Here is a 557,681-nt window from a genome sequence, read left to right on the forward strand (position 1 = left end):
ATCCCCCAGTACCTTTTAACCATAAATTATTTTCTACTATCGACAGTAGTAGTATAATGTACTTTACTATAGATTCTTTATCAGAAAATAAAGATGATTAAATGTTTTCGTTTTACCTTGGTTCAAAGACTTTAATTAGAAAGTAAGACCATGAATTTATGGGATTCTTGTGTACTTAACAGTAACAAAATTATAACAGAGTTCTTATCAATGGACATATCCATCCCTTATAATTGGTATTCTTCACACTTGTATTTGTATAATTGTGTATACTTCAATACTGTGACAAGAATGTCTGTCCAAACTAGTTTAACATGCATAGTCCAGACAGTATTTAACAGCCATAGTTTAGCAACATGGAGATGAGTCGTATGTTGTAACTGGAGAAGTGGGTGGAGGGGGAAGCAGGGATGTCGTGTATCAGTGGCTGTGAGTCAGACTCAAATCTACGACATTGTGGCATGTGACCTGGCCTGCTGAGCCACCGGTGCGTGCTGGCAACAGCACTTGCTGTCCTCTTTATTAGGCCCAGAGAAGACGATAAACCAGTTTTTTTCAGCTGACAGCTGGCAAACTGTTTGCTCATATGATTAATGAGCACTTGAGGATATTGTGCCATTTATTTGCTCTTATATTGCATGCATGTTTAGATTTTGTAGCTGATGCAGTACGATCAGAGAGAGACTGTAACAAGGAAACAGTGCATCTTGTGCAATTAGCGCTCAAATTTAGTCTGTTAAATGGATAAATACAACATGGACAAATACATTGTTTGGAGAGTGTAGACATAATGCAACCACAACTTGCCCCCTTACAGAAATATTTGAGTGTTATTAGTCTCTGGTCACAACCATCATCTGCAAATGTAAAATTCTAGTGGTTGAACGAGGTCTTTAATGATAAAAATGTATTTGTAACAGATCAAAAGAGCTAAACAGGAAATTAAAAAAAACAGTTCAAGGCTGTACATAGCATTCAGTGCATGTTACTGATTTAAGAATAAAGTAACTGTGTTTAAGTAACAAATGTAACTAGTCTGACTATAGGCTAAATACATGTTGTGTGACATCAGTTAGAGACGAAGAAAACAAGTGCATTTATACACATATATATGTACATATATATGTTATGATTGTAACATGATTATTGCTTAGCTGTACAAAGAGTGAGGAGTGACCTCATTACAGAAACAAGTCTGAAATCTCAGTTTAGGATGATATTTAGGATTATTTGGTATGACAGAAACAGCTTTGGTATTACAGTGTTACAACATCCTAAACTGCATCTAGGAAAATCCTGAGATAGTTAGCCATTACAGAATTACCCTAACTACGGGATTTCCCATATTAAGAATCCTAAATTAGGCTAGCATAGACCTGGGACCAGTTGCACAAAACACCTTTAGTTTTCTCCTTAAGCATGACACTTAAGGCTTAATTTCTCCTTAGCTGAGGGAGTTACACAGTTGCACAGAATGCCTTTAAAAGGTTTCCTTAGTTAAGGAAAAATGTTAACTCATTTACTGAGTTGAAAGAGATTTTACAGCAGTAAAAGTTTCCATGGACATTGTTTGTTTGCTTGGACTCATGCTTGTGACGCCTGTTATTGTCTCACAAAGTTGAAGTTAGAGAGTGAAAAAATGGCAGAAGAAAAAGAGAAAACAAGAAAACCATATTGGCCAGAGGAGGTAAAGATCAAACTTCTGGAGGAATACGGTCGTTGAAAGCTCATACTACAGTACAAAGTAAATTTGATCCCCAAAAACAAAACGATTGTAGGAGTCAAATCTAAAGTGTATCCATCAAGTTCTCCTGGGTGTAGAACACTTTTCTTGAGGTATGTTAGTTTTTTTCACTCATCACCATAGCCTCAGTCACGTTGCAGTTAAGATAGAGTCAGAGGGCCCTTAAGTTTTGTTTTGCCTTGCCTTAGTTGCTAAGGTCTTTTGTGCAACAGTCTAGGGTTTCTTTAAGTATAAGATGAAGACAAGGAGAAGACCATAAATACTTAAGTGAATATTTAAAGGAAAAAGCTAAGGAGAAGGCTTAAGGGTGTTTTGTGCAACCGATTTTATTTTGGGGAAACCTTAACTTGAACTTTGAGGAAAACTTTAGCTTAAGGTGTTTTGTGCAACTGGCCCCTGGTCTTAAATTCATGCCAAAAATGTGTCTGTATGGCAGTGACAATAAAAACAGCAAACAACATAAACACTGAAATATAATGATTGAAATGCTACTCAAACCGTATGATGACAGTTTAAATTTCCCACATCATGTGACGCCATTGTCAAGACAATTCATTTTGAATTTGATCAATTCTATGTCTGAGCCCTACAAGGATCTTTCCTTCCTGTCTGTCCACAGCTAATCTTGCAAACTACTGGACCTATCACCAAGTTGCGTAAGGTAGTTACTACGGGCCCCATGGCGAAATCATGACAGAGATAGGTTGAGGGCATATAGCTTATAGCAAATGGCATCAGTTTTTAATTTCATGTGGGATTTTCTTTGAACACAGGTGTAGTTCAGGGTGACAATCTGAATGCTACTGCAGCTGCACTGTCTATATACACGCCCCTGCCTATCACCCTAATATGTTGTGTTCACATTGATGACTCTATAGTCAAGCACCTCTTGTGTTAGCAGTGATTTACAGTTGTTGAAAAACCTGTTTTACTGACTGTCATTACCGTCATTAACTGCTGACTCCTCACTCCTTTTTACCAGGCAGTAAGGGCTGCAAGCTTTCTGGAAATCACTCATCTGCTGATTAATTCCATATCCGATATGTTAAGATCCACTAAAGTTAGGCACGATACAAGGTGAATAAATCCCAATGTTTTTGTAACCTTCGCTGCCATCTTGACTGTAAGGACCCTGTTTTGTTCCATTAGCCTCACTGCATCATACCACTCATAGAGCGTTTCATAAGTGCAGCAGTTTGCCTGCCCACTTTTGTAGACTTGCAGAATATGTTGGTTCGATCATTTTTTCTTGATGTTTGTGCTTCTTCCATAAGTAAGTAGGCAGGGTATGCAGTTAACTGTTTCTTTGGCAATGGCAATTCAAGGCTATTAACTGTGCTTTATGTTGTTATCTCCTACTTTGTTGTGCTGCCTACAGACAAAGGTAATACCATTAAAAGTTCAGTTATAAACAACATAGATCAAAGATTTCTGGCTGTGTATTATCTAAAACCTGTGCTGCAGCATGCATTCCCATGCTTGGAATTTGGTCTAGACTGGTTGTGATCAGCCGCAGTGATCTTTGATTAATGGATCCATTTGTGCTCTCTTATTATTCTAGTAGTCCTTTTCTCAGGCTTTGTGCAACACACACCCTGGTTGTTATTGAATTCAAAAATCACTTTGCAGTATCCCTGTTGTTGAGGTTCATCATAGGAATAACTCAAGGGATCTGTAGGCTTCAGCTTGACTGTGTGGTGGACTGACTCCGGTTGATGGTGAACGTACGTCCAGTCCTAAAATAGTTCTCTATTTCCTCCAGTGAGCGGCCCCTAGTCTCTGGGATGCACACGGCGTTGAACAGCAGACAGAGCACGCACACCACTGTAAAAATCAGGTAGGGCACATACAGGCCGTACTTGTCCTCCAGGTGTGCGAAGGCGTGCGTGAGCATGAAGGCCGTCAACCAGCTGACAGTCACACACAGACCTGAGGCAACGCCCCGGGCAACCAGCGGCAGCACCTCAGACATCAGCAGCCATGTGATTGGGCCCCATCCCATGGCGTATCCTAGGAGACAACCAACAATGGTGACAAGGTAAGCAGATGATGTCCAATAAAAGCACAGAGAGTCATTGTTAGGCACAACCACAGCATGGCTATGACAAAACTACTAAAGTGATTCATTCTGTCCTTCGCTTTTGAGTTTGGACAGACGACTGCAACATCCTTGAACCTAAGTAGTGCCACATAACCACGCTATGATGTTTCTCAATTAAGACATTTAAAGAATATGAATGAGGAGATGGATGTTGACGTGCAGTAGACAGCAGTGAATCATGCTTTGAGAACAAAGTGTTACAAAATGACCCAAGGACATGACAAGTCTTAACTCGTTGGAACAAAACAAAAGGTAAATTAACGGCAAGATGCGCACGCTCTATTAAATACATAAGCACATGACTGACAGGTTATGAAATCTTTCCCCAACAAACAAGCTGTATCTATGTCTCCATATGATGTTTGTTTACAGCTTGCTCGTATCTTGACGGTGTGAACTCAAACTAAAGACAAGAGTTGAAAGTGTGCTCCAGGAATGAATCGTTCCCTCAACTTAAAGTCAATGGGTTTTAGGTGAAGCCCAGTTCAGACCAAAGATTCACGACGAGACTAAACCGTTTTAGAATGTTGCAGAGAAAAGTAGCAGTGGTGTGAACTGACCGTCAGAGCTCGACTCAAGCCGGCTGATGGTGTCGCCTGCAACTCAGCTAGTCATATTGGTGGTGGCTGGTTTTAGAACGTAAAGCACGTCACGTGTTTCTACAGCCAGTCGACGTACTCCAGTTAAGTCAAAATGACTGCAGACGGCGTGTTGGCTTGCTGCGGCAGGTGCTCCATCCCTGCTGAGCCTTCTATTTCATCACTACTACAAATGTAACTTTAGCCAGTATCTCACTATTACTATCCTCATTCATATTTCAAGAAGCTACGAATTATATTCAGCCACAAAATAAGCCTGAAAAGCTGCAAAGCAGAACAGAAGTACAGAGAGTTGTTGCATAGAGATGATACACCATCTCATCTAGCTGCATTAATGTGACCCAGCAGGTTTTTACAATGTGACAGAACGGCTAGACTGGTTGTGATCAGCCGCAGTGATCTTTTATTCCAAGTCCAAGTCCTTGTCGAAAATCTTTGGTCTGAACTGGGCTTTAGATGCCTGAAATAGGGTCTGTGGTTAACACAAGCTTAAGAAACGTTCATGTTTTGTTCTACGACATAAAATACATCAGTAAATACCCCATTCATGAATTTCGAAGTTTTTGTCTTAAAAAAGATGGTTGCTAACAAGTGGCTAAATGAGACTACCCCGAACACGGCTTTACATTCTTGTTGTGGTAGGAATGTTAAGTCATGTGACCGTGGTGTAGTTTATTTATAGCCTAACGTTAGCTTTTTACCTCTGCAGACTGCACTCAGGCTTTAAAAATCATAAAAGTGGTGTTCATTTGTGAAGATTATCCTGCTGAACAAAATGCTTAAGTATCATAAACGTTTGTTTGCCACAAAGCCTCGTTTCTGCAATAATGTAAAATCCAATGGAAAAATCCCATAGGCTTTTTGACGAGGGAACCAGGGCAGCCCAGATAGCCCTTGTTTATGCATAGTGTTATGCTAATGATATGGAAAGCCTTGTCATGCAAGTTGACAGGATTGGTTCCTTAGGTTTGTGACGTGAGAAACCCTGGCTGATTGAATCTGTGCTTTTCATTGGTACGCTGCTGTTCTACGGCGGAAATGCTCAGCCATGGCGTTGACTGCTTATTTCACTTATGATACGTCTTGTAGCATATGAAAAACATTATGTGGACGTGTTAACAAGGTTAAAAATGTTTTCATTAGAGCGGGTCCTAAAATATCTAAAGTAAGTTTCATGATAATCTGCAAGTTGTTCAGATATTTCAGTTTAAAGTGGTGCACTGAATGACGACCAACATTGCTGCTACCACGGCTAAAGACAAAGGTGTGATTAGATAGAGCCGGATTTTGATCAAAACAAGTTTCCTGAAACACTCACCAAATATAAACACCATGGTGCTGATGAGAGGAATGAGGCTTGCTGCAGATTGGTGGCTAGCAGCCAAAGTGTAGTCCAAACCCACGGTGACATTAGGAGGGGCGGGGCCTGGAGGGCAAGGTGTGGTATGGGAGTTCATGGTCAGAGTCAGTGCGGACAGGAACATCAGCATGCTGGATGTGTAAAGCAGGGCCTTCCGTCCTGCCTTGTCCATTAAACAGGCTGCCACGGCAACAGAAAAGAGGCGGACCGCACCCACAATGGCAGCATCATACCTGACAGACACAGAACGAGGAGGGGTCAGTATCAGGAACAGACCAAACAGATTTTGTGATCAAAATAAAAGAGGAATAAATAGATACATAATAGATATAAATAAAGAACAGACTTGGCCTCGAGGGGAACTTTGCTTTTGGAAAAGATGGGCTCCAGGTACACCAAGATGGGCGTGATGCCCGTCATCTGCTGCAGGAAACGCATCATCACTGAGATGAAGATTGGCCGGTAGTAGTTGGGTGTGGCCAGCTCTGACCATGTGACTTTACCCTGTGTGTTGATGCTGTGCTGCATTGGGACACACACAGATAAACAGATAAACATGTGTGTGTGAACATCTTTACATTTATTTAAAAGTCTCAATTGGAAATGTGGATGACGTGACACCGAGGCAAGACATTTGCCAAGCTGCAGACCGATGTTTGAGACCAGCAAACAACAAAACAGGCAGTTTGTTTTAGCAAGATATCAATGGCATTTCCAACTGTGAGTTTGCCTCCAAAAATAGGTGTTTTTCAAGGCATCTGCAACACTTCCAGCAGCAACTGTGCCACCAAAATCGGGGGGGGTTAAGCAAGACATTGGTGGTATTTCCGGGAACTGCCCATTGGTTCGACATCCCATTGTTCTGACCATATTAAACTCATTGTTCCAAAGTCCGTTCCGAAATCATCATGATGCCCTGTGGTTAAGGTCTGGTTAGGTTTAGGCACAAAAACCACTTGGTTAGGGTCAGGAAAAGATCATGGTGTGGGTTAAAATGAAAAAGAAAGTGACAAACACATAAGCCGTGAGCCTGCTCCGCCTCAAGCCGGTCGCAGCGCAGCATACGCCCACCGCGAGCCGTTCAGCACCACGGACAGTCGGACTAATGGGATGTCGAACCAATGGGCTGTCGAACCAATGACATGGACCCGTATTTCCAGCCATACTTGTGCCACCAAAACCAGGTGTTTTAGTGTGTTTAGCAAGACATCAGTGGCATTTCCAGCAGTGATTGTACCTAGAAAGCTAGTTGTTTTTTTAATAAGACATTGGCAATATTTCCAGTCATGCTTGTGCTACCAAAACCAGGTGGTTTTAGTGTTTTAGTAAAACATCTGCAACACCTCCAGCAGTTACTGTACCACTGACACCGAGGTTTTTTTTAGCAAGACATTGGCGGTATTTCCAGCTGTGTTATTGCCACCAGAACCAGGTATTTTTTTGTGTGTGTTTTTAGCATGTTCAAGGTCAAGGTTACTTTATTCTCTTCTCCCTTCTCCCTTGGGAGAAATTTGTCTTGGATAAAGGGAAACTGCTGCGTCAAACCAGACATTACAATACAAAACATTGGACCCGTGCAAAACATTCACTGGTGCAAATTCAACGCTGCAAATTACAATTAGAGAGCGTACTACTACTACCTGGGTATTCAGACACATTTCCACTTGTGCGCTCACTAACTCACACATTCTCTTTCATACTTAAATACTGTATACACTATATTTTGTACTGCTCCAAGCCTGCTACCACAAATTTAATCAGCTACGTACTGCCGACCTTAAGGGCCTCCTATGTTTTTGTCTGTTCTCCATTTGCCCATGAATAAGTTTGACTGAGAGAGACCATTTCCAGCGGCGGTTGTGCCACTCAAACCAGTTTGACACTGGCGACATTTCCAGCTGTGATTTGCCACCAAAACTGGTTAATTTAAGCCAAAGCATGATCATTTTCTAACCATAACTTTGTGGTTATATACCTAAGCATAACTAAATGATAACCACAGTGCTGTAGAAATGTAAAGGTTCAACATTTTCACCTCATGATAACGTACAAATGTTCCGTGTGTGTGGTTTGCAGAAACACAGACAACGCAGACATTTATTCTGGCAATTGGGTTGAGTGTGATGTTGCAGTCTTAAAACCATGACCCTCTTACCTTTATGGCACTGAGCTCAGACTGTGTGTCGTAGTGTTTTCCCCTCAGCCAGCGGATGACCCCCTCAGCCTTCTGTTCTTGGCCCAGAACGAGGAGCCTCCTGGGGGACCTGGGCATGAACGCTAGCAGCACAACCATCAGCAAAGCTGGCACCTCCCCCGCCACTGCCAGCCACCGCCAAGGTATCACCAGACCTGCACATCATATGTGATATTCAGATTATGAGAGAGCAGAAGCAGGAAGTAGACTCGTTTTCAGGATAGGAGTGTCAGCTTAATGTTTATAAACAATGCTCGAAATTAGTATTTATGCAGCCGTATTGGTATGTTCCTACCCATGGCGTAGAGCGCCAGTGCCCCAAACACAGCAGTGATCTGAGGACAGGAGCCCAACGCTCCTCTCACTGCCTTGTGGGAGATCTCTGAGATGTAAACCTGCAATTTACCCACACGAACAAAAACATACAATCACAAACTTTACACAGATGTTGTCAGCATCATCATAATAAACTCTTTGGTAAAAAAAAAAAAAAAAAAAAAAGAGGTAATTGGGACAAAAAGAAAAAACTTGTACAAATAGGTTAAAAAAAAGTTCCTGTAACCATGGTAACCTACAGGGATGGATGCTGCGGTCATCCCACCAGCAACACCTGTGAGGAAACGGCCCGTGTGAAGCATCCACAAGTGGAAAGCCCCTCCCATCAGCATGTATCTAAGGCACATACAGAGAGTTTTTAAAGTTAACAGTACACTCAGACTCGAACACAGACACCACGACCCATCTATGGATTTTCATTTACTCAGAACAGACAATGTACAGTAAAGTTATCTAATGATGTCTCCTTTTTGCAGTACACAATATGCAGATGTTTCTCTTTGTTTTCTTGTCCTGCATTCAAAATATTTCTCGAAGTGGAAATACATGCTTTGCTTTAAATTATCATTAAGAAGTAAATGCTAATTTACTATAGACTATAGAATAATGACACTGTTGTCTATTAACTAAAAGTCTGTCTCCACTTTAAGTAAAAGTTACTATTATCAGAGAAATTGTGTTTCATGTGTCAAAAGTAAAGTAGGGTAAAACTTCATTTAAAAGCCTAGTCACAATTAAACATTCTACGTGCCCAGTGTGGCTACACGTTTTGAAAAATAAGAAAAATAATTGAGAAATCTGGTACTTGGGCAGTGACTTGTGGTGTCAGAAACTGACAAGAAAAGTCGTCTTTTAACGTCGGCATGATACCCAGGTCGCCGTTATAGTAGAATAGCACTCGGTGGCATCTGGGGTAAACGCTATGGGATAAGGACAAAAGTTAAAGCAGCGAAAGTCTGAGTAGGGTGGGCAGCAGTGGTGGTGGATGGGCCCAACAAACACTGACTGTCACCCCGGAGAGCAGTGTTTGCATCCTGTAAAATTATAAAGCCAAACCCTGTTCTTTTCCTTAAACCTAACCATGTGCTTTTATTGCCTGAACCCAACCACCTGCGTTAGTTGTTGGAGGAAAAAAACGTCAATTTGCGTTATTATACTGACATATTGCAGTATATTTTGAAAGAAGACAATGCATGTAACAGGCAGAACTTGACACGGTGTCCAAGAATGGCAACAACCAACACACCCAGGGTATCTTTAACGCCGCATCTGGACATGGAGGGTCCATGACCAAACGTCAATATGTGACAAGGCCGGAGTGAGAATGTGTTCTCATAACTCACTCTCACTCTGATGTGCTGTCTGTCCTAGCATGATCAAATGAATGACTCATTACTAATATATTTTCCTAAGCCTAATTTTGATACACAGAATATTCATACTAGTTTAAATAAACAATTTGATTGTATGTCCCATCTTTGCTGAACAACAGTTTTGTGTGAAAGGAATTAAAGGCCTGTCCCAAATATAGACCTGTTGATTTCAGTGATTAAAGCAAATAATAGCCCGGGTTATTAATTAAAGTTTTGCGGTACTTATTACAAGGAGTGGACACCGTCAGTGTTAAATTATTCATTTGTTACCACAAAACATTAAAGTATAAGTAGCATGATATTGTTGTAGCTCATCAAGATAAAGTAAATTTGAACTACTTATCATACAGTTTAGTTTAATCAGCAATATTGCAAAGTATTTCATGAAGCGACCTTTCATTTGGTATGAAAATTTATAGCTGCTGCTCACCTACAGTCTGTTCACACAGGGTTTTTCCCTTATGTTGCCTAATTTGATGTCTGTACATTGTGACTGACCCTATCGTCGAAGGCACTGCTGACATCATGATGCTCAGCTTCCGTCCAATCAAGTCGTTGAGCAGCATGGCCCCCAGCCCTCCAGCCGCTGCACCCAGTGTGTAGATGGAGCCGAACCAGGCTGCCTGCTCCGTGTCCATCCTGAGCCGAGGGTCAGCATCAGGGCTCTTGAGCTTCGGCAGGACCGGGGACGAGTAGACCAGAGAGTAACCAAAGCTGAAGTTCCCCAGGACAGCTGCAAAGACGGCCAGGTACAGTCTGGAGTTACTGATCTGGGGTGGAAGGATGGGGACAAGTTAAAACCAGATGAAATAAGTATAGTAAACACTATATTTTATGATTCAGAGCTAATCTTGGCGAGAAGGGAAGTGTGTTTTTTGTTTCTGGTTTGACCCAAAGTTAACTGCAGAACATCTAAAGATGAAGTCATCACAGATTTTTTGCATGAGAACATGTGATCTCTAGAAAATGCAGTAAGAAGCTTCCCAGAAATGATTACTTAACCAACTTTGTGCCTTGATATAAAAAAAAAAAACGGAGGGCCACAGTGTGACAGCAGGGATTTAAACTGACTTGAGGCTGGTTAATGTACTGTACGTTTACTGCACTGAAAGCTTCTGTTTCAGCCATGATGCTTTCTGCAAGTGCAACATTTAAACCAGACTGAATTTCTTGCAACCCAGCAACACTTCTAAGTTATGTTTTACAATTAGATGGCCTATTCTGCAAGTCAGGTTGATCGGGTTAATCAACAGAAACAGTTCAGTTCACACTTCTTTATTTGTACCACTAATAATGCATGCTTCTTTTTTGTCTTAGCCAGTACTTCAACTGCCTGATAAAATGTGGTTCAGCCTAGACCAGACTGTGCAGTAGATTACAGGAACTATTTAAGGAAGTTGTTGTTTAGGGAAGGATCTCCATGTAGCTGTGTGCACATGTGGTCATGCCTCACTTTGATTATGAGTTTTGAATGTTGAAACTAAATCTACACTCTTGCACATGCATTTTTATTATAGTGTGTGAATAAATCACCCTTTTAGTCTTCAACAATGACCTTGAGTCACTTTCTAGACTCTCTGGGGCTGGGGCATCTTATAGATGTCTAAATTAATCTGCTGCACAAAGCCATGTAGTTTTTGACCACATTTAGTTGCACTAATTGCCATGAATTCAGACTTAAGAAACACAGCTGACCGCTCAGCTCCCTTCACTCCTGCAGAAAATACTTACAGGACATTTTATTGGGGTAACTCAGTGAAGAGTGTAACATAATACAAAGAAACTTCCAGTAATAATAAATCTCAGTGCAGTGCAGACCTTTAGCAGAGCTCACATGTTGTGCCGGGCTCAGTCAGCGGTCAAGATCAGCATTAACAAAAAGACAAACAAAAACAACTGTTTCCTCACTGCTGTATTTCCACAGGATACCCTGGTCTCCTCCTTTCATGACTCACTCCACAGTTTTTCATTCATTCATCATTCATCTTCTAACCGCTTCATCCTCTTGAGGGTCGTGGGGGGGCTGGAGCCTATCCCAGCTACATCGGGCGAGAGGCAGGGTACACCCTGGACAGGTCGCCAGACTATCGCAGGGCTGACACATAGAGACAAACAACCATTCACGCTCACATTCACACCTATGGACAATTTAGAGTTACTCCACAGTTTTTATCCTGGCTCATTCAAAGCTCCAAGCTTTCAACTCCTCAATTAATTGTCAACTAATCTGATAACCTATCCATCAGTTTGATTAATGTTTTTAAGAAAAATAAATGAATATTCTCTGGTTTCTTTACTTCTCTACAAGAGTAAACTGAATATCTTTGGGTTGAGGACAAGACAAGACATTCAAGGACAGGAAGGAAGGAAGGAATGAAGGAAGGAAACATTGACCACCTTTTCCTATCATTTTCTGACGTTTTATAGACCAAACAATTGGATCACTTGAGAAAATAATCGCTAGCTGCAGCCCTAGTTTAATTTGCATTAGACAAATGCACAGTTAGGACTGACTGAACACTACAGACTTGTCTGAAATAACACTCTGACTTCCCCACAATAAATTCCACTGTAATCCCTCAACATGATGAGAATTTATTTCTTTTTGTTCATGTTAAATCAGTCAATCACGGAGTACATTTGCAGGCTATTTATGAGTCAGATTTTTCATACCTTGGATTCAGATGATGTTGGTCTGTTGAGCAGTGGAGTCTCTTCACCCATGTCTGCAGCAGCCTGCACAGCCAAGCCTTATCAGAGGTGTCTGATTTGAATATTCTGTTCCTGGCTCTGTTTGTTCTCCTCACCATGCGGTGAAGTACTACTTCTGCCTTCTAAAAACGCTGCCAGACAAAAAAACTAAAGTTCATCTTGCTCCAGTGAAGCTTCCAATAAAGATGATCCTCTTTCGCAGGCTAGGATAGAAAATGAAAGCAGGCTGGACAAATACAAAGACTAATATCTGCACTTTTCAGGTGATGAGCTGTGTGTGTGCTCCAGGGGTTTCCAGGCTGTCAGACTGAAACTGACGGTGGTTAGCTTTAAGTACAGTCACAAGGAAAGTGAAACTGGAAACTCTGTCCACACAGAGTTTCACAAGAGACATTGAAGGGGAATATGTGAGTAATTTAATATTTCTAATAGGCTGCAGTAACTGTGGAAGAGATTATTTTTTATTTTGTTTTTTAATTAATTAATAATTTTTTTTTTTTTTTTTCATCAGAATTTCAGATTTATTACGAAGTAGGTTTTCATTTACAAGGAATTTGCTTTTGGTTTTGGCGCATACATTAAATGTACAATACATGTATTAATTTAATTTAATTTTATTTTATTTTATTTTATTAATTTTGATTTAATTTAATTTTATATACTTTATGTCTCCACAAGGGCAAAAAAGGTATATTAATTAAAATAAATAAATAAATAAATAAAATAAAAGATTAAATTAAATTAAATTAAATTAGATTAGATTTAAATGTTTATTGTTTGTTTAATGTATGAACCAAAACAGCAAATATTAAGGAGAAATAAAAAATAATGTAAAGTACTGCAACACTGGAAAACATAAATAAATAAGTATGGAGTAGAAAAATCACTATAAAAATAATAAAAATGATACGTTAAACAAGTACTACATAAGAAATATGTAAATTATAGCTGTTTCAGAATATGAAACAAATACAATTGTGCATGATGTGCAGAAATAATACGCTCAGTATTACACATTTTCGGAATAATAACTGTCACAGAATGCTGATGCCAAATATTGACTATTTACAGATTTAAGTGTATCTGCATTGTCTTTTAAGATTCATGTTGGATGTGAATGATAAAAGTCCAGTGTTAATAAAGCCCAAGTGTTGCAACCTGGTCATGAGCAGAAAGCAGAAGGGAGGGATACAAAGCAAGATTCCTGTATTGGGTCAATCAATGAGAAAGCAGAAGAGGAAGACAGGAGTCAGATCCCTCCTGCGAGTTGAGTCGGGGAAAGAGGAAAGTACATGCTGCTTCTCCATCAGCCCACGCATCATGAGATTTACTGCTGGTATTAGCAACATGCACAACATGCAAATGGCCCACAATAACACACATACACTGTTTCCTTTTCTGCAGATTTTGAACTGTAATAATGTGTTGTAAAGGACGGTTATGAAAGTGGTATTGTAGTGGAGAAAAACCAAAGTAATGTTTGCAGAGCAACAACTCTCAGTATTTAAACATCAATGTAACCGTGTTGTGATCCATTATTCTACATTTTGATAAACACCATCTAACAGACATCAGCTGTTTTGACAAGTTCACTTTTCTTTGTCTTCATCTGTGCAGGAGCGTGTGAGAGAGAGGCAGAGAGAGTACCTGTTAAATCCATCTGCATTTCCTCTGAGGTCCCCAGTGATGTTGTGGAAAATGGAAAGTGTGTTCTTGTCCCAGCATGTGGGTGTGTGCTTTTTGTGTATTGTATATGTGTGTGTGCATGTGTTCATTGTGTGTACACACTTTGTGTATCAAGACCAGCCCTGTTCAGCTATGTCTTTCTCTCCTCTATTTGTTTCTTCACCCCCAGATATCCACGCAGCGACCCAGGCTCCCAGCTGCATCTATCCCAGCTCTGTTGCACCATGGGCAGCTTCAGTTTCAGCCGCTGGCCCCTGATCCTGCTCCATATGCTTCTGCTGCAGATTCAGGCTGTTCAGGTGCAGGGAATTGATCCCGTATCTCAGAAACTACGACGACTCAACGAACAGGTCGGTTTGAATCAGACTGTGCATGTTTCTGTGTTTTATTTTGGCGTTTTTCTGAATTATGCAAAATGATTAAAGGAGATGTTTTAACAGTGCATGAACAGTTAGAGTTGAATTAACTTTAATGAGCTTATTCTAACTAATTATTTGACTTTCCTTTGCAAAAATGGCTCCCTCCACCTTGAAAGTTTAATTTGAAATGGATTACACTTTCACTATTAAAGCACATTAAGCAGCAACTCTCTCTATTATAACCGCTACAGTTGAATTTCCCCACAACAACAAACAAAACAATTTTTTTTTATCATAAATTATCATAATGGAATATTCATTAATTTTAGGTGCTATGGATACAAATACACACCTCTTTTTAGACCGTTTAGCATGAGGTATTGCAACTCATTTAGCTACCTATTCCTTTACAGAAAAAAAATGTAACCAAAAACATTATGTCATATCAGCCCAATAAATCAAAAACACTAACTACATACTTGTTCAAGATGTAGTTAAACCAGAATCAGGCTTTTTGACATCTGTAGTGATGTAAAATTAGCAAGAACTAGCTAACTGACAAGGGCTAGCTGATGAGATAGCATTTTAGCTAAAGCTAATTTGTCTGCTTTTTCCTGTTTCCTGTGTTTAAAAAGATCATTTTAATTATCCAACATCTTAGTGGTGATGAGTTTGTTATGTGACATTAATAGAATAATAGCTAAATCTTAAATCATCATGAAGTGACACATGATAAACTGACGCAAGTCCAGCTAAAAGCTAACTAGCCTAGCTGAAAAGTAAGCTAGCAGTTACTGCCAGCCAGTGGTGGAAAGTAGTCTAACTGATTACATTTACTTAGATACTGTACTTGCAGAGTGCACGTGGAATGAGTCGTAAAACACAGAAATGAGTTAGCATTTCTGTATCTCTCAGCAACACATTCTCACCCCAACGTTCAGTCATGGACTTTCCACATTCAGATACAACGTGAAAGGCTGGGTGCATTGGTTGTTGACGTTCTGGGACGCCGTGTCAAGTTCTGCCTGTTACATGCATTGTCTTCTTTCAAAATACACTTCTGTTTTCACAGGAAATTTACCGTTTACATACAGTCTCTTTCAAAATAAACATGCTAAAGCACATGGTTAAGTTTAGAAAAAGAACAGGGTTTGGCTTTATAATCTTGCAGGACCCGAGTACCGCTCTCCTGGATGATGGTCGGTGTTTGTTGGACCCATCCTCTGTCCTCCTGCCCGCCCCACTTGGACATTTGTTGCCTTAACTTTCGTTCATGTCCCACCACGTTTCCCCCTGATGCCACCAAGCGCTATTAAACAATAACGGTGACTGGTTGCGTATCATGCCAATGTTTTTTTAATGGGCTTGTGGTTAAATGCCTGAAATAAGGTCTGTGGTTAGCACAAGCTTAACAGACTTTCACGTTTTGTTCTACGACATAAAATACGTCATTAATACCCCACTCGTGAATTTTGTCTTCAAAAAGGTGGTCGCTAACAAGTGGCTAAAAGAGACTACATAACGTCATCACACTGAGCTGCACCGAACTTGGCTTTACAGTCTTGTTATGGCTGTGATGTTAGGTCATGCAACTGTAGTCTAGTTCGTCTATAGCCTAACAATAGCTTTTTACTTCTGGCGATTGCATTTAGGCTTTGGTAATCGTGAAAGCGGGTGTATTTGTGAACAAAATGTGTCAGTATCATACACGTTTGTTTTCCAAAGAGCTTATTTTCTGCAATCATCCAAAATCCAATGGAAAAATCCCTCAGGCTTTTTGACGAGGGATGCTAACTTCTGCGTCAGCCCACAGAAAAATGTCTAGGTATGTCTCTAGGTATTTTTTGATGCCACTAAGCCTACTTTGTACTTTTATTTAAAATGAAACCTTGAAGGGAGGACTTTTACTTCTAACAGAGCATTTCTACACTGTGGTACTACTTTTACTTAAGTAGCTAAAAGATCTGAGTACTTCTTCCACCACTGCTGCCGTCCCTGCAGCCTCTGGCTCTGATGAATTCATGATGTGTTTCACCTACCTTTAAATCACATTGAAGTGTTTTCTGTAATGTGTGTTATGTAAGATCTGTGACAATGATTAATAATTGGGCTAAAAGGCATAGCATTAGGGTTTTCCAACTCGTACTTCTGTTACACAGTGAAGAGAAGAGCCTTAATTTTAAACAGCTTCCCTCAACTCGACTGTGTCTCTGCTACTCTTTCCAAATGTAGGGCACATATGTTATCATTTTGTAAAAGTACTGCAGGTACACAGCTGAAATGGTGAATAACTCTTGCAACAATTATGATTGCTCAAGAGGAAAAGTCATCACAGAAGTGATTGTATGTTGTTTTTTTTCCTTCTGGAGGTTTTGAGTATTTTCCCGACCTTCACATCAGTTACCAAACAGCTGCAGAAAGACTTGTGAAAACACATTTCTTCACACAGTTCCAGCAGTTCCAGGCGCTGACCCAGGCCCGTTTGGACATGTTGGCCCAGAACCAGAACAGAAACTTCTCAGGGGGGCTGGAGAGTCGCGTTCAGGCCCTGAGTGACCACTGGCGCCACATGACACAGGACCTCGAGCAGCTCAAGCAGAGCACGACGCAGGAGATCGAGGGTCTCAGGTTAGAGCGAAGGGTCAACTGTGACTATATCTGTGGGCTGATATGTCTCACATGGTTGGTTTTAGCAAATTATTTGAGTTATGGAGAAGAAGAAGGCCAATATAAGTGTGTACTTCTTCCTACTTCTTTTCAGACGTACATTTTTTTTATTTTTTTGGAATAAAATAAACAAACAATAATACAGTATTTTTAAAGAGTGTTGTCGTATTGATTATCATTATCAGAGAGTGGAGCAGGAAGCTGGAGAAGAAGAGTAAGCGTATGGAGGGTCGCCTGGCTTTGATGGAGAGGAACCTCAGGGAGAGCCGCCGCCAAGCGCAGAAACAGAAGCCCGAGCCTGAACCTGGTCAGGATTTCTTCAACCTCACCCTGGAGCTCCAGAGCCAAGAGGAACGGCTGGCTGCCCTTCAGGTTCAGCGTGATGAGCTGCTCATTGGGCTGAAAGGGTTGCAGGAATCCCTGAAGAACCAGGCATTGCGTGTGACCCGGCTGGAGGGCCGGGTGGGCGAGGTCCTGCAGCAGAATGGAGGAGGGAAAAGCAGAGGGTTGTGGAGGATGGGAGAGCCCTTCAGCTCCAACATCACACCTCAGGAAAACTATGATCTAAGCAGGAGAAGTCAGACACAGAGAGGAGAGAGGCCTGGAAGGATTCTGGACACCCAACCCAGACCAGAAGGTATCGGCTATTCCCAGACTGATGATCATCCACATCCACAGCCCTATCAATACCAGGCAACACCAAACCAGCCTAAACATTCAAAGACCCAGAGGCAAAGACCTCAGCCAGAATACCCAGTACAGTATTCAAATCCTAAACCTCACTCCACAGAGTACCTGCCCCAGCCTGACCGTTACCCTCCACAGTCACAGATCCAGGTGCCGGCCCAGATAAGGCCCTACCCAATCCACCAGGAGCAGCTCCAGTCTCGCCAGACTGTGCCTAATCTTCATGCTCAGCTCCAGCAACAATCCCAGCCTCACATATATCGCCAGAGACACGCCCAGTTACACAACCCCAGTCACCGCTCCTGGCCCCTGCCCCTGCGCAACACCCCAACCGGTCCTGAACCCAACAGAGACAGACAGAGTGGGAACAGTCAGGGTGCTCCACAGGGTGCTTCAGACGATCTCCCTCAGCCCCAGCCCAAGTCTTATCAGCCCAGGGTGAGCGTGTTGGATGGAGGAAAGGAGGAAGAGAGTGACACAAAGGTAGAGTCTTCAGTGATCCACAACTTCCTCCAGCTTCCTTTGAGGCACAAGATCCCTACAAGACCAGTTCCAAAAAAGGATGCAACCAGTAAGTGTTGTCTGTTTACTCACTGTTACATTGCTTTATAATTCATGTTAGTCAGTGTTATTTGACGTGACTAACTAAAGGATGAAAAAGCACTTTGATAACCAAGGTTGGAGGCGAAGGTAAAAGGTAAAATCATTGTAGAAAATTCTTTTTATATTTGAGCACCAGCGTTTATTAGATTGATAATATCTTCTATCTCCTTCTGTCTGCAGTCTGTAACGTGGACTCCATGCTGTTCTTCCCCTCGGCCTCAGCGGAAAACTATGTCACCTTCTTCCGGACTCTCCCCGACCTTCCAGAACTCTCTGTGTGTTTGTGGCTCCGCGTGGAGGCATCTCATGTCGGCACCCTGCTCTCTTATGCCACAGACGACAACGACAACCAGTTGGTTTTGTATGGCCGAAACTCCTCTGCCTCTCCTGCATCCTTCTTTTCTTCTTCCTCATCTTCCCACCCCCTCTATGCCTCCTCTTCCTCCCCTTCCCTGGACTTTGTCATCGGAGACCCTGTCTATCGCCGTCTCCCGACGTCATCACTCCTGGACGGTCGCTGGCACCACCTCTGTGTCCTCTGGTCGTCCATCCAGGGTCGTTTGTGGCACTACAGCGACCGCCGGCTCGCTTCCTCAGGCTCCAACTTTAGAAAGGGCTGGGAGATTCCTGGAGGTGGCTCAGTGGTGCTGGGGCAGGAGCAGGACACTGTTGGTGGAGGGTTTGACCCTGCAGAAGGTTTTGTCGGGCAGGTGGCAGGGTTCAGGGTGTGGAACCGAGTGCTGAGTGGGTCAGAAGTGGAAGGGGTGGCAGAGGGAAGAGGTGTGCCCAGGGGGGTGGTGCTTGGCATGGAGGACATAAAGGAGGTACATGGGGAGGTGCAGCAGGTGGCATGTGAATGCTTAGAGCACTGTGTGTGATCACGTCACAGAGAGGGATTCAAAAGAAGAGTTTTATTCTAAATCATAATTTCTGCAGGGGATGTTAATGCCTCTTGCTCGCCTGCCTCTTAAACAGCTCGGTCACCAAATGAAAATCTTGGCATTGTAAGTTTCAGCAAACCATGGATACGTTACATTTGAATGTTTCATACATATCATAACTATATTTCCAAAGAGACATAGTTCTGATAACATACATAAGAGCTGACTTTGTCATTGGGGGGGTTGGAGGGGATGGTGAGACAGCTGCCAAGCTGCAGAACACTATTTGAAACCAAAAACAACCAAACAGGTTGTTTTTTAGTGAGACATCAGTGGTGTATCCAGAAACATTTGTGCCATCAAACCTGGGTGTCTATTAGCAACACAATATGACATTTGTGCCACCAGACCTGGGTGTTTTGTAGCGACACATCATTGGATTTCCAGAGGTGTTTGTGCCACCAAAACTGGGTGTTTTTTAGCAACACGTTGCAGCAATTGTGCCACCAAAAAACTGGGTGTTTTTAGTGAGACATCATGGTGTTTCCAGCAGCATTTGTCCTCACAAACCTGGGTGGTTTTTAGCGATGTATTATGGCATTTCTTAACCATTATTGAGTGCTTTTTGTGCCTAAACATAGGCACAGCAGTTAAAACTGAACTGAAGTTTCAACATATCCTCTACATAATAATGTACAAATGTCACATATCTATGGTTTGCAGAGACGTACAATGCCAACATTTATTGTGGTGATTGGGCTCTCTTTAAAGGCCAAATAACCACTTTTTTCCTTTAAGATTTTATTTTTTCAAAATTGCTGGATGTACACACAGCGGTATACTTTTACTGGAATTAAAGATAGATTAAGCAAAACTGGGACTGGTAAGACTGATAAGCTATGCAATATTAACTTGTGATTGATCTATCAGACACTACAAAGAAGTGTGCCTGTAAATGTGATATTAATGTCCATTGTTTTAATGCCAAACACTTCTGAAGGGGGACTATAACACTATTTCCACCAGTGGATAGGTAGTTTGGTATTAAACTCTTCAAATGGTGCTAATGTTTTAGTCTTTATTTGTCACTTACCTGTAAAGTCCATTAAAGACTTTATTTTATCTGAGCTCAGTATAGGCTCACTTCGGAAACACATTCCTCCTGATCCATGTCAGACATTAGAGGATACATAATCAAACAGCCTGTAATTATTAATATTAACTTTGACTACTTTTATCAAACATAATACTTCATAATGGTAAAGGACCTGTTTGTGGATGTCTTTGGATTATTTTTATATCCACTGTATGACTGTAGATAGAGAAGTCTGTCTGTCTGTCTTCTGGATTGCAAATAGAAACGTATAATACTTATTTTTTAAATGAATATATTTGATAAAACACATGATGCTTTTGTTTTATCTCTTTGCTGTGTGGATAGGTATATGTCCAATAAAAGACAGGGTGACAGGATGCAAATGTTTTTGTCCACCCCAGACTTTTTGTAAGTTAAAAAAGGGCTTGAGGTAGGCAGAATGGTGTATTAAAAGTAGTTAAAATGAGTCACAGATGATCTTTACTTATTTCTGCAATTTCCCCCACATTTCTAAAACACTGGGTTCAGCAATTAAATTGTTTACAACATTCTTATGAAAAGGCAAGAAAACCCAGGATAAGTCCCAGGGATGAGCCTTAAACGACTCACCCTTCTCAGAAACTGGGGTGGGAGGTTTGGGGTTATTTCCAGTGTTTTAGCCTATAGTGGTAGATGTCAACTGTCATGGGTATATTAAGAACAGTGTGAAGCAGGTACTTGGGGCTGGATGGAGCAAGAGATCACTGCAGAAAATAACAAATTTATTTTATTCAGCTCTCTGTGGTACTGCCCAAAATGTTAGTGACCCATTAATTCTCCATTCTTAACATAGTTGTCTTTTTATCTTTGGCTTATTGCTGCTGCCCTTTTCCATGACTGTGTGTTATTCTGTGTGTGTCTCCTGTATGTTCGAATGTCTCAAACATTTTTGTCTTTAATAAAAACAAATAAAAAAGTTTCACAAAGGTTCAGCATTTACTTATTAATGCATCTTTCCCTGACATTTGGACTTGTCAAGCACAGGTTTAACCAAGAATAAACTAACAGACACCTACAGTAAATGGAACAGATTCATTGTTAAAATTATTGGTTAACCACCTGTGCTCCTCCTGCTATAACAAGTTGAAACAGAGAATGTACTGTCAGCAAAGTCTATTGATCTATTATCAAATTATGTAATGATTCCATTGATTTAATTTGATTTCGCTTTATTGTCAGAAAAAAAAAATCTGAAAATTGTCATGTCTCAGGACGTCGACTATTTTACATAAATACACATAAATCTAAAAATACAAAACTACCAAATCATCCAACAAAATCTACAAATCACAACAGAAAGGTCATGCAGTGCGATATATTACTCATTACCTATTACATTTAGTGTTTGACCCAGGCTCATTTTGATCGCAGGAGCAATTATTATTATTATTATTATTATATATAAGATTTTTATTTTTGTGCTCCATCCATCCATTTTCATCTGCTTATCTGGGTCCTTATCGTAGGGGCAGCAGGCCAAGCAAAGCACCCGAGACATCTCTCCCCAGCAACACCTTCCAGCTCCTCCTGGGGGATCCCAAGGCATTCCCAGGCCAGATGAGACATGTAATCCCTCCAGCGTGTTCTGGGTCTGTCCCGGGGCCTCCTACCAGTGGGATGTGCCCAGAACCAACAGGAGACGCTCAGGAGGCATCCTTATCAGATGCCTGAACCACCTCAACTGACCCCTTTCGACGCGAAGGAGCAGCGGCTCTACTCCGAGCTCCTTACCCTGTCTCTAAGGCTGAGCCCAGCCACCCCACGCAGGAAACTCATTTCCACCGCTTGTATCCACGATCTCATTCTTTTGGTCACTACCCAGAGCTGAGGGTTGGGACATAGATGGACCAGTAATTCAAAAACTTCGCCTTCCAGCTCAGCTCCCTCTTCACCAAGCAGCGCCTGCATCACTGCCAAACCCACACCGAACCGCCAATCCACCTCACGCTCCATTCTACCCTCACCTGTGAATAAGACCTGCGATACTTGAACTCCCTCACTTGAGGCAGTAACTCTCTCCCAACCCAGAGGGGGCAATTCACCAGTTTCCGGCAGAGAAGCATGGCCTCAGATTTGGAGGTACTGGCCCACATCCCAACCGCTTCACACTCGTGCAAACTGCCCCAGTGCATGCTGGGGGGGCACCATTTTTGTGCTATAACAACAAAATTGGCTACTCTACCAAATTATATCTCACAACAGTACGTTGGTTTATGCATCAACACCCTGCACATGCTAAAATTATATCTAAATATTTTTTTTAATTTAACAGTAAATTGATTTTGTTCTTGAGGGGGGCATCTTCCCGTACTTTACTTCAGATAATTTACAGTACATTTTGTTAATAATACTTAAATTCTTTTATATATCGCAGTAAGTTATCGGTAAGGTTTTCATAAACACATTGGGAGGGTTCAAATACACGCATGCATGTTCAATACTTCAGCTCCGTGACGCATCGCAAAGAACCGATGGGATCACTCCAAAGGGGCCCACTTGCGTCTCAGACCTACCACACCGCGCTGGCAACTCTTCTCTGCAATCGGGCTTTCCCCCTCCACCAAGACTCTCACATTTTTGGTGTTCAGTATAGACTTCTCTTTTGTTTTTGTTTTTCAGTACAGTATAGTAGACATGTATATGTTTATTTTTGATAATCTGCATGAAGCACAACCACCTCAAGGCTACAATACATCAGCTACACTGCCTGTTTCTCCCCTGTTTTTTTTCTTTCTTTCGTTTGTTTGTTCATTTGTTTGTTTTTCCTCCTTCTTCTCCGCATGCACTGTCACTATATAACTCAGGACTTAAGCACCTACCCCCTCCCCCTTGCTTGTTTCCTTACTTTCCCCCTGACACACTTTGGTGTATCACGGCCCTCTCTGACTCATATTAGGAAGTTTTTCCAATAAAGGCTGTTAGGCTAGTCTCCAGGGAGGGTGGGTGATGGTCACAACCACGCATTATGGGTATAAAATACTTGACTGCAAGATTAACAGTGCATCAATCTTCACAAGAAGCTTACACCCTTTAGTGGCGCTAAGCTATGAAGACCAATGCAGACAAGTATTACAAAAAAAAAAAAAAAAAAAAAAAAATATATATATATATATCGCAGTAAGACTACTTTCTTTAGAGGATATGGATACTTAATGCACCAGTGGTGAACATAATGTTGGCATTCATGTCTTTGCATTCATTGTTCGGTTTTCGCCCATAAACAGTAAAACTACCACTCCCAGCATCCAACGCGCCTAACGGATATTTTGGCCATGCACGCGAGCCTTAAAAAGCGTCACGAGTGACAGGAATGGTCATGGGGAGCTGAGGGAGAATAACAGCAGTTAGCTAGCAACAGACAACAACCGCAATTAATGAAATAAATTAGCGACGGTTCGGGCGGCGAGCTACCGGAGGCCACTATGGCGAACATCACGAAGAAAGTGTCGTGGTCCAGCCGGGCCGAGGAGTCCGGGGCAGCCGGGGAGGGGACACCGTTGCTCAACGGCTCCGAGCAGCCCCGACACTCCAGACAGGTAACGTTAGCTAAAGCTAGCATAGCTGGCTAAGCTAGCCTGACAGCTCCTGTACCTTCCGCGGCGTTAAAATATGCAGTGTCATGTTTTTATTAGCCGCTATAAGGTTACGTTGAGTCATGTTTTTATATGCTGCATGGGTCACGAATGCTTGTGATGGATTTTTAATGCATTGCTGCGTACACAGCGCTCATTTTGGGGTGTGTTTTCATGTCGTGTGGTGGTATGTTTGCAGTGGGGCATCAGATGCAACAACAAGCTTTGTTTGGGACGGAATGTGGCTGCATGAAAGGAAATTGAATTAGTGTTCATGAAATTACTGACACCATGCACGCAATTAGATTAAGTTACATAGAAAAATAATCAGGTTACAGGGACTTTGCAAAAGCTAGTCCCTACACTAGCTTGTTACTGAGCTTATTCACTAGTTAAATTGAAACAGGAAAAGGTAGTCAGGTGGTAAATTAAGGGCAAATTCATCTTTATAAGCAGCTTAATGTCAGTTCTAACTTAAGAAGGGGTGAAATTGACATTGTAAAGTCATTTTACATTGGCCAACAGGTAATTAAATATATATATATATATATATATATATATATATATATATATAAGATCGTAGACCTGCTGTCTTTAGACTGAGGGAAGTGTGCTGTCCACCTAATATAGAAACCCACTGGAAAATCCCACTTCCTTTTTCCTCCAATGCCACCAGGACCGGTCCTTTACCTCCTGCACCAGCAGGACCAAAGGTGGAAATAAACTAAGTGCACTTTTTTTGTTAAAGTACTATGTAGAAGGGTTATCCTATTATTCGTTGAAGGGATTATATGTTATTGATTCATTTAAATCAATAAAATAAACAGAATTTCAGCTTTTATAGGGCTTTGTAGCTCTCATTGGTCAGAAAAGTGTTGTGTCCATCGCAGTCCCTGTTGCGGTGATCTGAATATCAACATCTGTGTGAAGTCAAAACATAAGCCTGGAAATTGCTCCACATAGCTATATATATATACATATATATTTCTGTTGCTGTCTGTGGTGTCTGTAGCTGTCTGGAGGAGGCAGTATATTTCAGATAGGCAGACTCAGCACGGTGGATTTGGAGGAGGAGATAACGTCAGATGAGGTAAAGTCCGAGTCCGAAACGTCATCGCACTCTTTCTCTCTGTGTCTGTTGCTCCTATTGATCATCACCCCATCAAGACCCTTAGTGGCATTTCTCTTAGTGTGTAGTGAGTTTAGCAACTATAAACCCTTATATGTTCAACCAAATCAATGAGAAGAGATCAGTTATGTCTTAAAGTTATACAAGTTCAGGGTTCAGACAATATTGTGTTTAACTCAATCTCAGTTGCTCCTTGCTGAATACTATAGACGCTCATTTCCTCCAGTGTGATGAAAAGGTCCCTTCAAGTCATTATAATGAGAAAGTTTCTTGAAATAATGAGTAAGTATCTCAAAAATATGACAAACTTAATCAAAATACTGAGAAACTTTATTAAAAAATGACTTTGTATCTCAAAACTAATAAGAAATGTTCTTAAAATAATCAGTTAGTATCTTAAAATAATGAGAAACTTTCTGAAAATAATGACCGAATCTCCAAATAATGACTCAGTATCTCAAAATAATGAGAAACTATTAAAAACAATGAGTATTCTAAAATAATAAGTTAGTATCTCAAAATAACGAGAAACCTTATCGAAATAATGAGTTAGTATCTTAAAATAATGAGTTTGTATCTCAAAATAATTAGAAAATATACTGAGGCTGTATTCATAGAAAGGTTCTCATTATTTTTAAGCACTATGTCATTACTTTGAGATAAGTAAATCAGTCTTTTGAATACGTCTCTTATTATTTTGAAACACAAAGTCATTCTTTCGAGAACATCTTTCATTAAAATGATTTGACAGAATCTTTTTCTTTTGCATCACACTCGTGGAATAGACCTCCATTGAATACAGTTTAAGCCTGACTTGAGGAATTTGACACAGAAATGACCTGCTACTGTAATAGTCACAGTTGACTCATCCAGCGTGTATGAAAGACATGTGATTGGAAACTGTCTGAAGGTTTCCACTGTGAAGCATCGCAAATGATGAATTGATGCAGGCCATGTGCTTGACCCTGACCGCTCAACTATTCAGTAGTTTGTCTTGTAAACCGATTGATCCAAAACACTAGTGTCTGAGGAAAAACAAACAGATAAAGATTGAAGAATAGAGCAACAGACAGTTTAGCGAAGACCTTATTAAAACCCTCTTGCTTTCAATCCGAAGCCAGAAATGTGTGTGAGAGTTCAGAGCAAAGGAGAGGAAGTTAAGAAGTTCAATCAGGCAATAAAAACTTCATTAAATTCTCCCATAAATCCCCCAAAAATTAAATTCAGCAGTCAGTTAAATACAGAATTTGAGATTGAGTTCACAGTCAGTGTTGACAGCCTAGTCCAGGACCATATGACTGCTGCTTTCTTGCCGTCACACAGTGCAGCAGGACATCGCATTCTTTTTCCTCAGTGTCAGAAACCATCAGATTCAGTTCTGTTTTCGCAGCCTGATGGGAATGTGATGCCACGCGTATGATTTGCATGATTGCTGTAAACAAAAGTGTGTTTGTTTACAGTATTTTTGGTCAGTTGTCACATGTAGTTGCTTAAATTGCTGCTGATTGTGTTGCTGCACAGACGTGTCACAGCTGTGTGACCGAGGCCTGCTTCATACTGCATGCACATAGAGGACTTATGACTTGTCTGTAGCTGGCTTGTATGCATGTCAGGATGCACCAGTGTTTCCTTCAACATTGAATAATCATTAACACTAAAAAACATACCTATAGGAATTACCTCCTTCTTCGCTGTGGTTATGTTTCAAAGATTTTTATACCACCTTTACTGGAGGAAACACTGCTGTGTGTTTTTTCCGCAGTCACGGCATCTTTCATCCGCTTCACCATTAATGCTCCAGTGTCCACGTTGGATAAAGTCTGTCAAACCTGTCTTTCTCTTTTGAAGTGACTTCTGAGAAATGCGTTCCTTGTGTTTGTTAAAATGCTTCTGAATTGCCACTGTTGTGTCCAAAATGTTTTGTTACTCTGATCTGATGTCAGTAACTTAGTTCCCAGCTCTTTGCAGTCCGTCACATGATTCAAAAGGTCAAAGGTTATTAGTTGGTGTTGGTGTGGTGACCTCTGTGTTTTCCCCTGCAGGAGTCTCTTAGGGGGCGACCGAAAGAGATCCCTCATAATGAGAAGCTTCTGTCACTTAAATTTGAGGTAAGAATGCTGATCATTAGATGATTCTGGAAACCACAGATTTCATTGGACAAGACTGATTTTAAATTAAGTCTCATATGTATGTGTAGGAGTTTAAAAACCCAGGTATTGCTAAATAAAAGACGCAATAAACCAGTAAAATGAGTCAGTAACAAGTATAGAACATGCGCTGTAACAGCATGTTGGGGCAACAAACAGGGCAATAATCTTCTTAAACAGACTGGAAACTGGCAACAGCTGACAAAATCAGCTTTGTATTAACATATTTTTGGTTTGCTATGAACTTCCTGACGTCGAGCCATATAAACTGTCACATTTTTAGGTCATGTGTTGATCATAAAAACTTCTCTATCTTTATTTGCTGATTTATTTTTTATGTGTGTGTCATTCCAGAGTCTGGACTATGATAACATTGAGAACCAGCTGTTTCTGGAGGAGGAAAGGAGGATGAGTCACATGGTGAGCGGAGTGGGAAGCACCTGAAGTACTACCATAATGTCTCACTGTGTATAATCTCATAAATTTTCCTTCTTCTTTTCCTCTGCTCTTGCCCTCTCATCTCTCCATCTCCTGCCCTTCTCTCCTTCCCTTTCTTATCTTGTGTTGTCAGGGTTTCCGCTGTCTGGAGATCAGTCGCTGGGTGGTCTGCGGTCTAATCGGCTTTCTGACCGGCCTCATTGCCTGTTTTATAGATATTGTGGTGGAGCAGCTAGCTGGAATCAAATACCAAGTGGTCAAAGAGAGTATCCTTAACTTTTGCTAGCTAGACTAACTTGTTAGCACCTAATGGTGGGACTTTACTATGCAAGGACAGTACAGAAAACCGTCCTAAGTCCCTCCCACCAGATGATTACAGTCATATGTACACTGTTTCCCATACATCAATTTATTTAACCTCATTTTATTGTACACTTGCATGCAGCGCATTTGCTCAGCCCGTGCTTGCTTCGTGCTCTCTGTGTTTATCAGACCGCAAATAAGACAAGAATTAGCTAACGTTAGCCGCCCCCCACGCTCCTTTCATCCTGCTCCCCACTGCTGTGGCAGGTCAAGAGACGGACCTCCAATTGGCGCCTGTGGGGGGTTTGAATTTGGCATAGTGGGCTGGTAGCCAGAGACAGCATCAGTCTAGCCTGTGTAATGGCAGCAACAGAAAGTTTACTGATCTAGCGGGGGCGTTAGGGCTGTCTTGCCTCCTGAGACTGCATTCGGGGTGCTGCTACAGCTGACTGTGGGTACATCTCCAAAGCTGCTACCTGCTCTCCTCCTGGCGAGGTCATCTGTAGTGGCAGTGAGATGGAGCACACACAAATTCAAGGCCCTAGCTAACGTTAGCTACATAAACCTGAACTTGAAGTTGCAGCCATTAGCCTTTGGCTCCATTTATCAGAAGGCTAAACTATGAGCAACATTTTCCCATATTCACATGTGTTTCATTTCTTTTATTGTCAGACTCTCTTTTAGAATCATTTTGATAACTGCCTACACTGCTTTGCAGATTTTGCCAGAGCTTGAAAAGCAACATTCTCTGCACTGAGCTTTCTGCCACTGAATCAGGCTTCCAGCGAAGGGACGTGAGCCCGCACCTGCATTTGTGGAACAGCCAATATGAACGTCCTGCGACTGGCAAAGTCTCCCTTCACGGTGTAGATTTTCTAAAGCCCGAAGACAGAGCCAAGAGGAGGTGCAAAATTCTATTGTTCTTTCAGTTAATTGGAATTACGAAATGCACAAGGGTTTGCAATGGGATTTTTGTCCAGTGATGCCAGAATTAAATTGCCTGCCGCAGCCTCGATTCCTAAAAACTGCTGTTAGAAAGGAGTACAGAATGGTGAGTGATAGTTATTCATCCTTCCAGTCTACCAAAGCCCCATCTGTCGTTCATAATAGCTACCAAACCATCACAGGTGGCCTCTAAACAGTGTGGCCATACTTGGTTAATTTCACATGCTATAAGGACTTCCCAGGTCTTTCCTTGACCTCTGACCCCTCACAGACATAGAGAAGTTTACAGAGGTGGGTGGCCTGTCGATCTCTCTCATCCTCTGGGCGGTCCTCAACTCTGCCATCGTCATGCTGGGCGCCATCATAGTTGCATTTTTCGAGGTAAGACTGAAGGAGACGTACTCTGACCTTTGACTTCAAATTTAGAAACACAATCTGTATTTTAGTTTTGTTCCTTTTTTTTCTGTGTTCGATTACGTTACTCAAGTATGAAAGTGGATTTTAAAGAAGTATGCCACTTCCATGTCTGAATAAGACCCCATTTAAACAGGCGTGGAAGTGAAAAGTAATTAAGCAACAGCATGTCTGCACCAGTTTTGACTCCAGCAGTGCGTAAGACTGAAAATTTATGAAGATGATGTGCTTCTCTTTTCCTGCCATCGGATCAAAGAAGTGGTTCAGATATTTTTCCCACAAAGCCCACTGTTAATGCCATTTCATGTGACAATAACAAGTGAAAGGTTTCATTATGAATATGAAAACGCTGCCATTATTCTCTGAGCACATCCAGTCATGTTCTCGATATCATAGATATTGTAGGTTTCTGTATTTACCACCTTTCATCTCTTTTTTCAGTCTAACTCTACTGTCTTTCTCCTTTGTCTCATCCAGCCCATAGCAGCAGGAAGTGGCATTCCTCAGATAAAATGTTACCTAAATGGAGTCAAGATTCCCAGGGTGGTACGACTCAAGGTACAGACACATAAAACACATACACACACATCAGTTTATGCATGTTCCTTTGAACAGGAAGGACTGTCATGTTCTTATCACGTGTGTTTATCCTTCACAGACACTGGTGGTGAAAGTGTGTGGTGTTATCTGTTCTGTGGTCGGCGGTCTTGCTGTCGGAAAGGTAAGAAAATATCAAGCTATCAGCTGAAAGGCTGCTGTCAGGAGTCGGTGAGGGTCAACTGCACATTATGGCTACTACAGACGTTTACAGACCTCTTTTACAGACCACATACTGATGCTTTTTGCCTTCATAGTTGGAAATGTAGGGTTTTGCAGCTGATTTAGATCATTCACAGTTGTACTGATTGAATTTGTCTAAAGCTGCCAAGTCCTGCTACAAACTAATTTCAATGCCTGTCCTCTTGTTGACCCACAAACCTTCAGGAAGGACCCATGATTCACTCTGGTGCTGTTGTAGCGGCAGGGGTCTCACAGGGCAGGAGCACCTCTTTAAAGAGAGACTTCAAGGTCAGTGTGTGCAGTGAGCTTCTACTCTGTGTGTGTATGTGTGTGTGTGTCTCAGGCTACTTAACAGAAGAAAATATATTGGAATACAGTCATACTTTTCTTTTTAATTGGAAGTATTTTGTTGAAAACACTCCCTGTATACTTGTTCTACTGAAGATGCTTTGCACAATTTTGAGGTTTTACTCCGTGTAGATCGCAAATGTCACGTCAGCGTTGTGCTCGCATGACAACCACATTCACACGACACTGGGGTGACTGTCTACACTAGTCTGAGCATTTCAAAGCGTTGAGAATCAAAGGAGGAGCCAACCTTTATGTGCAGTTTGCAGAGGAGAAAGGATAAAATTTTTTTTTACTTTTTTACTTGTGCGCCACCTTTCAAAATGCTTTACACATCAAAGTTAAACAAGAATCAAGGAATACACAGCAGGAAAGGAGAAAACCTGCTTTAAAAATATCAAAGAACAAGGTTAGATAATAAGAAAATCAAGATAATGAAAAAAGTTTAATAATTAAAATGATAACACAATGATAAACCCCTCACATATGCGCTAAATTGCAACAATATAGTCATGTTTTATTGGGTATCAACCTCCTGTTTAGGCACACATTGTTGAAAAAATAGACTTAAAGTGCAAATAAACACTTTGTGGTTTGTGTCAGTTTGTGGTTAGGCCTGTTGCATGCAGCAAGTGCAGATAGCTGCAAAGATTGAAATGAGATCATATCTGTTGTGTGAGACCTGTAGGTGAAAAACTAAGTATGATGAAGTTCATCGTTCATGTTTTGCACTGTGGTTAGATGGTTAGAGTGTGTTTTGAGTACAAAAATAGGTGTGTGATTGTGTTTGTAGATCTTTGAATACTTCCGGAGAGACACAGAGAAGAGGGACTTTGTTTCTGCTGGAGCCGCTGCCGGAGTCTCAGCTGCTTTTGGAGCACCAGTCGGTAAAAACACAGCAACCTCACACTAGAGCACAATGTGAATGTGCACTTTGTTATTAATCTGCTGTAGCTGTGTGGGCAGTTTAGCTGCTATAAAACCCACAGTCCAACCATAATGGCTGTATGCCCAAACTACAGAGAAAGACACCTGTGAGGAAACTTGTATCGGACTGACTGTGTCACCATCAGGACTTCTTTAAGTCTGAAAAAGCATTGGATTAATTTTCCTGAAAAGGCCTGAGGCAGTATTAAAGTCTAAATCGTTAAAAAGTGAGCTTTATTCTCTGTTCTGAAAAACTGACTGCCAGTCTTGCCTGGTCCAATAAAGCCATGGCATTGATTTATCACAGCAACAAGCCGAAGCAGTCAGTACAGCCTCTGTGTAACAAAGCAGCATTCTTAGTAAGTTATTAATAACTTACAAAAACATTGTGTGCAGTCGTCTACCTTCTCTTCCCCTTTCTCTCCCTTAAACACACACACACGTCCCAACACTCACTCCTTGTCTCTGTCCGTCTCAGTTCTCAGTCCTGATAAATATGCTTCGTAGGGCGTAATCACCTGACTTGCTTGTTGTGATAGTAAAGCTGTTGGTAAAACGCAGCCTTAAACATACAGAGGCTTTTCTTTCACTTGTAGTGTGGGAATACTTCACCAAGTATGTCTCAGTTTATTTGTTACCGCCACGTGAAAAGACTGTTTCCAGTTGAACTTGCGTGAACCCAGTAACTGTTCAGTTCCTGCTGCGCACTAATCAATCGACACACTGTGTGGAGGATGTCGTGTGACTGTGCCAGCTAGCATGTCATCAGTGGATCAAAGGGGTTATTGAGTTAACATGCATCTGTGGTTCTCGACTGTGATTTTGTTTCTTTGGTCGACAGGTGGCGTTCTGTTCTCTCTGGAGGAGGGCGCTTCTTTCTGGAACCAGATGTTGACGTGGAGGATAGTAAGTCACATTGTCCTGGTATAGCCCTATCAAAAATGTATTGTCAACAGTCATGTAATATAGTCAAATAAATCAAATCAAGAGGTTTGAATCCTGAATACCAGCAGACCATTTCCTGTCTTTCTTTGTCACCCGCAGTTCTTTGCCTCCATGATCTCAACCTTCACCCTGAACTTCTTCCTCAGTGTCCACCACCACAATACAGGAGACCTTTCCAACCCCGGTCTCATCAACTTTGGGCGCTTTGAGAGCGATGTGAGAAATTTCTATTATACATTGTGTGTTTTTCCAGCTTTGTGTTTTGTCTGTTAGTCAGCGTAAACGATGACATGTTGTACTCTTTTTTTTTTTCAGAGTGTGGCCTATAACCTCTATGAGATTCCCTTGTTCATCGCTATGGGAGCTATAGGTAAAAACTCTTATGTTTCTGGAAATATGTTCCATTATTCGCAGGGTGTTGTGGAGTCTTGTATGAATGGGTGGAGGCCATGATTAACAGTAACAGCTAGAAGAAGAAGAGGAGTATTTGTGATGTGGTTACTGTTTGAAAATCTGACAGCTGATGTGTTTATGTCTCGTGCAGGTGGATTGCTGGGAGCTCTGTTCAACGTTCTCAATTACTGGCTGACCATCTTCAGGATCAGGTGAGCTTTAAAAAACCGATCACATGCGTACAAGTAAAAAACAAATTGTCACCAACTTCAGCAAAGGGTCAGGTGACGAACAACATAATTGCTTTGTTTTCATAGTGTGCCAAGAAAAACAAACACATGTTGGCACCCAAGCTTTGCTGCTGCCTGTCAAAGACAGGGTGGAGCGCAAGATGAGGAAGTTTTCAGATGAGCATTTAAACAGTTTCTCAGAAGGTCAGCGTCTTGTGACTGAGGTGTTTGAAAATAGTGGCAGAGTAAGAACAGGTATAATCTGGCTGGTCGGGGAGGAGACTTCTGCTAAGATTTCTGTGTTTTGTGCTTCCGTGTCTGGAGCTGAGTGGTACACGTGCATACGGCAAGCTGTGGCAAAGTTTGTTTTTTTAATTTTACAGGGATTAGTGGTAAAGCAAAAATAGTCCCAAGCTTTTTTTTTTTTTTTTGGAAGAAGTACCACATTTTTTTTAAAGAAAGTTTGAGGTTGCATGACAATAAATGACAAACTCTGACAAAGTGGTCTAAAAAGCTAATTTTACGATGGTAACTAAAGCATGCAGATGCACATTGACATCAAATTTAAATTGATATGTCTTTCTTTTAAAGTAAAGAACAGGACAGGATTTTAATATGAATTTTTGATATCGCCACACGGACGTTTTTTCAGTGTGTATTCTTGCAGTGTCATGATGCAAGAATACACACTGGAGAAGAGCGTCTTGCCCGAAATGTCTGTGTGTCAGTGTTAAAAATTCAATTGGAGTACTGTCTTTTTCTTTACTTTGTGATTACGGTGACTGAGAATCCAGCACCCAGCCTTAAAAAGGTTTAATCATGAGTGAGTGCGTTGAGCCTTATTCTCATCTTTCTTCTTTAAAAAACTATGATGACAATAAATCACTCTTTATGTCGTTTTATTTTTTGTAATAAAAATGCTCTTTAAATATATACGATCCCTAAGTACTAATATTTTCTCAAAATATGAGTACGGCCAGCAGAGTATGGCAGAAGAAATACTGCACACCAATTCAACTGAGCTGGACAGCCACAAAAAAAGTGTTCACAATTTATTCAAAACGTCCGTGCAAAAAAGAAGAGGGCTTAAAGTCTAAAAGTCATAATAAAAAGTGATAAAAACAGCAGCAAACATTTCAGTCCTTGACTATTATCAGTGACAGTGGCACTGCATTGATCTCAGCCTCAGTTAAATTGGCTGAATTGGTTACCGACGCGCCCAAGATAAACTTTGTTGCCCTAAGCAGGTGCAGTTTCACAGCAGCCCTAAGGCTTTACAGCCAGCAGAGTGACACTCTGTATATCTGTGTGTGTGTGTGTGTGTGTGTGTGTGTGTGTGTGTGTGTGTGTGTGTGTGTGTGTGTGTGTGTGTGTGTGTGTGTTAGAAACTCTGGGTTACATAAACATGTAAATGTCAAGTTGGGTGCACACAAAGCCTTTATTAAACAGTCCATCAAATACACATGTAATGTGGTAAGTGTTTGTGTAACTTTGGTCAGCGTTACTGGCAATCAGTAAAATGACATATCTGGTATTTGATGTTCTGTACACATCTGGGCTGTGCTGCTTCTAAAAATACTCCTGTCAGCTGACACAGTGAGTAAGCACAAGGATAAAGTCTGTATTTGTGTCACATTTCCTCACAATAATTGGATGCCGCTTGGCATTTATAGAGCCGCATCGCCTCAAGGCCTGAAGTGGCAGATTTGGCAGAGACGCTTGTTTTCCAGTCAGTTGTTTTTATTTCGCTCAGTGTTTCCTCGTCATTTGGGAAAGTCCAAACTGAGGTTGACAATGCGCCAACATTTTGGAAGTTTCTGGTCAATTAAGTTCATTATGTGTGGGATTTGAAAATGTCTAACTTAAGTGCCATCTTGTGTGTGTGTGTGTGTGTGTGTGTGTGTGTGTGTGTGTGTGTGTGTGTGTGTGTGTGTGTTTTACAGGTATGTTCATCGCCCTTGTTTACAAGTGATGGAGGCCATGTTGGTTGCTGCAGTGACCGCGGCAGTATCATTCACCATGATCTACTTCTCCAATGACTGTCAGCCTCTGGGGCCAGAGCACACTGAGGAGTACCCACTGCAGGTACACACACACACACACACACACACACACACACACACACACACACACACACACGTCAGCAGTCTGAAAACAATACCCTTCCAACTTTTCTTGGTTTATACGATGACCTGTAATAAAGCTGTGGAAGTCACAGTTGCATGGTGTTACAAGCACTGTCACTTATCTTTACGGCGTCAAAATGGACATTTTAATGAGCATGATTGAAGAAATTAGGCCGACACAAGTGCAGAATCAGATAAGATGAGCCCTGAATCTTGGTGCTTCCTGTTTTGTTAGACAGAACAGTTTCAGTTCAGTAAGCTTTGCCAGTGTTAACACCATGAGAGCAATACTGCCCAAGGATCTCAGAAGAGTACAACGTATCTGACTTTCATGTTCCCCAGAGGATGAATCCTACAAACTTTCATGATCTCCTTCGCCATGAGGTTGGCATTTGTTTTGTTGAGTGAAATATCTCAACTGACGGGGCAGCATAAGGGGCCGTACAAATGCCACATTGGTTGCGCCCTCAAATTCATTGTCTGCGTTGTAGATGTGTGACAGGAGTGCTTAAATGCCAGAGCTGCTGTTGCGGCACGCACGCATTCCCGAGCGCCTATTTTTCAGGTTGCGACAGCTGTGCCTTGAGATGTACAGAGATCACCTTTTGTAACGCAGCAGTGTGCACTGCATGTCACGTGACGAGGAACGACCAATCACAGCTGGCAGATATCCTTTCTCTTTTCCATAAATATCAGTCTGTGATAAATATGGAAAAGTTGATCATTTTGAGGAGGACTACCAGAGCTTTACATCTCTCACAGACAATATTTTTGGCCTCATACACACTTACAAAGCAACTCCTGGAAGAAGATCAGCTCTGTACTCAGTATTTCTGGTAAGAAGGCCATTGTATGGTGCTGGTTATGGTCGCTTAGGAACCTCAGACGCAACCTTTCTCCACGCCTTTGAAAGTTGGCACGCATTAGGCACAAGAGTAGCGCTCAATGCCCGACCTCTTGTGTTCTAGGCAGTTATAGATGCGGCATGTATATGGCTCTTAATGATTACAAATGTTCTAGTCTACCGTTAAATGCCAAAGGAAGAAGAACGCCTACTAGGTCAGAAAAACAACAACAGGTAGAAGTCATAGTCATATTTATTAACTCTTCACCACAAGTGTAGTATGGAGTACAAACAAGACAAAAAACAAAACAAAACAAATGGTAAACAGTCAGAATGAGTCATCACAGATCAAAATAAAAGATGGCAACAAGTGCTGCTGCAGCAAGAACTGTGCCTCAAGAAAAGTGGGTTTTTTTTGTTTTGTTTTGTTAAATCATGCAATGAGAACGCTGCGTATTTATATTCTGTTATAAACATCAGCAGCATAATGAGGTGTTCAGTGTTTAGTCTGTGCTGAGCGCTGCACGTTCAATATTTTTGCCAGGTCACCAGGAGTTTCAAAACATTGGGTAAAAAAAAAAACTATGCTCATCACTCACTTTTTACCCAGCTATCCAGTCACAATGGACAGACAGCCTACCACAAAGACCAACTGTAACATGTGACAATAGTAGCGGCAATTCTCAATAGATTTGAATAATAAATGCTACATCTTGGTTTGCTTGGTTGGGGGAGCGTCCTCATCTTATCAGAGAGAATAAGGAGAGAAGAAATGTTTGGAGAGAGATGGGAGTGGCATGTGACGAAGTTGTGACGAAGATTAAACCTCAGGGCATCATGTTTACGTTTCTTGCACTTGGAACCACTGATACACGACAACACCAAATGCTGGCAGTCCTTCACTAATTGTTATCTGTCTTTAAGCCTTGTTTTGAACTGCCTATCAGCTGGTGGATGGCATGTAAAAGCTTCAACAACAACACAAAAACAGGAAGGAAGGCTCTTTGTGTCTCTGCTTCCTTCCCTTGTTGCGTCACTCTTATCATTTTCTGTCTCTCTCTCTCTCTCTCTCTCAGTTGTTCTGTGCAGATGGGGAGTATAACTCCATGGCAACGGCCTTCTTCAACACTCCTGAGAGAAGTGTGCGCAGTCTCTTCCACAACCAGCCAGGTAAAAGCTGTCAGTGAGGGCAAGCTTGGTAAAAAATAATTATGCACAAACATGATGTGCAAAAGCCATTTCTTCTCCCTTTTATTTTGCACATGGGTCCGAGTGGAGGGAAACTGGATCATGATGTATAAAACTGCAAACATTAATGTGTTTGCTTATCATCCGTCTCTCTTGAAAGGAACCTACAACCCATTGACCCTGGGTTTGTTCACCCTGACTTATTTCTTCCTGGCGTGTTGGACGTACGGCCTGGCAGTGTCCGCTGGAGTCTTCATCCCATCTCTGCTAATAGGAGCAGCCTGGGGAAGACTGTGTGGGATACTGTTGGCCTCCATCACATCTACTGGCTCGGTCAGTGTGTGTGTATTATCGATGAGGACAAAACAACACTTTTCAGTTCCCATATAAAAACAGACCATATTATACTGTAGTTGAATTAAAGGGGCCTGTTGTGCTTTTCGTTACTGTCTGTCACATACATGATATTACAACATCAGATGTTCATATCAAACATGGCCAAAGTTTAAATAATGAGGTAAATGTGTGTAAAAAAAATTATTCATATGAGCAAAAGACTAAAACAGCTACAGACCGTTCTCAGTATTTTCCAATGTGATTCCTGCCTCCTTTAAATCTGGCTGATTGATGTAAAATACATCACTTCTGATTCACCAGTGTGAGAAAGTCACCACAGACACCACAGCTTCAGTATTCTGTGAAATACAGAGAGCTTTCCCTGGCAGCGAAAGGCTAAATCAGCATTGTATGAACTCATTTGGCATGGACTTGATTGTAAAGCACGTTCGTTTATGTTCAGTTCTGCACTCCAGCTTAAACTCAAGACATACATGATTAGATCAGGAATGCATCACCCTGTGTCACAGCTGTTTTCATACATTTTTCCCTGTGGATTTGACTACTGTGACTTACTGCTTGACTTTGCTGGCTGTGTTGTTAGATCTGGGCAGACCCTGGTAAATATGCCCTGATTGGAGCTGCAGCTCAGTTAGGTAAGTAACTTTCATCTTTACCTTGTTAGTGTTATTTGAGTTTGTCTTTATTGCTTAACAGGAAATAAGAAATGATGACCATAGTAATTTCATGACCAATCACAGTGACAAATGACCAACCTGTAGAGAGCTATCAATACTCAGGAATTGTCTTTTTAAATAATCTATATTTATAAATCTCTTCTGTTAAATCCAGACTAAGATGAAAGGCAAATGTTTTGTACGAGTTATGATGCACTGCTCCTCACAGGTGGCATTGTGAGGATGACTCTCAGTTTGACTGTCATCATGGTGGAGGCTACAGGAAATGTCACATATGGTCTTCCCATCATGCTCGTCCTCATGACTGCCAAGATAGTGGGAGACTATTTTGTGGAGGTGAGTAAACATCAAGCAGTCAAGTATGTCAATTGCTTGTATAATAACCCTAAAAAAGATACATAACAAAGATAAGTATATAGTGCATACTGTAATTAGCATATTAAGGCACAGGCAGAGACTGTAATCTGTCTCTTTCTGTTTCAGGGTCTGTATGATATCCACATCAAGCTGCAGAGTGTTCCTTTCCTGCACTGGGAGGCTCCTGCCACCTCCCACTGGTTGACCGCCAGGTAAGGTCCTCTTCATCTGTGGGTGGCTCAGAGTGACAGCCAGTGTGATGGGACAATTATTAAATTATATTCAGTTCAATTTGACTTGCACTTTTATTTTTTCTCACTCTCTGATTTTCCTGCTCTCTTTGTTTCACCTCTTTTATCCTCACTGCTCCTCTCCCTCTGTATCTCCTCCACATGCAGAGAGGTGATGAGTTCTCCAGTCACCTGTTTGAACAGGATAGAGAAGGTGGGAACCATCGTGGACACCCTTAGCAACACGTCCACCAATCACAACGGCTTCCCAGTTGTCGTGCAGGTCACTGCTGGTGATGAGGTATGGCACGATGGCTTGGGTTCTGCTTTTTAATTAAGTTTGGTTGTTTTTTTATAGAGCAATGAACTGGCTTCAAGGATTATATTTTTGAATTTATCTGTAGTTAAAATGTATTTACCAGATGGTGCATTGAAAACTTGTATTTTGGGGCTTGATTTGTGCTAGTGCCTGACAATGTGTGAGGTCATGTCGAGATAATTCTAGTGGACGTGCAGTGGAGCTTTTAAAAGGAACAAAAAATGACTACCCTGACATCACAGTTGTGAACTGAGCGACCAGTAACCACGTCCGCCAGTATAGATTGCCAGTCAAAGCCCAGTACGGCTGGACTTGGCAGAAAGTCAAAAGGAAATAAACAACACTTGAGCATGAGAAAAATGTAAACAGACAACAGTGTGCATAGATGAGCTGATATGAGTTGGTGTATTGAACTTCTGCCGAATCCTGTTTGAAGTGCGCAAAATACATTTCTTTTCAAGAAAGCTTTAAGTGGAGTTGTTTGTTCTTCTTTTAGCCAAAATATTCTGTCCAGTTTGTTCAAAACTGACGTAGCGGCTTCATTTGTGTGTGTGTATTTGAGAGAGGGCAAGATCCCACTTCTCCTCATATCAAGTCCACTGTTGAATGGAAAAGGACAGTTCCCACTGTCTGGGTCAAACTGGGAAATAACAGCAGTATAGATGGCACACCACAGCTTGAGGCGCATAGTCCTTTACTTTCAGGATGACTGGCACTGAGGGAGGTTATAGACAGATGTTCTTGTACCAGAATGGGATGAAGCTTCAAGGCAAATATAAGAGAAGGTGGAAGGTTTCAGTGTTTCAGTGTTATTAATAACTTAACTCTAAACAATGCTTTTTCGCCCAAAGTTAAATTTTCTAGCTGGACCCAACTTGTGTGCGGACGCGTGCATCACTAGTTCCTTCACTGCCAACTTGATTGTGCCCAGGACATCTGTAGTCTCAGGTTCATTAGAAGCTGTCCTGAAACTTCTGCCTTTTAACGTAGCCTAATGAGAGCTCAACGGGCTGCAGCGGTCACAGTGGCAGCGGGTTAAGTACCAAGGGTGTACACATCTGCGGTTTCAGTCTCGGTTTCAGACACTCCTAATCAGAATGCAATGCTGACCCAGGACCTGTCTGAGGAAGCTATGGCTGCTCCTACTGCCCACTTCCTCCTCGTATCAAGTCCAGAGTTGAATGGAAAAGGCCAATTCCCATCGTCTGGGTCAGACTGGGGAATAACCGCAGTATAGATGGTACATCGCAACTTCAGGCACGTCATCAGAGTACTTTCAGGATGACTGGCACTGAAGAATATTACACACAGATAATAATGTACCAGAATGGGATGTAGCTTCAAGGCAAATAGAAACTGTCTTTTATTAATGAAACCTTTTGTTCTTCTCATCTTGTCATTCAGCCAGCGAAGCTCTGTGGCCTCATCCTCCGCTCTCAGCTCATCGTTCTCCTCAAGCACAAGGTAACATCAGCGATAGAAAAAAAGATGTTCATCTGTGTTGTGATGATTTGAATGGAGTCAGTCAGTGTCTGTTCCTGCTCCGTCCTGGCAGGTGTTTGTGGAGTTGGCCCGGTCCCGGCTGACGCAGAGAAAGCTCCAGCTGAAGGACTTCAGGGACGCCTATCCCCGCTTCCCCCCGATCCAGAGCATTCACGTCTCCCAGGACGAGAGGGAGTGTATGATGGACCTCACGGAGTTCATGAACGCAACGCCTTACACTGTACCACAGGTAATAATTTATAATAATAATAATAATAATAATAGTCAAATAAAAGTTAAAAAAAAAATAAGATATTTACAAATATTAAATAACTTTGCACATTCCACCGTCTTTTATTGTTCTGTTTATCTTTTAATACGGTTATTGTTTGTTTGATTAAATTTTATAGGGTGTGCACAGTGAATGTGAAACGAGCATTTCGTGCGGTGAGATTACAAATTCACTGTATCTGTGCGGGTTGACATTTTTCAAGTTTTGCGACACTGTGTCCGAAAAGCCTATTAGCATTGAGATCTAGTTGAGATTCTCCTGACGTTACCAAGAATCAGAAATGGAGGACAAATGGTGTTGCTATCTGTGGGAGCTCTACGACCCAACGTCAGTACTGTACAGAGACAGGACAAACAAAGAGAGGTCTCAGTGATTAGTGAGCGAAGCCATAGGACTACCTGGTAAGTTCTGAAAATGCGTATTTGAGACTTGTGTAAGCTGTAATAATTTAGTAATTTAAGTCATTTAAGTTGGTCTTTTATTGTGGAAAGTAAACGTTAATAAAACGTGTTGCCCTCTCGGTTCACTTTAGTTTCCGTGCTCACATCACTTAATTCCAGCTATAGGTTGTACTTTACAGCAAAGTTAGCCATTAGCTGCCTTTGCAGTTATTAAGAACAACTGTTAGCACAGCTGTTAGCACAGCTGTTAGGGACGGATATTTCTCAGTTGCAGTTACTAGAAAATTCACTTTGCCTTAGGTATGAACACACCATTAAGTTTTTAGTGTTGCGGTCTTTTTTCTGTTTTTGTTTCCCTCTGTTAAACCCTTTTTTTAAAGGTTTGTATAAAAGTTGTGTACAAGTGAATGTAGTTGAACTAAAATGAGGTGGTCTGTCTGCAGGACACATCTCTGCCTCGTGTGTTTAAGCTGTTCAGAGCGCTGGGCCTCAGACACCTGGTCGTGGTGGATGATGAAAACAGGGTAAGAGTGTGTGTGTTTGTGTGTCTATCTCTGAATGCCCTACTTTCATTTCTCTCTGTGTGTTTTTGATCTTCACAGGAGCACCTCTTCATCTGTTGATTAAAATAACATGTTAAGAATCAAGTGCCATTATGATGATGACGCTGATTGTGACCCTCTGCAGGTGATTGGACTTGTGACCAGAAAAGACTTGGCCAGATATCACATGGGCAAACATGGACTGGAGGAACTTCAGCTGGCCCAGACATAGTACACTTACACACACACACTCACACTCTTACACTCTTACACACTTGAACTATGACCACCTGATGCCTCATAAGCTCTATGCAGGACACCATTGAGGGCCAAGAGGTCTCCCTTATTCTTTGATGCCAAAATGGTCACCGTGACGACACAAGGAAACCCCCGTGTACAGGTCTGTTGGGTCATTAACGAAAGACACTTTTAATGTAAAACTGCTCCTGGTGTAAAACATTTGAAGAAAAAAACAGCTCCCCCGATCTTTGTGAAATGTTTTATCTTGAAAGGATTGAACTTCCTTTTCTTTCGGTCGTATAGAAAGTAATCTCTAATGAACAGAAAAGAAAAAATGCCTTATTGGAGGATTTTTCCTGCGCTTATACGCATTCACAGACCTCACCCCAGACACTTAATGTATGGGATACATAAATTCAGAACAACAGGAGATTTTCAAAATAAAATAAAACAGTCACTGCCAGCTTGAGGAGAGAAGTCCCAGTGAGAAGAATTGATTTGATCTGTGTTGGCTGGTACACGGAAAACCCACTGCTTTTTATTTGCAAAAACATTATAACATTCAGTATGTCACTGTCTGTTCTAAAGCCCTGTTTGCACGGGACTGGTATTACGGGCTGTCCTCGGGATTTAGAAACTAACTCCCACATCTGCACATCTGGGTTTTGTGTAGAGTTGTTCCTTTACCAATACCAGAAATGCCTTCGATGTTGCTTACAATGCTGTCTCTGGTATTGGCGAGTAGGGATGAGCGAGTTCACCATTATCTGTATCTGTTCAACCAACTAATCGGTATCTGTACTTGGAAATGGTGGGATTTAACCAGAAGTGGGTGTGGCTAAAACTGGAAATGGGTGGGACTGAACCAGGAGTTGCTATTGAAGCCTGAAATTGATCAGAAGTTGCTGTATTTATTATTTATCAGAAAACTATTTACAGAATGATCTCAGGATTGAGCTTTATTGACGATTTTCCTTCATTGCCATTACAGATATTGACACATTTTACTCGGTTGATACTCATAAAAAAGTGTATTATCTGTACCAAATACGCTATTTATCCAAGAACTTGGCTCAACCCAATCAGCAAGTCCACAAGTTTATGCATTGATCCAATACAGGGTGATTTAATAAGAAACTTGTATAAGCAGCAGTTTTCGTGGAAATCAATTCTTTTCGCGGTTCCAAAACAGTAGCCGAAACAGCAAGATGCATTGTTCAGCCATTGGCAACTACGATGCGATGAAGATGAATTGATTTCCAGTGAATAGTTTAACATTGACTTCAAAATGTCAGCAACTTGGCAATATTTTACACTGGAAAGTCCCACTAGTTTTAAGGTTTAACCTGAGCCGTACCATACAACAATGACAGCAATAATTTTACATCCATACAGGGTTAGTAGTGGTACTTGTTATTGACCAATACAGTGTCAAGTATCAGAAATTGTAATGGGAAAGAAAAAATGGTGTAGGTTTGTGAGGCATATTCACACGGGATAAGCGAAATACTGTAGGTATTTTACTCAAGTTTACTAGCATTATTCCCCAAATATGATGAGCACGCTCATTTGCAACTCCACTTTACACAACAAACACTACACACACCGCTAGCAGTGACTTAGAGCATTAACCTCCTTCATTCATTTCTTTTTTTGATGTGGGTTATAAAAACAGAACCGATTCTGCCACCTCCTGCACCTGAATGCTGTCACAGCTTTCATTTTGAGTCACACAGTCTACATAACTTAAAATAAAAAGAGGCAGAAATGAGGCACGGAGGAAACAAAAACCCAAGATGTGACCCCAGCGGGACTTATTTTATCACATGACCTCTGTGTTTGGTGAAATAACTTTTTTTTTTCCAAATTACTAGAAAATATTTCAGTGATCTGAAGTTACACAATACAGTAACAACCATAAACAGGAACCACAACCTTTAGACATTTAAAGACATGTGGCCGATTTGACAGATTCAAGTTAGCAGTGTGTCATGAGTTATACAACAGTGGTTCCCACCTGGTCTAGCCATGAGGTCCAGATTTCTCCTTAGTCATTAGTTCAAGGTCCACACAGTTTAATACATTTCAGCACCATATTTGTGTTTGGCGATGTCGTCGAGCTGGTTTGCTGTCTCTGTCAAGTAGCTGTCAGTCAGTCACTCACTCTACAGGTGGACATGGCACTTCAGAATAAAAGCTCTGTGCCAGAAATTCACTGCACTTAAAAATAAAGTGTGTGTCTGTTTGGGGTTTTTTTTTTTATAAACTTGACATGTTTGCGGGTCACTTGTGGTCCATTCAGAATGGACCCACGACCCACTTTTGGACAAAAACCTGTGAATCCCGTGCAAATAGGGCTTGATCGTGTCTCCTCAACTTCTTGTAGACGGTCTGCAGTGATACATTATTAGTCATTGATGAATGACATGTTTTCAGATAATTCAGATGGATGATTTTTACGTCTCATTACTGAACGTAATGAGACATTTAAGCTGGTTTGCTTTGAAAACCTGATTTTAAGCGAGTGCTCATGTTCAAGAGTCGGTTTGTAACGTCACTGACCCTGTGAGGTCGTCTTTGTTGGTGTCAAAATAGTTTATATTTTCCAATTTTTGTGTAGTTTTGCACTGAGCGAATGCTGTTATTTATTGTTAATGTTTGATATTTTAAGTGTCTGGTTTGGGCTCATGTGGGGTCAGTTTGGATTCGAGACGCTTTCACGAGTGTGCTTTGAAGAAGGGTTATTACATGAAGATACACATCCTTCCTTCCCTCTTCTGTCAGCTTTACCGAGCATATATATATTTGTACTACTGTCAGTGAAAATGGACTAATGCTCACAGGTACATCCTTTCTAACACCTCCAGATGTCTGCACTTTGCCTACTACTGAAAACAAAGTCTCCTTTTGTTGAGAAATACACACAAGTGTCCCTCATGAAACTCTATATGAATGTAAACCGTTGTTTACCACAAAGCCTCTGTTCAAACTAATCAAGTTAATCCTACGTTACTCGAGTCAGCACACACAACACAGATTTATAGTTATTTAATTTTTCAATTTGTAAATCTAACATTTCTTCAATGATCAGTGTTATTTCTTTCTCTCTGTGCACGTCAGAGGTTTTACTCTTTGATTTTTGTCTCATTTGTGGTCTTTGTTCTGTTGTACAGTTCTAGATGTTAAAATATAGACTAAGCTCTATTTTATAACCACTGGATGAGCCTTTTTGTGAATGAATAAAGTTGAAATTTATCTATTGTTATATCATTTGTTTGTCTGTTTGATTGAAAGCAAAACAGTCATTTTTACTCTCCACAGTATGGATTTAAATGTTTGCTGATATGGTATTGATAAACAATCTTTTTTTTTTTTTTTTTAAAGATATTTTTTGGGGGCATTTTTGCCTTTATACATAGGACAGTTAAGCGTGAAGGGGGGAGAGAGAGGGGTAATGACATGCAGCAAAGGGCCACAGGCTGGAGTCAAACCCAGGCCGCTGCCTTGTACATGAGGCGCCTGCTCTATCCACTAAGCCGCCAACGCCCCATTGATAAACAGTCATGTTTAAACAAGTCATCATTCAAAGTCAACAAGATTATCATCTGGAAGGCGATCCAAGCACTTTGAAAAAATATAGAAAAACAAGGAGGGAAATATTGAAAAAGCCTTTATTGTAGTGACTAAATCATTAAAAGAGCCAACACGTGTCGACCACTGCAGAGGCCTGTACCACGAAGCCAGTTCAACTTCCCCTGGATATCTTTTTTTTTTTTTAATCTGGTTTGACTAAACCTAACATTGGCTGTCTGGATAGCAGGTACTACAAAGCTGGTTATAAACTAGTTCAGTCAACTCTTATTTTCCTATCCAGCCACGAGCATGTTCGTGTGAAAGAGGCGGGAGTGTTGATTACGAGCGACCTCATCAGAGCCATGACTGAAGTAGGCTGCTTCATATGATATGAGATGAAATGGTAGCAAAAGTGTCTGCAACTATGAGACGGTAAAATGTCAGTGGCGTGGGATGGAAACAACAATCTGTAATCTTAAAACAGAAAGTCTAGAAACATTGAAAACACTATCTATAAATTCACTGTCATCCGAGAATTAGATGCAGATATCACTGAGCTCTGGGCCTATGTGACATTAGTATACAGTATTTTTTGATGTTTAACTGGATGATGATGAACTCCTCTGAATACGTCACATAAAACTTTAACACCAGACTGTTTTCTGCTGCTGAAGTAAAGAGTGGAAAAGTAGCCTAGTTACTGACTGATGACATCTTTCTTACCCACATGTTGCATTTATAATAACAGGAGCAAATTAACAGTGTGTGGATTATTTTATTAATAAAATATTATCTGGTTTATCCTCGTTCTCATCACACAGGTGTCTCATTATTTTGAGCTGCAGTGGTGGAAGCAGAGTGTAAAACATCAACGCTGTCACTGCAGACTAAAACAAACTTTGCATAAGTTAAAATCGTGTGTTTAGTGGATAAACAATCTCTCCTTTTGTTAGAAGCTCGGTTTTAAAACCAGTGGAAACAGAGCCCTGAAACAATGACATGATTCTCCTGACCCATAACAACATATAGGCTCCTCCCTTTTTACCTCAGACTCCAAACTTGTGTCCATGGATACTTTTTTCCTCAGTGATCTGATTGGTCAGAGGTCGGGGTGTTGGCAGGCTGTGATACGATACCGTGAACATTACCTGCCCCGGAGCAGCACAAGTTACCATGGTGATTTATCCTGGTAAAAAGAGAACCAGCTTCATAGTACTGAAAACCCTGAGTTAACCCTGAAGTTACCTCGCTAACTCCAAATCCTGCTTCATACTACAGGCCTTCGTCAGGGCTTTCAAAACATACAGCACAGGTGTGGCCCCATATATAGTGGCACGAAGCAATCGGAGGCCATCACATGACCCACATAATGGCTTGTAAAGAATAATGACAAATCACAAAAAACATGTGACATCTGTACCCTCATTGAGACCAGGATACTTTAAAGCATCCAGCTGATGGACCCAAAAAGCTTCACTTTGATTGAGATTCTGTTTTCTGTCACTCCCCATGACAAAAAGGTTTAATGTGTTCAGTGCCTCCTTCCTGTCCGTCCTGTTGTTTCTCATTCTCCACAAGCACCCAATGCAAGGTTTTGATCTACGTTTGTGTCACCTCAGTTAGCTGAGCTTGTCTTTTGTCTCGTCTTTCTCCCAGGATCAAATCTTTGTCCTTTCAGTTACAGAACTGTGTCTCAGGATTAAATACATTTACCACCAACAGATATCCCTCAGTCGAATAGATGATACTCTGGGAGCTGATAAGTTACGCAGCCGACAGTGAGCAGAGGGAATGTTATCTTACAGGGGAAACAGTACATCACACTGCATGTAGTATGTTGTCACACGCCTGGCTGGATCAGATACTGTAATTCCCTGAGGAATGATGTCACTACTCAGAATAAATCATTACAGACACACACATTACTTCCCACCCTTTATATCACTGCTCTCTGTCTCCACTAGATGTCAGCAAAAGGCCACATAAAAGCACTTGCTTATTGAACTGGCCTAGAAGCACCAAGTTGCTTCAAAGCCAAAATCCATGCATGTTTCCATATAGCATTCATGAGTTCTAACTTATATTGGTGGCAGCCCATTGATGTTTGAATTTACTGCAGCTCTGATCACATGTTGGATTCAGGCAGCTGCTGAGAACTCTGCGCATGCTTTGACTTTGTAGCATCAGTTGTGCATATCAAAGGTAGTTCTCAGCAGTGGTTAGGGTTAGGTGGAAGAGGTGGGTGGGACATACAAGGGAGGAGAAGTGTTTGCTGTTCAAGTTTTTCCAAAGAGCTGTGTGAAACGCAAGATAGGTAAGGGTTGCTTTAAATTACTGTTTATTTTAATGGAGTCTGGTGGGTTTGGTGATGGGGATTTTGAGGCTGTTTCTGGTTAAACAAAAGGATCCTACACTTTAACAAAGAGGTCGACCTCTTCAGGGAATCTTTTTCATAATGTTGACGTACATTGACAGTGCGAACGTGCCCTGACTTAGATTTTTTCGCCCATTTCACAGCTGCCTGCTGCAGTCCTCTTGCTCAATACTGGACCAATTTAAAAAAAACTGTTGCTCCCATTAGTCACTTAGACACAAACACATGGGAAAATAGGGTCAAGGTTAGAAAACGCCAAAGTTACCCCTTTAAAGACTTTTGGAAAGTGTCATACAAATAATGCTGCTCATCGATAGGGGCATGCATCTATCAGTGCACTCAGAGCTTTCAGTTTGGCTTCATCTTGCTGTTATAGAAATATTTTATCACAACTGTCACTCTCATGTCTGTACTGTAAATATGAAGCTACAGCCCACAGCAGGTTAGCTTAGCTTAGCATAAAGAATGGAATCAAAGAGAAACAGCTAGCCTCACTCTGTCATGTTGTATCTTGATTGTTTAATCTGTCCTGTAATGTCACCCGCTGCCGGCTGAGGTTACATACAGCTCCAGTTGGGTTTGTTTTGAAGATAGAGGTAAAAAAAAATCCATACGAAGAACAGAGAAATGACCCTCCTTGCAGGAGTAGTACACGGCCTGAAGTATAATAATCAATCAGCTAAAAAAAGCAGGAGGGACAGTCTGACTGCCGCTGAGCCTTTTAGCCTGACTGTTATTTGTGGACAAGCTGCTGTTAAAATGTTAATGGACAGAACCGTCCAGGTATTGAACCAGTGAAGGACATCAGTGTTACGCAACAAAATGACTCTGTCAGTCTCACAGGAAGTCAAAAGGTGAGGTAGCTTCATTATGGGGTTTAGATTCTGCTGAAGATGTGGAATGCTATGATGAAGGTCTCTGTTGTTGGCTATGTTTCTGCAGCAGTTTATTTGCTTTGTTTTAATTTTTCACAGCAGTTTGGAGTAAAAACTAAAATCACATTTTTATGCACATTTTATCAGGTTTTTCCTGTTTGAGTAAAAAAATGTGTCTATGCTTGGTTGAACCCTGGGGGGGCTCCTTACGCTGACACACTCTTTATGACACCATCCTTGTTCAAGCACATACTTTTATAGATGCCACTCATTCCACCGGGGACCACTGCCGCTGATGATTTATATTTCCATAAAGCAATATGAATATAATGGGTTTATAGCACAGCTTGCTTTAGGACAGACAGGAGGAAGACCCTCTGCTGCTGACACTGACAGGGGTGACTGGTCGGGCAAGGCGACAATATTAAATCAGGTTTTACTGCCGTTTACCATTTTAAGATGATGGATTTGTACATTTTTTTTTTTTTACAGTTGGAAGGATTTTTTATGAGAGAACCACCTCAAATGATGCCTACTTTTCATGTATGAACCTCTATTTTTTATTAAATGATCTCTGAAGTATCTTTAAAATAATCACTATTAGCAAAGCAGTTTTGTGTTTATATATGGGGTATTTATTAGTTTGGGAAACCTGACGATCCTTAGAAAGTATTAAGCTCATGTTGGTGGGCTGACTCAACAGGGACTAGAAAATGGACACAGAGGGTACTTGCTGTGGCTCTGGTTGACGGTGAAAGCCATTATAATTTAACAGCGGTGTCAGGGGAAAGCGTGGTGGGACAAAAACTAAAGTTAAGGCGGCAAAAATCCGAGGAGGGTGGACGGGAGGGGTGGTGATGACTTTCACCTGGGAGAGTGGTGTTCACATCCTGAAAGATTGTAAAGCCAAATCTTGTTCTTTTTTCCTATACCTAACTGTGATTTTGTTGTTGAAGGAAAAAAAGTCTATGTGTACCGATGTAGTGCATTTATATAAGTTCATGACCAATTGTGATATGTGACAACGTTGGAGTGAGAATGTGTGGATTGGATAATCGGAAAAAACAGATGATGTGGGGTGCTTTTCCGCTCTGAGCTGAAATTTTTTCAACTCTTTTTCAACGTGATCAGGGCCTTATTGTGGTGCTCAAAGTGCCGAAAACTCAACAGCAATGTCTCTTTCCAGAAATCATGACCTGGTCACCAAATAGATGATAATCCGCATACCTTGTTGTTAACAATTTCATGTAGGAACTATTTTCTTTCTACCAAACTACACCTGCTAACTGTATCACCGCGCAGAAGGAAGTGTGCATCTACTCATGGATGAGAGGTTTGTACTTGTGAGACGTAAATATTTATTGCATCCTGCTCTGCTGAGCTAGAACGCTGGCTAGCTCAGTGGTGTTAGGTGTGCTACCAGTACAGCTAATATCGCCAACACTCAGCAACACAACTCACCAAAACAATCGAGATTAAATTAATAGCACTACAAGTAAAGGGAAAAATATGTATTTTTGTCCCTTTAGTAGGTGTCTATACATTTGTGCAGGCTCAGACGACCTGGAAATAAGTGTGACTAAATATTTGCAGATATAATGATCCTTTCTCAAGTATGACAAAAACTCTAGGTATTCTTTGGTAAAGTAAACGTGATTTGTAGTTGTCATTCTTATCTGTATCTGACAGTATCTCCTCTCTTCATTACATCTGGAGGCACAAACCTCTCTGTCTATACAGGCCTTCAGCTGTGCCTCACATTAATGACTGAACTTGTCAGACAGGTCATGTCAGGCCAGCCTGAAATCGTGTCTGGGCCTCTAGATTCAGTGTGTGTCCGTGCAGATTGTTTTTGACTTTATATTTTAGGTTCTGCTTTTAAACTTTTAGCATACTGCATGTACGCTGTTCAGTGATCGGTATCTATTATTAGGACTGTAGCAATAAGGGTCGACTAAATGTCAGTGTCAACGTTCCTGATTGCTACAGTCTCTACCCTGTTAGAAGTTATTCCTGTGTCCACTGAGCCGAGTGTATCCAGTAAACATAGGCAGGATACTCTGTGACTTTCTTTGCATGAAACTGAACAGCACAGAACAAAATGTACCAAAGAAAAAAAAACTTTTACAGTGTGTTTTTACAGCAACGGCGGCAAACTGGAAGTGTGATCTGTGGCCAGAGTGGGCTGGGCCTGCACTCAGCCTTCATGTCTACTGTCTCCTGTCAGTGTGACAGCTGAGCAGTGGGATCAGATCTCTGCAGCAAGAGCAACTTCTGTCAAGAGTTTGTCGCCCTTGTCTGAAAAGGTAACAGATTTATTTCTCTTGAAAAATCACGTGAGCGTCAGCTTCATCAGAATCAAGAGATACTATATGAGTGTGTTTCTTGGCAGCAGTTTTCATTTCTGCTCCACAACTGTGAACCTCATGTTCTCCTTCACAGAGCTGTCACTGCTAATTGTTGTTGTGTCATCTAAAAAATTATTAGAATCTGCAATGCACTGAAAGTTTCTTGACTTGTGCAGGAAATGAGTCACTCTATTAAAACATGCCTGATATTATATATGTGTGACATAGTACAGTAAGTGGATTGAAACTATTTTGTATTTCTAGGTCACTATAAATTGAGTATATTTAGTTTTTGGATTGTTTTATGACAAAACCAGTGGTTTTAAGGCCACACCTTGAGCTTTTAGATGTTGCAGTGACACTATAGACTAAACGGTTAATTAATCGGTCACAAAATATAATTAAATAATTCATAAAGTAATCGTTGGTTGCAGCTCAGATAACACTCAGTATCTGAGTGATATCTGATTGAATGACCTTGAATAATGTATTGTATGCTTCTGTGTGCATGTCTGTGTGTGTGTGTGCATCCATGCCAGCATGTTAGTAAAAACAAAATGCAACTGATAAGAAAACAAACAAAGCTAAATGAGGAGAGTGTGTCTGTGTTCCCTCAACTGTATGTTCTTTCAGTCCTATGTTCCCCAAGCCCCATGTTCCCTTAACCCTGTTCTCTCAACCCTGTGTTCCCTCAACCCCAATCCCTCAGCCCTTTGTTGTCCGAGCCCTATGTTCCCTCAGTCTTATGCTCCCTCTACCCTGTTCCATAAGCCTGATGTTCCCTCAGCCCTACGTTCCCTTATCCTGTTCCCTCAGCCCTGTGTTCCCTCAGCCTTATGTTCCCTTAAACCATGCTTCCCTCAACTCTATGTTTCCTCAGCCCTATGTTCCCTTAACACTAATCCCTCAACCCTATGTTCCCTCAGCCCTACGTTCCCTTATCCTGTTCCCTCAGCCCTAAGTTCTTTCAGCTCTGTTCCCCCAACTCACTGTTCCCTCAACTTTGTGTTCCCTCAGCCCTTTGTTCCCTTAACACTAATACCTCAACCCTCTGTCCCCTATGCCATATGTTCCCTTATCCTTGTTCCTTCAGCCCTACATTCCGTTTTCCTGTTCCCTCAGCCCTAAATTCTTTCAGCTCTGTTCCCCCAACTCACTGTTCCCTCAACTTTGTGTTCCCTCAGCCCTTTGTTCCTTTAACACTAATACCTCAACCCTCTGTCCCCTCTGCCATATGTTCCCTTATCCTTGTTTCCTCGGCACTACATTCCGTTTTCCTGTTCCCTCAGCCCTAAGTTCTTTCAGCTCTGCTCCCCCAACTCACTGTTCCCTCAACTTTGTGTTCCCTCAGCCCTTTGTTCCCTTAACACTAATACCTCAACCCTATGTCCCCTCAGCCATATGTTCCTTTATCCTCGTTTCATCAGCTTTATGTTTCCTCAGCCCATTTCCCTCAACCCTAATCCCTCAGTATTATGTTCCCCAAGCCCTATGTTCCCTCAACTCCATTCCCTTAACCGTCTGTTCCATTAACCCTATGTTACCTCAACCCTGTGTTCCCTCAGATTAGTACCTCCTGACATTGAGGTGATTGATGTTTCTTGCTCATCCGTGTGTTTGTTTATTTGTCTGTCTGTTATCAATATTGTTAGAGTGATATCTCAAAAACTTATAGATGGATTTTATCCTCGGCAACCATAACCCAATTATGGAAGGGTTCGCTCTGATGTTGAGGGAACATGGGGCTTAATTTGGATGGAGAAAAAAAAAATCATCGGGCTGAGGAAACATAGCATTGACCTCCTAAAGGAGCTACATGCCGACATCAGCATGCTAATATTGTCATGCTACAAGCAGATATAATGTTTAATGTTTCATCAGCTTAGTTTAGCATGTTAGCATGCCATCATTGCTTATCAGCACTAAGCATAAACTGACTTTAGTTTTGTAGGTCAGCTTTTAGTCATATAAATTGACATTTTGACTCAATAGTATCACTAGATGAAAAGTTAAGAGACAACTAAAGTCATTAAGATTCATCCTCTGGTAATCTTGAATGTGTGTACAGTATCTAATGGCAATCCATTGAGTAGGTATTGAGATATTTCTACTTGACCAAAGTGGTGGACCAATCCATCGACAGACTTTGCTAGAGCCTCTCTGCTAACATGGCTAAAAACAATACCTTCATAATAATGTTGCGTTTGCATTGGATGTGACTTTCTGTGTGTGTGTATTTACAGAATGTGCACTTTATCATGATATCGTCTGGGTTTGTGTCCCATTATTGCTGAAACTACCCTCTGGAACGCCCCCTCTGCCTTTGATAAATTGAGTCACATATGTGAACATAATACTCACTCATCACCTGACAAAAAAAGCCTCTTATTCATTCCTCATCCCCTGACAAACCTGATTACCGCCCCTGATCATCTCCATACTTATTCAATCATTCCTTGACAAACACCTTTGTGTTTATTCAATCAGCGTTGCCCGGCGAATACCTTTACCACATTAAATTATTATTCATTTCCTCAGAGAATTAACGTCTGGGTTATTCAGTCATTCTCAGTCCGACTGAATCAGGCGGTTATGCTTGAATGGGCTCCAAATGAGTTGCGTTATTCTTTCCACACTAAGCAGAGATAAATGCTCCCCACCCAATATGCTGTCGGGAAACCATTTAGGCACTTTTTTTACACACGCAGCCCGAGTGTATAGCTTACATACTGTATCTGTGTGTGTGTGTGTGTGTGTGTGTGAGTGTGAGAAAGCAATTACCAGAGCTCATGTACCCACAGCTTAATGGAATAACTTGCCAAATCAATGCAGATTACACTTGCAAATCCATGTGATATCAGTCCGTGAATTCAATTTGAGGTGTGTTACTGTACGATAATTGTTTTTCCTCAGTCGTCAGCAGCACCCATGCGGCTTATCCAGATGACAGGAGACCTTTTTTTTAAATAAATTTTGTCTGTGATTTTACAAACAGCGGGATAGGTACAGCAACTAAGACTATTTGCACTCCTAGTACCCAGAAGGAAGTGCCAGGCACCTGCAGTGGTGAGACAAGAGGAGCTTTAAATTAACTTCAAACAGGCAGTTGTGGTTTTACAGGACTCCATGACCCTGTAAAACCACAGCTTATTGGTTATACTCTTTGGTTTTGTACGGATTAAACAAACAAGATTTACCATGTTAATTAGTATGGACACCCATTTCTGTCAGTGTGATAATGTAATAATGAGAAACTTTATCGAAATAATGACTATAGCCTGGGCACACATTGTATGATTTGAGCACCTTTCTGACCTGATTTTTGAGCTGTGCAGCTCATTTTAATTTGAACCAAATTTCAGCTTTGTCAGGTGTCATGTGCAGTACAGTGTACACCGGGGAGCGAGGACTGATCATGGCCCAATCAACTGCTCCCGACCAGCTGTCGGATGTTCTGATGAGTTACTTACATGTCAGAGTTTTGGTTTGCTGTGTCAGTCTCTTGCACAATCAAAGCAGGGCCACGAAATTGCATGACTTTGCAGAAATTGACTTTTAGGGTGCTTTCACACCTGCCCTGTTTAATTCTGTTCAATTAAATTTAAGTTTGTTTGGCCCCTACGTGTGGTTTGTTTGGGCAGGTGTGAACACAGCAATCACACTCAGGTGTGCACCAAAACAACCAGACCGAGACCTTCTTGAAGAGGTGGCGAAACAATAATATTTAGCTAAAATAATCTCATTATTTTGAGATACTAACTCATTTTTTGAGAAAAGTTTCTGATTATTTTGAAAAGTTTCTCATTATTTTGAGATAATTTATCATTTAGAGAAACTTCATTATTGTAATGACTTACAGGATCTTTTTGTTTTTCTTTATGACACTGGCAGAAATGGGCCTCTGCAGATCTTTAGAGGTGCCAGTAGGTGGATTGAGTTGCCTTTGCACAGAGCAAGGCTAATTTTTCCCTATGTTTCTAATCTTTATGCTAAGCTAAGCTAACCAGCTGCTAGCTGTAGCTTCATATTTATTGTGCAGTCATGAGAATGGTATCAATCATCTTAGCTTACTCTCAGCAAGATCAGTCGGTGTCACTCTGAAGCTGTCGAAATCTGGCGACTGGGCAGTGACTTGCGGCGTCAGACACTGACGGAAAAAGCCATCCTTTAACGTCGCCATGATATGCAGCCTATCACCGTTATAGTTCAGCACAAAAGAACAAAAGTTAAGGCAGCGAAAGTCAGAGTAGGGTGGGTGGATCCAACAAATACAGACTTTCACCCAGTAGGGCGGTGTTCGCGTCCCGTAAGGTTATAAAGCCAAACCGCATGCTTTTGTTGCCTGCACCCGACCATGTGTGTTAGTTGTTGAAGGAAATAAAATGCCACTAGTTTTTGAACCAACGTAGTGTGTTTATTTTGAAAGAGACTGGATGTGAATATTAAATTTCCTGTGAAAACAAAAGTGTATCTTGAAAGAGGAGAACTTGACATCGCGTCCCAGAACGTCAACAATCAACGCACCCAGGGTACCTTTCACGTCGTATGTGGACGTGGAAAGTCCATGACCAAATGTCGATATGTGACGAGATCAGAGTGAGAATGTGTTGGCAAGTCAGTGAAGAAGCATATTTCCCAAAATATCAAAACTTTTGCTTTATTGTTGCGTATATTTATGTGTAACTGGGTTAAATTCAATTTAATGTTGATCTGACAGTGACATTTCGTTAAGTCTTCACACTGTTGTCGTAACCAGCTATATGTTTAAAGGGGCAAAAAGCGAAATCGTTTCACCGCTAGGTTTGCTGTTGTGCACTGCCTGTAGACCAAAACAAGGTGTGTCATGAGCCACACCTCCCTCTACCTCTGCTCTCCACCCCCCACTCCACTCGCCTCGTCTATGCAGCCAGGCACCGCAGCATCTCCACGGACTATTACATCCAGACAGTCCCGGTGTTTCTTCCGCAGGCTCCACTTCACTCAGCTGCCCGATATACCCGCTGCTTCTTCCCACATTAACCTGAATAACAAACCAGGGCACTGTGCTCCAGTTGGATCCAAACGGAGAGCCGACGCTAACGTTATCTGGGAAGCTAGCGGAGGCTAACTGGCTGTGCTGGCAGCTGAGTGAAGTGGAGCCTGAGGAAGAAGCACCGGTTAGCCCCGGTTTCACTACAGGCAAATTCACTCGCCACAGGGGCGAGGAAATAAAACCTGAACAGCAAACTTAGTTTGGCTTAGTTTAACAGTTAGTGATGTCTTTCACTCACTCTTGGTCTCTGCTGTGTTTAGCTATTTCCCTGTTTTCCTGTTAGCGTTAGCACTAGTCGGCTGCCACGCTAACGTCCCTACTCTTCTCTGTGAGCTGGAGCCATGAGCCCATGAGCCCGCCAGGCTCACGGAGAAGAGTAGGGACGTTAGCGTTAGCTCCTGGAGTTAGCACTAGAGCTACTATAGCTACGGGAGTAACTTATAGCTATGAAGCGCTTCTAACAGCTCTTCTAGTCACTGAGCCTTGTCTCAGTCTCAGCAAATATATTACATTTATTACAGGTACCATCATCATCATTGAAGTAGGCAGGGGAATAGCTAAACACAGCCGCCAGGCTGCCCGCCGGGCTACATTTTACAATGCTAATTGCAAATGTTAGCTGGGCTGCCGGGCTACACACCTAACACAACTGTAACGCCTGACCCATTGCTGGGACAGAGCCGCTGATAACTCAAGCTCCGGACATTAACCCATGCTACGATTGTAATATTAAGTTTGACAGAATCGACATAGCGACATGTGCCCAACGTTACTGTAACACTAATTAAAACAGACATCTGACTTTATGTTGTTTCTTAACTGTTACCTGTCCAGGAGAAGAAGAGCTAGCTCAGATTGTAGCCCCTTTAGCTCTCACAGTGCTCTCCACCTTGGAAATGTAAGGCCAATGTTAATCCGAGTTCTGTCCCCTTCTTTATCCGACAACTTCTTTGCCAACAACCATTGTTTCTTTAGAGGTAATGTCAGATCCTGGTCGTCTTCAGGTGGACGTTCCGCTCTCTGCCATTTCATTTTGAGAATACGCGGATTCACATGAACGTACATGAACGCGCAGCCAGACCGGCTTGTAAACAATGGGCTGCAGATCAACACAGAGAGAGGGTGTGTGAGGTCATGCTATACTCCAGATGAAATTACACCTCTAGTTCTTCACATAGCAATTTTTTAATTCCTTCAATCTAGAAATGATGAATTTCGTTTATTGCTCCTTTAAGTAGTGAGAGTATTTGTCCAGACAGATGAGTGATGGACTGGTTCAGCTGAAGGTTGAGCTTTTGACTCCATGTTATGACAATAACACCTCAGCACAGTGGGCCCTCAGCCGGTGCCTGCAGAGCGTTTTATCAGGTTTTTCCTGTTTGAGTAAAAAATGTGTCTATGCTTGGTTGAACCCTGGGGGGGCTCCTTACGCTGACACACTCTTTATGACACCATCCTTGTTCAAGCACACACTTTTATAGACGCCACTCATTCCACCGGGGACCACTGCCGCTGATGATTTATATTTCCATAAAGCAATATGAATATAATGGGTTTATAGCACAGCTTGCTTTAGGACAGACAGGAGGAAGACCCTCTGCTGCTGACACTGACAGGGGTGATTGGTCGGGCAAGGCGACAATATTAAATCAGGTTTTACTGCCATTTACCATTTTAAGATGATGGATTTGTACAATGAGGCTTAAAGGGCCAGTTCGGATTTTTTGATGTGTGGTTGTATGAGGTACTTAAACATAGTCAGTGTATTAGATGCAGTAGATTGCAGTCAGCACGCCCCTAGTTTGGAATACCACCATGGAAGCTGCTGATGTGAATGAGAGCAGCTGCAAACGTGATTTAGCCATCTGAAAAAAAAATCAATATTTATTTATATTTAGAATATTTTCAGTGCTTTACCTTTTTGTAAGACAGCACTTCGAATGGGGAACTGAAGCCTTTACATCTATGATCTCTTCAAACAGACAAAACCACAATTTTGGCTTTTAACTTTGTTGAACACCAGAGTTGCTGGTCTGCTGCTGCTTTGATTAGTTAGCGTGTTACTGTGTGACTTTGAAAGGATAAGTTCGTATTCATCAAAGTCACGCAAGAACACAAACTTAGGATACTTTCAGACCTAGAGTTGTCTTGCTTTGGTCTGAATCAGGGACTCATTTTGTCACAAAGTTGTATAATTGCCTAGAGTTGGTTCGTGTTCTCACGGCAGCATTTACAAGCGGACCAGATCAAATGCCTTGTGCGAGAAAGCTGCTCTTGATTGGTCAGAATTTCCATGTGGGAAAAATCCAGGAAGTAAAGCAAACGTTGAAGAAGAGTACACTTGCAAGATAAATGTGACACTTTCTAATGTCACAATGGAGGGACAACTACGCAGGTTGATTTTAGCGCTGCTCATCGTGGACTATATTGCTGTCATTGTTCATTTTAGTCAAACCATACAGTTTGAAAACGAGGCGCGGCTCCAACTAGAAAACAATGTTTTGATGCATTGGATGTGCTGAATGTGCATATTAAGGCAGTACAGGAGGAGGTGCACATTAATAATCCTCCAGGACTGTAACATGCTCATGTTTAACCCAAACAATGTGTCATGTGACTGCAGTTGATTCACATCCAGGTCGGAACACCTTCTCACCACAAATGAACCGCACCAGTTTGTTACCACGTCTTCAAAAAGGTCTTGGTCCGGTTGTTTTGGTGTGCACCTGAGTGTGATTGCTGTGTTCACACCTGCCCAAACGAACCGCACTAAGGGGGCAAACGAACTTGAGTTCGATTGAACCAAACATTTGGATAAGAGTGTGGAGCTGCGGAGGAGCGAGGGGTGGATCTGACTCTTATGTTGTGCTCACACCAAACGTGGTACGAACTTTCCTGTCATGTTACTTGCAGGAGTTTGAACCCCAGAATATTTTGTGCTGATATTGATAAATGAACATCCTCGGCGTCCTACGTTCCCGGAGGATCTTAATGCTGATTGGCTATCACAGCACGAACTGATTGCCGAAGTTTCGATTTTTCAGCTCTCATGAATAAGCATATGACGTGATATTGCACTACTCGCTTAATTGCGTCTTTACGTTGACCTTACATGTAATGTACTCACACAAAATGTTTTATTTGCGCAGTGTGAACACAACATCAGCCTGTGTTGATGCCTTGCAGACAGCCTGTCAGTCAAAGTTGACACGTCCTTAAATATGACTAACTTTCAGTCTTAATAAAATGTAAATGGGTTCAAAATTCACTCCCTGTACAGCTGTCACAAACGTTGAAATTAGCTATAGAGACCAAAAGTGATTTTTGTACCAGGCTGTTAACATGTTTTTTGCCAGTTTAAGGGGATTTTTTTTTTATTGATTATTTTTGACCTCACTGTTATGTGAATTCATTCAGACGATTAGATGATGTGTATTTTCGATACACAATGAAACATGCCTCTGTTTTTTTCTTATAAGATGGTCTTCAATCAATATAATAATCTCTATTAGTTCTCATTTAGTTGAACGTATCATAGCTGAGAGCACAGTGACCTCACTGTCTCTACTGGCCTCCAGCTTCTCATTAATTATTCACTGACTGGACCTGGAGAACAGGTCAGGTCAGGCAAGACTGAAATTCCTGTTCGAGTCTCTTTTACCCTTCAAGCTCAAAAACAGATTCAGTTTGTGCCCGTGCAGATTTTTCTTGGGTTCATATTTTACATATTTGTTTGAGCTCTGCCTTTAAACTTTCAGCTCAGTGATGAGACCGTCACTGTAGGCAACTGGGAATGTCCCAGTTTGTGTAAGATGTAGTAGGATGTTAGTTTTCCAAGAACACATACCGGATGTGTGCCAATTAAATGCTCTGACTTGTATATTTTCATGTTCTCTTGTAAAATACACCAGTACATGCCTGACATGACACCACCAGGGTCGATATTTGGAGCCAAGGTATTTATAACCTCAATTTCTTAATTTTTTTTAAGGTAAATTACTTAAAGTTGCTTTCTCAAGAAACCTAAAGAGACTGTAGAAGAAGAATCTAAATCATTTGTATGATCAGCGGTGAACCACAGCTGATATCTATTATTCAGTGATTGACCTTTATTGACCCGTATATATTGGTTTAGCTCTCCAGCTCAAACCTATAAACATCCTCTTTCTGTTCCAGTATGAGTTTGCTGTTTTTTTGTTGGCAGGAAAACAAACTATCATCAAATTGAGTCTGTATCAAGACACAGCCTCATCCCTGTCTCTCCTCTTCCTCCTTGTTTTTATCTCACTTCCTTCCTCGCTAATTTTCATTTTCTTTTTAACCACATGAGCCGACGGCACTCATTTATCAAACTGGCCTGTTTCACTAACGTCAGTTGGTTTCTTGAGTTGAAACATTAATTGTAATGTGGTGAAACAAGTCTGGGTCAGCTTGTGGTTGGCATGTGGAGTCTGTCTGAAACTTTAAAGGTCCAGTGTGCAGGATTTAGGAGGACATATTGGTAGATATGAAATATAATAATGTAACTATGTTTTCTTCAGTGTACAATCACCTGAAAATAGAGTCATTGTGTTTTTGTTACCTTAGAATGAGTCGTTTATATCTATAAAGGGAGGGGGTCCTCGTCTACGGAGTCCGCCATGTTGCATCACCATCCAAACTGGCTCTGGACATCAATATGATGTGAGAGGGACGATGGACTCAGACGTCGGACAGACTTTAACTTTTGGTTGGAATGAAAACTGGGTTTAGGATATTTCAAATGTCTAATGACATTAGACACATTCCCGAGCAGTGTTGGGCTTGTTACTCTAAAATGTAATATTACTTTACCTATTACTCCCTGCCGACTGTAATTTGTTACACTACTCGTTAAATTTCTTTTCCATCACACCCCAAAAAATTGGTAATTGCGTATCTCCCCAAAATCAGATGTGTGCCTCTGTGTGAATGTCTGGGTAATAGCTGTTAAGTGTAACTAAGACTAGATAACTTCTATTTACCTGGGGGTTTTCTGTTACCTGTGACTGGTATTTTCCCCAAAGGCTCTGCCTGAAAGATGGAGTCACTCGCAGAGCAACATTTTATCATATTCAGCCACAAGCTTCATCACTTCTTTGTAGCCTGTAGCTGGGTTGTTTAGCCAGTGCAGTCCTACAGCTGACCTCTGTGGCCCAGGAGGGTGGACCTTTGGTGGGGTGTATTTCCTGGAGCTTCATGTAGTCGTGCTGCTGGTCGTAGTAGCAGAGGCGTTTCAGACCAGAGGTTTGGGGATGTGCTTTTTGCAGTGGAAAGAGTTTTAGTCTGACTACCTGCAGCAACAGTGTTCTCGTCATCTTTCCTCCTGACAAAATCAAAGATTTCCAGCCGCTAAGGTAAGCGTTTCCAACTAGTTTGCTGCTTCAGATGTGAGTGCGCAGGACAATAATAACTAAAATGAGTCAGCTGGTGTAATGTTATATTTCAAGTCAGTAGTGATGTGATAACAAAAGCAATGTTGTAACGAGTTGTTTGGTTTTGGAGTAATTATAATATTATTACTGAAATTTCCTTAGTTATTATTTACGCTACTCGTTACTAGAAAAAGTAATAGTATTACTGTAATACATGACTAATAACACGTCACTGCCCAACATTGTTTGCGAGTCACTTTCAGTCCATCCAGAACAGACCCGTGACCCACCAGTTGGGAACCACTGGCCAAAATGTCAGGGTGCCCTTTAGCTCACCTGGTAGAGCAGGCACCCCATGTACAGGGGCTTTGTCCTCACCGCAGTGGCTGCATACTCAATTCCAACTCATGGCCCTTTGATGCGTGTTATCCTCTCTAAGATCCAAGTGTTCTTTAAAAAAAACTCCTAAATGTCTGGATCTTCAGTTTGCAAAGTTTGCAGAGAAAGAGGTGATCACATAGTAGCAGTTGCTAGGCTAGTGGCCTGTCTGCGACAAGCCAAACAACACATGAAAAACACTGATTTATCATGTGAAACTGCTTTATTCAGCATTTGTAGTGATTGTAATCACCTGGTCCAGAGGAAGAGGAAGAGAGGAAGAGACCCAGTTAAAACCTCCTGAACAATGAACGCTGAAGGAATCCTAACTGGGAGTTAGCAGGTGCAGGGCTAGCAGCCCATCTGTGACAAACCAAACACCAATGGAAAAACACTGATTTTTAAAGTAAAACTGTTTTATTCAGTGTTTTAACAGGTTTTAATCACCAGGTCCGTTAGTTTTGGAGAGGAAGAGACCTCCGCAGATAATTCGGCTCCCAGTAAAAACCTCCTGAACAACTGGATCTGAAGTCACCAGATAAAAAAGGTGAGCACACAATAGCAGGTGCTGGGCTAGCATGCTTTCTTTGACAAACCAAACAACATAGGAAAAACATTAATTTGTAATTTGAAACTAATTTATTGAGTGTTTTTAGCTGTTTTAATCAACTGGTCTGTTTGTTTTGGAGAGGAAGAGACCTCTGCGGATAATTCGGCTCCCAGTAAAAACCTCCTGAACAATGAACACTGAAGGAATCTTTAGCTGGTTGCTATCATGCACTTCTCACCACTAGATGCCACTAAATCCCACACATTGTTCCTTTATTGTAAATAGTGTAAGAGTATGTTTAGGTTTATGACTACAAACTGAATCGATACTACCCAACTCTTTCTTTATTTCTGTGTATTTCTGTATTTGTGAGAGTAAATAGTAGAATAACGTCATGCTGAGGTTTGCCGGAGTCTGAGAGAGTGAGGGACAGAGAAAGAGAGAAGTTGTCTCACATAACATGCTACACGACAGCTGCACTGCCGCTGAGTGACAGCTTAACAAGGTGTGTGTGTGTGAAAGGGAGTGTGTCTGATTGTCAAGTGGGGAGAAGCAGCCCCCTTTGTATTCCACAGCCTAGGTAGGGAACGCAAAAGGAAGAGAGGGAAAAAAGACGAGTGTGAAAAAGATGAGAGTCATGATTGAAGCATACTGCTGACAGGGTGTGGTCACTAAAAGACAGAGGGAGATAAAGAAGATGAAGGGGTGGGGGGGTTTAAGATAAATAGAGAGACACGGAGAGAGATGGCGTGACACAGTGATGAATGGCTGGAGGGAGAGAGTGGACACCACATGAGAATTTGTGTAAGTGATGAAAAATGAAGAGGAAAATAAAAGCATGAAAGAGTTGAAGGGGGGGGGGGGGGGGTGCGTGAGAGGGAGCGAGGGAGTGAATGGGGGGGGAGTAAAGGATGAGCTCATTGCAGTCTCTGGGCTGATGACACGAGGAGGAGGGAGGGAGGGATGCAGGGGGGAGGAGGGGTTCACTGCTCGTCTGCGAATCGATAGCCAGCGTCTGAGTAGGGCTCACACACACACACACACACACACACACACACACACACACACACACACGCTGCTGCAGACAGCTCTGCCGGCTACACCAGCGTCTGCCTGCCACCGTTAGCTCCCAGCATCCTCGCTGCTGCATGCAACAAAAAAACAGCTGACAGTTGTAGCCTTTCTCTCTGTTTTTCGAGCTGCAGTTTACGAAAGAGAAGAAGAAGAAGTGTAGAAAGCCGGCTGCCTCTTGGGTCTCCTGCTTCTCCCTCACGCTCCCCACCTCCCTCCCTCCACCCTCTCTCTATCTCTCTCGTGCTCACACACATCCCCATCACATCCACACCCACACCCAAGGATACCCTGCCTGCCTCTGCCTCTCTCACGCCAGCAGCCCTTTTTCCTCTTCCCCTTCAACTACATTTTTTTAAATTATTTCCTCCGGGGAGGTGATGCTCATCTGACCCCCCCTTTCCCCCTCCACCTCCACCTTTTCTTCCCAATCCAAGACTTTTGTGGATGCTCTCCTCTTTAATCCGTCCCTGCTCTGCTACTTTGTCGCTACCTGTGGAGGTTTTCCCGGTTTTCTCTCCTGCCAGCCGTCGCTCAGAGTGCAGCCCCGCAGAGAGGCACCATGCTGGGATTGGACGTGTGTGAGTTTGGGGGTCAGGTGCTGGAGCTGCTGTGGTTAACTATGTGCTACAGAGGTGAGGCGATGGAGGAGTGTGTGTGTGTGTGTGTGTGTGTGTGTGTGTGTGTGTGTGTGTGTGTGTGCATGCTCTGGTGAATTAGTATAACTTCAGTGATGCAAGTTATTACAGTGTGCATGAATCGTCTGTTTTATAGTGTTTGTTTTAAAGTAGACATAAAATTTAAATCACAGGCGGGTGTGTTTGTTTTAAAGGATGTTCCTCTGTGAATGTGTGTGTGTGTGTGTGTGCGCGTGTGTGTGCCATATGTCTCCATCCTGGCGGGTGTGGACATTTTTATGTCTAACATGAAGCGCTGCCAAGACAAGCCAAAGGTGGCAGATCAATAGCTATTGATCACATCCTACACTATCTTGTGTGTGTGTGTGTGTGTGTGTGTGTGTGTGTGTGTGTGTGTGTGTGTGCGCATGTGTGTGCGTGTGTGCTGCCAGCTTTTGTAATTACGTTTCTGCTCACATACATGTGCACACACGCAAAAAAGGGTGTGTGTTCATGAGAAATGTTGGGAGAGGGAGCAGCTGTATGTGTGTGTGTGTGTGTGTGTGTGTGTGTGATGACACAGCGTATGCAGGAGTCAAATGATGCTTCTGTTGTCTGTTTTTTTTTTTCTTTGCTTTTATATTTGCAACAGTACATTTGCAAGGCAGCTCTGTGTGTGTATGTGTGTGTGTGTGTGTGTGTATGTTACTACACTGCAGTGCTGAGCAGTTACAGATGGTGGAACAGTCCTGGGGTTTCCCCTCACAAAGGTGTGGGTATAAGAGTGTGTGTTTTGTGAGATAAAGATAAAAAGGCAAAGAGAGATGCAAAGAGAGGAGGCGAGTGAAGTCATTTAAAAAGAGAGGCACTGGAGCAGAGAGAGAGAAAGAGAAAACCACAGTGACAATTACGAGAGAAGAAACAGAGGGAAATGAGAGATCATCTTCAAACGAAGGTCTCGCAAGTGGAAGTGAAATGTGATTTAAGATCTGAGGCAGCCATGAATAATCTGTTCCATTAACTGTGTGAATTTCAAACGGCAATTTGGAATTGATCGCTCGGCTCCAGTCAGGATCCAAGGAGCCACCGACCGTAGATCTTCACGTCTGCCAATTAACTACTTAGTGTCTCAGTGTTTCAGCCATTTTTCATTTATTAAAACATCACAGAGAGCCACTGTGGAAACATGAGTCATATATTAGGTGATCACTCCAAATATGTCACAACAAAATATGTTTCTATTACTGTGTTTCCATTATTTTTGATTATCAAAAACAAAAAAATGGCTTCAAGCAGCTGTACACAGGGAATTAAAGGAGCAATGTGTCAGATTTAGGAGGAGTTATTGGTGAGGATTGCAGATTGCAACAAGCTGAAACTTCTCCAGGTTAGAATTCCTTCAGTGGTTACTGTTCAGGAGTTTTTACCAGGAGCCGAATTATCCACAGAGGTCTCTTCCTCTGCAAAACAAATAGACCAGGTGTTTAAAACCAGTGGAAACACTGAATAAAACAGTTTCACGTTAAAAAGAGTATTTCTCCGATGCTGTTTGGCTTCTCGTAGACAGCATGCTTGCTCAGCAACTGCTAATGTGTGCTCACCTTTTTTATCTGACAACTTCAGATCCAGTTGTTCAGGGGATTTTTACCGGGAGCCGAATTATGACAGACAGAGCAGGTGATTAAAACTGGTAAAAACACGGAATTAAACAGTTTAACCTTAAAAATCAGTGTTTTTTACATACTGTTTGGCTTGTTACAGAGCTTGTCTGGCACCTGCTAATGTGATATCACCTTTTTCTCTGCAAACTGAATAGCCAGACATTTGGCAAGTTTTAACTGGGAGCTGAATTATCCACAGAGGTCTCTTCCTCTCCAAAACAAATGGAACTGGCGATTAAAACTAGTAAAAACACTGAATAAAACAGTTTCACATTAAAAATCGATATTTTTCCTATGCTGTTTGGTTGGGCTACTAGCCCCGCACCTGCTAATGTGTGCTCGCTTGTTTTTCTGATAACTTAAGATCCAAACTTTCAGGTGGTTTTAACCGGAAACTGAATTGTCTGCAGAGGTCTCTTCTTCTCCAAAACAAACAGACTGGATGTTTAAAACCGCTAAGAAACAGTAAATAAAACAGTTCCATGTTTAAAAATCAGTGTTTTCCATACATTGTTTGCCTTGTCGCAGGCATCTGCTAATGTGCAATCACCTTTTTCTCAGCAGACGGAATAGCCAGACATTTAGGAGGTTTTTACTGGGAGCCAAATTATCCACAGCGGTCTCTTCCTCAAATAGACCCGGTGTTTAAAACTGCTAAAAGCACTGAATAAAACAGTCTGACGATAGGAATCTGTGTTTTTCCTATGCTGTTTGGTTGGGCTACGAGCCCAGCACCTGCTAATGTGTGCTTGCTTTTTTTCCCTAAAACTTAAGATCCAAACTTACAGGCAGTTTTAACCGGGAGCCGAATTATCAGCAGAGGTCTCTTTCTCTCCAGAACTACTGAACCAGGTGATTAAAACCATTTAAAACACTGAATAAAACAGTTTCACATTAGAAATCATTGTTTTGCCTATACATTTTGGTTTGACGCAGACAGACTGCTAGCTTAGCATCTGCTCATCTTTTTCTCTGCACACTGAATTGCCAGACATTAAGGAGGTTTCAATTGGGAGCTGAATTATCTGCAGAGGTCTCTTCCTCTCCAAAAAAAAAAAAAACATGCCAGGTGATAAAAACTGGTAAAACCACTGAATAAAGCAATTTTATGTCAAAAATCAGTGTTTTTCCAATGTTGTTTGGTTGGGCTACTAGCCCTGCACCTGCTAATGTGTGCTCGCTTTTTTTCCTATTAACTAAGATCCAAACATTGGGGCGTTTTTAACCAGGTGCTGAATTACCTGCAGAGTTCTCTTCCTCTCCAAAACAAATGTGCCAGGTGATTAAAACCGTTAAAAACACTGAATAAAACAGTTTCATGTTAAAAATCTGTGTTTTTCCATTGCTGTTTGGTTGGGCTTGTAGCCCTGCACCTGCTAATGTGTGCTCACTTTGTTTTTCTGAGAACTGAAGATCCAAACATTCAGGCAGTTTTAATCAGGGACCAAATTATACACAAAGGTCTCTTCCTCGCCAAAACAAACGCTGAATAATGCACTTTCACATTAAAAATATGGCGGACTCCATAGATGAGGACCCACTCCTTATGTAGATTTAAGCAGCTCATTCTAAGTTAACGAAAACACAGCGGTTGTTATTTTCAGGTGATCATATACCAAAGAAATCGTTCTTATTATATTATATTCCATGTCTGCCAGTACAGCCCCCTGAATCCCACACACTGAACCTCTAAAGTGGATTTTGCTGCCTGTGCTGTTTTTGTGAATATATGTGACACATTTAATCTTGTCAAAAACACTTGGCTGAGATTGAGTTTTGAAAAATGAGGAGGAGGAGGAGATTTTGATGGGAACGTGGGAGGTGACTGAGTGGAAGATAAATGGCAGGAGTAGGGAGGTGAATGACGAGGCGAGGAGGAAGGAGGGCGAGAAACATCGAGGTAAAGAGGTTCATTTGGAGAGGAAAAGAAGAAGAGGTTAAAAGAAAAGCAATGAGGAGCGGAAGTTATACGGAGAGGAGGAGGAGGAGGGAGATAAGTGGCAAGAGGAGGGTGAAGATGTGAGTAGGTGGAAGATGAGAAAGAGAGGAGGCGGGAGGAGAGGAGGAGGAAGACGGGGTAAACACAAAAGAAAGGAAACAAAGGGAAAATGTTGGCGGTTGAGATCGACGTGTTCTGTCAGCAGCTGTTACCAGGAAAGAAAGTGAGGAAAGTGTGTGTGTGTGTGTGTGTGGCAGAGAGAGAGAGAGAGAGAGTGGGTGAGTGGGTGAGGCCCATGTGGCAGAACACTCTTCATGAGCTGTCAATCAGTGCAGACCGGTGCGGGCGGCGAGCAGTAAGCGCTCAAACAGGCTAATTGAAATCCCTTCTCTTCGTCTTTTCTTCATCTTTCCATCTTCATTTTCTCTCTAATCCTTCCTCGCTTTCTTTCCCTCCTTCTCTCCCTCTTTCTTTCTCTCCTATTGTCCTCCTTTCCTCCTCCCTCTGTTTCGCACTGTCAGATTAAATAACCCACCGGTATATACCTCACTCTCTAATCCTCTTCCCTTCCTTCCCCACATTCCCTCTCTCCTCTCCTTACCTGCTCGTCTCTGCTCTCCACACGCACTCACACATGCTGTCAGCTTGTCACATGTGTTTAAGAAACTGTATCTCCTCCTCACATCACACCTCCTCCCTTTTTTTTTTTTGTCCCAGCAGTGATAAATGAGGTTGAGCGGGTGAGCAGACACATACGAGACCAATCAAGTCAGTCAATTAGACAACCTGCTGTCTCTACAGGGCTGACAGAGCAGCTGAGGACATATTACTGTGTGTGTGTGTGTGAGAGAGTGAGTGAGTGAGTGAGTGTGGAGGAGGTTGATTAAAGGGGTGGATGTGCATTCTTTTTACTTGCTGTCTATAGAGAGCTGAAGCGATGACGTCATGTTTGGGCTCGCCTCAGTTTCACCTGCTTGTGTATCTCAGTGTATCTCCTGGAGTTTCTAGATAAATCTGTATCCACTACAGCAGTTGTAAATGGAAATTGAATCATTTGGGGTTTTAAAGTTAAACAATTACTGCATGACCACAGAAAAAACTACAGCTCAGATGAAGATTTAAAAGGCAGTAGTGCAGGTACTTCCATCATCATAACTTGGTTTCCTCCGTTAGGTGGAGTTCTCCCATATCCTTGTCTAGAGTAATGTTTTCAAATGTTTCAGAATCAGAAATATTTTATTGATCCCCAAGGGGAAATTATGATTCGTTACAGTCACTCAGATGTAAAGAATACAGAATTATAAGAGTATGAAATAGAAGTATGTAAAAAATAAAGCAATAAAATGTGCATTAAAATAAAAATAAAATGTGCATCATGCTACATTGTTAAAGAATAGTACTTAAGATATTAAAATATTAAAAATAAAATATATATCGTCACTGTGCTGAGGATGTGACTGTGAGAATTTAAGTACAATATATACATCAATATAATAAAAGAAGAATAGAATAAGAGTAAACATAAGAAATATCAATAGTTTAGTTAGTTATAAGTATCAATAAATTTAAAATAATGTAGAAATAAGTACAGGAATAAATATGATTAATACATACGTGTATGAATAAATCAGTAATTATGCAAATAGAAAAATAAATGTATAAATAACTACAAATAAATATGACATGAATAAGAAATGAATAAATGCTGAAATAAATAAATGCATAAAAGATTATTAAAAGGGAATAAATAAATTAATAAATACATGTTTAAATAATTATGGAAATAAATGCATCAATGCATAAAAATTAAAGTTGATAAACAGGATTTTAATAAATGTATTATATTTATTTAAAAAGGTCCTGAGCATTTTTATTCTTTCATTTATTTCAGCATTTATTTATTTATTTCATTATTTATTTTTTTCCTGTATTTATTCGTTGGCGAGGTGATGCACTGTTGCAAGAGGGTGACTGGTTCAACGCCGAGGTGGGGGAGCCCTTCTGTGCAGAGTTTGCATGTTCTCCCTGTGTCAGCATGGGCTTTCTGTGGGTACTCTAGTGACCTCCTCTAGGTTAACTGGTGACTCTAAATTGTCCGTAGGTGTGAATGTGAGTGTGAATGATTGTCTGTGTCTATGTGTCAGCCCTGTGATAGTCTGGTGACCTGTCCAGGGTGTACCCTGCCTCTCGCCCAGTGTCAGCTGGGATAGGCTCCAGCCCCACCCTGACCTTTTTCGTTAAGCTGTGATGCTAAGCCTGCAAAGGTATAGGGCTCAGGGAAAATGCTGTTTGTTAAAGGCAAATTGAAATATTATATAAACAGATCATTAAAAAAAAAACAACGTAGTCTTCATCTAAACATAGTGAACCATGACACAACGTTGGTTACGTTTATGTTCCAAGGCTTGGTTAATAAATGTAAGTGTGATTTTGGATGAGGTTTCTTCTGGAACAGAGCAGAGTTTCACTTAATCTCTCTGTTTGACTAAACCTGCAGCAGCCTGCAGACGGTTTCTGGTTTGCCAACAGAAAAAGACTGCACTACACTATGACACATTCACCTGCATGGAAATGTCTAGTGATTAAAGCTGCTCTGACTGTGTTACCTTGACTGCTCTTAGCAGAGGCATAATTACAGTCATTTCCATTGTAATACCACATTAAACATGGCCACAAGTTATCTCTGGCTCATTTCATTGTGTTTTTACCTCTTGTTTTACTTTGTCATAAATCCCTTAAAATGTTTATCTGTGATGCTAAAATGCAGGCTAACATTAACACAAACAGACAAGTTAACAAAGCATAAAACATCAGCCACTATAACCCTTTCTTTAGGCAAGAAAAGCTGTAGCAGCAAAACTTTGAAGTGTATTAAAATGAATAAGGGTGTATTTTATTGCATATGGATTCAAATACAACTTCGGTTGTGTCACATTTATTTACTGGTGGGCATTACTGTCTTGGAGTTCAGTTAGTTTATGTTTGAATAATGGCGTAATAGCGAATTGCTTGCGAACTGGATTGCTGCGAGGCTGGTTTCAGTCTAAGATCGTCGAAATCGGGTGCTTGGGAAGTGAATTGCAGCGTCAGAAACCAACGAAAAAGCCGTCCTTTAACGTCGGCATGATTCGCGGCTGGGGGAAACGAGGCGGGACAAGGACGAAAGTTTAAGTGGCGAGAGAGAGTGGTGTTCGCTAGTGATGCGCGGGCTGACCCGTAACCCGTGGGTTACCTGCGGGTCGGGTCAAGAAATGTTCACTTTATTGGCAGGGCGGGTGGGGCGAGTCATTAAAGATTAAATATGTCGGCGCCAAGCAGCGGCAACAACAAACCAGAATCAATGAAGTGGTGAGGATGAAAGAAGAAGTGAGGGAAAGATTACGGTCGGGAGAGTACAGAGTTAAAAGAAAAGAAGGCCAAGCTGCGAAATCTCATGTTTGGGACAATTTCTCTGAGATAGTTAGTGCAGCAGATGACAGCAGTATTGGCTACATGAAGTACAATTCCTGTGATAACCTATACAAGCATGAGAGCAACAAGACAGGTAAGTTAATAGCGGCGGGGGCAGGTTGTGAAAATAGATGCGGTTGTGCGGGTGGGATGGAGCGGGTCAAATTATTTCATAAATGTGGGACCCGCGGGTTGGAAAAAACCCCGACCCGGGCATCACTAGTGTTCGCGTCCCATAAGATTCTAAGGCCAAACCCTGTTTGTTTTTTTTCTCCCAAAACCTAACCACGTGCTTTTGTTGCCTAAACCCAACTGTTTGCGGTTTTTTGGTTGAAGGAAAAAAAGGTCATAGTGCATTTATTTTGAAAGAGTCTGTATGCAAATGTTAAAATTCCTGTGAATTCCTGTTCCTTTATTTTGAAAGAGGACAATACATGTAACAGGCAGAACTTGACATGGTGTCCCAGAACATCAACCAAAACACCCAGGGTACCTTTCACGTGTCATATGTGGACGTGGAAAGTCCATGACCAAATGTCAATATGTGACGAGATCGGAGTGAGAATGTGTTGTTACTACAGCAGAAGTATGACGTATTAAAACTGCAAAATCATATTTAAATCTTCAGGTAAAAAAAGCTGCATCATACCACAATCACTATTGACAGCTGCAAAGGATATTTAATAGTGAAAGCGTGTCAGATCCGCAGTAATACAATATGCCACAGAAGCTGCAGTGTCATGAGACACCCTCAGTGTGTTGATATCACCAATAACAGCAGGCGGTATCATTTGTTTGTCATCTCAGCCTTTCATCAACACGGAAACATGCGGGAAATGAGATCTCAACGATTTGCTGGTTAGCATGATGAAGTGTCATGAGTGTCTCCAGTGTTGACGGCGCATCTGCAGCCTTACATGGAAATCCCGCAGGTGACATATTGATTCTGGCCGTGCTGTGGCAGAAAAGGCCACGCACTTACAGCAGCCTTGGAGATAGAGGCAAACCCTCCTCATGGCCTGCTGTAATGCTGTTTGTTTTATCAGTCCTCCTTTACGGCCTTCTCCTTCACTGTAAAAGCTGTTATTGGCTTTGCAGATACCTGAAAGATGCCTTTTTATCTTCTGCTGTGTGTGTGTTTTTCTTATATGTGTGTGTGTGTTTCAGTGTCCCAGAGGTCTCGTTATGGTATTAGAACAGAGCAGTGACAGCGGGCCTCAAAGGACTATAAAAAAACAGCAAATCAACACTTAGGGCACAAACGCACACATGGTAGACACACACATAGTGTTTTCCTGACACAGTGAACAGTTATCTGGGTTAAGGAAAGAGGAGGCAGACAGGAAGTGATTATTAAAATAGAGGAAGGCTGTTGAGGAAAAAGAAGAGCAGTTTATCTTTGATTTGTCCCAGTAATGCCCCAGTTATGGTGCAGTATTTTCAATACATGTCAAAACAAGCAGATTTTTTTAAAATTCTGATTCTATTTTCAACATGAGCTCATCCCTACTCATCATATTCTAACACCAGGGCAGAGGCCCCCTCATTATTTTGAAGCCACTGGCAGCCTTTCGCCTTTTAATCTTGACACATGGGGGTCGGCTTGGTTGGGTTAGAAAAAGATCATTGTTGATCTTGCTCACATCAGTTGACTCACTGACTCAAGTGGCCAGTGACTAACGAGTGACTAATGATTCAGGTAACAAAATAACTCAACATTGATTTTTACCTTCACACAGGACACAAACAGTGGTCTTCTGGGTCAAAGTCCTGTGCTTGCTCAATGAATTCTTATCACAGCCATGGATGTATTAAGAGACCTGGATACAGCATTAGTGGCAACGCTCCGTTCATTCCTATGAAAGTTGCTCACTGCCACATGAAGCCAAAAGCTCTATTTCCATGTTGTGAAATTACCCGAATGATCGGCGCTGCTTCAGCATCACTGGGCCCATCGAGCAGGCAGACTAGGGACTAAAGCAGGATTTATACTTTTGCGTCAAATTGATGTCCTGACGTGTACCTCCCCAGAAATGTAACTACATGTCGTGGCGACGCAGACCTCCTGTCTCTTTCTGTAAGCTGAAACCATTTCCCTCAGTGGAAACTAGGTGTTTATTTTCTTTATTTTCACAGATAAGAAACAATAAATTGTGAAGACAATAAAGCCTCCACAAAAATAGCATTTAAGTCTTGTGTGTGATTTATCCTGGCTTCATATGAGCAGAGGAAATCTCCGCTCATCGCTAGGCTAATTTATACAATGTAAACTACCATAGGCTTGTGCTAATAACGTTAGCATGTTATATTTGTTTGGAAAATGTGTTTAGTATAAGACAGTTGTTTTGTCTGTGAACCTTGTGAGTTGTAATGGTGCTGAATTTTGTAACGTTACCTTTGTTAAATGTTGCTGTTGTCCCTGGCTTCATATGAGTAGAGGAAAGGTCCGCTAGCTGCTAGGCTAATTTATACAATGTAAAATGCCATAGGCTTGTGCTAATAACGTTAGCATGTTGTATTTGTGGGGAAAATGTGTCCAGATAAAGACAAGTGTTTGTCTGTGAATGCTGCGAGTTATAGTGAAGCTGATTTATGTACTTGTGTTTGAAATCGTCTCTATTAAGTCATGTTTAATGTGTGTTTAATGTGTGTTTTGAATCAATGAAACTTTACAGCACTTCACAGAAAGGGGGAGGTGTAACTGCAGAGAGACACAGACACACCACTGCATAAGTATAAATGCTCAAAACGGCAGAGGCCACATACGTAGACTGTGACGTAGGCTATGGTGTACGCTCTGCATGGAACTGACACACAAGTATAAATCATGCTTAAGGCTATACACTGTATAAAAGTAGTGAACATAGCCATCGTGATGCCTGTTGGTTTGTAGACTCCTTTTTTGAAGCCTCGAATTTGGTATTTTGGCTGCAGCCGTCTTGGTTTTTTGAAGCCAGATGGGACCATATTTGGACAAGAGGGTGGAGCTGTAGAGGAGTGAGGGGCAGATCTAACTAAGAACCTGAGGACCTGATTCACAGGTTGCTGTGGTAGCAACTTGTCAGTCACATGGAAGCCACGCCCTAAAGCACACCCTTCTTTATCGTCTATATTACTCTAATTGAGACCATAATTTACAAAATGAACAACAAGCTGTATTGAAGAAGACTTGAACTCTTTAGGAAAATGTTTACTGGGGTAATAAACTGAGAAGCAGGGTCAGACTTTTATCCCATAGAAATTCTTTTGCAACCACTGGAGTCACCCCCTGCTGGCCATTAGAAACAACGCAGGTTTAAGGCACTTTTGCATTGGCCTCAGTTGTCACACCCAGAGGCTACGTCCACTTGTTTTACACAGTCTAAGGCTACAGCCAGCAGCCGGTCAGCTTAGCTTAGCAATAGGACAGGAAACAGCTCTGAAGACACAATCTGCCAACCAGCTACAATAGATTAAGTCACAATCTGGATACATTTGTGAAAGGCTCACCAAGAGAACGTGTTCAGTGTGTGCGTGTGAGTATTACTGTGTATGCCTTGTCTATACGAACATACTGTGTGTGTATGTGTGTGTGTTTGAGGTCTCATGTGAGCAGTCCTTCCTGAATCCCTCTTCCCCCTGAAGCCACCTCTCCCCTGCCAAGACAGCTTGCTGTGTTGGTTTTCACTAAACGTGTTGGTTTAGCTCTAAATATCAACAGATGAACGCTTAGTCTGTGTTTTGTGGTTCTACATATGGGCTGTGGATCCTCTGTCTTAATTTTAAAGCTCTAAAAAAAAAAAAAAAATCTTCTGCATATGCAGTTTGATTTACGACAGGGTTTCAACTTTGCAGGTGAAAAGGTAAAAGTCAGTTCAAAACGCTGCAGAAAATATAAAATGTTTTCTACACAGACAGAAGAAGATTAATCATTTTGCAGCTGCTGAAATAAAACAGTGAAGATAAATGAGCCCCAATTTATTTAACTATTTTCTAGGCACTCACGCAGCACCTAGAGGGGCCTACAAATCCCCATAAATAATAAATGCTCACACTGTGGCACAGTAATAAAGACTTTTAGAGGTGACAGGTGTCCTGTATGTTTGTTTCCCAGTAGCATCCCTCTTCAGACACATGTCCCCTCTCACCTTCTTTTATGTAAAATAAAAATACGTAAATGAAATTCCCCACCATCCATGCTTTTAAGTTTTTCCTGTGACCTCAAAGAGCTGATTTACACTTGTAGCACATATTTTACAGCAGGCATGAGTGTAATGATGCAGAGGATGGAGCTGCTGAGGTAATGAGGCAGTTTTACGGCCATCAAAGAAAATCCACCAGTTAATATCACATCACAGATGGGGGGGCTGAAACAGTTGGAAGACCACACACACATGTACCCACATGACACATGCATGCACACACTGGCTGGCTTTTCGCGAGCTTGTTTCTGACACCAGATTCACACAATATGGAGAGTTTTAGCTGAGCATGTTTCGGTTTAATTCAGCTGTGGCAATGAGAAGAGTCATTTTTTTCCTTTTCTCCTGTAACAGATAAAACTGATTAAATTGTGCAAAAGAAAAATTTTCAGAGATTTTAGAAAACTGTTTGTGCTCATACAGGGTGCGAATAAAACAATCTTAACATCTACATACAGTCTCTTTCAAAATAAATGCACTATGTCAGTACAACAACACAAATTGATGTGAGGTTTTTTTTTTCCTTCAACAACAAATGCGCAAGATTATGTTTAGGCATAAACATAAACATAGGTTTTGGCTTTAGAATCTTACGCTCTCTTGGGTGAAAGTCAGTGTTTGTTGGACCCATCCACCACCACTTCCACCCGCCCCACTTGGACTTTCGCTGCCTTAACTTTTGTCCTTGTCCCGCCACGTTTCCCCTGACGCTGCCGCGCGCCGTCAAACTATAACCTTTTTTGTTTGGGTCTCTGACACCACAAGTCACTGCCCAAGCACCGGATTTCGTCAGCTTTGGGGAGAGACCGGGCTCTTTATTTTGAAGTGCTGTTTTCTGCTGTCGAGTGAGACTGCAAATTAACTGGACAACATGGCCAAACACAAATATGACTCCGGATGTATCAAACTGCGTGGACCTTGAACAAATGTGAAATCCGAACCCTGTGGTCAGACTGGTTGGGAATTACTGTACTAGTGTTCAAACTCGCACAACTAACCAGTCAGTCTGGTCTCATGAAACTTTTTAAAATGCTTGACTTCCCAATGGAAGATGAAAAATTACACAATTATCAAAAAATAAATTTATGAATACAGAAAGAAGGAATACATATGTGCTGAAATAAATATGGAAGTATATAGATAAATGCATCAATAAAGAAATACATGCAGAGTTGAGGACCTCCTACTTCACTAAAATACACACAAAAATACAAAAATAAATAAATGCAGTTGTACAAAAATGTAGAAATAATTTTTAGATATTTATATATTAATGCCCTGTTAAATTATCAACTTTTATTTATTTACGCATTTATCTATTTATTTACTCCTTTCTTTATTTACACATTTATTTATTTTTGTATTTGTTTCAGCATTTTTTTATTCATTTATTTCCATATTTATTTATTTATTCCTGTATTTATTGATACATTTATTTATCTATTTCCACATTTACTCTTGTTTTTATTTATCTTTTTTATTTTTAAGTCATACATCTTACTAAAGTGCTTCATGCACAAAATGTTACAGAAAACAATTCCAGGTTTTCACATAGGAAGTTTAAATCTGCATGTTGGAAATATTTTTATTTGTATATTTTCCATCAGCAGCATAAAAATCAGTCTTCAGATCAGATTTATTGAAACAGACTCTCTGTATCTGATAAAACTAAATTAACCTGGTTTAAGGAGATTTTTTTTCTCAGGCTGACAGGTTTCCACTTACTACAGCTTTAAAATGAATCCATGCTAAAACACTCAGCCGTATCTCAGTGGACCAAACCCTGCCTTTCAAAATAAATGTTAATTGATGCGGTTACTGTGACAGGTCAGCAGTCTGCAGATCAAAGAGCAGCTCTCAGATGTCAGAGTGGAAACTGGTTTTAATAGCAGCTCAGAAACACGTTTTACGCTGCAGTGTGTGTACAGGCACGCTCTCGTGGGGGCGGGCTGCAGTTTGATATGTAAATACAGCTGGCTGAATCATTTATGGAGCCGTGTATAACCTACATATCTGACATACTAAAGAGAGTGTAATGTGTGTGGAGAGGAGAGGGGGACATCAGCATGAGATATTGGTGTTAATATTTCAGAGCACACGTTTTTTACATTAACAATCGTAATTCCGCATGTTTACAGCTCCCTCCATAAATTAGCTGGATCTAACACAAAGAGCACCAACTGTTGCCTAAAAACACTGGTTCTCCTGGGACCCATCCAACTTTCCTTCCACCCACCCTGAGCGGACTTTAATGCTCTTTAAATGATGTCCGTTGCTCTAAGCGTCTAACAAAAGTCCCTTTTACACTGCCTGTTTAAGGTGGGAATGTCATGCTGTTCCCTTTCACTCTGTAAAACACATATGTTCTTGTATTACACATATGATAGCGTTCTCGCGAGACCAACATGAAGAACCTTTCTCAAAACACCTGTAAAGGCCAATGAGACTGTTGCAATCTTTTTGCCTTTCACCTTGCAAAACCCTGCATCAGCAGAACCATCGCTAGAGATTTAACTGTCCGGCATGAAGTGAGCTAGCTCCCTACCCAGGACGTCCCTATCGACGCTTGTTCCTGCGTTGTGCTTGTTTAGCTTGCTAACTAGCTGCACTCGCTGCTGTTTAGCGCAGCTACTTCCACACCTGTTTAGCATAAGCTAACGGATAACTCAAAACGATTACAGAGTGTGGGGACAGAGTTTCTTTCCTTTAAGCCGGCAGCGGAGCTATTAACAGCACTAAATCAACACCTGTGTTAAAGGGAAATTTTGGTTTATTTCAACCTGTCTCCTATCGTCCTAAATTTGTTTCAAGTGACCAGTGACATAAAAATAATAGTTAGCATGTTAGCCGTTAGCCTAGATACAGCCGGGGTACATAGTAGCATCAGACCTGTTAAAACGTAATTGAACGGGCATACTTCAAGTGCAAAGTTAGTCCACTAAACAAGCTTTTTTTCCACAAAGACCGCCTCATATCGTTAGGATAAATGTCAGAGAACATATAGAAAACGACATGTAAACGTGTTGTCTTACCTTACCGGTGTGGTGCCATGTTTGTTTACCATCTAGCTCTGCTTTCCAAAGCGAGGCCAAACTCTCGCAAGAACAAGCAGCAACAGCTGGAAGGCAGAACTGGACAGTAGCCTGAAAAGTTCATTCATTTATTTTATGAAAGATTTTTAGAATAATGGCTGACTTTTTGCCAGACTTCGACTTTGTGGAGGAGGAATTTGACGAGACACCTCCACCTGGAGTAGTATCCAGCTGGGCTTTATCTAGAGCTCGCGAGATTTCAGGCACGGTATGAGATCGCTGCTTGTTCTCGAGATATTTCAGCCACACTTTGGAAAGCAGAGCTAAATGTAAACAAACATGGCACCACACCGGTAAGGTAAGACAACACGTTTACATGTCGTTTTCTATATGTTCTCTGACATTTATCCTAACAATATGAGGCGGTCTTTGTGGAAAAAAAGCTTGTTTAGTGGACTAACTTTGCACTTGAAGTATGCCCGTTCACTTACGTTTTAACAGGTCTGACGCTACGGCTGTATCTAGGCTAATGGCTAACATGCTAACTATTATTTTTATGTCACTAGTCACTTTAAACAAATTTAGAACGATAGGAGACAGGTTGAAATAAACCAAAATTTCCCTTTAAAGGGACAGCCAGCAGTTCAGGACAGGTGTGACACTGCGATGATGAGTTACGCATGCGCCCTACTACCGGTTAGCAGCTCAACTCAAAGAAGAACAGCAACTAAAAATGTCCACAAATTGGTGAGGCAATGAGGTCTAGAAGCTCCCTACCCTCCGAGCAGAGGACAGGATCAGCCGCCATATTACAGGGATGATAAATTAGTATTAATGCCAATTTATTCCATTGCTATTGTTTAGAAAGTGCTGCCAACACTCGTCACGCCTCTTTTGCTTCTGGAATGCCGACATAATCACACACTAAGGCGACATGATGCCATCATCGTTTGGTTCTGTACAAAAAAGCAAAGGCAGCTTAATAAAGGGACTTTGTAGCAGCCATACTGAAGGATCTCTGTATAAGAAGAACTAATGATGCAAATGGGTTTGAATTGGAAAGTGGTGGAAAGCCCGCTGCGTCTCACACTGGTGCTAAACACTGTCCCAGGCGGCACTTTAATGACGCCTGGGACACTGCCCAAGTGGCGTATTTTGACGCTCTGGGAGTGAGACCAGGCTGAAAAATGCAAAAAATATTTTACTGTAGGAAAAAAAAAAATGCAGATCTAATAAAGATAGTCTGTGTAAAAATGCACTTTGGCTGAATATTGATTTGAAAAAAAAAAATACAACCAAGACATTATATCCATTAAAAATGAAACCAGCCTGTTAAATATAGATTCTTGGAAGTGTGTGTGTGTGTGTGTGTGTGTGTGTGTGTGCAGGGTGTATTAAACCTGATACACCGTGGCTCTCTTTTGCTGCAAGTAAAAATAAATGCTCCGCTGTGTATATTCAGTCCTATAAAACAGATCCACAGCAAAGGTGATGTCACTGCAAAGGGAGTTGAAAGGGTTGCCATGGTGACGGGCGAAGGCAGTCGTGTTTGGCCTTGACTGGGTGGGGTGCTGCTACGAACAGAGGTGTGTGTGTGTGTGTGTGTGTGTGTGTGTGTGTGGTCATTACGTCCCTGTTTAACACATTTGATTTCCACTAATGTTTACAGAATCTGTAACACTGTGCATTTATATGCCATTCGATGGGTATGCTTGTGACTAAAGTTTGTGTGTGTGTGTGTGTGTGTGTGTGTGTGTGTGTGTGTGTGTGTGTACTCCCTGTGCCATCCAATTACCTCCACACACAGCTCTAGGCTCATGTACGCTGAGCCACCTCATTATGAACAGTAAAAACAAAACCAGAGGCTATTACACGAGGCTGTTACAGCACAGTAAATAGACGTCCACAGCAGAGTTTGTGTCTGTGTGTCCTGTTCTCCAGATAATTGGAGTCTAGAGGAATGCATTGTCCATTGGTGTTGGAGACCATGAAACAATTCATAAATGATCTGTCTCTCTCTATGTGTGTGTGTATGTTTTTAAGTTGGTGAAAGAAGGATACTAAATAGGTAATTTATCAGTTTATTTATTCCACATCCTCTATTACCACTGGAAAAAAGATAGAAGGTAGCAATGGCATTAACATGGCAATAACAGTCATTTACCATCCCTGTTATATGGCGGCTGATCTTGTCCTCTGCTTGGAGGCTGCCTTTGTTTTTCCACTTTGACATATTTCGCCGCTGGTCTTCTTCTTTGAATTAGCTGCTAACTGCCATCAGCTCTTTTAAACCTCCTGTGGTGGGTCGCACACATAACACGTCATCAGAATGTCACACCTGTGCTGCCCGTGATCCCATTCTGCCGGTTGTCACTTTACTACAGAGATCATTTTGGCGCTGTTACTACCAGTGTTAACTTTGACAGCTATTTAAGAGTTAGTCTTAGTCTTGAGATAAAAATGTTTATTAGTTTTAGTTACATTTTAGCCATTTTTATCCTTCATAGTTTAAGTCTAGTTTTAGTCTACGGAACTTTTAGTCGTTTCTTTATCTTTATTCTAATCCAGTTAATCCATATTAGTCTGGAGGTGTTAACTCATGTTTTATGGAGTCAGCGATTACAACTAAACTTTCATCTCTGTCAGAGAAAACTGATCTGAGTTCAGACTGTTCACTTACAACACAGCCACACTCACAGATAACTGAGCCTCTTACCTGCCTGTCAAACAGCATCAACCCATTAACCTTCCTGAGATAGTCCAGACTGAGGGGAGTCCTGTGGGGACTACTAGTGGCTGGTGGCTGCTTGCTCTGCTGCCATTCTGTGCCTAACAAGTGGAGCTAACTGCTAACAGTCATAGCTGTAACTAACAAACTCCACAAATCCATTCAGCAGCTCCACCATCCACAGTCAGACACGCACAGCAGATTCTTTACTGGTGAATTACAGCTGACACTGCTCCGGTGCTCCTGGTGCAGACTATTTACTGGAATTTACCAGCCTGTCACTCATTAGGCATTTGAAGATGATTACCAGCATGGCCTTTCTCGGCTTTCAATGTCCAATAGTCAACCACGAACATTTTCATTCCTCCAGGAGAGTTCCTGGTGGGATGAAACTCTCCTGATTTTTGAAGATAATTACAAGCATGACTGTTCTTGGCTTTCAATGTCCGATAGTTGACTACGAACATTTTCGTCACGTCTTATCAACGAAAATGAAGCATAGATTTCCTCTTAGTTTTTTTTGTTAAGATCTATTTTTTGCTTGTCACTGTCAAGTTTACATCATGGAAAAAAGGTCGCTGATGAAAAATATTCGTCATAGTTTCCATCAACGAAATTAAAACTGGTTACAACCTCCGGTGCCACCTTTAAGGTGAGACAACTCTATCCCCTCCTTCTGTGAGTGTAACTTTAATACAGAACAGTTAGGCGGCAATATGACGTGAAATTGCCACCTTGAAGAGACAGTGTGAAAAGAGGCTACAGACAAACCTGAAGAATCTTGAGTTTGTTTATTACTGACAGTAATTACAACATGGGCATTCCCCTTGCCCAATGAAAACAAGAAAGTAGCAGACAAGAAATTAAAGATATTTACACCATGAATTGGTACAAAAATGACACAAATTGGCGCATAAAAATTCACCAGAATGAAGAAAGTTATGTGTTTGATGCACAAAATCTTCTGGTGGAGTCTAAACCCCTTATTTAATATGTGTCCCCTCTCCAGTGCTGAAACAAAACTAATGCTGTTGCATCTTGGTGAATAAGAGCCTGTGTTTTCCATTCTCATTTTGGAATAAATGTGTCACCTTATTGTGATATTGTGTTTTGGTGATTGCTTTGTCTGTTCAAATCCTTCCAGTCTGCAAGTATTCACCCTCTGGAGGTGCGGATGAGGGGGAGATGCTGAAATGAAATTTCAGCTTGCAGAACACATTATCGAATGTCTGTAAAATTCAATATTGAATCAAAATCCCTGATGAAATCAAACCCCGGATGGCTGGAGCTGGCCTACATAGAGTAATGTGCATCTTATCCCAGACAGTAAAGTAATCTTGCCTGTGCCGGTTGAGTTTTCAGTCACTGAAATATAACAGAAATATTGACTGCAGATGAGCTCTGCTGCAAATATTCTTTGCCTTCTCCTTTTTTATCCCTTTCCAGGGGACTGCCACAGAGAAGTCAGCTTTTATTATTTTATTTCTGTTTCTTAGAGAGTGTAATGGGTGTAGGCACTTATCATCTTTCTCTGAATATTCACTGAGACATTATACAACAATATAGAGCATGTTTTGTCAAACACAAGTTAGAGCAATAGCTGGGCTGCAATGACACTGTTCCTTTAACATTACTGCTATAACAGCTTCCTCTCAGTTTATATTCCCACTGAACCCATCCATTCTTCCAACTGCCTTGTATATCTCTCATGTCACTTGCCTTATTGCCAGAGGGTACGTGGGAGGATTGTGGAGTAGCTCAACTAATTTGGAAAAATAGAAATTATGATTTGATTTTTTAATATACTCTCAGTTGCCAGTCTATTGAGTAGGCTACACCTAGCCAAGTCAGATGCAGTCAAATACAACATTACTGCGATAAATTCTGACTTTGTGAAGGTTGTAATGTTCAGTTTTTGTTGAAATCGCTGGGTGTTAAGTCAAGTTTATGGTTGTTCTGAAGGATGCAGTTCGGGTGCTGTTGAATATGGTAACACATGGTACTGTTGAGTGGTATTATTGTCCAGTAACGTATGGTACTGTTGAACTCATAGACTGTAAAATAACAGACATAGCTACCATTGGTTTGTCGACTCCCATTTTGAAGCCCCGAGTTCGACACTGTGGCTTTCGCACTTGAGAAGAAGCTGAAGATACTATCAGCAAAAAGCCTGTCACTTAAAGCAGTTTGTCACAGCTCAAATTTCCTAGGTTGTTTTTTTATTTCATTCATTCATGTTGTTTCCTGTTTTACTTTGAAACTCACATCTCTCCTTTCAGATCACTTCACTTCCTGCCCCGGTGAGTTTTCCCTCCCTTTTGATGACTTCACCTGTGTCTGATTGTCTGTCCCACCCTGATTAGCCTCACCTGTGTCTCGTTATCCTTCCCCTCACCAGAGTGTTTAGTATGCGTCTTGTTTTCTCTCAGTGCCACTTCGTCTTAGCTCCTTGTGTGTCTAGTGTTCCAGCCTTTTGTTTCCTTGTGTCTTTTTCTTTCTTTTTTTTGGATTTAGCCTGTTGATTGACTCTGACTCTGCCTCATTCCTATTGGATATGTTTGCCTCCACTCCACTGATAGTCCGTCTGTGTACCAAACCTACCTTTGGACCAGTAAAGACTGAGTTATTTTACTGGAACTGTGCATTTGAGTCCACTCTCACCTAGTTCACCAGTTGTTACACAGTTTGTCCTTAATTATGTCTAACTTTAAGCTGTAATAAGACGCAAACGGCTGAGTTATATAAAAATTCACTTCCCGTACAGTTCTCATGAAGAGGGAAACTAGCTATAGACACCAAAACCATATTTTGTACCAGGCAGTAAACATGTTTATTTCTGCTGTAAAATTGGGCATTTTAACATGGGTGTCTATGGGGATTGACTTGCTTCTGGTGCCAGCCTCAAGTGGCAGCTCAAAGAACTGCAATTCTTTGGCACTTCCTTGTTAACTCATTTTTCAGCCATGGAGTTTGTCACTTGGTCAAACTATACTGAGACATTTCTGTTAGTTAGCCTACCTTCACTGAAATATAGAACATTGGGACTTAAGTATTATCTCGAAGACACTGGGACTTTAGTATTGTCTCGTTTGAAGACATTGGGACTTAAGTATTATCTCGTATGAAGACACTGGGACTTAAGTATTATCTCGTTTGAAGACATTGGGACTTAAGTATTGTCTTGATTTAGGACACTGGGACTTGAGTATTATCTCGTTTGAAGACATTGGGACTTAAGTATTGTCTCATTTGAAGACATTGGGACTTAAGTATTAACTCGTTTGAAGACATTGGGACTTAAGTATTATCTTGTTTGAAGACATTGGGACTTGAGTATTATCTCGTTTGAAGACACTGGGACTTAAGTATTATCTCGTTTGAAGACATTGGGACTTAAGTATTGTCTTGTTTTAGGACATTGGGACTTGAGTATTATCTTGTTTGAAGACATTGGGACTTAAGTGTTATCTCGTGTGAAGACACTGGGACTTAAGTATTATCTCATTTGAAGACATTGGGACTTAAGTATTGTCTTGTTTTAGGACATTGGGACTTGAGTATTATCTCGTTTGAAGACATTGGGACTTGAGTATTATCTCGTGTGAAGACACTGGGACTTAAGTATTATCTTGTTTTAAGACATTGGGACTTGAGTATTATCTCATTTGAAGACACTGGGACTTAAGTATTATCTCGTTTGAAGACATTGGGACTTAAGTATTGTCTTGTTTTAGGACATTGAGACTTGAGTATTATCTCGAAGACATTGGGACTTTAGTATTGTCTCGTTTGAAGACATTGGGACTTAAGTATTAACTCGTTTGAAGACATTGGGACTTAAGTATTATCTTGTTTGAAGACATTAGGACTTTAGTATTGTCTCGTTTGAAGACATTGGGGCTTAAGTATTAACTTGTTTGAAGACAGTGGGACTTAAGTATTATCTCGTTTGAAGACATTAGGACTAAAGTATTGTCTTGTTTTAGGACATTGGGACTTGAGTATTATCTTGTATGAAGACATTGGTACTTAAGTATTATCTCATTTGAAGACATTGGGACTTGAGTATTATCTCGTTTGAAGACATTGGGACTTAAGTATTATTTCGAAGACATTGGGACTTGAGTATTATCTCATTTGAAGACATTGGGACTTAAGTATTATCTCGTTTGAGGACATTGGGACTTTAGTATTGTCTTGTTTGAGGACATTGGGACTGTAGTGTTGTCTCGTTTGAGGACATTGAGTCTTTATTATCATCTCATTTGAGGACATTGGGACTTAAGTATTATCTTGTTTTAAGACATTGGGACTTTAGTATTGTCTCGTTTGAAGACATTGGGACTTAAGTATTAACTCGTTTGAAGACAGTGGGACTTAAGTATTATCTCGTTTGAAGACATTAGGACTTAAGTATTGTCTTGTTTTAGGACATTGGGACTTGAGTATTATCTCGTATGAAGACATTGGTACTTAAGTATTATCTCATTTGAAGACGTTGGGACTTGAGTATTATCTCGTTTGAAGACATTGGGACTTAAGTATTATTTCGAAGACATTGGGACTTGAGTATTATCTCATTTGAAGACATTGGGACTTAAGTATTATTTCGAAGACATTGGGACTTTAGTATTGTCTCGTTTGAAGACATTGGGACTTAAGTATTATCTCGTTTGAAGACATTGGGACTTAAGTATTGTTTCGTTTGAGGACATTGGGACTTAAGTATTATCTCGTTTGAAGACATTGGGACTTAAGTATTATCTCGTTTGAGGACATTGGGACTTTAGTGTTGTCTCGTTTGAGGACATTGAGTCTTTATTATCATCTCATTTGAGGACATTGGGACTTAAGTATCGTCTCGTTTGAGAACATCGGGACTTAAGTATTGTCTCTTTTGAGGACATTGAGTCTTTATTATCATCTCATTTGAGGGCACTGGGACTTAAGTATCATCTCGTTTGAGCACATGGGGACTTTGGGCTCTCAGGAGGATGTATTATGAACAGTAATAATCCAGTTTGAAGTAAATTCAAATGAACACATTTGGAACATGACGTATGGTGTCAAACAGGAAGCTGAGTTCATCTGTCAGGAGTGTGGAGATACATCACCTGGTGAAAACTGCTAATCAATCACTGTAACATATAACAGCATCCCTTTAATGGACTTCTCTCTTGTTTCTGGCAGGTCTCATGGCTGACAAGAAGGATTTGTACATTGAGGAGGAGGAGGACGACAGAAACCTAAACTACGTCGCTCCGGTCCAGAAGACTTTGGATGAGATTCAGCAACTGGACAAAGATGACGAGAGTCTGGTCAAGTACAAGCAGACCCTGCTGGGGATGACACCAATGCTGGCAGGTGTGTGTTTATTGTTTATTGTTTATCTGAGGTGATAGAGCTGGTGATTCACCCTGGTACCCAGTGTTGCTGCAACACTATTCACTCAATATAACGACTTGGTGCATAGTCCCTCGTAGTCATCAACTTCTGATCAAACACACACACACACACACACACACACACACACTAGAACAGACTTGCTTGCCTCAGCATCTCTAACCCAGCAGCCGGGCCATGACAGCTGATATCAGTAGAAAAGCTCTGACTCCCCCACTGCTGTAACTCAGCACCGCCCCATCTACATCTTAGTAACACTGAAAACACTGGGAGAGGCTGTAATAAAGAAAGAAAAAGTAAAGAGGAGCGTAAAGGGGAAGGGAGGATTTTATTGTCTAACAGAGGCCATTTATCTTTTAATCTGTCCATGTTGAATCCCGATAGCCCAAAATACTGATGATGGAGTGGTCTTCTGCAACTGATGTGTATAGACTGTGTTATTTCAATATGTACAATTACAACATTAATTTCAATGGGCTTTTAATATTTTTTTGCCGTTCTAGCAGTGTGGCTCTAGAAATGGCATTTTAATTCAGTCAGTCAATCCGCCACATTGGCTCAGACTGAAATAACTCAACAACTAGATCAGCATTTCTCGAATAAGCGTATAGATATCCTCAGGGGTACTTTGGAGTTCTGCAGCGGGTCAGTGAGATTTTTCTTACTGTTAAATGAAAAATCATCAGTCATGCATAATTTCCAAAAGATAATTGCACTGTACCAAGTTTGATAAAACTTCTGTTAAATGTCAACTGCCGCAACAAACACAGTCACATTCCCATTTCCATTTGTTCTGTTTGATTGTGGTTGAAATGTGATGGCACTACAGCTGAAAACACAGAGAAAGAAGCTCATCTCGTCACATGATTGAATAGGGACATTGTATAACGCCAACATACATACATATATATATAACAAAAAATACCAAAAGAAAGTAAGGAATTATTCATTTAATTGAATAGTTTTACAGCTTATTTATAGTTTATGTAGAATAAGTATCTATTTCATAACATATTTTTTTTATAGATTGCTACTAACTGTTTAACAAAAGACAAAAGGAAACCATAATGGGGATGGGTTTACCTTTTCAAAGGCATATAGCCCAGAAGAGGTGGCAATCTGAATTACCCACTGATGGATTACTATTAAATTGTGTGCAAAACTTCATGGTTTCCAGAGGATGAATCCTAATGACTTTGATGATATACTGACTCAATCCGAAATCGTCGAAATATGGCACTTGAGCAGTGATTTGTGGGGTCAGACACTGGCGAAAAAAGCCGCCCTTTAACGTATTTATGATACCAGTCACAGTTACCCTCACCTATGGTCACGAGCTCTGGGTAGTGACTGAAAGAACGAGATCGCGAGTACAAGTGGTCGAAATGAGTTTCCTCCGCAGGGTGGCTGGGCTCAACCTTAGAGATAGGGTGAGGAGCTCGGACATCCGGGAGGGACTCGGAGTAGAGCCGCTGCTCCTCCACATCGAGAGGAGCCAGTTGAGGTGGTTCGGGCATCTAGTAAGGATGCCTCCCAGACGCCTCCCTTGGGAGGTGTTTCGGGCATGTCCAACTGGGAGGAGACCTCGGGGTCACCCCAGGACACGCTGGAGGGATTACATTGCCCGGCTGGCCTGGGAATGCCTCGGGGTTCCCTTGGAAGAGCTGACGAAAGTGGCTGGGGAGAGGACTGTCTGGACTTCTTTGCTGAGGCTGCTGCCCCTGCGACCCGGACCCAGATAAGCGGAGGATGACGAGTACGAGTCACCGTTACAGTTTAAGTTAGCTCAGTGGCCTCAGGGGGAAACCTGTTGGGAAAAGAGCGAAAGTTAAGGCGGCGAAAGTCCGAGTAGGTCGGGCAGGACAGGTGGTGGATGGGTCTAACAAACACAGACTTTCATCTGGGAGAGTGATGTTTGCGTCCCCTAAGATTATAAAGTCAAACCCTGTTCTTTTGAGGGTTTGACTTTCTCCTAAACCCAACCACGTGCTTTTGTTGTTGGAGAAAAAAAATGTGGAAAGTCCATGACCAAACATCGATATGTGATGAGGTCGGAGTGAGAATGTGAAAACTATGACATTCCTGTCGCCTTTAGTGCTAATTAGCAAATGCTAACACACTAAACTAAGATGTGGGGATTTTTTTTAGCTCAAAGCACTACTAAGTACAAAGCCGCAAGCATTGCTGTAGATCGCTGTAGCCTTCTCTTCACTTATCCTCAGATCTTTGAATCACTACCACCATCTTTGTTTTACAAGACCATTTATTGAAGAAATAGTCCAACACATAACCTCCCATAAAACCACAACTTGTAGTTTTTTCTGTTTGTGTACGGATTAAACAAACAATATATAATGTGTTGTATGACGTGCATGGTTACGTCCAGTCTTTATGCTAAGCTAAGCTAATCATCTCCTGACTCGATCTTCTGATCTAACTTTACAAGAAGAGTAAAATGAATGAATACTGTCATAACCAGACTGTTTTTCCTCACCAGACCCCAACGTGCCGAACATCCAGGTGACCAGATTGACCCTGCTGTGTGACACAGCTCCTGAACCAATCACCATGGACCTGACAGGTGCGTCCCTCTCATCACTCCTCTGTTTATTCTTCTCTCTCCTGCTTTAATGGCTGTGGATTTGGTTACTGATGCGCCCCGGTGCAAGGCATCTCACCCCACATGCTGCCTTTCATGTGCAGAAAGACTGCAGTGGGTGTGTCCGTGCTTGAGAGAGGAGATACAGCTAAATGTTTGCTTAGTGAGCAGTATTGACATGCTCCCCTGGGTGCAGGCGAAAGCGACATTCAGGGAGGGGGTGTGAGGTGTCTGTACATTCATGTGTGTGTGAGTTGGTGTGTCTGCGGTGCATGGTAATCAGATGGCTGCAAAGAGATTATGTCACTCAGGCAATAACGTTGAGGAAAGAATCGATCTGTGTCTGTGAGTTCACCGATCACTGACTTGTGTGTCAGGGTGTGTCAACAGGACAGCAGTGGCTGTGAGTGTGCGATTTCAGCGTTTGGCTGCGTACATTACCATTTTTGTTTTTTGTGTGTATGTGTTGTTTGTTATCTTTTTTAGCTAATTTAATGGTCTGTCTCCAAGAACGAGTGAGAGCCGCTGCTCAGCAGGCAGCAGAGGGAGACAGCAGGGAATCAGGGCTCGACATTAACACTTGCCCAGGGCAAGTATGCTCCGTGTTCAGGCCAGTGGAACGCCTCATGCAGTCGTCTAGGGAAGCAAAAAGTAATTGTGATGTCTTATGTAACACTATCTGAAAATAAACTGTGTAAGAAGACCATCTCTGAAGCAACAACACCTTGTCCAACCTTGAAGCAGATGGGCTACAGCAGCAGAAGACCACACCAGGTGCCACTCCTGTCAGCTAACAACAGGAAACTGAGGCTACAGTTCACACAGGCTCACCAAAACTGGACAATAGAAGATTGGAAAAACGTTGCCTGGTCTGATGAGTCTGGATTTCTGCTGCCACATTCAGATGGTAGGGTCAGAATTTGGCGTCATGGATCCATCCTGCCTTGTATCAACGGTTCAGGCTGCTGCTGGTGGTGTAACGCCAGGGCCACACTGCCCGCGGAAGCGCAGCGCACCGAAATTCTCACGCGCGCCGGAGCACTTCCGTTCACATCAGACGCGCATTTCTCCACGCCGTCGACAAGCGATTCTGCTCCCAGCTCTTGTTTTTCACTGCCTGGCTTGTCAGATTCGCTCGCGGCTCGCACAGAAAATAGACCAGACGCCGAACTGATCGCTGCAAATTGTGAGCCTGCCGCGGAGCTTCCCGGCGCGGCGCGGCCAGTGTGGACGACACAGTTGGTTAACATGGGCGCCGAAAGGAAACTGCCTTCTCTTCTCGGCGCTTCGAGGCTATTCGCGGCGCTTCCGCGGGCGGTGTGGCCCTAGTGTAATGGTGTGGGGGAGATTTTCTTAGTGCCAACTGAGCATGGTTTAAACACCACAGCCTACCTGAGTATTGTTGCTGAGCGTGTCCATCCCTTTATGACCACAGTGTACCCATCTTCTGATGGCTACTTCCAGCAGGATAACGCACCATGTCACAAAGCTCACATCATCTCAAACATGACAATGAGTTCACTGTACTCCAATGGCCTCCACAGTCACCAGATCTCAGTCCAATAGAGCACCTTTGGGATGTGGTGCAACGGGAGATTCTCATCATGGATGTGCAGCCGACAAATCTCCAGCAACTGTGTGATGTCATCATGTCAATATGGACCAAAATCTCTGAGGAATGTTTCCAGCACCTTGTTGGATCTATGCCAATTAAATCTATGCCTGTTACTAGCAAGATGTACCTAATAAAGTGGCAAGTGTAACAACAATCAGCATTTGCTGGTTGTTGGGCTGATGGTGGCCAGCTGGAAAACATATCGCCCACCCTTACGTGTGTGTGTTTCTTCATGATCTCACTGCTTGCATTTGCTCTGATTTCCCCTTGTCTGAGGATTCTCCTGCTTGTCACACACACGATTGCACAGTCACACACAAAAAGACACAATCACAGACTGCTAATAGGAAAGGTCACCTGGTTGCTAGGCGATGCTGACTTTGTACTACGCAGTTCCCTCTGATTCAAACACAGGGAGAGTATCGCGCAGCCTTTAATGTGCATGTTTCACTGTGTAATGGAAGACATGCTGAATTGCACCAAGTGGAAAGAGCTCAGTGCTGTTCTCCCACACCAGACAGAGCTAATGCTTTCAGATCTGATCTCAATCACAGATGATGGACGAAGTAAAAGGTGGATGGAAAATCAATTGAGTAACCTCTGCTTGTACTTGGGCGATACAAAATTTAACAGAAAGACTGTATTGCAAACTGGGAGCGTGAGTTTAAACCAACTCTTGGCAATTATGTAACTTAGAGACAAAATAAGTCCCTGACTGGGACCAAAGCAAGACAACTCTAGGTCTGAAAGCACCCTTACATTTTTAAGAGGGATTACAAACTGCAGCTGGGGATGTTTACCAGTCAGACACAGTCTAATGAACGCTGCTATCCAATTGTTACTGTATATGCCGTGTTGTTTATTTATCCATCCAATTGCTGAATAAAAAGAAACAATCTCCCTGGAAACCATTCAAACAGAGATTAGATTTAGTTTGGATGAATGTGTGTGTTCGTGTTGTGGAGCTAAAGAGAAGAAGAGAAATTGCAGAATGCTGCGTGAGGGAAAAGCTTCTTTCATCATTAATCTATAGCGTAAGCAGCAGCAGGGTCATAATCGGTCCTGCTGGTGTATCATGTTGCAGTTAGATAGTCGAGCCGGCACCAGGCTGGATGTGAAATGGACTTTCCATTGGTGGCTGAATGCATTAGAGACCTCATTATACACTATAGGCTGTTACCAATGCAGCATGGTGCCATAAGTGATGACGAGCATTTACTACTCTGCATGTGTGTGTGTGTGTGTTTATGTTGGAGAAACACGGGGTAGCAAAGGGGGGGGGGGCTACATTGCACCATAGTAGAGATGATGGCTGTGCACTTTGAAAGTGTGAGTGTAGAAGAGAAAAGAGATACTCGCTGTTACTGCACGCTTCACTGGTCATCCCATCAGAGACCTTCAACTTCTGGTTGTTTGGGTCCATGTCAGCGTCTCAGTTCATAAGTGTTCCCTCTGGCACTCAGGTGTGTGCAAATGTAACATACTCAACCACTGTAATACTGTAAGAATCTATCCTTAAATCAGTATATAATTCTAAGTGATTATTACTTGGGTTATTTCTGTAGTTAAGTCATCATTTCTTAGGTTTGGGAGCAAAGCGAGATCCTTTGAAAGACCGACAGGCAATCTTACTTTAAATCCATCACAGACCGACTTATTTCAACACTGATCTGTGCACTAAGGGTTTTATTAATGGCATGATAAAAGAGAGCACTCACTTCCTGTTTCACCTAAATAAGCTGGCTGAACTGTTGGCTTGTTTGCAACCTCCCTGGTGTGTCACCCATTTTAATGAATGAGCGTTATTAGTGGTTCTCAGACTCATAGATATGGGTCAGCGAGGGACAGCTAGGTCCAGAAGGCCACTATCAGCCCATTAAAAGGCCCATTATCAGTTCAAGAAAGGATTTGTTACTCTTTAATTAGATTTAAGCACATGGTTAGGATAAGAAAAAGGTCATGGTATAGTTTTAAATAAGTTTTAATACATCACATGACAAACGTACATACATCAGTTAAAATGAGTCAATGCTGACTTTTGATTTCAGATGGGACAGCAACCACATTCTCTTGGGTAAAAGTTCTGTGGGTTTTTTTACCCACTCACCATTCTGGCCAACTCTGTGTATGGACTTTCTCACTCTTCATACTATCATTACATCACCTGACTTCCTACTTAGCTCCCGATCTAACTAGAGATCACTGTCAAATGATAAACACGGCAATTGACAGGGCTGATAACAGCCATCTGAACCTACTAGTAGTTGTAGCAGGCCCCTTCCAACCCAAATCTATGAGGTCAAGTGAAACATTTGAAGCAAGTACTAATCATTGGACCACTCTGACCACTTTTTAGTGCCTCAGATCATTGCACTTCCTCTTTCTGAATTCTTTACTACATTTTTGCTTTAAGTATTATCCAGTGTATCACTTCCTTTTTATCAGCACTGCCACTAGACTTAACTTTCAGATTTATTCTTGCTCTCAAGACTCTTTCTTTGTTATTAGGGTCCAGGCAGCTAAGCTGCCAGGACACTATTGTAATCCTAGGTATTCTTCTTATTTCTTATTTCTTCTTTCTTCTTCCGAGGAAATCATACTTCCCATGGGTGAAAACTCATGCCAGATATCCTCAGCTGTAAACTCAAGCCAGTAGTCCTGATGGTGGCGTTACAGCAAGTGTCTAAAGTACACCAAACTTGCTACAGAGCATCTTCAGACTGTCCTACAAAAACTGTTTCTCAGATTTTTGAGCCTACAGTGCATCACAATGTTTGACTGTAGACAGTACTGTAAAATATACATGCAAATTCTTGCTAAATAAATCTTCAATGTTCATGAAAAAGAATGACAAAATTCTAGAGTCATGGTAGATGATGTGTGGCAAATTTCAGAATTTTATCTCAAAAACTGAATTTTTGACAGCATTTTGAATTTTGCTCTAATGTGAACAATTGGAGTCAATGTAAAAATGGCAGTTTTAAACATCAGTTTTTCACTTATGGAGCAAATCAATCATTGTTACAAACAAATTACCAACATCTCCATGCTGTCTAGATGCAATATGTGTATTTTCAGATTTTTGTTTCGAATTTTTTTACAGTGGTTTGAAATCTGCTTTTCCATGCATGGACAGCTGCTAAACCTGCACGTCTGATTTAGTCAATTTGTGAAGCTACACATGAATTATTACTGACTAATTAGCTCAGTGAGATAGAAATTGATTCTTAGTCTCAGAGATTGTGAGTTCAAGCCTCAGCTGATGCAAAAGGCAGATTGTGTTGCTAAATTCCTAAATGTCTTCCAATTCTTCTGCTTGTTGCTCAGAATTGCCTAAAAATGCCCAGACCCGACCCATCGCTGTAATTTCAATTGTCGCTTGTGCTTAGATCATTGGCCTGTACACTGATGCACTGAAACATAATCAACGCTTTCGTTTCAGACTGAGCTGGCAGTAAAAAAAATCTTTTAATGTGTCTCTGTGTTTCAGTGGATACAGGAGTACAACCACCAGAGATAAGGATTCTTCGCCCAGTGGGGCCACACATGCAAAAAACATATGCACAATCCTGTGACCTAGTTTGGTGTTTGTCAAACATCAACAAATGTAAACATTTTACTACAAAATGTGCTGTAAACCATTATTTCTGTGTGAGGTAATTTCCCCGCAATAAGGTTTAGCACAGCACTTTGGTCTGTGATATATAGTGTGTCACATACCGCACTGGCCTGGTGCCCGACTGCACTACACAAAGCAATATCCTCGACCATGACTTTCCAGTGCCTTGGTGCCCTAAATGTAAGCACCGGCTTTGTTAAACTTTCATGTTCCTGCAGGGTTCAGGGTTGTTCTGCTGAGCACGCAGGCTGCTACACACTCACACACTCACGCCAAGCAGGCGGCCTCTCCACTAATCTTTACCCCACATTTATTGTGTGCTTTAGCTCCAGTGTACCATTGAATATAAAAGTTCATTATGCAGAATAGTCCTTAGAGTGCTGAATTATTATATTTTTATAACACTGGGTTATAACCACTGATGCAGCATGCTCTCATACTAAACTATGACAAACGACATCAGCATGGTTAATATTGTTAGCACATTAGCCTTTTGCTCAAAGCACCGCTGTTTTGTGTCCGTTCATCTCTCAGTTCCATTGCAAGAAAACAAGCAGGGATTTGTGAGTGATTGTATGTTCGGTGATTCATTAGCTGAACGTACGACACAGAGGATGTGAGCCCTGAGTGATAGACAGTCACTGAGTTGGTCTAGCCTCCCTCCTCCTCTTCCCTCCATTTCATCTCTTGAAGTCTCAAAGTGGGAAGTGCCAAATAGGTGTCTCAAAAAATGTACGTGCTGTACATTTTAGGGTCAGACTTCAGCTTTCAGTTTGCAAACAGTTTCTTTATCAAATTAAATTCTCAGTTTTTAGTTTACTATTTGGCAAGCGAAACTAAACGTTCAGCTGTGTTTCAGTTTAGTGAGTGAGACTCTGTGCAAGTATAGCACCGGTTAAATGCTGAACGATTCAGCGAACAAATCTTTTCAAGTTGTGAACAGATTCTAGTGATATAGTGTACTGAAACAACACACCAGACGTTCCTGCAAACCATGGTTAACGTTACATTTGCATGTTATTATCTAACACATACGTTAAGACTTTATGTGTCCTCAACCTGTGGTTAACGTGTGGTCAGGTTTAGGCACAAAGTCCACTTGGTTATGGTTTGGAAAAGATCATATTTGGCTTAAAATACCCAGTTTGGGGGGCACAATCCTGGCAGGAGATGCAGCCATGTCTTGGTAAAAAATCCACCACTTCTCGTGCCTAAAAAGCCATTGAAAACACCCTGATGAGTTGCTACGAAACACCCACATTTGGAGCCTAAAAAGCTGCTGGAAACAACAATAACTTGTAAAATTACAACCGGTGATGTTGTTTGTTGGTCTTGAACAATGCTCTGGAGCTTGTCAGGGGTGTTGTCTAGGTGTCTCCAGCATTTCCTCCACCTGCAGCAAAGTATAACACCACCACCATTTTCTTTTGGCGATTGCGTTGACTGAAAATAACTCCTTTCCCATCACTAGTGCCCATACAGCCTCACAGAGCTGGTAGTATCAGGCAGGTTTCTCTCTCCTGTCTTACCTCTAAACTTACTAGATACTGAATTAACTATCAAAGGGCTGAGGGTGAAGTAAGAGCACAGGGACAGCTTCTCTGTGATCCACTTTAATGTCTGAAAAAGAATGTAGAACAACTGAACATCGACAACTACAGTGGCATCTCACATCTTATATATCACTCCGTCAAACTTAATCATAACTCTCATTACCTGCATGTAAGGCGTGCATTATGAAATACTTCCAAATTTAATGTAAAGAGCAAAATAAAATATGTAAACAATGTATGGATGTAGTTAAAGGGACATTTTGGTTTATTTCAACCTGTCTCCTATCGTCCTAAATTTGTTTCAAGTGACTAGTGACATAAAAATTATAGTTAGCATGTTAGCCATTAGCCTAGATACAGCTGGGGCGCATAGTAGCGTCAGACCTGTTAAAATGTAAGTGAACGGGCAACCTTCAAGTGCAAATATTTCGCGATATTTCGGCCATGCTTTGGAAAGCAGAGCTAGATGGTAAACAAACATGGCAGCACACCGGTAAGGTAAGACAACATTTACATGTCGTTTTCTATATGTTCTCTAACATTTATCCTAACGATATGAGGCGGTCTTTGTGGAAAAAAAGCTTGTTTAGTGGACTAACTTTGCACTTGAAGTATGCCCGTTCACTTACGTTTTAACAGGTCTGACGCTACTATGCGCCCCGGCTGTATCTAGGCTAACGGCTAACATGCTAACTATTATTTTTATGTCACTAGTCACTTGAAACAAATTTAGGAAGATAGGAGACAGGTTGAAATAAACCAAAATTTCCCTTTAACATTAAATTATGCAGATGTAAAAAAAAATGAACAGAGAAAAACAAGACAATCTACTGGATTCGTCCTCAGGAAAATAAAGCTCATCTTACACTAGCATGGCTGCAGACTCTCAGTCGTGTAATGTTGTCATCCATCAAGGTGGAGCTGTTGTCAGCTGCTTTATACACTGTTGGGGAGTTTTAGCTACAAAAAATGCATCATGTCTTTTGGATTACGATTTAAATCTTATTTTTCTTTTAATTTTTTCTGAAGCAGCAGCTACAAAAATGTGGTTTTCTTATGTCACAACAAAACTAAATACATAAAATAGGTCATAAAGCAAATTAACACAGTGTAAGGGGCATCTTTCAGATAACTTATTCCTTAATATTCAGGGATTCTCTGGCATCAGTACAGTATTTCAATATCTGCCCAGTGTGAGCTTCGGCTGTGTGTTCAGAGTGTAGCTTTGCCGGCACATGTGCATCCTTGCGTGCATACTTGCATGAGTACATTCTGTGTGAGGGTGTGTGTGAGTGCATGTGGGTGAGGAGAACAGGTAGACAGCTCTCCACACTGACCTAATTTCTCAGTCAGACGCTCCCGGGGGAGGCCAGCATCCTTTCTCTGTTCTGTCTCCAGGGATGAGAGGAAGGAGAGGAGACGAATCACAGGGAGGAGAAGAGAGAGAGGAGATTTACATACCACAGTTCTTAGAGAGAGTGAAAGAGATTAGAGACAGAGATGGAGCCGTGAAAAAAATCATCTGCCGCTGAGGAACGGCTTTATTAGCTCCATGACATATGTTTTTGATTTCATCTAATGGGGAATTAAAAGTGTTTCTTGTGGGGATATAAAGCTCCCGAACCACAGGGGGTGGATTCTCAATTAAAGTGAAAACATGAATGTCAACATAAGCAGAGCGGGGAGAGCAATAGAGCAATATGCCGATTCTTAGAGGCTTTTACTTAAAGTGCCACAATGCATATATATATTTAATACGGGTGACACCAGTGGGAATCAAACCTCTAACCCCTATGCAGCACACTTCTGATGGAGCTGCATGCTCTGTTTATGTGTGTGTTATCTGTAGGTCACTTCCTTTCTTTGCCTGTCCGTCTTCTGCCTCTCTTCCTCATCGTGTCACAGCTGTCTGTTTTTATTCACCCCGTTCCTCTATCTCTCCTTCATCTCCTCTCCTCTCCTCCTTCCTCTGTTCCTCCCTGTCCATTAGGAGGCACTCAGGACTGATGGTTGGGTTTAAATTGAGATATAAAGTGATTAGGCGGTGGATGCATTTCTGATTGCTGTGCTTTTACAATGGCCCAGGATGCTTTTTCCTTCCTTTCAATATGAACTCATTCAACCCAACAGCACGCCAAAGGCAATTGTGGTTTTACCAGTGACTCTAAATAACCAATATTTCAGAGTAGAACGGGGGTATGAATGCAGAAGGCATCCCACCTTTAAAGGGTAACTGCTATTTTTCAACCTAGACTCTATTTCCCCACGTTTTTGTGTCTAAGTGACTAATACAGAAAGCAATTTTTGAAATTGTTCTAGTCTAGAGCGAGAGGGCAGCACTTGGCAGCAACAAATCAAGCTGCAATGTAATCACACAGGGCATTTGTGCACTGTCAATTTACATTCACTTAAAGTGCTTGTTGTTGCCACTGACAGGCTCAGAATGTTATTCTAAGTGTCAAAGAACATTATGGAAAGGTTCCCTACAGAGGAAGATCTTTTTGCTTTAGCGTATGATCCTTTCTGTTTAGCCAGAAACAGCCCCACCAGACTCCATCAGAATAAATAGCTATTTTAGCGTGTATAGAGGCAGCATATGTTCACATCTAACTGTGTGAATTAAGGGTTTATTGCAACCAAACCAGAGTTTGTGATTGTTTTAACAGTGGAGAGATTAGCCAAGATGATTTTTGTGAATTTCATTTTGTTTCTGTTGACTTCAAATTAAACTTAAATGGAGTCTGGTGGGTTTGGCGATAGCAATTTCGGGGCTGTTTCTGGTTAAACAGAAGGCTCTTACTCTGTAACAAAAAGCTCTATCTCTACAGGGATCCTTTCCATAATGTTGTCAGATACTTAAAAAACAATCTGAGCCTGTCAGTTGCAAATTCAAGAACTTTTAGAGGATATAAATTGAAGGTGCACAATTGGCCCAAGTGGTAGTGCCCTCTTACTCAATACTGGACCAGTTTCAAAAGCTGTTGTTTCCCTTAGTCACTTCAGCCCCGTTTCCACCAAACACTTTCAGTACGGTACCTTTGGAACTAAAAGTAACCCTTCAGACATGGTACCTAGACCCTAGCGTTTCCTCTGCAAACAGTGCTCTTAAATGTGGGGCGACTGAGGTCCTTCAACATCTGCCGGACTATGCTCAGGATTTTCTGTGATGGCCAGTGCTATCCTCTATGCTGCTGTGTGCTGGGGCAGCAGGCTGAGGGTGGCGGACGCCAACAGACTCAACAAACTGATCTGCAAAGCCAGTGACGTTGTGGGAACGGAGTGTGACTCTCTGATGGTGGTGTCAGAGAGGAGGATGCTGTCTAAGCTACGAACTATCTTGGACAATGTCTCACACCCACTCCACCATGTGCTGGTCAGGCACAGGAGTACTTTCAGTGGGAGACTCATACCACCAAGATGTACCACTGAGCGCTACAGGAAATCATTCCTGCCTGTGGCCATCAAACTGTACAACTCCTCCCTCTGAGTGGCCCTGAGACTTTTTCACACACTGCAATAATTTAATTTAACTTGTGCAATAACCCCATCCACCCTGACTGTATATATTCTGTTTGTGTAAATAATCTTGTTCAGTTTACAATATATATATATTTATTTACATTTATGTTTGTTAATAATTCCTGTTTATTTAACTATATAAATGTAAATACTATTGTTTAAATTTCTTATATTTTCACATATCTTTTCTCTCTTGCAAGGAGCTCCTGTAACATAAATAATTTCCCCTCGGGGATCAATAAAGTATTTCTGATTCCTTGATTCTGATTCTGTTGTTGTCACTCACTGCTCCGTCCAGCACTCACTGTATTTCCTCCTTTATCAGTCTGCACCTCGTTTATCGTCCACAGAACAAGGCTGCACGCTGACATTTTCAGAACAAAATAAAACAGGCTGCAGTGAGAGTCTACTGATGGGATACTTAGAATACTAGGTGTGTGCATTTAGGCCTTCTCAGGCAAGCTCAGGGGTTTAGTGTTGCTGCAACCCACAGCAACAACGCTTTTTTTCTCCACGTGAGGATTAGAATATATGCAGTTCACATAATCCAAGCACAAAGTAATGGTCAGAGTTGCCATATTAAAATTTAAGGTATGCTGCATATACATCCTCAACTCATGCACTGAGTAACATTACAAGTTAATGTTCCACCTTCAAAGTTGCCAGCAGTCGGCCCAGTGAATTGAGATTTTTTTCCTCAGACTCCAGCTGCTGCTAAACATGCTTTATTTTTTTAGTTTAGTTTATTAATGTAAAACTTATGAAAAGGAATTACTTTTAGTACCAGTTCTGTGTGCTAGGTTCCCCAACAGAGGGGGGACCAAACATGGGATGGTACCGAACAGCTCTATTGGTACCATCCACAACTTTTCACAGTGACATGGGAAAACAGGGTCCAGGTTGAAAAATACCACAGTTAACCTTTGAAGTGTGACTTCAGTTATACATAGCCAAAAACACAAGAGGAAATGCTCCGAATCCCCTGAACTGAATGTACCTTTGAATGATTTTATCATGTGGTGAGCCACGTTAAAAATATTGTATACCACTAAGCTCCTAAACATGCTGTTGCTTTTTTCCCAGCTGCTATTGTATCAAACTCAACTAAGCATTGCTCATGAGTTCCAAGAATGAAAAGCTTTCGAGTCATATTCTGTATTTTCACATAATTTATCTGAAGTAACTTTGCCACCTTTTATTCCTCATAGATGACAAAATTTGTGAGTGTATTTTGTTTTAGTTTCTTTACGCCAATCATATTCCTTTTTTCTCTCATCTGTTCTGTATTTATGGTTATTTGAAATCTTAATTGAAGCTCAACATGCCGCATGCTGTCCATAATTTGCTTTGATATTCAGTAAATACAGTTTGGAGATAAAGAAAAAACACAGAAATACTATCTGATAAAAACTATAAGACATTTCTGGGATGAAGATGAGCAGTTTTTTCAGATGGTTTGATGCAGTTCTGCTTTATTTATGTGAAAATAATCAGCAGTGTCATCATGCAGTGAGTCATTTGAAGATGGTGATGTCATTATGAGTCATACTGACCATCGGTGATGTTTTATTGTTGTTGTGCAGGAGACCTGAGCGCTCTGAAGGAGAAGACCTTCACCCTAAAGGAAGGAGTGACATACAGACTAAAGATATACTTCAAGGTAAGACTGATGGATGCAGTCACAGAGGAATATTAAAGGATGGAGAGATCTACTGTACTTTACAACACGGATGGATTACTGTGTGTATGGATGGAGAGAACAAACAGATATTTACTGTAAGTGATAAAGAGGTAGGAGGAGAGGCAGTGCTGAGTAAGCCACCATGTGCTGTACAATTAAACCACAATATCAAACAAGACCATTATCATATTTAATGAGTCTTTTCAGTGCTGTTTCATTTCATAGTGCCGGTAAGGATTAATACCGGAGGGGCAACTTGTTTTCTAATGTCAGCGAGTTAGTTTCCAAAGTCTGATGATTGATTAGCTTTTCTAAAATTAGAAAGCCTTCCTTTGAAATTTATTGTTTGCCATGCAAGCAGGATGACTTTACGGATGATAAAGTGAGTCCACCACTTTGCTCCGGACTGAGATATCTCAGCAACGACTGGATGCATTTTGCGCTGACACTCCCCAGAGGTCGAAGCCGACTGCCTTTTCTGATCTCCCTGACTTTTCCTCTAGCGCCACCAGCAGGTTGAAATGTTTGGCTTTTACTGAAATACCTCATCTCTTTGGTACATATATGAATTTTCTGGCTTGGACTCCTCTGTTGTGTTTGCATGTTCTTTCCATGTTAGCGTGGGTTTTCTTTGGGTTTTCCAGCTTCCTTCCGCAGTCCAAAGACATACAGGTTACGTTAGGGACAGATAATATGTCATCACATCTCTTTCCATAGCTATGCAGATGATACACAGCTCTACCTTTTATACCGTCCGACACCAGAAAATTAGCTCCTCTTTATAGTTGCCTAGATGACATAAAAAGATGGATGTCCCAAAACTTCTTTTAAACTTAACTCCAAAAAGACAGAAGTTCCAACACTGGCCCCGAACATATCTCAAAACAAATTCAGCCACTCGTCAGCCCCCTCGCTGTGAACATAAAATCAAGTGTAAAAAATCTGGGTGTTATTCTGGATAGTGATTTGATTTAGGAGCAACATGTAAGGAACATAGTCCAGTCTTGGTTTTACCAGCTGAGGAATATTTTCAAACAGGCCCCTCAGGTCTGAGCATCAGACCAGCCGTCTCTGTTCACATCTTTAAATCTCATGTGAATACTTACTTTTACAGATTGGCTTTTCCTGACAGTTGAGAAGACTTAAGCCCTTTTTAGACAGGAATTGTGCAAATTTGCAGGAAAGCCCAATCAGTCTTTTTTCAGCATTGGCAGTATAAAAACAAAATCAGGGAGTGTAGCAAAATGCCGCCTATCTACTTTTGTTTATACAGAATGCGCCTTTTACGGGGCAATGGGGGGCGTGAACAAGTAACAAAACGTGTAGCTCAGTGTGTGACGTAAACAGTGACGTGGGAGGGAAGCCGCAGCTAGTCAGTCATTCGCGATTCTCTCGTAAGTCGGCCCGTTCTTCACCGTCCCCGTCATCTGACAGTTAATGGCCTCTTCGTTTGCGTGGGCAAGGAGGGTGCACAATTCTTTGTCTCCCCAGTTGCTCATCTTTACAGTGTCTGTCAGGTTTGCGTTTCCTGTTTCCTGTTTATCCACCGCCAGTGGGTCGCACGTGCGGCGTCATCAACAGCTCCTTCCACAAGTCTTCAACAGCCCCTCCCGTTGTGGAGGGCCGCCTCGGTCTGTTTAAACTAAAAGGGTTCTGCCAATATGACTACCCTAGGAGGTGGAAAATTGGGCACCTCGGATCAACTAGCCAATCTGGCTCCGTGTGTTTAAATGCTCACAGCTTGCCGGCAAAACGGCCCAACATTTGTGGAATCTCTGGCAGTGTAAAAGGGGCTTTATTGTGTGTATGGGAGTATATGTGTTTACAGCCATGTGTGTATGTATGTATGCTACAGGTATATATGTGTTTAAGTGTATATGTTGGTGTAGGCATTTGTAGTATATGCTTATGTTTTATTAGTATCACTTTTGTTTTGTATTTTCTTCACCTTGGAAAACACTTTGTACTTTCAGCTCAAAAGTGCTCGACAAACAAAGTTAGTATTTTTATTATTATCGATTTTTGACTCAGCTACAAATGTAATGTACGAATGTAGCATATCTGTGATTTGGAGAGATCTAAAATCCTAACATTTATTCTGGCTAAGATTTGATTAGCAGGTTGCTCAAGTACAGCCTCACAGAGCTGCTAGCTTTGCTGTTGACTCCTGTTGTGTCAGTTCCAATTATAAGAAAGGAAGAAAAGAGTAGAAAATCCAGCAGAGTAACTTGCCCAACAATAGTGAGGCAACCACTGCTCCTGTTTGTGCTTCATTTTTGCCCAAATGATTTACTGAAGTGATCATCAAGTTGTCAGCTGAGTGAGTACAAAGCTTTCATTTTGTCATTGGTAACTGCCCCAAATTCCTCCCAGTTCACATTTAATATTAAGCACAACCATGGTAGGTCTTTCTTCCTCTTAATAATTTTCCATTACTCATTCCCTCTAATGCCCCTCTGCATTAATGTCTGAGTATTCTTTCTCCACTACCTTGTATCACCGTCTTTTCCTTTTTCTTGCCGTCTTCTCTTCATCTTCATCTTTTCTCTCCTTGCCCCACCATCATCATCACTTTCTCACACCTCCGTCCTCTTCCCTCTCCTTTTCCCACTCTGTAACAAACAAACCCCTCGGCACTCCTGTAAACACACAGCAGCTATTTCCCAAGCTGCATCCTCATGTCATGTTCACTATAAATAAATACAGACTGCAGACGATGAAGCGTTTTTGAAAGGAAATGCAGAGCAGTTATACATGAGAGAAAGAGCGTACCCGGAGGCTATAGAAAGGATGTTTATGGAACAATGATAACATTAAATATTATTAAGTATTTCTACATTCGCCCTGTTAGCCACAAGAATAATGCACCAACAAACAACAAGGTCAACCCAGGAACTCGATTCAGCGGTCATTGCTGTTCATCATATCTGTAAAACTCAGTGGAGCTGCTGGTAAACACTGAGGGAGAAGTTGAATACCTGATCATACACTCACCGGCCACTTTATTAGGTACACGTGTTCACCTGCTTGTTAACACAAATAGCTAATCAGCCAATCACATGGCAGCAACTCAGTGCATTTAGACATGTAGACATGGTCAAGACGACCTGCTGCAGACGGGCTGGTCTGAGTATTTACTGGGATTTTCATGCACGGCATGACATCTCTCATCTGAGGCTACAGTTCACACAGGCTCACCAAAACTGGACAATAGAAGATTGGAAAAACGTTGCCTGGTCTGATGAGTCTGGATTTCTGCTGCCACATTCAGATGGTAGGGTCAGAATTTGGCGTCACGGATCCATCCTGCCTTGTATCAACGGTTCAGGCTGCTGCTGGTGGTGTAATGGTGTGGGGGAGATTTTCTTAGTACCGACTGAGCATGGTTTAAACACCACAGCCTACCTGAGTATTGTTGCTGACCGTGTCCATCCCTTCATGACCACAGTGTACCCATCTTCTGATGGCTACTTCCAGCAGGATAACGCACCATGTCACAAAGCTCACATCATCTCAAACTGGTTTCTTGAACATGACAATGAGTTCACTGTACTCCAATGGCCTCCATAGTCACCAGATCTCAGTCCGATAGAGCACCTTTGGGATGTGGTGGAACGGGAGATTCTCATCATGGATGTGCAGCCGACAAATCTGCAGCAACTGTGTGATGTCATCATGTCAATATGGACCAACATCTCTGAGGAATGTTTCCAGCACCTTGTTGAATCTATGACACCAAGAATTAAGGCAAAAGGAGGTCCACAGTATTTGAGGCGATACCTGGAACTTCCTCAGGCGTCTGAGGTCAGGGCCTCAGTGAAGTGAATATCGAGGTACTTGCAGCTGCTCCAAAACTCCACTATCATCTCCTTAGTTTTGCCAGCGTTCAGGAGTAGGTTGTTGTTCTGACACCAGCAGGTCAGATCCTCTACTTCTTTCAGGATGGCCTTTTCATTGTCATCACCACAGCTGTGTCGTCAGCAGACTTGATGGTGTTGGGGCTGAAAGTGGCTGCACAGTTGGGTGTGTACAGGAAGTACAGCTGGGGACTCAAAATGCAGCTATAAAGAAAGCGTGTGATGTGTGTGGGTAGAGGCAGAGGGAGTACTCGAGGGACTTGGCTCTGTGGGGAGAAAGAGATGTGCTGAGACTGACCAAAAATCTGAGTGACTGACTCTGCTCTGCTGTGAGGACACCTGCTGGACAGATGGCTTCACTGTGCTCTTTTTTTTTCTTTTTTTTTTTTAATGCAACCTCACCTCGAACAAGAAAATGCTCACACACACTCACTGTGTGTGAGCATTTTGCCTGAGATGTTCTTAAAAGCATGGAAATCAATATACAAGAAAGGTATTTATATTAGACAAATGTAGATCTATCTATCTATCTATCTATGTTCACTCATCCAACCAACCAACCAGTTGAGTTTAGTCATCACTACGAGTACTGCCCAGCCCGTGAAAATGGCTGTATGATGTCATCTGTGGCTCTGGAGGACGCGCCCTGATGACATCATACTGATGTCATCCAGAGTTGTTATCTCGGTTTTAGGTTTGACATTTCAATATAGAGTAGAAAGCCTGCTTTAAAATCTGAAGATGGATATTTGACAGAAGAGGGCATTAAGACAGCAGGAGCAGTGTAATAAAAGAAACTGTTAAGTTGCACTGTGGGAAATGTAGTATCCACACAAGGGACTAAAAGTCACAGAGGAAACAATGTACCACACACTGTGGTCACTCTAGTTTTATGCTAACATTGAGGTGCCAGTTTTATCAGTAACTGACAGACAAGTCAATGACAGATTTGGAGATCTGATGAAACTCTGTGTGTGTGTGTGTGTGTGTGTGCGTGTGTGTGTCTGCAGGTGAACAGAGAAATCGTTGCTGGCTTGCGGTACCATCATGTGACCACCAGAAAAGGAATTACAGGTAAGTTCAGTTCAGCCTCCATCACATGTAAACTGACAAGAACACATGAAGCAACTGAACATCACTCAGTGTCCATGTTCATCATTTCTGCCCTGCAGTTTAACCAAAGAACAGATGATTTCAGATGCAACTCAGCCTCCATCATGTGTGCTGTGCATCTATTATTGCAGTGGAGGAAAAGTAGCATCAACACAGTTAACATTTATGACCTAAAATTACACCCTGATGAAGACTCTGGTTGAAACACATTGACACTCGAGGCAGTTTACTAGACTTCACTCAGCTCCCTCTGGAGCCACAAACATCTTTTTGTCTCATTAGTCAGTAGCATTCTCCCAAGTGTCCATTTTCTGTCTCCCTGCAGTGGACAAGGTGACGTACATGGTGGGAAGTTACGGCCCCAAGGCAGAGGTGATCGAGTTTCTATGCCCGGTGGAGGAGGCACCCAAAGGCATGATGTCACGCGGCCACTATCAGGTCACATCCCGCCTCATCGACGACGACAGGAACGTCTGCTTGAGCTGGGAGTGGAACTTCGACATCACCAAGGACTGGAATGAATAGAGGGAGAGAGCGTGTGAGAGATGATCTCTTCCCTTCTTTCACTCCTGTTCTCCACCTCCCTCTTTTCCTTTCCCTTTCACCCTCCTCCATCTCGTCCTGTGGGAGCAGCCTCGTGACGGCCTGAGTCAGGAGGCTCTACTCCTCCTCCTCTTCCTCCTTTTTCTCTTCTTGTCTGTTTAATGCAGGTGTCCTGATGGGGCTCCCCCGTCTCTCTGCCTTCTGTCCCTGCATTTATAGCCTTCTTCAAGATTCTTCTACATCTATAACCCGTCCATGCAGAGGCGTCCACACGACGGAGCTTTCTGGATGACCAGTCTACCTTTCCTTTTTCTTTCAGTTTCCTTTCTCCCACCCTGCCTTCATGTATCAGCAAAAACAGGCGATAAAAGGAAGTCAGTTTGTGGCACAAAGGGAAATATGATATACACATACAATGCATAATAACAAAAATCCAATAGCTGTCGAACAGACGTCCCCAAAGAGTTGAAATATGTGAATGCTCAGTAGGAACTGTGGATATACACGTCAGAACATCAGAGAGTAACACTGAAAACACACCAAGCAGTGAGGAAGTGCGGCTCATTTTTCTGTGGCCAGGAGGCGTGTTCATGTGTTTCAGGCAGGAACAAATCCTTTGTAGCATACATCAACATGTCACAGCAGTCACAGGACTCTGTGTACAGGTGCAGGGATTGCTGCAAAGTCTGCCCAGCTTTTAGTCCGGCAGCACTTTCCCACAGAATCACACGGCCGCTGCAGCTTTCCATAGACATCGCATGGCACTTCGTCACTGCTTGGTGTGTTGTCAGTGTAAAGGAGGCCGCAGAGGGAGCGACATGATATGAAAAATACTGTGTGAGATGCGGCAGAGGCTGTAGCAACTCATGGAGGCCTTAAAACTCTGAGGGCACAAACATGGTCCATGTAAGTAGGCAAATACAGATACTTAGAGCTACCCAGCATTGATGTGAGTCCAGTCAAAAAGCTTAGTGCTGAGTGTTGCATCAATATAATCATGAGAGACTTGTTTTTATGGTAAAAAGAAAATCTATGAACATGTGCACATAAGATTTAAAAATGTGAAAATTCCCTATCGACCCCAAAGACCCCATTGAGATGGTATGATTTAAGGAGGATGATGAATCCATAGCTGAATAGGGGGTCTAGACGCTGGTGGTGGTAGAGGTTGTGAAGATGAGATGAGAAGATGGAGAAGTGCTGATGATCTGGATGAGTAGAGGAATGAGCCTTTGTTCAGCTCGTCCTGGACTCTGGATACGATGGCGGGAGGTGGACGGGGTGGAGGAGGGCGCCACAGTTCTGCCTAAAATGACGGCTGACAGCAGCAGAGGAGAGCGCAGGTTTAAAATTTTGCAGTGGCATCCTGATTGGCTGAGAGAGAACTGGGCGGAGTTTGATTGGATAACTAGAAGAGTGAACACCCATAGTCAGCTGACTAGAGGAAGCAGTGGGAGGGAGAGGGAGAGAACTGTGAATGGATGAGTCTTCCTGATTGAACTTACGCACAGGGGCGCTATAGCATGAAATAACAAGAGGAAGCTGAAACAGCCACCACCTCTAGCTGAACATGAAGTCTCTTTAGACAGGGAAGCACCTTCCTCCACAGACGCCATGTTTGTTGTTGCTATTAGCTCCATGTTGGCCCCACAAGGACGGACATTTGTATATCCACCAGTGGGTAAGAGCGCACATTGAGGGATGCACCAAATGCTGTCATTTGAGTTCTCATATACTTGCATGGACCATGTTTGTACTCTTAGCGTCAAAATGCACACTCCTCTCAGTCATAACTCAGTCACATCTGGACACACAGAAATAATCCGTATTTTTTTTAGATCCAGTGTGACTACAGGATCCCCAGGGTATCATTATCTCTGATGTCCATTGCTAAAAAATCTACTTTTAAAATATCATAGGAAAATGTTAATTTCAACTCAAGATCTTTCCTGAAAAATCATCATGCTTTTAATTTTACTTCAGTATCAAAGTGATCTAGTGATATTTGTCCGTACATCTGTGGGTACACTTCAAACAGGTAGTGCTCAGAACTAATTTGCCGTATTTTTATGGTGCCAAAAAAGGGCGTCAAACCCACCCCATAACTCCCTGATCTCATGGTGACATTATACTTCCTGTTTACAAGGCATTATGAAGACTGTAGTTCCAAAACTTAAAACATAACTATCCCCCAAATAGAGGTACGACAAAAAATAAAAATAGGAGTGACATAATCTGGTCTGTTTTGTCTGTTTTTGTAATTACAAACTTGCAGGAAGTAACATCATCAATTATACAGGAAGTAAAAATAGATGTTTTAGAAACCTCTAGCAAGATTACCCTCTAAATATCCCAGTATTGTTGTTTTAAATCGTTAATAAACTGGGGTGAAACGATGAATCACCTGCTCTCACAATGTGCACAACCTGCATTTTTGACCTGTGTTTTCTCAAACTCAGACATGGTGTATTTTAACATCGCAGTTTTCTTTCCAAACACCAGTTTTCTCGAGTCTTTGTGGAGCGTTTCATAACAGCAGACCAATTAAAGACTGTAACTGAACTGTGCATAATGTAGAAAGAGATGCATGTATGTACCGTAGGATTTGATACTACTCATCCAGTGAAAATGAAAAGTTTCCCTTTCTAAACCTCTCTCATATTCCAAGGACACAAGGTGTGAATACGATCTGCTCAATGAAACATTTTAAGATGGTAGCTGAACGATGGAGTGCTGTCTGAGAAGTATATCAAGGGATGAATCGATTCCCTTTAAGAAAAAAAAAAAGAAATATTATTGTGTTGAGTCTTTGGATATGATAGTGTCATTGTTGCTGAACATATTGAACATTGAAACTCCATTTGAACTCGTCGTGATCTAAGACTAACTGTAAATGTTGGCTTGTTGGGTGTTGCATGGTTTAGCAAGATTCTCTCTTCCTTTTTTACGACTTTATTGTAAAATTTAATGTGATTAAAAAAAAAAAAAAGATACTGACGCAATATCCAGATGTCAATGATTGCCATATTCTGCAGATACAGTTATTTACAGGGATATTTTTAAAGGCACAGACCAGCTGGAAACGGCTGTCTGTGTTTAATGCCCCAGCCTGTACCGACCAAGTGCTGCATCCTCAAATATTGGTGTCAAATCTAATATCCTGTATCTTTTAATAAAGGCAATTCAAACAGCAAAGTGGGACGCCTCTTTTGAAATATTTGTCCTGCATGCACATGAAGCAGTCCAAGGGCTTATTACTGATAAAAGAAGGAAGAAATAACATGTTAATTAGCTTTAGAGTTGACAGCAGGTGTATTCTGTTACTTTTAGCCAGCTATTTCCATCTGTTTCATCTTTATGCTAAGCTAAGCTAACCAGCTGGAAGTGTCTTCATATTTACCATACAGACATAACAGTGGTTTCAATCTCCTCAACTAACTCTTGGCAACAAAGTGACTAAGTGTATTTCACCAAATGTCGAACTTTTCCTGTAAGAATGCAACATTTTTAGTTGTCCACTGACTCTTTGAAACCTGGAGCAACATCACTGTTCTTGTGTTGCTTTCAGACGCCTTTCGCAAGTATTTAAACCTTTGAACTCTGAACTAATTGGTGTTATTTCTTTCAGAAACAAAGGGGAAAGGCAATGAGCAACTTGGTGAAATTGCAAAAAATAAAATAAAGTCAAGTCAAGTAAAATAAAATAAAATAAAGTGCAGTAAAGTAAAATAAAAATAGAATAGAAAAATAAAGTAAATTTTAAAAAATGAAATAGAATAAAGTAAAGTGCAGTAAAGTAAAATAAAAATAAAATAGAATAGAAAAATAAAGTAAAATAAAATTTTAAAAAATGAAATAGAATAAAGTAAAATGCAGTAAAATAAAATAAAATAATAAAGTAAAATAAAATAGAGTAGAAAAGCAAAGTAAAATAAAAAATAAAATGAAATAAAATAAAGTGCAGTAAAGTCAAATAAAATAAAATAGAATAAAAATAAAATAAAGTAAAATGCAGTAAAATAAAATAATAAAGTAAAATAAAATAGAATAGAAAAGCAAAGTAAAATAAAAAAATAAAATAAAATGAAATAAAATAAAATAAAGTGCAGTGAAGTTAAATAAAATAACATAATAAAACAAAATAAAGTAAAATGCAGTTACATAAAATGAAATAAAATAGAATAAATAAAATAAAACAAAGTAAAGTGCAGTAAAGTAAAGTAAAGTAAAATAAAGTAAAATAGAATAAAAAATAAAAAGATTAAATCAAATTAAATTAAATGTTTTAAAGCTAGGGAAAAGCTATAATAATAATAATAATAATAGTTATTATTACAATTATTATTGTTATTATTACATTTAATTATGTTCCATTATTGTAATTCCCAGGCGCTCCTCCCAGGTTATTTCCTTGTTTGTTTGATTTTTTTTTTCTTTTTACTAATTTTCTTATTTTTAATTTTCTCTTTTCACTCATTTCCTGTCTATATTTTGGGTTATTTTTCATTTTTTTCATCTTTCGTTGCTCACTGCCTTTTTCCCATGTTTCCCCAAGAAATCAAATAAATAATAATAATAAATCAATTTGCTGTCAGGTCTCAGAGGGTTAACTGAAATAAAAGTGCAATCTTTCTTTTCTTTCTGATGACACTTGAATAAAGTATACTAGCAGATATTTTATGAACAGTAAGTTTTATTATATTACATGCTTCAGTTGGTTTAAAACATGACCACACAGTATGTATGTCAGTAAATGTTACACACATAAATGTCCTTTTTTTCCGATCCAACAATCAAGAGATTCACATCTAAATCAGTGAGATGGTTTTGTAAATCCTCTACCAAGACATATAAGAGAGCAACACTCCCACTCTGAACTAAAGAAACAATAATACTGTAACACTCTTCTCATTGTGTGAAACACTGTGGTGACCTGTTAAATGACTCACTGTGTCTCCTCAGGCTACAGCCTGAAATAACCTTAGAGGTATTATCATCACAGAGTCGTACAGCACACATATTCTCACTCTGTTTCAAGATAGGGAAGTTTGTGCAAATCTTTTAGTTGATTCAAAGAGGTAAAATATCCACCAGTATCAGTCACAATACTAAAACTAGAAGCAACTCCTGGTCGTTTTTGAAAGACAGTAGAGTTCATAGAAAGCTGACAGAATCTGAACTCATTAGAATTCAAACCAATAAACCCAGTCCACCAGTTTAGCAGATCAATATGTTTCTCTTCAAAAGACAAAATGTGGCTCATATTGAAATGTGATTATAAAGAAGGATAATCTACAGAATCTACACAAAGGCAGAACTCTCTGATGTCACACGTCCACTTGTATCAACACCATATCTTAAAGTTTTAAAGCAGTACCTTGGAGAAATGTTGTGAATATGCTTACTCCCTTTCTTGACGAGAGTTAGAAGAAAAGATTGACCCGACAAACCCACATGATAGTGGTATCAATCTTCTCGTCTAACGCTGCAAAAACATCAGACTTTTCCTGAGTGTATTTGTGTGTGTGCTCTAGTTTTGTTTTATCTTTGAAACAGCGTAGGACAATGGGACCTCCTTAAAGGACTCTCAAGTCGTTTTTAATCAGTGCTCAAAGTGGAAAAAAAAATCAGTGTCAGTACACCCCTAATTTACAGAACCGCTTCATGAGTAGCTTTGCTAGTGGCAAGTGAATGACACTTCTGATCACTAGGGGTCAGCTGTAGGTGGTTTTGCCGATGCTAATGTTACAGCAACAGGATGTTTCTTGCTAAGAGTGGCACTACTGTTAGCAAGTTGCTCCCAGCATTTGCTAACATACAGCGATGGCATGGCTTCCATGTTCTCCCTGTGTCAGCGTGGGTTTTCTCCAGGTACTCCAGCTTCCGCCCACGGTCCAAAGATGGACTCTCTCTGTGTCAGCCCTGTGATAGTCTGGTGACCCGTACAGCGTGTACCCTGCCTCTCACCCAATGACAGCTGGTATAGGCTCCAGCACATCTGCAACTCCTAACAGGATGAGCGGATCCGAAATATGAATGAACGAAAGGATTTGGCTTAAGAAGCTGGGTAATGCAGTTTATGTTATTATGAATCTCCCAGAGAACCTGACATGGAGAGGGCATGATGATGGCAGCAGCTTGTTAGAAGTGCCAGTGCGCAAGAAAAAGTCACAGTACATCGAAGAGTAAATGCAGTCTGATGAGTTCAGGTCCACTGCGAGCTATGTTTTAAATCTCTCTAAACCTCTAGTGGCCATCAACAACAGTAAAAACCAGTCATAAAACTTGTCTTCTGTCAACATATAGTCATGCTTTAAGACATGTTTTATCCCCCGTACATTTGTCCTTCCATTCAGTCAGTAACATCTGCAGGGTAATTCAATCAGTCTGCTTCAAACTGTCATTTTATCCCACAGGACAGTAACAACACTTCAGAGCAGTATAATCCACACAATCTACTCAAGGACAGAGCGCTCTGCTGTCACATGTCCACATGTCCGCTGATAAACCTCTTTGTCCGTCTGTTTGTCATCTGTCCTACTCATCTGTGAGCCAGTCCTCCTTGCCGGCTGTGGTCACCGCCGTGGTTGTGTTGTTGCTGCTGAGCGCCTGCTCCAGCAGGGCTCGCTGGGCGGTGGCTGGCAGGTAGAGGAAGGCGTAGATCAGCGCCAGGAGCAGCAGAGCCAGCAGCAGAGGGATGCCCCAGTCTGATGTCATTATGGGCTCCTCACAGCGAGCCTGCAGGAATGACTTGTTCTCCATCGTGTGGTCACAGACACAGACAGGTCACAACTGTACTGATGTGGCAAGGTGAAGGAGGAGTAAATGCAAGGGCTAGAAGAGGTTGTGCACAGTTTGTAAGGTCACACGTGCACTTTCAATGATCCAGCTGGTGTTTTCTCTGCATAAAATGGCTGCATCCAGACACAAATACTCACACCTGTGGGGTTTGAGACAGAGCTGTTGTTAGAAGCACTTTTATCCAGTTTGTTTCAAGCTTTTAAACTCCCCAAAAGATCCAAAGAGTGCAGAGGATAAATCCAAGATGGAGAGGCAGATATCATCCAGGTAGATTTTCATTCACAGAGCCCAGCAGAAAAGATGTAACATTAAAATTTGGCAATATTTCCAATTAATGGTTGTGATTTTATAGTCAAAAGAGAAAAAGAAAATCCAGTTTTGATGCAAGGAAAACTAATATATCCGTCTTTTATGTGTCAGTGAAGCCTCTCTCTGCTTTGTGTTCTCCGACGTCTGACCAAAACATTTGCGATTTCCACTCAAACTGTGCGATGCCACGTGCATCTGTTTGTGTGTGTGTGTGTGTGTGTGTGTGTGTGTGTGTGATGCTTTCTTGTCACAGTGCACGCCCAGGTAAACCTGCCAATCTGCCACTCAAACCTAAGACGATTTGCTCTGAAGCGTTACATAACAATAACCAGAAACCCGACATTAGAGACATGACCCCACATGTGAATCCTATTCTGTAGAAACACCTCTCATTGACACACACACACACACACACACACACACACGCAGTGGAAAGCAGATTGGGTTATGAAATTCCAATTATATAATAATTTTTGATCTTCTTAGCTGAAAACAGATTCATACCTGTCTGTGTTTGGGGATTACTTAATGAAAGAGCTGCACTTTATTCATCCAGCACAGTCTGTTCCAAACAATCAGCACTTTGCTAATAACGTGTTAGCCACGAGCTATTAGGAGGTCACCGTGTGATGGAATTAGTGCGGGAAAATTATTAGTGTTTGGAGCATGCTAAAAATATGGAGTACAGAAGATGATGATGCTGGAGGAGCAGAGTGAAAAGTTTATATTGACATTTTGATCCTTTTTTTTGCCTCGAGTCTGACTCTCATTGTCAGTATGAAAAAACCAAATAACTCTACATATTCTGCTTTGAATGTATGTCAGTAAAAAAGTCCAAGTAGCCTTAAGCAATAAGCAAAAGTGTTTTCACACTCTCTCATAAATCTTACTAAAATGATGACATTTCCATTTTTTGTTTTGGTTATTGTGTTGTGTAAGACGTTGTAGAAGAACACTCCGAAGTCACTGAAATCAGGCACTTGGGCAGTGACTTGCGGCGTCAGAAACCAACGAAAAAAGGTGTCCTTTAATGTCAGTAGGATACACAGCTGGTTGCCATGATGGTTTAAGGGCGCTTGGCGGCATCAGGGCGAAACATGGCAGGACACGAACGAAAGATAAGATGGCGAAAGTCCAAGTGGGGTGGGTGGAAGGGGTGGTGGATGGGTCCAATAAACAATGACTTTCACCCAAGAGAGCGGCATTGATCAATCAATCAACTTTTATTTCATAGACTCAAGGTCCATTTAAAAGACATACAACATGTATGATGTCCCGTAAGATTCTAAAGCCGAATCCTGTTCTTTTTTCCTAAACCTAACCATGTGCTTTTGTTGTTGAAATGGAAAAAAACCCATCAAATCGCATTGTTGTACCAACGTAGTGCATTTATTTTGAAAGAGACTGTATGTAAATGTTTCATTTCTTGTGAAAACAGAAGTGTATTTTGAAAGAAGACAATGCATGTAACAGGCAGGACTTGACTTGCACGTTGTATCTGGATGTGGAAAGTCCATGACCAAACTTCAATATGTGACAAGGTGCATAACTTTAGGCCTTAATAAAATGTGAACGGTGAGTTAAAAAAAAAAACAACTCCCGTACAGTTGACATGAACAGAGAAATTAGCTATCGAATCCAAAATTGTTTTTTTGTACCAGGCTGTAAACATGTTTATTTCTGCTGTAAAGTTGGGTATTTTAACACTGGGGTCTACTGGGATTTATTCAGTTTTGGAGCCAGCCCCAAGTGGCCATTAGACAAACTGCAGTTTTTGGCACTTAACCATTTCCTTAATTTTTCAGTCTCACAGGTTGCTGCTGCAAAGAAACATAAAGTTTTAACATATCTCCTACATAATAATGTACAAATATAACATATCTGTGGTTTGTACAGTGCCAACATTTATTCAGGCTATTGGGTTGTTTCGGAATGAGAAAGCAAGCCAATGGCTTGTTGAAAAAATTAAGGGAAATTATTTTCAGAATTCTTTTACTGAATAAATTCAACACTGAACTGATCAGAAGAGGTGCCAAAAAAATAAATAAGATAAAATAAAATGACATTTTAAAGTGGGGTTTTCTACTGACTCTCTTTCAACTCAGTCAAAAAATTGAGCGTAATTCTGTCCTAATGTGTTTATCGTGCAGGTTGACATCACACTGGCGATAAAAAAACAATATATTGTTTAGCTGTAATTCTTGTTTTAAGTCACAGAACAAGTGGCCTACCTATACCTTCTGGTGGGGCACCAGGAGTGGCCAATCAGATTTCCGAAACTTAGAAACTTCACCTGCATTTTGGCTGAGATTCTAAATTCGACCCACTCTGTCTCCAAATGTCACTGCACTGGGGTCACTACTCTCCGATGACCCTGGAACTGTTGGGGCAGAGTTTCATCATCATTTACTGCTCAGACAAGAACCAGAAATCAGTCAAACAGAAAACACAACAGCATTTCATTATCTCAAATACCACATGTTCACAATGCTGGATGGAGCGTGTCATCAGAGCCGCTGACCCCTGCCAGATCAAAGTGTCGAGGAGAGGTCGAGGTGAGGGATTATGGACGTCATGAATAATGTGTGAGTGACCTGGATCAGTCCTGACAGAGCGGAAACAGATGAAACTAGAAGGGCACTCAGAGAGCGCAGACCTCTGCCAAGGCCAAATGCGTTATCTCATGATGTTAATGAAAGTGAAAATAACTTGTATATTTGTATATATTTGTAAATATAATTTGTATATATATATATATATATACAGTATATCTAAGACTGTATTGTCTATGTGTTTTTTCAAATACACGTGAGCCTTGAATTAACCATATGGTTGTTTTCTCTTTATCACATATTTGTACTCACTGTTTATTATTGTACTTGCATGTACTCTTGCACCTCACGTCACTGCTTGATATTTATATGAATCTATTAATCCCTGTGGACGGCCCTGGCTGCAGCTGAGGGGCCCCACCTGTGCAAAGATCCCTTTAAAGAAAAAATAAATATTAAATAAATAACTTAACCCTATTGGCCCATAAGACACTTTTTTTTAAAAAGAATGATAAGCATATGGGTAAATGTGGTGACAAGGTGTAGCCTAGGGGATCTGGCACTGTTCATTTTCATATTTAAATATAAAATTTCAGAGAACTAATATAAAAAACAATTGTCTTAATGTAAGTAATCAACTGTGAGCTCTATTAGTTAAAAGTTTTACCAGGTCATGGGGTAAAATGTTAGGGAAAAACACAGCTACAGGAAATCCAAAGACAACAAGAAAGGCCACAGAAAGGCGCCATGTGAACCCTTGTGTCGTCACATGACAGAGCTAATCATATGACGACAAATAAAAAAACATTTCAGTGTTTTCTGGGTCCATTACCAAGAAGCAGGTTTGCTGGATTACTAAATAACGTTCTAGAGTAAAACTCAGACTCCTCTCAAATCTGTAACACTGACTGATGTAACACAAAAACAAACAAATAAAAATAAAAAACAAAATAACAAAAACAAGGAGGTTTTACTTTGCAAATTTCTCCATACAGCTCAAAAATCCTGCTTTTTTGGTTTGAGACCGACCTCAGCTGGGACTCAGAACCACCATGTTATTGCACTCCAGTACAGTAGATGGCGCTGTACACTTTTCACCATAACAACCAAAGAAGAAGAAGAAGAGGCTGCGCACGACTTGTGGTTGTGTGTTTACATCTGTGTTTCTCTATAGATGTACACTTATTCTGGGCATGTCGAAGAAATATACCACACATTAGTCTTCGCTATTTATCCGAGGTAAGTTCTCAAAGCAGTCACGGCATAATGACGCTAACAAATAGCTAGTTATCTCATGGTGTTAGCATAGAGTAGCTAGCAGACCACCCGTGCTAACATGCTAACCAGAGCATCCTTTGCTGCCACCTCCCCAAAAAGTTGTTTACCAGATTTTTTTGAGCACCAGTAGATGAGGTGGTGTCACGACGGGATATTTAGACAGGAAGACAACCTCAGACACAGGACAGACTGCTGTGTACTGGTCTTCTTACAGTCTTACACATTTCAACATGTTGCAGCACTGTGGTTGAGACATTCACTTCAGTTAATGCTGAGTAGGTTTACTACTGAGCTTGAACCAGTTACATTTAGTCAAAGAAAATACTCGAATACACATTTAGGTACCTTATTGGAATGTTTCCCTTTAATGCTTGTTTTTATTCCACATGTCACACAACACCTACATTTGTTAGAACTTTGTTACTCTGCATAGTGATGATGATCAGTTTAAGACACATTAAACAGTGTATAAAGTAATTCAAATTGGCTCCATGTCGACCAGCTATAACATGAAGTGCTGCCTACTCACCAAGGCATCAGTTATGTAATGCAATAATATAAATGTTAGGAGGCATTGTCCATAACAAGTAGTTGTATTTGTGATTTCAATAAAATGACAAAGTGAGATATCAAGATAGCAACCTTGTCTCTGCAGGGCTGTTGGCGTTGTGTCAGTTAAACGCTGCACATGATGACCACCGAGCCTGCCAGCCTGGAAAGCCTGCGTGTGCTGTACCAGAGCGATGACTACATCGTGGTGGACAAGCACTGGGACATCCGCATTGACAGCAAGATGTGGTACGAGAAACACACCGTGCAGGCGCAGCTTCGACACCGCTTCCCTCAGCTGGCAGATCCCAGCACCTACTATGGGTTCAGGTCAGAATCACACTGAGTACATCTATTCACGTGCATCACAGTAATAAAAAAGGAATAGTCTCAACATGTTTCACTTCCCTCAACAGGTTCTGTCATCAGTTGGATTTCTCCACAAGTGGGGCTCTGTGTGTTGCCCTCAACAAGGCTGCTGCTGGCCGTGCTTACCGCTGCTTCAAGGACCGCACTGTCACCAAAGCGTACCTCGCTCTGGTATGAAACACAATGACACACATGCACACAACAGAGTTATTACGGTACCATATGTCTTTTAGGAAAATATGTCTCTCTTTTCTTACACACTCTTCTCTTTGTGTTTTAAAAGTAAGGAAATAAAATGTTATCCAATTTATTTTGCTTCCCCAGGTACGTGGCTGGGTGGAAGAAGAGACACAAACTTTGGATTTCTCCATTGGCAAGAACTCCTCAGAGGGAAAAACACACATGATGTGTATTGAGGGAACAGAAGGTACATGAACCTGAGTTGGCTTGCACTGCTTTAAATTCAACTTAACCAGGCTGATGGGAAAGCACCTTATTGATTTTCATGTTTTACATTTTAAAACATTTGCATAGGATTTTCCAGAAAGTTCAATGGATAGATGACTACAGACCTTTTACTTGTAGTGTTTCTTGTTGATCCCTCCCCTCCTTCTCTCTTCAGGTTGTGAGAACCCCAAGCCTTGCCAAACTGAGCTGACAGTGTTGGAGTACGGGTTGTATGATGGAGACCCTGTCACCAAGGTTCTACTGCAGCCACTCACTGGTAACAACACTCATTTGCTTCTTTTTATATACGGGAATTGAAGGATTTGTCTTGTCACCTAATTTAAAAAATATTATCTGGACAGTTTATATTTTGGAAACACTCGTCAAGTTTTCATGTGCTGGCGCAGACGCCTAAAAACATATGCCAAGGCAAATGTTTTCGGGTTGTCCGTACCTCCATACTTCCCATCTCATGAAAACGCTATCTCAAGAAGGCCCTGAAGAAATTTCTTCAACTTTGGGATAAACGTCCGCTGGACTTAAGGATGAACTGGTCAGATTTTGGTGGTCAAAAGTCATGGTCATCATGATCTTGCGACTGTCTCATTCTTGTGATTTTGATATCTCAACAAGGCCTTTAGTAAAATTTCCTCAAATTTGGCACAGACCTCCACTTGACTCGACAATAAGCTGATTAGATTTTGGTGGTCAAAGATCAAGGTCACTGTGACCTCGTCTGTGTCATTCTTGTGAACACAACATCTCAAGAACTCTTAAAGGGAATTTACTCAAATTCGGCACAAACGTCCAACTTGATTTAGGGATGTACTGATTTGATTTTAGTGGTTAAAGGTCAAGGCCACTGTGACCTTACCAAAAATGTTTTTGGCCATTGATCAAGAATTCGTACATAAAATATGAAAAAAAATTCCCACAAGTGTCTGATAGCATAAAATACTAAAGTAATTATATTTTCTGTCCAAAAGGTCAAAGGTCAGCCTCACTGTGATATCATAATGTTCTGCAAAAATGCCTCTCTGGCCATTATTCAGTGCCATACTCAGAAACAGAAGGGGAGACGATTGGTTGGATACTGAATTTGTGACTCTAATCTTGAGTGTTCATCTTGAAATTTTTAGTTTTTAAAACTTGCCAGACAATGGAATATATTTGTATTTATATTTAACATTGATAGAGTTTCTCTTAATCTTTCCTTGCCATGTTAGTATAGTTGACTTTGAGATACCTTGTGTAATCCATGAAAATCCTCTGGCACAGCTGTGAAAAGTCTTTCTCCCTTCTGCCTCCTTTTCCCCTCAGGCCGAACCCACCAGCTGAGGGTCCACTGCAGCGCAATAGGCCACCCCATTGTCGGAGACTTCACCTACAGCTCGGGAGCGGACGATGCTCCCTACCGCATGATGCTGCACGCCCACCTCCTGCGCATTCCCCTTGAACCTGAGCCCCTGCTGGTCACTGCTGGAGACCCCTTTCTCCCCGCGGAAGATGCCAAGTGGCTCCCGCAGCGCTCATTAAGGACACTGGCGGCCACAGTGGAGGCGCTGCTGGAGCAAAAGGTGGAGGAGGACAGGAAGATCAAAGAGGAGAAGAGAGAGAAGGCGAGAAGGGAGGAGGAGAGGAGGAAAGGACTCCGGGAACAGAGGACTAAGGAGGAGAGTGAGGAGCAGAGGAGGCAGTGTCAGGAGTGGCTGTGTGAATGGGCTGGGGACTGATGAGTTATTATTTATTTTAATTTATTTTAGCTGTTTACTAATGAAGGCCACGTTGAGCATGCACGCTCTATCTCACTGATCACCTGTGTTACATTAAATAACATAAATGGAAGTGAACCAGCACTTTAATTTCCTTACAAACCAGCTACAAACACATTAGTAACAGCCTGCTCTCACACCCAGGGCATAAAAAAAAGCTGCTTATTCAGTGGCCCTCTGTGTCAGTCTTTCAGTCAACTTCAGTGTGAACTTATTAGTGTCATTATTATATGTTCAGAGTAACGGACGTAGTACAACTCAGGGCAGGTGGGAGGGGAGGTGGACGGGTCCAGCAAGTGCAGGACTTTGACCCAGGAGACCAGTGTTTGTGTCCCATGTGATATTAAGGATGTTTTCATACTAGGTACGATTGATTCGACCATCTTTTTAAGTGGACTCAGGCACAGATTGGGGTACCATACTTGGGTACGGTACTCAGCATTCACACAAATCAAAAGAACTGGACTTTGAGGTCAAGTTTACTTGGATACTGACCTGAGTCCCTGATATGAAAGCCCCCTAGAGATCAACCTTGAGTTATTTTGTCACGTGACTGTCAACCACGATCTTTTCCTAACCCTATCCAAGTCATTTTGTTGCCTAAACCAAACACCCAGCTCTTTCTTAGTCACGTCAGTCGACTCACATGACTTACCGCTGACCCACTCTGCGTCAAAATACAACGCAAAAGCCTGGGGGCTTCTGCCCAGGTGTCAAAATATGACGAGTGGAGATGAGATCACGCTGTTAGAAAAGACCTGTGAACATGTAAGCTGCTGCTTTCTTAATTCAAACAACTGGGAGCTGCCCAGTCTAACCAGTCTTGTAGAGAGAGCCAGTGAACAGGTCCACCACAGTAGCTGAGAAATAAGTGCCTTGTTAATAAGTGAGGGGTTGGGATGATGTCATACATTTTTCTAATACACATGTAAGAATTTTAAAGTGGAGAGTTTTCACATGGCGTTACTAAAGATGGTCAGATGACTCAACTCTGATAGGGGAGCCTGCGCAGCAGAAATTGTTTTTGTCCATGTCCAAATGTCCAAGTGTTCGTTAATGTTTGTTGTCACATAACGCTGCATGCCTGTAACATACATGGAATCACATGTAACAGCATATAGAATACTACACTGTATGCTTCTGTGCATTTTGTTTCATTGAATCAAACTGTGTTAATGTAAAAAAAAGTATTTTATGTCAGTGTAATAAGAAATGTCTACAAATAAATCTAAATGGTTAAACAAGACTTCAGCCCCCTCTCTAATCGTCATTACTATTTCAGCCAGTTGTTGTAGAGGAGCATGATAAATTGTACGTACATCTAAACCTGTTGCTCTGCATAGCATAAGGCAGCAACAACATGAAGCTCATACTAACTTCACTGGCACACCTTTGCCATTTTAAATCTTGTATTACAGATTGATGACCTCAAGTTCCTTTGCCTCACCTTGATGTTTCTGTCCCTCAGCATATGCATAGTGCTGTCTTTAAGATGCTCAAAACTGACCATACTTAAACCTTTTTGTCTTTGATATATATATATATATGTATATATATATATATATTTTTTTTTTTTTTTTTTTTTTTTTGGCCATTTTGCCTTTAATTGATAGGACAGTTAAGCATGAAGGGGAGAGAGAGCAAGTGAGTGTCATGCAGCAAAGGGCCACAGGCTGGAATCAAACCCGGGCCACTAAGCCACCGACGCCCCAACGTTTTTGTCTTTAAGATCACACCTGAATTTCAAATCCTGCCAAGAATGCAAAGCAAGTATGGATCGAAAAAGATGCCTGTATAATAACAGCGGTTATGTAGCGACGTATAAGTGTAAATAAAATTTGACACACAGGGGCTACTGCTAGTTCAGGGACAGGATCTCAGTTTTTGTAAATAATAGTAGACTTTTGACTTGAAAGAAACTAAGATCTAAAGTACAAATCTATGAACATACAGCGTAATTATTTACCATGTTACAAAATACAAACAATGAAAAATGAAAAACATGAACAGGAAGGTGCCTCTTTAGTAATTTTTTACAGGAGCATATCTATATTCCCACGTCGTAAGTTACCAAGGTCATATGTTCCCAGGGTCATAAGTTACCAAGGTCCTATGATCCCAGGGTCGTAATTTACCAAGGTCATATGTTCCCAGGGTCGTAAGTTACCAAGGTCCTATGTTCCCAGGATCGTAAGTTACCAAGGTCCTATATTCCCAGGGTTGTAAGTTACCAAGGTCATATGTTCCCAGGGTCGTAAGTTACCAAGGTCATATGTTCCCAGGGTCGTAAGTTACCAAGGTCCTATGTTCCCAGGGTTGTAAGTTACCAAGTTGGTATGTTCTCAGAGTTCTGTAGTCCCAAGTTCATATGTCCCTAGGGTCCTATGTTCCCAAGGTCCTATGTAGGGTTGTAGGTTACCAAGGTCATTTGTTCCCAGGGTTCTATGCTACTAAGTTCCTATGTTCCCAAGTTCCTATGTCCCCAGGGTCCTATGTTCCCAAGTTGGTATGTTCTCAGAGATCCATAGTCCCAAATTCATATGTCCCTAGGGTCCTATGTTCCCAAGGTCCTATGTTCCCAGGGTTGTAGGTTACCAAGATCATATGTTCCCAGGGTTCTATGCTCCTAAGTTCCTATGTTCCCAAGTTCCTATGTCCCCAGGGTCCTATATTCCCAAGTTTGTATATTCTCAGAGTCCTATAGTCCCAAAGTCATATGTCCCTAGGGTCCTATGTTCCCAAGGTCGTAGGTTACCAAGGTCATATGTTCCCAGGGTTCTATGCTCCTTAGTTCCTATGTTCCCAAGTTCCTATGTTCCTGGGGTCCAATGTTCCCAAGGTCCTTTGTTCCCAGGGTGTATTCTCATAGTCCTATAGTTCCAAATTCATATGTCCCTAGGGTCCTATGTTCCCATGATCCTATTTTTCCAGGGTCCAATGATCCCAGGGCCCTATGTTCGTGAGGTCATATATTCCCAGGGTCCTTTGTTTCCAAGGTCCTATGTTCCTGGGGTCCACTTATCCCAGGGGTCCTATGTTGCCAAGGCCACATATTCCCAAGAACCAATTTTCCCAAAGGGTTCTATGTTCCTGGGTTTTTATGTTGCCAGGGTCCTATGTTCCCACATTCCTATGTTCCCAGGGTCCTATAGACCAAAGTTCTTATGTTCCCAAGTTCCTATGTTCTCAGGGTCCTGTGTTCCCACGTTCCTATGTTCCAAAGATCCCAGGGTTCAATGATACCAGGGGGTCTATGTTCCCAGGATCCTAATTTCCCAAGGTCACATATTTCCAAGGTCCTATGTTCCCAGGGCTCTATGTTCCCAAGATCATATGTTACCAAGGTCCTATGTTCCCGTGGCCTTATGGTCTCAGGGTTCTATGTTCCCAGGGGCTCTATGTTCCCTGGGTCCTATGTTCCCAGCGTCCTGGGACGTTACCAAGGTCACATATCCCTAAGTTCCTGTGTTACCTGGGTCCTATGTTCAATATTCTGTTTACACACATTAAGGCTGAATCCAGTGTATATCCAGTGTAATTTCATGATTATGGTTCCCTAACTTAATTCTAGCCCATGTCATATTGAGCAAATATAGAGGTGGCGGGCAGCATCTTGCTCAAGTTGACATTATGTGCTATACAGCTGGGGAGCATAGGACGCTGAGAGAGCACATATGTACAACGGCAGAGCAGAGGACCCTCTGTCCTGTTCCCATTATATATCCTATAAATCTGGGAACATAGGACACTGGGAGCTCAGGGAACATTGGAATGACCGTCTTTATTACTGTGTTACTGTGAACCAAAGTTGAACAGAAGGATGTATCTGTGGTACAACACTCATCCAACTTCTATAAAGACATTAATCCTGAATTCATGCTGAAGTTGATCCCTGCAAATATTCAGAAGAGGTAAAGTAGTAAGAAGCCAAAGTTCCTTCCTCACTGTTCCTAGAGAGCAGAATAAGATTACTACATTACCCACAATGCCCCTGTGTTCCCTGGGAAGAAACAAGTCAGCACAAGAAAACGAGTGGGTGTCTAAAAACGGTCACCAGGCGAATGAGGGCAACAAGTTGGTTTTGTTTTTCCAAACAGGAGGCTACAGATGGTGACTGGAGTTATGTTAGTATAGCTAAAAGGTTTGACGCGTAAATAAATTAATAACCGCGTTCAAAATGAGCTTCTCGGTGTTGTCGTATGAGAGTTTGGTTCATGCTGTGTCAGGAGCAGTGGTAAGTTAGCTTCACTTTCACTGTTCATTTATGTAAATGTGTGTGTAACGAAAACTGCAGTTGCTGTTAGCCATACAGCTGGTGCTTATACGCTTTAAATCCTCCACACGAAACTCCATTCAAAATGTAGCGTGTTTATATGTTTTAGACCCGACAGCGCCATATATGATATGAATGAGAGCAAGTTTTGCGAATCTTGAAATGTAAAACAAACCTTTTAATTCGGCAATAACTATTTTTATGTATCTTAAGAAACTTGCCGAATTGAACAGGGTTTTATGGTTATTCAGAAAATAGGTATCCTCGGTTTTAGTCTGTGTTTCGTGCTAGACATTCTTTAAATTAGTAGATTTTTCTATGGAGTTTGGTGTGAGATTTCTTCCATATTGAGCTCAAGGGCACTGCATATGTCTCTTCCCTGAATATTAATTGTCGCCTGTTTTAGGGAAGTGTGACTGCCATGACAGTGTTCTTCCCTCTTGACGCTGCCAGACTGAGGCTACAAGGTAACACACAGCAACTATACAGTCTTATTCACAGCCATTATAGTTATCAATGTGATGTTGTCATTGAAAACAAGTTTTCTTTTGTTTGTGTTCAGTGGATGAAAACAGGAAGGCCAAATCAACGCCAACCATTCTGGCAGAAATTGTCAAGGAGGAAGGACTGTGAGTGGAAAAATGTTATTAGACCTGATTTGATACAGTTCAGTAAACAGAGCATACACTCGCCGGCCACTTTATTAGGTACACCTTGCAAGTTCAGGTTGGGCCCCTTGGCCCGCAGAGCTGCCTTAATTCTTGGTGTCATAGATCCAACAAGGTGCTGGAAACACTCCTTGGAGATTTTGATCCATATTGACATGATGACATCACACAGTTGCTGCAGATTTGTCGGCTGCACATCCATGATGAGAATCTCCCGTTCCACCACATCCCAAAGGTGCTCTATTGGACTGAGATCTGGTGACTGTGGAGGCCATTGGAGTACAGTGAACTCATTGTCATGTTTGAGATGATGTGAGCTTTGTGACATGGTGCGTTATCCTGCTGGAAGTAGCCATCAGAAGATGGGTACACTGTGGTCATAAAGGGATGGACACGGTCGTGATTGGCTGATTAGCTTTTTCCGTTAACGAGCAGCAGAACAGTTGTACCTAACAAAGTGGCCGTTGAGTGTATGTACAGTATATGCATTGCTGCTGTCACAGTATACCCATAGTCATGTTGAATACTACAGATGCAGTTTCAAAGGAGATATGTCCCCCACAGTGTATCAGTAGAAGAGCTCTAAAACGTGTTCCTGTGTTTGCTGTCTCTCTCTGCAGACAAGCCCCGTACAGAGGCTGGTTCCCTGTCATCTGCAGCCTGTGCTGCTCCAACTTTGTCTACTTCTACTGCTTCCACAGCCTCAAGGCGAGCTGGCTGAGGGGAAAGCAGTCAACACCAAGCACTGACTTACTCATAGGCATTGCTGCAGGTAACATATTAATCACAAAAGCCTTGTTTTAGTGACTCCAGTAACTCCATCTCAGATTTGAGTTCACATCCATTTCCACTTGTCTTGACTTTTATCTGCCTTCTTGTCTGCAGGTATTGTGAACGTACTGGTTACCACACCTTTGTGGGTGGTCAACACCAGGCTGAAGCTTCAGGGTGCCAAGTTTCGAAATGCAGAGATACGGCCCACCAACTACTCTGGCATTCTGGGTAAGTCGAATTTAAGCAGAATTTAGTAGCAGACTTCAGTGGTCTCAGTCATATATAGTCGTAGTGGTAGAAAAAAAATCCATGTAGGCATTCATTTTTATATGAGAAGAAGTACAGTAAGTCAGTAACACATTCTGAGCCTGGATGACTAAACACATACTTAAAGGTATGCTGGCAGAGGTGTAGCGTTGCTATTCTGCTTTGCAATGACATTCTGTTCTGGTACTTAAACAAGTAGCACTACACCGCTGTGTACTGCTTAGTGTATATTATTATGGGCAGTTTTCTAATGTAGGTTGAGAATGCAGTCAGACAGGGACTGACAGGGACACCATGTACTGACATTGAGTTTCAACAGACCTATGTCATTCTAGGTTACTCAGTCATACGTCATTCTCCTCCGCAAATTGTTGACTTAATACTTCACCTCTGTGTCTCGTTAAACTCTGTTGGTGTTATTATTTTTCATGTCATTCCAAGCATTTGAAAACATAGGGTATGCATTAGAGTAGGGTTGCACGAATACACAGGACAAATTTTGTCCTGTATTGATTAAGTAGGGAACACCACACTTTATTTTACAGTACGGGACAATTCCTTATTATACGGGACAGGTGAGAACCTGTTCCTCTCGGTAGGTAGGCAATGGAAACTGTCCTGTTGGGTACAGGAACAGTCCCCTTTTGTATGGGTGCATGTTCAACACACTGTTAGGCTTAGTTTGGTTGTAAGTGCAGCCGCTGATAGCGCAACACGTACCAGAGATCCACGAGGACATTTCTGGCATGACATGGGCTTCCCATGTCATTTGCATAACACTACAGCGAAATGAAGGATGTCAGATGAGAAGCAGGTGTAGCTACATAGGACTTTCAGTTTTCACATGTCAGAGCTGGCTGTCAGGATCAAGTTTTCTCTAACATTAGCAACACATTATTACTGTGAAGTTTCTAGTGTTGTAGAGACAAACAGAGTCAAAGATGAGCAGGTATGCTGAAGCTGCAGGCGAGCAGCTGAGGGGCAGGTGGGGATAGAGGTGGGACTAATGGCATATTCATAGATCTGAGCAATTTAAATGAGGCAAAGATGTAGAGTTACATCTAAGCCATTTAATTCAACCTTCTAAATATGCAATTTGGTGAACAGAGGTGAGTTTTTGGGGTTAAATCGATGCCAGAGGAGGAACTTTAATAATGGATGAACTGCTCTTTCATTTTTCACAGATGCATTTGTGCAGATCATCCGTGATGAGGGCGTAGGAGCGCTGTGGAATGGGACCTTCACGTCCCTGCTGCTGGTGCTGAATCCTGCCATCCAGTTCATGATTTATGAAGGTCTGAAGAGACAGCTGAGGAGAGGAGTTCCCAGAGAGGTGAGTGAGGAGTGGAGAGAGGTGATTATGCAAGAAGAAGGAGGAAAGGGAAGATCAGTGCCGAAATCAGAGCAGAAAGTACAAACCGAGGGAGAAGATACATGAGGAACTACAGACTCCAGCCTCCATACAGCGACTCAAAACAAAGATGTGCTGGGGTACAAAGTGGGGGAGGGCAATGGCCTTTTCCCTACTTCCTACTGCCTTACTTCTGACACCGTTACCTTGTACCACACCCATCTTTATTGTGATCTCAGTTGCACACCTGTAAAGTTTCGTGACTGCATCTTGCACATGTGGGAGGCTATTATGGTGGAAAAAAATCTGTCCACTCATGGCTCCAAAATGTGCAGCACAGACGGTTGCCAACTTTGGTTTATAAAAAGTAAAGTATGATTTGACAGTATGTTTTAGAACAAGATTAGCTAGCTATCCGGCCAAGTCATTGTCCCCAAATCAATATTAAGATTTTCATGAACAAACAAAAAGCAATGTGTAATGTCACTGTCGACTGCAGCCTGAAGTAGAGAGTTGAATAGCGAATGGGATGTGAGATACAAAGTAAGTTCAGAGGGGCAGTGTACTTCTTGCAGCCAGTGTGTTGCAGTCACCACCTTGTTGTTATTAGAGAGTGGAAGACTGAAGGACTACAACAGTATTTAACAAATGGAAAAGTGAAAGAAGGAAGTCACGTCAGGTCATCCCATCATCTGGATGAGCAGACACTGGATATGCAGTAATTCTGTTCACATGATTTTTGTGTGGCTAAAGCGGAGGTGACAGACTGTTGAAGCAGATGCTATGGTGTGCACATGCTTGCTCCATTTCATTATACATGCATTTTGACATTTTCGTGGTCCAGTGGAGCATTTGTGGATAAATGTGTTAGTTATGCTATGTTCAGGTTCATTGTATTTTGGGTTCCTGCCAAAACGTATTCATAAAAGTATTCAGAACACTTTTCCACATACTGTCCATGCTGGAACACCTGTTGCAGTAGGAATATAATCCAGAAAATATACATATCTGCAACCAAGATTAGGTGATGTTAGCATGTAGCTACATGTAGCAGTTTAGGCTACATAATGTAAACACTTTAAGTAACGTGCCTGGAGCAGATCATATAAAGAAATCAGTCACGAGCTGACGTCAGCTTGTCTCGAAATTAGAAACAGCTGTTAAAAACAGAGTATTCAGAACGGTCTTAAACTTTAGGATTTTGCTCACAGGGATTATTTTGTAAATGTTTACCTTTAGCCATATTTAATGTGAAGTTATTGAAATTTAAGATGTGTTGATGGATTCATGTCATCATCTCATGCACTGAGTAACATTACAAGTAAACGTTCCGACTTAAGAGTCGTTGGCAGTCGGCCTAGTGTATTGAGTTTTCTTTCTCAGACTCCAGCTGCTGTGAGAGGCAGTAAAACATCTTTTCATTTTATAGTTACAGTTTACTAATAAAACTCTCCACAGTATGAACAGTGGTTACATGAGCCTCAAAACCAGCCACAACTCAGCCCTGAGCAGAGTGACCGTCCTCTACTGACCAATCAGACTGCAGTGTTCGGAACAGCTCTATTGGTACCATCCACAACTTTTCACAGTGGAAACAGAAAACATGTACCAAACCGAACTGTAGCATACTGCTCGGTGGAAACGGGGCTTATAGTAGGTTTGAAAAATGATGGACAACACTAAAATAAGAGTACTGATACTTTAAGAAATGGAGTGATGTATTTCTTTGTAAATGAATGAATGGTTAAGTTGCACTTTTACTGTGCTTGGCGTTCTGCTGCTCTGTCTGTGCTCAGAGTGTGTTGATCTTAATAACCAAAAAGTAAAAACCAGTATAAACCCTCAATACTCCTAATGAACAGTCCAGCTCAATTAATAACATATTGTGGTAGGCCGCCACACATGAATAAATGTGTAGAAAACCCTGGTTAGTTATTCACAGTCAGTGTGGACATTTGAATCCTGTAACCCTTCCAGACAAGTGCACGCCTCAGACCTTTCGGCTACCACAGTTCCACTAATAAAATAAAAATTATACAAAAATGTGACCGTTTTTCTTCTTTTCCCCTCAAGCTGTCAGCTGTTGAGGCCTTCATCATCGGTGCTGTTGCCAAAGCTGCTGCCACCATTGTTACGTACCCACTGCAGACGATACAGTCCATTCTCAGGGTAGGTTTGTGTGACTGTGCCTGTGAGTTTTGTTTACACGTGTGAAATGAGAGACTTGTCATTAAAAACCTCCTCAGAGAGTTTTCCTCTTTTTCTACAAATCAAAGTCTACGCCATGAGAATACTTGAAAAGATGCTACAATCTCACACACCAGTGAAACATTCCACATGTTGGAGATTTAGGAGCATGGTTTTTTTGTTTTTTTGTTTTTTTTAAATCGTTACAGTTCGGTCAGTTCAACGAGTCAACAGACAAGTCAAAACTACTGTCCAGTCTAAGGACTATCAAGTGTCTGTTGGTCAACAGAGTGAGGTGGGTGCGCACACACACACACACACACACACACACACACACACACACACAGATTAGTCATTATGGTTTTCAAATGAGGTTGCAGTTTTACTTCTGTCCGTCATTATGGCTCAGTCTTAAAGGTCCAGTGTGAAGGACAGGGATACTCAACTTGCCTTGCCCCGGGGCCACATTTACAGAATGACAGGACTCCAGGGGCCAGTCAATAAACAAACATAATATTATTTGTCAGAGAAAATAGGAGCCACAATAACATTCTTTGTATTTATTTTGATTCACATTTTCATACTGGTGACTACATGTAAATAGATGCAGTTTTGTTGTTTGTACACCAGGTGGAGCACTAGAGCAGGAAACCATATTTAATATATAGGTCAGGTACAGCTGATGAACAACAGGTGTATGATGGGGGAAGCAAACAGTTTTTGACTGTGTTAAGTGTGGCAGCATGAAGACTTTGTAGTGTGTTGAAACTGAAATTGATGAATGGAAACCTTTTGACGGATACCGAACTGTTAAGTGGAAACCTACCTGAGGTGAATTATGGACGGACAGTGTTTTACCTGTGTGAAGGTGAGCACGTTAAAATAAATGGGTCACTGCACTCAAAGAAACCTGACGAATTGGACATTGGTTTATTGTTGTTGCCTGTAACAGGCGTCTGAACAAGTTCTCCCTGTTCGCCCCTCAAAGGCCTTTATTATAATGTTTTTTATTGAAAGACTCTGCATGCACTCTGGCAAATTATTTACATTTAGAGCACAAAAAACTCCCCTTGTGAATCAGTTTATTTTCAATGGGAATTAGAAAATGGTTGGCATATATATGGACCAGATTTGGCCCAAGAGCCATAAGTTGAGTATCCTTGGTGTAGGATTTAGGGGCAGCTATTGGCAGAAATTATATATATTACTCATAACTATGTTTTCATTTGTTCATACCACCTGAATCCAAGATTTGTTGTGTTTTTGTTAGCTTGAATTTGACACACGTGAGAGATAGAGTTAGTTGCAGTCTGCAACATCACCACTAGATGTCGCTAAATCCTAGACACTAGACCGGGGTAGGCAATCTGCGGCTCGGGAACCACGTATGGCTCTTTAACTCTGTTTACAGAGGCTCCCCATGGGTTTGTCAAAAAAAGAAAATAACTCAATGTTATTTTTTAACGTTTTTATTTTGATACATCAATGTTCTCGACCTGAAGTGATTTTACATGGTCCAACTGTAAAAATGTGTAGCCTATACACTGATTTTAAAAAATATTTTAACATGTCTTCAACTAAAATGTGCATCACGCATCTACGACCTGGCGCTTTTTCCTCTAAATTTTGCTAAACCCCAATGGCGGTGGCTCGTCTTGAGTCTCCCTAGCTGGGCTAACTATAGATTCCAAATTCAAAGAAGGAAAAGGAGATTTTAATAGTGTGTGGACAGATTTGTTTGCTTTCACCACCAACGCTGTGAAGTTCAAGTTGCAAATAATCATGAATAGCCAACTGCAGAGGATCCACCTTGTGGTAAAAGGTATTAAAAAATGTTCATTTGGAGTCATTATTAATGTTGATTGGCTAATTTAGATACCTTCATTATGAGGCTCAGATATGCTTTGCAGCTCCATACAGATTTTTTTTATCCCTTTTTTGGCCAAAAATGGCTCTTTCAAGAGTAAGGGTTGCCAAACCCTACACTGGACCTTTAAGTTCCTCTATTTAGACACTAATATAATGTAATGATGAAGCATATGTTTGACTTTGAGCATTTGTAGCAATTGAATGACAAGGATTTTATGTATTTAAACAAAAGAAAAAAAAGTAAGGTAAATTAGCTTTGACTGGCACTCAAATCTGGTTTTGGCGTCACCAGATTAGAATCGGTTATCTTTTAGGTAAACAGTAAGGAACAAATTAGGCCATCCATTGTAAACCATTCATAGCTGGGTGTATATTTTGATTTCAGTCCTTTACATCATTTTAAATGACACAATAGCATAGAACATGTTTTGTCAACTTTACCCTGTTTACACTTGGTTTCAAAATGTGTCATAGCCAATCCAATCACAAGCGATCAGCTCTATATACAAGTGTAAACCACATAAATACTGACAGGCCTTGACTCTCACATATTGATAGACAACTTTTAACCTGGTTTTCCTCTACAGGAAATATGGCATGCTGGGTCTGTTTAAAGGCCTTGAGGCCAAGCTGCTGCAGACGGTGCTGACTGCTGCCCTCATGTTCCTTTTCTATGAGAAGATTGCCAGCTGCACTTTCAGAGCCATGGGACTGAGCAGCAGCCACTACAAGAGACGCTAGGTAGCATCACACCCAGGGATGTTTGACCTTAAAGCACTGAATTAGCCTCTACACCAAGCCTGTTATGTGTGGTGTCCGTACTCTTAAAGGGTAACACCACCTAAATTAAGAATTCCAATATGTTATTTCAGTGGTCTAGGAAAGTTTAATCAGTATTTGTGAAAATGAGCGACTCTCTCTCTCTCAAAGCCAGAAACATTTCCCTGGGTGCTCTTAGTGCCATCTATGGAGTCTAGTCTAGTCTAGTCTATGGAGCAGCTCCAGACTTGCTACCATATTACATGACAAATTTGGGTTTTAGCACTCTAATTTTTGGATTATGGAGAGAGTTGTTAATGTTTACTTATATTTTTGTACTTTCTTAGACCATAGGAACAGCATGTATATATTTTAAAAGTGGGAGAAGTTCCTCTTTTAAAGCACTGAATGACTGTAGTGATCACTGCTCACAGACCCCATGATGGGGACTTATGCCTCCTGGAAAAACTCACTTTCTTTTAATCTTTAATGGTGACCTAATCCTACCAACACTGCAACTAATAAACATTACAAACTTTAAGTTAACCTCTCCCTGTAAATATACTGATTTTGTTTTTCTGTAAAACCCTGAGCTGATGGATGATTATGCAACAGCTGCTGGACTGTTTGTTTTGTTGTAAATGTGAATTCTTCATTTCAGCCTGTCTTCACTGTACCTTACTGTAAGAATGTAAAAGTAGGACGAGGAATTTAAATGACTTCCTTAAGTTTCATTTTCAGTGTACCAACACAGCCCTGGCTCCTCGTCGAGCTCTGAACAGAACCAAAAAAACATTACTGGAAGAAGTGAAGTGAGTTTCATAAGAACAGAAATGAAACTAAATCAGAGTTGCAGCTCCTTCAGTCCCATTCACCAGTCTGGACAGATAAAGAGATCCTGAGCTTCCATAGTCTACAGAGAAGGAGAATTTAGATTTAAAAATAGATATTTCATTTGTATTTTTTATGACTTTATTATTTGTACATAAGCACGTCTAAAAACAAATTTCCCTCCATGATTGTTTGTCAGTGTCTGACAGAAAACCAGTGTTATAAACTGGGAGCAGGGAGTTTGAAAGATTAATAAGCATGAATAGTATAATGAAGGATGCTGCTGAGTTGCATTATGGGACGTGTAGGATGTGGCAGTTTTGAAGCTGATGATCCTTTTGTGATTTTTGTATACATACATTTTTGTTCCTTGCTTTCTGTTTGCCTGTTGAGTGTTGTTTTCCTTCAGCCCGGAGTCCTGGGGAGAAAATCATTAAATAAACATGCAAACACAGATTATTCAGTGAATTTGAATCATTTGTCCAGTTTATTTAACATGAATACACAGATAACATGACAGACTTCTTACGGTATACTACTTTAAGAAGAGAGACAACAAGATAACCTGGAGGAAACGAACACATTTTAAGATCAGACTAAATCTAAACTTTCCTGCAAATGGATGCAGGTTTGGCATAATTAATGAAACTTTCAAACTTCAAGAATTATAAATCAATGGAAAATGATGCCATAATTTAAAGAAATGTTCATTTTAAAGAACCTAATACTGACCCTTGGGGGACACCACAAATGTATCAGTATAACAAAAAATACTGCATTTTACTGATAACACCAGTTACATGTTATCAAAGTCAAGTTTCCTGAGAAACAAATGAAAACTTTGGATGATATGAAATTGTTATGTGACACAAAAATTAATTACATTTGTTCATAAAAATGACAATGACGGTAACTGAATAATAAAAAAAGTAAATTACACAAAATCTTTCACTTGAAACAAGCAAGATTTTTAATTAATAAATGATAAAAAATATGCTAAAAAAAGATTAGATAAAGAAGGTTAAAACAATGAAATGAAGCAACAAAGTTAGCATCTAAAAGGACCTAATACTGACCCTTGAGGGACACCATGTATCAGTAGAGCAAAAAACACTGCATATTACTGATAATACCTGTTTATTGTTGTTGAAGCCAAGTTTTCTGAACGCTGGAGTGAAATGAAGATAAATAAAAACTTTGGATGATATGAAATTGTTATGTGACACAGAAAATTATTAAATTTGTTTATAAACATGACAATTGTGGCAATTGAACAGTAGGATGAGTGAAATAAGAAAAATCTTTAATTGGAAACAAGCAAGATTTTTACTGAAAAATAAAATTATACTTGAAGTTTACATAAATGTTAGAAATAATGACATAAAGCAACAAAAGGTAGCATTTAAAAGTAAAATAAGTGAAATAAGCAAAGTCTTTTTAAAAAAAAAATATACTTGAAGTCCACATAAAGAAGGTTAAAAATAATGAAATAAAGCAAAAGAAAAAGTAGCATTTAAAAGGACCTAGTACTGGCCCCTGAGGGACACCACAAATACATCAGTATAACAACAACAAAAAAAGTCTGAATGTAGGTGTAAAATGAAAAAAAAAAACTTTGGATGATATGAAATTGTTATGTGACACAGGAAATTATTAAATTTGTCAGTAACAGCAAGTGATCAGTACAATGAGTGAAATAAACAAAATCTGTCATTGGAAACAAGCAAGATTTTTCATCAAAAAATAATGAAATTATACTGAAAGAAGTTAACACAAAGAACATTTAAAAATAATGAAATAAAGCAAAACATTTTAAAAAAGTATTTTTTCCAAGAAAGTCTAAGGAATTTTAAATAGTTATATAATATCTATTATTAATATACATTTTAGTTATTTTTTATTCTATTATTTCATGATATATAAGTTAATTATATTTTAAATATATAATTAACCGATATTTTGAATATATAATTAACGAGTTTAATGAAAATACTGCAGTGCATTAAATGTTTTTTTCCTTTTCCTATTCTAAATATATTTGTAAATTACATTGTACAACTCTATTAATGTAGCAGTGTATCACTACTGTCTTGGACTTGGAGGCACATGTTCATATCTCACACAGTACAGTACAGTACCTTGTATCAGCTCAGACCGGTGTCCGGCACCATGGGACACACGTGGGAAAGTCATGGTCGTCTGCGCAGATACACACGCACGCGATAGGGCTAAGCAGCCTCGCACCGTGAGGCAGCTCGTCCATCCTCATGTTATACAGATCAGGGGAACAATAGTTGGGCAGTGACGCGGCAGTAGCTCAGAGTTTCATAATTACGTAAGTGCTCCGGCGGCTGTGTCTCTCCCTAATAACAAATATAGTACTAAAGTTGATTTGTGCCTTTTCACCACCATGGCTTCAAAAAACACGAAAGAGACCGAGAAGAACTGCGTCCTGTGCTGCCAAGAAGTCAGTATCTTCGCCCTGGGAAAATGCGACCACCCGGTTTGTTACCGCTGCTCCACCAAAATGAGGGTGCTGTGCGACCAGAAGTACTGCGCCGTCTGCCGGGAGGAGCTCGACAAGGTGCGCATTCCACCGCTACTCTGCCTCGGGGATGCCGCCTGGTGGTGCTAACTAGGCCTCATCCCTCTGGTAGTTGTATCGTAGAAAAAAAAAAAAACCACATTTTTTAGTATAACACATTAGTGGAATTAATAGTAAATGAAAAGCGTTGTTAGGAGACATGGCGACGGGAGGTGTCCACCAGCTGCTCACACTACTTCTCTCTTCGCTGTCATTAGCTTAGCTATGTTAGCTCAGCTAGCATTAGCGAGTCCATCTATACAGGCTAGCTAGTTGGCTCTAGAGTTAGCTAAGAAGTTGACAGTATGTGAGTCAAAACCAGGCTTATCATGTTTATTTAATGTGACAGTGAATTTGTGATGTAATTAACTGTCAGTGCGTTTAGCTGGTGGGAAATGTCAGCTGTCACTTCTCAAACAAACCAGTGTGCACGTTGAATGTGGTGGCTAACGTTCGTTTGCTGGCTGTTACTACTCTGCTGCTGCAGCTTATTTAGCTAAATGCTAACCTTTTTGTACGTAATAGTGTCTATCTCCTAGTCACCCATTCATTATGGACATAATTCCTGTCAGGTACAGGTTGCTGAATAGAGTTAAGCCAACTTGTCAGCTCAGGTGGACAGTGTTATACCAGCAAGGGCCTCACTACCTACCACTCCCTTCAAAAGTAACGCTAGCTGTCACCAACTTTGTAATACAGATCCTGTGAAATGCTCATAATCTTTTGCTGTTTATTAAAATTTGACAAAGTTTCTATGTACAACCTGCTGTACTGGTTGGGTGTCATAGGGGGACTGCATTCCCATAATTCCATAGTATACCTTACATAAGATCTTTATGACAGGAGCAGCATTTTCAGTCTCAGTGTACACCTTATTTCCCAACAGTGCACTTCAGCCAGTAATTATTACTCCTGTATTTCCCCCAAAGGGTGTGTGTTGCATGAGATGTTCAGCAGATCTTACATTCTGGCTGTCATGTTGTTCTCAGGTGGTGTTCGTGAAAAAACTGGAGGCCTTCTCGTCTCTGCCCTACCAGCAGTTCCCCTGTGAGAAGAAGCATGATATCTATTTCTGTGATGAGAAGATCTATGCCCAGTACAGGTACTGCTACTCTGCTCCATTCTCCACTCTATGGTTGTGTTATCCATGGAGTGTAACTCATTTTTATTCTCCTCTCTGATGGTCCTAACAACTACACCACCAGCCAAATGCTGGTAACATTTGGCTTTCTTTGTTACTGTTGTGATACCATATCGGTGACAGAGAATTGAAACTGATATCTCCTGTCACTGAATAGAAACTATAAGTGAAAAAACTCACTAAAAAAGACTGTTATGAAGAAAAAATAAGAAGAATGTCATTGAAATAACAAAGTCAGTTGCAAAAAATTACAGAGCCCCCAGAGGGTCCCATAGAGATTTTTTAAATTTTATTTGAATTTGTTTTTTTGCATTCCTGTGTCTGTTCATGTTGTGATATCATTATCAGTGACAGAATTTAAACTGAAAATCCCTGTCACTGAGTTGAAACTATCAGTGCACAAGACCTCGGTCTGGATCAGCTCATTGAATTTTATTTTTTACTAGCATTAAGTATGCTGATATACAGTCAGGTCCATAATTATTTGGACAGTGATACAGTTGTCGTCATTTTGGCTCTGTACACCACCACAATGGGTTTTAAATGAAACAATGAATACCTGCTTAAAGTGCAGACTCTCAGCTTTCATTTAAGGCTTTTTTCAAAAATGTAGTATGAACCGTTTAGGAATGACAACCATTTCTTCACACAGTCCCCCAACTTTAAGGGCTCATAAGTATTTGGACAAACTAACATAATCATCAATTAAACAGTCAGTTTTAATACTCGGTTGCAAATCCTTTACAGTCAATGACTGTCTGAAGAGTTGGACACATAGACATCACCAGATGCTGGGTTTCTTCCCTGGTGATGCTCTGCCAGCCCTTTACTGCAGCCGTCTGCACTTCCTGCTTGTGTTGTGGGTGTTTTGCCCTCAGTTTTGGCTTCAGCAAGAGAAACGCATGCTCAGTTGGATTCAGGTCAGATGATATGACTTGGCCATTGCACAACATTCCACTTCTTTGCCTTAAAAATGTCTTTGGTTGCTTTTGCAGTATGCTTCAGGTCATTGTCCATCTGCACTGTGAAGCATCGTCCAATGAGTTTTGAAGCATTTGGTTGAATCTGAGCAGATAATGGTGCCCCAAACACTTCAGCTTTCATCCTGCCGCGTTGTTGAGTGTCCAATTGATACTTCCTGTTATGGTTGAAATAGTTCCAAAATAAAAGTCGTGCTGGTGTCTGCAATGTCACCTGGCTGTCAGCTGGAAATTCGCAAATCGCAAAATTTTCAAAATTTTTTGTGAGAGAATGTAGAAGTATTGTGAGAGATTGGAAAGTATACTGCAAGGAAATGCAAAAAAAGGAAAAATCATGCCGTGACCCTTGGGCATCTGAAATATGGCTGCATTGTAGTGGTTAGCATTGTTGCCTCACAGCAAGAGGGTTACTGGTTCGAACCCAGGGTGGGGGAGCACGTCTGTGTGGAGTCTGCATGTTCTCCCTGTATCAGCGTGGGTTTTCTCCGGGTACTCCAGCTTCCTCCCACAGTCCAGAGACATTGGTGACTCTAAATTGTCCATAGGTGTGAATGTGAGTGTGAATGGTTGTCTGTCTCTATGTGTCAGCCCTGTGATAGTCTGGTGACCTGTCCAGGGTGAACCCTGCCTCTCACCCAGTGTCAGCTGGGATAGGCTCCAGCCCCCCTACAACAGGATAAGTGGTTACGGAAAAATGAATGAAGTATACAGATAAAAGTGGCTTAATACCAGTGTTTCTACTTTCAGTTTTTTTTTCCTGAAGTCTAAAATCTAAACTCACTGACCTGGTATAATAGAAAAGCAAGTCTTGTCATCTCAGCATTCTGCAATTGTCTCCCACTTCTAAATGCTGTGAAGTAAGTGTGTGTTGACCAGAGTGTGCAATCAGTGCGTGCTTGATGTGCAAATACTGTATGTAGCAGCCAGGTACAGATGCATGGTTTTATCTCTGTCAACTCACCCAGTAACCTGTAGGATTGTTTGCTTCAACAAAATGGAGTCTCTGTTTGACCCTACTAGTCAACAAAACTAAAATAATCAGCTGTTTTAATCTCGACTGTATCCTCTCTGCTCTGACTCAACACTAATTGAATTTTCTGTGTGTGTGTGTGTGTGTGTGTGTGTGTGTGTGTGTGTGTTTTATCAGGCATCTGCTGCTGCCAGAGTGCCTCCGCTGCTCAGAGCCGAAGGTCTTCTCCAAGTTCGAGGAACTGGAGCAGCACATGAGGAAGCAGCACGAGCTCTTCTGCTGCAAGCTCTGCACAAAGCATCTCAAGGTATACGCAACCAGCTGATGCAGGGGCTTGTCAGTCATTGGTCAGGGTTGTAACACCACAGAGATGCAACCCTGTTACAAGCAGTCCTTACTGTTTTAAGATGCATAAAGTAGGTTGACCTATTGTTTGTATGACCAATTATAGAACTAATTTTACAAAATTACGACTGCACACACTGCTGTGGACCACCGCCAAGGTCAAGTGATGGTAATTAAGAACCATAGTGAAATGTCATGGATGGGACTCTAAGGAACGTTTAAGAATCAAACTTAAGGACAAATATAATCAATTATTGTTACTATGATTTTGTGAAATTGAAAATTCTTTAGTAATAAAACACTTGTAGTAACAACATGTGGTTTACTTTCATCACCACCAGAGAGCACCAAAGCATTAACCTTGACAGTGGTATATGAGCACATTGTTGATCTGGAATAGAATAAATGTTTGTACTCGTGTTACTAATTGAAGGAGAAACCGTTATATTGTCACACTTACTATAAACAGCTGAAAGTGTTTGGTATCAGGTTAACAGCACGAGGAAAGGAAAAGTTATTTTTAGATTGATATTTCAGAATTATCACTAAATATTGATCCATCTAATTGCTCTCAGCACCAGTTGTTTGCAGCTATTTATAATTCTGTTTGCAATGTGAGCTGTATTATGTATTTATTTATTGATTGACAGCTCTATTTTTTACCCCCATTAAATTTTAAGACTCTCCATGTCCTCCCAACACCACAGCAGTGGCTTGTAAATATATTAGAGGCTGCGTATTGGAATATTTTAACGACATGTGAAGTCTAAACTTGTATTTAAATGTTACCTCTCCCACCACCAGATCTTCTCCCATGAGCGTAAATGGTACAACCGTAAGGAACTGGCACGTCACAGAGCGCATGGAGACCCGGACGACACCAGTCACAGAGGACACCCGCTCTGCAAGTTCTGCGATGACCGTTACCTCGATAATGACGAGCTGCTTAAACACTTGCGCAGGGACCACTACTTCTGCCATTTCTGTGATGCAGACGGTTCCCAAGAATACTACAGGTGTGTTTAGTTGTCTAACACACACACAGAACCCCACTCGGTCACTGAAGTGTGGTGTGTCTGGCTCTGTAGGTCAAATTAGTTGTTTTAAATGCAATTTTTAACCCTGCTGTTAACAGCGATTACCAATACCTGAGCGAGCACTTCAGAGAGAGCCACTACCTGTGTGAGGAGGGCCGCTGCGCCACAGAACAGTTCACCCATGCATTCCGCTCTGAGATCGACTACAAGGCCCACAAGGCTGCAGCACACAGCAAGAACCGAGCAGAGGCTCGACAGAACCGCCACATCGACCTGCAGTTTAACTACGCCCCGAGACAGCAGAGGAGAAATGAAGGTCAGTGAGCATCTCACTGTTCTGTGCATGTGTGGGAGAGAGAGACTGATGTCATCTTTATATTTAGAAGGTTATTGTTGATATAACTGTAGTCCGAAGGCCGTGACTGAATAAAAGTGTGTGCCCTCAGGTATGGTATCAGGTGAGGACTATGAGGAGATGCGGCACAACCGAGGAGGAAGAGGAAGGCTTCATGGAGGACAGAAGAGTTGGAGATACTCGCGGTGAGTCTAAATTAGCAAAGCTGCGTTAATTGGATGGAGGTTTACGACTGTATGTTACAAGTGAGCATCAGTTATTTCACATGTTTTGGGATAGATTCCTTGAGCACCAACAGCAGACAGAAACTTTGTCCGACAATAGGCTTTAGTGATATTAAGAGAGAGGTTGAATATAGTGCTAAATTCATACCAAGCGCAGCATAATTAGCATTCTGTTATCGTTGGACACGTGAGGACCATTGTCGTTGGCAGCCAATATTGTGTGAATGATATCTCTTGTCATATCACCTAAGCCTCATAAACAAAGGTACGAATGCTATTATGAGCCTGATAACAGGACTGCCCAGCATCCAGTGCCATTGTTTAGACGTGAACATGGAAAATATTTAATGAATGGCTGCATGACGTTGTCACAATTGAGTATCCCACAATATTTTACTGTGTCATTCCTTTCTGTGCAGTTCAGAATTGAATTGTCTCACATGGCAGTCTCTGAAGGCTTCACTGGTGCTTTTAATATGTAACTGTTCCAACTATACAAATTTTAGTAGCTGTCCCGGTAACATTCCAATCTGTGCTCAGTCATGGTGCATTGTTGTCATGCATTGGTGTCTTTTGTCCACACAGAGAGGAAGAGGACAGGGAGGTGGCAGCTGCTATGAGGGCATCCATGGCGCTGCGTAGACAGGAGGAGAGAGGAGCGATGCAGGAGAGGAGCGCTCCCAAACACTGCAGAGAGGAGAGGACGGAGAGAACAGAACCAGAAGAGCCCAGACACAGGACCGGACACATCAAACCAATAAGCCAACCTCCAGGTGAAGTAGTAGTGTCGTATCGTGGGATGCCATTATCAGAGATCATCAGCAGTTAATCTCTGACAGTGCTGACTCATTTCTTGTCACCTCTTTAACAGTGAGAACAATGAAAAGCACCAATCCAGGGGAAGGAGAGGATGACTTCCCAGCTTTAGGAGCCACAGCTGCCCCACCCATGTAACTTTTTAACACACAGTACCAACTGAAATCCTCATCACAAACTGAAGTGTGTTAAAATGCTCAATTTTTTTTATGTTGTTTGCGTCCCTCCAGGGTAAAGCCAGCTCCTGCAGCGTTGACAGCAGCCTCTGCAGCTTTGAAGGAAGACGACTTCCCAAGCCTCTCAGCTGTGGCAGTATCATCCCCCATGACCCCGGCTTACTCTGCTCAACCCAGAAAGACTTCCTCTTTCCAAGAGGAGGATTTCCCTGCGCTCGTATCCAAAATCCGGCCCCTCAAACACACAGCTGGCACCAACTCTGCTTGGTCCAACCATACTGCTGTAGCTAAACCCATCTCTCACCCACCTCCCTCCTCCAGACCGTCCCCTCCTCTCTCCTCTTCATCCTCCGGCCCTCAGCTCCTCTCCTCCTCAAACTCTTCATCGTCACGGAAGAAAAAGAAAGTAGGGGACAATGGGAAAGCAACAACTAACAGGTCTCCTCCTTCTTCTGACGATGATAACAGCGGATTGACGCAGCAGGAGTTCCGCTCGGTGCCCACCATGTTGGATATCTCGTCTCTGCTCACTGTTAAAGGAGGCAACAGCAAACCCTCCTCTGTGACCTCCAACCCACCAAACCCGACCAGCAACACTGATGCCCCTACCTCTAAAGCCAGCAAAAAGAAGAAACCGCAGAAGAACACAGCTGCTGCCTCTACGTCTGTGTCTTCAATGTCAGGAACGACACAGAGTGTAAGTACAAACTCAGTGGAAACGGCAGCACAAAAGGAGAATGTCCCTGAGAAAACTTGGAACAAACCCCCCTCCACTGCTGTGACAGCGACAATGATGAGTGGATTGGCTAATGGCCACACGGAGAAATCACCACCACTCAGTCAGGAGGCAGTAATAACCCCTCATCCCAAGGCAGACCCCCCTGCTGAACAGGAGGAAGACTTCCCTGCTCTTATGACCAAGAACCCACCACCAGGTACAGCACCACATAATATCACACATTCACCTGTGTAAAACATTTTCTTTCAATCTTTTTTATTGTTTATTGACACACTAACACATCATACCGAATGCCTTACATGTTTATTTCAAAGGGACCTATTATGCTTTTCCTTATTTTCTGTCATGTATATAATGTTACATTTTTGAATGTTCAAATTAAACATGGCAAAAGTTTATTCAGTAAGTAATCCCTGTGAGCAAAAACCTCAGGCATCAGACCATTGTGAATAGTCTGTTTCACATTCAAGACAAATGAAATGCAAAAATATAGGTGGAAGGTGGACTATTGCATGTAGTGTTTATGTAGGCCTAACTTGCTTGTAATGCTGCTTTCTATCGGTCGAATTTTCTTAGTCGACAAATAGACGTCATTTAGGGCCATTCGTGGACTAGTCACCCGCAAAATTGCACAAGTAACATTGTTAACACTGTGCTACATTACAGAGAAATACAAAACCGTACTAATGAACCTTCATTAATATAGGCCTATATTTTATCTCCAAGTGCACGTCACACACTGAGCGAGCCGCCTGTTAATGACGCTGTGGGCTAATGGGCATGTAGCTACTTCCATGTTTCAGATGATATGTCATGTTTGTAGTGGACCAATGAAGATGAGTTTACATATCACCTTGGGTTCGTCCTTCACCTTCTCAAAATGATCCCACACTTTGGATTTCCTGCCCGACATGTTATTAACTAGCCTGTGGAATAACCGCAGGTGCCAGCCCTGGAAATTAACCTGACTCCTGTCTGACTGCTGAGCGTGGACACTTCCTGTGTCTGTCCTTTCAAATTAAATTCACACATGGTCCAGTCATATAGGTGTTGATTGATTTTGACAAGATGCAGCTCCTAATAGAGTTTTACATTTTGTTTTCTTCTGCGACTAAGCGACCATTGAAATCTTGCTGACTAATGACCTTTCTGTTCAAATGATGTTTGGTCAAGCCCTAATATTTATATAACTCAACCAGTAAATTAAAAAACAGCAGGCAGTAATCTTGGTTTCCAATGTTATTAAGTTAAGTTTGTTCCCGATTTGAAACATGTCAGTTTGTGAAGATTTTAGCTTAGAAGCACTTATTGATTATTTTTTGGATGACAGAAAGTGCTGCTATACTCCTTTACAGTCATTCCCTGGCTGCAGTGACAGTGCAGAGATGCTGTGAGTGCATATGCAGAAGCACGGACCAATCGGAGCACAGTGGGGTTTTCAGGAGGGAGATTTAAAGAGACAGGTGCTAAAACAGAGCTTCTCAGACCGAGGGTGACTACAGGTGTTTAAGCACAGGAAAATAAAGTGGGTTTTTGACCATTAAAGCATGTAAACATGTTCAAGTAGAAACCCAAAACACAAGAATGAACCTGAAAGTGAGCATAATAGGTTCTCTTAAAGGTCGTTTGTTGTGGTCGTAATGTTGCAGTAAAAGTAGTAACTCACTTTCTGTTTATCCCCCAGGCTTCAAGTCCTCCTTCCCGCTGAAGGCCGCAGCTTCTGCCCCATCCTCCACCATGCCCCCACCTCCACCTGGCCTGGGAATCTCTGCCACTAAACCTCCCCCAGGATTCACTGGGATCCCCCTCAACAGCAACGTGGTGGAACCTGCTGTGTCTGCGGTCAACCCGTGAGTCAATCTCCTGTTTTAATACATAATCTCCCTTTGGTTTGTTTGACAAAGATTTTGTTGATGTCAGAGTTTGTAGTACCTTGTGAGGTACCAAGTAGGTAAATGTATGATTTTTAAAGATTTTCTTATCATGTCCCAGGCCCCCTAAGGTGGCGAGCAGTGGTTACCTGGTGCCAGGGGACTTCCATCAGAGGAACCTGGAGCTGATCCAGTCCATCAGAAAATACCTCCATAACGACGAGTCAAAGTTCAACCAGTTCAAAAATTACTCGGCACAGTTCAGACAGGTATTCACCACTTATTATTCCAAAATTATGATCCTAAGATTTTTAGAAGTTGTGTCCCCATCATTAAGGGAAGAGTATGGATTTTTGAAGGGTTGTATGAGGTATTTATCCATAGTCAATGTATTACCTACAGTAGATGGTGGTCAGCATGTCCCCAGTTTGGAGAAGCAGCGGGAGCACTGGCATGGAAGCTCAGCAACGTACTGCTATGGACAAAACGTATTTTAGCCACCCAAAAAAATCGATATCAGTTGAAGTGTACTCTGTATGAAGAATGTTTTCACTGTTTTGCCTTGCTGTCGCATTCTCTGTTATTAAATTTTGATTCAAAAACAGATATAATGCCACAGTAAATGGTCATGTGTTAATAGCTTGTCTGCTTCCTTCCTCTGCTCCTGACCCTCTCTCTGTGTTCCTAGAGTGTGATATCAGCAGGCCAGTACCACAGCAGCTGTAAGGACCTGCTGGGAGACGACTTTAACCGCATCTTCAACGAGCTTCTAGTGCTCTTGCCGGACACCAGCAAGCAGCAGGAGCTCCTGACTGCCCATGCCGACTGTAAGGCGCTGGAGAAGCAGACCGGCACCGGAGGAGGGAAGAGAAACAAGAACAAGAAGAACGCCTGGCAGACGCCGACCACAGCGGCGAACACAGCGGCTGAGCTGGACTGCCAGGTGTGCCCCACTTGCAGACAGGTACTGGCCCCTAAAGACTTCAACTCCCACAAGACCCTGCACACCAGGGACAATGAGGAGTTCCCTTCCTTGCAGTCAATTAGCCGAATCATCAGCTAGCCGCCTCGTTCTTTTCCTCTGTTCCATTTGCAGTCATGGGGCAATTTTTCAGTTTCAGTCAGTGTGGAAATCAGCAGCTTGTTTCCCCTGTGACCACATCCCACTGGAGTTTGGGGCTTATAGCTCGTAACGAATTGGAATTTAAGATGGTTTATGGTGTTTTTGCGTTGTAAGGGGATCATTTTGATACGTTTGTGTGAATGGGTTCACAGTTTAAACACAGGGTCGCCCCATCCCAGCTCTTATTTCCAAGCGTCTCCAGCTGGCACTGGCACTGGCACCATCAAACTAAAACTGTTGATTTTATTTAACAAAAGAGAAGAGACGAGTTCAGGCGTTACTTGAATGCACCGCTCCCTGACACAAAAAATTGTATTGATTTACATTTTTTACCTTGCTTTGTTTTCACCCAAACAGATGACAAAATGTATTTTGTCAACATCAGAGCTGATGGAAGTGTGTATGATTCCCCAGCGGGGCCGCTCGGTTAAATCACAAAATAAACACAAATATGTTCTGTTCAACTGTTTAGCTCCGTATTTATTTAAGCTGCTGTTTAATTGCTTTTAATTATTTGTCGCTTCATGCAGGGGATGGCTTGTTGAGTGAGTGGATTGTTCCCGTTGTGCAGGAGGGTGAGTGACAGGAAGTAATGCTGCTTCAGGAATTAGAACAAAGTTTGAATGTTTTTTTTTAATGTATACCATTTTCTTTTATTCTGCTCACATTACTCACCATTAGATTTCGTTTACCGGCCAGTTGATGGACTCATTCAATGGTGTTGCACAACGTCAAATGGAACCAAACAATGAAAGTGTGTCCTTGCTTATTTTCCACAGTTATGTTCAAATAATACATCCAAATGACACACTGAGGTCATCAGTAGCTCTTTCTGTTTAACTCTTCAGGTTTTATTGAGGTATACATTTTGTTATAAAGAGTCTATCATTAAGAAATGAATGCTTGCAACAACAAACAGCACTGTCATTCCCCGACACGCTCTCCACTCCTCTGCCTCCGTTTGAATTCCAGCTTCGACACACTGGGCATGTTTACTCTGTTTGTCGGAGGGGGGACTGGTCACATCCAGTACACAGTCTGTTCATCTTCTCTCTCAGGACCCTTCGCCTGCACCACTGCCCACCTGGGTGTGTGTCTGTCCTGTGTGTGTGTTTGTGTGTGACTGAATGATTGTGTGTATATAGTTTGTCTAAACATCACACAGCAGCTCACTCTATTTTCTGTCTGGCTTCAATAAAGCTGTTTCTGTCAGCACTGTACGTTTCTGTATCTTTGTTAGAGGTGTGTGTGTGTGTGGAGGATGAAAAATGACACCAGTATCAATAAATAAATAAGATGTAGAAATAAATATAGAAATAAATGCATAAATAAATAAAAGATAAATAAATACTGAAAAAAAAACTCAGAAATAGTTTTACCTTATGAACATACAGACAAAAATACATAAATAGATAAATAAATAAATGTAGTTGTACAAAAATGTAGACATAAATTTGTGATTTATTTATTAATCTGTTAAATCATCACCCTTATTTTATACATTTATTTTTTTTCCTGTATTTATTTATTTATTTATGGATTTATGTCGGCATTTATTCAGTTTTGTTAAATTAATTTCCAAATTTCTTTCTTTTTTTTATATTTAAAAATAATTTATTTTCATATTTAATTATTCATTTATTTATTTCTACATTTATCTATTAATTTCTATATTCATTTATTTATGTATTTATTTTAACATTTATTCTTTTATTAATTTCTCTACGAATTTATTGAATTTATTTAAAAATTATTTTCAGATTTAGTTATCTATTCATGTTTTTATCAATTTATCTATTCTATATTTATTTTTCTGTATTTATCTCAGCATTTATTTGATTAATTTCTTTACAAATTTATTTATTGCTGTATTTATTTAAGAATGATTTATTTCCATATTTAATTATTTATTCATGTATTTATTTATCGATTTATATTTATTTATTTATTCCTTTATTTCTGCATTTTATTCAGCATTTATTTATTCTTTTATTAATTTCTCTTCATATTTATCTATTTATTCCCCTATTTATTTAAACATTTATTTAATTATTTATTCATGTGTGCATCTATACAATTATTTATTTATTCATTGAAGCATTTATTCCCATATTTATTTATACATTTATCTATTTATTCATTGATACAGAAGTCATTTTTCGTCCTTCATATATGAGAGGGATAAATGTGTGGTGATAGAGTATCACATTTGTAGATGGGTGTTTTTAAGCATCCTGTAATTTCTACATAATGAGACACCCTTACTACATAACACAAACTGCGCGTCTTTATAATCAACTGTGTGTCATATTACAAATAGAAATACACAGGAGAAATACACAGACAATCCAAATATTGACACATTAAAATCAGGCACAGAAACAGGCAGTCCAAAACATGTTTTCTTTTTTATTCGAGTGACGGTCAGACTGCAGTCCAGAGACATTCAGGTAATAGACAGTGACACACATCTCTGTACACAGCGTTTTTACACTGAAGAGGTCAAACACCCTCAGAACAGGAAGAAACAATTCAGAAGAAACATGTTAAAGGGGTAGCACGCTAACAAATCAATGTTTACTCGTTTGTTGGTCGATGGGGGTTCAGTTTTTATCATCATTAATATTATGGGGGGGAGATATTGTAACATCCATGCAATGTATTAATACTGGAAACCACACAACTGATGGCACCCGCGTTACTACATATCACCTTTTATAATCTCAGTCTAACAAAACGACAGCATGATCACATAAAACTGATTCTGGCGCCGACGGCCCCGTTAAGAGTGGTCAAACAAAGTATTTCCAACAAAGAGTGCAATCTAGTTAATAAATAATCATTATTAATATTATTTTTATATTTTCAGTAGTACAGGACAAACCATACCCGAGACAGCATCACACATAGGTTCCATTTACTTCAATAACGTACTGAATTTTACAATCAACCAATACCACAGTAGTGTACATGGGCCAGAGCACAAAACATAGAGAATGCTTGTATTATTATTTTTATCTATCACACTGACTGAAGAAGAGACCGAAGCACTGAGGACAATAAGACATCCTGACCTGACACTACCCCAAAGTTCCTTAAAGTACCTCAATAATACCCCAATAATACCATCAACACCCCAGTCTGACCCGACCACAGGTGACCAGCAGCCCAGTAACACCCATGATTTAAAGAACTACACTGGTACTTTTTCATATTTTAGCATCAGAGGAGACACTACAGATGGACAGGGTCAAAATATTTAATAGATATCATAATTAAACTCCCCCAGCTGATTGGTTACATTAAGACAGTTATTTTTGAATTAAATGTTCTCTGAAAATTGTGTTTTAAATATGCAAATAGGCATTATCTGAGTAAATATGTGCTATTTTGCATTATTTTCAAAACAGAAATCTGAACATTATATCAAGCCAAGTTCAAAATTGTTGTTTCATACTGTTTACATAATAGAGTCAGGTTTTACAGAGGGAATTTTGAATATCTATTTCAATCGTAAATCAGAAGTCACTGTCACCAGCCATAAAAAATAAATTAAAAAAATCAATTTTCACCATGTTTTTAGGATTAAAATGTTCTATAATATAATAATACAACACTTAAGTATAAGAAAAAAAACTAATTTTGAGAAAATGGCCTTTCAAGATATGTATACAGAGGTGGTAAAAATGTGCAGGGTGGTTAACGTCATGAGGCAAATAACTTTTTGATCCCGTTTGAATCGGATAATTCTGCAAGTCAATAGAGTCACAGTTTGTTGTAACGTCACGTCTCATCAATGAAAATGAAACATAGATTTTATCTTAGTTTTTATTACCAAGGTCTATTTTTAGCTCCTCATCATCACGTTCTCATCATGGAAAAAAGATTGTTGACGGAAAAAATTTCGTCATGGTTTTCGTCAATGACATTAACACTGGTTCTGGGAGAAGAGAGTGAATTGTACCAAGGTAACAGCCCTCTTGGTGTTGGTGACGTATATCATCTGAGACGATGGTAATTCACTGAGCAATTTCACACAAGAACATCATGTGTATTTCACAGCACAGTTTAAATGGGATCAAAACAGTATTCGTCTGCTGTACAGTTTTTCCAAAATAAGGTCCCATGGGAGACACCAGAGGGGGAGGGACTTTGCCTCTGTATTCGTCACATATAAGAATGAACCAAAACCTTTGGCTGTTGTAAAAATTAATCGCTTCAGGAAATCGTTGGCAGTGATGTTCACACTTGGGGGCCACAACATGAAAAACCACAAAGTCTAGTCCTTTAACTTGCACCAACTAGGCCTAATGGTACCAAACCACAGCACTTGAAAGTATTTGGAGAACCCAACCTGAAACCTCATCCAGAAACACTCCAGCAGTGACCCAGAACCCTCAAAGAAATCACTACTGCTATCCTCCATTTTTAATACATCCTCCTGAGACCCTGTGTTCTAATATGAGGACATCATATTCTGGTTTCGCTGCACCTTATACTTTGTTCTACTTGGATCTGTCGTCCTCGTTCTTGGACACTTTTCAAGATGACAGCCATCTCTGCCAAGTCAGTCTGTAGCCGATCCCGACACAAAAGCGGACAATGTCCAAAACCTGATCACATTTTATGGTTGTAACATGTTTTGTTTATAATTAATAATGTTTGTAGTTTGATATGGCCAATGTTGACCAATTTTAGTGACAGTAACAGGCTTTTATAATTGTCTTATTTGAGGACGTTGGGACCAGTAAGGTGCGCCAGAGGAAAGGATATTCCTAGCTTTGAGTATGGATCAAGGAAAATTCATGTAGAGGCTTTAAATGAACAAAATACAAGATGTTTAGATTTGTTGCATTATTTTTAATTTAGTTTTTGCACAAGTTTTATACTTTATTACACACTCCAAAACTACTTCCTGTTCAAAGACAGTGTTTAGTTTTTTATACTTATCAGGTCCGACTGATCCCAAATAGCTAGGAGACATTAAAATGTACACCGGACAGAAGCTGAGGTCTCAGGAGGATATACCCATTTAACTTTGCACTCGCAGACAGTAAAATGTTTTTAAAAGCCACGCTCACAGGTAAACTGAGTGGCCTTGGCTCTGTTTTACACTTCGAAATGATCCTAATCCCTTTTGGTACTTTAGCGTTTCTCCATTTGCCTTGAGACTGCAATCAGAATCTTCATTGTTACCTTGTGAGCTATTACCCTAATTATTGATAATGACTTTCATTATCACCTAATTTGAGTGAGATCTTTAATTTCAGAGAGTGGATAACCAGTTCTACTCTAAGACTACACATTTTGGGGACAGGAATAGGAACACAGAGTCTTTACTTTGTCAGCTCGAGGCCTTACAACCTCACTACAGGTTAAAGTTTGGATCCTGGGTGCAGAAAATTACAGTCAGCAGTTACAGTCCTGGGCCCCACTAGAGCTTTGACACATGCGCACACTAGCACATGTGTACGTGTGAGCAACAAGATCACGAGGCTGAGATAACATCACTGACTAAACAAAGGGGTTGTTTGGGCACGTGGTCGCAATTCCCGACAATAAACTGCGATTAATGTAACACGAGAAGGAATCCTGTCATCTGCGCTGACGGCGAATCTCACTCTGCAAAACAACTTAAGAATTACATAGTATTCAATATATAATGAGATCTATACAACGATTTCATGCATTATTATCATGAGTACTTTGAAAACTCTTGAGAGCTCCAGTTGTCCTGTTGCTGCAGGGCCTTCTCTGGTCTGCAGAGGGCGCTGTTTCACACAGGCTCAGTTAAAATAGCAGGCAAGGCGTCCTACAGGTCAATTATATCACTCTAACAGGAAGTTTTATATTTGGCTCTATTCATAAAAAACTCTTAATTCAGATATCTTGACACTGATAATATATTTAGACTACTTTTATTTTGGGGAAATGATTTAACGTTGTAAGCGACTTTCGATTTCCTCCTCTGCACTAAAACTTCGACAAACACATGTTCAAGAAAATAAGTTTTATGCACCACAAAATTTCACTCCACACGTTCACACATTCTCACACAGACCCACACATCTCTCATGCACGCTAACACACACACACACACACCAAAACTACATATTCTCTGATGGCGAGTGTACGTGAACCAAAACACAGACACTGCTACACACCGACATGGCTGGCATGGTTACTATCTACATCAAGGACCCTTAGTGACCAACATCCACCCATCCCTGTCCCTGTCACCATGGCAACAATTTAAACCCCCCCCCCCCCCCCCCCTCCCCTCCCTCCCTCCCTCAGTGGCAGGATTGCAGGATCAATGAATTAGCCAGCTAGCGATCCTCAACATCCCACAAACAGATTTTTCTTTTTGCCTGAGACTGCACTGACTCTTCCAGCGTCCTGACGTCGCTCTCTGAATAAAAGCTCACCCGTCGCCCCCCCGGCTCTGTGATTACATAAACTCCTATAGACATTAACAACATAGTAGTAACGTGGTAATCAGACGTTAATCAGAAAGACAGCAATAAGAACACAGGGCAGTTTGGCAGCTTCTAAAACGTAAACATAAACAGACCTGACTTACCCAGAGTCTCCCCGCTCGACCCAGTTTATACACACGACACCCAACGTAGGACACTGTCTCAAATCACACACTGCATACATTCCCTGGTACCATGGACGGATTATGACACAATGGGCCCCTGGGCACGGACACGTGTTTTTTTTACACCATCCTTCTTAGTGGGGGTCATTTTGTTACTCTTTGTAGTTGTTTTGTGTCTCTTTGCTGTCGTTTTCTGCCTCTTTGTGGTGGTTTTGCGTCTCTGTGGTCATTTTGAGTCTTTTTGTAGTCGTTTTGTGTCTCTTTGTAGTTGTTTTCTGTCTCTTTGTGGTCGTTTTGCATCTGTATGGTCATTTTGAGTCTCTTTGTAGTTTTGTGTATCTTTGTGGTTGTCTCTTTATGGTTGTTTTAAGTCTCTGTGGTTGTTTTGTGTCTCTTTGTAGTTGTTTTATCTCTTTATAGTTGTTTTTTGTCTCTTTGTGGTCATTTTCTGTCTCTCTGTGGTGGTTTTGCATCTGTGTGGTCATTTTGAGTCTCTGTAGTTTTGTGTATCTTTGTGGTTGTCTCTTTGTAGTTCTTTTGAGTCTCTGAGGTCATTTTTTGTATCTCTATGGTCAGCTTACATCTCATGGTTGGTTTGCGTCTCTTCATAGTCATTTTGTGTTTCTTTGTGGTTGTTTTGCGTCTCTCTGTAGTTCTTTTGAGTCTCTGTGTTTGTTTTGTAAATCTTTGTGGCCAGCTTGCACCTCTTTGTGGTTTGTTTGCGTCTCTTTGTAATGGTTTTGAGTCTCTTTGTTGTCATTTTGAAACTCTCTGTGGTGGTTTTGTGTCTCGTTTTAGTTGTTTTGTGTCTCTTTGTGGTCAGCTAGCATGTCTTTGTAGTTGTTGTGTCCCTCTTTGTGATGGTTGTGTGTCTCAGTGGTTGTTTTGTATCTCTTTGTAGTCGTTTTGCATCTCTGTAGTCATTTTGTGTCGATTGGTGGTTGTTTTGAGTCTCTCAGGCCAATTTGCATCTCTTTGTAGTGGTTTTGAGTGTCTTTGTAGTCGTTTGAGTCACTTTGTAGTCATTTTGCGTCTCTGCCGTTTTTTGCATCTCTCTGTGGCCATTGTGCGTCTTTTTGCAGCTGTTTGTGTCTCTTTGCAGCTCTTTTCGCCTTTCCTTGTGGTCATTTTATATCACCTTATTGTCAGTCTTGTGTCTCTTTGTACTTGTTCAGTTAACTTTCCACTAAGAAATGATAAAAGCCACTTCAAACAGAGGCTCTGGTCCAGAGGCCCCCTGACACCTTGGGTCTGTACCCAGTAGACCCATGGCTCAATAATCCATCTCTGCCTGGCACAGAAAAATAACAGAATGAAAAGTGATTCACTGTGGATTAAAGTTTCCCCAATAAAACTGACCGCTCTCACATGAATGAACCAGAATCACGCAGATTCAGCCATCGTGACAATGTACTCAAGGAATATTTTGCACTGTAACAGTTTTTCTATTAAGTGTGTTAAAAATAATGATTCCACTACACTGAGGAAGACCATAAACACTTGAACAGATGCTATAAAGACTTGCTGATGAAGCATTTATGAATGAAAAGTTCTCTCAGGATCTGTTAGATTGTGATATATATAACATTGATATCTTACAAACGTCAGTCAGGTTGGATCGGCGATTGCGGTCTGGAAATTTGCCTGAGATTTGTTGCACAATTCAAAGTCTAGTACGTAATTTGAGACAGTGTCTAAAGTTGGTCTAATCTGACGGTAACTAGCCTACCTACAGTACAGTATATAACTACCTACAGACCTACATAAGAATGTGAGATATTGCACTTAGTCACAAAACGTTGTTGTCTTTTTTTACAGCATGTGGAAATCTACTAAATTAAGTCACTGTCTGAGACACACAGTACAGTATGGCACTTAGTTGATCTCTAAGTTTGGAAACATGCAGATTCAATACACATGATCACTTTAACTGCAGCAGGGGGAAAGGGGGAGGAACGACTGGACCGTACTGGAGCTAAAAAAAAGAAAGAAAAGTAAATAGAAAAAAAGAAACATTCCCCGTCCTGTTTGGTATGAAAGGGGATTCTGACACTTGAATAAATGGAAAGAAAAAGATGAAGGTGCTGTACGTGAGTGCCTTCTGCACTATTTTTATCTAACACTGCTTTGTGGCAGAGTCACTCACTTGTTGATCCTTTCATCTCTTTTTTTTTTTGTTGTCAAAACGGCAGTTAAATACTGCAAAGTGGCCTCCTCCTCCTCTACATTTCCTCCTCTTGTTTTCTTTTTCTCTCATCTGCTCTGATCTGAGGACACTGGATTTGCGAAAGTACGAAGCTGATGGCGAGAAAAGTGCAGATGAAGCTGGAATGTTAAGGAAGGAAAGGGAACGAGAGGAGGGAACAAAGAAGGAGAGGCCTTTTTTTTTTTTTTTTAAACAATTATTGAAAACTCAGCCCAGATCGACACATAAACGACTGCATGTGTAACATCACAGAAAGCAATTTGCTATCACTTTCCTCTCATCCATCTCCCAGCCTTCCTCTCCCACCATCAGGTCTACCCTCTCTAGTAAATGGGAACCTGGTATGTGGGTGCTGCGTTGTTCTCGGTGAATGGCGGGGACTGGTAGGTCTCTGTGGTCTCGGTGGTGCCGGCTCCTGGTGAATTGGATGGGTACGGCTGGGTGGGTGCGCCGCCGTCCATGTGCTCCGTGGTGAACAGAGTCATGTCTGTGCCGAGCAGATACTTCTGGACCGCACGCACTGTTAGACCGGCCTGCAGGGGGAAGAGAGGGAGCAAGAGATGGAAAAGATTAGGAGACAACAACGTCACAAGTCAAAGTAAGCCAGACTGAATCATGAAAGACCAGTTTTCACAGCCTGATATTAGTCAGACACGTTTAAAATAGTTTGTTTTATAACATGCAATTGCCACCACAAAAATAAAGTTAGCTTTGCTTGCTTCAAAGGAAAAGTTTGACAGGGTTAGATGAGAAGATTGATACCACTCTCATAAAATACAAGACAGCAGCCAACTGACACTTCGCAAGTCCCCTGGACACAGACTGGCCAATCATGGGTCCGACAACAACAATGCAGCTGTGCTCCATTGACTCTAATGCAGTCGTTTCAGATTTCCTTCATTTTCAGGCTGGTTTTGTGGATTTGGAGCTAAATGTTGTGCCTGGGGCACGTCGTGTATTAATGACACTCGTTACTTGGAGAGGTTGGAAAAAGATATACGTTTCTTCCCTGTTCCAAAACCAAAATCAAACCCTGAAAAGTGTAGGGTTAGCTAGCTAGCTACTGAAGATATAGCCTACTGAATGTATACACATGCTGCTTTTGCTTTTTAATGATTATAACAGTGAAACAAAGACCGACCCTGCTGTACAGGAACCAGTGAAGGGAAGCAGGGAAACTTTGCTGATGTTCAACCAGCTCTGTGTCATCACATGAACGGAGATCCCTGCCCGTCCAGGTGCTGGCAGCAGCAGCACGGGGGTGAAGCCAAACACAGTTCATCCACACACACTGTGATGCCACACAGCTGGTTCAATATCAGCAAAGTTTCCCTTTATATTCATTGTCTTGTGTGGCGATCAGCAGTGATGTGGTGGTTCACTTTTACACTGTGATCTGTAGCCTATAGTTCGGCTTTAGCTTCTAACTATCTTTGTCTTTCTAACCTGTTGTTGCTGCTGAGTCAGTTTGACATCCTGGATATATCCTTCAAACACAGACTGTAGACCCCTCTGTCTGCTTCTCTCTGGAATCACTCTTTCATTTTTCCAATTTCTAAATTTACTACCATCACAAGGGGGCAGTCAATTAGCTTAGCTTAGCATGAAGACTGGACATAAGGGGAAATAGCTAGCATATTGTTGTTCTTCCACTTTTGATTTGAAGGTTCTGTACGTGACATTCAGAGCATGTTTATGTCAACAAACAACTATTTGCTATGTAACGATATAGTGGAGTATTTCTGTCACGAGCAGAGGATGAAGTCATGCTACCTCTCTCTGTGGTGCAATCGTGGCTTCTCTGTTTGTTGCTGCGGTAGACGATTGGTCCAAAAGTCAGTTAAAGTTGCCTGATGATGCAAGGCACTCATTTGCGTATTGGTGACATCATCACACATTGATATGCAAATAGGATGATGGGAGCATTACTATATTGCTCAATAACATTCAACAGAAACATCGGCAACAAAACATTTGAATGACATGCGCTTCCAATCCAGAGAGCAAACACGTCAGCGTAACCATAGAAACACACTACAACTGTACTCCCACTCCTACAGCGAGCGGTGACTCCTCTCCTCCTGCCTGTCACTCACCTTTTGAGTGCCTGCTTAGTGCTGCTGCGTAAAATGAGAGAAGAGGAGAGAACCTGCACTGTTGGCAGGAGACCCATATACTGTGATTACTCTGAGAATTATGTATGGGAATTGATCGCAATGTGATATATTTATCACTTCCTTCCTGATGGCCTTTGTAAGTCATTACGGGTGCTTTCAGACCTTCAGGACCCATTTTGTTACAAAGTTGTATAATTGCCTAGAGTTGGTTCGTGTTCTCACGGCAGCATTTACAAGCGGACCAGATCAAATGCCTTGTGTGAGAAAGCTGCTCTTGATTGGTCAGAATTTCCATGCGTGAAAAATCCAGGAAGTAAAGCAAACATTGAAGAAGAGTACACTTGCAAGATAAATGTGACACTTTCTAATGTCACAATGGAGGGACAACTACGCAGGTTGATTTTAGTGCTGCTCATCGTGGACTATATTGCTGTCATTGTTCATTTTAGTCAAACCATACAGTTTGAAAACGAGGCGCGGCTCCAACTAGAAAACAATGTTTTGATGCATTGGATGTGCTGAATGTGCATATTAAGGCAGTACAGGAGGAGGTGCACATTAATAATCCTCCAGGACTGTAACATGCTCATGTTTAACCCAAACAATGTGTCATGTGACTGCAGTTGGTTCAGATTCAGGTTGGAACACGTTCTCACCACAAACGAACCGCACCAGAGTTCATGAAGGTCTTGGTCTGGTTGTTTTGGTGCACACCCAAGCGCTGCTAAAACGAACTGCACTTAGGGGGCAAACAAACTTGAGTTCGACTGAAGTGATCCAAACAGGGCAGGTGTGAAAGCACTCTTAGTTTATCGCTAGTCTATCCATCCATTTTCTGTAACTACTTCTAAGGGTTGTGGAGGGGCTGGAGCTGATCCCAGCTGACATTGGGCAAGAGGTGGGGTTCACCCTGACATGTTGCCAGACTATCACATCTAACCTGCATGTCTTTGACTGTGGGAGGAAGCCAGAGAACCTTGAGAAGAGCTATGCTAATGCTAGGAGTATATGCAAACTCGAACTAGAAATAAAGTTGCTAAGAGGAAAAGTCGCTAAATCTAGTGAGAAAGACGTGAAGTTGGCAGCACTGGTGCATCCCACTGGCTAGCTAATAGTCGGCACTCTGCACTGCGCTCATACAGTGTTTAACATTATTGCTGATATCGCTGTACCAACTCACGGTGGCAGAACGCCCCTCCCACCCCTACATTAACACTGTTAGCTCTGTCAGCACTGTTGCCATTGTTTTGGAAACCTTTTGAATGTACTTTACACATTATAGCTTGTGCGTTTCATTAGTATAAAAACTGAAGTGTACAAATTACAATTTATGCCATTATTTCTTGGCTGGGAGAAGCAATTTCATTTGTCGCACACGATGTATTGCTGCTCCCGCGCTTTATTCCCACACCAAACAAATAAGCAACGTTTCGCCTCACGTAGGAGGCTTCATCAGGCTTACAGAGTAAAGGGCAGTCCCTCTTTTTATAGCATGTTCTCCAATAAGAGTGAGGCTATCTGGAGACCTACAAAATACATATAGGAATAATATTATTTCTCAATCAATCACAGATGCATTGTATCATGTTTTTCACAGATTCAATTAATACACTTATGAAAAACCATTTATAAAAAGAAAAAATATATACATATGTATTATTTACAAAAATGGTCTAATATCAAAATCCAAATTCATCCCATGGGGTTGGAGCATCTTTAATTTATGGATCCAGAATATTTCCCTTTGTTGTAGTAGTCTGGTCCGATCCCCTTCGTGGATATTCTAATCTTTCAGTACCAATGTACCTCAGCATAGAGATACTATGGCTCATTTGTTTAAAATGTGCTGCTACTGGGTTTCTCATATCTCCTGTCCGGATATCACTTCTGTGTTCACTTATTCTAGTTTTAAGCGCTCTTGTCGTCATACCAACATAGGCTAGGGAACATGAGCATTTAATCATGTACACCACATGTGTTGTTTTACATGTAATCGTGCCCCTGATCTTAAACTTTTGTCCAGTAGTAGGATGGTAGAAAGAGTCACATTTATTGGTGAAGTTACATTGTGCACAGGCTCCACATTCATCTGATTTTATCACCATCGATCTGATGTTAGGTGCTCATTTGAAAACAACAGTAGGGGGTTCTTTGAAAGAGTCTTTCAAAAGGGGGTCACTCTCAATAATGTGCCAGTGACGGCGAATGATATTTTTAAATTCATGCCCCATCGTTGAATATGTTAAAAAACATTTTGGTCCTTTTTTCGGTTCAAGACATTCCTTTTTTTTTTTGTTTTTTTTTGTTTTTTTAAAAAGATGTGTTTTTGGACATTTTAGCCTTTAATTGATAGGACAGACAAGTGTGAAAGGGGGAGAGAGAGAGGGAGTGACATGCAGCAAAGGGCCACAGGCTGGAGTCGAACCCAGGCCGCTGCGGCAACAGCCTTGTACATGGGGCGCCTGCTCTATCCACTAAGCCACCGACGCCCCAACGGTTCAAGACATTCCTCCTGTGTTTTATCTTCAAATCTCTCGGCTGCATCATCAATCCAATCTTGGGAATATCCCTTATTTTGGAAACGTTTTATCATCACCTCCTTTTGTTTCTGATATAGCTCATTTGAGCCACAAATACGTTTTAACCTACTGAATTGACTAATAGGTAAGCTCTTCTTGAGTGCCAGAGGGTGACAACTATTACCCCGCAACAATGTGTTGAGGTCTATGGGTTTTCTGTATAGATCTGTGACAAGTTTCCTCTCCTGTTTCATGACAGTTACATCCAAAAAGTTTACTTCATTTTCATTCATACACATAGTGAATTTGAGATGTTCATTGGCCTCATTTAGGAGGTTCAGACATTGTATCATTTCACCTTTGTCACCCTCATAGATAAGAAAAATATCATCTAAAAATCCTGATTTCTTAAGTTTTCCCTTTGATGTCAGCACCGATTGAAATAAGTTGATTCGGAGGATGTGCATTCTTTATATTTGTTTCACTAGAAGCAATTTCATTGCCTGATATCAGACAGAGCTGTCAACTCGTTACACTCATTCCCATCAATCAGTCAACTCAAACTCAGTAGAGTCTGGACCAGCTGATGTGTGCCCACCCATCAGGCAAACAGCCATTTAAATATATATGAGAGTGTGCTCACGTCCTCCTTTGTGGCCTGCCCATCTGCCTGATAGTGCACCCACCTCATTAGCTACCCTCACTGTTGCCATTGTTAGCACTGTTTGCACTGTTAGCACTGTTAGCTACTAGCTGCCAGCTCAGCCACCTCTGCATTGAGAGCTTTGGGTTTGTTACCTTTGGACAGAGCCAGGCTAGCTGTTTCCCCCTGTTTCCAGTTTTACGTGCTAAGCTAAGCTAACCTGCTGCTAGCTGTAGCTTTGACAGACAGATATGAAAGTGGTATCAGTCTTCTGACCTCACTCTTAGCCAGAAAGCGAATAAGGGTATTTCCCAAAATGCAGAAGTATTCCTTTGAGTGTAAATGTTTAGACAGTGATGATGATGCCTCTAAACTCACAGACCTCTTAAACTACTGAAAGTATGAAAGCATAAAGTTATTGAGGACCATTCACCAGATGCTCAACCAATTTCTCACCACACTTTAGTCAGAAACAGGTCACTGCTACAAGTTTAGGTCATGGATGAATAATCAAAGGGGCCCAGCAGTCACTGGGGTTCAACTGGTCAGGCTGCCTCTAATCCACAGCCTGTGTTTGAAGTGTTATTAACCTTTCTCTTTGTAAAAGTCACATGGGCTCAGTCAGATTGCCCTGATCATGTTTAGCCACCTCGGCTCAATACAAACATATTGACATATATTAGAATATAACACAAATTCAGTGTGTCATAGTATTTTGTATCTGAGTAGAGGAGCTTTAGAGAGGAGACACACAGCCTCTCTTTGTCTCCAGAGTGATAGAAGCTCTTTGAAGTCATGGTTGACCTGCCAGATGTGGTTGAAAAATATGAAGAAAGAAAAAAGAATACAGAGGGTGTTTTTTTTTTTTTTGCTGTTAGGTGGGAGGGGAGCTTTCATCTGCGCCCAGGAGCCCAGATCGTCTCATAATCTGTCTGTGGTTTAAGTGATATTGAACATTTATTCAACAGCTGCGTGTGTGTTTTCTGCATTCCTGAAGTAAAAACCTAAAAAACAATGGTGCAAACACTTGTTCTGTAAGGTGCAGGAAAGGTTCACATTAATATTTCAGTGATGGAGAGCACCTGTCAGTCCTCTGTTAGTATTATAAAGGCTGATCCGCATTAACAATAACCCTCACTCAAGCAAGTGCTGACTGAGCATTTCCAGACCTTAAAAGGCAACTTCGGTATTTTTCAACCTGGACTCTATTTTGCCATGTTTTTGTGTCTCAGACTAATGGGAGCAACTATTTTCTATATTAGTCCAGGACTGAGCTCGAGCGCTGCACCTGGGAATGGCTAAACAGGCTACAATGTAACCTCTACGTCCACTAAACGTGCTTGTTTTTGCCACTGACAGGCTCGGATTGTTATTTTAAGTGTCTGGCAACATTATAGAAAGGATCCCTACAGAGATAGACCTTTTAAGTAAAAAGAGAGAGTGTTTTTGTTTAACCAGAAACAACCCCAAAATCTTCAACACCAAAGCCACCACACTCCATTCAAATAAGGAGTAATTTTAGTGTGTATAGAGGCAGCATATATTCACATCTAACTGGGTGAATTAAGGGTTTATTTCAACCAAACCAGAGTTGTTTCTGTCAACTTTGAATGGAGTGTGTTTTATGATGATAAAATTACTATTTATCTAAATGGAGTCTGGTGGCTTTGGCAATGTCTAACTCAGGGTTGTGACTGGTTAAACAAAAAAAATTTCTCTAACAGAAAGTTCTGTCTCTGTAGACATTAGGGATGAGCAAGTACACTATTATCTTTATCTATATCTGTTCAACCAACTAAATGATCTGTATGCATATTTGTACTCAGACTGCGCAGAGTTTAAACCAGAAGGGATGGACTTAAACAAAAAAATGGCAGGGACCTAAGCAGAAATTGCCTCCTGAGACCCTGTGTCTTCATACAAGGACGTCACATTTTGGTTTTGCTGCATCGTATAATTTATTCTGCTTAACTTAGACCTCATGTCCTTGTTCATGGACATTTTTTGTGCTAGTGGTAGTAAGAGCACAATACACTAATACATGTAAAAACAAGATGGCAGCCATCTCTGCCAAGTCATTCTGCAGCCGATCCCGACACAAAAGTGCACAAGGTCCAAAACCTGATATCAGATCTTATAGTTGAAACTTGTTTAGTTATGTTTTATGATGTTTGTAGTTTGATATGGCAACAGATTTGACTATATTTAGCAACAGTAACAAGCTAAGATGCTGTTAATGAGGAAGTACTCGTTTGAGGACATTGGGAATTGATTATCATCTTGTCGACGGACATTGGGACTTGATTGTTGCAGCATTTCACACAAGCCAATTAGGTGTTACAGACTGTTCGTACAGACAAAAAGGATATTCCTATCTTGGAGTGTAGAGCACAGAATTACAAAATGAACAAGGTTTTGGACAGCCATGTTCAGGCACTGAAACGAAATGCGTATTATTATCATACGTATCAGATCCCACTAATCTCCAATAGCTCGGATAAAATAAAAATGCATAGCAAACAAAAGCTTGGGGCTCAGGAGGTTAAGCCTGACTTTGATATGGGTTGATCAGAAGTTGCTATAGTTACTTTTTTCTGGAAAACTATTTACAGGACAAAATCAGGATTGAGCTTTAGATCATTGACCACAACAGTAAGAGACAGAACACAGCTACCCAAATAAGGATGTTGTCAAATTTTACTCAAATGATACTAATGAAAGGACATTATCCATACCAGATACTTGTTTTATCCAAATACCTGGCCTTTTCCTTTTCATAATGTTGTCAGAAACTTAGGTTAATAAACTGAGCCTGGCAAATCAAGCACTTCTATTGGATGAACAGTGACAGTGCATATTCCCCCAAGTGGTTACATTGCAGTCTGTTTCACCACTACTGGCTGCAGCCCTCTGGCTCAATACTGGCCAAATTCAAAAGATGGTTGTCACAAAAATATGGGAAAATAGGGTACAGGTTGAAAAATATTAAGTTACACTATCCAGAAAAGGGTATGAAGGTAGGTAATTCCATTAAAATAGTTTTGTGTAACAATATGAACATTTGTTTCCATGTGTGCCTCTGTAGTTGCATGCTCTTACCCAGGTGATTATGGAGAAGAAAGAGAAGGCGATTGCAGCCCGGGCTGCGTCCGCCCCCTGGTTGAGTGGCAGCTTGTCAGGCGTGGTCCGAGACCACTGATTGGCCAGGAAGCAGAAACTTACAAAGTACAGAAAGGTCCAGAAACCTGCCAGAGAGAGACCAGCGGAACAACAGCAACACTTTACTACAACAGAGAGGAAGGTAATTTCCAAGTTAACTTCCCACATCAAACACAGAAGCCAGCAGGTGTTGGTTTCTCAAATCTGGGCCGGCTGAAGCTCTTCTTTGTTCCTTTTAGAAATTAAAAATATTCACGTCTCTATTACTTTTCATGTGAGTTAACAGGTTTCATTTCTCTTGATGTCTGGTTGTGCAAGACCACTTTCATCTGAAACAAAGAAGCAGGTCTCGTTGGGCTGGTTTTTTTTTTGGTATTTTGGGGAAACCCAGTCTCACTAAATACAAAACACCCAAGTGCAGATGTGTCTTGCACTTTCTGAGTCTTGGGAAGTCATAAGAAAACACATTTATGTCAACTCTGTTTGATTGTACGTGTTAATAAGTCCTTCTCACCTGAGAAGCCGATCTCAAGCATTATAGCCTTCTTTCTGTCTTTGACAGAGCTGATGGAGGAGAACTTGAAGTCGAGCAGGAAGAAGAAGGAGCACGCCAGCAGGCCCACCAGGCCCACGAACACACCGTAGTTGCACGCGTCTCCATTCTTATTGAAGACACAGTGGAGACGCTCGCTGCCCACGTTCACATAACCCTCGTTCACGATGGAGGCAAAGACCACCAGGGAAAATATCTGTGTGCGGAGATGCAAGATGAAGAGGAGGGTAAAGATATTATCATTCAAATTTAATTCTCCCACTGGCTTCCTTTCTTTCCACACAAACATTGTTGCAGACTCACTGGAAACAGGACTGCAGCAGCACTACTCGAGAGCGCCTCTTTGAGCGTGCTCACACCAAAGGCATTAACCTCATTTCCCCTCTTTCTCCCTGACTGACTGAAGAGGTGGATGCTTCACTTCCCCGCGAGAATCACATCGTCCTGAGGCGGTGCATATACCAGAACAGGAAGTGTGATAAAGACTGCTGTAGCTCGTGCTATGTCTTTTTTTTTTTGTCTTTTATTAGTTGATCCCATTTTTATGAATAACAGCCTTCTTTAGGTCTGATCTGTAGATCTGTGTTTCCTCCTACCTCTGCTCTGGACTCGCATACTGACACTGATCAGCTGACTAACACTCGGTGGCAGAATAGGGCCATGTGACACACACACAAGCAGAAATGCACTCACACTTGGGGGTGTGGGTCATATGATGGTGGAGGGACACACAATGGGATAATGTCCGGTCCACATTTCAAACTGATCACATGTGTGGATATAATCTGAGCAGACACACACTCAGGTGCCTTTTGGTGAATCAACATGATAAAGCTGCTTATGTATCAAAGTCATGCATCACTGAGTTCTTTGCATAATTTTAATAACTGCATTGTGTGTGTGTGTGTGTGTGACATTTTCTTCAACTAGCAACTAATTGTGGTCACAGGGGATTCAATTAGTCGAGAAGCAATAGTAAAATATTAATAAAAAGTCATTCCTTTCCTTTGTGGCCCAAAATTGTTCATAGTTTCAGTAGTTAACTACACAAAAATGGCAACAAAAAAAGTAATTTGAGTTCTGGAGGAGGCAAACCTGACTCTCTACCACAGGGCTGTAGGCTACATAGGAGTCTTAAATGTCTTGTTGTGTTATTGGGAGCCAGAATAGAAGGAGTCATGGCTCAAAACCTAAATTTGAACACATACCAGCCGCTGTTTACTTATTTAAGTTACGCTCACAGTCCTGGAGAGTGAGTGACCTGACATGGTGCATTTGTAAATTCAGTCTGATGCTCTACACTAAAATGAGAGCCCTGTTGGTTGAAGACACGGAGCGTTATATTTGTATATGAATTAACAAACGGTAAAGCTAATCACACTTTCACTCCACTCGGCGCTCTGCTGCTCCGTCTCCACAGACAGAGTGCCGAGAGTGCGGTGCTCTGAATAACCGAACGGTACATTCAGACAGCGCTCTGAATTTACGAATGGTCCAGTTTGTGCCAGAGTGCGCTCCAGCACTCTGAGTATTTCTGAACGCACCTCCGGATCATCTTCCTCCATTGTCTAAAACAAGCCAACAAAACTTGCTAGCTAGAACTAGCTAATGTCTGTGGAGAATTGTTTTGCCTCCAGCTAAGCCCCGCCCACCAAAAACATCACACTACATACATTTACTAACAGTAAAAGGTCTGTTCTTTAGCAGGCAGAGAGGGGTCACCACAGAGCACGTGCAGAGTGTCATGGTTCTGTCCCTTGTTTCTGATTGAGGCAATCTGAGATGTTACAACTGCCCCCGGTCTCCCCTACCATACTGTAAGTATGTTTTGCTGACAACACTTTTGTACTTTTACTTGAGTAGGATTTTGTTTCAGATTCAGACAACTTTATCGATCCCAGAAGGGGCAATTTATTTGCAGCTCACCTCGTCCAAACATTCAGACACTCAAAAGAATCTGAGCAGTGGTGTCGTGGTAGTTGATGAGGTGGGTGTACTACTAGGTAGATGGGTGGGTTACTGAGGAGGAAGTGGGAACATTTCTCTATATATCATAATGGCTTTTGGGCTGATCGGTGGGTAAACAGCCAGGAAAAGAAGTGGATATACCCCCTGTACCAGTACCTTCCACCACACCACTGGATCTGACTTCCACCAGCATGAATTTAAAAATGAGGCATGAATCATAATCTAGATTGTAAAGGGAAAAATACACCAACAAGCATCAAAATAGGCAATTAAACTTTAAATCACATTAACCCAAACTGTTAAAAAGTGCCTATTTGTATCCAGAGGTCTCAGTAGTAAATCATGTACAACCTCTCCATCACCTACACCAGAAAAATCCAAATATATATTTTTACAATAAATCCACCCACAGGCACCGGATACTCATTAATTATTCACACACATCTCACGCTCCTAAACAGATCCCCTCCTCTGTGTGTTTCCCCGCACCGTTAAAAGAAGACCTTCCCTGTGTCACCCAAAGGTGATGCGTTCCATCAAACGTCAGGGCACGACGCGGCTCCGTGGCTCTGCGTGCGTAATGATGATCGCGGACCAATCACAGGTGAGATGACGGACGACGACCGTTTAGGGTAAATCAGCAAAATCATTAGCTGAAAATATGATTGGCGACATAAACGGAGACGGTGTGTGTGTGGTGAATGATACGGTGGATATTTGAGGGGAATAAAAATAATAGTTGACATGAATAACAGGAAGCAGGAGGCTGAGGAAAGAGACGGATATGGATCTGCCTTTTTACACACAATCCGGTTTGCTACCTACACATCAGAGAGATATTTATTAATAAAGCACTGCAATGAGAAAGTATTGAATAATAATAGGTTGATTTTTCTGGCACAGAGAAAAAAAAAAACATCTGTATTGAGATCAGTTTCTTGGTCAGGGTGTCAGACAGCCACCAGGCCTTGGTTACACCCTGTACACTACATTTCTACACACACACTCCGATATAAACACCCATTCCTCTGTTTCCATTCACACACCCTGCTTATCAATTATCGCTGGATTACTGGGCTCTATATTTGCAGTGAGAACACGTCACGGGTCTCGCGCAGCAACGACAACAGAGAGCCCCCACATCCACACACACATCTACACACACACACACACACACACACACACACACACGCAAACAGCACTGCCGGAAAAACGCGCTCTCACCCAGCACAGCACTCTGAGGATGGTGGTCGGCTGTTTGGCGAAGGTGATGGGGTCCACGGTGGACCCGGCCCGGCCCGCGCCGAACGATCCCACTCCGTCCATCTTCTGTCGGTCGCTCTCTCTCGGTGCGCTCCTCGCAGCTCCACGCTCCCGGCTCCACGGCAGGATGGATGCGCTGCTGCTCTCTGCTGTAGGGACTGGTCCCAGCGCGTAACATGCACGCACGCACAGGCGCGCGGGCGCAGAGGAGGACGCCGCGTGTAAGAGGGGGGCGTGCAGAGCTGACGTGCCCGCGCTGCTGACTGTGGATGAGCCATTTGGACAGAATTTAATGTGATTGTGCCGATATGGCCTGCAGGGCTGCCATAAAACAAAGTCAGCCACTGACTCAGTGTTGAGCCTGTTGTTGGTTTGGTACCATCATTTGCTGCATGGGGCCTCAGGAGGACATACAGTTGGAAGACTCACAAAAAACATGTGGTCATGAAGGGATGGACACGCTCAGCAACAATACTCAGGTAGGCTGTGGTGTTTAAACCATGCTCAGTTGGTACTAAGAACATCTCCCCCACACCATTACACCACCAGCAGCAGCCTGAACCGTTGATACAAGGCAGGATGGATCCATGATGCCAAATTCTGAGCCTACCATCTGAATGTGGCAGCAGAAATCCAGACTCATCAGACCAGGCAACGTTTTTCCAATCTTCTATTGTCCAGTTTTGGTGAGCCTGTGTGAACTGTAGCCTCAGTTTCCTGTTGTTAGCTGACAGGAGTGGCACCTGGTGTGGTCTTCTGCTGCTGTAGCCCATCTGCTTCAAGGTTGGACAAGGTGTTGTTGCTTCAGAGATGGTCTTCTGCAGACCTTGGTTGGAACCAGTGGTTATTTGACTTCCTGTTGCCTTTCTATCATCTTGAACCAGTCTGGCCATTCTCCTCTGACCTCTGGCATCAACAAGGCATTTTGGCTCACTGGATATTTTCTCATTTTGGGACCATCCTCTGTAAACCCTAGAAATGGTTGTGTGTGAAAATCCCAGTAAATACTCAGTCCAGCCCGTCTGGCACCAACAACCGTGCCACGTTCAAAGTCACTTAAATCATCTTTCTTCCTCATTCTGATGCTCAGTTTGAACTTCAGCAGCTTGTCTTGACCATGTCTACATGCCTAAATACACTGAGTTGCTGCCACGTGATTGACTTATTGCTTTGAACAAGTGTACCTAATAAAGTGGCCGGTGAGTGTATCCCAAGGGGTCTCAGGAGGATATGACAAAAAGTAAAATAAAGTTCGACCCCATCTAAATATGAGGCATTTCGGCCATAATGACTGTAAACTACAAACAACATATTAAGTGAAAAATTCTGCCTGAATTCTTCAGTAGCCACAAACATTTTTATTAAGTAATGAAATGGGGCATGGAGAAAAGTCTCATGATGATGTACTTGTGCCAAATACCACAATAAACTAGTCACAGGTCACTTACCATGTGACACTTACCAATTACTGTGGCATGAATAATGACAGTTTAGCCGAACGTCTCAAGATGAAATTATGAGTTTCAGTGGGAAGTGATAGTTTTGTGAAAACCCAAGTGGTATCATTTTTACTACATGCATGACTTCTGTCTCGTCTCACACCACTAGAGGTCAGTAACATCTACCTCAAAATTCAGTATCTGAACAGTACAGTTCATTAAAGGAGATAAACACACTCATATGGAACAGGAAGTGGTTCAAACCACAGTTGATGATGGTGGTTGTAGCTGTACAGTAAGTGGAACAAATACATTAACTCTTCACAGGATCACGATGACAGTGAAACAAACAGTAGCAGCTGAGCATTAGACTTGTTTGTCTCAGTGTGTGTCCTCTGCCGGCTCCTTAAATAACAAATTCATGATCAGAGTGTTTATTAATAACACAGACAGATAAGGTCACATGGTCGAGGTGCTCAAAGGCCCCTGACTGACCCTGAACTTGCCACTAACTAATTACCCATTAAGCCATTATCTGACTTTATGCATAATTTATTTTATAACATGTAAATTATATGTTACCAAAGTGATTGTTCAATATGCTTATTTTGTTCAACCAGCAGCCAAAAATTAATTTACAGTGACATGGATTAAGGAAACACAACTAAATGATCACTTTTGAGAAGCTTTAATCAACAAAATATAGATATTTGTATTTGATTTAATGACTTAAATGATCAATTAATCATCACTGTCATCAAAAATTATATAATGACTAATTCCAGCACAAAATTATGCAAATAAATTAACATATGTTGCAGGTATAACACCACAAAACACACACAGACACACAATCTGAGTGTTATACAGTGAGGAAACATTCTGTAATCATCATTATGTAAAATATATATATTTCTCTGACACAAAGTTTCAGTGAAAGCTCTAATTATTCCCTGACAAAATGAGCATTGTGTAACAAATATTTTTTTTGTCACATGTAAGAAGTGACATTTTGTGTTGTAGTGATTTTTCTGGATTAAGCAAGGCTTCAAAACACAACTTAGAACAGGCATAATGTGATTTTGCCAAGTAGGACGTGTTCCTGGATCAACATTGCAGCCAACCAATCACAGCCTTCTGACATCATCAGTGTGCTGCTCCTGTACTTCTTTCAATATGACTTTGTGCGCCTTCTTCAGAGCTAAGCTAGCTTACCCAAATTGAAGTTGGTACAGTGAAACAAAATTCTCAGTGACACTGAACAAAAACCTTATAAGCTACTGCAGGGTTAGCTTGTTAGCTCGCTAACTAGGTTGGTTATGCTAATGAGTAAGCTTGCCAATAGGCTAGAATATTAGCAAGATAGCTTGCTAAGTAGGTGGCTATGCTAACAAGTAAGCTTGCCAACAGACTAAAATATTAGTGAGTTAGCTTGCTAACTAAGTAGGCTATGCTAATGAGTAAACTTGCCAATAGGTGAGAATATAAGCAAGCTAACTAAAATTCTACTCAATCAGCAAGTTTACTTATTAGCATGGCAAGGCTAGTTAGCAAGCAAACTCGCTAATATTCTAGTCTATCAGCAAGTTTACTCATTAGCATTGCCAAGCTGACTCGCTAATATTCTACTCTATCAGCAAGTTTACTCGTTAGCATAGCCAAGCTAGTTAGCAAGCTAACTTCCAAATATTCTAGCCTGTCAGCAAGTTTACTCATAAGCATGGCCAAGCTAGTTAGCAAGCTAATGGCTAACCCTGCAGTAGCTTATAATGTTTTTGTTCAGTGTTACTGAGGATTGTGTTTAATTGTATTAACTTCAATTTGTAAAACTAGCTCAGCTCTGAGGAAGCACAACGCAATGTTGAATGAAGCGCAGGAGCAGCACACCTATGATGTCAGAGGGCTGTGATTGGTTGATTCCAATGTTGGTCCAGGAGCATGTTCTACTTGGCAAAACCACGTTGTGTCTTAGAACAGACCAGGAAACAACATTTTAATGGCAAAATGTGTTTGTAACCAACTCACAGCTTCAACAGACACATCAGGGCCACACTGGTTAAAAATACGTTTTTCATTTCACACAAGATTTGATGCAAAATTTCTGCAAACATTTGTGTAGTAACCTTTTAAAACTCCCCAATAACTGGAATAAAGACGTTCAGTGAGTCTTGGTTCTGATCTTAGAAACAGAGAGGGATTCTTTTTATTTTTTATTACCAGATCAGTTATTAACTAACCACAAAACAAGAGTTTGAAATGTACCACACAGCCTTTCTCTCTTCATGTAAAGTTTCTCCACAAAAGAGATGTGAGCTCTGACAAAGAGTTTCTCCTCTCCATTCTCACATCTCTTATCGCTCAGTCACAGGAGCCATCTTTCCATCCATCTTTCCACCTCTCATCCACACGGGAGCAGTCAAACTCAGGCTTGCCCAGCCGGACGTTGACGTCATTGTGGATACGACAGAGCCACTGAGAAAGAGCGTGGCGACTCCTGGTGTCTGGCTGATTGGTTTTCAATCTGCAGAGAGGAAACAGTGCATTTAGAAATGGCTTCCTTTTGTCTAATGGCATTTTTAAATGTGATAACTGCAGATCTGTTAGCTTAGATGCTACAAGACCTGATATGTGACTGTCTAAGCACTGAGGTCTGACCTGCCCCTGAGGTCCTCTGCACATTCCTCACACGGGAAGAACTTGGAGAAAAGGTTGATGAACTGCCCCATCTCTTGCTGCTGGGTCGCAGATGGACGATCGGGGTAATACGCCGCCATAGTGTGCAGGAAGGACCAGGTGTTACGCCCCAGCTCTTGCCGGTCCAGCGGGCACTGTGGGTCTTGTTGTGGCTCTGGCTCTGCAGCTTGGGTCTCCTGGTGAGTCATACAAGCACACATAGCGGAGTCAATCAGCTGGTATTTTAAAAGGGAACAGTCGACCAACTGCATTATGGTTAATGTTGTGGTTACACATGCACTGCTCATATCCTGTCCTGAAAAGACTGTTGGTTTCTTGAAGATCAGGATCAAGTTACTTAATTTATATGAAGTCATCTGCCTCTCAGGCTTCTCTTCTGTGGTGCCATCTTCCAGTTGATTTTAGACTTTCCTCTTTAATAAAGCTTATAGTTAGGGCTGGCTCAGGCCTGCCTTGAACCAGCCCCTAGTTAGGCTGATATAGGCCTTGTCTGCTGGGAGACTTCCTGTGATATACTAAGCTCCTTCTCTCTTCATTTGCAAACATTCATGTCCCATTAATGCATGTTAATAACTCTGCTTCTTCCCCTTCCTTCACCTTTGTGCTCCGTTGTCTCGCAGGTTCCCTCGGGTCGCAGTGGGGCCTGGATCATGGTCATGGTCGTGCTGCTGCTGTGGTCCTGCCTGATGCCTACTACTACAACTATTGTTATTAATCATACTTCTGCTATTACTACACGTGATTATTACTGTCACATACATATACAAATATATATTTATATGTATTCTGTGTATCATTTTGTCATTTGGATTACTGTAATTTTATTATGTTGATCTGTTCTGCACACATGACAGTTACTGCACGTCTTTCCGTCCTTGAAGAGGGACTCCTGGATTCTGTCTTCAACTTTTAACTTTCAGACATTAAAGTGTAAATTTTTAAAATCTAATAACTAATTTATGATGAAGGGAGGGTCAGGCAAGGAAAAAATATCTAGCGTTAAAATAGATGTGTGCATCTGGCATGACAGGGTGAAACCCAAGTTAACAAGCATGAAACATTGCGTCATGATGACTTTACAAACTCCACAGAAGCACGAGGGAGGACAAAACTCTAGCACATTAATGAAATATATATATTAGTGTACAAATTATTATCTAGTCCAGCCAAACTTTCCGATAGTTAGAGTAATATTTCTACAGATCCTCCGTGACCTCTTGTCACCTGTACAGCAGCTGTCGTCTGTTTCTTCTGCACCTTCATCCAGGATTTAAAGTCCGTACACGCTCTGCACGGCTTCTTCTTCACGTCCCCGACCTGCTCCTGCTCTTTACCGGAGCTTTCCTCCGCTGGTTTACCGGCCACCGCAAACGGGAAACCTTCAAACCCGGGCGGGCTGGAGGCTGATGATCCTCTCGGTGCTGTGGGCGCAGCCATGTTCGCTTCCAATATATCGCCTAATAATTTGACCGACCTATCGATACAACATCAGCAATGTCCGGCTGTTAAAAGGCAGCGACACTCCACTGGACACATTATTGATTATTAATATTTACTCTACCGTGCGGATAGTTTCATAATGAGGCTGCACACTTCCCGGTTGATGTGAGCGTTAACTACATGGGACAAATTGTGTGTTACAGTGAATTTCCTTGTTTCCGCCCGGACCTTTCACGGTCACGGAACGACTTCCGGTTGGTGATGTCAGTTTTCTGTGCATGCCGCGGAGAGTAGCGTCTGTAAAGTGTAAATTTCTGTCATATTACAACATTTTAAACAGTTGACATTTCGTGTGGTGTATGCGGAAACTCATTTAAACCTCTATGTTTCGATTCGCTGTTTTTAACACGGTTTGTCAACTGTTAAGAGTCACTGGTTAGCACGTTAGCCGGGTGGCTAACAAAGCTAACCACTGTGGAGTGACACGTTTCTCTTCTCTGCTTACTTCTCTCTTGACAGTGGAGCTGTAGCACACTTGAACTGCCACAATGGGGATCTTGGAAAAAATCGCGGAAATAGAGAGAGAAATCTCTCGGACACAGAAAAACAAAGGTAAGAGAGGGCAGTGGCTAGGCTAACTGTTAGCCACACCACAGGCGAACTTGAAGCCAGTTGACTCTGTGCATGTGTGTGTCAGCTGTCAGTGTTGTGTTACTTATTAATCACGCAGAAATTCAAGGAGAGGCGCGTTAATTGACACCTTAAGCTTGATTACAGTTGGCACCACAATTAAAGGAACAATCCCAAACAGCCCATAGGTCCTAATGAATCAAACACTTCAGTGTGGTGGATCTGCAGGTGTTGCAGTTTCATAGAAGCCTCTCATCACTTCTCACATGCATTGTTCTGGAGTCAGACCCCTACTTTAAAGGTCCGGTGTGCAGGATATAGGAGGATATACTTTAATATGATATAATAAGTATATTTCCTTTAGTGTATTAACACCTGAAAATAAGAATCTTTTGTTCTCAGAATGAGCCTTTATATCTACATCTACATAGGGAGCAGGTCATTGTCTCATGAGATGGCCATGTTGCATTGTCATGTTGCTACAGTAGCCCAGAATGGACAAACCAAACCATTAGTGTTGTCACATCAGCCACTGTAGTCAGCAGCCCTGTGATGAGCAGTGTAGGAGAAATGCTAATTTTGTTAATTTGAAACTGCTTTATTCAGTGTTTTTACTGGCTTAAATCAGCAGGTCTGTTTGTTTTGGAGAGGCAGAGACCTTTACGGATAATTTAGCTCCCGCTAAAAATGTCCTGAATGTTTGTAGCTATCTTAAGTTATCACAGAAAGAAAGGTAGACACATTAGTAGGTGCTGCAGGGCTTCCCACACATTCATTTGTTTGTGGCGGCTTGCCACGATAACATCTGCTGCCACATACTGATTGCTTATTTTTGGACCTAGACCATTTATTAGAGGCGCTGTTGGAATACAGTATATAAACCATTCAGTTATTCATTTCAGTACACTCTCAGAGTGCAGAGCAAACTCTGGGCACAGACAGAGCAGCAGAACACCAGGTGCAGTGAAAATTAAATTTAGTCCTTCTTGTTCTTGGTCCAAACGTTTGCTTTCAACAGCTGCTCTTCTCATCTGTCAGTCTGATCAGCTCTGATTGGATTGACTGAAAACTCCACAAACTGCTGCTAAGAAAAAAAAAAATCTCATAAGGAGTTCTACCTGTGCTGTGTTCACGGCTCATAGATTCTTATTCTGTGGGAAAGCTGAACAGTGTTGCAGAAACACTGATTTGTAAAGTGATACTGCTTTATACTGTGTTTTTACCAGTTTAAATCAACTGGTCTGTTTGTTTTGGAGAGTAAGAAACCTCTGTGGATAATTCGGCTCCCGGTAAAATCTCTTGAACATCTGGATCTTAATTTAACAGAGCAAAAAAGGTGAATTCACAGGCTGGCAACCTGTCTGTGAAAAGCCAAACAGCGTTGGAGAAACAGAAATTGTATTTGTTGTAAAGTGAAACTGCTTTATTCCACCTGGTCCTCTTTTTTTATGAGAGGAAGAGACCTCTGCGGATAATTCGGCTCCTGGTAAAAACCTCCTGAACAATAAACACTTAGGAATCCTAAAGGAGAAGTCTCAACTTATTGCAGTCTGCAGTCATCACTGCTGGATGCCAGTAAATCTCGAAACACTGTTCTGTTAATACATTTTGAGTCACTTCCTTGTTTTTTGTTCTTGTTTTTTTTCCATTCATTTCTCCAGCCACTGAGTACCATTTGGGTCTGCTCAAGGCCAAGCTAGCCAAATACAGAGCTCAGCTCCTGGAGCCGTCCAAGTCGGCGGGGGCCAAAGGCGAAGGCTTCGATGTCATGAAATCAGGGGACGCTCGTGTTGCTCTTATTGGTTTTCCCTCTGTGGGTAAGGTACGTCAACATGGTGGGTCATGGAAAGAAATTATGTCTTTTTACTGTCATAAAAATGTTTCCTTAATCCTGTAGTGTATCTGAAGTACTACTAACCTAATGACAAAATCCTTGAACAAAGCTGCAAAGATTCTTCTCGTGTTGAAAGGCACCAGAAGTGAAACATGATCCGAAGATTGAACATGTGCTCGTGTAACTGACTCCTCTGTTGTGTACTGCAGTCCACCTTCCTTAGTCTGATGACGTCAACGGCCAGTGAAGCTGCTTCCTATGAGTTCACCACTCTCACCTGCATACCTGGTGTCATAGAGGTAAACACACTCACACCACTGCACGTCTTGTAACAATGTGTGTGTAACTATGAGACATTTACACTGTTACTTGATGTCTTCAGTACAAAGGGGCCAACATCCAGCTGCTGGATCTGCCAGGAATCATTGAGGGTGCTGCCCAAGGTACGTTCAGGTTTCATGTTTTGTGTTTTGTTTGGTTAAACCAAAAGTGAGCGGACAGAGTTCTGTTGCCTCTATTTCGTAATTATGGTTTTATATCAGAATTATTAATAAATGACGATGTGTGTTGAGTTTTTAATTTAGATACTGTCACTCACAATGATAAGAAAAGGCTATATAGTGGTTGTAACACACTGCCACTGTGACATTTTGTAGGCAAGGGTAGAGGTCGGCAGGTCATCGCTGTTGCCAGGACAGCAGACGTTGTCATCATGATGTTGGATGCCACCAAAGGAGATGTCCAGAGGTGTGTGACGCCCACTGTGTGTGTGTGTGTGTGTGTGTGTGTGTGTGTGTTCGTGAGTCTGTCAGATGGTGTTTGAGAGCCATACGAGTATTTTTTTGAACTAATTCTTGCCTTTAATTTCTTTTGTATCCTTTTAGGGAACTTCTAGAAAAAGAGTTGGAGTCAGTCGGCATCAGACTCAACAGGACGAAACCAAATATTTATTTCAAGGTACATTTTCTGTCATCATGAATATCAACAGATTTTTTTTTTTTATTTTTTTTTTCCCCCAGAGACATGGCTCTATTGTGGCAACTAAAATGTAGCATGACTTTGCCAAATTGAATTGCAAATGTTAGTTACATCCGGGCCACACTGCCTGCATGAGCAGCGCCTGACCACTACCTTGCTGATCTACTGTGGCTCGCATGTGTGGTGTTGAAAGTGTTGGTAAAAATTAACTTGGATGTGGGAGATCTGGGGAATTTTATACATGGTAGTCAAACTTTCTTTTGGCTTCAGACACCACTGAGCAACTTTCATGAGAACAAATGGTCCCAGCCTCCAGTGCTGGATCCAGTCCTCTTTATACAGCCATCTTTGATCCCCACCGTGAAAGTGTGTGTCCTGTAAGATGTTAGTCATCGTCTGAAACACGCCCCATATTAGATAAATGGTTGTGATTGGCCTGTCTCGAGCCAGGTTGGCTGGAAATCTGTCTGAACGGAAGAGGGACCAGACGCAATATTCAGAGTGAATAAACATGAACTTGCTTCATCTGGTTGCTATGCAAAGTAAACTGTGAGTCAGGGAAAAAAAATGACAGATGGTTGCTGTAAATAGAAATAAGATAATCAATTAAGGACCCTGTTTGTAGAGATTACAAATATGTGTCAAGGTGCCTTGCTCTGATGTTAATAGGCCAATAAATGTGTGATTTATCTCTCTGTAGCCCAAGAAAGGTGGCGGCCTCTCCTACAACTCCACAGTTCCTCTCACCCACTGCTCAGAGAAGCTTGTCCAGCTCATCCTTCACGAATACAGTATCCTTCACTCAGTCGTTACCTCGGTGGTCTGTTTATTTAACGTCTATTCTTTTGTGATGTCCATGGACTTGTCAATCAGTCACAGCAGTATTTGGTTGATTTCTTTAACCCCTTCTCCTCAGAAATCTTTAACGCAGAAGTCCTCTTCAGGGAGGACAGCACACCGGACGAGTTCATCGATGTCATCGTCGGGAACAGAGTTTACATGCCTTGCCTTTATGTACGTCACCTCGCATCATCTGGGTTTTGTTAATGGCCTCGTACCTCCAAAATTTTAAATGTTTTGAAGCCAAATTCCAAGTTCAAACTCATTTTGAGCTTGTGTTCATTAATCTAGAGTTTCCTTTTTCCCCCCTCATATTATTTGTGGTTTTCACAGGTGTACAATAAGGTGGATCAAATCTCCATCGAGGAGGTGGACCGCCTGGCTCACAGACCTCACAGTGTTGTCATCAGGTCAGATATCTGTATGCGTGTGCATGAATAACAGCAGCCTTAGTTAGAAGATGTCATCTTTTCATTTATGTATGTATTTATACGGGAGTTAAACAGCTTCCCTGTGTATATTTCAGTTGTGGGATGAAGTTGAACCTGGATTACCTCCTGGAGATGTTGTGGGAATACCTGGCTCTGATTTGCATTTACACAAAGAAAAGAGGAGGTACACACACACACACACGCATGCTGTCATTCACTCATTACACTGACACAAGCACATGAACACCTAAAGGACTGTATTTGTGTTAACGTCTTCTGTTTCCATCAGAGCGCCCAGACTTTTCTGATGCCATCATTATGAGAAGAGCAGCAACTGTAGAACACGTGGTAAGTAAGAAACTCATGAATTCGCACATTTACTGTCGCACATGTACAGTATGTGACATTTTTGCAAATATGCGCGTTTTGCTTTCTCCCCACAGTGCCATCGAATCCACAGAACCTTAGCCAGCCAGTTCAAATATGCCCTGGTTTGGGTAAGTTCAAGTTTTCAGGGGCAATGACCTGCACAAACTTAACTCGAGTTCCTCTTGTCCCGTAAAATGTTTCTCTCATGTTGACCTACTGAGTAAAAACAACAAAGACTGTGTTTAGATGTCATGGATAGATTACATCACACACACAGTGAGCCCAGTTCAGACCAAAGATTCACAATGAGATGAAACCATTTTAGAACGTTGCAGAGAAAAGTTGCAGCTGTGGCCGTCTGAGCCCAACTCAAGCCAGCTGATGTTGTCACCTGCAACTCAGCTGGTCAAATCGCCGGCAGCTGGTTTAAGAATGTGAAGCATGTCACCTGTTTCAACAGTCATTCAGCTTGTAGTGAAGTCCGCTGGTCGAGTCAAAGTGACCGCAGATGGTGTGTTCGCTCGCTGCGGCAGGTGCTCCATCCCTGCCGAGCCTGTTTCCGTCCTCACAGTGTGCCGGTGTCGCTGGTGGTTCGCTGCTGCTCGCTGTGTGTGCTTATGCCCCCTCACACACACATTCTCATTTGCTGATAAATTGACGCTGCTTACTTTTATTATTGTGGCGTATTTATGATGAATACAGCCCATCTGATGCTGGTTTTGTTAGTCACTGCAAATGCAGTTGTAGCCAGTATCTCACTATCACTATTCTCGTTCATATTTTGAGAAGCTACAAATTATATTCAGCCACAAATAAACTTGAAACAGGGTGTCTGCGGGGTCTTAGAAAGTATTAAAAGTTGATAAATCAAATGTCGGAAAATTAAAGCCCTTTAAAAGCGATTTTATGAAGTATTAAATTTTCTTGGCATTCAAGCTTTGACAAAAAGTATCCATGAATGTATAATTTATTTTCCTCCTTGTGTATCACAAACAACAATGTGTAGGTAGTCACACTCGGACTGCCACTCGGGGCCGTGCACGTACCTGTGCGACATCACGCGACGGCGCACGTCCAGGCTCCAAACAGAGGTGCAAAAGACAATAAAAAATCCTTCTCATCTTATCTGAGTTCTGTTGTATGTTTGTGCTCCATAGATTAAATTGCAAACTACAACTGTTTAGTAAGTTAAAGATGCGTTGCTTCTAACGACAGCTTGAAGTGGCGATGAGGTCTTAAGGTTTTTTTGGAAGGTCTTAAAAAAGTCTTAAGTCTTGAAATTAACCTCAGGATTCCTGCATATACCCTGTGAAAAGCTGCAAATCAGAGCAGAAGTACAGAGAGTTGTTGCATAGAGATGATACACCATCTCGCCTAGTTGCATTGGTGAGAACCAGCAGGTTTTTAAAACATTGCAGAACAGAGCAGTGCAAGTAGTTGCATGTTTCAACTGGTCTCATCACAAATCTTTGGTCTGAACTGGGCTTTAATGGTGGTCCTTCTACTAGAGGTGTAATAGTACACATAACAGTGTTTAGATCAAGACTGGGTTTTCTGTTCAGTGGGGAGAATAAAGAACATTCTGTCTGTTAATTTTGAAAAACACAGCGATAAACAGTGGTTCACCAGTTTGCATATAAGTGGTGAGCAAATCAGATAAGATGTTTCAAGGGTGTCCCAACACAAAGTTTGTACCAGGACATTAAAAGTTGTGAGGAGTGAGCAAGGACATTCCCAGAATTTCCCAGTGAACATCTTTGTGTGGCAGTTTTACTACATTCCAGTCATGCTTGGATTAAGTGGTGATTTCACACTAGTAAAATGACTAAACGAATTATTCTTCTGTGGTGGCATGCATATTAACACTGCAAGATTTTTACACACAACAGTAGCAAGAGTAACTTTTTGCACACGGCACTGGAGCTACAGAGGTTAAAAGGTTTGCAGCACAGGACACAAAACTATAACATGAGTATAAAAGTATCAAGTAGGCCTAAATCCTTTATAGTCTAGAACAAGTCATTTTCCATCTGTTGGCCTTTTAAATAAATCTAGAGCTGGAAAATGATTTAAATATTTGTATTTATTTAGGCCATTAATCTTATACTGTATATGCACTGAGCATCAACAGAGAGGCTCAGGGAGGGAAGGAGCAAGAGACACTTTGTCTGTTATACACGTTTTGTGTATGAAACGTCTGTTGTTGCTGCATTTTTAAACATCCAGGTGCTGTCTCCATGTCACAAAATAGACTACAACTACCAAGAAGAACGGCGACACGCTATGATCCACCTCATACACAAACTAGAAACAATCAAGCAGCTCTGTCTACCACACATGCAGCGCAGAGCTGTACTGCACGTGTGCTACTGCGGTAACTTCATTCAGCTCACAGACTGATTCAGCATAGCACGTGCAACATATAGACCGATGTCACACTGTAGCTCTGTGCACAGTAGCCTCTTTCACATGTGTTATCACTCTTATCATGACATAGATATTTGTTTTTATTTACTTATATCAAAAAACAACCAACTATTACTCATGAAATATTCATTAATAAAATGATTCAAGAATTTATTTTAAACTTTTTTAAAAATTACATCAAAGCACCAATAACACCTCCATTTAAACAGGAAATAATGTCAGATAATGTGATGTGTCCCACACTTCAAATTCCCTCGGCCGAACAGCGACAAATAGGTTCTCCATGAAGGTTTTTAAATTTAGATTAAATTGAATTAGCTTAACTCACATTTTTTAACTAGAGCTTGCCTCTTTATTAGGAAATGGGTGCCCTCAACATATTGATACAGTCAATTAAAAATTCATTCATAACTCTTTGCATCATAGCACATCATTTGAAAACCACTGATTCATAGTAAGGGACAGGGAAACAGTCTACACACTGACTGTGAGCACTATCATTGTGCTTCACCCTCATTAAATGTCTTGCGTCATTAACTACTGTAAACACAGCTGATCATTTTGGATCAGATGTGTGAGGGAAAGGCACTGACAGTAATACTCACTGTATTCAGAGTTTGCTCCGTTGACTTCCCAAATTAAACTCACCATTTGAGCTACAGCTGTGTTTACAGTGCAGTGACACATGAGAGGCAGAGTTGAGCGGATGCAGAGGACGACTCTGTGGTGCATCACCCCAACAAACACAAAGCAAGGGTCTGAAATGTGTCGTCTGTTGGTCTTCCAGGGAACCAGTACCAAGTACAGCCCCCAGAGGGTCGGCCTAACGCACATCATGGAGCACGAGGACGTCATCCAGATCGTTAAGAAGTAAAACAAGCTGCTGACTGGACAGAAGGACTGAGCAGGAGGAGTCACGCTTTGAATGGAGGAGTGAAAACGGAAAGACAGACCCACTGTACAGTAGATATATACAGTAATGACAAATAGCCACCGTTCTTATTTTGTATATGAAAATTAACAGACATTGAAAGAGACAGACCGTACATGAGCTGGTTGTGGACAGTATTTTATCTTTTGATTAAGATAAGGAAGATTCATTGATTCAGAGGAAAGTAGGATGAAAAAGAATAAAGTCCATAAATTGTTAAATGAATCCTTGTGTTTGTTTTATTTCCATCACTTTCACCTTCATGTATTATTGGTATATCTCTACTGTGTCTCACCTGGGTCAGATTTAGCCACATCAAACACCTCACCTGCTAGGCCTGGACTTTTTTTGTCCATCCAAAGTATTCAGTGTTAAATAAGTAATTATAAAGTAAACAGCCATATGAAGAAATTATGCAAAATATATGGTTTAAAAAATGCAGGAAATCATTTAATAAATTATAAAATATTATTTCATCATTCTTGTTACCTCTGCCAGGGAGGTTTGGTTTCAGTTTTCTTGTCCTCAGAAATATGGAAAAACTACTGACCCTATTTCCATGAATCTTGGTGGCAGGGTGAAGCATTTTGAAGCAGATCCAAATCACGGGCCAAATACAAATTATTTTTCACTTTTGTTAACTTTCCAGGTTGGGCATTTGGCCAAGGTCTGCGTTCTAATAGTGCCCTCTTAGATTTCATAATGTAGCCTAACTAGTTCATTTTTATTTCAGATTAAAAAGTGGAAATACATGCATTATTAATTTTGAATGTCTTAAACGGCAATACATTTTTTTGGTCATGTAGCAGTAGAAACACAAAGACAAAACTGGCTTCATGCATTGTGTGAACTATCATATATGAACTGACACATCCTGGAGCAACAGAGCAACTTCAACATTTATTTCGAGACCTTTTTCTGACCGCCTGGAGAACGTGAGTCCAATATTTCTCTGCTTTTAGCTCCATTTTTGTCTCCACTCAGCTCCTGAGGGATGTATCTGACACTAGCTGCTAAATTGTCCAATCCAGCTAGCTAGCTGCTAACTGTCCGGGGTTGTCCCTATGTTCCCTAGGTCCTATGTTCACAAGGCTATGGCCTGGCTTTATGGTGAGTTTTGTGCACGTGTCTCATGATATAAACAAAGGGCTATCTTCACAGTTTGAATCACACAAAAAAACAAAGGGATATGGACATTTCATGCGCAGTTTGAATGGTAAAAATCCATTTGGCCATTGTAGAGATATCAATGTGTAAAATCAAGAAAACCATCTTGCCTGCAAATTTAAAGGTGTAGGTTACAAAGAATGTCAGTAGGCTCCAGAGAATCTGAAGGGAGGTTATGCCAAAAGAGCATCTTATGAGGCAGCTACGTGCTCCGTTATCTCTGATACTGAAGTGTATGCACTGATTCTACTCAGTCCAAGAACCAGATGGTTTACAATGCTTAGATATGGGAGTGGAGGTATACCTGTTTTTCCATTGTTACTCTTGGCAGCACCGAGTAAAGCCACGCTGTACCAATACGTGTTTCCATCGTCAGTTTAGATGTGTCGTGCCATGCCAAACTGGAGATGGACCTTCTCTGGCATAGGTCCAAAAGCCGGGCTGCCCGCCCTCAAGCAGGTAGTGGTGACATCTTGCCGACCGTAGCCAACCCCACTTCTCCCCAAAACAAGTGTTTGTGTTGCTGTAATACAGACCTGGGCTGCGAAGTATGGATCTCCATTGCTCATTGTGATTAGCTGCTCGACCACCATAGAGGGCGCAAGTAACACAAGATGGAGCCCCCAGCCTCACATTCTCTATGAGCTGCAGGTGGGTGATTTCAACACGTCAACTCAAGGAACCATACGTTGACCATTGGACGGTGGTGTAGACAAAAACATTCCTGAGAGCACAAAACTCTTTACAAGGTCTCCTTGTGTTGTAATAAAAGCATATTGAGATGGGGAACACAGACCCTGCTAGCATAACGTTAGATACGCTGAAAGATGCTAACGGTTAAAGCTTCGTTGGGCTGAAGGGAGCTTTTTGCTTTGCTTTTTGCCATCAGTACCAAACTCTGCACACACATCAGTCTGTACAGTGAAGGACAAACGTCAAAGCCAAAAACATTTCTTGAGTGGAGCGGGCTAAAAGGTGCAGTCAGCCTCTGTACTCCACAGCGAATATGAAAAATCTTTCTCCAAAATTACTGACTCCACCTTTTAGTCAGGGTCACAATGTCCTGTTTGCAACTCCGTTCAAAATCTTTGGGGAGTTGATACATTTTCATGAACCCAAAAACCAATGTTTCCATTTTTTTCAAAGTTTCTGTGGGGGCCATCTTGGACTCTCAAAATGGCGACCACCTATAACTTGTTTTTAGCTGACTAGCTCATGATAAATCAAAACGGCGTCTGACTTAGGTGGCTAATTGCATATTTTTTAAGCCCAGGAAATGGAATGATAAAGGTCAGTTGAGGCCCACTTGTGTGACAGGAGTCCTTCAGGTGAGCTTCCTACGTACAGCAGGTGAGGGTCAACGACATCTGACCTCCCCACTGCCTCCATCCCTGCTGCCCAGCTGTTCGTGTGGCGGTTTCCAGTGCTCCAAGGTAGGTTGACCAGAAAGTATGGACTCCCAGCCAATGCTCCCCATTCACTGGCACACACACAGGCACAATAGCACCATTAAATATTCACAAGCATCTCTTCGGGTTAGGAGAGGGGGACTGAGTGGGAGGCTTTACGAGAACAGGAGAGAAAGAGAGGGGCTGTGAGTTGACACTGCTGGCCTTTAAAGATGCCTTGAACATGTCTCGTCAGAGCGAGTCGTGGATGGAGAGATTCTGTTTTGGAATAACCTGAAGAGGAGAGGAATGATGGAGGGATAATATCGTGGAGGAAGAGAAGAAACAAAGGTACGGTCCATTGGGTGTGTATTGTGTGGAGCAGGCATGACACTTGATGCTGCTTGGCTCCATATGGCGTGGCTAAGAGTGAGTGTGCGTGTATGTGAGTGTGTTTGTGTGGTGCCAGTGCATATGAGCCAGAACTGGGTGTTGAATAAGAGTTCTTTTATCAGCCTTGTTTCATTTAGTTTTTGGTGCCATCAGTGTGTTATTTAAGGCTGTAAACTGAATTTCTGACAGTTCGTTAAGGCTTGATGAGAAAAAGTGGTTTGTGAATTTGCCACTCAACACTTAGCTCATTTTAAACAGGTAGATTTTAACCTGGGAGTTTTCTGTTTTAACCAATAATGATCCAACCATGTGCTTTTTTATTTGCCACAGAGTTGCAGTGATTATTCGATTAACAGTGTTGGGGAGTAGTTAACTACATGCAGTTCAGTTACTAGATTAGCTACAGTTTGCAGTCATTGGTGACTCAGGAGCTTTTGCAGGAGTTAAGAAATCTGATGACGTGTTTGTCCCTCCTAAGATTTTATTTGCTGATTACGATATGTAAACAAGTGCTGTATTTGTTGTTGTTCAAGTGCTTTACGCACGATACGCACTATCGTTTGAAAGCTACACTCCTCTTGGTTTGATTGTTGTGGGACGTTTCAAGATACAACCACCACAGCAGGCTCGACAAATGCGTCTGTCAAACAATGACAAACAATTATTACTCACCTAGGGACCAAAATTTGAATCCACATACCGATATTATCCAGACGAAACGGTGCCTACACAGCTATCAGTTCAGTTTTCACACACTGTCAGATGATGTAAATCTAGTGAAATAATTATTCCAAACACATTACATGAGGGTAAAATGGAGCATGAGATGGATTTGCAGTTTGGCGTGGCATCTACAGTGATGCGGGTGCTGTGCTGGATCATCATGGTGAAGAGGGAGCTGAGCCAGAAGGCAAAGCTTTCGATTGACTGGTCTTACTAAATGATATCGCAGATACAAGCGGCCAAAATGAGTTTCCTCTGTGGGGTGGCTGGGCTCAGCCTTACAGATAGGGTAAGGAGCTCGGACATCTAAAGGGAGCTCGTGGGTAGAGCCGCTGCTCCTTCGCATGGAAAGGAATCAGTTGAGGTTGTTCGGGCATCTGATCAGGATGCCTCCTGGGCGCCTCCCATTGGATATGTTCCGGGCACGTCCCACTGGTAGGAGGCCCCGGGGCAAACCCAGAACACACTGGAGGGATTACATATCTCGTCTGGCCTGGGAACACCTTGGGGTCCCCCAGGAGGAGCTGGAAAGTGTTGCTGGGGAGAGGGATGTCTGGGGTGCTTTGCTCAGCTTTGCTGCCCCTGCAACCTGGCCTCGGATAAGCGGATGAAAAAGGATGGATGGATGGATATTATTACAGCCATTGATATCCACTACCAGCCATTGCATTGTCTCAAACATTCATATTTTTCCACATATTATCCATAATTTCTCTGTCCTGCATGTAGAAAACTGACTAGCCGGATGCCAAGATGGAGGCGAACTCCTTGAGCCAATAGGAGCTTCTAGTGCTATTGCTATGGCCTCGATAGCCAACGAGGGCTTGTGTTGACCCAAGATACATCACTCACATTTCCAGGGTTTAAAGCCATTGAAAGAAACAGCAATTGACCCATTTGGCCTGATGGCTTATGGGTCTCCTGCAGGGATGGACGATATTGGATGATATTCGATATGCCGATATGTAACAACTCATTTGACTGATAACCTATACCAATACTGATATGTCCACTTATTTCTCTACCTAATTTTAGAGATCATCAAATCTCTTCTGTAGTGGAAATAACATTATATTATGCATTGATACTCTTCAGCCCTGTTTCCACCAAACACTTTTGGTATGGTACATTTAGAACCAAACATGTTCCTTCAGACATGGTACCTAGACCCTAGGTTCGCTTAGCAAACACCACAAACAGTGCTCTTTCACGTGGGCGGGGTTGTTGTCACTCACAGCTCCGTCCTGCACTCGCTGTATTTCCTCCTTTATCAGTCTGCACCTCGTTTATCGTCCACAGAACAAGGCTGCACGCCAACATTTTCAGAACAAAGTAAAACAGGCTGCAGTGAGTCTCTCTCCATGGGATATTTAAAAAAAGCAGGTTTGTGTATTTAGTCCCTCTAAGGCAAGCTCAGGGGTTTAGTGTTGCTGTAGCCCACAGGAATGACACTCTACGACGCTTTTTTATTGTAAGTTCACATAATCCGGTTGAAATTAATATATATGAACACTTGATGATCCACTCATTACTAAAAGTGTATGTCAACCAAGAGAGACAATAAAAACTAAATTAATGGTCAAAGTTGTCAGGTTCAATCTTAAAAGTAGCTGGCAGTCGGCCCAGTGAATTAAGTTATTTTTTCTCCAACTACAGCCGCTGTGAGATGCAGCAAAACACCCTTTCATTTAATAGTTACAGTTTACTGATATATGTAAACCTGAATGTAACCTCACCACCAGTTTGACTGTAAGGGAGCCGGGAGGGACAATTCCAATAAAATATGTGATCATTATATAGAAGGTTGTTTGTTTTTTTGTGAATTAATGTGTATACTTCTTCAATTCCTGGCTAATAGAATAGCAAATATATCAGCTATAGACAAACCTCACCAGCATTTGAGGCATGTATCTGCACCCTGATTACTTTGGCTCTTCTGCCCTCTTCTGCTTCAGTCTGCTCATTACATGAAGCTTTTTGACCTGAGCTGAGAATCTAATCAGGTTTTCAGTGTGTGGGCTATTCCAACAGGGACCAACTAAACATCAGAGGGAAACATCTGACTTATACTTTCACTTAATTATAGACTCACTGAAGAGTGAATACAAATTTCTTGAGATACAGATGATCTATTTTGGCCAATAATGGAATCAGATGATACAATACAAGCATAACTACAAGCCATATTCTTACTGGCCTCATGGTACGCTATGAATATAATTTCATATACAGTAAAACACATGATTTGACCAAGTTCTACATCCACATTTATTCAAATGACATTTAGACTGTGACTTTACAATACAGACAAAAAGTGGATTTAAGCCCACATAATATACAGAACATCTTCAGAGCAGAGTTTTACTGCTTCATGTTTGTTTTCTCCTCTGTACACATAGATGCTGTACAATAGACTCAGCACAGACCTGCGTGGCGCTTACTGTATATTCTATACGCAAACAGGGAGTTAATGGACAAATGGATTAGTGGTCTCGTTTTTGTGTGCGTGAACCAAGCATACATTCATGAGGTCAAGGCTAACAGACTTTGTGGGTGCACTACATTTGCCTTTATGTTAAGATAATCTCTTTTTAGGCCTTCAACAAATGATGAGGTTGTTTTCTGTGCATCTCGTGTGCTGATGTTTGTCTATGGGATGGATTAGCTCATTGATCTCATTGATGTATACATAAAGAAGCAAACACTAATCCAGCACTCACTCATAGATTCAGAAGCAAACAAGTTAAATTTGCTTCTTTTTAAAGAGACAGGCTGCATCATTAGACAGTGAACCGCCATGTGAAGCCTCAGACACCATACTGAAACATCTTTTTTGCAAATTATGTCCACTGGATGTTCAGGGTTGAGATGCACACAGACACAAAGAACGATGAGTATGTCATGAAAGATCAAAACAAAACCTGAGAAGTAATCCTCTAAACTCACAATAATCACATTCTTTTGTACCTTGTGAATGTATTAGCAACATGTAGTGTATGGAAGATGGCAAGGCAGTAATTATATACTGGGGGGACACATCCCCTGATATAAATAAAAAACATTTGCTATGCTGCAACAGGCAACCACGCACCACTGTCCAAAATAATCATTAGCAAATCTAATCGGAATCATAAATAAATGTAACAAATTTCCTTAGTTATTATTACTAGTTCATACCATTGAATACAGCATATCATACCATGACTTAGTCAACAACATTGGTCCACAGGGGGAGCCACAGCGATCGGTCTCATTTTAGCCATTTTTAAGCATTTTTCTGTTGTTATAGCGCCACCCAGTTGCCAATTAGAGTTAAATTTCTCCAGTCACCTTGAGGCGTCCTGTTCTACATATCTACCAAGTTTAGTAAAAATCCATATGGCGGTTAGGCCTAGATAAGAAATGAGCTCTCTAGCGCCCCCATTTTGTTTGATGGGGTCAATAATGGAGGGGTCCCCTCAGATTATGTGTGGTCACATGCCTACAAAGTTGCGTGGTGATGGGTGAAACCCTTGAGATGTTATACACCTTTATGTGATGAGCCACGCCCTTTGCGACTTCAGTCGGTTGCTATAGCGCCCCCCTTTGGCCAATTGATGTAATATTGCTTCATGACCCTCTACCACTGTGCCAAATTTCACATGGATTGACCGAGTCAGTGAGGAGAAAAACATGGAACAGACACACACACAGAGTTTTCGTCATTATATAGTAAGATTAGTCTTAGTATTAGGTGTACTGCAGTCATGTGTGTGGTTTGTCCAAGTAGTGTTGCCATACCTCAGTCCTTCCATGCAGTTTCCATGTTCTCACCGTGTCATTGTGGGTTTCATCCAGGTGCTCCAGCTTCCTCCCACAGTCTAAAGACATGCAGGTTAACTGGTGACTCTAAATTGTCCGTAGGTGTGAATGTGAGTGTGAATGGTTGTCTGTCTCTATGTGTCAGCCCTGTGATAGTCTGGTGACCTGTCCAGGGTGTACCCTGCCTCTCACCCAATGTCAGCTGGGATAGGCTCCAGTTGGGAGTCACTTGCTGTCCATTCAGAATGGACTGTGACCTACCAGTTGGGAACCATTGCCCTATACAATTATTTTTATTTATTAGCATTTATGAAATAACAACAAAGATTTAAGTTTTTTGTCATGTTTAATCTTTATTTATTTATGTTTCTCAGAACTAGGATGCGTTTAATTGTTTTTAGCTGTGACCAGCAGCTCTACAGCTCTCTCCGTCCATCAATCCACAAAAAGTTCCCTACCCTTTGGCGGCTGCAGTTTTTGCACTATGAGGCTAAATTTGGCGTAGAGGGCGAGGTGGTGCAAATTCACACTTGTTTACCAGGCAAGTGAGTTGCTCGATTTACTGGCCAGGCGTGGCATTTTACCCGCAATCATTTGCAGGGCTCAGTCTGTTGTCTGGCTACGGCCATGGCCAATACACGTGTGTGTGTGTGTGTGTGTGTGTGAGAGAGCGAGAGAGAGAGATGCCCTTTGTGGTGTGTGCGTATGTGAGGAGTTCTGATAAGGCTCTTCAACATACACACACAAATGTTTTACAACCTGTTGTCACTTAATGGGATTTACAACAAATAACTCTTAAGGCTCTGACGTCTGGACACCAATGCAGGAGGATGATAGCGTGTGTGTGTGTGTGATCCTGCCATTATGCACAATGGTTTTACACAGTTGTTTACTCAGGCACTTACAGGAGCAGACGGCGGGTGATAGCGCTATACACACACACACACACACACCAGGAGTACAACAGTGCAGCATGTTTACTAAGCAACCTAATCACTGCATGCTGTACCACTGATGCATGGACTGATGTACAGAGTGGTCTTCTACCTGCACCAGCTCATGACTGTACTCACTATTGTACATTTGTTCTGTGGATGTTCAGGTAATCACTGAAGCCTCACTGAAGCCACAGAGGGTATGATTACCGTTAAAGGCCCATTGTGTATCCAGATGGGCTGTATGATTCAAGGAAAGGTGTGTGTGTGTGTGTGTGTGTGTGTGTGTGCAGAGGGCTATAAAACATGAACAGAGGGTCCAGAAGAGCAGCAGGACACAGTGCAGACAGTCAGTACGATTTTTACTCCAGATAGCGAGTAGGTCCGCCAGACATTTTCTGCATATCTGTGGATGTAGGAGCTGTAAATATCAACATCTACCACTCATATAAACAGGAAAGGTAAGCTCTAACAATCCCAAACACTGACTATAATTGAGAAGGTGTGGCAGTTCAAAAATTGCAGTTTAAGAATTTGTCGTTGTGCTTGTTGTAGCTGAGGTGAGTGATGTTCAGGCAGCCCAGTGGTCCTGTGGGCAGCAGATGTTGAGGGCTGACTACTCTATAGTTGAAGTATGTGTAGGTGTGTGTAGACGGGGGCATCAGTGTCATCAGTGTATTAAAATGTATTAATGACCTTTGACAAATTGGTGATGGCACTTTCTGCAGATTTGCGCTTCTCGTCAGTTGTACAAGTCAACCAAGTAAGTCAATACTGGCTTGTTATTTTTATGTGTTAGGGTGCTTTCACACCTGCCCTGTTTGGTTCGGTTCATTCAAACTCAAGTTCGTTTGTCCCCTAAGCGTGGTTTGTTTGAGCAGGTGTGAACACAGCAGTCGCATTTGGATGCGCACCAAAACAACCACACCGAGATCTTCTTGAAGAGGTGGTCTCAGTCCGGTTACAAATGAACTCTGGTGCGGTTCATTTGTGGAGAGAAGGTGTTCCGACCTGGATGTGAACCAACTGCAGTCACATGACACATTGTTTGGGTTAAACATGAGCATGTTCCAGTCCTGGAGGATTATTAATGTGCACCTCCTCCTGTACTGCCTTAATATGCACATTCAGCACAACCAATGCATCAAAACATTGTTTTCTAGTTGGAGCCGCGCCTCGTTTTCAAACTGTATGCTTTGACTAAAATGAACAATGACAGCAATATAGTCCACGATGAGCAGCGCTAAAATCAACCTGCGTAGTTGTCCCTCCATTGTGACATTAGAAAGTGTCACATTTATCTTGCAAGTGTACTCTTCTTCAACGTTTGCTTTACTTCCTGGATTTTTCCCACATGGAAATTCTGACCAATCAAGAGCAGCTTTCTCACACAAGGCATTTGATCTGGTCCGCTTGTAAATGCTGCCGTGAGAACATGAACCAACTCTAGGCAATTATACAACTTTGTGACAAAATGAGTCCCTGATTCAGACCAAAGCAAGACAACTCTAGGTCTGAAAGCACCCTTAATGTTATTTTTGACATTGCTAGGACACCAAGGACGGACATCCAGAATGTCTGTGTTCAGACTCCACCCGTGTGTAGTTGGCTACTCTGTTTCTGCATCACAGCATCAGCTGAATTCCAAAAACTGCCTTCTTTAACACATAAGTTGTCTGTATCGATGTAGCAATGGAAGAATCAGCCTATGTAAAGTTTCAGTACCCAAAGTCAGAGCTTGCGTTTAGTCTTATGGTTGATGGCGCAGCTAAACGCTGGCATTTCAATTCACTTGTAACAAAAACATGAAGGTCAAAGGGAGCATCTCATATTCAGGTTTATTAATAGCATTCTATGCAGCCAAGTGATGGTGTTTGATCCTCTGTGGCAGGTCGTCAGTGTGTTAGCAGCCGCTGGCGTCTCTCCATTGTTATGTCACTGAGTAATCTGGCAGCGAAGGTTGAGACCTGAATGGGGCTTAAGGCTTACAGGAAACCTGAGTACAGCCTCCTCATCCTCCTGCCTCACCTTCTCCATCTGAAAAGATGCGCTCTCTCTTACTCTGTCATAGTTTTAATAATCAAGTTAAAATTTTCCAGAGGTAGAGTAATGTGTACTAAATAATGTCTGGGTGCTGTGACTTTGACCCTCATAACTCCTTGTATTATCATCCTTATTACCGTCCTTTTCACACCTCAAAGTCCAAACCAAAGTTTGCTTTTTTGTAATATAGCATACATGGTTTCACATTGCAATTGTGTGAGCGCACTTCAGAACTATACATGTCATACCTATGTCCTGTTGTTGCCACCACATAGCTCTCATGTTCTCTCGTATCCTATCTCCTTCATCCTCTCAGAAACAATTGAAAAGTGTCAGTGTTTCTGGGGGATTTCCTAACTGACACTTTCTTATATCCGTCTATGTGTTAGCGCTGCTCATTTTGTTATGTTAAGCTGTTCATGGACAAACTGAAGCCTTCACAACTTCACTGCTAGTTTCTCCTCTGCTCTGATCGCCAACACCTGTCTGCTCTGAGCACAGCCACTAACACGTTTCTCAGTTGCCAAACCATGCACATGCACACACTACGCACTGAGGCACTACACTCCACTACACTGAATCCAAGATTCAGTTTGATCCAGACTGAGACCCCCTTTTTACGTTGGACCAAGGTTCGGTTGTGTGGTCCTGGGGAGGCTTCATACCTGGAATTTTGGCGTGAATTAAAGTTAAGCCCCAAAGTCTGGACCAAATGAGGCAGGTGTGAAACGGCCCTACATGTTTAAGGATGATAATGTCTGCTTTGGTCCACACTGAAATATCTCAACTCCTACTGGATGGATGGCCATTAAATTTTGCCTCAGGATGAATTAAAAAAACTGCGATGAACCCTCGACTTTTTATCTAATGCCACAAGCAGTGGTTCAACTTACCCAATAATGTGATCAAATACTACCAAAGCTAATAATATACCCATCAGCACCATCTGTACATTGTACTTTAGTGGTAATCATAGACTGTATGGACGAAGCTACCATGACATCACTCATTGGTGTGTAGACTCCCATTTTGAAGCCTTGAGTTTAGCATTTTAGCCGTCACCATCTTGGTTGTTTAGAGATAGAAGTGACCATATTTGGATGCGAGGTTGGAGCTGTGGAGGAGCGAGGGGTGGATCCGACTCAGCCTGTCACTCAAAGCAGCCACGCCCTTAAATATCTGTAACTTTAAGCCTTAATAAAATGTAAATTGGTGACTTGTATAGAAATTAAACCTCAGTAAAGTTGTCATGAAGGGGTAAAATTAGCTAGAAAGACCAAAATAATCCTTTATACCAGGCTGTAAACATGTTTGTTTCTGCTGTAAAGTTGGATTTTTTAACATGGGGGTCTATGGGGATTGACTTGCTTTGGAGCCAGGCTCATAAGGCCATTCAAGGAACTGCAGGTTTTGGCACTTCTGCGTTTTCAGCCCTGGAGGTTGCTGCAAATGTTAGCATGCTAACTTGTTAAACTGAGCTGGTGAACATGGTGAACATTATACTTGTTTAGAATCAGCTTTGTCTTAGAGTCTCACCTTGAGAGTCCAGCTCAGGCTGTTTTTCGTTATTTTGTGTGTTTGTTTACTTTTACTTGCATTGTAGTGAGAACTAAAAAACATTTTTTACCAACACTGTGAGGACGGTTTGGAAAGTGAGGACATTTCAGTTGGTCCTCACTTTTTGAAAGGCCTGTTTAAGACTTGGTTTTAAAGGCCAGGTTATAGTTAGGTTTAGGTTTGGTTGGGGTTAAAACGCAGTGCTCTGAAGAGAGAGCTCCGAGGGGCATGGGCTCTCAGGGAGTGGTAGTATGGGATTTACTTAAAAATGTCCTTTTATGAGTCCTGATAGGGGTTGGAAGGGCCCCATGAACATTACAATAATTTAAATTTTTGGATAAAATCTGAGGGTACTGGGCCACTGCACACGTGGGGCAACAGAAACTTTGTTATTTATTAGCGATGCTCCCATCCCCCAGGGTCTCTGGAGAAATAACCTGGCGACTGTAGATGAAATTTACGAGATAAATTAATAGATAAGTAGGTCCATGAATAAATAAATAAATAAATAAACAAATTGATCATTAAATAGGATTTATTATAAATTGTCTGAACAAGTGTTGAATTGAAATAAAGAACCTGATACAAAGATGCATGTGTGGGGTTAAAATAGGTCAAAAAACAGAGGGCAAGTGTTTAAAAATAAATGCACAACAGAAACACACAAAGGTAAGTGTTTAAAAGACTAAGTGCTTAAAAGATGTAAAAACTTAATTTAAAACAGTGCATATATACATGAACGATATCAGACTTCAGGTTACAGTTAGGTTTAGGTTTGGGTTAAGGTAAGGGGTGGGGATGTCAATGAGGGTCCTCACAAAGATGGAAGTACAAGGATGTATGTGTGTGTGAGTCACTAAACCGTGCATTGTTAAGTGGATGTGAAATATATGATGACACGCATTTGGCTCAAACCCGCAGTGTGCATGATGTATTGTGTGCAGTGTGTGTGTTCACATGTATTGCAATTGCAACGTGTGGGTGTGTGCGTGCTTTCAAAACCCCAATTAATGTGTGTGTGTGTGTAGCTGTCAATCTCTAGCCTCTCCAGATGATTCAGAGTCAATGCTGCATTCAGCGATCGCATGCAATCTCCATTATGAGACATACTGCCTGAGTGTGCATGTGTGTGTGTTCACCCATAGTCATTAAATGAGCCTGTTGGCTGTGCTCTGCTCAGGTGATCTCCTTTATTAGTCGTGTGTCGCTGAGTGCGTCTGCTGAAAGCGTGTTGTCAGTGATTGGCACGTAGATGAAGAGACTCTCCCCTTCATCTCTCACTCTCGTGCTCGGTCCCTATTGTCTCTCTGTCACTCTCTGTCACCCCTCCATCTTCTGTTTCTCAGTGTAACCATCTTAATCTCTCATTTTGTCATTCCCTCTTTTTACTTTGTTTTTTTCACACCATTTTGTTAAATCCTCTCAGTGCGTGCCTTTCTTTCCCTCTCCTTCCTTCTCCTTCCCACTTGTTTTTCTGCTCAGCATCTTTTCAGCGTCTGTGTAATCTGCAGTTCATTCATCAGCAGTTCGTTGATGCACCTCTCTCCTTCCCTCTGTCTCCCTTTTCCCTCATTACCTTTCCCCACCTCCTCCATCTCTGTCATCCGCGCTCTATTCATTACCAGTTCACTCAGTCAACAGACCACATCAGCCAGACAGCAGATACATATCACACATATCGAATAGATCTCTCAGTGTGTCTCTTTACCTGTTTGGTGACCAGCTGCCTTCACCTTGTGTGTGTGTATATGTGTGTGTGTAGCTGATGAGACAGGAAGGAACTTTTGAACTTTCCTCTGTGCCCACTCGCTCCCTTTATCCCCTTATCTCAGTCTGCAGTTAGACGATACCGACAACTGCTGTTGTTATTGCTGTGCAGCCTGCAGACAGTTTAGAGTTTTGTCATGGTCGCTGCCCCCGGGGATACGTGATACAGATTTCTGGTCAGATCCTATCTTGGGTCAAGACTATTAGTCCCTCCAACTCCAGCTGGCGGAGAGAAAAGTCAGAGGTGGACCTGTTAACTGTAATTGACATAAATGATCAAGACCTTTCTTTTGTTTTTGGAAATGTTTCCATGTAGCTAAATGTCTGTGTTTAATATTGTAGTGTTTATCCGGCTGTTGTCAGAAGTGTTTTTCTGTCTTTTGTTATTTGCTCTCTGTCCATCCTCCGTCTGCTCTGTGGTATCTGGCTGTTAACCCCTGACACCAGCCCGTATGTATAATACATTGGTTGGGGAGCAGGCCGGGGCGGGGTTGACCCTTTGTGATATATTTAGAGCGGCGTGCGATGAATGTTTTATCCATGCTGCGTAGGCAGAACACAGGGCAGCCATTAAACATTCATATCTGCCACTGAGATGACCTCCTGGAATATCAGCCCGTCATCAATGAATTAACATCAGATCATCATCAATGAGCGAACGTCAGCGCGTCCTCAATGAATCGACATCTGCAGTTTATGTCATGCCATCACACCCTACACACGCCCATGTTACACTCTGGGAGGGAAGAGTGTGTGTGCATGTATTTCAGGTACAGTGATGAAAATAAATATTTATAATAAATAAAATAAAATAAGTAAAATAATTTAAAAAATAAACATATAGAGGATCATGGCAACATCAGGATGTAAGGAATGACAAGAAACATCTGGCGCTTCACTTTTGTTTTTTAGCTCAAAATTAGGCTCTATAATATGAATACTGAAGGATGGTTTTGGATTTACATGGTCACTTAAGTGCAGGGTTCCCACCAGGGTAGGAAATTAGCACCAGCCACCAGTCTAATGCCAGTAAAATATGCAAGTTGCATCTAGATTTGCTTTATTGACCAACCAAAAAAAAACAACTGGTAATCTGTCCAGCGGCTGGTAGATTTTAGAATCCAGCAGCCACAGTGACAGGTGGACTAAGAAGTTAATTAACCCTAGTTCCCATGGTCATGAAATTAATGGAAAAGTTGTGAAATTATAAAAACTGTTTACTAGGCCTGGAAATGATTTGGAGTTGACAGAATGTTTCGGAGAAGTTTTGGCTGTTATTTAAAATATGTTCATAAAAATCCCAAAACATGTTAAATGCCACACAAAATATGTATTACTAATTTAAAATCCTCGCTGTGCCATGATTGCTGAAACATTTGAAACGTCATCATTGCCAAGGCCCCCTTTGGGTCTCTGATCCAGCTTGACAGGAAAGACTGACCGGACATGATGGCAATTGATCAACCTTAACTTAAAAAGGTATTACAAATGCTCAGGTTCAGGCAAAGTTGCAAAACAATTATGAGACATGTCTACAAAACAAACATTTGTTTACCAAAAAAATGCATAGAAACTTAGGAAAATTGTTATCCAAACACATAAAATTGCATTGACATCTTTCTTCTAAGATTTTTGGTTTTCTATCCCCCCAAAAGGGGCGTGGCCTTGATGTTGTGTATAGTACCTGTATGCAGAGGTGGAGGACTCTAGTCACATGACTCGGCTCATATCTTAAGACTTGCTTGACTAACACTGATGAAAGACTTAACTTGACTTTGACTTGGTTATTATGACTTGACTTTTACTTAAGACAGATGACTTGAAAGGACTTCACTTTTTTATTTTCTACATGTTGAGAAGTTTTGTTTTTAAAAATATGATGATGCATATTTCGCAGCAGGGGAGTTGCTTGAGGCTTGAAGGTTATGACTTGAGACTTACACATGTGTGACTTGCATCCCAACTCCACCTTTCTGTGCTGGTTTGGTCTATTGGTGCATGCAGCTAGTTGGCAGTGGGAATCTCTAATTAGCAAGTGGAGTTAGCAGCATGAGAAGTTTTCTTGTCCACAAATACCTGTGCAACATTGTATGGCTGCAACATCATATACGTCCATCCATTCTGAATACTTAAATAAAGTCATGGAATTGTAACTGGGGTAAAGTATTATGGAAAAGCTTGGAAAAGTCATTGGTAGTCTTAAAAAGAAGATCCCGCACACCACTCTTACTCAGCTTCACCATTTATTAGGTACACCGATGTTTCAGTCCCCCTGGACCTTTGTCAAGAGTAGTTTTGTTTGTTTTTTTTTAAAGATATGTTTTTGGCCATTTTAACCTTTAATCGATAGGACAGATAAGTGTGAAGGAGGGAGAGAGAGGGGGAATGACATGCAGCAAAGGGCCACAGGCTGGAGTTGAACCTGGGCTCTACCACTAAGCCACCGACGCCCCTGTCAAGAGTAGTTTAACCAATAAATCGTGAAGATGAGCAAGAGACGTAAGAGATACTTTCCAATGCACCTGCATTTGAGACAGATGTGCAGATATCTCCCTTTAAGTCAATTCATTGATAAAAATCTGTGGCAGCCTCGTAAATGGAAAGTTGCTGTAAATTAATAACTGCAGTTTGCAGGAGAGCTTGACTTATTAAATGTTAATTTTTAATCCTTTATTTAATTTAATTACCCACATACAGTACATTGCCAGTTTGAAGTCCTATGTTGTATTTTCTTGCATCAAACATGCCCATATGTACTTTTGGATTGTTCATACTGTTAAAAACTTCTGCGGACATTATAGCAGGCATCACTCTCAGCTGTGGTCCATGCCTCTCTCATTGGTGTGTGTGTTTTGGCTCTGCGTGGCTTCGCCTCTCAGACACAGTTTAGCAACAGCTCAGCCAGCCTGCATTATTCATACAGGAGCGAGCCGGCAGATAGAGTTACCCCGAGGCAGTATAGCTGCTGCTTTAAGGTGCCCTTTGCAACTGTATTATAGGGATACACACTGATGCATATGCACACACACACAGACATACAATACATATGCTCATATGTGCATACACATGAGCTGAGGGTAACGATGAGGCCTCAAGTCGAGGCGAACAAGGATGCATGAAGCGGCAGTAACCAGAGAGAGATGCAGAAGGTTGCAGGAGGTCACAAAGGCAAGCTGACGTGGATGTGGGAGGATACAACTTGCATACACACTCACTCTCAGACAAAGAGGAGGACACCCCTGAAGGCCGAGACTCACACGGACGCACGCACATCGACTATCCTTGTTGGGGGGGACGTCCTGCCAAAGTTGGTGCGGCGGCCAAGATGAGGATTCACTGCTGGACTCACAGGACGCACTAACAATGGGAGACACACAAAGGACTACACAGACCCTGTCACTGGGATATCAGGGTCTTTTATTCACCGTGTGACCCTGGGAAGTTACTTACAAGCCTGTTAAGAGGAACAAGGACTGAAATGTGCAAGTGTTCTTGCTATGCAGGCTGGACTTCAGTGGGAAAACTCCAGAGGCAATAAGTGGGTAAAACTGAGAGAGACTGTAACCAGTGAGATTAATTCTTCTCACAGGTAACATTTTAAATTCAGTAAGCATCTGCCTCTTCTTATTTAACACTCTTAAAGAGGTTTCCGTCTCTTTTTACTCACACAGAGACAACAGCTCTTTTGCTGAGGCTTGAAGACCTACTGTAATGCGAGCGAGCACTGATGGCTGAGATTCCGACTCCATTACTAGATCGTGTTTTGAAGGACTGGGGTTTGTGTTTGTCTCTGTGTGCATTATAGAACAACTGACTCAGGACAGAGTGTGCCACTGTGTGTGCTTCTGGGGCGTTACATGGACGGATCAGATGGAGGAAAAAGGAGAGAAGACATGAAAAGCATTGGGACAGAGAGGATGTTGCTACTATTTAGACTCAACATTGACCTGCTTTAGCACATTTTGGGATCTCGTTCTTCCTATTCTTGTTTAAAATGATTTGAGCAAGAAGACATCATGCCACCTAAAAAAGGTGACGCAAAATCAGCTGCCAAGAAAGGCAAGTCAGAGGAGCCAAAGAAGGGAGGAAAGGATGATAAGAAGGGAGGGAAAGATGACAAGAAAGGGGGAAAGAAGGCAGAGGAGCCACCGGCTAAGGGGAAAGGGAAGGATGATGGAAAGAAGGGAAAGGGAAAGAAGCTTGCCAGCGAGTCAGAGGAAGGGTCAGAGGAAGAAGAAGAGGAGATGAAGACTGAGGAAGATGAGGAAAGTGAGGAGGAGGTAGTTGTCAAGAAGGATAAAGGGAAAGGGAAAGCAGCTCTAAAAGGTGCATCCAAGGCCATGGCTATGAAGGGATTTAAGCCTGCTAAACCACCTCCGTCTGATGATGATGAGGAGGAGGATAGGAAGCCTCAGATGAAGAAAGGGATGGGTGCAGTAAATCTGAAAAAGATGAGTGATGTCAACATCAGAGGAGCCTCCAAGGCCATGATGGGCTTTGCTGCAGAGGGACAGAAAAGGGGCACTGCTGCAGCAAAAACACAGAAGACACCAGATGTCAAGTCTCACCTCAAAGGAGCCTCCAAAGCCCTCTCAGGCCTCGCAGGGAAGTCCACTCCTTTTACCTTGCCCTCTAAACAGCCAGCAGAGAAAGCGAAACCAAAGAGAAACCTCAAAAGCACCTCTCGTCTTTTCCTACGACTCTCCAAGAAAAAGAAACCCCCTTCTGGTGGTAAACCGTTACTGGGAACCAGCAAGCTTTTAGCTGGGTTTGGGGGTAAATCATCCACTGACAAAAAGCCAGGTCTGTCTGGCTTCAGCTTGTTTAATAAAAAGGAGGCTCCAAAAGAAACCACACCACCTAAAAAGACAATAAATCTATCCGGTTTAGGGGGCAAGGGGAAAATGGCAACAGAGGCAAAGGGACTGGGAGGGAAGTTTAAAGGCATGTTTGGGAAAAAGAAAGCAGGATCAGATTTTAAGAGTAAAAGCTGGATGTTAGGAAGGATAGCTGCAGCATCTAACTGGCTGACAGGGAGGTTCCTGACTTCTAAGGGCCAAGGTCGCCTGGGGGCACGAGCAGGAGGTAGGGGACAAAAGAGTCTGTCATTTGCTAACAGGAACGCTAGAGGGAGAGAGACTCATTATTACAATGAGGCCTATGAGTATGACGACGATGAGTATGGATATGATGAAGATTACCACAGCAGGGGGAGACCTAGAGGCTACATGAGACAAGCCTATGACCCCTATGACCCTTACGGAGAAGACCTGGATTACTACGATGATGACGAGTGGGAAGATGAATATGGTTACTACGATGATGAGGGCAACTTTTATTATGATGATGAGTTTTACTATGAGGATGACGTGGATTACTACGGTTACCCTTATGGCTATTATGAGGATGAGTATGAAGATTACTACGGCGATGAAGGGGTAGAGTATTTCTATGGTGAAGATGGAATGCTGTATGCAGTGGAGCCAGAGCCATATGGGTACTATGGTAGTGCCATGGATGGTTACTATGACCCATATGACCCTGAGCCATATGGAGATTACTTTGACTACAATATGGGTTATAACTATGGGAGTCACCCGTATAGCGTGATGAATGGTGGTTATGATGTTGCTCCAGGCCTTTATAATGACCCAATGCTGGGATATACAGACCCTGCTGCTGCTTATAACCCCTATCAGCAATCTTTCTATATGGACCCTGGGCAGGATCCAGGCAATATAGGACAGCTATATGGACAGGAGCAGCTGTCTTACCCTCTTCCTGAGCCATTTTCAGCAGAGCAGTTCAGGGTCCCCAGGCCCCAGGTCAAGCTATTTGGAAAAGATAGACTAGAGGTGGAAACCCTGCCGCCACCTCCTCCTACTCCTCTTTATTCTCAGCCAGCTTCCCCCATGTTCCCCCTTCCTTCTCCAGCTCTTGCCCTCAACAATCTGGAAATGATGTCCGATATAAGTTATGAGCAGCCTCTTCCTACATACCCTCCTGCACAGCCCCCTTACCCCGCTGCCATGGACCAACAACAAATCCCCATGCTTCCTAGACAAGCCCCCTCGCCACTACAATTTGCACCCCAAATGTACCAACCAACCCTCCCCCAGGACCCACAAATGTTTCAGATGGGGCAAATGCCACCAATGGTTGCACAGATACAGCCACCGATGCCCCCGCTGATGCCTTCACCACTACATTCACCAATGGCCTCACCCAGGCCAGTGCGACGAATGACTCCCCTTCCATCGCCACAGCTGTCACTTAGGCCAGGATCAGTTAGGGCGATGCCACCTCCTTCACCCCGCTACTCACCACATCACATGGACTTTCAAACAGGCATCCAGTCAGATCCACATTTCTCCCCTCGCTTACAAAGGAGAGGACTCCCTCATCGGGCCTCAGTGGCAGGCCAGATACAGACTTCCCAAAGGCGGAGGCCCCCCAGCCCACCTCCTTCCCCATCATTCCAGAGGAGAGGGATGTCAGTTAGAGCTCAGCCATCCTTGTCAAGAGGAAGGGGAAGAGCTGGTTTACGCAGAGCTCCATCAACAGTCCGACCCCAATCCCCCCTTTCAAGCCCTCTACCTTCACCCCGGGGATCACTGAGGAGGAGAGCAAGCCCACCACCTTCCCCAAGACTCTCTTTCAGACAGCAGCCCCCTCCTGATGCTGTTCCTCTGCCACCTACCAGACCGCATATGTTCAAAGGTAGAAAACAAACATCCAAGATGAGGCGTTCCCCATCTCCTCCCCTCCCGTCCCCACAAAGACGTAGCCCGCCTCTACCAGAGAGATCTCAGTCTCCCCCGCAAACCTTCCGGCCCACCTCTCCCCATCGTCCTCCTTCTCCTTCCCCATCAAGAATGACCAGTCGCCCCCTTCCAACCCGGTCCTCTACTCGTAGGCTGAGGGGTGGTGTTGGTGGTCGAGCTCATGTGCCCATGGGGGCCGTGAAACCCTCTCCAGCTAATCCCTACTTACAGAGACGCAGTAGACATGGACCCCCTGTCACTCAGCATGTAGCCCCATTCAGGTCGTCTATCCATAGTGGCCCAGCCCCTCCCTCAGGACAGATTGGGGGTGTAGCTGGAACACCCATGTTAGCCAGGGCAGGCTCCCGCCCTGCAGGATTAAGGGAGTCAAAACGAATTGGTACTAACCAAGGAGGCTTCCACAGACCTGTAGGTAGGGGACAGCCACTAGTTCGTATGCCCAGAAACCAGCCCTCTCTTCAGTCTAGGCAGTCATTCAGAGGACCTCCTCCAGTGCCTCCTGTCTCTCCCCAGCCGTCTTTGAAACAGAGTGGCCCTCTATCTCCCCAGCCATCAGTGCGTAGGCTACAGAGTAGACCTCCATCTCCACTACCACTGCAACGTCCATCTCCTCTGCCCTCGCGTTCAGCCTCTCCCATGCACCATATGTCTCGCCCACAGTCCCCCTTTCCCCACAGGGCTATGAGTCCCCAGAATCTAGGGCCATCATCTTTTCAACCTCCATTACGTCAACCTGGTCTTCCTCCTGGTACTCTCCAATCATCTCAGGGTATCACCCAGTATGACTACACAATGATGGAGCCAGGACCCTCCCCAATGCTTACAAATGCTTTACCAAACCATCAGGTTGTAGGTGCTCCTTTTCCTCCTTCTCCTCTTCCTTCCTCCATCCCATACTCCACCACAGTTTCTCCTTTACAGAGACCCTCATCTCCCCAACCACAGTATGAAGTCTACCCCCAAAACCTCCCTCAAACTGTACCCCTATCACCTTATCTAGGGCATGCACTCCAGAATCCATATCTGCAGAATGCCAGTTACACCACACCTTCACAGACAAGCCCTTCCCCCATACCTGGTGGGGAGGGGGCAATATCAGCAGATGTACAGGTGAGCCAGGAGGGTAGCCCATATGCCACTCTTGGTCTATCCAATGCTTTGATGCAGAACTCCCGCCTGCGTAACGCCTCCTACACGTCTCCTCTACAACGCAATGCCAACGTCTATACAAATGTCCTCTCACCCCCACAGGCAGCAGCCCTTCCTGCCCCCTCTTTACCCTCCTCCCCACACTTGTCTGCTGCTATGCTTAACTCCCAGCTACGTAATGCTTCCTTTGCCTCACCCCTTCAGCGACACCTCTCCCCCATGTCTCCTGCCTCTCCCGCCCCTCCTCCCACCACACCTCAACAAGGGACTATCAGAGGTACCTCCTCATTTCTCTCTGGTGGATTGCGGACTGCCCAAATTCAGGGATCCATGTTAAGGCTTCCAAGTGGCGCTTTGACAATGTCCCGGAGCCCTGTTGAGTCTCCAGTTGCCACTGATGTTGGAGGTGGGAGACTGTCACCCTCTATGCTATCCAATGCCCTGCAGAACCCAAGCCTACGACAGGCCACCTATCGACTTCCTGATGGCTCACTGATCACCAGAACTGAACCTGCTGAAGCTGCACCAAGTCCATCACCCCTCTCGTCCTCTATGCTGTCCTCTGCCCTGCTCAATCCCAGTTTGAGACAGGCGACATATCGTTTGCCTGATGGCACTCTAGTAACCAGGGCAGAACCTACACCTGCACCCTCTCCTTCCTCACCTATGCTTTCCTCTGCATTGTTGAACCCCAGTTTACGTAAAGCTACATATAGGCTGCCAGATGGGACTTTGGTCACAAGAAATGAGCCTGAGCCCATCGCCCCTTCATCTTCTATGCTCTCCTCTGCTCTTCTCAATGCTAATGTTCGTAAGGCCTCTTATCGATTACCAGATGGTTCATTTCAAACACATCCGGTAGAGGAGCCACAGAATCCTGAGAGTACTGTATCATCACCGGGGCTATCTAGTGCCCTGATGAATGCAAACCTGCGTATGGCAAAGTTTCAGCTCCCAGGTGGATCATCATTGTTTTCACAGAACCAAGCTTCCACCTCTGCTCCCTCCGGTCCTAACCTTTCTAATGCAATGTTAAAGACCAACCTTAGAGGTGCCTCCTACAAACTTCCAAACACATCACTATTCAGGCAGCCTGGTTCTGCGGAAACCACTGAGTCACGCTCCCTTGACCTTTCCAATGCTCTTCGCAACCAGAACCTCCGATCTGCCACCTACCGTTTGCCTGATGGAACACTGATGAACCGCCCTCAGCCCACTCCTGCACCTCGAACACTTGATCTATCCAATGCATTATCAAAGAACCCAAACCTTCGTGGGGCAAATTACCGTCTCCCTGAGGGTAATATCATGACACGGCTTGGTGCCCCTAGCACCCCAGAACCTCGCACACTTAACCTCTCTGGTGCCCTGCAGAACCCTAACCTCCGAGGGGCCTCTTTCCGTCTACCTTCATCATATGCTGTTGTGTCACCCCAGGTCCAGGGATCTGGCCCTGGGCAGCACTGGGCACAGGGCCCCGGAGCTGAAGGCTTGGGACTGCAGCAAGATGTGGATGTATGGGGTGCAGAGAGGGTACTACCTCACGGGACAGTGCAGAACCTCAATAAGTGGTCGATGTATAGAGACGGGGAACTGCTGGACCCCCACAGCCTGATGGGACAGGGACAAGTGGGACATGAACCAGGGGAGTGGAATCTCAGCAGGGAGGGAGAACCACAGGGGCACTGGTATGACAAGGTAAAAGTTTTGAAACATGACTCACAATACAGTTAGACGCAATAGCTAATGTTTGGCACCATACTATAATTGTTTTATGCCATGGTGTGGTTAAATACCAAGCGGCAACTGCAGAAAAAAATAAAGCCATATGTATTTTTGTATATCCACCATCTCAACCAAATATGTCATTTTGCTATTCAACTTGCTACTTCAGGCCTCAGCTGACAGTACACATTTGTTCAGGAAAATCTTATATTGACATTGATTTGGGTACAATGACATGGCTGCACGGCTAGCTATTTTTGTTGTTAAACATACCATCAGATTATATTTACCATTTGTTTATCGTGTTTACTGTTATTCACTTTGAATCTTACTAACATAACATTAGCTTTTTGGCTAATTACTGAGCTGAAGGGCTCTATGAGCTGAGTGCACTAGAAATATCTCCAGTTGCCAAGTCGTATCTAAAGCCCATTTTCCACTGGACAAAAAAACTCACTAACAGCAACTAAAATCTGGCTTTTGACTTTGGTGGGAAAGGTTACCATCAGCATTCATTCCCGGAATAAATGACTCTGCAGTAGTCACAAATATTTGGCTCCAGCAACGATGTGATGGAAATATGACACCCAGGTGGACATACTTATTTTTACCCCCTTTATGACATGCCATTACAAACTCTGGCTGTCACTGTCCAAGCAGCGCTCGAAAATTGTCCTTCGGCACCAGCACTGTCGCCTCACAGCAAGAGGGTTCCTGGTCGATCCCGGGTGTGGGAGCCCCTCTGTGCGGAGTTTGTATGTTTTCCCCGTGTCAGCGTGGGTTTTCTCCGGGTACTCTGGCTTCCCCCCACAGTCCAAAGACATGCAGGTTAACTAGTGACTCTAAATTGTCCGTAGGTGTTAATGTGAGTGTGAATGGTTGTCTGTCTCTATGTGTCAGCCCTGTGATAGTCTGGTGACCTGTCCAGGGTGTACCCTGCCTCTCGCCTAATGTCAGCTGGGATAGGCTCCAGCCACCCCGCAACCCTCAAGAGGATGAAGCAGTTAGAAGACGGATGGATGGATAGACGGCACCAAGTTTGAAAAAGAGACTGATTAAGTCTCTTGTCTTACTGCTGATTAAGTAACACATATAAAGATGAAGTAACCACCAAAACATTTTAGACAAACAACTTTAGATTTTGATTGCAAAAAATATAAATAAATGGTGTTAGTTTTTTTTCTATGGCAGGTGACCATGGTGTAAATGCCCTTCAAGGTGTCCATTAGTGGCTTAGTCCATTACTGGCTTAATTAATTCCTGATAATGGACACCTCTTAGGCATCATCCCTTACATGTGGTGTAATCTTGCAGTTGGAAGTGTAATGCTGGGTGAAAGCCGGGCACTCTAATGGATTTTCAGTAGGAGGGAGTAATCAGGGAGATGGTAGCTCATTTGGAAAACGTTTTTGTAATCAGAATATACAATTCCACTGGGCTAATAAGATAAAATGTCTAAAACACATTTCCTTGGTGAGAGATGACTCTGGATACAATGAAGATTGGGATAATCCAAAAGAGAGAGAACTGATATTTCCACATGAGTGTGTGAATGTATTAGTGCATGAACACAATGCAAAGAGCTTTGTACATGCATCATGTCCTCATTTCTGATTCCTGTATTTTAGATGTACTCAATCAGAAGCCTGACCACGATGGCTCACCGGGAGCAACGAGAGGAAGACGGGGTGGAAGATATGACACAGTTAGAGTAAGTAAAGAAAATCACTCACACCTGAGTTAACACAAAGTGTAGTCAGATTTAAGGCAATCCATCACTCTAAAGAATGTATTCCATTTGGTTAATCATGATTTAAGGTAATAAACTGCAGCATAGGCGTTTCTAGCCCATTTTTGGGGGTGCTGAAGCACCCCCTAATCCCAGCACCCCTAAAATTTGAGAGATTTTTTTTTTTTTTTTTATTGTAAATCCTTTTTAACAAGCTAGAAAAGTGTCAAAACCATACAGTACTTGGTTGCAACGTAATATTTTAACAACAAAAATACAGCAGCACCCCCGTAATTGCGTTAAAATGTACAAAACAGTGAAATTTATCTTGCCTGGCCAGGCAGCTCTCTGGGTGCTCAGCACTCCTCAATCTCTGATCCTAGATTCACCCCTGAACTGCAGTCATGTTTGCCTTTTTCAGTGTATGGAAAATGAGAAAATGCTTCAGCATATACAGTGTGATCAGTGGGCAGTCATCGTTATAAAGCGTCAAAGACAGTTGTAGTGGTTGGCTATGCCTAAAGATTAGCACAATACTTAGTGAAAAAAGGCCAGATTTGAATTAAGCACAGTGGACGCTGAGTTTATCAAATACGGGATTGATTTTAAGATTATTTTATTTGTTTATAAAGCCATACATGGGCTGAACTTCTCTGCCCCTACTCTGACTCCATACCTCTTAGATCCTTCGAACAAGGTCTTTTAACTGTCCCGCGATCGAGGCTGGTGGGTAAGGGAGATCGTGCCTTTGTGGTGGCAGCAGAAGTCCTTTGTCATCCTTAAATATCTTTGTCTTACTGCTTCTGTCCAGGGAGATGCATGAAGGGGCTGTCCTGCTGAACCTGCGGAAAAGATTTGAGAGGGAGATTATTTATGCAAGTATCTGAGCAGCACACATGTCCAACATACAAACACCTGCATACATAGACTCATTATACTATACCTGAAAATGTCTTGAACTTATGTATAAATCAGAAGTCAGATTAGTTCCTTTTGAGTTTGTGTTGATTTTACAAATCTATCTCTTTATCTATTTCTTTTTTAAAATTTCCATTTCTTTCTTTTCTTATTGTTTTTCAGTCATACATAGGCAGCATTCTGGTGTCTGTGAACCCCTACAAGATGTACAACATCTATGGGACAGACGTGGTGTTGCTGTACAAGGGTCATGCTCTGGGAGAGAACCCTCCGTGAGTCATGTTCACGCTCAAATGTGGGGACAGTGAAATGAAAACAAACAGAATGCTGTTGTCAGTATTATATTATAGCTGTTTAATATTGTATTTTAAAAACAAAACATAATAGATCCTTACCGTGTTCTGTTTGAAGCTAGAAAGGAAGCCGACATGAGTAAAGGAAGGAATGGTTCAGGTAAATAATTAAGGCAGGGCAGGGAAAAAAGATGGTTAGAAATACAGAGGATAAGGGTAGAAAAAAGGAGAAGACATACAGTTTGAGTTCATTGCTTTTATATATGTTTAAATATCTCAGCTTGATGCAGCTCCTCTCTCTTCTTCAGGCATTTGTTTGCCATAGCAAACGCTGCTTATTCCAAATTGATGGATGCCAAACACAACCAGGTCATAATAATCAGGTAAGAGGCCGACTGTATCCACACTCCTTAGAAAAATACACATTTATAATGACTTTCCATGTACCTGTAAACCCGACACGGTTCACCATACATTACATTGGAGTCAAGCAGGATTTATATTTATGAGTTGACTGTATTCCATATCCACAGCGTAGGCTCTGCGTGGATGTGTACCCTGTATTGTACTCAAGTATGTACTGAGAGACACGGCACGCTTATTGACTGCAACTGCAGCTACGGAAGGCAAAGCACTTTGTGAAGTAGTTCAATAAGACACGATACATTACATACCCTGCGCTGTAGCCTAACGTGCACCTCCTCAGAAATGTAGGCCTAACTACATGTTGTGCTGAAGCAGACCTCCTCTTTATTTTTGAAAGCTGAAAACCGTTTCCCCTTAGTGGGAACAAAGCTTTTATTCTACAGATAAGAAACAATAACTTGTGAGGAGAATAAAGCTCCCACCAAAGAAGTATTTTTAGTCTTTTGTGTAATTTATTTTGGCTTCGTATGAGTAGAGGAAAAGTCGGCTAGCTGCTAGGCTAATGTATGCAAGGGGAAATGTCATAGGCTGATGCTTATAACGTTAGCATGTTGTACATGTGGGGAAAACATGCCCAGTATAGGACTTTTTGTAGGTAAACCTTGTGAGTTATAATAGAGCTGAATTTTGTAACGTTAAGGCCTTTGCACACTAAGTCAGTTTTTTTGGGATGCAGTTTTTTTAACCTGTCATCTGAAAAAAATGTTAAGCACAGAAATCTTGCACACAGATTCTGAGTGAGCTATCTGAGTTATGAAATGATTCTTTGGGCCCTGTCCCTCTGTCTTGTCACGTCTGTGTCCCGCGGCCACATTTTCTTCACCGATTCTTGGACATCTCCCAAGGCTTCTGACGGATGCGGAAAAAAACGCAGATAATAGATGAACATTTTGGACTCAATGTGCAAACACGATTGACACAACATGAAGTCGTATTTTTTTTTATGCGCGACAATGTCAGACAAAAAACAAATGGACTTAGTGCGCAAAAGGCCCTGTTAAATGTTGCTGTTGTTCCTGGCTTTATAGAGGAAAACTCTGCTAGCCTCTAGGCTAATTTATGCAACCTAAAATGTCACAAACTCATGCTAATAACGTTAGCAGGTTCTATATGTTGGGAAAACATGTGTAGTATAAGACAAATGGAGCTGAATTTTGTACTTTTGTTTAATATTGTTACTATTACACCATTATTTAGGGGTGTGTTCCAAATCACAATTTTCTTTTTACTTTTAGTAGGTACTGCAGCTGCCCTTAAAAAGTACGTACTGTTGCATGCAGTATGCACATAATCAGGACATACTACTACACTATTAAGCATAACTATCAGCCTTTACAAAGTTTTTTTTTCTAACATAAAAATCTTATGTGCTGCAACAAGATATTTTTTGTGTGTGTATAGGTTAGGTTGGTAACCTCACAGGGTTTTGTAAGGGTTTAACCTTGGTATACACAGTGTCCAAAAAGCTTCTTGGACAGTTAGGTTTCCATCTCCAGTTGGATTAGTGTTTGTAAATTCATGAGTGTCTGTCTGTGGTTTTCTGGCCAGCAAACTTAAGACAGAGCCATCCCTCACTGCTCGCGCGCTCCGTCTATCTGTCACAGACGCCTCGCCCCATGTCAGAATTCATCTCCATGCACAAACACACGTATAGTCATAGCTCTTTTACAGCTAACTCAGATGTAAAAGCACAGGCACATATACAAAACATTCACACACTTTCACGTCAGTGTGCGCTTTTAGAAATTGTCCAGAAACAATCATATGAAATACACAAGCGCCCACACTCGCACACACCTGGAACACTCTAGCCGTATTCGGAAGGAGACACCTGTAAGGAAAGCCCAGCCAGGTCTGGGCCAGCAGCAGATTATCTTTCAGTGGTGTGTGTGTGCGAGTGCATGTGTGTGAACCCTGTGTTTGTGTGAGTCACTGAGTGCGTGTTTAGGGGAAACTGAGGTCTGGTGTACAGTGACCAATAATGGCCTGGTTTTTAGCTAACCAGCCCGTGAGTTGAAACCTTATGCTGGAATGTGGTCAAGGTGCTGGTGTCCCTAAATACACACACACACACACACACACACACACACACACACACACACACGAACTCCTGCCCCCCTTTGGCCAAGCTTACATAATGGTGGTATTTAGCACTAAGCTGTTGGCAGTAATGAAGCACAGTGTGTGTGTGTACGAGCGTTTCAGGTGGTTTAACGCAAAAGTGGAACTGAGGCCTTGCCCGATGGAAGATTAGCTTGGTTTCACATCACGTAGTCAATTAAGCCAAATGCTCCACGAGCACCAGCAGGAAGGTGAGAAGGGTCATATAATGGACCATCTAAGTGATTAATAAAAGCTGCGTGTAGCGGTGTTCAAAGTGCGGATAATGTTCACTCTTAATGAGCTTCCACCTCCACTTTGCCTTTTAGCAAATGGATTATCAGCCCAGTGTGCAAAGAACGTTCATCAAGGCTACAACTGAAGATAAATACTAGCACTAGTACCTACCTAGGTCTAGATCAGGGGTGCCAAACTCATTTTAGTCATGGGCAGATGAACAGATGATGGAAGCTATTGAAGAAGCAGGTTACAGACCATTTACATATCTAAACTCTTGGTAGTACCATAGCTGTAGGGCGCCACCAAAAGTGTTTTGAAATAGAAGTCTGATACAGACTCTTTTGTACTGAAGCTGCTGGTTGACAATATTTTGCATGATGTTCAATATCTTTAAAATTTGACCACAATAAGTATTTCTTGTTTTTTCAAAGAACTGTATCCTGGTCGGGGTGGAAAAGCCTCCGAAGCAACATTTCACATGAAGTAGGATACTCATTTAACCTGCTCCTGACAGCTGCACCTCTTAGCCTTCGCAACTGCTTCAATATTAGGTGTGCAAAGTCATCAAGTGGACCAGATTTGAGCCATGATTGTGTTCCTCAGGCTGAGCACCCCTGGTCTAGATGTTTTGGAGTGATTTACCAAGTGTTGGAGATAACAGCCGTAGAGATGTCTGCCTTCTCTCCAATATAATGGAACTAGATGGCACTCAGCTTATGGTGCGCAAAGGACCAAAAAAAATATTTGGAAAACTCAACAACAATGTCTCTTTTCAGAAATCATGACCCGGTTACTCAAGATAATCCACAGACCTTGTTGTGAGCAGATTCATGTAGGAACTATTGTCTTTCTACCAAACTACATCCAACAAGCGTATCACCATGCATCTGCTCATAGACGGGAGGTTGATGCTCGTGACAGCACAAGATATAAACGTTAATGGCGTCCTCCTCGGCTGAGATGTAACTAGCTAGCTCAGTGGTGCTAGATGAGCTAGCAGTAGATGCACCAGAGCAGGTCTGGAGGGCTCATAATGTCGCAGACGATCATAAATGCATTTTGGCTGTAAACCATTCAGTGCTAACCTAACAGTAGTATTTTGAAATCACTTTGTAGGTGGATAGGAAGCCAGGGAGAGACCTCAGAACTTGAGTGGGATTTCAGCAGGAGCATTATGAATTTTTAAGCCCGAGCTTTTAAGACACTGTTACAGTAGTCGAGTCTGCTGAAGATAAATGCATGGACGAGTCTTTCCAAATCCTGCTGAGACATCAATCCTTTAATCATTGATATAGTCTCTTAGTAGGTGATGGGCTGGCTTTGGAGTGGCTGTGAAATTCAGGTATGAGTCCATGACAATATCAAGATCTCTGGCTTGGTCCATGGACTTATCATTGTCGACTGAAGCTGAGCACTGGCTTTTAATCATTCCCCCTTGGCTCTGCAAACAACGACCCCAGAAAAGAAATCTCAGGTACACAGTCACGTGAGGATACTGAGGTAGAAAACCAAAGATAAATGTATCCTTTAAATTGACCATATTCTTCATATCTGTCCGTCGCTTTCCATGCTAAGTAGAAGCACACGTTACTACGCACTCTTCTTCACAATATCGTGTGTATCAGACATGCACAGCAGTGCTGCGACCTCTTCAGCAGAGCACTGGGACAATTCATTATATATAATGTATCAGCTGCTGAGTCCTATTGATGGGCGTTATCTCTGCCCACTGAGTGTGTGTTACTGTGTTTCAGTGGGGAGAGCGGATCTGGGAAAACAGAGGCCACCAAACTGGTCCTTCGCTACCTAGCAGCAATAGATCACAAATGCAATCTTGCGCAACAGGTACGCACGCACGCACACACACACACACACACGTTCCTGTCTTGAAGGATGACTAATGCCTCTGTGCGTCTTTTTTTCCATGTCTCTGTGTCTCTGCCGGCTGCAGATTGAGGTAGTGGGGTTCCCTGCATGACTTGTGCTTTATATTTAACAGCTCATCTTCACATAAGGCCTTAAGAATTGTTGTGTTTTGCTGTGGTGTGTGGCAGTATTCACCAGAGATTTTTTTATTTTTTTTCTTGCTTTAGAAAATCAATCTAGCATCATTTAACTCTCTGACTGATGACCTGTGTTGAATTTCAAATGAGCATTACACAGTCTTTAATTAAAGGAACACCTAACCCTCTAAAATGATCAGTTGTATATCAATTACTCACCTTGTGTGACCTTCAGCTTGTGAGGAAAACACTTCTGCATGAACAATCTCACACATGGCCGAGTAGCGCACATGTACTGTGTTTTGAATAGGAAGGTTTTAGCAAAAACACATGTTTGGGAAGTACTGAATATAAGAATGAGTAAACAAGAGTTGGATTATGTTGCAGGAGTTATGTAAGAGTTTGTAAACAGATGTTTTTTGGTATAGTTTTGCTGTTAAACACCGACCCCCTTTTTACTCCAGTTCATTAAGAATTTAGTCTGTTTTTGGATTCTTCGTTCACTATGGAGGCATGCGAGAAATATTAAATTTTGTTCTTGATTTCAAGGTAATACAGCGCGATACAGTGATTACGTTGGCATGCACTAAATATGCCGGTTTTTGCCCTTATTCAGGAAAAGATAATATAACACTGTAGTGCTATAGAAAGAACCAGACGAACCTCTTTCAAAACATCAGCTGTATTATTCAACTTCACAGCACGAGAACAGCACCAGTACAACAACACTGTTCCGTCACTTACAACCTTCCTCCCTCTTTTTTTCCCCGTCTCTCTCAACTCTCCCCCGGGACCAATTACCTCCTTTTTCTCTTTCTCATTTTCTCTCATCTCTAAAACATAAAACATCTAAAACATATCTTATTGCTAAACAGTGGAAACATCTGTCTTACAATAATATTCCTACTAAGCTAAGCCCCGGGCTGCAAGGTTAGCGTTATCGCCTCACAGCAAGCGTTCAGATCTCAGGGAGTGGAGTTTGCATGTTCTCCCTGTGTCAGCGTGGGTTTCCTCCAGGTACTCCAGCTTCCTCCTACAGTCCAAAGACATGCAGGTTAATTGGTGACTCTAAGTTGTCCGTAGGTGTGAGTGTGAATGGTTGTCCTCGACCTGTCCAGGCTGTACCCTGCCTCCCACCCAGTGGATAGGCTCCAGCCCCCCCGTGACCCCTAACATTGTAAGTGGTTAATGGGTGTATCCTCTATCATGTCAAATTATGGAGAAGTGGAACGGCCGGAGCATCAAAATAGGATTTTTTTTTTCAAAGTTTTCCACCAGTTGTAGATGTGTTGGACCGTGCGAACACAGCCTCCCTTTTCATTCGTGGTGTTGTGATGTTTATGCATATTCAAAAACCTATTAATATCCATGTTTTTATAAAGTTTAAAGTAGGTGTGCCTCCCCTTATGACCATATATGTGGGCTTTTCTTTTGGGCATCTCAACCCCACAGCCTTCAATCTGTTGGTGAGATGGTTTGTGAACAGTGCATCCATGACAACACAGAGAGACGATTGTAAACTGCCGACAAGAGGCCGTGTGTCACAAACTACATGAAAGACCTCCAATGAGACGCATGAATGCACTGTATACATGTCCAAAGAATGCTCCTAAAACCCAAATAATGTCCTAATCAGTGCCACATTCAGAATAAGGCTTAATTCGGAATATTACTGTGCACGTAAACTTGATCACGGATATAGAATCAATCATTTTGGGGGTGAAGTTTTCCTTTAAGCTACTAGATTTTATATCTGCATTAAATAATGGCTGTAAACAGGCTGCTGTTACTGTCACACAGCTGACAATGGTTTCTTCATTTACTGTGTGTTTGAATGTTCGTAGATACTTGAGGCAGCTCCTCTGCTGGAATCTTTTGGAAATGCCAAAACTGTACGGAACGATAATTCCAGTCGCTTCGGGAAATACATAGAGGTCTTTCTGGAGGAGTGAGTATGAAATAGAACCAGAAAGGTTTACTCTCTGATACCATCTCTTCTTTAGTGATGTTTAAAACACACTTTTGTGTTTCCTCTCCCCTCTTGTTCACTCTGTGCTCTATGCTGTCTTTGTCTCTGTCCAGTGGTGTGATCAGTGGTGCCATAACCTCTCAGTATCTACTGGAAAAGTCCCGTATTGTCTTCCAGGTGACACACGCAGACACACACACACACACAAAATGACACTTTATATCTGATACTTTTCTGTACATGTATTTATTGCCAAGAAGGTTTTCACTTACAAGGAACTTCCTTTGGTTTTTGGCGCATTTGTTAAATATACAAAAAAGAGAAAATAAAATCAGGCAAAATACTGAAACAATTTGGACTGGAAAAATTACATAAATGCACAGCTTTTAAAAAGTCCTGTATGTGACAGTGTTAATGTGTGTTTCTCTTCAGGCCAAAGATGAAAGGAACTATCATATCTTCTATGAGATGCTGGCAGGTCTCCCCTCGCAGCAGAGGCAGGCTTTCTATCTCCAAGAGGCTGAGACCTACTATTACCTCAACCAGGTAGAGACACAGCGCAGCACCATCATCATAATGTCCTGTGGAGATCAGGCTGCTCAGATCAAGTGAGCTTGTCACCCCAAACTACTGTGCCCTGTCTCTCTCTTTGTCACCACGAAGGGAGGGGACTGTGGGATAACAGGAAAGAATGACGCTGAGGACTTCCTGCGTCTGCTCGCTGCCATGGAGATCCTTCACTTCACCCCTGACGACCAGTCGGCCATCTTTAGAGTTCTTTCTTCCATACTGCACCTGGGCAACGTCTACTTTCAGAGATATGAGGTCATGTTTCCATTTTTATTTTTATTTTGTTATTAATATTTATTATTTGGAGTCAGGCAGTTCAAACACCACTGTACATGTGCTATATTCAGAATAGATGTTTGGTACATTTTGTGGAATATTTTGACCACCCAGATCATGTTTAAGGAATACTTCACCCTCCAAATGACCATTTGTAAATCAATTACTCACCCAGTGTTCCTAAACTTTGTGAATTAATCTTTGTTTTTCTTGCATGCCTCCAGTGAACGAAGAATCCAAATCTGAGAAAAGTCTTGATGAACTGAAGTCATAGGCAACTGCATTTAACACAAGAGAGCTATATCAAAACATCCGCTTAAAAACTCTCACACAACTCGTGCAGTATAATCCAAGTCTCATTTATCCTGCTGTATGCTCAGTACTTCCCAAACACATTCATTTTTGCATTCATTTAAAACTGAACTGGAGATGAACCTTATGTATGCCCTCTTCAAAGCTAGACATCCAGTGTCGGGCAAGGACATACTGACACAGTCAATTAAAAATTTGTCCTTATAATAATAATGTGTGGTTATCACACAATCCCATGGTGCACCTGGATTTGCATCACGGCACACCAGTGAACCACTGAACCAGAGTATGACGATCAAACACACAACAGATGAAGTGTTTTCACTGTCTTTCTCTCTCTGTGTTGCACGACAGGCGGATGGCCAGGAGGTGGCGTCAGTGGTGAGCGCTCAGGAGATCAGAGTGGTGGCAGAGCTGCTGCAGATCTCTCCAGAGGGTCTTCAGAAAGCCATCACCTACAAAGTCACAGTCAGTATCAAACTGAGCTTTATGTGCATGTGTGTTAAAACTTCAGTACCTCATATACAGGCTTGGAAACACGAGGTGTCAGAGGTTTGAATCCTTGTCTTCTTGTACAGGGTGGTTATTTAACCTGCTGTCTCGGAACATTTAGAGCTAGGATTGATCAGCTTTGTGGGTGTGCCATTATAAATGAATAGCATTATACCATTATCTAATGGGCAGAGCAATCTGTCATTTTAACATCTCTTTTTTTATATAAGAGAAAGTTTGATTTTTGGGGAGTTAAAATATTGATATAACTGATGAAGGTCAGTTCTCTTGGTTTGGATTGGCCTTTTTGTTGTTCAGTCCTCATCAGTGACAGCACAAATATTAAAGCAAATAGTCTGCTGGGAACCTGGAGATGACTTTGGTGTCTAAGTTCTCGTCACTGAACAGGTCATCAGTTCACTGTTTCTTAATAGACTTTTAAAATGCTCATGAACAACTGCAAAATGTCTCTTTGGTCCAACGGTGGAGCTGTAAACTGTAACAGATGCTTATTGTTTTCAGTTTTTTAACTGAGTGGTTGGTGGAGTTATTAAAGTCTGTAAAACATTGTTTCATATTAAATAATCTGCTGTTGTTGTCACCTCACTTCTACCTCAGATGAAAAAAATATTTTAGTATTATTTTATTTCCTACATTTTATTCAGTACATTACACCTGTGAGTTTTGTGTAATCACCGTTCATATTATTTCACAATCATGTTTAAGTCAGCACATTATATCACATAGTTTGAAGATAATAAATGTACTCATACATCATGCTGTAGTTAGTTCAGACATTTTTCTTCTACAGTAAAAAAGAAATACATTTTAAGTGAACTGGTCACTCAATTGAAACCTGATATAACTGCTTGCAGGTCCAAACATTTTATTAAAAGGAGTAGTTTGGTTAATAGTATTGTATTCACTTGACAAAAAAAAAAAAGAAAAAAAAAATCTGTTTTATTGAGTAATTTTTTCTGTTTTTCGGAGTAATTTTTTTATTTTTCTGTTTTTCGTGGTATTTTGTTTTAGGTTTTTCGTGGTAATTTTTTTCTGTTTTTTTGGGGTAATTTTTTTTGTTTTCGTGGTAATTTTCTTTGTTTGTCGGGGTAATTTTTTGGTGTATTTTTTTCTGTTTTTTGTGGATTTTTTTCTGTTTTTTGGGGTATTTTTTTCTGGGGTTTTTTTCGTAGTAATTTTTTTTTGTTTTTCGGGATAGTTTTTTTTGTTTTTTGGGGTATTTTTTTTTGTTTTTCAGGGTAATTTTTTTTTTGTTTTTCAGGGTACTTTTTTCTGTTTTTCTGAGTATTTTTTTTCTGAGTTAAGAGAGCAATAGAACAAGAGATGCTTTCATTCCTTTCTTGAGAGCTGACATGACCCGCTTGTTTAGTTTAATCCAGTTTTACTTTGTTTTGGGTTTGAGACACTGGGAGATACTCTTGTCTTTAAGTCATATAGATGGTGTTATCATTAGTTTGTCGACTTTACGCAGGCACCTTGAGACTTTGCGGTTGTTCAGATGAAAAGCCCATTCAGATCTGCTGGACATTGCAGTGTTTCTCCAGAATCAGTTGGACACATAACCCAAAACAAAGTAAAACTGGATTAAACAAAACAAGCGGGTCATGTTTGCTTCCATTATATCGAGCCCAAAAAATTACCATGAAAAACAGAAAAAAAAATACTCAGTAAAACAGATGTTTGTTTTTTTAATCTGTCAAGTGAATGCAATACGCTTACGTAGGTTAAAAATGCTTTCCCGCCACAATTTTTCCCAAATATCCAAAAGGAGTGTTTGTTGTTTTATGAACCCAGTTGCCAGAAAAATTTAGCACGTTACATGTGGGAAATGATGCAATGTTTAACGTTTAAACAGCGTGAAGGATCACCAAAAAACAACCAGTGATTTTGGTTGTGAGTAGTGGTCTACAGCTTGGCAGGCATCTCACCCTAGGTTACACTCCATCCAGCATCCCCTCCACTTCCCAATGACAAAGTCAGCTTAAACTGTATATAAATCACTTTAAACATTCATATGATATAATTGAAATGTTTAAATGTATGTATGTATTCTTCAGGTTGAGGTGGGCGGGGTTATAATCTGAAGAGGGTGGGCTCTAACCAAAAGTTGTCATTGTAAGCCTGAAATTAAGATGAGTTGATCAGAAGTATTTATTAATCATTAGAAAAGTATTTACTGAACACTCTCAGAATTAGGCCTCAAATCATGTTTGGCACATTTTACTTGAACGATACTCATACTCGTAAAGAGTACATTAACTGTATCTGAGAATAATGAGCCTCAGCAGTGACATCATCTGCTCTGACACCTCTGTCATTCTACCTGACACATCACCGTGTCTTATTTAGTGTCTCAGATTTATGCTCCCTGTCAAGTATCTCCCCGTAACCTCTGACCTCCTGTAATACTCTCATCATTCATTCATTCATTCATTTGGGTGTATCACTTACACTCTACGCATATGTCGACAACGCATATTGGCACACGCGCACTCATTGTACAGCATTGTACATTTCTGCAAATCATAGATAGGTGAAGTACGTTTCAAACGCATCATAAAAGTGACATAGTTTTAATTACATGCTTAAGCTGACTAAGTCATCGGGAGGTTGAAGGGATGGTGGAAAGTGTGAGACCTTGATGAGATTGCTGTCAAGCTGCAGACCACTGTTCCAGACCAAAAAACGACAAAACTGGTTGTTGTTCAGCGAGTCATTCCAGCGGCGATTGTGTCCCCAGATCTGGGTGTTTTTTAGAGAGACATCACAATGAACGCGATATCTCAGGACGGCCTTGAGGGAATTTCCTTAAATTTGGCACCAGCATCCACCTGGACTCAAAAATGAACTGATTAGAATTTGGTGGTCCAAGGTCAAAGGTCAAGGGGGGGATCGACTACTGCCCTCAGTTTACAACTTTTTGATATATGTCTTCAGATCAGCTGACTGAATAGTACCTCATTTCTCTTATAGTCTGTCCATTTACCCCAGCGTTGCACATGTGTCCTTGCTTTAGTTCTCAGGTGAGAGGTCAGTTTTTCCATGAGATATTATTCCTCCTCTTCTAGTTCACCCACTGTCCTGGACTTGGAGGGTCACGTTTTAGCCAGTTCCTAGTAATGGCCTTTTTGCATGCCAGTATTAGGGGTATTAGGATTTTGAACAGATAAGTGTCCTTCTGATGAATAATGTCCTCACTTACTAATCCCAGCTACACGATCCGGGGATCCCTCGGGATCTTGTAACCTAAAACTCTCTAAAGAATCAGAATAATCATATCCCTGAATGTTTGTAGTTTTAAACCATGACCAAAATATATGTGAGTGACTGGCATTCCCCTGCCCACAGAGTCTGCAGCAGTGCTGTTGTTTACCTGATTGTTGGTATTTTGTCTATGGTGTAAAAAATATATCGAATTATGTTCTTTCAGCCAAATTCTCTCCATGCATCCATGTTTCTTACAGACATGGATGTAAACTGTAACTGCAGCTTGACTAGTGCGGAGGCATGCAACCACAAAGTGGTAATTCTAGTTATAAATAGCCACACTCAGCAGTAGTAAATGCACAATAGTACAAGCTAACACAGTTGGACTCTTCACATCATAGCCCATTGAACGAGAGAGGAACTTTTTTCTTTCTTAAGGATTTTAAGTTGACTTGGCACATCCTTAAGCTCATGTTTCCATATTTGTGTTGATCCTCTCAGAAACCAGGCTGTTTCTTCCATTTCAGAGGCAAAACAAAATGACTTATGTTCATTGTCTTTATACTGAATCTCCTCCAGTGTGTGTGACCAGGCAGGAGCAGAAATCCATTGACTTCACATTTAAGTGTGAGGCAAGGACTCACAAGTTGTTTTGAGATCTCAGGAGCTCATTTGAAAACACCATCAACGAGGAATAATAATAATGATAAAAAAAGAAAACGACCTTTTGAAGATATCTGGCTTGCTCTGGATTTTGTCTCGTCTGTAACTGTGAATCAGCTGAAGAGAGAGCACTCACACATCCAAAAATCTTTAGAGGACAAATAAAGAAAATAAACTGTCATGTTGTACTCCTGTATTTTTGGCAAAGTTTGCTGGTGGTATCCAAGGAGCCATTCCGGCCCTGTGAGATGCAGGTTAAACAGGAGCTACCCTGCTGGCATAAGTGGATCAAACAAAAAACTCCAAAGAAAGTGTCAAAAGATCAACAAGAAAGAATAAAAGAAATCAGAGAAAAAAAATCTCTTTCCTTCACCCAAATTCGTCTGTTTTTGATCCTCATCCTGTCGTATTCCAGTATCTGACCATAAAACATCCCGTTTGAGCGTCCAGTTTAAAAGAAGGAGCAGAACCCAGTCGTCCTGACGGTCTCATGATGCTTCTGACGAGGGACGGCGGTGATGAGGGAGGAAGAAGGAGGGAGACAGGAATACATTAAATGTACATGTGATCATGGCACACCTTATGTCCTCCACACATGCACGCTCTTATACGCTAAGAGCCTTTGGTATAATTGAATCTCTAATCACAATGGTGGTTCCTATGGTTTCTATGTAACAGGAGAGGAGTCGGTCGTATCCACTCATTTCCTTTGGCCGGATGAGGCGTGTGTGTGTGTGTGTGTGTGTGTGTGTGTGTGTGTGTGTGTGTGTGATGATCTAGTGCATTTAAGTAAGAGAAGGTCTCAAGTCTCAGAGCATTCTTTATCTGATCAGACCCCGAGTCCCAGACACTCACGTCAATGAATAAGAGAGTGGAAGAAATACAAGTGGGGGACTCGAGAGGAAGGGAAGTTTGGCCAAGTGGAGATTAGTTTGGAGAAAGATATTCGCACATCCAACTGTCTCAGGTGCAGGTTCTTTGGAAAATATCACAGCAGTCATTCACAATTTATTAGTAACAGTAATGTTTTGGTCCTCCTGGACCTTCGTCAAGAGGGTTTAACGAATTAAGCACTCTTGACGAAGGTCCAGTAGGACTGAAACGGCAGTGGAGTCGAAGGTAAAAGTGGAAGAAAAGTAATAAATGAAGAGAGGATGAAAGCGTGGTGTAGTTTGTAAAAGTTAGGACAAACAAAAAAGCCTTTAGCAGCGTGGTGTTGAGGTTTTCACTGTATATATGACTTCAGACACAGCCACAGTCTCAGTAAGAGGTCTAATTTGGCAACATGAGTAAGAACACCTTTGTCAGTGGACTATGGGTGTGAAGGGCCTTTAAACATTTATAATGTAAAGTTGAAGGGATAAAACGTTTGAAATTAAAGTGTCTGAGGAGGTGAAGGACATCTCTGGGAACAAATGCAGGAGAGAAGCTCATAAAAAACAAAAAGGTAAAAAAGACATTTTAGCAGATGTACACTTTGATAATGATAATAATATTGAATAATACATTTTATTTATAGGCACCTATTACAACACTCAAGGTCACCTTACAGGCAAAGACAGAAAAAATAACAGCAGATTTAAAAAGTCAGCGTGATAAGAAAAAAAGTAACATAAAATAAATAACTAAATAAAACAATAATAATAACAAAACAACCAATAAATATTCAGCAAAACAAATTTTCAGTGAATAAAATTCTGTGTAAAAAGTGGACGTGTGTGGCTTGATGGACGGGAGTCATACTGAATAAGCTGGGGTGGAGGTAGGTTTGGTGGACAGATAGAGCTGGGTGTCATCCGCATAGCGATGGAAGTGGATGTTAAATTTACAGAAGATGTAGCCAAGAGGAAGTAAGTAGATGATAAACAGAAGGGGGCCCAAGACAGAACCTTGAGGAACACCGGTAGTAACTGGGAATGGCTGGGATTTGAATGTTTAGAGCTGGATAAATTGATTATGGTCAGAGAGATGGGATTTAAACCAGCCAAGGGGTGTGCCAGTGATTCCAATGGAGGCCAGTCTGTTAAGGAGGATGTTGTGAGAAATTATGTCAAAGGCCGCACACAGCTCAAGTAGGATGAGAATGGTTAAGAGTCCGGAGTCAGCTGCCATGAGGAGGTCATTTGTGATTTTTACCTTCTGTCTTCTTTACAGGAGACAATGAGGGACAAGATCTACACCCCACTGACTGTTGAAAGTGCTGTCGATGCCAGGTGAGAGAGAAGGGGCAGGGAAAAGTAATGTAGCATACAACTTCAATTTGTTGGATTTTCAGCCAGAAAGTCATGCGATGTCATAACAAAAAGTCTGTGTAAGTGATTACATATAAGAAAGAAGTTGTGGTTGATAAATGGATCAAGCTCAGGACTTTCACCCAGGATACCAAGGGTTTGTGTCCCGTGTAAGTCAAGGTATACTTAGTATTTTTCATTTTTTAGGGTGTATAAAGCTGATGAATGTACACTGTGCACATAAATTTTAGCAGAATAGCTGAATAGACCTGTTCACAGTCATATTTTGATGTTGTTGGACGCCCAGGAAGGACGTCCAGTCAATGGCCAGGTAACGTCCCAGATGCCCAACAATCATTTCAGAAGTATTTTTGAGCCATAACTGGATGGCATGATTGGACGTTTAAATGAAGGTCATCTCAGTGTTTGCTGGATTCCCTGTTTACCAGTGTCGTCTGCTGTGTGCTGAGGTTGATCTAGCCTTGCAAAGTGAAGCAATATGGTTAGTTGACAAAACAAAATAAAATAAAATGAAACACAATTTGAGTTTTTTTCATGTAAATTTGGCACTTTATAATCTCAAAGAATATTCAAGTTTTTTCTCATGATCTTGCAAAATGATTTTTTTTTTCATAAAATATCATCCCCCTACTTCGGCTCTGTGTTTTTTAAATTTTGTTTTATTGCTTTTTTTTCACGTACAGTGGCCCTAATTTGCCGTCCTACTTTCTCTTCCTAATTTCTAGACAGTATTCCTGCCCCCTGCTATGTCTGTCTTTCACACACAAATATTTGTTCTCCAGAGATGCTGTTGCCAAGATCCTGTACTCGCTGCTCTTCCATTGGTTAACAGAGAGGATCAACGCTCAGGTGTATCCCCGCCAACACACGCTCTCCATCTCCATCCTGGACATTTACGGATTTGAGGTACAACACCATCTTATCACCTGTCTGTCACTTTCTTGTGTTGCAAAGCAGAAGGACTCCAAGTGTGTGTGTGTGCGTGTGTGTGTGTGTGTGTGTGTGTGGGAACAACAGGATCTGGCCTTCAACAGCTTTGAGCAGCTTTGCATTAATTATGCAAACGAGTACCTGCAGTTCTTCTTCAACAGGATCGTGTTCAGGGAAGAACAGGTGAGTCGACGTCACACCTGCAGGGACATTCTCACACACACACACACGCACACACACACACACACACACACACAGATCTCTTCTAATGTTGGAAGCATTAGTGAATTAATTGACAGGTTGATTGACAGAAACACTCCTGCATGTGATCCCCATGCAGGAGGAATACAGCCGGGAACAGATCCCCTGGCAGGACATCCCTTTCAGTGACAACCAGCCCTGCATTGACCTCATTGCCGCTAAGCCTCATGGGATACTGAGGATCCTGGACGACCAGTGTGGTTTCCCGCAGGTGGGGCAGGAGAGATCTAAAGAGAACACCTGCTGCACCCACAGATTGATCGATTGATTATTGCACATCACTTACAGTCTGCTGCTTTGTTGCCAGGCGACAGACCACACGTTCCTCCAAAAGTGTCACTATCACCATGGCAACAACCCACTGTATATGAAGCCAAAGATGCCACACCCAGAGTTCACCATCAAGCACTTTGCTGGCAGGGTCACCTACCAGGTATGAAGCTCCTCACTGGTTCATCTCAAGTGACAAAACCTGCGACTGGTGAAAATGTGTTTTACTCAACGACATCAAAAACATTACTGATAAATTCTGATCTGTACCAGGAGTATACTTCTTTTACTACTTTTTAGGTATTGTAGCAGCATGACTCTAAGCAGTAGTGAAGGGCAGACTGATTCTTTGCACAGTTTCAGGTCCTTCGAGTTTGACATTTGTTGTTTTGTGATATGTGTGATATATTCACACATATCACAGAACAACAAATGTCAAACTCGTGGTCCAACAGGAAAAGTCACTGAAGTGGTGCATCAGCTGACATTTTGATTTTGATATCAATGATTCAGGTTTACAAGTTCCTCGATAAGAACTACGACCAGGTCCGTCAGGATGTCCTGGACCTGTTCATTCAGAGCAAGAACAAGGTGAGAGGAGACGAGCATCTTCACATCAACATCTGCATGCATGTTCACGTTCCCCTTAAAGACCTGCTCTGTTTCATGTGTGAATGTTGTGAATGTATGTGTGTGTGTTTGTGTGTATCCAGATGGTGTCAAACCTCTTCCTGGTTCACGCAGAGGTCACAGGTCAGCAGAGAGGAGGTCACATGAGGAAGAGCAGCACAGTCACCAGGAAGTACCAAGCTCCAACCGTCAGCAGCAAGTTCCAACAGTCCCTGCTGGAGCTGGTGGAGAAGATGGAGAGGTGAACCTGAGAAAGAATAAAGATTTTACACAATAAATAATAAGCAGGAAATGTTATTTACTTGTTTACTTTATTCCTTCTATTTCAGGTGCAACCCGTTTTTTGTTCGCTGCATTAAGCCAAATAATATGAAGGTAGCTTTTCTGTATTTCTACTGATGACACGGATCATTTTCATACATGAGTTCAGTCTGAAGAAAATGACAGTCGCTGTTTTCCAAATGTGTTCACATGTGTGTGTAGCAACCAGGTGTGTTTGAGGACGAGTTGGTCAGCAACCAGCTGAGACACTCAGGTGTTCTAGAGACCATCAGGATCCGTAGGGAGGGATATCCTGTCAGAATGCCATTCTACGTCTTCCTGTTCAGGTAACATACACACAGTGTTAAAGGGACAGTTTCACCCAAAATCAATAATACATATTTTCCCTCTTGCCTGTAGTGCTGTCTAGATTGTTTTGGTGTGAGTTGTAGAGTGTTGGAGATATCAGTGTTGTAGAAATATTTGTCTTTTCTCCAATATAATGGAACTAGGGGGCACTTGACATGTGGTGCTTAAAGCGCTAAGCAGTTTCATATAGGAACTATTTTCTTTCTGCCAAAGTACACCCACCAAAGGTATCACTGTGCAGAAGGAAGTGTGCATCCACTGCTAGTTCACCTAGCACAGGGGGAGGTAATCTGTGGATCTTTTGCCCCTCTCCAGTGGCTCTCTGTGGCTTTGACAAAAAAATTATATGGAAATGACTGATGGCTATTTTTTTAACATCCTAATTATCAATCATGAATGTTGTAAGAGCAAAGAAATTCTTTCATTCTCTAATTGTATAAATGTGAAGCCTAGATACTGAGTAAAAAAAAAGAAAAAAGTTTTAACATTTCAACAACTAAAAGGCACATTATTATGCAGATGTATTATCTACTGCCTGGCACCTTTTCCTCTAAATTTTGCCAAACCTCGATAGCAGTGGCTCGTCTTGACTCTCTCTCACTGGCTAGCTAAAGTCTTGGAATAAAATAGAGAATTTAGTGGGGCATGGACAGATTTGTTTGCTTTTATGACTAGTTCTGTAGATAAAGTACCAAATAATCATAAATATCACCCTGCACAGTAGCCACCTTGTGGTAAAGCATATTAATGAATGCTAATTAGGGGGCTGTACTCATGCCGTGTTTTTTGCGTGCTCTAATTCATTGTTTTTAATGAGGATGCGTGGCAGACACGCTCAAACACCAGAGCGACGCCAGAGTGCCTATTTTTCAGGGTGCGACAGCTATGCCGCAAGAAAAACTAACCAACCAATCACAGCCTTCTTATGTAGATATCAGTCTGATAAATACGGAAAAGTTGTAGTTGGCTACCCAGAGCTTTACATCTGTCCCACAGACGATAGGCCTACACACTTACAAACAGCACCTGGAAGAAGATTAGCTCTGCACTCAGGATTTCACATAAATAGGCTATGATACAGTACTTGTTAAGGTTGCTTAGTAACCTCAGACACAACCTGCCACCGCGCTCTTGAAAGCTGGCTCAAAAAAAAGGCACAAAAGTAGCACCCAGCGCCCAACCTCGTGTGTTCCAGGCGGTTAAAGACACAGCATGTGCACTGAGACTATAATTATAGGCTAATTTAAACGTAAAAGGTTACCTTATCTTTATTATAAGGCTCAAGTACGTTTTGCAGCTCCACGCAGATTTTTAAAATTATTATTGTTGGCTCTTTTGATAGTAAAGGTTGCCCATCCCTGACCTAGCATCACTGAGGTAGCTAATGTTACAACTTAGCCGAGGAGGACGCTATGAATATTTGCATCTGGTGCTGTCACGAGCATGAGCTCCTCATCCATGTGTAGATGCACGCTGCCTTCTTTACTGTGATACAGTTAGAGGTGTAGCTAGAAAGAAAATAGTTCCTACATGAAACTGCTCACAACAAGGTCTGTGGATTATCTTGAGTAACCAGGTCATGATTTCTGGAAAGAGACATTGCTGTTGTTTAAATGTATTTTTATCACTTGAGCACCACAAGCTGAGTGCCATCTAGTTCCATTATATTGGAGAGAAGGCAGACATCTCTATGGCTGATATCTCCAACACTCAGCAACTCACACCAAAACAATTGAGATTGATAAATAGCACTACAGGTAAGAGGAAAAATATGTGTTTTTGATTTTGGAGTGAACTGTCTCTTTAATTAATGGATGGTGTGAGGCACTATGGTGGAGAAGCGCTGGGTCTTAAGCATGGGAAGTGATACCTTACATGTCTGAGGAGATGTAGAAAAGAGTGTCACCTGTTGCATCAGTCAGTGGAGAGTTGTTGGATAAGCCTCTGTGTGTGTGTGTGTGTGTGTGTGTGTGTGTGTGTACATGCATGTGGATGTGTGTCCTCCTCAGGTATAAGTCTCTGGTGGGGATACATGAGCCTCCAGCTGCGAGTGGAGAGAACTGTGTGATCATGCTCAGTAAGCTGTGTCTTCTCAGACCAGGATCCTACCATGTTGGGGTCACAAAGGTGAGGCTCCTCTCTCATTTATTCATGCTCATCCTTTCACAAAAAGACCAGCAACACAAGCTAAAGACATGTTTGTGTGTATGAATGGCAGCTGTTTCTGAAGGAGGACATCTACCAGCTGTTGGAGTGTAAACGGGAGCGCGCCCGTCAGCTCGCCGCCCTCACCCTGCAGCGTTACACCCGCATGTTCTTCGTCAGGAAACGCTTCGTGGCCTTCCGCAAGAAGATCATCGCGCTGCAGGCACAGTGCCGAGGCTTCCTCATGAGGTCAGCTTCACTGCTACTGCTAATTTCATAACTACTGTATCAACAACAATCACAATCATGTCTGTGAAAAGAAAGTGTTGTACTTAGCAACTGGTTCAAACACACCTCCTCACTAAGGAAAAAGTTTCTGTCCCTTCCTTGCTCAGAGTTGCTTTGAAAACCTTCCTAAATCACTCCTAAACTAAGACTATAAGTTTTAGGCAGAGTTCGGAGCTCTCTGAGGATGTTCTAAGAATGTTTGTGAATACAGCCCCAAGCGTCAGTTAAGACAGGCTGTTATTTGTCAAAATGTGAAGCCATACTGGGCAAGCAAAAGAGACTAGGCGTTTAGTTGGGACCAGGCTTTTAATTGAAGTTTTACAGTAATTATCCAAAACACAGTGTAACTGTGACTTCTGTAGCAAAGCTTTTGCAGCATTTTCCTCTTTCTAATTACAGTACTAGTCCATACCCATTGAATACAGCATACCATACCATGACTTAGTCAAACCAAAAATTAGGAAAAACAACAACATTGGTCCACAAGGGGAGCCACAGCGATCGGTCGCATTTTAGCCATTTGTAAGCATTTTTCTGTTGTTATAGCGCCACCCAGTTGCCAATTAGAGTTAAATTTCTCCAGTCACCTTGAGGTGTCCTGTTCTACATATCTACCAAGTTTAGTAAAAATCCATATGGCGGTTAGGCCTAGATAAGAAATGAGCTCTCTAGCGCCCCCATTTTGTTTGATGGGGTCAATAATGGAGGGGTCCCCTCAGATTATGTGTGCTCATATGCCTACAAAGTTGCGTGGTGATGGGTGAAACCCTTGAGATGTTATACACCTTTATGTGATGAGCCACGCCCTCCGCAATATTCATTGTCTTATAGAAGCTCAGTTTGAGTAAGTTTTCCAACTTTTGCCAAGAGGGAACTTTAGATATTGGTCCCTAGATTATGTTCACCCAGTTTCATGCAGATTAGTCAAACTTCCTAGGAAGAGATCCATTTGAAGTGTTTTTCAAAAAATTCAAAATGGCGGAAAATCTGTATAAGTGGAAGTTATGGGTTCTTGAGGCAAATGTGTTCCTCATGAGGAGAGGCATTTCTGTGCAAAGTTTCATGTCTCTACGACATACGGGGCATGAGATATGCCCATTCAAAGTTTCCAATGTCAATCGGTTGCTATAGCGCCCCCCTTTGGCCAATTGATGTAATATTGCTTCATTCGCATCCTCCCACTGTGCCAAATTTCATATGGATTGACCAAGTCAGTGAGGAGAAAAACATGGAACAGACACACACACACACACACACACACACAGACAGTTTTTGTCATTATATAGTAAGATGTGAAACAAAAGTTCGGATATAAACATGACATTAGGTACGAGATGTGTTAATGTTCTTACCCCAGTTTTTCATTCTGTCCTCCAGGAGGCGCTATGTGAAAATGAGGGAGAGTCTTGTTCGGTTCCGCTCTCTCATCCACATGTACGTCAACCGCAAGCAATACATCAAGGTACATGAAGTCTGCTGTCAAAGGACCCACATAAATCACTTAGGCATATACTGTTAATAAGTATTTCCTAATTTTCTTCCATTTTAATGCACCTCACTCTGGATTGAAGTGGGCATGCTCAGTGTGTGATTTCTGTGATCTGTTTGCAGAGGAAGTTTGAAGCTCAGAGGAAAGTTGAAGAGGAGAGGAGGAGAAGAGAGATGGTGAGATGGAAGTTTAAACAGGATATACAGATCTGTCCTACAAGATCGACATACTTTGGCAGTCAATCATTAAATAAACATTAAAATCAATAACTGTTTCAGGAGCTGACCAAGAGGGAGGTGGTGAACGTCACGCACTTGGTGATCCCTGCAGAGCTGGGCGCGTTACTGCAGACAGCAGGAGGTCTGTTAATGTCTGTCTTCCTGTTAGTGAAGTCCACATCAGAGTGCTCACACATATTATTCATGTACCAAATAGCAGAGTGCGTCATTCAGCTCTCTGAATGTGTCTCATCTCATCAGCACTGACAGTGTCGCTCCAGGAGTGACGTAAACAGTCCTGACAGAGGGACAGCAGGGCCATCAGTTCATAAATAAACCAGGAGGGAAAATTACAATCTTTAAAAAAGATTTTCAACTTCATGCCCTAAATATCATCAGAAAGTAGCACAGTATACATTCTTAAGTGTAGTTGATTAACCCAAAGTTTGTGGTAGTCTTCGTGTTGAAACATACTTTAAATGACTCCATGCTTCCACAGTATATGTACGCCAGTTGACTTGTCATTTGCCCTCTTCTTTCATCTCTTTCTAGTCAGGAGGGAGCTGCACTCAGACTGTCTGGCTCTGCTTCAAGCTCCTCATATTCAAGAAGAGGCTCAACTCACGCTGCCTCTGGACATCAACAACTACCCGTTCTACCGCTACGTGCAGATCTACTTCAGGGTGAGACGTCTAACCTTAAGATGGGCCGCAATCCATTCTTTGTGAATTTGCCCACATTAGTTTTTTATTTTATTTTTAACCTTTCTGAAAGTAGTCACGAAGGACTGTTTCTGGATTCGCCCCTCTACACCACTGTTCTAGTGGATGCTGTTGTTGATGTGTTTTAAAAATCATGTAGTTAACATGAACAATGTGTTGAGTTATTGTGCTTCCATAAATCATTTGAAGTATTTTGTTGCTGTAGGAGCCAAAGTTTGGGATGTTGACGGCCCCTCTGGAGTCACCGCTGACCCGTGTGGAGGAGGACCTGAGAGGAGAAGCTCTGGAGCTCTTCATCATGGTGGGCTGACTCCATTTACTGTCTCACACACACCAGGGACAGTCTTAGATTCATCATCTAGTCCCTGCTGCATTGCAGTTGTTGTTCTGCGAAACAACTTTTTAAACATAACAAAATAGTTAGTTAGTCTATACACAGCCAAATTATACTATGACTCAATGGAATACAGCTGTTAGTGGCCCAGTACATCAGAGTTAGTTGCAACTGTTTGTGCGTGTATTCTGCTTTCAGGCATTACGATTCATGGGTGACCCTCACCTGAACGGGGCGCAGGAAAACATGTTTGGGAATTACATCATCCAAAGGGGCCTGTCATCGCCAGGGTTACAGGATGAGATCCTGGCTCAGATCGTCAACCAGGTGTGGAGGAACATAAACGTTGACAACGCTGAGAGAGGCTGGCTGCTGCTGCTGGCGTGTGTCTGCTGCTTCGCCCCGTCGCCCAAGATGGACAAATACCTGCTGAAGTAAGACGTGTCTAATTCATATTGATGGAAATCCCTCACAAGCAAATTTCAGATGCAGATGGGGGTTAGGTTGAAATGTAATGCACTCCACTTTATTAGGCCAATCAGAAGCTAATCAGCCATCAGTCATTTGGCAGCAACTCAGTGCATTTAGGTATGTAGACATGGTCAAGACGACCTGCTGAAGTTCAAACTGAGCATCTCAACACGTCCAACCTTGAAGCAGATGGGCTACAGCAGCAGAAGACCACACCAGGTGCCACTCCTGTCAGCTAACAACAGGAAACTGAGGCTACAGTTCACACAGGCTCACCAAAACTGGACAATAGAAGATTGGAAAAACGTTGCCTGGTGTGATGAGTCTGGATTTCTGCTGCCACATTCAGATGGTAGGGTCAGAATTTGGCATCATGGATCCATCCTGCCTTGTATCAACGGTTCAGGCTGCTGCTGGTGGTGTAATGGTGTGGGGGAGAGTTTCTTAGTACCAGCTGAGCATGGTTTAAACACCACAGCCTACCTGAGTATTGTTGCTGAGCGTGTCCATCCCTTTATGACCACAGTGTACCCATCTTCTGATGGCTACTTCCAGCAGGATAACGCACCATGTCACAAAGCTCACATCATCTCAAACATGACAATGAGTTCACTGTACTCCAATGGCCTCCACAGTCACCAGATCTCAGTCCAATAGAGCACCTTTGGGATGTGGTGGAACGGGAGATTCTCATCATGGATGTGCAGCCGACACATCTGCAGCAACTGTGTGATGCTATCATGTCAATATGGACCAAAATCTCTGAGGAATGTTTCCAGCACCTTGTTGGATCTATGACACCAAGAATTAAGGCAGCTCTGAAGGCAACTGATACTAGCAAGGTGTACCTAATAAAGTGGCCAATGAATGTATATGTAAATTAAAGAAACAAATAACCCAAAAGAAAAACAATTGTATTATTTACTGGAATAATTTTAAGGTAAGAGTGAAAACCCATTTTTAAAAGTCATGTAGTGGCATGTGGCACAAAAATCAAACTTAAGGACACCTCCTCAACTTTGTCACTCTGTAACTTTTTCTTATTTTTACCTTTATGCCTCCATTATGGGAAAAAATCTGACTATGAATGAAATTTATCACAATCCATTACAGTGCTTGGTACATTTAATTTGCGTGCCGTTTTTCTTTCGATAAATAAAAAGTATAACCTCAGGTGACCCTTTTCCTCATCAGGTTTGTATCTGACCACGCCCCTGCTGGTTGCCAGGCGTTGCTGCAACACAGACTCATCCAGGCCAATCAGAAGTCACAACTGGGTTCAGGCCCCACCCCCGAGACTGCACGGACCTATCCACTGTCACTACTGGAGTGGACGGCCAACAGGAAGAAGGCTAACATGGTGCTGCACGTGCATAGTTTTGATGGTAAGATGCATCTTGTCTTTTTCTTTTTTACAAGATTTTCCTCTTTACATTCAGTTGGACAACGAAGTAAAATAGAATAAGTTAAAAATAAGTAATGTCATGTGAGTAGTTTTTCTCACCTACAGATTAACTGATTACACACCTCAAAGAAAAACAAGAAGTGCGTGGCAGAGACTGTTGGCATCATTTATATAGAGTGGGATCAGTTACAGCCCTCGATCATTGATTATTCATTGCCAGTCAGGATCAGGTGATGAGCTACAGGGCTCTCCATCTGTGAATCGTGCAATTTATTTCAGTTTTATACAGTGTTCTTCATTTGTTGTCTCTGCAGGAGGATCGTTCCTGTGTCCGGTCCATTCCTGGACCAGTGGAGAAGATTTAGCAGGAGACATACTGCGCCACAGGTGAGGTTTTCCTTAGTCTTCCAGCTCAAACCTATATGTCTCATTTGTATTTGCAAACTTTATAAAAATGTATTTCACCACAGTACACATGCTTTGAGTGCAGTATGATCAGGTACAGGTGGGTATTTGAAGCGTGTGATCTTGCAGGGGAGTGTCCGACTGGTGGAGGGGGAGCTCGATTCTGATGAAGGAGCACGGCCAGTGGGTGGAGTTAGCGGGTCACGACTATGTCATGGACCTGATCGCAGACCTGGAGCTTCCACCAGACTTCCCAAAACAGAAGAGTTACTTCATCATCAGCACCGATGACCCCGCCAGAGTCCGAGCTAACGCCAGCCTGTCAGTACACGAAACACTCACAGATACTACATGCATGTACAGATTATGGAAATGGAGATAAATACGCCAAAAACATTATTAAACTCTTCTCAGTTTTCCTCTCCTCTCCTCTCCTCTCCTCTCCTCTCCTCTCCTGTCAGTGCTCTGTTTGGCAGCGGCTTTGAGTCAGATGAGGAGCTTCCTTCTGCCTTTCTTCTCCGTAACAGCAGACCAGCATACAGTTTGCCTGACTCTGACGGTTACTTCAGCCACGGTACACACACACACACACACACACACACACACACGGTTTCTGATTATTAAAAGCACTGCAGTGTGACAGTCATGTTAACAGCTGCTCTGCTATCTGTGTGTGTCCGGTAGAGTCGGATGCATTCAGTGACGGTCAGACTCAGAGAGGAATGGACCGCTACCTGGACAGCCTGTTTGACCCTGTGCTGTCAGACAGCAGCATGGTGAGTACTGACGAGACACATCACATCCTAACTACACTCTTACTCCTGCTTGGGAAGTATATTAGTGCTGTGTTATTAATTAGTTAATAGTCTAACCTTCAAATACACTGTAAAACATTGCAGGCGTATGGACTGAATTTACTTACCTTTGTTGTAGTTCACATTGTCTTTGGCTCTGGTGACATTTGATATGCATTTTTCACACTTTTATGACATTTTATCGGCTGATCAATTCGTCAATTAAGTGGAAAACAAACATTTTTTTAAATATTATTTTTATTGACAATAGTGTATTTCAACATGAACATATAAACCCCAACAAAAATCCCCAACCAAAACAAACATGGAAGAGGGATCTTGACACTTCAATTCAACATAATCAAGAGTTAATAACACAAAATCACATAGCAATACATATCAGCCGTGTATGACTATCAGACACAGCCCATCACGGACGAAAGTTTTTTTTCCTTTTTAAAGGTTTTTTTGGGGGGGACTTTTTCCTTATCCACTGTGAGGGTCCAAGGACAGAGAGATGTCGTATGCTGTAAAGCCCTGTGAGGCAAATTTTGATTGTGATATTGGGCTTTATAAATAAAACTGAATTGAACTGAGTACGCAGGAACAAGAAAACCGTAAAGGATAAAGGGAAAACATCCAGTCAATATATATATATCCAGATACAGTCCTCAACCAGATGTGCTCGTTGAATCCCGACATTGCAAAAGTGAACCCCAAGATTCTTTCCATTTATATTCACATTTTGGATGATAAATCACAGTTTTTCCACGTGAATAACCGTAACAAGTTCACGCAGCCAGTTTCTGAAGTATGATAGATATGATGATAGTCTTCCAGTCTTTTAGAATTATTTTTTTGGCCAGCACCACACCCATCCAAAGAGCTGTCTTTCTAAGAGTCCTTCGAACACCAAAAAAAAAAATCAAGTCCCTGTCAGAAGAGTGCGTCCAGAAAAGAAGAAAAAAGATAGAGATAGATTAGTGTAGCATGACTTTAGAATAATAAAAACGGTGAATCCCTTTGAGCTGGATTAACCTGTGTCTACTGTTTATTGAACACCTACAGTTGTCAGGATCAAGCCCCTTAAGGCCCTGACACACCAAGCTGACGGTCGGCCGTCGACCAAAGTCGAGCCATCAGTGAGCGTCTGTCGGCCTAGTTTTTGCGGTGTGTCTTGCACCGTCGGCCCTTCGGCTTCGGCGGCGGCTTTTCGGCCGATTGAGCATGTTGAATCGGCAGCGGAGCTAGTCGGTGAAAGAGATCACTCTGATTGGCTGTTTAGGTTTTATTCCCTCGCCCCTGCCTTACTAGTGAAACCAGGGCTAACCGGTGCTTCCTCCTCAGGCTCCACTTCACTCAGCTGCCCGACAGACCCGCTGCTTCTTCACACTTTACCCTGAATAAGAAACTGGAGCTAGCTGGGAAGCACAGCCAGCTAGCCTCCACTAGCTTCCCAGCTACCCCCGGCCCTCCGTTTGAATCCAAAGGGAGAGCCGGGGCTAGCTGGGAGCGGCTAGCGCAGATAGGAAGCCCCTCGTCTGTCAGGATGTACCACTCTGTCACTCTGCTCTCTCTCACGCAGGCGCAGAACGTACGTGCCACTTGGCCGTCGGATGTAGTCCATGTAGTGTGTTCAAATGCAACTGACACAGGGTGACGTGAGGCGACGTGAGGCGACGTGAGGCGTCGTAGTCAACGCAACAGTTGGCTTTCGTCGCCGCTAGTTCTTTGATGTCGGATTGGTGTGTCTGCAATTTCAACTTCTTCCACTTCTCACAAGTGACGTACATTGTTCTTTAGACTTAGTTCACCAAAGGAGGCAAACTTTATGTCTGAATAGAAGTCCTTTATACACTTGAGCCCTTTTAGACCCTGTATAGCAAATGTGCTGTCCAGCAGTGCAAGGGTTTAGGCATGATTGTGGCAAAGTGGTGTATAGATTGAAACTCAAGGGACTTTATAGGTCTGTTTGATTTGACTGAGAGTCATCAGTGAATTTCTGACTTCAAAACTTACTAATTTAGCAGAAGCTGCAGAAAACAAACCAATTAATACATAAAGGGAATTCTTTTTAGCTGCCGCTATGAAAATGCGTAAAAAAAACCGTCACGTCATGCTCCATCCACCTGATCTGGCATCTGAGTGTGAATGGAGGTGGAGTGTTGATGGACGGATGGAACATGTGATCCACTGCTTCTGTTTGTGTATGAATGGAGCAGACAGGAGGGGTGATTAGGTTACTGAGTGACCTACCGTATTTGACCGCAACAGCAGGCAGCACACATGAACGGCTCCGTGGGGAATACTGCTTTACACATTCTGTGTGTTTGATTAAACCAAAAAAGGGAAAAGGTTGCGTTGTTTGGAGGAAGCAGGAAGGAAGTGGGGTCGGTGCAGGTATGTTTAGGAGTGGACACTTTGTCAATCAGACAGCATAATAGCCATTTGTGTTTCCTTAGCATCCACTGTGAGAATAGTGTCCTTTGATCCCTTGTATTAAGTGTTCAGTTTCAATATCAGCTGTCGATCAAACAGTGTGTTCTTCTTTTGCCTTTACTCTCAGACACAGCGATTTGTTTTTGTTGTATTGAGACAGTGGGGTTTATTATGTTGCAGAAATTAAGTTGTAGACTCGCACTACCTTTTTTTGTCTCTGTGACTTTAGTATGAGCTAGAGTGTCTCCTCCAGTGTGTACGGTACTTCCTGCAGAGTATTCAGTTCCTCCAGCTCCACTGACTCACTCACAGAGGGTCTGAATCAACCACTACAACACACTCCCTCCATCTTGTTCCCTTTAGTCTCTCCTTTGACGAACATTTCTAACCCTTAATGTCTCTCAAACTCCACTTTCTCAACATCTCCAACCATCTGCTTATATCTGCTGCATTTCTGTTGCCTACTTCTCTCTGACCACCAGGACATGGAAAAGACTGGAAGTTTGTCAGCAAGGATGAAGGGAGGAGGAGGTATCGGCATCACGGGAGGAGGAAGAGGAGAGGGGGAGAATCATACGGCCCCCAGTCGGCCGTATCCACCAGGAATACATCCCGGAGGTAAAACACTCAAGTTAGTGTTTGTTTCTTGTTAGTTACGTCTAATGTTAGTGCAGATTGTAACAGATCCAACTGTTTTCTTACTCTTTTAATTTTTTGGTTTTTAATTTCAAGTCCTTCTTTGGTCCTGCTGCTAAAGCCTTTCTTAGTCTTTCCCACTCCACTGACATCAATAATTCAGCTTACTCTAAGTTCTAGATCCTCAGCATTAGTCTCAGGTTAATTAATAGTTGGATGTATCACTGGTGATTTATTTGAGGATGGTTTGTTTCTTTCATACAGTAAACCAGTTGAGCGATTTAATTTGGTAGGAAAAAGACATTTTTGAAAGTACTTACAGATAAGAAGTTGTATTATGTCCAAGTCCTACAGTATAGCTGGTAAGCTATAAGCTGACATAATTATTAACTTTCTCAAAGTGCCACTGGAAAACCACAAGGCTTCACAATTTTATAAACTAACTGACTCCCTTCTGTGTGATATGTCTCTTAATGTGACATTGATTTGGGGACCTCATGGAACAAACTAATGGTGACAGATTGCCTAACATTGTGTCAGAAGGATGTGGCCAGACAAGATATGTAATCTCTCCAGTGTGTTCTGGGTCTGCTTCGAGGCCTCCTACCAGTTGGATGTGCCCAGAATACCTCTAAAGGGAGGCGCCAGGAGGCATCCTGATCAGATGCCCGAAATACCTCAACTGACCCCTTTTGACATGAAGGAGCAGCGGCTCTACTCCGAGCTCCCTCCGGATGTCCGAGCTCCTTACCCTATCTCTAAGGCTGAGCCCAGCCACCCTTCGGCGGAAACTCATTTCAGCCACTTGTATCTGCAACCTCATTCTTTCAGTCACTACCCAGAGCTCATGACCACAGGTGAGGGTTGGGACGTAGATGGACCAGGAAATCAAAAGCTTTGCCTTCCAGCTCAGCTCCTTCTTCACTATGACAGTCCGGCACAGCACCTGCATCACTCCAGATGCCACGCCAAACTGCTGATCTATCTCACGCTCCATTCTACCGTCACTCGTGAACAAGACCCCCAGAGGACGCAATCCACCAGTTTTCAATAGAGAACCATGGCCTCCAAATTGGAGTTGCTTACTCTCAGCCTGATCGCTTCACACTCGGCTGCAAACTGCCCTAGTGCGATAAGCCAATAGAACCACATCATCTGCATAAAGCAAAGATGCAATTTTGAGGTCACCAAACTGAACCCCTTCCTCTTTCCGGCGGTGGGTGTTGGCCTCTGCCAGGGTTGTCCCTTGTCCCGATTCTGTTTGTGATATTTCACTTAACATCTCCACAGTTTCTCCAGCATGTAAGGTCTGCAGGTTTAAGATATGTGTCATGCCAATACGTAGAACAAGAAGTAGAAAAGGTGGTTTGACACATTTTCACATTGTGAATTGGGCATTTTATCACTGAATTATTTTCCCCCATGTCTCCTTGATAGGGTTACTCTGTTTTCAAACTTTACTTCCTTTACAGGCAAACAGACATTAAAAATGCAGAGATAAAAAATAATTCAATGCATTTTAACACGTTATAGTTTTTATTGTCATTATTTCCATACTGTTTAAAGCAGAGGGCTGACGTGTCTCAGTGACACTGAACAGGACTGAGGTGTAAAGGTTCGGGTGTACTGTTCACCAACCTTAATCTGTCGCTTAGAGGCTATAACGAGTAATCAGTCTGACCTCATGGATAATGCAGAGACAGCCATTCACTGTAACCACAGATGGCTCCTTTCCTCTCTATAGGCCTCTGTCACTCTCATTCTGTCTGCTGCTACACACACTACTCTTTATCAAACACACTCATAGGCTGTCTTGTGTATGTGTCTCTGTGTGGCTGTACCAAAGGGCAGTTACAAATGAAAAATATAACATACTACTACAATACTTCTTTTTCTTTCTCCCCCCTTCCACTCTGTCTTTGGAGGATATGCAGTGAATATTTTCCAGCTTCTGAATGTCGATTATGTCACTCATCATACTGTGCTACAGACAGCATGATGAACTAATTACTAAGTTATCTATCTATCATCTAAGGCGTCTCTTCCTGGAGTTGGACAACGTGCAAGAGAGAGCAACATCAGTGATGACAGTGACAGAAAGAAAAGGGAATGAAGGAAATGCCTTTTAGCAAGACAATATGACAATATGTCTGGTCATTAGCAAGCTGTATTTTTTTTTTATTACAAGGCCAATGTAAACCCAAAGCATTAGTTGCATTCTTTTTACAAATACAGAAAATATTTAGCAAACAAACCCATGGAAACAAATGTGTTCTTCAACAAGACTTTAACATGCTGATGTTTAGCAGGTAATATATACGAGGTAAATCAGTGAATTGACTATTAGCTTGTCCGGCCATGTCTGCCCAGGATGAAAATAGCAATTGAAGAGACAGTATTTATTAATCTAGATTGTTTTGGTGTGAGGTCATAGAGATGTCTGCCTTCTCTTGAACATAATGAAATTAGATGGCGCTCAGCTTGTGGTGCTCAAAGTGCCAAAAATGAATTTGAAAAACTCAACAGCAATGTCTCTTTCCAGAAATCCTGACCCGATTACTCAAGATAATCCAAAGACCTTGTTGATAGCAGTTTGATGTCGGAACTATTTTCTTTCTACAGGACTACACCCGCCAACTGTATCACTGCGCAGAAGGAAGTGTGCATCTACTGCTAGCTCACCTAGCACCACTGAGCTAGCTAATGTGAACAGCTCAGCAAAGGTGGACACCATTAATATATAAATCTCACGCTGTCACAAGCACAAGCCTCTCATCCATTAGTAGATGCACACTTCCTTCTGCATAGTGATACGTTTGGAGGGTGTAGTTTGTAGAAAGTCATGATTTACTCTAGATAATCCAGCAGTTTTTGTAGGAACTACTTTCTTTCAACTGAACTGCACCCCTCAACCATATCGCCGCACAGAAGGAAGAGTGCATCTACTCATGGATGAGATGTAAACATTAATGGTGGCCTCTTCGGCTGAGTTCCAGTGTTAACTAGCACAGTGGTGCTAGGTGAGCTAGCAGTAGATGCACGCTTCCTACTGCGTAGTGATATAGTTGCCAGGTGTAGTTCCATTATATTGGAGAGAAGGCAGACACCTCTATGGCCGATATCTCCAACACTCAGCAACTCACACCAAAACAATCTAGACTGATAAAGCCCTGGAAGCAGCTCTGTTCCTAACTCTTAATCCTGTTCCCCGACCGGTTGCTCCTCAAGCTGTGCCAGTGCTTCCAGTAGCAGGAGGAATGATGCCACCGATCCCTGCCATGCCAATCCCCTCCCACCACCATCACCATGAACAACACCACCACCAACAACAACAACAACCGCAGCAGCAGCCACAACAACAACAATACCACCAATACAACCTTCCCCAACAGCCCTACAACCAGCAGACTTCTTCAACTCCTGCAACACGTGTAGCACCTACCCCGTCACCCACTCGTGCCCCCGCTGCTGCCCCTGCTGCTGCTAGAGATAATGTAGCATCCCATGTCACGGGTGTCCCCGGGGTGCCTGGGGTGCCCTCGATCCCTACCACGCCTGTGGTTCCAGGCTTGCCTGTGATGACAGGTGTGCCAGGTATATTAATCAAGTGCGCATTTCAGCATGTTTGGCCTGAAGCGTGTGGGCATGGTGGAGTTACAGTAGAACTATATAGAACTTTTTTAGACCCTGCATTTGATTTTGAGGTTGAAAACTTCCTCTGTGTTGTTCGTTTCAAGCCGAGGAGTCTACTGGATCTTTTGCAGTGAACTTTGTGTGTTTCTACTGTTTAACTAAAACAAAATCATCTTTACTAAATGGTGTCTAAGTTTATACCTTTATTCTTCTGTAGGATCGGAGCAGGCAGTCCTGACTCAACAGCAACAGGCCATCATCAACCAGCAAGCCATCATTCTGGTTTGTCATGTGTTCTTTGTCTGAACAACACTGATAGTAATGTTGGTGTATTTGTCTGAGATACATAAAAATATATGATAACACTTTATTTGGCTTGTTGATACAATATGATTTTCCTTCAGTGTCAAGGGAATACCTTACCCCCAAATAATCATTTGTATATCAGTTACTCATCCCGTCCATCCATCAGTTTATCCATTTTCAACCACCTTTTCAAAGCCGGGTCGCAGAAGCAATAGGCTAAGCAAAGTATTATAGACGTCCTTCACCCAGCAATGCTTTCCAGCTCCTCCTGGGGGACCATGACGCGTTCACTGGTCAGACGAGAGTGTGTTCTGGGTCTGCCCCGGGGCTTCCTACCAATGGGATGTGCTCGAACCTCTAACAATAGGCGTACTGGAAGCATCCTCCATACCCAGCTGAGGAACCACCTCAACTGACCCCTTTTGACGCGAAGGAGCAGTGGCTCTACTCCGAGCTCCCTCCGGATGTCCGAACTCCTTACCCTGTCTCTAAGGCTGAGTCCAGCCACCCCACGGAGGAAACTTATTTTGGCCACTTGTATCCACGATTTCATTGTTTTACTACCCAGAGCTCATGACCATAGGTGAGGGTTGCTCCTTCTACTGCTCAACAATATCCCAGTCTGGTCATTTATGGGGTGAAGTATTCCTGAATACTTGCCAGCACCTTAGTAACCACACACCCCTTGTAACACCCACATGAAGTCATATCCAACATAAAATGCTAACATGGTAACATAAAAGTACACTGTTCTTGAAATACACAGTATATGTAAATACAGCGTATGCATGCATGTTTGTGTGTGTCCGTGTGTGTGTTGCAGGCCCAGCAGATGACCATGCAGGCCATTGCGATCCAGCAGCAGATGTTGTCCTCCTTTCCCCCCGTAGCCCCGGCGCCCCAGTCACCGCCCTCACAGCATCACACACACTTGCCACAACGCTCTCACACAATCAGCTCCGTGAGTAAACACACACATACACTGTACTGTGGTGATGCATGAACATCTGCTAGTATGTCTGCAAATCAGAAATATATCAGCAGTCTTGTAATAAAAACATACTCAGCTGTATCACTTCTTGTTTTTCTGCAGACCAAAGAGAGTGAAGAGTCGCCGTACAAGCCTGCTGGTGTTCAGCGAAAAATGAGTATGTTTTAGTAACCTCAGCACATTTGCTGTGTGGTGTGAAATGTTAAACATTTGGACATCATCTAATAGAAAGTGACATTCCAGGTCCAACACGTGGCCCCCCTCCTGAGGACGTGGTCCGATCCACTGTGAGTAACACGGAGCGAATCGATCCCAGCCACGACATCAAAGACATCATCAAACAGCACCAGCCTGCTGACTCAACAACTTCTACAGGAAGCGCCACTCAAAGGTAACACAGTCATGAAATATTGATACTCATAATGGAGTTTTGACTGTCCACTTATCTGTGTGTGTGTGTGTGTGTGTGTGTGTGTGTGTGTGTGTGTGTGTACGTGTGTGTGTAGGAAAGGTGATGGAAAGATGTTTGCCAAGAAACCAGACCCGCATGATGAAGCTATGGAGATTCTTAAAGATCAAATGGCAAACCCACCACAACCGGTACCCAACTCTGCACCTACCACACACACACACACACACACACACACACACACACTAAAATAACATCTGACCTTTTCGTGTCTCAGACTCAAAGGAAGCCTCAGTCCTCCCTACGTAAAGAGGACGTAGGACTTAAGGTTTCAAAGACCACCAAGCCTCGCTCCGCAGGGCATACCAGCTCCAGCATAAGCCCCGCCCCTCCTCCAGGTGACCTTTTCACATACTAATGTCAATGACAGAAAGTTCTCACGTGCATGTGAATAGAGTTTATAAGAAGTACACGGTCAAAAACCCTTGCGTGTGTGTGTGTGTGTGTGTGTGTGTGTGTGTGTGTGTGTGTTTCCAGTCTCTAGAGATTTGCCAGTGGAGGAGGAGATCATTCAGACCCAACTCCACAGCAGAACCAGTGATGAATATTACACGTACTCCAACGTCCCCTGGAAACTCTACATGAGGAAAGAGGTGCGTTTCAGGAATACACACACACACACATACGCACACGCATAAACATAACTAAACAAAAATAATCCCAATTGCCCTGAAATTTAGCCTTACAACGAGTGGCATGCTGAAACTTCAATCATACGCTGTAAAAACACTCTTTGTAGATCTGATTGTACTGAACATTAATCCTTTTAAAAATCAACATATTTATAATATAATACCAAAATAAATGTTTCCATTGTTGATCTTTGTGTGTTTACAGGTTTTCTATCCTAAAGAGACCTTCAACAACCCACTGGTTCTAGACCTGATCTTCAGACAGGTTGATTCATGTATTCATTATTTATTATTTACTTTCTCTGTTTATTCTGTATTATGTTCCTTTGCTCATTTGATGCTTTTCCATCACAGCAGAGTCTAGTTTATTTCCACTTCAGCAGATTCCTAATCCTGGCAGTGTCTTCTGCAGGTTGTACATGACACCTTCTCTGAGGCCTGCATCCGTATCACCCAGGAGGAGAGGCAGAAGATGAAAGCGTTATTTGGTATGAAAAAACATAAATCCCTAAATGACCTTACTATGTAGTAGACCCTAATGGACCAGTAGTCCCAACTGGTCCAGCCACGGGGTCCATATTTCTCCTTAGGGTGCTTTCAGACCTAGAGTTGTCTCCTTTGGTCTGAATCAGGGACTAATTTGTTCCAAAGTTGTATAATTGCCTAGAGTTGGTTCGTGTTCTCACGGTAGCATTTACAAGCGGACCAGATCAAATGCCTTGTGTGAGAAAGCTGTTCTTGATTGGTCAGAATTTCCATGTGGGAAAAATCCAGGAAGTAACGCAAACGTTGAAGAAGAGTACACTTGCAAGATAAATGTGACACTTTCTAATGTCACAATGGAGGGACAACTACGCAGGTTGATTTTAGCGCTGCTCATCGTGGACTATATTGCTGTCATTGTTCATTTTAGTCAAACCATACAGTTTGAAAACGAGGCGCGGCTCCAACTAGAAAACAATGTTTTGATGCATTGGATGTGCTGAATGTGCATATTAAGGCAGTACAGGAGGAGGTGCACATTAATAATCCTCCAGGACTGTAACATGCTCAATGTTACAGTGACTGCAGTTGGTTCAGATGCAGGTCGGAACACGTTCTCACCACAAACGAACCGCACCAGAGTTCGTTTGTAACTGGACTGAGACCACCTCTTCAAGAAGGCCGACTGTTGTGTTGCACGCCCGAGTGTATTTGCTGTGTTCACACCTGCCCAAATGAACCGCACTTAAGGGGCAAACAAACTTGAGTTTGATTGAACCGAACTAAACAGGGCAGGTGTGAAAGCACCCTGAGTCATTAGTTCAAGGTCCACACAGTTTAATAGAGCTAGTTTGCTGTTTCAGTTAAACGTGCAATATGTAATTTTCTGCCGCTAGGGGTCTCAAACCAAAACAATAACAGAAGATGGAGCTGGGTGATGTCACGAAGTAGTGTGGGATCATGGGAGTTGTAGTCATATAACAGATACAGATCTGACGTTCCTCACTCCGTGAAACCGTTATAAACAGTTATTTACACTCTACTCAGAAATGCTACTTGCTTTAGCTGAGCGGTTAGCAATCTGCTAGTTATTTGAGCAAACTGCTAGTTACTTAGCTTTACAGTTAGCGATGGCTTCTCCCTCTCTGCTGCTCTCTCTTGCTCAGTGCGTCTTATGTTTAGCTATTCCTCTGTCTCTTTTATAAATGCAGTTCATTTACCAGCATCAGCTCAGCATTATAGAAACCTATCGTTAGATGTTGTGGTTAGCCAGCCTCCGCTCCACACCGCTGTGCAGCGGTGGCCGCTGGCCGGAGCGCTGGTGCCCCGGCGGGCAGCAGTGCTCGCAATACACTGGTGGAAATGATTAATATTTCGATAACATCAGCCAGATGTTTGCTTACCTGTCTAGTAGAACACACGCGAGGTCGGCGTCGAATTGTAGTCCTAGATTTTCACGAAGCCCTCTCCATCTCGGAAAGGCCACACCAATATTTATCCTTGATTTAGCTCTCTTCTTATCCCAAATTCTTCTGGGATTGCTTGGTTGACCTGTACGGTTCCGATTTTACCAGCTTTTTTACCGGGACAGCTTCGGTGTCAGAAGGTGCAGCAACCGTCAATGCATAATCATGATCCATGACGAGTTAGCTTAGCCTAGCAGCAGTAACGTTCATTCTCTGACGTCTCATCCGGTCTGCTTCTTCTTCTTCTCCTTCATTTAATAGCTATGGTAACTGGAGTTACGTCGCCATTGACATGCGACCTAATGACACGGTCTGTAACTTTTATTAATATTTCATATTTATCTGGGTTTGAAAAATTGTTGGAAACATTTCTGATAATCAAAGTACACAACTAAACAAAATATATAATATTGGTTTAGTCGTTTTTAGACATTTTTATGTGGAAAAACTATATTTTATACCTTTAAGGAGCTGTCTGTTATTAGCTCACTCTACAGCAGGAAACGGCAATTCAAAATAAAAACTTTGTGCCAGAAATTCACTGTACTCCAACATAAAGTGTGTTTTTACAAATTTCCATCCGTCCATCCAGAATGGACCCGTGACCCACCCGTGGGGAACCACTGATTTACAGTATGTGGAAGACTTTGAATGTGAAAAGTCTGTGTCCTTTGTGTCTTTGCCAGCTGAGAACAAGGTGGATCAGATGTCAGGAACGCATGATGAGAACGTGAAGAAGAAAGTGGTGGCCATGGCCAGAGACTCATGGGAGATTTACTTCTCCCGCCTCTTCCCAGCCTCTGTGAGTTCTTGCCTCTAATATGCAGCAACTCTGAATATGATAAACCCAAAACAGACTTCATACTTTACTTGGTTTAACTTGGCCATTTCCATATGTGCTTGTATTCAGTTTCACGTGTTTGTGTGTGTGTGTGTGTGTGTGTGTGTGTGTGTGTGTGTTCCAGGGCAGTGTGGGGACAGGAGTGCAGGTGCTGTCTGTGTCTCATAAGGGCATCAAGCTGCTGAAGATGGTGAGGAGTAGTTCTGCTGCTCCGGACTACTTCAGAGTGCTGAGGCCTTACAGGTGAGCCTCATGGTCTGTGCAAACACATGGACACAGTGTGTGTGACGTCAGTCGTAGGTCATCAGTATTTCAACCTTTTAAAGCCTTCATGTCTTAGTAGCGAAACACCCCCAAAGAGGTCAAATCAGGTACTGTTAGTTGTCTAGATGTGATTGCGCTCCTTTTGAAGTCTTGACATTAAACACCAGGAAAAGTCAAGAGACCTTTTTCAATTGTCTGTGTCAAGTGATCTGACCCGTGGCTCTCTTCTCTTTAACTTCATGTCGACTTCCTGCCTCTGCATATCACTTCCTGCGCAGCTACTCGGACATCCTGTTTGTGTCCATTCCATCTAAGAACATGCTGGAGTTCAACCTGACTAACGAGAAGCTGATCCTGTTCTCAGCCAAGGCCCCGCAGGTCAAACACATGATCGACTACTTCCTCACAGAGCTCAAGAAGGTCAGAGGGCGTCTGTGTGTGTGTGTGTGTGTGTGTGTGTGTGTGTGTGAGTGTTTTGTAGGTTTTCTTGAGGATGATTTTTATGTCCCTGCACTGGCGATAGCCGTAGCCGGAGGCATTATGTTTTTAGGTTGTCCATCCATCGATCTGTTCGTCTATCCATCCGTCCCATTCTTATGAACGCAATATCTCAAGAATACCTTGAAGATTATTTTTTCCAAATTTGGCACGAACATCCTCTTGGACTTTACAATGAACTGATTAGATTCTGGTGGTCAAAGGTCAAGATCAGTGTGACCTTGCATTCGTCTCATTCTCATGAAGGCAATATCTCACAAACTCCTTGCGGGAATTTATTCAAGTTTGGCAAAAACGTCTATTTCAGCTCAGTGATGAACTAAATAGATTTTGGTGTTCATGGGTCAAAGGTCAAAGTCACTGTGACTTTGACTGTCTCATTCTTATTAACACAATAACTCAAGGACACCCGGAGGGAATTTCTTCAGATTGGATGAAAACGTTCACTTGGACGAAAGGATGAACTGATTAGATTTTGGTGGTCAAAGGTCAAGGTCACTGTAGCCTTGCTTCAGTCTCATTCTCGTGAACGTGATATCTCTAAAACATCTTTAGTAAATTTCTTCAAATTGGACAAAAACGTCCACTTGGACTGAAGAATAAACTGATTAGAATTTGGTAGTTGAACTTCAAAGGTCAAGGTCACTGTGACCTCAGGAAACATGCTTTTGGCTATAACTCAAGAATTCATACACTAATTATGACAAAACTTAACACAAATATTTTATAGGATAAAATAATGAAGTAATGACATTTTATATCCAAATGTTCAAAGGTCAACTTCACTGTGACATCATTAAGTTCTGATAAAACACTTTTCTGGTCATTACGCAACACCACATCAGATGCTGAATTGGTGACACAAATCTTGGGTTTTGACACATGTCAACATGTCATATCTCTGTCAGGACTCAGAGTACGTGGTGGCGGTGAGGAACTACATCACTGAGGACAGGTCTCTGCTCAGCTTCCACAAAGGAGACATAATCAGAGTGCAGCACATGGACGGGCTGGAGGCCGGTGAGACACACACTCACAAACACTCCCACACTGAGAACCAGCACTGTGATGTATATGTAGAGCTGCTTCCTGCTTCTGTGAGTCATGTACAGTGTGTCTTTGCTTCTCTGTGCTTCATGCCATGTCTGTCCGCTGTGTGTATGTGTGTCTGTGTGCATATGTATGTGTGTGTTCAGGCAAACATTACGGCTGCATAGTGAGGAAGAAGGTGATGCTTCTGGAGGAGCTAAAGAGAGACACTCCTGAGTTTGGTGGGTTTGAGAGCCTGGCGGTGGGATCTGTTGTGTGGTGCTTTGCTGTTTTCTTTTTGCTGCTTGGTTTGGCTTTGTTTGTTTGTTTTTTTCAGTAAACAGCCTTAACTTCTACATTTATGCCTTTTTTCTTTCTTTTTTTTTTGCACCTTGTTTGTTAGATTGTTAGAAACATTAACAATACTTGACGATATCAATAATCAAACATACAAAAGACAAATAAAATAAAAAAATATAAATTCATGAAAAATAATAAAAATATATTTTTAAAAAATAGAAGTTTTTTTTGTTTCTTTTGGTGTTGGACATAACCAAACATTTAAAGACATCACCTTGGCTTTTTTCTGTGTTTTGCGTGTGACAGTTTTTTGTTTGTAACACTTGATGAGATTCTGTGTTTGCATACGAACCTCTCTGTACATCCTCTGGTGTGTGTGCGTGTGTGTGCAGGTTGGCGGTTTGGGGCTGTGTATGGGAAATCTGGAGCGTTTCCCAGCGAGTACGTCCGTCCTGTGGCTGCTCCGGACTTCCTGGTTCTCCCCGCTGAGCGTGTGGAGCCTCGAGACAGACAGGGACGGGTCGCTGCATCTGCTGCTGTTGCCGTGGCGATGGGCTCAGCAGTCGCTGCTCATGAGCTCGACCTGTCCATGGAGGTGAAGACTCACATTACAGCTGCATATTTTTCTACCTTCCAAAAAAGAAGCATGGTGTTTATTTTCAGCTTGAAGATACAGTGTGAACATCAGGCTCACAGCCAGAATAACTTTTACATTTCAGTTTTAATAAATCCCTCCATTATGGTTCACGCAGCTGTTTATTCAGTGTATGTTGGAATATTTTGGTTCAGCAAAAATGGAAATATTCTGTAGATAATTACATCTTTGCTGCTCAGCTTTTTATTGCTCTGTGTGTGTGTATTAGGTGGTAAATGAGATGTATGGGGACAGTCTGAGCATCGAACTGGACGATCTGCCTCTGCACAGCAGCCAGTACCACATGGCTGAGTTTGCCAAGAAGTACTTCAGAGAGGCTCAGAGGAACAGAGGGTCAGACACACACACACACACACACACACACACACACACACACTGACATCATGATGTCCATATAATATCCTCACTGTGAGTCTGCAGCTCTCTTGTTTTCAATATGTACAAATATTAAGACAAAATACTTATTTGGAATACTGGGTGTAGCTTCCTCTTCTTCTTCTTCTTCTTCTTCTCCTTTTTTCTTTCCCTCCTCTTCTTCCTCTCCTTGATTGTTGATTGCTGGAGTTTCTGTTGATATCTCTTTTTTTCTTGTGCCGATAAAGGTTGTGTTAAAAATTCAAAAATGTCTTCTTCTCATCCCTCTTCTTCTTCTACTTTTCCTTTTGTTCTTCTTTTCCTTCTTGTTCTTGTTCTTCTCCTCCATCCTCTTCCTCTACTTCTTGTCCTTCTTGTCCCTCTTTTCTTCTACTTTTCTTTTGGTTCTTCGTCTTCTCCCTCTTTTCTCCATCTTTTTTCTTCTTTTTGTTTTATGCGTTTTCTTCCTCTTCTTTTCATTCTTTTTCTTCTCCTCCTCCTCCCTCTTCCTTTCTTCTTGTTCTTTCACTTTTCCTTTTGTTCTTCTTTATCCTCTGTCTTATTGTCCATCTTTTTTCTTCTCCTCCTCCTCCATCATCTTCTTCTTCCACTTTTCCTTTTGCTCTTCTTGTTCTTGTTTTTCTTGTTCTTTTTTTTCTTCTTCCACTTTTCCTTTTGTTCTTCTTAATCCTCTCCTTTTCTGTCTTTTTTCTCCTCCTACTCCTCCTCCTCCGTCTTCTTCTTCTACTTTTCCCTTTGTTCTTCTTGTTCTTTGTTTTCTCCTTCTTCTTTACATTTTTTCTTCTTCTACTCCCCCCCTTTTCTTCTTCTCCCTTTTCTTCTTCCTCTCTTTCTCTTCTTTCTTCTCCTTCTTCTTCTCCTTTTCTGTCTTCTTCTTTTCCTTGTTACTCTTGTTCTAGTTCTTGTTGTCCATCGACTTCTTGATCTTCTTCTTAATCTCAAATGAAAATCACCCCATATTTTTGTGTTCTGTAATTACACTGTAAAAAAGGAAATGATGGATCATTCTGTAAAAGTACCAAACAAGAGATGAGGGTGGGAACTGTTGCTGTTTTGTGATACCAAATAAGTCTACATCTCAGATTGATATTCTCTGCAGTAAACACAATGGACAAATGGACAAACACACACATGCTTAGTAACCGCTGTCTGTATCCTGCCCACAGTGATCAGAAAGCCAAGAAAGGGAAGGAGGGCAGGGACCCTGCTGACATGGTTAAATTCTCCAAGGTAAAGCAGCAGAGCTTGTTTCAAAGCATAATTGTCCAAAAAAAGTCTTTGTATTCTTGTATATGTTTTCTTAATTTTCACCCATTTTCTGTCCATGTGTTGTGTCTCTTCAGTCTCCGATCCAGGAGTCTCTGATCGACTTCTCAGACAGTGGGATGAACAGAGTGGCTGCTGACATCTTCTTAGGTGAGTAGAGAGTAAGGAAAGGAGGGATGGATGCACATCAGGGGTAGAAGAGAAATGAGGAGAATTTTTAGCTTGCTAAATACGGTCCTTAAGATTCGATTGAGATTCTGAAAGATGGAGGGAAAAGAAATGAGACTTCCCTGTTCTTTTGTTTAATGAGATGTTTCCATGTCGACTGATTGTTTTCATCCAGCCATCATGAAATTCATGGGAGACTTTCCACTGAAGGGTCAGACTGAACAGGACCTGGTCACCATGATACTGAAGGTACACAAACACACACACTTACTCACATATTTGACTGGTTTATAGAATACTAAAGGAACAGGTGACCCCAAAATCAAAAATACATATTCTTCCTCTTACCTGTAGCGCTATTTAAGAACAGCAAGATTGTTCACACACCTTGTTGTTTCATGTAGGAACTATTTTCTGCATACTGAGCTACACCTGCCAACCGAATCACTGCGCAGAAGGAAGCATGCATCTACTGCTAGCTCACCTAGCACCACTGAGCTAGCTAATGTTACAGCTCAGCCGAGGAGGACACCACGAATGTTTACATCTCGTGCTGTCACAAGCCTCTCATCCATAAGTATGTGAACACTTGCCTCTGAGCGGTGATACAGTGGCAGGTTTAGTTTAATAGACAGAAAATAGCTCCTACGTGAAACTGCTCATAGCAAGGTCTGTGGATTATCTTGAGTAATCGGGTCATGATTTCTGGAAAGAGACACTGCTGTTGAGTTTTTCAAATGTATTTTTGGTGCTTTGAGCACCACAAGCTGAGTGCCATCTGGTTCCATTATGTTCAAGAAAAGGCGTACATCTCTATGGCTGATATCTCTGACATACAGAAACTCACAACAAAACAATCTAGCTTCATAAGCAGCACTACAGGTAAGAGGGAAAATATGTGTTTTTGATTTTGGGGTGAACTGCGCCTTTGAGATGATGAAACGATAAACTGACTTACACATGATGTATTTAAGTAAATTTGAACACCATTATCCTCATGCATGTGCTCATATATGTAGTTAAGTGGCGACCATGGTCTGATCAAAGATGAAGCCTACTGCCAGGTGATGAAGCAAGTCACCACCAACACCAGCTCCAAACCGTAAGACTCTTCTACATTTACACCATGGTCTGAATCACAACTTAATCTGTGCTTTAATTTGCACTTGTGTGTCTATTTGTTTGTGTAGGGACAGCTGTCAGAGAGGATGGAGGCTGCTGTACATCCTGACAGCTTTCTATCGCTGCTCTGATGTGATGAAGCCATTTCTGTTGAAGTTCCTGCAGGACGCCTGTAACAGCCCTGGGATGCAGTACCAAGGTAGAAAATCAACCCATCCATCCATTTTAGATAGAGATGCTACAAACCATCAACCAAATATATCACATCTTGAAATCACTCACTACTAGTCTGATGGTATCCTTAGTTGCCATTTACTGTTGCTCTACAGGAATTGCCAAGGCATGTGAGCAGAACCTCAGGAGGACTTTTCAATATGGCGGACGTATACAGTATCCCAACAGCATGGAACTCAAAGCTATGCTGGTAAGTCTCTACTGCAGGCAAATCAGATTTGTTCACTAACTGATTCTTTTGGAAACCCAATCTGTTCAGGTCTTATCTCTTGCCCAATGGTCTTTCCTGACCCGAACCATTCGGGATCGATCCCTAACCCCAAACATCTTTGCACATGGGTGCAACAACTTGGGTTTCCTGTCTGGATTGGGCAATGACAGATTCATCATTTCACCCTCTAAACAAATGCGCTGTCAAGTCAAGGTGCAGAACTCCTCCTAAGGCATCTGTCCACGGACTGTTGTGGACAGACACTTTTTTCCATTTTGTCTTCCATAGCACCCTGCAGTAGTGACATGGATTCTGCTCAGCATTTTTACTATGGATTGAACATCATTGTTCACAAGTGATGCAAAAGACACTTTGGAATCCAATCTGAGCTGCCAGAGCATCCGGACTGACACCTCTCTATAGAAATCTGATCAGACTCACATTTCAAACTACCTCCAAAAGTGGTCTGGATCCAGTTTGCAGGATTTTGCTGTCTAGACTTCCTAAAATGAATTGGGAAACAATCTGTAAATGCCAAAAACAGATCTGGGCTGGCAGTCTGAACAGCCTAATTCAACCATGCAGTCTTCTTATATGGCTTACATATGGTAAAGTGTGCAATAAACCAAAAAGAAAACCACACGGCCAATGGAAGGAACTTTTTCTTTTCTTTTTATAAACAATCATTAGAATACCATAGTGATACAGCCAATCAACATATATTGTGTTATAAATTTGGCACGAATATTTACGCTGGATTCTAATAGTGCCATAGCAGCACTGACACTTTTCTACTTTAGGCATCTGTCGTGCCAAAGTGTGAGTTTGTTAAGCAGGTGCCCTCAGTAGCAGCTGTATACTCCACACTGGTGTTAAATTGTAAAACGATTTCCTGTGATTGGTTGTTTGTATGTAGGCTGGGCGGAGCTCCAAGAGACAGCTGTTCCTGCTGCCAGGTGGGATCGAAAGGCACTTGAAAATCAAGACGTGCTCTGTGAGTGGCACACACACGTATGCACGCACGCACATTAAAGTTTGGATTACTGTTCTGTGAGTCTTTACATTATATTCTAGGAAAATTCTGCATAATATTCCATTACCTAAAAACATTCTGAAGAGAAGCATTATGCTAGTGTGAAGCCTTTACAGACCTGACTGAACCTGAGCTTTTATACAGAACAACAAAAACAGATGCTGCCTCCGTGGGTCCACATGAGGGCAGCATTGCTCGTTATAAGTGGATTTCTGTGTTTCAGGTTGCTTTGGACGTCATCGAGGAGCTTTGCTATGAGATGGGACTACACAGGGTGGAGGCATTGGACGAATATGCCATCTTTTTGGTCACACACAAAGGTATCAAGGATCTAACATGCTTGTCATAGCACAGACCGACAATGCAAACACTCTTTGACATACAGCAATACACTGTAGGTAAACAGATTATAACTGAAGTGTGCTCCTGTGTAGGTCAGAATGTGCGTCCCCTGAACAAGCGTGAGTACATCCTGGACATCGCTACAGAGGCGGAGCCAGTGGACGCCAACTACAGTCTGTGGTTCAGGAGAGTCATATGGAGCCTGGCACTCAAACTTGACAACGAACTCTATGTGACCATGCACTATAACCAGGTACAGTTCTACTGTATGAAATGAAAGACAGCCCACGTCTGCTTCTACTGTAGCTAATCCAATCTGAAATTTGGCTCATATTCTTCTTGTGTGGCTCGTTTTATAATTCACACTATCACACGGAAGAAACAGTAGATTTGACCTCTATAGTCCTCCCTGCAGAATTGCTTTGCCATGGAAAAAACAGACTTTGCTGACGTTATTTGTAGGTTTTTCATTTGTGTGAGCGCAGATACACCTCAGCTAGCACAGTCTGACGAGGAAGATTTTAAAACTTGAACATACAGTAAAATAAACACCAACAAACTTTTATTCTCTGTGTCTCTCTTCAAGGTGTTGCCAGACTACCTGAAGGCCTTGCTGAGTGTCGTCCCTCAGGGTAAGGCGAGTGATCAGCATCTGCAGCAGATTGCCAGACTGGCCGCCCTACAGCACCGTGCCAAGGACACCATCTACCTGCCCACCATGTAAATACAGTATACACACACACTTACACACACTAACCTTTTTGCCCTGAATTGAGCATAATGTTAGCTCAGGCAGGACACGATGTCAAGCTCAGCTCACATCCCAGCTGATCTCAAACAGCCCAATCAACTGATAGAGCAGATGATTGATGCAAGAGAGTCAGCTGATAGATCACATGATTCCTTTCCATGCAACCAATTGGCAAATCTCATTCAGGGCGCCCTATTTAAACTGCTCTGGCCTGCCTACTGTTGCTGCTTCCTCTTCCTCTTCGTAACCCACCTCCACCCCAGCTCCTCCTTTTCATGTTGTGTCTGACTTATCAGTGTCATTTCTGTTTGTCATTGATGCTGCTCTGTTCTGTTCCTGGGGGTCTCTGCTGCTGCTGCTGCTTTCCTTACCTTAGGCCTTCCATGTAGGCACATGGAAGGGCAGAGAGGTGTGCCCCAGAACAAAGCCATACCGCCAGATATAATACTGCGAATGGAAATAAAGTTTTCTTTGACCAAAGTGGTCCTGACTGAACTCTCAGGTGCATTCACGTGCAGCATAAGCTCAAATCTGCAAACACACTTGCACATGTATAATATCTTACTACTGCTTCTGAGGCTTTGTGTGTGTGTGTGTGTTGTGTGTGTGTGTTCATGTTTCTAGGCGTGAGGTGCAGGAGTGTGTCCCCCCACAGTTCTACAGCAAACAGGGTTCACAGCATTGGCTGAACATGACAACTCAACACATGCAGCAGGTCCAGCCCTTAAACCCACACCAGGCTCGTGCACAGTTCCTTGGTAAGACCACAGCTCTGTCTTAATGTGTGTTTGTGTATTTATGCAAGTGACTTACAGAGTGTTTCATAATAGTCATCAGTCCCATAATCAATTAACTAATTACAGATTATTTCTAAAATATAGCTCTTTAAGGGTGTTTCTTTAAAAACATCTACAGCAGGAAATTACAGACGAGAAGACACACATTTTAATCCGGAATAATTGTTTTTAGTTAATAACAGTGCTGCAAAGTAGATCTCATAAAGTTTAATTCACTGACTCTTGGCTTGAATGTGCTGCCATATTAGAAGTGACCCTTCCTGTGTATTTGCCCCAGGTCTGGTCAGTGCTTTCCCCATGTTCGGCTCCTCCTTCTTCTACATCCAGAGCTGTAGCTCCTCCTCCATCTACGCACCGTGCATCCTGGCTGTGAATCTGAATGGACTGCACTTTCTGAACAAGGATACTCATGTATGCAAATCATCCACTCAAGCACAAATCCACTATGTTATGTTGCACGCTTTACATTCAAGGACCAGCTGGTAAAATATGGCAGCAGGCAGCTGAGTGTGTGTGACAGCATGAATTTGAAGCAGTAACATTGTCTTGGTAAATTTATATTAAAAGCAAACTACTGCAAAAAGGGGTTGATTTCAAAACAAAGTGCTTGGCTCCCTCTGCTGGTTATTGTGTTCACTGTCTTCTTCTATCTATTAAATCTTGTATTTTATGAGTTTTGACTTTTAATATCTGAGCATATCTCTCTGTCAGAGTTTGTTTGTAAGTGTCCCTTGCCTATATATATGTGTGTATTCATACATATATTTGGTGTGTGTGTGTAATTAGGAGGCCATGGTGCGTTTCCCTCTGAAGGAGGTCCAGTCGACTCGCACTCAGAGACCGACTTCAGGCTCCAGTTATCCGTATGTGGAGATCATGATAGGAGACCTGCTCAACCAGCGCATCACTCAGCTGCAGCTGGAGCAGGTTTGTGTGTGATGTGCAGATACAGTATACACTGTGGATGTAACTTTTCTGTGTCTGTTTCACTCACCTTATGTAAATGCCTTACTGTGTGTGTGTATGTGTGTTTTCCAGGGCCTGGAGCTGTGCCGAGTCATCGCTATGCACATGGAGAACATGTTGTCAGTCAGAGAAAAGAGACTCACTTTGCCACCGAGTGAAATCACCCTGCTATAACACACAACAACCACCTGCACTCAGATAAATCACACTGTATGCCTCATAAATGTACTGCATCTACCTCTATATTAAAATAGAATATTTTGATATGTAAAGGTAATGTTTCTGTAATCTGATGAATGTAATAGTTGAAGATGTTGATAACAGTTTGAAAAACAGGTATATTCAATCACACAACGTGATTTTGCTGAGTAGGACATCTTCCTGGACAAACGCTGCGATCAACCAATCACAGCCCTCTGACATCATCAGCTGTACTTCTTTCAAAAATCTTTTGTGCTTCCTAAGCTAAGCTAGTTTTCCAAATTGAATGTGAAACAACTGAACAAAATCCTCAGTAACATTAAATAAAATCTGCTGCAGGGTTAGCGAGTTAGCTTGCTAACTAGTAGGCTAGATTATTGTTAAACAGATGTTAAGGATAATATCTTTTTTTTAAGTTACCTGTGATTAACACATTTCCCTCCTTTTTTATAGCTCATTAAAAAAGTTTTGTTTTATTTTTGTTTTATTTTATTTTTTCAAAACACTGGATAATTTGTTAATGTAGCAATGATGGTCCTGGATCAACACGAGCACTACAATATTATGAAAAAAATAGTTTGAATGGGCATGAAAAAAGGAGAGAAATGTTTCCATTGCAGCTGCAAACTGATATTATCCTTACTTTTAATCTAAGTGAACAATATTCTAGCTTAGTAGCAAGCTTACTCGTTAGCATAGCTAACCTAGTTAGCAAGCTAACTCGCTAATTTTCAAGTCTATTGGCACTTATACTTGTTAGCATAGCCAACCTAGTTAGCAAGCTAACTCGCTAGGTGGTTGAAAAGGATTTTGTTAAATTTTACTTTCTCCAATTGTGGAAAACTAGCTTAGCTCTGAGCAAACACAAAAGCTGTGTCTCAATTCAGGGGCTGCAGCTTTTGAAGGATGCATCCGTCGCGGTTTATGTTGGCCATGTCCTTTGAAGACCGCATCAACCAAACTGAACAGTCTCCAAAATGGTACGATCTGGTCTGTGGAGGATTTCCTGGTTGCATCACCAGTTGTTTTCACCCTGACCCGTTGGCGTTCCTGTTACTTAGCAACCAGCTGCAATTGACGACACAAGGAGTGAGCTAGCAAGTTAGTTAGCCCTAAATCATGGACCTCGACATTATTTTATTTTTTAAATTTTATTTAATACATTAGGAAATGATTCACCACTGGTGACACTGCAATTTGATATATAATTTTAGGTTTAAAGGCCTTTTGTGTTTTATAACATTTATATTGTTAGCTATTCGAGTGAGTTGAAACCCAGTACTTACATTTAAAAGGTGTAATCTGCCTCCATTGCTGCCGGTGGTTATCAGGCGCCATACTGAAAACAACCTAATCGTGGCTGGCTTGCAGTGTATCTTAGGATAAATTGGGCCATGAAGGATTCATCCCTTACATACTTTAAATTCTGGGAAAGAAGACTGCATCTTCAAGTCTGAGTCTTCAAAATGGGATAGCCTTGGTTGCGCCGATGTGATGCAGTCGGTCTATAAATATGAACTTCAAAGGCTGCAGCCCCTGAATTGAGACACAGGGAATTTTAAATTAACTGCCAGAGCAGCACACTGATGATGTCAGAAGGCTGTGATTGGTTGACTGCAATGTTGGTCCAGGGACGGAATGTGGGAAGTTGATCCAGGAACATATCAAGGCTGCAACTAAAGATAATCGTCATGATTTGGTATAATTTCAGAGAATAGTTATAAGATGACTATCACAATTTCCCACAGCCAAAAATATCATGTTTAAATGGCTTGTTTTATTCAACCAGCAGTCTAAACCCCAAATGTTTTCAGTTTATTATCACAGAAGAGTAGGAAACCCAGGGAATGTTCACATATGAGAAGCAGGAACAATTTAATTTGGGGGCATTTTGCTTAGAAAAAAAAAAAGATTTAAACAATTACCTACGGCTTCAACATAAAGTAGGAAAAGGCATATATAGTTATCTTTCTGTGTGCATGACACGTACATCCAGTAAATCAGTGCAGTTACCCTGCACATACTTCAAAAACTCACACCACTGAGTTTAATGCATTCATGTGTCTCTGACGCAGTGTAAGGAGTATAGAAACTGAGAGTCAGACTTGATAAACATCTTTTCACACTGAACCCATTCATGTTTTTCTTTGACATTTTTAGCCAAAACAGTTTCAGATCTTGTCTGCCATGATTGCCTTTTCGTGCTGGGACTCTAATGGATACTACCTCTTTAATTTACTTTAACTTGCCCACTTCAGAAGAACTGTATGATTTGATTTACGTTGATTCTAGGGCAACACTGAATTTAAATGTGGTCCTTGAACAAGGGTAGGAACCCCTGCTGTGGTTGGCTCTGTTCCTGGAAGCTCAAATGTGTGAAACTGAAATGAATATTAAGCAAACTTAAGTATCACCACATCTTCCCTTAAACACTATTAGATGCTTGTGGTTTGACAGAATACATAATTATTCATTACTTCATGACTTGAACCTACATGCAAGAGTAGCATACCTAAATTATATTTGAGCCCATAAGATGTTCTGTTTTTTTGTTATTTTATTAAGATGAATTTAAACCAAAAACAAGAGAAGGCAGCCACAAAAACAGACCACAAATTAAATTATTTTTCTTTATTTTCTTCCCTGTTATGAAATCAAAGGAAAGGCACAATGAGCGGAAACATATTTTTGGAAGCATATTTTGGCACATGGTTATAAGCCACATCACTGAGCTCTTTGCACTAATGGAAATGATTATTTATACAATGTATAGCATATATATTTTTATGTAAATAGCTGTTGTACATAACTAATGCACGTGAATAATGTACATTAAAGTTTGTAGCATAAATTACTCTGGTGTGTGAATTTGGTTCATTTGAAAAAGAGACCTTTAGTAACATCATGCACATATGAAGTTTAAAACAAGTATAATTTCAAAGGCATCAGAGAAAGCAAGAGATTAGAGATACAGTGCCGTAAACAGGGGAACAAAATTATGTTTACCTGGTCCTGGTGCAAAACAACATAATGAAACATGAGGTGCAAACAAGATACAGCCAAATCAAAACAGAATGGGAAATAGAGTAAATGAATAAATACATAAATAAGTAACACAAGTGTGAAATGTTTTTGGGAGCTCTGAGTGTAAAGTCAGAATTCAGATCTTAGACTCAGAACTTTAATGCATTTTTCACGTGGCCTAATCCTCTTCCACAGGAAAACAATAGATGAATACCTTAACAAATAAATACTTAAATAACAGGGGTGAAAGACAGGTTTTCAGATAGACCACATCAATAGTATTTTTCTTTTTTAACAGTTTTGGCATTTTTTCCAAAATATTTTTGAAAGATAATGCAACATGTTTAGTTTTCCAAATTCTGCCTAATGTAAAAAAATAATGGTTATAAAGGTCCTATATTATGCTAATTTTTGGGTTCATATTTGTATTTTGGGTCACAAAAAACACATTAGTTTTGTCAGAGAGTCTGCCTAAATATGCCTGTATTCAGCCTCTGTATGAAACATTTTAGTGCCTGTCTCTTTATACCCCCCTCACCCGAAAAAGCTCATAATTATAACTTTTTTTATCTCATAATTTCAACTTTTTACCTCATAATTATGACTTTTTAATTTCATAATTTTGACTTTTTATCTCATAATCATGACTTTTTAAAATTTCATTTCACTTTTTATCTCATAATTACAACTTTTTTTTATATCCCATAACTTCACTTTTTAATCTCATAATTTTGACTTTTTATCTCATAATCATGACTTTTTAAAATTTCATTATTTTACTTTTTATCTCATAATTATGACTTTTAATCTCAGTTTTCACTTTTTATCTCATAATTGTGACTTTTTATCTCATACTTATAACTTTTATCTCAGTTTCACATTAACTTTTTCATCTCATGGCCTTTTACCTCATAATTTTGACCTCTATCTCATAATTTCAAATTCTTATCTCATAATTTTGACTTTTTAATCTCATAATCTTAATTTTTTTTATCTTATGACTTTTTATCTCATAATTTCAACTTTTTTTTATCTCATAATCATAACTTTTTAAAATTTCATAATTTCACCTTTTTTTAATCTCATATTACAATTTTTTTTAAAAAAAATCTCATAATTTTCACTTTTTATCTCATAATTGTGACTTTTTTATCTCCTGATTATAACTTTTATCTCAATTTCACATTAACTTTTTTATCTCATGGCCTTTTACCTCATCATTTTGACCTCTATCTCATAATTTCACATTTTTATCTCATAATTTTGACTTTTTATCTTATAATTATGGCTTTATTTCATCATTTTGATTGTTTATCATATAATTTTGACTTTTTAATCTCATAATCTTAATTTTTTATCTTATGACTTTTTATCTCATAATTTCAACTTTTTATCTAAAAATTATGACTTTTTAATTTCATAATTTCACTTTTTATCTCATAATTGTGACTTTTTTTTAATCTCCTGATTATAACTTTTATCTCAATTTGACATTAACTTTTTTATCTCATGGCCTTTTACCTCATAATTTTGACCTCTATCTCATAATTTCACATTTTTATCTCATAATTTCGACTTTTTATCTTATAGTTATGACTTTATTTCATCATTTTGATTGTTTATCACATAATTTTGACTTTTTAATCTCATAATCTTAATTTTTTATTTTATGACTTTTTATCTCATAATTTCAATTTTCTAATCTCATAATTTTGACCTTTTATCTTATAATTTCGACTTTTATCTCACATTTCTGAATTTATCTCATTATTTTGACTTTTATATCTCATAATTATGACATTTTATCACATAATTTCAACTTTTTTTATAAACATTAGGACTTTTTACCTTATAATTATGACTTTTTGTATCAGAATTTCAACTTCTATCTCATAATTCTGACTCGTTATCGCATAACTATGACTGCTTATATCATAATATTGACTTTTTATGTCATAAATTCGACTGTTTTTATCTCATAATTATAACTTACCATGGGGATATTTTTTCTTTCAGTGGCAGAAATTACCTTCCATAGAAAACAACCCTACATTAACATTATTTTAAAAGGTTAAATAGAGTCTTAAAATATGAACATCCCTCACTATGAAAGGTTAACAAGTTCAGTTGCGTTGTTTTTAAACATTACTCGCTATTTACTGTTTGATAGTTTCATTTAATATAACGTACAGACCGTTTAACGCCTTGTACTGACTGATGTATGTGGGACGTGTATCCGGTGCTTGCTGTGCTACAAACCGAGCACCCCCCTCCAGAGTACTTGGCTGTGTGGGCGTTTCTGGGTAATTGCTCGCAGATTTCTTCGCCCTCATTGGTCAACAACAACGGGGCCCGTGTGAACCGGGAAGAGGAGGGGGCTGTGGTCAAACCCACCGCGACCTAAACAGCACCAGGAGGGAGAAGGAGGGAGGAGAGCCGCAGCCCGCAGCAGCAGGAACAGCGTCGCAGCCCCGCTTTCAGCCTGTATGGGCTAGTCGGTTAGCTAGCTTAGCATCGTCCGACTGCGCCGCACCGCCTCTCCTGCCCGCCCGCCGCCGTGCCGAGAACCCCGGGGTTGTTATCTCCGTGTTTTCCTCTCCGTCCCCCCGCAGTCCCGCCCGCCCTCCGCCCGGCTTCAAGATGATGAAGTTTAGGTTTCGTCGGCAGGGCACCGACCCGCAGAGGGAGAAGATAAAACAGGAGCTCTTCGCTTTCAACAAGGTAAAGTAACGGGACGGAGGAGAGGGGAGGGAGTGAGGGTTTCCTCCTCTTCTCTCCTCTTCTCTCCTCTTCTGCTGCTCCCCTAAACTACCTATCTCCACACGGGACCAGGGTTGATCCGAGCACTCTGCAGCATTCCCCCCTCTCTGCCTCTGTCTCCAGCTAGGGGCAGAAATTAGCTGTAAACTGCTGCTGATGGTTTCAGTGCAGCCTGGACTCTTTGTTGATGTGTGTGTGTGTGTGTGTGTGTGTTCAGGGGGTTCAGTTGTTTTCACGGCTTGTTAATTGGCTCTCACCCAAGCGAGGCCCGCGTTCAAAGCACCAAGAACTGGGGAAACTTATCTGTGCAGACCTAACATCACTGTAATTAACCACCAACAGCTGATTATCTCAGTGATAGGGATTATCAGGCTCCACTATAACAAGATTAGAGTTGTGCTGCAGCAGTTTGATGCCTCTCTTGAGTGCTGTGACCCATATTTCATTCAGATATTGATCAAGATGGCTGTCAGTGTGGTGACAGGGTTAACTCTTCTGCCCCTTCACCACAACACTGTGTAAAAGCTGGCAGCATTGTTTTGCAGCGCTCCTCTTGTTTCAGTGTTTGAGGGTCTGTGGGTGAAACCATGAGTGTCAGATTTCATGCTACCCTGGCATCACATCCATATGGACCTACACCAGTTTGTGTACAGTAAACCTCAGCTTCCTGAGGAGTTATCAGCCCTCCTCTCCTCCTCACCAGTTGGTGCCAGGATCTATTTAGCAGCTCCACTTCCAGTAAGCTGCCAATTGTCACCCGGGCCACTGTTGCTAAAGTAGTGGGAGCCTAAAAGTAGGTTGAAGTCCGTGGACTGTTTGATAATTGTGCAAATCAACTGCACGTAATCTTTTTGGATGACCTGCACCTTACCAACAGGGTCTGCACTTTATATTTAGACAACGGTGCAAAGATAACTCGCTCTGGCATTGCTGTGGCCTTGAACTCAGGTTAGGTGAGGCCGCTGTCGGTCTGCACAGTGTGTGTCACTCAAAAAGCAGAGCAGGGTGTGCCAGAGAGGGGCTGTCCAAAGTTTTGGATGTTGAAAGCTTTAATTTATCATGAACAGTGGGGTGACATGACAAAATAAACCCCACTCAAGAAGATGAATTAGGAATGTGAAAGTGATTAGCAAACTAAATATCAGTCATTGATTGTTATTTCTAAATCATAAAAACCTGATTTTTCTTTATCACCTTGCTTTGTGGCCCAAATCTACAGCCTGAGTCTTGATAAAACTGGAAAAATGTGTGGGTCAGAGCGCTTCTAAGACTCAAATTGAGTTTGTTTGATGTGCTGTTTGGATAAGGACACATGTAGACACAAACATCACAAGAGGAACTGCAGGGTGTCTGTCTTTAAAACAATTATGTTAGACCCAAAACAATATGTAAAACAGACAAGTAATGCACACCAAGAATTATTATGAGGTGCTGATCACTGGCAGCAGACCTGATTGTAGAAAACAAGTGTCTCGCACTCTGGCTCCATATGCTTTCTTTTATGTTGATGACGTTTCGGCCTTTGGGCGTTCTTCAATGCCCAAAGGCCAAAACGTCACCCCAAAAACAAAACAAAAAATCCCCAAACAAACAAAAATTCAGACAAAAATCCTGACCAGCTGTGGCCCCAAGGGGTAGCCAGGGGGTGCCACAGCCATCTCCTCCCAGAAATACGCAAAACTTATCAAAGGCCTCTGTGTCTCCCTTTTTTATTGTTACTGATATTATTTGTTTTTATTTGAGTAGACTTGTTCCCAATAAATGTTTCTCCCTCTCAATGCATTTCATTTGCGTTGCATGTCATTTTAAGGAAAAGGACAACTAGCGAGGAATCACCTAGTATGTCTACATCTACATAACACATTAAAACAGGATTGTTGACGAACTCAAAATGTTAACTGTGCCAGTATTGGTCCATACACATCAGTTAATTGCTAACATTAACTGTAAAATAAGAACATAAAGTATATCAGTATGCGACTCCTTAACTCTCATAACTATATAGTTTTCAACTAACTTATAGCACAATAGAATTCTTGAAATTCAGAAATGACTTTTGGTTTTGGTGTGTCACTACAAGATTTTTAGTGGCCCTATCTGGTCGCCCCTATGAAAAAGTTCTGGGTATGCCATTGTCCCTTGTGAAGGCTTGATGTTGTGACTCGTTGAAACATAAAACTTGATGTGGTTGAGTGCAAAGTTTGAATGTGTCAGTATCTTATTGAATGACTCTATTATTTCTTTGATGAATAAATTGCTCTGTGAGAAAGAGCTCCTGACAAATGTTAATCATCTTTTAGGGTTACACTTGTTCTTGGTAACAGTGCCAGTGAGGCATTCAGAACTTGAGGTTACTTGCATAACCCCTGTTCTCTGAGTAGCATGAGTGTTATGTCTCATTATGTGTCATAATGAGACATCACAGTCGCATAAATGCCAGGAAAGACGTTTCCCGAGTGTTGTGTCAGATCGTTTGAACCATCAGTGGGCTTTCCATGATTTCAGTTGTTTGACATCGCAAATGGCAAATTTGCATGGAAAGTTACCGATTCCAGATTAAGTTAATTGTATTTCATTGTGCAGCCTGGATGTAAACTTTGTGTGTGTGTGTGTGTGTGTGTGTGTGTGTGTGTGTGTGTGTGTGTGGTGTTGTTTTTTTTTTCTGAAAAGTTGCCTCACATTGGGATGTCTTGCTGCAGAGAGAGGTAGGGCTGGGCGGTATACCGGTTTGTACCGAAAACCGGTATTTATTTTCGTTATGATATAAATTTTTCATATACAGCCATACCGGTGAATAGCCCAAACAACGCCGGAACGTGCACGGCGGGAAAGTGTTTCAGCAGGGACCCATTTTACCCCTGCACACCACAGGCATGCTTGAGCGGGTGAGAGTGAGAGCATAGAAAAGTTTAGAGGCGAGAATGGCTGCTGGAGAGAGTCCTGAAAGCAAAGCAACTGTACACGATGACCCAGAAGAACTCATACCAAAAAGAGCAGTGTTTCCCCTATATGCAACTAGCAGCGGCGCACCGCCGTTTACAATTCTCCTCTGCCCTCTATATCGCGCACAGTGGAGTTTCGCCCCGATGCGCACACACACACAAACAAAGTACACACAGGTGAGCACACTAGAGCATGGCTCAGACCGCATTTTCCTGACCGAAGACGACCCGTCCCGAGTCCGAGACAGTTACGGCCGGGCTCCACCGGGCGACCCGTCGTTTAGCGTGTGCTAAACGAGCACAATGTGTTTTTAAATGAATCAACCATTATCAGAGGTGATATGTGATGATTTTTTTTCATGCATTTACCCATGTTTATCCGTGACATTGTGTAAATGTCTGTGGCGGACATTTGAAAGCGAGTAGATATCAAACAGTACAGTAAACTTGTAGATACCTCAAATATATGTAATAACTTAGGTGGAAAATGCTTTAACATTTCATGCAGCCTACATGCAGCCTCTCAGCTCCGCAAACAGTAAACAACCCCGCTGGCTTCTCTACGTGTCACTTCCGTACGCAGTCAGTGGAGCCCAAATGAATGGAGCGGAGCGTGTGTTTTGTTCAGGCGTTGTCAGGTAAATAACAAATTCCGGCACTTGACTAGGCCAGCACAACACAGCAGTATGTCAAGTTGGCCGAACCTGAGCAAAATACCGTGAAATACCGTGAAACCGATATGATTTTTTCTTAAAACCGTGATATGAAAATTTTGTCATACCGCCCAGCCCTAGAGAGAGGTGATAAAGTGGTGAGAGCTTACACTAATAGAAGTTGGTGACAACAGAATCAGATCTTCTCAGGGTGGCTGCAAACTAGTGTTGTCAAAACATATTAATATATCGATACAAATGTACTCTGAATAATTGAAACTGCTCCAATACTCATTATCCACAATATTGATTAGTAATGGTTATGTATTCTGCTGTTCTCTGCTACTGACCGAGGAAAAAAGTTAGATGTCCATCCCTAAATTTTTCCCTGTGGTATCAAAAATGTTATCAAATATCAATATTTTTCAAGGCATTGTATTATGTTAGAAATTCCAGTATCATGACAACACTAGTGCAGACTTAAGCCCCATTTCCACCACCACCTACAGTATATCACCTATATACTCATGGTATGTGCCTTTGGACCAAAAGTAACCCTTCAGACATGGTACCTAGACCCTAGCGTTTCCACTCCAAACATTAGCCTTTCATGTGGGTTGGGTTGTTGTCACACAGTGGTTATAAAACCAGCCACATCTCTGAGCGGAGTGACCAATCAACAGACTGCAGTGTTCACAGCTCCACCTTTTAGTATCAGATCTGTGTGCTATGTACCCCAACAGAGGGGGGACCAAAAATGGAGACGGCACAGAACGGCTCTATTGGTACCATCCACAACTTTTCACAGTGGAAACAGGAAAAAAGCGTACCAAACTGAACTGAACCGCACCGTACTGCTAGACCTTAAAGTTGGGCTGCAGCTAACAGTTACTTCCATTCTTCTTCCATCTGTGACTTATTTTCTGGATTATGTGTAGGTTTAGTCTGCCCATCAGAGCCTCCCAGAGCTCATAGTAAAATATCAGTATTGCTTATTTTGTCAGACAAACAGACCACAACCCAAACACTGTTCATGTACTGTCATACATGACAAAAACTGCAGATTTTTTATCACATTTCAGGAACTGGAACAAGCAAATCTGTAGCATTTTTGCTTGGAAAAAATCACTGAAAACATTATTTGACTATCAAAGTAGCTGGCGATTAATTTTCTTTTGCTAACTAATCGCTGCAGTGCCACATGGAAGTACATTCAGAGAATATGAGTAAACTCAGATTGGTTGAATGGTGCATCGGGTCTGAAGTTCTTGAACTGTTTGTTGTGCCGTGACAACACACACACATTCACACACACACACACACTTTAAGGTTTGGCACCAGCTGCCACAACTATCACAGAGGTGGTCTCTCAACAGGAGCGTTACTTTGATGTCTCTCTGTCTGCGTGTGTTTGTGTGATCAGAGCGGCAATTTAAAGAAACAAAGAGTTAATGTTTTACCTCATATCTGATTTCCACGCTAAAGACCTCATTTCCAAATGTTTTTGGACACGGAGCCGCTCAGGGGTCCTGACCTGAACCTCTTTTAAAGTTAGTTAAGGTATTGTTCTAAAGTTTCTGTTAGTTGTTTCTCTGTGGATCTAAATGCTTTCCCAGCTGTCTCGCCCTCTCCTGACACAGGCAAAAGGAAAAACTGTGAATTTATGTTAATCCCATTTAACAAAGTCTGCAAAGCATCGTAATAAAGCAGCGCTGCTGCCCTCAGTGCTTTTTTAAGAACTTTCCTCTAACTTTATTAAGGGAGCCCTCCCTTTTAGACGCCGCACTGACTGCACAGTCTGACAGGCAAACACATGCACGCACGCTCACAGACAGCAGGGTGTTTAAAAAGAAGCAAAAATAATTAAGTCTGAGAGTTTTTATTGTCTTCTTTCGTCTGTCATCTGTTAATGTCTGTTCTGTGTTTCTCTTTTAGACTGTGGAGCATGGGTTCCCTCATCAGCCCAGTGCTTTGGCCTTTGACCCCAAGCTGAAACTTATGGCCATCGGGACAAAGTCAGGAGCCATTAAAGTGTATCCTTCATTACTATTGAGGTCATGCATCTAACAGAAGCTTTTTGGGGACATTCAGTCACAGTAAGGCTGGGTGATGAACTCAATTTTCGAAATTGTCAGATTTATGAATCTTTTACTGAGCCAAGTGAACTAATATGGTCATTTTTAAATCAGTAAATTGTCTGAATTTTCATATAATTAAAGCTCAGAATACTGCAGCTCAATCAGCCAGTCCACATGTCCACAAGCTCATTAAATTTGTAAAAAAAAAAAAAAAAAAATGTACAAATGTATAGTGATGATGTGTTATTTTTAGGTTCTATCGTCACAGCTGAATATACGTCCCAAAAGCCAGCCGACTACGACTAACAGGACAAAACACTCTCTAAGAAAGCCCCTGATCAGCGACTGGTAGAGTACAGAGACTGTTTTTCTTCCAGTTTTGTCATCTTTGAAGTGCTGCTCTGTTTATCTGTACATCAGCTCTGTAGTGCAGCTGCTGAGCTGTCTTCCGCTCTACATTTGAGGGTAACTGAAGTCAGCGTTTCATCTGCCACGCTTTTAAATGTTGTGTTGTTTAGTGTAAGATTTTATGTCTTGCAGCTGTAGGAGTTGTCCTCCTGATTCTTTAAACTACTGTCATTTGAACAACCCCATGTCTACATAGAGGATCCACAGTATTTTTAGCTTTTTGTGGCTATTTGAGTGTAAGTTATGGTCTGTGCTGCTATTTCTTACACTGCTGTTGGTTTTCTTGCTCTCACAGTGCTATAAATGATGAGGAAATACTGATCAGATATATCTGCAGCAGAGCTGTTTATATAACACCGGTTTAGCAGAGCAGGGTATTGCTGTGTGTGCTGTCTATCTCCGAGGGAAGTTGCACTATCTGCACCACTTAAAGATGCAACGTGAGGTGCCAGGCCACATGCTCGAAGGAAATGGGGGGGAAGCATTTTACTGGTGCTCTAAATTTACTTCCATAGGAGAGACGAAAAGAACATTTATCATGTGATTAGACCCCATCATGATGTCATCTATTCCAGGAGGGTGGTAAAGATGTAGTAGATTAGGGACCCCCCCCCTAAGGAGTCTAGACACTGGTGGTGGTGAGATGAAGAGGGAGGTGATCTGGATGTAAAGAGGAGTGGGCATTTGATGAGCTGGTTGCGGGCTCTGGATAAAGTGACTGGAGGAGAAGGGGGTGACGATTCTGCCTAAGATGACAGCTGACAGCAGCAGAGAGGAGAACAGAGTTAAAGTTTGGCAGCAGCAACATGAATGACTGAAGGAGATCATGGCAAAGTTTGATTGGATAAAACTGGGAGAGGCAACACCCGTAGTCAGCTGACTGATGGGAGTTGATTTGAGAGAGAATTGAGAATAGATATAGCGTAAAGAAAGACTTCCTGATTGAACTTACGCTGAGCTTCATAATTATCAGTTATTAAAAATAAAGCCAACTACTAACAGCAGGACAAGAAACACTTCTATCTTATAAGCTTCATGTGTGGCGTTGGCCTGTAGTTTAGCTCAGTTTTAGCAAGAAAACACCATCTACAAAACCGTATATGGACGCCATCTGTAAAGTTTTTCGACACAGGTTGTCTCATCATTAGTTGCACAGAAGATGCATTTTGCTAAATCCCAACATTAGATGTTACGTACCTGTCTAAAACAAACACAGCGAGTTCAGCATCAAACCTTGTCTCTTTACTCGCCAGTTGTGGAAGCCACGCCAATGTTTACACTTGCTTTGCTTCTTTTTATATCACTTCTTCTCTTTGCCGCTTGCCAGGAGCAGGTAGTTGGGATGTTGATGATGGTCGCCTGCCAAGTGTTATAAAAAGTTATGATTTAAAATGAAAATGTAGTAGTGTAGCCTTTGTGTTTACTTTGCTGCGAGCCGCGGGCTGTAGCTCTGCTTCTTCGTCCGCTCATGTTGGACTGAGGGCAGACTGGATACTGTACTGAATATGTTAACATTCACAAAATATTGCGTTCATTCCCACAAAAACAGTATTCCTACTGAGCTGTTTACATGGCTAATTAAAATGAATATTCCACTAATATTTCCCTTGATATGCAACCTTGCATACTCCAATGTCGTTTATCACATCACAATATGGCAAGGGAAGGGAAAGGCATTTATATAGCACATTTCATACCTAAAGGGAACTCAAAGTGCTGTACAGATGAGTCAAGTTAAAGTTCATTGTAGCCTAATCACAAAGCATGCCTCAAAGGGCTGTACAAATATTAACTTCAATTCAATTTCAATATCAATTCGATCTGTAAAGTCCAATGTTACAAATCACAGTGAGCCTCAGAGGGCTTTACAGCATACGACATCCCTCTATCCTTTGACCCTCACAAGAACTTCCCAAAAACAACCTTTAACAGGGGAAAAAGTGGTAGAAACCTCAGAAAGAGCAACAAAGGTCCAGGTCGAAAAGATAAATATGGGAAAGTGGAATGACTGCTGCTTGTGCCGCGATTTTTCCTCCAGTGATGGACTTGTGAAACCATGGGAATGCAGCAGCCCTCTTGCATTCACCACCTTCTTTAAAAGGTCGGCTCTGCGATATTTGCGTATATCCAAAAACCTGTTGATATCCAAGTCTGTGAGAGTGTTTAAACGTTGGTGCTTTTCTCCTTCTGATCAGAAATGTGGGCTCTTCTTTCGGCGTCTCTGCTCAGCCTTGCAAACTGACTAGTTGGTTTGTGTTTGACGAATTCTCGGAACCCATCGGCTGTATTCGGCGTCTGACTTCCGGCAGACGGCGGGCGATACAGCCTCTGGGGACAGACCCCCGATTTTTTGGCATTCCGATTTGATTTGGGCGGAGGAGGCGAATTTCCGTTTCCAACTTCTGTTTATATATAAGTAAATATGCGGAACCATTGCGATGGATTCAGAGTTTGCAGTGACACCAATTATGTTCCGCCTCGTTAGTTCACCGCATAGACCATTTAACCTGGCAACAACTGCAACCGGCTCAAACGTGATTGGTCAATATCATGCGGACTACAAACAGCCTACAACCGGAAACCAGGGCTCTTCCGCTCTTCTTCCAGAGGCAAGATCTTCGGGGTTTGCCTACAGACTCTACATTCACTGAATGTACAGTCTGTATATAGAGACTATGTTTGACGTAACCATGATAACGTACAGAGCTGAAAATGCAGTCTGACCTATTTGAGACCCATATTCTGAATGCCTTGTATACATGTCCAAACACTGCTCCTAAAACCGGCATATCCCAAATGACTAAATCAGAAAATGCGTCATTCAGAAAAAGTCCTATACTGTAATATCCAAACTGAATATGCTGTTTACATGACCCGCATCAAATTCGGAATAATAATGGAAGATTGGTGTGTGTGTAAATGTACCTAGTGACTCACAATAACGTCCCGAGATACAAAGGGTATTACAAGACGGGATCAGCCGGGGCTAGCTGGTTAGCGTGCTAAATTCAGTAGATATCTCTGCAACACAATACATAGATGTAAATAGAGTCAAAACTGTTTTGTCTCTCCACTCCGTTCATAGTTCATTTTTTGAACATTACAAACTAAAGTTCTGGCCACATCTTACGAAGGACTTTATCCCCTCTTAAACTAACAGTATTAGAGGAACGTTTATTCAGTTTTTTTAACAATCTGGGCCTCATTTTGATAGTTGTCGCCATTATTCTTTTGGATTACAGTAACATTTCTCTGACTAGCTGAATGTCTAATATCTGGGGATTTAGGGTAATTTCCAGAAGACGGAGTCTGGCAGGGTGCAAACAAACCCTCAGTTTTACTTATTCCAAAAAGAAAGTGAAGGCAGAATCTAAAATGATTACCCAAACACTGACTCGTGGTGCATACTGAAGTTGTGTGAACACACAGTTTCTCTGTGGAATTGACATCTCAGGTGCACTCTCTGTCAGTGTAAGTAGTCTAAGATAATATGGTCAGAATTGAGGGTTTGTTTACCACCTGTTAGATCATCTGACTGCTTGTATTCCTACCCTGGTGTGCTGCCTCCATATTACTGTGATCAACTTGAGTGAGTAAAATGTGAGTGTAATGTTATCCTAGTCAATAGGACTGTTAGCCAAAGCTATGAAAATGAGACCAAGGCCGAGAAACAAAACAACAACAACATCATTACATACGCTGTTTGGCAGATGTTTTCAGACCCAGAATACCATAAATGCATTTCTGAGCTCGCGGTCAGCGGGAATCTAACCCCCCAACCCTGGCCGTTTGACTGTTTGAGCAACACAGAAGAAGATGGAAGATTGAGTAAAGCTGGACTGGAAATGAGTGTCGGTTTGGCTCGTGAGATGCATTGCAGCAGAACCATAATTTGGCTTAGCGTGTCAGTTGTGTCAGAAATTCCAGCAGCTCGGATGCTCATGCACTGTCCACATGACACGACTCTGTGACATGTTGTTGATCTCGCTTATCTCTCCACGGCTGCCAGCTCTGTCATGATCACCATGACGGTTGTTTAGTTAATCGCAGGCGGACGTCAGTCTGCTGCTTTGTTGTTGTTTGTTTAGAGTTGAGTTTCCCTCTTCTTCCTTTCCTTCTCAAGCACCATTGTCTTTCAGATAATGACGATGTTTTAGAGCACATGTTAAGTGTTTGTTTTGCATGCTTGCCTCACGTGTTTCATGTTTGTCTCGCGTTTTCATTGGTGTGGACAAGCTGGAGTGGAGAGCATGTAACAGGATTTACGGACAAACTTGTCAGTGTTTGAATATTAATGTATGTTTAGAGCAACTGTGTATGGCTATTTAATCAGTAGGCATTTATCAATGTGTGTAGGGAGTCTTGCTGTGGTTGTGTGTTATGTGCTGATGCATCAGGTCGGAGAATCAACTCTTTGAGATGCAGCTTTAAGAGAGGGAGACTGGTGGTACCAGGCACTTGCACCCCAGAGGGAGATGGATGGATGGAGGGTGGGAGAGATGGAGGAGGGGGAGATGGAGATAAACAGAGGCAGCGGAGACAAGGGAGTGTAAAAGAGATGGAAGAGGAGGAAAAATAACTCCACTGCACGGCTATACCTACTCCAACAACATGAGCGATGCTGCAAAGCTCAGACGAGTCATCCTGCTTTTTAATAAGGTCCCAGCTGCCGTTGGAATTTCTGGAAAGTCTGCATGTATGCCCGCAGAGAATATCTGGAAAGTTAACAAAAGAAAAAGTACAAGAGGATCTTGTTTCACACATTCATTGCATCAGATGAGCGGTTTAGGCTTTAAGAAATACTGGATAATTTTCACCTCTTCAGGCCTCTAAAGTCATTCAGATCAAACTGTTTGAGCGGAGCTGTTGTGGTGAGGGAATTTCCCCTGTGGTGATTAAGGGTGGATCAACAGCACGATATTACCGCCTTTGTTTTTGTTGTTTTTTCAAATTACTTAATTCATCCTGATTTTAGTGCTTTGTGTAAAAGCTTTACTGTGAAGCTATTATTCAGTATATTTTTGCTTTTTAAAAGTCAAAGATGACACAGTGTATACCAAGCAAGTGCAGAACACAGAGGGGCAATGAGGCGCAATAAGGGGCGTAGTGTTTTTTCAGATGAAACACTTTGGTAGCATCTGGTTGCTATGACATAGAGTATCCATGGAAGAAAAAATGTCGGCACAAGGTAGAACACTTGGGGACTCATTTATAAAACAATGTGTAGGATAAGTACAAAAAATGTATGTACAGACAAAAGCCAAATATGGCGTACGCCAAAAAATATTTGACAATTCTTACAGTCAGGCCTCCGCCTCACCATCTGTGTCGCCAGTTTCGTGTCTCCAAAGTTTCGTAAGCATGGGTCAAAGTTTCTCACCTCAAGTTTGTTTTGATTGATCACAACTTTTGCGTGGGAAGTGTGTCTCAGGCCTCGTTGGGTGGGTATGCATTGGTTATAAATGGGACCCCTGCTCTTGATGAAGGGAAGGCTGAAGGACGTAGGGAGAGAGGAAGGACCCGCCCGTCTGTTTGGGTTCAGTATTAATTTCTCCTCCACGGCTGTTGTTGTTGTTTTTGCGATGTGACGGTTGGTCTTTGTGGTATTTTTCACTCTGCTTTTCCGGACGATCTGAGCCGTTCATTATCTTAATCGTTAATTAGCCGACATTAAGGGTCAAACTCATAACAAACCCGTGAGTTAAATTATGAATGGTCGTCAGTAAAGGATGAAGGGAAGGAAAGAAGCCTGGATCCCTCACTGCAAATCTCCAGGCATGTTCATGTGACATCAGAAGACGAAGCAACATACTGATTAAGAGGCTGTATACATGATTTAACCGCCTCGAAAACGCAAGATCAGGTGCTACTCTAGTGCCTTTTCTGTGCCAGCTTTTAAGAGCACAGCGGTAGGTTGCGTCTGAGGTTACTAAGTAACCTTAACAAGCATCGTATCATTGCCTATTTACCTGACATCCTGAGTGCAGAGCTGATCTTCTTCCAGGTGCTGTTTACATGTGTGTAGGCCTACATCAGCTTCTACTCCATATTTACCACAAACTAATATTTATGGATAAAGGGAAAGATATCTGTCAGCTGTGATGGGTTGGTCCTTGTTACATGACATGCGGTGCATGCTGCTGTGTTTCAAAAGTTGTACTCTGTTTATCTCAGTGCACAGTTGTCGTGCCCTGAAAAACAGGCACCCAGGAATGTGCGTCGCTCTGCCGTTTGAGCCTGCCTGCCTTGCATCTACATTGAAAACAATGAATTTGAGGGCGCAACAAATACAACATGAGTACGGCCCCTAAGCTGTTTACTCCTTGGCATCATATTTATGCCTCCAAGGCGACTGTCAACTGAGTTATTTCACTAGTCACAAAATAAATACCAACACAAATGTAACCTACATGATGCAAAGTAGCTGGCCTATGGTTGCATGCAGAATTACACAGAGTAGCAAGCTAGTGTGCAGGGATATTGTTGTGTTGCTTGGCAACAGTCCAGTCTCAGTCCAACTATTTGTGTGGGCGGAGCCAAATAAATCATGAAATGAACACACAGATCATTCAGATATTTAGTAACAGCAAAAAAATAATATGCAATACCTGAAGTAACTAAAAGTTTCTTACTATGAATGAAACATTTACTTTTGTTCCTAAGGTTACTGCATATATTAGGTCAAGGTCAGCAGGTACCAACGTTTTTGAAGGCTTTCTGAGTTGTTTTTCTGACTTGAGGGGGTGTTCATGTGAAGTCTCTCAGTTGGGAATCAGTTTTTGGGATTATTCTGACACCAGATGAATGCATGCAGATAAATCATAGGTCTATAGAAGGTCAGAAAAGCCCATTACAATTTCTTACCACATAACGCTACTCTTTCAAATTGCTTGTCTTGTTTGAACAACAGTCCAAAACCCAAAGATATTCACTTTAAAAGAAGCAGCAGATCCTCACATTTGAAGGGAAGCAACCACAGAGTGTTACTGGTGTTTCTGCTGGAAATATTTCTTTAAAAAAAATAGCTGAAATGATTATTTAATTATCAAACTAGTTACAGATTGTTTTCCTGTTGAGCGACTGATCTTTTCAGCTCTAACATCAGGGCTGCAGTGGGTAATAGACTGTCACAAACTTTAAACTTGTTGTTCTGAGGACCAGGTTCAGTTGAAACGAAGCCTTCATTTTCACTACGTATGTTTTTGTGTGTGTTCGCATTCCCTGATAATCTCACAGCCTCACTGACTTGAGTTTGACCTGGACATGCTCGCCAGCATACCTGCTAGTACTGTAGTACACACACACACACACACACACACACACACACACACACACACACACTTCCAGCGTTGGTGCCAGATGTGTGGTTTGATTCTCACTGACGCCTGAGCAGCGTTCAGTGTGTGTTGAGGAGTAGTGAGAGACAAAAAGCTGCAGAGAAAGTTTGATCCAATAGATGCAGAGTTTATTTGCTCAGTCGCACAGAAAGATTTGAAAACTGCAAAAAGAGTTTGAACTTGTGTTCTCCGTCCTGGCGCGATCGTTCCTCCTCTCCTCTCGTTCACATGTGCTCTCTTTCAGGATCTCACTGGAGTTTCTCACTTGTTCTTTTCTCTTTTTCTCGGTCTCTTGCTCCCTGCGTGTTTATAAAGGCAGAGTCATATTACGCCCTGAGAGTTTCTGCTTCGACCACAGACTGGGGCTCAGCAGAGGGAAGGGGGGACAATGTGGTGCGGATTTTTTTGTATATGTGTGTATGTCGAGAAAGATCATGTGTGGGGGTGGTGGGGCGATCTTGAGGAGTCTGTCTCCTGTCGAAGAATGCATGTTGCGCTGCCCTGGGTTAACCCTCCCTGTGTGTGTGTGTGTGTGTGTGTGTGTGTGTGTGTGTGTGTGTGTGTGCGCGTGTGGATTGGGTGAGTAAGAGCTTTGTTGCTGAGTCTAGTCTTAATAAAGGAAGCTTTTGAATTGGTTTCCAAGACGACCAGTGCAGTTGCTGGGGATGAGGAGTGCTTGCAGACTTGAGGGCATTAAAAGTCTGCAGCTCAGCACGTCAGACACCAAAGTTTGTTGGTAGAAATGCATCAGTTGTGGGTTAAAAGGTCAGAAAATATTACTTTAAGACAGTACAGTACACACACACACACACACACACTCATAAAACAGTATAAAACTATGAGCTTTATAACTTTATCTGGAGAGTCCAGTATGTGCTGAGTCACGCTGAAACTTTGTGACCATGAAGCCTCGGTATTGGCAATTCAGCAGGCAGAGGACGAGCTAATATTGACACACACACACGCACGCACACGCACAGGCACACGCACAGGCACACAAACAGCAGAGCTTTGATCAGTGTGTTTGTGCTCCAGCTGTCAGCTCTCTCTCTGTCTGTCTGACATCCTGTTGGTCACACCAGCTGAGTGACCAGCCTGTTTTCGACTGATTCATCTGATCTTATCTTCTGACAAGTTGCAAATGCTTGAATGCATTTGTCCGTCTTCAATGTCACAGTTATCGTGGCCAAAATGATTACGTCTCACATAATTATGCAGATAATTATCAAAATATGCATAAAACTTTTAAAATGGCACCAACGATGCGGGACATGATTTTCACGATTATCCCGATAATGCACATTCACCACGGTCAATGTATATAGTTACGATGAAATCACGTATCAACCCATCTCTTGTCTGAATCTGTATTTCTGTACATATTCAGGGCTCTGACTGTGACCGTCTTTTATGAGTTAAAATTTCACGTGGTCACATTCATGTGAGTGCATGATGCAGACTGAAGGCTCTACATTTGCAAACAGCTAACTCATTCATTCATTCATCTTCTAACCGCTTCATCCTCTTGAGGGTCACGGGGGGGCTGGAGCCTATCACAGTTGACATCGGGCGAGAGGCAGGGTACACCCTGGACAGGTTGCCAGACTATCGCAGGGCTGACACATAGAGACAGACAACCATTCACGCTCACATTCACACCTACAGACAATTTAGAGTCACCAATTAACCTGCATGTCTTTGGACTGTGGGAGGAAGCCGGAGTGCCCAGAGAGAACCCACGCTGACACGGGGAGAACATGCAAACTCCGCACAGAAGGGCTCCCACGCCCGGGATCGAACCGGCAACCCTCTTGCTGTGAGGCGACAGCCACACCACCGTGCCGCCCACAGCTGACTCATAAATGGGTCAAATGCAGGTTAAATGCGCATTGGCAGGTCTGCATTATAGAAGTCTTGTGTAAGAAATGTCTGTATCTTCACTGCACTGCACTCATACCTCTTCCTTTACTTGCAGTTCTCATACTAACACAACTGAAGTTACACCCATTCACTACTGTCAGACAAACGGCAGAATGTTACCAGTGGAAACGCTGGGTGTTTCTGCAATATCATTGTAAAAGATTGTGATGATATTACACCATCATCATTATCTGCTGTCTAATGTTCAACACACCATTCTGTTGCCTCACTGGAGCATTAGCTCCTGTCTCTTGGCATGTCTGTGGCACAGCAGCTGTCAGTTTTGATGGGCTGTAACCAATAGGGCTGCACCCAACTAAGAATTTTTCCTAGTTGACCAGTGGTCAATCATTTAGGGCCATTAGTAGCCCGCATGTTTACGATATAAATTTAATTATTAATGGATGGGGCAGCACAATGGTTTGAGTTGAAGGTGTGAGAAAGAATAGTATCAGTAACATTGTTAACACTGTGCTACATTACAGAGAAATACAAAACCGTACTAATGAACCTTCATTAATATAGGCCTATATTTTATCTACAAGTGCACGTCACACACTGAGCGAGCTGCCTGTCAATGACGCTGTGGGCTAATGGGCATGTAGCTACTTCCATGTTTCAGATGATACGTCATGTTTGTAGTCGACCAATGAAGATGAGTTTACATATCACCTTGGGTTCGTCCTTCACCTTCTCAAAATGATCCCACACTTTGGATTTCCTGCCCGACATGTTATTAACTAGCCTGTGGAATAACCGCAGGTACCAGCCTTGGAAATTAGAGGCCGTACACATGGTGCTACTCTTGTGCCTTTTGTGTGTCAGCTTTCAAGAGCGCGGTGGCAGGTTGAGTCAATCATTGTACAGCCTATTTACCTGAAATCCTGAGTGCAGAGCTGATCTTCTTCCAGGCGCTGTTTATAAGGGTGTCGGCCTATCGTCTGTGGGACAGGTGTCAAGCTCTGGGTAGCCCTGCACTAATATGATCAACTTTTCCGTATTTATCAGACTGAATATTTACAGAAGAAGGGAAAGATATCTGTTGGCTGTGACTGGTTTGTAACCTGACTCCTGTCTGACTGCTGAGTGTGGCCACTTTCTGTGTCTGTCCTTTCAAATTAAATTCCCACATGGTCCAGTCATATAGGTTTTGATTTATTTTGACAAGGCGCAGCTCCTAATAGAGGTCTGCGACCAATGAAATCTTGCCGACTAATTACGTTTTGGTGGACTAACATTTGGTCGACTATCTGGGGGCAGCTCTAGTAACCAATCTGATAGAATGGAAAAAGGGAGTGACCAAATCATGTGCTGATGCAGCCTTCTGAGAAAGTTGGTAGCATTAGGGATACTGGTGGAGGAGTTAGTCTGGAGCCCTGATTTTGGAGGTAGCAGCCAGCTCTGTTGGCTGATGTCACAGTGTTGCAATTTGATTTTGTTCACATCCGATTATCTTAGGAAATCTGTACTTTCGCACTGTGAGTCATGGACTTTTGCAATGTCACAGCAGGGACACATATACAGTAACACTGAATGATGAATGAGCGGAATTTAAAGTCATCGTTTCACTTCCTGAGTTCCTTCACAGAGTTCCTGGCCTGAGAATCTGGCTCTGACAGCTGTTTTAGCTTAATCTTAAATTGTTTATCCATCCTCGAAGTCAACAAATTTTTGTAGTTTGTGGTGAAAACAGTGAATTCCCCATGTGCTTGTTTGTGCCACACAATTCCCTTTCAATTGTGCTGTAGGCAGCCACAGCGTTTCCTACTCTTTCCCTAACAATTTCAAGCTTTTTATTTGAACCCAGTCACATTAATTTATTTCCATGCTCAGCTGCACAGACTGTGGTTTGTACTGGAGCTTAATTTGTAGAAAGAAATACTACAAAACATCTCACATGTTATGTAACCTTAGTTCTTTTTGGCTGTTTGTGTGAAGTAATCAATACGCCAATATGTAATTGTTTGGTAACTTTCTGAAGATACAGACTCTGATTCAGCCTTAAACATTCCTCCCATCCTTCCCCTCCTCCTCCCTTGTTCTCTTATCACCCACATGCTGCCCACTCTCTACTAACTTGGTCATAACTTTCTAGCTCACTATTTTTGGTCTTGGTCTTTGGTCCACCATCTCTATCTGTCTGTTTTTCTGCTCCCTGACTAGAACTTGTTCCTCATTAATATTCCTGAAGAATGGCAGGGCCTTTAAAAGCCCCTTCCTCACCCTCCTCCTTCCTCTGTCTTTGGTCTCTGCTGGTCCCATCACCCCCACACCTACATGTATACACACTCACAGATTAATGGGCGCACACACACATACACACACACACACACACACATGTCCATCCAGTTGGCAACAAGTTGGAGGGGGGTCTGTCTGTAAGGATAAAGGGTGTGTGGTCTCCCCATGTGTGACAGAATTGAGAGGCTGTTGAATGGTAGAGCCGAGGAACAAAACAGAAAACACTTACACGAACTGACAGATCAAAGCTGTGTAAAAACAATCCACCCCTGAGGGGCTGATTTAGTAGGAATGGGTGACCGAATTAAAGTGAAAGAAACTGAAGGAAAAAGAAGTCGAGTATAGATAGTAATGGTAGTGGTAGTGTGGTATTTGTATTACTAATAATAGGCCAAAAACAAGTTTCAATGCTGCAAACCCTCATATCACATCAGCTGAGTCAGCGCCTCAGTTTAAACTACTTTATGACTATTGACCTTTCACTAAGCCCCACCCCTTTGTGATGGTCAGACAAGCTGCCAGAGTAAGCATGGAGCCCACACTGTAACTAACTGCACTCCCTGAAGAAATATTATCATATGTTTGGAGAAATGAAAGAGTGATTCAGAGAGAAGCAGACAGAGGGGTCTACAGTCTGTGTTTGAAGGATATATCCAGGATGTCAAACTGACTCAGCAGCAACAACAGGTTAAAAAGACAAAGATAGTTAGAAGCTAAAGCCGAACTATAGGCTACAGATCACAGTGTAAAAGTGAACCACCACATCACTGCTGATCGCCACACAAGACAATGAATATAAAGGCTTTCACAGTGTACCACTGCAACCCTAATTGCGATAAACTATATTATTGTTATTTTAAGATCATCTTACGCCACTGATGTAACAATAAGATAGCATAACAATGAAAGTACATATTTTAAAGATCAATGAACTTTTACTTTTGTCCAGAAATAATAGCAAAACATGTCTTAGCACATTTCTTTTATTTGGTTTAGGTGCAAATGAGCAAATTTTTAATTCTAATTTTGACCTGATGGCAGTACTGAAAAGTTAATGGATCACCAAAGTGATTGCAAATCATCGTGAGGGAGGGTTGCAGTAGGGTGAGAGAGAGTTCAAGTATCCCGGAGTCTTGTTCACAAATTACGGTAAAATGGAGTGTGACATGGATCAGTGGTTTGGCAGTGTCGGTCTGCAGTGATACGGGCGCTGTGCCGCACCATCGTGGTGAAAAGGGAGCTGAGCTGGAAGTCGAAGCTTTCAATTTACTGGTCCATTTATGTCCCAACCCGCACCTATGGTCATGAGCTCTGGATAGTCACTGAGACAATGTGATTACCAATACAAGTGGCCAAAGTGAGTTTCCTCCGTGGGGTGGCTGGGCTCAGCCTTAGAGATAGGGTATTGAGCTCGGACATCCAGAGGGAGTTCAGAGTAGAGCCGCTGCTCCTTCGCGCCGAAAGTGGTCAGTTTAGGTAGTTCGGCGTGGGTGCCTCCCGTTAAAGGCATGTCCCACTGGTAGAAGGCCCTGGGGCAGACCCAAAACACGCTGGAGGGATTACATATTTCATCTGGCCTGGGAACGCCTTGGGGTCACCCAGGAGGAGCTGGAAAGTGCTGCTGTGGAGAGGGATGTGTAGGGTGCTTTGCTTGGCCTGCTACTCCTGCGACCCGTCCACGGATAAGTGGATGATAATGATGGGTGGATGGATGGATGGATGGATGGGACCATGAATGTCTGCACAAAAAACAACTGTAGACTTTGATAAAAGCTTACACTAGTTAGCAAAATGCTTCTATGAGCAGTTTGACCTAGATGTGGAACTAACTGGCCATCAGTTGGCCCATTAAAGTTGCTCAACAGTCGTTCACGGTCCAACAAGGCGCGGGGCTTTCCTTGGCCCGACATTCTGCCAGAAAATGATCTTGTACCTCCCAGATTGGGATCAGGACCAATTTTATTGGAGCACTTCTTCTGTTGCTTTTAAAACCAGTCACCTATTTTCTGTGATTCCTTCTGTCAGTTTGTTAAATTTCCAGTGGACAGTACTCACAGTGGTAGATAGTCTTGTGATAGGTAGAGGCAGTACAGGTAGTGATAGAGCAGTGCTCTGTTTTTCCCCTGTGTGAGTCTCACTTTCCTTATACGTTGTGACAGTGAAATCATCTGTCTTGTTGTTAGGGGGAGCGTGCACAGAGCGAGTGGGACAGAACGGGAAGTGTGGGGGGTGGAGAGGTACTAGTTGAGGGTGAGGATGCAAATGAGAGGGGATTGTTTCTCTAGTGGGTGGGTGGAGTTGTTTGGCTTGTCTTGTTGTAGACGGCCTTTTGCCAGACGTCTGAGGAGTTAGTGATTGTGTGTGTGTATGTTGCTATGTGTGCAGGGAAGAAAGGGAGTTTGAGAAAATGCTTGCAGATGATTCTTAAGATGTTGAGAGCTTTAAAAAACCAACCAAAACCAGTTTAACTTGTGTCGTCTGAAGATTGACTCAAAAAAGTTTTCTGACTCTTTCTCTGGAGTGGATTGTCGAAGTCTCTTTCTGTGTGTGGTCAACTCGTACATTCATCCTTGGATCTAGTGATCCGTCCTTACTTCCTGTCCATCCCAATCTTCTGTCGTGTGTGTGTGTGTGTGTGTTGGAGGGTGTGCTGGCTGTTGTCTGTGTGTCCGCCATGGAGGACAATGCCCTCTGTTTGTCTGTATTCAGACCGTGAAATCGCTTTATCCTTGCTAACGCTGGCTCTCTGCATCACCGAGCAATCGCACTTGTGTGTGTGTGTGTGTGTGTGTGTGTGTGTGTGTGTTAGAGAAAGAGACAGTGATTCAGTGATTATGAGTTACTGTAGGCCTCCATTGTGTTCATTTCAGGGTCCTCTGGTGAGCAATGCAACAAATCTTTGCATGTTACGCTACATGGTTTCCTCGCACAGTTCAGCTCTGATAAAACAGCTTGTCATTCAACAGGTTGCTCAAAGATTTAAGTCTCCCATGTTGAAATCTTTTTTTTTCTGAACTTTCCAAGGAACGCCCTGAACATTTATTTCATTACTGCATCACCAGAGTCCATTTATGCACATCTCTGAGTTTGTCCTTGTCGCTTGTGTCACTGCTTTTATGAGTTTCTGTGGTTCATTTTATTAATGCTTTCAACTTTCGTTTCCAGATTGAAATTAGGAAGCCTTTGAATTACTTTGCTTTGAGTCAGTGTTTCCAGTTCTTTACAGAGCATCGACCTGACTGCCTCTATCCTTTGGTGTTACAGCCTTTTGTGCGTGTGTGTATCCGTGTGTGTGTTGGAACTGTGGAAGAAGCCTCTGATGTTCTTGGTGAAGCATCCTAAGAATTTGCAGCAGCTCCTTTCATCTCAGATTTCTGTTTTTTATCCACATATCTTACATTCAAGCAGATCTGATGATGTGACATGTTTTGAAATGGCAATCAGTGCTTGATGTTTATCAGAAGTGTAATCAGAAGGGGTCGATGAAGGGAACTGGCAATTACAGATTTAAAATAAATAGGGGTGTTGCTGAGTTTTGAGTCACTCCAGCGGCATGGCTTTAAGGATGGTAATGCCGGATGGTCCGCCACTTTGATCCAGACTGAAATGACTCAACAACTACTGAATGGGGTGAAATTTAGCACACATATCCTCGTGCCCGTCAGGATGAATTCCAATAACTTTGATCTCCTGACACCTCCTCACTCTCCATCATCTGGTAAAACTTCAATTTGTCTTCTTTGGTGCAACACACAAACGTCTCACCTTGCTTGGCACGTAATGTCATTACCAAAGTAAGATGTTTTTGAATTATGTTTAACAAATATGTCAAAGGTGAAGTGTGTAAGATTTAGGAGGAGTTGGTAGTGTCTAGTGGTGAATTGCAGATTGCAACCAGCATAGAAAGGTCTCCTGGCTAGATTTTCTTCACTGTTCATTGTTCATGAGGTTCAAACTGGCAGCCAAATGATCGGCAGAGGTCTCCTCCTCTCCAAAACAAACGGAACAGATGATTTAAACCAGTAAAAACACAGAATAAAGCAGTTTCACTTTACAAATTAGTGTATCTCTGACGCTGTTTGGCATGGGGGTTCACCAAGACATGCTGGAGTGTACTCACCCTATTTTCTTTAATAACCTAATGTGTCCTGGATCTTTTTCTGATCCAGATGTTCAGGGGGTTTTTACTGTGATCCAAATTATCTGCAGAGGTCTTCTTCTTTCAAAAACAAATTGAACTAGTGATTTAAACCAGTTAAAACCAGTGTAACCCTGATGCTGCCTGTTGCAGATAGGCTTCTATCTACGTTGGCTGATGCAAAAACATGAATGTGCAAAAACACAAATGGCCCTATCTGGAGCCAGTGTTGAGTTCGTCCATTCTGGGCTACTGTTGAAATATGGCGGTACAACATGGCGATAAACGGCTCATTCTAAGGTAACAAAAATAGGCTTCTAATTTTCAGGTGATTATACTCCAAAACAGTGGTTCCCAACTGGTGGGTCACGGTCCCGAAGTGGGTTGTGGGTCCATTCTGAATGGACTGCAAGTGACTTGCAAAGAAGTACACTGAATTTCTGGTACAAAGGTTTTATTTTGAAGTGCAGTATCCTGCTGTAGAGTGAGTGACTCATTGACAGCTACTAATCAGAGACAGACAACTAGCTTGATGACATGGCCAAATGCAAGTATGGCGCTCAATATATTTAACCGTGTGGACCTTAAACTAATGACTAAGGAGAAATCTGGGTCGCCTGGCTGGACCAGTTGGGAAGCACTGCTCTCAAGAAACATACTTATTATATTATATTTCAATTCTGCCAATATATTCCCCTAAATCCTGCACACTGGACCTTCAATAGGATCATCTTATTATTCTGTCTCGTATTAATTTACAAAAGGGAAACTGGCTTCTCATTGGCCACCAAAACATCATGAGCACAAGCCGTGACAACACTAGATGTCACAACCATTCCATTCGGAGTTGCGCAGTGAAGCGGCTCTGGTGCCGCTTAAAAAGGTGTTCCCCCACTTCTAATTTTACAAATTAAGCACTGGTTATAGTACAGCGGGATCCCCCAACCATCGCTTATATTTATAGTTTTTCGTTCTTAAATTCCATTCAAGGTGGCATTAAAAAGGTCTTAAAAAGTCTTAAATTTAACTTACTGAAACCTGCAGATACCCTGATAATTCTTGTGTAACTATGAGTGCCACTATCAGACAAGAACTTCACCTGGCTAACGTTTTTTTCCGGATCTTCTGCTGACAAGGGAAATCTAATTGTGATACTTAAAGAAAATCTGCTGTGGATATTTATTGTTCCCAGAGGATGAATCCTAATTCTTCTGTGTTGTACAAGCGTGTGTGTGTGTGTGTGTGTGTGTGTGTGTGTGTCTTATTTACACATACTAGCTAAGTTAGTGTATCTGTTTATTTAACACAGGAGCCGCTCGGTTTCAGAGGGAGGAAGACAGGGTGACACATTTACACATTTATTTTCTGCCCACAACTATGGGGGGCTTGAAATATTGGCCAGTGAGCAGGTCCCATGGGGGGAGGGAGCTTAATTCAGAGGACACACACAGACATACACATACACACATTTATAATGAGGTTACAGCAAGAGGGACTCCATCTACAGCTGTCCCCTCTGAGGAGGTGATGACATCATCACCGGGAATCCCTCCACCAGCTGTCCTCTGACATCACCTTGACCAGGAAGTGTGTGTATGAGAGAGATCTGTGAATCATGCGCTACGGTTGTTGAGTTTTAGCTCTTGATCATACAGATTTCCTCTTCCCTCCTTATAGCAGTAACCGCCTCTGTCCTGCTTTGTTCTGCAGCCTGTCAGATGTATTTATTTGGGGTTGTGTGAATTGACAGAGTTTGAAATTGGAGATGGTCGTGGTGTGATTCCTGTAAGAGGTGTGACAGAGCAGCCAAGTGTCAGGCCTCTGACACATGCTTAAATAGTCATTAATGGTCCTTTTTCCATGCACTGACAGCTTTCCTTGCATTTGCACAGTCAGCTTAAACTTGTGTGAGACTCTGTATAGATTTGTGATGAATGAGCTGTGGTCACCGTTACATAGCTTTAATACACACAAGAACCACTGCTGTCCATCTGTGTTCAGTCCCTCTGATCTTTTTCACACAGCTGTGGAACTCTAATTTTCTCCATTCACTTGCTTTCCTGTCAGTTTTCTTGCTTCTAACTTCAGAGGACAGCAGTGCAACTTACCTCATTTCGGTTTTTACTGTCTCCCCATTCCTCAGGTTTTTCATCATCTTTCCAGTATAGAGTTATTTTTCCTCACTTTGTCAAACTTTGCAGACTCATCTCTTTATAACAGCTGTCTGACACATTTTGCAGCTTCACTCTTACTTCAACATTTGTCCTTTGGTTTTACGAAGCAGTACTTTGAAATTTGGGGAAATCTGCGTATTTGCTGTCTTGCTGACAGTTAGATGGGAGGATCAATAACTCTCTTACGTCTATCCAAGCGAAGGTGAGGGGACAGTTAGCTTAGCTTAGCATAAAGACTGAAACAGGGCTCTGTACTGAAGGGTAAAAAACAACACATTGAGATGGTACAGGGATGATTGAATGCTGGGCCATGTCTTGGCCAGGTGCAGTAACTTCCTGAGTCTTGTCAACACCTTGAGGTTGCCAGGCAGCCATTGGAGTCTTCTGGAAGTCACTGTGCCCAATCAATAAATTGTCGGGCAAGAATGGTGTGTTCAGTTTTGCGCTGGGAAGTGGGAATTTCCAAGATTAAAGTAGAAAGTTTCAACTAGAACGCCCCTGAAGTCGGATTTCTGTCTCGGAAAGTCAGAAGAACCTCAACAACCCCGACCTCAAAATCCAGTATGCTTGCTGTGCGCATAAAGAGTAGTGAAAGCTGTAACAGTATACTGTTTATTAGCATTTCTGTCTTATTTGTGTCTCATTAAAACAGTCATGCACAGGGTACTGTCCAACTTCTATCTGTGGACATGTTGCATGGTGTTTGTATGCCCTAAATACAGCATAATGTGTTATCAACTGGTATTTGTAACAGTGGCTGACTTGGCTAGAACTAGTATTGCTAATAGGGGTGTAAATCACTGGTTTTATCATGATACGTTATATTGATTCTTTGGACGACGATACGATACTCGCCGATATTACAAAGTCTGCTATGATGTGATTTCCTGTCCAGGCAGGTGACGTTATGTCTGAGTAAATAACTTTCTCTTGGCTGCTTGCCATCTGTCGCCAAACTGCTGCTGCTGCTGTTTGATAGAGATGCAGACTTTCAAATTAAAAGTGTGCGACACTCTGAGGTTGCCAAACAACCATTGGAGTCTTCTGGAAGTCACTGCGCCCGACCAATAAATTGTCGGGCAATAACAGTGTGTTCATTTTGCACTCGGAAATATCGGAGTGATATCAATCTCTGTATCTGTATCTCTGCAAGAAAGCCAGTAACCCAAAATCTCAGACTGTCCCTTTAAGGGAGCAGAATACTGGATGTTTTTCATCAGTCGTGCTTCGCTTGACTTGTCTTTCACTTGAACTCTGTCAATCTCTCCGCCTCTCTCCTTGTCTGGACTGGCGGTTCATGACCCGTGAGGTTCATGACCCATGACTGAATGTTCCTCTCACACCTCCACCTCCAGCTGTCTGAGGCATGTGTTGTTGCAGCGAATACAACCGGGGACAGGAAGTGACAACACCGAAGGAATGCTAGTATAACAGCTCAGCTGGGCCTCTGGGGCATTAAGATAGGGAGGGAACGAGAATAGAGGGATTTAAGTCAGGAGAAGGAAGAGGAGGGCAGGTAGGTTTCTCTGAACCTGACAATTGGAGTGGAGAGGAGTTAAAGGAAGAGAGTTACCAAGAAGTGAAGGAGCTGAGGAGGAGACAGCGGAGGAATGTTGGTATTAAAACTCCATCAGGCTCCCGGGGGGAAAACGAGTGGTTTTGGGTAGAGATGGGAAAGATGGTTAGGGAAAAGTAAACCATTGTAGTAACCTTTCGTCCAACAAGAGAGCTGTTAAAAAGCAGTGGAAAGAGAGGGTTAAAGGATGTGGGGAGTGAGTAATCCCACACTGATTTTTGGGTATCCCACAGAGGTTGAGAGGAGGAATAAAGAGGAAGAGAAGAGGATTTGTATACAATTCTTCCCGAGCATTATGGGAGTAGAAAGGACCTGCACCAGTGGAGTAAACATATGAGTAGAAATAAAAAGAGAAGGAAATGAAATACATGTAGATATAATATTTCTTGTAAAAAATGAAAGTAGATAATATTATAAAACGACGGTGTTGGAATACAGAAGAGCAGCTCTTCACACAGTCATATACAAACACGAGAACTCCCCCTGATTTCCTCTTATTTTTCTGCATATTTAATCCACATTCCTACAGGCTTATGTAAGCAGTGAACTAAAGTGTGTCGGTATTGCTCACAAGTGTGTGTATGTGTGTAGCTGCGAGAGTGTGTGTGTGTGTGTGTGTGTGTGTGTGTGCTAATTTGCAGTTTAGACCAATTTAGCTGAGTTGTGTGAACTCGGCGTCACAGTTCTTGAGTGTAGCCTTTATTTTATCAGCTCAGCTTCATTTACAAGTCTAACAAATGGAGGAAGACTCTGTGGAGTTTTCTGCTGATTACACACACACACACACACATACATACAGTGTGGTGGTTTTAAACATCTGCGTCATTTGGTGTTGGTAATTGCCATGAGCTTTGTTATAGTGTTCTAATTTCTCCCCCTAGTATTACACCTAACTGGTGTGTGTCTTCTGGTTTACAGCTCAGAATTACCAGTTTAACCATTCACAGTCTCGGCCCTTTTAATTTGGTTTCTGTTTAAAAAAAAAAAAGTTTCCTCCATCAGTTAGCAAACATGGTGTGACGGTAGCAGATATACGAGGTGCATTGATATGTAAATATTGTTCCTGGTGGTGTAATGTTCTTTATTTTAGTTGTTAAACTGAATTATTGCCAAAAATAGGTTTTATAGACTAGAATTAAGTCCCTGCTATTTTTGATTGTCTCTTAAACATGCTGCACTCGTGGCTTGTAGTGTGTCGGCTGTTTCTGTGGACTTAAAGGAATACTTCACCCTCCTAATGACCATTTGTGTAGCAGTAACTCATCCCATGTTGCATTGGAAAAAAAAATACTGTTTTTCCCACATGCTTCTAAGGTCAATGAAGAATCCAAAAACAGAGACAATTCTTAATAAACTGAAGTCATACACACTCACTTCGCTAATACCAGGTTGGGCCCCTTTGCCTTCAGAGCTGCTTTAATTCTTGGTGGCATAGATTCAACAAGGTGCTGGAAACATTCCTCAGAGATGTTGGTCCATATTGACATGATGACATCACACAGTTGCTGCAGATTTGTCGGCTGCACATCCATGATGAGAATCTCCCGTTCCACCACATCCCAAAGGTGCTCTATTGGACTGAGATCTGGTGACTGTGGAGGCCATTGGAGTACAGTGAACTCATTGTTATGTTCAAGAAACCAGTTTGAGATGATGTGAGCTTTGTGACATGGTGTGTTATCCTGCTGGAAGTAGCCATCAGAAGATGGGTACACTGTGGTCATAAAGGGATGGACACGCTCAGCAACAATACTCAGGTAGGCTGTGGTGTTTAAACCATGCTCAGTTGGTACTAAGAAAATCTCCCCCACACCATTACACCACCAGCAGCAGCCTGAACCGTTGATACAAGGCAGGATGGATCCATGATGCCAAATTCTGACCCTACCATCTGAATGTGGCAGCAGAAATCCAGACTCATCAGACCAGGCAACGTTTTTCCAATCTTCTATTGTCCAGTTTTGGTGAGCCTGTGTGAACTGTAGCCTCAGTTTCCTGTTGTTAGCTGACAGGAGTGGCACCTGGTGTGGTCTTCTGCTGCTGTAGCCCATCTGCTTCAAGGTTGGACAAGGTGTTGTTGCTTCAGAGATGGTCTTCTGCAGACCTTGGTTGGAACCAGTGGTTATTTGACTTCCTGTTGCCTTTCTATCATCTTGAACCAGTCTGGCCATTCTCCTCTGACCTCTGGCATCAACAAGGCATTTTGGCTCACTGGATATTTTCTCTTTGTGGGACCTTCCTCTGTAAACCCTAGAGATGGTTGTGTGTGAAAATCCCAGTAAATACTCAGTCCAGCCCGTCTGGCACCAACAACCATGCCACGTTCAAAGTCACTTAAATCACCTTTCTTCCCCATTCTGATGCTCAGTTTGAACTTCAGCAGGTCGTCTTGACCATGACTACATGCCTAAATGCTTTGAGTTGCTGCCATGTGATTGGCTCTCACTCTCAGGTGGGCAAGCTGTGACTTCCTGTGATCACCCAAAGTGTCTGTAACTGATGTCCAGACATGGACCAAGACCAGCACCCTTAAAATATTGCAGTGAACATCAGGTCCGATACTATCAAAGCTTCAGAGAGGCACTCATTCACTAAAAATAGGTTAGGGTGTGTCCAGTCTTTCATTGTTCAGTGTCATTTGTCTTTGTTGTGAATTTCCTTGACGGGCCCCCTGCAGCTACGGATCCCCTGGTGTGGAGTTCACAGGATTACACAAAGACACCACTGCTGTCACACAGATCCACTTCCTGCCTGGACAGGTAAGTTCTATCACGCTACTTTATTTTCCGCATGTAAGGACAGCTTTGTGTCCAGAGTGGTTGCCAAAATGTGTGTGATGTTAATGTTTAATTTGCTCTGTGATAGGGTCGTCTGCTGTCACTGCTGGATGACAACACGATTCACCTGTGGGAGCTGGTGGCCGGGGCTCCAAGAGAGGTGGGAGGGGTAAAGAGAGAAGGCGTGGTCAGTCTACAGGAAGTGGACAGCTACAGCCTTCCAGGAAGACCTGGCATTGAGAGCTGCAGGTACACATTTTCATCATATTGTAGCTTGACCAATATCAGAAATTCCTTCCCATTCCCACTTATCATTTAGATATAAAAACATGGGAAATGGAGTCCTGGTCGGAAAATACTGTACCTTTAATGTCCTTGCGCCTACTGCAGTTAAGCCGTGTCCCTACTTCTCTGCTGGTTGTAATATTTCATATGGTAGTTATATCAACCATGATGCACACAAACAATATTTCCTGAATGAGAGGTCAGTCCCACACCCTGTCTCAAACTGGCTGGTCATTGGAGAACCTCGTGAATTTGTGTTTCAACGTTGAGTCAGATTGCACTCCATGCAAGGCGAGTGAATACGTCACAGCCTGTTCCACAGTAAAATGACTGGCAGCTTTACTCTTTATTCTTACTCCTCCTCCAGTGCCACCCGGGTGACTGTCCTCCTCTTGCTGAGGTCATGCGACCTGCTCTGCATTGGAACAGAGGGAGGAGGCGTGTACTTCCTGGAGTTGCCCCGCCTATCACTGAAGGACACCCAGACGCTGCTCCAGGATCAAGTCATGCACAGGTGAGAATGTCACATTTGGACTCCACATAGAGCACGGATCAACAAATTAAAAAGCAGCTGAAAGATATGTTTGTGAAGGTGATCAGTGCATTTGAAATAATATTCCAGCTCTTCTTTATATTGTATTTATACATATAATGAGCAGCTTCCCATGTTGATCCTATGTAGTCTCTCCTTTCTCACTCTTCATTCTCACCTCTCCATCCCCGTCACAGTATGTGTTCCTTTAAATACTAAACACACCAGTTTCCTCCGCTCTCAGCTCCAGCTGAGCAGGTCGGACACACACATGCACACAGAAACAAATATCCATGTTGACCTGAGCAGCAGCAGGCAGGTCGGGGTCATGCGGTTCAGGGATCATGAGAACGGTCAGATGTCCTGAATGAACACTGCTTGAGGAAAAAGCAACAGACTTCATGTACTGTTAAACTGAATTGTACTGAATAATACAGGTTTTGGGATGTGGTGTGAGAGCAGAGCGCTGAGTCAGATGACGATAATGGTTTCTTTAGTTCAAGTTAGCGCAGCTGAGATGTAGAGGCATCTGTTTTGGGACATTGTTGCATTGGATATGTGCTGTAAATCTTGCATAGGAATTTGAGCAGATGTTTTTTTAGGAACAGGAGTTTGGGGAAAAAGGGTGGATAAAATGAAATACAGTGAAGGACAATAAAATAGCTGCAGTATGCAGTAAAAATAAGTGAAGTTAAGCTCAAAAAGCTGCAAATTTCATGACAGCTTTCCGGCTTTCCCTCGACAACTCCCTTGCAAAAATGTTGACTGTGAGACTTGTTTTAAAAAACCTGAAAATGTTTTGGCTCTTTCACATGAGACATTTGCATTTTTGTGTTTTCATCTGTGCTGTTCACACTACTTTGAAGGCGATGTCGCACACATGTCTGCACCAATGAGGATTTGATTTAAAATGTGATGATCATTGTGGGGCTGTTCAGTCCACACCCGCACAGTCTGAAAGAAACAGATTAACTGAGTTTTACATACTTGATAGATGTGACTTGTGTTTTTTTTTTTTTTTTACCTTTCACATTAACTTTGAATATTGCTTTTTTAGACATTACCATCAAATGTAATAAAAGGTTTGAAATCTAGTTTTCAGGGGCTTTGAACCCAACATTCAAGGCTACCTGGTAGTCAAGGTAATCTGAGTTAGAGGTTATTCAGGGGTCCAGAATGATGGACCCAAACCCTGTTGGACCGGGGAAAGTCTGAGATCTGACTGGACCTAAACATTTTTTCAAATATAATTACTAGACCTGGTGGCAAGATGGTACAATGGTTAGCATTGCCGCCTCACAGCAAGAGGCATGTTCTCCCCTTGTCAGCGTGGGTTTTCTCCGGGTGCTCCGGCTTCCTCCCACAGTCCAAAGACACGCAGGTTAATTGGTGACTCTAAATTGTCCGTACTTTAGTTTTTATTGTCTCTTTAAAGACATATTAACTACCACATCTAAATCCTTACTTGGAGAAAAATAAAGGTTTGCGGAGCGTCGTTCCTGTGGGCTCCAGCAACACTAAACCCCTGAGCTTGCCTGAGAAGGACTAAATGCACAAACCTGCTATTTTTAAATATCCCATGGAGAGAGACTCTCACTGCAGCCTGTTTTATTTTCTGAAAATGTCGGCGTGCAACCTCGTTCTGTGGACGATAAAGGAGGTGCAGACTTCCATCTGTGTCACCGGTAATAAGGAAATACAGTGAATGCTGGACGGAGCAGTGAGTAACAACAACCCCGCTCACATTCAAGAACACTGTTTGCAAATGAAAATGCTAGGGTCTAGATACCATGCCTGAAGGGTTACTTTTGGTCCAAAGGCACCATACTGAAAGTGTTTGATATAAATGGGGCCTTAGATGGTTCATACAAATATAAATGTTGAACCTTTTGTCAGTATTGACATGGACAGTCGTTTGTTAACTTGACAGAAACTATGAGCACCAAAGTGCAATTCAGATTTACTGGTGGCATGGTAAACTCTCCCTTACTCATGGTAAGGGAGACAAAAAAAGTGGTGACTCCCTGCTTTTGAAGTGGTTATTAAATCTGCAGTGGTGACTCCCTGCTTTTGAAGTGGTTATTAAATCTGGATATGTGTCAGTGCCACGATTATTTATATTCCCTTAGTTTGCAAGGGTCCACTGATCAAGAGAATGAAAAGGATTTTTTATGAAATTAATCGAAGTTGTGAATATTGTCAGGCTGCCTATCTAACTTTCCTTCACCTCCGTAACGCAGGTGCTGCTGCTCAGCAGTTTTTGATCCTATGTCAGTCTCACCATCATGCAAGTTACACACACAGGGCTTATGCATTTCTCCCTTGATCAGGATCCAGCTGGGTAGTGATAAACAGACTTGACACCCGATTGACCGTAATAAAAATGTGGATCCGAACTCGTACAAGTCAGGGTCCAGCCTCAAGTCCTAGGGTCTGGGTAGACCTGAAAAGACCTCTAATTTAAGTCAATTAGTATCCGTTTTAAACGGAATGCACTGTAATGGCTGTGTAAATTGCTGGTTCACCATCTGTAAACACTGCAAACTGCCCTCAATTTATAATTGGCCAAAACGCTGAGACACTGCATGAACAAAGAGGAGATGTGTATAATTATGTGGCACTATATGATGTTTCTGTTATTTTGTCCAGCCACTGCACATTCATCAGAGTAGTTTCTTTATTTTTCGTGCTGCCTCTTTTCTCGCTGCATTCCTGTGTTGATACACTGGCAGCTCATCACAGCACTGCTGTTGTGTTCCCTCTCCATTCTGCTGTGTGACGGTCTGACTGGTTGGCCTAACCCCTCATTAACCAGGCTTGTTTAGGGAAGTGGGCAGAACTGAGGCCTAACGAGGGCCCTGATAAGGCCTGTGTGTGTGTGTGTGTGTGTGTGTGTGTGTGTGATTTGTATGGTATGTTTAAAGGAGGGGAGGTTTTAGACAGGGAGGCTTTGTACCGGCTGCCAAAACACGATGTTCCGGTTGGGGAAGTGTTTCAGCTGAATCTCCAACGTGCACGTGCGCGCACACACACACATTTGAATCCATACACACACACACACTCATAGAGGCTCATCACCGGGACTCAGTAGCAGGATGCTGGATTCCCTAAAAATACTCGAACGGAGAGACGGAGACAATGGAATGCTTTGTTGGGAATGTTTCTGCCTCTGTGCTTCCGGAGAGGATCTTCCTCAGTGGACGCCAGCAAAGCAGTCAGAAGTCTGTATGCGTGTGTGAGTGTGTGTGTGTGTGTGTGTGTGTGTGTGTGTGTGTGTGTTTGTGAGTGTGTTTCACGCAGGCCCGACTGTCTCTTCTCCGATGGTTCTGCCTCATCCGCAGCAGAAAGCTGCATCGCGTCTTGTCCGTCCCACTTTGTTTGTTTCTTTTTCATTTCCTCCGTCTCTCCGATGCTTCCTCTCCTGTCTTCCTCTGTCTTCTCCCTCTCTTCTCCCCATCCGTTGGTGAGGGAATCCTCTGACATCTCGAGGGTGTGTCCTGCTCTACATTCCTCCGCTGCCTCAGAGGAATGTCTAGTTCACAAACTCCAACAGCTCCAGCTTGTTGTTGATTTGTTGTTGTTGTTGTTGTTGTTGGAGGAGCAGCCTCTGGTAGTATAAAAGTTTGTACAGCTGGTTTGAGCTCGGTGTTGATTAGATTATACATAAATTTAAACACGTAGAGTTTTGCTTTGGGTTGTTTTGGTGCAAAAGAAAAGAGGCCTGTGGAGTTTATACAGTCCCTGTGTTCTGCTTTCCAGCTGGGTTATCAGTAAGCACAGATTTTTCCTCCACTCACTGGATCATCTTTTATATCTTGTGAAGCTGTGTTGAGGATTGATGGTAAAAGACTGGCGGAAAATGTCACGCCAAACTCCCTTTGAGAAGTATGAAATATGAACACTTCCTTGAATGTCTGCAAAAACAAGGAACTCTAGAAACAGAAGATAAAATGCTTCATATGTTGACAGTGTTCTTGTCAATTTGACATCAATATAATCAATAAAGGTAAACAGTACACAATTTACATGTTTAATTTTGTCACCTCAGCACGCTACCAGCCTCTGATGGTTAGCTGCGTTTTTTTTTTTTTTTAGCAAGACGAGATGGTGGGAATGAGAGAAGAACCTTCAAAAATTAAATAAAATAAGATTATTCAACGTGTATCTGATTAAACACTGTGACTCTTGTTCACGCCCCACCTCCACCAGTTTCTCCTCCTTTTCCACAGTACAAGAGAACCAAGACTTGTTCACGTTCTTGTGCCTCAGAGTCCCCTACATGTTTACTGTCTACCTAGTCTGAGTGGGCGGAAGTTCACTGCATAGATCAGCCTCTCATTGGGCAGAACGAGCCACCTGCTGAAGTCCCGCCCTACAACCTCCGGTTGTGTAGCAGTTTTCAACCGTTTTCAACACGTCCTTTACTAACTTTTGCAGTGTTTGATCTTGCGGGGATGTAGCCATTTTTCTGCCATGGTTCGCGTCCTGTAGGCGATATTTTTGTGGGCGTGTTACACCAAAACCTGTTCCCCCCGGCAATATTTTTGCAAGCGCACTGTTGCTGTGGCACCGCCAAGAACGATTGTGATTGGTTGAAAGAAATACGAGCAGCCGGGGCGTTTTTTAAGTTCTTAAGTGAGAGTCGGCCCAGCCAGACCTTTCTTTTCTTGAGAAAGGTCTGGTGAGCGAGACTACTGTCTACCCTGTTTGCTGCTTTGGTGCTGGGGAGAGCACAGCTATTGGTTATTGATAGTGTTTATGTCATTGAACTTCAGTATTTGCATGAGCCACGACTAAAAACTTACATCAAATTAAACGTTTTATTTTGTCAGAACTTCAAAACAAGAAAAAGACTGATTTAACACAGCTCGGACTGACTAACACCTGTGTGCTTACAAACTGATGTGAAATTCTGAAAATATGAGACGATTGCATTAGGGTCAATGTTGTCGGACCCTGGTCTAAGCCGGCCTGATGCTACATTATGATTGGCCAGTCTGTGTCCGGGGGCAGGACTTAGCAAAGGGTCAATTATGGACATTAAACATACTTATAAAATGTATTTAACACAATTGTCTAAGGTAGGGTAAGTATGGCATTCTTTCACCTTGTTTTGACCTGTAGACATTTTAATTTACGGCATGTTGGTTTACAAATTAACTACACGTGTTAGATGATGGGTGATGTTTTGTTTCCCCAGCCTGCCAGATGATTACAGATGTGGGAAGTCCTTGGGGCCAGTGGAGTCTCTTCAGGAACATCCTCAGCAGTCGGGGAAGATTCTGATTGGCTACAGCCGGGGCCTGGTGGTCCTCTGGGATCTGAGCACCCGTCATGCCGAGCAGCTCTTCCTGGGCAAACAGGTACCTGGTTAACAGAGCAAAACTTAGTGCACGTGGGTGTTGCCTTTTTACTGACAGTGTTCTACGATTAATCTTTCATGTGGGTACAATGAGGAACTTTTAAGATTTGTTTTACGGTGTGTTACTTTTTTTTTTATTGTCACTGTTCTGGACATGTTGGTGTTTACTGTAACAGGCCAAAGAGGCGTTACAGAGGAATAACAGTAGTTAAAAACTGCAATAGCAGCTCCTTTAGTTTCATTATTATTCTATAAGGTGTAATTCTTTTGCTATGCAACTCTGTCTGATGCGTATACTGTGTGTGAACCCCCTGCAGCAGCTGGAGAGCCTGGTGTGGGAACGCACTGGAAACTTATTTGTCAGTTCTCATAACGACGGGGGCTATGCTGTGTGGGCTGTTACTAACGGCAACACCAACAACCACCAACCAGTGTCGTCTACCATCCCATATGGTGAGAAATGTGTACATTCCCCACACACACACACACACACACACACACACACACACACTGGCAGACAGACATTAGACGGGAAATACCAATTTGTGTTTCCCAGCCTGTGTCTGTTTGAAGCCTCTTTAACCACAGTGTCACTAGGTCGTGTGAAGGTGTCTGTCTCGTCAAAAAGACCAGTGATCTGTGACTGACACTGACTTAACGAACCATGTCTGTACATCAACAGCTAGCACTTTTGTGTGTAGGCTTCCTTGGGATTTTGTTTCAGTCCTGTCTGTATAATTCAACTTTACTGTTCATGACTGCAGACATATTTCCTGTAAGGCCATCAACATTGGAGAACAACACAGGCAGTATTCTTTCCTGTTTGATTCCTGCAGCCAGACTAGACATTTTAGGTCACAGCACCAGTATATCTTCACTCCTGTCTGTTGTTGTCATTCTTCATAATAGGGCAGTGTTTTGCAAAGAATCAGGCGATATGATGCGTATCACGAAACTAGGGGTGCCAGATATGTTGTGATACTGTAAGTAAGGCAATATATTGCAACTTTTTACAATCTAAATTTAGGAAAACTTTCAAAATATAAAGGAACACACCACCTTATGCATAAAAATTTTAGTTTTTCATGAGTGTTAACAAGAGTTAAAACATGTGAGTGTGTCAAGTTTGTTAAGTGATGAATTTACATCACATTGCTGTAATTCAGACTTTAAAATGAGGGAAAAAACATTTACGCCATACCATGATACAACGGTATTCAAAATGTAAGACAAAATATAGTGTCATATCTCGACAACGATATACATATCTTCATGTTGCCCAGCCCTTCATCAAAGCACTGCTTTTTCTGCAATGTGAGTAAATGAATTTATACAGATAGAGAATCACAGAACATAATATTGCAGTACTTAAGTTTATCAATATTTTCTTACACCCCTAATATGTAAGATTCATTTTTGTTTTGTTTTTCATTTGTTTTTTCTTTCTTACACACTTATTACACTTTAAATACATTTTCATCTGTATTTTATTTCCCCATAAATACAAAATGTGTTGTCTCCTTCCCCAAGAAGACAATCTGCTATAGTTTACCGCAAGAAGGATACTAACAAAAAGTCATAAAAAGTGAACAGAAAATTGGCTTTTCATTGTTCCTCCAAGTAGTTAATAAAAGAAAAGAAAAACAGTTTTTGTATTGCCAGTGGTATTTCTATTTTCCAAATTATATGCATGCTCGCTTGATGTTGTTCTAGATGAATAAAAATACTTTTCTTTGTGCCTCCAGTTCTCCAGTATTGTTGTACAGTGGAGGGATGCCCAGGGCCAGCTACGGTGACCGCCACTGTCTAACCATTCAACAAGACAAAGACCACGTCACACTTGACTTCACATCCCGAGTCATCGACTTCTTCACTGTCCACAGCGTAGAGCAAGAGAAAGGTCAGGAGCTGGCCTACGTTTATGCTGTGTATCTATGTATATAGAGTTTTAAGCTCACCATCATGTTGTGTAATACAGTCTAAATGTTTCAGGAGCATCAGCACTTCATAATCTGTCTCCTTCCAACAGAGTTTGATGAGCCGTCTGCGCTGGTCGTGTTACTGGAGGAGGAGCTGGTTGTGATAGACCTCCAGACCCCCGGCTGGCCCACTCTGCCCACTCCTTACCTGGCTCCTCTCCACTCCTCAGCTATCACCTGCTCTTTCCATGTCGCCAGCGTCCCTCCCAAACTCTGGGAGAGGCTGGTCAACGCCAGCAAAGCACAGCAGGGCCGGCAACAAGCACACGGGGTGAGAAACGCACTGTGGTGTGCAGTCACATGTACTGACACTTTTACTCTTAAAATATGTTGTTAATACTTAGAAATAAAGCTAATGTTTTGTAGCTATATCTTCAGTTCACTCCCATATACAGAGAAAGCTAATGCTTTACTATTATTTGTGATTATTTGGTTGCTTGTTGACACATTTCTCGCAGTTTTCTTTTGGTCTGTTGTCTCTCAGACGATCTTTTGGCATCCTCTCCTTCAGGGCTTCAGTTTCTTTTTCATGTTTTCTAATTGATTTCTGCTCAGTCGCATGTAGCTGGCAGCAGCATCTTTTGATTCTGTGTTGGCAGGACGCTATAAACGAAGGGTTTATTGTGTAAATTGGTTTATTCATGGTAGAAGGGGTATTCAATTACAGGGAATCCAAGATGCATGTAAGCAGCTTAACCTGAGAACACCTTAAACAGAGCTTGGCCAATAGTCAGGCTGCTCATGCTTCAAATGGAGCCATCAGAGCTTGTCAGTGTACATACTTTGTACATACATACAAACCTGCATGGTCACAGACTCAGGTTACAGGGTTTGATTTGGATTTCTACCAACAGGCTGTCGGGTGTCATCAAGGATCAGCTGCTGCCTCTGTTCAGGACAGGGGAGCAAGTACAGTGAAATTACAGAGGTTTAGATTAAGGATACTGAAGTTAAATGGATGGCATCACGGAGTACGGTATAGACTCACAAGTCAGTCTTTAGACGCTTTGCTTAACTAAAGACTGATGTCTGTCTCCCTGATTTTGTGTTTAGATGGGCAGATACAATTTCAGAGTTTAAAAAAACTCCCTATGTTGCAGAACCAATAGTAAATCCGCAGGGCGGTCCTTTGGTGGCTCGCTGAACTCTTGTGCTCGAAAACATAGTCCGACTGCGTTAAAAGTTTTAAACAAAGTCACTGTAAGTCCTTCATTTCCACAATCTTGTGGACTGAGCACACGTTTGATAAAACAGAGTTAACTCTCTCGGCATCCATTTTCAAGCTCTCTGTGTGTTTGTGTCCTTGCGGATGAGATGATGCACATTTCCGGGAGGGCGTGTCCTTTTAAAAAATGCAAGAGGCGTTGCTTTGTTGCCGGCCGTTTTCTCTGGTGTGTTAAACACACTTTAGAAAGGAGTGTCCTCAGACTATCAGAAGGCGGAGATCTCTGATTGTCTGATGGTGAGACTACTTACAGTATGACTTAGGGATGGGAATCGAGAGCTGATTCCAGGTAAGAGATGGTTCCAAACGGTTTGATCTATCTCAATCGTATGCCTCCGAGTTTCTTTTATAGATACCAGTATGATGTTCTAACAGTTGAGTATTGCAAAACAGTGACATCAAACTCATGCTGCTGGAAAGTTGCAACAAGAAGGAGTCACAGTAAAGAGGAAAAAATAGTCCAAAGTGTGGCTTCATTTCACAGGGTTCCCAGAGGTCCTTAAAATCCTTGAAAGTTTGTGAATTTGAAGCAAAATAAATCCTAAAAGGTTTTTTTAAAACACACATCAGTAGACATGGGTCACTGCTGAGATTGCAGCGGTATACCATGAAACCATATAAAAATTGACATTTATCATACTGCGTACATTTGCTTCTCTGTGGTGTTTTCAAAAACATGCACCTGTACGCATTAGAGATGGGAATCACCAGAGGATCCACGATATGATATTATCACCATACTTGAGTCAAGATAAAATATTATTGCGATTTAAACTATGCTGAGTATAGGGCTAAAATATATTGCGACGTATTGTGATTTATTATCTTTTTTCATCTGTAAATTATGTCCCCAAAGGAAAACTTCGCCAACATCTGTTTCATCTAATAAGATAAGGAGGAAAGTTTTCAGTCTGGAAGTTTAATTTGTATTTGTAATATTAATAATTTATGTAGTAAAGGTTGTGATACGATACTGCAACACAAAAACATCACAGTACAATGCCGTGTCAATTTTTTTCTACCACCCCTAGCATGCGTGCATCTCCTTTCCTCCTCGACTGCCTGTCAGACTTTTTTCAAAGACCTTCATGAACAAAAGGTTTCAAGTTTCAATTATAGTAAAGCATTTGCTCAACCAAAAAAATTCCAGTTTTCATTCTGGTAAAGGTCATTGTAACTGATAATGATAATACTTGTGTGATACCATATTCTGTGAAACAGTGATATTTGCTGAGACCATGAATATATCACACCGTTGCAAACCTAGTCATTGGAAGTGCTTGAATTTATATATTTTGCAAAGGAACAGAAATTAAATAGGCTTCACATTGTTTAGTCTACACGTCCCTCCCACAAATGGGTGACTGTTTGACGCGCCACCTGCTTTGAGATATGGTGGCAGTCATGTGCATGCATTGGTATTTGAAGTTGAGTGTTGCAGGTTAAACAGCACCAAGACGCAAATCATTTGAGCAAATCAAACTGTGCCAGGTTGGGTCCTTGAATTTGGGCCCAGAAAGTCCTTAAAAACCTTGTATTTGATCTCATTCAAAAGCACACGCCCCGTGCACAGCGCTGTCAGTTCTTGGTCCCAACTTGGAGCAGGTGATGGCAGGAAACATCACATTGATAGTCAATAAGCTGCTTCTGATTGGATTCAGTGCAGCTGCAGCCTTGTCAAAAACACCCGTGCATTGTATGTTACAACAAACAAAACCATGGGCGAAACACGTTTGCAACATTTCAAATGAAGAGTAACTTAAGAGAAGAAGCAATTCAGCCCTTTTGTGTGCGATGTATCTGCTAATTGACTATTAACCTTGTATTTGATGTTTAAGATGGTGTGGGAACCCTGATTTCACAAAGATGAACATTATAATTTCACCAGTATGCTGAAATATCTTTCTACATAACATGGGCTTAAAGTCCAGGAATGCCGTGTACTTGACACTCTACACACGAATGTCACCGCTTCCCAACCGAGCAGCACTTCTGTATCTGAGGGTAAATGTAATAGCATTAGCGCCACAAAGGCAGTCTGCTGCATAATTTTTCTTTGACTAAGACAACTGACTGTTGCCACACACAAAAAATTGCTCAGGAATCAATAAGGGAATCGATAAAGGAAGAGATGCCAGCATTGGTATAAATAAACCCTTATCAGTTCCCATCCCTGGTACCAGTTCATCTGAGCTCAGAGGCTGGCAGCTAAACAGCTCTGAGGAAACCTACAGGAGTGTGACCACCAGCCTGCTGGGAGTGTTAACTTTAAGAGCAGGTGTAAGCAGTTAGAGGCTTTGCAAAGGCTTTGTAGCTCAGATCAGCTGTTTGATCAGTGGCAGATTACACACACACACACACACACACACACACGCACAGCTGGTATACTCGTTAATCATCACTGTCTGTCCGTGTGTGCGAGGCCAAACCAAAGAGACTGGCACTGCAACAGAGTGAACCCAACAAAAGCTGATATCTGTGTGTTTCTGCATACACATCTCATCCATATGGGAGTGCCTCAGTGTCAGGGCTGGGACATTTTGAGCTGATGTCATGATAAAAAGGAAAGGGTCAGGGAATATGTCTTAAATGGATCAATGTGTTACATTTTTCTCTTGCATCTCCTCAGTGTGACGGAGTTCTAACTTTCCTCCGATCTTTGTCTGTTTGTGCAGAGTTGGCCCATCTGTGGAGGGAAAAACCTGGCTCCTCCACCCAAACAACAAGAGCTGCTATTGACAGGGTACGCACACGCATGCACATACACAAACACAGTCATATATCAACAGTTACAGGCTGCCTCCACACAGCTGGTGGATCCAGGTTTCATTTTTCTTTCATGACACAAATCTGGTCCAAATCTGCTGCTTTCTAGTAAGTGTAAGTGACTAAAAGCTGCGTGGAGACATTTTTTTTTCTTCTCTGATGTGATCGACATGGATGTGCTGAATAAAACTGCATCTACATCTAACTTGTCCTGACAATGAAATTTGTCAGAATTGGAATTGCAACAAGGAAACCCTGAGGCAACTGGTGTAATAATGCCAACTGCAGATGTTTGGCAGAGCTAGTGTTAGCATGGGGCACAATGGAGCAGAACAGCTGGATTGATTGGAATTCGGTAAAAAGCACAGTTTGCGAAATATCTTGAGAACTATTGGCTGGATCATCAACTCTTTGTTGACTCTTTCCATATGAAGTCTGAGGGTTTGAACGGGGTTCGGCAGGACGATCAGGGTGACAGTGACATTCACGTAATATTGTAGATGAACAAACTACACTAACAACGGATTAGAAATGTGCAACATTTTTTGCCGATACAAGAACAAACAAGAGCCAGAAGCCCTATCATATTAAGCTGCTGTGAGCTGTGAATTCACCTGTTAACTATAAACAGAAGGCAGAAGATAACAGTATCTCTGAGTCTGACCGGGTAAAGCCTCTCTGCCCCTGGGCAGCATCCTCCATCTCACTCAGGGTGCTTTCAGACCTAGAGTTGTCTCCTTTGGTCTGAATCAGGGACTAATTTTGTCACAAAGTTGTATAATTGCCTAGAGTTGGTTCATGTTCTCACGGCAGCATTTACAAGCGGACCAGATAAAATGCCTTGTGTGAGAAAGCTGCTCTTGATTGGTCAGGATTTCCATGTGGGAAAAATCCAGGAAGTAAAGCAAACGTTGAAGAAGAGTACACTTGCAAGATAAATGTGACACTTTCTAATGTCACAATGGAGGGACAACTACGCAGGCTGATTTTAGTGCTGCTCATCGTGGACTATATTGCTGTCATTGTTCATTTTAGTCAAACCATACAGTTTGAAAACGAGGCGCGGCTCCAACTAGAAAACAATGTTTTGATGCATTGGATGTGCTGAATGTGCATATTAAGGCAGTACAGGAGGAGGTGCACATTAATAATCCTCCAGGACTGTAACATGCTCATGTTTAACCCAAACAATGTGTCATGTGACTGCAGTTGGTTCACATCCAGGTCGGAACACCTTCACAAACCAACTGCACCAGAGTTCGTTTGTAACCGGACTGAGACCACCTCTTCCAGAAAGTCTCAGTCCAGTTGTTTTGGTGCACACCTGAGTGTGATTGCTGTGTTCACACCTGCCCAAATGAACTGCACTTAGGGGGCAAACAAACTTTGAGTTTGATTGAACTGAACTAAACAAGACAGGCGTGAAAGCACCCTCAGCACCCTCAGGTCCACAGCCCCCTTCACTGGAAAGCAGCTCGAAAGCAAGAAGTGCTCACTCTGCAGCTACATCTGGGGGCCTTAGAATTGATTCATTAATTTGCCCTTAAATACGTTTTTATCATGTGTTTTCTAGGCATGAAGACGGCACCGTGCGTTTCTGGGATGCGTCTGGTGTTGCTCTTACTCCGCTGTACAAACTCAGCACAGCCAATGTCTTCCACACCGACTGCGACCCTTGCGACGATCCTCAGGACCCTAACGACGACCCCGACATGCAGCAGGAGGAGGAATGGCCTCCCTTCAGGAAGGTGAGAACTGAGGAGACGAGCATGAGAAAATTGAAATGTAGTAAGAATAAAAGAGCTGAAATCTTTGCTGTAAAGATCCGACACAGGGTCTTACTTTACAGGCTGTGAGAATGAAAACAGTCTGTGTATTACACACACACACACACACACACACACACACACACACACAGTCGCCCTGTGACACAACATCTGTGGCTACATCTGTGGCCTAATTCTCTCATCTGATTGTTTTCATGTGTTGGGTGTTCAGACAGGACCCACCCCATTGTTCCTGTTATTAAAACTTGACGGTGAAGGAGCCGCAGTCTGATTCTGTTTTAATGGCCTGTTTCTTTGTTCAGCATTACATTTAAATGAACTGATTCAGCATCAGGAGGAAGAAGCGCAGCGAATTTGACTGAGTAGCTCGGCTTTGGAAGATGCTGACAGGAAATGGAGATGGGTCATGAAGGAAAACACTCGATGAATATTTAAATCGACTGGATCCACAGTTGGAAATGTTTCTCAGTGTTTGGGCAGATAACCAAGATAACCATATATTATCTTGGATCTCGTCTGTAGATGGAGGGATTACAGTGAAGGGAAGAGACAAAAGTGTGGCTTTTTTGAGAGTTCACCCAACAGTCAAAACTACATATTTTTCCACTTACCTGTAGTGCTATTTATCAGTCTAGATTGTTTTGGTGTGAGTTGTAAAGTGTTGGAGATAGCAGACCTTGTTGTAAGCAGTTTCATGTAGGAACTTTTTTTTTTTTTTTTTCAACTGAACTACACCCACCAACTGTATCACCGTGCAGAAGAAAGTAGGCATCGACTGCTAGCTCACTTAGCACCACTGAGCTAGCTAAAGCCCCGTTTCCTGTGAGCTACAGCAACACTAAACCCCTGAGCTTGCCTGAGAAGGACTAAATGCGCACACCTGCTATTTTTGAATATCCCATGGAGAGAGACTCTCACTGCAGCCTGTTCTAGTTTGTTCTGAAAATGTCGGCATGCAGCGTCGTTCTGCGGACGATAAACAAGGTGCAGACTGATAAAGGAGGAAATACAGTGAGTGCTGGATGGAGCAGTGAGTGACAACAACCCCGCCCACATTTAAGAGCACTGTTTGCAGTGGAAACGTTAGGGTCTATGTACCATGTCTGAAGGGCTTTAGGTTCCAAAGGTACCATACTGAAAGTGTTTGGTGGAAACGAGGCTTAATGTTACAGCTCAGCCAAAGAGAATGCCATTGACGTTTACATCTCAGACTGCATGAGCAGGAGCCTCTCGTCCATGACTAGATTCACGTTTCCTTCTGCGTGGTGATACAGTTGGCAGGTGTACTTTGGTCAGAAGAAAACACTTCCTACATTAAACTGCTCGCAACAACGTCTGTTGATTATCTTGAGTAACTGGGTCATGATTTCTGGAACGATACGTTGCTGTTGCCTGTTGAGTTTAAGTTAAGACAGGCGTCTCTACAGCCGATAGCTCTGACGCTCGGCACCTCACCAAACAGTCTAGACTGATAAACAGCACCACGGGTCGGAGGGAAAGTATGTATATTTGGGTTAACTATCCCTTTAAGAAATTAGTAGCAGAAATGGGTTAGAAAGAACAAAAACAGATTTTTAGTGATGCTTTTAACAGTGACAAATAGATTTAATTAGTCTTTGGCCTCTTTTCTTCCCACTCACTCTTTCGCTCCCCCCACCTTTCCTCATGTATCCTGTGGTAACGGCGCTGCATGTTCAGGAATGTGGCCCTCATATGGGATGAGGAGCCTTTCCTTTTTTTTCTCCTCCTGTGTAATGAAAACCAGACCCATCAGCCCACTCTTTATGTGCATGTGTGCATGTGTGTGTGTGTGTTAGTGACCAACTTCTCCTACTCTTTGTTTTGCCAAGACACAACTCCCATGTGAGAGGGGATTCTATTGGAATTCCTACTGTGTGTGAGAGACAGATTAATGCACATGTTTTGCTGAGTGTGTATGAGGGGGATTGTCCTGGCATTTGGCAGAGATTAAGAGTAGAGAGGCTGCCGTAGAGGACGGAGGGCATTTTGATATTGGTGTGTCTGAGCTGAATTTGTTTGCTGTCGGTTCAGATCAAAGATTTGGAATGAGACAAAAGTGTTTCCGAAAGTTTCAAAAGAAAAGGTGAACGTGTGGAGCGAAACAGAAAGCAGTAGCTCCAAATAAAACCTATGTCGGGTGTTCTTTGCATTTATTTTGCCAATTTAAGCTTCTGTGTGTGTGTGTTTGTGTGTAGGTGGGCTGTTTTGATCCGTACAGTGACGACCCCAGACTGGGCATCCAGAAGATCAGTCTGTGCAAATACAGCAACAAGCTGGTGGTGGCTGGAACCGCTGGACAGGTAAATTTTACATACAGTACACACACGTGCAAAATGTGTTGGGCTCTGTCACACACACCATCTCGGGTTGTTTCAAGAACACACAATACTGTAAGGTTTGTTTTTTTTTTAAGTTATTGTTCTAAAGAGTGTTTATATGTGGTTTAAAACCCAAAAATGATTCAAGGTTTTTAATATGTTTAAATAGAATTTGATATTTTAATTGAAGTAATAGAGATAATAGAATAATTTTTGCTGAGATGATTGTACTGTAAAAATCAGTCTGTATGGAATAGGGCTAAGAATTTTCATAGTCCACCAATAGTCGTCATTTAGGGCCATTAGTCGACTAGTCGCCTGCACGTTTATGATATTAATTTAATGATTAAATAATATATTTTGGGCGGGGCAACACAATGGTTTGAGTTGAAGGTGTGAGAAAGAATAGTATCAGTAACATTGTTAACACTGTGCTACATTACAGAGAAATACAAAACCATACTAATGAACCTTCATTAATATAGGCCTATATTTTATCTCCAAGTGCACGTCACACACTGAGCGAGCCGCCTGTTAATGACGCTGTGGGCTAATGGGCATGTAGCTACTTTCTGTGACTAAGAGTCCACTGAAGTCTTGCTGACTAAGAACCTTTCTGCTCAACTTCGGTAGTATGGTGTAGTAAGCTGTGATTGATGAGACATGATATACCTGCAGTAGCCTCACGTTTTGGCACAACATTAATAATGCAGGTTAACACAACACACAGTTTGCCAGCTGATAATAAAGACCGAACGTATTCCCATTCCCGTAATTTACTGTGTTCTCTACTAGCCCACAGTTAATACGCTAATGACTCGAATAATGAGGCTATTTGACTTGAGAGTTCATACGAGGTGAAGAGCCTCTTTTTTTTAAATCGCCTCGTGTTTTCTTTGGATGAGCTGAAGCTAGCTGATGAACTTGGCAGGCTGAGAGTTGCAGCTGCAGTCACACAAGTGCTCTTACACCTCATAGCTGCTCAGCTGTGATGGGAAAAGCTGTGCGAAGTGGAAGTATACTTTTACAACTACAAACTGCACTTGAGTTTTGATCACCATGATAAAAAGTGTTTGATTAAACATACACTCACCGGCCACTTTACTAGGTACACCTGTTCAACTGCTTGTTGATGCAAATAGCTACTCAATCATGTGGCAGCAGCTCAATACATTTAGGCATGTAGACATGGTCAAGATGCCTTGCTGAAGTTCAAACTGAGCATCAGAATGAGGAAGAAAGGTGATTTAAGTGACTTTGAACGTGGCATGGTTGTTGGTGCCAGATGGGCTGGACTGAGTATTCCAGAAACTGCAGCTCTTTGGGCACTTAGTACCAACTGAGCATGGTTTGCCTTTTCTCTCTCCAGGTGATCGTTTTGGGTTTGAGTGACGAGCGTTCAGACCACTTTGTGGACGTGTCTGTGGTCGATCTGCTGCAGGACAGGGAGGGCTTCACCTGGAAAGGCCACGACAGGCTGGAGCCGCGACTCAAACCCGCCCCCTTCCCTCCGGGGTTTCAGCCTCTGGTGCTGGTGCAGTGCCTGCCGCCGGCCTCTGTTACAGCAGTGGCTCTACATGCCGAGTGGAACCTGATCTCCTTCGGGACGAGTCATGGATTTGGCCTGTTTGACTACCACAGACGAAATGCGGTGCTGGCCAGGTTAGCACACACTCACACTCACCCACACACAGCGCAGGTTGTTACATCTGTGTTTTTCTTTCCTTCTGTTCCAACTACATTACAGGCACATACACATTCTGTACAGCACACATGCTACAACAGTCAATGTGATGATGTTAATGCAGCCTGGAAACAATGTACATTGCGTTTCTTTTGGCCAGTGCCAGTAAAAAACAGGATAAAGCAAGCTGACAGATTCACCATAGTGAGATCCAAACTGCATCACCGTACTGTTCTTTATGTCCTCCAGATGTACCCTGCACCCTAATGACTCCTTGGCGATGGAAGGCCCCCTGTCCAGAGTCAAGTCCTTGAAAAAGTCCTTACGACAGAGCTTCAGACGCATCCGCAAGAGCAGAGTGTCTGGGAAGAAACGTGCCATCTCCACACCCACCAGCAAGGTAGAGGATTCCTTTTGGTATTAGTCTCCCAGAAGCAGGCGCAGCAGGCAGTGTGGGTTTGTTTTGCTGTTCCCTTGTTTACAGAGTGGGTGTGCAGCAGGCAAACCCAGTGATGTTGTTGGTCCCCTGTCATTATCTACACTGAGACAGACACTCGAGCAAATATTTAAAAGACTGTGTTAAATGTTAACGCACATTTGATATGGATTTCATATATGTATATAATGTACTGTGGTTTTCAATATAAAACTTGCACAGTTTAACATTACTGTGAGAATACTGATAACCATGATAACTTTTTTAGCTATAATCGAGTATGAAATTTTCATACCGTTCGATCTGTGATGCAGAGTAAGATTTAAGAATTAAGTTCGTCATTTTGTGACCATGTCACGTGCAGGTCCAGGAGGCCAACGCTGCTCTGGCAGAGCAAGAAGACGTGACTCCGATACAGCGAAGGATTGAACCCCGGTCAGCAGACGACTCGCTGTCTGGAGTGGTCCGATGTCTGTGCTTCGCTGACACCTTTCTACGTGACGGTGTGTTTACATGCTCGTTGATATTATGACATTATGTGCACTACTACATGAAGCTAATGTCGGGGAAACATTTAATCTTGGTTGCTGATATTGTGAGTTTCTTCCTGATTTTGGATCATATTCCTGCTGCAGCATGTCCGTTTGTGTTCAGAAGCTTTTATTGGTGACTTTTTCACAGTAGAAAGTGCCACTGTTCTCCATTACAGAATGCAATAACCGTGCAGAGACGCTGAGATGTCAAAGACAAGAGGGGAATTCAGGTTTTCCAGCAAAGACAGAATGAGGAAGTGTCTCTAAAACCTTGTAGACACCCAAAATATAAGTATGAACCTGAAAACAAGCATCGATCCCCTTTAAATAACTTGCCGGACTTCTCATTATTGTTTACTTCTGCTTTATTTAGGAAAATCCCAAAGTTGTGTCAGGAGAAAGCATCAGAAAGACATCAAACAAACATCACTTCCACGCCTCTAACCGTATGTACTGTATTTCTGTGTCTACCAGGTACACACCACGGCCCCACACTATGGGCAGGCACCAACTCAGGCAGTGTGTACGCCTACGCTCTGGAGGTACCCGGCGTGGGCTCGGGTCGTGTGTGTGAGCGGGGCGGAGCCGGCGAGAGCAGCCAGTGTGTGGAGGCAGTGTTGGGTAAAGAGATCCAGCTGATGCACAGGGCCCCCGTGGTGTCGATCTGTGTGTTGGACGGCCGGGGGAAACCTTTACCAGACCCGTACGAAGCCTCCCAGGACCTCGCCATCGCGCCGGACATGACCAACGCTCACTCTGTTCTCATCGCCTCAGAGGAACAGCTAAAGGTGATCTATTCACAAATACTTCACCGCATTTAAAAGGTTTTAGACTGATAGGTTATAGACTGATGATGTTATAGTTTAAAATCCTGTGCTCTCTGTCCAGGTGTTCTCTCTTCCTAAGGTGAGCGCTAAGACCAAGTTCAAGCTGACGGCACACGAAGGCTGTCGGGTGAGGAAGGTGGCGCTGGTGCTCTTCAGCTCCACAGCGCAGGAAGACTACAGCGAACACACACTGGTCTGTCTGACCAACCTGGGCGACATGCACCTCTTTAACATACCTGGCCTTCGACCACAGGTACGGTTTATAGGGGCTTGTGTGCATGTGTGTGCTGGCAAACAAGCCAAAGTCTAATTCTGACAATAAGAGAGTTTGTGTTTGTATTTTAGGGGTTTTTACAGTAACTGTACGACACTTTTTTGTACATTAGACAACTGGCAATTTGATGGTGTGGGTGTTGTTTTACTGAATTATTCATGATGCACTGGTGCTTAATGCCTATTTTGTGTCTTTAGGTGCGCTACGACTGCATCCGTAAGGAGGACATCAGCGGCATTGCATCCTGCGTCTTCACCAAGAACGGACAGGGTGAGTAAAACATGCTTGATTTTAGTAAAAGCGCAGCAAAGATGTAATTGAAAAGATCTCTAATTGAGGCACTGAAAGTCAAGAGAAAACTGCACGTGATAATGACTTTCACATTCACAACACTGTGAAAAAAGACTTCCAAATAGGGAGGGTCGGATCAGGTTAAAGGTTAATTTCACCCAAAAAATATTTTTCCACTTGCTCCACCGGCATCCAGTCACACATGTAGTTATTGCCATGGATCCCTGCTCAGTGTAGGTGAATGGAAATTTGTTTGTGGCTCTTAAAACGGGAAAATTAATGAGCTTGTCTTTCCAGAAATAACGTCCTCAGACAAAGAGTACAGTAGAAAATTGTTCCAAATATATCACAACTTTAAAGTCATAATAACTGTCTAATTATTATCTTTTGGTTTTCTACGCAGGGTTTTACCTGATCTCTCCCTCAGAGTACGAGAGGTTCTCACTGTCTGCCAAAGTCATCACTGAACCGCTCTGCTCAGTTCAGCTGGACCGACCGCTAGAGCCCACACCTGCCAGGTAACACACACGCTTATTATACTGTAATACTATCAGAAATGGAGCTTTTATCAGGACACACATTTACTGTTCACCCACAGTGATTACAATGAGCTGCTTTACACCCAGCACACCTGGTTTGGCATCACGGCACGCTATTTGAGAGTCTACAGTATATTAACATACCTCTCTTCTGTTGTTGTTCAGCGTTTGTACATGTAGGATGTGACGGTTGGTCTTTGTGGTAGTCTGTTTGTCCCACCCCTCCTCCACTGTGATTGGACGACTTGGTAAAATGATAGTGATGAGCGCAGCGTTTTACCCAAAAATGCCAAATGTGCAGCGCTTAGTGCAGAGTATACACTCAGCGTTTCATCGTGCTGCTGGAGGTTGTAGCAGAGTGTCAATGTGCGGAGCAAAGAATTGACAAAATACACTGGGCTTGTCGCAATCTTCCATGTGTTGCTGTTCTTCCTTGCTGGTAGGCACTCTTTTTCTTCTCTTGGCGTTTAACAGCAGACCAGAGTACGTGTGGGCGTATATGCTGCCTGCTGAGATCCAGCAGAACTGCACCCCCAGGACCTACAGTACTAGAGGAGAACAAGTACTGTCACATTGTCCGAATTTTGGCATCGACTTGGTTCCAAGTATCCGTTCTTGTGACATCCCAGTCCCTACCTGACAAATCAACGTGCTTCATCATATTGATGCACAGCACTAGACTCAAGGCATAACATTACCTGCTCACTGATGTGCAACATTTTCCAGAGACCCACTGTCAAAGACTCTTGGTGGTCCCTGGACCCCACACTGGAAACCACTAAACCTACTGTTCATGGTGCTCTCTGTTGGGTTTCCACCAGCTGGAGGCTCTCAGCTGCATGTGAAACCAAAGAAATGATACTTTTACTGTTATTGCTTTATTATTACTCCGTCTGCTGCCAAAGTAAATGGTGTGTGCTCGTGTGTCTCCTCAGCGATGGTACGACGACGCAGCCGCAGGCCAACGGAACCCACAAGAACCAGATGGGTCAGGCTGAGGGTACGTCTACGCACACACACACACACACACACACTTTCTCTCTCCTCTTGTTATTTCTCTCCTCGTCTACTCTCCCTCTTCATCACTTTCTCTTCTCTCTCTGAGCCTCTTAAACTGCCAGCAGGCCGCATAGGGGTTCCCCTCCGGTCTCCATGGTAACCATTCAGTATGCCCCAGTTGCCTCTCCTGCCCAGCACCTCCCTCTCTGGCAGGAAGTGGTGGTTGTCCTGGAGACCAGAGTAGGGTTTGTTTATGTCTTGGTGAGGCTTTCACCTGGCACTCTGACTTTATTAACTGTCCATGAAGGCAACAGAGAATGTTTGAATATTTATTTCCCATTTTTAAATCTTAAAAGTATCATTGCATCATCAAAACAATTTTTACAGGAGAAAACAAAGATTTAAAAGAGATTGCATCTGGTCAACTCTTTCTTTTTGATTGTGAATGGAATAAAAGAGACAACATCTCTTCTGCTGTGTAGATTATTATCCGTTTTTATATCTTATGGGAGCGCACTGTGAAATCAGCTCTCTGTTAAATCAGCATCAATTCATTTTTGGCCACTAGAGGGCAGCGTAACAAGCTGTAAACATAACATTGATATATTATCACCTTATAATGTTGATATGTTGAACTTGTTAGAAAACAGTTCCGTATTTACGGTATACATCCATCAAACGCTCACCAACATTTGTTTGGTTGGTTTGTGTCCTGATAAATGTAGGTCCAATATTTACTCTCCTTTTGAGCTCTGTTATTTGGTCTCCACCAACTGAAAATGTCGGCGTGTAGCCTTGTTCTGTGGACGATAAACAAGGTGCAGACTGATACAGAGAGTGCTGGACGGAGCCTTTGATTCCATAGGTACTATACTGAAAGTGTTTGGTGGAAACAGGGCTTTAGATACAAAACATGGCAAAATAGAGTCCAGATTGAAGAATACCAAAATTAACCTTCAAGTGATCAAAACAGGATTTTGAAAACCAGGCTTGACTTAAGAAAAATGTGACTTAAACAGCACTGAACTAAAGGAGAAGAAACCAAAAAGATAGTTGTAATGTTAAACCGACATGTTCGGGCTCTCAGCCTCAACCAGTGATGCAAAAAGGAAGCGGTGCTTTTTGAAAATACAGATTTCAGCCATCTTCATTTGTTCAAGTGCTGCTGAACTCCCTGCTTTCGCTCCTCTTTATTACATTTAAGCACGTTGGTGGGATATAAAAGACATGACATATTGTTTCTGAACCTACTGTCTAACCAAATTGTGATAAAGTTTTGTTTAATGAGCTTGCCAAAATAATATTCACTCAGTCCGACATTACTGGGGAAAATTCTTCAGAGCCAATTAGACTCCTCCAGCAGCACACACCACTGTCAGTCACACAGATGCTTCAGCCCCTGACTGTGTTGGTTTCTCGCTCACAGGGCAAACAGAAGAGCCTCAGAGCACCCTGTCCTCTCCCGTCCTGGACACGCCGCTGGACTCCCCCCTCAGCTGCGCTGACCTCACCCTCGACTCCACCGGAGAAATCACCGTGGAGGACGTCAGGGATTTTCTAACGTAGGCTGCACACCCACTCATATGTACACGTACGCACGGCTTGCACATAAGACAGTAATTTAACTTGTGGTTTGTGTATCTGCTGCAGCACTGTGGACGAGGCAGAGAACAACCTGAAGAACATTAAAGAGGAGGAGGGACGCTCGACTGGCATCCTCATTAACTGAACAGGTGAGGTACCTGCTACAGTTACTGAAGCCACACAGAAAACACCAGCAGGATCAGATACATCAGCTCACAGTTGCTTAGACTTAACTCTGGATATTTGAAAGCAGACACACACACACATACACACACACACACACACACACACACACACACATAACACACACACACAGACACCTGTTTCTAATGGAGCCAGTCCAGAGTGTGCAAACTTCAAAGAGTTGTTCTGTCTGAGCGCTGCATTCCAATAACAAGCCCCGCACTCTGTTTTCCCTCCGCTCTGTGTCTCTGAAAAGCCAGTGGAGCAGAAATCTTTTCCGTCGAGGCAAATTGAAAAGACTTGCTCTTTAATAGTGTTTCATACTGTAGCCCAGGGTATTTCTCCTCACTGACTTTAATGTACTCGGAGTCGCCCATGCTTCATTTCAGAGGCCTCTTTATTCACGGTACCATTTTAAAGTCCTCAGTTATGCCTTATTTTATTCAGTTTATTCACTAGATTGGCAATCCAAAAATGGAGCAATCTTAAAGGACAAGGGCAATATTTTTCAACCTGACTCTTTTTTGTGTTTTGAACAAGAGCGCTGCGAAACAGGCTGCGGTGAGACCCTTTTTGTTGAACCAGAAACAGTCCTGTAATTTTAAATTTGATTTAAAGTGGTATCAAAAAGGCGTGAAGGAAAAAAGAACTTCAGGCACTCATGCATGGAGCAGGAACAGATGCATTTGAATTAACTTAAAAACACTTTATTCAAAAACATGGCTGCTGACATTAAAACACCGACCAGTTTCGACCCTGAGGTCTTCGTCAGGGTGCAAAGGGGTGGACAGGAGTCAAGCAAAACATCTTCATAAGGTTGGTAGGGGAGTGTCACCCGATCTTTATTAATAAGTGAGCACAGGTGGTGACAGCAATGGATCACAATGAAGGGCCACTTATTAAACAAGATTGGGTGACACCCCCCCACCAAGCTTATGAAAATGTTTTGCTTGACTCCTGTCCACCCTTTTGCACCCTGAAGAAACCGGTCGGTGTTTTAATTTAAACAGCCATGTCTTGGAATAAAGGCTTTATAACTTAATTCAATCGCATCTGTTCCTGCTCCTCACATGTGCCTGAAGTTAATTCTTTCTTCCCATGTTCTGACCCTTTTCTTCAAGAGCACCTGCGTTTTTTTTTTTTGAGTATCATATGATAAAGACAGTCCTGGAGCACACTACTATTTCATTCTCCTAAGTGGTATTAAAAAGGTCTGTTCTTAGTTCATCTTTCTACTGTCCCAACAATCATCAACTCAGGTTTGGCTTCGGCGCTGGTGATATCAGGGCTGTATCTGGTTAAACTTAAAGGATATTACTCTTAAACAAAAAAGGTCTATCTCTGTAGGGATCCTTTCCATAACTTCAGACAACAATCTGAGCAAACTCCTTTCGTGGGTGTACATTGACTGTGAGAACAGGCCCTGAGTGGTTACTTTGCAGACATTGTTTCACAGGCTCACATAATACTGGACCAATTTCAAAAAAATGTTCCTCCCATTACTTGCGAAACAAAAACATGGGAAAATAGGGTCCAGGTTAAAAAAATACCAAACTTACCCTTTGACCTTTACTGTAAGGCTCCACACAGATCACAGCTTTTCTACATCTGTTAGCAGCACACACACCCTCTCATGAGTTTCCTCTGAAGGAGTGTTATTTTTATAAAAGACATTAGATAAAAAACACATGGGAGCTCCTGGATTTGGCAAAAGAAAGGAGATTATCATCACAGCTGGAGCTCGTGTTGTGTAATGATGAAAAACCAGAGATTTATGTATCATTAAATTTACTGAAATAGAGGGGGCTCTGCTCGGGTTTTTAGTGGTTACCTACTCGGCACTAATTGCACTCTTCCATGCAGTTGCATTCGTCTGTGCACTCACAGGAATCGTAAATCAGGAGGTAATGGTTGCTGTCGTCTCCCTCGTCTGTCGGTCTGTCAACACAGCTCTCCTTCATTTTTTAAACTCTCTGCTGCCCTCTGGTGGTGTAACTGAAACTACAGATAATACACCTCAACTGTACATTCTGTACGGCATGTACTTTATTTATAGTATAAATATTCCATTGTGTTGATTAATTATATATTCACATTTTTAGTTGTCATTTGTTTTCATTGTCATCATTGTCTTTTTTGTGATGTACAATAATTAGGGTTACATGCAAGGTTTTAAGGTCCTAAAGCCAGCTAATGTTCAGCATTTTGTTTGATTAATGACTCAGAAAAATTACTTTACACTGTATCTCGGTTCTGCAGTTGTTTTTTTTTTTCAAGAGCAGCAATACATTTTAACACAAACAAGATGTTGATATATGGCGAGTAATGTCTTAAATTAAAGTCAAAAGTTTCTAGAATTACAGCAGTTTTAAGGTTGACATACCTCTCCCCTTTGTCCTTTAAAGCTATAGTGCGTAACTTCTGTCGCCTCCCAGCGGATAATGCATTATTACAACTAATAAGCCGGCGGCACCAAACCAAGTCACTTACTCATCCAACAGCAGCAAGGCAACATCTGTGTCTGCCCTCAGCCCAATTTCTTCCTTCAGGGCTCTCCACCGAGGAAAAGCGACACCAGTACAAATCCTTGTTTGCCTTCTCCGTCGGTCACTTTCCTTCTTTGCTAACCTTCAGCCGAACGTCCAGGCTTTTTCTCTGTGGTAGGATCCACTTCTGAACCGTGTCAAGGCCGCTTCTCCGCCATGTTGCTTTCTCTTTCTACCTGCGCTCTACCTCTTGCTATGAGACTCTCCACTCTTCCTCCCCCTCCCTTCTTGTTGTGAGGTAAAACGCGGCATTTCCTGTGCGCCAGCGCGGGAATGTCGCCGGTCGACACGCAAACTAAAAATGATATATATTGAAAAATACCACGAGATGTTAGAGGAGCTGATCGGCTTAATCAGCATTGTGTCATCTCCTCTAGTAGTGGCTTGGGTGAATCGGACATTTACGGACATGTAGAAGTTATGCACTATAGCTTTAACATGGTGTGCTGAAGTGTTAGCATTAAAGGGATAGTTCAGATATTTGAAGCGGGGTTGTATGAAGTTCTTATCCATAGTCAGTGTGTTACATACAGTAGATGTCAGTCAGCACGCTCCCAATTTGGAGAAGCAGCAGTGCAGGCATGGAAGTGGAGGGCTGCATTGGGATTGGGTCCCGCCGGGTCCCACGGGACCCAACGCAAATCTTGCGGAGCGGGCAGTTTGAACTTTGCTGCGGGCGGGAACCGGTGGCTAAAAAAACCACTGCGGGATCGGGATGTAGCCTATAGCGACAGGATGGAGTTAACAAATGTTGTGGAAAAGAAGCTCAAACAAGGTCTGAAGGCGCACTGAGCCTTCTACTTCCCAGCGCTCTCAAAGCTGGTGCGTTTCATCTTCAGTATCCCCGCATCCAGTGCGCCTTCAGAGCGGGCCTTTAGTGTCTGTGGGCGCATCTTGGAAGAGAGACGCACAGGATTGGGACCGCAGTCGGTCAGCAACATTCTCTTCCTCCACAGCAATATTATGGCCAAGTGATTCATTTGTTAAATTCATTCGTTTCCTTCGTTAACTTTGTTTATTTTATGTTATTTATTAGTGTTATTTGAGCCACTCACAGCCTGCTCTCGTTGCTATTTGTTAATTACATAAAGAGGCGTGATGATGCCGGTGTTATTGACCATAGGCTTTATCTTTATCTCATTAATGTTTCTTATTCAGGTCTCTCTTAGAAAAGAGACCTTAACCTCAATCACTGTGTGGTTATATAAAGGTAGAAAAATAAATAAAATACAGAGGAGGAGAATAGAATATGAAACAGCCTTTATTTCATTAAAAACTAAAAAATATTGTCTTCCTGACTGAACTTCCGCTAGAGCTTCATTGCTTAGCTTCTGTAGTTGTACTCCAGCCTTCTCCTCCACACTGGCAGCATGCCGACTGACATCTACTGTATGTAATACACTGACTAGGAATAAGCACCTCATACAACCCCACTTAAAAAAAATCTGAGCCATCCCTTTAAGCTACAGACTGATGTAAACGTGGTGATGTTTTTTTGCTCATACTGTTTTCTTATTGTTGTTGCAGTATTACAGGGAGGGGCTCCGGTGGTCTAGATGGACCGGATTTCAGTGCTGGACCACAAACATCTCCCATCATCCCACGGTGGAGCCCCGAGCCAGCACTCTGCACTCTCCTGTCAGCCTGGCACAAACTGGGAGGAAAGCCTTCACACAGAAAGAGAACACAGCGTCAAAGACTCGTTTGTTTGTTCCTCCCTCTGGAAGAACGACTTCTTTTTCTTCTTCTTCTATAACCACTTTGGAAACATGACATCGCCTCCCACATGGAGACACAGACAGCCTCCCCGGCACAGTGTGGCGCCTGGATGGACTTGGAGGTGGAGGTGATGATTCTGATTTCAAGCACTGAGAACTGAACTCGAGACTCGGTGCGATCATTTCCCCTCGGCCTTGTTTTTTCCCCGAGGTGACTGGATGGTAATGTTCTCCAGGCGTAATGACTGCGGCTCAGCCTTTGAGGAAACGGCTGTCACATCCTGCAGAGAAAAATTACCAGTGACTTTTCTGTGTTTTTATTTTTCTATCCACAGTTTTGTGGCGGGATGGGATCGGTCTGAGGTTTCCCCACAGTTGGAACTGGATTCGGCGCTCAGTCGCCAAATGTGCTTGTTGATTCCTCGTGCACACCAGTGGATGTGTTGGATAAATGTCCTGCACGCCGCTTAACACCACCATAGCCCTGTGAATGACCCATGTTTACGAACTGAGGATATCCAGCAGAGACTGAAAGAGAGCATTGTAGAGTTCAAGAGAGTAAGACTAGCAAATGAAGTATTTTGCGTATTGAAGGCTGTGAAAATTGTATTCTTCCCTCTTTGGTGCCAATAAGTGCAGTTGAATTGCTTCACCCGGTGTCCTGTGTGGGTCGAGGTGGTGCGTAAATCAACTGAGCCAATATGTTATCACACACAAGCACATCACCACCAAGGTTCTCAGAAGCTCTCTGTCTGCTCTCTGGATATTGAAGAAGCAAGTGCTCGGATAATGAAGGTGTTTTGTAATACAGAGACTGACGTTGTATCACATATGTTTTGTACGGCTTTTGGAGAAAGTAAAGATATTTTAGTGACAAATAGAAAGAGGGGAAGCAAGAGGAAAGAACTCGTGCCGATTTCAAAGCTGGTGAAGAGGGAAGCAAAGGCGGTACAATTGTATTAAAACAATACTTCACCCACAGAATGAACATTTGTAAATCAACCCACTGTTACGCTGAATTGGTGAAGAAAACTTTGGTTTTCTCACATGCCTCTATCGTGAACGAAGAATCCAAAAAAAGGTGAACATTCTTCATGAATTAAAGTTGATGGGGATCACATTTAACAACAGCAAAACTGTATCAAAACACCAGTTTACAAACTCTCACACAACTCGTAGAGTATAGTCCACGTCTCAGTTATCCAGTTGTGTGCTCAGTGCTTCCCAAACACATGCAGCTTTTCTAAAATGTTACTTATAAAACACTTCTTCATCTATCAGTAGCGAGCCTGAGCATTCCAGGGACTTGACCATGTTTGTATTCGCATTTTAAATTGTAATGTTTTACCAAAAAAATGCATGTTTTTGGAAGTACTGAGCATACGGCCGGATAAATGACACTTGGATTATTTTGGTGGTGCGGTGGTACGGTGGTTAGCATTGTCACCTCACAGCAAGAGGCTTCCTGGTTCGAACCCAGAGTCGGGGAGCCCTTCTGTGCGGACTTTGCATGTTCTCCCAGTGTCAGTGTGGGTTTTCTCCGGGTGCTCCAGCTTCCTCCCACAGTCCAAAGACATGCAGGTTAATTGGTGACTCTAAATTGTCCAGAGTGTACCCTCTTGCCCAATGTTGCCCAACAGGATAAGCAGTTACGGAAAGTGAGGGAATGAAAAGGAGTCGTATGAGAGTTCATAAACATGTTCTGATATAGTTTAGCTGTTGTTAAACGCCGCACCTGTTTCCTTTGATAGTGAAGAATGTTTGCCTTTTTTGGATTCTTCGTTCACTGCAGAAGCATGTGTGAAAAACAGTTTTAGTCCTGAATTCAACACAACACGGGGTGCGCAATTGATACATAAATGGTCATTTTGCAGGTGAAGTATTCCTTTAAAGGACCAGAGCAGATCTATGTGAAATAATATTTTTGAAATACCTTTTTTCTGCTAAGTGCATGACCTGAGTTGCAAATACATTCTTCATCTTTCAGTCAACATGTATTAGATTCATCAGTAACAGCCTGTTTGAAGAGCTCAGATTTAATTTTGATCATCGTTCTATGTTTGGTGAAATCGTGATCGAAGCAAAAAGAAGAAAAGCTAAAGAAAGTGGAAAACAAAGAGTTTTTAAATCCTCTGTTACATCATCTCATGCAGAAATCTTTTTGATGGGACTCAGGGAAGTGTGGCAAGGGAAGCAAAGTCAGTCTGAATGCTAAGTGTAACGTACTGTGTACTATGATGCACCCAGGAGATTTCTTTTGTGGGTTTCTGTGAATCGGTGCATTCTCGGTAATATTGGCTACATGCAGAGCTTTGATCACCAGTATTTTTAACCCTTTTTAAAAAACAAGTTTTACTGTGTAAAAAAATGATATATATAAAGTATCTATACCTAGCTTTACAGAAGACAGGTTTATAAAGGCAAGCCGATGATAGAGTAAAGCAGTAGAACTTTGTAGAACCTGTCGTAGCCTAAAAACCGCTCAGTATTCAAGCTTTCTGATCACCTCACATTAAAATAAAATAAAAAGTAAAAAAGGGACCTCACTACTAACTAATGTAGCTCAACTGGTAGAAATCATGTTAATGCTTTTTTTTTTTTTATTACTTTTGTGTTAGCTTGTTTTGGTGCTCTGGTTGACACAAATAATTAACCCCTCGATGCTACAAATGGCACGATTTACCTTTGTAATTCCACAATTAAGATGAATTTGTTTCTACTTTGTCATTCAGTTTTGTGTGTAGAATTTTAATCAGGTCATTTAGCATTTTGACTGATGAAGAATTGTGAATGTTAATAAAATTATTTACTCTCTCTGTAGGAATTGTTTGTGGTTTCAACATAAAGTGATTTGGTGCTTTGATAATTGCTGGACTCACAGTGCACAGTTTTAAAAAAGGCAGCAGCAGATATTGCCCATGTGCTCCTTCTTGAAAGCCTCAAGCAGAGATGAAGAGCAGCGACAGAGGTCTGGTAAACTCACTCCTTTGTAACTCCACATCAGATTTTTTTTTTTTTTTTTGGTCATTTTCAAACTTGTAGTCAGTCTTCAGACACAACCCATGCAGACTCAGTTGACATCCTCTGGTATACACTGTGAGATTTTGGGCTGTCCCACATGAAAGAGGACCAGGGTAAAATAAACGTGGTGATATCTCATGGTGGTCGTGGCTCTAAAACGGTGGTTCTACGTCATGTGAGAGAAGATCTAGACTGGCTGATGTCACGGTCGTGTGATCAAAGACAGCCTGGGATAAAATTCCGACTGTCAGAAATTTGGGATGATCATCTCACTGTGTGACCGCTGTTACAACCTATGTCTACTAATCAACCAATAGAAACGCAGCATCAGTCTTCAGTTTTGCACGTTACAGCCAGGGGAGAGTTATCATACAGACTGGAAACGTGGAAACGGCTATCCTGGGTCATTGTGAGGTAACAAAATGCTCCTCTAAAGATGACCTATTAATATATTTGTTTGTCTAATTTGCTCAAAGGCTAAAAGATGAAAATCTAACGCACGGTCACAATACACTTTGGGGAGGTACACGAACAAAACAATGTAGAGATTCAACAACAAAACTGACCATTTGGAAGTATTTGGGAAGAGAAATACTAACTACTATGAAATTTTTCACTGATATTCTATGGCATGATATCCTATTCTATTTGACTTTTTTGGGGTGACATGCTTTGCTATGAATTTTTTAAGATGTTTTTATGTAAACTGAGTTGGGTTTTTTTTGATGACTTTTTGTCATGATTTTTTTGTGGCAAACTAAACCATTACTTCTTAAATGTGTTAACTCTGGGTTAAACTTTGAAATTATTTCAAACTAAACTTTAACTTTTGGGACATTTTTGTGATTTTTTTAATGGCAATGCAATGCAATAATGGTGATAATTTTTTCAAACAAACTATAACATGACTGTTTTTTTATGATTTTTGACGATATGCTATACGATGACAATTATTCATTTTTTTTGGACAACATACGTTACGATGACGTTTATTCATGATTTTTGACAACATAATATGCTACGACGATTTATCTTTTTTTTGACGACACTATACTATGACAATTTTTCATTCTTTTGACGACATACTATAATATGACGTTTTTTCGTGATTTTTGACATACTATACTATGACGTTTTTTCATGATTTTGAACAACATACTATACTATGACCTTTTTTTCATGATTTTGGACAACGTATTATACTATGATGATTTTGGACAACATACTATACTATGACTTTTTTTCATGATTTTTGACGACATACTATACTATGACGTTTTTTGTGATTTTGGACAACATACTATACTATGACGTTTTTTTCATGACTTTGGTCGACATACTATACTATGACGTTTTTTCATGATTTTGGTCGACATACTATACTATGACGTTTCTTTCATGATTTTGAACAACATACTATACTATGACGTTTTTTTCATGATTTTGGACGACATACTATACTATGACGTTTCTTTCATGATTTTGAACAACATACTATACTATGACGTTTTTTTCATGGCTTTGGACAACATACTATACTATAACATTTGTTTCATGATTTTGGTCGACATACTATACTATGACGTTTTTTTCATGATTTTGGTCGACATACTATACTATGACGTTTCTTTCATGATTTTGAACAACATACTATACTATGACGATTTTTCATGATTTTGGACGACATACTATACTATGACTTTTTTTCATGATTTTGGACGACATACTATACTATGACTTTTTTCATGGTTTTGGACGACATGCTATTCTATGACGTTTTTTTCATGATTTTGGTCGACATACTATACTATGACGTTTCTTTCATGATTTTGAACAACATGCTATACTATGACGTTTTTTTCATGATTTTGACAACATACTATACTATGACGTTTTTTTCATGGCTTTGGACAACATACTATACTATAACATTTGTTTCATGATTTTGGTCGACATACTATACTATGACGTTTCTTTCATGATTTTGAACAACATACTATACTATGACGATTTTTTCATGATTTTGGTCAACATACTATACTATGACGTTTTTTTCGTGACTTTGGACGACATACTATACTATGACGATTTTTCATGATTTTTGACGACATGCTATACTATGACGTTTTTTTCATGATTTTGGACGACATACTATACTATGACGTTTTTTTCGTGACTTTGGACAACATACTATACTATGACTTTTTTTCATGATTTTGGACGACATACTATACTATGACGTTTCTTTCATGATTTTGAACAACATGCTATACTATGACGTTTTTTTCAGGGCTTTGGACAACATACTACACTATAACATTTGTTTCATGATTTTGGACAACATACTATACTATGACATTTCTTTCATGATTTTGAACAACATACTATACTATGACGATTTTTCATGATTTTGGACGACATACTATACTATGACGTTTTTTTCATGATTTTGGACAACATACTATACTATGACGATTTTTCATGATTTTGGACGACATACTATACTATGACGTTTTTTTCATGATTTTGGACGACATACTACTATGACATTTCTTTCATGATTTTGAACAACATACTATACTATGACGTTTTTTTCATGACTTTGGACGACATACTATACTATGACGTTTTTTTCGTGACTTTGGACAACATACTATACTATGACGATTTTTCATGATTTTGGACGACATGCTATACTATAACGTTTTTTTCATGATTTTGGACGACATACTATACTATGACGTTTTTTTCATGGCTTTGGACAACATACTATACTATAACATTTGTTTCATGATTTTGGTCGACATACTATACTATGACGTTTTTTTCATGATTTTGGTCAACATACTATACTATGACGTTTTTTTCGTGACTTTGGACGACATACTATACTATGACGATTTTTCATGATTTTTGACGACATGCTATACTATGACGTTTTTTCATGATTTTGGTTGACATGCTATACTATGACATTTTTTTATGATTTTGAACAACATATATATACTATGACGTTTTTTTCGTGACTTTGGACAACATACTATACTATGACTTTTGTTCATGATTTTGGTCGACATACTATACTATGACGTTTCTTTCATGATTTTGAACAACATGCTATACTATGACGTTTTTTTTATGGCTTTGGACAACATACTATACTATAACATTTGTTTCATGATTTTGAACAACATACTATACTATGACGTTTTTTTCATGATTTTGGACGACATACTATACTATGACGATTTTTCATGATTTTGGACGACATACTATACTATGACGTTTTTTTCATGATTTTGGACGACATACTATACTATGACATTTCTTTCATGATTTTGAACAACATACTATACTATGACGTTTTTTTCATGACTTTGGACGACATACTATACTATGACGTTTTTTTCGTGACTTTGGACAACATACTATACTATGACGATTTTTCATGATTTTGGACGACATGCTATACTATGACGTTTTTTTCATGATTTTGGACGACATACTATACTATGACGTTTTTTTCGTGACTTTGGACAACATACTATACTATGACTTTTTTTCATGATTTTGGTCGACATACTATACTATGACATTTCTTTCATGATTTTGAACAACATGCTATACTATGACGTTTTTTTCATGGCTTTGGACAACATACTATACTATAACATTTGTTTCATGATTTTGGTTGACATACTATACTATGACGTTTTTTTCATGATTTTGGACAACATACTATACTATGACATTTCTTTCATGATTTTGAACAACATACTATACTATGACGTTTTTTTCATGACTTTGGACGACATACTATACTATGACGTTTTTTTCGTGACTTTGGACAACATACTATACTATGACGATTTTTCATGATTTTGGACGACATGCTATACTATGACTTTTTTTTCATGATTTTGGACGACATAAATCATGAATGTTGTCCAAAACCATGAAAAAAAGTCATAGTATAGTATGTTGTCCAAAGTCACGAAAAAAACGTCATAGTATATATACTATGACGTTTTTTTCCAAAGTCACATATGTTGTCATGGTTTTGGACAACATACTATACTATGACGATTTTTCATGATTTTGGACGACATACTATACTATGACGTTTTTTTTCGTGACTTTGGACGACATACTATACTATGATGTTATTTTCATGATTTTTTTCGACATACTATACTATAACGTTTGTTTCATGATTTTGGACGACATACTATACTATCACAATTTTTCATGATTTTTGACAACATACTATACCATGACGTTTTTTCATGATTTTTGACGACATGCTATACTATGACGTTTTTTCATGATTTTTGACAACATACTATACTATGACATTTCTTTCATGATTTTGGATGACATACTATAACGTTTGTTTCATGATTTTGGACGACATACTATACTATGACGTTTTTTCATAATTTTGGACAACATACTATACTATGACCTTTTTTCATGATTTTTGACAACATACTATACTATGACGGTTTTTTCATGATTTTGGTCGACATACTATACTATGACGTTTTTTCATAATTTTGGACAACATACTATACTATGACGTTTTTTCATGATTTTTGACAACATACTATACTATGACGTTTTTTTCATGATTTTGGTCGACATATTATACTATGACTTTTTTTTATGATTTTGAACAACATACTATACTATAACAATTTTTCATGATTTTGACCGACATACTATATCATGACATTTTTTTCATGATTTTGAACATCATACTATACTATAACGATTTTTCATGATTTTGGACAACATATACTATAACGATTTTTTATGATTTTGAACAACATACTATACTATGACGATTTTTCATGATTTTGGACGACATGCTATTCTATGACGTTTTTTTCATGATTTTGGTTGACATGCTATACTATGACATTTTTTTATGATTTTGAACAACATACTATACTATGACGTTTTTTTCATGACTTTTGACAACATGCTATACTATGACGTTTTTTCATGATTTTGGACGACATACTATATTTTGACGTTTTTTTTTTCATGATTTAAAAATTAACCAGCGTTTTCTGCGCCAATCTATGGCATAAATGCCATAATCCTTTGCTGCTTTTAGGTTTTTATTGGAGGGGACAAATGAACATATTCTAAATATTGAGGGGAACTGGTTCCCTGCATCCTGTCAATTTGGACTGCTGGAGACAGATTCTGTTGCCTCAGATTCACAGCAAGATTTTAAAATACAGTTTACAACTGCCTGCAAACGATCCACGTTTACAGTCAGGGATTTACCTTGACAAGGAGTTTTATCTATGAATGTGAGGAAAGACAAGAGAGTCCTCATGCCATTTCTAATCCTGTCCCACATAACCTGATCCGGCACCCCAGTCACAGTTGGCCAACTAAAACCTGATTAGCTCATACTGTATATGTACACATATCATTACTTCAGGTGAGGGCAAGGCAGGACAAGGCAGCTTTATTTGTATAGCACATTTCATACCTCAGGGCAATTCAAATTGCTCTACAGAGCAACAAAATATAAAACACGATATAAGATACAGATGTACAATAAAAGAGTAAACAAGAAAAAAAGGATAAAAAAAGGTCAAATTACTAAATGATTAACAATTAAAAGAAAAAGAAAAATCAGCATTAAAAATAGCTAAAAAGCAGACAGGATAAAAGATAAAAGTACAAAGATAAGCAAGTAGCAAAGATAAAAATACAAGAATAAAGTTGCAGTTCAGTTAAAATCAATAAAAGTGTTTGAATAATATAAATTAGAGTGCAGTGCAGGAAATGAATAAATGCAAACTTGAAATGTATCTTCAGTGTGCCCATCTCTTGGCACTTGCTGTCTTAGCTGAGTGCAATGTAAACACACTCCACTGCTGCATGCAAACAAAGCAAACAAGGCCTGCAGGCTAAAACACACCAGTTGAAGATAAATCCTTTAATGAGCTTCTGTGGTTGAGTCCTTGACAAAAACATCTCACTCATTTGGTAGCTGTTGTGAAGTTTTTGTTTGTATCACATGATCGTCCTCAGCAGGGTGATGGGCTGTGTCCAGATGTTATGGAGCTGTAGATGTTGAAATTTTATTTTAGGTAGGGTAAGGTAGCTTTATTTGTATAGCACATTTCATAGACAAGGCCAATTCAAAGTGCTTTACAGAGCAATAAAATATAAAATATAATAAACAATACAGAAAAGTGTTTAGAGAAAAAGATATAAAAGGTAAAATTAATCACTAAATGATTTACAATTTTTAAAACAAATTGATAATAAAAATAGCCAAAGTGCAGACAAGAGGTGAAAGTGAACAGATGGATGGATGGAGGTATAATTTTTACCATGGCAACTATTGTTGTTAAGTGTGTTATCATGCTAACATTAAATAACTAGCATTACACATTAAGTACAGCTGAGGCTGACGGAAATGCAATTCAGTTTGCAATGCGAAGCAAACTGCGCAGTCTCCCAGCAACACATTGTCATGCGGAGATCATGCGAGGAGGCCCTGCACAGGTATCCACCAGTGAACCCTCTTTTGACATTGAATGTCTGACTGACTGATGGATCATGTCCGTCTGACTGAAACACTGTGTCTGTCTCTCACGTTGTTGTCCTGTGTTTACCTCCATCCGTTGGTTACTTTTTTCTTTTTCTTTTTTTAGTCTCCTGCCTTGTTGACTTTCTCAAAATTATAATCCAGCATCATGCCTCCTTGCACTTGCTAGTCTGATGTTAAGGTACCTGTCTGTGTGCTTTACATAAAAGTGAAAGAACACCCACACAATTTAAAGGATAACACAAAGAACTATACCCAAAGCATTGTGATACTGGGAAATTACAAGAAAATAAAATATAAAATTGGAAAATTTTATAAAAAATTAAATTATTGAATTAAAAGTAGAAATTATGAATAAAAATCTATAGAATAAAAAGAAAATGAATAGATGAAATAGAGTAAAAATTAACAGCAGGGATAGAATAAGTTGTGTTAATATGGTAAGTGACATGGTGGTGGCTGATAATGTTTCCAAGTGGAAGCATATATGATGAAAACAAAATTGGGCCAAGAATACTTCCTTGAGGAATACCGCAATCATTACCATGAGTCTCTTACATTAGCACCAAGGCTGACAAAAAAAAATGGCTATCGGTTAAATATGCCGTACATCAAGCTAAAACACTCTCAGAGAGAACGACCCATTTCTTAAGTTTGTCTATTAAAATATAGTGGTCGGCTGTATCAAATGCTGCATGTAAGTCCATAAGAAGGAGAGCAGCCACATTGTTTGCATCCGCAATAATTCTCACGTTGTTCACAACTTTCAGTGAGGCAGTCTCTGTGCTGTGGTTTGCTCTATAACCAGATGGGAGCCTGTCTGAAATGACATTGCTGGTTAGATGAACCCGCAGCTGATTAGAAACGATTTTCTCTCAAACCTCACTGAGAGAAGGTAGATTAGAAATGGGTCTGTAATTGTTTAAATCTGAGTAATCTACATCAGATTTCTTGAGAAGGGGTTTTAACACCGTAGGGTTGAACAGTGGAGCGAATATGCCTGAATTAAGAGATGAGTTTATTATACTTGTTGGTTGGGAAAGGCTTTGGAAGCAGGATTTGAACAGCTTGGTTGGGATGGGGTCTAGAGCAGTGGTTTCCAACTGGTGGGCTGCAGTCCAAAGGTGGGTCATGGGTCCATTCTGAATGGACGGCAAGTGACTCACGAATGTGTCAAGTTTGTAAAACACCCAATTTATTTTGATGTACAGTGAATTTCTGGCACAGAGCTTTTACTTTGAAGTGCTGTTTCCTGCTGTAGAATTAGTAAGACAATTTCAGAGCTACTTGTCATAGACAACAAACTAGCTCAACGAGTATGACGTTGAATATATTAAACTTTGTGGACCTTGAACTAAGGACAAATCTGGACCCTGTGGCTGGACCAGTTGGGAACCAGTGGTCTAGAGCACATGTAGTAGACTTCATCTTGACCCAGTCTCTGTAGTCCTCAGTGGACTATCTGCACCAGGAAACAAAACTTAAAATCTGAACGCCTGATGAATAAAATCATCCACTTTGTTAAAACATATACATATAGTATATATATAAATACATACAACCAGGAACTACAAGTGTAGTGCAGGATATGGCTTAAAAACAGGGTAAAAACCAGATACAATGTCAATTCATGACAAGCATTCACAATGCCAGTGTATGCGAGCCTTTCATTTTCCTGTGCCTGGAAACCTACACCCTGGCTTATGCAATCTTACTTATCCAACCTGCTATACAGTGAAGTCTGTATGTTCTATCATGGTTACTGCCATTATCATCATCATCAATCAGTCTTGTTGAAGTTATTTTAACATAACCTCCCAAACAAAACTGGTTCAGTCAGTCTTAAGTCAGTCACTGATTGCACTACAGCATCGGAAACAGGACAGGAACACAGACATGGATTCAAGTAAGTGCTTCTCTTATTGTGTTCACCTGGTAGAGCTAGTTTTTGGGGAGTTTCCTCCTTATCTGCTGTGAGGGTCTACAGACAGAGGCTTTTGTATGTTGTAGTGATTTTGGGTTGTATAGATGAAAGTGACTTGACTGTAGAGGTGTACATAAGGAAATATTTTTAAACGTAAACATGTTTTTTTTTTCTACTTAACTAAGAATACTTGAATGAATCTACTCACTCATTTATTTATCTAATGTTAGCGTCAACAGATTCTCTGGACTTAGTGAGCCCTTACCTGTTCAAGTACAAAAAGACAAACTTCCTGGTCAAGGACAAATTGCGACCCACAGACATTGATGCTCTGAAGCATGTTGAGATCCGTCCTACTGATATTTTCCTCGTCACATACCCAAAGTCAGGTCAGTGGCTGAAAGAATGAATGGAAACTACATAGCATGCATGCTTTGAAAAAGTATCTACATTAATATTTTTAAAAAAAAATGTTTATGTATAACAAATAAACTTGGATGAAATCTAAAATCTTGTGAAAATTGATGTATTTTTTTATTTTCAATCTACTATTCTCAGTTAAGATTATGTGACCACAGGGTGAGGACTGGGACCATTCTAGATGGTCCCATTCACCAATTCACTGTCTACCAAGCCGAGGGAAATTTAAGGGGAAGACCCACTCAAGTCAATGCAAAAAAAAAAGGGGAGTGAGGTTACACACACGAAACTAAAAATAAAGAGTGAGGTGAAACACAGCAAACAACACTCAACCGTGCAAAAGGAGTGGATGCTTGGGGAGCTAGGCCCGGCTTAGACAGGCCTCAACCCTCCCTTCCTCAGTCAAGGTTCAGCCTAAAAAGCAAAGACAAAGAAAAAAAAACATTTAAAAGGGCAGTTGGTCAATTACATAAGATAAGTAGATTAATAGAAATATAACCTCTAGGCAAAACAGCAGTCAGCACTGCAAGAAAACAAGAGAAAAAGACAATTACCCAAAACACCCGTAATGTATTTGATGTTAATTAAAGGAGGCTGTCCAGAGTATTAAAAGGAGTGTCATGAGTTTCACCTTGACGGTCATGACAAAGGGTTAAATCAGCTCTCAATAATGGCAGGACCAGGCATTCACCTCTTTAAGAGAGTCATCTAGCGTCTTTTTAAGAGAATATTATCTGTAAAACACAATATAGTCAATAATATATGTAGAGGAGGTATCAGCAGTTTGATGCAGCGTGAAGAGGTTGTGGTGAAGAGGGAGATTGATTAACTTAGGCTGACCAAACGTCCTCTTTTGCCCGGACATGTCCACTTTTCACGTCCCGTCCGGGGCATCCGGGGTTTTTTTATAAACTGATGATAATGTCCGGTTTTCCGTGTGTTTGTGTGTGTGTGTGTTAGAGTGCGGCACGGGCAGCACATTTCTGTCCGAACCCAAACCGAGCCCGACATTATTTAATGACCAAAGCATTGAGTTTGTGTCACACAGTTGTTATGGTTACAGGCTATTTAACAGGCCGGGCGTGCGCCGTGGGTGCTCAGCTGCGGAGAGGGAGACCTCCGTGTTTGAGACGGGAGCCGGAGGCGCGAGGTTCGACGCTTCTAGCGAGGGGAGAGGGAGAAATAAAACAAAATAAGATAAAATAGGAAAAACCTGTCTCTTTTATTTTATTTTCAGCGTTTAACCAAGGCGGAGGCGGGCGGCTGGAGGTCCGAGACTTCCAGAGAGGAGAGAGGTAGAAACAAACAGCCAATGTCTGTCTGTGTGTGTTCTGTTCAGGTGTTGTCACGTAAATAACAGTGCCCAAGCAATAAACAGGACAGACAATAGGATTTTATTTATTTTTACACTACATTTTCACTGAAAGCTGACCGAATCCAACCCGAGCCTGAATACAATTTATAGCCGCACTTTTGACCAAACCCAGCCCGACCCGTCGGGTACCGTTGGGCTCGGATCGCCACACTCAGTGTGTCTATGTGTCCCCTACTGGGGCCTATCTGAAATTCTGTCTTTAAGAGATACTATTTTGTAATATAACTGACTTTTCTATCCATACATATAAATTTTAAATATATTAAAATGATAAGGCATCTTTGAGTAAACTGCGAGTATCATTTAAGTAGGCTATGTCGTGGCCGGCCGAGTGTCCTCTTTTTTGGAAATCAAAATATGGTCACCCTAGATTAACTGGTCCATCTACGTCCCAACCCTCACCTATGAGCTATCATGAGCTCTGGGTAGTGACTGAGAGAATAAGGTCGCAGATACAAGCGGCCAAAATGAGTTTCCCCTGTGGGGTGGCTCGGCTAAGCCTTCGAGATGGGGTAGGGAGCTCAGACATCCGAAGGGAGTTCGGAGTAGAGCCGCTGCTCCTTTGCATCTAAAAGGGGTCAGTTGAAGTGGAGCCCTCTTGGGCACCTCCTGAACGTCCCTCAGGAGGAGCAGGAAGGTGTTGCTGGAGAGAGGGACGTCTGGGGTGCTTTGCTTGGCCTGCTGCCCCTGCAACCCCGCCCCAGATAAGTGGATGGATGGATGGATGGATGGGCGGACGGATGGACGGACAGACAGGAGGTGGCAGCCCAGAGCAGTCTGCAGATCCAGATGGAATTTAGCAACTGAACGGTTACAGACAAATTTAGTGAGTCCATCTAACAAATATGTTTTTCACCCCTTCCCCCAGTGGAAATGGCACATTTGGCTGAAGTACAATTGCATTAAATGTAATGCAACATGCAACAACACTTGAGTATTTAAGGTCGGGTTAATAGTGCACACCCAATCTGTGTCCAAGTTGCTTACATGTAAATCATGGGTAGGTTTTGAACATGTACAGTGGCATGCAAAAGTTTAGGCTCCCCTGGGGAAAATTCCTTTTACTGTTAAGTAAGCAGATGATGGGCTGATCTCCAAAAGGCATAACGTTAAAGATAAAACATGCTTTCCAACAGTCAATCAACAGGCTAAATCCTAAACCAAGAAAAGGACGCAGGGAAACAAAAGGCTGGAACATTAGACACACAAGGAGCTAAGACAAACTGGCACTGAGAGAAAACAAGACACACTAAATACTCTGGCGAGGGGAAGGATAACGAGACACAGGTGAGGCTAATCAGGGCGGGACTGACAATAAGACACAGGTGAAGTCATCAAAAGGGAGGGAAAACTCACAGGGGCAGGAAGTGAAGTGATCTGAAAGGAGAGGAGATGTGAGATTCAAAGTAAAAGAGGAAACATGAATGAATGAAATAAAAAACATAACCTAAGAAAGTTGAGCTGTGACATGAGGATTGTAAAATACAGTGTCAGTTAGCATTTTTAAGACTTTAGAAACATTAATTGACCAAATGACGTTCTTATTTTTAGATTAATGAATTCAATGCCTTTTAGGACTTTTCAAGGATGCCCTGTCCTCTTTTGTATCATCAACATCCTCTATTTTATTTGAGTCTACAGGCACTACATGGATGCAGCAGGTCCTGGTCCAGGTCATTAATGCTGCACACTCTGAGTGGGCAGGAGATGCCAGCAACAGGGCACTAGTTCCTCGGCTGGAGGGGAGAACTGTGGATGACCCTTTCCGAGAAAGACCAGGTCCTCGAATCTTTGGCTCGCATCTCCCTCCTGACTTGTTGCCCAAGGGAGTGAAAGACAAACAAATCAAGGTGAGTTACAATGTGTCATACTCAAGCATTGATTCAAGCATCCATCTGTATACCTTATTTTTCTTTAGGTTGTGTATGTTTGGAGGAACCCCAAAGATGTCCTGGTGTCCTTCTATCACTTTGCCCACAGTTGGGTATTGCTGGAAACACCTCACAGCTTTGAGGATTTCTTTCAGCGGTTCCTGGATGGTAATGGTAGGTCCAGTACAACATTTCTGAAGTGACATTTTATAAATAAGCTGATTTTGTCATCTGGAGGTAGAGAGAATGATAGCATTTCCAGTGTTTTTAAAAGGCACAAATATGGTCGGATTTTACCAAAACTTTGCTGCTTTTCCTGGCCCCAAAACTGGGTAAGCTATTCTAAGCCAAAACATGATCTTTTCCTAACCATAACCAAGTGGTTTTTGTGCCTAATCCTAACCGTACATTAACCACAGCATTGTTGAAACATAAAGTTATAACGGATCTTCTGCGTAAAAAACATGTAAATGTATTCTATCTATGATTTAAAATGCCAACATGTGACTGGGTTGTTAGAAAACAAACAGTAACCACATACAGTACCAACAGGTGTCACTCATCTTTTGCATTTATTTTCAGCACTGATACACGTGCATCTTTTCTCCAACAGTTTACACGGGATCGTGGTTTGATCATGTGCGAGAATATCACAAAGCAAGCGATCAACTGGACATCCATTACGTGCAGTATGAGAACATGTTGAAGGTCGGGAATCTTCTTTTATATATTGGGTCTTCTGTTTGGCACACTATTTTAGAAATGCAGCAAATACACACGTACACACGTGTTGCACACATATTAACATATTCCTACACAAATGTGATTGGCAGGATCTCAGAGGGGAAGTTGTGAAGCTTTGTGCTTTCCTGGGGAAAGACTTGACAGATGAAGCCATTGATCATGTTGTGGAGATGTCCACCTTCGAAAACATGAAGACAGACCCCAAAGCAAACTACAAGGACTTAACTGAATCCAACCGCTACATAAAGCAAACCATGCGCAAAGGTTTGTTTCCATGCTGATGACTCCTCTAGTTTTTTTTTACATTTCCAAAGAAGACGTTAAATGGTGGGAGAGAGATAAGCATCTCTGACTTTCTCTGTGTCTGAGCAGGTATAGCAGGTGACTGGAAGGATGTCTTCACAATGGCTCAGAGTGAACTTTTTGACAAAGTGTTCAAGGAGAAGATGAGCGACTTTCCTCTGACCTGCACCTGGGAGATCAAACAGTAGCTCTTCTTAAAGCTCAGCTCAGCCCTGAACTGAAGAGCAGTTCCCTTAATACAAGAGGAGTGATTCATTCCCTCCTCTGATTTTTACCTGGCCAGACATCTGACATTTGAAAAACAATGTCCTCATCTCTTTATGCGTTATTATTGGTAAAAGGGTTGGTTGATCTTTCCTTAAGTAATACAATAGATCTCTTTCCAATGAAATGATTAAATATAAATGTGTGCTGTTGGCATCGATGCCATAATTAAATTAATTTGCTATAAAATACTTATCTGAATTTGCTATCTTGACTGTATAACTCTTGTTAGGTATACATGAATGTATAATTTTAATAGCATGACTCGTGCAAGGTTTTTACATGACTGTATGTATTAGTTTTATGTCTGTTTCTATTTTGTATTATGTTTTAGTCCATTACATTTATGTCTGTTATGTTTTATGTCTTTTATGAACTCCAGGAAGACTAGCGGTCGCCAAGGCGTCAGCTAATGGGGATTCATTTAATAAACAATAAACAATCTCTATAGCAGTGTGTGTGTGTGTGTGTGTGTGTGTGTGTGTGTGTGTGTGTGTGTGTGTGTGTGAGGGACTGTAATCCAGTCTTTCTCCTAATATTTAAGCACTGTTTGTGTAAACCATTGATATGTTACATTTGTATGTTTCATATGGATTATATCTTGGTTTCAAAAGGGACATAATATACAAGCTGACTTTATCACTGGGAGGTTGATGGGTTGGTGGATGGCATGACACCCAGCTGAGACACTTGCTAAGCTGCAGACCACTGCAGCCCCCTGTACAAGACCAACAATCAACACTACTTGAGATTTATCAAGTCATTGCAGTATATCCAGTGGCTTCTCAGAACCTAGACGGGGATGTTTTTAAGCACTATACACTGTTTAGAGCGGCTTGTGAGGCATGAAAAGTGACACCAAAAGAGCTGCTTCTAACCGACACAAAACTCAACCAGTGCTACACTGCCACCGTGTGGTAGCAGTGGAGAATGGAAAACCTTTTAAATGTTTTTTTTTTTTTTTATTTCTATCCAGAAGAAGAAAGAAGAAAAAACAGAGAGTAACTGGTAAAATTGAACTTGCATTCGTGATGTAGCACCAGGTAAAAGTCCTGCATTTAATAGTGCATTTGAGTAAAGGTATTTTTAGGGTGACCGTATTTTGATTTCCAAAAAAGAGGACACTCGGCCCGGCCACGACATAGCCTACTTAAATGATACTCGCAGTTTACTCAAAGATGCCTTATAATTTTAAAGTTATTTAAAGTTTATATGTATGGATAGAAAATTCAGTTATATTACAAAATAATATCACTCAAAGACAGAAATTCAGATAGGCCCCTATAGATAGGGGACACATACACACACTAGAGTGTGGCTACCCGAGCCCGATGGGTCCCGACGGGTCGGGCCGGGTTTGGTCAAAAATGTATAAATTGTATTCGGGCTTGGGTCGGATTCGGTCAGCTTTCAATGAAAATGTGGTGTAAAAATAAATAAAATCCTATTGTCTGTCCTGTTTATTGCTTGGGGACTGTTATTTACATGACAACACTTGAACAGAGCACACACAGACACACACTGGCTGTTTGTTTCTACCTCTCCCCTCGCCGCCAGCCTCCACCTTGATTAAACGCTGAAAATTAAATAAAAGAGGGAGAGAGAATTTCCTATTTTATCTTGTTTTGTTATATTTCTCCCTCTCCCCTCACTGGAAGCGTCAGACCTCCCGCTACCCGCTCCCGTCTCAAACACGGAGGTCTCCCTCTCCACTGAGCACCCACGGCGCACGCCCCTAATAGCCTGTAACCATAACAGCTGCGTGACACAAACTCAGTGCTTTAGTCATTAAATAATGTCGGGCTCGGTTCGGTTTCGGACATAACAAAACAGAATGACTGTTGGGTTCGGACAGAAATATGCGGCCCGTGCCGCACTCTAACACACACACACAAGGAAAACCAGACATTATCATCAATTTATGAACACGGACAGGACGTGAAAAGTGAACATGTCCGGGCAGAAGAGGACATTTGGTCAGCCTAATTTACATAGTATCAGCAAAATTTACTCTAAGTAGCTGATGAAAAATAAAAGAAAACACAGAAAATGTTCACATTATTTGACTAAAGAAATATATGCTTAGACCTTATTGATTACATTACATTATAATGCTTGAAGATAATTTGGAATGAAGGGTTTGACTTCAAATACACACAAAAAGTTTGTGCTCTAAAGAAAGGATCAGCACTCAGTGAATAACCTCCTAAGCCCTATGATAAGCTATTATGGCAAGGCTTTGGGGGTCATCGGGTGGGAACCTCCTTTCACCAGTGTTTCGTCTAGTTGGTCCCATGACACCTCCAGGAGGCTACACAGTGATCTCTGGCGTCCCAGAGACACTCCCCTAATGCCAGCTCTCACTGCTCCCCGCACCAACCCAACAACCTCCTTTACCTTACTTACACATGGCTTTCTCAGCCCAAACAGTACTGCCACCTTCAACCAAACCCAGGCTCCGTTTATGCGAGCCCCAGGTAGAGACAGTGCTGACTACCTTTCCTAGCACATTCACCATACTCTATTTCACATGCTACATATCATAACTCCAATATAAGCTAAAGTTAAAGGAGACAGAGAAGAGCATGAGCATGGCACTGACTTAATGAGCTCACATCATGCATGATTAGCCAGTAGCTTTCAGCCCATTGTGTCACAGCTAAAGCTTCTAACATTAACGTTACTGAACTTCTCCTTAAACTTTAACTTACAGTGGGCTGCTTGGTTGTCGCTAAAATAATAATAAAAAACTGCCATTCACTCACCTTGTCTGTCAGCTAGCAGTATGGTCGTCTTCCTGTCAACTGAATTCAAGTTTTCCGCGTTCCGCCGATGCTTTTCAAAATAAAAGCCTTGGTCTTGCAGATCAAAAATAGATGTCTAAAAGGTTTTACTTGGTTGTAAATATTCCTCCAAAGCTGGCTTTTTATTTGTTGAATCAATATTTGTGGTCATATCTGCAATTGCTGCTCTCTTACTATAATATGTTGTATTATGTTATATAAAAAATCAACACACTGACACGCCACTAAAGGCCACACATTCCTGAAAATATGGGGACAAAACCAAATTACCTTCCCTACTCTTAACTTTTAGTTGTTGTTTTTTTAATCGTTATTGTTTGTTGTATCACATAATGAAAACTGAAACTATATGGGGAACCTGTTATTATTGTTGGACTATTTATTTTGTTGTTTGTTTTTATATAGATGTATTTGTGTTGTTGCCTCTTTTTTATCATTAATTATTGTGGGGAAATGCTTTAAACCAGTTAGAATATAAAATCTTAACCGACCGCCCACAAAATCTTTGTATTTTATGTTGCAGGCACTAGATGGAGCCCTTCACTTAGTCTATACCATCTCCTGAGCCCAAATGAACATCCAGTAGAGTCTGTCTAAACTGGCTGCAACATGAGACCAGGAAAGCAGTATCCTAATATGACATTAGTTTTGATGGGAGGGGGAGAAGTGAAGTATAATATAGGATGCAAGGGAATCACAGTCCCTTAGAAGATTTCCTAGACAGCTCCTCCATATCAGACACCCATACTGTATGGTCCACACATCTGGAGTTTAGCACTGGTCTGGTGGTTCTGTCACTGTTCTCTGACCCTAGGTGTCTCTCAAAGTCAAGGATCACCCCACTCTTGTTGTGGGGCAACAAGTTCTAGAATACACCTACTGGTGCTACTTGGACACATCCTCAGTGATGAACCCAAGGTCACGGGGTGTTTCGGGTCTTTAATCTTCAAACACCCTCGCCCAGGCGACCCAGCCCAACTTGTGTCCAATTGGCCCACCACTCCACGGATCCCCCCTCCGGATCCACAGCCATCGTGAGGCTCTTTCAGCGGCCTCGAGGATTTTTTTGATGGCTCTTTTGCACTTTACTCCAAGGAGTTTGAGGGTTCGATGCAATGACTGGCCAGCGAATCCGCGGCACCCAACCTCGATTGGTTTGACACGGGGTGAACTGCAGTGGTGAAATCAAAGAACGCCCACAGAGCTCAAGCTCCCCAGCCCTGACTAAATGGTCACACTCACTAGCTAATTAATCTCAACCCTAGTCTTCGGACAGATACTGGCGGTGGGTACTGAAGACAACCAGATCAAGCCTGCTTTGTCACAATAAGGCTAGATTTAACCTTACCTGACGGATCTGATCCCGGACGAGCCCCCATTTGTCACAAAGTGGCTCAATATATGTCACAAGCTTGGAGTCCACACGAAAGATTTAGTTAAACAACCATTAATTATTAAACTAAGATTAACTTAAATGAACAAATGGAGTGTGTAGGTCAGGAACGTTTAGGTCAGCTTTTATAGCTTGAAAGCCCAGGTGAGTGTAATCAATGTCAATGTCCCATGTCAGCCACCTACCTGATGAGGTCAGCTGGAACATCCTCTAAGATGATGGAGGGGGCGTCACAGGGCGGATGGAGGTTGTCAGGCATCAAACTCAGGCTGCCATCTTGACCTGTGGGTGTTTCTCAAAGTCAAGAAAGGAACCTAAAATGGCTGAATCTCAAGGAGGCTACGTCATCAAATCCCGCCTAAGGACTGCTCCAATGTTGCAAAGTTTCTTCAGATTTTACTGACGATAGAGTCCTTCATTCAGAGAATGCGTGTATCCTTAGCAGGTATAAAGTACCCACAATTCTCTGCGCATGATTTGCTGGAAATGAAGACACTAGGTGTTTCTCAATGTCAAGGAAGGATCCTCAAACGGCCGAATTTGAAGGACGCTATGTCATCGACCCCCGCCGAAAGACTGTTCCAATGTCCAGGATCTTTCCGAATTTCACGGAGGACTGAGTCATAGTTTCAGAGAAATTCAAAGCATGCATGTGTGGATCCTCCACGGCTCCATCCTCGATGACTGAGAATCTTCACCGACAAGTTGCCATTCAATTTGGGAAGAATGCCCTTCAGCTGGTACAGGAATTTGAAAGAACATCTAGGAAGCTGGCTGACTACAGGAACCACCTACATTTCAACCTGAGATGCAGGCCCTAACAGCCTACACTTGGATTCCATTGTGGAAGGACACAAGGCTGCAACTATGCTTCAGAGGGCCCTGAACCAGCTACTCAATGAGAGAGTGAGACAGATTCACTTCACCATCGATGCACTTAAATCCAAGACGGAACAGATATTGGAGTCCAGTTGCCTACAATATAGATTACCATGACCTGGATGAGAATCTTCATCGACAACTTTAGCCTACCTGTTTGTTTTTTTAAGTATGATCCATAAATATATTCTCCCTAAACGCTTACATTTGTTCAAACCATACAACAACATCAGAGTGCCAAAATTACCGCAGTACCCTGAAACCCCCTCAGTCTGCTGAGGGTTAATGATGATCACCTGGGGACACTCGTTAGCCTGTTCCAATGTGTGTCCACTGAATGATAGGAAGGACTTCTGCCTTGCCTCTGCAGGATCCTTCCTTGGAAGGACTCATCCTACCAAGGATGCATCCTTGACTCTGAGAAACAGAGAAAAAAAATTATCAAACAATAATTTGGCAGCCTCCCTGCGGTAACTCTGAAGACCCTCTTGGAGTCACGAAGTGCCTGTAGAAGACTGAATCAATGGATAAATATTAGTCTATTTAGTATTATTGTATGCAGCAGAAGGACTACTCTATGACTACCACTCTCTCACTTCTGTCCCCTCTGCAAAGGACTCATATATATACTCACCAATGAGTTAACTGAAAAGATGTGTTCGGGGTCCTGCCTCTTATTTCGTCTCTTATTTGTCCATATAACGTGAGGATTAAAGGTCTGACAGGAGCACGACGACACAAACATCAAAGACAGTTTTCAAGCAATTTTATTTCATATTCAGAGCGGTGATTTTTCATATTTTATACTGAAATTTATTTGGCACAACAACACAAAATCTGCAATAATAAAGAAGATAAACATTCACAAAACAAACTATTAAAAATGTAAACACTTAAACTGTATTAAATGACACAAGTGTAAAGGAACTTGAGGCACTCTATGTGCACACATAGGTCCACTCTTATAAACGCATGCAATATTATTCTAAGTTGTGCTTGCTCGTATGTATATAAGCTGTGATAAACTAGAAAAACTCTTAGATATGATAATATATAGCAGCACAGTGGCTACATCTACTGTTTTTACTCAAACATAATTTGACATGCATAGTGTAGCTGCAGTATAAATAGTTACATCATTTATAAAATTATATTCTGTACACGTACGCTGATTTAAAATGTCATAAATATTCATTTGATATTGATAAGTAACTCCTTAATTTCATATAAAATTGTGCATTTTATTCAGTGTCAGTGCATAACAGTAAAGGGTTTTAGGTGAAAACAGATATAATGATTTATGATATTTGGGTTTGTGTCTCAGTCGTGCAGCCAACAGGGGGCGGTGTTGTTTTTAATTTCTCCGACTGACCTCACCTCCCAGCTCAGACACAAAGAGACAGACACAGGTGCTTTTTCTCTGCACGCCAGACATATAAAATTTAAAATCACACCTATTGATATAAAATATCTTTAAAGTTTCTGATATGTCGCACGCATCACAAAACACAGCAAAATGTATGTTGAAAAAAAACCCAGTTATGTTGGAATGAACATAAATGTTGAGCAAGTGTTGGTACTCCACCACCACCACCCACCACCCACCACCCACGCCTCCCACTGGTCGCCTTGCCAGAGAGCTGCATTGTCTCATCTCCTTTCTCTCCCACCATGACATCATCGGTAACCTCGGAGACTCCCTGAATAGTGGCCGACCCAGGAAATGAGGCTACAACTTTGGAATGTAAGAGAGAAAACAACAACTATACAACCCCCCCCCCCCCGACCCACCCCTCCATCCCAGCACCCTCACCCCCCCAGTCCAGCACCCTCCTAACCTCTCCTTGCAGCTCAACAAGGAGGGCCTTCTTCTCTTGTGCTTCATGACTGACGACTCTATTAAGTCCATGAAAACCTGGTTGTCCAGTGAAGTCACAGTAACATTTACTGACCACAGAGTGGTGGATTACATCACAGCATCGTCCACAAACAGGCCTTTCTGACGCACACAATGGGCCGTTTCAAATATTTTTTCTCCACACTTCACTATAAGGATTCAACATATACATCTATTAACAGTACTGGCACTTACCTGTGTAAATACTTTGGCCAACACAATGAATAAACAGAAGAAAAACAAGTGCAATTTGTCATAGCTCAGTCTCTCATCTGAGAGCGTGACCAGTGTTTGGTCTCTGTTTGTGACACATATATAAGAGAATACACAGTGGAGCGCCGCCCCACACAACACATGACTAAAACTTAACAGTGCATTTCAGAGTAAGACATCTGAGGAGTGTTGTTAAGAGCTTTTGGTAAGGAAACATGCTCTAATGAGAGGTTACAGTGTGATATGCATGTCTAGGGAGCAGGAATCAGTGACACGGTGCAGCTACAGTGTGTGTTTGGTCTAATAAGAATAAGGATGTTGACCTGAAATTGATTTTGTGTGGTCATATGACATGTGACTTGTGATGGGATGAAAAACCTTTTGAAGTGATGACGTCTCTGTATGGCTATGGCTTTTCATACAATAAAAATACAAATCTGCCTCTAAGTTTGGATGCTCTGCATAGGCATGGTTAAAAGAAAGGTTTGACATTTTGGGAAATAAGCTCATTCACCTTCCGTCTGTTAAACATAAAGCTACATCCAGTTAGCTTAGCTTAGCATAAAGGCTGAAACAAAGGGGAGATAGCTTTGCTCTGTCCAGTGGCAGCGAATCCCACTGCTGAACTCCCTAATTAAAGAAACAGTGTGTGAGATTTAGTAGCATCTAGTGGTGAGGATTGTAGACTGAAACCAGCTGAAACTTCTCCCATGTGCCAAAGGTGAACTCCTGGTTAAAATTCCTTCAGTGTTCATTGTTTAGGTGGTTTGTATGGGGAACTGAATTATCTGCAGAGGTCTCGCCCACCACAAAACATATGGACCAGGTGATTTAAACCGGTAAAAAGACTGAATAAAGCAGTTTGACGTTACAAATCAGTTTCTCCAACGCTGTTTGGTTAGTCGCAGATGGGCCGCTAGCCCAGATAACTAAAGATCTAAACGTAGGAAGCTTAGTTATTTGTAGAGGTCTCTTCCCCATTGATTTTAACTGGTAAAATAGCTAAATAAAGCAGTTTTATGTTAGAAAAATCAGTGTTTTTCCAATACTGCCTGTCTCAGAGGGTCTGCTTAGTACAGTGATCGACGCAAAAAAGCTAATGGCCCCATCTAGAGCCAGTGTTTGGTTTGTTCGTTCTGGACTACTGTAGAAACATGGTGGTGCAACAGCGGACTCCATGGACTAAGGTAACGGAAACATGACAGTTCTTATTTTCAGACAGCGCCAGGTAAGACGTTTCCTTGTTTCCAGTCTTTGTGCTAAGCTAAGCTAAGCTAAGCTAAGCTAACTGGCTGCTGGCTGTATAGACGTGAGAGTGATACTATTCCTCTCTCGGCCAGAAAGCAAGTATTTCCCAAAATGTCAAACAGTTCACCCCCAAATCAAAAATGCATATTTTTCCTCTTACCTGTAGTACTATTTTTATAGTCTAGATTGTTTTGGTGTGAGTTGCAGAGTGTTGGAGATATCAGCTGTAGAGATGTATGTCCTCTCTCCAATATGATGGAACTAGATGACACTCAGCTTGTGGTGCTCAAAGTGCCAAAAAATACATTTGAAAGACTCAACAGCAATGTCTCTTTACAGAAATCATGACCCAGTTACTCAAGATAATCCACAGACCTTGTTGTGAGCAGTTTCATGTTGGGATTATTTTCCCTTTACTGACCTACACCCGCCAACCGCATCACTGCGCAGAAGGAGGCATGCATCTACTGCTAGCTCACCTAGCACCACTGAGCTAGCCAACATTAAAGCTCAGTCAAGGAGGACGCCTTTAATGTTTACATCTGGCATTGTCTCGAACCTCTCCTCCATTAGTAAACACATGCCTCCTAACTAACCCTTTCACCACGCAGGAAGAAGCATAAATGTATTCATGGATGAGAAGTTAGAGCTCCTGACAGCATGACGTGAACATTAATGCCGTCTCCCGGCTGAGCTGGCTGAGTGGTGCTAGGTGAGCTAGCAGTAGATGCACTCTTCCTTCTACATGGTATGTGTAGTTTGGTAGAAAGAAAATAGGTCGTACATCAAACTCACAACAAGGTCTGTGGATTATCTTGAGTAGCCGATTTTGATTTGGGGGTGAACTGTCCCTTTACTTAATGTATTGACCTGTTCATCGTTAGATCAGCTTGTTGATCAGTTGTCATCAGTGCTGAGTCTCCACCTCCACCACAGTCCAGTCTCCAGGTGGAGAGCTGCCCCGGCTGTCTGGGGAGTAGCTGCTGACGGAGGTGACTGTGGAGGCAGGAGGGCTGACCTGAGGCAGCAGGTTGGGCCACATGCTGCTCTCCAAGGGGCTTAAGGTGCCCCCGGTCCCTACAGGGAGGAGGAGGAGCGGAGGGCAGCCACCGTCTCCAGACAGCATCAGGGTCTGGTTGATGAGCTGTTGGACCATGTCCACCTTCTTGTTCCATTCCAGTTCCTGCGGAGGCACTGGACGCAGCTGCCTGTGGAAATCCTGCGTGACGCTCTGGGGGTACAGCACCCTCCTCCCCACCACCTGCATGTTCCTGTTGTGCTCACCTCTGGCCTCATCCTCCTCGTCACTGGTTTCCATGGCTTCATAGATGGTGCAGAGCCCCGTGGACGGGGACAACATGACTCCAGTGGGGCTCCTCCTCAGCTGCTGCTGTTGTTGGATTTGTTTCTGCTGCATGCGGTACTGCTGCTCCAGCTCCAGCTGCCACTGCAGAACCTGCCTGCGGTGCCGGTGCTCCTGTTGCTGCTGCTGCAGCTGCAGCTGGAGGAGCTCCCTGCGTTGCTTTTCCAGCTGCTTCTGCTGCTCCAGCCTCAGCCGCTCCTCCTCCAGCCACTGCCTCTTCTGCCTCTCCTGCTCCTGACGGTGCTGCATTTCCCTCAGCTTCTCCTGGTGCTGCTCCAGCCTCCTTAACTGCTCTCCACCCATGCGACCGTCAACGCTGGTCTCTATCAAAGGAGGCGGGGGTGCCATCTTGGCGAAATGCGCCGCGACAGTCGGATCAATGGGCCTCCTGTTGCCTGGGACCAGTGCCAGGTAGTGGCCATTGGCTATAGGGACAGCAGAAGTGTGGTTCTGGTTCCGGTTGTCTTCCCTTGAGTGTGTTTGCCACTTGTGACCTTCGTCCGCTTCACGTATCTTCTCGTCTCCTGTGAGACAGTCAAGATCACTTGGTGCATCCATTAGAGATGCATGCATCAAACAGAACGGGTGGTACAACAACAGGAGGGTTCAGGAGAGATTTGACAAGAGGGCGAAGGTGTAACGAAAAAAAAAATACAGGGGCTCCGAAAATAAAGTGACATCCATGACACAGGAATAAATACACTGTATCTATGAACAAATCATAAGGTAGTTACTGCATGATGTTTTCTCTCTTAAGTTGTCTTTCAAATAACCATATTTTCTCCTTGCGCACCACACTCACATCTGCTGCTTTGTCCTCTTTGAACACACTTTATCATGCAAGACAGCAGTCATGTGTACACAGTACAGTACAGACAACAGGTATTTGAAGAGACAGATGACAACATGGGGGACGTATCGACAAAAACATCACAGAAACTGACTGAATTGATTGAATGTATTTGTCATAAAATGATGCTAAAGGCAGCTCAATCCTTTGTAAGTGCCCCTATGTAACTGTATATTATACAAGGGAAGCAGTGGTGTCCCAAAACACAAACCTGAAGTAGGACTTGCATAGTCTCATGGATATATTTACAATTTAGTAAACAATCAGAGGGGTACGTGAGAGTCTAGAAAGGTTCTTCGTGTCAGGATTTTGATCAGAAGGAGCAGGCAGGCCAGAGGAAGAAGTCATGAAAGGGAGAAAGTGTTCTTGAGCTTCAACATTCAGGTGCATTCAGGTGGCCTGTACAAAGAGTTTATGTATGTTTGTCTGTGTGAGGGAAACATTCAGGAGGCTGCAGACACATGAGTAGTTTTCACCCTGTTTGAATGTTTAAAGCACGTCCATGTCGTGTTTCTGACCAGTGCTCGTGATATGGAGCAATGTTTAACTCATAAGTCCCTGAGTATGTGGGCGTTCATTTGGCCCCTGAGCAAAACACCAGAACCCCAAACAGCTAGATTTATTATGATGTTTAGATATGAAAAATATTGGTTTATGTTGCTATTTTAAGTGACTGTATCCCAAAATAAGGTAGGAAAGACCCCCATAGTGCTGTACTCTTAAGTGTACCTTGTGCTGATAGTGCCTGCGTTTCACTCTTTAAGTAAAAATTTGAATGCAGGACACATTTTAAGTTCTTCTGCTACCACTGCCAACACCAATATTCAGTTTAAGAAAGGGTGAAAACGAGACAGTGTTTGCCTGGGGCCGCAAAATTACTACGTCCGCCCCTGAAAAACCCTTAAATCGTTGCTACCTGCAGTCAGCGACACTGATGAAATACACTTAGCTGAGGTGTGATTTCCCAAATAGTCGCTTGCTTTGACATAACCACCGTGGTTTTACGGTATAGCATGGATTAAATTAGCAGAGGTATTCTGTCGGTGATATCGTTAGGCTTTTAGTGTTATAAGTTAGTATGGCAGAGCCCTGAAGCCCCGCCCACACTGCTGCATGGAGCTGTTTGCGTGTTTATTTTAAGTTTAGGACTTAGTGCTGGATGTCAGCAAGACCGAAATATCCCAGTACCGAGTAGTATCGAAAAATCTTCAGTCAAACGATATCTGCATTCGATCCTTTTTGCGCAGGGATCTGATCTCGGACCATCCAAACTTTCTGATGCTGCCATCTCCAGACTCGCTGTCCAAGCTAACACAGCAGCGAATGCTAACGTCCAACACCAAGCTGCTAAACGATCCCAACAAATTCAAATCAACACCGAAACGGCTCGACCCTTTGATGCTAATACTTAGCCCTGTCACTGGGTGTGTGCGACTGGGTGGACTCTCACAACTGTCCCCAGCTCTGAGCTCACACTCCTGCATCTACAACCAGTACAGTCCATAGTGGGCTAAGGTTGCTCGGTGTGTACGACAGAGTTGGCAGCTCGATGTCACCAAAACATTCGTAAGTATGGCTATAGGACAGACCACTCCATTCATATTATGGGTAATGAATGAAGTACTCTATTGGTATTGGTATCACTTTGAGGGTACTGGTATTGTAATTTTTTAAATGATACCCAACCCAACTGAACACCCATAGGTCCCCAGGACTTCACCCGCCAGGTGTCAAATAGATTGGATGAACGGATTTCTTGCTTTATAGTTAGATTCAGCTTTTTAAGTGTTTTGTGAAAAGGTAAATACATTCAACACGTTTGTTAAACCTCCACAGGGCACCTTCTAAGTGAGCACCACCTGCCGAGGTCTGAATGTGATGTTGGTCAGCCGGTGTAGTGTCTGTAAATGTCATGAGGGCAACAGCATGCTGGAGAACAGGGCACAGGGACACCATCAGAATCACCTCCTTGATTTGACCAAAATTCCATTTTAGATACAACACCATTGTACAATGTTGCATCACTTCCTGTTTACCGGTCATTCCCATGGTGAGGAGTTTGAGACGCCATGGGAAATCAGTCGTGTAAACACACAAATACACAGCGACTCGGACACGAGGACAGTAAAGTTCAGGCATGCTGGATCCACAGGGAAAATAAGAAACAGGAACAAAATGCCTTGCAATGATGTTTTAATGGAATTTTGAAAGATAACCTAGTGTGAACCATTCATCGATGAACATGTCTAGTGTAGAACTGTTTCAAATTCAAGGTAGTACACAGTCTTTTATGTTAGTTAAACATGCAATATACTGTTGAAATAGTAAACCAAACGCTCACTATGAAAACGTTTCAGCGAGTGTAAAGCTCAACTGTGAGAGCGATGTAGGACAATGCAGGGTCTCATCACAAATAAAAGGCTAGTTGTTAGTCTGGAACACAAATGATCAGCTAACTGAGGCTTGAAGCTTAGCCACTTAAAACCAAATGCCTGAAACACATACTGTACGTGACTGCACGTTATATACCTTAACAACCTATGCAAAGAGCGTAGAGCCTCTTGAAGCACACATTAAAAACTTCACCAACTGCAATCTAATACTCCCACACCTACCTCAACAAATCTGCCGTGTTAATATCTAGCCTTTATTTTGATAGCTAAAAGTCTTGAAACACAAACTTTTAAAATGTGACTAGTCGCTATGGTGCTGTTGAACATGAAGCGTGTGTACACAGGGTAGGGAGGACCAGGTTTCAACAGAAAAAAAACAAAAACAAAAAAACAACAAATAAGCAAATACAAAACAAAAAAAATCATTGACATTTGTTCGGTAAAAACAGTAGGATAAATACACAATGAGTCCATTTCATTCCATCTGTGTTTTTTTTTTTCTTTTTCGGTTTAAAAGCTCAGTCACAGTGGACCAAATCAGTCAGTACCCCATCAGGGGCTACAGAATAAGCAGTGTTACTTAAAAAGAACATTCTACTAGAAAATGGTAGTAGCTATTGTACATAAAGGAGTTTAAGCCGTACACTCATAACCATGACCATAACAGTATGAAAGAGGGAGGCTTCATTTAAAAATTGCTACAGTCATGTTTTTTCCATCTTCTTTATTCATTTTTTAAAATCTTTTCCTACAATCTTGCTCTCCTTTTTTTTCTTCTAACCCATCTAACCCAACTGGAGAGAAAACGAACAACAGGTAACGGGGGAGGGTTGCGGGGAAAAGGTGCATTCCAGGGGTAAGAGGAGGGACTTATACATTACCTGCCAGAAAACTATCAGTCTTATCACATATGGTGGAGTAGTACGGCGGCTGGCTGTCGCCGGCTTCTTCGGAATCCTCCGCCCCGAGGTGGTGACTGGGCTCCAGCGGGTCGACGTCCTCCAGGTGGTCTGCTGCAAGCTTTCCCCCCAGCATGTAGTGGTGCTCATCTAGACTGCCAGGCTGGTTGACTCCCGGGTAGCCCAAAGGCATCAGGTCCACGGGTCTGCCGAACAGGTCGTCTGCCTGGGCGGCGGCAGCAGCTGACGGCAGGGTGAGCTCCTTGATGAGGGAGGGGTCCTTGGCCTCCTCTGGCAGCTGCTCCTCATTCTCCAAGGAGAAGATCCCTGGGCTCTTTCCGCAGCTCTCAGCCATGGAGTGGGCATTGGAGTTGGATGTGGTGCAGTCGAAGCCGTAAGATGCCACAGAGTTGGCTGACTGAGGGGTGGTTCCACCTCCGTCCTCTTCGCCTTCTCCGGCTGGTGTGTCCCCCGCCTCCTCATCCTCCTCAAGAGCTGGCAGATTACAGGTGGGAGGAGGGCTTTCAAAACCGGCGCTCTCGTCCATCATGACTGGCGCATCAGGGTCGTTGATTTGCATCTCGCCCTCTGTGTCGCTTGCCTCGTCTCCTGAGGTGGATGGGGAGGACGGGGCGGATGCAGGAGCGGTTGGGGGTCCTGTTCCAAGGACCTCGTCGGCGGGGAGTGTCTCAGCCTCCTCCTCCTCTCCGTCGCCTTTCTCCAAGTGAATACCCAGGTCCTGCTCCATGTCAGGCTGGACTGAAGCAGGCACTGGGGTCTGCTGTTTGTCAGAACGGGACTCCACCCCAGAGCTGCTGTCGTAGTCACGGAGCTCCTCTGGTGTGCTCGTCTCGCTGCTGCTATGAGCTGTGCCGCCCAGAGTGCCGGGCTGGGATGTGCCCACAGCTGGGGCAGCAAATAGGGCATGAGCCTCCTCGTCTGCTGAGCCCTTCATCTCCTCGTGGTGCTGCTGGGGCTCCTGCTCTGACTCAGGAGCAAAGGAAGGAGCGCTGCTGTCCAAACGGGCCTGGGCTGGAGACAGGATGGGTGTTTCAGATTCAGCAGCACCGTGGTCAGAAACAGGGCTGGGGGAGGAGACAGAGAGCAGAGATGCTGGTTGAGCCCAGGTATCACAGAAGGGGTTGGACTGGCCCCAGGAGGAAGTAGGAGGGACGCAAGGAGGAGGACCAGAGCGATTTAGGTTATCTAAACGCTCCTCCTCATTAAAGTCATCTTCGTCTACATTCCCACAGCTCTCTGTCACTCCTTCACTGTGCATCTCTACATCCTCATCCTCATCTTCATCATGCTCCTGCTGCTGGAAAGCTTTGTGATGTTCCTCTACTCTCTCTGAACTCAGGTCCATATCATCCACCCGCTCATCCTCTTCATCCTCGTCTTCCTCCTCCTCATTGGCCAGGGTTTCCACATTGGGAGAACCCATCAGATTACCATCTCCTTCAGAGCCGCGGAGGCTTGAGTCGACCAGGGCATCTGAGCTCTGGGTGCCCTCCAGTATTGCGGTGTGCTGGGTGCTGCTGAGGTCGGAGACTCCCTGCTGCCGACTGCTGGTGCAGCTGCTCACGTCCTCAGAGTCCATCCCAGACAGCTGGTCGTCACCATGCCACCCTGCGGAGCCACTGAAGGCCGAGGACCTCACCTGGAACTCCTCAGAGGGCTGAGATGTGCTCATGTCAGTGACCAAGGATGAAGGCTGGTGGCCTAGTCTCCTCTGTTCCTCATCTTCATCCTCCTCCTCTTCATCATCATCCTCATTTATCTCCTCATCAGCCTTTTCCACTGCCTCCTCCTTTTCATGAGGGGACATCAGGTCCCTGGAGGTGAAATCATCCATGGGCGAGACACCCAACAAGTGAGGCTGTGGCGTCATGCTGAAGGCCCCTGCAGATGCAGCTATGGAGGTAGGCATGAACAGGTTCTCCTTGTCTTCCTCCTCCTCCTCTTCCTCCTCCCTTGTCTCCTGTGCCTCTTCATTCTCCTTTTCCTCTTCTGTCTGGACTAAACTCTGAGGAGCAAAGTCAGACAGAGCCTGGTTCCTGTCCCAGGGGTCAGACTGCATGTCGAGCAGAGAGGAGGCGTTCTGCGGCTCTCTGACAGGAGAAACAGGACCTGTTGGGGAACTAGGAGGAGACATGACAGTGGTTCCCAGAGAGGGAACGGAGTCGTTGGTAGACTCTTCGAATTTGAAGAGGTCCAGCTGAGCTGACGGCTGTACACTGGGGGCTGCTTCCTGGACTGGTTCAGCTCTTACATCTGTCTCTGCTGACACAGACAGGGGTTCTGGGAGGGGCTCAGGAGATGTTTCTCGTATTTGAACAGGACTTGGTTCTCGTACGGGTTCTGGTGTCGGTTCTCGTAAAGGTTCTGGTGTCGGTTCCCTTACAGGTTCTGGTGTCAGTTCTCGTATAGGTTCTGGTGTCAGTTCCCTTACAGGTTCTGGTGTCGGTTCTCGTATAGGTTCTGGTGTTGGTTCCCATACTGGTTCTGGTGTTGGTTCCCTTACAGGTTCTGGTGTCGGTTCTCGTATAGGTTCTGGTGTTGGTTCCCGTACTGGTTCTGGTGTTGGTTCTCGCAGTGGTTCTAACACTGGTGCACACACTGGTTCTGGTGTGATGTCTGAAGTTTTTTCTTGCACTGCTTCATTCTGGCTGGGCGTCAGTTCCAGTGCGTCTGCAGCAGATGGCTCCACAGCTGCTTCTGGTTCCTCCGACCCGGCGATGGCAGCTGCCGCCGTAGCGATAGCTGCAGCAGCAGCTGCAGCAGCGGCTATTTCCTTTTCAGGTTCCTTTTCTGCAGCTTTGGCGCCACGTTTCACTGGAGTCGGGGTGCTGCTGCCCACCGTTTTCTTGGGGGTGGAGGTCTTGGCTGCAGCGGTTTTGGATGCAGGGGTCTTGGAAGCATCCTTGCTAGGCGTGGGCTTACTTTCTGCTTTGGAGCGGTTGGGTGTCTTTGTGTCTGCAGCTTTACTGGCAGCAGGCTTTTTGGCGGTGACGTCTGATTTTGAGGCGGTTTTGGGGGTCTCAGGTTTTGCCGGCTTTGTTGTAGAGGAGGGGCGAGTGAGGGGAGACTCAGGCTTTTTGGATGCTGAAGTGGCTGTTTTGGTAACATCTGGGGGAGAAAACACAGGACAAGGAACAGGCAAACATTATATAATTAAACTAAGCAACAGCATATTATAATGGACAAAAAAGCAACTGAATATGGAAGCTTTCTCTCTCAAACTGAGGATGTGGCACATGAAGTTTAAATGGATCAGATACATCCTGTCTTGTGCATCCCTGCTCATGACATTATCATTTTGTTTTGTGTTTTACCTTTTTTCACAGGGGTTGTGTTCTTGGATGTTTGTGATGCTGGAGGTTTGCCACCAGAGGGGGTAGTGGAGGTTAGTTTGGAGGCAGCAGGCTTGGCAGTGGTGGAGGAGGGGGTTTTAGGGGTGGCAGTTTTGGCTGTAGCTGGGGAGCTCTTGGTTGTGCTGGTAGTGGGTGGCCGGGTTGAGCCTGTGGCAGGACGAGGTGATGCTGCCGCGCCAGTTGAAGGCCTGAAGAAACAAGACAAAGAAGGTTGAGAGATACAGAGAGGTTCTTAAGCACAGACATCAGAGGCAGAGATACAATGCCGGTTTCAAATTACGAATACAATGATTCAATATCCCAAAGAGACGGGCATATTTGTGTTGTTGACTTCTTTATTTACAAAAAAATACTGATGATAGATTGAAAGTGACTGAGGCATCTGAGCTGTCAGGCCACAGCTGGAGGCAAACATCAGGTTTCTCCCTGATCCCTGTTGGTCAGCCCTAAACTATAAGTGCCTCAGAATGGTTCTGACAGGGAGCAAGACTTTGTCGTGTCATTCATTAGTCACTTGTACTGCCAGAGGATGCCCTAAAGACAGCACACATGAGCAACACTGCTTGCATAGATTGCAAGACTAAGAAACAAATCATGTAGGGATAAGGAGAGGAGAGGCCTTTTTTAATGGGTGCACAAGCAGCCAAGAGCTCTGACCTAAAAAACTTTCACAGATGTGGCATAAGAAGCCTAATTCCACTGAGTACTTGTTAACATGTTTCCACAAGGAACTCGCCGCTGAAGACTTTCAAAGACAAGAGGGCAGACTGACAACTCATTTTTATTGATTCAAAACTCTACCTGGATCAGAATGACAGACACATTACAACTATGTTAAAGTCCTCACGCTAGTTTCCTGTCAGTTTTTGTATTGACTCAAAAACATTTTAGACTTGCTTTTAAGGCACTTCATTGCACCTGCCTATTTGTCTGACGTGCTTGCATTGTATGAACCAGGTCAGCCCCTCAGGCCCTCTGGCACAAGTCTTGAAGTTGTTCCAAAGTGCAGCAAAAGAACTAAAGATACAGTTGGTATTTATGAGCAAGCCCACAATACGTCACATCCTTTCATGCCAAGGGGGGAAACAAAGCAGCGTTCACTGCTGTGCTGAAGAGTCACTGTGTAGCTTTCAGCAGGTTGAATCCATCCAATCCAAAAATCCATTTCATCTAAAGTAAATGTAACATTGTCTATGTATGTTATAGATGTGTATTATGTGCATTTAAAAGCTCCCAGCAATTACAGGCTGGGGGAAAGCCCCACGCCCCTAACTCTGACCAGACACTGACTGTATCTATCAGTTAGGCACCATGTATTTTATTGTCTTTGATCTATTTTATATTTTTATTACTTCACTTTTTTTCTTGTGTCAGTCTCAAATTGTTTATATTTGTCGTTGTCTTTATTATCAGCTTGTTCAGTCATCTGTTAAGCACACTAAATTGTTCTAACCTGTATGAAGGCAGCTATACAATTAAAGTTTGACAGATTGATTGATTATAGAAGACTATGAGCAAACAGCATGATGTGAGGAATCTGCATTTACTAAATAATAAATCGACCGTGTCTTCAGTGTAGCAGCATCTGAGGCCAAGCTCACACTTCCACAGGCTCATGACAAACTCCCCCGAGGGGCTATGAAGTGAGGCAGTCTGGACGGTGAGTCACAATGGACCCCAGAGAGGCATCCCGACCCGAGTCAACCCTGTCCCTGATCCCTCGTCTATACCCACTGCCCACGAGGGAATGACACTTGGGGTGGTGTGCATCAGCCTGCCTGCTTTGGCGGCCGGCCTGGCCCAGAGGCTGGCTTCTATGTCACATTTGAGCGAAGTAACCTACATCTAGTAGTCCTGACAAGGCTGTGGTGTGCAATCTCGTGGGCCCACGCTACACTAACTGCCTGTTTCTAAATAAAGAATTGAGCTAGTGCTGGCAGAAAGAGAACGGGGAGGTAGTGGGAGAGAGTGAAGATGTCTGGGACCATGTTAATCTTTAATACTGAAAGAAGAACAAAAATAACTTCTCAAAATCCCCCAGCTGGAGCCCTGGGCTGTGGTGAAAGCAGTACACTCATTGTACAAGGGCAGTGAAGAGGTGCGTGCTCTCCACAACCTGGCAAAGGTACTGAACACAGTTTTGGTAACATGAAATAAGATTAAAGCCAGGGAGCAACGGGTGGCAACACAATCGGGGTGTGGTCACGTCAGAAGTTCAAACAAGCTCTTACAGCTGATCCTCGTCATTTAGAATTAGCTTTGGGGTAGTGAAAGATGTGTTACTGATACTGAGGCTGTCGGATCATGTTGATGCAGTTTTACTGATATAAAAAACCACTAACACACTTATCTGTGACGCACTGATGTTCTGTGTTTGGACCTGACTGGAAAATCAGCAAAATGCTGATGAAGACATTTGCTAATAAATGTGTTAGTGTTCTTGTAGCCAAACAAAACCCTCTCAGAACCTTGGACCAGATATGATGAAAATGTCTATCAGGTGGCACAGTGGTGAAATGTTGGCTGCAGCGCTAGCTAAGGGAAAACTGTTTTAACAGCAAATCTATTCTTTTAATCAGACAGTTTAGTCTGAGCAAATAAATTCTATCTAAAATACATTCTCTACTGGGAAGCTGACGGGTGGTCCAAAAAGTGGTGGGGAAAAAAGATTCACTTAAGTATCGCAATTTTACATTTTACGGTGTTTCGTTCAGTTTTATAAAGTCTGAATTTATGTAATTCAAATGCGGAGCTGGAAAGAAGTTGCCTTGTTTATTGTGGTAATCCATGAGTAACATGACGTCGGACGAAGGATGGACCTTCAGCTGCACGAATAGCAACTGTCACAGCTCAAGTTTCTTAAGTTTTTTTTTTTTAAATTACATTCATTCGTGTTGTTATTTTACTTGAACTATCTCCGTTTGATTCCACTCTCACCTGGTGCACCAGCAGTTACTAGGGTTGGGTCAGTATGAGGGAAAAAAAAAAAAAAAAAAAAAAAAAAAACGGTCCGATTTTTGTAAAAAACCGCATCAAGTCGGTAATACCGGATTTTCGCCACTTGGGGGCGCAATTGACTCATTTAAAATAAAAAACGACCTTAGGACAACAGAGTGACAGTAACAAGTTGTTTCTTTTATTCCTTACAAATAAATTTTGCAGCTTACTCAATCAGTGCAAACAAGGGTTGCCTCCTTTGTCTGGCTCAAAGCCAAAGTGTTGCCATAGTGGCGCATTCCTTGATTTCGTCAAGACTAAATTGTCCGCCATTATCGACTCCCAGTCATTATTAAACAAACTCCAGGCTACAACAAAAGCGCATGCGCACTCGCACTTCCTAGCTCAATCCCCGCCCCACCCCCTTCTCTCTCCTGCTTGCTGTGCGCTTGGTGAAGAGGCAGACACAGGTGCTCACAGACTCGGGCTTACTATAAGCGGAGCGGACTACGTGAAAAAAGTCCGTGAAAAATCCCAGCGATGTGAAAAATACATGCAGAAGTCTTTTGTGTGACACTTAGCGTGCACAAGCCTTGCGGACGTCCACTTTTACTGGGCAGACCTCCGCGGCGTCACCTCCGTGTACGTTCTGCCCGAGTATGCGGTCCGGTCGGTCTCAAAAAATAAAACCCGGTCCAAGACGGAGTACCGGACCGAATTGGTATTACCGAGAACCGACCCAACCCTAGTAGTTACAGCAACTCAAATTCAGCCAGCCCAGCGCAAACTCCCAACCAGATCAGTAAACTTTCTGTTGCTGCCGTTACACAGATTAGAACCAGTCTGCTCTGACCCCGGTGCTGGGGTTTGCACTGCAACTGAAGGTGTGTCTCCAGAGCTAAGGCTTGCTCTCCTCTCAGGGAATACTCTCCTAACAGCGGGGAGAAGTGGAGATGCTGTGGATTGACTAGATCTTGTGTCATTTGTGGGCTGAGAGGGAGTGAGAGTGGGAGACAGAGCTGAGCAAATCAATGCGCTGTGCACAACTCTAGTAGATAATCAGTAAGTGCCGGTCAGCATTGATATTATGGCAGTCTCCACAGATGAATCAATGTATGGGGAACACTGTAGGGACAGCTATATGTAGCCGTTTAAGATAACTTCAAAATGTATATAATTATTTTTTTCTTTTTTGCATGTACGTTTTAGTAAGTAGGTAAATAATGTAAATTTAATACAGCACCTTTGATAGAGTGAGGTTTAACTGCGGTAAAACTGTTAAAAATAGGACCATAAAAACAGTTAGTTTATTAGCAATAGCAGTTTATTTGCAATTTAAAAGTAAGACACTGACCGACTTAGATGTGTGCTGTTTTTGGAAATATGTCTCATGATATACAGCCTTGAAAGAGTATACTTCAACTTTTTCCCATGGTCTAGTCTTCAAAAAGAAAACAAAATTCACAATAAATCGTAACAATGAATGGCAACACTTAAATATCAAAATACATATCAAATCAGTAACCAAGTATCGTGATAGTAATGAATCGTGAGATAAGCATATGGTCCCAGCCCTACCACAAAGTTTTGCATCCTTAACTTAAATTAAGAAACGCTGAATGAGATGTTAAGATTTTAAGCTTGACATTGTTCGCCAGTGGACAAGATGTTAAAAGGTGAAATAAGAATAAGCTCTTGAAAAAGGATGTTTGAGTCTGTGATGCCTGAGTTAGAGAGTAAAAGATAAGAAATGAATTACAGGGGAAGGAGAGAATTAAAAGATAGAGGACCTGGCATTAGAGATGAAGTATGCTGAGGGGATATTCAGAGAGAGCATTCACAATAATCTGTCTGATAAAAGGAATATGGATAATCCAAAAGGGCAGGACGACTTCAGAGAGTGCTCGAAATGAACCAGGCCACTGAGAGAGAGAAAGAGGGAGGAGTGAGATAGAGACCAAGACAGAGAGAAAGAGATGGGACGGAGGGGCCACATAATACTCCGATTAAACATTATCTTCGATCAATGTCTTCTTCTTCCTTATCAGAGAATACAGACATAAACCCGTTACAGTATTAAAGAGACCAGGCCACAGCAAAATAAGGTCTTGTGTTGTTGTGAGATCACAAGTTTTTTAACAACACTTGGCCGTGGTGACAATGCCTGGATACAGTGATGCATTGATGCCTGAATCATTTTAAGCGTCCATTCATTCTGTAATTATGCTCACTGTCAGCTGAATGACAGAGAGGCCTGTAAGAGTTATTGTACTCTTTAAATGATTCTATTTTAACTCAATGGGCAGCTTGTAAGAAGCTGTGTTCATTGTTCACATCTCACCACAGGCCTCGAGGAGAGAAACAACACCATGAATCCGGGTTAAGGCAAATGTTGGACAGAAAGCCCAGAAATGCACTGGAGCTGAAAAATGGGATGATTGACAGTTAGATGCTGCAGGCGCACTGAGGCACACAGAAAAAAACTAAAGTTCGCCTTGGTGGCCTGAGGATCATTAATAACATTCTAGATTTATTGCAACTACACACTTGTGTGAACGGTTGCCTGCTGGTGCTGCTTTGCTGTGATACAACAAGAGTCAGGCTATGATTTAAATAATGAGATGCACCATGAAAGGGGCAAATGAGTAAGCAGGAGCTAAGCAAGCATGCAGGCAGGCAGACATGTTCCCTGCAGGAGAGGCGAGAAACAGTGGAGGAAGGACCTCCCTCCTCTCAAGACAAAAAGCAAATTAAAGATGATGCTGTGTTAATTAAGCACCAGAAATATGGAGGCAGGATCTTCACCCTGGTTTACGTGGCCACAATCATGTGACTGAGGGCACTTTGGGAATTTTACTGTTAAATGAGCCTGATCAGAGCTCTCCTCTCTAAATGGGACCGACGCTTTTGTAATGAATCTTTATGGGACAATAGGAGCCAGTTGGCACTCACTGTGGTGGACTAAGCCACAGTGGTGTCTGCCTCTTCTGCAGCCGCAGCAAAGCAGGAAGCTGCTCCCTGCTCTCTGTGTATAGAGAAAATCCACCTAAACCTGATCAACAGTTCATGTACTGTACTGTGCAGAATCCGAGTGTAGCCCAAATACAATATAAGATACTCTGGGTTCAAATTCAATATCTCTCTATCTGTCTGATATTAGACACAATTGTTGACTTGTCAGTTAACTGTGAACTGTTTCCATCTTCAATCTGACACTGCATCCACTCCAACTGATTTCTGTGGGGAAGGGGGATTTGATTTTCCTTAACCAATTATTAGAGGCCGTCTAATCTAATGTCATTTTTAGTCCACACTGATGCATAGTCATGCCATCATACCTGTTAAAAGTGAAGCGGAGTGAAGTCAAACACACTGTGATGTTGGGTAATGTTGAGAAGACTACCTGGATGTTAGTTAGTCCCGCCCAAGGCCCTAATTGGCTAATCGAGTCCCCCTGCGGTGCTCATTTGTCCGTTGTTAATTAACTGGGAAACCACTTTTTCAGTGTTTACTGGAGTAAGTGATTGAGAGGTCTGGACTCAGGCATGTATCATTTCTGTAACTCCATTACCAAAGAAAAATTTGTATATAACAGAATCCAGTTTTAATTTAACAAAAAAGTTGAAAGTACGCTGAACTATAAAGCTCTCCGATATTCTCTGTCCTTTTAATATTCAAGTGTTTCTGGTAGAATAAAGGAGAAAAGAAGGTCGTAGTATCAGCACGGCCATCTCTAACGACTCTACAAAATATTAATGATGTCAATCTAGATGCAGCCAATATCTCTTATTAATGTTTCATTAAATCTACATCAATCACAAAGGTGATTTTTTTCAATGAAGTAAATTAGATGGAGAAGAAAGAGATGAGACAATTTAAATAGGGAATGTTCAAAAAGATCAAAATATGTATATACATATATATGTGTGTGTGCATATATATATATATATATATACACACACACACAGCTTATGCTTAAAAGTAGAGCGACTGATATGTGGGTCTGGTACACAGAAAAAAACAGTTTTCTGCTATATCTGGTACATCTATCACATGTCTGCTGCATGAGTGAACACATCTACAAACACACCCTTGCACACTCAAACCTTTGTCTCACACTCAAACATGCACGCCTCCTTCTTCCCGTCTTTCTTTCCCTCTCTCCGACTCATTCCCACTAAATCCATTTGGTAATTGGCTCTGCGGCTGCGCCTCTATACCATCATGGCAGCGGAAGACTGCATCACAGAGTCTTCTGCCACACCCATGGCAGGATGGAGGATTTACAGGCTGCACAACATGTCGTCTGTTTCATGCTGGACAGTAGAACGGTGTCTGGGGTACGGACCCTGATGGCTACTCGCCACTCACACACACACACACACACACACACACACACACACACACACACACACACACACCCCAGTGCTGGACCATTACATCAGCGGTAATTTGTTATATCATGAGGAGGGTTGCATTCACTTCACTCACTGCAATAAAAATTTATCATCCCTGAGGGACCATCAATGAGGAAAACAGCATGACTAATGTGGGAACATGGGTGGCTGAGAGGATGGCAGGATAGAGACGGCAAAAATGGAAAACCACCTGATCGCCCGTCAGTGAACTCGTCCCATTTCCTCCTCTGGGTTTGTATAATATGGACTGAATACCCTTCCTCTGTCCTCTAGTCTACTATAGGGTAAAATTCCCCTCTGCTTCACACAGAGATACCCTCTGGTCCTCGGCTTCTTTCTTCCACCTCTGCCTCCACACACACACACACACACACACACACACACACACACACACATTCATGCACACAACTCGCACTCTCTGCATGCACAGCCTTCACACTCTGTATGTATCTTTGGCAGCAGTGATGGGAGCTCAGCAGGGACACATGACTTATTCAGCCATGTAGCCTCCATACTGAACTGCCACCATTTTTGTTTCTCTTCACTCTACTGCATCCGCAGACAGCAGGGCAGTCAGGAGAAAGCAGCTCAGCGGCACGTGCGCACGTACCACGTGTTCAGCAAGCCAGCATGTATGCCTCCCTTCCCCCTTTACCTCCACATCACATTGAGTAATACACCAGCAAATGAACACATGCTCCGCATCCTAATTACACGCTGCTCCTACCAAGGATGCCTTCATAGTGTATACATATATACATGACAACACCTATAAGATCAGTCATAAACTGGACACAAATCACTCTTCAGCCCGAGAAAGACAGAAATTGGTTAATATTCATGCACACAAGCTGAAACATAAGCTGTTAGTACACATACACATGATGTTCAAACAGCCCATAATGATTTCTACTTTCTCCATTTGCACACTAATCAGACTCACACTGCCACAAGCGGCGTGCTGCCGGCAATCAGCTTCAAACAGCAGGTGTACGCACACACACATGCACGTACACTCACATTCAACACAGACACACACCAAAATCTTGACTCTGTTTTTATACACACATCAATCATAACATATGATGCATAAACAATTATGCGTGTCATGGTAACTACCTATGTTGGACAATAAAGGATTTTATTAAGACCATTTTATGTCATTGATATGATAATATAATAACATAATAATGCAAGTGCAGCCTTTCAAAGAGCAATAAACTTTGGGACTTAAAATTTGTCCAACAAAACCATGTGAGGCCTTTTGCGATTAATAGACCACTAGACAACAAAGCTCCACGAACACCGCAGTTACGCCCATAATCCAGTTGGTGTGCTGCAGTCAACTCCCAGGTGTGGACGGCCTGTAAATCAAGTGGTTTGCTGGTGGATTTACGGAGTGGAAGAGGAAGTTGTTTAAGGGTAAAACTACAAACGACGGGCTTCTTGGCTCGTTGTGAGGGGTTGGCAAGCTCACGTTCGTTTCTTAGCTGCTGAAATGCTGTGACGTTTGGACTCATCTATACAGAAAGGCTACCTTTCTGTATAGATGAGTCCAAACAGAAAGGCTACCTTTCTTACAACTAAACATGGACAACTAAAACTTTTTTTTATTTACATGAGTCAAAAGTTTTAAAAGGTTTACTGTGTCACAAAAACAACCAGACAAGGATTGCGCCGTAATTAAGAGTCATCCGCATCAACAGCTAAAGAACCTAATTTAATTTTGCTAAAACCTCCAGCTGAGCAGGAGGATCAAACACTTGAGTGGCCTTAAATCAGACTGATGTCACTTAGTGAACCTGCATTTGCTCTGCACTCTTATTTATCTGATAACTGGAACCTGCTGCAGATTGAATTAAATCAATTGAGCCTGGAGAGTAACACTGAGTAAGTTGAGAGAACCACTGCTGGTGTGTGTGCGTGACAGCAGAGGCAGGGTGTGTCTGATGTAGCAATTAATGTGTCCGTCTCTCTCCACCACTCTGCTGATAGCAGGTCTGAGTTAAGGATTGAGTGAGGTTAGAAAAGGGCAAAATCTAATTAAAGCAGAAATTTATGGCCCTGTCGAAGCACATCATACATACAAATGCTGACGTGCACAGTCACACACACACACACACACACACACACACACACACACACTTAACAAAATTTGCCTACAAGGGTACGTGGTGCTGTCAGAAGAGCCCATCATCAGTAATGGTTATACCTCTCTCATGGGGATTCATATGTAGGTCTACTGCAGATAAATCCTTCTTTGGGCTACACATCTACTGTGTGTACACACTTTGCTCGCTCATACACTAACAGCAGAAAATACTGCATCTAAAGCGCACTTAAATACGCACTATTAATCCAATATTAACCTGATTCCAACATTAGCCTCGGCTAGATTTCAGCTCAGTCTCTCATTAGTCTTGTTATTTAAAAGCCCGGCCTGTCACTTGATGACTGTTCTATGAGTAAAACAATGGCTGCGTGGGAGCACAAGCTGGGTATTGACTCTGCTGATGAGGAGTGAAAAGGGGCGATTGACTTCAGCCCCGTTTCCACCAAGCAGTACGGTACAGTACTGCTTGGTCACTTTTCTTCCATTTCCACTGTGAAAAGTTGTACATGGTACCAAAAGAGCTGTTCTGTACCGTCCCCATGTTTGGTCCCCCCTCTGTTGGGGAGCCTAGCACACAGATCTGGTACTAAAAGGTGAAGCTGTGAACACTGCAGTCTGATTGGTCAGTAGAGGATGGTCACTCTGCTCAGGGCTGAGTTGTGACTGGTTTTGAGGCTCATGTAACCACTGTTCATACTGTGGAGAGATTTATTAGTAAACTGTAATTATAAAATGAAAAGATGTTTAGCTGCCTCTCACAGCAGCTGGAGTCTGAGAAAATAACCACCACGCCGACTGCCGCCAACTCTTAAGTTGGAACATTAACTAACATTAACTCTGACCATTAATTTAGTTTTTATATGACATACACTTATAGTAATAAGTGGATCTTTATATGTGCATGGAGGATTATATGTATTAATTTCGACTGGCTTATGTGAACTGCATATATTCTAATCCTCATTCAGAGAAAAAAAAAAGGGTCACAGAGCGCTGTTGCTGTGGGTTGCAGCAACACTAAACCCCTGAGCTTGCCTGAGAAGGACTAAATGCACAAACCCAACATTTTTAAATATCCCATGGAGAGAGACTCTCACTGCAGCCTGTTTTACTTTGTTCTGAAAATGTCAGCGTGCAGCCTTGTTCTGTGGACGATAAACGAGGTGCAGACTGATAAAGGAGGAAATACAGTGAGTGCTGGACGGAGCAGTGAGTGACAACAACCAACATTTAAAGTGCTGTTTGCAGTGGAAACGTTAGGGTCTATGTACCATGTCTGAAGGGTTACTTTTAGTTCCAAAGGTACCATACTGAAAGTGTTTGGTGGAAACGGGGCTTTAGACTCATACAGTTCAGGGTCCTACACAAGGTTCATCTCCCTAAAGCCCTGCTGTATGAAACATATCCAAAAGTAGAGCACAGGTGTGAAAGAGATCACGTGTATTTTTGCAACTTATTAAAAATATTTTAATATTAAAATATCAAATGCAGTGTTTGAGATTTTTATATACAACCATATTTACACCTTTCAGTGTTAATATTGAGGCAACAGCTGTGTGGTTAGCAAAGACAATGCGAGAGAATTCATTTCACACAAAGGTGTTGAGGAGTGTTAAATGTAAATGTTATGATAGATTAATAATTACTCAATCCAGAGAACTGGGTGAGCATTTAGTGTGTCAGTAGTTTTGAACAAAACCACCCTGAAAGTTCACAAAGGTCGCACAATGAGCGTTCTGTACCACAGCAGTGATTACCAACATGCCCTTGTGTAATACTTTTTAATTAGATGTTTGCACATCAAGCTTTAATCTGAGTGTAATCTCAGCAATCCAACTGCTACCCAAAGCACGTGGTGTGTGTGGGGGTGTGTGTGTGTGTGTGTGTGTGGTGACCTCAGGGATTTTCATGTGAAACACCTTGCTGTCAGGTGGAAGGAAGTGCCTGGCAACTTAGCGTGTAGGTATAGGTCATGTGAGTCTGTTGACACTGACTAAGGCATCTTTTGTGTTATGTACGTATTCCACACCTCGATCAGAGCTGTCATCTACTCTATTGGATTTCTGAAGCCAACATCAATTATCATATTTGACAAAATTTCAACAGATATATTTTTTTCCCTAAAAACAGGTAACTAGAGTAATTAGAGTATTTCCGAAAATATCAAATACAGCTGTGACAACAACAGCATTACCAGCATTATCAAGTGATACTACCCAGTGATGAGGTTATCACCGTCATAACCACTTTAAGCTGATATAATAAATGTATTAAAAATGCAGTTCTTTGGCTCTGATGCAGCCCCCCTCTCTGCCATCTCCCGCTCTGTAGCTTTGCTTAATGTCCCACCCACAGCACTATCTAATAGGTTACTCGTCATGAGTCATATCCTATCAAACCTGAAGGCTACCGTGCCACAGACAGATAAGAAGGAGACCGGAGCTGCTCCCTGTGCAGTCGGAGCTGTGTTATGTACATATGTTGGTTGTTCAACATGCTACCAAAACATGCTGTCTATACAGTAGAAATATAGATACTTTTGAAATAGGTGCTACAGGACCAGAGGAAACAAAAAAAAGGGCAGTAGCATTTGCTTTTGCTCAAGAGGTAGAAAAATGCACTGCACCACATCGGACCAATAAATGCTCCCGCTACTGGGTGACATAATGCAAGCTTGGCTGTTCTGACAATATAACGGTCTGCTAGTGACAGACAATCTTGTATTAACGTTAAAAAATACGCTAAAATATGTTTCTATATTTCAGGAGAGAAATTGGCAACACAGTCACAGAATCTTGGTTCATATTTGAACAACACTGCTTAGATTTAGTTTAATCACAGTGTAATCAGCCTCCATTTTCATGCAGTATGGCGCCATATTCCTGTTCACAAACTTTCATATTACAACTAAACAGTGCACAAAAATATGTTTCAGAAAACATTTAGGGTGAGAAACAGGCAATAAAGTAACAGAATCTTTTATCAGCACTGCATGTTTCACGGTTTAATCAGAGTTTAGTCTGAGTTTGAGAGAAAGAGACTCTTTGTGTCTGTGGTGACAGGAAGGGCATACGAATAAGTGGAAGTACAATCTGTAATTTGAGCAACAGCCCCAGAGCCAGCTTAAATCATCCAGCAGATTGAGCTAAGAGATGAGAAGGGAGATCTGGGCGCTGGTAAGATAAAGGAAGTTCACCACAGTTCATTTACACATACTACCCACACTGTTGTGAAACAAAGATGGTTGAAAACTAAACTATCCCTTTAAGCATCTTGCTTGCAGTATGTGGTTGTTTTCTGGTTTCTGTATGTTATAATAGGTTTTCTACAAGTGGTTAAATCTGTTTGACGCAAGAGTTTCAGACTAAACAATGCGTCTTCACAGACGCACCGACATGGTGACATAACACATCATACCGCACACCATGGTGGCTTAATAGTGAGGAAGAAAGACGCCATTGCTCTAAGAAACAAACAAACAAGAAGTGAAGGCAGCGGGATGAGCCGCTGTAAAAAAAAAAAAAAAAAGAACAGACTCCCACAGGCTCTATCTGATCACGATCATCACTGTCTCAGACAAAGGACTCCTTCAGTCTCATCTCCTGGTCTGTCGCCAAGTCACCTCCGGACCCAACACCATGCACACAGTGTGACTCAGGTGAGGAACACATGCTGACCTGAATGAACACAAACACTCACAACACATGCTTATGTACAAAAACGCACGCAAACACTCACTCTAAAGAAACATTAGGAGCTTTCTCCTGTTCTCAATTTATTCTTCCAACTGCCCCCCTCTCCCTGCTCCGAACCCCACTCCTCCCCAAAACTTGGTTTATTAATAATGCTGCTGTATAATGCTTGCTCTGGTGAATCCCTGCGAGGCATTCCTCTAAGGCTTGTTCTGACATTGGCTGGTTGCTGGCCTACTTATACCCGGCCCTTCCAAGCCTCTATGTGGGGGATCATTGTCCCTCATTCCTCCAGGGTGTTTTTTCTTTAACAGGGTCTCCTTTGAACCTGCAGCCAAGTGAAGCCTTTTGAACGAACGGCTTCTCTTCTTGGCACTGAGCAGATTTATAATGCTGAATTTAGTCTCCGCAATTCTTATCTATTCGGCAACTTATTCAGATTTATCTCATGGAGCAAATTTGCTTATGTGCTAGCAAATCACTGGAAAGGCTTTTAACAAAAGGAGCCTGCTCATAAAATTTTAGCCTGAAGGATGCCTGAGAAGAGGACCAATTATAGACAGCTGCCTGTGCTGTCTAAAGACACACAGAAAATCTCTTTCAGACGTGTGCATGTATGCAGACACACACTCCAGCAAAGTGACGCTTCGATTCTACACAAATGTCACACCTACCTGGTTGTCTTGGAAACAGGGGGCTTGGGTGAGGCAGTAGAGCTAGGCTTGGTGGGGGTTGCAGACGCAGTCTTGGAAGCTGGTGAAGTGAACAGGAGTAAGAGAGGAGAGGAAACAAGGGGGTAGAGAAGAGGAGAGGAAACAAGGGGGTAGAGAAGAAGAAAGAAAAATGGAGAGAGGAGAGGAGAGGAAAGGAGACGAGATGAGACAAGACGAGATGAGGGAGGAGAGAGGAGGAGCAGAGGAAAACAAGGGAGGAGAGGAGACAGAGGAGGAAGAAAGGTAGGAGAGAAGAGGAGAGGAAACAAGGGAGGAGAGAGGAGAGGAAACAAGGGAGGAGTGGAGAGGAGGCAAGGTAGGAGAGAAGGAGAGATGAGCGGAAACAAGGGAGGAGAGAAGAGAGAAGAGGAAACAAGGGAGGAGTGAAGAGGAGAGGAGGCAAGGGAGGAGTGAAGAGGAGAGGAGGCAAGGTAGGATAGAAGAAGACAGAAGAGGAAACAAGGGAGAAGAGAGAAGAGGAAACAAGGAAGGAGAGGAGCGGAGGCAAGGTAAGAGTGAAGAAGAGAGGGGAGGAAACAAGGAAGGAGAGGAGAGGAGAAAGTAAAGAAACATCAGAACCATCAGAGCAGTACTGTATATGACAGTATGTATATAGTAACATATATCACAGATATAGGTCACGTCATAAGGATCTGGGGCAAAAGCATTTCTAGATTACCAGCAGTCACTGTGGCATGTGTAATATGTGTGCTCAATCCATCCTATGTGCATGTATCCGCGTGTCATCACATTACAGTCAACACTCCTCATTAGAGCAGAGCTGAGAAAACATTTCATGCTACACTTCCTGTGGATGTGTTTTTTCCCTCATAGCCTACATTCTGAATCACACTTTGTAACTTTATGTTTTGTGATGACATTTTCACCAACCTGGGGGCTTTTTAGCAGCAGCTGCAGTGGTGCTGGTTTTGACACCATTAGCAGTAGTTGTGGATGGTGTCTTTTTGGCTGCTGTTGTTCCGGTCATCGACTTTGCGCCATTGGTGGCAGGGGCAGGCCCTGTGGCTTTCTTCTCACCCACTTTGCTCTTGGAGGCTGGGGCTGCGGCCGGAGCTGTTGGTTTTTTGGAGGGAGCTGGGGTAGGGGTGGTCTTTTTGGCCGCAGCAGGTGCTGTCTTCTTAGCCACTCCATTGGTCTGGGGCTTAGACACGCCATTCGACAGGCGGTTCTGGGATGCGTTGGGCCGTGACCCAGATGTGGTCTTGGTTGCGCTGGTGGCGCCAGGTTTCGTCTTGGTTGTGGTCTTGTTGGCAGCCTTGGCTTTGGAGTCTCCTGAAGTCTTATTGCTGGGCTTATCAGCTGGGGTTTCCTTGGCCTGGTCTGGCTGGGGTTCCTCCTGGCCTGTTTCTCCTGCAGGTTGCTGTGGCATCTCCTCCTCCGCCGGACTGGCTGCCTCGTTGGGCTCCTGTCCCGCGGCTGGTGCTGCCTCATTTACTGGGTTGGATTCCAATGTTTCCATTGGCTCCAGCGCCGCCGTGGCAACCCCATCCGGCTTCATCTCCCCTTGAGTGGTAGTGGTCCGTCTCTGCAGGGCAGGGCTGACTTAGATCTCACAGGATGGCCACAGGTCTACAGGCTTTCTGAGATAGCACGGTCTGGTCTATGAAGAGACAGAATACAGTACAACACAGTCAACAGCAAGACCAGACATGAAAAGCAGTGTGTTGTCTCTACTATCAGTACATAGAGCACCAGGAATGTTGTCAGCTCCAGGAATCAGATAAAGAGATGGATTGTATCTTCTTACAGCTTCAGCATCACACACACACACAAAAAAATATTTTTATACAAGTGTCCAAGTGCTAGAAGTACGGTTGGGTACCGAACTTCGTACTTCTAAAAGTACCGACCAAATTACAGAAGTACAACAGAGTACTGATTCTCGTTAAATCCATCTGTGCCAAATTTTGGTACCTGAGAGCACATCTGGGTGAAAGCACAGATTTAGATAAGAGATGGAAGAGCTGCAAAGCGCCCCTAAGCTGGCTATGAACAAGGAAGCTCTGCAGAGCTGCAGGGGTCAAACTCAGCCAGGAAACAGAAGCCCCCCAAAGCTGGGAAGCCAGCCACAGCGCTCCACGGCTCATCCGTCAGCTTCCTAGCAACTAAAACTATTGATCTGCACCAATATTTTCGACATCTTGTCTATTTTGTTTTCCGAATTATTTTAGCTATAGGCTTGTGTCACTGCTAGAGGAGCACGTAAGTAGTAGAAAGCCAAGTAAAAAGGGGTCACTGGGTACAAGTATCGGATTACAGGTACAAGAAATGGTACCGTATCAGTTCAAAAGTGAAAGGTGCCCAACCCTAGTTAGCAGGCAAAGTGACTGTAGGATATAAATGGAACACAACATCCCATTATAATTTATTGAAAATTGAACTGTTGCATCATCCAGGAGAGGACTGAAGCCTAGCTAGGACAATGCAATACACAGAGAAAGACACAAGCACAAAAAAGGCGGTCATACAAAAACAAATCACAGCTTCATAAGTCATGCTCGGAGGGAAGCAATTAGATCAACACATTTCATATTATGTTTTCTGTCTCAGGGACCACAGGAGGAGGAGCAGAGGAGAATATGTCTCCTACTGCAAAAACAACACATTCTACAAATAGCCTTAATTAAGTTCATGCCAACTGCAATGCAGAGGCAAATGGTCCCCTCTGTGCCACTAAAAAGCTCAGTGACACACTTGGCCGGGGTGGCTGCTACGGGTTGGCTTCTTTTTTTTCCTTGGTACAAAATGGCATCAGAGTCACTAGTGTGGAAGACTAGTTTTACGGGATAGTACACTTAAGGGAGCGCAAAAAGCTTTAGCACGCAAACTGGACACACACACACACACACACACACACACATGTATATGCCACCTGTAGTAATGTTAAGACACGCATGTTTGGAATCTGCACATGCATGAGAAATGCTAAGACAGCCTGCTTCACACTATTAGGTTAAAATGGTTATAAAAAGAAAAGTAGGCTGAGGTGGGAAAAAGGCTGGAGTGTATTTGCTAAGTGGGTCAAGGCATGTACAATAAAACCAAAGATAGGCAGAGAGTTTGACTCATGGGCTGCAAACGGAGCAGTCAGCGACATGAGCAACTGAGGACAAGAAGTGGGACGTGAAGCATATGAGGCCTGATGAAGGGCAACCATCTGTAATACGAGCTGTCATACACTGTCTGCATCAATATTAAACAACTGTCTCTTATTTGGTTTCCTCAGCTACTTGCAAATGGAAGGATGAGAGGAAACGGAAAGGTTTTTACAAGTCTGAGAGAAGCAGTGAGGGAAGTGAGGGGGGGAGTAGCGGCAGGAAACTGGCTTGTCAAAGTTTACAAACAGAGCGAGGAGCCGGCTGCGCAGGAGGCTAAGTGGTGAGACAAACTCTGAGGCAACACAGAGGCCGGCCCAGAGGAAGAGGCTTGGCCTGTAGAGCATGGGAACAGTCAGAGAAGGTGGGACGGAGGGAGAAAAGAGACAGGGGAAAAACAAGATGTAAAATGAGCTCACTATTGGCTGATATTTGCTGGTCCAACTCTAAAATCCAGACAACACTAGTCATCCCAGTTTCCACTGACCTAAACGTGCACACACTCACTGTCCTATTTCTAGAGGACAGACATCATCTTTATGCCGCGAGCTTCCTGGAAACAATTCCCGCACACTCTTCATCGTCTTTCTTTCCCTCTTCCGTCATCCTTTACTCGTCTTCTAAACTAAATCTCACATGTCAAAAAAGGCCTTCTTTCATTCTCCAATGATCCTCCTTTTCTCTCAAACATTTTCCCCTCCTCGATTTCTTTCCTCCCCCACCACTACCGCTCTCCTTCCATCCCTCTGTTCTCTGTTTGCCTTTGCACAGATGGCCGGAGCAGCTGAGCAGGGCCAGAGGGGGAGAAACTGAGAAAAAAATATCCATGTATCCCAAACAACACATAAGAACAGATACACACAGCTAGTGCAACAGGCCGCCACCCAAAACAACCGAAGAGGCTGAGAGGGAGACGACGGGTAGCAGCGAAGAACAAGTCATGCCACACCCTTCTGTCACAGGGGTTTTTAAATGCCAGTGAGGCTCCAAAATGTGGACAGCTGGCTTAATTATGTGACTAACTACAACCAGTCGCAGCTTTTAGGAGAGAGGGTGGACACTGGTGGGAGTGAGTGAGGGGGAATAAAGACATTTAAATCCCAGACTGTTTTCATTTTTGTTTCAGAACCTGTGGTTCAGACTGTCTTTTATTTCTAACCTGCACTCATATTTGACTTAACTTTGAGGTGGCTAATTGCAAGGATCCAGATCTTTGAATCCACCCACTCCACAGAGTTTGAGGTTCTGATTCATCTTGCATCTTGACATGAAACAGCTGTTTCTCAGTTGAAATAAAAAACAACCGATGGGACTAATGTCGTTGTCAAGCAGGGATAACCAATGAAGAGTGATAACAACAATGGCTAGCGCTATAGACGCTGCTATCAAGGCTGTTGTCAATTATTAAATAAAGTTGGGCACTTTAACATGGGAGTCTGTGGGGACTGACTCACTCTTGGAGTCAGCCTCAAGTAGCCATTAAATGAATTGGGAGTTTTGGCACTTCTGCGTTGGCTTCACTTTTCAACCCTGGAAGTTGCCTCTTGGCTGAGACGTCAACTGCTGCTGATGTTGATTAAGCTAATGTTAGCTCCAAAAATGCCGTCACTGGCTAACGTTTTAATGTTTTTAGCTGACTCGTTTTAAAATTATAAGAGCCCTGTAAAAGGGGTCTCATATGCACTTGATGGTTACATTCATGATATCGAGCGAAATGATTTTGTGTCCCAGGCACAAAGTCAGCATCCTCACCAGCTGACGATGTATGTACAAGGCATGGAAACATAACATTACAAAAGAAAATATTTTAAGGACTAGGACTAACCAGTGTCTGACAGTATCCAGCACTGGGGCTAACTACATCATAACCACAAGTATATTTCAGACCTGTGGGAAACGAAGTTTGAGTAATACGTGGCATATCTATCAACACTGTGACCTAATTCGACCAAGCAGTGAACCAGGAAATAAGACTGTGTCCAATCACCAATCCCTCCTCTCTATGTCAGACTTTGGTGTTCTGCTCTTCCCACAGTAAACTAAAGCATCTGGCCTGGCTGTGCATTTCACTGCTACCCTACACTGCTGGTGTGTGTGTGTATGAGAGAGAGTGATAAATCCTGATTGCACGGCCACAGCCAGTAGAACATTTCTCTTTCTCCTGCAAGTCTCCAGACAGCTGTGATATTGCACTTCTCTCTCTGGCTCTATTGCTCACTCGCCTGGCCTTACGTCATTAGGACCATCAGTCAGCGGGAAGCATAAACAGGTTAGCAACTAGGGCAGGAACACACTTCAGAAACAGACTTTTTATCTACTCTCCACAGAAACTGGAGGTATGGAGGGATTTAAGACACATCACGACACTTTCACTATGTCAGCAGCCAAATAAACAGAGATGACAGTTATCCCACCCTGGCTCTCGCCTCTTTACACCCCACTGTAATTAAATTTCTCATGATTCTACCTTTCTTACAGCATCTTCCTCACCAATTCCCTACTAAACGTTCAGACTTCAGTAACTGTGACCACCATGCGGAAATCTGAACTCATTTATAAGTGCGTATTTTTCCATTTGTAAGACTTTGGACTGACATGTAATTGTTTCGTCAATGTGCTGCGACAGCTTTATATTATCTTGAATTTCAGCCCTAATTACTGCAGCACTCCCAACTGAAACATCAAACCCATTAAGGCTATTACGGGTTTTCATTAACCCTAATTAGATTGTGGAGAGTTATTGCCTTTCAAACGGACTGAGTGAGCTTTTGTTACAAGGGAACACATCTGGTGAGAGCCTATGCAGAAGCTGTAAAATGTTTGCTTAGATGGTAATGTAAGGAAATGAGGTAAAGTTCAACCTTGTCTTCAAACAGCTGGTTACAAACATCTAAATGTGCCAGTTAAATGTCTCAGTAATCGTTTAATTCTATTTATCAATGAGCGGTTTTGCTAAGAAATCCTTCTTTCTACAACCTCCTGCTTCACATTCATACAGCACATATTAGGACTGGGGCACTTTGTGGCATACTCTAGCTTTCTCCATTTACGACTAAGCAGCTTCACTACAGGAACTGGGGATTAAATGCGTTGCTGGTTCACTGGCACTTCTACCAGAGCTGCTGCTGATGGTGGATTTTCATTGCTCAAATGGGTTACGGTGAGATAACATTACCATTGCATTACACAATATTTCACTGGGGTTACATTGCTTAAGTTCTCTCTCCAATTATAATATGGACTGGGGTATTGATTCAGCCCACATCCACACTAATATGTTTTTGTTTTTAAAACTAATACAACCTCCGTCCACATGTGTATTTTGGCATCATTTCAGAAATAATCTCTGTCCATACGTGCATACCTGCAAACCCATATTGTAATACCATTCATGTACACTGAGCATGCACATGCAGGATGTAAACAGGAAGCAGATAGTCCACTCTATGGTTGGTGGCTTTGTTACAGAAAATACTACAAAGATGGTGAAAAGTAGGACTAGAGATTTCTTCGCTTGGACCACCAGAGGTGTAGGTGCCTGCGTCATTGTTTCCAAAAGTTTCTCACCCTCCAGACTGTAACAAGTTTTCCAACTTAAACGAGGTCAGCAGCATTTTCAAAAGTCTCTGTTTTACCTGTAGTCTACTAATAAGATGTGAATAAAGTTGGATCATATTCCAACTGTCTTAACACTTATATTATTATTAGGCATTCCTCCAAGAACCAAAGAAAACCCAGACTGGCTGCTCTATCACAGCATCTTCGGTCCCGCCAAGGCTACAACCTGGGCTGTAACACACAAGCTGGCATTTTAAACCCATAAGGGACAGAATGTATTCAATGACCTGAAACATAATGGCTTGTCAGTTAGAGCACATTTCCAGCAGCTGATTCCAGACAGATGGCTATGTCAGCTACACTGGGTCCATTTCAAAACATTTAGCAACAGTGCACCATGTGAAACACTTAGAACATAAAATGGCTTAATCTGAAGAGAATCGCTGTTCAAGATATTATTAACCGGACAGCCAGTCAGCTGTCCTGACCTCCTGTGGCCTGAGCAACACACAAAGGATCTGTAGGAGAAGAACTACTTCAACAGGCTGTGGTTGTTGTTCTTGGTATTCAGCTAACAACAATAGCTGGAGACAGAACTAAAAGTGAAGTGGGAGTCTCGCGCTGGTATCCTCTGGATTTGGCAGATTTTTGACTGTAAATTTCTGAATGTAGTTGACTTTGCAAAAATGTGTTTGTTGGCCTTCACAATGTGTCTAAATCATGTGGCTGCAGCTTCCAAGCAGCATCCCACTCCAAATTCCCTGCAAGCCTCAATGATGAGCTACAGAAACCGAGAACAAAGGAAACCCACACCAAAAGCAGTACTGGTCGAAGCAGAGGATCAGAAAAGACCAGTGAAGGACTGCTTTTAGCCTATCCTCACCCTCCACAAAAAAACACACTGTTTACATTCTTTGTATTATGGTGAATGAGTCACATGCTTGGTCTGATCATCAACTAGCTCTTCTCTAATGTCTTAAATGCACTTTTATCGACTAGCGTCAGTGTAACAGCTTTTGTGTGCAAGTCTATCTATCTTGTTATTACATTTGCATTTGTGCACACTGTAAGTAGACACAGTATATAACAGTGGATATTGTTTAAGTATAACTGTACTTTACATGTTTTAATACATGAAGTTTTAATTTTATCTCATACACAGCCCCTTCCTTGTTTGTACATCATTATTTTTAAAAGGATTTTGTATGACATTGTGTAAAATTTGCTTTTAGGCAAACATTGTCTGTTTTATTTCTGTTGTTGTCATTATTATTGCACTTAATAGGCCTCAAGCACTAAGCTAATGATGGGCAAGCCAGCTCTGCAAGGTGAGATCATCCTCCTAGGCATCATCCCTTCCTAATACCCACACTGGGACACAAACAAAACGTGTGTGTGTGCTCATACTCGTGTGTGTATCCCTGACACATAACAGTGTTTGAGCCTATACTGTCAATATCTGGAAGGCATCCAGCTCCGCTGAGGGATCTAAGCTTTTCTGACTGTCTAGACATAAACTCTTCTTGAATAATCAGGTCATCAGCATATTTTAACAGTAAACTGGTACTTTGACCCCCTTTTTGCTTCATGTACAATCTACTACTGTGTGCATGGGAGGAGGGAGGGGGGCATGTACATGCACTATACATGCCTGTTTAAAATAAAGCTGAAGGTTACATTCAAAGACCCACTGACAGAAAAATGCATTTCTGAATTTGGAAAAAGAAAGTAGTGCTAAGGGTAGCTGTGATTCATTATGCACATTCAAATTAGGAAGCTGCAGGGTTAGTAAGCTAAATGTTAAGTTAATGTCAAATCTGCTCTCTGGCTGTGGTGCGTGTTCATGTCTAATCACATCCACTGTCGCTGAGAAACACGGGACTCTTCGTCTTCTCCACACAAAGGCCAAAATCACAGTCCCCTGCTCATTCACTCTCTTTAGCCAACCAACCATCCCAGCATGTATCTGTGCATGAATCGCCGTGGTAGAAAGTCAGCTGTGCTTCACAGTACACAACTGTGTACACACACACACACACACACACATGTATTCTGTGAGCCTTCTTCTATCCCCGGGGCCTACTCTAAATAGTAGTCAAAGAGAGGGATTGTGGGGGAAGGAGGCAGTGGTGGTGGGGGTGGGGTGGCGGAGACGGTAGAGAAGATGCAAAAAGAAAGTGAGCTTTTGTGGCCGATGTAACACGCCGCTAACGCCGACACAAACTCGTGCAAGCTTGATAACATCCTTCAAGGCGTAACTACTGCCTCCATAAGAGGATAGAAGGTTGAAGGAAAGACATCAGCGGTGAGGGGGAGGATGCCAGTGGGTCGGGTCTGGTTTTTGAAGGCATTTTTAACGAGCAGTCAGCGGCCTCTGACCCTGTAATTGACATGCTTTTATCTCAACAAGCAGCAAACAGAAGATACTGAAGTGCTGTGCTCGCTCTTTGACACTGCTAATAAACCATCCTATTTCCTCTGACACAGCCACGGTAGCATTTATAAAGCACATCTTGTCAAATCACAAATGTCGATGTAAGAAATTGTGAGCACTGATTTTTGAAATGCTCTTCACATCAATAATAGTTTGTAAGAAATTCATGAAGTCTTTATTTGGAGGACAATGAACAAAAACATGTCTTGATATTCAGTTTCTTTTAAAAATACGTCAAAATGTCTCTCATTAATATCATACATATCCATATACTGGACATCAGTGTACCCTTTTACATCTTCCTTTCTTGCTATCAGCTCCAAACAACAGCTCCAAACTTGTCTCTTCGAGGAGCTCAACTCTGCACGATTTAGGTCTACCGTAAGCAGCTCTGCTTCAAAAATTTACTGCTCTTTTGCTTACAGTGCTGCTGCACATAGACGAGCAGGCTGATGCAAGTGGCCTCTGATTTGACGCTGTTTTACTTGTGACTGTGGCCAAAAGTTACCAAATAAGGTGGAATGTGAGTGTGTGTATCACTCCTCCTTTTTGCAAGGGGGAGAATGTCAGAATCAAGACGCCACACACTGGCATGGGGCCTGAGATTGTCCATTCAACCTACTCCAAATCACAACAGTAGTCTCAGTCAACACTTCTTACCATTTAGGGCGACTTAAGCCTGCTTTATTCTTTCTGTGTCGGCATGTCTGCAGGGGTCCTCTTTGGTTTGTGTGATGTAGGGCTGCATGATGGTGGCCAAAATGATAATCTGGATTATTCTGATCAATATTGAGATCACGATTATTTATCACCATTATTCACTGTTTTAGGGACAAAACATTTTACTGCACTTTCACATTTAAATAAACAGAGCAGTGCTTTGACTTCCATGCTGTGCTACATTCTGCTAATTCACTAATCTCTGCATCAACATTCAGGAAAGAGTTTTCTATGAGCAGAGCATGCATTTAAATGTCAATATCGTAGTCGATCATGTTCATTTTATTGTGGGAAGCCAAAATTGTGATCTTGATTAATATTTGACCAATTGCGCAGCCCTAGTGTGACGTAAATGGTGTCATCTCACCATGCCAGCAAAGGTCCAAGCAAACCCCATGTGGATGTCCGCGTGCAGTCCATTTTTTGTGACTGCATAAACTGTACGCATAGCAAGCGTGGTGACTGTGCATGCTCCAGTTACACAATATAATCTCTTATTCCACACTCCAGTAGTGTTGGTGATGTATGCACCTTAAACTGGTTTGCCATGAAGTAGAAAAAGAGGATAACAAAACGGATGCTTGTTTTGAACAGAAGTTGTGCCAGGAGATCTGCCACTGATCAATTAATTTAAGAAAATTATTGATGGATAATGGAAAAATGGTAACGCAAAGAAGATGAGTGCTGCAGGGGAGTGACATGGAGAGAGATCCATCTTAACTTGAACTGAATCAAAGTAAAAATCCTAAGCAAAGATGCCCAGCCACTGAATCTTTCAGTTACTCTCAGCCAAATCTTGGCAGAACACTAGTAACAGACTAACAGCTGCAACAGCTCACAGGCTAACACTGTTTGTACAGGTAGAGCACAAGAAATAAAGAGTTACCTCCACAGTCAATGAACCCATTTATATTAGACTGTAAACTGTCAGATAATCCCATCCTGCCTATAAAATAAACTCTCGCTTTAGGACTCATCTTTGTCAAGGAGTTATGTAACAGCGGTCCAGGATCACAGCAAAACCTTTCAAAGCCACTTCTACCCACCATCCGCAACCGCTGACTCTCCATCTCATGACACTTAGTGGGATGGTTTCTGTGCATGTCACCGCCTCGTTCTCAGCTTCAGCACACATCACTACAGCTTGCTGCAGATCTCCGGAGGACACCAAACGCATCCATGAGACAAGAGGCTGATTATAACCAAACACATCCCTGATGAGGATGTGCACAGGGATGGACGAATAGAAACTATAGGTGAGGGAGTCAGATGAAGGCTGCTGCCACTGCCTCCATCAACTTGATACTAATCACAACTCACACATTCCCCAAACACCCCCGACCTGAGGTCAGGAAACCACCTCTGTCCTGCACACAAATAAACTCCAAACAAAGCACGCTGCTCTGCATGGCATTCCCCAAAGACTGTGGGAGGGCTGAGCAGGCAGAGAGGAGGGAGAAAGGGAGGAAGCAACATGGAGGGAGAGAGACAGAGAGAGGGTAGGCTTCCATCAAAATGCTGTGAAAAGCTGTGAGTAAGAAAAAAAATCAGGCAAATTATGCAACCAAATGACTTCACAACGCTGTTATTGATGTAAGTTTTGTTTTGTCCTAACTTTTCTGTAACATCATGGTACATTATTGTTAATCTCTGCACTTTTTTCTGCATGTTTTAGGGTAAAGAAATACATTATTTTACCTGTATTTTTAGTTGCAGTTACATTGAAATAGGCTATTGTGTTTTTAATGGTGTTCATTTTTAATGCACAAACCCTACTTAAAATCATGTATAGTTTCTTGACAGTGATTTATGATATATAATGGTGTATTTGCATCTTTATTAAACAGCCTTTTGTTTTACTACCTTGTTCTCATCTAACATCTTTTTAGGAGTCTATTAACTGTAATACATAGTCCTGATTCTGACATCACACAGATTATTATTTTTTTCCCACAAGACAAATAGAGGAGGGAAGGTACTTTTGTCAGCCCCAAGTAGTGTCTGCAAGTCCTGAGAGGCACCTGATTTGGCCGCATGGTGTTGGATGATGTGCGGGGAACCTTCTTTCAACTACCGTCTGCAAGTCTTCTCTTTAGGCCCCCTTCAACCTTCACCAATAAGGTAGGGCAACCTGTATGTAGCCTTGGAGGCAAAGCCAGGAGCAAAAGCGCTCACTGCTGCTTATTGATTGCTGTCAGCATGCAGTGATAATTGAAGGCAACTCAGATCAATATTTTTATCAACTCAGATCTTCTATCATCTGAACCCCAGTAGCTGGACAGCATTTTTTCTTTATGTGCTAATTCAAAATACACATAAAAACATGTGGATGAACAGCTACTTGTGGATGTAGACAACAAAGTAAAGCTGTGAGGACAAATGTGTCTGATGCCATTAGTTAACCAGACCTACCTCTTGCACACAGCGGCAGAGCCACAACAAACAAACACACCAGTCTCCTCCCCTGCTGATTGGTCAAGTGAGCTCCTTAAAGGCGTACAGCACAGTCGTTCCCATCAATTGATTTCCAGTGAGTCAAAGAGCTGCTGCGATGCTCAATAAGACCAACTGAGCCAGAACAAAGGCCCTGCTGGGAGGAAGGAACAAGTTTTTTTTCTGTCTCCTTGTTTACTTGGCTGCTGCTAGCGTGTGTGAGATAGAGCAGCAGATTGTGCGACAGACACCTGGATCACAGAAACATGTGACCGGAAAGGGTGGCACTAATCCTGAGGACTCTGTGGAGCGTCGCACTAAGATTTCAAACTGTCCTCAAGTGAAAACTTAACTGCGTTTAAGGGATTACAGGACTATAAAAAAACATCTCACTGTAATAAAACAATACAGCAAATCAGCATCAAGGCGAGTATAACTGCCACAAATGGCAGAGAATACTGTTGTCGTCACAGTTTAGGGCTGTCCATTGTGCATGTTCAAACCACCCCCCTCCTTCCTACGAACACCAAACAAGCTGATGCACACAAAACACACATACAAACACTCGAACCCTGTCCTTCCCATGGTGCGTTCAGGCTTGGAGAAACTCGGCCCCCTGGGGACAGGCAGATTAACACATGACAGAGCTTGTTAACCCTGGACAAAGAGAGATGCTAATCTTGTACAGTCAGCCTCGACTGTCCTAAAACAGTACACAGACACACGGGGAAAGTGAGAGAGAGGGACAGAGGGAAGCCCAAGAAAGATGAGAAAGAACGAGGGAGGGATACGCAGCAGTAACAGAGGCCTCAGTATGTCCCAGAAACTAGACAATACTGTGGGGAGGCAGGGCTAGAGGGTCCGTCAGCCTTAAAACAAAAAGGGGCAGAGACAGAGCCCGACTGCAAACAACAGTGAGGACCCTACTACAGCCTGGCTGAGCTCCACCGCCTGCAGGGACGACCAGCAGGGCACAGAGCTCGACTGTGTGGATATTGATCACACAGGAGAAATGGGGAGCCACGGTAGCAGCTCCACAGATGGGAAGGCCGGAGAAAGAGACGGAGACAGACAGAGGAAGTGCATTAGGTTCCTCTGATGCTGTTAGCTCTCTCCCCTGGGAGATAAGAGGGATAGCAGTGACAAGGGTTTTAAGAGAGGACAATAAAAGGAGGGATTGGTGGTGGGGGGTAAAAAGGGACAGAGGGAGTGTGGGCAAGAAAGAAACAGGAACGCAAGGAGAGAGACTGAGGACCCAACTGAGAGGCAACAGAGAAACTAAGGCTAATTTGTAACTTGAAGAGCTGCTGGATCATCTCCATAATGGGCCGTCTGCCCACAAACAAGCTCCTCTTTGGGGGTAAATGAGATCAGGCCAGCCCGGGACCAGCTGGTGGCTTGGATCAATGACACCAGATAGAGCAGATATAGAGATGGAGGAAGAGGGCAGAACCAAGGCATCTGGACAGGATGGCAGAAACATGCCCGAGAGGCTTTGGTGTTCTCTGGAGGTTTTGCCCAGGGACACGGACACACGCACGCAAAGTACAAGTGGAACGACCGTGTCCATAAGAGGATTATGTCCTCCTGTTTGAAGTGGAACAAGGCACGTTCCAGATGGAATCTGATCCCTCGCAGGATGGCGGACAGGTTGGACGGTTGACCAGATCAGTGCCTGCTAACTACAGCTTTCTAAGAACAAAACATCCACCACACAAATGGACTCGAAATACCACAACATCTGCCAACCTACTGCCATACACTGTTTTTACCACATCCACAACACCCATAAACATACATTAAGCACTTCACAGAGTTGATGATGTAACTTTACAGCAGTTAACTAATACACTGAGACAGGGCATAGCCAGATTTAAGTGTCACCAGGAGAAACTGATATGACAGAGAAATAAATGGGCCCCTACAGCTGCCTATGGTAAAGGGAGTAAATCATTCTGTCAGCACCAGTGCCTGGCACAAATGCCTATCATTCCACACGTGGTGGCGATGTTGAGGGCAGGCTGGGTAGCCTCTGACATAACCTTGACCACATCAGGCACTCAGCCGGAGAAGCACACATACAGCAATGTCGATGTAAAGAGGGACCCACTGACACAAATATCTGCCACAGCCACAGGTAGCAGAGCAGCATAGTGACTGACAGAGCAACCACCATTTTGGCCCCATTTTTAACATGTCCAATGCTGAATCACACCAAGCAACCAGGCGCCACTCACACATTGGGCCATGAAAAATTTGGTCTTGAAGCCTAGCAACAAGGCTGTGAACCACGTCTATTATCCATCCTCCCACCAGAGGAATTCAGAGCGTCCAAACACAGCAAATTACTGCAGCTGCTGGCAAATACAGCCTCAAAACCGCACCGGCAGTTGCCAACTGCATGCCCTGACAACTGTGACAACCAAGGCTGCTATCATGACTGGGAGCACAGACGACAGCAGCGTTTATCTCCACTTTATCTTCACAGCACAAATTCACTGCAGAGCCCATGGCAGTTTCCTCAAGCCTCAATCACCCCGAAAACACAAAGGGAAACACAGTGTCTGTTGGTGTTTTGATAATCTCGAAACAAGAAACTATTGTGCTGCTGTTGCCATGGATAAAACAGGGCTGGAGGTGATGGTGGTCATTTTTAAAGATGCAAAAAAAAGTGCAAGGGTCACGGGTTCAGTCTGAAAAAAACCTGATGACTAGAGGCACAGGCTTGCCCTTGTCACAATTGAGAAGTTCAGAGCTGGGGGGGGGGGTTCAATTTGAGTCACACACCCACCAAACACCAGTCCTTAGGCTAAGGGCAAGCCGACACATTGGTCTATTAATGCGACAACCCACGCAGGATGGAGGCACAGGTCAGGAGGCCAGCTGGGGGCAAAATAGGTTATTAGAATTTAAATTGCCCTAAAATACAAGCTCATGAAAGACATCCAATGTGAAAATTTTCTGTGACCATTTTTCATTATGTTTTGCAAAGAATAATCTCATCAGAAGAGGCACGTCAATGGTGCACTAAGATTTTTCTCTGGGTTGTTAAGTGGCTCTCAGTCTCATGTTGCTGTTAGAAATGCAACTAACAAGTGTCATTGTCATTATCAATTAAATGAGTTTAGGGGCCAATTAAAACACATTTTAATTATCTATTCATCTGCAGACCATTTTCTCATTTACTTCATTTATCATTTTGTCTATAAAATGTCAGAAAATTGTGAAAAATTCCCATAATAACTTTCCAGAATCCAAGGTGGCAAATTTAAATTGCAAAGATAGTCAGGTTACTATCAAACGACAAAGAAAAGCAGTAAATACTTTATAGGCTGGAACCAGTGGATGGTTGGCATTTTCTGGAAATAAGAAATTACTGAAACTAGAGATGTTCCGATAGTTGCCAGTGGCTGCACAGCAAAACTCTGCGAATATGTTACTGTTTCAGAGCGATGAAGAATTGATTTCTGTGAAAACTGCCATTTTATAAAGGGGTGAAATTACTTAAAAGTTCATCAATAAATTACGTGGTATGGAGTATGTGCCCAGACTAACGTACTCCTCTACACCGAATACAACATTTGAGGCAGTATTTGAGACATTTCAGATACTGGTATCGGTATCAGAACATCCCTAACTTAAACAATTATTAAATTGTTGCTGATCATTTCTCTTTTGATTGATAAGCTAGTTAATTGGCTAACTGTTTCATCTCTAGCTGAATCAATAAATTATTTGAAAATGTTAACAAATAATGCCCAAACCAATGGCTTAACAGAGCTGAAGTACCACCTTGGAAATATACACATAAAAATGAAAAGAAAACATATTTTTGCATTTGTGAACCTGTAAGCAGACCCACAGAAAATATTTTCACTTTGATTTACATTTACTAATTAACCGATTATTAATCATTATCAAAATAACAACGATTTAATAGGTTGTCAAGCCACTCATTAATTACTTCAGTAGACATTTCATAATAAGCAGCCATGTTTTCAAATGTCTGCTCCCTCTGCGTATGGAGGATCAGGCTTCAGCTCATGATTTTTTTTTTCTTTTTTTTTTTTTACTGCCGATTAATCTGCCGATCATTTTCTCAATTAATTAACTAGTTATTTGGTCTATAAAATGTGGAAAAATGTCAAGATGGCATCCTCAAGTGTCTTGTTTTGTCCACAACACAAAGAGATTCAGTTTGACGCCATAGAGGACTAAAGAAACAAGAAAATATTCACATTTATGAAGCTGGAATCAGAGCATTTTGACTTTTTTTCTTTAAAAAATTACTCAAACTGATAAATTGATCATTAAATAAGTTGGATATTACTTTAACAACTAATCAATTTATCATTCCAGCTCTGTGAATTGTTTCAGACACTGGTTACGCACTCTTATTCTTATTGCTATGGGTAGCTAACACTGTAGACACTCACACCTTTGTGTCTCATCCAACAGAGCACAGATCTGCTGCAAGACACAAAGTAATGCACCCAATTAAAATAAATAAACTAACTAGGATTGAGAAAGATGTAACAACGGTCTACTCGATAATGGCAAGAAAATTGTGCTCAATTTTTTAAAATATATATATATGTGTGTACGTGCGTATGTGTGTGTATTTTGCTTTTGCAATTATACAATAATCTGCTTTATTTATTAAACAGTATAGTTTCTGTTTTCTTCCCACACACAAAGCGCCCCAGGCACTAATCCACATCCTCCATCTACATCCTCCAATAATCTTTTTAAGACCATGTTAAATAACTTCATAAAAACAGAGTGTGGTTTATAATGGCAGCTAAATTTAATTTTCATATGATTGCATTAGGCCGCCTGTCTGTCCTCCATTTCCGTGCCTCATCCACCAACACTGTGAGTCAGCCATTCTCTCATCCATGCACCAGGGGAGGTGGACTAGTTGATGGCTTAGCCCACCTCTGACTTAAGAGCCCTGGAGTGTCTCCAAGCCCTGCGTGGCAGAGCCTTAAAAGTGCTCATATTAGTCGCCCCAGGATGCCATTTACTGAGGATGACATCAATACCTCATGGTTGATCGCCACACATTACTGACCGATCCATGCCCACAGTGGCCACAAAGCTTGAGACAATTTATGTCGCTGTCTGCAGCACATCAGGGGAGAAGAACAGAGTTGTGGGCTGAGGATAAAGATTTTCAATGCTTGCATGCTTGCAGTTTATTAAATGCTTTTGGCCAGGCTTTGGGAGCTGGCAGTGTTCTCTCCTCCCCATTGTTCTACAAAAGGGAGTGTAATCTGTCTTGTTGCACTCACTCACACCGAAAAGAGTCAGTGAAGGAGCAGCTACGGGGCCCTGCAGCCTTAACTCTCACACCACAATAGCCGATCACTTTTGGGGGTGACATTAATCACCTCTGATTACATGCCAGCTTGAGTCCGTGCACAACCATCTCAGAGGATGTTTCAGCTTCACACACTCCCTCCGAGGTCTGTGGAAATTGTTGCTTTTCACATGCCACAAATGCCCCTAAGTTATGCGGTTTGGTTGACGTGAAAACTGAGTGGGCATCTGCTAAATTATTAGCGCTAAATTTGCCGGCTTCTCCCCCAGAGGCGACTGAAACATTTCTCAGCACTCGCACCACTTGGCCCATCACAGAACAATGGGCATCCGCGATGGAGGATGGAGAAGGAGGGGAGAGGAGAACAAAAAGTTTAGGGAGGGAAAAGGCAGACAAAATGGTCACATACACAAAGAAGCATTCATGATAATGGAAGAGAGGAAAAATTAAAACAATATATGTGGTTTAGGTTTGCCTAACAGATCTGTTGAGCACTTCCAACGACCATGCAGCCTGCCACCGCCCCATCAGCCCCCTTCAACAGGAATCTGAAACACAGCGGCTCATCGACTGAAACACCAACTGACACCGAAACACAACATTTTAAACGTTTTTAACTGCGAATTTAACACAAATATTCATTCACACAAAGAGACACATTTATTCAGATACACTGTTTGGTAATAAAAATGTGGAAACACAAGTAATAACACGCTAAGTACACGTTATGACTCCAACGGCTGTAACGGCCAACAGACCTAACGTTCATTTTAAAGGTTCGGTTCCGATAGACGTTAATTAGCTTGACAGTAGTTAGCATGCTAGCTAACAGCTAAAACAATCTCGCCCTTACCAGTCGGTGCAGCGGCGAGCTAGCAAGATCCTCTCCAGCTACGCCCAGTGTTAGCAGTACCGCACACCCCCGACTGGCTCCTGGAGTCAGAGGGAAAAAAGGAGGATAAGAATGAAAAACCGGGAGGAAAATCACCGGAGCTGCGCGAAACGAGCCGAGCCGACAGACAAGAAACTTCTGGGTCTCGAGCGCCGTTTCTCCTCACAAGTGATGCGCGTTCACTGAAAGGAAGAAAGGAGGAGAATGACGCTCCAGTCCGCTCACACACACACACACTCTGTTACACACACACACACACACACACACACACACACACACACACATACACATAGACACTCTCTGCTACACACACTGCTACACACACACACACACACACACACACACACGATAGTAAACCGGTGAACGGATGGATGGACAGGCGGAGTAGAGGAGAGGGCTGCTGCCTTCAGGTGCTAAAGGAAATGTCGGAATAACGAAAGGTTTACATATAAAATACCGATAATCTTGTTTTATTTATTTATTTATTTATTTTAAATGTTTATTCAAATTTGAATCATACACTGCTACTACGTCAGGAAACAAAGAAAAATAATAACTAAAAAAAAAAAAAAAAACAACAACCTTAAATTAAAATAAAATAAAACGAAACAAAGCAAAACAAAATAAAATAAGATAAAATAAAATAAAATGAAATGAAATGAAATAAAATAAACATTAAAATAAGTCAATATCTGTTGTTGTTTTTTATTATTTTATTAGATTATTTTTTTCTTTTGCCTTATTTTTTATTTCATTTATTTATTAACATTTAAAAAACATTTTATAACCTTTATTGTTTACTTTTATTTAATTTGTATGATGCATTTCTTTCTTTCTTTCTTTTTTTTTTTTTAAAAAAGTGCCTAGTCTGGGGCATCAGTGGCTTAGTGGTAGAGCAGGCGCCCCATGTACAAGGCTGTTGCCACAGCGGCCGGGGTTTGACTCCAGCCTGTAGCCCTTTGCTGCATGTCCCTCCCTCTCTCTCTCTCCCCCTTTCACACTTGTCTGTCCTATCAATTAAAGGCTTAAAAATGCCCAAAAAATATCTTTAAAAAAAAAAAGTGCCTAGTCTAAACATGAAAACGGGAGAGCTACCCACCAAGCCCCCACTAAGCAACCAGGTGCCCAGTCGATATCAGTTTTGGGCAAATTCACAATAAAATCAGTCCAGCACCTTATCACAGTGGTAATTACAGGAGCCCATAGACTCAAAAACTGATCTATCTTTACATGCTGTTATTATTTCCATTGACTACACTTTCAGGGTGGGTGGGAGGCAGCTAGCTAGCTTCAGCTAAGATAGAGTAAGAATATGCAGCAAGTAAGTATTGTTCTTATCCATTGCTCCATCAGGGATTGCTCTTAAAATAAAAAAACAATGGATCTAATGATAAGTCAGTGTTCGAAATGACCTGTATCTGTGTATGAATCCAGTTATCTCTTTCTGTTATTCAAAATTATTCATTTACACAAAATAAAGCATAGAAACCATAACCACAGAGAGCACATGTCCACATATAAGGCACATTAGGTAAGGAATTATATTAAAATCCTAACACAACATAACATAAAGTACAATGAAATAAATAAAATGGATGGTTACTCTCAGAGTCCTCAAATATTTTCTTTTGTGAGAGGAGCAAGTAGTTGGTTTCTGGTTGACAAACAGTCCTGTAAATCCTACCCAGAATGCCTCAGTGTATAGGCTGTACAGTGGAAAAACAGATGATTGGTGGTTTCAATTTCAGTGTCACAAAAGATGCAGTTATTGTGATCAACATTAAGGCTCAGTCTCAGCAGTTCATTGGACGAGTAAATATTATTCCAAATTTTAAAGTGCATTTCTTCTACCAGTAATCATTTTGAGCTGTTAAAAAGAAGACAAAATGAATGAGGATGCACAAAAGCAGGGTCCTACAGCTAAAGTGGGATCTGGTTCTCTGTGTGTCAGTTGCAGATGTAACAGTCAGTGTTAATTAATTAATTTGTGGTTGTACAGAAAAAGAAGCAGAATAACTTGACACTTTATAAATAATGTAATGGAATAGCTCAACATTCAGAGAAATATGTCTATTTGTCTTCTTGCAGAGAGTTAAAGCTAAGAAGACTGATAGGCCTACCGATGTCACAGTAATAACCTAAGCTAAATATGACGTTACAGCCTTAGCCAGTTAAATTAGCCTAGCATAATAATGTAACTCCTTTGTAATCACCAACAATTTGATTAGTAACTGTAATTTAATACACATTTTTTTTCAGTAACTGTATCTGATTACAAATACATTTATTTTGTAAATTACTTAATGTGACATGTAGCCTCGCTAGTGACTCCCTAACACTGACAGTGACTGAAACAGTTAGCCTGGTCCTGTCCAAAAGTAACCAAATCAACCTGTCAGCACCTCTATAGCTCAGTAATTAACATCTATGCGTTTAATCTAAAGCCACAATTTGCCATTTTATGAGGGTTTTTGTTCCGGACTATTTCCTGGCTGGGAGCAGTTGCTAAGTAACCAAAGGAGACTGCAGGAAGTTACTGGTCCTGGCCAAGAAACAGCCTATTTTCATTATTCTCTAGCATCTTCTTTATACTTCATATTTTAAAGAAGCAGAAAAACAACAAAAACATTATAGAATAAACATATGTACTCATACAAACATAGTGCTGGTGGAAACGCATGCCAGTTCATACAGTAAAGTATCACTAATCATCTCATGAGAAATTAGAAATACTTTATTGATCCCCAGGGGCAATGTGTGATATGTCACAGTTGCTTTGATATTTAGCATAGAGAATTATAAGAAAGTAAAAATAAGAACTGTAAAAATGAGAAATACATAAAGATATAAAAATATGTGCTATTATATGCTAACTATAGTGACAATTTAAACACAAGTACACACATTGGCTTCACTATAACTCACAGCATTCACAGACAAACACACAATACAACATGCTAATGTTTTTAGCAGAAGCCTATGGCATTTTAGATTGTATAAATTAGCCTAGTGGCTAGCTGACTTTTCTTCTACTCATATAAAACCAGGGACAACAGCAACATTTAACAAAGGTAACGTTACAAAATTCGGCTCCATTACAACTCACAAGGTTCACTGACCATACAACTGTCTTATACTAAACATGTTTTCCAAACAAATATAACATGCTAACGTTATTAGCACAAGCCTATGGCATTTTACATTGTATAAATTACCCTAGCAACTAGCAGAGATTTCCTCTGCTCATATGAAGCCAGGATAAATCATACACAAGACTTAAAATGCTATTTTGTGGAGGCTTTATTGTCTTCACAATTTATTGTTTCTTACCTGTGAAATAAAAGCTTTGTTTCCACCGAGGGAAATGGTTTCAGCTCACAATAGGCAGGACTTCTGCGTTGCCGCAATGTGTAGTTACATTTCTGGGGAGGTGCACGTCAGGCTATGGTGTAGGTACAGCATCGATTTGACACAGAAGTATAAGTCTCACTTAACTTTTAGCACAATGAAACAAGCATACCTTTCTGAAGTGAGGGAAACATGACACTGGAGGGTGTTGGGGACCTTGATGGGCTTCTTTGCCCGAGGCCCCCCCCAGAGCCTAGGATCACCACTGTTTGGGATAGCCAGCTGGTATCTGGAGCTTTAGGAAAGTATGGTGAAGATGCCGTGTGTATACTACAGTAAAGCACAAAGTGTAAGGACAGGGTGTTAATCACTGGGCGTCCATAGCAGGATGCCCACAGCTATTGTCATACATAAATAGAAGGCTATTAAATAATGTTATTACACCTGTTTGACAAGCCTTAATTTCCATTAAAGATGTCTTTGTAAAGAGTCGGGATCCACCCTGCCAAGCCGGTCAGTCATAAATTTCATCAGAGGGATATCAAAACAAATTTTGTTAGTCCTGTTAAATGTGCAAACACTGCTATCATGTGCAATATTTTAATAAAGGGTGGGTCCTACTCCCTTCCCTGTGTTGTTTTGTTTAGCTTATTATTTCTGGTGTGACGACGTGAATTACATAATGAAAAGCAAATTTGTTTTATATCAGAATCAGGAAAAAACATTTCTTTTTACAACTCCCCATCTCAGAAACAGGAGGCTTCTCCGGGCCCTTGAATGCAGCATTCACCACGACAGCGCGCCATGCTGAAATTGAAAGGGGTGAATAGCGAATAGCAGGGGAACTCTGCTTTCTCTAAGCACGGCCAATCACCACCCAGGCTGGGGGATTATTCAAATTAAGGATGATGTCACCTCTTGCAAGTCACCCTACTCTCTTGCCCGAGTTCTTCCCGGTTGTCTGTTGCCCTCCTCCCTCTTAGGCCCCTGCACCCCCTTTTTCTCTCCTCTTCAAACCCTTTTCTTCCTTTCTCCATGCCCCGCTGCACACACACACACACACACACACACACACACACACACACACACACACACACACACACACTTTAACGGTGCATTACTGCTGCCCCACATGCATCAAGTTGCAAGCATTGTCTGCCTTCAATGTGACTGTTGCATCAAGAATTTAAAAGCCTGAACACATCTCAGACCTGTTGATTGTATTGAAGTTATTTACAAATTATGATGTAATCCTGCTCTGCATATGTACACAAAGTTTAAGGTTTTGCTATCTTTTTTTGTTTCTTTGTCTGAAAAGTCAAATTTCCTTCATGCAACAGACCTACAAAACTGGCTGCAGCTGAACACGTGCACCTGTCTGCCATTTCAGTCTGTCACATCCTGAGCAAACAGAGCTGGAATTGGAGGAAAAGAGGTGAGCTCGGCAGCAGGAAATACAGACAGTGAGGAGCAGACACAGTATTCCTTCCTTTTGGTCATGTTTTCCCTCAGTCACAGTTAGACACCGAAGGGCGTTGTTTCATGGCTCGCAAGCTTTTGTTTCTGCACGCCGTGCTCCTCAACAGAACGGGGCTTTTCATCAGAGACAGTCTGGGTGGGCATGCCGCCTGTCTGCCTGTCTGTCTGTCTGCTGCGCTGCTGCTCAGCTCCCAGCAGCCGCCTGCCCTTGTCTACATGAGCCAGGCTTTTGTGCACTGGTCTGTTGTGGATGGGCTTCTTTTCATGTCGAGCCCGTGGTGCACTCTTCTCTTTCCAAGTTCTGGAGAGGGGAGATTTGTTTGAGCTCGGGGTGGAAATGTGTGGCACAAAACCAAAACTATGCACCTGACTGCATAAAAACATGTTGTCTCTTTGTCTGTCTTTATCTTTGTCTGTCAGATTTCCAGAGGAAGTTTTGTTTGTGCTCCTCTAAAGTGGATTAGCTTGTTATCGCTTGCGTTACCAAAGGTCAAGTCACACCCTCATAAATATCTGGATTAAACAAGCTATGTAAAAAAGTGATCAGACTTCATTGTGTGGACATGTGATCATACACATGCAGGTGTGTTAGACATGGAAGGAGACAAGGAAGAGGGTGGGGACTCCGGGGGTGTTCCGATGCCTGCTGGCTTGACACTGATGGACGTATTGGCATGGTCAACCAGCCGCAACAAAGAGAGGAAGGTGTTTTTTTCACACAGGCGGCGGTGTGCGGCAGCGGAGACAGGAAGGGGCAGGGCTGTGTACCCCGCTGCACAGTTCCCGTGTTATTTATCTCATTGTTTTTTCCCCCCAGCCTACAGTCCAGCTGGGGCAGCGACAGCACAAAAGGGCTGGCGCACAGTCAAGCCCCAAAAACCTGGCCTCCAGTCCGGGGTCTGCCACCTTTGACAAGCTCTTGCACAACACATCAGTTATTTAAACAGCGGCAGATACAGGCATGTTGTGTCGTTGTGTTTCGTGTATTCCTACAGTCAGATTGTGAAGAGGTCTGAGTCTCCTGCCAGTCAGCCAAACCGCACAAGAAAGCAGCTGGCACTGCAAGACACGCCCATCACATCAGAGACACAGTCGCCATCTTTTTGTTGAGGTATTCAATGATCAGTTGGCTTCAAAGTGCATGAGCGATATTACCATACTTTGCACTGTAAAACCGCAAGCATTATTATGAATAAATTCAATTATAACGAGGGTGTGTGTGAATGAATAGCAGGCACATACAGGTTAGCACACGTGGGTGCAGCTGCTGCTCTCTGTGCGCAGCATGGACTCCCTGAAGAGATCAACGTGCCAGCACAGCACATCATTAACATGCAGCATGCTACTGCACCAACCGACAGGCAACATGTGAAGATGAACGATGCACAGGCAACACAGGAGAGCCTCAGAGAACCTCATTAAAGGACCACTATCTTCACACAACACTGGGAGAAATGGATGAACTGAGTTAAAACCTGACTTTGTTAAGATGATGGACTCAAGGAACGTCCTTGACTATTATTTATTTATGCTTATTCTTCTGTGTCTGTGGCCAGACGCGTTATGTTTTCCATCCATCCGCCCGTCTGTCCCATTCTCGTGAGCCTGATATCTCAAAAAACACCCTGCGGGAATTTCTTCAAATTCAGCACAAACATCCACTTGACGAGTCAAGGATGAACTGATTAGATTTTGGTGGTAAAAGGTCAACGGGCAAGGTCACTGTGACCTGGTGCATTCCTTTCCTGTGAACATCATCTCAAGAACACCTTGAGGGTATTTCTTCAAATGTGGCACAAATGTCCACTTGGACTCAGTGATCAACTGCTCAGATTTTGGTGGTCAAAGGTCAAAGTTACTGTGATCTGGTCTAATTCTTGTAAACTTCATACCTCTATAACACCTTGAGGGAATTCCTTTAAATTCAAGGTCACTGTGACCTTGCATCTGTCTCATTCTAATGAATGTGATATCTCAAGAAGGCCCGGAGGGAATTTCCTCAAATTGTGCCCTTGTGTCTATCTTATTCTTGTAAACATGATATCTAAAGAGCTACTTAAGGGAATTTCTTCAGATTTGGCACAAACGTCCACTTCAACTCAACAATGAACTGTTTAGAATTTGGTGGTCAAAGGTCAAGGCTACTGTGACCATATCCATCTCATTCTTGTAAAAATCATATCTCAAGAGTGCCTTGAAGGAATTTCTTTAAATGTGGCACAAATGTCCACTTGAACTCAATGATGAACTAATTAGAATTCCGTGGTCAAACATTAAGGTCAGTGTGACCTGGTCCATTTCATGTTTGTGAACTTGATACCTTGATAACACCTTGAGGTAATTTCTTTAAATTTTGCATTATATTTTTTGATTTTGGTGGCCAAAGGTCAAGGCAATTGTGACCTTGCATCTGTCTCATTCTAGTGAATGTGATATCTCAAGAAGGCGTGGGGGAATTTCCTCAAATTGTGACCTTGCATCCATCCCATTCTTGTAAACGTGAAATCTCAAGAGGGCCTTATGGGGCCCTCCTCAAATTTGCCACAAAAGTCTCTTGGACTCAGTGATAATCTGATTAGAATTTGGTGGTCAAAGGTCAGGGTCATTCTGACCTTGCATCTGTCTCGTTCTTTTTAACATCATATCTCAAGAATACCTTGAGGGAATTTCTTCAAAATTTGGCACAAGCGTCCACTTGGACTTGATGAATTGATTAGATTTTGGTGGTCAAAGGTCAAGGTTACTGTGACCTCAAAAAGCATGTTTTTGGCCATAACTCAAGAATTCATATGCAAATTATAACTAAATTTCACACAAATGTCTAAAAAAATACAACAATTTTAGCCTAGTTTTCATTACCCTATTCTCTTTAGTGTCCAAATATGTAACTGTAACATTTGCAATTGTGTGAAGCCAAACTGCTACTAGCATTTTTTAAATTGATCTTATTTTATTTAAGTTTAGTTTGTTTCATCTTATGTTACTTTATTTTTGCCTTTACCTCTCTGAATGTGTAGTTATTTTATGGTTCTTTTTTCATAGCCATCTAACAAAAATTGAAACACATAAATTGTCTAATCTAACTAGTCTGAATGAAAACAAGGATGAGAGATTATATTTGAAACAAACAATACATTTTGAAATAAAATGATACATAAATAAATAAAAGACCATTATTAACATATCATGTGTGTTCTTCTGCAGTGTATGAGCCAGGCACTTACTATCTATTCTATAGAGAATATAATGATCCTAATGCAGATAAAGGACCTCCTCTGGTTTCAGGTTCTTCTGGTTTTTATTCCAGTCATTTCCTCAATTATGTGTTTCTGAGCTGCCATGTGCATGCAGTTAACTCGACAAGGAAACCAGCTGCAGGCCTCGGCCCGACTGTATGTTTTCTCCATGGGACTGTTTAATCATCTTTACCCTGAAGGCTGGCCAGTTCCTGTCAGTCTGATTCTAAGTGCTTCGTCTCAGCCCTGGTAGCATCCTTGAGTAAATAATGCATGCAGGTACTAAGGATATTGGACAGCTACTGTACACCACTCCTCTGCACTCAGAGGAGTGAGTGTGCACATATCTGCCTTGATCTCTGTCCATCCTCATATTCTCTCTCATTTCTGTCCATCTGCATCTTCAGTGCAGTTTTCTCTGGCTGGCACAGACCCTGAGTCCACGTCCATTTATGCTCAGAGGTAGTTCGTGGTAATGGTAGACTTGAAGGTTAAGCACTTTACTTACAGAGTCAGCATTATTTATCTTTAATGAAGGCAACAAACCACTCCCTTTCTTAGTGTACTCCTCTCTTTAAAGTGCCTGTGTTTTATCTTCCGACTGTGTTATTTCTTTATTGGCTGGTATTGACTTCCTATGATTGGTTGGTTTTAGGCTGCAGACAGAGCCTAATCTCTCCCTCTAGTGGTGTCAGACTACCACAACACACTAAAAGCAGCTTCATGCAATGCAAGCTTTTCTTTTTTATCATCTTCAACAGTAGCCTACCACAGAGCGTACACTGCAGAGCACACCTTTCTAAGTTCTTAAATTGATTTAAAAAAAATCATTTTTTAACTAATTTGTCAAGAGTATCATTATCGCAAAAATACCCCAAAATATTGTGATTTTATTTTAGGGCCACATCATCCACCCCTATCCTCAAATGCAAGTATGAAAATGAAAAACAGGAGAATATGGGACCTTTAAAATGGACACACAGTGTGTCTGCCGAGGGACAGAAAACGTAACAATGGCCTGGGTTATTAATCTCAGCATATTTTTCCAGTTTATTTGACCGACATGTACTTCCATTCAGAGGGTAGCATCCTCACAGAAAAGATTCAGTACTTGAGGGTAAAAACCTGTACAAATTCCTCCTATACAGAAACTGAGACTCCATTTAACTTGTTTCCTCTCAAAAAGTGGTAGTGCAGACAGCAAACAAAATATAAGACAACAAATGTAAAGAAAATCAGTCATCATTGAATCATAAGTATCAGGGGAATGCCAACAGATGTATTACAGTACATATATAGTGCCTATGTGACACGTTAAAATCAAGTGAAGCTGTACATCAGTCTTCAAAACGTGCAAATAAGTGTCAATAAACATTCATTAATAGAAAACACGACTGTAAACAATATTAACTCATTCAAGTTAGCATGGCAGCAAAATAATAAAAAAGTACCCTTTAGTCCTGACACACATTTTGTGCAGTGAACGTCCCTCGTCCTCTGAACAGTGCCCTTCATGAGCCTCCACGCAGCCCACTGGAATGACATTACTGCTTCAGTAAGTTTCTATAATGACATATTCTGAATATTTCAGAAAAGGCTGAATGAAGAGCTGCTGGTTTGTAGAGATGACCTCGCTTGTTCACAGATAAAAAAAAAAAAAAAAAAAGTCATTAATCCTTCACACGTGGCTTCAATGTCAGAGTCTGACATGTTGTATAAAATACAGACAGCGGCCTATAAACGACCCTACACAGCCAAAGCAGTAACTACTGACGTAAAACAGGCATCTGACTTTCTGAAGTATTACCATAAAAATTATTAAGTTCTAAAGTATCTATGACATCCTACCAAAACAAGACGGTCCAAGAGGTCTACAGCTGAGTTTACCTAAGAAACGTGCTCTTTAGGAGGCCTGCAGGAGACCGGAACACAAACAGTGTGAATCTAAACCGGTTTCCATACCACAGGTGTGGATTTAATTACAAAGATGCTGTGCAAATGAAGCATATATCTCATGCTTAATCAGCAGGGATGGGAATGGAAAACCAGTTCCAGTTGAGAACTGGTTCCAAATTTTCCGATCCATCAGAATGCCTCCGAACTCACAAATATCTTGTTGATGTCGGCATGTTTTTTTCTGAGAGTCGCAAAACAGTCACATCAAACAAACTCGTGCGTCTGTGCTGCTGGAAACTTGCAATGAGAAGTTATGACAGAGAGGAAGAAACGGTACAGTGGTTAGCATTGTTTTCATTGTTCAAGAGTGCACCTCCCCGGGGCGTCGGTGGCTTAGTGGTAGAGCGGGCACCCCATGTACAAGGCTGTTGCCGCAGCGGCCCGGGTTCGACTCCAGCCTGTGGCCCTTTGCTGCATGTCGCTCCCTCTCTCTCTCCCCCCTTCACGCTTGTCTGTCCTATCAAATAAAGGCTAAAAATGCCCCAAAAAAATCTTAAAAAAAAAAAAAAAAAAAAAGAGTGCACCTCCCCATGACAGCATTAGTTTTCTCCAGGTGCTCCATCTTCCCCCACAGTCCAAAGACATACAGGTTAACTGGTGACACTAAACTGTCCAGGGTGTACCCCGCCTCTCTCCCAATGTCAGCTGGGATGGGCTCCAGCTCCCCACAACCCCCAGCAGAATAAGCAGGTATGGAAAATGAATGAAGGAATAAAAATACAATTACATCCAGGGATGGAAAGTAACTAAGTACACTGACTTAATTACTGTATTAAAGTACAATTTTAAGGTACTTTATTTATCTTAGTATTTCTATATTGTACAACTTTATAACTCTACTCAACTACATTGTGGAGGCAAATATTGTACTTTTTACTCCACTACATTTAGTTACTTTGCAGATTAAGATTAACACAACATATAATTCAGGTATGAATTAAATAAATAAAATTATTTAAGATTAAGCGACACAGCAGAATATAAAGCTGCTGTAACATGAATGCATCAATAATTATTTTCCAGTCATAAAAAATACATGTATATTTCTGAAATGAGCCATTTTGCAGTACTTTTGGTACTTTAAATGTATTTAAATGCTTATACGTATTTACTTTGATTTAGTCAGATCTTAAACAATTGTAACAGTATTTTTAAACGGTGGTATTCGTACTTTTACATCAGTAAACGATCTGAATACTTCTTCCACCAATAATTAGACCACACATTTACATGTTTTTTAATTAAAGAATTTTTAAAATACACTGAACAAAAATTTAAACGCAACTTTTTTTGTTTTCGCTCCCATTTTTCACAGGTTTAAGTAAAAGATCTAGGACTTTATATGCACACAAAACACTTACATCTCTCAGAATTTGCACTGTGTCTCAAATCGTGTACTTCTGTACTTACACTTAATATTTTGAGTGCATAAGTGCGTTCACACTGAGAAGTATGTAAAAATGCAGTGCACTGTGAGTACCCGGATGGTGCACTCAAAACGGTCAAGAAGTTGAGTGTGGAACTATGGACACTTCTCGCCCTCAATGGTCGCCATCTTGGCTACGTAGCAGAAGGGGAGGGACCACTTTTCAAACTGGAAATGGCGTCCAAAAACTGTGCGACTGTGAATGTCGCTGCATTGTACAAATACATGTGTTTTTTGCACTAAGCACCACTATACTGTTGTCGGGTATAAGCCAGCAGAATGTTTGTTGGGTTCATTTAACAGTCTGTAATGATTTGGTACCGTGAACGATAACGCAAATGCTAATGCTAGTTTGCTAACTAGCTAACAGCTGCGGTCATCATTTCCGCTGAGCGCACAACGGCCGTGTTTGGTTTGAGACAACACTACCCTGTCGAAATTTTCGCACTACGCCAGTAAGTACATAGTGCAAACAGTATACTGCATAGAAGTGTACTGACGGATGTACACGATTTGAGACACAGCATTTGTCACAAATTAGTTTAATCCTTGTTAGTGAGCATTTCCTGTGACCATCCTGAGGCACACCTGTGTAGTAACGATGCTGTTTAATCAGTATGTTGATATGCCACACCTGTCAGGTGGATGGGTTATCTTGGAAAAAAAGAGAAGTGCTCACTAACATGGATTTTAACAATTTTGTGACCAAAATTTGAGAGAAATTAATCCATTGAGTGCATAAAAAGTCTCAGGGCTGGTTAGGCCTTAATGTGGATTAGTTCAACTAGAACATTTAAGTGGCTTTCATGAATGTGGCTTAAATTTGGCTTAGTTAGTCTGCGACAATGGAGTCCCGGCGTGAGAACACCTGGGTTAAGCCTTATTATCTCAAGTACGAGCACATGCTGTCTCGTGGTGCTCATAAACATCCGGACTGAACTAAAACACCACTGCTGGTGTGAAACTTGAGACCTAACAATGGCAGAGGCAAAAAGAATTCATTCAAAAAACTTAAGTGAGTATGAAAAACACTACTAAAACAAACTGTGGCAAACCAGCAACTGATATAAAAACTATCCTGCTGCTACTGAGCAAAAGAAAAAGAGTGGTTGGGCTGCAATTTGAAAACGGACAACTGGAGAAGAATCAAGAACTTTTTTTTTGTAGATGTGTTTTCCCTGCCTAGATCGTCCAAACAGAGTATCAGAAGGTGTTTTTAGGTTTTATGTAACGACTCAGACTACGACTAATAATCCACATAACATAAAGGTTTAGAGGCTTAAAGCCTTTTTTGCCCTCCACTGTTTCCTTCCTCACCACACTCTGCTGTTTGAGTCCTGATTTTCTACAGGAATATAATTATACAGCCTTGCATGGAGCACTTTAAACCAAACCGTAAAGAGGCTGAGTCTCTCGGTGCATTAGTCACCTGGCTCAAGCAGTTCATACATATTGATGACTAACTGGTTGGCTGCAGGGCTCGTCCTTCCTCGTGCAGGAGGACATGAACAAAGCAAAGAATGAAATGAGGAGCAGAGCCTCGACTGAAAACGTTGCAGAAGCTAAAGCGTACACGCGGCGGTTAATGATCCCTTTTTTTCAGCCTGCTTAGCCGTCTCTTGTGCCTATTGTTCCTGTGCTATAAAATATCAGAGGATATACACATATTTACATAATCAAGAGGCCAAACATCCCGTCACCAAGGCAGCCACGTGGATACTAAAATGATAATAAAACCCTGTGTGTGTTCAGTGGATCATTCAAGTGAAAATGTGCATCCATTTTACTTAGCGGACCCTGTGTCCAGTCTACAGCAATGAATATGTTTACTGGCAATATGCGTCCAGTTGTCAGAGCCTGTAACAAACTGACATTTCAGAGAGACGATAAATTATTCATACAGTACAAAAGCTGAAGCAGGTAATTGGGCTTGTGACTGTGCAGAGTGTTCAATCGTTCCAGTACAAATCTAAATGCAAAATTCAAACGTGGACAGCGCGGCCCAAGGTCAGCCTGTGCACTCGCGAGGCGTTTATCGTCCCCGCGGGGAGTTTGGAGGAAGGAGCACAATTTCAGACAGCTGTCACCAGAGTGGAAATACAGTGCTTTAAAGAGAGGGAAAAAACACACACACCCGTACACTGCTTACTCCCTCTGTACTCCCTCTGTGCTTTCTCCTCCTCCTCCTCCTCCTCCTCAACAGTCAAAGCAGCACAGGAAGGAGCACGATGACCCCTCAGGCCCGCGGAACTTGCCAGAGCTGGGTGTGTCCGTGCACTCTGCAATGAACGTGTGCAGGTCGCTGACTCGTACCTGCTCCTGTGTTTGGGCCTGCAGGAAGACAACATAGAGATGAACATTTACTACACACGTACTCATCTCACAACCGCACCATGTCTCTGTGCAGAGTGTAATTTGAACTGATGACGGCTGCTGGCAGGGCTAAAAATTCTCAGAAACAAGAAGGCAGCTAAATTTAGTCATTAATTCAACCTTTATTTATAACCAAGAGATCACAGACTGCTACAGGGAAGATGTTTCTTTGTAGGCCAATGTGGAAGTTAGCATCACCCTGGTTTCCCCTTGTCAAAAAGCCAACGTGATTTTTCCATTGGATTTTGGATGATTGCAGAAATCAGCTCAGTGGCAAACAAATGATACTTGAGTATGGTGCACTAAAATAAAGGGATTTTTCTTAATTCAGACCCAACAAGAGCCAGAGTGTATCTGATGAAGCCCGTGAGAGAGACGAAGCAGTTCATCAAGTGCTTTACAGATAAATTAAAGCGTACCATGATGGTGTCGTAGGCTCCGGTGATGAGTGCGATGAAGAGGGACAGCACCATGTAGATGAAGAGGGAGATGAAGGTGTACAGGTAGACCTGGCTGAAGATCCACACCAGCGTGCCGCTCTGCTCCATCTCAGCGAACGTCACAAACATGTCGTCTCCGTTGATGAGAGAAAACAGGCACTCTGACACCATGGCCAGGGAGCGAAACTGGACACAAACAACACAACACACATAAAGAGTGCACCTCTGTAATTTGTGGCGATGCATTCGTCTTGTGCTGCTTTCTGACGCTTTTCACAGGTATTTAAATCTTTAAACCCTGAGCAAATTGGTGCCATTTCATTCAAAACCATGAAAAAAAACAATGAGCAGCTTGGTAAGGAATATCCCACAAATTGCAAAAAACAAAAAACAACAACAACAAAAAAAAAGAATAAAATAAAAAATTGAAAATTACTGGAAAAAAAAAACTACGGAAAAATACATTTATAATAATTATTATTACATTCAAAATTATGTTACAGAATTATTATTATATAACATCATAATTTTTGTTGCAAAAAAAGGCATATTTATAATTATTATTATTATTACATTTTTAAATAATATTACAGATTTATTATAATTTTATAGCACTCTTTCCAGGTCATTTCTGTGTTTGTGAAAACAATATTTTTCTTGTTTTTAAATTTCTCTTTTTACTAATTTCTTGCAAATCTTTTGAGTTGTCCTATTTTATTTATGTCTCACAAATTGCAAAAAAGAAAAAAAAAAGATTTAGAAAATTATTTTTGAAAAAAACTAGGTAAAAGGTTTATTTATAATTACTATTTTTACATTTTAAAATTATGTTACAGAATTATTCTATTTTTTTAGCCCTCTTTCCAAGTCATTTCTTTGTTTGTTTGCTTTTAAAACAAAATTGTTTTGTTTTAATTTCAATTTTACTCATTTTCTTGTTTTTAAATTTCTCTTTTTCCGTATTTCTTGCAATTGTTTTGGGTCATCTTATTTTATTTATGTCCCACAAGTTGCAAAAAAAGATTTAGAATTTAGAATTTAAAAAAAAAAAAACTAGGGAAAAGGTGTATTTATATTTATTATTATTACATTTTAAAATTATGTTACATAATTATTCTAATTTGTTAGCACTCTTTCCAGGTCATTTCCTTGTTTGTTTGTTTTTTAAAACAAAACTTTTCATTGTTTTTTTCCACACATCTTTTATGAGTTGCTGTTTGTAAGTTTGATTGCTCTTTTACACATTAACACAAACACTGCAAACCACAACCATCCACCCACAAAATGTTATCACGATTCATGTTTAATAAATGTCAATTTTATCTCTCATTAATTATACACTGCTACAGAGATAATATGAAGCTGGAGGGCATTTTAAGATAATTAGGCCGGGGTGACTGGCTGTCTGAATGACTCATGCTTGCTGAGACACTGCAGCGTGTGTGTACAGTACCTTGGTATGATAGGGCCCCAGCACGATCCATCCACAGAAGCAGTATCCCATATAAATGGCAGCTGCACAGCAGCAGAAGCGGATAACATTTGGAAAAGCAGCTCTGAGAGTCACAATCAAGATCTGTGAGACAAAGAGAGAGACCGGAATATATTAACTCCTCAAAGAAAAAGAGAAAGAGGATTTTAATTGTGTGTGTGTGTGTGTGTGTGTGTGTGTGTGTGTGTGTGTGTGTGTGTTGCACCCACGTTGTATTTCTGGAAGAAGCTGAGGTAACGGATGACTCCTACCCACACCAGCAGAGTGGAGGTTCCCAGCAGGATCCCACACATGTCATACGATGACAAAGTCTGCATCACAACAGTGACGTCATTAGTTACCAGAAACTGAGAACTGTGCTGCAGAGCTGACAAAACAGAGATGGTCATTTGTCTGTCACAACTAACCTTGGACTCGATCCCAATTTTGATGAAGCTGCCGATGATGGTGAACATGTCGCTGATGATGAGCAGGATGTACCAGCCGTTGATGAACTCCATCCTGTCTCCCCAGCTCACGCTGCGGCCAAGTCTGTGTTTGAAAAGCTGCACATACTCCTGTTCAGGGAGAGGATGATGAGGAGGATTCAGATTCAGATAAACTTCATTATCCCATACAGGGAAATTCGTTAATTAATATTAATTTCATCCACTGTAAAAGAATACAATAGCAAACACAATAGAGCTGCAGCTAACGATTATTTCCGTTATCAAATAATCTTCTCGTATAATCGCTTTGTCAATAAAATGTCCAAAAACAGTTTCAAATTTCTCTGAGTCAACGGAGACATCTTCCAGTGATTTGTTTTATTCGGCCATCAGTCCAAAAAGCCAAAGCTATTTAGTTTAATATCACTGTCGACACAGAAAAGCAGTAAATTCTCACGTTCAAAAAGCCTAAAAATGTACTTAAACAATATTGATGTTCAAAATAGTTGTCAATTAATTCAGTTAAGTCAGTTGACTAACTGACAAATTGGCTGATCGTTGCAGCTCTACACAATAACACATCAACATAATCATACTAAACACATTTGGTATCACTGAGACAAAATAAACAATTAAGTCAAGTATAAACAGTCGATTTAGATCAATAGCATCAAATCTGATGAAAAAAAGAAGCTAGCGAGTTAGTGCCAAAAACTGCAGTTCCTCTACTGGCCACTTGAGGCTGGCTCCAAGAGTGAGTCAATCGCCATAGAATCCCCATAACACACGCTTGTTTGGGGGAGAGAGTGGGGGTCCTGGGGTTGGCTGCGGTCACGAGACGTCACCTCTACCTGCTTGAAGGAGGGCGACCCGGCTTTTGGACCTACTTCTGACCTAAACTGACGATGGAAATGCAAATTGTAGCAGCATGGCTTTCCTCTGTGCTGCCAAAAGTGACGATGGAAAAAGGGTAATAGAGACAGACAACCATTCACACTCACATTCACACCTACAGTCAAGTTAGAGTCACCAATTAAACTCTGTGTCGTTGGGCTGTGGTGGTCGCTCCTTAGAGGGTCTTTTAATTCAACCAAACGCTGAAGAAGACTTTTTCAGGCGACCAAAACGTTACAATTAGCTTTCATGAACTGAAAACACACTGAAATAGCTACGTCTGTACCAATCTGGGGTTACATCATGGTTACCTTTCCTAACCAAAATTGTTGCTGTGGTAGCTACTTGTCAACGGACAGCAACCATCTATCAGTCAAAGCGACCATGTCGTTAATTATGCATAACTATAAGCCTTAATAACATTAAATGGGTGAGTTATATAAATTTAATCACCCACACAGTTTTCATGAATGTTGAAATTAGCTGTAGAGACCAAAACCATATTTATACCAGGCTGTAAACATGTTTATTTCTGCTGTAAAGTTTGGCATTTTAACATGGGAGTCTGTGGGGATTGTCTCCCTCTTGGAATCAGCCTCTAGTGGCCATTAGAGGAACTGCAGCACCTCTGCATTGGCTTCATTTTTCAGGCCTGGAGGTGCAGCTGGGAGAAATTTTCCTGGAGAGCTTTCTACCAGAAAGTGATTTCATGGTTAAGGGTTCGGAAAAAAGTCATGGTTTGGATTAAAATGAACAGATTTCTGTCAGACAGTGCTTCCTGACAGAACGTAGAAAACTCCGATGTGCCCCTGAGGTTGCAGCTTGAGCGCAACCAGTCATCTCTTTTTTTTCCCTACAAACACATTAATGTGTGTCTGCAATCTTACGTGTTGCAGGAGGATGCCTCTGAGGATGGAGCGGCCACACAGCAGCAGGGACAGCAGGCAAACGAACGCCACCAGCACATCTAAGAACTCCCGAGCATAGCTCTCCGCTGTCAGAAGAGGAGTCAAGTGACAAGGATCAAAGGGGGTTGAGAAAATCACAGATGAAACAGTTGAGACAGATGAGTGAATATCTGTACGAATCATGTGTCCGCTGCAGCTGACTCACCGTGTCCCGAAACATTGGGGTCTTTACACTCCTTTATTGAGGCCTGGTTCTGCAGACTGATCTTGACTTTGCCGCTGTGTGCCTTGTTATCCATGATGATCTGACAGCAACAAGAACCAGAGTAAAAATACAACCTCAGGGCATCAATTTATCCCAACTCTTATCTCCAAGATTGGCTCATTTCAACCTCAAGTTCAGAGTTGTGATTAATTAGGTCAAGGGCCAGTTGCACAAAACACCTTAAGTTAAGATTTTCCTTGAAGTCCTAGTTAAGGTTTCCTCATTATAAAATCCGTTGCACAAAACACCCTTAAGGCCTCTCCTTACGGTTTCCTGAAAATGTTTACTGAAGCATTTATGGTTCTCTCTTTGTCTCGGTCTTATACTTAAGGAATCCCTACCGTTGCTCAAAAGACCTTAGCAACCAAAGCAAGGTTAAAAAAACAAGACTTAAAGGTACCTCTGACTCTATCTTAACTGCAATATAATCGAGTTTATGGTGATAAATGAAAAAACTAACACCCTGAGAGTAGTGTTCTGCAACAAGGAGAGTCCCATGGATAGACTTTTACTTTGTAGTTTGTGCTTTCTGTGATGGTACTCCTCCAGAAGTTTAATCTTTTCTTCCTCTGATCAATATGGTTTTCTTGGCTTCTTTTCTTCTGCTTTTTTCCCCATCTAACTATAAGCAGTGTTGGCAAGCTGCATGGAAAATGTAGTAAGATAAGCGTGCAGTTACTCCACATGAAAATGAAGTTTCACTACACTGAAGCTATCCGCAGAGAAATGTTGCAAGCAAAGCTAAAAGAAAATGGCAAAAGTAGCTGCTACTTGCAAAGCTACTTTTATCTATTTATTTTTACTTTATGTCAAATTGGTGTTTTCTCAGTGATCAGAAAAACTGTCAGCCAAACAAATAGGCAGCAAAAATGTGCAGTTGAGCTGCTTATTATATAAAAACAGACCTAAAATAAAACTTTCTTCTTTTTGTGACTTTGTGACATTTGAACATGTCCTTGAATAACATGACATCATCAGTCGGCTTGCTGCTCTCTGTCTTTCTCTCTCCTTTTCCTACTTTGTGTCACTAGTTCAAAAACAGAATTTTTCAGTCAAAAACCAAAATGAATAAAGACAGTTACAAAAATTGACTTCAATGAAAACTTATTCTTTATTTAGAGACATTAGAACATGAACATGTCCTGTAAATAAAATGTGACATCAGTATGTCTGTCTCCTCTCATCCATCTTCATACTGTCCTCTGTCTCTCAGCTCTTTTCTCGGCCCTTGCTGTGTCTGTTTCTGCAATTCCACTAAATATACACAGTCTGTGGGCAAGACACGTGAGAGACGAGTCAAGAAGGGGCAGAGTAAAGCGCGTCCTGCCAAGAAAAGCCAATTTCAAAAGCCGCAAGCAAAATAAACTGAAGGATTAGTACGTGGTGTCATATGGAAGTGTTTCCTCTGTGTGGCGCTGGCGTCATTCACATGACTCATCCTCAGTTTTATCATCCTTACTTTTATCCAGACCTCTGCAGACAAAAGGTCTGCTGCACTTCACAGGTTTTCCTGGGAAAAATAGCTTGTAACGTTTGTGGATGACACCACGCTACTCATTCAATTAATCAACTTTGCTACTAAAAAGCTATTTGACTCAGAAAGTAGTAACGTCACAACCACGCTACTGGGAAACGCAGTTAAATTTGGAACGTCGCTAGTTGTAGTGACGCCTCTGCCCAACACTGACTATAAGCCAAATTTGTGAGACGATAACAGGCATCACAAGCGTCCAAGCAAACAAACAATCTCCATGGAAACTTTTACCGCTGTTAAATCTGAGTTTTTCCTTAACAAAGGAAACATTTTAAAGCAGCTCTTACCTTTCTTGCATTTCACACAGCACTTTGAACATCCACAACTCCCACCTCCCTCCATAGTCCCATCTCCCCCCTCCTCCATTACGTCCTCATTACGTCTAAGATAGACGTAGGCGTTGGCAAGGTAGCGTTAGATACACGGGAGACGTGAGCGAGTGTAACACGCCAAGAGAAGAGTATAGTATAGTATATAGAGAAGATAACGTTAATGTTTCAGAGGCTATGCTACAGTAGGCTAAGGTTAGCCATTAGAAACTGGATGATGTGTTGTCATATAACATTAAATGTTATATTAGAAGCAAACTAAACATAACGTTACCTGTCCTGCACAGTCAAACGCAATCCCGGAGTTTTGAAACTTATCCGGGGTCAGTAGCTATGTTTCCATCCAAAAGTGATTCGAATTATTGGGAAATGCGCATTAAAAGAAATACGAATCCTGTGTGTTTTCATTAAATGTACAGACTTTGGTGAAAACTACGAACTCGTGCGAATTTACAGCAGAACTGGAAACAAAACAAGTCTCGCATTCTTCTTCTTCTTCTACGTTTTCTGGCGGTTGGCAACCGGCTTGTAAATGCATTACCGCCTTCCCGACCCGGAGTGTGGATATCACCATGGAGAGAGGTGCGGTACGTCAGACTTAATTCGAACATAACTGTTTCCATCCCCCGTTTTGCGAATCTACATTTTTTCGAATCAACCAAAACCCGGCTGGATGCTGTGTTGTCATATATAACATTATAGCATATGTTACATTAGAGGCAAACTAAAAATACCTGTCCAGCAGAACCTCTGCGACCATCTCGTCACTTTTTAGCTCTGGAAGAAGCTGCATCAGTCTTTGCCATCGCTCAAAAGCAGAGTCGATGTTGACCCGAGTTTTGGCTTTTTTGGCAGCATCGAGTTCTTTCTTAGTGTTAGCTTTTTCTGCAACACTCTTTCTTTTGCCAACTGATTTCCCTGTTGGAGCGGCTGGAGGTGGAAGCAGTGGTCCACATTTGTCTGTCACTGTTACGGAGAAAAGTTTATTTCCAAAAGCCTCCCTGTTACTAGTTTATTTGTTGTCTCACAGACTCACTCTTCCTGGTCGGGGGCGGGTTATGCGAGCAGTTACGTAAGTCGGAGGCCTCCACTTGGGGAAGACAGACAGGACGCTTGGCCAATCATTGCTGCAATAACTGCTTACATTTTAGTGTGCCATCAGCTTATTAATAGCATTTTAACCTAAACAAACAACAAATTTCCAGAAAGGTAAGTGTCGCTTTAAAGGATTATGTGCAACTGTGCAAGTCCCTCTGCTAAGGAGATATTAAGGAGAAATCTTAAGGTGTTTTGTGCAGCAGGTCTCAGATTTCTACTGATGCTATGATGCAGGTGTTTATTTAAGTAAATAATAGAAGACACAGCTCACCGTGATGGCGAAGGTGTAGCAGTCGGGGATCTCATTGTTTATGATGGTCTGAATGTTGATGGCCTTCAGCTGGAAGTCAATGGTTACATTGATCAGCCTGGAGAAAAATATGAGACAGAGAGGAATTCAATGTGAGCAGAAGAATAACACTTTATTATTTCTAATGTTAAAAATAACAAACTGACTTGTAGAACTTGAGAGTGAAATTCTTGTAGTCACTGTTTCCTGGAGCTGAACCGTCGGTCAGTGGGTTCAGTCCAATGCACTCTGGAAAATAATCATAAAATAGCATTAGAGGAACTAAAAAAAAACATATGGGGAATTTTTTAAACCATCTTTGTCTTCATCACATGAGCCCCAACCACACTCCCTACACTTCCTCAAAACATTTTAAAGCAGCCTCGTCCCCTTGGAGACTTTTATTTGTCTTATGTTATTTTTTCCACACGATTTATCACGAACCACCAAAAGTCATCTTTGCCAAATCAGAAGGTGTAGGCAAATAAATCCTTTCCCAAGGCAGGAGCGGTGTGCTGCTACTGAAGTCTGTGGTAAAAAAGCTATGTGTTGTGTTTTTGGTGATAGGAACTATTTCGAGCTTTTGAAAGTAGGACACAGTTGCAGGGCGGCTCTTGACATATGTGGAGCAGCAACACAATGACTCACTGACACAGTCATTTCCTTCAGGGCCGAGAAAATACTGGCACAGAGAAAATGACGAGGCTGCAGGTTCTAATGTCAAATACCCAGGGACGGATTTAACATCCCAATCACCAGAATACATGTTGGCATTGTATGTTTCTGCAAAACTATGTTTATGTTTTGTCTTAAAATACCTGTTTTTGGTGCCACTATTCCAGCCAGAAACACAGCGCTGTCTTGATTAAAAAAAAGCTTCTTTTCATGGCACTACCACAGCTAGAAATGCAGCGATGTCTCTGAGAAAAACAACCACTGTTGGTGGTCTGTTGTGGTCTGCAGCTTGACAGGCGTCTTGCCTGGGTGTTGAGCCATCCACCTTCCGTCCACCTCCCATTGACAAAGTCAGCTCATACACTACATCACTTTGGGGAATTGTGTCTCTGCTTTTTTGCTGACGATGTTGTTCTGTTTGGGTTCATCACAGCAGACTCGGTTTGCAGCCGAGTGTGAAGCAGTCGGCGTGTGAGTTAGCACCTCCATGTATGAGGCCATGGTTCTCTGCTGGAAACCGGTGGATTGCCCCCTCTGGGTTGGGAAAGAGTTACTGCCCCAAGCAAGGGAGTTCAAGTATCTCAGGGTCTTGTTCAAGAGTGTGGGTAGAATGGAGCGTGAGATGGATCGGCGGTTTGATGTGGCGTCTGCAGTGATGCAGGCGCTATGCCAGATCATTGTGGTGAAGAGGGAGCTGAGCTGGCAGGTGAAGCTTTCGATTTACTGGTCCATCTATGTCCCAGCTTTCACCTATGGTCATGAGCTCTGGGTAGTAACCGAAAGAATGAGATCGCGGATACAAGCAGCTGAAATGAGCTTCCTCAGAAGGGTGTCTGGGCTCAGCCTTAGAGATAGGGTGAAGAGCTCGGACATCCAGAGGGAGCTCGGAGTAGAACCGCTGCTCCTTCGTGTCAAAAGGGGTCAGTTGAGGTGGTTCAAGTATCTGATCATGATGCCTCCTGGCCGCCTCCCACTGGTAGGAGGCCCCAGGGCAGACCCAGAACACACTGGAGGGTTTACATATCTCATCTGGCCTGGGAACGCCTTGGGATCCCTCAGGAGGAGCTGGAAAGTGTTGCTGGGAAGAGGGACGTCTGGGGTGCTCGGCCTGCTGCCCCCGTGACCCGGCCCCAGATACAGATGAAAATGGATGGTCTTTTGAGAGGTTGATATATATGAAACGTACAAATGTTACGGATCCATTGTTTGCAGAAATGTACAATGTCAACATTTTCCTCTGGTGATTCACTAAGAAGAAAGAAAATCAAAAAGATAAAGGTCATCCTACCGGTGACGACAGTGGGATCGATGTCAAAGGTGTCATTGACGGGATCAATGGTGCCCCTCCTGTAGTATCTCTGGCAGAGTGAGAGTGCACTTCCGTTATAACCGACGCCCAATGCGTATGCATACCGCCCCAGTGAGATCTGAGGTAGAGCCATGTACTGAAGAGGAAACGAGAGACAGGGAATTAAAACTAACAGGAGAGCAGCTTATAATGATGCACTCATCAGGTATCAGATGTTCATATCTTCTCTGCAAGAAACATGGGAAATAGGGTCCAGGTTGAAAAATACTGGCGTTACCCTTCAAAGCAGTCCACTGAATTGACTCCTTGTAGTTATTATTAAGCTACCTGCTCTATGGCGAAGTGGATGCGGCTGTACAGCTCCTCCTGCGTGTGGACGGCCTGAGGAGCGCCGTCCTTGTATCCCTTCAGGAAAAGGTGCTTGAATGCAGCTGTGTTGTCCTCTTTAAACGTCACCACCATCTGGTTGCTCAGTCCGAACAGCACCAGCTGAGAGGCAGGAACAAAACAAACGAGCTTCAACAAATGGGCAGAAAAGTAGTTATGACATAATGGGCACAGAACTAAACAATGATGTAATGACACCACAGCGTGAAGCTGGATCCACCTGCACGGTCACGATGATGATTTTGAGCAGCTGCAGACCCAGTTTGAAAGGCTTGCGTCCCTTGGCGTGATACTTGTCACAAGGGCTCATGAAGAAGTACTTGAGCTTCCTCCTCAGGGCCTCCTCCTCCTCCTCCTCCTCCTCTTCCTCCTGCTTCTGAGGGGGCTCAGAGCCCACCAGAGTAGTGGGACGAGGGTTTCCTCCCACAAGATGGTCCTGGGACCCATAGCCGGCCACGGAGGAGAGGAGCCTGTCCTTCTCTAGGAATGACAAAGAAATGCACAGTTTCAGACAGGTGATGAACCTTAGACATGATCAGCATTAATTAAATGAGAAAGATTTAGAACAGGACTTTCTTAAAGCTGGGGCACTAACAAGAGACAGAATCAGTCAGAGCTGAAGCAGAAGAGGCCGACGCATCGTGACTTTTAGTCACTATGAATCAAAGAACACTTCCTATAATGCAGCTGGACGTCATCCTTCATTCAGAGCTGCAACATTTACTGTACAACTTATAATAGCCTGGCTATTATTTGCTTAAATCAATGAACTCAACGGTGCGAAATTTGGTGTTGCGTTAGTCGGGCGAGTTTGAACACACGTGCTTCATACATGTGTGAAATCGATGACTGAACTTCTGCAGGTACGTCCTCAGCGTCATACGTCTCTGGAGGATCTCAATGCTGATTGGCTAACGAGGGGCAAATTGGTCGCTGAAGTTCGGATTTTTCTGAGATTTATGTTATTCCGCAATATCTACACAATCAGCCATTGAACGTCTACAATAGTCTTTTGATTTGCTAAAACATCAATTGCATAACCTGAAGTTCGTACTTAACTCAGACAAAACAAAATGGATGCTGTTCACTGAGGCTGAGTCTTTCGATATTCATTCTGCAAATAACTCATCCATAGAGAGAGTCAAACAGTACAAACACCTTGGTACCTGGCTGGACGACAATCTTGATTTTAAGCACCACATTGAATTTCTGACGGCCAAATTGAGGACAATACTCAGCTTCCTGTACAGAAATAAGAGCTGTTTCCTTTAGTACATAGAAAAAGAATTGTAGAATGTGCACTGAGATCACTTGATGTTGTCACCACCCAGCCCTAAGGTGATCCTTACAGCAGCCACCACTGCCGCCTTTACCAAAAGGTTGTCTGGCCACATTTGGCTGAAAGACAGGAACAGTATTGGTATTTGCTCATTAATAAAGCTTTGATGCTTCCACCCTACGTTTCATCCCTTTTAACTGTGACCTTGGGTCGACGTCAGCAAAGGGACGCGGTCGCAAGAGGTTCCCACCGCCGAATCAAACTGGATCAGATTCCTTAAGGAGGCTTCAGGATAAGAGAGTAACTCCGGAATCTGAGCCAAGTCCTCAACGAGGGTGCGTCTCAAGCCTGTTGTAGACGGGAAGTTTCAGACGTAAATACGAATTCATTAACTGTGACCTCACATAACCTTGGTACTCGTTCACAGAACAGGTTGTTGCTTCACGCTCCACTAAAGCCCAGCATACACTGTACGATTTTTGACCGGATTTGACCCGATATTTGAGACGCACGACCTGCCGATGCTTGGGCTAGACTTACGCTTTGTCGTACGTCTTTTGCCGTGCAGTGTACGGGGGGGGGGGGGGGGGAGGGGGGATTCGCACAGTTGAAGCAGAGCCACGAGCCGATTCACCAACGTCTGTGCATTTATTCCTCACTGCGCCTGCACGAAGACATAGATCACCATGGCGACGCGTCGGTGGACTGTAAATATGGAGGCCAGGTTGGTTGAGCTGTGGCAACAGTATGAGTGCCTGTTCGACGTTTCTTCTTCCACCTACCACGACCGCTATCAACGAGAGAAACGCTGGCAGGAGATAGCCAATATTCTTCAGCTACCTGGTAAGTTTTTTCTGCTCTCATTTTCAAGCAAGCGCAACAAACATACAAGCTAGCACACTAGACGAGGTACAACACACTCACACACACACAGAGGGTGCACCCGGCTGTAGCCAGCTTACCTCCAACTCTCGTTGTAAAATGGACAAACCATACTGTCCACGTCTCTAAAGCCATCTGCGAGTCCATACACGCTGATGCCTCTTCTTTTTGGACGTTTCAGCACACAGTATAGCGCAAATCATCAAAGCAAACCGCTTGTCCTGCTTCTGCAACATCGGCACTTCCGGAACAAATCGGAGCTTTCAAATGTATCTTTATTGACAACTGTCAACGGGGCAGGACAATCAGCAGGGGCTGACGAGCTGTTTTCACATAAATCGTGAGCTTTGGCCGCACATCGCAGACGATTCACTCGTACAAAGTGACCTGGTATTAACAACAAGATTTTATAAATCGTACAGCGTATGCTGGGCTTAATCCGAACAAACTTTTAATGTCTCCCTCAATTAATATCCCTGTCTTAAATAAAGGTAGTATTGTGTCATTCCGGTTGCGTCCATCATGTCCATTGCACCGCCCGGTGGGAATTTGTATCTAATTGAGTCTACATTAACTTTACATGTAAATCACTCATGCAAATTAATTTGGGGGGGGGGGCAAACCAAATCCTACTGAAGGCCCCCAAATGTCTAGGACCGGCCCTGCAGACAAATGTGTAAAATCGGTGGTTTGTAATTGTTTCTGTAAGTCATTTATTGTTTAACTGGCCTGAGCTTGAGGAACTGGGACCAGCTCTAACTGGGACCAGCTCAATAAATAAACTGGGCTGCATCATAATAATATATCTATATTAAACACACCATACTGTGATCGACGCCACTATAAAAAACAAACAGACATGATTTAATATAAGCATTTTGCAGTACTAATTATATCTGGCTCATCCATGAACAGAGACACAGATGAACCGGCGCCATGAAGCAGAGACAGAGACAATAGGAATCAAACCTGTGGCGCTGTCCGCGACGTGAGTGTAACTTGAAGACGCCATGATGACGATCACACAGGGAAGATGGAGGAGGACATGTTCAGCACAGACACCGAGCACTGACTGGATTCATGTTTTTTATCATCACACATAAAGGATGCTGTGGTGTCGCAGTGTGTTGATGACACATAACGTAAACAGATCGCAGCTTTCTGGTGACCACGTGACTCTCCGCCACGTGACCGGTGTCTGTGTTGCTGTGAGGAAAACATGAGCTGTGACATGTCGTCATTCATTCAGGCAGATAACATGTCATCATAGGGTTAATATTTAGTGTGAGGATGAGTCACTTTACTCAGTTATTTTTATAATGCAAATAAATAATAATGTTCAGGATGAAGACGCCATATTTACAAAGGAAGAAAGATGAATGTTAAAATAAATATGTTTGATGTAAAAGTTTATTTTAGTCAAGATAAAAATGAAAAAACTTGTGCTGTTTATCATATAATTTTTATTTTTATTTATTTATTTTCAATTTTTTTTTTTTAATTTTTTTTTTTTGGACGAGGAGCCTGGCAATTAGTTGCCACCTTTGCTTATCTGCCTTAGTGATGGTAATTTATCTTTATTTATTTATTTATTCATGTATTTAAGTATATTATTATTTTTAATATTATTATTATTATTGTTATTATATTTCGTAATTTTATTATTATTGTATTTTTTTTAATTTTATTTATTTATTGCTGTTCTTTATATTTCTTAAAATTGCTTCATTTTATTTGCTTTAATCCTGCACTGTTTTAAGTTTGTTTTAAAAAGTGCTTTATAATTATTATTATTATTATTTTCATTATTTTTCCATATTAAGAAGAACTTCTCAGGATGCCAATTTTCCTGCACTTTATTTATGTATTTAAACAATATAGCGTTTAACTCAAAAACAGCTATTAAGATTTTGAAGTTATTATATTATAAAAATATAGTTATATTAATATATATTATTATCACATAGCTCTGTATTATTCAAAGGGAGCTGACAAAAATAATCAATGTTAAAAGGGTAGATGTTGTAAGCTGAGGCTTTAGCGTAAACTTTTTTTGGTCCTGTATTTTTATTGTTGTTTTTTTGTTTTAAATGCCAAAAAAGTATTAACTTAATGTTTATTTATTGTCTATCTACCAGTGAATTTAAGTTTTATAAGTTGGAAAATGATCAAAATAAAGTATTAGTATATTAGTATTAGTATATTATATGCTTATAATAAGATGCAAATAAAACAAACTCCGTCGTTATAAAATGTATTTTTTAAGTTGTTGTGGTTTTTGTTTTCCATGTCTATGCATCCATACCTCTGTAAATAAACATGTGTATGATAAAGAAAGTGAAAAAATAAATAATAAGTAAAACTATGACTCAGGCTCAAGTACCACTTCACTTTTTTTTTTTATTTTAGTAGTTTTTTTTAAGTTTAACAGAGAAATGAACAGTGCCATCAGTTATAATAAGCACATGAAACACATTCAGCAGGGCCGTAGCAAGACTGTAGATAAACTGAGGTCAGGGGGTGCACTTGATTCTTTGCAGGTGCTTTGAGAATACATAGTTTGTTTTTGTTCCATACGTGTTGGATTAGCAGCTGCAAAAAATGCGCAATCCTTTTGTGAATCAGCGCCTATGTTTAAGCACTGTTTGTCATTTTAGAACGCTAACTCCACTATGTTGTCTATAACCCACGAAGTCACACACACGTGCAAAGACACACAGGATACGACCTCAGTGTCAACACCAGTAGCTACTGCCCTGATTAAGAATCTATTTTACAGAGGTGAAACATGCAGCTGGAATGAAACAGAGAAAAAAAACACCTTTAAGAAATAATCTCACAGTCTGGACCTCTCTCTGTAAAAGAAAACATTGTGTAGCATTAAAAGGTGTTGTGACACTATGTTTATTGACATCATAGAAACAAGGGATGCTCTAATTAAAAGGGCAACTTCACTTTCACACTATGAGGCAATGGCTGTCATCACAAGTACTTTCATTCCTCAAATAATCTGTTGACTAACTGATTCATTTTCTTTTTAATCTTAAAGTCTAGAAATAGTGTAGAAGTGCAATCACACTTTCCCAAAGCCTGGTGACATTATTTAATAAAGGTTATTTCATTAAAACATGTTGACCTGTTGGACTTAAAAGGTCCAGTGTGTGGGATTTAGTGCCATCTAGTGGTGAGAATGCAGATTGCAGCCAGCTGAAACTTCTCCCCAAGCATGCAGAACTACGGTGGCTGACGAGAAAACATGAATGGCCCTATGTAGAGACAGTGTTTGGTTTGTCAGTTCAGGAATAGCACCCACTCTGTATGTAGATATAAATGGCTCATTCTAAAATAACAAAAACAAATCTTATTTTCAAGTGATTATAAACTATAAACGACACACTGGAGCTTTAGAAGTCAGAGGAGTACTGTTGAAAACACCAAAATGATGGATGATCTGTGATGCAAACTGTGACGTGAAACCACAAATTAAAAGTGAGCTTCAGTAAACAACTTTGTGACACTTCATGAGGACTAACAGGAGTGAGATAATCCATAAAAACATGGAGCCACAGCATGTTTCTGCTCTAAACGTGGCTCAGTACGCTGCCGTCATCCCTCCCTCCTGTCTCATAAGTTACCACAAGGAAATTCAGTCAGGAACAAACACCAGTCTGGACCCGGATGATTTCATTCATCCTGTATTGATAAACATCTCTCCAGTCTTTTATCTGCCGTCCAGAGCTTTGTCCCTGGCTATGACTGACTCGTTAAACTTTATCATCAGCGTGGTGCCTTTGTGCCAGTGGGCGGTGACCTTGGCGGGGAAGCCGCTGTGTGTGAGGATGGCCTCCACGATGCCCGCGGTGAAGGCAGCGCAGTTCAAGCTGCTGTTCTCCTTGGGCACAGAGATGTACGCGTTGATAAGCGGCTCCTTTTCTATGATGTAATAGGTCTTGTCATCATCGTTGGCCTGCTCCAGCTTGTCGGCCTCCTTCCCGAACAAAGACTTCCACACATTCACCTGAAAGGAAAGAAAAATGTTAGTTAAGAAGTTACTCGACTCTAAAACCATCAGCTGCACTTTGAGCCTGGTCTCACTCCGAAGTCGTTGGGATCCGGCGCTTGGGTTGTGACTTGAGGCATCAGAAACCAATGAAAAAAGGTGTCTTTAACGTCGGCATGATACGCAGCTTGTTGCTGTTTTAGTTTATCGGCGCCCTGAGGCGTCAGGGGTGAAACACGGCGGGACAAGGATGAAAGTCAAGGCAGCAAAAGTCCAACTGGGTGGGCGTTGGGTCCAACAAACACTGACTTTCACCTGAGAGAGTGGTGTTCGCATCCCATAAGATTATAAAGCCAAAGCCTGTTATTTTTTCCTAAACCTAACCACATGCTGTGTTGTATTGACGTAGTGTGTTTATTTTGAAAGAGACTGTATGTAAGTGTTAAATTTCCTGTGAAAACAGAAGTGTATCTTGAAAGAAGACAATGCATGTAACAGGCAGAACTTGACATGGCGTCCCAGAACGTCAACAACCAACGCACCCAGGGTACCTTGCACGTTGTATCTGGACGTGGAAAGTCCATGACCAAACGTCAATATGTGACGAGGTCAGAGTGAGAATGTGTTGGTACTTTACATCAGCTCACCTTGATGAAGAGCAGCATATTCAGCACTTTGGTCTCCCTCTTCCCGTTCTTCTCTCTCAGCACCAGCACGTCCAGCATGCTGGCTCCCACACTCTGGCCCATGTCCGCCAGGCGTGTCTGCAGCTCCGACACCGAGTACACGCGGCTCTGACAGTACTGGACCATCTCTGAGAACAGCAGGGCAAAAGCGCTCACGCTGACCTCAGTCTTGGGGCGGGTCAGGGGGCGCTCCAGGATGTTGGATTTTCCCCGAGTGAACCGCGTGTCCATTTTCTGTTGGAGAGTGACAGCAGCACAGGTTAGTATCTCCTAACACACACATGCAGATCATAACTAGTCAGTGTTGTTAGCTAACAGGAAACTAGGCGTGTGTACTATTTTTTATTTTTACATGTATTGACACAGATATCTGCACAATTCATGTTCATGGCCAATAGCAGTATTTCCAAACTAGTGGTGCTGCTATAATGATGCTACTGCTCCTCATGCCATCAGTTTGAGAACCTGTAAGTTACCTGTTTGAACAGTGAAATATGAACACTAGAGTGTACATGAAATGTGTTTGGAATTTGGGTAGACAAAAGGCCTATATAAACCATCTCGACTGGGTTCAGGTCCGGTGACTGTGGAGGCCAGGTCATCTGCCGCAGCACTCCATCACTCTCCTTCTTGGTCAAATAGCCCTTACACAGCCTGGAGGTGTGTTTGGGGTCATTGTCCTGTTGAAAAATAAATGATCGTCCAACTAAACGCAAACCGGATGGGATGGCATGTCGCTGCAGGATGCTGTGGTAGCCATGCTGGTTCAGTGTGCCTTCAATTTTGAATAAATCCCCAACAGTGTCACCAGCAAAACACCCCCACACCATCACACCTCCTCCTCCATGCTTCACAGTGGGAACCAGGCATGTGGAATCCATCCGTTCACCTTTTCTGCGTCTCACAAAGACACGGTGGTTGGAACCAAAGATCTCAAATTTGGACTCATCAGACCAAAGCACAGATTTCCACTGGTCTAATGTCCATTCCTTGTGTTTCTTGGCCCAAACAAATCTCTCCTGCTTGTTGCCTCTCCTTAGCAGTGGTTTCCTAGCAGCTATTTGACCATGAAGGCCTGATTCGCGCAGTCTCCTCTTAACAGCTGTTCTAGAGATGGGTCTGCTGCTAGAACTCTGTGTGGCATTCATCTGCTCTCTGATCTGAGCTGCTGTTAACTTGCGATTTCTGAGGCTGGTGACTCGGATGAACTTATCCTCAGAAGCAGAGGTGACTCTTGGTCTTCCTTTCCTGGGTCGGTCCTCATGTGTGCCAGTTTGGTTGTAGCGCTTGATGGTTTTTGCGACTCCACTTGGGGACACATTTAAAGTTTTTGCAATTTTCCGGACTGACTGACCTTCATTTCTTAAAGTAATGATGGCCACTGGTTTTTCTTTAGTTAGCTGATTGGTTCTTGCCATAATATGAATTTTAACAGTTGTCCAATAGGGCTGTCGGCTGTGTATTAACCTGACTTCTGCACAACACAACTGATGGTCCCAACCCCATTGATAAAGCAAGAAATTCCACTAATTAACCCTGATAAGGCACACCTGTGAAGTGGAAACCATTTCAGGTGACTACCTCTTGAAGCTCATGGAGAGAATGCCAAGAGTGTGCAAAGCAGTAATCAGAGCAAAGGGTGGCTATTTTGAAGAAACTAGAATATAAAACATGTTTTCAGTTATTTCACCTTTTTTTGTTAAGTACATAACTCCACATGTGTTCATTCATAGTTTTGATGCCTTCAGTGAGAATCTACAATGTAAATAGTCATGAAAATAAAGAAAACGCATTGAATGAGAAGGTGTGTCCAAACTTTTGGCCTGTACTGTATATATATATATACTTAGTTTCTGTTACTTTCTTTTATTGCCCTGTGTAATTTAAAGGAAGCCGACAAAAAATAATAAATGTAAAAAGGGCAGGTGTATTAAGCTAAGGTTTCAGCCTAACCCTTTTCAGTCCTGTATTTGTCTTTAATGCAAAAAAAAAAAAAAACCTACTTAATGTTTATTGACTATCTACCAGTGTATTTGACTTTTATACGTTGGAAATGACTGAAATAAATTAAACTAAACCAAACAAAAAAAGATCTTTACTGTGTAATGTTAAAAAATACATTTTAAATACATTAACTTAACGCCAGTCACAATATTTAAAAAAGCAGTCACCAATAACTTTAGACAGATATCAAATATGCAGTTGTAATATTATGAAGTCTTTTTTGAAAGCTACCTAAACTGACAGAGGGCTGCAACTAATCAGTATTCCACTATGCCATATTTATTTATTTTTTAGATTAATTGTTTAGTCTGTAAAATGTCATAATAACAGTTAGGGATGCATGATATTGGATTTTTTTGCCGATATCCGATATGGCAATATAAAACAACTTATTTGTAATTTTTCCCCACCTAATTTTAGTGATCAAGTCTCATCTGTAGTGGAATTAAGATCATATTACACATGCATACTCGAGACGTGAAATACAATACTTGTGTCAGTGTATGTAATATTCATTCATTGTGCAAAGTAAGAAAAAGCATTTTAGCAGATTCTGATTCAGCTGATACTGGCTGATACAGATGATGTGCCGATATTATGGTGCATCCCTAATCATAATAATAATAATAATAATAATAATAAATGAATTTTAAAAAAATTAACTGGGAAAAAAGCATCTGGATTTCCCAGACCCCAGAACTGCATCATCATATTATTATTATTATATTATTGTTTTGTGCACCCACCAAAAACAAAATATACCATAATATAAAACAAAGAAAAGTATTATATCTTCATATTTGATGAGATTTAAACAGATATTGTTCATCATATTGCTGAAAGAATTATTTAAAAGACTTGTCTCTAAGCAAGTTATTGTCAATTAATTTTTAATAATAATAATGATAAAAATTACACACTTCTATGGCGCTTTTCAAAGTACTCAGAGACGAGCAACTGATCAATTGACTCACTAATTTACCACGAATGTCAAACTAAAACACAGGATCTGTTAACGACCCACCGTGTTTCTCCTAAAGCTCAGTTTGAGCCTTCAAACACAACAAACAGCTGATCGACACTAGCTGTTAGCTTCCTAGCCAAACATGCTAACTGGTACTTCCTGTTAGGTTAACTGCACGCGAGCCTTCCAGCAGCGGAAACATACACGTTTTAATAAAAAGACAAATACAGAGGAGTCAATTGGTGATCAGTTCTGGGTAGTTACTTGCAGAAAAACGAACCTTTTTGGAGAAAAGACAAGCGACTGACCAGCTTCCTCTTCTTCTTCTTCCGCTTCTTCTTCTTCGTCTACTTCCTCCTTTATGTTTTGCTTACTCGCGACTTCAACCACCGTTTAAATGACACACCGCCCCCTACTGTACGGGAGCGTGCTAACAGACGGAACAGAAGTGACCATACCTTTTCATTACTTTTTTAAAATAGTAAATCTTTAATGTTAAAACGTCATAAACATGTGGATGATAATCTAGTTAATTAACAATATTTTGACATTTATTGTTTGTTTTTTGTTTTTGAAGAAAGTCACATGCACCTTTTTGGAAGCAACATTTTTATCTCAGATGCAATAGTTGTGTTGCTGATGAAAATATGGAAACAGTCTTACACTAGTGAGTTAAAAAGTAAGAGTTATCAATGTTTATAATCTAAAACACCATATAAAATATCCTTATATTATTTCAGGTCATTGGATGTAAAAAAAAGTCTGAAGAACATTAACAATAACCATTTGGCCAAGTTACCAAAACTTCTAGTTTTCAAACCCCAGATTGTCTCCTATATTGGCAGTAAACCTGAGAGCAAGACAGGTGTTAACATATTTTGGGTGCTTCATACTGATGTGTTTGCTTGATGAGTATCATGTGTTTCCTGTCAAAAATCTGTCACAGTGGGCACTTTTCACCTGCCATACATGCCACTCTCTTTACCCAGTAAATATCCACCCAATCCGTCTCTCCACCACACCTACTTGCCAGCCTATCACCTAACCACACATCTCTCATCCTGCCGATCCACCACACCCATCTCATCAAGCTAATGCCTCTCACCTGTGGATCTTTACCTCCTGCTGGTATAAAGACTCCCACTTCACAGACTCTCTTTACCAAATTGTTCTTTGTCATTTATGAGAGACTTTCCAGCATTTGTTCCCGGACTGTTTCCAACCCCGCCTGCTCCTGACTCGCCTGTTTCGTCTTCTCCCCAGTAAACCACTCTACCTTCTGTCCCCGACCAAGAACTCTGCTTCCACGTTCCTGGTTTCTGTTTGCATGTTGCTTGTGGCTGTTTGGAGAGATTGCCACGCAGTTCTGCATAGGGAGTTTACCTGTTCATCCACCTGTGAACTTCTTTGGATTGCTTCACCGTGTGGCTGCACATTCCGCCTTTGCGCGTTTGAACTGTTTGTTTTTTGTGTGCATCCAGCAGATGCCTGTTCTCTGCTTCAGTGCACCACACCAGGTACTACACCTGTGTCTAGAAAGGTTTCAAGCAAACAAATTGACCGTCACTGTTTTTTCATCTGCCTGCTTACTCCGTGTTTGATAAGTGGTTTCATTAAACACTAGTAGAAACTGTCCTTGTCTGTGGTGCTGCATCTGGGTTCTAACCACACCTGTGACCTGGTGACTGGTTTGAATAAACTTTGCAAAGCTGAGCCTTGGAAACCAGGCTATGGTATCAGCAGCGTTGTTTCCAAAGTAATCGTATTTACAGACCATTTTCACAGCAGATAATGAGCACATGTCCCAGGTAAAGCGTATATTATGCTGGTTTACTCTCAGCAGTCAGTGAAATGCAGCAGTTATTAGTTTCACTTGTGTTTTACAAGTCATGCTAGTGCCCTCAACATCACCATATCGCTCTTGTTCCTCCCTCTAAACGTCTTTATTAATACAGTGAACAGATTTATGACTTTGACCTTTGTTATTTGCATCCCAGACCTTCTGCAATGTATTTTCCAGTTCACCCTGAGAAAATGTCCACTTCCTGTTCTTGTCCTCATGTGACTGCTGTAACCACAAATCTGTGTCTTCTGGTCTCACCAGTTCGTGCACATATAAACCTGACATGAAAATCAATGATGACTAAATCAGTGTGCTGATATATTTCTGTCACTGCTGCCCAGCTAATACGTGATTCATGGCTCTGGGACTTCCTCACTTTTGCAGCCCTGGCTTTGTGTTTTCTGAATGTTAGGGAGAACATGCGTATTGCCTCACAGAGGACTGCCAGTGATTTGTACAGTTTTCTACGGGATGATTTGACTCCCAGGAGGTTTGTTTCACAAGCACTAGCCTCATCAACTGCGACAACATGACTACACTACTTTTACAGAACTTGAGAATTTCTCGAAAATGTCCGTGTCCGTCACATCGACAGTGTGTGTGTTGTTAGTGGGAAGACCTTGAGCGTAAAGGACAAACGACTCCACACTGCCCACATTGCAGGTGCCAGTTTCCCACGTTGCTCAGTGGGCCACGCCAACAGACTGAACGCAGGCGTATCTACAGTATGTCCACAACTGTTGCATAACCACCCACTTACTCTGCACGTGAACTGTATAAGTAAGAGAGACAACAAGGTAGCAGGCATTTAGAGCTCGGAGCTGGAGGTGTTCAGGATGGATAAAGGCTGCTGGAGACAGACCCTGGCTCTTGTTGCAGTGGTGCTGGTCAGCACAAATGCAGAAGGTAAAGACATTTGTTCATGTTTTCACCAGTTTTGTGAGATGAATTATGACGGTTGATATATTAGATTATTTAGAGTGACAGAAACAGTATTGATTTAATGTTTTTTTATTACTCAGACAAATTCAGCACGGAAATTTTTTATAATTGTGTCGTCTTCTTCTTCATTTGTACCTCTTCACTGAAGAACGTTTACTCTGTTAAACGTGAACAGCTAACATGTCCTTTTTTGCCCATGTGTGACCTCACATAGACTCATACATGAGCTACAGCTGAAATAATAGCAATTATAATAATGAATATTGTTTAGAAAGAAAAATCAGTTCAGATACCAAGGTATTTTGTCTTGGATTCTAAATTAAAAATTGAAGCAAATATTAGGAAAGTGTCCAAGGGGAACTGCCCATTGGTCCGACCATATACCATTGTTCCGAAGTCCCATTGTTCCGAAATCATCATCATGCCCTGCGGTTAAGGTCTGGTTAGGTTAAGGCACAAAAACCACCTGGTTAGGGTTAGGGTTAGACTAATGGGCTGTCGGACCAATGACATGGACCCGTGTCCAAGACCATCGTCTTTGTCTTCAGTGATTAATGGAAACTAAAAGTTTTGAACTGGTCCAGTATTGAGTGACAGCGTTGCAGCCTATAGCAGCAAAACAGGCTGCAATAACCACTCAGGGTACGTTCACACCGTCAACTGACCTCTACTAAAAGTGCTCACAGAGGCTCAGATTGTTTTTATTTTTTTATTGATCTTTTTTCAGATATAACATGACATTGTTCATAAACATATTTGATTATAACACATTGAAACTGGTCATTTTAACATCACATGTCAAACAGCAAAATCAAACAAAAAATGCATACATGAAACATTATGAGGGAGATGAAACCCTGGATTTAATACACCTTATTTGTTTTTATTAGAGTAAATTTTATCAATTATTTGAGAGATATTTTAGTTCAACACAAAAAACAGATGGATATTTGACGAATCCGAAGCAGTCTAGCTTTATGGATGTGATACTTGCCAACAAGACATAAAAGCTTGAGAGCATTGTCAGTAGACTGTTGGGACCTGACCTCATGACTCGTCTCCAATTATTGGGAACTTGTGGTTCAAAGTGTCGAAATGGCTATTGGAAATAATTAATGATTATTATTAATTATGTTAAATAATGTGACTTAATTTGCATTAAATCACCTCGAGGAGTACCTTTCCTGAAAAGGGAAAAATAATAGCCTATTAATATAGTCTCAGTCTCATAAAATACAACAAAACTATCAATTTGGAACTCTGATTAATAGTTCAATTAAAAACTATGATAAAAGTTGCTGTGTAAATAACAAATATTGAAGGAGTATTGAGTTCTTGACGCAGCAGAGGACGACTTTTCATTCACTCTTATGCAATATCAAACAGACTGCAGATGTGATTTCAAAAGTATTTCTTCATAATGAAAGCAAAACAAACAAATCACACAAAGTCTAACTAGTCACTATATACAAACATGGGTGTGTGTGTGTGTGTGAGAGAGAGAGAGAGAGAGAGAGAGAGAGACAAGAAGGTGTGTGTGTGTGTTAAACAAACGCAGTCTGGACCACAAACTAAATGGCTGGCAACTGCAAACTACAAGATGGCCAAATCAATTAGCCTTGGTTCTGTGAGTGATGCAGATTTATCTAGCTAATCTTCTGCACATTAATATAAGTTTTATAATTATATCAAATATGTTTATATATTTTTTGATTGGACCAACTTTTTACTTAATTTACCCGACTTTACGTCTTTGAATTCCCTCCAAAAAAGTGCGACACTTCCTGAAAATGGTCTAAATGGAAATTTTTTTTGTTTCGTTTTGGAAGATGGGAAACTACAAACAGTGCAAGATGGCTTCAGGGACACACAGTAAATTATGATTTATTCATTTTTTAAACTATAGTTCCTCCTAATATTCTGGTCTTGTCTTTTTAATTTTTCATGTATATATCTATTTTTTGGGGGGCGAGAGAGTACTAACTAACAGGGAAAACATGACTCCAGGGACACAGAAAATTATTAAAATAGAATAAAAAATGAAATAAAAATAATAAAAGAAGCCCTATTCTTAATATGAAAGGGTTTAACATGGCCTATCAAATATTGACATCATAGTTTGAGTTTGTTTTATTTCTATGGCTCACAGTTCTTGCAGAAAATCAAGCACATGTACCAAAAAAAAACCTCAGTAAAGTAAAAATAAAACAAAGTATTTTTATGTGCATTATCCTGTTTACAAATGGTGAAGAATAATTTTATTTTATTTCAGCCATTTATTATATGTCATGTTTTATTTATATCAATAAATGTTAAATTGTTTTAATTTAAATCATTTTATTTTTTGTTTTATGTGGCTTAATATAATCTCAGCATCACTAAAAAATGAATGAATGAATGAATGAATGAATGAATAAATTAATTTGACATATTAAAAAAAAAAAAAACATAAGAGGGTGAGGTTGTGTGGGGCCACAGAGACTGATTTTCATCTGATGACAGATTTTTATGTGTGTCCTGTTCTCGTCCCCAGCCTCATTTTCCCGGCACATGAATGACTTCATCAAGGCGGTGAAGCAGGTGGAGGCTGGGCACCCTGCGTCAGAGCCAGTAGCTGTGTTGAGGAGGCTGCGGCGGGCAGCTGGCCTTAATGATGCATTCATCCAGCACTTCCTCGGTAACGCCAACTCTAGTGGTCCTGAAATTGGCGCTCACCTCTCAGGTTACATTAAGAAGGCCATGCATCACAGGATGACTGAAGACACTAAAGAGGAAGGTGTAGTTCTGACACCTGACGGCACCACTGTCGCCCTCACACCGCTCCTCCTGGGCATCGAGGCTGGTCTCCTCTCCAAGACGGCGGGGCGTGTGCGGGGCCTGTACCAGCTCACTCTGGCCAAAGACCTGTCCAGCTCTCCTCTCACCCAGCGTCTGGGACCTGACGGCTGCTGGGACAGCCTCACCTCTCCACAAGTCTTCACCCTCCTGGACAGCCCCTCTGTGCTCACCACTGCTCAGGTCAACGGAGGCATGGACGGCGTGGTTCTAGGCATGGAGGTGTCTGACAAATCTAAACGTCCTCTCAAGCTCAGCAGCCTGCTGACAGAGTACTACTGCCACCAGCTGGGCAGCAAAGGACTGGACGCAGCCCCACGCCTCATCAGCAGACGCCGCAGGGAGAACTTCAGAGGACTGGTTGTCCCTCCATTGTTGACCAGAAAGGTGGTGAAGTCAGTAGAGCTGCAGCGGAGACTGAAGGGGCGCTCAAAGATGGACGTGAAGGAGAAGAAGCAGCTGACGGCCGTGGTCAGAGAGGGAATGAAAGAGTTCGTCCACATGTACATGGGTGAGCACGAGACCAAACCACAGAAGAAGTGAAAGGAAACTACTGTGGTCTTCAAAATCGAGAATAATAAATGCTGATTGTTATGTATTTACTCAAAGCTGGGGTAGACAGAAATCTGGAAATCCTAAGCCCCTCCCACCAGACGACCACAGACATATGCACACACTTTATACAATAACCCAGTGTTTCCTGTATATTGATTTATTTAACCTAATTTCATTGTAGAGTTGCGTGCAGCTCATTCTCTCAGCCCCTCCTTGCCTCTCTCTTCTTCTTATCAGACCACAAATGAGACAAAAATAAGCTGATAGCCATCTCACAGTCCCTCCGCCTCGCTCCCCACCACTGTGGACTGCTTTGCCAGGAGGACACTGGGCATCAGCTTAGGAGACTGACCTTCAGTCGAGGCTGTAGCAGCTCAAGTTCAGCCAGCACTTACCCCCCAGCACCGGGTGTCACAGGGGTCTAACCTGTGTAACAGCAGCAACAGAAAGTTTGCTGATCCGGCGGGAGTCGGGGCTGTCTGGTCCCTCAAAGCTGGGGTTTGCACTGTCTGGATTTGTGTTGCTGCGGCTGCTGCCTGGTTCTCCTCCCAGTGAAGTGGAGGACACACTCTGATTTGAGGCTTTAGCTAATGTTAGCTGCATAAACATGAATGTTAAGCACAAGGCTTAACTCTTAACAACATTTTCTCTCCATTTCTGAAACACTTTGCTGATGTTGTTACGTGTTTTGTTTAGTTTATTGCCGGACTGTCTTATAAACCCTTTTAGGGCCGACGTCACTTCATTAGCTGGAGGCAAAGCACGACTCACCACCACAGGGCTGTAGGCTACATAGGAGTCTTAAAATGTCATCTTGTTGTGTCACATACCAGCCGCCACTGCCTGTCAACGAAAACAAAGATAACTATGGTCAAATATGATAAGACAAAAGGACTGGACGGAGGCAATCATTAAAAATGCTCTCACTTCACATCAGGTTAGGGAAAAAGTATTTCCTGTTGTAGGGATGAATAACGTTATGTGCAGTAAGGGTTATCATGTCCAACTCATCAGAAACTGGGGACGTATTAAGAGGGATATTGGATTTCTCTGTAACGCTAACTTTTTAGCACATTAGCTAACGGTAGCTTCGATAGCAAAACAAACTCGAGGAAACCTTTCGAGTGTCGTCCTCCTTTGTAAGATTGGAATAGTAATCAACCACAAAGCTTCCTGTGACCTCATCCGTCCACTGAGCGAGAGCATACTGGTCTGGTCCCGTCAGTCAGTGTTTACACTTGCGAGTGACCTGACATGTTTTATTATGGGATTTTTGCCAAGTGAGCCCAAAATAAAACTGCCTACCCCAGCTTTAAATTAACTAACATTTACCAACCAGCTGTGGTCACACTCTGTGAATGTGTTTCAGATTGCCCACCCATGATCCCTCGCTGTATGTGGGGTGCAGAGCCGTACAGAGGAACCCCCACCAACCTGTCCCTCCCTCTGTCCTTCATGTACATCCACCACACTCACACACCCAGCCAGCCCTGTTTGACCTTTGAGCAGTGCTCTGCAGACATGCGCTCCATGCAGCGCTTCCACCAGGAGGACAGAGGCTGGGACGACATAGGATACAGGTACGTGCGGTCGAGTTCAGGTCTCATGTCAAAAACACAGCACATGCGTGAAATTCATCACCCAGCTTACAAACATCTGAGATACTCTGCTCTCCCAAAGCTTTGTCGCAGGCTCTGACGGGTACATCTACGAGGGCCGAGGCTGGCTCTGGCGAGGAGCCCACACCCTCGGACACAACTCCATAGGCTACGGGGTTTCCTTCATCGGAGACTACGTCACCAGGCTCCCCTCCCAGCATTCCATGGGGCTGGTGAGAGATCAGCTGGCATCATGCGCTGTCGGTGGTGGCCGACTGGTTGCCAACTTCACCCTGCAGGGACACAGACAAGTGGTGAACACTTCCTGTCCTGGAGACGCTCTCTATAATGAGATCAGAGGCTGGGAACACTACGGGGTACGTAGACGCATCAGCAGGTGTTAAATCTCTCTGATAGGAATGAATTGAATGTCCAGAAGAGAACTGGTGTCATCTGCTCCAAACTGCCCTTAAAGGGACAGTTCACCCCAAAATCAAAAATACATTTTCCTTTCACTTGTAGCGCTGTTTATCAGTCTAGATTGTTTCGGTGTGAGTTGCAGAGTGTTAGAGATATCAGCTGTAGAGATGTCTGCCCTCTCTCTAGTATAATGGAACTAGATGGCACTCAGCCTGTGGAGCTCAAAGCGCCAAAATATACATGTTGAAGCTGTTATTTCAAGGTAAAAAAGTTGCATACTGTTGTTTGAATACCCTGATTTAGCCTTTTCCATATGGGTGTGGCATCCCTCATTATGTCTCTTAATCCTCGTTGGACATGTCAGGACAGACAGGGTTTGTCTAACGAGAGCAGGAGCACCTTGGTATTTGGAGCAGTGCTCTCTTCTGTTTTGCAAATCATCACAACTGATGGTTCTCACAGTATTTTTGGGCACACAGGTCTCCTGTTTTTTTGTTCATTGCATGGGTATGTGTAAATGCATATGTGTAAAGTACAGTGCTTATGAGTAATCTTGAGGCACTTATTTTGTACTTTATACTTCTACCATCAGAACTTTTACCATATTTATCTGTCAGCTATTGTTAGTGGTGACTTTCCCAAACTTGTCACATTTCGGGTGTTCTCTTCGTTAGCAGTTTCCCCAAAGACACATTTTGTCCACAAAACAAAGATCAACTTCAGGACGTTGTTCTTCTTCTTTCCAACACATTTAATTATCTCACAACCCCTCAGATTTACCCTGAGACCCTGTGGAGGGGCCCGACCTTTAAGTTGGGAACCACTGGACTAAACTCTCTCGAGCAGCTACACCAGTAAAATAACGCTTACAAATGAATGCATCCGTATTTTTGGATTGTTCCTTTTACTTTTGTAAAAGACATGAATACTTCTTTCATCACTGCATACCTGTTATTGTATCTCATATTTCACTTTTCCTTTCTCTTAGGAGGTCAAGAAAGGAAGACAATCGGCTTAAGAAGAAAAACTTTGAATAAATCAAAACTGAACACAATAAATATTTGTCTTACATTTATGTTCTGATTGTTGCAGCTTTCTTTTGTTGCACCTAAGCACAAGTCTGAGGTACTTTTACCTTCCTACAATTCAAAAGGGAAATATTGTATCTATTTTACTCCACTGCTTTATCTGAAAACTTTAGTTACTTGTTAATACAAAATGTAATCAACTAATAAATCATGATATAATAATATACATAAATTATAGGTTAAGATATGTTATTGAACCCTGTGGGGATATTCAAAAGCTATCCATAAATATATTAAGTAATTACAATTTGCTCCACATTTATCACCTGCAACCAGTGGTGCAATGTAACTAAGTACATTTACTCAACTTAAGTACAATTTTGACATACTTGGACTATACTTGAGTATTTCTATTTTATGCTACTTTTACTTCATTACATCTCAGGGGAAATATTGTACCTTTTACTCAACTGCATTTACTATGTTGACTTTTACATTTAAAAAACAAACAATATGTTTATATAGGATGCAGTACTCTTCTACTTATCTACCCAGCACACAAAGTACACAAAGTATCTTAAATCGACTCCACACTGACGTACTACAACATTTAAATGCACTTGTATCTATTCATCAGTGATAAAAAGAGATTAATATAATATTCTATATTAATAAAACACTTTGAAAAGAGCCATTCTGCATTATGAGTACTTTTACTTTTGATACTTTAAGTAGATTTTGCTGATTATACTTACGCTCGTTTACTCAGGGGTGGAGCCACACGTTACCATTCAGGGCTAAGTCCATACCTAGGAGGGTTCGGGGGCATTAATGGGATAATAAATGCCTAAAAATCTGAATATCATTTGAGAAAAACATGATAATTACTAAGGGGAAAAAGTCCTGTTTTGTATGTAATTGATCTCCAGCTGTCTCTGAAACCGCAACAAATGTTGACGATGACTCATTTTCACTCCTGACACCATGAGCCAAAATTATCTGATGTTACTATAGTGTAGGAATTTAAGCAGCATTACTAATCCTGAAACATATTTTTGTTTTTGTTTATGATGGACTAGAGTTCACAGAACGAATGTTTAGCTGACGAATCTGCTGCATCTGAATCCATACCATAATAATATGGCAGCTTTAACTTTAAGTCAAGGATCCTGAACACTACAAAGTAAATGTACTCTGAAATGAATATAGACTCAGTTATTTTAGATTTCTTTAGGGAACAGCATCGTAGGATGAACAACATCTGCATACATTATCTATCTTTTTAAAAAATATTCAGGGCTGTGGCTCCAGAGGCCACCTCCCACTCCCCCCTGCTTTTAGTGACATTTTCTATTCAGGGGCCAGTTGCACAAAACACCTTAAATTAAGATTTTCCCTCAAGTCCATGCTAAGGCTTTAGCTTTATCAAAATAAAATCAGTTGCACATAACAAGACCTTTTCTTCAGGTTTCCTTGAGGTGTTCACTTAAGTATTTAAGGTTTTCTCCTTCAGTATAAGACCAAGATAAGGTCTTACACTTCAAGTCAGTCAAACCTTGCACAAAGGACTTAAGGTATCACAAGCAAACAAATGGTTATCACGGAAACTGTAGTATTTTACCACTGTAAAATCTCCTTTAATGCAGCAAATGCCTTAAAATTTTACTTAACTAAGGTAACCTTCTAAGGAATTCTGTGCAACACCCTTAAGTGAGTCAATCGGCTTTGAAAAAAATAAGTCTTTAGTGCCATACTTCACAAACAGTCTGAGAACACTCTCAGAGAGCTCCTAACTTAGCCTAAAACTTTTAGTAAGGAGTCCTAGCTTAGGAGTGATTAAGGAAAGTTCATAGAGCAACTCTGAGCAAGGAAGGGACAGAAACTTTGGCCTCAGTGAGGAGGTGTGGTCGACCCTGTTGCTAGGTATGATGCATTTTTTTAACACGTGACTGGTTGTCACAGACATGCCCTTTGTGAGCCTGCAAGGTGTGGACACCCAGTGGAAATGAAATGAACTGCTGACTGTGTAAGTGTTGTCACTGTTAGTGTGATCACTCTGCTGATGGAAGGTTGAGACGGACTCAAGTCATCACTGCTACACTGTTGTGTTTTGGGAAATGTGTGTGTATCCCAAATGAGATCAACCACGCATATTATTCCTGCACGAACTAATCTGTAGCATTTCACTTACTCACTGTCATCCAGCGTTTCGAGAATACTTCTCTGATGTGCTTGTTTCCACCATTTTCTCCTCTGATTAAGAAACTCTTAAGTCTCTTCAAAGTCCTCCTTCCTGCCCCTAACATTTTTTCACCTTAGGAGCTCCCTTAAGGGCTAGGATGCTCTCTGAATAACTCTCATCTTCACAAGGACCTAGTCTTAACTTTAAGGGAAAATTCTAAGAAAATGTCACAACTCTAAGAATTTTCTTTTTGTCGTTTCGTCACCAGGAGCGACTCTTCACTAGGAAGCTTTGTGAATGTGGCCCCAGGTCTTTTACGTCTCTTACTATATAATGACGAAAACTCTGTCTGTGTGTCTGTTCCACGTTTTTCTCCTCACTGACTTGGTCAATCCATGTGAAATTTGGCACAGTGGTAGAGGGTCATGGGAGGATGCGAATGAAGCAATATTACATTAATTGGCCAAAGGGGGGCGCTATAGCAACCAATTGAAATTGCAAACTTTGAATGGGCATATCTCATGCCCCGTATGTCGTAGAGACATGGAACTTTGCACAGAGATGCCTCTCCTCATGAGGAACACATTTGCCTCAAGAACCCATAACTTCCGCTTATATAGATTTTCTGCCATTTTGAATTTTTTGAAAAACACTTCAAATCAATCTCTTCCTAGGAAGTTTGAGCGATCTGCATGAAACTGGGTGAACATAATCTAGGGACCAATATCTAAAGTTCCCTCTTGGCAAAAGTTGGAAAACTTCCTAAAACTGAGCTTCTATAAGGCAATGAATATTGCGGAGGGCGTGGCTCATCACATAAAGGTGTATAACATCTCAAGGGTTTCACCCATCACCACGCAACTTTGTAGGCATGTGACCACACATAATCTGAGGGGACCCCTCCATTATTGGCCCCATCAAACAAAATGGGGGCGCTAGAGAGCTAATTTCTTATCTAGGCCTAACCGCCATATGGATTTTTACTAAACTTGGTAGATATGTAGAACAGGACGCCTCAAGGTGACTGGAGAAATTTAACTCTAATTGGCAACTGGGTGGCGCTGTAACAACAGAAAAATGCTTAAAAATTGCTAAAATGCGACCGATCGCTGTGGCTCCCCCTGTGGACCAATGTTTTTCTTCTTCTAATGTTTGGTTTGACTAAGTCATGGTATAGTATGCTGTACTCAATAGGTATGGACTAGTAATGGAGTATTTTCAGACTAAGGTATTCTTATTTTTACTTAAGCAAGAGATCTGAGAAGTACATTAGTGATGAACACATTAATACATCAGTAAGTATAATCCAGTGATATATGACAGTATCATTCTGAAACAGTCCACTCTGCACAATGAGTGAATTTTCCTTTACACTGGTACATTTTCATCAGTACTTTTGTACATTTACTAATGTAACATTTGGAATTCAGGATTTTTGTCTTGTGATGGAGTACTTCTACTTTCACATAAGTTAAGGATTTATACTTTCACCAGTGGCTGCAGCATTGGTGATGAACACATAAACGCATCAATAATTATAACCCTATAATATAACCATTTTATTCTGCATAATGAGTACTTTTACTTTTGGTTCTGTGACGATAATTAAATGCTAATACTTCTATTTCATTTAAGTATTTTTTCAATTAAGGAGTTTTACTTAGAGTATTTCTGCACTGTGGTATTTCTACTTTTAGGATCTAAATCCAAGTCTAAGTGTGAATTGTCTTTCACGCAGTTCCATATCCGGCCAGCAGGGGGCGCCACACGATCATGTAATAGGCAGTAATAAGGCGTTTATTGATTTCCAGTATTTCAGGACGTTGTATTAGTCTAATTAAAGACGAACTGAGGCAGCTGTGCTCACCTCACACTGCGAGGTGTGTCTGTGATGTGTTTTATATCCATGTTATAACCACGGTGTTGAACATGTGGGTCAAACTGACAACAGCTCAAATTTAACTGACACAATTAAAAATCAATACTTCACCTGTCTCCATAAAATAATGTCTGACGTCATCACCGTCATCAGTGTGACATGCTAACAGTGTTCAGTCCGGTGTTTGTCGCAGAATAAAGTGACATAATGAATAAACGCGTGTGAGCACACAGCCTGACACACACACACACACACACACACACACACACACTCCACCGTCACCGTGCTGAAAGGCGAATAAAAGCGAAGCTCCGGTAAAAGTTGAACTTATTCAACTTGTCTCCGGTGTTTGACTCGAAACTCTTCTCGTCACCCTCCCCGTCGACGTTACGTACGCAGCCGTGGCGTGCCTGCAAGCCAAATAACATGGAGTCCTCTGCCTGGCATCTTCAAGGGATCCATGCAAAACCCCGAGCAGCGATTTAACGGAGCAACTTTGTCCCTGGGAGCCGTCAAAGCCTCCGGAGAGCATCGTGTCGGGGCGTAAAAGCTTCAGCTCCGTCCTCAAACTATGACGAACGGCGCTTAAACAGCCAGCTTTCACTGCGACCCGCACACCAGGCCGAATTCAGTGAGTATTTGCACTAAAAAAAACTGCAGCTCAAAGGCGTTTCTGGCTCCAACACGCATTGTGCACGGATGCATTGTTGTTCTAGTCACCTGACAGACACTGGATCGATACCAGCTGCGTCCTCTGGAGCCACAGAGGCCAACCCGCGGGACACCTTGATGTACCCGGGTATTTTCCTGCTTCTCAGAGGGGCAGCAGGGGAGGACATGGGCCTGAATAGAAAGGCCACTTATTTATGTAACCATCTGAGCGCCCTGTTTCATTCTTTAAGACCAGACATATTGTGAAAATAGGTCAGACGGGACGAAAACTGCAGCTGGCATTGGAAATACTGAGGAGAGCCAAACCATTTCTGCAGATCTCACACTTTCATATTGTCTCCTAATGCTTGTGATCCCTCCTCACAGTCTGCTGGGTGTTGGGGAAACATTGTGCATGTGGATGTGAGCGTGGAACTTTGAAGCTGTGGGAAACTTTCATGTTGTTCAGTGTGTGCTCGTGTTTGCAGGAGAAGAGGAGGCTGCACAATGTAGGAAGGCTGGTCACCAGTGGGACTCCATACTGCTCTCTGGGGGGACCATGGAGCCAGAAGGGCCACCCCGAACCCCAGGGACCAGCTATGGGCCCCCAGCCTGCAACTCAGCACAAAACCCTGTCACCCCCACCTTCCTCAACTGCACCTTACAGGTAACGACGTCAGACCAAAGGTGGACGTTTGTTTCAACAATTAGGGAGACACATATTAAGCATGTTGAGCATCACACACTCAATTTTCTGCGTTCTTCACTAAATGTAATGCCAACTTAACAACAGAGTAATGACACATTGATATTATAAAAATCCAGATTTTTTTTAATGCACCAATTTGTGCATCAGTTTATGGTGGACAAGGCATGGTACTTCCTGCTTCAGTCGTGCATAGCTGCCTCATCTTTTCTCCATTTTATGGCAGATTGCAACCGTCACTTGTAAAGGTTGCATACTGCCAAAGGTGGGACTGAGTCACTGTATTGCAAGACTTAAGTTCCAAGTCCTAAACTTGAGTTTCCAGTCCTTAACAAGTCATATTGCGCTCTTTACTAAATGTAATGCCAACTGAACAGCATTAAAGCAGCTGTGCGGAACTTTTTACCATTTATAAAACTGCCCCTAGTTCGTATCACCCCCCCTTGAAGATCCGCATATTTATTTGAACCCAACAGCGACAAAAAAGCCTTTCTCTATATGGCTATTTAGCGTAGCCTGGCTCGGGTCGGACACAGCGGAAGTCAGCAAACCAGAATACGGCACCTGGAGGCGGAAGTAAGTCTGCACGCCTGCAGTGGCCCGCAGCCATTAAACCACAGAAGAAGAAGGAGACGTGTTTACGAGTAGGATTTAAGAAACAGGCTAAATGACATGTAGTAGGGAGTAGTCTCTTGTACAGTAGGTGGTGGTATGCACCTGGAAGTTGTTTGTGATCCGCCAATAAATTGAGAGAAGAAGAAGAGCCGTGTTTACAGAGAGTGTTCTTCGAGTAAGCGGTACGCAACGGGCATTGCTGAACACCTAACAGTTTTACCAGATGTATGTATAAGGACTTGGTTGTACTTTTGATGTCATGGCGGATAAAGAAGGAGCACCATCTAAAAGAAAAAGAACAGAATAACAGAAGAAGGCTAAACGGGACAGTGATAGGGCTCGAGCCCAAACTCGTGTAAACCTCGGTCGGGCATTCACCAAGTGGAGAGAGCTGTGAGATTTGAAAGGTTTTAAAACTGATCCCCAGTTGGCCCTTTTCCTAATCGACAGGTATGTCATTTTTGTTTTTATTTAGAGAATATACCGCAACTTGTTAGACGTTGTTTCACTTCAATATATGACGACATGGAAGTTATAAGCAAGCTAAATGTAACTTTAGCTGATGTGAACCGCTTCTGTCTAGTAACGTTACAACAAACGCCACAAATTTATCTGTAACTGTGACCATGAACACAAATACACAGCAGGCAGTTGTCCTCAGTTTATAAGAAATTCAGAGCTACACCAGAACATTTATGATTTTCCTCTCACTCTCCAAAACAAATGCATGCGGTTATTGCCGGTTGCAGTCGGAATTTTACGACACCAGGCTGTGGGTGTCATACTGCTTCGACCAAAGGGGGCGCTATAATCAACGAAAACAGAAAGTTCCGGACAGCTGCTTTAACAAAAGAGTAATGATAATCTTTTCTCCATTTTATGGCAGATTGTAACCATCACTTATAAGGTTGCATACTGCCAGAGATGGGACCGAATCATTGTATGTCAAGTCCCAAGTCAAGACTGACAACACTCAAGTCAAGTTCCAAGTCCTAAACTTTGAGTTTCCAGTCCTTCACAAGTCATATTGTGCTTTTTACTAAACACCATACCAATGATTTTTTTTACTGCATCAGTTTATAGTGTAAATGTCACTGCACTTCCTGCTTCATCTTCATCGCTGTCATTTCCATCACCTGGGCCTCAGGTGTTCCAAAAGTTTAATCTGGATCAAAATGATCTGGATTTGGAAATCCCATGTTTTGCTATCCAGGATCAGTTGAACCATTGTAATTTGTGCTGGTTTTTCACAGCAACGTTAGACTGGATCAGCCTACAAACTTTTAATGATCACCAAATCCAGATAACCAGCCTCTAAATGGGACTACATACATATCACAATGTAGGTATGTAAAGAAGAGGTGGAACAACTAGTGTTGGGTCACTTTAAGTGTTTTTATTTGAAGAGACAATGAACCACATGGGGGATGCAAATACTAAAGACTACTTTTGATTGCGTCATTGTAATGATTGCAAAGCGATGAATGACAGTTAACTTCAAATTAAGTATTTTTGACAGCTATTTAGAGCAGTGGTTCCCAACTGGTCCAGCCTGGACTTCTCACTAGTCCTTAGTTCAGGTTCCACACAGTTCAGTACATTCAGCTTCATACCTGTGTTTGGCCATGTCGTCAAGCTAGTTTGCTGCCTCTGTTGAGTAGCTACCCGTTAATCACTCACACTACAGCAGGAAATAGCACTTCAAAATAAAAACTCTGTGCCGGAAATTCACTGCACTTAAAAATAAAGTGTGTTTTTTCAGAATGGACCTGCACCCTACTTTTGGACCGTAGCAAACCAGTTGGGAACTGCTGATACAGGGGATTATTTTATGGGGACAAAATCCTTTTTTTAAAATATATATTTTAACTTTAGTGTATTGAAATGCTGAAAGGGATAGTTCCGGTTTGTGGGGTTTTATGAGGTGATTATCCATTGTCACTGTATTGAAGTAGATGTCTATCAGCACACCCCCAGCTCGGAGAAGCAGGCTGGAGTACCGAAATGGAAGCTTATTAATGTACTGCTGTGGACGGGGGCAGCAGCAACGTGTATTTTAGCCACCTAAAAAATTGCTGTCAGTTTAAGTGTACGCTGTAATTAGAATATTTTCATTCTCTCTCCGTCAGTCAGCCTGGCCCAAGAGGGAAGCCAATGACAGTTTCAGTGCCCCATCTAAGCTCTTGTGAAAGCCACCAGACTCCTTTGACAAAAACAGTATTTCTGGCTGACTGGTCTACCACTGCCTTTATCAGTTAGTTAGTTAGTTTGTGTTATTGTGTGACTTTGGTGAATCTGCACTAACTTCCACTTCAAAAGATCAACTGCTCCTGTAATGGCAATCCAATGTCTGCTTTATCACTGTAACGATTAAGTACATCAAGTGCAAAATGTAAGTAAAAATATGTATATTATTTTGAGTTTTATTGCATTATGTTCCTGAAATCCACCACTCTGCTTTGATCAGGATGATTCTAATTTTTTGGGATCAAAGTTATCCCTGTCTTACCAAAATCTTGTTTTTGTCGTTTGAACAACCTGTTTTCAAGATTTGATCCAGTCCGGTTACTTCTGAATAATAAGATTTGTATGTTTTATTTTCCTCTAGTCCTCACGTTCTCCAAATGTGAGAGACGGCCTGATGCCTGCCAAATGCTCGTGGGGCCACGCTGGAGATGAGGGCCCCAAGCAGACTGAAGGCCCTCAGCCCAGTGCAGAGCCAGGGAGGAGCGCACAGAGGAGATTCAGGTCCTCAGCCTTTCCTTCCTCCCTAAGCTGGGACTCTGACTCTGAGAAAGAAACACTAGATGGTAACACATGGCTTAATATCTCCTGGACACCTGTTGCACACAGTAGTGATTAGTGAAGCAGTAGTGACTCTAGCTAACACACGATGCCATCAGTGTACCTATCATTGTTGTCCCCTGATTGTTTTCAGTGTTACTCAGTCTGCATGTAGTCAGAAGTCTCTCAGTATGCACTGTATCTTTGACTGTGGACTGTAACTGTTGAGCTGTGAAGTGATGTTCCTGTGGTTGTGTGTTTTGTGTTGCTGTTGCGTGTCAGAGGAGGAGCTACAGCACTTTTCTAACCCTCATGGTCTGGCTGCTCACAGCCCAGGATCTCCTTCTTCTGGACTCAGGTGAGGAGGAGGAGGAGGAGGTGCAGGAGGAAGGGTTGCGAGTGTTTGGGGGTGATGTCAGATGGTTAGTTCAGGACACAGAGACATCACGAAGCATTAGTGCCTCTTGTGTCCCGTCTTAAGCTAAGCTAACTCTTCTTATCTGGTATTGTTTCTCTTTTTTTTGTTGGTTCTCTTTTTGTTGTTTTGTTATTGTTTGTTTGTTTGTTTCGTATAACCTAAACCCAGAGGCGAATGAGTTATTTATGAGAATATGCTAAGTAAAAAGGGCAGGCTACACTTTTTCTGTCTATATTTTTATGTTTTCCTTTTGTTTATCTTTACAATTTAACGCCTTGTTGTTATTTAGTCTTAATTATGTGCACTCCTTTTGAAAAACTGTTTCATGCTACTACTGCAAATATTACTATCAGCAGAGAAGTCAATTAACGTTTACCCAAAATGTCAAACTATTACTTTACTAACTAAATTCTATCAGTAATGCTAAAGTCCAAATTACTCAGTTATTTCCAGGAAACCTTCAGACCCAGAAAATGTTACTGTTTTATTCCCAACTTGAAGGTCTAAATGTTGCGAGGAATGAAATTATGGGGGAGAAATATTTAATCCTATATATGTATTTTTTATTCTGTTGCTGTAAAAGTCATCAGATTTAACCTCTTCCACTCTCCAACGGACGCCAGTGTCCTTGGTCAACATTACTGTCTTTCAGAGGCTGTAGCAGGCAGAGTTTTAAGGCCCAGATGCACCAAACCGACGTCAAAGAACAAGTGGCAATGAAAGCCGACTGTCGCATCCCCTCACATTGCCTGTATCTTGGCCAGGAAGTGCCCTTGAGCACACCAAAGACTGCGGCAACTGGCCAACGTTCTGCGTCTGCGTGAGAGGAAATATCTTTTCCTCTGCCGCAGGCGGTGGTAGTGCGCATTAATCATTCAAAAGCGGAAATCACTGACCGCAAGGATTCAAGATGCTAGTTAGCCTGTTAGCATATTAACAACACAACCCGATGTTGAAAGAACAAATGTTTACCGTGTGCTAGTGAGCAGCAACACAAACAACTACCAGCTGTTTTAGTTAGAGATCAATGGTTAAAAAAGATCTCACCTAATACAAAAAGTTTGTTTTTGATCTCAGACCCTTAATGACTTTGGTCATTTGTTTACTTTCCTCACTTCCATTTCTCGTTTTAATGCACTGAGCTGAACTGCCTATAGCAGAGTGTTTTCTCTCACCGATGGGCTCTGCTGTCTCTGAAGCCAATTCGACATGCTGAATATTAATAATCATAATGCATTTTATTTATAGGCGCCTCTCAGAGCACTCAAGGACACCTTACAAGACACAGTTAAAAAAACAAGCAGCAGTGTGTCCATAGATCATAAAATCGGACAATTCAGTAATATACAATTAAAGATGATAAAATGACTAGACAGAAATTATGATTATAAATATTAGGTATAAAATCATCATCAGTGCAAGACTCAATATGTGTGTCACCATTAAATCAGAATTTTCAGACGGGATTTAAACGTGGAAAGGGAGTCAATAGTCCCAAAAACAGGCAAACAGGGCCGACATGTGCCAATGGTGAGGGACACACAGCAAAAACTAGGGCAATGGATGCTCTCAGATGACCCAACGTTGACCAATGGCCGACCATCGACTTGGTTCATCAGGGCCTCTAAACCTAGAGTGAAAATCTTACTCATGTAAAAACCACTAACGACAATACATTTTATTTATAGAGCGCTTTTCATGATACTCACCTACTAACTACTAACAACTAGAAGACTATGGAATCTATTGGTGCTAACCACGTCACGCTATCTTGTTGGGAAGGGTTACATAGTGCTCCAAACTCAGGCTAAATAGCATGGCCATTTTTAAAGGGTTCCCTTGACCTCTCACCTCAAGATTTCTAACTGATAACGGGTTCAGTTGGTACCCACAAGTCTCCCCTTTACAGACATGCACACTTTATGCTAGTCCCATTCGGTTTTGAGCAGAAACCATGCAGTGTTTTTTCAGTATTATTTTAGCCTATTGTATTTGAATATTTCTGCATACTGGGGTCCCTAAACACTCTTGGAATTGCATAAATTTGACTGGAAAGCTGAGACTCCTGTGGATTCAACGAGCCTGGTTTTATTCATGTGTGATGATGTTCGTCCCCAGAGTAGTCATTTCATTGTAGTTTGACTGTTTTTTAAAACTGATACCACTGTGTAAAATGGTCTACAGTGACCTGTGGGATAATCACAGCCTCATGAAACTTTGCAACCACAAACTAGAGACCTGCAGCATTCAGAAGATGTTTGGCTTTCATAGGTATATTGACATTTAGGGTGTTTCTTGGCGGCCTCTAGAACAGAAGAGCTCGCCATCCAATCATCAAAAAAGGGAAGGCTTACAGAAATCTCCAAATGTCAAAAGTTTTTGTACCAAATGACAGCTTGTGTTCTTTTATGATGCTCTTCAGGGTTGGGGTGTCTTATGGTGGTATTTTGGAGGAATTTTTGACCATTTGTATTGATTCTTGAGTGGTAAAAAACAACCGAAAAAGCCCCTACGCACCTTAAACTCTCGAAGTTTGAACAGGCGTTTGACAGAACACAATATTTATTGCAGATTTATGACTAGAAAAACTGACACACAGTGCTGAGCTGCATCTCAAATTAATCTTCAGGGACCTAGCTTTTGAATGATGTATACCACTTCTGTGTGGCATATAGTGTTGACCTGCTATCTGTCCCTTAAGATCCACTGCCCCCCCCCCCCCCCCCAGAAAAGACCAAAATTGGTGGCTATGGTAGGGAGGGGTGGAGTGGAAGAGGTTAAATATTCTGAGTCCACAAATACTGGCATCTTCATGAAAAATTCCCACCGTGTGTGTTTTTAAAAACCCACACAATTTCCAGTAAAAATGGACATGAACTCTCAAAGTGTGAGAATAAGAAGAGCTTGTTCTTGGTCTGTAATTTTGATTTGTTTCAGGCAGAGATGCTTCTTTTAGAATTGCCTCTCAATGCTTTTCCTTTCCACTGCTGTCCAGACTTGATAGTGAAGATGACCAAGAACCTGAAAAACTGCAGCACTTGCATAATAAGACTGACTCGTCTCCCCCTGTGGAGGGGCTCAGCGACAACAACAACACTGAGAGCACAAAGACAGAAGAGCCAAATACATCTCAGCTTGGCCAAACAGAGTGTAAGCAGCATAAGGAAGAAACAAAATCTGCCTGCACACTTGATAACTTTCTTTTTATCTTAGGGCTCTTTCCATTCATAATTCCTCTGTTTTCTCTTCGCAGTGGCAGACAGCAAAGTGTGGAATGTATCCGAGGAAGCCGAGCTGTTTCTGTCCAAAGTAAAACCAAAGGAAGGTTGCCAAATGGAGGAGGAGGAGGAGGCGGACAACAGCGAGGGAGAGAAGAGGCCCAAGGGAAAAGAAACCAAGGAGCCTGAGAGAGATGTGTACACCTTCCCTGGAGACTCAGACCCGGAGAGTCCCCCTCCTGCCCCCTGGGCTCATTGCACATTTATTCAGCGGTGCAGAAAGAAGAGGGTGCTGCTCAGGCCCTTCTCCGGACTTGGCACGTTGAAGCGAACATTGCCTGAGACAGGAAAGAGGGCAAGAGTGAGTCCTCAAAAATCAAAAACCAGTGAGACAGCACAGAGTGGAGGTGGAGGGGTTTATGATTTCGAGGAAGTCAGTTTTGGAGAGGCAACAGTGGAGGAGCCGATAAAGTTCAGAGACAGAGGAGGGAAAAGGGACAAAGAAGAGGAACAAAGTGGGGGAGAGCCAGGCAAACAAATCTTCACCTGTGTGGAATGTAGCATTTACTTCAAAAAGCAGGTCCACCTGCAGGAGCACATAGTTGAGCACTGTCAGAGCGGTGCAGCGGGGGGCAGGCGTTTAGGAAAGGGCGGCCGCTTTAGGTGTATCGAGTGTGGGTGGAACCTTTCAAATCGGCTCGCGCTGGCAGACCACCACAGAAAGCACCAGGAGTCCCGTCTAAAGATCTTAGAGGAGATTGAGAAACTGAATGAAAATGGGAAGGCAAAAGAGACTGAGAAGCTCAACAGTAAGACGGTGAAGCATATAAGCTCAGACCCTGCGATTATGCAAGACACAAGCCCAGCCTCGATTCCAGGCAAAATGTCAGACCCAGAAATAGTCACATCTCCACCTCTTTCCCCAGCACCAGTTTCAACACCAGACACAGACCCAGCAGTTCTCGAGTCAGACGCCACTCCTCCAAATTCAGTCCGAACTGCAGCTCAGGCCCGAGCTGTTTCCACCTGCCGCCGCCGCTTCGTCTGCACCAAGTGTAACTTCAGCACAAGAACCTCCCAGGCACTGGCTAATCACACCAAGACCCACAACAGAAAAAAACCCGCTCTCCAGGCTGACTCCCCATCCCCAGGTTCACCATCATGCGTGGCGTCCACCTCCCTGGCCTGCGGTCATTGTGCCTTCCTGACCTCAAGTCAGACTGTAATGAGGGAACACCAGAAACTTGTTCACCCAGGACAGGCCTCCGTCAGCGGGGTGCAGGCTGATGACACTGGTCAGCATTCAAGGTCTAATGCGGGTGCTCAAATTTCAAAACCCCCCACCATAGATTCTGACCATCTCTCTGGGCCTGGATCTCGATCCTCGCCCGATGCAACTCAAGGCAAAAGCCAGCAGGGAGTCACTGCCTCTGAGGACAGCACAAAGCCAGACGGAGCCGCGGCTCGGCCCACAAGCCAGGTGGTGTTCAAGTGCACTGGGAACAGGAGATTTAGCAGAAGAGGGAAGACTTGGACGGATCTGGCCAAGTTTCTGGATGATGACAAGCTGCCCGGGAGTGAAGAGGAAGAGCAGGATGAAGATGGGAGCACAAAGCTTGACACTGAGCGTTCCCAACGGGAGGGCAACTCACCTGCTGGAGTTAAACCGTACACCAGAGCACGAGCTAACGCAGGTGAGACTGAACTTATGACTGAAGACTCTAATGCTGAGGTTAGACTAAAGTTATTATGTCAACCAAGTCACATATGCCTGTACATCTTTCTTTTTCTTCTAATTTTACTAAAAAAAAACCCTGATTATACAGAAATAATGAAAGCTTCCCTAATCAATATTTTTATTATAAACAGTGGATCAAATTACTATGTGTAATGTGGAGGGTGTTGCATATTGTGACAAAGAGAGTTATCACCTGACTGTGCTGTTCTCCTCACCTCGTTAAGCTAACTGTTTTCACATAACAGATATAGACTGTATAGAATAATGGACGTAGCCATTGTGACCCACTGGTTTGTAGACGCACGTTTTGAAGCCTCAAGGTCGGCATTTGGTCATTGCCAGAGGGTGGAGATAACCCTAAAGTGAGCTGCTAGCTTGGTTAGCACATTTACAGCTAACACTAACTCGCATAATGTTTATGCTCATTTTTACTAAATGTTAAAACCATTAAGACAACATGTAGCCTACTTAAAAAAAAAAGACTTTTTCATGCAACCAAAACAGTCATTAAGATTTTTTTTTTTCACTTAATGGCCATAAACTATGTAAAATGTTGGACATTGCTATCATGAGGTCACCCACTGGTTTGTGGACTCCCATTTTGAAGACTTGAGTTCTGCATTTTGGCAGTCGCCATCTTGGATTTTGGAGGCAGAAATAACCATATTTGGATGAGAGGGTGGAGATAATCTTAATGCTAGCTACTTGCTTGGTTAGCGTGGTGCATTTACAGCTGTGATAATGCTATTGCTAATTTTCGCTAGTGAAAAACAGATTTAGAGAGTCTTTTATTACAACTAAATGATGAACAAGACTTTTTTAGGTGTCCAAAACGATTGCCCCCAGCTTCATGGAGTATTTTAGCATTGGTAAGTTAATTGTTTGTTGCCACCGTAAAGTTGTTCATTGGTTTGTGGACTCCAATTTTAAAGCCTTTAGTTTAGCATTTTGGCAGTTGCCATCTTGGATTTCAGACGCAGAAGTGACCATATTTGGTTGAGAGGGTGGAGATAAGATACTGGACTACTACAAGATGGCCCACCTACAATATACTCCCATTGTATGAAATGGTATACATTTCCGGTCTCCTGAGTAGGCGTTGTCCCCCGTACCCCAATCAAAGATGAGTATCCCCAACCTCGCTTCTGTCAATATGTGTGTACCCTTACTGGCTGTGAGCTAAATAAATAAACAGTCCGTGAAAACAATTTTTTTTTTTCCCAGCGGATGTCTTAGTTACAACATGATTGAGCTAACTGGAGTAGTTTCATGTCGTATCCGACAACGGGAGACTTTTAACAGATGACGTCCTGATGTTAGCTTTGCTGCTAGTGTTAACGTTAGCTGTCCCTGTCAGCTGCAGCCTGATGCTTTCTAGACATCATGATTTCCCAAAACTTAATAAATACCACACATAGGAACACAAAACTGCTTTGCTGGCTCAATCATGTTGTAACTAAGATATCCGCTGGAAAAAATATTTTTTTAATCCAGTATCTTTGGTGAAACTGCACTGATTTCAGCAGAGGAGATATCTGTTGCCAGATCTTGCGAGAGTGTGTTGTTGAGACAGAGACAGGTCTTGAACAAAGTAAATTTTCTCCTGATTTGTCCGTCTGAAATTTGCCATTTTGGTGTCAGAATGTTCTGAAGATATGTGGCTTGTGATAAATGGGTCCAGTATTTGCTTCCATGACTACGGGGCGAAAGAATCGGCCATAATCTGTAATCACGTTCATTTCTCCCACTGAAGTCAATGGACTCAGGACCTGCTGTTAGTCTCCTAAAGGGGCGTGGTGGTCGCAAACCCCACGTGACACTGATACAGGAAACTGACTCGCAGTGGACTGTCTTGGTTTATCCACCGTCTTTGATAACCCTAATGCTAGCTGGTAGCTGGGTGCATTTACAGCTTTGGTGAACTGTGATAATGCTAATGCTAATTTTTGCTAGTGTAAAACAGGCTTAGCTTAAAACCATTAAAACAAAATTTACTGGAAAAACTGAATATGCGACCCCTGAAAGAGTCCTTGCTGCGTTCCATTTACCTTGGCAGTTGAAGGTCGGAGCTGGGAATGATGTCACATCTGAGTAGACCGCGTTCGAGTACAACAATTTAGAAAACCAAGGTGTTGTTATCGGTAGCAGTTCAAGCCAGGCTAGCCATTGTTAGCAATGCCAACTGATAAAAACACATTATGCAGTGGGCTATTTTGCATGTACAAATACCGTAGCACCATGTGTATAACTGTTAGTGACACAAATAAGACAGAAGTGCTAATAAACAGTATATTATTAAAGTTTTTACTTTTGTTGATGCACGGAGCAGACATTTTGGATCTTGAAGTAGGAGTTGGTGAAGTCCCTCTGACATTCCCAGTCGAATTCCGACTTCAGGACGCATTCCACAAGATATTTTGGACTGGGGGCCATAATTTGCAGTTGAAAAAATGTAATATATGGCAATTTATGTCATAGCAATATTCAGCATGAAGTAAAATGTTTTTAAACCACAGTGTTGTACTTCTTTGTAGTGACATTGTTGGTTTCCAAGATGTCAGTGAATAACTTGATGAGTATAATGCAGTTATTATTAATAAGAATGATGTGGCTAGAGGGCAACACCACAAAAGTTAAACCAATGCATAGCAATGACACAAGCAGTCATGGTCAGTAAAAATCTTCCCCCTCCAGTATTGCTCATTAAATATGTATAAACAAATAAATTCACAATTCAAGTAAAAAAACAAAATGAGAATATGATGAATAAAATGTAATAAACCAGAATTATCCTTTAAAGTGTTGAGACATTGTTGAGCTCAGTCTCTGAGTGTTCTGAAAGGAGCCATGCTGGAGTCTTCATTTAAAACAAAAGATTCACATGTAGTATTTAAGTTAGGCGCACTGTTCAGTTTAAACAGGATTTGTCTGATTATTCAGAATTGATTTTTTTTTCTTTATAGACGACTGCTCAGCACAGCAGAGTGCTACATTATCGCTCCCTCCTGAGAAGAGTGTGAAGGACGAAGACAAGCTGGAAGTGGAGAAAGATGGAAAGGTTTTCTTTTTGAGGAGGAGCAACCGGGTTACTGCTGCCCCGGCAGAAATTGACAGTGATGATGATGACGACGACATTGACGAGGAGCGCGTGCGGCGTTTCCTGTCAGAGGGCATCTTGGATGAAGACCCAGACGAGATTGATGAGGACTCGGAGGCGCTCAAGAGTGTGGAGAGGAAATGCCCCTACTGCCCCGATCGATTTCATAATGGCATTGGGCTTGCCAATCACGTGAGAGGCCACCTGAACCGAGTGGGCGTCAGCTACAATGTGCGTCACTTCATATCCCCCGAGGAAGTCAATGCTATTGAGAAGAAGTTCTCCTATCAGAAGAAGAAGAAAAAAGGTCAGCTGCTTGTTGCATGTTTTTCTTTAGGCTGTGCAGATGTTGTCTGAGCAGAAAGCCCAGACAGACAGTGGCTTTTCTGGTTGTCTTTGTTTCTGCTTGACATAATGACCCTGGCATGAGCCGCAGTGGATATTAGCTATACCATAATTCACTTGAATGCCTGTTTTCTTAGCCACAGTAGAGCTAATGTATGAATGTAGATTTTCTCTGCTTTCTGGAGCTCTCATCTTTTTAAATTAAATTTCTGGTAACCAGCATTTGGTCACTGTAACATAAAGCTGTGGTTCACAACCATTCATTTTCCATAACTGCTTATCCTCTCAGGGGTTGTGGGGTGGGGGAGGGCTGGAGCCTATCCCTGCATGTCTTTGGACTGTGGGAGGAAGCTGGAGTACCCGGAGAAAACCCACGCTGACACAGGGAGAACATGCAAACTATGCACAGAAGGGCTCCCTCACCCTGGGGTTCGAACCAGGAACTCTATTGCTGTGAGGCGACAATGCTAACCGCTGCACCACTGTGCCGCTTTTAGAAGTGTTTTCTAAATCATAAAGGAGATGTTCACAATCTGGGCAAGTGTGGGTCATAAATTTGAGGGCTCGCAAGATGAAAAGCAGAATTAGGAAACTGAATAAAAAGGTACAGGGTCCTATTTAAACAATCCGTAGCACATGGTCTAAAGTGCATGGCACAAGTGCCTTTAGGGCGTGTCCAGCTCCACTCCTGCAAGTTAAACAGTGTGTAATGTTGGCATAAAATAAGGAGCAAAGGGGTTGTATTTAGTCCCTTAATTAATCACAGGTGTGTTTTTACGTAACATGAATTGAACTATTCAGAGTGGCATCTCCCATTCCCTTTAAAAGCCAGAACCTGCACCTGGCGCACTGCTGTTTACATGGCGGATTCAGCAAACTGGAGAAGAAAGTGTACTTCTGCTGAGAGTAATGCAGTAAGAGTAATTTCACTGCACCAAATGTTGTGGGACATTTATGCAGCAAAATTAAATTTGTAGTGTTAAACTAAAAGGAAACTTTTAGCTTCTGAAATAATCAGTGACATTACGCTGCTCCTCGTGCATAAATGTGCACAGCAACTCTTTATTGGGAGTCGGACAGCAGCTCTACAGCTCTGCTCTGCACTCTGCTATGTTCACATTTTTTGAGAGCATAATTAGTATTTTCCTTGTTAATGATGTATTATTTCACTCACCCATAACCCATGCGCATGTCCCTGTGTGTGTGTAACAAGCAGACTATATGCACATGGTGACATCACACTGTCTGCTTAATGCGTCCTGTAAGTAACAGGATAATGCTGTGCCATTTTGACTTTAGACCAGGTTATTGTTGGTCAGTAGTACAGTTGCTTTCTGATGCCTCAAAATAGCAACACACCAACAATGTTCCTGACCACACCTCATTTTAAGGCTCATGGGTGCACAGATGGACGCAATTGTCTGTGAAAACAACAACTGTGCTGGTTTGAAACTAGCAATGAGAGCTGCGCTGGATGTAAAGTAGGGCCAATAATGTTCACCATGTTCACCATCTTAGCTTAACATGCAACACAAAATCCAATTGTATAGAAGTCTATGAGAAAATGACCCTACTTCTCACTTGATTTATTACCTCAGCAAACATTTTCCTAATTAGTCTATGGTCTCAATCACTAGTTCCAAGTCTTCACCAATACAGCATGATGTTCGTTTTGTAAATTATGGTCACATTTAGAGTAAAATAGATGATAAATCAGGGTATGCTTCAGGGCGTGGCTACTAGGGGTGGGAATCTCTAGGCACCTCACAGTTTGATTCAATTCTGATTCCGAGGGCAACAATTTCGATTATAAAATGATTCTTAATTCTAAAACGAGCCAATAAGAAACTTTTCCCTAGATATTGAAAAACATTGTTGTAATAAAGCTGGGAACACATATCCAGTGCATACAAACTGTATTACTTACTGTGTTTGAGATGACTACTCTCCACCAGTCTCCTCCGGTCCATCCTCCTCATCCACAAATCTCAAGGGGACTCTCCTGTCCCTCGTTGACCTCCTCGACATTTCTCCTCCAGTATTTACAAAACTATAACTGACTATAACTATCTATGAAGTATAAAAACATGTACTATTGCAAAAAGACGAACGATGGCAAAACTACTAACTATGGTGAAAACACGACAAAAACACAACAAAAACCGCTCAAAAACACGGCATAAAAAAACTCAAAAGCTCTCAAAAAACCACAAATACTATTATTTACAACACTAAATATTATTTACAAAGAAAACGCCACCCAAACTCCACTAAAGCTCACCAAAACTCCACTAAAACACCGCTAAATCACTCTAACTTGCGCTCTCCTCATCAGCTGTCCCTCTCCTCCTGCTGTGCTCACTTCCCTCCCCTCCTCCACAGGTAATGACATCACTACCGTAATATACCATATATCGTTGAAAAGCTCCGCTTCTCAGCTTTCAGAATCCGTTGGAATTACGTCGATAGCATGATTGGTCGAGGAGTTACGGTAACTTGAAAAATAAAAATAAAATCAAAATCGATTATGAGTTTTCTAAATCGATGCTTGCATCGTTCAAGACAGAATCTCGATGCATCTAAAAATTGATTATTTCCCCCACCCCTAGTGGCTACCTTGTGATTGATAAGTCGCTACCATGGTGTCGTCCTCAGGTTCATAGTCACATCTCACACCTCCACAGCTCCACCCTCTCATCCAAATATGGTCACTTCTGTCTCCAAAAACCCAAGATGTCAACAGCCAAAATGCCAGACTCAAGGCTTCTAAATGGTCGTCCACAAACCAGTGGTTACGTCCATTATTTTATACAGTCTGTGTTGGTCATCAGAGTGATTACAGTTCATCCTCAGGGGAACATAAATGTCTGTTTGCAGTCATTTAATTTGATTTCAGTCACAAAGGAAATTCAAAGTGCTTTACATAAGCAGAAACATACTAAACAAATAAAACAAAACATAAGATAATTCATAAAAACAAGACAACACAAAACAAAAAAAAATGGTAACGTGGAAGTATTCAAGAGCGGCAGAAGTATAAAACTGTGGCAAACAGGAAAGTTTTAAGCCTCGATTTAAAAGATGAAAGGGTTGGGGCAGTCCTCAAGTGTTCAGGAAGTGTATTCCAGATCTTCGGCACATAATAACAGAAAGCTGTTAAAAAGCACATTTGGTCCTGACCCTGGGGACGGGGAGCAGGCCTGTCCCAGATGATCTAAGAGTTCTGAATGGCTCGTAACAGAGCACCATATCAGATATGTATTTTGGCCCCAAACCATTCAGTGCTTTGTAGGCTAATAATACTTTGAAATAAATTCTTTGATTCATAGGAAGCCAGTTCAAGGATCAAAGAACTGGGGCGATGTGTTTCAGTTTCCTGGTGTTATTGAGGTCTGGGCAGCAGTGTTCTGAACATCCTGCAGGTGTCTGATTGATTGATTGTCTGCACCAAATTTAATGGCGAGCCATCCAATATCTGTCGAGACATTTCACTCAAAACCACACATTTTACCCTGATGGTGGAGACCCAGAACACGCCGTAGGGATTACATATTTCATCTGGCCTGGGAATGCCTTGGGGCGCCCAGGAGGAGCTGGAGAGTGCTGCTGGGGAGAGGGACGTCTGGGGTGCTTTGCTTGGCCTTCTGACCCGCAACCCAGCCCTGGATAAGGGGATGAAAATGGATGGACGGATTGATGGATGGTGAAGCTAGAGTAGAAGTCAGGGGACCACCAAAGTCATCAGGATTCATCCTCTGGGGAACATGAATGTCTGCAAAACATGCATGCATGGCAGGTCGTTGAGGTGATTCAGTCTGAAACAAAGTGTTTTGCACTAACAGACTGGGCCACGCCACCAGCATCAGTCTTCAGTTGAACTGGTCTCAAATTCTCAAAAAGGTTAGGATCAGAGGACAGTAAACTATCCCACTGCACATGTCTAAACTTCCACTGTCCTCTCCACAGTCGCCAACTTCGACCCGGACACATTCAGCGTGATGCACTGCGAGTTCTGTAGCGCCGGCTTCGACACCCGGGCCGGCCTGTCCAGCCATGCCCGGGCCCACCTCCGCGACTTTGGCATCACCAACTGGGATGTTACCATCTCGCCAATCCACATCCTGAGGGAGCTGTTCTCCAGCAGGCCCGATCTTGTAATCCCCACGGCTCCCCCTCGGAGCCCCGGGTCCTCACAGGAGGAGGACGAGGAGGATGATGAGGAGGAGGTAGAGGAGGAAGGGGAGGGTGTCGTTGAGGTAAAGCTTGAGGGGGAGACGAGTGAGAGGACGCTGAGTGCTGCTGTTTCTGATGCACTGCCTTCAGCGTCTCCTCAACGCTGCAAGACGGAGGACGGTGGAGGAGAGAGCGCGGGTAAGTTTTCATCACTGATCCATCTTTAAAAGTAGAAATGCAGCTTACTTATTTTTTGTGTGGTGGTTGGTGGTGTTTTTAATAGTTGTTACCTGGTGACCTGGCACTTTGAACTTGGCACAGGATGCACAGATGATCTAGATCTCAGTGGTGATGCCTAGATGGATGATTAAGAGTGTTATAAATGCATTAAGATGCAGGAAATGTGAGTTCAGACGCTGTTGCTGTTGTTTTAGGTGCTTTTTCTCTGGATAAAATCAGGACTGTGACCTGGGTGACACCGCTGTGCAATGTGTGAAGTGTTGAATCAGGATGTTGGCTGTCGAGAAAATCAGCCTTAACACAGAGTGTGTGTGTGTGTGTGTGAGTGTGTGTGTGCGTGAGAGAGATAGAGACAGAGTCCCTGATGCCCGCGGTTGATGTGGCACTCGGTGCATTTATCCCAACCTCCGCCTCCACTCGATTGGTCACGCCTTAGCTTAGCGGTGCATATGGGGGCAAAATGGCTGCTTCCACCTCCCCGTAGACCCAAACAATAGCGGAAAAACTGTCTGGCTTCAGCTGCCGGGGAGTCCGATGCACTGCGGTTGCGGACCGGTGAGTACCGCGCGCTGTAATTCCTGTGCACCGCGTGCCCTCGGATCACACGGCGGCGTAGCACTGCGCGTCTCGCGCCGCATCTTCTGTCACATCGTAGCCAGACAACAGCCATTAAAAACTCCTCATCATGTGAGACTATGTAAAGAAAATCAATGTCGCGCGCGCAGCCATGCAGGTAGCCCATGACATGCATGTCAAAAGCTCATAAAGCGGGTCATTGTTATTGTTTCGGGTGTTCCCGTTTTGCACGCGCGGATCAATAGTGGTGATTTAGCTCTGTTGTGATCTTGTTGGTTCAGTTTTCTTACATGTCTGAGAGGTTTTGTGTTGTGCACGTCTGGGATGACGTCCAGTATTTCCAATGCTGCAGGATCTCTAAAATTACCTACAGTTGCCCAATCCTCGCCATTTTACTTTGCTTTGATTTGTGATAGAGGACACGCTGTGCTTTCAAGTGCACGCGTTTGTGCATGTTTTTACATCAAACTAAGAGTGGGATCGCTCAGGTAACTTTGTGGACTGCTGGCGACCATAGCCGGTGATCTTATTACAACTTATCCGGATCAACCAAGTATAATCGAAGTCGCACTTTTACTCTCAAGTGTCGGGTTTGCTCCGTGTCACTCCGCCTGAATGGATCCAAAGTCAAGTTAGCGCTTTGCTACTTTGTCCCGTTTTATAAAAACCCGTGTGATTGTGTGGTGTTGTCTTCATTATAATAGACGGTGTTATAACGCTGCGCTCCGAGGTGTCACATCGCTCTTTTACAGTCAAGAGATGAACTGACAAGCGCAGAGCCGCCCACCAGACAGAAAGCATTGTCTGTCTCCACGTCTCTTTTGATTTACCGATTTGTCGCAGAAAATGGCACTTTTGTCCCAGGAAAGCCTGACTGCGGGGAACCAAGACTGCCATGTTTGTTTCAGACACTAGTGCAATTATCACTTTTTGTGACAGGGATTCATTACTGGGATAATTTTCACTTGCATCTCCTCACAGAAGACGTAATAACGCGCCTTTATTACAAGGACTGATAAATTACAGGCACTGAGCTCACAAGATATGATTAGATTTCTCTGCTTCCAGCCTGCGTCTTATTTATTATCACTCAAAGATGCATTTATATGCTTTAAAAGGAAGCACAGACGTTAATTAAGGCAGCTAACTAAGACATTCCTGCACTTATATGGATGTTGTGTGTGATGTTTTAGGTGATGAGGAGGAAGCAGCTGAGGATGAGGATGAGGAGGAGCTTCAGCGTCCAGCTCTGGATGGTGTGAGCTTGAGCCCCGGGAAAACAGGGCTGCGCAGCGTGGACTCAGACAGCCTCTCTCCTGGGGATGGGGATGCAGACTCCAAGGGTGAGGGAGAAAAATGGGAATGCTGACCCCAGAGTGTTGACAGGGGATTGGATTTGCCACAGCAGAGCCGTATCATAGCTGTCAGTGGGGAAATTGTAAAGCTGACCCCCAGGTCGACGTTGAGGAGTGGCGACAATACATCAGACAGGGCCGCCCCCCCCGGGGAAATCCCCAGATGTAGACAAATGTATTTAGGAGCTAATGAGAGCACCTCTAACACTCAGCGGGTGCTCGTGCAGACTGGGTGAGGATGTAGACAGGGAGGGTAAGTGAGGTGACACGTCCTCTGGGAGAGGTGCGGACTCTGAAAGAACCTGGGCCTCCTGCTGTTGCTTTGCAAACTTCAAGTTAATGCTGCACTTGGTTAAAGGGGAACTGTGACGGGGATGTGACGCCATGTTAACTGGTCCTAAATTAATCAACTGGATCATTTAAACTACAGGATGCATTGATTTTACTAGGTGTTGTTTTTTTTACGTGTTGGAGGCCGGGCTGTGGGGTAGAAGGAAAAATAGACCAGTCGCGTAGACGTGACGTTGAGCAGCAAATTGCCTGCGCTGACAATCCTGGCTTCCATGGTCAGTGTTGCAGTTTCAGTTGAATATAATGGTCGCACTCTGCTGTGGGCATGCTGTGGCAGACATGTCGCGCCACGTCTGTGTCCCAAGGTGTCCTCATATTAGGTGCGATTGATTCCTACCGTGCCCAAGTTACCAAGCTACTAAATTACTTTATGCAAATCAGGGGCGTCCAGCATCAGCTGCCGCCTCTGGAAACTCCCGAAAACTTTTAAACTAACCATTTCTTGCCTTAAATGTCTTCAGAAACATATTTTAGTTAACTGTTTTTGTAGTATAAATGAAAGTCTCCACCAGCCGCCATAGTGGCCTGGTTTGAAATCTGGTAGCAGACAGTCCGCAGGCTGAGTGGCAAGATCATGTTCAATGCTGGGAAGCATCAAAAAACACCCAATGGATGCTTATCGTAAAGTGAAGTGAAGTGGAGCTCTGCTTGTGGTTGGAGGAGGAGCCGCTACTATCAGACGTGGAGCTCTTCGCCTACTGCCAGAGCTCTGGCTGCAGGTCGAAGGCGGTAGCAAAGCTGTATCTGGGTCTGTCCATGGTGGGCTGTGATAGAGGCATCATAAGACTGTTTCATAAGCGGTTAAAAACTACTTGTAGGAGGAGTAAATAGCAGTCCAGTACTGTGTTTTGGTACAGGTGGTGTTCACACCTGATGGATACGCAACCGTAGTACACATGAACTGTACTGACTCGAGTATGGATCCCGTACTGTACACAGTGTTGACACTGATCCAAAAACTGGACTTTATGGTCAAGTCCTCCAAGTGACTCGTGGAAACAACATTTTAAATAGGTCCAGTATTGAGAGAGCGCTGCACCTAGCAGCAGCGAAAAAGGCTCCTATGTAACCACTCAGACAGGTGCACCCCGTCCATTTAAAGTCTAGTGTGTAGGATTTAACGGCATCTAGTGACGAGGCTGCAGATTGCAACCAAGTGAAACTTCTTCCATGTGCCAAGCGTGTAGGAGAGCTATGGTGACTGCTGCAAAAAAGCCGACTAGTCCAATCTAGAGCCAGTGTTTAGTTTGTCTGTTCTGGGCTACTGTAGAAACAACATGGCAGACTCCTTGGAAGAGGGTCCACTCTGTTTGTAGATATTAACGGCTAATTCTAAAGTAACAAAAACACAGTTATTCTTATTTTCAGGTGATTATACTCTAAAGTATACATAGTTATGAATGTATATTCCCTTCTGCCATTACGTCCCCTAAATCCTACACACTGAAGCTTTAAATGTTCTTGTTATTGCCTCCGACAGGCTCAGATTTTTAATATAAGTGTCTGATAACACGACAGAAAGGACCCTACAGAGAAATTAAACGTTTTCCTGCACCTGTTTGTTTTACCGTTCCGTTTTGTGTCCACGCCTGGCTGAAGGAGATGACTGGCTCTGAAATCTTGCAGGAATTTTCACATCGCAGGAATCAGCTAAATATTCAGCCATGACATTGAAAATCTTTCAGAGAAGAGTAAAGGTCTTTGCACACCAAGTCTGTATTTTTCATCCAAAAAAAAATACAACCTCACATTGGGCCTCATTCACTAATATCTGCGCAGAAATGTTCTTACTCTCCGCAAAAAATAAGTACTTAAGCAAAATCACCGTCGGATTCATGACACGTGCGTACCGGCCAATTTTGTTCTCACCACCGTGCGTATGTTAGTAAATCAGAACCGTTCTAAATTGACAGGCGCGTGTCCGCGATCTGCAATCAGCATACTACCACGCCCCCATTTCTCCATATAAGGAAACCGCTTGCCTAGAGTTGATTCATGAATGAAGGAAGCGGTTATGCGAGGAGAGAAGTAGTAAATTTCACAGTTTGTTAGAAGCGATGGCGCCGGGTCTTACAGGAATGCCATGGGTCATTGTAAGATTGTGGAGGACACAGCATGCCAGGATGATCTTGCACAACTTCTCAGGGGTATAAAGTAGTTTGCCACCGGCCGTATCTGATCCAAACACATCCACCGGCCCTTAAGCACGCCAAAAGTGCGCTCTACGGCGCGTGTGTGGGCATGTATGTTATTATAGCGCACCTCTTGAGGGGTTTCAGGGTTTGCGTATGGTGTCATCAGCCATGTTTTAAGGCCATATGCCCGGTCACCCAAACAATATAACATTTTAACATTAACGGAATAGAGACTTACTGAAAATACTAACTTAAAACAACTGAAATAAAAGACTAGAACAAAAGATGCTCACCAACAAGCCATCCACTTCTCACAGCCCCTGCCTCCAAACGCATTCCCACTGTACTGTTTTGCAAAATAAATGAGTCGTGGGTGCCTCCTGGCCAGCGGGCCACAGCCTTAAGGTTATGGCAGTCGGCATTACAGCTCATCTGCGCGCTGATGGAGTGATAGTTTTTCTGTTCATGTTATTGTTAATATTTTAATTGTCACAATGATGAGGGTGAACGTGTGTCAATTTCATGGTAATTTAATCCATTTGGCCAATATATTAGTAAATTAATTATTTTAAAAAATGTTAATTAAATCTCTCTTTCGTGAATGTGGTTTTATAGACTCTGCATGTACTTAAAAGGTATGTTTGCATTTTCTAAGTCAGTTCGGCCTTCCTCATTTGTGCTTATGCATGGTCTGAGGCAGTTCTAAATTTGTTCGCAGAGTAAGAACAAATTCGGGTAAGAAAATATTGATGAATCCTAGATTTGTGCGTCAAACGATCGTACACACAGTTTAAGCACAGATTTGTGCGTACGCAGTGTTTGTGAATGAGGCCCAATGTGTCAATCACGTTTACACACCTACTTAGAAACCTTCGTCTGTCGCTAAAGTTTTCGTAACCGGCTAAATTTTTTGAGTGTTTCCACATCCATCAAACGAATTGTTTAAATGAAAAGCTGTGAAGAAAGTGTGGCTTAACCTACAGGATGCATATATCTGCAACAAGAGAGAGGAACAAATTAGAAGTGGACAGCAGGCCAACAAGAAAAAGGAGTGGAAATATATGGATGCAGTGTCCTTCTCAAAATCTTTCACAGTAAAGAGAAGGTAACGGCAGGCTGTAAAGAAAGGCAGCTATGATGGTGCCTACAGAAGAGTGCAGTTTAATAGCTGCACAGTATCATTTCATAACTCAGGTAGCCGCTGGTCAAATGTGAGACGTGAGCGGAGAGTGGCGAAGTACCTCCAGTGAGAAGGAGAGGAGCAAGGAAGCAAATGGGATCATGAATTTTCGCAGCAAATACAACAATAAAATGTGTGGAACTCAGTCTGCAAGGTTTCTCTGTGACAATTTTCAATGGGTTACAGTTTAAAAAGCCCTAAGACACACTTTCTGTACTCCAACACAACAAACTATCGCTGCCACTCCTCTCTCCAACTCTCAAATACCGTTTTCTTCCCGCAACAAGTCACCTCCCGTGAGATTTCAGAACAAGACTTCGTTAATGAGACGTGGATACAAAACAGAACGGAGCAAGCGAAAGTTACCATAAAACACTTCATTTCCCTGCAGGGTCTTTTCCGTAATGCGGTAAGACCTCGTAATAACAATTTGAGCCTGTCAGTGGCAAAAACAAGCACTTTAAGTAGACATAAAGTGACGGGGTGCACCTGCCCCGAGTGGTTATATTACAGCCTGTTTGCCTCTCAGTACTGGACCAATTTCAAATATTGTTGTTCCCACGGGTCACCTAGAGACAAAGACCTGGGAAAATAGGTCCATGCTGAAAAATACTGACGAGAATACATGAACGGGATATCGGTTATAACAGTTGCTTTGAAATCTTAATGAAATGTAGCATAGTGCTTATTTATAACATCTCACCAGCTGTTCTTTCCTCTTTCACAGTCCACAACCTGAAGTGTGAGGTGTGTAGCGCTCAGTTTGAGACCAGGCGAGGACTCTCCAGCCACGCCCGCTCTCACTTGCGCCAGCTGGGCATCAGCGTCTCGGAGAGCAGCGGGGCGCCCATCGATCTCCTCTACCAGATTGCCAAGGAGCGCAACATCGACGGCCAAACCGGCTCATCTCTTCTGGAGCCGCTCCCAGCCAAGAACTCCTCACCGTCTGTTCCTCAGAAAGATGAGGAGATAGAAGACATGGACTTAGACGAGAAGCCCATCCCTCTCTCCCTCCTGGCCAAAGCAGCGAAAGCGGTGCCACCCTCTTCCTCCTCCACGCCGACACCTTCTCCTGGTGCCTCTCCAGCTCCGCCTCATTCTGGCTCCCCTTCCGCAGTAGTGAGGAAAGCCCCCATTTCCTCATTACTGCCCGTGTCTTCCCCCTTGCGCTCGCCGGAGCACAAGGCTGGGGGAATGAAAGGCTTGACCTCTAACCTCTCTGCCCCAGCCACCGTCACAACCAAACCTCTCTGGGCACCACAGGAGAATGACGCCCCTCTCAACCTCAGTAAGTGTCTCTGATAACAGTAGGTGCTTTCCACAGAGATACTGCCCACTGGGGACCTCCCCGAAAACTACATACCTTAAAGGGATTTTATTTCTGGTTGCATTTGCACTGCCAGTAGGAGCGCTGAAGTGACACACTGTAAGCCAGCTGGCGATTCGCTTTGACAAGTCAAAACCACGTTGTATTTCCACTGTCACATATATGCTCAGTAGATCCTGGACTTCACTGTCGGTCCATTAATCCGTGTTTTATCCACTTCTTATGAACTGTTTGTATTATGTGAGATCTGTTGTTTACACGTCTAACAGGTTTTTCAAAATGGCAGTTGCTGGTGCTGCATTGGTTCGAGTGTTCCACCAATCATTGCACAAAACACTTCACTCACTTCTTGTGCTGGGAGGGTTCACCAATATCTTCCGAAGTTTTTTCTTAAATTTGTTCTTTAAAAAAGATCCTAAAAACGTGTTCTTAAACTGCAGAATTGTTCACACCTGCGTTCTTATAATGATGAAACCCATTGTCCTCATGAGTTTAAAGTGTGTGCCAATTGATCCTAATTAGCACAGGCCCTGCAAATCCCCATAAAAGGGAGTGAGACTGCAGGGCTGTGTGCGCACACAGAAAGTGAAGAAGAGGAAGAAAAGGAATACGGGAGAAGTACGGCAAAAATGCCCAAACAAAAGTCTAAAGAGGGTGGAGCAGAGACTCACAACATAAAAGGTGCTTCTGCAGGAAGCGAATGCCAAACGAGTTGTCATATTTTGTAGCAGAGGGGATTAAAAAATAGCACAAAAAAGATTCACAAGATGCTAAAAGTATGCGTTGATTAATAAACCATCTGACCCGCAAACTGTGTGAATTATAGTAGCACAACTGTCAGGACTGAGGACAGAGTCGCGCGCCATGGCGGTGTGTCTGTTGGAGAGACACAGAGAGAAGGGGAGAGAAGGTGAAGGTGGTGAAGGAGCCAGAATGTGTATTTAACCTCTGCTGTTTGTATTTATTTAGGCCGCACACGTTCTTTCACTTCCTGTAGTAACTGGCACAGGGGTGTGGTTTCACATTATTTTACCTGATCACTCACTGGCGTGGCGGCTCTTAGACAAGGAGGGTGAGTTTTTGGCTCCAATATTTTCTGTTGACCCTTACTGCAATCACATAATCGCAGTAACGCAGGCCTAATCACATTAATAAAATTTAGTTTCATCTCATTTTGCTTCAGTTATCCAGTAGTTTGTCTAATAAATCATCGTAAAACGCATCTTTGGATTTCTTTGAAAGAGTCACAGTGAAGAGCCCACTCACCCTCTTAGCGGCTTTTCTCAGTGATAGTAGTCGCTACATGGGGATAATTTCATGCAGTGTTTCTGTAAGTTATCAATAACTTACTCGAAACGCTTAATAACGATCCACCAGTGTCAATTTCTAGCGTGATCAATCACTAATTATTACGTGGCATGGTTCCCTTTGATATAACGGATGTGAACTGAAGTGTTATCGTTGCGTTTTTTTTAAAGACCATAATGCTTTATAAAATAATCACAATAATGATTTAAAAGTATTATAAATTATAAAAATGTTAACGTAATTTAAATCCTTTAATATTATATGACTGTAGAATTGAGGAAAACGCAGTAACCAGTTATTATTCAAAGATGTCAGCACAAAATGTGCATCAGTTTGCTCTGGAGTGTGCATTGATTCTGTTCTTACCTAAAACAAATCCCGAATAATCAAACATGGTGAATATCAGAATATTGGTGAAAACTAGTTGGTGAATGAGGCCCATTGATCATTGTTCTGATAGTGTGGACACAATACAAAGGGGAATTCTTGGAACTGTGAAAAAGTTCCTCTGGTCTGAAAAAGCCTATTGTAAAAAGTTACATAGTTGATCTCTTGAGTCTTGATGAAGTTGTTTCCTCTCCATGTGCAGCCCTGGAGGTGGACCCCAACAAGGACATCGTCTGCCAGCTGTGTGGCGCCTGGTTCGAGACTAGGAAAGGCTTGTCCAGCCATGCACGTGCCCACCTGCGGCACTTTGGGGTGGAGTACTCTGAATCCAAGGGCTCTCCCATCGACCTCCTGAACCAGCTCATCGATACCGACGACTTCAAGCACAAAGCCAGTGTGCTGCAGCTCGACAGCCACGCGGAGCCACGCGGCCTCACGACCACCATCTCCTCCCCGAAGCAGTCCCTGCTGAGCCTCTCTTCCTCTTCCTCTTCATCGCTCCTCTACAAGGTGACCACAGCTGGGGGTGGGTCGACATCCAAAGCTACCTCTTCCTCTGCCTCGTCTTTACTTGGCCCGCCTGCCAAGCGTCTCAAGTCCTCTTCCATGCGGGTCTTCCGCCTGAGTAGTGGGGAGCTCATGGCCCTTCCACACAGTGAGTGCTCTTTCACAGGATTTGTGGTACTCTTCTTCCTAAATAATACTTTTTCTGTTTAACAGATTACATTCATGTCTCTCATCTCCTAGATGAACCTCCAAAGGAGATAGGCTGCGAGTTCTGCGGGGAGTATTTCGAGAACCGTAAAGGCCTCTCCAGCCACGCCCGCTCACACCTGCGCCAGATGGGCATCACCGAGTGGTCCGTCAACGGCTCCCCGATCGACACGCTGAGGGAGATCATCTCAAGACGCGGCCTGCCTTGCGCCCTTCCTCTAAAACCTCTCAAAACTCCACCTCCGTCCTCTCCGGGACCCCCTCGCTCACCTCAGCCAACCTCCTCCTCTCCGTCAGCTACCCTCCTCAGCCGTCTGCCCTTCGCCTTCGCCCGCCCCTCCAGCCCTCCTCAGCCCGCGGCGTCTAAATCAAGCTCGGCTACACCAACATCTTCCAGCGGGCTGATCCTCAAGCTGAAGCCGGAGCCGGTGCAGGTGGAGGTCACCACGCCAGGAGCTGCGGGGAGGTCTGCCAGCTTCACTGGTGAAACTGTCAACTGTAGTTGGAGCAGCTCTGACAACGTGTTCCCCCTCAACCTGGGTATGTTCGTCTCCAGGGTTCATTTTTAAAGGAATCGTTCTACATTTGGGGAAGTACCCTTATTAACTATCTTGTCGAGTATTAGATGAGAAGATTGATACCACTCTCAGAAGTCTATGTTAAATACGATGCTACGTTATGGTGCTTGGGGGTGGGACGAAGGGTCAGTTGTTGTCTGTTGTCAGACATGCTGCACAAAGGGTTAGCAGTAGAGCTGGCACTTAGGGTGCTTTCACAACTTATGCTGGGTTAACGCTACACTAGAATCAAGCTGATTTCGGACCTGATTCCCCCGTCCCGACAATCGTCAGCAAAGCTCAGATTTTTCAATGATTCTAAAGATCACCTTGCCAGATTTCCCTGTGGTGTGAGGTATGTTAAGAGTGTTTTACACCCCTCTATCTGCTTGGAAGTCCATCGTGGCCGCACTGATTTCAAATTACAAATGCCAGGGTGTCTACAGGTCCCTAAAAAGTCTTCAAATGTCTAAAGTTCAGATTCGATGGGTCTCCATCGCACCTCATTGCAGAAATTTTTTTGTGGGCATTCCCATAAATACCAGCATGTATTGTTTGGGAACCAGTGGATCAGCAGACACAGCATATTCCTTTACTGTTTGGTGGATAATTATTCATAGTGTGAGATATTACAGAGCATGTTTGTATTAAATCACTTGTGCCTTTGATCTCAGCAGGATCTTTATGACAATTTCTTGTTTTCTCCCTCTGATCTTCCCACAGCTATGACCCAAGAAGTGGAGCCGACAAGAGATATTCGCTGTGAGTTCTGCGGGGAATATTTTGAGAACCGCAAAGGCCTCTCAAGCCACGCCCGCTCCCACCTGCGCCAGATGGGCATCACCGAGTGGTCTGTCAACGGCTCGCCCATCGACACGCTGAGGGAGGTGATGCACAAGAGAGGCGTGGGCGGCTCCTCTCAATCAGACCAGGGAGTGAAGAAGGAGTCGAGCCAGGGAGCCAACAGCCCACCATGGGAGAACACGGCGGGCAGTGGCAGCTCAGAGGGTTTGGGTGTTTCAGGCTATCAGTCCTCTAAATTCCGTAAATCTCCGCTCAGTTTGCTGCAGTCGGGGTCAAGGCTCCATAAGCAGGGCCTGGGGTCCACATCTGCTTCCCCGACTGCAGGGAAGTTTTTCAGGATGTCCCCACTGGGGAAACGGCCTGTGTCTGCCGAGGCGCAATCAGCGGAGACCGCCCACTCACCGTCACATCAGCTCAAGACTTTCTCGCCTCAGCCACATGATTTCTCCTTCAAAAGAAAACCCTCACCAGACAAGCACGGACACCAGGGTGAGTCATTTGTTCTTTATTATTCTGAATCCCATTTTTGTGCTAATCATAAGCCATTTTCTCACATGAACTGCGGACAGTGTCTTAAGAATTAGGTCTTGATGTTGTTTCCCTTTCACACATTCATTTTTATCTAACCTTAATTTAACCAGAAAAACCTCTAAAGATTAAAAAACCTCTTTTTCAAGACTCTCCTGGCCAGGCAGCAAGATAACGTTACAGACCGACAACATGGAACAAAAACACAACAAAATTAAAATATGCAACTCCAAAACAAGCAATATAAAATGCAAAATGAGATTACTACAAAGAGAAACCAAAAAGTACGTTAATATATGCTGCAAGTGAACCATAAAAACAAGACAGTGATAAAAAAGACCATCTTAAATACACCGTGACATCAGCATGCAGATGATTACATACAAAATTGCTGTGACAGGAAACACCAAAGAGTGCAACTTCAAGTCCTTCTGCAGGAGGATTCTAGGTATAGACAATAATAACATGTTCTTTGAACGGAGAGCATATCCATTTTCAGTGTTTTGCTTTATGTGCACACATAAATATGCTGGAAGTAGGCCAAGAAGAGCTTTGCAAATAATTGAATGCCACTGAAAAAGACTACCAAATTTTAAAGGCAGCCACCCAACCAGAGCATACAGGATACAGTGATGAGTAAGGGGCAGATATTTGGTTATGAATTTCAATGCACCATGATACAGAGTCCAGAGCATGCGAACACTGGGAGGGTGCATTCACATATATATTATACATCCCCATAATCACGTGCAGTCAAGAATTTAGCAGAGATCAATCTTTTTTTTTTTTTGCCAAGAAAGAGAAGCAGTTACTATTTCTAAAATAAAAACCCAGTGTCAGCTTAAGTATTTTCACAAGTGGGTCAATATGTGGCTGAAAGTAAGCAAAAATGATGGGAGACTGTCCGTGTCAGAAGCGTTCTCACATACTGGAAATATTTTGTCAGGTTTAGGCGAGGGGTGGCGCCTGGATAGACCATACAGGAGGCAGGAAGTGACGGGGATTACGCCACCGTTACTAGCTGGTTTGTGAATTGGTCATAAACAACAGAGTCTCTTGCCGTTCCTTGAATTTGTCTGAAAAGTTTGTTTCCTTGGTTATCATACCATGTACATTTGCTTATTTTTGATGTTTAAAAAAAAGCAACTGGAGGTTAAATCTCTCCTTTATTTTAGTCATTTTCAAAGGGGAAACTTTTTTACTCATAATGGATTCAAGTTTTAATTATCCTCCTGAGACCTGAACTTTTGTTTGGTATGCATTTTTAAATTTTTCCAACCTAGCTATTTGGGATCAGTAGGACCCAATTAGTGTAAAAAAACTCAACAATGTCTGCGATAATGAGGCGATAATGAAGTCCTAATGTCCTAATGTTCATTTAAACGTCCATTGTGTGGGATTTAGTGGCATCCAGCAGTGAGGTTGCACTACTGAAACTGAAACCAAGCATGCAGGGGAACTGCAGTGGCCGACGCAAAAGCAAGAACGGCCCTGTGTAGAGCCAGTGTTTGGTTTGTCTGCTCTGGTGTGCTGAAGAACAGGGTGGACCCTGTGGAAGAAGAACTGCTCTGTATGTAGATATAAATGGCTCATTGTAAAGTAACTAGAGCACAAAGATTCTTAGTTTCAAGTGATTATCAACAAACAAAAACATAGGTATGAATATTATATACCATTACTTCCAATAGATGCCCCTAAATCCTACACACTGGACCTTTAATGTTTGATCCAGCTGGGTGATGTCTAGATAATGCCAGGTTTGTGTCTGTCTTAACGGCTGTGTTCTTTATTTGTTCTGTCCTGTATTTTTCAGATCCCAGTTGCGAGCTGTGCGGCTTCTACTTTGAGAACCGTAAAGCTCTGGCCAGCCACGCGCGAGCCCACCTGAGGCAGTTTGGTGTGACTGAGTGGTGTGTGAATGGATCCCCCATCGAGACGCTTAGCGCCTGGATGCGCAGCAGGCCACAGAAGGTGTTGGAGATGCATCGCAGCTACATGCAGGGGAACCGCTCCAACCTCAAGAAGGTGAGGAGAGGCGGTCTGTTGTTGGTAATTCATCTTGGTGCGATAACTCGGGTCAGTGCGGGCGTTTTTATTAACACAGGAAGCCCTCAGACTTTATCTCTGTGCTCTGATACCTCAGCAAAGTCTGCTGTTGTGAGTATAAATGTTCTCAGAGAAAAAGAAATATCAGTAGAAGAACTTGTGCCTCCCACAAAGCTCAGCAGCTATACAACACAAGATCATAACCTACTGTGCTACTTTTCTGACACACTCTTTTCCCCCAGTATCTTTGAATAGGCGTCACGGCTGGAGATCTAACATTCCTCAGCCGGTGGCTCGACAGACATTTTGTGTCTTGGAAAGCTTCAGAGACGTGTTGTCTAACAGCTTTGAGCCTTACTGTAGATCCTGTGTCTTTACACCCAGCAAAAATCACTGTGGGGACAGATGCCAGAACAACTCAGCTATTGACTTGATAGTTGCCATAGTAACCAGGGTGCCTGGCAGCTTATGTTTCATCCTCAGATAAATTATGGCATGCTGTTGATAGAAGAAAACGTACGTTTTTTTCTCTCTCTCTCTCTCTTTCTTTCCCTCCTGAATTAGTTTCTGGTGCATTTGCGTCACTGTCACACCTTCTCCCTGAGCTGTGATGTGACACACATACTGAACACATCACCTTTTAAATGCCCTTGTAATCATATTGAAAAGGGTTTTTGCATACTGGAGCAATGAACCCACCGAAGCTGCATGTATTGTTCTGAGACACACTCACCATATAGACCATTAATGGAACAGACAATTGACAGAAAATTCATCAGCAACTATTTTGATAACTAATTAGTCATTTTAAAATAAAAAGCTAAACATTTCCTTGTTGCAGCCGCTCAGTGGAACGGATGTGCTGCTTTTCTTTGTGACAAATCTCAGTATTTTGTGGGTTTGAACTCAGCGATTAATTTTAGGACATCATATCAGGCTTCAGGAAATTGTGACGGGCATTTTCCACTTTTTTCTGACATTTTATTGACCACATGATTTATCAAGGAAATGGGCAGATTAATCGAGACTGAAAATAACTGTTAGTTATAGGGACGCAATTATATGTCAGAAAACAGCCCAGTTGCCTGAAGAAAATGTAGGCATTTTACATTGCGTATTTGTTCGTTTCATATGTATCATGTCAGCGTTTCTAAAGCGACGTAGTATATGAGCTGACTTTGTCATCAGGAGGTGGAGTGGATGGTGGATGTTGTGTCACCTGACCACTGTTTGAGACCAACAAACAGCAAAACTAGTTGTGATTTAGCAACTCAACACTGTGTTTCCTGCTGCTTTTTAGGCACCATACATGGCTGTTTATTAGCAATCTGTTGCTGTTTTTTCATCGGAGACAGTGCCACAAAAAGCAGCTGTTTTTACCCAGCCATCCCTGCTTTTCCAGTGGGGGATTATGCCCCTAAAATTGGGTGTTTTAAGCCAAAACATGATCTTTTCCTAACCATAACAAAGTAGTTTTTGTGCCTAAACCTAACCACACGTTAACCTTACTGTTGTTTAAACTTACAGTTTCAGTCATAAGTGCTGTATCGTAGGCAACTGGACTTGCTTGAGTTTCTTGAAGACGTTTCACCTCTCGTCCAAGAAGCTTCCTCAGTTCTAACGGACTGGTGCGCAAAGTCGCAGACTTTGCACTCTATGTGGGTGTGAACCCTTACAGAGTTGTTAAGGTCACAATAGCTCCTTTTCCACTGCAGGACCTTTTATCATTTACCCGGGATTTTGAAAATCCTCTGCACGTTTCCACCGAAATTAACCGGGTAAAAAAGTTGCCCTCAACCCCAAACTTTCCCTGAAAAAGTACCTAATAGGGGGGTAGGACTTTTCAGATTACCCGTAATTCTGTGTTTTGAAGAACGCTGATTGGTGGAAAAACACATGCAGCGTTCCGCACTTACTGGTACGGGCAGCCGCTGCAAACTTTATTTAATTTCTACAACCTTCATTTAGTTTCTGTTTTGATTAACGATGGGTACCGAAACCCGGTACTAAATTAGCCCCAGGGCTAAATTATCACAGACCATAGCGTTGATAAGCGCTAACGGTATCAGTTCGTTTGTGCCGGTGCTGAACTCCTCCACACACACATCCACACACACACCACCGCGACATGGTAACCGGTGAACAGCTTGAAGTTGAAGATAACTCAAAAATGACTCGAGTTGACGGCAGCTACACTCGTTACTGACGCAAGCCACACAGATTACCAGGAATTCTTTTACCCAGGTAAACAAATTCCTGGTGATAAAAGTTCCTGGAAATGTTGGTGGAAAAGGGGCTAACGTGAGTCTTTGACCCACCTGGCCATCTTGTGTGTACTTGGGATTAGCTGGGACCTCGTGTGAATGGTGTTAAGTCTTTGGGGAGGGATCCCAAGACTGCATTGTAGGTGGGTGATAAGTGCTGTCAGAGGCCACCTCCTCTGTTTAACGATGGTTGTTCCAGTTTGACGCAGACGTGGCTTCTTTTTTACCTCTTTCAAACCATCTGTCTTCTGTGGCCAAGACGTGGACATCGCTGTCCTCGAAGGAATGTCCTGTCTTCTTTAGATGTTACAGGACAGCTTGTTTTGACCTGATGAGCTAGCTCTCCGATACAGCACCTATGACTACCATGACCTGGGTGACTGAGCATCGTCACCAACATGCTTACAGTGTTAGTGCTCGCCGGTGATCCCATCTGTGCAGGCCTGGCTCATCTGGAACGAGCCTTTTCCTTTGAGCCCTGTCACACCCTCGGACCTCAGGTCAGGGTGAAGTTGGGTGGAGCTGTGCTGGGAATCTTGTGATGTCACCAAACTCCACCAATAAGTGTCATGAACTAAATCAGAAGTTTGATTATAACAAGACAAGACAGTCTATAACAATTATGCCCCAAGATATCATCACTAAATTCGAACATAGTAACAAACCTTTGAGTTACTTGATGTATGTTATACTTTCACATTGAATTTCACATACATAAAGATGGATAGAATCTGTGTCCTTCCCAAACCTTTATATTGCTCGGGTTGAATTCACACATTTACCCTCATGACAAAAAGAAAGTGCACACACATTGTTATACTTTAAAAAAATACTTCTTCATGTATCATTTTATCGATATCTCCTTTTTAAACTCACTGTAATCTTGAATTTAACCACTTAGGAACGTCCCTGCCTTGCTGTCTGTTACCTGTCTGTTCACAGTGTTCAACAAACAGACGGAGAAACACAAACAAACAGATTAAGAAAATTAACAGTAAAGTGAGAGACACGTCAGTCAGGTTCAGAGCTGAGACGAAGTCTAATCAGGAAATGAGTGAAAACACCTGTGTGGGTGGACTGTGGGTGATTTCTCCCTAACACAATCTTTCATTCCTCAGAATAACAATGAGTTCTCGGAGATAAAAACCATCTGAACTTGAGCTGTTTCTGTAGAGCTCACAAATGCATCACGTTGTGTTCACATAGCAGCTATAAAACCTTATATGTGATAAATTTACATGATAGAGTTAAATAAAAATCCTAATTAAATACAACTACTAAAAAGTTACATGTTATAAATCACTTTGCTAATACTGGCAGTCACAATCTTTTCTACAGCAAATTAAAGGAATATCTTGACATTTATTGACATTTATTTGCTTTTTATCTGCAGAGTTAGATAAGATCATTGATGCCACTCAATCCACATCAATCTTCTCACAAACAAATGTCCCAAAATGTTGATCTGTTGGTTTAAGATGAGGATATTTAATTCAGGGTGAACTTAATCACAACAGTACTTTTAACTTTATTCCAACAGTGCTTTATTTAACTTTGTTCTAACAGTATTTTATGTAACTTCATCATAACAGCAATGTGTTTTACCTATATTGAAATAGTACTTCATTTAACTTAATTATAACAGTACTTAAGTTAATTTATTTTAACAGTACCTTACTGACTTTAATTATAACAGTACTTTATTTAACTTTGTTTAACTTTTTGTAACAGTACTTTATTTAACTTTATTGTAACAGTACTTTATTTAATTTTATTGTAACAGAACTTAATTTAACTTAATTATGACAGTACTTTGTTTAACTTTATTATTACAGTACTTTATTTAACTTAATTGAAACCGTACTTTATTTAACCTAATTGTAACAGTACTTTATTTAACTTAATTCTAACAGTACTTTATTTAACTATTGAACTTTTTGTAACAATACTTTAACTTAATTGTAACAGTACTTTATCTAACTTTTTAACTTTTTGTAACAGTACTTTATTTAACTTAATTGTAACAGTACTTTATTTAAATTTATTGTAACAGTACTTTAACTTTTTACTTTTTGTAACAGTACTTTATTTAACTTTATTGTAACAGTACTTTATCTAACTTTTTAACTTTTTGTAACAGTACTTTATTTAACTTTATTGTAACAGTACTTTATTTAACTTAATTGTAACAGTACTTTATTTAAATTTATTGTAACAGTACTTTAACTTTTTACTTTTTGTAACAGTACTTTATTTAACTTTATTGTAACAGTACTTTATTTAATTTTATTGTAAAAGTACTTTAACTTTTTACTTTTTGTAACAGTACTTTATTTAACTTTATTGTAACAGTACTTTATTTAATTTTATTGTAACAGAACTTAATTTAACTTAATTATGACAGTACTTTGTTTAACTTTATTATTACAGTACTTTATTTAACTTAATTGAAACCGTACTTTATTTAACCTAATTGTAAAAATAAATAAATAAACAGTAGTAATAAATAAAATATAAAATAATATAAAAAAAATATAAAAAATATAAAAAAAAATAAACAAACAGTAGTTTATTTAGCAGCAGCAGCAGAAGTAATGGCTGTAATAGTATTATAGTAGTTTACATTAGTTTATAGGAGATTTCAAAATTCATGTTTCACGGTATAACCAAAAAACATTGCAATTTTATTTATAGGAAATAAGCCACAGCCCTGTATTTTAACTATAAATGTTATATGCAAAGTACATTGATAGAGATTTGCAGTTTTACTTAGTATTTATAATGATCATATTAGTACTATTAGTTATGTGTAATAACAGCACCAGGACATGGCGGCTGTTGATATAACGCTGATTAGGAAACTCATCTCTGTCCCTCTTCCAGAAGAGCAGCTCACCTCTTACTGCGTCAGCGGATTCTGATCATATCCTCCCCATCTCATCGCAGAAGGCCTCCTCTTCCTCCTCCTCCTCCTCCTCCTCCCAGTGGTCTTCTTCTTTGGCTGTAAGCCTGGTGCGGCCGCTGAGCCGTGAGGTCAGCCAGAGCTCTTCCAAGACCACCGAGGGTGAAGCCAACCTGCACGCTGCTCTGCTCAGGCCCGGCCGCAGCAGTCCCAGCCCCTCGCCGCTCTCCGACAGCCTTCCGCTTCAAGCACAGGTGGCACGCAGTGAGCTTAACGTCCGCCTGCCCAGAGGTACGTGAGAGTGCAGCATATGTTTTTCTCCCTTGCACACAGTCAGGTGCCTGTATGTATCATTACACAATGTACATTGTCAGTTGAATATATTCTTGTTGAGGTAGTTTTAAGCTTCTGAGAAAAACATTTTATTTGACTCTAAAAATCTCAAACTACTGAAATTCTCTGAGGTTGTTCGTCTGTGTTCAGCCTCGCTTTAGCAGAGTTAACGGAGTGGCTCTAGGGATGGTTATGTCAGGCAGTTGGTCCACCACTTCAGACCAAAATATATCAGCACCTATTGGATGGATCACCATGAAACTTTGAGCAGACATTAATGTTTCCCAGAAGATGAATCCCTCTGCTGATCCCCTGACTTTCCTCTGGCACCACCAGCTATTTGATATTTTTGGTTCTGAGTTAAACGTCTTTACAGCGTTTGGACAGATTTTAGTTCCCCGTCAGGATGAACTTTAATAACTCTGATGATCCCTTAACTTTTCACAAAGCACCATCATCAGGCTCTTTGGTTTATGACTACCTGTAAAACTACATTCCCATTAGCCTCAGCTTTACATGTGTTTAGTCCTAATAAGCTAAAGGTAGCATGCTAACACTAAACTAACTTGGTAAACATCATACCTGCTAAACAAGAGCATTTTAGTATTTTATCTCTGAGCATGTTAGCACACGGACATCAGCATAGCATTTTTCCTATAATCATGCTAGCATATTGACATTTGCATAGCATTTCCTTATTGACGTGTTAGCGTACCGACATTAGCTTGGCATTTTCCTTCTAATAATGTTAGCACACTGATATTAGCATAGCATTTTCCAAGTGAGTATGTTAGTATACTGTTGATAACATTTAGCTCAACTACATCCTCACAAAGCTGCTAGCATGTTTGCAACCGGTATTAGCATAGCATTTACCCTGCGAGCATGTTAGCATACTGTCATTAGCATAGCATTTTCCCAGTGAGCATGTTAGTATACTGTTAATCAACACTGAGCTTAACGACATTCTCGAAAAGCTGCTAGCATGTTAGCATACTGACGAAACAAAATATTTTGCCTATAAGCACGTTAGCATACTGACATTAGCATAGCATTTTCCTTCTGAGAATGTTAGCATACTGACATCAGCATAACGCTTTTCTTCTGAGAATGTTAGCATATATACATTAGCATAGTATTGTCCCTATGAGCATGTTAGCATACCTACATTAGCATATCATTTTCTTTGCAAGTATGTTAGCATACTGACATCAGCACAGCATATTCCCTGAGATTCTGTAAGGCAAATATACATTAGCATAGCATTTTCTCTCCTATAAGCATATTAGCATACTGTTAATAACATGTTTTTTTGCTCATGAGCATGTTAGCCTACTGACACTAGCATAGCATTTTTTTCTGTGAGCATGTAAGCATACTGATATTAGCATAACATTTTCAGTATGAGCATGTTAGCATACCTCCATTGACACTGCATTTCCTTATTTGCATGCTAGCATACTGACACTACCATAGCATTTTCCAAGTGAGCATGTTAGCATACTAGCATAAGCATAGCATTTTCCAAGTGAGCATGTTAGCATACTAGCATAAGCATAGCATTTTCCCTGTGAGCATGTTAACATACTCACATTAGCAAAACATTTTCCTTGCAAGTATGTTAACATACTGACATTAGCACAGCATATTCCCTGAGACCCTGTAAGGCATATAGATGTTAGCATTTTTTCCTGTGAGCATGTTAGCATACTGTCATTAACATAGCATTTCCTTGTGAGCATGTTAATATACTGACATTAGCATATTATTCTCCCAGTGAGCATGTTAGCATACTGTTAACAACATTTAGCTCATAAAACATTCTTAAAGAGCTGTTAGCATGTTTGCAGACAGAAAAGGTGACTGACGGTGGCTGCACAGCAGCAGGGTCGACTGTGGGACACATTAGATGTAAGACAAATAAAAAGAGTCTGTTATGCTAAAAGAAAAACAGTGAGAGCGAGGTGTTTCATCAGGGGAAATAAATGAAATGAGCCAGTGTGTGCTCACCTTTGTTTTCAATGACAGTGAGTTGCCTTTCATCCTTTGTTTTTTGACATTGAATTATTTATTTATTTGTTACGTCTTTGAAAAGCAGTGAAAGGGCCACATTTCTCCCATCAAGTGTATTAAAGAATGCTTGAACAAAATTAACCTTAGAAGTCCAAAAGGAAGTGAGAAATTATTGCAGTTGATGCATCTGCTGGGTTTAGAAAGAAAATTACGCCTTGTGTGCTTTCAGCTAAATCGCTGTAATAACTCGATGAGCAACACTGGATTGGTCCTTTTCATCATGCTAACACCAAGCACCCCCTTTTGCCATCATGAACATCTTCCAATCCCTTAGATACACCTCAAGGAGACAAGGAGATAGGGTGCCTCTGGAGTAGCTTAGAGCAAAGGAAACACGGGTGTATCTTTTATAGAAGTCTTTGATTAAGTGGCGAGACTACGGTGCTCCCTAAGGGTCATGGCGAGATTGTTTTCCTTGCATTTTGTGACGTTTAATGTTGCACCTCCACCTGATTCACAGTTTTCTCTCACAGTGCTTACTCTGTGGTGTCACACACAGGGATCTACAGATGGTGTAATAGAACTTAATTACATGGTGAGAGGCATTAAAATGCACCGTCAACTTTTATGTGTTAAATCTAACACTTCAGAATATATATAGTGTAATTTAATTGCGAAGTGTTGTGGCATCACACAAAGCAACAATTTTTTTTTGTTTTTATTTTACGATGCACACACACACATTCTCATGCAACTATGAGATGTATTATAGTGCAGATAGCAATAATACAAGTCACTCAATTGCCTTAGTAATCATAACAAATAACACTTAACTCAACAGAAAGGAACATTAAATAATAATGAGATTTTACAGTAATAATACTACTAATATCAGTTTTCATTTCTAAATGAATAAAGGCCTTTGGTGTATGTAAAGCTGGAAACACACCGGTGCTGCCAAGGTTTGTCAATTGCCGCCCCTAGCACACACTGGACATGTTGCGTTGCAGCTCGTTAACAGACGCCCACACAAAGTTATGACTACTACTGAAAGATCTTTATAACTCCCACCTCTGCGTTAGCTTAATATCATGTGTGGAGAGCCCCGAATTAAACTTCATTTCTCACCTGAACTGCCAATTTCCAGAGCTGTGACTCATCCGGCAATATCTTTTTGGTCATTGCCTTTATAATGACCTGATTGTGGGTGGGTTAGCCTCAGAGTTCTGTTTATGCGTCCATAGAGAGGAGTCGAGCTTCCACAGGAGCAGAGAAGTAGAGCTGCTACTTGAGCTGTTGTGTACAAGCAGAGAGCAAGTGGGGGGAAAATGCAATTCATTCCAGGGACGGTGAGGCTGGAAATAGGACAGTGGCGTAAAGTGCAGCAGGGCAGCGGATCCAGGAGTGCTGATGGGCCTGTAGCCTGTAGTGTTCGCCCAACCGCTCCATTTTACACGTCCACACAGATACAAAGTTACCGAAGTTCTGAAATCTGCATCTAAGAAGGCCTTAGCGACCTAAGACTCCGGTTGCGTTTGAACGAGAGGCGAAATGTAGAGAAAATATACATTTGGGAAAATACCTGTACATGTAAACAGAACCTTGTAGGCCTATAAGAGATTTTCCAACCCGTGTGAAAGATGTTTCAGGGTCATTGTTCTTAAATAAGGTTTGTTTGTTTTTTTTGGACATTCGCACCAGTTGGTTCGACAGGTGATGCAGCTGTGCAGCATGGCATTAGTAAGACTGTTGATATGGAACCAAGGATCTCTCATTTGGCAGCTCCTTGTGTCTCTTCCTCGTCTCCTCTGTTTGCATCTGTGGGTTTGACTAAGACGTGAGGAAAGGAAGTGAGGAAACACGTTAGCGTGATGAAACGCACCCATGTATTGTGGCGCAGCTTCACTTTGCACCAACCCTGTCTGTCCACTCCTCCTTCTCCTCTCACTAAGGTTTTGAGCGTCGGCCCTTGAAACACCCGTCTTGCCCAGATGGAACAGAGAGCCCTCCTAAACCCCCCCGCACAGGCACCGTCCCCGCCCTGGTGCCCAAACCACCATCCTACCCACTGGTCAAACTGGTGGGAAAGTTCTACACCCTGAAGTGCCGGTGAGTGAAACCTGTCTGTTAGAGCTTCCCAGGGCCTGAGAGAAAACGCTCAGGGGCCGTCAACATGAGACATTTTGAGAAGGCAGCATTAATAGAACTGTCTGGCTAAGTTTTAAATAGTCCTGTAATCCCCAAGCACCAATCCCCACCCCCACCCCACCCCCTGCTGAGCAGCTCTCCACTTTTAGTGGCTAATGCACCATATTGAGAATACTGAATCATTTGGGATTTTCAGGCAACACGAATGAGTGCTTAAGTTCTGATGTAACTGCAGCACAAAAGTTTTAACAGAATTGGCTGCACCCGAGGGAGGCGCTGAATTTAACACCCGTCAGTTTGTATTTTATTTCTTTGTGTGAACACGTTGCTGCAGCCACAGAGTGTGTAGATTACTGTGTGTGTGTGTGTGTGTGTGTGTGTGTGTGTGTGTGTTATTTTGCATAATTCCAGCTTTGATATATGTTCCTGTGCGTCAGGTTCTGCGAGGTGGAGTTTCACGGCCCGCTTTCGGTGCAGGAGGACTGGATCAGACACCTCCAGCAGCACATCCTCAAGATGAACTACAACAAGCCTGCTGCACCCAAAGCAGCCTCTGCTGAACCCCCTGCCGATGACCCAGCCCCGGTCCAGGCCTCTGCCCCAGCCTCCACCTCCACCTCTACCTCCAGTACCACCTCCACTACACCTGCCCTCACCTCCACCCCGACCCGCTCCCCTACGCCTCCGGTGGCCAAGTGTGCTCCGCCTGTCACTGCCACAGAGATCGTAAAGGTCTCAGAGGAGAAGTCCACCCTGTCTCCGACCTCTATCCCCGTCCCCACCCAGACAGTGTAAGCTCATCGCTGTCATTTAGCCCTGTTTGTTTCTTCCTGCCTTTAGAGTATCTTTTCGTCCATCCGTTTCTTTCCTTCGGCCTTCACAAAGTGTTGCTGAGGAGGAGTGTTTCCCCTCCAAAGAGCCCTCTGAGCCCCAAGCACCTTTGAAGCAGCTTTCTAGACTGTTACTAAGTCCCGTTACCATGGGAACGAAGCTCTCCCGGCTTATCTGTGCACCGGGGATGGGCTATTGTTGGTAGTGTCAGAGGTTAGCAGGAGAGACGAGCTAATGTTTTGGGTTTGCCTTGTTTAAATTGAATGTCCAGGTGTTGACGCGGACCGTTGCTGTACCTCTCCTGCCATTCACTGGGTGATTTAGGGGTTAATGTAGCCCTTTATCAAACTTCAGCCCCCCTCCTGTCTACTGCAGCTTCGCCCCCTTTCCCTTTATGAACAGTACGTTACTGAGAGCGATGAGGCTCTGACCACGCTGCTGGCCTCAGCCTCTCACCCAAAGGTCCTGACTGAGATTAAATGACGTTTATAATCTTGCTACTTGTGTGGCTGAGACGTAAAACGCGTGTTATCACGTGGTGTTAAAACAGGCACTTTCAATGTCGACATTGACACTTAGCACTTAACTGAAACTGAAACGCCCTGTTGAACGGGCAAAAGCCTGATTTATGGCAGAGAGCTCAACACTTTTGGTGAGTATTGCTTGACAGAAATTTAACATCATTTTCAATTTTTGCTTCAGTGTGTAGGATTTAAGGAGAGATACTGGCAGAAAATGAATTTAATAAGTATATTTCCTTTAGTGACCTGAAAACAAGAATCATTGTGTTTTCGTTACCGTAGAATCAGCCGTTTATATCCGCGTAGGCAGTGTTGGAGAGTAACTAGCTACATGTCATTAAATTACAAAATAAATTTAATTGTAATTAGTTACAGCTACTGAGAAAAATGCAATTAAATTACAGTTAAAATACTGGTGATTATAAAGGGTTACATTCAAATAATTTATTTCAGTTACTACACGGTTTATCAAAGACATTGGAACAAATTTGAGTGCAACATTTACACACTTATGATTTCTAGGACTTTTCAGCTTTATTGCCAAGTCAAAACTTTTGTTAGAAAAGTACTCAAAAAGTAATCAAATGTAATAAGTTACATTATTTGGATGATGTGATTAAATTAGTGACATTACTTATTACAACTTGAACAGGGTAACTAGTAATCAGTAACCTATTATATTTCAAAAGTAACCGCCCCCAACACTTGTCTTGATCCATGTCTATGGAGATCACCACGTTACACCGCCATGTTTCTACAGTAGCCCAGAACAGACGAACCAAACACTGTCTCTAGAGAGCGCCATTTGCATTCTCGCGTCGGCCACCATAGTTAGCAGCCCCTCCACGACATAAGTGTTGGAGAAACACAGATTTGCAACATTGCACTGTTTTATTCAGTGTTTGTACCAGGTCCAATTTAACCTCTATGGATAATTAAGCTCCCAGTAAAAACACTGCAATCTGCAGTCGTCACCATTTGATGCCACTAAATCTCCCTTTATATTACTCACTTGACCTTGTATGGAGTCACATTATATCCATTATGCAGTGCTATGCAGCCCAAAAATACTTTTTTCAGAAACTTGCGTTGGAAAAAAGACATCTGTAAACATTTATTTTTGAGCACCCCAATCCCCGCAAAATTACTCATTTCACTATCAGAATTTGATCCATTCAGTCTGATAGCATTTGGAAAATCTAAAAGAGCTGCACAATTGAATCATTTTATCCCTATTCAAGTTGGCAGAGCACTAAACTGGAAGTAGTTGGCTCAGCTGGCACAAGTCTCTCATGCAGTGGTTCCCAACAGGTCCAGCCATGGATCCACATTTCTCCTTAGTCATCAGTTCAAGGTCCACACAGTTAAATATATTCAGCATGTTTGGCCATGTCGTAGAGCTAGAGTGCCGTTTGTCACTTACTCTACAGCAGGAAACAGCTCTTTAAAATAAAAGCTCTGCGCCAGAAATTCACTTTACATCCAGATAGTTTGTTTTTTAGGAACTTGACACATGTGTGAGTCACTTGCAGTCCATTTAGAATGGGACCGCGACACACAGTGCAGAAGTAGTGCCAACAATCCGGGTTATTTTATACCCTGAGTAAAGTCTTGAAAGCAAGTAGAAGCTGGATTTTTTTTTTGGCTTAGAGTGCCACTGAGAACCTCTGAGGGATGACAGGGGTCCTGCCTCCAGCTCTCTTTATACATGCATGTTGAAAACTACTGTCGCCATGTCGTCAATCAGACTTCATGACAAAGTATGACATTGTCCATGTGATAACAAAATTCTCCAGGTGCAACTTGAAAGGAAAAGTTCATAATTTCTGTCAAGCAACAGTCATCAAAAGCGTAGAGTGCCCAACCATAAGCCAGGCTTAACTCCAATTGGTTTAAGGAGCAAGAAGTGGAAGCACACCCAAAAAGGGAAACCCCCCCTTGTTAACTTTATAATGTAATTCTCTTCCCCAAATATACATTATGCTTGAATGTAGCTTAAAGCACTTATTAAAAACTTATATGCACACATTCATACAATCAAACATAAGCCCCATGTTACCGTACCATTGATAGTTTTACCTTTCATGATGTTGCGGCTCCACAGCGTGCTGCTTTCAGCTGCTGAAGGCACAATTGCTTTTGAATCTCCCTGTCTGGATCGGCGCAGCAGGGCCATAGAGAACGTTCAAGGTTACACTTCTATAGTTCTTTTTTCTTCCATTCAAAGTGTTGCCATTTCTTTCCTGCCTTTTTCAATTCAACCCGAGTTATTATTTATTTATTATTATGCATCTGAATGTGGTAAGCTAGGTCATTTTAAAGCTAAAGTAGAGCTCTGGAATGTTTGAAAAAAAGGTCAGCGGTGCACTTTGACACAAGTGCACAATGTGTGTGTGTGTGTGTGTGTTTGTATGTTTGTGTACAGACATAGCAAATGTGCATTTGTTTCCCATTTTTAAAGAGAAAGATGGAAGTAAACCCGCTTGATAGGAAGACGCCTCCTGTGCTTAACGTGGACTAAATGTGGGAGCCTGTCTGTACGTGGTCTGACCAGGACTTTAACTGCATCCATCGTCGTGTTAGGATGTGCCAAAGAGTCTGTTTACTTCCTTGTCTTGCCTCTGTAAAAGCTGTTTACATTGGACCTGATGGTGGAGGAAACTCTGCACAGCTATCGAGTTCCCCAAGGCTCCACGCTGAACAATGGACTGAACCGGCGGCGGTCCACCACAAGCACCCGCCGAGAAAAAAGAAGACTCGGGCTACTGGAGCGGCTCCATGTTGTTACTGTAGGGTTAGATTATTCCAATTAAACATGAACACAAACCAAACTTGATTTCAAGCGGGGCCCTTGAGAACTGCCAGCCCTCTAACGAACACCGTGCGACCTCGGGCTCCTGAAGTCTGCGGTCGGTTTTCTTTCTACACTGCTTCAGAGTGCGTTCATATCAAGCCAGAGCTGAAGCAATAACTAAAGGGTCCACGTAGGCTGGCGACCTTTTAGAGTTTGTTGCCCATGTTTGAAACATGACTGTTCGATCCAAACGAAACCCTTTTATGGAGTATAGATAACATACTATATAACTACATGTACTTAAGAAGCTGTTGATGCTAGTAGAGCTATCAGCAGTTCTATTAGCGAGGTAGTTAAAAAAAAATAAGTGATCTTAATTCCTCTATCGTGATTTGATTTCAACCTTTGATGCTATGTATTTTTTATTGCTCTGTGCATTTCTGTATTTGCAGTCCCGCAAGGTGAATCTTTAGAGTATTTTTTATTTCTATCTGTTAGTCTCTCCAAGCTGAAACTTTGGTGCTGGTGAGAATGTCGCAGGTCGAGGAGCTGGCGAGTGTCTGAGCGTGAGGAAGACATTTTAATGTGATTGTCACGTCCTGGTATCAAAGGACTCTAATAAGCAGACCTTAAAGGGGACCAGTGTGCATGCTGAGATATGAGATATGATCCTCTCCTGCGCTCACAGACGCCGGAGCCTCTGTGGCTTCGTCACTGTGTGAGACGCAGGCGGGTGCATCAGAGTCCCCTTTAAGATCAACCTGAACAAGCCTCAGCTGGTGTAACCGGCTGCTTCGTGTGTGTGTGTGTGTGTGTGTGTGTGTGTGCGTGCGTGTTCATGTGTGAGTGTGTAAAAAGACGGTGAGATGACAATGACTAAAAAGAAAAAAGATGCAGTCGAGGAAAGAACTGTACTGTACACAAAGGGTTAAGTTTTAAGTGAATCAACTCCAGAACAAACAATAAATGTGATTTCAATTTCAGACACTGAAATCGTCGCCTTTATTGTGACACTGCAGCACATCACCCTCCGAATGTTGGAGGTGGTGTTCAACGTTGTGTGTGGTTGTTATTATTGTCGACCACTAGAGGGAGGTGCAGCATCAGCTTTGTGTTGCTTAATTCCAAACAGATTGGACTGAGTCGGCAGGAAAAACAGAAGTTACTGAGAAACTTAATTGACCACAATGTGGAAACTGTCTTTGTCTCGACCACACGGCGTACTCATAAAAACAAAACAATACAGTTAATTGAGGAGAGACGTCTAGAACAAAACAACACGACTTTAAAAGACTGTCAAACGTCATTCTTGCCCCTGGAAACGGAGGTTGACAAAACAATCACCTAACCCAACATGGATGAGAGGTCCTTTAAGTGCACAGGAAAAAAAAAGAAACCTCTGCAATTACAACTAAACTCAATAAGCTGGTGAAGATGAAAAGAAGAATACATCTCACTTAGGCCTTGTTTATACCTGACATTAACATGTGTCTTGGGTGATCTGATCCAAAGTGGACTGTGCTAGGCTTTGGCAGAATCTAATAGTGTTCTCTTTAAGCATAGTATCTCTTGTCAGTCCAACAAATAGACAGTACAAACTCACAAAATGACAACGAAGTCAGTATTCTTATATTTTCCTTATTAAACAAAAATACAACAGTACACCTTCTGAATTCAAGTTTCTCTCTTTCACTGAACTAAGTTAACTTGTAGTAAAACACACTTTATTCAAACTTGACAGAAACGCAGAAAAAAACTGTCTTAGTTAGTCTGAGGGTGCTTTCACACCTGCCCTGTTTGGTTCAGTTCAGTCGAAGTCAAGTTCCTTTGACCCCTCAGTGCGGTTCGTTTGGGCAGGTGTGAACACAGCAATCACACTCAGGTGTGCACCAAAACAACCAGACTGAGACCTTCTTGAAGAGGTGGTCTCAGTCTGGTTACAAACGAACTCTGGTGCGGTTCGTTTGTGGTGAGAACATGTTCCAACCTGGATGTGAACCAACTGCAGTCACATGACACATTGTTTGGGTTAAACATGAGCATGTTACAGTCCTGGAGGATTATTAATGTGCACCTCCTCCTGTACTGCCTTAATATGCACATTCAGCACATCCAATGCATCAAAACATTGTTTTCTAGTTGGAGCCGCGTTTGCCTCGTTTTCAAACTGTATGCTTTGACTAAAGTGAACAATGACAGCAATATAGTCCACGATGAGCAGCGCTAAAATCAACCTGCGTAGTTGTCCCTCCATTGTGACATTAGAAAGTGTCACATTTATCTTGCAAGTGTACTCTTCTTCAACGTTTGCTTTACTTCCTGGATTTTTCCCACATGGAAATTCTGACCGATCAAGAGCAGCTTTCTCACACAAGGTATTTGATCTGGTCCGCTTGTAAATGCTGCCGTGAGAACACGAACCAACTCTAGGCAATTATACAACTTTGGAACAAAATGGGTCCTTGATTCAGACCAAAGGAGACGACTCTAGGTCTGAAAGCAGCCTTATTAAGGCCAAAACACATGCGTCAACAAATACACCCCTTTTATTTTCAATGTATGACCCCACAACAGCAGCGGTTAGATGTGTGTTAGTGCTCCTGGATGCACCACCCCTTGGCACTTTGCCCCACTGTCCTATTTCCAGCTTGACTGCTCCCAGGATTAAATTCATTTTTCCCCCACTTGCTGTCTGCTTGTACATACAGGCTCCTTTAGCAGCCCCTTTTCTCTGCTCCTACAGCAGCTCGACTCCTCTCCTCACCATGGATGCATAAAGTGAACTCTGCAGCTGTTACTGTGTCTCGTTTGAGACTAAGAATGGATGAGAAGAGACTCGCTGTTGAGAAATATCCTGAGCTAAACGACCTATAAATCCCGTCATTATAAAGACAACGGCCCACTTGGTGAATCATAGCAGTAAAGGGATACGATATTTTTCTTGAGGTGGTGAAGACCAAACCAGAGCTAAAAGGAGAATAAATATTGGCTTTCAGTTCATCAGGTGGTCTTAACACAACTTGCCAAATTACAACTTTTTTTTGGCTGTGGTATGAGATTTTCACAGTGCGATAACCTTCTCAGAAAATATCATGGTTTCACAGTATCATGGTACTACATGATTTATATTATTATCAGTCAGAATGACCCTTGAAGGAATGAAAACAGAAGGGTTACTGTTGGTTGATGAAACATTTTATTACTATAATCAAAAGATTCAGAGATTCAGCGTCCAGTTGCATGGTTTGTTTTCAATATCCTATATAAGCTAATGTACACAGTATAACTGTCAACTTTTATATCACGGTTTGCCTTAAAACCAGTATATCTCTGCAACCCTACTCTCTTCAAGGGGTCGTAACAATCAGCTGATGCAGGTGCAGTTGCTGTGTGGCTTTCTGAGATAAAGACTGAACAAAAATATTTTTTGTTTTTGCTACCATTTTTAATGAATTGAAAACATTTATGCACACATTTTTGAATCCATTTAATAATGATATGATAGTAATAATATTAATAATCTTTATTTATAAAGCACTTTTCAAAAGAGAGTTACAAAATGCTTTACACATCAAAAATTAAAACAGACAAGACATGAAAACAAAAACTTTTAAAAGACCAGATTAAACACTTAAGTGTGTAAAAACGGAGGAACTAAAAGACAGTTAAATGAATTGAAAACTCAAAGGCACTCTGATAAATGCATGATTTAAGAAGGGATTTAAAAGAGATCACCGATTCAGCTGACCTGATTTCCTCCTTAAGTCAGCACCTCTACTTTTCCAAGATGATCCACCTGGCAGGTGTGGCAAATCAAGATGCTGATTGAGCTGCATCGTTAGCACACAGGTGTGCCCTGGGCTGGACACAATAACACCACGTTTACACATAGCTGGGTATTTAGAGAAACGAGTATTCAGGAGGTTTTCAGAAATCTCCACTTTGGCCGGAGTTTTTACAAATGATGGTTTTCCGTGAAAAAAAACTCTGTTTGCGTGTAAACAAGAGGCCAAACCGCATGAAAATATGTGCGTTTTTCCTAAGTGTAAACGGGGTATAAAAGGCCACTCTAAAATGCACTTTAGAAAAGCTTTCCTGACTGTACAAGTGCAATATTCCCTCTTTTTTGATCTCATCTAAACTCCTGAGGGGAAATATCTGCCTCTTTAGCTGCTAAATGATCCGCTGTGTTCACCAGCTAGCCGCTAACTGTGTCTGTCTCCTAACAGTAAAGCAGCAGGACAGAAACACAACAATGAACAGAGAGATGTTTAAAAGCTCTGCAGAGCTGATGAGAGCTGCAGAGCTGGGTAATAACTCTCAGCAGGCTCCTCACTACACATACAAGCAGTCATATGATCAATTGTTAATATAACGATATTGATTATAGCTGCTTTAAGTACAGGTTTAATGTGGCAGAACGAGCCTCCCTTAAGGGCGTTTGCTCATAAGCTCACAGAGGAGACAAATGAACCTGATGGACTGTAATGACTTTATGTTTTATGGCAGCAATTCTCTCACACTGAAACCCAGGATGCTTCCTCCAGATCAATTCTTATTAACCCGCCTCGTGTCTTCAAGAGGAAGCAATAGTTGTGATCAATGATAAGGTTAATGAGTTCTGTTAAATTGGCTTCACAGAGTTTCATGTTTGAATACTTGTGCATTAGCAGTGAATTCCTTGTAACTCTCAGTCAGTGGAAAAACTATCGGGCATTATAGAGCGGCTTATCTATTCTGTCAAAACACACTCTGGTCTAGTGGACAGCTTGTGTAGATGATGGGAACTAACAAGGCAGTAATGACAGTATATATTAGGGGGACACATCCACCCCAATATATATTAAACACAGCCACAAATCTCTGATCCATGTCGTTCATAACTGGACTTTTAATAGTGGGCTATGAATTTGTCTGTGGGCTGCAGCCCAGGAACAAAAACACAATTATTGCCTTTGCCTCTGAAATGTGCTGTTTTGATAAACTTGGCCCAAAACAGGCAAAAAACAAAGCATTTAACTGCGTAGTTATTTAAGTATGTTTGCTTATGGCATGAATATCAAGGAAGGACGGCAGAGGAGACCTACACACCAATGCAACTGAGCTGGACCGCCACCAAAAGGTCCACAGGCTGAGAAAGTGCAAAAAATTGAGCACCCTTCTTTTTGTGCACAAATGTCCTAAATAAATTGGACCTCTTTATGGCTGTTCAGCCCAGTTGCATTGGTGCATTGGCATCTCCTCTGCTGCCATTTCTTGTTTGTCTATAGTGCCAACGCCCCCAAGATAAACTTTGTTTGTTGCCCTGCAGTTTCACAGCAGCCCTTAGACAAATATCAAGGAAAGATGACCAAATTAGGAAAATCTTTAAGTCTACAAAATGGGTAGGCGAAAGATACTGCTTCTGAAATGCCTCTGGTGTGGTATGGCGTGGTATTGTCCCTCATGGATGCCTTATAGTCAAGATGGCGACAAAGATGACAAAAACAGGGACTAATTCATCTTGTATGGTGCCTAACTTTAGCGTTTTCATTCATTTATTTTCCATAACTGCTTATCCTGTTGGGCAGGGTACACCCTGGACAGGTCGCCAGACTATCACAGGGCTGACACATAGAGACAGACAACCATTCACACTCACATTCACACCTACGGACAATTTAGAGTCACCAGTTAACCTGCATGTCGTTGGACTGTGGGAGGAAGCTGGAGTACCTGGAGGAAACCCACGCTGACCCTCTTACTCTGAGGTGACAATGCTAGCCGCTGCACTGTGCCGCCTAACTACTAAAAACGGGGGATTAATTCATCTTGTATCGTGTCTAACTTTAGCGTAATCTGCAGATGCTCTGGTTAAAAAAATGAGACCAAACCTTTCAATGAATGTCAGTTTCTGAGCCATGGCGAAGGCCAAAATGATTCTTGCAACAGACGATAAGGCTTGTTGTTTTTAGCGGTGGTGATTTCGTTTTTCACGATTATGAATTCACACAAGAGGTAAGCAACAAGTCATAAATATGAACACAAAATGTTAGGCTCATTGGTCCAGAAGTTTGCGAGACTAGCAAAGAACAGACACATGACCAAACACATGATTTGTCCAGGCCTATGTCTGGTGGAAATCATAAACATACTTCCATTATTATTATGACTGATCTTAGTATTACGGTCTGTGGGCTGTAAGGGTTTTTCCAAGTGGTGTACTTCGTATTTATCAGATAGCCCGCATGAAGTCTGAGTAAACTGTTAATTATTTATGTTACGCTGCATGTGTAATTTATGTAGACAGTAGTATTTTGTTGCATATTAATATAATATACTGTATTGTTGTACTTTCTTACCACAAATAATATAATATAGTAGGAAATTAGTTTTGAATTTTTTCTTGATGAGGACCCCCAGACCTCCCAGACAGATCTGCAGCCTTGATACCTCAACAGGCTCCTCCATGTTGTTTTATTTGGACATGCATGTCCCACACTCGTCCAAATGAACAATGCTGTTCTTATGGTCCTGAAAACATCTGTGTGGATCATTGTTTTTATTCCTGTTAGTTCATTCAGTGATGGGAAACACTCTGAGATAACAGCACAGGGAATGACGAGGCTTCACAAGAACTGAGTTCAAGACCTGAATTATAGATACGGTAGGTTCACTGCAGCAACATCCAAGTAAGAATGTTTCCCAGTAATACTTTGCTATTTTAGTGTTTGGAGTTTATTGTTAAAATTACTTAGTTCATTTAAAACTCATCACTCATTCGCTGTAACTTGTGTGTGCAAATATGTCAGCCATTTCTATGTTTTTGCAAACAAGAATACATTACATTTGAATGTTTCGTGTCTCTGTCTCCATAATGGCGCAGTAGCTGACTTTGGCCCAGTCCCATTTCTACCCCTTAAATCTTCCACTTGGTATTGAGCGCCCTCGTTTGCGAGATAACCCTTGATGAGGGAAGGGTGAAATATTAGGGTAGAGATCTTTCCCTAAGAAATGAGACACTACTTCATGCAAGTTGGCGTGGCCGCAAGATACCATTAGTCATTCAGGTTTGAAAATACTGGCTCCAGTGCTTGTGTTGTGGCGTGTGCTATGTTTATTCTTCTCCGTCTGATGAATCAACGGAGAAGAAATGCTGAAAACAGGAGGCGCCTATGACGTCTTCTAGTTCTGAACGATTTTGTTCGGGTAAGTCGATTTGTTTAAATATTTTGACGCTGTGTTCAACCGAGTTGCCGATGAGTTTATGCTAGTCCAACCATCTGTTGTTTGTATAGCCTACATTCCGATCACACAGTATCAAATTGTTTTCTAAAACTTGCCGAAGTTGCTGACTCCGCATGGTGTTTTGGGAAATTTCATCTTCCACTACGTTGAAAGTGTGGGTCGGGGCTTCCTTGGAATCTAGTGCGGATTTTAAGTGTTGGAAACCACTTCAACTACCTCAATTCTGTTTTGGGACACCACTAGCCTAAACGTGAACGTGCACAACCAAGTGCAAGTGGGTGTTTCTAGGGGAAGTGTGGGTGTTGGGACAGGCCCTTTGTCATCAGGAGGGAGAGAGGATGGTGGACGACATGATACCTTGATGTGACGCCTGCCAATCTGTCGACCACTGTTCAAGACCAATAAACAACATAACAGGTCGTGTTTTTAGTGCAGTGGTTCCCAAATGGTGGGTCGCGGTCCAAAAGTGGGTCGCTGGTCCATTCTGAATGGATCACAAGTGATTCATAAATGCGTCAAGTTGGTAAAAAAACACACTTCGTTTTTAAGTACAGTGAATTCCTGGCACATAATTTATATTTTAAAGTGTTGTTTCCTGCTGTAGAGTGAGTGACTCATGGACAGCTGTTTGACAGAGACAGCAAACTAGCTCAATGGCATGACCAAACACAAGTATGATGCTGAATATATCAAACTGCGTGAACCTTGAACTAATGACTAAGGAGAAATCTGGACCCGGTGGCTGGACCAGTTGGGAACCAGTGTTTAAGTGAGTCATTGCTTTGCTTCCAGCGGCTGTTTGGTCACCAATTGTGGGTGTTTACTGGTGACCCGTTGCTGTTTTTCCACCCAGGATATTGTCATAAAATGCAGGAAGACATGACTCTGTTTTCCTGCCAGGGCAATGCCACAAAAAGCAGTTGTTTTAACTGAGATATTGCTACTGCTCCTTGCCCTTCCATGCGCCTACATGGAAAGCCTAAGGCAGGGGAAGCAGCAGCAAAGTCCTCTGGGAACAGAACAGAGCAGCATCAATGACAAACAGAAATTACATAAATCAGACACAACATGAGGAAGAGGAAGCAGCAACAGTAGGTTGTAACATAAAGTTTACATGTATGCGCTAATAATATACAAACATATTTTATCTATATGGTTTGCAGAAATGTACAATGCCAACATTTTTCTGGCAATGAGGTTGAATGTTTTCATGAAAAATAAGTGGAAAATATTTCAGCGGTTTTCTTTATTTTAATTTCTTCTTTGCTGCTTCAGGGACTGACACGGTGGCGCCGGCGCCAGCTTTTCTTGTGATTGTCCAGACTGATTCCCATCAGACGTAGATGGCAAATGAAAGGTTCGGAGCCTCTGGGGGATGAAAAAATATGAGAAACGTTTCATATTCAGAAGAAAGAGAGGTCAGTCATACAGTAATCGGTTGTTTGGTTTGGACTTAAGAGAAAGACTGCACCATGCTGCTGCAGCTGCAGATGTTACACTCTGACCTGCTAATACAAAACACCTTGAGCACATAGAAATCAATCTCTGAATCCAAATGAGAAACAAGGCTCTAAAGAAAGAAAGTTAAATCAAATTAACCCTCATCTTTAACCATGAGACGCAGACGGCATTCATTACAGAGCAGTTATTTGTTCTGTAAATAAATTACTCTCTCAGATTCCAGTAAGAGGACATGTGCGATGTAATGTGTCAAATATGGAATGTGAAGACACATTTTAGTGAAACATTTATCCACTGACATCTCACACATGCCGTAAACATTCGGAAATAGCACCAACATAATGCATAAACAACTCCATCCATGAGTAGAGCAGCAACTCTTTGGGGGAATTTTATCACTGTATGGTCACCAGTTCACGGCTGCAGACATTTCTTTTTTTTTGGTAATGGAAAAAGAGTCCGGACATGAGCACAAACGAAAAGAAAAATTAGCTTGAAGTTTTATCAGGAGATGTTCTGTGGGAAGAACCAAACTGGTGATCGTTTGTTGAACTACAGCTTCCTGATGATCGTGATGTTAATCAGAGAGAGTCAGGATAAATCGCTCCAGCTGCTTCCTCAGAGTCCTCCGTCTCTTATCACGTAGGCAGCAGGCAGCATTAGCATAAATCACTGAGGATACACAGAGCCAGTATCAGACATCTGACTGGTACAAAACCTGAGAGATAAGTCACAGTTTGAGTCGAAATGTTTGCTGCTGCTTCTTCTTAACAGGACGACACATACTGCCGCCTTCTTCTCCTCTGTCTGTCTGCCACCTGTCGTGCAGGTGTTTTCCTTTGATCTCTAACCCACCTCTGTGTTTACTTGCTTTTTCTTTTTTTTGACCCTCCCCAAAGCTGCAAATATTCTTCCTTGAGCCTCCCTGAGTGACTGCTGGAAAATGCACGACCCTCCAACACGTTCTCATCCCAAGTCCTCACATGTTGCCACTTTATCAGTGGACTTTAGGGCTACTGCATCTGCCTGACGCTGCTACCAACACCAGGATGACAAATAAAAGCACATGGTTAGGTTTTAGCTTGGTATCCACCTTGCGTTTTTGGGCTGTCCCAGACGAAAGATGACCAACGCGAAAGAAATGTGGTCGTGGCTCTGAAATGGTAGTCCTACTGTACGTCCGACCTCGTCAAAGTGATTTTAATGACCTTATACTGTTTTAAGCTCAGATTTGGTTATATATATTTTTTTCCGTTCGTTGAAGGAGAGTCTTGAAAGTGTGCATACATGTTCAATTAACTCTAGTGCCTCAGTTATACTACTCCAAAGACTAATTGCATAAGATGTGTCCTGTTGTTTCCCCTTTCTGCAGTAGGTGCGAAGAGGCAGACAGGACATTAACACATTCTCTTTGCACATGTTGGAAACTGTTCAGTTATTGGAAGAGTATATTTGAATGTTCCTCTAATGTCTTTGAGGAGAACTGGGATCCTAACCCACTAGTTGTTGTCCTAGGTGCCACGAGTGTTACCTTTGGCAGACAAGTATAAAACTCAGGCCGTTTAATTTGATATGACTGTGGCAAGGAAATGTATTCTACGTATGTGCAAGTCAGACTGTGCACCAACATGTATGTGGATAAGAGAACCAATGAATGTATTATATTTAGAAAGGGTAAGGTTTTCTAATAAGAATAAGATTCAAATATTTGTCAGAATTTTGAGCTCTGTACTTAAGTATCTCAGGGGTGGTGAATTGTAAATCGCTGTGTATATGTATTTTATTTTATTAGTAATGTTTAAGTCCAAGGACTGAATTGTTAAAGCCGCTACAAGGAACTTTTAACTGGATATGCAAAAGTCTCTCGTTTCTGCTGATGTCTGTGCGTGACCTACAACAGCAAATGAGACCATCGGTGTGAAGATAAGCTATTTCTATATAGTGTATATCCATACCTTTAGGAAACTGTCTCTGGGTCCGCCCCAGGTCGCTTCCAGGACAAAACGATTTACGGCACTCAGACGGCACACGTCATCTTACCCAGCTGCTTACATTTAGTGACTCTTATAAATAGTTGCTATTCCTCCTCCTCGACCCGACGTCCACGGGGAGTTAAAATAGCAGCAATCATTGGGTAAAAGTTCTGTGAAAGCACTGGACTCATCAACAGTCAGCCACGTCTCAGTCACACAGAGAAAATCCAATCCTCGGGAAGTCAGGAAATCCTTCAGGATAAACCTTTTTTTCACTAGCGATCTAGCATTTACCAGCCCAATCCTGGCAGGAGCCAGCGGGTCCACGGCGTTAGCTGTCCGGGGAGCCACACGCAGAAGCCGCAGGTTGCGCAGATTCACCCTGCGCCAGCAGGGACGAGGAGAGCAGGGGCCGCTGGGCTGGAACACCTCATCTAGGCCGACGACAGGTACCAGCCAGGCGTTGACACAGCGAGTGCCGAGAAATAAAGAGGCGAGGCACCGCTCCATACTCAGTCCAAGAAGCCATGGAAGTGCTCGCTAAACAGGCCTTCAGCCTTACCAGCCGACCGCTGCGTTTACCCCGGCGGTGGTGGTGGCGCTTATGCCAGAGAGGTGGAGCTGGGATTCCCGATAGGAGCGGGGGCAAAGTTTTCCCGTCTTGTTGTTTCATTCATCCCCAAAACAAACACATGCACGAGCGAGGTAAACATCTTTGCGACAATACGCGCTAGAGCTCATGGGAAATGAAGGCTTCATTCCGGCAAAACACTACCGCTTTTGTCCACAGGGTCGCCAAAATCAACTCAAAATGAAAGTTCCTTGTAGGGGCTTTAAAGTGATGTACTGAGCCTATGTTTTATATTGAAAATCCTAAAATAAAGGTTAAAATTTATTTGTTCGTTGCACATAATGTTTTCATGGACAGTCACATATTTGAAAATCCACCAATCATTTCTGTTTTTGTTTCTGATTGTGATAAATAGTGTAATTTTGTTCATTTCTAAAGAAAACATTGCTTCCAAATGAAAGATGATTACTTGCAAATGTTTTCCTTTGATTTCAGAGGTAAACATGGTTAAAAATGGTTGGTTAAAAATACAAAATACAGCCATTTAAAGTTTTATATTCCTCCCCTAGGCTTTGACTTGCCTTCCCCTTTCCGCACCACCCCCTCTCCCCTCATAATTAATGAACAGTCCCTCAAGGAAATCAGAGCCCCAGCACATGTTGCTTCATCAGATTCGCTCTGTGCTTAATTGCCATCAGGTGCTCCTGTTAAATAATCACAAGCTGATTAGCAAAGAGTCCAGCAGGTGCACATCAGCAACAAAGCCATCAGCAACGACACGTCTACCACACAACACTTTAGCATGAATATTACATTTTACAAGATAAGGAGATAAAATTAATGTTAAGTGTACACAGATACTAAAAATTTAAAGAACAAAATACTTGAATATTCTGATATCTATAATAAGATATCAAAAATTAGTAGAAAAAAATGATTTCTTTTGGGTTTACTGAGGTTCATGCTGCACCGGCTGGCACCCAGGAGAGAAGCACGGCTATACACGGGTTATCTTCAGTTCTTTATGCTTTTGCAGAGATTGATAAGACATTGTTGCCAAAAAAAGCATTGACTCTTCCCAGTATCTGATAACATCCAGCGTAGTACATGGAGTCAGATTTTTCATTTTCTTCCTCATTTTTTTCCTGCTGTTGCAAAACTGGATGTGGCAACAATCAACAGTCACTCTTTTTTAGCTGTGGATCGACCTCTACCTCAACGTAATACGACACTGAAAACACGTGGTCTCTCTTTAGATCACAAATCATAACACCTAAAGTCAGTTTGACAAAATTTGTTCACATTAGAGTCACCACAAGAGTCAGCCTATCTAACCAAGATAGCATACACAACAACAACAACAACAAAATCAAAACTACTTACCAATGAGACAAACCCATTTTTAACCTGCTATTAAAACGCGGAGCCCAAAGGCAGTCAACAAAGGGTTAAATGTGTCTCCAAAAAATGCACACAACCACTAGCAGGCTAATCTGACTCACCAGATGTAGACAGTGACTATAAACCTGCCATTGGGCGTTGATTTCAGCCATCATTCTCCCTTCCCTCTGCTATCAATGTGACAGTATCCAAATTCCCTTCGCTACAGGAAGCAACCTCAAAACTAACAACCTACTTACTGAAAATCACACGTTATGACGAAGATTTTGATCGTACAAATCATAGGTCATGCCTGCTTTGTTCTTTTGGTAAATTGTGGCAAAAATCAACAATTAGAACTCATGAACGCAGCTCTGAAAAGTCCAGACTCCGTCTCGCAGGACTCTCCTACTCGATGTTGATCCGTTTCCTGACACATCCCTGATTTGCCACATCTATACACGGTGGCAGCGGCAGTGATACTCAGTACGTTTACATGTCATTAGAGAAAATCAATTTATTGTGTTAGTCCGACTAAAACTGGACTTTTAAAATACATTTAATCATGTTAGTCTGACTGAAATGGTACTGAGTCAAATTTCTCAACGTCAGGCTAACACACCCAGATAATGCGAATTGCTCCAAGGTGCTCTGAGCATGCTCCACAGTTTCCAACCAGGGCTTTGACCCAGAAGTCGAGTAGCATTAAATGCACTACAAGAAAAAGTAAAGCATACAGCACATAGGAAATGTACAGAGCTGTAAAGTTGTCCTCTATGGTATCAGTTTGCCGCTAGTGTACCGTAGCTAACTTGTTTGTGAGTTGAGCTGTAACTATAGTACGACTTACCTGTGCATGTAAACGTACTGATCGACTTCACTCATGCACCAGTCCACTCCACTTCACACCAGCCTCTGTGATATCTTTGTAATTTACTTCAGTGACTATGGGACAAAAGAAAACGGTCATAATCTGACTTCTGGCAAGACTTCCCAGCGTGTGTTCTTGGACTGCTTTCTCGTTGCCAACCTTGCCTGCCTCTGACTCCCCTGCTCCACTGCTTCACCTGCTTCCCAGTAAACCAGTCAGCCTTCTGTCACCAACCAAGAGTGCTGCTTCCACGTTCCTGTTTTTTTTTTTTCGCCTGTTCCTCATGGCTGTGTTTACCTGTCCTGCTGCCTGTGGTTTCCTGTGGTTACCTCATCGCATGGCTGCACATTCTGCCTTTGTGTGTGCGCTGCGGCATCCACTCATCATCACCGCTGGTTTCTTGAATCCTCGCTGGTCCAGCTGACTACTAACAGGTGTGGTGATTTTCCTTGTGTGTACACCTGATATTGGATCCTCTGCCTTTCTGCACTAGCTATGTTTCCATCCAAAAGTGATTCGAATCATTGGGAAATGCGCATTAAAAGAAATACGAATCCTGTGTCTTTCCATTAAATGTACGGACTTTGGTGAAAACTACGAACTCGCGCGAGTTTTCCTCAGAACCGGAAACAAAACAAGTCTCGCATTCTTCTTCTTCTATGTTTTCTGGCGGTTGGCAACCAGCTTGTAAATGCATTACCGCGTTCCCGACCCAGAGTGTGGATATCACCATGGAGAGAGGTGCGCTACGTCAGACTTAATTCAAACATAAATGTTTCCATCCCCCGTTTTGCGAATCAACATTTTTTCGATTCGACCAAAACCCGGCTAAAGCGAGCATATTTTAGTTTGTGTGAATCAGGGGATTTTAATTTGAATTTTGACGTTTCCATCATAATTTTCCGATGTGATACTTATAGATGTGCATCTAAACAGGCTGATGGAAACCTGGCTACTGCCTCTTGTTTGCTCCCTCATGATACCGCTGCACCTTACTGAACTGACACCAGGGACTCTCCTGCTCTCTGCTTCGGCATGGCTCGCCAAAGGTTCTGGACTAAGCCTGTGCCCCGGGAAGCCTTAGGCCTAGGACTTAATCTTGCTCATTGTTTCACTGGCCTGTTTGCTCTGTGTGTTGCAAGTGGTTTCATTAAAGACTACTACAAACAATCACTGCCAATTAAAGCCAATCGGAGGTGGAGCCAGTCAGTACACGCAACCACTGCAGCGTAATTTGCCCCAGGACTGAATGCTGATTGTGACCTTTCTCATTAGATATGAAAGACAGGTGTTAGCAGTTGTTAGTGGGCATTTTGCCAAGTGTGAAAGGGTCTTACATCATGTTGAATATAGACCACATCATATTTTGCCTCTATAAACACAACAAAAGAAATACACCTGGATAGCTGATTACAACTTCAAGGCTTCCCTTGTGCGCGCCCACCACACGGATTGGGCTCCACAGACAGCCGCCTTCAAGCCTGCAAGACTGACCATGCTCCCCTGATGCTGACAAATGAGGGACAAGCCAACAATAACAACACTGCAAAGTCTTTAAATCCTAACGTAATAATAATAATTAATGTAAAAACATAGAGTGTTTTGATAGGATGAAGAATATTTCTCCAAGACAAACTGGATTTAGCAGTTTTAAAGTCGCATCAAATATCAAAAGTTGTGAAAAAGTAGTGTGAAGTCTTCCATGGGTCAATCTGTTGTGACTGACTTTGTGCTCTCTTTTCATTTCACGTCCATTTTTGGTGCGAGAGTCAGAGATAATCCCACCTTTGAACTGTTTTCTGTTCGCACGCATCCAGCGATCCACAGCGAGGGGATTAAGCATCTGGACTGATGGATCCAAATATTTTAATAAGTTAATCTGCACCAGGATGCACTCTGCCCTCCTTCATCTTGATATTTCCACATTTTCTCCTTGACATTTGTTTTGAATCCTCAAAGACTCTAATTCAGAGGAGAACACTGGGAAACAGGAAAAGGTCATATCTCTGTGGAGATTAGATCCTTGGACCCCTGAGGTGCCACATGAATGCCCAAACTAGACCCATTGTTAGTCTACAGAATCACACATGAGAAATCAACAAACCCAGAGAGCTCACAAAGTTGAGCAAAGGGCAGGAAACGTCATATTTCAGACAGTTTGGCAAACAGTTTCAAAGTAAACAGGCTGAAAATAGCAGAACAATACTTTACTGGTCAGACAATTATATAAAAATGCTGACGTCACTTAAGCTCCCAGCAGTTTCCTCTTTCTTTGCAAAATATAGAAAACATGAATCTGCAGTTGTTTAACAAGATTTGCCCCAGTTGTTGAAAATCCATCAGTCTAAGATGTCAGTTAAAACCTCGTCCACATATTTATGAGGGGCTGGTTGACAGATGAAAGTGATGAATGGATAAGTGGAAGAACAGACCACTGTGAGGACCACCCTGAGTGTCCTCTGAGCTCCGAGCCGCACATTCTGGAGTCTGGGCCTAGTTTCATCATTCACACAAGGATCTCTTCATATTTAACATACCCCATCTATCAGGGCTGTCAAGCGATTTATAAAGTGAATTAATTACATGCTCTGTGATTAATTGATCTTATTTAATCGCAAACATCAATTTTTGTCGTGAAAGTATTTAGAAAACATCAGGCGCCCCATGTAAAAGGCTGTTGCCGCAGCGGCCCGGGTTTGAGTCCATCCTGTGACCCTTTGCTGCATGTCATCCCCTCTCTCTCTCTCCCCGCTTCACACTTGGCTTTCCTGTCCATTAAAGTCAGATGTGTCATAGTAAAGCTACTGGATTTTGGACACAACTGTCCCCCTGTCCTCTACCACCAGCACTGATCTGCAGCCCATTGTATTAATCATCAGTCAATCAATTTTATTTATAAAGCCCAATATCGGAAATCACAATTTGCCTCACAGGGCTTTACAACGCACGACATCCCTCTGTCCTTTGGACCCTCGCAGCGGATAAGGAAAAACGGGGGATGTTCGTTAAAGGTGATATTGTTGTGTTTCAAATACATGGGCCAGACGTGGCCGTCGAAGAGGAAGAAGAGGTCTGGCACCGTGTAGTTCCTAGAGTACCTCCTCTTTTTGCATTCTTGGTATGGGGTGGAGATAATGTAGCGTTGGTTAAGCACGTTGATCAAAGGTCCAGAGGTGTAAAGCAGAAAGCCCTCCACAATAAGGATGTGAGTCTCCTCCTCCTCCTCCTCCTCCTTGTGGTCAGACTTTGGGACGATCTCAGGATCCAGGTTGTTATTGACGCCATTAGACTTCTTGAACTTCACTGGGTTGTCCAACCATGCATAGATCGTACTCATCATAGCTCCCTTGTATGAGGGAGTTAGTCAGTCAGTCACAGGTAGACTCACTCAGTTTGCGTCTGACCGTCTGGTTGAGTGTGGCATGACGAGGCTGGCTGCTAGCTCTAGCATCAAAGGCTGTGCTAGCTCTGTCCTCTGGGTTCGCTGCTAAATGCTTTGCGTTGAGGTGATATTTCAGGCTTGAAGTACTCCAGTGGTACGAAAATTCCTTACTGTAGATATTGCAGTTAACAGCGCTCCTATAAGCAGTTCCATTTGGGCGTTTTTTAAATGTAAATGTTCCATTGACGAGGCCAAGCAGCGTCGTCTCGTCTGCTTCGTCATGTGACAAAGACACTGTGGCCTTTAATGATCACTTGGAGCAACGAAATAGTAGTGTGCTCGAGGACCGTCTTTCATACGGTACTTTTACTCTTGAAGAAAAGGGTCAGAAAAAAATGAACTTCAGGGGCTCATGCGTGGAGCAGGAACAGATACATTTGAATTAAGTTAAAAAGCCTTTATTTCAAAACATGGCTGCTTACATCAAAACACCGATGGGTTTCAACCCTAAAGTCTTCGTCAGGGTGCAAAAGGGTGGACAGGAGTCAAGCAAACATTTTAAAAGCTTGGTAGGGGGTGTCACCCAATCTTAGACACCAGAAGTCACTGACCAAGTGCTAGTTTTCGACGACTTTGGAGTGAGACCGTGTTGGAGCAACGACGTTGGCTAGGTAACATGACCATGGTGTAACCCCAGATTCACAGAATGTAGCTGTAGCCATGTTGTATTTCAGTGCATTTTGAGTTCATGAACGTTAACTGTAACATTTTGGACCCTTAAAAGTCTTGTCCAGCACTCTAAGGAGTTGGATATTCAGTTTATTTAGGAAGTACGTTTGGTTTGAATGGTTTTCAGCCTGCTTTTTGCTAATGAGCATTATCATTATCACAGAACAACCACAGCTGTAAAGACACTGTGCTAACCAAGCTAGCCGCTAGTGTTACAGTTATCACCACCTTTTTATGGTCACCTCTGGCTCCAAAAATCCAAGATGGCAACTGCCAAAATGTCAAACTTGAGGCTTCAAAACAGGAGTCCAACATACAATGATTGACGTCACGGTGGCTGCATCTAATATTTTTACAGCCTACACTCACAGCTGAATGAATTCCAAATGATGTGTTCAGGTGTATTTCCTCACACAGAACATTTTATATTGCATTGTATTGTGTTGTTCATTTTGCTGGTATGTTGACACATTTCAAACTGGTGATGCAGTTTTGATGAAGTGATGAAGGAAAATGTTTTGGCTGTGCCTCCTTCATGACTTACTTAATCCTCATATAAAAACTGTTAGAGCTGAGTGGTTAGACTGGTGCGGCCGTGTGCCAGGAAAACTTGTTTTATTAATGTCTCAACATTTGGCCAACATCTGTACGGCGCTCGAGTCTACATGGAAGATACTGTGGGCTCGATGGGGAAAAAGAAATACACATTTTCAGTTCTGTCAGTTATTCCATCTCTCTGTGTGCTGTTGAGGGACAAAGTTCACAGGAAATTCATCCAATTCATTTATCACTGAAAAATAAAAAGACATTCTTCTTACAACACATCAAAAGGACACCTCCTACCAAGCAATGTTTTCTATGGATCTGAGGCCAAGCAGGTTATTGTGTGCATGAGTGGGAATATGGATTGGATCGTATATGTTGTATATTTAGGATTTAATCAGTCAGGATGTTTACATGACATTAGAGGAAATTGATTTATTTTGTTAGTCCAACACATTCTCACTCCGACCTCGTCACATATCGACGTTTGGTCATTGACTTTCCATGTCCACATACGACGTGCAAGGTACCCTGGGTGTGTTGGTTGTTGACGTTCTGGGACACCGTGTCAAGTTCTGCCTGTTACATGCATTGTCTTCTTTCAAAATACACTTCTGTTTCACTGGAAATTTAACATTTACATATTGTCTCTTTCAAAATCAACGCATCACGTCGATACATCAAGAGCTTTGGCTTTATAATCTTACGGGATGCAAACACCAGTTGAAAGTAAGTGTTTGTTGGACCCATCCACCACCAGTTCCACCCATTCTACGCAGGCTTTTGCGGCCTTAACTTTCAATCTTGTCCCACTGCGTTTCCCCCGATGCTGCCAAGTGCCATTAAACTATAACAGATGCATCTTCGCAAACTGATTGGCATTACACTTGTACATGTGTCGGCGTCTTACACCCCATCAACAACACCTTGTTCCTGTCTTAAGTTCTACTTTGTTTCAAGCGAGGCCACACGTACATTTATTCCAATGAAGACAAATACACAGCAAACAAAATACAACAGAGTCAAATTGTACAAAAAAAACCCAAACATGCAGGTAAAGTGCAGAAAAATATAAGTGTTCAAGACATGTAAAGATATTACACCATTAAGACATGAGTAGGCATTGTCATTGTTCATTCAGGCTCTCGAGAAAACTATGTGTGGTTGGTGTGCTGGCGTGGTATGGTGGTGCTGGAGAGTTCAGGGACAAATTCTGGGCATCATAAATAAGGCACATGATGTCTCTTTTTTTAACCTGGAAACTGTTGCTGAGTCATTGATCGGTTCGAGTTCCACAGCCACTTGGTGTCCAAATGACACAAAGTGGCTGGATCTTTCTGTGTATACCGCCGCCATTTGCTTCAGGACGTCAAGCTTTTGTGTTTCGATGTCATCCTCCCTCCTGCGTTTCCTTCCCCTTGGGGGAGCTGCAGGAGGAGTGCCTTCATCTGGTGTAGCGAGGGTAGATGGCAATGTGGTACACGTAGACAGGGACGGTGGAGATGAATCTGGATTTTCTGACAGGTCCAGGTTCGAAGACTCCTCATCACATGGTAAATTCAGCTGGATACAAAACTTGATGCAACTACGAACTGTAACGGAAACAAAGCATACTCACAGTTGTTTCACACGCATGATAGACAATGTGCTTTTTAATGAAATCCAGAGCCGCCAGAAGCCACCTCTGCCTTGTAGTTAAGGGTTTGGTCCCACTCCCACTTGGTCTCGGCTTGATAAGCCGAGAGAACTGTGTGCACAAACTTTCCACCCTTGTCTTCACTTCTTTGACTGTGAACAAAAATTCAGAGAGGAACGTGAATGCATGCCATACTTGACGACGCAACGTAGTCAAGAGCAATGTTGAACACAACAAATTGTGATCACTGAAGGTATTCTCATTTATCAAATGATATGTTTAGACAGGTAATATTATAAAATTTCCACAAGCCAAAGCGCCAAAAGCCAAAAAACAGTGTGTTTGTTGTGAACTTCTAAAACTGATCGGAATGGTTGGCATTTATAGCAGCATGTTTTTATTTTGCATAGCTAGTATCCACTGTTGCAAAAGCTTGTAGTAACCAAAAGCGCCTGGTACCTGCAGCCCGTCTGCAATCGCCCTCCATGCCTTTTCTTTCTCCAGACAGTCGTGGTAACTTGCAGACGATACATCGTAGAGGCATGGATATTCTTTCCAGTGTTGAATCAGATCTGCCTCCAGGGCCTGGGTCCATACTCAACACGCTCCCCGTGATTCTGTCGATGCCGCTATTGTTGTTGTTACTTGCCGGCTTGTCCTCCTCACATTTCTTCCGTCCTCCTGCGTGCTGACGTGGGACGTATCCTGCCTCTCATTGGCTGATGCTCCAGTTTTCTAGCATTGCAGATATCCAGTCCCAGTCACAGACGACGGGGCGACTTGCTCGTAGGCTTGTTCACACATGAAGACTCGTCGTGACAGACTATCTGCCGACTCACCTCTGACCCAAGGTGGCTCTCAAGATCCTCTGCGACGTCAAAATCGGGGTGAAAATCGTCTAATGTGAACTAGGCTTTAGTCAGACTAAAACTGAACTTTTAAAATACATGTAAACATGTTAGTCCGACTATAATCGTGCTAACACACCAAGATAATGTGATTGGGAGTCGAATTACTCCTGCATGTGCTACTGGTTGATTGTCAATCAGCTGATGACTCAACTAACCTACCCAGACAATAGCCCCTTTTTCACTGCCAGATTCTCCACAAATGTTGAGCCGTTTTGCCAGCCAGCTGCGAACGTTTAGACACACAGAGCCGGATTGGCGAGTTGATCCGAGGTGCCCAATTGTCCGCCTCGTAGGGTAGTCATATTGGTGGAACCCTTTTAGTTTAAAAGTCCCACGTCACTGTTTACATCACACGCTGAGCTACACGTTTTGTTACTTGCTCACGCCCCCATTGCCCCGAAAAAGGCACATTCTGTATAAACAAAAGTAGGTAGGCGGCATTTTGCTGCACTCCCCGATTTTTTTTTATACTGCCAATGCTGAAAAAAGACTGATTGGACTTTCCTGCAAATTTGCAGGACTCCTATGTATAAAGGGCCAAAGACACCTAAGGATAGCGAGTGAGCATGTGTGCAAGGAGTGAATGGCAGGGTAAGAAAGAAACTTGCAGCCTGAGCATGAAAAGTATCGTCTTCTTGACTAAACTTTCGCTAGAGCTTCATATCTGAAAAACTTGACAGCAATGTTGTGTTCTTGAAATCTTGACCTGGTTACTCAAGACAATCCACAGACCTTGTTGTGAGCAGCTTCATGTAGGAACTGTTTTCTTTCTACCAAACGACACGTGCCAGCTGTATCACTGTGCAAAAGGAAGCGTGAATCTGAGGTGAACCTTCCCTTTAATATGAATCAACTGCCACAGTGTGTTGTTGTATGTGAATAAGCTTATTTTCCATCCTTTAATTTCAAACATCATTTTGCATTTAAACTGAGCAAAAATAAGCTGCACTTACTGCTAGCACGTCAAAGGGTGTCACAGAGTTCATTGGCAGCCTTCCTCACATGAAGTGACGCTACGTCAGATTAACTGTAATTCAGGGAAAGACAGGAAAGCTATTCTTGGTCTCTTTAGCCTCATGCCATGACCTGTGTTGTCTCTTAAATTTACGGACTCAGGAGATAGTGAGACACTGAGCAGAAAGGGCTTAACAGTCTGGCACCGTTCCTCCTCGTGATGCTTCCAGGATATCATTCATCATCGTGGGTGATGTGAGTGGGCTGGCCAGCACCCATCAGGATCTCACCCTACAGCTCCTCTGTCTGACCACCCTGACCAGCTGAAGACTGATCGCTCCCTGAGGCGAAAAACCTGCTCTCTGTCCCTTGTTTCTACATTTACAGTCTAGTTATCACTTTTTGCAGTGTCACTGTTTATATGTACATAAACTTCATCTTCATATAAAACTACTACAGTGAAATAAAAATACCTGAGTCATGACCTGTACCTCTTACCTCTAACTTTATATCATACACAGTGTCATCTGTATCTGTCTGTGTTTGGCGTTGTTTACTCTGTCACCATGCTTCATCTGTGGCTGCTGCTGAAAACACCACTTTTGCTCACAGAGAAACACGCTACTGTGAAATGTTTGTCTTCGACGTCCCCTAGGAGAAGATGTGTTTATATTGGATATTTCACAGTCTTAAACAGACTTGACCAAAAAAAACAGACGCTAAATTTACGCGCACAGCTTCCTCGCTTTGTCCAGATTCTCATGTAAACACAGCAGACTCAGTGTGCAGTCCGTTCTGCAGTCTGTGGGTGCAGGTGCCTCCATAAGGTCCCTGGAGACGTGTTGCGGAAATTAATTTCTTTGGAAAAACTTAATTTAAGCTGTATTTGATAAATTATCAACATCAACATTTGACAGTGAGCTTCCGATAGGGATTAACAGGGTAAACAAAATTATCGCTTTAACCTGGAAGGAAATGGACTGCATGAGTCAAGCACAGGGCTGACGTATGAAAATATGACAAATAAATATTGCTAAAAATATGTGCTGACATCTGAAATGATTTGACAGCAGAGCGTCTTGATTTTTTTCTCCACTGTGTACCAGTATAGCAAAGTGGGAGGAGCTCTGGGGTGCAAAGGGTGCACAGGAAGGCAGAAACGCAAATTTTAGAGGCATACATTCTTTTTAAGTTTTATCTGTTCCCATCAGCAACAGAAATTTGTTCATTTCATTCACAGTTTTTGTTGTACTGAGCTTAATTCTACACACGGCTCACACAACATGGGCACCTTAATATTACAGTCCTTCAGATTTCACAAATTCAAACCATGTTTTTGATTCTAATTATTGTCGGCATTCTTTCTGCAATATACATCCATCCATCCATTTTCTAACCGCTTATCCTCTTGAGGGTCGCGGGGGGGCTGGAGCCTATCCCAGCTGACATTGGGTGAGAGGCAGGGTACACCCTGGACAGGTCGCCAGACTATCGCAGGGCTGACACATAGACAAAGACAACCATTCACACTCACATTCACACCTACAGACAATTTAGAGTCACCAATTAACCTGCATGTCTTTGGACTGTGGGAGGAAGCTGGAGTACCTGGAGGAAACCCACGCTGACACAGGGAGAAACTCCACACTCAGGATGGAGGGTTCAAACCAGGAACTCTCTTGCTGTGAGGCGACAGTTTGCAAGTTTCACATCACCTGCAACCCAACCAACTGTGATGTCACGGTGTACAGACACTGACACCCTACGGTACACTTATTCTTCACTGCAGTAAGGTGAGAAGGTAAAGCACTGGACGTCATCAAGATTTTTAGGGTAACGCAACTTATATGTGCTGTTTGACACAAATTTAACCACTCCCTGTGAATTTGGTGCAACCTTGCAACTTTGTCCAATCACCACAACTTTACCAAAAATTCCTTGTTTCTGGCTGCAACAAATCACATTTACAAACAAAAATTACTGCTAAGACCATCCAATTGCAGCAGGCCAGGCAAAGCACCCCAGACGTCCCTCTCCCCAGCAACACTTTCCAGCTCCTCCTGGGGGACCCCGAGACGTTCCCAGGCCAGATGAGATATGTAATCCCTCCAGTGTGTTCTGGGTCTGCCCCGAGGTCTCCTACCCCCGGGACATGCCTGGAATACCTCAAACAGGAGGCGCCCAGGAGACATCCTGGACAGATGCCCGAACCACCTCAACTGACCCCTTTGGATGCAATGGAGCAGCGGTTCTACTCCTCCCTCCCTATCTGTATGGCTGGGCCCAGCCACCCCAGAGAGGAAACTCATTTCGGTTGCTTAAAGATGTAACTGGGAGAGAGACCATAAAAAGCCTTAAAAGTAACCAGTAAAATCTTGAAGTCTATTCTAAAACATACTGGGAGCCAGTGTAAAGAGGCTGAAACTGGAGTGATGTCATCACATCTCTTGGTTCTGGTTAAAAGCTTGGTGCTTGAATTCTAAAAAGTCTGGAGTTGATTAATAGATTTTTGATTCAGGCAAGAAAAGAGGCTGTTGCAGTGAACCAGGCGTGAAGACATGAAGGAGCGTAAAATTCTCTCTGTCTTTAAAAGTTAAAAGTAGAGTGGTATGTTTTATTCTCACTGGAACAAGTTGCCTTTGATTTTTTTCAACTAATTTAAAAAATGTTCAGTCAACAGGCAGCAATGATGGAAACATGTCTTTAGCTGTAGCTGTGCTAGAGTGTAAATTCAACATCACTGCAGCGCTGTCACATCTCGCCTGAGTCGCCCCCGAGGCTACTGCCGACACATCGAGAAATGATGTTCCCTGTTAAGCTCAGCAGGTCTCCGCCAGGTTGCAGAGCTAATAACCACCATCTGGAGAGGTGAACGCTGATTGACCGCAGCCCATAAAAATCCAAATGCTCTGATCCCTGGAGCAGGATGACGAGGAAACACATTAGCATCTCATCGCCTGCTTTTTAATGGCTCTGTTAATGTCTCTTGTTCCACAGAGAGCATCAAGGGCTGCGCCACTTTCTCGTAACTCTGAGTCACCATGTGGCCCGTGGATTGTCAGCTGGAGATGTCCCATTAATGTTAACACTATTTCAAACACCAGGCAACTCTGTGGATTCAGGGCTGGAAATTTTCAATCACTGAGTCCTCGGCTGCCTCTTTGCCCAGCTGGGTTTAACTTGCAGTGCTTACGCTCTTAAGTTTTATGTTTTTGTCTGTCACAGTGTTTGCTGAGCTGAGATCTACCAAAAAACAAACAACAACTTACAAAAGGGCAGAATTTGAAACTAAAATCTGTTTCATACAATCTGTAAGGATCATGCAAACTAGCTCTGTGCTGTGAAAAATGATGCTTATTGGACTTGTGGACGCCGTAATTAAAGGTCAATATGTCATAATATCAAATCTGCTGTAGTTCTGGTTCAATAATGAAACACACACACACACACACTGCTCATATGATCTCAATGAGGGGTCATTACTTGACAATGTCCATAAAAAGATATAAAGAAGAGATACAGTGGCAGACCATGCTAGTGTCGCTGGGATAAATTCCATCGTCACCTCCTAAAAATAGAAATTCTCTGGAAGCGTCCGACACTGTTATTCTTCACACCTTACTGGTGTAGTCTGTTGGACACTGGCTATTATGTTCTGCAAAACAATGAGAGGAGAGAACACTTTATGAGACATTATGAGGCTGAGAGCCATTTTACACTGACAGTCTGGAGCTCATCCAGTTTCAGCAGTGTGGGCGAAAGCTGTGGGATGAAAGCCATTTCCGTGTCATGTACATTCCTGTTTTTAACAACAAGCTTTCAGCTCTGCGAGCCAATATTGATCCGTGCTGATGCTCTCTGAAGTCTGGGGATGCATTAAGAGGATGAGAGCTCCCGGAGCCACTCCACAGATGAAAGGCAAATACGGTGAAATGCTAATTAGACGTCAGGCTACAAGTAAGAAACAAGATCATCGGCTCATCAGTTGCTGATAAATAGAGTGCGTAATGACATAAGTGATACTCTCTGCCGAGACACTCAGTTTGACTCAATTATCAAATTTGTGGTGTGAAATTTCCCGTTAGTGCACTTTGTCACATCGTGATTGGATGAGTCTCTAATTACCGAGACAAATTCATGATTAATATTTGAAGAGTTACTGCGCGGAGAATATTGTGGAACCAACAAATGGGTAGAAATTAGACGACTAACAAGCAACTAGTGATCTTCCTTACAAAGAGTCAAGCCCTCGTTAAAAGATATTTGGGTTTATTACAACTTGGGTCTTATTTTGGCCAGTATTTCTGTGGTTTATGATAATACTGCATTTTTCGGCTTTAGTTACATCCCATAAAACTGGTAATTGCGTATCTCCCCCAAATTCAGATGTGTGTCTCTGTGTGAATGTCAGGGTAATTGCCGGTATGTGTAGCTAAGGCTAGATAGCTTCTTTTTTACCTTGTTTTCTGTTGCCTGTGACTGCTGTTTTCCCAAAGCTCTGCTTGAAATGCGCAGTCACTCGTGGAGCAACATTTCGTCCACCACATACAGTACCAGTCAAAAGTTTGGACACACTTTCCCATTTACTTGAATGGAAAAGTGTGTCCAAACTTTTGACTGGTACTGTATCCAGCCTCTAGCTTCATTAGTTCTTTGTAGCCTGCAGCTGCCCACGATTATTGTTCTATAGCGCTACAGACGACCTCCACAGCTGAGGAGGACTCACATTTGGTTAGCTTCACTTTACTGTGCTGTTGATCGTAGTAGATGTTTCTGACCAGAGGTTTTAGGACGTGTTTTATGCAGTGGAAAGAGTTTTAGTCCGACTATACCTGCAGCCATGATTTTCTTGTCATCTTTCCTCCCAGTAAAATCAAAGTAATAGGAATATTTCCAGCCACTTAAGGTAAGTATTTCCATCTTTCAAACTAGCTTGCTGCTTTGTGACGTGCCTGTGCAGCACAACGATTACAAAAATGAGTCTACTTACTACTGTTACTGCCAACACTGCTCCTGTCCTGCTTTACTTGACCAGTTTTCTCAAATCTCCCTCATGGATTTGATCGGTACTGTCTCGCACACTCTCTTCCAAGTGCCCTTTGACATTGTCCCTCTCAGTTTACTTAAAGAAACTATAAGCATTATTGAACCATTTCTGCTTGCGATACTTAACTCTGATCAGTCTATGTTCCTGATTCCTTTAAAATGGCTACAGTTCAACCACTTCTAAAGGAACCACACCTGGGTCGCAGCACACCAACGAGCTATAGACCTATTTCTAAGCTTCTTTTTACAGCCAAGATTTTAGGAAAAATAGTCTGCAAACTTCTGCAACTGGTTCAAGAAAATGACACGGTTGACAAATATCAATCTGGTCTCCGTCATAAGCACAGTACTGAGACAGCTCTGCTAAGGGTCACAAATTGTTCTCGTGCAACTAGACCAAGGTGATATTGCCATTTTAGTTATCTCAGATTTGTCTGTGGCCTTTGACACAACTGGTCACACTATTTTACAGAGATGGGGACTCGAGTCATTGTGACTTGGACTCGAGTCAACTCAAGTCGCTGTTTTGATGACTTGTGACTTGACTTGACAAAAAATAAAAGACTTGAGACTTGACTCGGACTTGGAAGTTAAAGACTCGGGACTTGACTTGAGACACGATGACTTGAATGACTTGAGTGTTATTCACATCGTGTTTTCGGTTAGAATATAAAATTAATAAATTAATTTAAAAAATAATGTCGATTACCCGGTAGGAGCGCAGGCTGAGAATGGCGTTGTCATGATTGGATCACTACCCTGTCAATCAGGCATGCCCTCTCTACGTACCTTACATGTTTATTGGAGAAACACGCCCTCTTATATCAGATAGGCATCAACATGTCAGCAGGAGGGGTACCGAGAGTCATCGTCTTCAGCTTTCGGAATTACCATTATTACGGCAAAAGACGAACAGCACAGTGCAAGACATGCAGCATAAACATCTCAGACAGCCAGACGACAACTTCAAACTTTGTTCGTCATTTGAAGAGCCATTCTGCCCAGTAAGTGCTTGTCAATTAGCTAATATTATCTGGTTAGTCAGTGGTTAGCTAATGTTAGCTTATACCATACGGGGGTGGGGTGGGCGGGTGGGTCGGTTTGGTGGAACTTGTTTTTTAATTCATTTGCTAACATTAACCCCAAAAAAACGTGAGCGAACATTCCGACCGGTTCGTCACAAGACCGGCTGTATGTTTTATGAACGAGCAACACAGGGTTAAATGAGCTGAGTGGGTGATTTTGGCCGCTGCCTTGGTTTGTGTGTGTGTGTGTGTGTGTGTGTGTGCGCGCATGCATGGGGGTCATCCCTGCAAAGTAAACAATGCAGCGATGAAGTCAATGTTTACTGACAGTTACTTATATCTTGTCTTTTCACTTTATTAAGATCAGATTCTGCAGGTAAAATTACAATAATAAGGTGACTTGACTTGGACTTGACTTGACCTATTACAGGACTTGACTTGACTTGACTTGACATAACCTGTGACTTGACTTGACTTGACTTGCCCAAGAAAAAATGACTTGGGACTTACTTGAGACTTGAAGGTTAAGACTTGAGACTTATTTGAGACTTGCACATGTGTGACTTGGTCCCATCTCTGCTATTTTAATTGATCAGCTGGGAAAGTGGGAGGGGATTCCTACCAGGGTATCCACCTGTGCCTTTAAGCTGTGGGGTGCCCCAGGGGTCAGTTCTTGGACCCATTTTATTTACATTACATATGTTCGCCTTAGGGCATTTAATTTGTCAATGTGGTTGTGTGTTCTATCATTGCTACATTGATGATACACAACTTTACCATTCTGTTAAGTCCAGCCAACTCCTCCAGTAGTAACATCTAACTACACTGCATAAGTGTCTGGGTGAGATCAGTATCTGGATGTCTCAAAGTTTTCTTCAATTAAATCCTGGTAAAACTTAAGTTCTGGCCCCAAAGCAGGTCTCAATAACATTGTCCAACACCTCGCTTCATTGGCCACAAATAGAAAATCTTTTGTTCCAAACCTAGGAGCAACTTTTGCCTGTCAGCTAAAATCTGACGCACTTGTCAAGACAGTTATTCAGTCCTGCTACTCTTACCTCAGAAATATTGCAAAAACATGTCCAGTGTTATCCTTCCAGCAGTTAGAAACCGTTATCCAGCTTAACCTCAGACTTTTAGCTCTATATCATGTGTGTAACATTTAAATCCATGAGTTTTTGTTGTAAAACAAGCCAGAGACTGTGTGTTTTTTACCCAACTCATAAAGCTAACCTACTGTAATTAGCTACAGTTGATAGAAACTGCTGGCGACAGTTGAGAGGCTGCTATTGCCTTCATCTGTCTGACATCAAGCACCAATGTTTTCGAAAATTACCAATCACAAATCTGCCACAGTTATAACTGTAGCTGCAAAGCTTGATAGATGGTGATCTGCCACGCGCCAAGGGAGTTTGAGATTAACCTCCAGTCTGTATTTATAAGTAGATAAAGAGACAAGGAACATCATTCCATAACCAAACACCAAACATAGCCTGTTTATTGCTCTAAATTAAACAGCTAATTACCCTGCTGGACTCTCACTGTGAGAAAGTCCAGGACTGACTGATGACTTGCCCAGCTGTTTGTCCTCTTCTGCTGCTTTCCTGTTTATCCTACTTTAAAATAACTCTTTTCCTGTGATTAGGAGTCAGTCCATAAAATCATCAGTCATACTTTAATTGGGATTTTGCTCACAGTACACTGCTCAAAAGATGAAGGGAACACTTAAATCACACATCAGATCTTGATGAACGAATAATTCAAGTTGAAAATCTTACTGATGTACATCGTATAATTTGTTGAGAGCAAAATGACGGTCAGCGGAAAAAAATACATCAACCCACTGAGTGCTGGATTCAAAAGTACACCAAAAATCAAAGTAATAAATTAAATCACAGGCTGACTCAGTAGTGTGTATGGCCCGTGCCTGCCTGTATGCACTCCTGACAACATCTTGGCATGCTCCTGATGAGTCGGTGGATGGTGTAGTGGGGTATCTCCTACCAGACCTGGATCAGGATATCAGTGAGCTCCTGGACAGTCTGCAGTGGTACTTGGCGGCATCTGATGCGCCAATACATAACGCCCCATAGGTGCTCATTTGGATTTAGGTCAGGGGCCAGTCCCATTCTGAATGGACCGCAACTGACTTGTAAACATGTCAAGTTGGTAACAACACACTTTATTTTTAAGTACAGTACATTTTTGAAGTACTGTTTCCTGCTGTAGAGTGAGTGACTAACATGCAGCTACTTGACAAAGACAGCAAACTAGCTTAAGGACATGGCCAATCGCAAGTTTGACACTGTATATATTAAGCTGTGTGGACTTCAAACTAATGACTAAGGAGAAATTTGGACTCCATGAGAGAGGATGGAGGATAGAGGATCCAAGGCATCCATTGGTACCAACCATGTCATGCTATCTTGTTGGAAAGGGGGATAAATAATGCTCCAAAATTACGCTTAATTTTGGTGAGGGAAGAAGGAACACTTACTAGTGACCCTGTATAACCACCTCCACGATGGGTGCTGCCTATATTTCCTGGATGGCCTGGACAAGGACAATAGCAGACGACAAAACTAGAGAAGAGTCAGTCAGGAAGCAACAGCAACAGGGTTTAATTTCTACACAAATACAAACAGTTGTACCCGGTTTATTTGTGCGGATTCTTTGCTGCAAACTTATTATGATGTTACTTCAAAGTGCCGAGGGAATGTGCTCCCCATAAAGTGTTAGTCCTCCTTTGTTTGAAAGAAACAGTACTCAGTGTACGAACATGAAAGAAATATGATTCCAATAAATTTCCAGTTGCGTTCCTCTCTTCTCACTCACAGGCTTCATTTCTTTTACTGCACATTTATTTTCACTATAAACTTTTTAACTTGGATCATATGAAGTCATCAATGCCTGGTTAAAGGAAAAATGTGTTTGTTTCAAATGGGGCCAAACATGTGCTCCATGGGTGAGATGTTTCTGTGCCAAATGAAAACCCAGGTGCTGGAATTAAGATGGAGGCTCGTACGCCGTCCAGCTACCATCGTTCAAAAAGAAATACAGTACAGGCCAAAAGTTTGGACACACCTTCTCATTCAATGCGTTTTCTTTATTTTCATGACTATTTACATTGTAGATTCTCACTGAAGGCATCAAAACTATGAATGAACACATGTGGAGTTATGTACTTAACAAAAAAAGGTGAAATAACTGAAAACATGTTTTATATTCTAGTTTCTTCAAAATAGCCACCCTTTGCTCTGATTACTGCTTTGCACACTCTTGGCATTCTCTCCATGAGCTTCAAGAGGTAGTCACCTGAAATGGTTTTCCAACAGTCTTGAAGGAGTTCCCAGAGGTGTTTAGCACTTGTTGGCCCCTTTGCCTTCACTCTGCGGTCCAGCTCACCCCAAACCATCTCGATTGGGTTCAGGTCCGGTGACTGTGGAGGCCAGGTCATCTGCCGCAGCACTCCATCACTCTCCTTCTTGGTCAAATAGCCCTTACACAGCCTGGAGGTGTGTTTGGGGTCATTGTCCTGTTGAAAAATAAATGATCGTCCAACTAAACGCAAACCGGATGGGATGGCATGTCGCTGCAGGATGCTGTGGTAGCCATGCTGGTTCAGTGTGCCTTCAATTTTGAATAAATCCCCAACAGTGTCACCAGCAAAACACCCCCACACCATCACACCTCCTCCTCCATGCTTCACAGTGGGAAGCAGGCATGTGGAATCCATCCGTTCACCTTTTCTGCGTCTCACAAAGACACGGCGGTTGGAACCAAAGATCTCAAATTTGGACTCATCAGACCAAAGCACAGATTTCCACTGGTCTAATGTCCATTCCTTGTGTTTCTTGGCCCAAACAAATCTCTTCTGCTTGTTGCCTCTCCTTAGCAGTGGTTTCCTAGCAGCTATTTGACCATGAAGGCCTGATTCGCGCAGTCTCCTCTTAACAGTTGTTCTAGAGATGGGTCTGCTGCTAGAACTCTGTGTGGCATTCATCTGGTCTCTGATCTGAGCTGCTGTTAACTTGCCATTTCTGAGGCTGGTGACTCGGATGAACTTATCCTCAGAAGCAGAGGTGACTCTTGGTCTTCCTTTCCTGGGTCGGTCCTCATGTGTGCCAGTTTCGTTGTAGCGCTTGATGGTTTTTGCGACTCCACTTGAGGACACATTTCAAGTTTTTGCAATTTTCCGGACTGACTGACCTTCATTTCTTGAAGTAATGATGGCCACTCGTTTTTCTTTAGTTAGCTGATTGGATCTTGCCATAATATGAATGTTAACAGTTGTCCAATAGGGCTGTCGGCTGTGTATTAACCTGACTTCTGCACAACACAACTGATGGTCCCAACCCCGTTGATAAAGCAAGAAATTCCACTAATTAACCCTGATAAGGCACACCTGTGAAGTGGAAACCATTTCAGGTGACTACCTCTTGAAGCTCATGGAGAGAATGCCAAGAGTGTGCAAAGCAGTAATCAGAGCAAAGGGTGGCTATTTTGAAGAAACTAGAATATAAAACATGTTTTCAGTTATTTCACCTTTTTGTTAAGTACATAACTCCACATGTGTTCATTCATAGTTTTGATGCCTTCAGTGAGAATCTACAATGTAAATAGTCATGAAAATAAAGAAAACGCATTGAATGAGAAGGTGTGTCCAAACTTTTGGCCTGTACTGTACATACAGGCAGTATTAAACCCATTCAATACATATTGAACACATATGCAGTTCACATAACCTGGCTGAAATTAATACATATAAACGCTTGAAGATTCACTTATTACTAAAAGTGTATATCATATAAAAACTAAAGTAATGGTCAAAGTTGTCACAGTGAAATTTAAGGTGTGTTGTTTGATTCACGTCATCAACTCATGCATTGAGTAACATTACAAGTTAACGTTCCACCTTAAAAGTTGCCGGCAGTCGGCTCAGTGATTTAAGTTCTTTTTTTTCTGAGACTCCAGCTGCTGCAAGAGGCAGTTTACTAATAAAACTCTCCACAGTATGAACAGTGGTTACATGAGCCTCAAAACCAGTCACAACTCAGCCCTGAGCAGAGTGACCGTCCTCTACTGACCAATCAGACTGCAGTGTTCACAGCTCCACCTTTTAGTACCAGATCTGTGTACTAGGTACCCCAACAGAGGGGGGACCAAACATGGGGACAGTACAGAACGGTTCTATTGGTACCATCCACAACTTTTCAGTGTGGAAACGGAAAAGAAGCGTACCGAACTGAATCGTACCGCCCAGTGGAAACAGGGCCGTACGTAGTTCTTGTTCTACCTAACCTTCTACTCTTCTTTTTAAGGTTCACTTTGTGTGAAGTTTTGGACATATGGGGTCTAGTTGACGGCCCAGACAATGCATACAACCTTACAATGTGTCCTTCAAAATCCAAAAGATGCTGTCTTCAGTGATTGTGATAGCGATGGGTCCAACACATTCTCACTCCGACCTTGTCACATATCGATGTTCGGTCATGGACTTTCCTAGCCTTGAAATCCGGACTCAAATCTAGAAAGATTTTGAGTCTGGCCCTCACCGATACACCCTTCCTACCCAAGGGGCGGCACTAACTGAGGCATGTTAAATGCCACCACACGCAATTGGATAGCACGATAGCCAATCAGAGCAAAAAAACCAGGTGACGTATTCATTGCAGTGAGCCCCATTGGTTTGCCGACCAGTGGGGCTAGCTGATATATTATGCTTTTGCTGTATCCCGTCAGCAAAACAGCAAAAACGTACTTCCTGGAAGCGAAGGCTTCTAGGGCAGTCTTCTATTCCTTTCCTTTCTCTCAAGGAAAAAGATAAGTGTAGTTGGCTTAGCGTTTCTTCCAAAGCTAAATTGAATGGACATGGTCCTTCGGCAGCTGCCATCTTGGCTGTTTACTTTTCGACTCCTACACCACAGCGTTGTCATCATCATGTTACGCCCGCCCAGAGCCCGCCTCTGTCAGATAGACTGATCTGATTGGTCCGATTTGCGATTCAACGGGCTCTGCTCGTCTGGGCCAGATTCCTGTGCAATGAAAATTAGAATTTGCTAGGGGCGGGGCATCTGGATTTCCAGGTTAGGACTTTCCATGTCCGCATACGACATGCAAGGTACCCTGGGTGTGTCAAGTTTTGCCTGTTACATGCATTGTCTTCTTTCAAAATACACTTCTGTTTTCACAGGAAATTTACATACAGTCTCTTTCAAAAAATGTCGGTACAACACCGCAAATTGACATTTTTTCCTTCAACAACACACACATGGTAAGGTTTAGGAAAAAAGAACGAGGTTTGGCTTTAGAATCTTACGGGACGTGAACACCGCTTTCTCAGGTGAAAGGCGGTGTTTATTGTGCAGTTCTGAGGGCAAAAGGGGTCCAACCCGGGACTAGCAAGGTGTACCTAATAAAGTGACCAGTGAGTGTATGTAAAAGGTTTTTTTGATATGTAAAGTAGTCAGTCTAGTATATGATAGAGCATTCTAGTGGCAATGCCGGAGACTGCCAGTGACAGAGTTTTAAATGTTTTAATAACTGAGCTGAGATATTTAAATATTTTGATGATTGCACAGGAGATTATGCTTTATGTCTGGGGAAAAATTTTAAACAGATAAATGGGCATTACTCATTACTTATTACAGCAAATCTGCCGAGGCAACCCAACATGTTATTCACTCCTTGGAACATGTATCTGATCAGTAAAAGCACCGATGTGAGTAATTCGGGAGTGTTTTTCATCACACTGGACTGGTTTGATTGTTTTCTTTCAACGCCAAATTCCATGCGCAAACTATGGGTATACCATCTTTCATCATCATCATCGAGGCTTTATCAGGGAGTTGACATCATGTCTGTCTGATTTGTTTGATCTAACTTTATTTAGATGTGATTTCAACTTCCAGATGTTTGTGTGTTTTGTCAGTGAGAGTAGTGAGTCACGCTCTCAGGGTTTCTCAACTCCCCTTCCCGCACTGCAGCTCTGCTCCAGTCCCCCTCAGAGACTGGCAGGCTGTGAGCCCTCTTAAGGAAATAACATTTCTATCCACTCCCTACACCTTGGCTAACCTTGATTGGAAGGGAGGATATAATCAGTGCTTCCGTAAAAAACAAGAGGATGTTTAATTTTGATCACAAGTGGAAATTTGGGGCAGATTTGACCTGTTTGGAGAAAACTAAACATCCTTTGTTAGACGCAAAATAGCTTTCACTTCTTTTTTATTTTAAAGCTCCCTCGGGTAATGTTAATGAAAAATAACTTCTTGGTATATTTGTAAACTGTATATAGACAGAGTGCAACCCGCCAGAGAGACAGCAGCCAACTGGAGGAGAAAACTACTAAACAAAATACCTGTAGCTCACTAAAAGAATTAGGTATCAGCACGTCAAAGGATTATCTTAGCACTTTATGTCTACCAGATACGAAGGGTTACATTGACAACTCAGTATTTTCAGTCCATCTTAGTGTCTCTTCTCCTTACATTCCTTATCTTGGAGGAATCCCCCCGAACTGCCAGTAGTGACACACTTGAATATTTACGACTATTTGATCAAATCACCGGGTGAGACAGTCATTCAAGCAAATAAAGATCAAACCAGACATTACATACATAGTTCGTCTGACCAAATTAGCAACGTGCCGGCTGCACATTCACTCATACTGAGTGTCAGGATCCTCCAGTTTTTCTTATCTTCCTGCTAATGCCTCACTTTACTGCAAAAGCTTTTTTGGTTCGTCACCTTGTAAAAACTTTTACCATGTTGGTAGTGCATCCCACCACAAAGCAGCTCCGAGTCATTTTTGTGTTGTTTGCTAGCAGATGTAAATGACAAGGAGGTACCTTCACTCAGTACAGAGTCAATGGAGACAGATGAACTGTTTTCCCCTCCAGTGGGTGTGGGATTGAAATGCGTTCTGTCTCCATACAGGAGTACATGAGACCGATAGTCTGCAAAAATATTATGTTCCTCTGCCTCCTCATAGTGCTTCTAATAGCATTTGCTGAAATCAGGAAGTGCACTGGGCCTTGAAGTTACTTTCATAATGGCTGAACAGTGGATAATTTATTTTTTAGCATCATAACCCCATCTCACACTCAGGATTTGATTCATTTGGAAAGTCTAGAAGAGCCCCACAGTTGAATCATTTTATTCCCGATCAAGTCAGCCAAGTTCGTCTTGTCCGGCGGACGTCTCCAGTGCACCTGCTCCATGGGCCCAATGATGTGGAAGCAGCGGGCAGTTGAATGTGTCTGGATTCGTGCGCCACTGAGCAACTGTCATAGCAATGACAGGGTTCCCTCACATTTTCACTGACAAAATTTCAAAACTTTCCATGACTTTCACTTCATGCTTTTCCCAATTTTCATTTGGAGAAAGCATGAAGAGTCTCATTTCCAAAAACAAAAGTTGCAACACAATATTACAGATACACGTAACGTCTTAAAACAGAAGGCTTGGCTGGTTTTAGTCATAGAAAATTAGGACCGTGCAAGTTTTACATTTGTATCAAGCATCAAATAAATTGTTGATAGTTGATACTCCTGACTTGACTATTGCAACTCACAATGTCGATGCTGAAACTGTACATAGTGCAGCCCTAAAGTTGACACATATTAGAGCTACACTATGTCAACAGCTAACTTACAGGAAATAGATTTGCTGTTATTTCATGTTACGTGGAAGGTTATCCCCAGAAGATTTCTGTAACAATTAATTTCATTACAAACAGCAAAGTTCCATGAGTTTTCCAGGCCTGCAAATGAGATTATGAAATATCATGACTGAGCAAGGAAGGTGGGAGAAAATTGTAACATTTGAATGGTAACTTCACCACGGTGTTCATCAGATAGCCATTTGAAACCCAGTGAATGACACGGCACACCATTGACTTGTGTGATTGAAGAGATCTCGTTGCATAAAAACCACAGACCAATCATTAATTGTATAGAGGCTGGAAGAACGCAACTTTGGAAAGTCTAGTATTCCAACTCCAGGCAAAATCAATTCGTTTCCGTTAGGATGCAGTCAGAGGTACCTCATGTTTTGTCCTTTCTTTGGTTACTAAGGTCGTCTGGGGACAGGGTGGCAGTAGCTCAGCTTATAGATGAATTCGGCAAGTGATTTGTGTATGCCGCCATCTTGCAGCGGCGCCATTGCTGCGGTGGCATGTGTCAGTCATCAATCCATTATGCTGTCAGTGTGAACTTACTCTCTACAATGACAGCATCATGAATAGCTGGATTGATGATGTTAGACAGTGATGATAACTGATGAAGGTATCTTAAATCAATCAGAGACCTGTAATTGCCGTTTTTCTGGTCATCAGAGGCCAGGCGATCAATAAAATATTCTTGAATATGTAAAACAAAACACAAACACGTGTAGTTGTTTTTAGTCACGTAGCCTGTCCATAAAAGGCCCGTTTCCACTGAAGAAGTTCCTGGTACTATTTGGGGGGCGGGAACGTCCTCTCGCTCGGCCCTCTCATCCGCCGTGTCTCCACTGAGAGAGTGGAGTAGGAGGAAGGTTCCTGTAAAGTTACCGGGCTCTGGATGTGATGTAATCGTTCTTCATTTTAACCGGGGCGACGTAGTGGCGTAGGGACGCTGTTAGCCGAAAGCGGTGTCTGTAATAACTCACTAAACTCACAAATTGGCCCGTGAAAAAAATATTTTTTCCAGCGGATGTCTTAGTTACAACATGATTGAGTTAACTGGAGTAGTTTCGTGTCGTAAAAACTGAAATAACTGAATAAATACCACACATAGCAACACAAAACTGCTTTGCTAGCTCAATCATGTTGTAACTAAGATATCTGCTGGAAAAAATATGTTTTTCACGGACCGGTTATTGAGTTTGTTTACATTTGTTCACCCTCGTCTGCTGAGTTTTAAAAATGCCGGCTACTTTGTTGCTTTCTGTTGACGTCACATTCCACCTTGAGTATATCCAATCAGCACCAAGTAACCCCCAAGCCCCAGCCAGGAATCTTTCGGGGCCTTTCTGAGTACCTACTCCGAGGCAGGGACTTGTTTAGCCCCTGTAAAAGTTCTGGAACTCTGTCCTTCGGGGGTGGTTCCTGCGGTGGAGACACGCACCAACGGCCCCAGCCCCGTAAATTTACCCCGAAATTCCTGCGGTGGAAACGGGCCTAATGACTAAATGTCACGCTGCTAGCTTGCTAACGTCAGCACACGTAACATATGCTAACGTTATATTACGCAGTGTTTAATGATACAGTCTATTATCTCCCTATTACTCTAATCTTTCCTGCTTATTGCTCAAACAAATGATTCATTTCTATATTAATATCGGTACTCATTTAAGATACCTTCATCAGTTACCAGATGCCACTGTCTAACATCATCAATCCAGCTATTCATGATGCTGTCATTGTAGAGAGTCAGTTCACAATGACAGCATAATGAATTGATGACTGACACATGTCACCGCAGCAATGGCACCGCCGCAAGATGGCGGCATACACAAATCGCTTGGCGAATTCGTCTATAGGGACTTGGGTTGGGAACCAGAGGTTTGTTGGCTCAAGTCTCTATCCAGACCAAATATGGATTTTGGACTGGTAGCTGGAGAAGTGCCCACTCACATCTGGGCGCTGCAGAGATGCAACAAACCCCCAACCCACCCATCCAAGAGCAGCCCCCTCACCCTGACATCTCTCCATTTAATCCATGCATAGGTCATATTTGTACATGTGTGTATTTTGGGCCTGTGTTTATATGACAACAGAGTGAAAAAAACTTTTCCCATCAGGGATAAATAAAGTATATCTTCTTCTTCTTCTGTGCAACAGTTTAACAAACTTTAAGCAATTCCTCTAGTACAAGGCTAAGATAAGGAGCAAGGCTTTTAAAGAATGCTAAAACTCACATTTTTGATGCCATCAAGTATAATGTCTGGAGATGCTCCCATTCATTGTCTATAGAGCAGCTCTAGACTTTATACTTGATGACATCACAATTTTTTAGACTTGTCTGAATTCTGGCTTTAAGAGAACGTAGCTCATGTTCACAAATATTGATTGAACTTTCCTTGGCTTCGGAAATAACATCGTGAAACACTTAGTTTAGGTGGTGTTTCCCTTTAATGACCGTTTTAGACCCCATATTTTCAGCATGCACTGTGTTTAGCCTGCCCTCTCTCCTCCTAGAGGAAGTGCTGAACAGAGGCAAGATTGTGAGGATTGCTGGGAATAACAAATTATGTAAACTAATGGCTCTGTAATGGATCCTTTCTATGCTGCAATGAGAGACATAGCGGATGCCATAGATGTGACTTTGAACAGGACTGTTCAATTTTAAAATATAGAGTGAGAAAGAGGGTAAAAATAACAGCAGTAGAAGTGGTGATGTTGCAAACGAGAGTGTATTTTGGGGTTGTTTATATTTTTCTGTGGCTGTAAAATGCTGCACACATCTATCACACCCGCTCTCTGTTCTATTGCTTAGCATCAGGGGGAAGTTGCTGAAAGTTAAATCAAGTGACTCATTTAACTTTTATGACCAACTCCATTGTAATTTGGCCTCCAATACTGCAGCAGCAGAAAAGTTCCACATAAAGATCCACTGTGATGATTATTGTGCAGTTTGCTGTCACAAGGTTGAAAGATGAGGATGAGAGTTTTCCAGGACTGATCAGATCTTAAAGCAAATACTGTCCACACAGTGACAATGAAATAGAGCTGGAGCTGGCATTTCTGAAAGGAAGGAAAGCAATAAATTGGGATTTATTAGGAGTATAAACTTATCTACAACGAAACCAGTTGCAGATACAAATAAATATCAACTCAAGGACAGTTAGCTGCTGCTGATAATATACAACGAAAACTCACAGATTCAAGATAGTAATCTATATCTGATAATTTGCCTCAAGCCAAGCCGATAATAAATAGGACACTGAGTTAGTCAATGACTGTAAAGAACAATCGATGAACTAGAGCGCAGATCTCCGCCAAGGCAAATAGTCCAGTCTTCTATGCAATGCAAATCTGCAAGCACAAATATATCTGGAATTTACACTCAACGGCCACTTTATTCAACACAACTTGCTGGTACCGGGTTGGACCCCTTTTAACTTCATTCTTGGTGTCATAGATTCAACAAGGTGCTGGAAACATTCCTCAGAGATTTGGTCCATAATGACATGATGACATCACACAGTTGCTGCAGATGTGTCGGCTGCACATCCATGATGAGAATCTCCCGTTCCACCACATCCCAAAGGTGCTCTATTGGACTGAGATCTGGTGACTGTGGAGGCCATTGGAGTACAGTGAACTCATTGTCATGTTTGAGATGATGTGAGCTTTGTGACATGGTGCGTTATCCTGCTGGAAGTAGCCATCAGAAGATGGGTACACTGTGGTCATAAAGGGATGGACACGGTCAGCAACAATACTCAGGTAGGCTGTGGTGTTTAAACCATGCTCAGTTGGTACTAAGAAAATCTCCCCCACACCATTACACCACCAGCAGCAGCCTGAACCGTTGATACAAGGCAGGATGGATCCATGACGCCAAATTCTGACCCTACCATCTGAATGTGGCAGCAGAAATCCAGACTCATCAGACCAGGCAACGTTTTTCCAATCTTCTATTGTCCAGTTTTGGTGAGCCTGTGTGAACTGTAGCCTCAGTTTCCTGTTGTTAGCTGACAGGAGAGGCACCTGGTGTGGTCTTCTGCTGCTGTAGCCCATCTGCTTCAAGGTTGGACAAGGTGTTGTTGCTTCAGAAATGGTCTTCTGCAGACCTTGGTTGTAACCAGTGGTTATCAGGGGCGGACTGGGACTATAAAACAGCCCTGGACTTTGACTCGGCCCAGCCCACAACAACCGGTGCGCAGAAACTCACCAGCCCCAGACACGGGTGTCAAAATACTCAAATCTTAACACATGATACTATACCTTCCAAATTATAGCAATAGCACCGATGTTGACTAGATGTTGTGTTAAGAGCATAGTGTAGAATACTCACTGTGAAATAAACGGCACAGTCCAGATGTCTTTTTGCTGAACAATACAATGCAGGTGAAAGCCTGAAACACAACAAGACATTGTGCATTGTATTGTTCAGCAGAGAGACATCTGGACTGTGTCGTTTATTTCTCAGTGAGTATTCAAGTTAAACTGTATAATTACAGCCTCTTTACACTGTGATTTATCATAACTCATAGAGGCTTCACTCTCTAATTGCCTTTGTTTTTTCCCCCTCACCTTCTCAGCCCCACCCTTTTCTTTCCGTTTTTTTGGATTAGTACCAGTATCCATATTGTTATCTTTCACGCTGTCTCTCCCATCTGCACCTGCTGCACACGGCTGCTCGATTTGCGTGATGTATTTGCTTCCTTCTTCTTCAATTTGATTGGCGGCCAGCAGGCTCATAGATATCTATGGGCTGGCTGGCATCCAATTTAAAGGCTTCCACCTAGCGGACTGGACGTGGAACAGTAGATTATTAGGGAGACAAAGGAAAAAAAAAACGGTGATGACTGCATGGTGGCCGCCGGCTGTCCTGGAGTACCGGCCGTTCTGTGATTCTCCAGAACCTCCAGATGGCCAGTCCGCCCCTGGTGGTTATTTGACTTCCTGTTGCCTTTTTATCATCTTGAACCAGTCTGGCCATTCCCCTCTGACCTCTGGCATCAACAAGGCTTTTTGGCTCACTGGATATTTTCTCATTTTGGGACCATCCTCTGTAAACCCTAGAGATTTCTACAATTGGCTGTTTTGTCACTATTGACCTTTGTTACCATTTACTGGATTTTAGGATGTATGGCATTTATTCAGCCAAGACAAACTGTCATGATCCTTGTTTTTGATTATATTCTGTTATCTTGTGGACTTTGTTTTGGGGTTTTCTGTTTGTGTTGTTTGTTGGTTCATGTCATTCATTCATGTTTAATCAGTTTTATTTTGTAGATTCTCTCCTCGTGTCGTGTCTGGTTTTACTTCCTGTCTTTGTGATTTTTCTCGCCTGTTTTCTGTCACACCTGTCTCGTTAGTCCTTCCCTGTTCCCAGAGTCTTCCCTTCACACCGGTTCTGCATTAGTCTTGTTTGCTCCACCCTAGTGTTCCCCACCTCACCCCTGTTCTTGTGATTAGTTTTCTGTGTATATATACCTATGTGTTTCCCTTTGTTTCTTGTCAGTTCGTTGGTGTTTGTTTCCTGCTCCATTTCCTGCCTGGTCTCTTGTGCTCCGTTTTGGATTTCATCCGTGTTCATTGTATTATCCCGGTTGGTTTTCAGTTTCTTCATTCTTTTGGACTTTCAGTTACCTGTCTGCTTTGGAGGTTTTTATCAGCTATACAAAAGCTCGCCTGTTGCTACAAATCCACCTGCCTACTGCTCTGCATTTGGGTCCCTTTCTGAACTGATACCAAATGCCTCCTCTCACAATGTTAACTAAAGTAAAAAAAAAAAACTCATCAAATACTGCCGCTTTGTCAGTGCACCCAAACATCAAAATATGACATGTGTTACCTCCCTCAGTGACAGCTTACCAGCTCCAGATCATAGCTGGGAACACACTGACTTTTTAATATTAAATTATCATTATTAGCTGGTAACTAGCTTCTAGCGGTCCACACCAATCTGTAGAAGAAAGTATGGTCAGGCGTTCATGTGCCGTTCACGAGCAATGGCTTTATTGCAGAAACAACAAACATGGCCTTCTCATGAGGTTTAACAGCAGGCCTGAGTTTTTTTTCTTATTACAAGCAAAAAAAACTTGCTCCACTAACAGATTTTTCTACTTATTTCAAGTGAAAATTTACTTGAAACAAGTGAAAATTGCCTAAAAACAAGTAACTTTTTAGGTGATGAGTCTTATTTTAAGTGTAATGAGATTTTTTTTTGACTAGAAATGAGACATTTTGACTAGAAATAAGACAAATATTCTTGGTAAGATTTTGAGTTTTTGCAGTGCAGGAACTAAGAAACGAGATCATATTTCTCCTGTTTTAGCTTCTCTGCACTGGCTTCCTGTAAAATCCAGAATTGAATTTAAAATCCTACTGTTAACTTATAAATCTCTAAATGGTCAAGCTCCGTCATATCTTAGAGAGCTCATAGTGCCATATTATCCCACCAGAACACTGCGCTCTGAGAACGCAGGGTTACTCGTGGTCCCTAAAGTCTCCAAAAGTAGTTCAGGAGCCAGAGCCTTCAGCTATCAGGCTCCTCTCCTGTGGAATCATCTTCCTGTTACGGTCCGGGAGGCAGACACCGTCTCCACATTTAAGACTAGACTTAAGACTTTCCTCTTTGATAAAGCTTATAGTTAGGGCTGGCTCAGGCTTGCCTTGTACCAGCCCCTAGTTAGGCTGACTTAGGCCTAGTCTGCCGGAGGACCCCCCTATAATACACAGGGCACCTTCTCTCCTTCTCTCTCTCTCTCTCTCTCTCTCTCTCTCTCTCTCTCTCTCTCTCTCTCGTATCCTATTACTGCATCTTGCTAACTCGGCCATTCTGGATGTCACTAACTCAGCTTTGTCTCCGGAGCCTTTGTGCTCCACTGTCTCTCAGATTAACTCATATCGCAGTGGTGCCTGGACAGCGTGACATGTGTGGTTGTGCTGTGTGGTTTTTTTGGGGAGTTTTTCCTTATCCGCTGTGAGGGTCCAAAGGACAGAGGGATGTCGTATGCTGTAAAGCCCTGTGAGGCAAATTGTGATTTGTGATACTGGGCTTTATAAAGAAAATGGATTGATTGATTGACTTATTTCTGCTGACTATCATCACTCTTTGCTGCCTGCCATCTTCACCATGACACCCAGAGAGAGCTGCTCCCCTCCACATACTCACTGAAGCACACGTCACACCCTCACAGGTTACCCACAAGGCCACTGCTTTTAAAGGGGGTGGGTTAGTTGTTAATAACGTCATGTGGCATATCACTAACATAGCATGCTACACATTCAGCGCACTACACTATTGTTAAAATAACTCCATTGACTTTTGATTTCGCACAGGAAACAAACAGCGGGCTCCCGGGTGAAAGTCCGCTGTGTGTTTGACCCATCCACCTCCCCCTCTGCCAACCCTATACGAACTTTCTCACTCTTTACACTACAGTAGTTGCCAATAGCTGGTACGTTTCATAATGCTACTAAAGCTGCCTTTGAGCATCAAGATCTAACACCCAGATCACTGACAAAACAGCAGTGTTTGACAAGTTGGGAATGAGAACGGGCTTTTAATCTGCCCTCGGTTTCAGATCCACTCCAAAATGTATTGGGTTCTTGCTTTGCCCATGCTACACCCTTCCACCAAGTTTCATTCAAATTGGGGCAGGGGTTCTCTCATCATCCTCTCAACAGCCAAATGGAGAAGTACAACGGAAGCAAACATGGTCAGTACACTGTACCACTGTTACGAAATCCTAAACTGGAATTTTCTCCACCCAGATGACTGAGATAATGGTGCCACATGAGCAACATTAAAAGCTAAAGTTAGTGCACCTTGGAGTCATAACCTCTGCCAGTTTGTTTGTTGCAGGATTAGGAAATACTACTGGCCTGATTTTTATAAGACTTGCTGGGTGGGTGTAGTATGGGCTGAGGAAGAATCCATTACATTTTGGAGTGGATCCTTTTTTACCGTTGTTAACATTTCAAGCTAGGGCGTTTGAGCTATAACTTTCCATCTTTATGGAGCATTCGTCTGACATAATTCTAATAATTTGGATCTATATCCAGACATAGGTATTGTTGTTTCAGTTGCAGATTTGAATATCATAGAAGACTGGACTATTGGCCTTGATGGAGGTCTGCACTCTCCGAGAGCCCTTCTTTAGGGTTATTAGATTATTCTATATTCAATGGTTTGTCTATTTCCAGGGGTGTTGCCATTGCCAGGCCCATTTTTGCAATGTTGCATCAACCACATGTAGCCTTTGTTAGCCTCCTTTGGTTGGTCACCTGTATGCCAACTCCACGTTGTTGAAATTTCCTGAGATCCCTCCTGATGTTGCAATCATGACTTTGGTGTTTGTTCTGTTTTTTACACAATGCACAGAGAAGGTCAAGAAAAACCCAACTCCAGGAACAATGTTGGCTCCATGGATTTGTTACGTTTGTGTGTTTGTTTGTTTTGTTTTTTTAAATTTGTCAGCAGTGATTCAGAATGAAAATGTGTGGAAAATGTGTGGAGATGTCCTTTGAATTCTGTGGGCACAGATTCCCAATAGGCCTAGTTATTATGTCGTGGATATGTTGAAGCTTTATGTTTCAACAGTGCTGTGGTTAGGCGTGGTTAAGTTAGGCAAAAAACCCCACTTGGTTATGGTTATTAAGAGATCATTTTAGGCCTCAAAATCCCCTTTTTTTGGCGCAATCACTGTTGGGGTTAGAAGCCATCAATTGTCTTGGTAAAAAAACAGCTGCTTTTCGTGGCACTTTCCCTTGTTGAAAAACAGCAATGAGTTGCTAAAAAAACACCCTCATTTAGTTTGTTGGTCTCGAACGGTGGTCTACAGTGGTCTGCAGCTTAGCAGGCATCTTGTCTAAGGGCTCATTTATGCTCAAGGTTAGATACATAGACATAGCCTTGCTGTAAAGTTAAGTTGATACAAAATGCACCTTAAACTAGGGTTGGGACTCGTTAGGATTTTAACGATTCCGATTCCTTACCGATTCCTCTTACCGATTCTTACATTATATTCATTATACTTGCTATACTTAAACAAGTATATAATAAACACAAATGCAATCATACAAATACAAAAACTTTATTCTAACTGTTGCACAGTACAATTAGATGAAAATACACATTTGTGAGTGGTGTGTATTTCAGATTTAGAGCTTGTATCATCTCCCTGAGAATATATAACAACAAAAAGTGATTCTCTGATTTCTACAGTAACATTATTGCCTCAAATTAACCACAGCAATGTAATAAAATATACTTATTATGCATTCATGCTTGGGCACTGTTATTTACGTGACAACCCCTTGCTGGAAGCGGACCTCCCGCCGCCAGCCTCCGCCTTGATTAAACGCTGAAAATTAAATAAAAGAGGGAGACAGGTGTCTCCTATTTTATCTTATTTTGTTATATTACTACCGCTCCCCTCGCTGGAAGCGTCGGACCTCCCGCCGTCCGCTCCCGTCTCAAACACTGAGGTCTCCCTCTCCGCTGAGCACCTGGCGCACGCCCGGCCTATAAAATAGCCTGTAACCGTGACAACTGTGTGACACAATCTCAGTGCTTTAGTGATTAGATAATGTCGGGCTCGGTGGGGTTCGGACAGAAATATGCGGCCCGTGCCGCACTGTAATGGAAATGCAGGGTTTTTTTTGTTTGTTTGTTTGTTTTTTTAACAATCTAGGAACCGTTTGCAGGAACCGTTACACCAAATGTGATGGAACCGGTTCCGGAACTGGAACTTTGGCTTAATAGAGACAATTTCAAACACAAGTACACAAATCAGCTTCACTATAACTCGCAGCATTCACAGACAAACACTTGTCTTTATCTGGACACATTTTCCCCACAAATACAACATGCTAATGTTATTAGCACAAACCTGTGGCATTTTACATTGTGTAATTTAGCCTAGCAGCTAGCGATATTTTCCTCTACTAAATGAAGCTAGGGACAACAGCAACATTTAACAAAGGTAATGTTACAAAGTTCGACTCCATTACAACTCACAAGGTTCACTGACAAAACAACTCTTATACTAAACACGTTTTCCAAACAAATACAACATGCTAACGTTATTAGCACAAGCCTATGGCATTTTACATTGTATAGATTAGCCTAGCGAAGAGTGGAGATTTCCTCTGCTCATATGAAGCCAGGATAAATCACACACAAAACTTAAAATGCTATTTTTGTGGAGGCTTTATTGTCTTCACAATTTATTGTTTCTTATCTGTGAAAATAAAGAAAATAAAAGCTTTGTTTCCACTGAGGGAAATGGTTTCAGCTTACAAAAATAGACAGGAGGTCTGTGTCGCCGCGACTTGTAGTTACAGTTCTGGGGAGGTGCACGTCGGGCTACGGCGTAAGTACAGCGTCGATTCGACACAGAAGTATTAAAGCCACTTAATTGTACTCTGCGTATATTTCCTCTGTATTTGTGCACGTTTTTTGAAAGATTACTGATATAGATGAAACAGACCAGTACTACCAGAGATCATGGAGACAGTGTAGTGTAGATCAAGCGAGATATGACTGTAGGCGACGATGAATAAGTTTAAATAATGGAAGAATGGAACACAATGGTGATATAGTGAAAAGAATTCCGCGTCCACGTATCAGGATGTAATGGCCACCGCTGTCTATAATGCTGTCTCTGTTTAAAGGTGCAATATTACAACCTCCTCCAGTGTCAGCTGGTTTGTTGTTGTGTGAAACTTTTGACTCTGGCTGTATCTATGGCAACATAAAGGGAACATGGAAGTATGAGGGCAATGACGTTTACAACGTTTGAAATGGACGTATCTATTTTCGTATGTAAAGGGGGCATAAATGAGTCATAGTAAGCTTATATACTAAGTCGCTTTAGAAATGTAATGATGTATGAAATATGCAAATATAACACAGTAATTTGCGAAAATGCACAATGCCAACATTTTTCTTCCGCCAACTGGGCTGTCAGGGGTCGTTTGGCCTTCATAAGGTATGTCAATGGGTCTGACTTCTGTAAAGCATTCTGAAATGCTCAGTTTGTAGACCTGGATGGTTTGAGGCCCCTCATTACTTCTCCTTATCCTGTCATTCCTGATCCAGATCACAAGCACATTGCTACGGCACAATGAAAAGATACCCCTCCGAATAAACAGCATAACAGGAAATACGTGACGCCAAGATCCAGTAATCTGCTCCTGTCCTCGTTCCTTTCAGACTGCAAGAGTCTGGTTTGGTGAGTTGCAGAGCCCTTTGTCCTCTTCATGACAGTTATTGGAGGAGCAGAGGCGGCTCTCCTTCAGTGAGGCTCCACAGCTGTGTGGATTAACACGGCGTCCGAAGCCTGACCACAAAAGGAAAAATACAGCAGGGACTCACACAGTCACGAAGTGGATTCAAGAGCGTGAGAGGGAAGATTATCACAGCAGAATGAAGTCAGGCCTCTGTGATAAACACTGCAGCATGTGATCTGTGCAACTTGTTATGTTTAGGCTTGAGTAATCCTTGGCAGGTTAATGTATGTGTTCGTCAGCACCTTACACTGAGCTCAGGTGCATTGTTAAAAAATATGTTAAGTTTTATTTATTTGACCTTTCCCTTCCCTCAAATGCTATTGGAGAGTTTGACACAGTGGGTGTATCATTACAGATAATGTTATATTTACACACAGATTGCCACAGAAAAGCCTGGATCTTAGGAGTAACTCAATTTTTTTTATTAGCGTAGGATTTAAAACAACATAGTATTAAGATACAGACCATGCAACTGTGAGTTAAAGCTGCACTTCTTAGTATTTTGTAAATGACCAATGAGTCAAATGACTGCATGTGATGTGAGAGCAGTCACCCGTTTTGATAAACTAACAGAGTATTTACTTTTGCTGCTCCGCCTGTCAAGCTTTCCATTCTGTCACTGCAGTTTATAATGATGATGGTTACCATTTGAGATTTTTGGTTATTTTTTAATAGGACAGGTCCTTGATTTCTTGCAGCAATGGTTGATTTTGATGGCTGAAATGACAACTGTTGCTAGACTTTATCAGTCTTTATTACTTTGATTTTAGCGCTGCTCATCATGGACTATATTGCTGTCATTGTTCATTTTAGTCAGACCATACAGTTTGAAAACGAGGCGCGGCTCCAACTAGAAAACAATGTTTTGATGCATTGGATGTGCTGAATGTGCATATTAAGGCAGTACAGGAGGAGGTGCACATTAATAATCCTCCAGGACTGTAACATGCTCATGTTTAACCCAAACAATGTGTCATGTGACTGCAGTTGGTTCACATCCAGGTCGGAACACCTTCTCACCACAAACAAACCGTACCAGAGTTCATTTGTAACCGGACTGAGACCACCTCTTCAGGAAGGTCTCAGTCAGGTTGTTGGTGGACCAACTGGATCAAATTCACACCTGCCCAAATGAACCTCACATTGCGGGCAAATGAACTTGAGTTTGACTGAACCAAACCAAACATGGCAGGTGTGAAAACACCCTAAGGAGAGAAATCTGGACCCTGTGGCTGCACCAGTTAGGAACCACTGTCACAAAGAACAGGACAGAGCTGCAAACGTTAGCTTTAACTCAGCATTTAGAACTTATGACAGCATGGATATATAAAGAGATCTGGATGCACCGCTGGTGGTGGGGTCTTGTTCATTCCCGTGAAAGCTGCTCAGTGGAGTATGAAGCCAAAAAAGTTCAACTGTTGTGTATAAATTACCCACCACTGCCTCCGCACTGTGGCCCATAGGGCAGGCAAACTAGAAACTTCTGCTGGCTGAGCGGCTACTTCTGGTTTCCCCCCTGCTAACTTAGGGATTAAATAATTAAATCATACAGCACCCCTTGACTTTCTCAATGTTGCTGGACCAACTGGATCAAATTCATAGTCAAATGAGTCATTTGGGGGGTTTGTGACATTTAAAAAAAATGTATTCAATGATTTCCAGATTTTTCTGTCACAATATAAGCCTATGAGAAAAAGTCAATTTTGGGCCTCGTGGCATCATAAGATTGATGTAATTACACTGTTTGCCACTACGATAAATGCTTCAAAGCCCAGTGCGCTTCCTGAGGGTCTGTTTTACTCTCAGTGGGCAAATACCAAGCCCTCAGGAACAGCGCCAGGCCATGAGGCCAATTTGATATCATAGCTAAAGCATGGAATTACAATTTCTGAGTTTGTCACATGATCCCATTTGGCCCAAAATACTTTCCCCCATAGACTTACGTTGGGAAAGATATCTCTATAAATCAGTGGATCCATTTTTTTTAAAGCATCACAACCCCTGCAAAATGATTCGTTTCACCATCGGGATTTGATCTTTCAGTCCAGTAACATTTTAAACCACAACCACATTTAAGCCACAAAAATACATTTTCCCCTCTATTCAAGTCAGCAGAGGGCTAGTTAAATTAGCTGCTTGGCTAATAAACATGGGAAGTTGAACTTTTTTGTTTTAATGCACCACTGAGCAACTTTCATAGGAATGACAGGTTCCCATACATTTTTAATGGACAAAATTTCAAAATGACTTTCAAGGACCCATAATAAAATGTTCATTTGGGAAAAGCATGAACTTCACTGCTTCTCGCGAGAGTCTCGCTTCCTATAACAGACGATGTGACACAAACGTCACAGATACACATAACGTCTTTGAACAGAAGGCTTGGCCAGCTTTAGTCATGGAAACTTAAAAACTGCACAGGTTTTCCATTTGTATCAAGCATCAAATAAGTGGTTTGAGTTAATTTGCCTTACTTGACATTGCATGTCCTTTGATGCAACTATTGCATATCGCAATGTCAATGCTAAAACGATGTATCATGCATCCCAAAGTTGACATTTATTAGAGCTAAGTATTAGAGCTAGGAATGAACGGGGCCCCACCTTCAACACTGTATCCTATTCTCTTTTTACATCCATGGGAAATACTACACATTGGATGTGCTAGTTGTATAAGGAGCTAAGAGAACCTAATAAGTTCAATCGGGAGAGACAGAAGAATGAAGTAAAGACAACATTAATTTAATTATTAATTAATTATTTAATTGATTTGTGCTGGTCAAGATTTTTGGTGCTTGGACACCAGAGGAAAATATTTTGTGATCGAGGGACATCTGAGCGGCAGCAGGATAAATCCCCCCATGGAGTCCAGACACTGGTGGTGGTGGTGGTGGTGGTGGTTGATGACTCTGAGGCTGCTGACTGCTGAGGCAGATGAGGCTGATGAATCTGTAAAGACTGGTGGTGATGGGGAAGTGGAGGGGAAAAGGGGCTGCAGCAAGAAAGAACTACGGCAGAGAAGGAACCATATTTAAAACGAGGAGCAGTAAGATGATAGGCTGACAGAGAAGGTGTGTCACTGTGCTATTGGTTGATTGTGTATCAGCTGATGACTCATAGACAGATCCAGACAATGACACCTAGAGACAGTGAGTGAGCATACGTGCACAGAGTGTATGGCAGGGTGAGAAAGAAACTCACAGCCTGAGCATGAAAAGTATTGTCTATCTGACTGAACTTTGGCTAGAGAATCATATGTGTTGATCTGAAGCAACGCTCAGTCACTGGTTAGCTGGACATGCTAACGTTGACAGCTTACAATATCTCTTTCTTCGTCAATCAACACAAGACAATTTCATACAAGGCTGTTGAAACTGACCCCTTCTCATGGACCTCCTACACATTCCAGAGGGTCATAGTGCATGTTCAGCTATAGTATGGCACCCCTGGGGTAGTCTGGGGATTTGTTACCTTCCTCAAGGGCACCTCGGTAGTGTCCAAGTGGCAGACTGACATATGTCCATATGGTCCATATGTGGGACTTGAATCAGCAACCCTCCAGTTCCCAAGCCAATTCCAAATGGACCAAGCTACTGCCTCCCGTGTACTTGTATCAGAGCAGATACTGTATCTGAATAATTCATTCTGTACACTGCTTTAAATTATTAGTCACCATTTTATTTCAACCTCATTTATTCTCTCAGAAATACTCTGAATTGACCCTCATCTAACCTTGCTGTGATCCTTGGCCTGAGGCTGTGAAGTGTGTGTGTCCCTAATCAAACTCCGCAGTGGCTACACAATACAAGTGTTGAGTGACAACTCAGACCCTCCCTTGTTTATCTTGAAATGTATCTGTGAGCGAGGCTCCCACTAGAAGTCCTGTTATTAACTTGGTTATTGTGCTGCACAAAAGAAATGGAGTGAGCTGGCAACACAGGGACAGTACAGACTATTCAGTGTGTATCTGAAGTGGTTATTGTCCTCACATAATGACTATTGTATGTAGCCTGCTCTCTTGCTCCGTTATCTGCTTCCCCTGGCTTCACAAAATGAGGTTATACCACTTGAGAATGTACAGCACACGCTCTTGAATGGACAAGCTCTTTTCCATGGTTTCTGTTGTGTGAAAGGCTCCATGCAAAGCCCATATGAGGGAGCATTTCTTTTCATCTGACAATCATGAAAAAGCACGATTTATTTTCTGTCAAACTGTGACTGACACACAGCTCAGCTTGTTGGACCTGGAAACAATCGAAGCAGCGAGGCTTTCCTATTTAAAATCATGACGGAACAAGATGTCCGGCTCAAAACCCGGACTGGTATGACTGAACGCAAAACAAATCCATATTTCAGACTTCTGGCTGGGCTTAATCCTGCAGGAAAAAGCTCGGCATTTGACTTTGTTTAGATTCCACTGTGTGAAGAAAATCTCCCCGCCAAAGCCCCTGACTGTGAGGGATTCCTCCGGAGTGTCCTTTTCAAGTCAAGTCATGTTTATGTTTCAAGTCAGACTGATTTACTGGTGTGTTTGATTGTGTTGTTTTTCCTCCAGGTTACAGTCTTTCGGGCTTCTCTGTTTTCTTGACAAGGCCCTGCTGCTTTGGAAAACACCCCACTGTGAAAAATCATTACCTGAAAATTGTTTTCTCATATGTTTGACTCAGCTCTTTTTCCTTCTCATCTTCTAAGTAGGGTCATCGCAGCAATCCTTTCTGAAAATCATTTGCTTTATCGATAAATGATCATGATGGTGACTTCCTCTCAGTAACCATTACCTCATCTAAAAGGCATCGGGCAAATGAGCTCATTCACACCCTGATAGCATCTCTGCCAGTTGGTGTGTAAGTAGATGACATTATTTGTTAGTTAATGCCAAAACATCTGGAGGCTGCAACTGATTCTCCTTTGGGACTGGAAGCAGCTTATACCACGACACATGTTTTTCAGACTGAGTTTGTCTTGGTTCACTGAAAGTACGTTTTCTGCTGCAAATTGATCACTTCACATGTGTTTTTACTGGAGGAGACAATTTTAGCAACATCTGGAAGGCTACATCTGATCTGACTGTTTCAGAAGGGTTACTAGTGGTTATGCACATTAGACTTTTAAAAGGGATTTCATGTTGGGGGCGTGGCTCTATGGATCTATGGATGACAATCTTCGGGTGCTTTCAGACCTAGAGTTGTCTTGCTTTGTCTTGCACTCTTACTTGGTCAGTCAATCTATCACTTTGGTTCAGACAGAAACACCTTAATGACTCTTGGATGCATTGCAATACAATTTTGCGCTCCCATGGTCCTCAGAGGATGAATCCTGAATGAATGATTTTGGTGATTCCACCTTGACACTGACATTTTTTTGTGAAATGTTTCAACAAGGGCTGTCAAAATAACGTTAATTCTGATTAATTAATCACAGCGCATTAAAAAGATTAATGCTGATTTATTGCATTCCATAGTGCCCTTCGACCCACTATGACCTACAGTGTGTCATTGAAGGCCACAGTAGCTTTGTCACATGATGGAGGCAGACGAGACGACGCTGCTTGGCCCCGTGAATGGAACATTTACATTTTAAAAAATTCCTAGATGGAACCGATGGCACCGTTTTCTGCAAGTATTGCTGAAAGGAATTTTTGTACCATCTAAGTGCCTCAAGCCTGACATATCACCTCAATGCAAAGTATCTAGCAGCGAACCCAGAGGTCCGAGCCAGCACAGCTTCTCATGCTAGCGCTAGTGTTCAGACGCAAACGGAATAAGTCTACCTGTGACTGACTAACTAGCTCCCTTGCAAAATGGATTGCAGTGTACTGCAGACCAGTTTCTGTGGTAGACTGGTCTTTTAAAAGAAAATAAGTATTTTTCTTCACGTAACTGACCCAGGTACATCACAATGTAAAGACACAAAATAAAAATAGAGCTATTAATACACAGAACCATGGCAAGTTGCAATAAAGTGGTGCAAGGAATGGGTTTTTGTAGGCCGACGCAGAGGTTAGCATCACCCTGGTTCCCTCGACAAAAAGGCAAGTGGATTTTTCCACTGGGTTTTGGATAATTGTGGAAAAAAAAGGTTTACTTCAGCAAAAAAAATTCACAAATGAACATCACTTTTATGTTTTTTTTAAGCGGTAATGCAATCCCCACAAGTAAAAAGCTAACATCTAACAGCTATAAACAAGCTACACCATGGTCGTATGACTTCTACATCACCACCACAATGAGGCTGTTGAGCTGTGTTTGGTGTTATGACCTTCTATAGTCTCATTTAACCACTTGTGAGCAACCGCCTTTTTTAAGACAAGTAAAAGCCTCGAAATTCACAGGTAGGGTATTTACTGGTGTATTTTTTGTCACAGAACAAAACATGAACATCTCCTGAGCTTGTGTTAACCTCGGCTCTTATTTCAGGCATCTAACCAAAAACACATTGACTTCGAGTGCATAAACGCAACAGTGACTCATGTCTACATTTTAGGACTCATTCTTGCAGCATTCTATGAGCTAAAGCAGCCAGAGTCTGAGACGATATCTATGTTAGGTGCAGAGGCAGCCAAAGCTTTTAGCAATAACGTGCAAACCTGTATCTGAGCCAAAGGGAAACAAATAGGAATCTTATCAGTGGATGGAATGCAATTATCTGTCCTATTTGCCAATCCACGGATGGTCATGTACTGTATCATTTGTGTTCATCCTCACACATAGAGTGCTGCTACGTTTTGTCATTGACATCTGCGCTACAAGGGTCAAAATCTGAAAACATCATGAGTGACGAATGAAGTGCCTGCAGCTGCAGACAACCTTGTTTACAGATGCATTATAAACTGGTGCAACAAGCACTCAGTCTGTGACTGTTTGAGCTCTGAGCTTCTGTCATGGCTGCTTTACAGACCAACAACAACAACAGAACCTGTCTTCATGTCCTCTTTTTTTAATTTACATTATTTTTTACAGGGTTTTTTGACAGGGTTTTCTGTCTCTATGTATCTCCATGTTGTCAGTGTTTAGTTCCTGGCCTTTTGTAAATAAAACTATGTAAATAGGACATCCGTGAAGTTCCAAATTGCCGTGTGAACCACAGTGCTCAAATAGAAAAGCACTCCCCCAAGGAGGGCCCATTATATTTGGAGGAAAATGCAGCAGGTTATTGGATGAATGCTACAGAAATAAGAATGACTACAAATCAAAGAGTCTGACATTTCAAGGAAAGTGATCGAAACCAGGAGAGATATTATCTTTCAATGGTGTTATTGTATTGTTGTGTGTCAGCAGGGAGTCTGTGCCAGAAATGGACAAAGGACAACCTTACGTCAGAGGGAACTGCAGCATCATGTGAGTTTCTACACAAAGCTTGTGCAGCTTGTGTAGGCACTTAATGATTACTGACCACAGGTAGTATATTTGCAGTGCATTATTTATTGTGGCTCCAGATTTGTGGTCAGCTTGTGTAGCAGACTGAGAATTTGTCTGTGTTTAAATTAAATCCTTAAATAAAATACATCAGTATAACAGTTATTGTTATTAGTTTGTTTTGCCCCTTTTTACACGGAGATCACACAATAGACCTTTTTTCATGGCAGATATTTTGACATGTCATGGTAGGAAAAGCACTAGTGTTTTTAATAACATTAATGGCTGCATTCCATTTAGGGGAAGCTCTGGTATTGCGCATGCTGGCTTACTGGAATTGCTTATTGGCACACGAAATGGAACTGAGTCATTGTTAATGTTATCAGTTTCACCTGTGCTTTTCCTACTATGACAAGTCAAAATGTCTGTTGTGAAAAAGGCCCATAGGGTCGCTACGAAGTACCTTCTTTAAACCACCTTTGCATTTTTACACAGAACCAAGCAGTGGCGGCGTCATGCTGATCCAGTGTGTGATTTTAGACTGCATGCTAACATGATGGAAGCAAAAGAGACATGACAGGTGTGACATGAACAGAACATAATCAGCCTCTAGTGTGACATATAACATATGTGTCGGCAGCCCTTTCTAAACAATAACAACAGCATTAACATGGCAATAACTGTCATTTACCACCCCTGTTATATGGTAGCTGATCTCATGCTCTGCTCGAAGGGTAAGGAGCTCCTGAACCTCACTGTTTTCCCAATTTACGGACATTTTCGGTATCTGTTCTTCTTCCTTGAGTTAGCTGCTAACTGCTATCAGCTACTTTTTAAAGCTTCCATGATGGGTTGCATGCACAGAGGCCCAGACACACTGGACCAAATTCAGAGACCTAGCAGTGACAAAGGCACCTTGCTGTGTTGCCTGATGTCACTGTGTCTCAATCCAAAATTTGCACATGAACACACCACAAATGCAACAGCCGATTGCCAAACAGCACTTATGTTCTGAGCCTGCATGAGAGGAAATTAGTATCCACGCCAGCAGACAGGGGCAGTCTGTATTCATCATTCAAAAGGGGAAACCGGAACACCGTCTTGACGCTAGTTAGCCAGTTAGCACATTAGCAACACAATCGAGTGTTGAAAGCACTAAGCATATTGACCGTGAACAATAGACAAACCACAAAACGTTTCTGCTAAAGACACAGTGGCTAAAGACCTTACCTTATGTTTGCTTTGTTTTAGTCTCACTACCTCTTGATGTTATCTGTTTGTTTACTTTCCTCACTTTCATTCGTCTTCTCGTGCGCTAAGCTGAACTGCCAATCAAAGCAATTTCATTTATGGATGGGCTTAGCCGTTGCCAATTCAACATGCTGAATTGGCTAAACGTAAGCTGACGAGGGCAGACAAGCGGCAATGTTGTGGGACACACCGCACCAACAAGGCGACAGACCAGGCATTAACACTTTGCCAAAATGTCACACCTGTCCCATCCTGATGGCTGTAACGTTTATACAGTCATTGTTTGGGACTGTTTCTACCCTGTTACTACCTTTAATGCTACCTTAAAGGCGAGACAACTCTGTCCCCACATTCTGGTATTGGCATGGTATTTTAATTTTTATACAGAATGGTGAGGCACCATAGCGGAGTGTAATTCCCACCTTGAAGAGGCAGCGGAAAGGGGCTTTTGAGATGTTGGACTCAAATTGGCTTTCTGCACTTTATAGGGAAGTATAACAACCATAATGAGGCATGGCAGACGGTTTTTTGCCTTCCCAAAACCAAAAACGTGAGCTTTAAAAAAGTTAGCATGTCCAGCTAACAAGTTCACGACCTACAGTTTCAAGGAAGCTCAGAATAATTATCCTGTGGAGGAAGAAAAAGCACAAAAATAGCACACATAATACAATACACAATAACACACCCACGTCAAGAGCAAGGTAATGCGAGCCTGCACTCTGCTCTGTTGAATTTGGGGAAAGTCCTTCTCTGATGACCTCAGCCAAACTGGTTATCCAACATAGTTTTAGCGTTACACACTGGTTAGTCCACATGTTTAAAGCTTTTTCTCTCAAAATGTGTTAAATGGTTTTCTCTTGGTACTCAGGTGTCCTCCCACAGCCCAAAGGCATCCACATCACGTGAGGTTCACAGGTCACTTTAAATTGAGTGTAAGTGATTGTTTGTCTAGCTTTGTGTCAGCCCAGTGATTAACTGCTCCCTGTCACTGTTAAATGTATACGTGCCCTGCAAGAATGGAAAGGTTGACAGGTGTAACAGAAGGCCTGCAACTAACTAGGCCATTTAATTGGACTACTGTCCTTGTCCCAGTATACAAACACAGGATGGGAATCGATTTATTGACCAAAGTATGTCCGACTCCGCTACAGTAGATGGTGATATGCCCACGTTCAGCTTTTTAGTATTGGACCAATTTCCAGATGACCTATTATGTCATAGACCAAACAATCGAGCATCGTCCAACTGTTCCACCACTTTTTTGAACAGGTCGCCATTCTGTGTTTTGCTCCCTTCCATGTATTTTAAAATATATAACTCAGCTCAGAGTACTCAGCTGACACAGCATTAACTGTGTCTCCTCATCTGTCCAAAAAATGCATGATGAATGTAGATTTTGCCATGCTGTCACTGGCTTCTTCTTTCACACATTTAATGCTATTTGACTTCTGGGTCAAAGCCCGGGGCAGAAACTGTGGAGCATGCTCAGAGTGCCTAGACCAGTTTGGGTTTGATTGACTGTATACATGCAGGAGTAACTCAACTCCCAATCACATTATGTGGGCGTGTTAGTCCGACTTTGAGAAATTCGATTTAGTACAAACATGTTAACATGTATTTTAAATAAATACAATAATAAATTGATTTTGTCTAATGTCATGTAAACATAGCGACTGAACAAAACTGACATACTGCGCCAGCGTCAACGCGACAACAGGCAGTCAGACGTGACATAACATTTCTTGGGATATTTCATTTTCAAGACAAAAGCATGGTAGCCAACTCATTAGATGTCTCCATGTATGAAATATAAAGTAGATTATTGCTGTGTTTGGACTAATAACATGTTGGTAACATCGGTGTCCTTTGCATATGGCAATAACCGTCTGTTGAATCGTATTGAAGTCCAAATGTTAACACCTGCACATTATGCCAGTTCAGTTGTCATCACTTACATAATTTATGTTTTCACTTCAGTGTACAGCGTCTGTGTTTGTTTAATCTGAAGGTGAAATGCAAATGTTAATCAGCGTCTTCAACCACAACAGGAAGTGAGAGAAGAGATGGAGGGCTGCGTTGATCTGATGTGCTTCAGAGGGGAGAATCTGCAGCATCTGGTCTCAATCTTGAAGCCACAGGCAGGACCATTACTCTCTGGCTGGCACTTTGTGAATGAGGCCTTTATAAGAGGTTTGGACACGACACTGTGGACCAAAAACAGCCAGTCTCAGACACACTGTGACATTTAAATTAGTTTCTGGCTATGAGCATGTCATACTGCAGCACATACACGAACATTTTGGTAGGTAGGTGAGTGTGAGCCACAAAACAACATTGCAGTGTTAATTTAGTTAAGATCTTACCAGTTTGACCTCAGATGATCGTCCATGTAAAATAAACATGGTCGCATCAGTAAACATGTTAAATCAACACAGGATGTCGGTTTGTGTTGCTTTAAAGTTTAGTGCAAAAATGTGTTTCTTTTAAGCAGCCTGGCACCAGAACCCTCCTGAAATACGTGTGATTATATTTTATGTATATTATATATTATGTTTTCCTTGTTTAGACTACAGGCTAAATGTTTACTTATGGGACTATTCTGACAGTGCATACTAAAACAGATATGTGAAAGGGGAACGTCACATATAGAATACATGTATGCTAGGAATGAAAAAGTAATTATGAAAAGTTAGGAATGATAAAAATGAAAACAGCTAAATTATATATACATACAATAAAGTCAGAATTATGAAATAATTAAAATTTTAACTTTCTAAATCATAATTGACTCAAAATAAACTATGCTATATTTTTATGAGATAATTCAAACATTGATTTTTTTGTGGGGTAATAATAAGAAATTAATTGTCATTATTCCACATACCCTCATGCAACTGTTACTATACTTTAATTAGTGCCCGATTAATGTTTTTTTCAGGTTTTGTACTTAGCGTAAAGTTATGTAGGTTGAGGTGTCATCATGTTAACGTTAAGTTACAAACTTCATGTGAAGTGACGTAGATTAGATTCCGCAAAAGAACTTTTGGTTGGGCATTGTCATGTTTGTATGATAACTTACGTTTATTCATATACATTGGTTTATATGATATCTAATGAATTAGTGGCCCACAAATTTTGTCACATGATGTACTTTACTTAAATTTATGTAGGTTAGGTTTAGGAAAGTAAATTTACATATGTTAGGTTCAGGAAAAAAAAAACACGATTAAGCATCTTTACATTAATTACTTAATATGAAGTTTTCGTATGATAACTTAAGTTTATTCACATACATCAGTTTATATGATATCTAACGAATTAGTGCCCCATGAATTTTGTCACGTTATGTATTTAATGTAAGTTAAGTAGGTTAGGTTTAGGAAAAAAAGCATGGTTAGGCACCTTTATGTTAATTACTTAATATAAAGGTACGTACCATACAAAAATTTATGTAGCTTAGGTTTTAGGCAAGTAATGATATGTAGGTTGGGCTCAGCAAAAGAAACACATTTGGGCGTCATTGTGTTAACATAAAGTTACAAACTTAACGTAAAGTGACATAGTATAGATTTTGCAAATGATATTTGGTTGGACATTGTCACGTCCATATGATAACTAACGTTTATTTACATACAGCAGTTTGTATGATATCTAACGAGTTAGTGCCCCACAAATATCAAATTTTATATCATCATTACAAAGTTAATGTAAAGTGCCGTAGGTTAGGTTTAGGAAAGACACGTGGTTAGGCGTCTTTACATTAATTACTTAATATAAAGTTATATACTTAACGTAAAGGTATGTAGGTTAGGTTTAGGCAAGTAAAGTTACATAGGTTAGGTTCAGGAAAAGAAACAAAGTTGGGTGTCATCACATTATGTACTTAACATAAAGTTACAAACTTAACATAATGTGATGTAGGTTAGGTTTAGGAAAAGAAACATTTTTAGGCATTGTCACGTTATGTACTTAACGTGAAGTGACATAGGTTAAGTTTGAAAAGAAACATGGTTAGGCGTCTTTACGTTGATAACATAAAGCTACGTACTTAATGTAAAGTTACGTAGGTTAGGTTTAGGCAAGTAAAAGTTATGTAGCTTAGGTTTAGGAAAGTAAAGTTCCATAGGCTAGGTTTAGGACAAGAAACATGGTGATGACGTATCTTAAAATAACTCATAGTTCTTGGTTTCACATGGGACACAAACACTGCTCCCCTAGAAGAAAGTCCTGTGTTTGTTTGACCCAACCTGCCTTCTTAAGCAGACATTCTGTCTTTATACTACTTGATTCTTCACTACCATCAGTGCTTTGGTCACGTAATCTCAGCTTTCATGATAACGTGATATTCTCAAATTACTGGCTCATGGTTATGTGGGTTATTTACGAATTCTGGTGCATTACTCTTCATTGGTATTTGTACAAACAGTACATGAGACCAGCCTGTATAATTATGAGCAATTTGACCATACCTTTGACTTTTAGGTGAAAATTATGTGGAAGCTGTGAGATAATAATTTTCAGTGTTGACTTAAGTCATTAGATATCAACTCAAACCTTTGACTTCTCAGGTCATAGCTATGAGCAATTCAGTCAAAATGTTGAGTTATTAGGGCGAAATTATTAAAAAATAATTCACAGCTATGAGATAAATTTTGACTTTTTAGGTTAAAAACAAACTTTTAAGGTTTAAATTATGTAGTGATTCCTAATTGTGACTTGTGGGTGAAGTCAACATGATTAGTTAATTGCTTTCTCATCAACTTTGATGTATTGTGCCATAATTTTATCTTGAAATAGTCAGAGTTTTGACTTATCTCATAATTTAGATTTAGTAACACACTATCTTATGATGTTGACTCATCATGAGTATTTTTATTTATGTGACTTTTGACATTTTATCAATTATCTTATTTTCCAGGCAGAAGTCGGTCACCATTCAGATGATGCTGTCATACTGTATCATGACAAATAATACATGTAGAAAACAAAAAAAACTCTTTCTCTGTTTGACAGATTTGACCAGTAGCTTAGCTTCTGTCTCTGCGTTTGCAGGATTGGCACAAATTCCAGGCAAAAAGGTGTCTGAGTGTCTGTGTTGTGGGAAAAATGTGAGGAAAATCCCTCAGGGTGAATACTGTAAATGACTCACACTGTGAAAACTCGACATAATGTCAGTGAGGACACCAAAACCACAGAGTGCTCGTGTAAAATGAAAGCTCTGGCTGGTGGGCTTTGCTGCATGGGGGGGCATTAAATTGGCTGGATATTCTCATATAATGGAGGGGCAGCAAGTAATAGGAATTTATAGACTCGCTGTAAATGAAGTAATTACACAGAATTGACTTCATTAGCTTGATTTATGGTGCAGAGAAGACAAAGGCGCTTACATCTAGAGAAATGAGTGCAGTCCTTTTCTTGTTGACTACAAATCACAAATACACAGTGGTGTCCCCAAGGGATTGGGAAAAGACAATGAGTCCCTAATACAATTACTGCCTCCCTCCCACTGCCATTATTACTGTCTTTAAAAGGCTGTGGCATGCTCATTTTTAAGATAACGCAAAGGTAGTTGTATCTTGGGAAAACAGACAACCTAAAGCAGTATTTATACATTTACCATTTCCCTCAGTGGAAACGAGGCTAACAATGTAAAATGCCATAGGCTTGTGCTAATAACGTTAGCATGTTGTATTTGGTTGGAAAATGTGTTAGTATAAGAGTTGTTTTGTCAGTGAACCTTGTGAGTTGTAATGGAGCCGAAATTTGTAACATTATCTTTGTTAAATGTTGCTGTTGTTCGTGGTTTCATTTAGTAGAGGAAATGTCCGCTAGCTGCTAGGCTAATTTACGCAATGTAAAATACCATAGGCTTGTGCTAATAACATTAGCATGTTGTATTTGTGGGGAAAATGTGTCCAGATAAAGACAAGTGCTTTGTCTGTGAATGTTGTGAGTTATAGTGAAGCTGATTTGTGTACTTGTGTTTGAAATTGTCTCTATTAAGACATGTTTAATGTGTGTTTAATGTGTGTTTTTAATCAACTAAACTTTACAGCACTTCACAGACACCCAGCCGCCAACTAGTGCGTTGGAGGTGTAACTGAGTGGCACAGACACACCACTGCACAAGTATAAATGCTCGTAGGCCACATGCGTATAGGCTACTGTGTGGGCTCTGCATAAAGGTGGCGCACAAGTATAAATCCCGCTTAGATTCTCCAGTGCGCCTGCCCTATGGGCCCAATGATGCAGAAGCAGCGATAATCATTCTGGTAATTTCATACTGCAGAAATAGAGCAATTTGGGCTTCATGCACCAATGAGCAACTTCCATAGTTTTTGAATTGCCTTTCTCCTGACTTTGATAGTCAACTAAAAAAAAATGTACTCTATAAAATTGTACAGTTGACAAAGTGTGATGATACGTGGCATGTTCTCATTTTGCATTTTCCCAGCAATTATGATGCTTAGTCAAAATAAACAATTTAAGAGTTGATAAGCAGAATAAGCATTGCAGCTCTGTGCACAAACTTGACCATGTAACAAGCTGTGTCTGTGAGCCCCCTGTGTGCCCCAGCGGACTGGGCGAGGTTTACAGTACGGGACAAGCTAAGTGTGTTTCCATCAACTATGAAAGACCAGATTGAACTCAAGGCCAGATTTCAACAAAGGGACCTTTAGCTCACTGCACTGAGAGCATGTTGTCCAGGTCAGTGAACATTTGTGTACACAGTACAGTTTTCACAGCTGCACAAGATGTGCACAAAACAGGGGCTCACACTATTACACCATTTTACAGTAACATGAATGGCAAAATATGAGACAAAATGTACAGCAACCAACATGACTTTTCTGGAACATGATTTCTGACTCATAAATGACTCATTTCATTTTTTGACTGGATAAAACATACAAACAACTAAGAATGTGCTGATATAAGTGAATATAAAGCTGATTCACTTGTTGATTTTGCATTTGGATCGAACTTGTGAAGTTTAGGCCAACGGAAAATAAATTGTTTAATGACTCTGTCCTTGTAAAGGTTGTGAACGGCCATAACTGTAACCTGATTTCATATTCATGGATGATCTCTAAACATGGACGGGTACCACAGAGGATAATAGGGTCTTATATAATGTAACACCTGGTCCAAAAAGACCTGTTTACCAAACTTTCCACTGCGTGTCCTTAACAGCTCTTTGCGGTCTTTGCTCTGCCAGCGTGCTTTGCTATTATGTTTGACTTGTGTTGACAAGCTGTGGGGCTCTGCACACCAGGAGTCCAGCAAGTGACTCGAATCCTCTGCGGAAAAACTGAGGGCAGGGTAAGAAATGATAATTACACACGACAGACAATTTAGACTTCACACTTGAGTGAAAGTCTTCCAGTGATTTCCTAAAGGTCTCTTTCAGCTGTGATGGTAAGTCTGATGAGAAATGCCATCACCATCAGAGGATCTGATGCAGAGATGTAGAAGTTAATATACTTCATATTGCTTGTTTTTGTAATTTGTTTCTCCCTTCTTACATAACATGACACTTTTTAGGAATGTAAGACTTTCAAAGGTGCTGTTTGGGACATTCTGAACATCAATGTAGCAGCAATGTAGAGACACCTTGGGCTGTTATTTGCTGTGGTAGACGGTCCAGCTGTATCAACCTGGTCTCACTCCAAAGTTGTCGAAAACCGGCGTTAGAGCAGTGACTTACAGCATAAGAAACCAATGAAAAAATTAGTCCTTTAATGCCGGCATGATACGCGGCCAGTTGCCCTTATAGTTCAATGGTGCCCGGTGGCATCAGGGGGAAATGGGGCGGGACAAGGACAAAAGTTAAGGTGGCAAATGTCCGACTGGGGCAGAAGGGGTGGTGGTTGGGTCCAGTAAACATCGATGTGGTTTTCACATTTCAATATTCTAAAGCCAAACCCTGTTCTTTTTTCCTAAACCTAACCATGTGTTTTTGTTGTTGAAGGGAAAAAAAACACGTCAATTTGTGGTGTTGTGCTGATGTGGTGCGTTTATTTTGAAAGAGACTGTATGTAAACTGTAAATTTCCTGTGAAAACAGAAGTGTATTTTGTAAGAGAATGATGCATGTAACAGGCAGAACTTGACACGGTGTCCCAGAACATCAACAACCAACACACCCAGGGTACCTTTCACATCGTATGTGGACGTGGAAAGTCCATACCAAAACGTCAATATGTGACGAGGTTGGAGTGAGAATGTGTTGGTTGTGGTAGACGGTTCAGCTGTGCCAACCCCATCGCACTCCAAAGTCATCAAAAATTGGCGCTTGGTCAGTGACTTCGGGCATCAGACACTGATGAAAAAAAGCTGTCCTTTCACATTGGCATGATGTGTGGCCAGTCACCCTTATTATTGTTTATAGGCATCAGGGGGAAACATGGCGGGACAACAACAAAAGTTACGGGGGTGAAAAGTCCAAGTAGGGTGGATGGGTCCAATAACCACTGACTTTCACCCGAGAGAGTGACAGTGATGTCTCAGTGAGAAAACATCTGCTGTTTGTGGCACTATTCTCTGAGGAAAAACAACAATTGGCAGCCAAAACCAGCTTTGTTTGGTTGCTGAAAGGCTACTGGGAACATAGCGACGGGTCACTAAAACACGACCAGTTTTGTTGTTTGTTGGTCTCAAACACTGGTCTGAAGCTTGGCAGGCATCTCACCTAAGTATCACGCTATCCACCATCAAAATAATGAATAATCTTGCAGTCTTTAAAGCAGAGATGGGATGAGGATAGTGGAGAGTAGATGTCGGACGAGGTGTGGCATAAAGCTGTTCAAAAAATGTATTTCTCCTCTATTTGTCTGAGACACATTGTTGTTCAGTTTAAGACTGTACACCGACTCCACTGGTCCAGAGCTGGGTTGGCTAAGCTTAGCAGTGATATTGATCTTACGTGCAACAGGTGTAAACATTTTGTGTCACAAGTTCTGGTCATGTCCGAAACCAATTCATTTCTGGGATTTAATACTTAATACTTTAATACTGTTTGGATGGCTGGTTGTTCCATCTGTGTCCATGGCAACACTTGGAGTAAATGTAGAGCCCAAGCAGACATTGTCTCTTTCTGCTCACTTCTGGCCAGAAGGCTCATTCTGTGTAAATGGAAGGACTCTTCACCTCCAATTGATATTGGATCAGGGATGTTATGTATCATCTAAAATTGGAGAAAATCTGTTGTTTTCTTAAAGGATCAACTGCACGCTTCTTTAACACCTGGCGACCATTTTTTACTTTTGTGGCAAATATGGAAGCTGAAAAATCGTAATGAAACATGCTATGCTCCTCTACTTATGTCACACAAGTTAATTAAGTTGGTATACACATTATAGGGAATTAATTAACCCTTTGACATGTCTGATCATAAAAAAGCTCTGGTAATTAAAAGCTGCTTTTCTGCCGTATTAGACGTCCATTCATACCGGACGAGACACTGAGCTAGAAGAAACACCAGCCAGCACCTACCATTCAGTGCAATGTGAAGATGGTTAGGGGCAAGGACAAGTAGGAGCAAGATTAATGTGAGTGCCTCGAGTAGAGAGACCAGCAGTGAAGTTTAAAATAGCTCAGACTCACCGCATGTCAGCATGTTTTAGAAAGGGAAAAGAAGCTGTGAGAGAAACCCCAGTGTTTTTTTTCTACTATGAAGGAACAATGGCGTGTGCGTACTGATGAGATAGGATTCACTTTCCACCAGAAAGCTTGCATTCTGTAATAGCATGTAATAATAATAACAATAAATTCAATGAAAAATCCACTTAAATAAATGCACAATATGCAATTTCTGCTGCGACTGATCTCTCGATAAAAACAATTACTCAAGACAGACTTTGATGACATCATGAGGTAGCGTGGAGTCATGGCAGTCGTTGTCTTCATTGTTATACAACGATCACAGAGTGCCTCAGGAATGAGTCCTAAAACCACATATGAGTTAGCATTTTACCACTCCCAATTCCTTTGTCTCGAAGTCAATGGGTTTTTTTGCATGGGTTTTTGGTAAGATACCTGAAATAAGGACTGTGGTTAGCACAAGCTTTCTGTGACATAATACGTCAATAAATACCCCGCTCATGAATTCGGTACTCCTATCTGTCTTTAAAAAGGCTAAACAAGACTAGAAAACGTTATCAAACGGTTATGTTAAGTCATGCGACCTTGGTGTAGTTCGTTTATTGCCTAAGGTTAGCTTAGTTCTTACTTCTAGCAACTGAATTTAGGCTTCAAAAATAAATAAAAAAATTTGTAAAAATTAGACAGGCAGAAATTGTGTTCACAGATAAGGAAATGTGTTAGGTTTCACGTTACGTCATTTCATTCTCATGAAATAGTTGCAAATAAAATTAGCTAACGTAAAATTAACTTGTTAAAGCATTAGATAAGTCAACTACCCATACAGCTACTGTAGCTAACGTTGTGTGGAGTTCATAGACTGTAAGAATAAAGAGACTTTACTTTTTGTACTACGACATAAAATACAACGCTTTTATGTGTTCTAAAACAGAGCAATTGCTAGCAAGTGGCTAGCACAGCTTTACAGCCTCGTTATGGCAGCGACATTAAGTCATGCGACTGTGGTGTAGTTCGTTTATAGCCTAACGTTAGCTTTTTACTTCCAGCAATGAATTTAGGCTTCAAAAATGATTTTTAAAAAATTGGTGGTTTATTTGTGAAGATTAGACAGGCAGAAATTGTGTTCACAGATAAGGAAATGTGTTAGGTTTATTCACCTTACAGCATTTCATTCTCATGAAATAGCTGCAAGTAACATTAGCTAACATGATAACTTGTTAACTTACCAGTAGCATTAGATAAGTCAACCACCCATACAGCTACTTTAGCTAACGTTGTGTGGCATTCATAAACTGTAAGAATAATGGACGTAGCCATCGTGATAACCCACTGGTTTGTGGACTGCCATTGCCATCTTACATTTCTGGAGCCAGAAGTGACCATATGTGGAGAGAGGGTGGCAGAGGAGTGCGGGGTGGAGCTGTCTGAGGGAGCCCAAGGAAACTACGCACCCCCACCGTGGTGGCATTTAATCGTGTGGTATCTGAAATATCTTTTGAATGTGCTTTACGTTGTTTTCCATAGAATTAAATTCTATTTGTGGCTGTCAATGTTGATATTGTTGCAGCCACCACAAATAAATCAAGGTATGTGAAACACTGTTGTTGTAACATTATAACTTTATTATACACGTTAGCTTATTGTACGCATTGCGTGGTGGCCAGCATGAGCCATGGTGAAGTGAACTGGATTGATATTTAAAATATCATATCAATAAATTAGTTCTCTACTGGATTACTGTGTTGCATAATAGCATGCAGTAGCTTTGTTTCCAAATCATGTGACTATCATGACACACGAAATTCAGATAGAGGGCAAGAAGTGAAACAAACTGGAAGTAGAGGAACATTACTACATAAAAGGATTGGAGTACCTGCAGGCAGCAGCCTATAGTCAGAAGCTCAATACAGAGTAATAAATATTGCACCTTCTGATCAACCAATATCAATTTCTGGTTCAAAATAACAACTTCTGGTTAAATCTGATGCAATTCAGACTTAACTCCACCCATTCTGAGTATATACACGGCTATACGATTTTTTCTACTAGGGATGCACGATATTGGATTTTTTTTTTTCCCCCACATCCGATATGCTGATCTATAACAACTCATTTGGCCGATAACTGATATTCACTTACCAGCTACTTTAGCTAGTCTCTTCTACAGAAGTCTTTTCTGTAGTGGAATTAACATCATATTATGCATGGATACTCTCATCGTGACGGCCCACCAGCAGATGGAGACTTGAAATACAATACTTTTCAATGTATGTAATATTCATTTATTTTGCAAGCTAAGAAAAAGCATGTTGGCGGATTCCGATCTGATGTTAATTTTAAACCCGATATTGGCTGATTCGATGATACACCAATATTATCAGCATGTTGGACGAGTCCGATATTTCATTTTAAAGCCCCTGGAAACCCAAATCCACAATAGCCTTCTAACTATGTAATTTAGGGTCTTATGTACATAATATTAAACATGTAAAACAATTAGAAATCTGTTTCCATCCAAATTCGAAATATCTGTCTTTTAAGTTTTTGTACATTCTTGAAATTGGGTTTGATTTGGCCATGGTTATCTCTGAGATTTTTTACGCAATAAATTCCAAACCAATCATAAATCATCAGTCAGTTGTCTCATCCCGCCCCCCAGTGGCAGCGCAACAAAACCTTTCTGCTCCAGCTAAATCGAGAGAGACAGCCGGCCGGCAACGGTCTCTCCCGCTTTGACGGTCGGTGTTTGTGTCAGAGTAAAGACATATTTAATCTATTAAGACTGGATGTGTTTGAATAAAAAGGCTATTATCAGAAAAACGGAGCAGATTTATGTTTTCAATGAAAATGTATCTCAATGAAGAAAGGCAAAGCGCTAGCCTCCCATTGTCATTCATCTCAGCTAACGGCCGGGCTCAACCGGGCACGTCTGCAGCGCGAGTCCCGTAGCAGCTCGCCCCCCTGTTAATTACAGCGGCTCCACCGGCAACGGGAGCGGCGCGACAACTCTATTTTACGCGGCCCTTCTATTGTTTATCCGTGACACTGTGTCCGTGGCGGACATTTGAAAACGAGTAGATATCAAACAGTACGGTAAACTTGTAGATAACTCAAATATATGTAATAACTTAGGTGGAAAATGCTTTAACATTTCATGCAGCCTACATGCAGCCTCTCGGCTCAGCAAACGGTAAACAACCCTGCTGGCTTCTCTACGTGTCGCTTCCGTACGCAGTCAGTGGAGCCCAAATGAATACGCCGCGACACTACGCTGTACGTTTGCAGCCGGTGGAGCCTGCCCGTAACATTGCATGTAAAAGCTATGCTAACTATTCTACGAAGTAACATTAATATGAATCACAAAACATTGTGAAACTCAAACATGTACGGCTGGATTAAATTTGTGGCAGCCATTGCTGAGCGAGGGAGATGTCGATCAAAATGAGAGAGCTGTCAATCGGAGCATTATCTGCCACGCCCACTCTGTCCTGGCAAGTGGGCTAAACAGCAAAATGAGCTGTTTTTAAACCATGATTTCTAATAGTTATTAATGGTTATTTTCACTCAGACTATTGTGGATGATTAATGAGACACTCGACTTTGATATAATATATGCATTTTTACTATTTCAAGCTGTGTTTCCAAAGGCTTTAAGGTCAGTATCGATGACGTGCCGATATTACCGTGCATCCCTATTACCTACTAATTTCTACCTGCTAGGTCAGAAATGCTGTTAAAATCTAGGTCGTGGTTTCAAACATGAACAAGTTGACGCAGCACATTTTAAATGCATCCATTTCGAGGCATGTTTAACACAACACTTTAATCATTAACAACCGCAACATCATTAACAACAAGTTTATGTTCATGTGTTTGCGTCCAGTTCCTGTTTAATTTTTAAATATGTTTTCATCGTGTTTAATATTACTTTTACTTCCTGAGTTTTCCAGCCTTTGTTGATTACCTCATGTGTTTCACCTGTGTCTTGTTCCACTCACCTGTGTGTAGCTAGTAATCAGCCTTTGTGTATTTAAAGCCCAGTGTTTCCCCCCCATTCAGTTGCCAGATTGTCATTGTCGACCCAGTGTGTTCATCCTCTTGATTGATTCCTTGGGTATTTTTATTCAGCTTGGATTTATGGACTTGGATTTTTGTGTGATTTCCCTGAATGGATTTTCTGCCTTCGCTGGCTGCCTTCACGTGTTTGACCCCTGAAGTAAAGATTTGGTCTTGATAAACAGTTCTTAGTGTTCTGTGTTTTTCTCTGCAGCAGAGTCCTAGTTTTATACTAAATCATTGCAGTTGATCCACATCTGCCACTGTTTCTGAGTGAGGTTTTTTTTAACCTTCTCCCCTTTACGTCCTACTATTTTCATGACTTAAACTGGCCCTTGTTTTTCCCAATTTGATCAATTGAACAGTCGTAAACAGCACAAATCATATGGATTTGTGCAGTGTTCATAGTCTTTGCCTCCAGTTGCCCACACTCCATCTGATGTACGTCAGCAAAGAAGTTATTTCTGAAAAAATTGTTCTGTGTGACAGAAAAAATCCGCATAACTGTTAATGAATAAACTTCAGCGACATTTTATGATTTACACTGTAAATACGTCACTGTAAATTTTACAGTGACGTATCATCTGGTGTTTGCCTATAATGCAGAGCATCTAGTAAGGATAAATGGGACATGACGTCCTTGACAGCCGACTCAATTAAACACCTTGAATAAAACTACAGATTTCTCAGGGTTTGGACATTTATGGAAACATTTGTGATAATGTAACAGCAAAACAAAATATAAAACATAGGTCTAGTCGTCTTTAAACATTTTAATGTGAGAATATTATATATATCTTTAAGGAAATGTTTTAGAGCACTTGCTTGCGCTCAGAGCAGGACATTTAGGAGTCATTCCCATGATGATGCACATATCCTTCAGGCTGACTGTTACATAATTCACATCACCCGCCTGTCTAAACCAATATTATTTCTCTAACTGCAGCAGGCCCAGGCTGAAATGAGACAGTCTTATGCATTACATGGAGTTAAGCATCTGCAGTGGTGGCTTCTCTCTATCTGCAGCTGACCTTTTCAGAGTGATGCAGTCTCTCTCACACACTGTATACAGCCCTTTCTCACTTTCATATTCAGTAATGGAGTTTTTTTATTTGATTTACACAGTAGCTGAATGATAAAGGCTCTTGTGCTGCAGCTATTTCACACTTGAGTGAGTCGAGGAAGCGCCTGTTCCTTATATACGCTCGGTGAAAGACAGGAATGATAATTTTAGCAGCTCAGTGACTGCCGTTCATTCAAGCAGCAGAGAATACATAGGCATAGCCAGGCATACATGATAGAGAGGGAGCAAAACAGACGTCATGTGAGTGTTTAATTCAGTGCGTACGATGCAAATCAATATGCCGCTGCCTCACCATGCAGTGAGTAATGGTGGAGGTTTAATTCTGCAATGACTATGGTCATGATTATGTTTGGCTCCCTGAGGAGCCTACAGAGTTACTTTGCATCTTCTGGGGTCTCATTTATGAAACAGTGTGTAGGATCCAGACTAAAAATGTACGAACAAAAGCCAAAAATGGCGTGGCGTTTCTGCAATCAGGCTTCCACTTCACCATCTGCATGGGCAAATTCCCGTTTCCAAATTGTTCATAAGCTTGGGTCAAAGTTTCTCCCATCAAGTCTGTTTTTATAGGTCACGACTTTTCCGTGTGAAGTGTTGACGCCTCTTTCAGACCTCATTTTGTGCGTATGCAGTGTTCATAAATAAGAGCACTGCTGAGATTTAAAAAGAACAAATGAAATCTGTGCTAAAGCCTAAAAAAATAATGGCTGCACTTCTTGACTGAACAGGATTATTGCTCTAAATTGGACAGTTATGAGTGATTGCTCTGAAAATTAGCTTTTTACAGGCGTACAGGGTACGAGTTACATTAAGTTCCCATGCACGTGGGACAAACAGCAGTGAGGAAGCTGTGGTTTACTGGTCACTTGTTGAGGTCATCTCAAGTATCCCGTGTGTTTAAATAGACCCCTGGGTGCAGGACATCTCTTCCTCAGAGGGATTTTCTCTCAAGCCTGTAGCTTCCGGGACAACCTACTTTGCTGCTATTTTATTGCATCATGTATTTCAGAGGGACACTTCTGTTGTGTATGTGGTTTTTGTACGTGCAGGAATACACTGCAGTGGAATTAGGAGGAATCCAGATACTTTGGAGCTGTACAATACTATTTTGGGACTGAAGCAATAAATCATGAGAGCAGTTTATTTTGGATCGATAATATTTCTTTCTTTCTTTGATATAGGTGATAGTTACATAACTAGCTACACTGAGGTTGAGTGAGTCAGGCATCGTGTGGGGTATATGATGGGCAATCAGACAAACAACTCACTTCACACAGAAAATTTAATGTCACTGATTAGTTGCTTTTTATCCAAGAATAGACACAAGGGGCTGAAATATTTTGTTATGTCTGCATTAATCTGACAATTTCCAGTTTCACTTTCAACTTCCGGTCCTTGTATGACCAAAGTGGGAGCTATGTCCAAATACTCTGCGTAAAGTCAAACACATTTTCGGTGGGTGTTGGCCTCCTCCGGGGTTGTCCCTTGTCACCGACCCTGTTTGTGATATTCATGGACAGGATCTCGAGACGCAGCCGAAGAGAGGAAGGGGTCCAGTTTGGGGACCTCAGAATTGCATCTCTGCTTTTCATACTGTACTTTTGAGTTTATTTTATTTTTATTTTTTTCAATTTTCATTTCATTTGATTTTTTTATTTATTGAGTTGGGACAATGCACATTAATCAACATTACTGCATTGAGCATCAATGTAAATGCACCGGACTTAGCACAGATGCTAAATTTCATCCGTAGTCCCAAGGCAGGTACCTACACAACACAGACACAGTAAGACTTTAAAACCTCACAACTACAAATCATACAATAGACAATTACAAAACAAAACACAGGCAGACAATATTAAAACAAACAAAACACAGGCAGACAGAGGCCCCAGAGCTCCACCGACACCAAGGCGTGAACCAACCCACCCCGACTACCGTCTGAAGTAGCCCATGCCCCTCCGGCACAGGCACCCACCCCCTGCTCAAGCAGAGATCACCCCCCAGACATCAGGGCCCAGATCCCGGGTCTCGACCCACACCAGAGCAGCCGCTGCACCCGACTCTGGGCCAACAGCTGCCACAGCAGGCTAAGTTAATATCCATGCTGATGTTGCCCAGGTGACCTAGTATACATAATGTGGGGCACGCAGGAATTCTACAATTGAGTTATGTTGATAAGTGTTTACATACTTCGAGCCAAAATTTTTGTACAGGTGCACAAAACCACAGAGCAATTTTGTATTGTATAAGTTGCAAATTTGTATTTTTAGTCATATTAAAGGTATTTGAACATATTTCCGACCAGAAATTTTGACTAGGGTTAATGGACAAGTCTGTCTCCCATTCTGAAGTTAGAAAAGAGAGCGAGTTATCCATTTTGGACATTAATCTGTATATTTTTGATAGTAATTTTGGGGTGTTGAGATTAATAAATTCTGACACTTTAGTGGGAAGCTGTAAGTCTAGTTGGTTTAGTATATAGTTTTTACTTATTATGGACTTGAGTTGTTGATATTCTAAAAATCTGTTGGAGCTAATCCCATATAGTACAGTGAATATGTCAAAAAATATAAATTTTCCATTTATGATTGTATGTTCTAAATACTTTATTCCTTGGTTGCTCTACTGAGTAAAGTTCAGCATCTTTTTGTTTTGCAAGATATCAGAGTTGTTCCAGATGGGTATGATTACAGGGGAAAAGTGAAGCCTTGGTTATTTTAAGAAATTCCCACCAGGCTGTCAGAGAGGAGCTAATGTTGATGCTTTTGAAACATTTATGATGTTTGATATATTGACTAATAAATGGTAAGTTTGAGATTTCCAGATAATCGCAAAATGCCTGTTCTGAATCTAACCACAGTTTATCTCGTGGGAGAGATTTGCACCATTTTTACGATATACTGTAACCTATTGGTTAAAAAATAGTAATGGAAGTTGGGCAAGTCTAATCCTCCACTGTCTCTAATTTTGTTGTAAGGTTTTTAAGCTAATGCGTGGTGGTTTATTTTTCCAAAGAATTTTGGATATGTATGAATCAAGTGATTTAAACCATGCAGGGGATGGTTTGATGGGTATCACTGAGAAAAGGTAATTTATTTTTGGTAAGACCATCATTTTAACCGTGGCAACTCTCCCCATGAGTGAAATGGGTAGAGAGGTCCAGCGAGTGAGATCATCCTCTATCATCTTTAAAAGCTGAACGTAGTTTTGTTAGCTCTGACAGCCTAGGGGAGATGTTTATGCCTAAATATCTGATGTTTACTGATTGTAATGTAGTAGTTGGTGTATTCTGGAAATTACAGTTAATGGATAGAACTGTGGATTTAGACCAATTGATAGGATAGTCAGATAGAAAGAGTAATACATCATCAGCATAGAGACTTATCTTGTGTTCTAAATTTTTGCACTTGATGTCTTTAATATTCTTATTTTGTCTGATAGCAGCTGCTAAAGGTTCAATAAATATAGCAAAAAGTGAGGAGGGAAGTGGACAACCCTGCCTAGTACCTCTCTGCAGGTTGAAGCTAATATAGACCAAAATTCTTTGTTGAATTCCACTGGAAAGCCATCTGGGCCTGGGACTTTATTACTGGGCATTTGTTGGAGGGCTTCATGGAGTTCTCTTATTGAGAGAGGTGAGTTTAAAGTCATAGCCTGTTCATGATGTAATTTTGGGAGGCTGATGTTTCTGAGAAACTGGTCGATGGTGTTGTCTGCTGGATCAATTTGTGATGAGTATAATTTTTGGTAAAAATCCCTGAAAACTGAGTTTATTGTGCGGGGATCATGGGTGGTATTACCTGATGGGTCCTTAATGAATGTTATCGTTGTTTTTTCTTTGTTTATTTTTAATCGATTGGCTAGATATCTCCCAGATCTGTTGCCATGTTCAGAGTTCTCCAAACGAAGTCTTTGCACTAGGATTTGTGTTTTTTTTTATCTATTATTTTATTTAACTCTACCTTAGCTTTCCTTATCCTGTTTCAGGTGTGGTCATCTGGAGATGCATAATAGGCATTCTCTAATGATTTAATTTCAAGTTCTAATTCTGTTCTTTGAATTCTCTTTCTTTTTCTTATGTGATGAAAAGGAGATTATTTTGCCTTGGATTACTTCTTTTCCTGCTTCCTAAAGAACACTTGCTGATGTTCCTGGTAGGTCATTCCCATTCCATTTTAAAGAAATTAAGAAAATCAGGGTCTTTAAGTAATGATGTATTAAATCTCCAGTTTCTGGATGGTGATGTGAATCCCTTATTCACCAGTGAAAGAAACTGGTGCGTGATCACTGATAGTGATGGGATGTTTTTTGGTTTCTGAAGTATCGCTCATCAAAGAGCTGCTAACTAAAAAGTAATCTAGTCTGGAATATGAGTGGTGAACTGGTGATAAGAAAGTGTAATCCCTGAGAGTAGGGTGGTGTCTGCCTGAAGATCTTTCAGTCGATTAAAAAGTTTTAATCTCTTCTCCCTGGAACCAGCTCCATGCACATTCCATGTAACAAACCTTAGTGTGCTCATGGTGAGTCTGTTGGAGTGAGTGTTGTATGTAGGTGTGTGTGTGTGTGTGTGTGTGTTTGTGTGTGTGTGTGTGTGTGTGTGTATGTGTATAAGTGTATGTTGCATCTTTCTACATGTTATGTGTACATGTACTGTAAGTGTGCGCTGATGTGTGTGTGTGTGTGTGTGTGTGTGTGTGTGTGTGTGTGTGTGTGTCAGTATAGGTGCCGTGTATGTTTGCATTAATATCATGAAATAAAGAAAAAATGCAGCAGGTTGGGGTGAAATTAAAGGGGAAAAAAGAAAAAAGACAAATGACAATGTGTTTCGCGGGGGAGAGATCGCTCCAGGTGAGTCCTCGTTGCAGCATCTCTTCGGAGATGAGACTTTGGCGGCTGCTGGAGTGGCTGAATTAGAGTTTCCCTTGACATACGGTCAAAACACTCGTCAATGTATGCTTTAAGGGAATCCAAGTCTTTGTTTTGCTCCAGAATGTTGGGATTGGAAAATATATTGTTAGAAAATAGGATTGACTGTTTTTAAATAGTTTTAATTAAATTGGCGAACTTGTACTGAGGCAATGAAATGTTTGAGTTGTTTAGATAGTTGCCATGTTGGATTCTGTAAAGTCTCGTAGAGTGTCGTGGTACTACGGCATCACTTACCTCCGTAGCGTACTTTTGAGTTTAAATGCAGTACTTCTACTTGTAACCAATATTTATCACTGTAGTATTGCTATTTTTCGCAAGTAAAAAGTTTGAATACTTCTTTGACCATGAAACTATCAGGCTAAGTGGAGACGGTTACGTTTATTTTAGTTATCTTCTAATGACTGATATTCACTGTTGACTCACCAAAAAAGGGCAAAATACAAGAGAGAGGAGATTTTTTTGAAACCTAAAACGCACTGCTTCCAGCAAAATGACTGTTTGGCTACACAGAGTTATAAATTACCGTTTATCTGCTTTGTGACATGTTCCTCAGGAACATACAAGACCCCACAGCCACACAGCCGGGAAGACAAGACAGATGGACCTGCTCTCACTGCATGTGGTCAGTCGAGGGGTGATTAGACGGAGCTTTTGCAGGATTCTGTGGAAGGATTATTTGAACGCATTTCTGTGTGTATAAAGACCTGATTAATGTGAAGTGTCCCTATAGAACGAAGAGCACGTCTTGAAAACATCATACAAATCCAGCGGGGCCTATAAAAATGGAATAGTTAAGCTGAAATTCCAGAGACTTTGCAACATTGATTGCCAATCTCAACCGATTATTAAGAATACACTTTCCCTGGGACAGTGAACAACTGAATGTACATAAAAACCAGCGAGCATGACATGCATAATTATACAAAAATATTTGGCCTGGTAATTATGAGGTTTTCAACAAATAAATCCTGGAATTTTTCTTGCTGTTTTTTTTCTGTCCTCACAAAAATGCAGAGAATGGTGCGACAAAATAATCGCAGCCAACCCTATCTGACCAGGTCGCTGTGCTCTCCTGCTGCTGTGGGTTATTTGAGGCTGTGATGCTGAGGAGGTGTCACAGAAAGAGACAACAAGTACGACAAAGTTAAAAGTGGAAATTTAGCGAACATGGCTTTTCCTACAGGCCTGTTGTTTCTGTAAAACTGTTTTTATTGAGTCCAGGGCAGCGTGCCATTCAGAGACCAGATTCCTGTGTAATGAAGTGAGGCATTCACAGTCCAACACACAACCCCAGACAAAGTGGTGCTGCTGGATGTGTCTTAGGGCCTCTTAGTCAGGTTAACTTTAGAGTATTGTTGAATCGATGCACGTTGTTGTCCAGCGCAGCGTACAACACAAACCGCTCGTATAAGACATATTTACAGCCGTGGTTTCCTTTTTTATGGTGTGTCCCTTTGGTGCAAATAAAAAAATGCAATTAACATGGCTGCTCAAGTAAATAGCATCCATGTGGAGTTAAGATACAGCAGCGAAGACTGGAAATGTCACAGGAAGGCTTTCTCTCTGGCACACTGTGTGAGCTGATCATCGTCTTTCCATGTCCGCGTGAGACAACGGCACACACTGAGGTGGGAAACGTTTCTTTAAAGCCAAATGAATCAGACGTTAAGAATCCCTTTTATTAAACTTCACATTTTACTTTGATTCAAACAAGTTGGTTTTGCATTTTTATAGACACGGTCTAAAAATATCATAAGACGTGTTCTTACATCCAGTGAAGCCCCAAAGAGGAGCAGTTGCCCCACAGCCCCATATTCACCGCAGTACAGTACTGTCGAGTTTGGGTTTTCTCTGTTTTCCGTTTCCACTGTGAAAAGTTGTGGATGGTACCAATGGAACCGTTCTGTACCGTCCCCATTTTTGGTCCCCCCTCTGTTGGGGTACCTAGCACGCAGATCTGGTACTAAAAGGTGGAGCTGTGAACACTGCAGTCTGATTGGTCAGTAGCAGACGTGGAGAGTTTTACATATATCAGGAAACTGTAAGTTTGAAATTAAATGATGTTTTGCTGCCTCTCGCAGCAGCTGTAGACTGAGAAAAAAAACGTAATTCTCTGGGTCGACTGCCAGGGACTTTTAAGGTGGAATATTTACTTGTAATGTTACGCAATGCATGAGCTGACGACGTGAATCAATCAGCACACCTTAAATAAGTGGATCCAACAAACACTGTCTTTCACGCGAGAGACTTGTGTTCGCATCTCGTAAGATTCTAAAGCCAAATGTGTGTTTGTTGTTGAAGGAAAAAAATAGTCAATTCACTGTGTTGTACCGACGTAAATTTCCTTGAAGTTTGAAAGAAGACAATGCATGTAACAGGCGGAACTTGACACAGTGTCCGAGAACATCAACAACCAATGCACCCAGGGTACCTTGCACATCATATCCGGACGTAGAAAGTCCATGACCAAGCGTCGATATGTGGCTTCCTGTGACTTTTAAGATTTTAGATATTCATTCGTCACTGTTGTAAGCCAAAAGTGATTCTTAAATTCTCCAAATTGTAAAAATGTGTAGCCTATACACTGAATAAAAAAATGTGTTAACATTTCGTCAACTAAAACGTGCTTCGTCAGTCTACAGCTTGGTGCCTTTTCCTCGAAATTTTGTCAAACCTCAACAGCAACGGCTGGTTTTAAGTCTCCCTAACTAAGCTAGCTATGAATTCTAAATCCAGCAAAGCTAAAAAATTGAGAATTTAATAGTGTGTGAACAGCTTCATTTGCTTTCACCACCAACACTGCAAAGTTAAAGAACCAATTGAATGTTCTAATTTAGATTTAATAACCTTCATTATAAGGCTCAAATATGTTTTTGTGGCTTCAGGCATTTTCTTTTTCTTTTTATTTTGGCCAAATATGTCTCTTTTGATAGTAAAGGTTGCAGACCCCTGGCCTAATACGTGTATAAACAGATACATAACATATTAAACAGGATTGTTGTGGAAATCAAAATATTAACTGTGCCAGCATTAGTTTATGCACATCAGATAATTGGTGACATTATAGTATGTAATTCCTTAACTCTCATATTGACATAGTTTTAAAGTGGCCTGTATACTTTAGGTACGGCTTATGGAGTGCCACCCCTGTGAAAAAATTCAGGGTCTGATCTGAACTCCTTTTGTGGAAACAGATTGTTGGTGTGGTACCATAAATACAGTGAGTTATTCATGAAGCCTTGAAAGGAAAAATCTTTCGGACATGATGAAGGACATACTGTAGGCCTGTGACAGCTTTTTGTCTCTCCACCAAAGAAAAGAAACAATGTGAATATAAAGCGGCCCCATGATAAGCATGCTCTCCTATTTTTTTTTCTTTTTCTGTTGCAGAGCAGACTTGCTTCCCACCACCTGTTCCTGATGGCCCGTCCTCTCTGCACATCACCCTCCTGTGTCGTCTCCTTTCCATTTGATGGTGAGTTCTTCCATTTAGGTGTTAATCTCAGGTTTTATAGCAGAGCAGAATGATGTGGATGCATTAACCTCAGCTAATACAGCTGCATATGACTCTATTAGTATACTTTGGGACTCTTTTGCAGACTCTACATACCTGCCTGTACATGCAGACATGTATGGACGATGTACAGTTCAGATGTGTGCTTTTAACTCATATCACTGTAACAACTATCTATTAAAATGTCCTGGATTATGCAACGAGTGCATGTACACATGCACGCCTCAGTGCACAGCCTGTCAAAGGGCACTTTTTCTTCGACACACAGCTGCATTGTGTACATTAAGACATCCGTTTACAGAAGCTTCCTTCTGCAGTTTTGACATGAGGCAACAATGAAACGAGAAGACGTCTCGTATGGAGAAAGAATTTCAGATATGTGCAGAGACACACTGGTGATGATGGAAATCTGCAGGTTCTTTTCATCACTTCATGCTGCAGCCTTTAGAAGCTTCTGTATTCATTCTGTGGGCTTATCACAAAATCATACCGGGAGTTTTGAAATGTGCAGTGTGCTTTTCCTCCCTTTGAGGAGGCCTGTAGCATTAAAGGGACAATTCACCCAAAATCACATACAAGATATCAGATATCAGCTATCGGCCGTAGAGATGTCTGCCTTCCCTCCAATATAATGGGACTAAATGGCACTCGGCTTGTGGCGCTCAGACCCGTTCTCACTCCCAAATTGTCAGATACCGACATTTGGTCACTGGCCCTTGGCAGCAGACGCTGACACACAAAGTCACCCTTAAGGCCCATTTATGCTCAGCGTTAAATACGGATCCAGATGCTCCGCGTTTATTCGTCCGTATTTCTGCACATTTCCATAAAGCTTACGGATACGGGCCAAATGGAGCAGTACCACCAGGAACCAGGGGGCAGTGTTGCTGTCACTACGCCATACGTAGCTCTAGTGAGACACGATGAAGAAATAACAATTCAATTTCTCTCATCAGAACAAAGAATCAAATCAACACATCATCACATCAAAGAATTCTCCGTCCTCCAGTTGCGATGTATTTAACAGCCTCACCAACCACCACCTCCTACAACACTGCCTCTGTTTTTGTCTTTTATGCAAGAGGTACATTATCAATATCTCCTCCACAGTCGCCATGTTTGTTTTTGAGTTTGTTGTGGGTATAAACTTTTGTCTCTGAGCTGCCTCCTGGTGGATATATGTATAACATCCATGCCAACGTAAAGGACGCATGGAAGTATGTGGGCAGTGACGGTAACATCGTTTGAAACGGACGTATACATTTTCGTACGTAAAGAGAGCATAAATGGGCCTGTAGTGATGGTAGGATATGCACCGGGCAGCAGTTGTTTCTGACCAGTAGACAGTTACTATGGACACAAATATAAATGTGCATATCCATATACATACACATAATCAACCTTTAATGATTCTGCACTTAGAGGAAAAGAAAATTATTTAAAGTTGGGAAATATGCCCGTAACATGATTATAGTACTACTATACAAGGCCTGTCACATGGGTGCACCACTTTGACCAATTTTTATTGAAAATATCAATTTTGGTTTTTAGTTTAAATGTAATTCTCTATATCATGTACTGTATACTGTAAACTAAGTCGATCTACTCATTTATGGTTCCTTAAATCCTCTTTAAGCTTGGAAATAGCCATCTGTATATCTTTATTGAAGACATGAGGCCTGTAATATGAAGCTAGTTTAGCTTACCCAGGATATCTTTTTGTTATCTGGTTTGACTAACCCATCACATTGTCCGTCTGGATAACCGGTACTACAAAGCTGTTTATCAACTAGTTCAGTTAATTCTGGGTTTTACTATCCTGAAGTTAACCTGTTCCAAACCAAGTGAGCCAATTAGCATAAGTTACCACGGTGATTTATCCCGGTAAAAAGAGAACCAGCTTTGTAGGACTAAAAACCCTGAAATTACCTCGATAATTCCAAATCCTGCTTCATAGTAAAGGCCTCTGGCAGTCTTTGGAGATGGACGACATTTAACGGAGCAGCTGGTCTCTCAGCTCAGAAGCTTCTTCTCTGTTAACATTAGCAGACGCAAGACGCCATTTTCCTCATCAGAGGGCTCCACTTGGTCTTTTTCGACACTGACTGTTGGTTTAAGTTTTTCTCTTTGGTTTCCCTCACATCATTTTTTTAAATTTTCTTAAGACCAATTGAAAAAAGCATTGGATGTCCTGCTGTTGAGTTTTTCAAATGAATTTTTTTTGTCACTTTGAGCACCACAAGCTGAGTGCCATCTAGTTCCATTATACTGGAGAGAAGGCAGACATCTCTACAGCCGATATCTCCAACACTCTGCAACTCATGCCAAAACAATCTAGACTGATGAATAGCACTACAGGTAAGAGAAACATTATGTGTTTTTGATTTGGGGTTGAACTGTCCCTTTAAATCCAAAGGTCCACCAGCAGCAGTAGCCTGACCAGTACTGGTGAGAACTGGGAAACTGTTTGCAGTTGCAGCTGCAGCTTCAGACTGTGACAGCGGTGTTTGTAGAGGCGGGAGCACAGCTGGTTTGCATTGATGAGCGCTGACCACAGGGACGCTGAGGTTGTTCAGATGAGGCTCAGTGAAGCAGCGGGGCGTTTTAATGTCTGTAGAATTAACAAACAAGGGATGGGTCTCTCAAGAAGGGAAAGCAACTCAACTAAAGTCAACTCAGCCAGCTTTACTTTGATGATGGCATTAATCTGTACGGACTATAACTAACTTTTGTTTAAGCTTCTGTGATGTCATGTCATGCTTATTTTAGTTACATCACTTCCTATAAAAGTAATAATTGACTCAGGCAGGTCTACAATTCTACAGGTTATTGTTGTTACAGGCTTAAAATTTAATCCTCTACATCTCATAATTGTCCGCTGAGGTGGAG

At 42.0% G+C, this 557,681-nt stretch overlaps 19 protein-coding genes across 35 annotated transcripts; 12 read left to right on the top strand and 7 right to left on the bottom strand.

The window, feature by feature from the left end:
* Nucleotides 1-877: 877 nt before the first annotated feature.
* slc2a6 (solute carrier family 2 member 6) lies at nucleotides 878-12,733 on the bottom strand. Its single transcript, XM_049560145.1, has 8 exons — nucleotides 12,381-12,733; nucleotides 10,206-10,477; nucleotides 8,574-8,670; nucleotides 8,294-8,393; nucleotides 7,960-8,153; nucleotides 6,151-6,326; nucleotides 5,763-6,037; nucleotides 878-3,754 (listed from the first exon to the last, which is right to left on the bottom strand). The coding sequence occupies exons 1-8, from the start codon at nucleotides 12,429-12,431 to the stop codon at nucleotides 3,426-3,428; spliced, it is 1,494 nt and encodes a 497-aa protein (XP_049416102.1). The 5' UTR covers nucleotides 12,432-12,733; the 3' UTR covers nucleotides 878-3,425.
* Nucleotides 10,330-21,306, top strand: LOC125878773 (pentraxin-4). 4 transcript variants are annotated; one of them, XM_049560135.1, is made up of 7 exons: nucleotides 12,738-12,826; nucleotides 13,592-13,755; nucleotides 14,037-14,148; nucleotides 14,275-14,455; nucleotides 16,914-17,092; nucleotides 17,317-18,389; nucleotides 18,602-21,306. In XM_049560135.1, exons 2-7 carry the CDS (start codon nucleotides 13,641-13,643, stop codon nucleotides 19,297-19,299), a joined length of 2,358 nt encoding a protein of 785 aa, XP_049416092.1. In that variant the 5' UTR covers nucleotides 12,738-12,826; nucleotides 13,592-13,640; the 3' UTR covers nucleotides 19,300-21,306. The 4 variants fall into 4 exon arrangements, with proteins under 4 accessions (XP_049416093.1, XP_049416094.1, XP_049416092.1 ...); XM_049560136.1 differs by lacking the exons at nucleotides 12,738-12,826; nucleotides 13,592-13,755 and adding an exon at nucleotides 10,330-10,456; XM_049560134.1 differs by lacking the exon at nucleotides 12,738-12,826 and having other exon boundaries at nucleotides 13,485-13,755.
* A 2,399-nt stretch (nucleotides 21,307-23,705) lies between these two features.
* On the top strand, nucleotides 23,706-45,328 carry clcn7 (chloride channel 7). 2 transcript variants are annotated; one of them, XM_049560138.1, is made up of 25 exons: nucleotides 23,706-23,973; nucleotides 25,022-25,099; nucleotides 27,181-27,246; nucleotides 27,640-27,705; nucleotides 27,857-27,989; nucleotides 29,243-29,352; nucleotides 29,863-29,943; nucleotides 30,044-30,106; nucleotides 30,370-30,453; nucleotides 31,307-31,400; nucleotides 32,282-32,346; nucleotides 32,485-32,601; nucleotides 32,701-32,755; nucleotides 32,930-32,990; nucleotides 34,952-35,093; nucleotides 37,055-37,148; nucleotides 37,327-37,499; nucleotides 38,107-38,158; nucleotides 38,409-38,536; nucleotides 38,684-38,769; nucleotides 38,956-39,088; nucleotides 40,511-40,570; nucleotides 40,662-40,838; nucleotides 41,725-41,805; nucleotides 41,969-45,328. In XM_049560138.1, the coding sequence occupies exons 1-25, from the start codon at nucleotides 23,860-23,862 to the stop codon at nucleotides 42,053-42,055; spliced, it is 2,400 nt and encodes a 799-aa protein (XP_049416095.1). In that variant the 5' UTR covers nucleotides 23,706-23,859; the 3' UTR covers nucleotides 42,056-45,328. The 2 variants fall into 2 exon arrangements, with proteins under 2 accessions (XP_049416095.1, XP_049416096.1); XM_049560139.1 differs by lacking the exon at nucleotides 25,022-25,099.
* A 2,558-nt stretch (nucleotides 45,329-47,886) lies between these two features.
* arhgdig (Rho GDP dissociation inhibitor (GDI) gamma) lies at nucleotides 47,887-109,962 on the top strand. 5 transcript variants are annotated; one of them, XM_049560161.1, is made up of 7 exons: nucleotides 47,910-47,950; nucleotides 83,545-83,565; nucleotides 86,456-86,629; nucleotides 89,166-89,249; nucleotides 101,157-101,233; nucleotides 106,122-106,185; nucleotides 106,550-109,962. In XM_049560161.1, the coding sequence occupies exons 3-7, from the start codon at nucleotides 86,461-86,463 to the stop codon at nucleotides 106,747-106,749; spliced, it is 594 nt and encodes a 197-aa protein (XP_049416118.1). In that variant the 5' UTR covers nucleotides 47,910-47,950; nucleotides 83,545-83,565; nucleotides 86,456-86,460; the 3' UTR covers nucleotides 106,750-109,962. The 5 variants fall into 5 exon arrangements, with proteins under 5 accessions (XP_049416117.1, XP_049416118.1, XP_049416120.1 ...); XM_049560162.1 differs by lacking the exon at nucleotides 47,910-47,950 and adding an exon at nucleotides 51,129-51,191; XM_049560160.1 differs by lacking the exon at nucleotides 83,545-83,565 and having other exon boundaries at nucleotides 47,887-47,950.
* Nucleotides 109,963-117,539: 7,577 nt separating this feature from the next.
* rpusd1 (RNA pseudouridine synthase domain containing 1) lies at nucleotides 117,540-122,083 on the top strand. Its single transcript, XM_049560153.1, has 6 exons — nucleotides 117,540-117,668; nucleotides 118,363-118,586; nucleotides 118,673-118,796; nucleotides 118,950-119,052; nucleotides 119,248-119,349; nucleotides 120,393-122,083. The coding sequence occupies exons 2-6, from the start codon at nucleotides 118,396-118,398 to the stop codon at nucleotides 120,803-120,805; spliced, it is 933 nt and encodes a 310-aa protein (XP_049416110.1). The 5' UTR covers nucleotides 117,540-117,668; nucleotides 118,363-118,395; the 3' UTR covers nucleotides 120,806-122,083.
* A 2,767-nt stretch (nucleotides 122,084-124,850) lies between these two features.
* On the top strand, nucleotides 124,851-134,282 carry slc25a17 (solute carrier family 25 member 17). Its single transcript, XM_049560152.1, has 9 exons — nucleotides 124,851-125,078; nucleotides 125,524-125,584; nucleotides 125,680-125,746; nucleotides 126,406-126,557; nucleotides 126,671-126,787; nucleotides 128,011-128,159; nucleotides 130,251-130,346; nucleotides 130,574-130,659; nucleotides 132,821-134,282. Exons 1-9 carry the CDS (start codon nucleotides 125,022-125,024, stop codon nucleotides 132,972-132,974), a joined length of 939 nt encoding a protein of 312 aa, XP_049416109.1. The 5' UTR covers nucleotides 124,851-125,021; the 3' UTR covers nucleotides 132,975-134,282.
* Nucleotides 134,283-135,963: 1,681 nt separating this feature from the next.
* On the top strand, nucleotides 135,964-147,404 carry znf598 (zinc finger protein 598). Its single transcript, XM_049560133.1, has 12 exons — nucleotides 135,964-136,407; nucleotides 137,397-137,509; nucleotides 139,676-139,805; nucleotides 140,648-140,859; nucleotides 140,979-141,196; nucleotides 141,327-141,420; nucleotides 142,045-142,232; nucleotides 142,331-142,409; nucleotides 142,506-143,386; nucleotides 144,875-145,040; nucleotides 145,183-145,330; nucleotides 145,750-147,404. Exons 1-12 carry the CDS (start codon nucleotides 136,234-136,236, stop codon nucleotides 146,122-146,124), a joined length of 2,778 nt encoding a protein of 925 aa, XP_049416090.1. The 5' UTR covers nucleotides 135,964-136,233; the 3' UTR covers nucleotides 146,125-147,404.
* Nucleotides 147,405-153,402: 5,998 nt separating this feature from the next.
* On the bottom strand, nucleotides 153,403-167,405 carry syngr3a (synaptogyrin 3a). Of its 2 annotated transcripts, XM_049560157.1 has the most exons (5): nucleotides 167,178-167,387; nucleotides 163,947-164,181; nucleotides 163,373-163,518; nucleotides 155,333-155,527; nucleotides 153,403-155,064 (listed from the first exon to the last, which is right to left on the bottom strand). In XM_049560157.1, the coding sequence occupies exons 1-5, from the start codon at nucleotides 167,277-167,279 to the stop codon at nucleotides 155,011-155,013; spliced, it is 732 nt and encodes a 243-aa protein (XP_049416114.1). In that variant the 5' UTR covers nucleotides 167,280-167,387; the 3' UTR covers nucleotides 153,403-155,010. The 2 variants fall into 2 exon arrangements, with proteins under 2 accessions (XP_049416114.1, XP_049416113.1); XM_049560156.1 differs by having other exon boundaries at nucleotides 153,403-155,527; nucleotides 167,178-167,405.
* Nucleotides 167,406-169,112: 1,707 nt separating this feature from the next.
* On the bottom strand, nucleotides 169,113-172,827 carry gfer (growth factor, augmenter of liver regeneration (ERV1 homolog, S. cerevisiae)). The gene is made up of 3 exons (XM_049560164.1): nucleotides 172,574-172,827; nucleotides 171,311-171,525; nucleotides 169,113-171,176 (listed from the first exon to the last, which is right to left on the bottom strand). Exons 1-3 carry the CDS (start codon nucleotides 172,784-172,786, stop codon nucleotides 171,014-171,016), a joined length of 591 nt encoding a protein of 196 aa, XP_049416121.1. The 5' UTR covers nucleotides 172,787-172,827; the 3' UTR covers nucleotides 169,113-171,013.
* Nucleotides 172,828-172,954: 127 nt separating this feature from the next.
* Nucleotides 172,955-181,454, top strand: drg2 (developmentally regulated GTP binding protein 2). Of its 3 annotated transcripts, none has more exons than XM_049560147.1 (14): nucleotides 172,955-173,095; nucleotides 173,309-173,401; nucleotides 175,081-175,241; nucleotides 175,463-175,552; nucleotides 175,636-175,696; nucleotides 175,910-176,000; nucleotides 176,138-176,210; nucleotides 176,932-177,022; nucleotides 177,148-177,245; nucleotides 177,405-177,481; nucleotides 177,598-177,686; nucleotides 177,792-177,850; nucleotides 177,946-177,999; nucleotides 181,086-181,454. In XM_049560147.1, the coding sequence occupies exons 2-14, from the start codon at nucleotides 173,338-173,340 to the stop codon at nucleotides 181,170-181,172; spliced, it is 1,095 nt and encodes a 364-aa protein (XP_049416104.1). In that variant the 5' UTR covers nucleotides 172,955-173,095; nucleotides 173,309-173,337; the 3' UTR covers nucleotides 181,173-181,454. The 3 variants fall into 3 exon arrangements, with proteins under 3 accessions (XP_049416104.1, XP_049416106.1, XP_049416105.1); XM_049560149.1 differs by having other exon boundaries at nucleotides 173,024-173,043; XM_049560148.1 differs by having other exon boundaries at nucleotides 173,041-173,088.
* Nucleotides 181,455-183,697: 2,243 nt separating this feature from the next.
* On the top strand, nucleotides 183,698-258,332 carry myo15aa (myosin XVAa). The gene is made up of 65 exons (XM_049560172.1): nucleotides 183,698-183,829; nucleotides 184,041-184,135; nucleotides 206,291-206,373; nucleotides 207,203-207,266; nucleotides 207,472-207,581; nucleotides 207,911-207,985; nucleotides 212,123-212,213; nucleotides 214,216-214,319; nucleotides 214,454-214,517; nucleotides 214,773-214,886; nucleotides 215,004-215,165; nucleotides 215,853-215,966; nucleotides 222,036-222,094; nucleotides 222,916-223,039; nucleotides 223,151-223,246; nucleotides 223,404-223,535; nucleotides 223,632-223,757; nucleotides 224,108-224,185; nucleotides 224,308-224,465; nucleotides 224,554-224,599; nucleotides 224,708-224,832; nucleotides 226,864-226,981; nucleotides 227,073-227,248; nucleotides 228,665-228,749; nucleotides 228,899-228,952; nucleotides 229,055-229,136; nucleotides 229,547-229,677; nucleotides 229,922-230,017; nucleotides 230,249-230,484; nucleotides 231,716-231,906; nucleotides 232,241-232,313; nucleotides 232,461-232,652; nucleotides 232,793-232,905; nucleotides 233,016-233,107; nucleotides 236,047-236,182; nucleotides 240,051-240,115; nucleotides 240,963-241,100; nucleotides 241,233-241,287; nucleotides 241,374-241,521; nucleotides 241,637-241,730; nucleotides 241,817-241,937; nucleotides 242,077-242,192; nucleotides 242,437-242,496; nucleotides 242,644-242,719; nucleotides 244,867-244,982; nucleotides 245,146-245,264; nucleotides 245,564-245,705; nucleotides 246,692-246,803; nucleotides 246,980-247,054; nucleotides 247,505-247,707; nucleotides 247,976-248,100; nucleotides 249,309-249,372; nucleotides 249,486-249,558; nucleotides 249,752-249,825; nucleotides 250,596-250,678; nucleotides 250,767-250,897; nucleotides 251,028-251,122; nucleotides 252,060-252,137; nucleotides 252,400-252,496; nucleotides 252,611-252,771; nucleotides 253,105-253,238; nucleotides 253,894-254,027; nucleotides 254,344-254,477; nucleotides 254,853-254,993; nucleotides 255,105-258,332. Exons 3-65 carry the CDS (start codon nucleotides 206,291-206,293, stop codon nucleotides 255,204-255,206), a joined length of 6,966 nt encoding a protein of 2,321 aa, XP_049416129.1. The 5' UTR covers nucleotides 183,698-183,829; nucleotides 184,041-184,135; the 3' UTR covers nucleotides 255,207-258,332.
* A 2,212-nt stretch (nucleotides 258,333-260,544) lies between these two features.
* llgl1 (LLGL scribble cell polarity complex component 1) lies at nucleotides 260,545-319,952 on the top strand. Its single transcript, XM_049560173.1, has 23 exons — nucleotides 260,545-260,978; nucleotides 266,548-266,645; nucleotides 289,162-289,243; nucleotides 289,350-289,510; nucleotides 289,914-290,060; nucleotides 295,279-295,441; nucleotides 295,758-295,904; nucleotides 297,154-297,340; nucleotides 297,470-297,690; nucleotides 301,320-301,387; nucleotides 302,984-303,158; nucleotides 305,414-305,518; nucleotides 306,906-307,198; nucleotides 307,470-307,620; nucleotides 308,021-308,159; nucleotides 308,664-308,977; nucleotides 309,078-309,269; nucleotides 309,488-309,560; nucleotides 309,985-310,099; nucleotides 311,056-311,120; nucleotides 312,546-312,681; nucleotides 312,770-312,852; nucleotides 316,960-319,952. The coding sequence occupies exons 1-22, from the start codon at nucleotides 260,898-260,900 to the stop codon at nucleotides 312,846-312,848; spliced, it is 3,192 nt and encodes a 1,063-aa protein (XP_049416130.1). The 5' UTR covers nucleotides 260,545-260,897; the 3' UTR covers nucleotides 312,849-312,852; nucleotides 316,960-319,952.
* Nucleotides 319,953-320,357: 405 nt separating this feature from the next.
* LOC125878785 (amine sulfotransferase-like) lies at nucleotides 320,358-334,028 on the top strand. Its single transcript, XM_049560155.1, has 6 exons — nucleotides 320,358-320,585; nucleotides 332,112-332,320; nucleotides 332,389-332,515; nucleotides 332,955-333,049; nucleotides 333,175-333,349; nucleotides 333,458-334,028. The coding sequence occupies exons 2-6, from the start codon at nucleotides 332,123-332,125 to the stop codon at nucleotides 333,574-333,576; spliced, it is 714 nt and encodes a 237-aa protein (XP_049416112.1). The 5' UTR covers nucleotides 320,358-320,585; nucleotides 332,112-332,122; the 3' UTR covers nucleotides 333,577-334,028.
* Nucleotides 334,029-346,491: 12,463 nt separating this feature from the next.
* wu:fb95e10 (protein piccolo) lies at nucleotides 346,492-383,497 on the bottom strand. The gene is made up of 5 exons (XM_049560127.1): nucleotides 383,276-383,497; nucleotides 365,730-366,459; nucleotides 364,800-364,878; nucleotides 350,927-351,153; nucleotides 346,492-350,720 (listed from the first exon to the last, which is right to left on the bottom strand). Exons 2-5 carry the CDS (start codon nucleotides 366,355-366,357, stop codon nucleotides 347,563-347,565), a joined length of 4,092 nt encoding a protein of 1,363 aa, XP_049416084.1. The 5' UTR covers nucleotides 366,358-366,459; nucleotides 383,276-383,497; the 3' UTR covers nucleotides 346,492-347,562.
* Nucleotides 383,498-392,401: 8,904 nt separating this feature from the next.
* Nucleotides 392,402-410,502, bottom strand: mcoln1b (mucolipin TRP cation channel 1b). Of its 2 annotated transcripts, none has more exons than XM_049560144.1 (13): nucleotides 410,311-410,502; nucleotides 407,401-407,660; nucleotides 407,121-407,282; nucleotides 406,773-406,929; nucleotides 404,977-405,058; nucleotides 404,792-404,888; nucleotides 401,500-401,599; nucleotides 401,274-401,380; nucleotides 399,472-399,621; nucleotides 399,274-399,375; nucleotides 399,026-399,148; nucleotides 397,552-397,758; nucleotides 392,402-397,090 (listed from the first exon to the last, which is right to left on the bottom strand). In XM_049560144.1, exons 1-13 carry the CDS (start codon nucleotides 410,351-410,353, stop codon nucleotides 396,956-396,958), a joined length of 1,725 nt encoding a protein of 574 aa, XP_049416101.1. In that variant the 5' UTR covers nucleotides 410,354-410,502; the 3' UTR covers nucleotides 392,402-396,955. The 2 variants fall into 2 exon arrangements, with proteins under 2 accessions (XP_049416101.1, XP_049416100.1); XM_049560143.1 differs by lacking the exon at nucleotides 410,311-410,502 and adding an exon at nucleotides 409,422-409,517.
* A 1,214-nt stretch (nucleotides 410,503-411,716) lies between these two features.
* Nucleotides 411,717-417,344, bottom strand: trappc5 (trafficking protein particle complex subunit 5). The gene is made up of 3 exons (XM_049560165.1): nucleotides 417,276-417,344; nucleotides 413,989-414,261; nucleotides 411,717-413,359 (listed from the first exon to the last, which is right to left on the bottom strand). Exons 2-3 carry the CDS (start codon nucleotides 414,256-414,258, stop codon nucleotides 413,063-413,065), a joined length of 567 nt encoding a protein of 188 aa, XP_049416122.1. The 5' UTR covers nucleotides 414,259-414,261; nucleotides 417,276-417,344; the 3' UTR covers nucleotides 411,717-413,062.
* A 2,262-nt stretch (nucleotides 417,345-419,606) lies between these two features.
* pglyrp6 (peptidoglycan recognition protein 6) lies at nucleotides 419,607-426,263 on the top strand. Its single transcript, XM_049560146.1, has 5 exons — nucleotides 419,607-419,744; nucleotides 422,314-423,126; nucleotides 424,540-424,750; nucleotides 424,851-425,145; nucleotides 426,177-426,263. Exons 1-5 carry the CDS (start codon nucleotides 419,675-419,677, stop codon nucleotides 426,204-426,206), a joined length of 1,419 nt encoding a protein of 472 aa, XP_049416103.1. The 5' UTR covers nucleotides 419,607-419,674; the 3' UTR covers nucleotides 426,207-426,263.
* Nucleotides 426,264-430,490: 4,227 nt separating this feature from the next.
* wizb (WIZ zinc finger b) lies at nucleotides 430,491-475,460 on the top strand. Of its 5 annotated transcripts, none has more exons than XM_049560117.1 (17): nucleotides 430,491-430,908; nucleotides 431,417-431,595; nucleotides 434,858-435,059; nucleotides 435,316-435,391; nucleotides 438,447-438,601; nucleotides 438,705-440,363; nucleotides 443,371-443,811; nucleotides 447,816-448,220; nucleotides 450,032-450,181; nucleotides 454,587-455,147; nucleotides 457,084-457,536; nucleotides 457,629-458,135; nucleotides 458,876-459,445; nucleotides 461,298-461,509; nucleotides 466,678-466,987; nucleotides 470,995-471,151; nucleotides 471,628-475,460. In XM_049560117.1, exons 2-17 carry the CDS (start codon nucleotides 431,488-431,490, stop codon nucleotides 471,983-471,985), a joined length of 6,324 nt encoding a protein of 2,107 aa, XP_049416074.1. In that variant the 5' UTR covers nucleotides 430,491-430,908; nucleotides 431,417-431,487; the 3' UTR covers nucleotides 471,986-475,460. The 5 variants fall into 5 exon arrangements, with proteins under 5 accessions (XP_049416074.1, XP_049416075.1, XP_049416077.1 ...); XM_049560118.1 differs by having other exon boundaries at nucleotides 466,741-466,987; XM_049560120.1 differs by lacking the exon at nucleotides 430,491-430,908 and having other exon boundaries at nucleotides 431,457-431,595; nucleotides 434,858-434,997.
* A 15,427-nt stretch (nucleotides 475,461-490,887) lies between these two features.
* Nucleotides 490,888-492,159, bottom strand: LOC125880180 (nicotinamide riboside kinase 2-like). Its single transcript, XM_049562493.1, has 2 exons — nucleotides 491,790-492,159; nucleotides 490,888-490,892 (listed from the first exon to the last, which is right to left on the bottom strand). Exons 1-2 carry the CDS (start codon nucleotides 492,157-492,159, stop codon nucleotides 490,888-490,890), a joined length of 375 nt encoding a protein of 124 aa, XP_049418450.1.
* Nucleotides 492,160-557,681: the final 65,522 nt, after the last annotated feature.

Source organism: Epinephelus fuscoguttatus, linkage group LG19, assembly GCF_011397635.1.
Source record: "Epinephelus fuscoguttatus linkage group LG19, E.fuscoguttatus.final_Chr_v1".
Classification (NCBI taxonomy): Eukaryota; Metazoa; Chordata; class Actinopteri; order Perciformes; family Serranidae; genus Epinephelus; species Epinephelus fuscoguttatus.

Coding starts and splice junctions, on each gene's coding strand:
- syngr3a (XM_049560157.1), bottom strand. CDS start 167,279: ATGGACGGAGTGGGATCGTTCGGCGCGGGCCGGGCCGGGTCCACCGTG. Junction 163,519..163,946: donor GCTTGAGATCGGCTTCTCAG/GTGAGAAGGACT, acceptor TCTCTCTGGCAG/GTTTCTGGACCTTTCTGTAC. Junction 155,065..155,332: donor ACGCAGCACCCACATACCAG/GTTCCCATTTAC, acceptor TCGCAAATCCAG/TGTCCTCAGATCAGAGCAGA.
- LOC125878773 (XM_049560134.1), top strand. CDS start 13,524: ATGTTGGATGTGAATGATAAAAGTCCAGTGTTAATAAAGCCCAAGTGT. Junction 13,756..14,036: donor CATCATGAGATTTACTGCTG/GTATTAGCAACA, acceptor TCATCTGTGCAG/GAGCGTGTGAGAGAGAGGCA. Junction 18,390..18,601: donor TCCAAAAAAGGATGCAACCA/GTAAGTGTTGTC, acceptor TTCTGTCTGCAG/TCTGTAACGTGGACTCCATG.
- rpusd1 (XM_049560153.1), top strand. CDS start 118,396: ATGATGACCACCGAGCCTGCCAGCCTGGAAAGCCTGCGTGTGCTGTAC. Junction 118,797..118,949: donor CCAAAGCGTACCTCGCTCTG/GTATGAAACACA, acceptor TTGCTTCCCCAG/GTACGTGGCTGGGTGGAAGA. Junction 119,350..120,392: donor TCTACTGCAGCCACTCACTG/GTAACAACACTC, acceptor TTTTCCCCTCAG/GCCGAACCCACCAGCTGAGG.
- LOC125878785 (XM_049560155.1), top strand. CDS start 332,123: ATGCAGCAGGTCCTGGTCCAGGTCATTAATGCTGCACACTCTGAGTGG. Junction 332,516..332,954: donor GCGGTTCCTGGATGGTAATG/GTAGGTCCAGTA, acceptor TTTCTCCAACAG/TTTACACGGGATCGTGGTTT. Junction 333,350..333,457: donor AAAGCAAACCATGCGCAAAG/GTTTGTTTCCAT, acceptor GTGTCTGAGCAG/GTATAGCAGGTGACTGGAAG.
- llgl1 (XM_049560173.1), top strand. CDS start 260,898: ATGATGAAGTTTAGGTTTCGTCGGCAGGGCACCGACCCGCAGAGGGAG. Junction 301,388..302,983: donor CAAGAGCTGCTATTGACAGG/GTACGCACACGC, acceptor TGTGTTTTCTAG/GCATGAAGACGGCACCGTGC. Junction 307,621..308,020: donor TCTCCACACCCACCAGCAAG/GTAGAGGATTCC, acceptor TGTCACGTGCAG/GTCCAGGAGGCCAACGCTGC.
- drg2 (XM_049560147.1), top strand. CDS start 173,338: ATGGGGATCTTGGAAAAAATCGCGGAAATAGAGAGAGAAATCTCTCGG. Junction 177,482..177,597: donor CCTCACAGTGTTGTCATCAG/GTCAGATATCTG, acceptor TGTATATTTCAG/TTGTGGGATGAAGTTGAACC. Junction 177,687..177,791: donor TTACACAAAGAAAAGAGGAG/GTACACACACAC, acceptor TGTTTCCATCAG/AGCGCCCAGACTTTTCTGAT.
- gfer (XM_049560164.1), bottom strand. CDS start 172,786: ATGGCTGCGCCCACAGCACCGAGAGGATCATCAGCCTCCAGCCCGCCC. Junction 171,526..172,573: donor AGACGACAGCTGCTGTACAG/GTGACAAGAGGT, acceptor ATGACTCACCAG/GAGACCCAAGCTGCAGAGCC. Junction 171,177..171,310: donor GCAGAGGACCTCAGGGGCAG/GTCAGACCTCAG, acceptor TCCTCTCTGCAG/ATTGAAAACCAATCAGCCAG.
- pglyrp6 (XM_049560146.1), top strand. CDS start 419,675: ATGGATAAAGGCTGCTGGAGACAGACCCTGGCTCTTGTTGCAGTGGTG. Junction 423,127..424,539: donor GTTCGTCCACATGTACATGG/GTGAGCACGAGA, acceptor AATGTGTTTCAG/ATTGCCCACCCATGATCCCT. Junction 424,751..424,850: donor TGGGACGACATAGGATACAG/GTACGTGCGGTC, acceptor GCTCTCCCAAAG/CTTTGTCGCAGGCTCTGACG.
- arhgdig (XM_049560158.1), top strand. CDS start 64,220: ATGCTGGGATTGGACGTGTGTGAGTTTGGGGGTCAGGTGCTGGAGCTG. Junction 89,250..101,156: donor AATCACCATGGACCTGACAG/GTGCGTCCCTCT, acceptor GTTGTTGTGCAG/GAGACCTGAGCGCTCTGAAG. Junction 106,186..106,549: donor CACCAGAAAAGGAATTACAG/GTAAGTTCAGTT, acceptor GTCTCCCTGCAG/TGGACAAGGTGACGTACATG.
- znf598 (XM_049560133.1), top strand. CDS start 136,234: ATGGCTTCAAAAAACACGAAAGAGACCGAGAAGAACTGCGTCCTGTGC. Junction 142,410..142,505: donor GCCACAGCTGCCCCACCCAT/GTAACTTTTTAA, acceptor GCGTCCCTCCAG/GGTAAAGCCAGCTCCTGCAG. Junction 145,041..145,182: donor GCTGTGTCTGCGGTCAACCC/GTGAGTCAATCT, acceptor ATCATGTCCCAG/GCCCCCTAAGGTGGCGAGCA.
- slc25a17 (XM_049560152.1), top strand. CDS start 125,022: ATGAGCTTCTCGGTGTTGTCGTATGAGAGTTTGGTTCATGCTGTGTCA. Junction 125,585..125,679: donor TGCCAGACTGAGGCTACAAG/GTAACACACAGC, acceptor GTTTGTGTTCAG/TGGATGAAAACAGGAAGGCC. Junction 130,347..130,573: donor CGATACAGTCCATTCTCAGG/GTAGGTTTGTGT, acceptor AAATCGTTACAG/TTCGGTCAGTTCAACGAGTC.
- LOC125880180 (XM_049562493.1), bottom strand. CDS start 492,159: ATGATGAGTACGATCTATGCATGGTTGGACAACCCAGTGAAGTTCAAG.
- wizb (XM_049560117.1), top strand. CDS start 431,488: ATGGAGCCAGAAGGGCCACCCCGAACCCCAGGGACCAGCTATGGGCCC. Junction 450,182..454,586: donor TGGGGATGCAGACTCCAAGG/GTGAGGGAGAAA, acceptor CCTCTTTCACAG/TCCACAACCTGAAGTGTGAG. Junction 471,152..471,627: donor TTCTACACCCTGAAGTGCCG/GTGAGTGAAACC, acceptor CCTGTGCGTCAG/GTTCTGCGAGGTGGAGTTTC.
- trappc5 (XM_049560165.1), bottom strand. CDS start 414,258: ATGGACACGCGGTTCACTCGGGGAAAATCCAACATCCTGGAGCGCCCC. Junction 413,360..413,988: donor ATATGCTGCTCTTCATCAAG/GTGAGCTGATGT, acceptor CTTTCCTTTCAG/GTGAATGTGTGGAAGTCTTT.
- mcoln1b (XM_049560143.1), bottom strand. CDS start 409,488: ATGGACTCGCAGATGGCTTTAGAGACGTGGACAGTATGGTTTGTCCAT. Junction 405,059..406,772: donor CGATCCCACTGTCGTCACCG/GTAGGATGACCT, acceptor ATTATTTTCCAG/AGTGCATTGGACTGAACCCA. Junction 401,600..404,791: donor GCTACACCTTCGCCATCACG/GTGAGCTGTGTC, acceptor TGTTGCTGTCAG/ATCATCATGGATAACAAGGC.
- myo15aa (XM_049560172.1), top strand. CDS start 206,291: ATGTACTCAATCAGAAGCCTGACCACGATGGCTCACCGGGAGCAACGA. Junction 224,186..224,307: donor TCATTCAGAGCAAGAACAAG/GTGAGAGGAGAC, acceptor GTGTGTATCCAG/ATGGTGTCAAACCTCTTCCT. Junction 230,018..230,248: donor CTCTGGAGCTCTTCATCATG/GTGGGCTGACTC, acceptor TTCTGCTTTCAG/GCATTACGATTCATGGGTGA.
- slc2a6 (XM_049560145.1), bottom strand. CDS start 12,431: ATGGGTGAAGAGACTCCACTGCTCAACAGACCAACATCATCTGAATCC. Junction 8,154..8,293: donor ACTGGCGCTCTACGCCATGG/GTAGGAACATAC, acceptor TATGATGTGCAG/GTCTGGTGATACCTTGGCGG. Junction 6,038..6,150: donor AAAGTTCCCCTCGAGGCCAA/GTCTGTTCTTTA, acceptor TGTGTCTGTCAG/GTATGATGCTGCCATTGTGG.
- clcn7 (XM_049560138.1), top strand. CDS start 23,860: ATGGCGAACATCACGAAGAAAGTGTCGTGGTCCAGCCGGGCCGAGGAG. Junction 29,944..30,043: donor CCAGGGTGGTACGACTCAAG/GTACAGACACAT, acceptor TATCCTTCACAG/ACACTGGTGGTGAAAGTGTG. Junction 38,159..38,408: donor TGGAGCTGCAGCTCAGTTAG/GTAAGTAACTTT, acceptor TGCTCCTCACAG/GTGGCATTGTGAGGATGACT.
- wu:fb95e10 (XM_049560127.1), bottom strand. CDS start 366,357: ATGAAGCCGGATGGGGTTGCCACGGCGGCGCTGGAGCCAATGGAAACA. Junction 351,154..364,799: donor CCTGTTTCCAAGACAACCAG/GTAGGTGTGACA, acceptor TTGTTTCTTCAG/GCCTTCAACTGGCGCGGCAG. Junction 350,721..350,926: donor CACAACCCCTGTGAAAAAAG/GTAAAACACAAA, acceptor TTTCTCCCCCAG/ATGTTACCAAAACAGCCACT.